Source organism: Harpegnathos saltator, unplaced genomic scaffold (assembly GCF_003227715.2).
Source record: "Harpegnathos saltator strain DR-91 unplaced genomic scaffold, Hsal_v8.6 scaffold231, whole genome shotgun sequence".
Taxonomy (NCBI): Eukaryota; Metazoa; Arthropoda; class Insecta; order Hymenoptera; family Formicidae; genus Harpegnathos; species Harpegnathos saltator.
The window spans coordinates 67,501-587,757 of NW_020230019.1; the positions used below are offsets into that span (position 1 = coordinate 67,501).

Below are 520,257 nucleotides of genomic sequence, written 5' to 3' on the forward strand. Positions count from 1 at the left end.
TTTTTTTTATTTTCGGAGCGGCGCCAATTCTATTTGTTATTTGGCCAATCCCGGCGCACATATTGATCTTTGTTGTGACTCTGCACAATCAGCCGGCGATGTATATGTATATATTCGGGAATATAGTAATCTCTCGTCGTGTGTGCGATTTCATCGGATGAACCGATGGACGGGAGGGGGGGGGATGGGGCCAGGCGCGGCAGTGCATATAACACTATTACGGGAAATCGAAACGTGTTTATGGAATGCGGTTATCCGTAAATGCTAAATAATGTGCAACGTTCACGTAACCCTGCGGAAGACGCTTTTCAGAGATTAATAATAGCCTTCGTCTGCGTAAACCGCGACCCATGATTGCGACCGAAATACTCGCCTCACTGAACGCGCGCATGCGTATCCAATTATTTCTCCCCCTTCAAGTAAAATATATACGATACGCGCGCGAATATAGATGTAATCAACATATTCGCTGCCGTGTTGATTTCTGTCAATTGTACAACCCACGCGATCGAATTATTCAAAATGCGATAAAGAAAGTGTCGTTCGCGTCATTTTATTGGCTCCCAGGCCAGGTACGACCAGTTTCTTTTTGCCGTGAATTATACTTTGTAACTAACTTAACGAGTCGCTGTAGCATCACGGCGTCGGTTACCGGCGACCACCAACGTACTCAACGTGTTAACAACGTCCTCGCTTCTCCGAGGAAAAGATTCTCTTTGATCTCGACTGATGAAATGACGCGTTGTTCATCCGCGAGATGTTGCAGCGAAATGCGATAAAACTGTCGCTGAGGGAACCTCAGAGTCGAATTCATCATCGTCGAAATATGCGAGTATGTCGTTTTGTACACAATCGCACAATGGATAATGATTCACGTGTGTGAATCTTGCGACCTCCTGCAGGAACACGCTGCAAGCCTCGAGGATATTTCCCACTCGCGCTTATTCAAACGATAACTATTGATCCTTACGCTCTCCCCTTCCGCGCCTACCCCTCCGCGGATCGATTTCAAGAAATCGCCGACGGGTAGACGCAATCCGTGCTGGAAAGACTCGCGGGAGGTACCAGTCACTAGCTCAAATAACACGTCCCGCTACGGCACCGTGCTTAGCCCCATCTAATGGAGGGATAAACCCGCGCGTTCTCCCCCTCGAATTAAGCCGGCCAGGCAGAAGAGAGCACTCTCCACCTTGCGCTCTCCATCCCTCACCTCTCTCTCTCTCTCTCTCTCTCTCTCTCTCTCTGCTTCTGGCTCTTTCTCTTTCCTCCTCATCGTTGTGAACTCCACCGATATTCCGATACAGAAACGCGTGGCGTTACCGTTACAATGAGACTCAGTTATGGCGGCGGCGGAAGTGCGAGCGAGCGAGCGAGCGAGAGAGAGGAAGAGAGAGGGAGAGGGGGAGAGAGAGAGAGAGAGAGAGAGGGAGGCCGGGATCCCCGCGACACGCAACCGCTGCGGAAACAAAGCGGTGCGCGCCGATCTTGCTTATTTCGTAGCTAAATGCCGGCCGCATAGAGGGAGACGTCTCAATGCCGGACGGCATTATGGTCGCCTCTCTGCCTCTGCGTGCGCGCCGCTATCGTCGGGCCAGAAACCAGCAATAATTCATTGTCCATTGCGCCCCGCGCGCGCCCGCGGCGGCGAGTCGGGTACTGATGATTTCCTTCCGGCGCGGTGGGCCTTGCTTCTGCCCGGCACCGCGCTGTCGACTCCCGTCGACGTAGGAGCGGACGGTTCTGATGGATATTGTAGGGTGCCTGCCATTGCGATGATGCATCATCGCGGATGATTTAGCGGAGGTTACGCGCCGGCCCGCTATTTGGCGCCCTCCCGCACGCGCTAATCATCCCGCCGTCCCTCACGGTCCCTGGCCCAGCGAGCTTCAAGGAATCCGTAATTTCGCGCGTTTCGTCCCTCCAACAGCGAGAGAGCGAGAGAGAGAGAGAGAGAGAGGGGAGGGGAAGGGAGGAGGATCGAGCGCGGTATCGAGGCGGAGGAAGAGGCTTCCGGCAGCTCCGTCCGGCGGAACGCGACAGGATAATTGAGAGGTATAAAAAGAAGCGGAATCGCGCTTATCGATTGCGTCGAATCCCGATACGGAAACGTACGTCGCGCGGAAATCTCGCCCGGAGTAAGAGGGACTCTTAATGCTATTCTTTAACTCTATGGAGAAGTCACGAGAGAGGGCTTCCTCGTCCCCCCTCCTCCGCTCTGTTCATCGTACTTCCCGAGCGAGTGCTCTTGTTTCGCTCTCTCCTTCGTTTGAGACCTCATCTTTTCTTTCTTGTTGCTTCCGTGGCTCGTCGAGATTGTTAACCTGCACACGTGTCGCGTGCAACTTTGCACGCTCTGATGTCGCTCGCGCTTCCAAAGTAACCCGATGAAAATGAACGAGCGATACATGCCGCCTGGCTCCCCAGAGAGTTAAGAGGAGATTACGCGTAGATCGAGCGCTCTGATGTCACGTCAAAGAACGAGACGTCCGTTTAGGCACAGTATAAGAAAGAACAGTAGGTTCACTCGGTGGCGGTGCTTTTGATCTCATCGTGCTACAAGACCGCCATGTTATTTTGATTGTGCGCGGGTTATAATTTGAATGACAATGAATAGTAGCTAAAACAGATTTATTGCTGTTTTTCAATATTTATTATCAAATCTATAATATACATTATAAGATAATATAAAAATATGAACTATTATTATTATATAATATGTTAATATTATAATTAATAATATATAGCATATTACTAATTATAATATGGAAAGATGTGTATATATATACACAACGTAACAGGTAAAAAATCTCGAAAACTAAATGATATTGAGGTCCGCCTTTCTTTTATATTGTATTGTTTCAAAGGGGACACATTTCGATTAAAAAATTTAACAAAATTTAACACTTTGCCAAATTTAAATTTGCACTTTTGAAGTTTATTATACAACATGTATACCCACCTCTTTCATTCGTTTTACTGATTTTAATAAAACAACAATATTATATTAAAAATTCGGTCATACGGTTAATCGTTGCTTACACTTACACATTTTGACAGCCATTGACCGCCATATTGTTGGTTGTTCGCAGTTCGGTCATGCGCGACAAACGACCGTTCGTATTATTTTGTGCTGAGTGAACCTACTGTTTTTTCTTATACTGTGTGGTTTAGGTATCTGCTCGTTCGCACGTGGACGTCAACGACGATACAATCCGGTGCTCGCTGATTTGCAATGGAAACCTCTCTCGACACGTCGTACACCGATATTTGGAAAAGAAAGGAAAAAGGAAGGGAAAAAATACGAGTTAGAATAGTCACATAAAGGAAGAGGGAAGAAGAAATGGTGAAAGATCGATAAGCCGTACACGGCGCTCGGCCTTTTGAAAGGGTTAAGAAGATTAGTAGGTCGGACGCGCGCACACTCCGACGCGTCATGTCAACGTCTAGCCCGCTTGTCTAGGTGGCTGCGGACGTCAATGGCGAACGCAGTCGCGATAAATTCTCGCTGATCGACTGGCTTCCTCGCCGACGGATAATCCATCAAAACTCGCCGGACGATTCGCGTCGAGCCATTCAGTCGATCGTTCCCGGTCGCGAGAACTTCTCCCCGCGCTTTTCGTCACTGTCGTCGTCGTCATCGTCGTCGTCGTCGTCGTCGTCGTCGTCGTCGTCGTCGTCGTCGTCGTCGCCGTCGCCGTCGTCGTCGTCGTCGTCGTCGTCGTCGTCGTCGTCGTCGTCGTCGTCGTCGTCGTCGTCGTCGTCGTCGTCGTCGTCGTCGTTGTCGTCGACGTCGTCGTCGTCGTCGTCGACGTCGTCGTCGGCGTCGGTATCTCCGTCTTCTTCGACGGCAATGCCATCGCCCTCTTCAGGGACTCGTGAAGTGTCTGGTGATGGAACGCCGTTTTAAAACCTCGAATCACTCCAACGAGCAAGCTAAAAGGATTTCGATAGAGGCATCGGACGACAAAAACGTAAAAGAAGGGAGGAGCAGAAGGAGGGGGGGGAGAGGAGGATAGCGGGACAGGGAAAGGGGTGAAGGGAAAAAGGGACGGCCGAGCGGATCGGCAGCGCGATTTCTCTCGCATTCATCCGCGACTCTGAAAATGCAGATGATTACGAGGAGCTCGCGTGAAATCCTTTCCGAAGGTTCCGGCGGTCTGATGAAAATACGGACGAAGAGCCGCCGGCCGGACTGGGTATAAATTGAACGACACGAATTGGAACGAGTTTCTCGCGGGATTGTTACGTAAGTGAAAAATAAAAGGGATTTTGGTGGCAAATTTATAGCCGCTGTTCGCGGGAATAATAGAACAAGGAGGATAATAGAAAATGAAAGGAAAACGATCAGCGTGGAGAGCAAACCTTTTCCCATTTCGATGTAAATGCACGCTATTCCGCTGGGTTTATCAATTTTGGTCCGGTATCGACCGTTCCCCCCTCCCCTCGCCGGCTTTGGCCCCGCTGAGACACGCGGTGATACGCGGTTTGTGTGTATCGACATGATTAATAAATACGACTCAATGCAGCGGACAAAAAAGCTCAAGATCAAACGCGTTACAGAAGCACCAAAAAAAAAAATTATAGGGAAAGCACAGATGCTAAAAAAATAGAGCGCGATAAATCGACGCGATCTCTACACACCGGGAGATAGACGCAAATGTGTGTTTATAATTATTCCGATATATGTGACTGAGCTCTTGCTTTCTGCCTTTTCTTCATCGCCTGACGCATAATTAGACACAAGCTCGAATTCGAATTGCCGAGTCAGATCACGACGCGATGTAAGAGGTCGGCACGAACACGAGTAAGGCGGAATTCGCGCTATCCGTCTAGACCCTGTCTAGACGTCGTCAAGTCTCCGTCAAAGTTTTCTTCTTTGCATAAGAATGGTCAAGACGTGACGAGATGGCAGCCGCCGTGAAATACTCCAGTGGAGAAGCATCGGCAGAGAAAGCCGCTTCGCAACCGTCGTGAAAAATTCGCGGATCTGATTGGCGTGTGCTTTCCAATGCACCCACGATCAAGAGCGCGCACTGATCAGACTGAGGAACGTTGCCGTTGAAGAATATTTCAACGGATGGTCGACGACTCGTCCCGTCGTGCCGTCGTCTAGAAAGATAGCGCGAATCCAGCCTAAGGCGGCCGGAGAATGAAAGAAAAGAACGTCGCGTCTGCGAGAAATCGTCGCCGCTCGCTGGAGCGGACGGGACGAAATTTGTTTGCCCTGCCGTGTGTACACGCGCGTACACGCGAGAGACAGAGAGAGAGAGAGAATGGGCGCAGATGTTACATCGTTAACCTTCCCGCCTACCCGGCCAACTTTCGACGCCGCCGGCGCGCTCGACAGGGATGCGCAATAATCTCTGCCAGCGTAGAGCATAACGGTGGCGCCTGTTGAGCATTCATCATACCTGTCGATTTCTACGGCGCGTCTATCTGGACACCTTCGCTTCCCGCTCTAAATTATCGCGTCTGCTACCGCGCCCCAGAGGGGAGGGTCGCAGGGTGCGGCGGCAGCGATGTAGTCGGCTTGCATCCGCGAGTGCAACCACCCGGCGAAAATATAGTGTAGCCTCTCTCTCTCTCTCTCTCTCTCGCGCGCGCGCGCGCCGAGGGTTGTATCGGCCCGGAGAGAAACACGAGCGACGCGTCACGCTGCTTTTGTTTCTGTTTGCCCGAAGTATTTCATCGGCACTCGTCACGCGCTCGCCTCCCTCCAGCAGGCCGAGGACGTGCGCGTTATACGCTTTTGGGATCGGATTCACCCCCTTAGACTGGAGAACCTCATAGGAAGAGAGTGGCAAACTCTGATCACGTGACCAGGTCTCTGCTGATTCGATAGAGGCACAGAGTCTTCTTGACCAATCGGAATATCGATATAGCAAGACGACAGGTTGGTTTTACAGTGAGTTTTGAAAGCATTCTAGGCATTTTATACGCTAGGAAAAAAAATTTACTATCTCTAACGAAACTGTTTAGTTGAGGCATTCTTTAATAGCAACCAAATATCTTGTTTTATATAACAAAATATTTAGTTGTCTCAACTGAATATATTTTTCTGCTTTGTTCTCTGGAGCAAATGATTTTGTTCTTGGACTTCGTGTATAAAAATTGAGCATTTTAGTTATTTTATCCGTCAAAATTACATAATAACGAAATATTATTTTACATAAACTAAAATAATGCCCAATGGGTACTATTTTGTCTTTCTGTGCACTAAAATTTAGATTTTACATATTAAGAAAAAATTGTAGCATTCTTAACAAAATTCATATAGTTAAAGCTTTCTGGTTGATATAACAAAAGTATTACGTTATACGAACAAAACCGTAATCAAACAAGATATTTGTTTGCGGGGACTGAACAGTTTTGTTGAGCATATTTTAACCAAATTGTTTTGTTGTTACAACAAAATTTTGGTTCACGCAACAATACATTTTTCCTGGTGTGCTATGCACAAGACACAAAATTATGTAAATAATATATATTACGATTCTTATTACGATTCTATGTAAATCGAAGCGACAAATATTCTTTCACAATTAATACTTATTACTTACGGATATCTGATTCTTATCTGACATTGCTGTTATTAATTCGTAGGCGAATATCTTGTGCGACTCGTCCTAACCTCCTCTAATGATTGACAGATGTACGTCAGACTGCTTTAAAAACTCATTGTGAAACCAACCTGTCGTATTGTTATATCGATATTCTAATTGGTCAAGAAAGCTTCGTGCCACCATCGAATCAACAGAGACCTGGTCACGTGATCAGTTTGCCACTCTCTTCCTATGGGACTCTCTACCTTAAGGCTCGTCTACATTAGCTGCAAGAGTAAGGCTGTAAGGTTGCAAGACACGAAATGAAATATTTTCATTCGCTGACAGCTTACGTTACAGCCTTACAGTCTTAAGGCTCGTCTACATTAGCTGTAAGAGTAAGGCTGTAAGGTTGCAAGACACGAAATGAAATATTTTCATTCGCTGACAGCTTACGTTACAGCCTTACAGCGTTACTCTTACAGCTATTGTAGACGAGCCTTCACTCTTTTGTTACAGCTATCGTAGACGAGCCTTTAAGCGTGGTCTACAATGGCCGCAAGCAGTAAGAAGAAAGCGTGAACAGTAAGAAATGGACCAACCGCAGTTGATTATTTTTGTCATAATCGACAACGTGATTGGTTTATTTCTTACCGCTTACGCGTACTTCTTACTGCTTACTGCCATTGTAGACCACGCTTTAGACCACGCGCCGCGCCGCGTCCGAGATGGCAAAGGAGGACGCACGCGCGTCGGGTATCGCGAGAGGGAAACGACGCGGCGACGGGAGGAAAAAAGTTTCAATGATACGGAGATGCCGTGAGGAGGGGGGAGCTAAAAAGCGACGCTTCGTGTCCGCGAAAAGTGATTTTCAGATTTTTACTTCGCCGATGTCGAAGGCGTTTTGTTTGCCGACTCGTTAGAAACGTTTTACTTTCGTCGGGAATTTCCAGCGACTGTAGAGTACAGAAGCGAATTGAATTTTCTTCTCGAAGAGAGTTTCTCGTTTCTCGCGAAAACTTCCGACTTCCGCACGTACGAGGGTACGTCACTCGCTGGTCATCGATATGTTGATTCTCATCATTTGATTTCGAGCGCAAGGGCGCGATTCTAAAGGATCTGCTACGGCTTCTGTGCGGGTGGAACTCGGCAACTGAAGATTTTGCAACCGCTCCCAGGAGCGGTTTCGCGACTCGCCGAGGACGTACGCGAAGATGTACCTCTTGTTGTTCGCGCGATAACGCGGTACCTTCGTCATTTATTCGCCCGGCGAAACGAGGCAGAAATGTCGGGTTTGTTTGTTTAGCTTTCCTCTAACGTTGGAACAATTGATTTCGACTGATTCCTGAATTCGAGCACTAAATTTTGTGCGACTGCTGAAACGTTGTTTCGCTCTGAAGCCCGGGAAGTTGCGCGGGCAACGCTTCCGTGACTATCGCCCATTTATTCCTCCTCGACGTATTTCCGGATTAAATCATAACCCGTGACAGGCCCGTAATCTCGGCCTCCCCGAGACGATGTAATGCTAATTCTTTAACAGCTATTTATCAGGATAACACTTGCTCGAGAATTCCACCGAGGCCTTAATATCGCGGACGTTATCGTGAAATACGCTACGCGGGATAATCGAAAATAACAAGGACCGCGCGAGAGGACCGCATTGATATCAGAGGGATAAAGGTTCGTCACGCATAGAATGTGGGGAAGCTTGCACGAATAAAAGATCTTCGCGCGTTAAGCTGATCGATTGAAACGAAACGCTCGCGAAAACGACCGAGGGTGCTCGCGCGATATATTCTGACGAATATCGATTAGCTCCTCCGCGAAGATGCGCCTCGCGTATCTGTACGATTCGAAACGTACACACTTTCAGACGGCGTCGTCGCGTTAAATTTAAAGGATGATCGTGGAAAAGGCGAACGGCGAAGGCGGTACGTTTTATCGCGCTGCTCATTTGCCCACTTTTATTCTAGTGGCATAAAAGAATAATTGAATTTAAATTCCCTACCCCTTCTTCGCGCAGGAAGGCTCTCGTCTTTATGTAGCACAATTCTTATAATCTACCCGCTGAGCCTGAGCCGGCACGAGTCTCTCAAGAGACTTTCTGAAACCGTAATTTCGGTCACTCGCGATAAGCGAGTCGGCTGGGTCCGCTGAAATTTCTTTACCACCGCGAGAGAGATACGAATTACTCGCGAGCGTTTGGTAGCCTCAGCATTTTTACGCAGCCGCTTGACTTTGCCAACTTTCAATGTAATAGCTTAGCGATATTCCAGCGTAATAGTTTCGCGATATTTCAACGGAATAAATCCGCGATGTTTCAACGTAATAGTTTTACGACGACGTCTCGAACTAATACCTTCGCGATATTTCTACGTAATATAGTTTTGCAATATTTCAACCTAATAGTTTCGCGATGTTTCAACGTAACAGTTTCAGGTAAGTTCGCCGTGAGTAAGCTCGACGCATATATACAAGTGAAGTCATTTTTCAAAATAAATCATGATGATAAAAAGTATTCGCACGCTTCAGCAAAAATAAATGCATGTTGAGAGATATTCCGATATTGCAAATAAGCATCAGCTAATAGATAAAAAATATTCATCGACAACAGAATAGACGTTCGGTTTTTCCCTTTTGTGAAAACTCATTTTCTCATTGACCGGTTTTTTTTATCGTTTTATCGAGAGACACGAAATTGCTCGCGATCGTTGAGTAGCCCCAGCATTTTTACGCAGCCGCTTGACTTTGCCAATTTGCAACGTAATAGCTTAGCGATATAGTGATAGTTTCGCGACATTTCAACGGAATAAATTCGTGATGTTTCAACCTAGTTTCCTCGTAAAAACTAATTTTCTCGAAAAAACCAATGCGATTTACATGTACATGCACTACATATGTAACGCTCTATCAGCGTGCAAATGGCATACTCACCGTTTTCGTTGACGTTCAGCGATGTCCAAGCGCGTCTATCAGCGAAATCCGTCGTTCCTTGTCTCTCCAGTAGCGTCCGACATCCTCGGCTGCATCCCTCTGCATCCCGGAAGTAGCGTCCAGCTCCTTCGTGCACGTCGTCGCACGTTGATCACACTTCACTTCACTTCACTTCACTTCACTTCACTTACACACTCGCGATAATCTTAACGACGTTTAAAGAGCCTCCTTTTATTTACGAGGAAAAGAACCAAAAGAACCGAAATTAACGGATTTGCTTATTGAGTCCATCTTACGGTATTATTATGGTACGATACGACTTAACGACGTTGCACACCGCGAATTGAAACTCGCGAACACTGTAACAATCGCGACGCAAATGTTTTTGGTGCAAAATCGTGAATTAAAGACCGAGCGCGAAGTCTTTCAACGCGATACGCGAACGAGACGGTCGTGAATGGCATGAAGTCCATTTACGCACGATGCGATATTAGTTTCGCCAATATTTTGACGAAGGACATCTCCGTAACTTTTCTGCGAGGATAGTGCTGCGGCAATTTCGCGCAGGAAGCTCCGCAGCCTTTTTGCGAGGAGCGAGAGCGTTACAGCCATTTCGCAAAGACAGCGTTTCTGCGGAAGTTAGTTTGTGATGCCTCTGCAAATTTCGAAATATTTTCGCATGTAACTACATCATCGCAAATCTCGTTTAATACGAGCTTCGTAAATGAAGAACTCACTCGTGACGCGAATGTGAAAATTCGCAAACTACAGATCGCAGTGACTGTCAAATTTTTCAACACGTGCACGCGTAAAGTTCGAGCACTATGCGAGACTATCGCGAAATTTATGTCTTCAACGAACATAATCGTGACGCGAGTGTACAGGTGCGATAAAATCAACGATTAAACACCGTAGCAACCGTGAAATCTATTAACACGTAAACGTGCAAAATCATCGCGACTACCGTGAAATTTCTACCTTTTGACGAAGAAAGACCGACATGACGTAAATGCGACATGAAATATGAAAAAATAAAATCCGCAGCGATCGTCAAATTTGTCGTTGTGTATGCGAATGAAATATAATCGCGCACATGACTACGCGTTACATCAATGTCCGGAGTAACACGCGAAATATTCTCTGTGTGCGTACCGATTCGTTCGTGCCTAAGACTGTTATGACCGAGATAGTGTCGTGTGTTGTTACAAAGGACGCGTGACCTTCGCGGCGCGTATCGAAGTTTTTGCCCACCGAGTCACGGTTAGAAGAGTACCGTATAATGTATTTTATATTATACTTCCAACTGTTACGTTAAATTATTAATGTCACATTCGCGCCATATAATTTAATTACTTCATATGTATTCCTCCATATTTCTGAGTATTATAAAGTTATCACGTGCGGAAATTTAACTATGTGATATAATTTTAACGAAATAATTGTAGGTAAGTGAAATGGAATTATCGCGAAACTTTGTAGGCATTATCAAGTGTCAAATCTTATTTGAAAGAAGTGTGGAGAATATACTTATATTATAACATTCTCTATCAAATGCGTGAGTATATTACATTTAAAGTTCCATGCGGAGAAAATTAAGTATATAGCAGAGAGTTTCTTATTCACTTGAATTATTCAATTTATTTTTAATATTTTGTTATGTGTCGTCCGGTGCTCCGAAATAAGAAAAGAAACGCGACAATCATCGAGATATCAAACGAATAATTAACATCGTGTCTGCTTCTTCGATCTAATAAAACTAAAAAGTTACGGGAGAGCTACATTTTTCACATTTTATCACGAGAGGTCACAAAAATAAAATTTGTGTATTTACCTTCAATGCGATTCCGATGGATTTAAACTTGACCGTCCATCGCAACATCGATGTGTGTTTCGTTAAAGTTCTACGACAAAAAGTGTGAGTTTCCTGATTAATTACGATAGTGAAAAGTTTTCTATACTTAGATGAATTAAGAATATACAAAGATTCTTCGTCGATATTTATCTTTTAAATATAAATTAAATATGCTAATCACCTTTCAAATTATACGACGCTTCGATTCTCAACTATAGGAAATCGCGACGCGAACATCGTGGATTCCCGCTTTTATTCCATAAATGATAATTAATCTAACAAGTTTATCGTAAAGAAATCGATAGTAAAACGCGAGTTGCCATTTGACGTGCCGCTCCAACGATTGTTATCATTGTGAGCTCAACTCGACGCATCGAAGGATATTTAACCTTCGGCACAACAACATACACAAGTTTCTGCCTGCGCAAGTTGACGCGGTAACAGAGAAAATGTTGTAGAAATCCAGTTCGCCGTAATATCGCGATGAAACCCGACGTAACTATTTTACCCGACAATCTAATACGAATATACTTAACGATTGTCCTCCTCGTCGTGAACGTGTCGATTATTTAGTTTCCAATTCTGTTTATATACGACAAAAATATTATAGCAAAAATTATGTTAAAATCATGTTCCTTTTTGCAACAAACTTTTCTGTAATTTCAGTCATATTTCAGTATGCTCCAAGATTACAAAAAAGTTCGGTTATAATTTTAACTGCAACATTTCCTCCGTGTAGAGCACTCGGCGCGCGTACGTGCAATTTTTATTCGTATGAATTTAATTACGCTTATGTGTAAAAGCACAAGTCAAAAATAGAGAAATATTTGGAAGACTTTGAGGGTTTTCAAGCGAAATACAGTTTATAACACGTGGAGATTGCGTTAGCCGACGGAGAGCCAGCGGCAGCCGTTTTCCGGTCCGTTCGCGATTATACGAGGCGAATGATCAAACGAACGCTCGTTAAGCAACGACAGGCCGATGACGCGCGCTAAATTCGGCTAATGAACACACACGTACGGGGGAGGGGGCGGGGGGGGGGGTCAGGCTGGAAAATAAAAGCTCATGCAGGTGGCTGTGATCTCGCGCAAGTTCGTTAGATATCGCCGCGCCGCGCCGCGCCGCGGCGTCGCGAGCTGACGCGTACAATATAATATAAATGTTTTATTACTCAATTAAACCCTTTACGGCGGTATCTCGGCGCTTGCGTGGCGCCGAGTGACGAGCGGCACGCATGAGTCGCGTGTCGCAGGGCTCACCCCGCGATAAAGCGGCGAACATGGAAATTGCAGGCCGGGCTATTTGTCAGTGTTTCTTTTAACCGCGAATACGATCGAGCCGCTGCCTCCGCTCCGTCTCGCCGACGATCGCATTTTTCACATCGCGCGCCGTTCATGAGTCGCCCACCTAACGGCGTGGCCGCCGTCTCGCGCACGTCATCGTTACGATTGTTATTCGCACACGGCTAATTGGCGCGTCGCCGATGTATTTCACCTCGTAATAACACCTTGCGAATACCGAACGAGCCCGTGTCCGATTACCTCCTGGCGCCTCCTCTTTTCTCCCGCGACTCCCCTCGCACGGCACCTCGCGCGGGGCTTTAACGCTGCGCTTTCTCGCGCGCTACGGTGGTCTTAATCTCCCGATCGAAAACTATTACAGCCTCTCGGCTCAATACAGCTCGAAAAGAACGCGTCCACGCTCGCATGGCTGAGCAACGTGAACTAATTAGTGCTGCTCGGTTAGCGCGCGCGTCGCGTCTCCCCGATGAAGATATCTCGACGCGCGGCGATATCGCGATACAAATAGCGCCGGCTTACCTGTCCGTTACTCGCTGCGGTGCTTGGGGTGGACGCACGTGCTCTCACAGGTTCGCGATGAAAATTCCTTCCGCCGCGGTGAAAACCCATCGCGAAATTCGACAGGGAGTATCGAGAGATGAGAGGGATGTCCGATCGAGCGTCTTCGAAATGCGTGACCGTGTTGATCACTCGACCGTGCGTTTTGAGTCGATTCTTCAAGAGGGAGAAAATTATCTCGAAAGGGTTCTCGAAGGGAAACGGGATGGAATGAACAATAAAAGCGTCTTCCCGAATTGTCCGGCAATCGCCGGATGAATCGCCGCGGCCTTTTTCAGCAAGCATTTCCGGAGACTATAAATCCAGACGCCTCTCCTGTAAATATGAACCCGACAAATAAGGAGGCACAAGAAGTTTGCTAATTTATGTTCCTCGCGCAGCAGCCCCTAAGTAGTCCGTATTGATTGCTTTAGCAGGGATGACGCAAGTTGTATTTATCGGTATCGCATAAATCGTCGCGCTCGGCGACGAAGTCGCCGCGCCGCGCCGCGCCGGCGCGGCTGGCACGCCGCACCGTTGCGAAAACGGCGCACTGTAAGACGCGCCGAAAGTTCGCGTCATGCCGCGGGAGGCCGTGTGTATATTTCCACCGAGTTGGATTGCCTCCGAGTTGATCTGAGACGTTACTTCCGGGACGGCGAGACGGCAATCGGATAAGCCAATCGTCGCCGGCGAGCGCCGATCAGTCGGGCCGAACGCGCGCGCGTTCGCGTGCAAACGCGTCAGAATTTTAGTTAACTTGTTGCTCCGTCTCATTGCCGTCATTGCGATTGTCATTGTCATTATCGGTCGTCGCCCCTCTTCCTGAAATTCGCGCGTCACAGCTCGTTTCCAGCCCCACGAGCTTCTTCGTATCGTCCGCGCATTTCTCGCGCGCGCGCGCGCGCGCTCATTTCCAGCTTCGCGACTTTTCGCGCCGCGCCGCGCCGTTCCGCTGCACGCGCAATGCGCCTCGGTTTTGCATATTCCATTTAGGAAATTGCATATCATATCAGAGATATCATATGGTGGAGCCTTCAACGATTTAACGAGCGACGCTGCTCGCGACAGGCAATCGCAATCAGTCATGGCTGGCTAATTAAGCAATCACCGACCCGGACAGGTATTTGGGAGAATAAAAGCTTAACTCATCGCCGATCGAAAATGATTAAAACTTGGCTTTATCGCGAAACGCCCCGGCGCACCGCCCCCCACGTCGCGGTTACACAAGCGCGACGCAGAGAGAGAGAGAGAGAGAGAGAGAGAGAGAGAGAGAGAGAGAGAGAGAGAGAGAGAGAGAGAGCGCTGAAAAATGTCCGCGTTTCCTGATAAAAGGAAACTTTAATAACCTTATATCGCCAACTGCATCGCTTCCTTGACGCACGGTTATCGCTTGCCGAGCGCTCGATCGTTAACCTGTCCAGCCGTCTTTCTACCTTGTACAGCGGATTTCAAAAGCGATTAGTAGACCAGACGCCAGCCCGACCGTGTATCCGCGCTGTTCAACTAGCGCGAATTAACGTTAAGCAAGGCTTAACAAATGCCGACCAAGCAGTACATCGTCACACGATAGCAACCGGCATTAAAGCCGGTGAGTCCCGTAGCAGCAATTCATGTTTCCCACCCAACGTCGACCGAAACGTGTTCGATAAAGTAAGGATTATTTTCTCAGAGTAAGGACTCATTTTTCGCTATACGCTACATTCGCACACGCGATGATCCTGCCCGACGCAGTTAGCGGTGAAAATATGCAAACGCTCTGGCGGCTGGAATTAGAATGTCGCGGCGCGTCCGCGCGGTAATGCGGAGCCCGCGCTGGCCTTTTCGTCCAATCATTCGGCGATTTACAGTAACAACGTCGGTCGGACGAACGTCGCTCTCGTCGGCCAATACGAATTTAACAGCCTAATTTACAGCGGCTTAGCGAAACGAGTCGATCGGCAGTAGCGTGCGCGCGCGAGCGCGCGATAGATTGTTATTAGCGTAGATTAGCAATGATATACGACTTCATTGACATTCCGCGTCGAAGCCGCGCGCGAGTGCGTGCGTGCGTGCGTGCGTGCGTGCGTGCGTGCGTGCGCGCTCGCGCACGCATTCCTCCGCAATGAAATAAATCAGCGAACGATTGATATGTTTTGATATCGGGCTCGCGGCGCGACCGCGGAATTCATTTTTCGCCGCGGTATTGCAGCCGCGGGGAGCACACACTTGCAGCGTCGTCCATTAATATTGAAATATATCTGAAAGCATTTACGAATTATATACGTTGCGCCGCGCACGGCTGGTAATCACCGGGCGTGCGATATCATTAATATCCAAATTCTGGACATTCACGAGAATATGATGCGCCGCCGCGGCGTCGCAAATGGACGAGTCAGCGCCGGCCAGAGTCCATCGATAAAGCCACTGAAATCTGAAAATCCGTTACATGCTAAAATCGCAATTAACTCCGACGTGGGCAAACTGTCGAGCTGATTAACAACGAGGCACGTGATTTTCGTCGCCCGTCCCTCCCCCCCCTCCCCCGGTGTTTTTTTCACCGATTATTTCCGAGCGTCGAAGCTGTCCGTCACGACACGAGAACGATCGTTACGAGCAGGTGTTTACGCGAACGTTTCACCGACTACTTCCGGCTCGTCTCGAATCAGACGAACCCCGACACGCGGGGGTGTCGTTCCCCTCCCGAGCGGTAGCCCGAACGCGCGGCGATATCGAAAATCCGCCGCGGGAACACCAAGTTCCATCAGCGCGGCCGCGCGCGGCACGTCTATCACGAGGAAAAGAGACTCGAAAAAGGCCACGACGGCGAGGCCGTGCGGGCAAGGGGGGCGCAAGCGAGGTCGGAGGTGGAGGGAAGGACGGGGGAGACGGAGGGGAAGGAAGGAAACGCGAGACCGCACCCGGCAATAACGCGGTACACGTCGTATTAAATCCGGTTGCAGCGCTTTCTTATTGCGCCAGTTGATATGCGGCTTTATGCATCGGGGCTGCCTGACACCGAAGTGTATTACTTGGAACAGGGATGGAGGAGAGCGCGCGGAATAATCTCGACCCATACACGTCCACGGGGACTCTCGCAGAGCTCGCTCTCACGCAGCCAACAGCACCACCACCACCACCACCACCACCACCACCACCCGCAAGCACCCTGGCACCAACGTCGCGCCATCAGCCACCGAGCGAGTGCGGCCGCCGAGCCCCGGCGTCTTCGCGCAGCAATTTTCTTGCGCGGCGGCGGTTCCGCCAGCTTAGCTACAGTGAAACGCGTAACGAGAGAGCGGAAAGTCTGAAAGGGTTGCCCGACGCATGCACGGTGATCGATGGCGTCGATAAAACAACGTCGCTCCGCGCGCAGGCTTGATCCGTCCGTTCAAAGCGCGCCCGCGTGCTCGAGATTTCCTTCCCGTGAGGAGGGGTGGGAGGGGGGGAGGGTAGGATTCACGATGGCCCCCTTCAACAACCCTAAACAGCGCGCGATCTCACGTCGCCGTAGCTGCGCTGTCGGTCCGCGATAATATCTCGGTACACTTCTTCGTTGCCTTAGCACGCTCACGGCATAACGTTGCGCGCGAGGCAAAGCTTGAAGCAGGAGGGGGGGAGGGGGCAGAGAGAGCACACCGGACGCACTTCGGGGAGCGAGGAACCGCGTCAGATGTTCCCAGGGCGAGATTTCGACCGCGCGTGGGTGGCCGAAAGTGAGAGCGAGCGGTGAGAGCGAAGTTTGCGAACTTGCGAGTTACACTGAGGCGCGTTATCAATCTTTGATGTGCCGAATTATTCGGCGAGATGCTCTTTTTCCCGCTTCCCGGCCGCGGGTGGGCATTTGGAATTCCCTTGCGACGCTGCCGAAAGTTTGCCGTTAAATTCGTACGCGATCTCTCTTATATCGAAGGTGCGTTATTTCGCGCCGGTAAACTTCTCCTGGCAACGAAACACGCTGGCTCTTATCCGACCGGCTTTTTTCGTCAATCACGCAACGGAGTATCGAGCGGGAGAGGGAGGGGGGGGGGAGAGACAGAGGAAGAGCGACGTAAGAACGATCAAGAACTCGATATGGTCGCGGCGATCGCTCAAGTAGGCCAATATTGAAGGATTTGGCGCAGCACAGACGCGTAAATTCTCGCCGCACATCCGGCAGGTGTATAAATACGACCAAAGTCGATTAATCCGGCAGATTATAGTGTTTGACATCGAATAACGGGAAGATAGATCGGCCGGCTGCTCGTTACCCCTAAAGTCCCGGGCGATTCATTAGTCCTGGCGTAACGTGTACCTATATCAACGCTAGGACGCGTACTCGTAGCCAATAGTGATCCTTCTATGATAATAACTACTATGTATGCAACCATCGCGGCACGGTTACATTATCCCTCGATTGCATAATAATTCGAACTCAGGCTCTAACCGATTAAAGACGAGCTCGCCGTACGAAGAATCGATCGGGCAAATCCCATGCCTATGGTGCTTACACGCCTCGCGGATCGTCCGTTTATTTTTAAGTTTGCCGCCCTCACACACACTCGATCGTCCTCCTCCTCCTCCTCCTCCTCCCCCCCCGCTCCCTCCTTCGCCGTGTTACACCTTCGAGAGCAACGGTGCGCTAACGGTGGCGGCTGTTTGCGTTCGCGGAAGCGGAATCCGTGCATTTCGAATAATTCATCGCATGGATCAATGCTTTAATTATTCCGTGTAATTTCCCATACGGGCGCTTCAATTATTCCGTGTAATTTCCTAGTATTTTTGTTAAACACGTAGGACGACCCGCCGCCGCCGCCGCCGCCGCCGCCGCCGCTGCGCATCAACGATTAATGACAGGTTCTTCGGATAATCTGCGATGGATTTTACCGCGTAATGTATTTTATTGCTGCCTGGGACGTGGTAGTGGCGCGCGCGCAGGGAACGTATACTTTAATCATTATACTCTCTGTACACACCACGCGTGTGGCGTGTAAATAGGCGAACGATATCGACCGCGCGCGCATGCGCGAGATCCCCGTATTAAAAAGGAATATTCCTATTTTCCATTCGAGTGTTTCAGCATAAGCTATACGAAATACACCGAGACGGAGGAAAAATAATGATCTCCCTTCCCTCTTCAGCCCTCTCTCTCTCTCTCTCTCTCTCTCTCTCTCTCTCTCTCTCTCTCTCTCTCTCTCTCTCTCTCTCTCTCTCTCTCTCGCTGTCTATTGTGCCTCGTATCGTGTGCGGGGAAGGGGGCGTTCACTCACGTGCCAACAAATGATGAGGGCGTCGTACGATAGCGACCGCTGTGTGTGTCGTATCGCGGGTTATTATCCCTGGTCGCATAATAATACGAAGGCCGTGATACCGCTTCGCGCGGAGTAGAATGTCGTTACACTTTAACGGCAGATTGTTATCGACACAAGGACGCCGCGCGCGGTGCCACGAGCGACACGGTCTGCAAGGGAAAATTCGTTGATACGCGCGACGACTCAATCGCTATTTGTATCTCGCGCCGGCGAAATCGGCAAAAATGTGCCGGGCGTGAGAGGGCACATTTTCGATGTATTGTTCGACGATCTCGTCGCGGAGGACGCGGAAACTTTGCCGGGCGCAAAAATGTTGCTGCGGTCAATACGGCACGTTCCTGCGCGAACGGCGCGCGAAGTGATGACGCGAAAATTATCGGGAAGCGAACGCACGTTACAGTACACGCTGTTCGAAATCAAAATTAATGCTCCCTCTCTCGATCGAGACAATCGTTAATCACCGTGGTTTGCTGTACGCTCGCAGCAAGAGCTCGGCCCCCGTCCTGCGAGATCGCGAGGGAATGACGTTTCCGAGTTTTATAAATGAAACTAATTTTTACGAACGATTCTCTCTCTCTCTCTCTCTCTCTCTCTCTCTCTCTGTCTCGCTTCCTCGTAAAAGCCAGTACGAACGAATAGAGGTATAATCCAGTCGGGTCGGTCGGTCGGTCGCGAACGGTGAAATAATTTTATCTCTGTACACGCGTCGTACACATTTTTGCATAATAAAAGTATCGAAAAAATATATATGTCGCCTCGTATCCACGTAGCCTCGATTATTTTAATTTCGGTCACGCGCTCGCGTTTGGAGATATTTTTCAACAGTCTCCACCGATTCAATAAATTTCGGGGGGAATATTATAAAATATACGGCAATATTATTCTGCCGTATCCCCCGCAGTTAGGGAAGAATTTTATTGTGTTTTACGAAATTTAATTCTATTTATTGCGTCGCACTCTCAAGCTACTCACACAGTTTGATACTTGTGTGATTACCACGACTGAGTGAACGATTGAGTGTCTAAAATTTCGGCCAGATTCTCGCACAAACATGGATTCGTCAAATTACACAATATCAAATGACATATCCAATGATATATTCAACATTATACAATGTTCATCGAGCTCCATGCAAGACAACATATCTGTGTAAATTCTACTCGGTGGTATTTTGGTTACTCACGTCTCTTGACGGACTGCAAATCGGCGATCGCTCTTGGCTGCCTGAAACAAGAAGAGAAATAAACGTTAGAGACTACGGACACTTTGCAAAATCTCTCTTCTCTTTACTTTTGAGTCGTATACGGATTAAGCGACTTCGTCGTCGTCGTCGTCGTTGTCTTCATCGTTGACGTGTTAATCAAGTTTAAACAGGAGTACGTATTATTTCAGAAAATATCATTTTAACGCGAGACGCGAACAACCCTGGACTCTTGATGAATCCAGAGAGACAGCCAGAGAGATAGACAGACAGACAGACAGAGAGACAGAGAGACAGACAGAGAGAGAGAGAGAGAGAGAGACAGAGAGACAGACAGAGAGAGAGAGAGAGAGAGAGAGAGAGGAGGAAGGGGTGGGACAGAGAGACTGCGGTTTATTGCTCTCAAGTATATAAATGCAACGGGAGGTATTACAAGATTCTCCAATTAGGAACTTTCGCGTTCTGTGTCTCGCGTGCTTATTCGCGCTTAAGCTATCTTTCGGCACTTTCGCACACGCGTTGCTCCGTGCTCGTGCACGAATCTTCCTCCGGGCACGCATAAACAGTCGTTTCATCGCGCTAATTGCATATCTACATACGTCGCGCGGGCCGAATTATGTCTTCGCGTCGTATTGGTCGATTGTGCATTGATCGATTCATAGACTTGTATACACAGACTGCGCCTCTTGTGGAGAAGTTCGAAGTCAATGTATAAAGAACAGCTATATCCACCTTCCATCATAAACTTATATACACAGACTGAGCGCTCCATGAGAGGCTGCGAAGACTACATCTCAAGAGGATGGCTTGTGCCACGGGCATTCGATCTTCGTCGAGCTTCGTTCTTATTAGAGAAAGTTAGACGAATATGGCATGTCAACAGCAATAGTGGCGGGTGAACATAGCTGCCCTTCGTATCTTGTCTCGGAATCTCTCTCGTAAGAAGGCGCAGTTAATGCGCAGTTCATGTACATAAGTCTACGAGGCAGTCGTAACGAGGGCAGTCTGAAAAGTTCTCGTCCTGACACATAGATGGCATTAGAAACTGTCAAACTATAATTGTATTGGAAAGTGGCATCCATGATATAAACCCATGTAAAATTTTATTTCGATCTGTCAAGTCATTCGAGTAGTAGCTTTTAATATTGCAGTTTAATATTGACTGAGTTTAATATTGTCATTGTCTTTTTTAAAATGGAAAAAATTGAATATCGTGCAGTGATTAAATTCTTTGCTCTGGACGGTTTAACACCAACAGAAATTCATCCGAAATTGTTAAAAGTGTATAAGGACCTTCACCTTCACTTTCCACTGTTAAAAAACGGGCTGCTCTTTTTAGATCTGGTCGTACAAGCCTCGAAGATGATCCACGCGAAGGTTGTCGAAAAACTGCTACAACACCACAAAACATTCAACAAGTCCATGATATGGTGTTAGATGATCGGCGAGTGAAAATGCTGAGGCGAGTGCGAGTGAAATAACTGAGGCCATAGGCATCTCAAAAGAACGAATTGGAAATATTTTGCATGAAGAATTACATATGAAAAAGCTTTGTGCAAGATGGGTGCCGCATTTGTTAACAATTGACCAAAAACGCATTCGAATGCGCATTTCTCAAGCGTGTTTGGCACATTTTAATCGTTTTAAGTAAAACGGAAAATGGATTTCAAGCGTCGTTTCATAACTGTTGCTGAAACTTGGATCCACCATTATACACCAGAGCGAAAAGAACAGTCGAAACAATGGATTGAAGCCGGTGGACGTGCACCAAAGAAGGCAAAGACGGTTCCATCAGCAGGAAAGGTTATGGCAACAGTTTTTTGGAATTACAAAGGTGTTTTGTTGATCGATTATCTTCAGAAAGATAAAACGACTAACTCTGAATATTATTGTAACCTTTTGGATCTATCGGATGCGAAAATTCGTGAGAAAAGACCTGCTTTAAAGAAGAAAAGAATCATTTTCCATCAAGACAATGCACACGTGTGTTCACACAAGTGTTTTGACAATGGCAAAATTCAACGAATTAAAGTACGAATTGCTTGAACATCCAGCGTATTCACCAGATTTAGCTCCCTCTGACTATTATCTGTCTCCAATCCTGAAAAAATTCCTGGCTGGAAAGCGTTTTACATCAAATGACGAAGCTATTGCAGCCGTGGATGGATATTTTGCAGACCTTCCGGAATCACACTTTAATAATGGTATTGAATTATGGGAAAAACGTAGGAATAAATGTATTGAAGTTTCAGGAGATTATATTCAAAAATAAAACATATTTCACGGTAAAAAAAATTTTCTTTCATCGTTAAGCCGAGAACTTTTCAGACTGCCTACGTATCTCTCAATAAGAGTGAAGCTAGATAAGGTAGATCGAATATTCATGGCACAGGTTATCCTTTCAGATGTAGAAGGGTATTCGTAATCGAGTGTCAGATTTAAGATTGGGTTTATCCTCGGATGCTATACCGTTTCATTGACTACGAAGTAACCGGAAGTGAACTCAAGATGATCCGAAATTGAGATTCGACTATAAATAGCGGCCATAGTTTTGTATCGTTTTGTCAAGCGAAAGATTGACAGCCGACAACTGCAACATTGTAATAAATGCACGTCGACAACACCGTCCACCAGTATTTCTCTCCGCTTATGCTTGTCTCCTCGATATGCGATTGTCTATAAGGCCAACTCTGCGTGGAACAACTTGCCGGCGTGTAACGGGATAATTATAATTTATACGCGCGTGAAAGAGAGAAGGGGCGGTAATAAACTTGGATTCTTTTCGACGGGCATGCGTGAGGAGGCCGGCGCTGAGCGAAAAGGGATTTTTATCGCTCGCTGAACCACCACCGCCGCGTTATTACGATCTCGTTTTTCCAGTTTCTTGAAGCACACTCCGCCCGACCTATCTTTTCGCCGCGCGTCGCTCGAGTGGCCTGCCTCCTCGTCCTCGTGCTCCTTCTCGTCATCGTCTTCGTCCTCGTCGTCGTCGTAAAGCGGCTCGCTCTAACGCGAGATCAAAAGCAAATAGCTTCTCGTCTCTCGTGTATATCGACGGGGGCTATCGCTTCCCGCTGAGTTCATCGTATTCGAATTTCCATGCCGACAATCGGCCGCGGGTTCGACGCTCTCGGACCGCTTGATAAAGTCGAGTTTCTCGGCGCGACGTTGCGAAGTAGCCCCATGCATCAAACTCCCGGTTCCTCCTCCAATACGTCCGTGAAAAGGTGAGGTGAGGGATGGTGGGTGCGAAAGAAGTCGAGAGGGTAAACGGGGGTCGGAAGGCCGCCGGTGGGAAAAGAGGTCGCCGTGAACAGAACTATTTTGATACGAAGACGTATCGTCGCGGCTACCGAAAGTTGCTTGCGCGCGATCGATGGCGCGCGATCTATCGTACGGTAATAAGATTTGGCCCGGTGCGAGAGAAGGTGGAAGAGAAAGAGTTAGAGAGGGGGGGGGAGAGAGAGAGAGAGAGAGAGAGAGGGAGAGAGAGAGGGAGAGAGAGGGAGAGAGAGAGGAAGAGAGAGAGAGAGGGGGAGAGGGAGGAGAGAGGGGAGGGGGAGGGGGAGAGGGGGGAGAGATAAAAAAGCGAGAGAAAGGGAAAACGAGCGCGGTTTCAGAGTTGAGAAGTCATTTTCCATTAATTATGCATGCGGCGAAAAAATACGTAAATAAGTGGCTCGAGCCGCGGTCGGAAAGCGCGATCGATCGACGGAGGGAGAGACGGGGGGGAGTATTAGTGGCCACGGACGTCGAGTTACGTTTCCGCGCAACTGTGGACTTAATGCGTACCAAACTCCATTTATGCAGTCCTATTCCCCGGGCACAGTGATATCGAAAATTTTCCATCTGACATATTGGTTTGAATATTCCTGCAACGTGACTCAACTCAACTCAATTGGTAACGATGCTCCGAAACAGCTGACTAGTCACCATCTGTCGGTTTGACAACTTTACATTTTGTACAGCACGGAAGATGCATGTGGCACGAATACGATCTCTTCAAACGTCCATTAAACACCTTCAACGAGAGGAAGAAATAACGATTATCAACAACAATCTGGCGGCTAGATTGCCTATAATCATGACTTCTTCTTCTTCTTGTAAGAAGTGGCTGGCAGTCAATCGAGAGTATCCGTATCAAAACCCGTTGCATCTCTCGCGGTCTATAAATTAAACGTCAAGCTCTCAAACCGTCAAATGTCGACAGGTCTATCGCTGTCGAAGCACCGTTGTCATTGACGGTCATACGTAGGCAGTCTGAAAAGTTCCCGACCTGGCACATACATGGCATTAGAAACTGTCAAACTATAATTGCATTGGAAAGTGGCTGATCCCTGATATAAACCCATGTAAAATTTTATTCGATCTGTCAAGTCACTCGAGTAGTAGCACCAGTTGTAAAAGCTTCGTGCAAGATGGGTGCCGCATTTGCTAACAATTGACCGAAAACGCATTCGAATGCGCATTTCTCAAGTGTGTTTGGATCGTTTTAAGCTTAAAATAACATGGATTTCAAGCGTCGTTTCGTAACTGTTGATGAAACTTGGATCCACCACTATACACCAGAGCGAAAAGAACCTTCCGGAATCACACTTTAATGATGGTATTGAATTATTGGAGAAACGTTGGAATAAATGTATTGAAGTTTCAGGAGATTATATTGAAAAATAAAACATATTTCACGGCAACAAAATTTTTCTTTCATTGCTAAAAGGCCGAGAATTTTTCAGACTGCCCTCGTAATAAACATCAAGAGCATACAGACCTGTCGCGTCTGATTGGAAATTTTCGATGTCACTGGGCTTCGAGAACGAGACTGCACAAATTGGGCGCCAGTGTGCAATCGCGAACTGAAAAGTCGTCCGCAATTGTTTTATGTGATGTTTGCAGAACGCCGCCAGATTCGTCCTCCCATCGGACGATAAATTCTGCCATTGGATCAAACGGATACATTTCAAGACTCGTACAGAAAAATAATGAGCAACCTAAATTCTCGTTCTTCTCTTTGTACATCTTCCTCCGGGAAGTGACGTGGGAGATCAGACCTCGAGAGCGCCCAGGAATGTAATAGTCCACATCGTGAGGCATGTAGCGCACGCACGTCATTCCTCGCAAGACTACGCAGCCTTCTATATATATTATCCGTGTTATGCACACGGAACTTCGGGTCGACACGGCTGGCGCAATGAAGTTACAAGCGCAAAGTTTGCCTTGCGACGTCGTCTTGCGCATATCCGACAGGAACAGGGAAACGAGGGTCTTGTGTAGTGCGAGTGTGTGTGAGAGCGTGTACGAGTGTATATGCATGCGTGCGTGTACACATGCGATATGCGAAGAGCAAGAAATCAAGAAACATACCACGTAATAGTGTAACGTCTCATTAAGACTTTCATAATGGGTAGACGCGCAGACGACGCACGCACATATACGCACTCGCATGATAGGATTCGATCTTTTTTTTTGCGCTTCGACGAGTGATTAATTTATAATGAACTGATGAGCGATCACATTCGGGCCATTTAGGTGCCGGTTGTTCCAACTTGTTGGTAAGTTAACTGGTAGTTAAGTCATATGTCCGTCTTTGTCTCAGTTGAAGGAAAAACTAAGACAGACATGTGTGATTCAACTATCAGTTAACTTACCAAGAAGTTGAAACAACCGGCCCTTGGTCATGATTCAAGGGAGTCGGATAATAATGAACTACTTTCTTCTTTTCGTGACGGTTAGCGCGCAATTTCATTCTGCCGAGCAGCCCAGCTGATTTCCCAGCTTATGTTGTTTGCGTCGGATTGATACCTTCCTCAAAATGATCGATATCTCGCGTCGAGCTGTTGTTCCGGACAGCAATGACTTACCGAAGATTGATATACGTGCTTCAAGTGCGAGGACACCAGTGCCGTCACCGGAGAGCATCGACACGGCTTAACACATTCGTATGATTGCTCCCGTTTTTCTAAGTGTTTCATATCATCGACAGGCGTTTGTTTAACGCGGTGATCGATAACGCGAGATATTCTGAGATACAGACAGTGACACGGGGGAGTTGATTACTTACTTTTCGAGCGAAATACGTAGGCAGTCTGAAAAGTTCTCGGCCTAACAATGAAAGAAAATTTTTTTTACCGTGAAATATGTTTTATTTTTGAATATAATCTCCTGAAATTTCAATACATTTATTCCTACGTTTTTCCAATAATTCAATACCATTATTAAAGTGTGATTCCGGAAGGTCTGCAAAATATCCATCCACGGCTGCAATAGCTTCGTCATTTGATGTAAAACGCTTTCCAGCCAGGAATTTTTTCAGGGTTGGAAATAGATAATAGAGGGAGCTAAATCTGGTGAATACGCTGGATGTTCAAGCAATTCGTACTTTAATTCGTTGAATTTTGCCATTGTCAAAACACTTGTGTGAACACACGTGTGCATTGTCTTGATGGAAAATGATTCTTTTCTTCTTTAAAGCAGGTCTTTTCTCACGAATTTTCGCATCCAATAGATCCAAAAGATTACAATAATATTCAGAGTTAATCGTTTTATCTTTCTGAAGATAATCGATCAACAAAACACCTTTGTAATCCCAAAAAACTGTTGCCATAACCTTTCCTGCTGATGGAACCGTCTTTGCCTTCTTTGGTGCACGTCCACCGGCTTCAATCCATTGTTTCGACTGTTCTTTTCGCTCTGGTGTATAGTGGTGGATCCAAGTTTCATCAACAGTTATGAAACGACGCTTGAAATCCATTTTCCGTTTTACTTAAAACGATTAAAATGTGCCAAACACGCTTGAGAAATGCGCATTCGAATGCGTTTTTGGTCAATTGTTAGCAAATGCGGCACCCATCTTGCACAAAGCTTTTTCATATGTAATTCTTCATGCAAAATATTTCCAATTCGTTCTTTTGAGATGCCTATGGCCTCAGCTATTTCACTCGCACTCGCCTCAGCATTTTCACTCGCCGATCATCTAACACCATATCATGGACTTGTTGAATGTTTTGTGGTGTTGTAGCAGTTTTTCGACAACCTTCGCGTGGATCATCTTCGAGGCTTGTACGACCAGATCTAAAAAGAGCAGCCCGTTTTTTCACAGTGGAAAGTGAAGGTGATGCATCTTTATACACTTTTAACAATTTCGGATGAATTTCTGTTGGTGTTAAACCATCCAAAGCAAAGAATTTAATCACTGCACGATATTCAATTCTTTCCATTTTAAAAAAGACAATGACACGTCAATATTAAACTGGTGCTACTACTCGAGTGACCTGTCAGATCGAAATAAAATTTTACCTGGGTTTATATCAGGGATGCCACTTTCCAATACAATTATAGTTTGACAGTTTCTAATGCCATCTATGTGTCAGGCCGAGAACTTTTCAGACTGCCCTCGTATTTCCGCGAGAAATCGCGAGTATTCGTTTCTCCTTGTGACATCGACATCCGCTCTTAGTTACGAAATTCGTATTCTTGTTCCTTTTCAATAATCATACAATAATAATCGAGATAAATTCAATTTCCTTCGCTTGTGTCGATAATCGATAATACGCCAAATATAGCGCGCGCACAAATCTGATATCGTATAATCCTTGATTACAGAATAAATTATACGCTGTTTTTCTCTGTTCTCACATTTGCAGGATTCTTCGATTAATGTTCGAGTGAGTTCTCCGCGAGATCTACTTCCGCTCTACTTTAGTCCTCAGCGTTTCGTACATTTCAAGATTAATCGCGCGGATCCGCAGCGCGGAATTGAGAGTCGCTGCGTGTCGTAACGCGACTCGGAAGGAACAAAGTCAGTGCTGGCACGGTTCTGCTCCAGTCGGCGCACTCGGTTGCCTGACAGTTGTAATTAATACAAGCTTTGACCATCAACCCTACGCTGCGGCTCACCACCCCTAAGACCTGCCGTTTCTCCGGAACTTCTCGCCGCGCTATAAATTCACATTCGCCCGGCATGCCTAGGTTACGAATTAGAGCGCCAAGGTCGTTCTCCCGCATAACAAACCCCGACGAATTTCGCTTACGGTTCAATTAGCTAATTGCGTGTCGAGTTTTAACGGAACTCGGCGACGGAGTCGCGAACGCTCGTTCTCGGCGCATAGTGATACTCCTTGTGATACCGGTTATTGCGGCTTTAAAAAAGTCTCGCGATAAAGGGCGAATGTTCTTCGGCTGATTCTATCAGAAACGCTGCGAGGAAGCCGTTACAAACTCGCCGAGAATCGCGATAGAAAAACATGAAAGACAAAAAATAAAAATATCCTGCATTTCTTAATTTCCTCACGCGTCTCTCTGGATCTTTCTTGGTTGTTTGGAAGGTTCTAGCGAACGTCGAGAGCAAAATTTGCCTATACTTCTGCGAGTATGATTTTACGTAAATTTCTATTTAAGCACCTTGCCGAAAAAAACGAACGGCCAACGACGGTTGAGAGGACTTCCTGACCGAGAGAATACCGACGAGTCCATCAGCATGCAGAGAAATACAATATTCTCATACGCGACAACTGACACTGATTCGGATTCGCTCCCTCGTCCGACACACAGCGCGATCCCTGTTGTTTTTAAACTGTGCATCACATGAACACATTATTCCGCGATGCACAGTGCTGTGGCAACGTGCATTAATTCGCGGCAACTCGCCGCGTCCGGGCGGGTTTTATTTCAACTCGGAGAACAAATCTCCCGACCATTTAGCATATCCTCTCCGTCGCGCGTAAAAATATTCCACGAGCACGAGACTTCTCATCGATGGGGTCGGGGTCTGATTGCATTCGTAAAAATCAAAGGAACGCGAATCTCGTTGCGCGCGCGCGCGCGCGTCCAATAGGCGGAAGCCTTTTTGCAAGTACGACATTCGCGCGCGGCTTCCGGGGGTCGTAGATCAGGCGGATCCATTCAGTGGCTATCTGCTCTAGATAGCCGGTCTATTCGTCTTGTTTTTGTGCGCGCAATGGCGACGGTCAGCCGAGCGTCACTATTACAATCGCTGGCGGACCGCGGGCCAGCATTGTTATCGAAGTAGCCCGTGTCACCTGCAGATCATTGAAATTAATTGAGCCATAAGCACGGCATTCACGGGCCGTTCTAGCCGGATGTTGCGAATTTGAAATCGCCGTCCCCGGACGAGAAAGGCATTGTCGGCCTACGAACGCGCGTTGTTTCTAATTTCGACCGGAGGCGCGAGATTTATCGTTTAAACACGCCCGCGGCAGTATGTCTTTTAAATGATTCGCAAATGTCCGCGCGTTTCTGCTCCGTCGCGAGATCGTAAATTGCGGATGAAGATACATGCGTGTAATTTATAACAACTATATGACTACGAGACTTGCGATCGCGCGCTCTGCGCGCGCGCAGCGTTCTGTCGCTAGCGTCTGTTCTGTAAACGACAGATCCTTCGTCGGATATGGAATTCATTCTTTATCCCTTTCTCCGAAGGAGACATTTCGCCCGAGGAGAAATACGACGGAGCGCAAATTGTGGAGTTCAAGTGTATACAATACAAAGAGGAATGTAGTTTTAATCGACAAATGTTAACTTTTTCAGAAATACTGCACACATGCACACAATATGCGTTTAATTTTTCCTTTTTAACTCGGACATTGTCGACAAGATGTAACAAATATCATAACGAGTAAACATCCAATAAAACAACCATTCAACAAGTCCGACAAATATCACATGATTGACCGATGTCACATTAATGTTTCTAACAAGATAAACAATTTTCTTCCATTGAAGTAAGCGGATCCTTCGGAAGAAGTCAATGAACCAACGGCTCTCTCTCTCTCTCTCTCTCTCTCTCTCTCTCTCTCTCTCTCTCTCTTCGGCTGGATTAAAAGACTGTCACTGGAGATATCCATTCTCAAGGTTGCTCCAATCGTCGAAATTCAGGAATGATGATCCCCTCGTGAAATTTTTGTCGGGAAAAATGCATTCGAATGAATAAACGATAAAAGCGACGTTCGATATATCACGCGCGGCGCGCGGCACATTGTTAATTTCTCGTTTGCCTTATCCCGACGTTTCTCGTCAAAGTCAAAGAGAGAAGAAAGTCAGAGACGTACAAGCACATTGCATTAATAAAATTCGTATTTTCCGGCCGGCAGCCGCGCGGCGGTCGTAGGAAGGAGGACCGCTGGAAACACGATTGTCCGGACTTTCTTCATATTTCGCGCATTACCGTGGCCATAAATCAAGCCGCGCGCAATTCGTAGATTAGTTTCAACCGCGGTCGTGGAAGAGACCATTCGTCTTTCGGCAAGATATTTACACGGGTTTTTCCGCGCGTTACGCACTCAGGCTCTCGCGGCCCGAGGAGCCGATGACAAATCTGCGAACGGGAAAATATAAAGCGTTTGCCCAACCAGCCCTGCCCTCTCATCGCCCCTCAGGCTCGCCGCGACGTATTTTCATTCCAAGACTATCGCGTCTTCATTCCCAGCGAAGAAAGGAGCGTGCGGGGGATGACGTTTACGACGATCTCTCGCCTGTTCCATTCCCCGGGGCCTCCTCGCCGGGGCCGCCGCTGCCGGCGGTATAAAAGAGAGAAAAAGGGCGGAGAGGAGGATCGACGGTTTACGAGCGACAGTGTGTCCTAAATCCCTCGGACTTTATATAACGCATCGCAAATTCGGCATAACTATGCCGGCCGTAAAGCGAACGGTACCGTCCTCGAGTCAATGGCGTCGTCCGGCGCGATTCGAGTCGAGCGGCACCGGCTGAGTCGCGCGGAAAAGTTTCCCGATGAAATCATCTTGGATACGGTCGCCCGCGCCAGGAAAGTCCCCATCGTATGGGACACACACGCGACGCATGTAAAGTCCCGATGACAATATCCCGTTGATACCTATCTACTTATCCGTCAGACTCCATGCTGCTCGTGAGTTGGCTCTCTCACCCCACCCGCGCCTTGTCCTCGAGAAAATACACATCTACGGGCGACGCCTGCTCGTGCAGAACACTCCGAGATCGCGCAGGAAAGTCCCTCGCGAGTCAAGACCGGGGGCGAGATCCAAAGTAACGCGTCGACGAATTTCACGTGAATTGAATGCGAATCGAGTTGACGAAGTGCGATACGTTAATTACGCTTCGCTCGCGTTTCGTTTCAGGTTCAGGTTCAGGTTCACGGCGAGTAGACGGCGGCGACGGATCTTGTTGTCTCGTCGAAACAGGCTCCTCGGCTGTCCAAACGATGAATATTCGACATGCTTCATGAAAACGGGAAAAAATTACAATGGCGAGAAAAAGAGGATGGAAATATATTAGCTGCTAATTACCGCTTCAGTTTCAATAAGCGGAGTCGGAGCGCTCTCTCTCTCTCTCTCTCTCTCTCTCTCTCTCTCTCTCTCTCTCTCTCTCTCTCTCTCTCTCTCTCTCGCCCGGTAGGAAAATAATTTCGTCGGTAGAGGGTTAATAAATTTACTTCGCCAACTCATCGGCAAATCCGCCGGTGTAATTGGCGATAACGATGCAGCTTGTTTGCGACCGAGTTGGCAACGCTTTTCCTACGCGGCCGCTCGCCAGCCGTGAGCGCGAGGCGAATACTCACTCTCTCTCTCTCTCTCTCTCTCTCTCTCTCTCTCTCTCTCTCTCTCTCTCTCTCTCTCTCTCTCTCTCTCTTCTCCTCCTTTTCCGCCTTCTCTAGCGCATTCCTGGGGCCCCGACCTCTTTCTTTAACGAGTTTTTATGAAATTGAGGCTGGCTGAATCTAACGAACTTCCGCCCGACGAAAAGCGGCAGCGGCCAGGGCAAGTTTTATTAAAAAATAACGGACGCCCAGCTTTGTTTTTCCCGTTTCGCTCGATTTCCTTTTTCTACCTCTTTAGCCCTTCGCTCGGCGCGCCCCCGTTATATCGAGAGTAATAAAAAGTTCCGTTGCTCGATGATAAACGAGACGTATCGGTAGCGCCGAACGAGATTCTGTCGCCGCTCTTTTGAAGGAGCAGACTACGTTCCAACGTAAACATCTGCGCGCTGCGAACTACCGTGCAAGTTGGCTCCTAAGAGACGCGGCTACGCGTCTCTTAGGATATATCCTCCGAAACTGGATATTACATCGAATTAAATAATTCACTCGCGTGAACGCCGGACGTCGCGGAGAACAACGAGAGAACAAAGTCGCCGCAAAGCTGTAGCGAAGAACGACGCGCTGCCATCGAGAGCGATCGCCACGTCGGATCCACGAGCGCAAGGAATTTGTCGTACGAATCGCGACACGATTGATTTTCAATTATCTCGAGACAGAGCCTCGAGGGGATAACTCGGACGAAGCAGACGAGATCAGCTCGGTGTTCGCGTATCTCCGCGAACGCTCGACTTTATTATACAACGGGATTGCGCTTCCTACTTCTCTTTAATAAGAAGCTAGAGGAAACGGCGCAATCTAAAAGCGACGCTATCTTATCCGGGGAATACCCCCTTGTTTTCGTCCGTCCCATTCGGCGGAAATTGATCGCGACGGACGGTAGCCGGGCGGTAAATACGCGTAAATTAACGCGAGCCGACTCGATAGTCCCGAAAGGAGCAGCTAGTTAAAGCGAAGTTACAGTTAAACCGACGTCGGCGAAACCTCCCTCCTCCCCTCTCGCCCCGTTACCGGCCCCGTAACCGGTGCTACCGTTCACAATGACCGCAAAACTGTCGCAGTTCGTGGATCGCCGCTCGAGAATGCGGCGCCTTATCAATCGTCGCATCTGCAGCGGTATTACCGGGGGAGGGGACGGGCAGCCTTTAATTCATCGGCGAGAATTCGACGGCGAGAGCCGTCTTGAAGTTGGCCGAGCGACCGGCAGATCCATGTTTATCCCGGGTACATGGTTAATCACGGGTTAACCATGCGACCGCAACCCCTACGTCTAATGGCACCCGGGCGGCGAGCCGTGCGTTGTTACTACGTTGCACATCGGAGTGTTTGATTAATCATTGGCTCAGCCCGTGTAATCTAGCTGTTAAGGCTGGGCCTGTGGCCGCTCGGCCGAATCCGCACAATCTGCGCGAGCGCGACCGAAAGGGCATAGAATAGGAACATAATGAAGTGGACGAATAAAACACAAGGTGCGTGAGAAATGAGAGATGAAGGGCGTGGGAATCGCTGGTAACACGGGCTGAAAAACGGAGCGGAAAGTCTCGAGGGCCACACGAGGGGGGGGGGGAGGGGGGTATCATTCGAGCACCGTTGACCTCTCTCGACGTAATTTTTATCCTCAAACGATGCTGCATAAATTCTGGATGTGTGTGTGTGTGTGTGTGTGTGTGTGTATGTGTGTCGAAAATAAACGGGTCGAGTAGTATTTAAATTCTCCGTTTGATCCACTCGTTTGGCGAGTGGAAGAGAGAGAGAGAGAGAGAGAGGGAGAGAGAGAGAGGGGGGGGGCGAGGGGTCAAGGGAGGAGAGAACTTTCAATGCAACAATTTATCTCTGTATCATTCTTCATGTCTCATTCTTATATTTTTCATTGTATCCCGACTCTATCGAGGAAAGGTATTGCGAAACAGCCGGAAGACGGTGCGAAGCGTTCCGGAATTTAATAAGATTCGCGACGTCGCTTCCACGCGCAGCCACTTCGTGGCGGCCCATAGCCGAGTCGAGAGTTTACGAAAATTCCGACAGCAGCCACCTTTCCAGCCGTCCTCCCGGCTTCCTTTACTTCCTCGCCATCCCCCCCCCCCCTCGCCGCGCGCCGTAAATCTGTCCGAACGATTTGTCACGCGCTGCGTCTGCGAGAAAAATCTCGCGACTACCGTGTCTTGATTGTTACTCCACTATCGTGCGACCGCATAATTTGTCATAATTCGGACGTGATTTCAAGCCAGGGTGCAGCGAGGAAGAAGCTACGTCCGAGTAGTATCTCGGTATTCGGTCTCGGCGAGAATGTCGCTCCGTCGCCGTTTCATTCGTTTCGATCATTCATTCATCCCTCCGCCGACAGTAAGAGCCGCGCCGAGGCATCTTCGCGCGATTTTTCCGCCCTTGCGGATTAATCCAGACTCGCGTGATCGCAGCAATGACGATTCTTCAGCGTCGAGTTACGCGCACCGCGCGTCCAGCACGCTCGATATGGAACGTGAACGCGCGCTCTCATTTATCCGAACCCGCAAAACAGAACGGACGATAATGGGAGGAGAAGTCGCAGCAGCCAGTTTTTCATGCTTTTCAGCGCCTCGAATTCGCTCGAAATATACATAATTCTCCCCCTCCTCCTCCCTCCCCCTCGCCGCTCCTTCTTTGCAAGCGGACGGCGCAGTATAATTTTCCGTATGATAACGACGAGGCGGACGCGCGCGCGCGCGCGGCTGATACGAGTCTTTTCGTTCGCGTCGAGAGAAGCAGGACGCTTTCCGCTGTCACGACTGTCATTATTATCCCCGAGTTTCGAGCTGCCCTTATCCCGAGAGGCGAAACTTTCGGTATCTGCCCCTTTAACTGGTCGCATCGTTAGTAAGTGCCGGCGAGCTGACAGTGTAACAATCTCCCCCCGTCGTCGAGCTGCTATCGCGGCTATTTTTGAACGTCTGCTTCTAGAGTGACGCCGCGCTACATCACGGGATCGCGAGGGTGAAGTTGCGAGCGATCGAGCTTCACGGAAAGCTCAACCGAGCGACGCGCCAACGACGCGAATCCGCGAACGATTTGCGAAATACGCACCGTCTCTCCCTCTCTCTCTCTCTCTCTCTCTCTTTCTTTCTCTCTCTCTCTCTTCTCTCTCTCTCTCTCTCTCTCTCTCGGGGACGCGCTCGCGGCATCGTCGCGTGAAGTGCGCGGATGCAAAAGGACGCAGAACGAGGATACTTTGGCGCGACTCTCATTATCAGCGAGGGAAAAATTGCCAATTAAAATCGCCGCTTCCGCTTTACGGCGAAATATTCTATGCGCAACTTCATCGAATCAAATTGTCCAATTAGAGCGCTCGCGTTTGTAACGTGCGGCGGCGTCGAGTCGCGCGCGCAAATCGCCCATATCCTGCGCCGTAATCCACGCCGTATAACGGCTGCAAAACGCTCATCGAAATATGTAGAACGAGGGACAGAGAGGAGAGAGAAGGGAGGGCCAACGTCGCTGAAACAATGCGACCACCGTCACGAGACGTCGCGCGATTTCTCACCGTCGCGAAAACGTCGACGAATACGTCGTCGTTCCGCGGAACGTCCGCGGCGTCGGGAATTTCGCGAGCTGATAATAAGTTCCTTATTGTCGGGGAGCGCCGTTCTCGCGGCAGTTCTTTGCGGAGCACCGGCTAAGTTTCCAAATTGCGGCGGGGGAGAGTTCGTCACTAGATATAAACATTTGCAGTTTACAACTGATAGCATCTAGTACGCGTAGTCCTTGACGTTTAATTTACCGTACACGACCAGACAGTTCGAGCGGCAACGTAAAGGACCTTTTTTCCTATCTCAGCCAACGTGGAGCAACGGAGCGTGGCGCCGGCGAGTCTTCCGTTGTGAAACTTTCAAGGAGGGACGTTCTCGCATCTCGGATCGATCCTTTCGGCGATACGCGAGCAGCTCTCGCATGCTAAAGTCGCGTATTATCTTTAGGACAAGCGAAGCCGTCGAAAAAGGCTTAATTTTTCATACGCGGCTTTCGTTCGATTCGATTCGCAAATGCGACTAAAATATTGCAGCGCTTGACGAATTCGTCTTCAGATTTGTTTTTTTATCTTTCTGCATTTTTCATTCTATCGTCGGGCGATTTCAGCCTTCGTCGTCGTATTTAACGGAGATACGCAAGCGCTCGTAAAAATCGTCAACGTGTGCGGCTTTGTTAAAATTCGCCGAAGACACGGGACAGCTGCGCGCGGCGCGCGCTACAATTCCATTTATTCCGTTAAACGGTCACGGCAACAATAGAAAACAGTTTACGGCGCCATTCCTAGGAGAAAGCTCCGCTTGTTTCGTACTTTCGATATGACACACTGAAGTATTCCGTCATAAAACTTTTAAGGGACACTCTCGCGAAATCGGACGCTGCCAGCGCGTCGCGAATGAGAAACCGGCGTGCGAAATCGACCCGTACAACATAAACGGCGTATCATCCGTCGTTTTGACAGCGCTCGTTCTTCTTCCGACTTGATCTGCCACGAGTGGCATGACACTAACGGTCAGTCACAGCCCGACAAAACTGGAACGCACTCGTGCCCGCCGTTGAAGATTAAACATCGCGATTAAATCACTCATCAAGTGACGGTTATATTTGAAACGACGTATAATTTTAGAAGAGTCCGAATATATCGCACATCGCAAAATTGCCTGTAACTGACAACATTCATTCGGTTACTGCAACGGGTATATTGTTCTTTTCCCTTCCGCTCTCCCTCCCTCTCTCTCTCTCTCTCTCTCTCTCTCTCTCTCTCTCTCTCTCTCTCACTCTCTCTCTTTCCCCGTGTGTGCAGGATATAACTGTTTAATTTTGAATATAATGAGATTACCTCACACCACGGATATTATATCAGACAGATATTTTGCGGAACGCGCCGTATGTACACATTTCGCGGTTCATGCCGCGAAATACGAAGATACGGCGAGCAAACAACTTCGTAATTAAATATTCGTTTATTTAGACCTGGTTCCGGCGTTTACTCCATAAACGTTCGCGGCTTGGCGAAAATAGCTGACGGTTAATTTTCGCGGACTTCCTCCGGCGCGGTCTTAAAGAAAATGAAAATTTCTTACAAAAGCCCATTGTGTCGCCGCGCGAGGTTATTGTTTCATCGAGATAAGACCGCGGCGACTCAAAGAAACGTAATGAGTTATGCTATATATATGTGTGTGTATGTGTGTGTGTGTGTGTGTGTGTGTGTGTGCGCGCGCGCGCATATATATATATATATATATAACTCGCGAAAATTGCTACCACCGTATGTTCTCGTCCCACTGGCGGGGGAGAATCGAGGCAGGCGATCGTTTCGCCGAATGGTCGAAATAAAGGCGGATAATTGCGCGGAACGAAATTTCATCGAAACGCAACCGCGAGAAAGCGCGAGGCACGCCGGACGGGCGGGCGTGGGGCGGTTAAACGCTTTTTTATTGCCTACGTAATCTCCGTGGCTGAAACGTAAACGCACGGCTGCCGCGGCGCCGTAGACAACACGAGACACATACTTAGTAATGCCCGTGTAACCCGCTGCATCAGTTTTTGCTCGTCGTGAGCGGAATTAATTAAAGCGTTTTTGCAGGAGCGTCGGTCGCGCTCCGGCGAGTGAGAGTGCGATCAACATCGCGCCGTTGTCCTAATTGATGTTGTTTTGCATCGCCATCGCATCCCGCGAAGACGATCCTGCGTCACACGAGTAACCGGAGATCAAACGAATGCGCTGCCGCGTCGTCTCTCCGGACGGGATTTTTACTACCGGGAAAATTTCTAGCGAAAAATCACAGTCGCTTGAATCTCAGCCATCGTTTGATTAATTCTGACAATGTCTGCCGGACGTACCGATTGTACCTTCCAAAACGACAAAGACCACGTTAAGAGCAAATAGAGAAAAAGAGAAAAATGACTTGGCATCTTATGAGAAGTATTGGAATAAACTTCAGGTCGATTTCTCGACGGTATACTTTCATCGGCGTTTTTGTGTGCGATGTTATTCGAGCGCAAAATGAGCGCGTTACCGTTCGTCAGAGTTGAAGATTGCCGATTCGGCTAATCTTCGTGACTTGGAGCGTTTTACTAATCAATACGATCATTCGTCAATCGGGCGAAAACAACTCTACTACACGCTAACACACAGGTGGATATTTTTAAGCCCACGAGTTTCTCTCATTTCTGGCGCACAGCGAATTAACCGAGCGACCGTCTGCGCGCTCATTCGCGGCGACAAGACGCCACTCGGCAATGTCGATTTTACAATCGTAAACCGAACGATTATGCGTCTCAACAATGCGTCTCACGACGTCTCGCGCCATTGTAGTCTCCCCGAACCGGCTTATCTGGTTGTTACAGCTCGCGAGGGAGATCGCAAAATAGCTGACGCCTAATAGCGCCTCACGCTCGCGAAGGCGCTCGACGGAGTAATTAATGCGCGCAAAGTACGAGACGTTCGGACGAGAGTCTTTATATTCGCTAAAACGACGTTTTATCATTTTCGCCCGTGCTCGTCCCGCTGCGAAAGTCCCGCGCGAGCAAGCGCGGAAACCGGAGAGAACCTCCCCTCGCGCGCGCGCGCGCGACGCGGAAGCCGAGAGCGTTTAGTGGGAGATAAAATGTATACACATCGGGGAAACGACTTGCCTGCGCTTTCGCGGTGCATGCGGCGCGACGTTGGTTACAAGCCTGGCAAGTACCATATTTCTGGATTTATGCTGACGTCCTGGGAAATGAATCGCGTATAATAAAGGAGGACGCGGCGTATCCTTTGGCGGAGCGGAAAACAAGAGCGCGGGGATGGTACTTGCCGATAGCATTGTTGCGCGCGCGCCGCTACTTCCGATTCCTTTCGACATTTTATACGCGACTCGCTCGCGGGGGTTATCGCACGGCAAGAACGTTAACTCTTCTCTTAACGTGTTACATGTGCTCGAGACGAGAGAATATTTAATGTCGTCTCCCTCCCTCCCTCTCTCTCTCTCTCTCTCTCTCTCTCTCTCTCTCTCTCTCTCTCTCTCTCTCTCTTTCTCTGTCGCTCTCGTTCGAGTCCGATTTCCCCACGTGAATTTACGCCACGTGTTGCATTGATTTGCGACACAGCCGTCTCTTCTCTCGTTGACTCTCGCATTCTCGAGATAACTAACGGAGCTTGCGAATATTGAATCGCGACATGTTCGTGTTACCGCGCGGTTAGCATCTAACAGTTCCCTTGATTCCGAGTATCTGCTCCGAGCTCTCTCTCTCTCTCTCTCTCTCTCTCTCTCTCTCTCTCTCTCTCTCTTTCTGTTTCTTGCCGACTACATATTTTTCCTTTATTATATCTCCGCCTGGTATCACGGCTGTCTCTTTTTTCAGGCGTGAAAGCTTAATAGCTTCGTCGGTGCGAGAACCTTTGTCCGCGCCTCCCGCCGCGCCGGTGCGCGACGGCTCAATGTGCAACGAACGTCTCAGGAATTCCCTTTCGATTCCGCCTCCTCTCGCTTATCATTGCGCCGGGCCGTGCGATTCGTCCGTGTGCTCGGACACGTTCTCTCTTTCTCCTTCTCTTTCCGCGGCGAATCGGCGACACGCGGCGGGCGGCGTTTCTACCTGCGTTTCTTCCGTATTTCCGTATTCCGCGGTTCCTACATTATAGAACCGGGAACACGGGAATTCTCTTTCCAACGACGGATATCCGGGTGGCCGAGGGGGAAGTTTCGCATTTAAATCGCACGTCTCTATTTTCGCGGCTATTTACTTGCAACAAGATCGACTCTCCGAAGCGTCATGCGGAGGGACTGCAGCGGCGAATCAATTATTACCATCGGGAATGAATTGTTAACTAGCCGGGCGCGATCCACGCGTGCTTTATACGCGTGTTTAGCGGCGAGCTAGATAAATTAGATATAACTCTCGTTCTCGCTCGCGCTGCGGCTTGGCCGCTGCGTCACGGAGAAAAAAGAGAATCCAAAATGGATTACCTTTTAGACAAGGTATGATGATAAGACTCGTGAACATTTCAACCGATCGAAAAGGATCCCTCTGCGAGGGAGTCGCTTGACTCTCGTCAAAGGAAGGCTTTTACGTGCGACGCGATCCTGTGAGAGATATTTAGATCGCACCGTGGAAATATATATTCTCTCGACTCGATCCAATATCGAATCGAACTTTCAATATTTGAGACGTTCGCGAATAGAATAGCGGCGCAATTCGGCGACAATGAAAGCCCATCGCGAGATCACATTCTCCCTTGCCTACTGATTTTCGACGCGGCGTAAAAGTTTCAAGTGTCCTGTTTTTCTTATTCCTTTAGAGCCGCGGAGAAGTTGTTACAACAAAGCAGTTGGTTTTTATATCGGGTGCTTTCGCGAGCTTTTCATTTGTTCCCAAACAAACGAGATGAACGCTTTGCACCCCCGGTAATATCCCGCCCCCGACGACGCGCGTCCGCGCCGGCCTCACGGAGAGAGATACGAGATTTCTAGATCGGTGCCGGGCGAACAAACAAACGTATAAATAGACGGAAACTCGTTTTTTATAGATTCGAAATTAAATCGGAAGTGGGTCAAACATCGGACCGAGCGCGCGCTAAGAATATTCCTATCAAACTTGCAGTGAGGAACTTAAAAACAGATTTGTAACTTTGTGCAAGAATTACGGCAAGCAGTTCGAGCGGAGATACAAAGTCCTGCCTGGCGGGATTAAGGAAACAGAGCCGGAATCAATAAACTACGCTAGTGCTGCTCGTCTCCGCGGGAGGCAAATAGGTGAGCGTGTGTGCGTGTGTGCATGTGCACGCGCAAATCCGCGCGCGCCCGTGAAACGCAGGAAAAGTTTGAGGAAGTCCGCAGGGAGCAACGACTCGTGACTACTTTCTGCATACCGAATGTCCGAGTGGAAGAAACACGACGTCTAGGACGAGGTCGCGTCTTTGTGAAGGTCGTGTACGTGAAGAAAACGCCGCGCGTGCGTATCAAAATTCGCGCGTCGTACACGAAGAAACCTATGAATTATTCAAAATTAATATCTTCTCTTTGTAAAAATTCGGCGAGACCGTTTTTCCATGCTGTTTAATCTTCAACGTTAACGATCCGAGAGGTGAATTTGCTATAGTGACGCGGTGGGATTGTCGCGTTTTTCACCGATCCACCCTTTGACGGTCCCTTCCCCGCGAGAAAGTTTTATTTAAGTTAATTCGAAGATCGTAAAAGAAAAGGAAAACAAATAACAACGGCCAGACTGTAAGTGTTGATTGCTCCGATGCGATTCGGTCCCGAAACTAGGGATGCCGATTTTTTCTCAAACAGATCGATTTGAAGATCGATTCGAATCACGAAGGGAAAAAATCGGTTTGTAAAGAGTCGATTTCAGAAAATCGATTTGAATCGGTATGCATGCAAAGTGAACCACTCGTTAAAGTATACTATCTGTCAAATTTCTACACTCTAAAGTAGACCTCGTGTAATTCATATAAAGTTTAATATGAATTAAAGAAATTAAACAGATGGTGCTCCTTTGGTTGTGTCGTGTGTGGCCACAACAAGATAGAAAAAGATCTTTAAATCTTTATGCTAAGGATCTAATTAGTTTGATTAAACATCAATCAAGGGTTTTTAAACATTATTAAATTAGAAATCACGTTTACTATTGTATGCGTATAATATATACTATTATTATATGGAGTGGCTGTGATTGGTTCGCGCGTTCCGTTCCGCTGAAAATTTTCGCTCATGAGGACATCGTAATGTGCATCGTGCAGCCATTAAGTGAGTTCAAATATTACAACTAAAAAGAATTTAGAAAAAAAGAAACTATATTACTAGTAGAAATTGAAAAAATCGTGTTGGTGATTTTCAGAATTTACAGATCGATCCTTGAGTCGATTCAGTTCCAGAAGATCGATTTGAAATCGATCTTCTGGAACTGAATAGGCTCCGATTAATCGATCTTCGATTAAATTGATTTAAAATCGGCATCCCTACCCGAGACTTTAAATTGCAAGTCGACTGTCGTCGACATTGACGATGCAGGCCCGCAGGCGCGAAACTCGCCGGGCAAATGCGAAAATAATATTGATTACACGGTGATACGCGCGGCAAGAAATTTTAACGGCGAAGAAGTCGCCGCCAGATAATGCGAGCGCGTAGGGTGGCGGAAGTTCTTAATCCGGCATTGCGAGCTTCTCTTCCGCGAGGCGCTGTCTCCCTCGCTCTGAATGTTACTTAGCTCCTCCTTCCGCCGGTATTCTCCTCAGGAGATCCCTGAAAGGACGACGGCCGGAGCTTGTCGGATTATTAATGATACCCCACGACGTACCGTTAATTGACTCGGATTTTATTACACGCGCGCTTCGACTTCGGCTCGCGAGGGAGAGAAAGAGAGCGGCGAGAGAGGGAAGAGTCGCCGCGCGAACGGGGGCAGGGAGGAAGGGGGGCAGCTCGGGATAGATTGTCCTCGTCCTGCGAGAGTTCCCTCCGCGGTTTCGAGGAGCATTTTTGGGAGCCAGTCATCCGCGTCGGTAGCCATTAAGCGCGGATAATGGAGAGAAAAAAGAAATCATAACGCGGGATCGTTTATACGACGACGGAAACTGTGAATAGGACATTTGCTGCGCTTAGCCGCGGGCATAATTAATCGTTGGCCGGAAAGTGGGCCGTCATCGCCGAAAGTTTGATCTACAGTTTGATCTAGGTGGCCTAGAAACTGCGGGAGAAATTCCTCTCGGTAGGGCGAATGCATTGTCGCATTACGGCGGACGGTCAACTGTCCCGTATAGATTTGTCAAGTTGACTCTTTAATCGATTATTTGATTTGGTTTCAACCGTTCCCCGATACGGGGCATTATCGATGAAAACAGCCGCGTTCCGCTGATCAGCGCTCGATACACACACACACACAAAAAAAAAAGGAAATATTACTCCGCACTCGGCAACTTTTGCGCTGTTATACCGACAATACTCTGCTTTAAGTCTGCACAAAGGAATAATGCGCGATAACGTGTTTATTATAGATTGAATCTAATGCGCTCTTCTTTGATGTATTAACTTAACAAAGATTTACCTGTTGCGTGCAGCTTGTTAATCGGATGTCAAGGCATTATTTGACACAGTGCAAATTGTACGTCACCCTCGATAAGCTAACGTTGCTTAATTTCCGATTAATTAACGATTAAATAATCGTCGGCGCATATCATTTGCCGGCTGATATCTCTATCACTCGATATTTGCGGATTAAAGGCGACATTCAGAAAAGTCGCTCATTGTGTTCCAACCTCTCGCGCCGGTACGAATGCTCGTAGATGCCGCGCTCGATTTCAATCCACGGTAATAAAGTGTAGAGAAAGCGCGGATAAAACAAATAGGCAGAAACAATTCAGTCGGAAGCCACGGGCAGAGATCGTTCATTTTCGTAAATATACGCGAAATTGATTGCAATCGATGAGCTACGCGCAGCTAAAGTTTCATTAGCGCGATATCAGACCGCGCGGCAGACTGAGAAATGCTAATTACTCTTTTCCTAGCTGCCTTCTCGGGTTGTTAATATTTATCTTCGAGCACCCGATATGAACAAAACGTGCGCCGCGTATCCGCGTAGGTTCCCTTGAGGAAAAATGCCGCGTACGAGTCACTAGATAATCTCGAGCAGACAATTTTTGCCGAGCAATAAAATTTCAGCGCGCGTTGTTTTATATATTTAATACACAGTAACCGCGGTTTCTCTCTTTCTCTTTCTTTCTCTCTCCCTCCCCCATCCCCTCTTTCTCTCTCTCTCTCTCTTTCTCCCTCTCTCTGACTCTCTTTTTCCGCAGTATTTTTACCTGCACATTAAACTATATAACTCGCTCGAAGCGACAAAAAGCGACCGAACAACATAACGCATTATTACGGCCGTTATGCGGCACGTTACGCGTTACTTCTGTCTCGATGTGTTTACGATGGCCGCCTGCGAGCGCGCGCGTTTGTGTAACTGCGTTTTTTAACTGCGTTACCACCACCAATTGCGCGTAAATCTCTGTAATTCGTCCGAGTTAACTCGTTAAGCGCGCAGAATCCCGCCGCTTTCGGAAATTATCCGCATCACGGACGCGTGAGACTGATCGTTGAGCACGTCCGAAATGTCACGAGGACCGAAAGTGCTATTCGCCTTGCCTCGGACAGTCCCCGTCCCGTAATTGCTAGCAATCGATAATACTCCATTAAGTGATTATGCCTCGGTATTGTCGACAACGTTTTAAGGGTCCTCCGCTCCGCAGTCATCGACGTAGATTATGATAATAGTCTTATCGAGCCTGCGACTACCGCTCGATGTAGTCGAGATGACGGCGGATCTTTACGACGCTAAAAGCGAAATTTAAGAACGAGAGTACATCCGATACGCGCGCATCGACATCACGCAATTCAGGTTACTGGAAGGATCGATTATCTTCCCGTACGGCGAAAATGACGCATCAACTACGCGCGACTAATCGGAATGTCTTCATGAATCAATTATTACTTAAATATACACGAACCAACATTTGAGTTCTTAAGACAATATAGGATGACGTATAGCAATTTCAATAATATCGCCATCGAATCACGAAGATTTTCGTCCCGATTTTGTTAACTCTAGAGACATGACATGATTTTACTTTTGTTTACGTTTCGTCCCAGAGAAAGATAATCATAAAATGATAATCTCCCTTCGCTTCGCGATTATACATCGCGCTGAAGGGACTCGTCGGCTGATTATGTACGACGTATTCCGCCCGGCCAGATTTATGGCAGCAACCGCCGCGTTAATTAGGAAACGCGAGTGGTAGCGGAGGCGCGCGGCCAGCTACATGATCTATTTCGTACGTAGAATATCCCGCGTCCCTTCAAAGCGCACTTAATCCTTAGATTCCAAGCTCCGCCATGGGCGAGTCGTGCGCGAGAAAAGGCAGGAGGGAGAGATGCGAAAAAGAATTACCATCAAGATGCTTGCTCTCACCACGAGATTAAAAAAGCTCGACTAATATTCGTCAGTGGAATTACAACGGCGGTTCGAGTGAATGTCGGAGAGGGAGCACGGATACTTTTCAGCGGGTTTTCAGACGAGCAAGGTGGAACAACGATGGGAGTAGAAAGAACAACAACTGTTGGCACTACTACTACCACCACCACTACCACCACCACCACCACCGCCACCACCGCCACCACCGCCACCACCACCACCACCACCACCACCACTGCGGCCGCCTACCAACGGCTGCAACGACAACAGCGCGCGGTATCGTATTGAAAACTTTTCGCAAAGGCACGTCTCATTTTCAAATTACTCCGAGCGACCCGACGCGGCGCACGCTCGCGCGCGCGAGCGCTCGCGATAGCGATAGCACCAGGAGGAAGAGGGCGGACGGAGAGGACACATTTTAATCAAGCGCTTATTGAGTTGAAAACTCGAATATTATTGCGAGACCGGCGGAGCGAAGTTTCGTGGCATCACTGCGGGCGGCCGCGGCACCGCCATCTTACAAATGCTTCGCGCCTAGATTTCGCTCAGGCGAAATCGATATCCGTCGGCGACACGAGGATCGCGTCAAATCGATGCGCAATCTCTTTTGAATGTGTCGCGCACATTCAAATGTACCGAGCACAATCCTTGCCTCTTATCGCACCCTTGATCCGCTCCTGCTGATCTCTACTGACCCGTATTGTAAACAGCACGCAGGGTTCGAGTTTCAAATGCCCGACATGTTGATTCTCTCAGTCGAGGTCGCTTACACACGTGCGTATTACATTACCAATCCGTCCGTCTCTCGGCCGCCCGTCGCATGACGGGAATAATCAGGTAGTCGATGAGATCGACACACTACGAGTTCTAAGATCCCAGTGACCGAAAGCCGAAGAGACGAACGAGAGGTGAGAGAGTGAAAAATTCCGAGGAGAGCGAAGCGAAGTAACACGCGGCTTCATTCGAGGGTTAATCAGTCGGAGCTTGTCGCGCGCTCGCGCACGTCAAGATTCACGAGGTGTCCGAGATCAGACGAATACGGCTGTCGTTCGAATTGTATTAAGTAGGAAGGGCTGGCTGCAGCCGGTGGAACAATTTTCATTTGTCTCGTCCACCGTGGCCGCCGCCGCCGGTGCTCCACATTCTATTTTTTTTTCTCTCTCTTTTTCACAAAACTCGAGAATGGGGGAAATGGGCAAATCCTGCTCCGTCGTGCACGGAGATATCTCGTTCGTCCATTCGTCGAGGTCCAGCGCGGCGCGCGATGTTGATCTTCCTCTTTTTTTCACTCTCGACTTTTATCTGTTTGAAAAATCGTCGTCCCTTTTGTACAGGTGCTTCCCGGACCTGACGTACTACACCTACTGATCCAGCCCTGTCTCTCGCTTCTCTCTCCTCTCTCTCTCTCTCTCTCTCTCCCCCCCTCTCTCCCTCTCTCTCTCTCGCTCGCTCGCTCGCCCTCGCACTGTTCACCGCCGCCGCCGCCTCCAGTACCACCACTACCACTACCGCCAACGCCAGCGCAGCCCTGGCCGCCTCCGTTCACCCTCTCGTTTTCTTGCACGCCGACGAATGCAAACCGCCGCGATCGATGCAAGTTTCATAAATTAGCCGACCGCCACGTCGATGTACACGTACATGCACGTCGGCCCATACACAGCGGCGCCGTTCTACGAGCGCAATTACGCTCGTTGCACGCGCAGCACCGCCTGTCGTTTTTCACGGCCGCTCACGACAAAATCTAACGGAACGCTATGATAGCCCGGGAAATACGAGCGCGACGGGAATCACTTTCAGGGACTCTTCGCCAGGCATTCCCGATCGCGCTGGACGACGATAACGACGACGACGACGACGACGACGACGACGATGACGATATAGGTCCGTCGCGCGTTTACTCACGCGTTAAGCGCTTTCGGAGGTGAAAAAGCGCGTGCCGCGGCACGCGAGACTTTGCGCGCGCGAATCAATCAGTCGTGATGAAGCTATCGGGAGAATTCCAAACGTATAAGCGCTCGTTTCTCCCCCTTCAAGCCAAAAGCGCGAATGACGCGAGATGCAGAGAGAAAGAGAGAGAGAGAGAGAGAGAGAGAGAGAGTAATCTGGTCTACTTTATCGCGGAAGCCGCACAAAGCGAGCGCGGCTCCTGTTCGCCTCTCTTTCTCTCTCTCATCGCCCTCCCCTCCTCTCTCTGTCGCACGAGAGCGTGATCTTTTTATCTGCTCTCGAGGACGATATTCACTGGGAATTTTCCGCAGCGCGTTCTCACACCGCATTGTGCCCCCTCCCCCCTCCCTTACGGCGCGTATATCGCGATCATAAAGAACTATGATGGCTTTATCTGTGAGGAAACAAGGCATATTGAACGATAAATGCCTTCCTCCCGCGGGCACCGATGCAAAGTATAGCGCGCGCACGCCCGCGCGATAAATCTGATACTTCATTCGGTATTTTAGACGCGCTGTTATGTCGCTATTTATGAAAACGTCTCGCCGATAATTTATTGAAAAGAGAGGGAGAGGAGGGGAGGAGAGAGAGAGAGAGAGAGAGAGAGAGAGAGAGAGAGAGAGAGAGGGAAGATTTTCGCAATGTCACTCTACTCGTCTCGTCCCGGTGATCAACGTCATCTCCGAGGATATCAATTCGACGGGACGCTTCCGGAATCTCTCAAGACTCGCCCGCGCGCGATACTTGAGATTCCTCCAAGCTTCGGCTTTTTCCTCTACGGTTTTCTTTCTCCCTTTCTCTCTTTTCGCATACACGGAACTCCTACCACACCCCTTGGCAGTATTTCATAACCCTCTCCTCCCATAACGGTCTGCCAACTCTCATTGATTGAGCAGACACGAGTCAGAGCCGGCCGGAGAGCACGGTGGCGGCGGCGGCGGCGAAATAAGCTCCGCGGCGTCAAGCCGGTGTGAGTGAAAACGCCCGCACGAGTGTGCGTGTCCACTCGCGGTCGCCACGCGCGCAGCTGCGAGACTACGTACGACTTGTAACATTCGGTGTATCCGAATGGCGCGACGTCGTCAGCGGAATTTTAAATTCTCTTAAAACTCGACGGCGCGGCGTATCGACGATACTGAAATTTCGTCAAGTCTCGGATAGACTCGGGATAGATGTATGTACGTGTAATACGTGTGGCGTGTACAGCCAAGCATGGGTGTGCGAGCGAGTGTACACGCGGTAACACGCACGCACGCACGCACGCACACACACACACACACACACACACACGCAATGACCGGGACGGGCACGGATGTACGAGCGGCTCGACGACATGTTTCTCTCAGAGACAGAAACGATCGGCAATCGATTCTACGGAATTTCGTGCACGTCTCGCGACATACACCGCGAGACCGGGGCTGGATAAACGTGGATAACATCGATATCCGAATTCCAGTTAAGCCTGTTCCGCCCAGCTTCGCTGCAGCGCACGACGAACGATAGAATGAGAATGAGATTTGTCAGTAAGTACAAACGTGGACGCGTCGCAGGGATTTCTCTCTCTTTCAATATTTCTTCCCCGCTCTCCTCCGTCTCTCTTTCTCTCTTCTTTTCTCGGAGCTCACCGAGACTCTTCTCGTTCCTTTTTGCTTATCCCGAAGAAGCACGACTGGAAATAATCCGCCGTGACAAAAGCTCTTATGCTAACAAGTATCATCAAGTCTGCCGTTACGCAAAAAAGTCCCCCGAGACTTCATGTATCCCTTGGTTTTAATTTTTTCCTTACGTGAGGAGAGACAAAAAGAAGGGGAAGGGGGATCGCGAGAAGAACGAAACATGAACTCCACCTTCGTGTTTATATATATGTATATATATATATATATATATATATGTACGTGTATTTTCCAGGAACTTTTGCTGAAATTTATACTTGACGATGAATTGTTTCGAAAGATCTCACACTTGACGGAGCTTAATTTAATTTCTCTCCGTTTCTTTTCTTTCCCTCCTTCCTTTTTCTTTCTTCTTCCTTCCTTCTTTTTTTTAACCCAAGGAATTGTGCCAGTGCAACGTCTCGCACTTCTCCGCAGCGACGCCCATGAATATAAATTACTGAGCCACGCAGTTGGCCTTTCCATAAGGTAGGAATGAGATTGTTACAGCTGGATTAACATCGCGATCTAGCGGAAGATCGCAGATTATAAAATAATCGACACGCGACGATTTTCGTTAATCTCGTACATGCGTTAACTGCGCCGAGACGAATCCGCGCGTGCCTGGAGCGCGCTAATTAACAGTCATATAAGAATCCTTCTTGTCGCAATTGCAAAACTGCAATTATTCGCTCGCCGAGGGATCGATTTACAGAGAATCACGCGATGCGAAATCAGTCGATCCCAGTTGCCTTACGTTCCATTTGCCAACATGCGTATTTGTGTATTATACATTATAGCTTCGCTACACGCAAACAGCGCGGTGATGTGACGCGCGCTGATGTTTATTAATAATTATTGCAATTACCTCGTGTTATCGTGGTCATTACCGTTAATACACGATACGTGTGACACTCGGCAGGTTTCTGTCGGCAGATGCGCCCGTCGCGCGCAGGATGCGGCAATCAAAGATCGTGTGTGCATTTATGTCCGGCCTCCAGCGCCGATCGGCCGCATAATCCCGTCGATTATTATCACCGTTACGATTCCACGCGAACTATCGAGCGTCACACGCGACGGTCACAGCGAGACGCAGGCGAGACCGGCAGGCGTAATGAACGGCCGACGACGCGAATATTTGGAAGTAATCGTTATTATTGATAGGACGGGAAAGAAGGTCGCCTACCTTCGTTTCTCATCTCCGGTTCGAGGGGGGGGGGGGGCTCGGCACAAATCACGGCGTAATTGCTAAATGTAGCGTGACGCGGCGCCGCGAAGTGCGGACGGAAAAAAGGGGCGGCGTGTATGTAGAATTGATAAAAGTCCCTGGCACGTACCTTCGCGTAATAAAGCAATTCGCGACGCTGCGCGACTTTGCGCCATGGTTACGATGGAATCGCGCGGTAAGTAGCGTCGCGCGCTTCATTCCTCGTCTCGTTTCGCTCTCTTTCGCCGTTCTCTCTTTTGTTTTTCCCCTTTTCTCCGCGGTGCTGTATCTTTCTCGAGAAGACGCTTTCTCTCCCTCTCTCTCTCTCTCTCTCTCTCTCTTTCAGCGCGTTTACGACTTAGATGGTGTTTACGCAGCGCCGCGTAGTTAAAGGAACTCATTGATGCGGAGGGTCCTTATTAGGAGATCTCTGGTGCCGCCGCGCGACACCGTCGCGCGAATTAATTCATCGGAATCTCGCGACGTTGTCGCGAGCGCGCGGGTGCTCGAAGGCCCTACAGGCGTCGCGACGCGCTCGGCTACGATGCCTTGCACGTAGAGAGACGTGTAAGTACACGGACGCGGATACACCCGGTATTTGTACTCTTATCTTACCCGGAGTAAATTCAATGTTTGTACGCCGTGTCAACGCCCGTACACGGAGGTGGTATCACGGCGGATTTGAAGATGCAAATGCAGCGCCGCTGGGTACTTCCGCGCGTGCCCGCGCGACACCCTTGCCGCCGACGACGACGACGACGACGACGACGACGACGACGACTGCGTCTACGATGGCGGCGACAGCGATGACGACGACGGCGACGACGGCGACGGCAACGGCGACGAATTTGCGTGCCGCGACGTTTCTACAGGTGACAGCGACGACCGCATGTTACCCGATTTTAGTTTTCCGCGTCTAATCGTGTCTCGCGCGAGTTGAGGCAAGCGCGACGGTGAGCTGCGTGTTTGCGAAATGATAGGTCAAGATTTGGGACGCGCAAATTCGTGAAAATATATCGCTTTAAATAAATAAAACGCACTTAAATAAATAAAACGTACAAAGTACAGTGTGTGTGTGTGTGTGTGTGTGTGTGTGTGTGCGCGTGTGTTCTCTGTGAAAATACGCAGGTATTCGAAATAATTGTTTGATATTCACGAGTACACTTTACCCCAATATTGACCCGGGCTACCGAGTGAATGATTTATTTAGCGATTCTTTGAATAATTTAGCCAGTTTTTCCACAGATAAAATATCAAGGAGTTAATAACATATGCATTGAATTCGGACCGTTTTATTCATTTCAACTGGCGCATGTATGAACTATTCTCAAGATATTCTGCATAATTGAAAATTATAACGGTCCTCTTTTCGGAATGAACGTAGACGATCGCTTATTTATTTGAATTGATCTCGGGAATACAGACAGTGTGTTAGTTAGTGAGAATACTTGTTTAATTTCAACAGTCTCATAAATCGTACTCATAAATCATCGATGCGTCATTAATAATCTGACATATCTATTGTTCTTTAAACACTACGTTATTGAAATTTCTTTATCCCAATTCTTTATTCCGATTTCTATTCGCAGACCTAAGAAATGAAGTTTACTCGATAGTGCTGCTTTCATATTATCCGCGTGATTTTTCCGCGCGCGAGCTACTGCCGACGCGACCTCTGCGTAAAAAGTAAAAATTTCATCAATTGGAAAATATCGGCTGCAGCAATTTCTATTCTCACTCATTCACGCGACGAGTCCGGTCGCTCGCTAATCGCGCTCCGCGAAGGCCGGTCGTTACCGGTGGAATCTCCAAGCGGTATTTCCCCTTTAAAAGCAATGCGCGATGTTCAAAAGCTTGACGCGACGCTAAAGCATACGCGAAGTGGAGGACGGGGAATATGCTCGACGCAAAAAGGAGTAGCGAGTTGAATATGTCATTCTCACGTTTGTATATGTAGAGGCTATTTTTTTCATTAGGCGCTTTATACATCGCCTAGACACTAATTACGTCGCTTATACGGTGCGCCAAGTACTTCAAAGAACATAAAGCGTCGAAAGTTTGTCGGACATTTCGCGACGCACGGTAATCTATGTGGCATGCCGTTACACGCCAAGCAAGTTTTGAACCGGCGCATAATAAAAGTATTTGCCGTGCTCTTTGCCGGGCAATCGCGATTTCTACTTTTACGCGGAGTACTGCCGGCGATGCGTTATGAATTGCGTTTTCAGCGCAGCGAGTTCATTAGCAGTTTGATCTCGCGTTTTTGTTCCGGCAAAAGTGCAACAACACGATGGACGAGGCACCGCGCCGAAATGTGCCTTCATTACCTCGAACTTTAATCTTTCTCCCTCCTCCCTCCCTCCCGCCCCTCTTTCTCTCTCGTTTGGTACACACGGTAAAAAGTCATCGCGTCACGACCGCCGACATCCCGCCGGTCGTTTTCAACAAAAAAGCTTGCAGCGAAGCAGTCTCTTTCTCTCGAAACATGCGATTATATTTTCGACCGGACGCAGTCCCGGTACTTAGGCAACGTTAAACAGCGTTTTTGATAAAGGAATGTGCGTGGGAGGAAGGACATAATATAAAAGTTCGTTCCGGGATGGCTACGAGCGTGGAAACGGTTGTGTGAAAAGTAAGAAGATAACAGAGTAAAACACTCAGCCCCGGCATTCAGCGGTGTACACTGGGTAGCGCGAAAGTCAAAAAGCGTAAGCCGCCCAGGGAGAAACGGGTAGAATGGAGGATTTATTGTTGCGCCGGTTTTTCCTGAGTTTTAAACCGAACGCCAGGCTGCCGTATTACTTCAAAGTTTTCTATAAGCTTCGGGAACTTTCGTATTAAGGTATTGTTATCGCGTCAGAAATTTCTCAGACGTTTGTCGCGCGAACGCTGGATGCTAATACTCCGCGTCGACTCTTACCTCCCCCCCCTCCCTCCTGCCCTCCCCCTTCCACCGGGCGACGCCCGACGATACGCCGAGCTTTATTTGAACGGAAGGATTTTTCGGGATCATCAATCTTCTCGCACTAATCAAAGAAATTTTTGTTTAGAATATGATCACCGTCCTGAATGGTCGACCTGTGGCGCGTTTGCCTTAATTTTCGCGAGTCTCTGAAAGACCTGATTCTAAGTGAGCGGATAGGGCCAGGGTAAAAAGGGCGGAAGATGAGGTTTATTTCGACATAGTGCTGCAGTGACGATGCATCGAAGAAAACGACGATGAATGTAGCAGCTCGACCGTACGACGCTGACACACCCATCCACACACACACACACACACACACACACACACGCGCGTACACGGAGGCAGCTAAGTGTCATGAAATAATGTTATACCGCTGGGGCGAGTGGACTGTTATTTCTAATCCGTGAGTAAAGATCGTACGTTTTCATTTGATCCCGCGTCTACGTCCATTACCGGTGTGTTATTTTTCCTGCTATTAAACCGTAAACCGTACGTTTTACGTTAATCTGACGTTTCTTTGCGCCGTCGCGCATCGCGCGCCTGCCGCCCAGTGACACGGTCGCGAGATTATTTCCGCAAGCACGACACCACGACGCGTGTGCGATGTCGTGAAGAGTAACGAGAGAACGAATAACGCGCTTAATAACGCAAGGATGCGCGATTGGCCCGAGATAAATTGCGGGTAATAACCGCGCGGCTATCAACGTCGCGAAAATGTACGCGGAAAACGAAGTGGGTTTATTAGGATGAGATCTAAAATCCATTGCCTCTGAGCTTTCGGAAAAATTGACATCGTGAATTCGTCGCATCTGTAATCCGTATGCCGTGCGTGCGAGCTCTCTCTCTCTCTCTCTCTCTCTCTCTCTCTCTCTCTCTCTCTCTCTCTCTCTCTCTCTCTCTCTCTCTCTCTCTCTCTCTCTCTCTCTCTCCCTCTCTCTCTCTCTCTCTCTCTCTCTCTCTGTCGGGCAACGACGCGAGGTAAGTGCGCTCCGGTATTGGCTGCGACGTAAAATGCAAAAATATGTCATCCGTTTTCATATTATCAGCACTTCCCATGTCGACTTTCAGATCGAGTGCGCGTCCACGGAAATATGTTTGCCCCGCGGAAAATATCGGCCGACCCGCGGCTGCGTTTCGGAGCGGGTAACATATTTTGGCCGATCGAATTATTTGTAACCGTAGCAGCCAGACGCGCGCATACATCTTCCGCGCGAATCCGTAACACTTCCTCATTCGTTGCTCTTCCGACACGAGTCTCGGATTATCGCGTATGGTTGGCCGAAAATTCCGACCGGCGGAATTTCCCGATAACAGGAGAAAAAGGATGGGGGAGAGAAAGGTTTATTGAATTTCCGGCGAAAAGTTTCGCGATTATACATATTACCGGCTGGCTGAATGTGTCGGAATACGTCGGGCGAAATATCAAAAGGTCCGTTATTATTTGAATCAGCTATTTCGGAATATAATTGTCAGCCGTCAAAAGCCATACTCTGGTATTGACGTGCTTTTCATCATAAATAAAACAACGATATCCGAACGGATTTCGCGACACTTACTCGATACCGATATGTAATTCTCTCGGTAATAAGTTTGGGTCCGTGAAGTATTTATCGTACGTGTGACGGCGATATGAAGTATGCGTCTGATTTGACGAGATCATATCGATTGGACGAAATTCCGTTTCGGGAGATAAGTCAAACTTCGAATATTATCCGAGACACGTTGAGTCAGGTTCTGGCGCGAAAACACGCGCGCTGTATGTCACAGACTTTTCCTGAGAAAAACGCCAAGTCGCAAGGGATATCATGGAAGTAACCGCGACATTGGTATGCCGGAAATTCGAAACTTTTGGCCGCGCTCGTGGCGCATAATAACATTACATCGGGATCGCGTCCAGCATCGAATATTCAAGGCAAGTATTCGCGTGATGGACATCAGACGAATTGAGACGAGTGCACTTCGATCTACGAAAAATTTACGTTCGCACTTCCGAGGAAAAGGATCGCGCGCGCGCGCGCGCGTGTACGAGGAAAGTTTGTAAATCCGCCAGCGGGATTCAGCGACGTCGACGATTTTCGTCACTCACGAAATTCTCGTGCTTTGAAAATCCACAGAATTCCCCTTGCGTGTTTACTTCCGCAAATCCCGCCACACTCCCGTGCCGTGCTCTGTCTTTTTAATTAAAAATTTAATTCTCACGCACGCAAAAGAAGAATCACGCATAAAACGCGACGGCGATAACAAGCCGAAAAGAAGCAACGGACGGTAACGAGAAGTCAAACGATGTCTCGAATTTTGCCTCTACACTTTGAACCATCTCCCTTTCTGTTTTCCAATTTAAAGTTTGATGAACATGCGTGTATGAGAGAGAGAGAGAGAGAGAGAGAGAGAGAGAGAGAGAGGAGGAGAGAGAGAGAGAGAGAGATGAAGACAACGATTGAATATCAATATGAATAAAGACGAAGCGTTCGATAGGCGTTGGGCTTTGCCGCGCGCGACTCTCCACGTGTTATCACCCCAACAAGTCCTCTGTATAGATTCGAGGTTTACCGTATTACGTAAGCCAACATTTCTCTGTGTACGTAACAATTTCCATGATTTCCTTGCAGATTAGGCGCGCGATCAAACCCCCGACCGCATCAAATATACATTCCCAGCGGCGTTCGATTGAAACTTACCAATGAGACCGGCAACAAACGTGCTCTGATAATTATCACATAATTACGTGCGCCGCGGCGTTGGGTAACAGTCGAAATTACGCGCGATAACGCGACGCTCGCGATACTCGCCTGTGTCAGCTTCCATCGGGCATTGAGCACGTCGGTCGATTTTCGAAAATTTTAATTAAGCCGTGTACCGCGCGCGCGCGCGCGAGTTATGTACGGACAGCTTCATATTTAGGTTAATGGAGATCGGTTCGACGGTATGTAATAAACCTCGCCGCCGCCGTCGTGCTGGGAATATTTGGGACACGAGCTGTAAGAGAGACCAGTAGGCTGGCCGGACCGGAAAAGAGGGGAGCGAGTCAAGCGTTCATTTTGCGGAATATAAAAGTTTTACGAGGCGCACGGGAACTGATGAGTCCGGTACGTAATGCTGCTTGATCCATCAATACCTGTCGGCCGCGCCGCGGACACCGCGCTAGAAAATTTATCATTGCCTATAAATCAGTCTTGCGACGTGGGAATTTTCAGGACAGCGAGGAGAGCGCGTTACGGAACGTGTCCCAATTAAGAAAGACAGGCCGGAATCTAGAGGCGACAATTCGAAAAGCTGCGGTCGATGTGAGCTCTCGTTCTTGATGAATTTTCGCGTGCTTTATGTCGGCGGAATATCGGACGGAAAAAAAGCCCAGGATTTGTGCGGCCGAGTAGGGATCGAGCGAAAATTCGGCGACGAGAAATGATATCTCTGTTACCGTGACCGATAAAAAATGTTGTCCGAACACTCGTCTGTATCAAAACTTGGTCGTGATGGCCGGGGAAACGATCGACTGACTTTTTGCGTGGAAACCTTCCACGAAGATCTTCCTGTCCCTACAAACGTGTTTTCTCCGTCCAGTTTCTATTCTCCTCAGAAAAATTCAGTTAAACTACCGAAATTATTTTCTCCGCGTGTTTTTCAATTCCTATATAATATAATATTATATTATATAGGAATATCCTATATATATAATATATAATGTAATATAATATTTTGATATTCTTTCTTTTAAGTGAGGACTGTTTAATGATATCGCGCCCGACTCGATACGCATTTATCTATTAATTTATTATTTTTCTCGGACGCAAATTCGGACGCGATTCAATTCACGGATTTGATCAATGAACGCATTCGTCCATAGCTTATTCAAGATTTCATTGAAAAAGTTCCATCAGTTTTTACCGGTAATATCACTTCTTACGGCTTTCGTCAATTAGCGCGATTTACTATACCTCACAATGCGCGCTCCCCGTCGTCAACAGGTACGTTCGTGGAAAATTTTGTTGATCCCTCTCGAGAAATTTTTTTCCCATCCATTTCAGAGGGTCTTCTAGTTCGCGTCCTACTGACAACGGGGACGGGGATGGCGACGGCGACGGCGACGGCGTCGGCGGCGGCGGCGGCGTCGGCGTCGGCGACGACGACGGTGACGGCGTCGACGTCGACGACCTCGGACACCTTTTCTACCGCAGGAACTCGTTAAAAATACGTTTGCAAATGGGATTCCGCCGGGCGACGAGCCCTTTTTTTTTGTTGCATACTCCACCTCCCTTGCCACCCTCTTTAAAGTTTCATGCCTCGTGGGAATGGATCGCAGCTGCGCAGCTACAGTTAAGCACCGCAGATCGCACTAAAGCAAAGCTAGAAGCCGCAATCTTCGTTCGAAAAGGACCTTTCGTCTGCTACGAATCTTCTGGCTATAAAAGCTTAGACGAATATCGTTCTTACATTTTATTAATATCACTCCGTTTTATAGGCGTCCAAATGCGACATGACAATTATAAGAGTACTTCGTCACCCAAGATACCGCAAAGTGTTTTATTTTATTCCATATAAAATTGTGAGAATACTCAAGATGAAAAAAATTTTGATTCTACAAACGTCACAAATTCAGTCAAACTTGAAAAGCCAGTAAAAAATGTCGAGACGTAACGCTGGTTATTGTTCTACTTGTGATGCTACACAAATGTTTACTATTGTCGTTCTTTCTATGAGGCTTAAAGAAGAACCTACCAAGAGTCTCTTAAATTCAAACTTACTACAAGTACTTTAAACAAATAAATATTTGCAATTATTTAATATGATTTGAGTATTAGATAATCTCAATATTTAACGTATCTCAATATTCTGATTATGCTTATATTTTAATTATATTTAACCTTTATTTCAAAGTTCAATAAACGATGTATTGATTATGTAATTTATTTTATGTCAAATAATTGTATCTGTTCATATATTGCTCGTCGGTTCAAGACATAATTCAATTACACAGAAAAAGGTATTGCATATATCGACCAAGTATTGAGGGAACAACTTATGTGTAATGTAGTAAATTTTTATAAATTTAAAAACTCGAGTAAAATAACTAGTCTTTCATTTAGTCGAGAGAAAGCAGTAAACGCGATATTAAATTGTCATAAATCGTTCCATTTCGAAAACACATTTAAATATATTTAAATGCAGTTGTAATTAAAAATACTTGTATAACGATTCTAACGTTACATAGATTATGTTCGATGAACGGATAAACGAAAAATAAACTGATTTTTGCTGTTTTTAGATTTTCATTATTTATGCATATGCGCACCGAGCTTTTCAAAAATCTCCATTCATAAGCGCAGCAAAGTCAGCAATCCTCTCGTAGCAAAAGAAAAATAAATTACACAAATGAATTTATATGAACAAATAACGTTTTTTCTATATTCTTTCCATTCTTTTTTAACCAAGCGTTGAACCAAACGCGTAACGAGTAAACTAATCGAAAGTTCCGTTTCCGGAATCGCGTTTTAGCGTTTGACGAGCGATCGCGAGATTGGCCATCGATCGTGAAGCACCGATTTCGATATACGGGCAATCGGTTGTGCTTGAAATTGTTTTAAAAGTCACGCACGTCACGCTCGTGAATTCAAGCACATCTATTATTTCGATGTCTGCCTTTCACCATGCGTAAACACAGTAAGTGTTCATTGTCGTTGCTCTGCTTTTCCTGCCTCGCGTATGTTTGTCGTCAAAACGGCGGAAACTACTTCACCATTATTTATTGGAATCCATTATTTCCACGAGCGGTAATTAAAAAGTTCGTGTTTGGACTTCGAGCGGCCGATCGCGCTGCCGCCCGCTGCTGCCGCCGCCGCCGCCGCCCCACCAGAGTTGTCAAGTTGTTGCAAAATTCGAGCGGAAAAGGCATCTATTAAAAAATTACGTCCACGTCGCAAGTCGGCGCGCGGTACTCTGCATAACCCTTCGCGAAGTAAGTCTTTATTCTCATGATTAATGCTTCCGCCGCGGTAATGAAAAGTAAACTTTTATTACCGTTTGTTTCGGGGGAAACATATTTATGACGGGTAAACCGCGAAATACGACTTATATTATATTTTCCGTCGCGGTGAGAAGCGTGCGTAGCGTCTAACGACGAAATCCGCGTCGCGTCAGCAACGCGACCACCATCCGTTTCTCGTTTCGCTTTACGGACGCACGGTGCGAGGATGACATTAATATTTTGCCCGGTGATTTGTAATCCTATATCCTACGTGGTGGTATTTTATACTGAGATTGTTCAGGATATCACTCGGATCGGACGAGTGAAAAATGGATCGATCGATCATATCGTTTGGACGGACACGTTTCAATTGCTCGTGACAAATGTTTATAAAACGATCAGGTTACGTAAAGATAGGAAACGTGATATATCTGCAAATAAATATTTACTCATCGGCTGATTCAAACGAGAGCCGTGTAGTTAGCCCCGTTGCACAACACGTATCGTTAAACTGTCCCGTTATTTGCCGTAATTAAAGACGCGAGTGATGCGAGTAAATGGTAGCGCCCGACGTGGCGCGTTCCGAAACATTATTAAAGAGCGAGTATTCTTTCGATTTGCTGCATCGCTGGCTGTCATAAAATTAATTTTCTCCTGTTCTCTGCGCGTATAAAAATATCGTTTCTAAAACGGAGGGGGGGGGAGTGGGTCCTTTTAAGAACAAACTACGTATAAACGAGCTAATATAATTTATGCAACTTCGACGGTACTACCGACCGAAACTACAGGCAACTACTAAATTACCCGTACAATTGAGAAAGTACGACTCAGTCGTTACTCTGAACTTACTCACCGAGTACCATCGCCCACTTTTCTCGCGGAGAGTTGTGGAAAATCAATCACAGAAAAGAAGTAAGCGTATCTTTCGGGTAACGGACGCACTTGTGGGACGCGAGAAGAAAGAAGCTTATCCGCCACTTTATGTGCCGCAAGGCGCTTTATTTTAGTTTGCGGCTATGCATTACTATTCCCACAATTAATTATGTTATCTGCTCAGACGAGCTACATAAATTCCTGGTTAACGTCCATTTCAACGTTGGTACGCGTCAGAACTTGACGTGCACACGGCATAGCCCACGTGGCGCGCGAATATTTCAATTTGCAGTTGCATTCTGCGCCCAGTGTTTGAAATCCCGCTCCTGCGCGGCAGAATCGCGCGAATACATTTACATTACTTACCCCGGGAATCGTGATATTTAGCTACCCGCCTATTTGGTACATATTCTCGGAGTCTCCCTCGTGCTGTACGGTACCGTTTACACGGAGTGCGGAATGTACGTTTCGCTTAAATGGTGAAAAGCACGTTATCCGGCGCGATGTCTAACCATATAGATAAAACGCACAATAAGTAAGAACATATTCGCGAGTTTCGCGCGTGCGCGCGCGACATTTAGCTGAATAAATGATAAAAGAATCGGAGACCTTTCGTGGGCAATCTCGTGGTAGCCGTGCTTTCTCCACATCTTGCACCGATAAATGCAACCGCCGTTAAATTTTTTTATTTTCAGAAACATAAAAATTCCCTAGGTTTTCTTGCAAAAGTAAAACATTCTTATCGCTGGTGATAAGTGTACCTCTTGTTCACGAGTGTTCCTCCCCCACGATTTAATACGAGAAGAATATAAATGAGGAAATACCTTTTTCTTTTTACAAAAAAAATTCTCTCATGAGAGCAAGAGGAGGGGGGGGGGAGAGAGAGAGAGAGAAAGTGAAACAGGGAGAAAGGTGCTCATGTAAAAAGTCTGTTATCACGTGACGGACTTTCCAAGCATTTCTCAATAAAATACGATAGTTCGCTAATTACATTGAGATCGTGCCTGAGGTGACACCGCGGGCAGTCAGCTTAAAATGTGGAAAAGATACGGACTTGGTGCGGGCGGTTAAAGCCACGTCTGGAAGAAAGTAATAATCGTTATGCAAAGCTGCGCGAGATAACTGGCAAGGGCTACTTAGAGAGGAACTCTCTCTAACCCGTAGCAGAGAGTGCCACGCTACGATTCTCTCCGGTGTACCTTACATTTCATAATTTGAAAAAAAAAGAAGAAGTAAACGGAAGGAGGACGGCCACGCGCGGCCTGTAACGCAGCGGGGCACACGATAAGCCTGCGCATAGAATTAAGAAACAGGAGCGCGCGGAAGAAGGCGCTATCAAGAGAGATAGTTACTTCATTTCTCCCAAGCACCAATGAAGCAGGGCGTTATCAGATGCATGATTTATAATACCTTCGGCGCGCTCGCGCTATACCATCGGAGCCATTTACGTGATGCCGTATCATATAGCGGTTGGAAAACAAGGATGAAGCTTGAAAGAAGAAGAAGAAGAAGAGAGAGAGAGGGAGAGGGAGAGGAAGAGAGAGAGAGAGAGAGAGAAAGAGAGGGAATGAGAGAGGGAGGACCTCGTTTCGATAATATAGTACGGCTCTTGTTTTATCCGATACGAGCTATTTAATTCCGAGCGATGCTACGAGCAATGTTACCGTCAAAATTGCATTAAATTCGAGTCCATTCGTTCGTCCTGTATTCCTGTAATTAAATACTTTTAATCAGCACACAATTACCACTCGTACGGATTTGTATATTTTCCGGAGCAAATAAAAATGTTAAATTCCCGCGGTGAAATGTGGAATTATTGAACTTGGCTGTAATATTTTTAATGGATGCGGCGTGCATAACGTGTGTATGTGTGTGTGTGTGCGCGTGTATGTTTGGAGCGAGTTACTCGCGAAATCCGTTTTAAACATATTTCAAAGCGAATTCGAGAAGAGCTTCAATCCACCGCGCCTATTCTGCCACTTCATATTGTACTGACCGATATTTTATCCCGTGCGCGACGTTTTGCTTTTTTTTTTGCTGTACCAACCAATATATGTACCAACTGTCATTAGATAATCGGTGTCCCTAGTAGACGTTCATCAATCATTACCGCCGCATCAGTCGGTTCTCATCAGCCGTCGGTTTTCATCAGAGACAAATGAACGATCGAGCTAAGAAGCATGTCAGATCGAAAACTATGCTCGCGAGTCGCGCTGTCCTCCGGATCGCAAACTTGGGATAAATTTCCGCGAAGAGATATTGTCTCCGGCAATCAACGCAAGATGAACTCACCGGTAAACTCTCGGGCGTATAATGAAGTCTCCTCCGTTATTATTCCCGCTGTTCGCAAGGGCGGACGCACGGTAAGAATCGAAACGGCGCGAAGGTCTCGTCGCTTCGCGCGACTTTACCAAGTATTTCGACGGGGGCAGCCGTGAAGGTGGCTGGTGACCGTGACGTACAATTAAGGGTATAGCCAGAGCTGGGCCACAGGGGTAACGCGAATCGGACCAAGGCAACGCGGCAATGCGGCGCGCAAGATAGAAAGGACGCGGACACCGGGGCGGGTGGAGTGCGCAGCAGAGGATGGAACCGGGTTAGGGGGGAGGGGGAGAGGGATGGCGGTGTAGCGAAAGGGGGTGGGTACTTAAAAGCCTACCTGGCGCTCCGCTAATGTTCTCGTTACGTTTCAGTCTCGTGCTTCCGCTTCAGATTTAATGCATCCACCGGCGCCATCGTCACGAACCGGAATCGGGCCGGACGTTGGCGCGGCTTCAACTAACCGGCCATCGTAACTAGTGCGTGCGGTTCAACCCGCGTGGAAATGCACGAAATATCATCAATTCGAAACCGATGCGATTTCTCGCACGGCCTATCCGTTAGCCGCTCGGCGAGAGAGAAAGAGAGTAGAAGGTGGAAAAGGAAAGAGGTGAAAACGGCTGATATGAATGACGATCGATTGAATTCCCTTCAAGTCCTTCAAGATTCCTCGATCAATCCTGCTTAAAATCTTTTCGAAATCTCGAGGGAGGGGGCTATCCCCCTAGTATAATAGATATATTTTTAACGAAGCTACGTCTGATATGCTACGTCTAAGGGCTGTAAGAACGGTGAAGTGACTCCGTAGAATTCTCTATCCAGCCGGCTTGCTGCGCACGCAACTTGGCTTGATCGCGACGCTGTCCCGTAACGCGGTCACTCGCGTGTTAAGACCGGGAATAAGCTTTTGGCAGGTCTCGCTTTTCGATACAGGAGGAAGTCAATTCTCAGCTAGCCCCGTGTCGGATATATCGGCTTCAGGTAGACACTGCACACGCGAGAGCCGACGGTGCGCGGAGTCGATGGCGCGGAGGCGGTCAGCAGGATTTATGTATGAGACGCCAGCGGGGTTTGGAGAGATAAATTAGTCGTCCCGGCAATAAAAAGCCGACTTGCGGATAGCCCGGATTACACGGATGTACTGTGTGCGCCGAATCGATGGTACTTCTTGCAGCTTCCTCCCTGATCATCCACCTTCAGCGATATTATCCATTTCCCCGACGTTATCCTGCGCAGCGCCGAATCAGGTCGTATGAAATATTTGCTTCGTCGATTAACCTGAGGAGCGAAATGCGTAAGACACGTCGCTGGCGCGATCCCTATTTAATGGATTTTACCGTGAAACACGGAGTCTCTCTCTCTCTCTCTCTCTCTCTCTCTCTCAAGCGTGACGGAGTCGGAGAAATCACCGAAAAATGCTGTCGTTTTTTATGAGATTAATGCCGCCCTCAGTTTCCAGCGGGTGAGATGCGTTCGCGCATGTACAGCGTGTTTTCTTTTGAAGCGGGCAAAACGCGAATGCTCTAAATGAGCGGAGAGCGGAGGTATTTTTAATTAACTTGGGCAGCGTCGATGCGGAATCGCGAGGAAATGTTTTAAGTAGGTTGGATACACAACATTTTCTCGAGTACCCGCGGCAACGCGTCTATACGTATGTTACGTACACATAAGTTCGGCGTAAAAGCGCATTGAATTTTAAACCTGCACAGTCTCATAATCCCCTCCCCCCCTCCCCCCGCCTACGCTACACGCTCGGACATTTTCGCGTGTTTTAATATAAACAGGGCACCGGCACGGGCTTAAGTTCCATCTCGCATGCGCCACATCGCCTCAACTTTTCAGCATGTAAAATGTAAATGAATGGAGGCGGGGGGATGTTTCGAACGCTAACCGCATGAGAAATCGCCCCGCCGCCGCCGTCGCCGCCGCGCCGTTGGTCTCGGCGACGTGTGAAACGCGGGAACAATGAGCAAGCCCCGACGAATGTCCAGGGACGCGTGAAAAAAACGGCCCGGTATGTCAAAAGTTTCATTTCGTCGAGTGAAAATAATATTAAATCAGGCCGCGCACGGACGGTCACCGTCTGCCGACCGCTGGCGCGTTTTCGCTGCCGAATTACCGTCCTCCCGCCGCGCCGGCCGGCTGTCCCGGCCGTTACTTCACACCTTCGCTTTATTCCCCGCCCGGCGTCGTGATTTTTCGGTGCGTCTCAGTGAAATACTCGGCCCGGAATCTCAGAAGGAGCTCTCGGGCTGCCCGATTGCCGCGTCCGCGCCAAATTTCATGAAAATCCGAAAATCAGAACTCCAGGAGGGAAATTGGTCGCGCGAGCGCGATTCGTCGCCCATTAAGATTAATTCGCGATCCCGGAGGGAAGCGCGTTCCTCCTCTCTTCCTTCCTTTTCTCTTCTCCTCTCTTTCTTCCTCTTTTCTTCTTCTTCTTATCTTGCGGGACGTGCCGTACGCGCGATCGATATTAATCTCACGGGTAACACGCCGAGAGATCTGTGCGCAGTGCGCGACGAGACGGCGGATTTGTAAAGGCGAGCGGGAGGGGAGCTCCCGCGAGCTTGATTTAAATTAACAACGAAAATCTCCGTGCGGTCTCGGAGCTTCTTGCCGCGAAACGAATGTCTCCAAGGTGCACAGTGGACAGAACAACGCCTCGAGACATCTTGCGTTTTACGTTCGTAAGCCGCTGCCGTTAATAACGCCACGCTCGTCTGCATCTTTTTCCGGACTTTCCCGACGCCGAGCTTCTCTATATTGCCGTTCCATTCACTACTTTCTCCTCTTGCTGCTCTACGCAATTTATTCAAACCGCAGCCATTTAATTAACTCCGGTGTGTGGTCCTAGCACGTGGTTGCCTAGCACGTACGCAACGGCGATCGTTTACCTTACGATTCGACAAACCGGTAGTTGGCGCTACTTCGGAAAAGAGTCTACCGCGGTCTAAACTCGGACACGTTCGCAATTAATTTAATTCGCTTCGTGATTTAATATTCACAATTAAAGAGTTTCGCGTAAGGAAGCAAGTAAGGGAGGAAGGAAGGAAGGAAGGAAGCTTCGAGGCTGCGAATGAATTTTAATAACCGTCAATGGTGAACGTTCACGTACACGCGTCGAGAAGGAATTTACTCGGTTTAATTAGTCGGGATTTTATACGTAAACAGATGGAAAGATCGAGATACAGAGTGGAGACCTAGAGTGGTATTTCGCTGAAAAAGAAATCTTTGTCTGTTCGCCTTTGATCGCCGAACTAGTCGAGCGATCCACCATCGATTGATATGGAGCAAACGCGCGCGAAAGTATCTTCGATACTTGCGGCAGGTGTCAAAAAGCGCGGCGTTTGTCATTTCGCGTTTGAAAAGTCGCAAGCAATTGAATCCGAGCAAATTAAAACGTTTAATTCGTCGTTCGAAGGTTAACTCGTTACCGGCGTTGATTGTTCCGCGAACGAAAATCGAAAATCGCCGCCCGGTGTGCCCGCACATCCGCTCTGTCTCTCTCTCTCTCTCTCTCTCTCTCTCTCTCTCTCTCTCTCTCTCTCTCTCTCTCTCTCTCTCTCTCTCTCTCTCTCTCTCTCTCTCTCTCTCTCTCTCTCTCTCTCTCTCTCTCTCTCTCTCTCTCTCTCTCTCTCTCTCTCTCTCTCTCTCTCTCTCTCTCTCTCTCTCTCTCTCTCTCTCTCTCTCTCTCTCTCTCTCTCTCTCTCTCTCTCTCTCTCTCTCTCTCTCTCTCTCTCTCTCTCTCTCTCTCTCTCTCTCTCTCTCTCTCTCTCTCTCTCTCTCTCTCTCTTCTCTCTCTCTCTCTCTCTCTCTCTCTCTCTCTCTCTCTCTCTCTCTCTCTCTCTCTCTCTCTCTCTCTCTCTCTCTCTCTCTCTCTCTCTCTCTCTCTCTCTCTCTCTCTCTCTCTCTCTCTTCTCTCTCTCTCTCTCTCTCTCTCTCTCTCTCTCTCCTCTCTCTCTCTCTCTCCTCTCTCTGTCTCTCTCCTCTCTCTCTCTCGCTCTCTCTCTCTCTCTCTCTCTCTCTCTCGGAGCGTGGTTCGATATATAACACTTGATTTTTTAATTTGTTATAGACACGGCGAATCGATAAATCTGTCGCAATCAGCGCGATGCGCTCCAAGCCGGAGTAAGCGACGTATGAACAAATTTCAATCAGCGGCCCGGCGAATTATCGATCCTCGAATGCCCGGGATATTATCCACTAGCTGTCGATTTGCTGATCTCTAGACGGTCCGCCGCGCGGATCGGACAATAAACTAGGCCGGGGAGATTTATTCAATGGTACTTCGGAAAGTAATAATGCACCTGCGGTTGTGCCATCGATAGGACGTCGCGTCGGCTCGAATCAAAGCCGTTTATTACTCCTTTCCGCGCAGATGAAACCGAAGGAGGCGTCCCGCCGAGCGACGGCGGAGTCGTGATTAATAATTCGCGTCGGTATATACCGATCAATCACCTGTCGCAAAAACATTCCCATTCGCTCGAGGAGACTTATTCGCGGAATTACATACGTCAGCTCTCGGGCTCACGAGAGAGGCAACGTATTTGCCGATTTCTGACGAATAAAGTAAATTTTTGTTATTTGCGCGGTTCCGCACGAGTAGCGATACGCGCGGCTTAATTAAATCCGCATTAAAACACAAATGAAATATGTATAATACGTAATGATTTGGTTGCGATATGTAATTACGAGCAAATTCGCCAGTTGCGCTCGCGTTTGTTGATTTCGCCGTGCTTCCACATCGCGTTCTGCACGTACGTGTAACATGAATAACCGTTATTTCGTCTATGAGGAAAGAATCGAGTCTATATATACACGCAGGGAATTTACGCGAAATCCCGTCCCCATTGGCGGCTCCTTGAGTTACGATTTCGTATAATTAGGCTGCAAGAAAAAAGCTTCACCGCCGCACCTTCTGGGCCGATCCCTCTTGGCCGAGAACCTACTCTCCTTCCTCACTCTCTCATTTCCTCTCTCTCTCTCTCTCTCTCTCTCTCTCTCTCTCTATCTCTTTCTCTCCATTTCTTCGCGGCGGCCCGAGACTCGCCGGTGAATTGTTGCGTTTATTAACACGTTATCCCGAAGAGAGTTCAGGCGGTACCAGGTCTGGATATAATTTCGCGGTCGCGTATGCGTGTTACGTTGTCAATACGTGGTTTCGAATAGTCCTTTTTAGCTCTTTTTCTTTTTTAATTTTTGAAGGGGTGGCACTTTATCGACACGACGCAATTATATTTTAACGAATGCACGCGGGATAACGAGGTGCGGCGGGTAGTTAGTATACGCGTGTATCCACTTGCCAATTACGACTGACTATTATAGCAACTTTCTCCCAGCCGCAGATTAAAACGGCTTTTGCCCGGTATTGTTGTATACGCTATTAAATGTATAATAATCCGGGCGGCATTGTCGATACGATAAAATCGCCGCCATGCGAGCTCGTAAGCCCGCCTGTGTATTAGTGTTAGGCAAACGTAACGGTAGAATCGTCATATGCGGACAACTCGAGCAAACTTTCGCATCAACTCGCACCGTTTCTCCCGTATCCTCGGAAGTATATAAGAACACCTTTATCGCGACTCACAATCGACAGCAGTCGACGCGAGGCACTCGAGCGCGGCTGAATGGTATTTGTGTGCGAGACAAAATAAAATTCAGACTGCGATGGTAATTCTGTTTACCGTATCGTATCCTCTCTGTATCGCATAGCGAGGGGCAAGTGCTTGTCAAAACCAACTATTGAAAATCGAAGCCAGACGTATTGTGGACGGGACTCAATCGCATCTTCGTATATCCAATTATCGGCTTCCTTGTAAGATCTCGTATTGTATGAATTATACATTGTGTCTCGAGCCGATTCAAGCTTCGTTTTTATGCGCTTAGAGAGGAGCGCATCTAGACTAGATTCTCTTTCAATTATCTCGAACTGTCCGGGTGAAACTGCTATTCACCGAGCGCTTAATACGCGGCAGCGAAGTGAAGATTAAGAGCCGGGCTAGTTTTGCCGAGAAGAATATGGTGTTCGAGATTATTACGAGACGGTGATATTATTTCGTGTGATACGCCTCATTTTCTGATGACTAATTACTACGAAACAACTACGGACACGAGACGGACACGTAGCGGATATCAAGAAATATGCGCTGTTGCAAAAGAGCAACGAACGAAATTAAAGATCGCAAGACAGCTTGTCGATATTGACACAGTTTACGAGTTATTTCGCTGGCTCGTTTCATCGGAACGAAAGAAACGTCGATCGCTCTTGAGAAAATCGTCGGTGTATTCGTCGGCCGAACGAGCGAAGCTAAAGTGTAAAAAAAGGGGACAAGAAAAGGAGGAAAACAAGAAGAAAACACCTGTCACAGACTGTTCCAAGTGATACTCGTGTGTGACACGCCAAGTTTTCAGGAACAATTATTTGCCGAGGTGGAGCTCGAAAAATAAATCGCGGCGACCGTTGAAGCCCGTTGAAACCGAGGGGTAGAAACATCGGAAAAGTACAGTTTAAAGTGGATAATCTGATTATTAGCTCTTCGCTAATCTTTTCCGCGAAATTAGACCAACTCGCCCTTGCTACGAAACGAAGTTGCCTGAGCTGTGTACGGCAAAGTAGATTCCCTGCCTCCCAGTGAAATTGAATCCTCGCGGAACTTTGACTTCCGACGAGGAATAGCCGCCTTGTAACCTTTCGGCACTCGCCGTATTGTAATTCCGTGCGCTACGAGATTCAGATACCGTGGCGTTTCGCTACGCGCGTTTCTGCTTGAAAGGCGCATTTCGAAATTCCGTCGCGCACAAACGGATTAGCGATAAAATATGAACACGAAATAAAAATCAATATTGCAATTCGTTTGCCGATATTTTTTCGACCATCATACGCATCGTCTTTCGCATCCTTTCTCTCTCTCTCTCTCTCTCTTTCTGCCCCTTTTTCTCTCGCTCTTCAGTTGCCGTTGGCTTTTATATCGACCATTTATTTGCGGGCGTGGAGAGCTTTATATCATACGTGGGACGTGATCGATAATATCCGGAGTGAAATTTAACCGCTAACCGTGAAAACTGGAGCATTAACTCGACCGTACTCGAATTCTTCATTCTCAAGGTACGATTCCGCGGAACGTACGCGGCGATTCCTTCGCTTTTCCTACGCACGTCTGTCGGGCCTGCTTGAAACACCGGCGAAAAAACTATTTTCCTCTTGGGATATTTTCTTCAACTCGCAAAAGAGGAAGGATCCACAGGGGGCCGGATTCATTAGAAATTTATCAGATTTGCTTCTCTGTGAATTCCGTCTCTATTTTGCGAACGGTGGGCGCTCTCGAGATTTTCAGAAGATAAAACTGAATAAACGGCAGATTCGAGGAAATGAAGCTTCGATAAATTGAACACGACAAAAATCGGTCAGGATATTTTATTTGTAGCACAAAATATATGCAGAAAAAGTGCTAAAATTGTTACATATTGAAAAGTTATATTTTAAACAAGATGAACTTGTAAGCTCCAATTTTTATAAAATAATAAATGCCGCTCGGATATTATTCATAATGTCGAGCGTATATTCAAAGCGAAATTAATTCGTTAAAAGCTGACTATTGATAGTTATTTTCATTAAAGTCAAGACTAAATAATAAATGTTCGGTAAAAAAAAAAGAGAGACAGAGAGAGAGACAGAGAGAGAGAGAGAGAGAGAGAGAGAGAGAGAGAGAGAGAGAGAGAGAGAGAGAGAGAGAGAGAGAGAGAGAGAGAGAGAACAAAAACAGTGTAGAATTCGCGGAAGAATGTTATCGACGTGGACATAACGATAAAACACATTTTTAACGATAAATTTTACAACGAATTGTCTGCGCGCATTTTTGGAACAACAGTCCGAAAAAACAATCGCCAGAATGAAACGCGTCTTTGTTCTGGAAATAAATAGACAGTAACGGAATGGGAATGGGAATGGGTGGGCGGGTGGAGAAGGAAGAGAGGTCCAGGTGCGTTTGCGGATTTGCAAGAGCAAATTCAAAAACCTTGATAGCTCGTAGCATATTTCAGGAATGAGCTCGCGGGACCGACTGTAATAGCCTCATTCATCGGACATTCGAAAGAGGATTTTACGGGCTCCCTGCACCAAAGTACAGCATGCAAATGCGATTATGCCACAACGATATACGGGCGAATCGATCGCCGCGCGCTTCTATATTCGGCTACCCTTTCAAATCGAGAGCAGTTAATTTTCCGCAGATCTAACTCCGCGTTCCCGCGCTTCTCTTTCGATAATTTCGCGATTACTCCTGCGAGCCGCGCGCTATCGACCGCGTGACTTCCTTATACTTGAACTCCGGACGAGTTCCGGTCTCGTTCGGCACGTACAGAGATTACGTTCGACAATGTGGACGAATATATTCTATCTGAGTATCTGAGTGGGGCAACCTGCATTATTCGCACACATGTTCTCTTGCAAATATCCCGCGCGCTTTCCCTCTCTCTCTCTCTCTCTCTCTCTCTCTCTCTCTCTCTCTCTCTCTCTCTCTCTCTCTCTCTCTCTCTCTCTCCGCCTCATAAATCCTACAATAAACTTGGATGAAAAGAATATAATAGAATCTGATAATTAGTCCAACGCGATATATACATATAAGTCCGGCGCGATAGGTGTAAAATCTTTTATCTCCTCTAAAGATTTGTGCGTGACTTTTTCGCCACAGAAATATCTCATTCAGTGAAGGACTGAACGGCGAACTGGAAGATCATGGACGCTCGAGCGTCGGCGGTAAATATTTGAAGTTGCGGAGTTGCGTTATCGGCCGTTCATTCTCCTCGATTACATCTCCGTGCGGGTATTCGTACGAATTTTCGCGCGAGATGTTACGCTGACACTCGCAATTTTCATCGGCGGCGAACGCCTCTCGCGCTTTAACGCGCAAACGTGCACGCCGGTTCAATGAATCGGTAATATTTTCGCGTGGCCATTATGCGCAATTATTCCACAATTGCGCCCAATTTCTACCACTGCGCGTAGGCCGGAATAGATATTATGTAACGGTAGAGTAACAGTAGAGCGCGCATCGGCCATTAATATTTCGCGCTTGTCATCGAAATTCAATTTCCGCACGGAGGCCGACGCCCGCCAGGAACTCTAATTCAGTGTCTGTGGTCGCGTCAATCAACTATGGCATCGGCCAACTAGCTGGAAATAATTAACGCCTCGCGCGCTGCAGCTCGTAAACATCCACGATTCCCGGTACCATTCGCCTCGTTTCGCTCGCAACTCCTTTCCCGCCCTCGCGCGATCTCGCCTTCACAATCGTAGCTTTCCGGTGAACTCAAATCTGCAAACTTCAACTGCTCTACTCTTCGCTGAAGAGCGCGCTATGTGTGTTCGTCGCGACGACGCTTTCCCGGTCGATTTCGAACGGTCGTTGCATCGTACGTTTGCATCGCGACACGTGCGCGCGCGCGCGCGCAAATCGTCGCGAATTTCATATTTAATAATCCGAATTGTTCGCGCTAGGTAAAACGATTGTAACGAGAGTAAATAATGGAGGGCGCGCGGTATAAAGAGATCGTGAGTGCCGTTTCCTGAAAAGCATTTCGCCACATTTAAAAGAGGCTACACGCGATCGATTTTATTTCGCGGGCTGATGGAAACGTGGAAACGCGCGAACTGCTAATCGATCTCTCTCTCTCTCTCTCTCTCTCTCCCTCTCCCTCCCTCTCCCTCTCTCTCTCTACCTCCACTTCCCCTATCTCTCTCGAGTCCGAAGAGGAGAAATGTTTCTCATATATCATACGAACAAATCGGCAATCTCGGGCTCCCGGTGTCCAGATTCTCGAAACAAACGGCACGTTTAAAACAAGCAATTAACACGTGGTTATATCGTGTGTGATGAATGGATTCTTAATTATTCAATATACTGCGGAGCCGGGGAAATCGATAGTCGCGTGTTTTTAACACCGGGCATTTACGTAATAGCGCAATTAACTTCTTTCATTCCCGACACGCGTGACAATAAAAGCAGGATGTAGGACGATGTTGAAGATCGTTACGAACGTTCTAACTTTTCGAGAGACGGTGTGTGTGTGTGTGTGTGTGTGTGCTTGTGTGTGTGTGTGTGTGTGTGTGTGTGTGTGTGTGTGTGTGTGTGCGCGCGCGCGCGCGCGCGCACGAGCGGGCAGGCGGGCGGGTGAGCTCGTTCGCGAGCTCGCAACGTATATCTTGTCATAAGAAATACTTTAACGTAAGAACTTCTTTGCAATACGCGACACGAGACTCCGAATATAAAATCCGGCGCGAGAAGCTATCCCTTTGTTCCGCAGCATCGCGCGTCGTATCGTACATTTACGAACAAAAACGAGTTATATTCTCGGTATATCCGTATTCGCCGAGATGTATTAAAACGCGGTGCTGCCTTGGCTGGGTGCGCGTTCGTTCGAGTTACTCGTCGAAATACTCGTTAAAATGTTTGCAGCGAGAAGAAAATAAATATTATGGCGCGCGGACCGCGTTATATCTGTAAATTATATGTTGTTTTCTTTCTCACCGTAGGTATCCAATTTCCCGGCGAATGTCGGGACGTTCAATCCATAGGACCGAGTTCGACGTAATATACGTACTACCGGGATGGGTATGCGGAATATTTTAATACCCACATCCGCTCTTACGAACTCAGAGAGCAAAGCGCAGAGATCTACTACGATTTATGCCTACACCGGGAAAATATTTGTAGTTATATTAAATGCCGCTATGTATACGCGACTGCACTCGCCGTCTGCAGTCGCAAAATGCACTCGTCTCTATCCGTCCCGAAAGAACACGACCTTCTAGCGGCAGTCCACAAGAACGCTATCGAAAGTTTATCCGGATTAAACCTGTGCATATAGAAACAATTTTAAACGAGAACCAAGAGGCAACAAGGCTTTCAGTTAATATATTGTCGTCGCAATTCGTTCAACGCCGAATCCGAAAGATCAATTTGCAATTTCGCGAAAATAATTCGAATGATAAATTATTAATGTCACAAAAGAAGATAAATTTACAATTTTGCGAGCGGAATTATTAGAGTGAACGCGTCTCCCGTGTGAAAGCAAACGATTCACTCGGCTTTATCCAAATTTGTCTCCTTGCTAATTTATATTTCGCTGCAGCGATAAAAGACTCGAGTATTAACATAGAGTACGATTTAATGCGCGATCGAATGATGATTTGACTTATTGCTCAAACGATGCCTCGAAATCCATGAAAAAAGCTCTGGCGAGATCTTTCCTCGGTCCATGAACCTTGTTAGAGAAGATCATTTCAAATGTTTGCCCATGATACATATATATTCACATCAGGAACAACATAAAACCATTTGGAGGATATTACGTAAATGTCAATTGAACGTTGTCTTGCTTTTACGTCAATATATCGAAGTGCTTCAAAGTACCTTTGCCCGCGCTACGTAGCGATATATGCGCCATCAGCGCTATCTCCGATATTAACTCAAAGAGATGCAATACACGATTCGTGTCTGCATTCGAGAAGTATCCGTAAAGATATTAAATGCCTACATATATGTCCAGCGGCTCTCAATGCCATCACGCTCGTCCGTTCATCTCTCTTGAGACCCTACTTCGGATATTTTCCAGCCACGATCGCACGATTCACAACAAACGACCATTATTTTGTTTTATTGGTTATGGTTATGATTATGGGAAATTGAAGAGAATTAAGAGAAAACAATCACGATTGACAGGGGTACATGTCGGTAAACACGTTTACAAATTCCTCCGACAGAATTTTTCGTTAATTACTTGCTATATTTCAAGCGTATTCTCCGTCTTCAAGGATAATGTCTTTGGCGGATAGAAGAAACGTGCAGCGTGGGAGTTGACGCGAAATTACAATATCTACGTGGACATTCTTAACAAGCGTCAGCTTCGATAAAAATTGCATAACTCCAATATTTGATTTTACTTAAATTAGATCGCGACAGGAGGGGACTGACACCGCGCAAATTTACGTTTTCGCAGGACAGCCCGATCCTTATCGATTTGCGCTTACCATTGTTTAAACATTACCGCGCGAGAGCATCGAGATGAGAGCAACGTCGTTAAAGTTCGCGCATTTCCTGCGATAATATGTCCTTCCTTTACCTCTATTTAATATCCGCCTCGGTCGCGGTACACTTCGGTGTAGCGACGTTACATTATCGCGGAATTTAAGTCCTCTCGCGAAGCGAGAGAATTATCGCGCAATTTTATCTCGAGAACTCGTTTGCATACTTTCGCCGATGGCGGGGTACATCTAGCCGACCCTTCGTAGAAAATAAGTGCGCTTCGCTCGAAGGAGAGAGAGAGAGAGAGAGAGAGAGAGAGAGAGAGAGAGAGAGAGAGAGAGAGAGGAAGAGAGAGAGAGAGAGAGAGAGAGAGAGAGGAAGAGAGAGAGAGGAAGAGAGAGAGAGAGAGAGAGAGAGAGAAAAAGAGAGAAAATTAGAGTAAAATAGTGAGACGGGGGAGAAAGAGAGAAAGAGAGAGAGAGAGAGAGAGAGAGAGAGAGAGAGAGAGAGAGAGAGAGAGAATAAGCAAGTATAAACAGGCAATCAGGTCCAACCCCAAATTCGAGAAATAGCAAGATAAATAAGTTGATAGGATGATGCTAATTGCGATACCGAGAGCACCTACCGCGCTAAAGGGATAACAAGGAGCCCATTAAGGTAACAAGCACGAGTAGCCAAATCCATTTTTGCACAAAGTTCCGATTCTTATGATAATGAATGCTAATATAATTACGCGACGCACATGTTCCTGTCAATTACGGGACTCTAAATACGCTTCGAGGTCTTTGAACGTAGTCATGCCGATATAACAAGATCCGCACATTCAGTAATCCCGCAAAAATTCACGACCGATCGATGAATAACTATGAGATTGAAATACCACCGAAACCGAAAAGTTCAATATTAAGCCAATTAAGAAGACGTATAATTGAAACGTTGATGAATAACTTGCGCCGATGGTAAATCATATTACACATCGTCGCGCAGAAAGAGTATAATAAATGATTGCCGAGAATTGTTTAGTTTATTTTTAACACCTTAATTTTCAATTTGATTACTTTACGTGGTTCCTGTGAAAATATTTGCTCTTCTAGTCCGTGCGTGCAAAATCGCTTCTTCTACACGGCAGAATAACTTCAATGTAACGCAATCGCTTCTACTTGAAGTTTTAGCGCAGAGTCATCGGGCGAGTATAACGATACAAATACGACGACAAAATAAAAATATATTCAACCTTAACTCAAAATAAAGCTCTTCACATCCGCACTGCGTTCGCTGCGAGAATCGATAGCATGGTTGCGCCATGGAAAAGCTTCGATCAAAGTAATGGGTAAGTATTACTGTCACATGAATCTACATTGATTGGACGAACGCGGATTCGTTTGATTACGATAATAACTCGTGTAAGAATCCGCGTACGACACCGTAGATACGTTTGAATCGCGTAAATTGAAACCGTCGAAGCTTTCGTAAACAAGTCGTAATTTGTAGGTCCTTGCTACGTTTCGTCAATACAACGTCATGTCTGTTATCTCATTCCACGCATATTTCACATATTAGCGGATGTGTTTCCAAGATGTATGTAAAACTAATCTCGCTCCATAGGAATTTACAAATTATAAAGAATTCTAGATTGTCTGTTAATACGAGGGTAGTCCCAGAAGTACCTGACCTGACGTATAGATAGCGGTTGTTGTTTGAAAAGAATGACTATGGTAGAAAGTATCAACCTTATAAAGCTTAAGTTTGAAGTTTGACGACGCTACGTTGTTTAGTATTTGTTTGGCAGTCATCAGTAGTGAATGCTCTCAGTGAATTTGTAAACATGGAAAAAATTGGTCATCGTTATGTGATACAATACTTTGATTTGAAAGGCCTCAGTCCAACCAATATCAAAGCGGAGCTAGATTCTGGGGAAGTCTGCTCCTTCGTTTACAACAGTAAAATATTAGATGGCAAAGTTTAAACGAGACCGTACGAGCTGCCAAGAAACGCAATGGTCGACCAAATGAGGTGACCACGCCAGAAATGGTGAAGAAAATCCACAAAATGGTATTGGATGACCGTCGACTGAAAGTGCGCGAGTTAGCAGACGTGATAGGCATTTCAAAAAGTACTGTATATCGCATATTGACTGAAAATTTGGACATGAGAAAGCTGTACGCGAGATGGATGCCGCGATTGGAACGAAAACAGCGTCGTGAGGAAGTTTCAATCGAGTGTTTGGCGAAGTTTCGCAGCAATGAAGCCGATTCATAATGGATGAAACATGGGTCCATCACTTCACACCTACGACGAAGGAACAGTTAAAACAATGGACCAAGGTGGCTTGATGGCTATTTTGAGGAGCTCGACGATTCCCACTATAAACACGGTATCGAAGCTATTGAACGTCGCTGGGAAAAATGTATTGAACTAAAAGGAGACTATGTAGAGAAATAAAGATATTTTTTCCAAGATTTTTTGTGTCTTCTTTGTTAGGTCAGGTACTTCTACGACTACCCTCGTATATCGATTATCCGCTATAGAGATCACTATATAGGAAAACGGAAAAGTCAGGCCACTAATCATAAATAACTAAAATATGAGTAACAAGGTTTTAATCTAAATCCAGGATAACTAAGCTCCTCACGCAAACCATGTCACATTACGCGTTAGAGAGGAATGAAAGCCGAAACGTCAAGATTGATCGACGCCAAAATGATGGGCCACCGAGTATAAATGAACAAAATATGAGCTAGGTTTTAATATAGAGCCGAAATAATAAAAGTCCTTCAAACCACGTCAACTTAGCGTTACATACTACAGAGATATAACATTTCGAAACGTTGGAATCGATCGATAAAGAAATGTCGAATCGCTAAACATAAGCTGCCGAAATATCTATTAAGTTTTAGTATAGGCAATATAATTTTTATGTAGTCTTGCATCAACCTAGTTTAATATGTAGCAGAGTTAAAAATTACGATATTCGAGAAGCTATTGTCAACAACGAGCGGCATGGGTGTTGTACCTTCTAGCTTAGACCATCGCGTAGCGTAAGCGAGAAGGCCCTGACCTAGCCATCAAGTTAGCGATAAAGAGGATTCCAAGTGCAGTTTGATACACTATGGTCGCATCTTTATTTCTAAGAATCGTAGAAACTTTAGTGATGACCCAATGGAAAGCTGATATTTTAGCGTACTCGAGTATTATCATTTTTCTTATCGTTGAGAATTGATCAATAAAATATAATGTAATATAAATAAAATGTCAAAGTGATGTTACTGATAAATTGCAAATGGAAATATGATTAAAAATATTTTGAAATATATAGCTTATTATAGTGAAAGGAAAGTAGAGAAAGATTTTCATAATTATATAAATCATGAACTAAAATGATTGTTACGTTCTAAATGATATGTAGCTCGCTGTCGTCGAGCAGAGTGACGAGCAGTTTAGTGCTGACAAATTAATTGTAAGATAAATTGACACGAAACTGACATTTCAGTTTGTTTGAATCTGTTTTTCTGCTTTCGTGAGCAGAGCTATTTAACTTTAATCAATCAATGATTACTAAAAAGATTAACTTCAATCAAGGATTATTAAGAAGAGTGCCAGAACTGCCAATAGTTTATTCCATTCCAACGTTCGATTCCAACGTTTCGAAATATTAGTTTTCACAGACATATTTCGAAAATATTTAAACTCAAATATCAAGATTTTTTTATCAAAGTATATGTATTTGACGCGAAAAGATCAGCTCTCAAGTGCAGTGAAAATAATAAAATGTTTTTTCCTCGAGCAATCGATCAAACGCGCGCTCAAAATCTATCAGTCGTGTAGAAAACATCCCGAGGATGCTATATTTTTGTAAGTACGAAATCGCGTTATACGATTACTCGTACCTAACTAACCGATAAAGTAGCGAAGTAACTTTCAGACGTATTGTCGAGAGTGCGCCATAAACTGGCAATGAAGCGTGTTAATACAAACGCGTAACTCGGCTTGCCGCCAGTTCAGGGATCAACATTTGCCGGCGTCAGCTACCGTCGTCGTCGCTGCAGCTCGTTACGTTAAATTGTGTTTTCGGTATTTGGAGTGTTGCTCTCGTATTTTCCAAGGAAAAAGTTCTACAATTTTCTCTTTAGTGGCACATTATTTGGCTGAATTTAATATTAAAGAAACTAAATACACGTAAGACCAAAAATAATCGCTCAAGTTTCTATCGGAGGAAAAATACAATATTACTTTGCCATGCATAAGCGTGTAAGTTTATTTGATGCAAAAATCGCCCGTTTCTCGACAAAATAACGTGAAAATAATCGGCAATATCCCTCAACTTTAATATTAATTTGAATTCGTTGCTCTCTACGTAATACGTATTTTTTACAGTATTTTGTACAGTACATCACTTTGCGCATGAATATCATCACGTGCAAAATTATTAGATAACTCTTGCGGCAAGATGCGAAATGTGCAAAGAGTTAATAATCACCGATAAGTCCACGAAAATGAAGCGCGACGGAAGATAACGAAAATGACAAAACTTTCCGATGAGTCACGAGTGCGTTATAGTTCGGCAATGTTACGATAAAGCACATTCGTTCAAGCGTGTAACTCGAACGGTCGTTACTTACTTAAGGGATCACCATCCACCGGCGCGTCAGCCGAAACTTATTATTGGCATTGTTAGCAAATAGTTTAGTCAATAGCGAATGGCGAAGGTTCGTCGTAAGAAATAAAGATTAAAAGGAGCCCCTCGTGCAAGTGCTTCAGCAAGTCTCCGCAACAACATTTCCCCACTCGGTTTGTTCTAACCACATCAATGTTTCGTCTGAAAATAGCGCGTCGCGTTGTCGATTCCTACAATATGATCTACGCTCACACATATATTACGTTTCATTTCAACCAAGCGCATTCGAACAGTACACGGAGCTTCGTCGGGAAAAACCGATTACAACAAAGCTGCAGAACCAACCCATCGCGTCTGACGCGAGTCTCCCTGCATCTGTTGTATCTTGTCGCGCACGACTGGGGGGGAGTGGGGCGGGGAGGGGCGAGGGGAAAGCGGTGGAGAAAAACATCACCGGACACCTACCGGCCATCCTACGTGGCTCAGATGTCACACGGCGCGTCTCGCGAATCAAACCGACCCGTTTTACGGATATTCCGCGTGAATACGTGCCGGATACGGATAAATGCTCGACGCGAATGAGTGACACGGAGGAATGACCCGTGTAACTTAGCGCACTTACAGCGGCCGTTGACCACCAACGGCGAATTCGGCTGTCTCGACCGCTAACACGATTACACGTACGCGTGCGCGTCTATAACTATCGCCAACTCGATTAGTCGAATCTATAGAGGCGTACCTCTATCGCGGAGGAACGACGGTGCGCCACCGAGACCGTTTGACCACGTACCGAAACTTCACCCCTGGAAGATCCCAGACCGCGAGTAACTGCTTTAACGATGCCGGCTCGCGATTCTGAACGACGGAAGTGATTTTACCAGTCGGAAGCCACGAGCGGCGGCCGCACGCTCGCAATTCAGCTCGCAATATAGGCCGCATATTCTGGTTTCATTCCTTTTTTTATCGGCATAATTAGCAGTTGGTGATCACTTGTTGAAAAATCGTTCCTCCCGACTGGAACTCTCCCGGCATGACATTTGCGCGATTCATGCGCGATTAAAAATTTTCATATATTTCAATTAGCGCGTCTATCAACCTACGTTGGACGGAATCCCGGATTTTCGTATCGAATATCGCTATTACCGCGCCTATTACTCAATTCCGTCGTAATCCAATTATTCCATTTCCTCGTAAAGCATTTGCAAAAAAGAAATATTTTTAAAGGCTATTTATTTTATTTTTCCTGTCACTGTTATATTTATATATTTTCAACAGTAAAAAAAATAAAAGATCGCGTATATCCTAGTATTTTCTCTACTGTTATCACAGAGGCAAAAAAAAAAATACGGCAGGCGCGTTGCGCTTCAGGGGAACGCTTCGCAATTTCGTTTCGACGTCGTTCATTAAAATATCTCGTCAAAGCGCCTATAGCGATATTGACCAGACATCGGACCGCGAAAAGAGTGTTTGCTTCGGAAACTGTACACACCGTTTCATCGTGTTTATGCTCGTATCTATACATCCCGTTTTCCGCGATTTCTTCGCTTTAACAAACCTATCCCAGAAAATATTCGCATTTAAGTGTATCACAGTCGCATGTCCAAAATATCACTAAAGATTTAAATCTGAACAATGTTTGAACAATTCCGTAAAAATTCAACACAAGTGAGAATAAAGCATTGACTGGTTTAAAATGGGACTTGCGTGTATAACCGAACGAGCATCATTAGAGGTAGCACAAATTAGCACTGAGATTCCTGTCCGCTACAGTTCCACTCTGTCACTACTTGTATCAAATAAAGAATAATTCTTGTATTATTAATTTCCCAAAATGTATATTATATATTGGACCGCGAAAATAAAAATAAAATACACAAAAAATGTGTAATTTATGTTATCTAATAAAATTAATTAAATTTTCATTAATGTAATTAAAATTAATGTGTTTCTCAGTAAATCATAATATATAAATGATTCAATTAAATGTCTCCCTCGGCCCGCCGTGACTGGTAAACCGATACCTCCCAGTCGCCGTAAACCGAAATATGGACAGCCTAGCCGCATTTCCCCGTCGCAATCTCACGGGATGCGCGCAAACGACGCACGTGCGTCCGCCCCGTGAGCGCATTTTCATGCAAATGACAATACGACGACGACGACGGTGCTTCGCGACAGCAGCTCGAGAGATCGTGATCGACATTCCTCTTACCTGTTACGCGCGAAGTTGAGCCCTCCTCCGCCTTCTCCTCCTCTTCCTCCTTCTGTTGCTCCTTCCTGATGCTTCCATTGCAGCCGCAGAACGCCGTTCGACGTATCGGTCACGTGCGTCGTACCCAGCGAATCGCTTCCGCGGGGTGGCCCTGCAACAATATCGCCGGGGTAAACATCGATATCTGGCCCATTGTCGTACCGCGCACACAATCGCGAGGCGCGCACGTGCCCGCGAAGCAAGCACGCGCGCGCGCGCGCGCGCGCGTCTGCTCTCGCTGCGCGTTACCTGCTGCACACACGCGGTCTCTCTCGCGTATCTCGAGACGTATCTTTGACCTCTTTCGGCCGGCCGCTTTATGCGACGCGATAACTGCTCGGACGCGAGACTCACAGTGCCGGCCAATCCGAGTCTCATGTTCGCGTAACTCCCGAATCGGCGACCGGCAGTCGCCGCAATGCCGAGCGGCGATCTTATTTCGATTAGCCTTATCTCGTTACATGCGGCTCGAACTTCGCGTTTCTCTTTCCGGGTTTGATCCCCGAATAAAAATGTAGCTGGGTGTCCTTACGTGGGCGCTTCTCGAGTCGCTAGAACGACGCTAGAACGACGCGATTGCGTATAATATTCGTTTATGTATAGACACGAATATACACTGCTCGCGCGCGTTACGAGTTAACTTCGTAGGAGGCACTTTAAAGTAACGCAGCTACTTTGCCGTTTTTTCTGCGCTCAGGGTTTCGCGAAATTTCAGGAAGTTAAAAATAAATTCAGCAGTTAAGATCTCGCGAGAGGCAGCAGCTTCTTTCATATAAAATATTTATACCGGTAATATTTCTGCTCTATTGAGATAACGTCCGTCAAATTTTAACTCGAGGATCCTAATTCGTATCTAGTTCATTGAATTCGTTCTTGTCCCTTTCCCGTTTTATTCCTTGGCAAATATAAGAAAGCGCTGCAGACGATTTTATAGTTTTGCACAGCAAATGCGCGAGCAAAGGCAGTAAATTCAATTCTCTTGCGGACAAGTTATCAAAGGGGAACAAGAGTACCGATCCTTTATCTATACGATGCACGAAATAAACCGCAGGAGAAAGTGTGTAAAATCAGATAGAACGAGTTAAAGCAGACAGTCAGGAATTTTCATGAGAGCAAGAGTACGATAAAATTAAGTAATGCGTGAGTGCGTTTCCACACAAAACGCTATGCACTTTTAATGCAGTGCTAATTTTCAGTAATATACTGGTTAAATTATCCGTGCTTTGTCGGGTGACTTAATTCGTAATTTTGTAAAACCGCAGACGTTAAAAAGCATCGCAAAAGTAGCTACGTTATTTTAAAGCGCTTTTTATGGAATTAAACTATAACGCGTTGCGTTGCTCGGGAGCAATGTTTACCAATGGGAATATTTCGAACAGAATCTATCCACGCCACGCGCCCTTCTCCGGCTTGTGTATTAGCTAAAAATATAATTAAAAGTTAAAGAAAATATAAAAATTAATAGTTACTTTGAAAATATTATTAATTATATAGATATGGAAGTTATAAGCTGCGTATCTATTGTTTCAACTTCAAATGGATTTGTTCGGATTTTGTTTTCAACGAATATTGAGGGAACAGGCAAACAAATATATACGTATTATAAAAGAACTATGTAAACGAAAATATGTACACATAGACTCAATTTTATTATATAAATCTGGCTGCAAAATATAAGCAACCACTTGTTTGGCCCGATTTCACTATACACTGTTCTATTTATCATATAAAATCTAATTTACTTCTACCATATTTCTAAAATAAAATTCTACTCGAATAAACTGGACAAATCGAGATATATGGCCAAAGGAAAAAATTACAAAAAATCTATTTTTTGTTTACGCCGAATGTTTGGAAAATTATATTGACGTGAATATTTCTCAGTTTTAAATATAAAAAAAAACGAGGAAAGATTATTATCTTTTTCTGAAATACCCAGGATTCGAATCATCAGACTAATATGATTTTGTAAAATATTTGATAGACGGAAAAGCGGCTTTATATAGGCATTCTCCTCTTTTAAACTTCATTTCATTTTTAACGAAATGAATTTATTGATATTTGCACGTCAAATTTTACCGAGACTCAATAATTAATTATTAATCGCTCGGTTCGTGCGCTCGTGCTGTCGTATTTTACAACGATGTTCAGGAACATAATAATTGGGTCAGACTATTTCATACATCATCGCGATTATCTTTGAGCCTTACGACGTTAACCGAGCGATATATCGTACACCCCGGACGTCATAGCCGGACGGATACGTGAAAGACACATAACCACATAACAGCTAAATTCTAGAGTCCAAGAGGCTGCAGATAAGCGAGCAGATAATGTCGTGGATTATCGTTGTTTACCGAAAGATTTAATTGGATCCGAAAGTAAGGACCGTCCAACGATCTACTCGGACTACGTTGTTGATAATTGCAAGTTTAATTTTGAAGCGACAGGTGTAACGCATGATGCGTGATGCGTATTGGAACAAACAGGCATCGCGAACGAGATATTTTTCTCCGATCAACAGAATATATATTATACGTAGAATGAATAGAATGAGTGTCATCGAAAAAACGAAGACATAGGTATATAATATATCGTAGTAATTCCTTATGAAGACTTACCGATCTTTCTCCTCCGACTCCGCAGCAGGTGTGAAGTACAGTCACGGAGCACACTTGGAATACTTGAAATACACTTCACTCGACACTCTCGGCGGGTTATTCCGCGAGATATACATTTTCGACGGCGGTTTGACGAGAATTCTTCTCGACGAATGCACGGCACTCGCTCCCGATTTTCGGCGACGATGCGACGATAATTCATGCGAGGACTCGACACCGGCGGACGCGAAATCACGAAAAACACGGAACGGCTCCCGGGTCCGTCACGGTTCGCTACCGGCGTGATTTTGTATACGCAACGGTTGCGACGGTCTCACACGGGCCGGCAACACGCCCGACCTTCAGTCGATATTCCCGACTACTCGCGCGCTTCCCGCGCGGTGTTTACTTGTGCGATTTTTTGATGATGTTTAGACGAGACTTATCTCCGACACATCCAGCGGCAATAATTCGGAACGATTCTCCGGTGAGAATTCAACGTGTAAATAATCTAAGCCGTCAGATGGGAAGATCACGCGACACCTTAGCCGACACATTTCCGACGACCTGTTTCACACGATATTCGCTTTTGACGATTCTTTCGTCATCGCGAACACACACGCGACACTTTCGACATTTCCGCCGGCGATTACTCACGATACGAGACTTGCTTTTGACGAAATCGCGAGGAAATACGCGGAGCGTCTACGGAGTTCGACACGAAACGACATCTAACGGGCTGTACCTTGATCAATAATGGCATCTCGATGCATATTCCGATTCTCGAAGCAGCAATATACGTTACACTTCACTCGGTACACTGCCGATCGCCCGGATACGTTTGTTTCGTGAGATATTCCGCGATTTTCTGACGATATTTTGCTACGACGAACGCGCGAGTCGTTTTCGACACAAGTTTTTTCGGAGAGTCCGAAACGACGCAAAAGTCAAGGACATAATCTAACCATCACGATACGACGATCGCGCGGTACTTTGTTCGATATTCCCGATGGCTCGTTTCACACGATATTCGCTTTCCACGACTGTTTCTCGTCATCTCAAGCGCACGACACTTACTTTTGGCACTCGTAGCGACGATAATTTGCGCCCCAGACTCGCCTGTGATGAGGCAAAATCCCGAGAAATGCGGAGCGTCGGTGCATATTTAGATTCTCCAAGTGTCAATATCTGCACGACACTTCACGCGATACTGCCGACCGGTCGAATATGTGTTCCGAAATGGTAAACGTTGGGTAAACATTGGGTGACGAACCGGGCGCACGAATCTTGCCTTCGACTCGCTTAACGGTTAATCGTAGAATGGACTCGTCCGCTGCGTCTAAAACGCCACCGTGCTGACGACGATCGTGCGATACTGTTCGACAACTCTCCGCTGACTTTCCGCTTGCGCGATATTCGCTCTCGATGGCTCTTTCCTTCATCTCAAACGCGCGACACTTACTTTCGGCGTTCCTGGCGACATAATTCGTGTCCGAGACTCGCTTATAATGGCAGAAAATCTCGAGAAATACGGAGCATCTTCGCGAGCCGAAACAACGCCGGGTGGCCGATACCTAGACTGACGATGCCAATGGCGTCGTCGGTGCATACTTCGATTCTCGAAGTATCGGACTTGCGTGACACTTCACGCGGTACTGCCGACTCACCCGTCGTATGAGAGGTATTTTCACGATATATAAATACGATAATTGTCAGAAACTTACTTTCGGCATTCCCGGCGACGATACTTCGCTTGCGATCCTTTCTCCCTCCCCCCTCTCTCTTTCTCTGCTCTCTCTCTCTCTCTCTCTCTCTCTCTCTCTCTCTCTCTCTTTCTCTCTCTCTCTCTCTCTCGATCAGATCGAAAACGTAATGGTTAACACCTTGCAATTACTGTGTGACGCAGCGAACGCACTATACTTTTCTTGTCATTCTCGATAACCGGTCCTGAGAAGAGGTATATTAATTTTCGGCGGCTGTTTAACGGTATTTTGCCGTAACAAGCGCATTTACTTTCGGTATTACCGAGGTAATTCTCTCGCGAGACTTACTTTCGATAGGCCGAGATCATACGAAAGTGTAAAACGACTCTGTGAATCGAAACTGATTCACCGTAATATTCTTCACTATTGTCCGTACTTTTGAAATGTTGGTTAAAATTTTCGAAATATTGATACTTTCGAGACGGCCTAATTATACTAGGCAAGTGTTCTTTCTATTAAATTACTGTTTTTTCCTATTGTAACTCCGTATATTTGAGCTGTATTTCTGTCCTTCCTCTCTCTCTCTCTCTCTCTCTCTCTCTCTCTCTCTCTCTCTCTCTCTCTCTCTCTCTCTCAGTCATGTTGCAAGCATGAACCTGTTTTACTCCACGTACAAAAAGTACAACATAGTACAGCTGAGAGAGCAGACGCTGCGACTCGAATGTTCGTTACAAATGTCGCGATCATTGAAGAATGAAAATAGAAATATGTACGCACAGACGATATCAGCACAAGATAGTTAACCTTTGTCTCGATTATTACACGTCGTAATTATTAAACGATCATCGGAGACTCCGGGCGAAAACTGGAGAGGTGGCAACCGTGGTTGCCTCACGTCGGCCGTCGGCCGGGCTTGAGCAGCTCGAATCGTGATCGCTCCGGATCTTTTTACGCGACAAAAGTGCGCATCTCGCGCGCGAACGAGTGTCGGAAGTGTCGAATCAAGCCCGATATCCACGCACGTACGACAAACATCATAATTTAGTCCTAGAAAGGTACATACAAAGCATTACCACGCACATCTCTCGTGTACCCGCGTGTATATAGGTTAAGACGGACGGGACGATTCCGCCATTTCATACCGCGATCGTATCTTGTCGTATTTTCGTTCGTCTCGAGACTCGATCGAAGAAAGATTAACACGAACACGTATTCCCCGCGATCGCAGGCGTGCACGAGGCATTTGCGAGACGTCTGGTTAGTGCCTCGTCTTGATGGGCTTCGTAACGATTAACCGGCGAATCGGCAAATCATAAAGTTAATATTGCATCGTAATGGGCTAATGGTACAAACATCGGCAGTCACGCGACTCTCTCGCGAGGCCGTCGGTCTTTAATATCTCGTTGTGTATCGCGTAGGCGCGTGTGTCTGCTGTGTCCGCTTACGTATAAGTGTATGGGTGTAGCGTATGCGTAGTGCGTACGTAAGGTTATGAACGAAAGTAGGTGTACGCACGTAGGTAGGCACGGTGTTGTATCTCTCGCTAGGTCGTTCGGCGGGACGACGTCGGCGGCGAAGCTGGAGGGGGACGCTACGGTGTGTTCGGGCGATCTCGGCAGGCAGCCGAAGTCTCGCGAAGCGCTCCGAAAGTAAAGCCCGCGTCAGACGGTCTTCGCGCGCCGAGCTCTCCGGTTGCTCTTGACGAACTTTACGGTGTGCGAATCTCGACGATCCTCGGCGACGGCGATTTCATCATCCGAGCCGACGAACAACGTTTCGACGTACGTGGCGTACGATTTCGCGGGCACGCGCGCGCGCGACTCCGCGAGCAACGTTACCCGATCTCTCAGCGAGTTCGAATTCTGGTGTCGCGCTCCGCTCGTTCGCGAAAGAGCGCCTGGAGCTCTCGCGATCGGCGCCGATCAGTTCCGCGAGTGTTTTTTTGTGTGATGTGCACGGAAGGAGCTGCGAGCCGCCGCAAGATGATGCCGACGACCACCAGCGCCTGGGCCTGTTTCCTCACCGTGCTGTGTGCAACGACGACTGTTAAAGGTGCGTGTGACAGTTATATAATCACGTCACGGTGAAATCCCCCGCCCCCCCCCCCTCCATTATGACGGGTCGATGTAATTCGAACGAGAGACGACATAATTTGAATGTCGCGGACGCGAATCCGTCCGGCCATTGCGATGCGTATTGCATCGTTTGTTCGATATACGACGAGACAACGCGCTACGACGGGCCGTGGCGATACGCCGAGATCCCGAGATTGCAACGTGATTTCACCGCAGTTTTATGTCCGACGCATAACGCGCCTTTCCCCACGCGCGTTTGAATTCGCTCCCAACGGCGCGCCAATAAAATGGTCGCCGTTTTATTTCGCGCTCTCTCTCTCTCTCCCTCTCTCTCTCTCTCTCTCTCTCTCTCTCTCTCTCTCTCTCTCTCTCTCTCTCTCTTTCTCTCTCTCTCTTTCTCTCTCTCTCTCTCTCTCTCTCTCTCTCTCTTTCTCGATCGCCGCGCAAATAATATAGCGTCGCGGTGGTCCAACGCGTTCTCGGCCGAGGATCGAGGGAACAGACATAACTTTCCGATCTCTTCTTGACTTTATTTCGCGGAAACTGAATGCGTTTAAGCGGGCGTCGAACTGCGCCGCGCGTCGCCGCGTATTTCACATCGCGGAACACCGACGAAGACTTGCGGCAAGAAGGAAAATCGTGGGAAAAGCACCTGGAGTGTGCTCGCTGGAAATTCGACGGTTCCCTTGCGCTCGGCGTATGTACGTATATTCTGCGACGGGACACGTAACGATACGACGACCTGCGAAATGAATATAAACGCTGGCGAGAAATGCAACCGCACTCGACGTCGTCAGCGAGATCATTCGTCCGGACGCGGACGCGGACGCGGTGCGGTCTCGATACGGAAACTGCATCGGGAATGAGATTTGAATTTTTGCCGGATACGTACGTACCTGACGGGACGACTTTTAGGCGCGACGGGTAAATCGTAACAACGGCAGAAATATTTCGCGGACGATTAATAGAACGCGGACGCGTGGATATAATATCTGCTGTAAATCCGGCGATTAACGGCGCGATATTGATATTCTGCAAGTGCAAAACACGCAGGGCGCGTTATGCGTGCAACACGCGCGAAATACAAGGGCGATATCAAATATAATGTGCACAATTGAGCGTGCTAATGCTGTCCGATGCGTTCGCGCTCAACCGTCCAATGTTTCCCTGATATATTCAAGGAACGTATCTCGGCTATTTTCTGCGCGATTATTAATTCGACTCGACAGTTTTATCCGACGATTGCGCGCGATTAAAAGAATCGCTGTGAATTGAGCGTGCGAAATGAGATTTCTCTCGCGGTGAACGCGAGCGCATCGGGCAGCATCGGCATTTCTGACTCTGCGAGAGATTCGGCTAATTTATCGTGCGATATAAATGTGATATGCGCGAATTTCTCAGAAAGAACGTTTTTATAACGTTCATACAAGTCTGGAAAATTATGACGAGCGCGATGTAAATATCGCTGCTGTGTGTATGCACAATGCGTGCAGAACTTCGTGGTACTTGGTGCGTACTTTGTGCGCCGTTTCGAAACAAACTGCTTCTTTGTGGCAATATGGTAGATTAGAACTAATCGATCATCGAGCCAGATAACAGAAACGTAGTAAGGATCGCGATGCGCTCGTGCCTGTTGGCACGATTTTCGCAGCGTGTTGCATTTAGCGACATGCAACGCAATATAATACACAATAATAGCAAAATCTAGGATTATGACGATTAGGAAATTATGGGAGGTACATGAATAATTAAAATTCTTGTTATACAGATATTCGCGGAGTACTTACGCTTTATGTTTTACACATATTCTCAACATGTGGATGTTTGCTATTGCTGTATCAAAGATACATTTTGCTTCCATTTTTGTCACAATGACGAATGAAAATTCATCTATCGGTCGGCTGTAAAATTTAGCGGAATCACACAGTGTAGTTACGCATTACACAGTCTCTGTGTTCCGCCCGTAAATATAATTTTTCTCTAGTGTCACATACAATTAATTTCCTATAGGTACCTTGTTGTGTTCCGGGAGGATCGAATTTTCTATCAGCATGTTAAGAGTCATTAATAACAGATAGGTTATCGTGAGATTATAGTCTAAACAGGAGGATATCGTATTTCGAGCGATGACGAATATAGGAAGATTATGAAATTTGGACGTTGGAGAGGCGATATCGTCGTGTAACCCTTTTGTTCCCTGAAATTTGAGATAGTACGTTAATTATGCGCGTTAATTATCTTGATGTCGGGTTAGTACAATTTAGGTTTGTAGATTGAAAAGTCAACTTCGCTACTATAACGTGGCTATATTGGCAAACACAAACATTGAACGTCTCATTAATTTTGACATAAGACGTTCGAGGTCAACTCGAAGTAAATACAAATCGCACAATTGAAGAATTATCGTAAACAATATCGTACGGAAATCTACGTTTATCAGCCTCTATTGATTTCGTTTTCTATAAAACTTTTGACTAACATAATTTTTAAATATACTTGCGGCAATGCAAGAGCTTTTGAAAGTAATCAGAGATTTTGATGACATACAATATACTGCAGCGTTAATTTACAAAGATCCTATAATGACCAATAAATTTGCGAACAAAATTTTGGAAAAAAATTTTATTGTAATAGAGACGGGGGTCTCTATTACAATAAAATTGATTCGCTCGTTGTATCCGTAAAATATCTGATATTGGCACGGAGTTATAAATTTTACTTTTTAATTAGTCGGGAAGTCCGGTAAAATTCATGTATTTAATTTTATAACACTGTATTGCAGGGGATAGGGCAATATATAAAATAGATATAATGTAACAAAGCGCACATGTTGCACGCATGATGCATTGATGTGTGACGTACAAGACCTAAAGACACCATGTCACGACACATGTCATGTTATTTTGAGCGTTGTGTTTCTCGAGGACGCTACTCGCTACGTAGCGGTCAATTAAAGGGAGTGAGATTCTTGTTTTCAGTTTGAAGAGAGGATTAGCGCATATGTAAGATATAGTCTATTAATTAATTTTATAAATCTCTCGCTGACTTATTTGCGCTGATCAATGCACCGAGTTTATAACAATTTTACACACATACACAACTCTCCAGCAAGTGTGTCTTGCGCGAGTTTCTTTTTTTTTTTTTTTCAATTAAATCATCTCCTATTTTTAAATCGCGTTTGAAAATCTATCAACACACAAGCACAATCCTACATGTACATGATATATATATATATATATATATATATATATATATATATACTATCAAGAAGTTATAAGTTGGACCATCATTATTGTTTACATATATATATGTGTGTGTTTGTGTGTATATATAAATGGAATAGATACAAGATTGAATTACATTTGAATAGCGGATATATCATAATTTGCTAAACTCAGATTGCGTGCTTTGTTTATAAACGGTAAATTATGTTTTCTGCATAATGTGATTTGTCCCGAAAATTATTGCGTTATGATTTGATATTAATGGTGAGACTTTCAGTTGGTTCGTAGCCAATTTTCATTTGTAAAGGAAATTAGCGAAAAATCGTGCAATAACTTTCAAACATTTATATCGGAAAGAAACCAATTGCAAATTTGTGACAAAGAATTCATCGTTCAAATATTTATTATTTTTTGGACTGCATATCGTGGCGACGTACACGGTTTTAAGTGCTCGTTTTTAACGTTGTTTAAATATTTTAATGCTAAAACTACTTCCCATTAATCGACTGTAAAATATTAGCGAATGAGGGTGACGGCCGATCGTCCGCAGGGGTTCCTATCGAATGAAAAATTAATACCACGATATAATTGAAGAAAATTTCTCGTTACGCGCAAATAACTTGTCGCAACTGATTGAGGCTTTGAACCGGGACGTTGATTATTTTGTAATTATCGTGGCGGTCTTATTTAAAGGCGAACGCGTCAAGATTCGTGTAGTATTCTTTGCCGAAATAATTCTCTTGACAATTATTTTGATTATTTTTAATAAAAACGCGACGAAAATGGCATATGTTGTTTAATTATTATGAATATGAATACGAATATTTAAATATAAAATTACTTCGCTTTCTACCTATTTTATTTGAGATTGCGGAAATTTGCAAACGATCGATGTAATAAAACGTGTTATAATAATATAATTATTGTGAATAAAAGCCATTCAGATTTAGCCGTTGTGTTCGAGAAACGTACTTTACCGTGTAACTTATATTCGTAACGATTCGGTATGTCACTTTTCATTTCATCGAACTCGTGCAACCCGTTCGGACATAGAAATTATTTAATTTTCAATCAATAGAAAATCAGATTGACCGGTGCGCCAGAGGTGAGATCAAGCCGTAAATTAGAAGCAAACAGGATATTTCCGCAATGAAAGCGAGACTATTTCCGTGTCGCATTAATATAAATATTGTCGTGAACCGCAACATATATATTTCGTTTTATAGTTGATAAATTTGGTACGCTCTCGATAATGTCCTTTCCCGGTCGTCGTTGTGTCATCTGGATTCGATTACCATATAAAACGGTATATCCTCGTAGTTTCTCCTCACCCCTTCTTCTCCCTCCTCAGTTAGTTGTATTATTTTTCGTCCGCCGTATAAAACGAAACAGATCCCATTGTCATGGAACAAGTATGAAACGAATCGAATAACGGCTACTTATCGATCTGGGTTATGCAAATAACGGCCGATACTAGCGTTATTAGCCTATTTGCTACCGTTTGACGTGATTCGCAAAGAACCGCGTTTATATACGGATATAAATTTTATGTAGACCTCTCGGTATACCATATTGTTTGCCCGATATTGCAAGGTATCCGGCAATTTGATTCAAATCAGCTATCATCTTGACTCATATGAGTGTATAAATACCGAGGAATTTATAAAATACTGAACATACATCACCGTCCTTGGCAAAATCTTGGAAACATTGCATATTGTGTGTTCGTGTGTATCGCATTGATGTCGAGCGAACTGTAATCTCTGACGGGTTAATCTGCTTCGCAGTGTTTGTCTTTCGTTTGTCTATCGATCCGCCGATTAACACGATATCAAATGCAAGCACCCTTCGGAATATACAGAAAATCTCTTAATAACGAAACGCGCGTTTTTGCGGCACCGTTCTGCGGTCCGTCTGTCTTGAAATGTCGTCGCAACGCCACAAGTTCGTCACAAGTGTGTCGCGACGCGATCGATGCTACTCGCGGTGTATATAATATATCGAAGGAAATGATGTGTGTGTGTGTGTGTGTGTGGGATGTAAGAGAGCTTGTATGTGTGCGTGTGCCCCGTGTACACCAACGTTGCGTGTTCGTCGTCGTAAAATGATCAGTAATACGGGGAAAGTTTAAGGTCGCATTTGCACAAAACGAACGCGCCCTTCCCTTAATCGGCCGCACGCCGATTGAACCGACCTCGCGGCTTACCTTGAGTCACGAGAAAAGGTCGATGTAAATATGGCGCAATCGTACATGCCGGGCGTGGGACGTCACCGCACTTGCAGCAGGACGCAAGGTGCATTCCAAGTGAATTCTTCGTCGGGATTTGCATATCCGAGATATCGCGTTGCAAGACGGGAAAGGACGAGACGAGCGCAGGGCGGGGTGAGTTTAAGTGAGATGAGACGAGACGAGACGGGAGCAGACGGGAGGATTTATCGACGCATATTCGGAATGCATTCGTCGCGCGCGCGGAAGCGGACGAGTAATTTTATATGAGCTCACTTGTTGCGAATGACGTCACGCTCTCTCGAACTCGACGGCGAATTATTATGATTAGCACTTATGGTGATTACGTGTGTCGTAACCCAATTCCGAACGCGAGGTGAGTCAGTCGATCGATCGATCGCACTCGTCGTTGGTATACTCTGACTTTGCCCGCGAATACGACATGCACGCGCCAAGGACGTGGACGATGACGGTACGTAGAATGTGACCGGGTGAGAAATTGAGAACGAACTCAATTAGCACGAACGCGTATCCTCGTCCGTTGAGAATGAGCCTGACGATCCCGGCGATCTTTTGTTCCATTCGTGTCGCGTTCCGGCGCGGCGGCATTCATCGGTCGGCAGGAAGAGAAAGAGAGCTTTGTCCGCGCTCTCGCGCGGTAAAACGATACAAGGCGCTAATGGCTTGGGAAAGCTCGCGGGGAAAAATTTGTTTTCCGCTGTAACCTTTCGCAAATCATTATGTCGGGAGACAGACGCGTGTTTCGTGTTTTACGCGGGAGACTATAGGGAACCGCAGAGGCAAACGAAAATACGGCACTACGCGCGCGCGTGGGGAGATTTTCGAAAGCCGGTGAAAAATACTCTCTCGGTCGAGGGAGAATGTTTATCTGCAAACAACGTAACAGCGACAAGGGAACGCGAAGGAAAACGAACGGGGTAGGAGACGCGACAGCTAGGAAGAGAGAGAGAGAGAGAGAGAGAGAGAGAGAGAGAGAGAGAGAGAGAGAGAGAGAGAGAGAACGAGAGGGTGGGAGGGAGAAGTCACACAGACGGGGATGACGTTATTTGGAACGAGAAGAAAGTCGATGACCGAGGGCTTAAATTCGACACCTGATACGCGCGCGCGTATGGTTGCCGGCGAAACCGCAGTTCCGTGTGGATAAATACGCGGGTCCGCGGCTTTCGTTCGGCTTTACCGCGGGTGTATCTGAAAATTTTGTCTCGACTAGGCGCGCGCGATTGCGGGCGGCTGCAGTGAGCGCCGCGAGTTTGCTTTGTAAACCGCGAACCGTCCATGATGTGTCGCAAGGCGATGGTCGCTTTCAGATTGTGCGGTCAGAAAACGCGTCGTGCCGCGTTGGAAAAGTCTTACGTTGGATAAGGTACGCGAGACGGATCTCTCGGTGATTGCGCGACGCGATACGCGTTAAGTAATCTTATCAGACGCGCTAAGGAGGCCACGAAATGTTATCGCGCTACATCGCGTTGGGAGCGTACACTTGTCAAAATAGAATCGGCCACATAGATGAATATTTAGCTTCTATAAGAGGATTCCGAGTCATCTCGGGTAAGATAGAGCAGCTGAAAAAATACGGCAAGATCCGCGGCCGCACGGAGATTCGTTTCACTCTTCGGTTCGCGCTTCGAGATTACAAATTAGCTCGCGACATTTAAAGAATAAATTTACACCACCGCGCGCAGATATGCAGTGCTGTCGCTTCTACGTCGTGTTGATTATGGTATTTCTTACTTTACCGTGCACAATGGCCACGACAATCTGTTGTCTATTAACAGCGTGATATTCGACGATAAATAAGATTTACGGCGGAATTTAATTTCGCCAAGAAGAAGCAGAATAACGAAAAGACGTGAACTAGATGAAGCAGACAATTTGCGGTTGCAAGCGAATATAAATCTTTAACGGTTAATTTCACGTAACTTTTAAATAATGGAGAGGATTGGGAATAACGAAGTGAACGGTGAACGACGACCGTGGAATAATCCAGTTATTGAAATGTCGCGAGTGATATCGAGACCGGTAGAAAGTGCACTGCGAGGAAAGCGTTAAATCGAAGCCGCTGATGTCACCGACTGGTTAAGTAACCACAGTGTCATTGTACGCTTGTCAGTTATCTTGTAATGCATGCTTAAGTGTAGAAGAATGTAGTGGAAAACGGGTTACAGAACAGGGCGACGCCCTAATTACTCGAAATTTCCTAATGTAACCCGACCAGCCGTTACACGACTTACGTATGTAAATGCTCCTTGTCCGCGCGACGTGATGTATACACACTTTAAATATAATGTGCGTTCCGCTATGTTTCCGCTATTCGAATATTATGCGAAATCGAGCTTCCCTGAGGAAGCTTGCTTACGGTGAATATTTTCTAGCGCGAACGATGAATAGAATTCCTCCTTGCGATTATTAAAGTTGCAGATGCAAAGTGTGTCGTGCGTAAAATCGAGATTAGTCACAGCACTGCTGCTATTCCTGCAGATTCCTGACACAGAACGATTCCAAGAACGGCGCAATTGCGGGCAATGAATAATACTTTTGGCGTAGAGAGTTTCGTAATGCGTGACGTTAATGACGCATCCGGAAGTCGCTGGTAATGAAAGCCGCAGATTGCAATCTGCAATTCGCTTGGTATTACTATATTACTGGAACGCTATATTACATTTTAGAGAACGGCTGATGTTATCCTTCGTGCCTTTATTCGCGCAAGGGGCACGGGATAGTAGGACAAACGAAAGCCGCAATAGTTTATTTCTCTTTTCAACTACCAATATCGAGAAAACACTTCACGTTAGGTTCTCGTTTAAAAGAGGTCCACCCCGTCACTCTGCAATCCTTTACTTCTCAATAATTTCGATCATTACGCTTAAAGTTGAAGAAACGCTTCCTCATTTATTGATGTCCCTGGAAAGTTCAATTACTGAAATCTCTCGATCTTCAACCGCTCGTTGCGGAAATACGTCGGCGCATCGAAGCGAGATTCTCATACCTGTTGTTCGTCGGGCAGTATTTACTGTGAAAATAATACACGCCAGTGACTATCAACCGGGCTATATTTCAATCTCTCGTTGAGCGCTAAACAATCGTTTGATTGAAGATTATTTATTTCACGCACGTAGCGCAGTTTCATTCTTAGAATCACAAGTGAAAATCCGACTTAAGAGAGCATCGTTCAACATGCCATAGCGACGCGGATCATTGTGCGGGTCTCATTCGTGCAGTAGGTCGAATAACGAACGACCGTGCTCGATGAGGCATAAATCTAAGCAGGTCAGACACGCGCGCACCTATGTGAAGTTAGCCCCCGACTTTAAAAAAAAAATTATTTTTTGCATAAAATTGCGCCAAATCGTTTGTAGAAATATGTAGTGAAAGACTTTTTGTTTGTAGTTAAAAAATAAAAAAGTTATGAGGGGTTGAAAAAATGGCCAGCCTCCCAAAATGGGGGGCTGACTTAAAACCTGATCTAATCGAAGCCAAATCATTTATAGAAATATGTAGTGACAGAATTTTCATTTGTAGTTGACCAGGAAAAAAGTTACAAGCCCTTAAGTTCTAAGGGTAGCTATTTACGCCCCGTCGTGGGGGCTGACTTGAAACCGGTTCTAATCGATGCTAATGGATTTGTAGAAATATATAGTGAAAGAATTTTCGTTTGTAGTTATCCCGTATAGAAATGACAGCAATTTTTATAATAGGGGTGATTGTATTTTCAACCCTATCGGGGGGGCTGCGTTCTAAACCGACCAAATCGAAGCCAAATAGTGCGTAGACGTTTGTAGTGAACGAATTTTCGTTTATAGTTGTCTAGAATAGAAATAGCAGCAATTGTAGTATGAAGGGTGCTTGTTTCTTCAACCCCGTCGGGAGGGCTGCGTTCTAAACCAACTATATCGAAGCCATATAACGCGTAGACGTTTGTAGTGAACGAACTTTCGTTTGTAGTTGTCTAGAATAGAAATGGCAGCAATTATAGTATGAAGGGTGGTTGTTTCTTCAACCCCATCGGGGGGGCTGCGTTCTAAACCTACTATATCGAAGCCAAATAATGTGTAGAGGTTTGTCGTGAAGGAATTTTCGTTTGTAGTTGTCTAGTATAGAAATGGCAGTAATTTTTGTAATAAGGGTGAATATATTTTCAACCCTATCAGGGGGGCTGCATTCTGAACCGGCTATATCGAAGCCAAATAATGTGTAGAGGTTTGTAGTGAACGAATTTTCGTTTTGGTTGTCTAGTATAGAAATGGCAGCAATTTTTGTAATAAGGGTGGGTGTATCTTCAACCCTGTCGGAGGTCTGCGTTCTAAACCGACTAAATCGAAGCTAAACAATGCGTAAATGTTTGTAATGAAGGAATTTTCGTTTGTAGTTGTCCAGAAAGAAACGGTAGCAGTTTTTATACTACCCCTATTTTTGTAATACCCTATTTTTGTAATACCTATTTCTATTCTGGAAAGCTACTAACGAAAATTCATTCACTACAAACCTCTACGCATTGTTTGGCTTCGATTTAGTCGGTTTAGAACGCAGCCCCCCCAAGAAAGGGTTGAAGATACACCCATCCTTTATACAAAAATTATTGCCATTTCTATACTAGACAACTACAAACGAAAATTCTTTCACTACATATTTCTACAAATCCATTAGCATCGATTTGAACCGGTTTCAAGTCAGCCCCCACGACGGGGCGTAAATAGCTACCCTTAGAACTTAAAGGGTTGTAACTTTTTTCCTGGTCAACTACAAACGAAAATTCTGTCACATATTTCATATTTCTACAAACATATTTCTACAAACGATTTGGCTTCGATTAGGTCAGGTTTTAAGTCAGCCCCCCATTTTGGGGGCTGGCCATTTTTTCAACCCCTCATAACTTTTTTATTTTTTAACTACAAACGAAAAATCTTTCACTACATATTTCTACAAACGATTTGGCGCAATTTCATGCAAAAAAAAATTTTTTTTAAAAGTCGGGGACTAACTTCACATAGGTTGCGCGCGCGCGTGCGCGCGCGAGATGGCGAAGCGCTTTGTCACGAGAAAAGTTACGCTGCAGGTGCGCCTTTGCGAATACACGTGGTCTCACGTATACACACATGTTATGGAACCAACAGGTTACTCAGAAACAGGTTCGGCGACTATTTTCGGCAGGCAGACCATCTCTCCGCCTGTACTTCTCAAATTACTCCCGACCGAGGCGCTCTCTTCCCTCGTTCGTAACTTCCTTTGTTTGCACCTGGGCCGGCATTCTAATCTGCCGGTCGTCGCCGATATTTTCAGCGTGGAACGGTTGAGTCGAAATGGCATAACTCGAATAGATCCGTCGTCGACAAACGGCCGCCCGTTAGGATTTCCCCCCCGGGGGCTTGCCGAAACTTGCGTCCTCCTTTTTGCTCATTACGCAGTGAAGCGCAACTGCAATTGCAACTATAACGAAATCTCTTATTCTAACACGTATCTCATGACCTTGCGCCATTACGCTCTCAAACAGCTCTCGCTCGGGGCTCGAAGCGCCTCGAACTTTGCTTATAGAAACTTGTCGAATTTAATTTTCCGCACTTACGCCGCATTATATGAGATAAACGTTCCGCATTAATCGAGTAGAGTCGTAATTTTCCAAACGCCATCGCCGGTGATATACGACGATTCGCGCGAAATATCGTGATGTTTAACGACGAGAAAGTTTGCTCCATTCCATTCACTCCATGCTCTCGGTGCAATATTCCCCCCCCTCCCCCGTTCTTTCGTGAAAATTTGGTTGCTGGCGCGAGTGCATTTTCTCGTATCTCTCTTTCTCTCAATCGCCGCCTATCCGCACGGTAGCGAAAATATCAAATTCACCATCGATTTCGATGGTCGGTACTTGGGAATTTGGTAGGAAACGGGACAACAGCGATTTGCAGTCGTATTAATGTTTAATGGCGGCGTAAAGAGGTATCGGCGAACGAATCGGCTCGCGTCGAGACCTTAAAAGCGTTTATAGCCTCTGCGAACGTACTGCTTAACGTGCACGTGCGTACACCTCGAGAATAATCGTATATATTCATACTGCATATAGTCGCGCACACCCGCACACACGCACATTCGTGTGCTCGTAACCGATGTTTATGTGTATGTGTGCATCTGCATTCGCAGCGGATTACGTGTGCATCGATATCGGGGTATTTATACCGCGACATCCGCGCGGCAGCACATTTTCTAATGCATCGCGAGTCTCCCCCCTCCCCCCCCCTCTCCCCAGTTTCGAGAGTCGCTGCGAAAATACCCGCTATCGCTCATCGCGCTTTGTTCGATCGTACATAATTAATGGGAATCTAGATTCCCGCGGCGATGTGAACAACGCGTATTTTTATCTTATCGGGCGAGAGCGGCTCCGAGAGCTCTTCACTCGCGCCAGTGTCGCGTGCTGGAAAACGCGCGATCGCGCCCGTGAAATGTGACCCGTAATCATCTTAAGTATTTTACTTATCCGCTTTATCCCACCATGCGGGTCTCAAAAAGCGATATAAATTCCGTGGATTAGAAAGTAAGCGGCTTTTACGCGAAAGGAACAGCAGCTTTATGTCAAAATGAAGATAGGCTTTCTCGAAGGTCTCTTGTGTGCTTGTAAAGCACAAGAAAGTTATGGTATTTATTGTGTAGTAGAAAACACTGTATCTATATCCATATGTTGTTCTCTACTTAAACAAATCCGGTAACATGTCCGGATAATTGAAAAGCGACAGCTTAACTCTTGATAGATTATTAATATTTTAATGTACGGGATGTCCCTCAGACCTATCACAGTTTGCGATATAATAGCAATAACAGCAGTAATGAAAATAAATCAGACGAATGACATTATGATTATCCATTGACTAAACTGACATCGGTTGACTAAAGTATATACCTACAATACAGCCTATCCAAGAATTAAATACATACATAGTATTTCCTCAAAAATAATGTCTTCAAGAACAACCATGTTCAAAGGATATCGCGAATTTGACTATCCGGTGAAATGAAAACAGGGTCTCTCTTTTACACGCACAAGAATTACAATTACGGTATTTTTTGTTTATCTTTTTTAACTAGATATCTTAGAATAGCGGAATTATATGAATAAGACGGCACGTTGTCGTACGTTGACTTCTCGATCGTAGCGCACAGCTCGCGACGCAGGAGGAATCGACGCGGACAAAGAAAACGAGACTCGCGCTGGGCGATTCATCGGAGAAACTCGAGCAGCCGCTAGAAATAAGTCCAACTCGGTTATGCGGCGCACGAGTCTTCGCTAATCAACGGCCACTTGCGTAGGACTTAATTGTATGTGGTCGGGCAGATGAGAGAGGAGGATATTGACCCGGCCTAAAGAGCACATGGTCACGGAAAGGGACCTCATAAAGAGCACGCGAGCCGAACGCTCGGCCCCGCGACTTTCCCTCGCTATGATTACGCAACGACATTCGTTACACGCAGCCAACGCGTGCTGCTGGCATTTCTTTTCCGCCGCGACGACTTCGCTCGCGCGCGCGCGCACGCGCACGCGCGTTCTTCTCTCCGGCTTTTCCCCCCTTTTCCCCCCTCGCCTTTTTTACACCCGATTATGACCACACGAGAATTATAACCGCGTGAAACACGAGATTTTTGTACGCGCGAACATGATCCATTAACGTTAACCTTTAACGGTACATCCGATATTCGTTAGTCATTACGTTATACGATATTCGATAATTAGTATTCTACGATTTAATACATGCAATGCTGAGGGCGATATTGCCCAGATGTTTTACCTCGAGCTTTTTAGCGCCGGGATTCAATTGCCCGGATGAATGTTACGCGATTCGTTAATTTCATTATGAGATCCGACGCGTAGTCGGATCGTCCTTTCTCGACTTGAGAAGGAGAGTCAGGTGCATGAGTTATTAATTTCACGCGTCTCGCCCTATCTTGCTTAACGCTCTCGCCCGATAGAGCTAATGTTATTTCTCAGGTGCGAGCTAATTAAGCAGCATCTGGCATGATTGGTCGTCGTTCCGTAGTAATCGGCTCGTGTGCGATGTACGCGGATAATAATCGCGCGTCTCGTTAGAGCGTACACACACACACACACACACACACGCGTCGTCATCGGGATTTGAGTCAATTATAGTCGTGTCGCCGGTTTTTGCAATTAGTCGTCGACACGGCGTTTTCGACCGGCGCGGCCGTCATTCGGAGACACCACGCGCGCGGGCAAGCCGCCAAGACTCGCCTTTGATCGGAAATTTGTACGATTTACCGTTTTCATTTCACAGATGTTAACGCCACGTTCGTGTTCTCCACTCGTTTTTCCAGTACTTCATTGACTCGCGAGCGCGTGATGTCATATCCTCGGGCGTTTTCCGTTATACCTTTTTTTGTCCGTTTCGGCTCCTTCGGCGATATGTGAACGTAAAATGAACGGAAGATCTTCCACATGTTGTTTCGCGTGTACCGATCTCAGCAATCGATAATACCAGTATCCAAATGAAAACGAGCAGTCTTTGAGTATGTTTTCTTCTTTTTTTCTTTTCTCGCGATACGCCGTGCGGACGTCAAAATGAATTAGAGTTGGACGTTAGTTGAATAACGTTTCGTTATTTAAACGCGTTATTAATTATCGCGCTGTTCGTTTATAAATCGGTGTGTTAAGTTTCAGCCACGTCACGCATGTAATTACGTTAAAACGAGTCGCACGCGTTGTTGTTACGGGCTCAGCATTAATAATTTGCTTCTAGGTAGAAACGTCGCGTGTGACGTTTGCCATTTTCGCTAGCTTCCGTTTTAACCTTCTCGTGTCGACGTGTGTGTGTGTGTGTGTGTGTGTGTGTGCGCGCGTGTGTGATGTTTGCCCTCTTCTCGCCCTTCCCCATTTTTAAGCGCAAGACGCAGTGACTCCTGGGTATATACTATTATAGTAATTGTTGTTGTGTATTCCTGGTAGAGAGCAACGAGACATTGCTTCGGTGCTTCCAGTAAATTTTCTTTTACGATCGCGTCGCTCATTAACGTCGCGTCGTCGCCGTGTGTCGTCGTAGTAGTGACCGTGTACCATGCGGATCTCAAAAAATACGAGCCGCGAACGTGCGTGACACGGGATCTGAATTCCCTGAATTCGGGCTTACCCCTTGCACCTCGTTCGCTCGATATCGAAAATATATCGCGAGATAAACATCGCCGTTATATTATCTGAATTGCAAATGTAATTTAGGAGAGGCGCCTTCTTTTTACCATGCGCGTAGGTGCGCTCCGATCGAACGCGCGAACGTTTCCGAGCACCTCGCCAACTTACCGCGCTTACGTCGCTTCGTATTTCAATATCGAACGTTTGCTGAAATTTTTCAAAATAACGCCCGCGTTCCGAATGAATGATGCTTTCGCGACGCGATTTTCACCTCGTAAAGGTGAAAGTCTGTAAATCTGTAAATTCCGCTCGGCAATTTCTCGTGCTATCTAAAACTCGTTATCTAACTCGTGAAATTATATACTTTGCGTGCATGTGTGCGATGTGTGCTAAATAGCATAACAAATATGTTTAATACAATGATAAATATGTTTCATTTGCACGATAGAATTATTAATTGATTAATATGTAGTTCATACTTTGGGTATAGATTACCGTACTTCCATTTCGCACGGTTTCAAGTTCCGATTATCGCACTTGCGATAATATTTACTTTTTCGCGAGCAATATATACCGCGTGTACATGAATATACGTTCAATATATTTATGAAATTAGATTTTGATATTTAATTGCTAAAAATATCATTCCCGACCGTGAGTCTGCCGCGAATCTCTGCGATAAATCGACGCGTTTGATATCCGATCAAATACTCACTGTTCGAACTTTGTGCTTTTCTTCGCGAGTTTTACAATTTGTAGCCTGTCGTACGCATTGTCGTACGCACGAGTGCTTATCAAATGTGTTTCTCGAAACGATCTTGTACGGTCTTGCATCGATCGCGGCCTTATTAGCTACTAAACAAACGCGTCGTTATCTTTACGTCGCGTTCATACAACTTGACGGCGACTTTTACGCATCGGGCGAGCCCCGCGTTCTCATAAACGGCGACACGCGTGTAGTATTGCTTGTCATCGTAAACTATGTAACTGTTATGAGTAGTAATGGGTTCAGCTCGCTCGTGTGTATATATATATATATATACACACGACGTGTGTGCGTGCGCGCAACGTGAGAGTCGACGCTGACCGGAGGGGAAACGAGGCTCGCCCATCTCTTCTCCTAATACTCGAAAATACGATTCTGGGCCGTACGGCCACTGTAAATCTCTATGATGAATCTATGCGCTTTTAGCATTTATCGTCGGGGAATTTACCTCGCCGGGAATGCAGCCAGAGCTCCGGCGCTCCGGCATCGTTCCGGCGGCGGCGGCGGCGGCGGCGGCGAGCGGCGGTGAGCTTCGTTAAACGGTGGATGTTGGTTAACGGGTCGCGCGCTGCACTTGGACTAATAATAAGTTAATTGAAATTTCAATTCCGACGGAGCGGAGAGCGGCAGTAAAGTAGCGAAAAGTTCGATACTTCACGCCCCGGTGGCGGCGGTCTAATCCGACATTTGAGCGTTTGCTTGAGAAAAGGGGGGGCTGAGAGAGGAGAGAGTGCGACGCGACGGTAATTCATCCCCCGTTCCGCATCTCACATTCGGCCGCTAGCAGACGCGTTATTCAAACAATTCCGGAGTGATGTAACAGATTAAAGTAACGCGCTGAATTAACGATTGAAATATACGCTCGCCCGATATCGCGTACACGAGGCGACACGCGGGCGATACACCGCCGCGAACGAGCGCGTATTAAAGAGATATAATGGCTTTAACGGATATCCCCGTGAAAATTAACATTTTCCCTTTATCACTCGGCATTTAGTAGATTACTCGTCGAATGACTCTGTCACGGATTATGTTGCCGGCGAAATTACCTCGTCGTCCGCCGATTGTTCGTTCGTATCGCACCGGATAGGTAGATGGACTTGGGTGGTATCGACTTACCGTTTGAGCGCGAACGCGAAGTAAATTTCCAGCGTGCGGATCTTCGTATGGCGATCCTTGTGAGCCCGCGGAGGGGGGGGGTGAGGGTATTAAAGAAGGATACCAGTGGAAACCCATCCCGCCACCGAACTGCCCCGGCCGCGCGTAATTGCGCAAAGTCACGACTCGGTAATTAGCGAGAATGCCTAACGACCGTTAATCGCATTGAATTCAGAATCGCTTTGCATTCAGCGAGTCGCGTGATTCGCCCGCGTGCTCTCCTCTTCGACATTCTATGACGAGGCGACCGTCCGCGTCTGTCCGTTGGACGAACATGAGTCGAGAGCCCCTCGTAACACAGTTACATACGTCGTCTCGCGCGTCGTGATGCGCGAGTGTACAGGGTGACTGTCGGAAACTGTCGAAATGCTCTTTCTTTCGCTCGCTCGTGCACGCAGAAATACCGTGCGAGCGCAATCGAAAACGGTAAGCGAGCGACGCTCTCGTTTCAAGCCTTCGTAGCAAGTTCCGCGTAGAAAATTCGCCTCGCAATTAATTCAATTTTTCAGCGGAATATCCTCGCACCAATCTCGCGGGATCTTATCCGACGCGAAATTCTCGAGGGCTGGAAATGGAGGACACGCGAGAAATAGTCGGGAGACGACGGGAGGCGTCATGTGTGAACGCACGTTTGAAATTCGATCTGTCGCGGCTCTTGGCGTGACGCTCGGCTTTTCAATTTCGCCCGCCGCTTCCCCCGCCCCGCCCCGCCGCGCCCGTGGTAGCGCGGTCATTTTTCATTATTTGAGCCTTATCTACGGACAGGAGGAAGTGCGATAATTCTGGGACACCCTGCGTATGTACACGTGCGCGTTATGGGTACGGGGAAGGTACAACGACGTGCTGCGGACGTATGGATCATCGTTGGCGTTGTACGCTTCGCCGCGGATCCCCTCGGGGGGATTGGAATCGACTAGTGGGCTCTCTTGCTCTCCCTCTCTCTCTCTCTCTCTCTCTCTCTCTCTCTCTCTCTCTCTCTCTCTCTCTCTCTCTCTCTCTCTCTCTCTCTCTCTCTCTCTCTCTCTCTCTCTCTCTCTCTCTCTCTCTCTCTCTCTCTCTCTCTCTCTCTCGTATATCAATATCATTTTTCGGACAGAAAATCGATCGGACCGGCGGCGCGCGGCAGCCCTCCGCCACCAGTAAATCGCGGAATACGCTTCGCATAATACGAAGCCGCACGTAGCCGGCAAATTGCTTTTACATACCGATGCTAACCGTGAGCTCCCGCGCGGTATCCATTTCCTCTTTTCCTCTCCGTGCCCTCTTGCCATTCATATCTCTCTCTCTCTCTCTCTCTCTCTCTCTCTCTCTCTCTCTCTCTCTCTCTCTCTCTCTCCTCTCCTCTCCTCCCTCTCCTCTCTCTCTCTCCTCTCCTCCTCCTCTCTCTCTCTCTCTCTCTCTCTCTCTCTCTATCTCTCTTTATCTCTCTCTCTCTCTCTCCCGCCCCCCTCTCCATTTGTTTCTCCACGCACTCTTGTTTTTATCTCGAAAAAGAGTCAATACGCTACGATTTCAGATAATACACATCGCGCACGACGCGTTTTATTTCAACGTTGCGGCACTCGCGCGTAAATCGTCGGCGACCGCAATTCGTCCCGGTTACTGGCGGCCGATATTAAGTTAGTGCAGAAATGTTATTCTCTTTTTTCCCTTTTTTATTTCAATAAAAGTCGCATGCGAACCTGTAAATATTTGTTGTTTGGAGATACACGCGGCGACGGCAGCGACAAACTTTAATCAACTTCTATTTAAATTGGTAGTTTCGGTCCGTTCGCGCGACAAATCAACAAAATAGAGAATGAGCGAGGACGCAGGCACAGGTTATCCGGTGCATTAAAAGTAGTAGATTGATATTTTTCCCTGAGGAGAGACGGGACTGGTATTTTCCGTATCGAAAGTCGAGTATGTTCGCCGTATTTTCTCGTACAGTTCAACTCTCATCGTTCAAAAGTGTTTAGCATCTCGATCGACACGAAAATAGTTTCATTTACGGCGAGGGACTTGCGAGAATGTAGCTCCCGCAATTTTATGAATGAACCTCCCGCGCTGTACTGTATTTGCGTTACTTTTTCATTCTCCCTCCTTCGAATGAAAAAGAAATTAATTATACACACACACATTTGCCGTTCGACGCTTCGAAACGCCGCCAAGTTGCTATAATCAAACGGAACTAGCCGGAGTACATGCGATATGTGTGTGTGTGTAAACGCGAGGTGGATACGGTGCAATTAAAGTTCGCGGAGTAGCCGGTTCGTTCGTTGTCGAATCGAATCGAAAGCTTTTTCGTTTGGCGATTCGAGCATCGATTCGCTCGCGCCAGTTCCATCCGATAAATTAGCGTTAAACTACGCTCGCTACTTCGGCTAAGTTTTGCTCGAGAGGAAAAATGCAAGGCTGGTGAGAGCGCGTCGGCGCGAAAGAGATGAAAGAGCGAGAGAAGGGAGAAGGAGAGAGGGGGCAGAACAACGCGATGCATTGTCGCTGCGGCGCGTTGTCTGTTGCAACATCTCCCGCAAGGTGCATCCCGTCGTGCCGCCGTCGAAGAAAGTCGTGACTCGGCCGTTTCTTCCACGCCGATACTTCCTCGTTTGTCGTCGGCGCGATGAGAACGAATGAAACCGGGTTAAAACCCGCCGTCTACCTTTTCATTGGCTATAATTGCCTTTTATCCTTCGACTGATCGATCGAACGCTCAATTCGACGGCCAGCTCGAAGAGACTCGAAATAAAGCCGCTGCTGCTAGGCCGATCGCATCCGAACGTTGCGCCGACGACGGCACCGGACATCGATCGCGCACTACCATCGTCGTTACTCCAATGATGTTTAATCCGTCGGAATCCGACGGTTCAAGGCCGCCGCTTGTAGATTCAGCTGAATCAGTCTAATGAGTGCATCGTGTTCGTTTGCTCATCTCGCGCGGAGCGCTTTGAGCGAAGTACCCTCATAGACTTTAGCAATGAAATCGAGCAAAATTGCAACGCAGAGAGAGAGAGAGAGAGAGAGAGAGAGAGAGAGAGAGAGAAGGATTTAATATTGGATTTAAAGAATGAGAGAGAAAAAGATTTCGATAACAAGATCCGCTTAAATCGCGCTAGTTCGCGAGGTCAAAGTGTCCGCGAGGCACGGAATAACAGTTACGTATGACGTAAACGTCATAACGAGAGAGGAACTTCTAAAGATAGATCCTCTCTGCAAGTACGCGTCGCGTGGTATAATTCTCTTCGACGAGACGCGAGTTGACGACGTCGTTACCGGATGCACGTTGCGGCAGCGACAAACTTCGAACATGACGCGCATTCCGTCACGAAGCAGCTTTCCATTACCACTCATTTGAGTGCGGCGGCTGATGATGAAGTGGAATTACCAATCAAGGGAAAGGGAACGCGGATTGGAAATACGATGATGCTATTAATCGCGGTGATATGAAAGATCGCGGTTGGGTCACATCTCTTTCGGTGTGTTTCCCCAGTCGCCGGACGGTTAATCGCGTTAATTTACACCCGCGCGATTACCGAACGACCGTGGAAAGTTACCGTCGGTCGGATTAGCGCTATCAAAGAGAGAGAAAGAGCGCGATCTCTCCCGTGTAGAGTGGCATTAAAAGCTCCGGGCCCGGTCGTTCGCGAGAATTCAAGATATTCTTCAAATACCCGCTGCGCGTGCACGCAATTTCCACATCTTGCATAAAAAGGAGCCAACGGCTGCAGCTCCTCCGTCTCTTATCTTGGGACATGAGCCAACAGAGCCACCTCGGAACTCGGAGTCGGAGGCGAATCCGTTATACGAAAAGGGACGGGTAGAAGAGTACACGGCATAGGCGTCGATTCACTTCACTGTGTGTGTCCTTCGTCCTCCAGTCGGGGGGGGCGGGGGGGTCTTTTCTTCCTCGGACGTTAATAAAGTCTTCTGTCTCCAGCTCGTGCCGGAGAATTTCCATCCTCCGAGCTATTCTTCTTCGATTCGCCGGGGCTTTCTCTCTCCCTCTCTCTCTCTCTCTCTCTCTCTCTCTCTCGCTTTCATCCTCTCGCTGTCTCTCGCGTCGCGCCGTCCTCTCTCGCTCCCTTCGCCATCCACTGCGATCATAGATCTACATCGGCGGCGGAGATGGTGTGCTCTGATCGTAATTACCCCGTCGCTAGTGCACTCCCGGGGCCACTTCCCCGCCGTACCGATCCGACACTTTCACACCGACGCGACGCGACGCGAGCGTCGTGCATCGCGACACTGCGAATGGAGCACGAGCTGCGACTCGTGTGCCTTGATATCGCAGCCGATGATTATATATTTTAAGCTTCCGTTTGCGACGAATATCTGAGTATCGACGATCCTTCGATAAACACTATGTCGGCGCGTAGATTGCTCGTCTCTCCCGGCAGCGCAGATCTTGTGAATCAAACCGAGAGAGAGAGAGAGAGAGAGAGAGAGAGAGAGAGAGAGAGAGGGGGAGGGAGAAATAACGAGATTATCTTGCCTGCTGCGACGGTGAAATGGTGAAGGTATATTTTTAATCTTCTAGGATAGGAATGTGCTTTTACTCGCGCGGTAAAATTTCAGATATATATCGCGATCATTTATTTTGCCGCGCCGAGCTGCAGCTGCACTGGCTGATGTAAACCAGACAAGTCCTGGTGCAATCCCCGACGTAATCTAGGTCAGCTCGCTTTGCTCTAGCTTATTCGCTCTTGAAGCTTGAGATTCGGTAAATAATAGTTTGAAACGGAATCCAAGTCTCTTGCTTGCTCGCTGCGTTCATTTAACGGCACTCGGTGTGGTCAGCGCGTAGGTAGGTATCTCGCCCAAGTATTTCAAAGTATTGATATTGAATCGTGAAATAGAGCATATCGAGAAACGAGTCCCGATGTGATATTAAAATCGTCATGGTCGCGCTCTTGGCAGATTAGGGGCCTAAGAACGAAACCGTGCAGGTGCCGTGACTTCGAGCGTTGATTGTGTTTACAGCCTTTCGCATTTATAATCAGATAGAAAGAAAGGAGGGGAGGGGGGGGGGAATGATAGAGAGAGAAAGATAGGCAACTTTTCCCCTGTTCTTTAGAACGAACTCCAGAACGGCGTCTCTAAGATTCACGTCGCTGTTTGCCCTGGGCTGACCCTAACGAGGAACGGACCCTCGCCAGAACCCAAGGAAAAGGAAAGAAAGAACAAAGCGCGAGAGTGAGGTGCAGGGGGAGGGAGGAGGGGCGGGCTCTTTTGCTCGCGGTCGTTATACTTCCTGAAACGTTCGCCAAGGTACCAAGCAAGGAAAGCCGGTCAAAGGGTTCAAGGCTGCCCGTAGGGTTCAACGATCCAACGCGTTGAGGGAGGTGTTCCGTTTGGGTGCGAGGGCCGCGAACAGAGTATTAACTATTTACGAGGATCTGTTACGGGGTCGCTTATGAAGTAACGTATTATTATCGCGAATTTTTGCCACGTCACCCTGAGTCGCACAGCTACACGTGAGGCTACGTCATTGATGTAAAAAAAGTCGACGTATTCGCGGCTCGTGTTTCGAGGTGTCAATGACTCCTGGACGTAAAATCTCCCGTGCCAACAAAAAGTCTATTTAATATTCTCCAAACGGTTCTCTCTCTCTCTCTCTCTCTCTCTCTCTCTCTCTCTCTCTCTCTCTCTCTCTCTCTCTCTCTCTCTCTCTCTCTCTCTCTCTCTCTCTCTCTCTCTCTCTCTCTCCTCTGAATGAAATTAATAATTTAATGACCACGATTCAATGTTTTTATTTTTTGCTGGATGCACGTGAATAGCAGCCAAAAATATTTCATATTCTCGCAAGTTCTCAAAACAGTCACTAACCAGAGGTTATTCGTAAATCGAAATTGCTTACTGGCTTTCTATATCCAGACATCCCATATTCAACGGAGTACAGAAGATTTGCGCATTTGCGTTTAAGTCAAATTATTTACCTATCGAAATACCTACACTCGGGTATGTGAAGTTAACAACCCAGCTTTAGTTCTCGATAGTTCTGATTAGAGTTCTAGCTTCCTTTTGAAGAGTATAAGAGTTCTTTTATATTAATAAAAAGAGTTCCGGCGATTAACAGTACTAAAATAGCAATTAAAAAATGGAATACTAACTTCATACCCGACTTCAAGATCAAATAGTTCTGAGTAGCTCATTCGATGTCTTTGACAAATACTAGAGTTCCTGATAGATAAAAAGATATTCTGATTTTTTTCCAAAAAATTAAAATTTCGAAAAATTGAACATCAAGCTCGAATAGTTCTGAATGGTCTATCTGATTTCTTTCGATGAGTTCTAGAGTTCCTGATATAAGAAAAAAATTAAATTCACAGAATTATTTAAAAAATAATTACTAACAGTATTACCGTAACAGACGTTTGACGTCAAATAACTTTTTAATTACTGGGCGGATCGCTTCCGACCATTATAATTTCTTTTAGAACTCTTAGAATGCTATCCAAAACTGCCCTCAGAACTCCTGAGAACTCTGAAAAAAAATTTCGCTCAGGACTTGGCCAAATTCGCTTGCCGGATCTTTAAGGTGGAATAACTTTTAAACGGTTTGTCGGATCGCTTTCGACCGTTATGATTTCTTTTAGAACTCTTAGAATACTATCCAAAACTGCCCTCAGAACTCCTGAGATCTCTGAAAAAAATTTCGCTCAGGACTTGGCCAAATTTCGCTTGCCGGATCTTTAAGGTGGAATAAGTTTTAAACGATTCGTCGGATCGCTTTCGACCGTTATCATTTGTTTTAGAACTCTTCGAATGCTATCCAAAACTGCCCTCAGAACTCCTGAGAACTCTGAAAAAAATTTCGCTTAGGACTTGGCCAAATTTCGCTTGCCGGATCTTTAAGGTGGAATAAGTTTTAAACGGTTCGTCGGATCGCTTCCGACCGTTATAATTTCTTTTAGAACTCTTAGAATGCTATCTAAAACTGCCCTCAGAAATCGTGAGAACTCTAAAAAAAAAATTCGCTCAGGACTTAGCCAAATATCGCTCGCCGGATCTTCCGGATCTCGCCGGATAGCATTCTAAGAGTTCTAAAAGAAATTATGACGGTCGGGAGCGATCCGACAAACCGTTTAAAACTTATTCCACCTTAAAGATCCGGCAAGCGAAATTTGGCCAAGTCCTGAGCGAAATTTTTTTTCAGAATTCTCAGGAGTTCTGAGGGCAGTTTTGGATAGCATTCTAAGAGTTCTAAAAGAAATTATAATGGTCGAAAGCGATCCGCCCAGTAATTAAAAAGTTATTTGACGTCAAACGTCTGTTACGGTAATACTGTTAATAATTATTTTTTAAATAATTCTGTGAATTTAATTTTTTTCCTATATCAGGAACTCTAGAACTCATCGAAAGAAATCAAATAGGCCATTCAGAACTATTCGAGCTTGATGTTCAATTTCTCGAAATTTTTAATTTTTTGGAAAAAAATCAGAATGTCTTTTTATCTATCAGGAACTCTAGTATTTGTCAAAAGACATCGAATGAGCTACTCAGAACTATTTGATCTTGAAGTCGGGTGTGAAGTTAGCACCCCATTTTTTATTTGCTATTTTAGTACTGTTAATCGCCGGAACTCTTTTTATTAATATAAAAGAACTCTTATACTCTTCAAAAGGAAGCTAGAACTCTAATCAGAACTATCGAGAACTAAAGTTGGGTTGCTAACTTCACATACCCCCTACACTCAGATATGTTGCCGTTATATTACGCGAATCAAATTGTGACCCCGCTGAAAGTCCAGCAGGCTCGCGATCGCGTGCGCGACCGATAGAGAAGGATTTTACTTCGCAGATGAGCGCGCGGTTTGTTCGGGATTTATCGCAACCGTGCCGATCCCTCGTTGCGTGCGATTTCGCTTCCCGGCGGACACGTATAGAACGACCGTAAAAATTCTGCTCGCCGCGATCGGGCTACGCGCGAGGGCAGGCTCCGCGAGAGTGCCGATTCGCGCGATACGGCAGAATTCCAGAGGACGTACTCTCTCGTCGTCGTACGAAGTATCACGGTGTTCCTTGGCGGGCCTTCGACTCGTTTACGTGCCGCCGTTATTATAGTGTGCGTTTACGTGAATCAGACTCAGGTTGGAGCAGGACGCCGCGAGAGAAAGAACGAGGAGCGACGTGAGCGAGAGAGAGAGAGAGAGAGAGAGAGAGAGAGAGAGAGAGAGAGAGAGCGCGCGAGAGAAGAGAAAGAAAGAGAGGGGTAAAAGCGGTCGGCCAAGCAAGACCGGTCGAACAGGTTTCTCAGGTCGAGTAGGCGAAAGCCTCTACTCCGTTAGCCTCTTTATTCGCGCGGATTTGCACTGCCTGTACTCTCGAGAGTGCCCCGGACACCTCCGCCGTTTGTAGCCGTGAACGCGCTCTGGGAATTCACCGGAGCACGACGCGGAACGACGCTGTCTCGCTGAACGACGCATGCACAGCGACGCACAATGGATTTTTTATCTGTAAACTTTGCTCGTAAGGCGATTAGCGAATGCCTTCGACAGGATTCCTGAGCGTGGTCCAAAGACCGAAACCCTTTGAAGGTGATAATCGCGATGTTCTTTTCGATCGAACTCGATATTCATAGCTCGACAGAGTCGCGACTCGTCCAATATCGCTACCGATCAAGTGCGAACGGTGCTGATGTTTCGAGGTTATTGACACTCTTAGTCAGCAAAAGTTTCCTCAAACGCTAGCTTGCTTATTGGTTTTGAGAGTTTTTATTTGGTATCCCTTTTTTAAACAGGCTCCCGTGTATGAATCGATGTGTGTGTCAGCTTCAGACGGAACACATCATAGGAAATATTTAAATTGCTAATGCGGCACGTAGTTTGCTCGAGAGACTGAAGCAAAAATATAGTGGACCTTTTCTAATTCGATATTTTCTCATCTAACAACCATCTTGCCGCGAAGAATTGAAAATTATGCTTACGCAATTAACAACGTTAACTTTGATCACTGCTGTGTTGGTACAAATTACTCTGATTAAGTTACGTTGAGTTTACCGCGATTTTACCGATGCACATATATATACGTAACTCATGCGCCAGATTTATGCGCGAGGCACTTTTCCGCGAGGAAATTTTGAACTATAAAACATAGCTGATTATCTAATCGACAAGACGCTTCGATATATACCGCGACAGAAAAATGCAAACATTTAATCCTCCCAATCTTCCTTTTTAAATTAATTTCGAATATTATCGAAACGTCGGGGAAATAAACAGCCATCGGGCTGAATAAATTCTCATCGTGCAAGAACTTCTCCCAACTCAAAGTCGAAGGATCTTGCGAAACTGTCATTTTGGACAGTCACGTTTTTCCGCGAGCATACTTTCCCGTCTTTGAAAAACGAGCGCGACGGGGGTGGCAGAATTTCGAGTACAATGCGCGCCTTCTGGTCCTTCCGGGAAACGTGGTTCCATCTTTTTCGGGAGATGTGCCAAAGTCACTGTGTATAACTGTCTTCTCTGAGACGATGTTGCCGAGAGACGAGGAACGAGAGCCCGAGAGAGAGAGAGAGAGAGAGAGAGAGAGAGAGGGGGAGGAAGGGAGGGAGGGGGAAGAAAGAGAAAGAGAGATCCTTTTTGACGGACGTTGGCGAACCGTCGAGGGAAGAAGTCCGAGCACATCTCTTCGTGCACTCGTCCGCGGCACATACACTCGTGGCCACCAATCAGACACACACCGTTGAACGTTGCTCGCCGGGAAGCCAGAAGCGAGCCTCCTGGTGAACCTAACCCGGTGCTCCTTACACGGTGCTTTAAGCACGAGACTTGTGCGAGCCAAGAGACTTTTTTTTTCGTCTCTTTAACACAAAGCTCGCGCATATTTACGGCTTTACCGGTCTGTGAAAGAGAAAGATAGGGAGAAAGGGAGAAGGGGAAAAAGACTCGGGCCAAACGCGATAGAGACATTGATTTTTGCTGGACCGCCGCGCCGTGAGGCGAGAGCTGTCGCAGGAGATGGTCGTTGCACGAACCACGGCCAAGAAATAACAACAATTATACGTACGAACATGACGCGGAGCGCGTCACTCTGCCATGCCGGCAGTCTGGACCGAGTGTTTCGACTCCGTCGGAATCGCGCGGAGCGGCACGGAAAGAGCCTCGCGTCGGGTTATAATTTTATCGTCGCATTCCTGCGAGGTCACGCGCGAATATGCGCGCTCGTCCGTGCGAGATGCGCGCGCATTAATTACGATTTATAATCACGACGGCGAGGAGCCTACTTTTTGACGGCGCGCCAGGGGCGAAATGAACGTCGCGACTTTCGTCGACGGGAGGAAAATGCAGCGCCGCGACGACTACTCGCGCAGTTGCTTCGTATCGAACGCGAGACATTGGCGTTTACCGTACTCTCGAGGCGCGCCTCGAGTCGCGAGAGAGTTTCCCGATAAAAAGGAATGGAGCGCGCGCTTGGTCAGCGGGGAGCGTGATAGCAGTTTGATCAGCTCGTACAGCTTTTGTTTAAGAAGCGATAAAAATGAAAACGGGGCGTCGAAGGGCCTGAGATAGCTCGGTGCCTTTGTAAAAGCGCTCCCGCCCGCGTTTCTATACCGTTAATCCGCGACGCAAGCTGCGATACGATATTCGACGGCGAATGACGGCGGTCGCTATCGAGAAACGTTAAATTTACTCGCGCGCAGCCTGACGTGCGAACTCTTTCTCCGTTCAAGCGTTAAGCTTTGCCGTGCTGTTGGTCGCCGTGCTGACGATGACCCCGAGACGAGCTCTCTCTCCTTCTCTTCCCCTCTCTCTCTCTCTCTCTCTTTCTTTCTCTCTTCCTCTCTCTCTCTCTCTCTCTCTCTCTCTCTCTCTCTCTCTCTCTATCCATCTCACCTCATCTCATGAGGCAGGATCGCCGGTTCGTCCTTCGATCTCCCTCCGTGTTCTTTCTTTCTTGAACAACCTTTCGCCAAGAGAGAGAGAGAGAGAGAGAGAGAGAGAGAGAGAGAGAGAGAGAGAGAGAGAGAGAGAGAGAGAGAAGCCCGCTAAGAAGCAAACCAAGGTTTTATTCGCGCGAATAATTGCGCGCGATAAAGCTCAGTCGTCGGGGAAATTCGGTGTCGACTCTCCCTCTCTTTCTCTCCCTCTCTCTTTTTCTCTCGCAGTTACTTGCGGTACATGTGTGCATGTTCGTCGTCGGAGAATTATATTGAGGCGAAACGATACGTAATAACAGTAATTTATCATGGCGTTATTTCAACGCTGCGCGCGCGCGCGCGCGCGTAGAATGCTGTATTAAAATTCTCTCCGAGTAAGTACTTTCGTTTATGCGCCGGTATAATTCGTCATCGCGTGCGGTTCTCATAACGTAGAAATCCGCTTAGACAAATATCCGAGCGGTTCCTCGGCTCGCGTCTGCGTATCGGGCCCGCTAGTCATTCAGTTTGCGAGCCAAATGTACCGTGCTGAGAACGACGACGACGACGACGACGACGACGACGACCAAAGCGCACATCCCGAAATGTGCATGTCGTTAAAACGTCGACTAAAGCAGAAGAGGACGCACCGCAAAATATCGACTTCGTCGCGATTTACTCTCGAGGTTTTTCCGAATTTCTCGCTTGTATGTAAGCGTATTTGCCGGGCTTTTCTGTCGGCAGAACGACGCGGAAATTCTGCAACGTACGCGCAGCTTTCTTATTCCACTTCGAATAATTGTATCCCCGTCTGTGCCAACAAACACACACACACACACACACACACACACACACATACGGTGTATACACGTGTGCGCGCGAGAAGCTTCGCGCTGTCGTGGAACAAATAGAAGATAAGTTATCGAAAAACAGCCTTTCGCGCGCGCGCGCGCGCGCCCGCCCGTCGTCGTATCTTTCTACAAACCTACGTAATGTTGAAGGCTGAGGCGAGCCGGGCCGGCGCTATAGAGTACTCAGTCGAAATCTGGTAAAACGAGAGTTCTATTTAACCGAGGCTCGGCATGCCGCCGCCTTATGAACGAGTGAAGTTGTGCCGTGGGAGTGCTTCATAATAATTATCATCGCTCCAATAATCCTCATTTCTGCCGTACTACGAAGTTTCGAGTGCATACTGTTGTTATCGTACGTACGCATTAGCGTAGCCGAGTTATGGCCGTTTCGTCTACGCGAAATTGCAACGAGCGCGCAGTAGCATTCTTAGTAATTACTTCGATGTTGCGGACGTATTCTCGTGGTTATCGCGTGGATGTTAATGCGAACGGAGTAATAACCGTCGGTCGTCGGCGAGAGATAGTACGAGTATCGGGCAGCATCGTGAGAAAGATTCCGCCCCGCGGCCGGCCGCCGCGATCGCCCGCGAAAAGCGCGAAGAGCGCGAGTTTCGCGATATTTGTATATTGCTCTCGCGTTTGCAAAAGATTACCTCGAGAGAGCACAATGTCTCTTCGTATTATCTGCCCGCACGGCGCAGATCGCGTCTTGAGCGATACTGAAATCACGACGATGCGAGGGCATCCACTCGCGAACTTTAAATTACTTTTACGCGTCCATTTTTCCGTTGGCGAACGGGAAACGTCTGACTGCGGCACGGCGCGACAGTCCGGTGTAGCTGGGAAATATGGAAATATTCCTCGCGCAGGAAGATAGTGCCGAGGCGATAAACGCGATAACATGTCAACCGAAATTCACTCGAGAAGAGTGCCGCCGCATGCGATGTGAGACTAAACGCTGCACGTTGTCTACCCGAGGCAAAAACTTATGTCATACAAATGCTCAGAAGATAGGCGTAGCATTTATAGCATTCCTTCATTTCATAATATGATATATTAGAAAAGCCAGTGCTCCAAAAGCTGCTTTTTGAACAAATACAACTTTAGAGCACTTATGAGTGCTCAAAATTCTACTTTCTTGTCCAAAATTTCGTGCTCCACGTGCTCTGTGTGCTCCATATGCTGCTAATGATAAAAGTTACAAATGCTCCTTGTGCTCAAAATTTTGGTATCGCACATTTCGTTTCCGAGGAGGAGAAGAGCCAGAAAAATACAGCCAAGTTTATATTTTTACTTATATGCTGTTCTATTGAAGCTAGAGATACCACATTTATAAAAAAGAAATAGTAATAATTAATTAAAATTTTTTTAATATTTGATAAATGTGGTAGTTCTTACTCAATAGAATAAATATATAAGTAAAAATATTAAACTCGACTGTATTTTCTAACTTTCCCTCCTCGAGAACGAAAGATTCATTATATACCTATCGATGATCAGATTTTCTTAGCGGAACAAGTAAATTCAAATGAAGTAGAATAGAAATATATATTGTATATATATATATATATATATATATATGGTATATGTATGTATGTATGTATGTATGTATGTATGTATGTATGTATGTATGTATGTATGAATGTATGTATATATGTATATATGTATGTATGTATGTATGTATGTATGTACGTATCTATGTAGAATCTACAAAAGCAATATAAATTAAAATTTAATTTGTAAAACTGAAACCAAATAAAATGTAAAATACAAAATCTTAAATAAAATATTAATTCTTTATTAATCTTTTTAACGAGGAGCATTTTGAGCATTTATAACTAAGGTAGCATTTAGAGCATTCATCTCTCTTTCCGCGAAAGAGCTCTTGTATGACATAATGCTACAAAATATGACAAGGAGCACTTGGATGACACGTCTGACAGCAACTTATGAGCTGATTATGACTTGGAGCATTGAAAATATGACGCGGAGCAAACAGAAAAGAACAGTGGAATTGAGCATGTATCGCATTTAATGATGATTCGTGTGACTTAGATTTTTGCCTCGGGTATACACACTTGTCTACACGGTAATTCCTAGCGTGACGAATGCGAGAAATATCGCGACATGGCGCCGCGTCATGTCGATCTGCCAGGCCGTTTTCGTTCTTGCCCGCGCTCTTTACCGCTACAGAGATATTCCATTAACGCCTTCCACTTCCGGCTCGGGCGCATCGTGTCCGCGTGTTTTCGTGTCATGACATGATTGCTTCCGAGAGAAATCAGCAAGTCGGTTGCGCGTCAAATGCAACACGGTGGATGCGTGGATGCGAAATATATTGCTGTTGCATTTAATGCGACAGTTAGCAATTATTCTCAAGCCAACGGTTGTGATAGAAAAATATGTACACGCACTATGTGTGGTGAAATTCCTCAGCCGGAAGTGGGGTTTATTGAATAATGCAGAGGCGAGAGAACTGAAAACAGAAAGAAGAGGGGAACAGACGAGAGAATTGAGCTTGAAATGTTTACTTTATCTCACACGATGTTCGGGGACGATCGCGCGACGTTGTTAACGACGACGATTAATTTGGTAATTAATTATGTAGAAATGTCTCTCGCGCGAACACGCGAAATACGAGAAGGGGCTGCGCGAAAACGTCGCAGAGGCAGCCTAGCGTTCGACGGCACACACTCGTCGTTCGTATTCCTCGCACGTTCTCACGATTCCTGGCTGACAAATTCTGCAGCCGAGCTCGAGATCGCCCGTTTCCGAATTGACGTTAGCAGTCGGTAGGCAGACGGTGGAAACCCGCTCACGAGCGACCGATCACTTCGACGTCCACCGTCGTGACGCTTACGTCTGATCTTTCACGCGGCCTTCTCGCATGCAGATGAATCATGCATTACGTCGTCGTGTCTCGTCTCGTCAAGGTCGGACGGTGTGGGAATCGCGGGAAAACTCGCCGAGCGCACTCCGAAGCTGAGCCCGCGAGCTCGGATTCGTGAGAGGAATAATATCGCCGGCGAGAATGCATCAATGCGTAATATGCGCCGATTTTCGACGGCACGACGCGACGTCGGCCGTGTCGGTCGGTGAGATTGTCGTGGCGATTAATCGCCTATCGTCCGCGCGAAACCAAACAAGAATTTATTTCGGCAAGAATGAAAAATGTTTGCGCGCGATCAGCTACTGTGTTTTCGCGTATGCGAGTTATACATTTTCTGACAAATTGCGCTTTATTCAGGGCAAATAAAAATATCAACGTTTTGCCGCGTAACGATCTGAGAATTTAAATTTATCGATTCATTTGACCTTTCCGCGGATGACAGTCAATTTTTACCGTGTTTCCTGTAATATGGAGAAATATGAGCGAATGATACATTCAGCATGCAAATGAAAGTGGAATGAAATATCGGTAGCGAATCAGAGTTTGGGATGAGTTCCATCGCGTTGCTGGAATTTCCCGAGCGGTCTCGAATATTCGCAGATTAATGGCGATTTGTGTTTCTACGAAAAAAAAAAAAAAAAAAATTATTGGATACTATGAGCCCGACTCCCGATATTAATTGTTATATACGTTGATCGATAATTGTTCACTGTTCGTCAACTGGCGGAAATAATTATCGCAAAGGATCTTCCACGCACACGCATATTTAATATACATCTAACGCGTGTATCAAAGACAGTGACAAATCAAATTTAAGGTACAAACGCGAGGGATTTTCCGCTACGTGTGTCAGACGAGAAACTGCACTCTCGAGTACTTCGGAATCGATACCCTCGTACGGTGTTTTGCGGGAAATCAGTTTACAATACCGCGAGGAAATCGTGGATGTTTCTCGCATGGGACGACTTGTACGCAGTTTGCGGTTTCTATTAGCGAAGATAAATAGTTTCTGTCAGTTCGGGATAGACGACGATAAACCGACGATCGATACGTCGACGTTCTCCTTGAAATCCAATATGTACCCAGTCGGTTGTTCGCATGTGGGTTAACTCGGCGCACCTAAAACACGCGGGCGCGCGCGTGTTCTATGATATACCGTGGAAGAAGTTTCATTCGATCGCATTTTACTACGAATAGCGGAAGCCGAATGGAGGTGGGAAGATCCGTTATGGTTTTCTCCACTTGCCTGCCAACCAACTCAGCCAGCCAGCCAGCCATCCGACCATCCAGCCATCCAGCCAGCTAGCTAGCGGCTGAAAGAGTAGACGGGCGTCACGCTCCACCGTTCTTACGAAGAAGTTCTCACGACCGACAGACCGTGTTCTGTCCATTATCGATTACTTTTCACCGGCATCGGGGTTACACGGAGTGAGACAAAGCCTAATCACCGGATCGGCCGAGTTAAAGAAATTTCCCGCGATATCGCTTCGCGCCGCGGTTTATTAATTTACGATAAACAATGAAGCCGACCAAAGGAACCGGACTCGATTGTGAGATGTACGCGATATCGCGAGAGTGTGTTTGTAGAAGTGCAATTACTTGGATCGCTATTTCAATTTCTTCTTGAGCACGCTCCTCTCTCTCTCTCTCTCTCTCTCTCTCTCTCGTCGACATTCGCTTCAGATCGAATTGTATAAACGAGAAACTGTCTTTTGTAATCGGGCTGAAGTTGAGTTTTCGGCGGAGCTTGAGGGCCGTCGTGTTTTCCATCTGTTTCTCTGTACGATACTCGTCCCTGAGCTATTCAGTTTCTTCACTTTGACTGTACTACCTGCACCGTTGGCGATACTGTACACATCGTGGTCGTTATAGCGGGAATCGCGAGAAAGTGCTTCCTTTCGTTAAGTCGTTGCTTTCCACGCTTCGAGAATAATCCGGTGTTCCATATGCAACGTCTTGTAACGGGTGAAATGATAGAAAGTGGAGAAGAGTTCAGATTCGTAACGTTGTTACGATCGAGCCAATGTTATCGTCGTGTCGTTGACTCTTTTTTGTCTCTTATCATTGGGACGCTTCACTTATTCACTTCGTTTTTTTCTTGCTTATCACATGTGTGTTTGATAACGCCTTCATATCGTATAGTGGTTGCGCGTTGATTAATGATTGATATTCACTGAAAGAAGTACTAATAGATAAAACCTTGAAAAAATTTATTACTATTTACGATAATATTCAGATAATTAACATTTCCGGATAATGGTATCTTTATGGGTATTTTAACGACGTAAATATCATTAGTAATAAATATTTGAAGATCACCGAGAATGCATACATAAATAATCCTTGGAACGCGGATTGATGTCGAAACGCAGATTCTTACGTAACTCTCTTTCTCTCTCTCTCTCTCTCCTCTCTCTCTCTCTCTCTCTTTACGATGCAACTGTGCACGCCGTTGCATGCGATGAGGAAATATCACTGAGAGTTTTTTCTTTCCTTTATTTTTTCGTAAATAAAACGATGCAGCGTGCGTGCATTTGCAAGCGCTCGCGCGCCTGATTGATTTACGTTGCATCGCGACGGCGATCGCGAGGGCGAATTTTCGAGGAACCGCGGAAACCGTCGGCGTCGGTCCCTGCTCGTCGACGCGAACGAGGAAGAATCGATCTCGCCCTTGAGGAAAAGCAGACCGGTTCACCTTCGTCAAGATACTCGCTCGTGAGTCATTGTACATAATTCTCGCGACATGCGGTTGTGCACTTCACGGTTGATAATCGTCGCGCGATTATCAGTCGAGAAAATCCACTCGTCCCACCGCCTATCGCTGGCCGTTGGCGCGCAGCGAGCGAAAACTACACGATATTTTTGACGTCTGCATCGCTGTGTGACATACCGTATCGATTCTCGATAAATAAAAGATACCGTTCTCTATCAGGGTCGGATATGTCGTATCGTCCGCCATGCAGACATGTATAATAACAGTGACGCCGGTCAGTGATTCGCGATAATGCCGGTGAATTATTAGCCGGATCATAGAAAACGAGGAGGACTTTACTCTCCTTAGATCCGCCGTGCGCAAAGCCGCCGTGCAGCCGTTAACGACGGACGGTAGGAGCCTCTTTCGTTATTAGAAACCGCGAACAAACGGATCGACCTCCGTCTCGTTTCAGCATCGATTCTCCACGTTAGATTGCAAATTGACCGCCGCGATTGCGGCGGTAAATACCGACAAAGGGTCACGATTATTATACACCGCTATGTGGAGCACGAAAGTAGACCCGCTGAAGTGGAGTTCGCTCCGCAACGCGGCAAGTATAAATCGCTCCATTCGCCGCTTTCGCCGATATTTTCCGCCGTTTCTGGACCGCGCGCGCTACTTCCCGGCCGTTCCCCGACATTTTTTCGCGCTCCTGTCGGCGAACGAGAGCGCGGCAAGGGTTAACACTGATCAGCCATACATTGTAATCGGAGATTCACGTCGTATAATCTTCCAGCCATTTCCTGTCTCTCGGCTCGGGATTAACGACACCGGGTAATTCGACGCTGAATAAAAGCGACTTCCCCCTTTTCCCACCTTCGCCCCTACCCGCTATATAACGCCGAGGGAAATGAATTTTTAAAACACTTTTGACGTTCATCCGCAGGCTACGCGGACATATGTCTCCAAACCTTCAACGAGTTGCGCGCGATGAAATTTTTTTTTCAGCTATGCACACGCGGACGTCGTTTCGTTCACGCGCCTCGATTCACAGACCAGTGACTGTGTAATAAAAAAGTAATAAAAACAGTTTTAGGTAAAGCTGCATCGAGCGAGTCTCTCTCTCTCTCTCTCTCTCTCTCCCTCTCTCTCTCTCTCTCTCTCTCTCTCTCTCTCTCTCTCTCTCTCTCTCTCTCTCTCTCTGCCGCCCGCATTCCATATATCGTTATTTTTGGATCACCGCCATTGTCCAGGAGATTATTTTTTGTTCGAGCGAGGTGTTCGGCGAAAGAATTACTGCATTACGAAAAATATGCGCTATTTATCACGGATATTATTCGAAATCCGCAATGGAATTCTCGTAAAGTCGCACTATTTACACATTTTCAATGCGCCGGTATACATATAATTTTTCAATAAAACATTCGACCGACGGGTATGTACATTTTTTTTGCACACGTGTCGTAAAATAGTTGCGTATTAACGTCGGATTTTCACTGAACTTTCGGTCAGCTGCCACACACTGACAGTTTCTAATTCTACGCGCGCGTCGACGATGCATTTCGTGTTATTTCTGCGTAAAACGCGCGGCGTGTGCATTTCAATAGAGATTAAATTACTATCGCATCAACATTGGCATGTGCGAACAAACAGATCTGGGTATGAATCTCCCGATAAAAATTTGACATTAACACCTCGTTGCTCGCTCAATTATCAATCTAAATACTTCATACATTCCGTTTCCATATCCATTTCTCGCCGATAATTCCGTATTTTTTTCCCATCCACGTCGTGGCTTAAACGCAAGAAGCCTTGAACGTTTCGCCGTCCGACGGCTTATCCTTCTTCGTATCATAGCGGGTCGACGTAGACACGCGACGACATCATATAGTGTCATCGGCCGGCTTAAGGTGTCGCGGATCGGGTCATTCAAGAGTATTCGAGGGATTGGAAAACCCGATCGGGCTCATCGAGAACATGAGAATGGCAGTTCGCGGTCCACCCCGCGCTCGCTCCCGTCCGCGCACGGTGTCGATCTACTGAAATTACAGGATTTCCAGCGGGAACAATACAGGTTTCTTGTTTCGCGGGAGTCGCTCAGGAGTGCCAGAAAGAATAAGTGCCGTTTCAGAAAACCGGCGGTGCACCGGGTCCCGGACAAAAGAGCATGCAACAGGTCAGCGAGCCGTTGCACACACCCGCCGACCGTATGCGCGAGAAAAGGAAAGTAGAGAGAGGGAGGGGAGAGAGAGAGAGAGAGAGAAAGAAAAAGGAGAAAGAATGCGTGTACGCGAGAGGAAAAGAGACGCGGAAAAGGAGAAACGTGTGCGAGACACGTGTAGTCTGTCGGCGATTTAAGAAACAAACGTCGTATCGTTCTCGTCTTACGTCGACGCCTGTTTTTATCACGCATCGACGACTCATAGCCATCGCGACTCGCCTTGTAGATGACACACTCTCTCATTATTCGTTTCCCGCGTCCTCGGGAAAGAGAACGTCGCCTCGTGTCGGTCGGTCTTCAAATTCGCAGCGTGTGGGAAAGAAACGTTGCTAAACGAACACGGCGATTTTTATCTTATACTCAATTCACCATCTTTATTCGATTGTGATGCTACTTTTCGCGGAATCAACACGGTAAAAACACGCCAGCAATGCGGAATGATATCACGTTATATCATTCCACCGTAACCGCGGCCTCAATTTTCGTCTGACAATGACGCAATCGTTTTATCAACCATCAATTGTTTGTATGGTTAGGTTAACGTATGTAAACGTTGGGGGAAACGTTGGGGGAACATTGCTTGTCATAAGAGGGAGAGAGAGAGAGAGAGAGAGAGAGAGAGAGAGAGAGAGAGAGAGAGAAGAGCGCGCTATAGTGAAACACCTGTTAATAACACCTGCGTCCTCTCACACGCACGCACACTCGCGCATTAATTGCTCAGCATTTTCGCGGAAAACTACAGGAAATAGTATCCGCCTGTAGAAATAAGAATCCCGCAAAGTGATTACGTCACCGTAAGCCGTCGTGCCGTGCCGTTTCTTCGCAACTGCATCGAGAGGCGATTGCATAGAGAAAGAGAGGAAGTTATTCCCTCGAAAGAAATATAAGAGACACCGAGGCTGGGAACAATTTACAGAGAGAAAAATACTTTTTCTGCTTCGTGAGAGGCCCGCGATATTTTACGAGTTAAAGCAAACATTTTCATTCCGCGGACACCGCGTAGCGTTAGTCGGGGACGGAAGGTAAGACGGAATCGGCGCCATTACGCCGTTTCTTTTTCCATCGCGCGCGTTTTCCGCGCTTATTCCGTGTAATTGCGACAATTCCGATGACTAACGGGGGGGACTTTCGCTGAATGTCGATTTTTCGACGGGGAATAAAACAGCGCGAGCGGCACATCGCCGCGCTACATTCGTTCTCTCTCTCTCTCTCTCTCTCTCTCTCTCTCTCTCTCCACCTTTATCGCCGCGAGCGCGCAACGTTTGCGGCAATTGTTTGAGAACGATCCGACCGACGACGTTTCCTTCGGCGTGGCAAAATTTCCGCGCGACGGAGGTCGTTCTACTCCATACTACGGAGGAGTTACACGAGGCGTAATTAAGTTTTCTTCTATGATATTCATTTATGCATTGCCCGGAGAAATTAAGCGCGACTAACCAAGTTAGACTCGTGTACAACGGACGGGCTGTTAATCAACGCCGAAGACACGGATACGGCAATCGGAAGGTGGAATTGCGCGAGTCCGTTAATCAAAGGGAGCGCCGGGCGGTGATTTCAGTATTTACTGACCTTTGCGGCGGATCATCTTTTCAGCGGGGTTGTTACACCTGCCAACTGGGACGCGAGAACCGTGACGGCACCAAGGTTACGCCGCACGGTTCAACGCACTTCCCGCCGACGGATCTTTCGACTCCGTCGACCGAAGTACGCGTCTCTACCACGAAGAGAGAGAGACTACGCCCTCTAATTCTCGTCGATTCGTAATCGTCGGTCGAGATACCCGACTAGAAATTTATCCCATGATCCTGATCAGGTTAACCTCATTTGGACATCAGGTCCCAATCAGGTAATACTATCGGGTCCTAGTAAGTCACGTAACGCAGCAAGTGGATATCAGAACCTTAGTAAGAATTCATAGTCAGGTCCTTATTGAGTTACTTTATGGAATCCTTATTACGTTTTTTTTTTTTTTTCAAATTATGGCTCCTGATTACTCGCCACGGCTATATTGGATGATGACATTAGAAATAAGAAATGACACGCTGAGAATTCTTTCATGTCATTTCCAAATAAAAAGATATTTGCATGAAATAATATTTTAGTTCGCTTGAGCATGCTTGTAAAATGTTTCGGAAAAGAAGCATAAAATGAATATCATAAGATCATAAAGTCATCACAAGTATCACAAGGTGACAAGACATAAAGTAGTATTAAAGAGAAAAGTTGGATGTCACGTTAATGTTACAACTATTTATTGACTGCTAAAAAAAGGATAGTTTCTATTGCATTTTACAATTATGTTCAAGTGATCTGAAGTGTTTTTTCAATGCAAACATCTTTATATTTGAAAGTGACACCCAACAATTGTTTTGTTTAAACTTGATAATGCAAATCATATTAGATACAATGCATAAAAGATCCCGATAAGGATCTAATTAACTGAATCATATTATATCATATACTAGGTTGGTACATTAAGGTCCTAATGTGGATCCATTAATGTGGAATCATTATAAAGGTGTCTTCCTTACTCATTTGTCGTTAAGACATTATAAGACATTATAAGGACTGACTTAGGATTACCTTTCCTTCATTCTATTAGGTCTTTATCAATGTTAGGTGAACCTGATGAAAATTTCTAGTCGGGATCAAGCTTGCGCCGTCCCGATACTGACGCGTCGCGCTTCTTCGGGACCGCCTCGCGAAAAATACCTCGACTCGATCGTCGCGGTCACGAGTCGACCGAATCGAGAGATTTTGGCTCCGCGTTCGATCTCGATTGTCCAACATCTATATGGATCTCGGAGGATCCAAATGGGAGAGAATTAATATAGAAACTGAAATCGTACTGAGACGCCGATGCGGCGACAGGACCTCCCCACAAAATTATTAAGGTTAAATACGAAAAGACAGATATATCGCTTCGAGCTACTAAATTTGCGCCAAATGGAATATCGGAAAATTTCTTGGAAAACGTCCGGGACGTCTAAGGCTGGCGGGAATCGCGCGGAATTTATATCGCGGCTATGATATTAATATTTGATGACGCATAGCCGATGATGGTTTCGCAGCGATTAGCAATGAAGGCAACATTTGCATACGCGCACTCACTCAAACGGATATTCGTGCGAGTACGGGAAATGTCGTGAATTAGAGAGGATGTTACACGGTGGGGTTATCTGCGATCGGTCACGCGTCAGTCGGAAAATCAGCGAACAGTGTGTGTTACCCGCGTACAAGTACCACAATTAACGTGGCTCTGAGCCGCGCACGTGAAGAAATACGCGCGCGCGGGCTCTTTGAGCTCGTCCGGCTCTTAAACAACGGCCGGTTTGCTGAACATATCGTTATTCCCGATATCGTAAACAAAAGCGACAACGGATCGTCTCGCGTGATGTTAAAAGCGCATTAATGCCCCTCCCCGTTTACGACAGAGCGCGCTTCGCGCGCTCCATTTTCCAACGGTACCTGCACGGGTTTTAACAGTAATCGATGGTAACGGGACCTATGCTGCTCATCACAGTAACGATATTTCTGAAAGGTTGCGCAAACCTCGCTCTCCGCGAGATGCTACCGGTTTCGCAAGAGAGACGTTTCCACATCCTTCCACGACTAACCAGTCGCGCTCCCCGCTACTATAGAGATCCCGAAGAGGCACTCGAGGGAACGTTTCCTCGATACGCGGGACAGCCTTACGCAATGCCAGTTCCGCTTAACGTCGTCACGAATGTTCCTCACTTAACAGACCGCGGTCTGTCCGCGCGAGTTTATGCCGTTCAAAGGAACGGCGTTGTTAGAGACGTCGGCGTTTGGAGACGGACAGCTCCAGAAATCGCGTGCGAATAGATAGAACCGTTAGCCGCCGTTCGTGCGTGAACGCGACAAGTTCGCTCGGCGGCCGCGATTCATCGTTAGCTTACATCACGATTTACGTCGGCCAAGGCGTAAGTTGTGTTGCTCGAGAAGGGTTATCGGGCAGAAGGCAACATAAAAGCCCGAGCCCGTCCCGATGACCGTCCTAAATTCTCTTTACACGCGACAGGAGTAACGGTGAGGCGTCAGGTAGTTTGGCGCAATGTCGTCAAGCTGCCGTCGACGAAGAGGTCGCAAGAGCGTCGCAAGAGATAGCGGACCGTCACTTCACGCTGAGATGATTTCGTCGGGCCGATTGCTATCTCTCTCGCATGAACGCCAAGCGCCGTTGGCAGGCGGAGATTCTCCGGTTTTTGTTGTCCGACGGGAAATATGCAGTGAGACGAGATTTCAGGGAGAGAACGTTCATTTTAGGCGCGATGATTCTTCTCTCCAAGAGGGATCCTCTTGGAGAGTTCCGCAAGATTGCGCAGCTAAAGTGTCGGCTGTTCCGTGTATTCGTGTTATAGCCTTTCGCGACTCTGAGAGCAACGGGAATATCTGACCGAAATGGAAGTGGCCGGTGAAATCGCGCTTTCGAAATCCGTGCTTTTCTTCGGCGAGCTGGCCGCCGCGGACATTTGACAACAGATTGGAAATCGGCCGTTTCAGCCGGCAATACCGTTTCGCGCAGTTATCAGCTGGCCCACTGGCCACATCGACGACGGAGGAAAAATACACCGGATAACTGCGGAGATCGCGTTGCGCTCGTAACGTCGATTTTAACTACACTTCCATGATTTTTATTGCCGCCGCGCCGCGCCGCGGCGACGCGGCGTATAAATCGCTCCGCGGCTTCGGGAACAAGAAAAAAGAGGAAAAGACTAAGCGCGTAACTCTCGCGATCTGTACGACTGCGCGACGCTCGAGATTTTATCTCGAGGGACGTAAAATTTTTCAAAGTGGGACGCGTTCGAGGAATCCACGAAGATCGGCTCGGTCGCGTGTATGGGAGACCGAGCCGGTATTTAAACAACCGCACTTAACGCTGAACTACCGAGCGGTCAGCTAGTAATCGCTTCGTAATTTCTCGTAGAAATTACTCGGATTTATCTAACGGTGAGTTCTGTTTAATATTTCCAATGGACATTGGAGGTCAAAGTTAAAGAGATAAATACACATTTTCGCCTTTCCTTGCGGAAGGTATTTTCTTAAAAATCTCCGTTATATCTCGAAATAGATCGTCGGTGCACTGTAAACCGAAGTGTATTATAATAACATGCTTGAAGCGTGTTAAAGTTGTGTCTCCACTTTAGACTTATAAAATCAGCAAATTAAATTAAACACATATATGTATGTTAAAAGAACATATTTATGTATGTGTTAAATGTAATCGTTTGTATATGTGTTAATGGTCAGGTGTATTAAAATAACACACTGAAAGTGTGTTATTTTAATACACCTGACCATTATGAAAGTATATTAAAATAATACCTATTAAAATAATATCTATGTCTAAATAACACACTCTGTGTGTGTCACGTGTTGAGGAAAAGTAACACGTAGTTCTGTAGTGTGTTATTAGAACACACTTTTGTCATAGAAAACGAATTATTTTGACCCACTTAGTGCCTTAACGCCAGCTAATGTGTCAAAATAACACACACTAACATTCAATTTTAACCGCCATGTTCCGATGCCTAGTTTTACAGTGTGATCGTAGCTTTCAAAAGCGCAAGTTCTTTGGCAAACTCGTTTCTTCCGGAGCGTATCTCTCGTGTTACAATAGCTACACAGGAAATATTAGCGGAATCGTCTTTACTCAAGGAGGATCCCGCTTCCGAGTGATCCGTCGAGTGATCGGTACACGGGCGCCTCGAGAGCGAAATCGACTCGGCGAGGGGAGACCGTGCCTCGAAAGGCATTCTTACGATTTGACTTATTGTGTCTAATAATCGCATAATCGTGAGCTGCACACCGCAACTGCAACTCGCGTCGAAACGATGTCAAGGAGACCACGTCCCGTTATACTTGCGTATACACGAAGGCGTGCCGCGCCGCGCCGCGCCGCGCGCGGAGTGCGCCTGCACTCGCGTGCACTTTGAGCGGCGTTGACGTTAGGAGAATTCGCGCGCATATCGCAGTTTCGAAATAACCGGCCATTAAAACGCCCCGGCGCGGCGTGCGGTGTAGCTACCGGGGGAGTGGGAATCTCACCGACGGTGCGACACACACCGCGGAATTTACATACGGCCAAGATAAAATAAACGCTGGCGAAAAATCGCTGGACGTCGATTCCGCCGTTGCACTCGCGGCGACGGAGGAGAGAGCAGGACGACGCGCAACAATAACGTTCGAACGGGGGCGTGCACGCGGTATTTCCTCACTCTTCTACTCTCTCTCTCTCTCTCTCTCTCTCTCTCTCTCTCTCTCTCGCTCTCTCTCGCTCGCTCTCTCTCGCTCTTCCCTCTACCACTCCCTCTCTTTTTCTACTTGGTATGTATATGTGTATATGTGTGCGCCGGTCATAAATATTTATAAAACCGGGTAACTCTTTGGCATTCCGTGTGTCAACGTCGAAACCTGCCGTGCGTGACCCTCGCGAACAGACTGTGTCTCTCGTTTCGTCTGTCAGGCTTTTTGCATTTTTAATGATCCATCATGCGCGCTTTCGGCGCGGTGAATCTTTTGCCTATCGCTCAAGGGGCAGGGGGCATTTTCCGCGACTCCCTCCAGCTCCGTGCTGCGAATCTTCGAGTCTTCGCCTGCCTCTTGGCGCCAACGCGCTGCTCGACGGCACGGGCGGGCGAAGGCTGCGACAGCCTTACGACGATATACATAGGTATACGGGAATAATTTAGTGACGAAAGCAATATTTCGCAATGCGCCAATGCGGTCGATAGCGAGAGAACGGCTGGTCGGTCGCTCAGCCGATCTCCGCAGCATCCGGAGAATCCCGACGCGATGCCGACTCGGTCAATTCGAACGGCGCGATTTTGTCTCGCGAGTTAACTGTTTTCACCGGAGGCTAACTGTTGCAGATAAATGACGACTCGTTGCTGGAAAGTGGTTACGTGGGCTCGCTCGTGCGAGGCACGTACGAGGCACCTGCAATTAAGGCAACTGTACGCGCGCTAACGCGCCGCGTCTCGCCCGTGTTTGCCTTGCCACGAATCTCCGATGTACTCGGTAACGGTTTAGACACAAGTTCACGCGCCTAGTCGAGCGAACATACTAGCGGATAGTGGGCGCATTCGCTGGAAACGATGAGCGTGAATTCATTCAGCTTGCGAAGGAGAGGGAGAGGCGTGACGGGCGAGAAGGAGCCCGTCACGCGTGCGTGTACGTGTACACCGAAGAGGCGCGTCGACGCGTCAACGTGTTCGAGCGTTCCCCGAGTCGGAATTTTTATCCTACTTCTGACCTCGATATTCCGCTCGATGCTAATTTAATACTCCGAAGCATATATTAATTTATTTCGACTCTCTATTTAAGGGGACTGGAGGGTCAGATTTTGCTGAAAAATCGTGCGTGTTTTTGATAATTTCTTGTGACGAACTGAATAAATGTGCAAGAATGAAAATCTTACATATATTTATATAACATATGAAGAGTAGAACAATTTCGTTTATTAACAAATACTCGTATAAATATACGATATATATAGCTGAAATATACTCTCCTTTTTTTTTTTCAAGTTATCGTTTTTGCAGTAATATCTCGGTTCTCGGTGGTCCGATCAGAGCGAATTTTAGTTAGAAATCTTGAAGAGGCTTATCATCATCCGGTGAACCACTGGAAAAAAAAATCGAACAAAATTAACAAAATGGTAGCTATTATTAGGAAAAAATTCAAATTTTTCACTTCTTTTACAATAAAAAAATTAATATCTCGAAATGAAATATTTTGACGGAGTTGTCCATGGTGTTCACCTGAGAGCCACATGAACAAATATTACTGCTTTAACACGTTCATTGCCAAACTGAAAATTTGAATTTCGTGTGGTGGCCAAAGTTATTTTTTCTTTTATTCATTTTTAGTCGTTTTTTTGCACGATAGAACTGGCATTGAACTGAGTCTTTTCGAGGCTCCTGGTTAGTCACTCATAATAAAAAACAATCGCGTGAACGGCCGTTTGGTGAGGGACTGCAACACGCGATATCGCGTGAACGGCAATGAACGTGTTAAAATTTCAAATCAATACGAAGCTCAATTTCGGAGAAATCACTGCAAAAAGTTGAACAATGAATTTTCGAGAAAAACGCGTTTAAAATTTAAGTGGACGTATATTTATATGAGCATTTGTTTAAAAACAAAATTTTTCTATTATACTTTTCATATGTTATATAAATATATGTAAAATTTTCATTCTTACACATTTATTTAGTTCGTCACAATATCATTATCAAAAACAAGCACGATTTTTCAGTAATCTGACCCTCCAGTCCCCTTAACGCACAGCTTTTAGGAACTACCTACGAGTGACAAATCGTGCGTTTTCCGTCCTTTGGGGACGCTGATTCTAAATAAATGAAATTTTCACTGATTCTTTAGAATCTATGAATGATAGTTGAAGTCGAAATTTTAATTTTTTCCCGCTTTCGACCTCAATTCTTGATAATATTCAATCTATGGATCCGCCGAGAGATACTCTTGAAAATCTACAAGTGGCAGAGATTGTACGTCTTCTGTCGTTTAAAAGCGCTTGAATAGAATTTCAGTTTCATATAAATTAAATTAATTCATTGATCCTCTGGAAATCTGTAAATGTCAGACAGCTGAAATTAGAAATGCAATGAAAATTTCGTCTCGGGTTGTATGTCGAATTTAACGCTGCAAACGGAAGATTGAGAAAAGTCCAATTCGTGACATGGAATGCATTTCATTCGGTCGCACGTGGGCTGCGAATTATTGATTGAAAAAGGAGAAGGAGAGAGAGAGAGAGAGAGAGAGAGAGCAGCTTTCATTTTGTCAACCGCGGTGTTACCGTGTACGTAATATTTGCGGTAGCGTGTATTGGAACGACGGCGACGTGAGCAGAATTTTTACCGCCTATTAGCGACTACCTCGGAGAATATAATAAAAATACGAATGTACTTTTCGCAAAAATAGAAAGCTCATGTTTATATGCGACACACGTGCGAAAACGTTGCTCGCGTTGGTCGGGACTACTTACCGGAAGCACTGACTCACTCACGCGGGGCGAGTGAAAACGCGATTGTCTGACTTCGGCGATGTTACACGTTTTTATTATTTCCCTTTTTTTGTTTTTTGTTTCTTCATTTTCACACCAGGCTGCTTTTAGAGCGCGGTGTGCGTAACGACCTTTGAGAAAGCGTTTTAATGGAATGGAAAGTACTATAATGGTCAATCTTGCGCGCGCGCGCGCGAACGTTAAAAAAGAACGGGTGAAAAGGAAAACGAAGAGCTGGCGACCCAAACGCGTTCCCAAACGCGATTTCTTTTTGCTCCTTCGAAGCATATTGCATAATCCAGAGCGTCTCATGAAAAATGATAGGGCGCTGGTTGAAACAGCCAGCAACCAGTTCCCGGTTGCACCAAAGTTTCGCACGAGCGAATGTTAATGTACTCGCGCGTGGCGCAGCAATGTTCTAAATTTCGGCGACGCGTCATCGGCGATACGCCACGCTTTTACGATATATTTATCGCTGATGACGTTTGCAATTTGTTGGCGCTATAATCATTTCAAACGCAGCCCGGATATCCGGAAAATTCTATTCATTACGTTTGTGCCGTGTTACGAGCACGGCGAGTGCAGGATGGAAGCAGAGGGGCGGGTGTGGATATGACTTTGTACGCAAAATGAAACTATTTGATGGAAAATGATTGTCGTTGCATGTTTGATTATTCCGAGCGAAATGATTATCGTGAGTTCGTTGAGTTAAATTCTATTACGGCAAACATTATTTTATAATCCTATATAAAACCCGATTCAATTTATCACAGGTGTATAAAATTAATGTTCTAATTGATTTTGCGTTTCATGCCGCACGAAAACGGTGCGCGGCAGGTGACGCGCGCTTCGAATTCGCAAAATAACGCGGAGGACGACCGTCGGCGGCGCCGCGTCGAGCCGCGTGCAGAAATTCGAGCAACCCGCGCTGTGCGCGGGAATGACGGCGCGGTATCGCACCCGTGAATTTCGCGTCTCGCGCTGTTCCACTCGGCGCCGGCTGAAAATTAGTATCTGGCTTATGCGCGATTTATCAATAATTGCTTCACAGTATTATACGTCTATCTCTCGCATCCGGATAGCTCTCCTATGTAACATCTGCAATGCCACTTCGCAATAGCCGTTGTGGCGTTTGAACGCCATAGTTCCTAAGCGCGAATGAAAACCGTTCGATACCTTCGCAACAACGCATAATGCCGCCAACTAATCCCAGAGTAGAATGCATCGCAACGTCGTTGGTTAATACGCTGTGAATCCGAGTGTATTATTTTTACAGACATGAGCGTCGAAAAATGCGATTGACTGAAGTCTCACCTTTCTCACACGATTCTCGCCGCTCCAAGTCACGTCACTTGACACACTTGATTAAACACACGAAGGTACAAGTTGATACACTTGAACATGTGAGCGAGTGACGTAGCCGAAAAACGGTTGGAAGCGTATAACAAAAAAATTTTAGCAAAAAAATAACAGACACTTGAGTTTAGAACGTAGCGCTTGGCTCAACTGGCGTTTATTGGCAGGGGATTTTTGTTCTCTTCCATTGGACGTCCGTTTTTGTTTGAAGGGTACACTCTACACTTTAGGGTTTTAATAAATTAGCGGATACTCCAGCGGTGTAATCGCGAGAGAATGACCGTTGTTGCGAACTTTAGACACTGATGACTGGATCCCGAAGACTGCTAATGGTCTCGAGGATTTTTCGCGCGGCTACATGCCGAAAGCTCATTTTACAATGGCCGGAACGGATGCTGTCCAGCGTGCTGTGTTGTGATGTACCGTGTCTGAAAAGAAGAAATCTCGTCTGTGTATTCGTCTTTGTATTTACCGTCTTGCCCGTTACAGCGCGCGCGCGCGCGCGCAGCGCGGTTCTTCACCTCTCGGCTCTCGCTACGTTTTACGAGCGGACTTTAACGGGGTTAAGTCGCTTTTGTTGAATTCGCGTCGTTACCGCGAAGCCGCGTTAAATAGCGATCTCTGATACAATGCAGGCGCGCGTCTCTCCCTCGCCCGCTTCCCGGTAAGAATAATCGTTTAATTCTCCGTCATCAACTTGAATCGCCTCCATTAGCCGGCGACGTGGCGGCGATTAGACTCGCGGAGAGAAACGGAAAAAGGAGAGGAGACGGGCTCTCTTTTTCCTCTTATTACCGCCTTTTCGCCGCTTTTTCGACCTCAGGCCGTCGCCGATCTTCCGAGAGATCGAGAGCTTGAGCGCGCGCGCGCACGTTCGAGATGTTCCCGTTCTCTCGACGACGGCCTCTCAGAGCGAGTGTCTTGGAGCCGCGCGTCGCTTTTTTCGAGTACGTTTGCCGATGTTATCCGACACGCGGAAGGCCGCCACCAAGAGCAGCGCATGTTCCGCGCTTCAGCAGATACGCATACACGAAGGCGGCGGCGGCGACGACGACGACGACGACTCTCGGGTGGAAACACAGTGAATATTAATACTCGCCCGCAGTCTCTTGGTCGGTAGATCTTATCGGCTCGTCTCGCCTTTCCAGCTTCCGCTTCTTCCGCCGCCGCCGTCGCCGTCGCCTATTAGAGCCGACTGCTCGTTTGCGCGTCCCGAGGGTCTTCTTCTTCCACTTTGCCGTCGTTGGCCCCGTTCGGCCCGACCGCGAAGGAAGTGCACCCACTTGGCTCGATTTGCTTACCCTGCTTACCACCCGCAGTCCCTCACCGCATCTTCCTCCCCGATCCTCCTCGGCGGATCTCTCGGCCTCGGCTCTGCGGTCTTCGACGGCTCATTGTGCGACGCCGCATGACGGAATGAACGGCTATAGATCCGGTTTCGCCCTCGTCATCGGGGGATGAAATGATCGCGCTCGTTGACGGGGCGGGATACAGGTCGTTCGCGCGTAAATACGTCGGCTAGTCAAGGCGGCTCAATGACACCGCGATGATATCTCGGGACGGGCACGATTGCGACGGGAAGGTCAAGACGAGATACCGATATCTCCGTGAATGCACTGCGTTTTCTACAACACCCAGTCGCGCTCCGGACGCGTCGAGCAATTCCGACGGGGTTTCGACGACGTTGCAACCATCGAATATTGTCTCTAACGTCATATTGCAGCAATTTCTCGTTGCGCCTTATGGACCAAAAAGTGCACATCGTACGCTAATACCGACCGAGTTTTTCGTTGCCTGGCAGAAGCAGGGACCGACTGGAGGACTCGATGGCCATAGAAAGACTCTTGCGGAGCGTGTCTGATCAGTCAACTGTTCCCGGTTATCTCAAGCGCGTTTCGAGAGATGCGGTGTATATTCACTGTAAAGTACACTGTAAAGACGGCATTTTCATGGCGTAGACTTGTGTGTACACAGCCTGCGCCTTCTTATGAGAGAGAGCTTTGAAGACGAGAGACACAAAGGACAGCTCCGATGTTCACGAGTATGCCTATTTCTTCTTCGTCTAGCTTTTTCTAACAAGAATGAAGCTAAATAAAGATCGCGTGTAGATCCGTGACATACGCCATTTTCTCTTCGCAGCCTCCTGCGGATCGCCCGGTTCTTCAAGTCATTTCTCGCATTTTTGTCCGCTCCCTATTTAGTCGTACAAACTGGAAGCTTTTTTTGCCGCGTGTGTATCGCCGTACGAGACACCGGTTGGAAAGCTGTGCGTCCGGGCGCGGTAGTATCGGAAAAGTCTTGAACATCGCGCGGCGCGACACGTGATTCACATGCTACGCAAGGATTAATGAAGTAGCCCTCAGAGAGCGCTCTCGAAGGAAGCACTCTGAAAAAGGCGCGCGCTGATGGGGTTGAAGTCTTCATCGAAAGGTCGACGGGTCGACGGGCTGGCGTCGTCCGTCGACACACAGGCGGCGCGGGCGGGTCTCCTTTCACCGGAACGTGAACGTAGGCATTCTCGTCGTCGAATCGGAGCGCAATTAATCATCCTCGCGGAAACGCGGGCGGTGTTGGTCCAAGTTTTTCGATATCCTGAAAGCTTCTTCCTCCGAGTTGAATTTCCGGGGGAAAAGTTTTTGCGCGCGGCGATGCCCTTCTTTCCCTCCCCCTCCCGGCCCTGCGCTCCGCCCGTTGCTCACCGCGAGCGGCCTTTCACGTCGACTGTGCGGCGCGGCGCGGCGCGGCGCGGCGCGGAGTCGCTCGCGGATTTCTTTTGGCCGAGTTACCAGCTGAAAAGTCACTCTTAATAGAGACGGTAATTATGAGGGTGGTACCCTGACCAAATATTTATGCCGATATAACGCGATATGAACGCGATAACGGGAGCGGGATGAAAACTTTGCGCCAAGTACTTACGAAGCGGGTAGTCTCTAATGAGACGACGTCAGTGGCCTGTGACACGAGGACGATCAAGCTGCAAAGATTATTCCTCCCGGGAAAGTGCTTTCTTGAAGCAAATCGCTGAAGATCTTTCTGCTTTCGAGTCGGTAAAGGAATTGCTATTTCATCGGCGAGTATTTGCTGTCGTTCGATGGAAGCGCCCTTATTTTACCGCTCTCCGCCTCTTGTATCTTATCGATCCTGACCAATAGAAGTAGGATTTCACAGGAATTGTGTAGTACACAAATTCTCTCGCCACACCGAATATAATGAAATATATTTTTCTCATTTATACTAAATATATACTCGGTAGACTTTATTTGTGTCCCAAATATAATAAAATTGCTGCACACCTTGAGGTCGATATCAGCAGCAATACGGTTGCCAGTCTATCAACTGCAATTTTCAGCGATTGCAATGTTTGCGACTGAAGCACCGGTTGCAAGTACAGCAGTTCCATTTCCAAAGATACATTAGCTGTATTTTAGAGAGCGGATATCCGTCGTATATCGTCGTTACACAGACGAAATGCACATGAGCGCACGATAAAAGCGCGGTTTCGACCAGGACTAGGAATTAGTACCTTCTCGCGACGGGAAATGACACTAATGCGAAGCATTTCGTATGTGACGAAAAATTAATTTGTCACGATGATGGGATGAATAACAGCGAAACGAGTGCACTTGCAATTTTTACGGTATAACGGTATAACCTCTGCGTCGCGACTTACATCTTAACGAACGTTCCGTGCCGGGGACGTATTAATACTCCGGTATTGTATGTAGCGCACGTGCGCGAGGAAACGCGCCCCGCGCCGCCGCGGCTGGATCGGCCGGACTGGCTGAAATCGTTCCTGAAAAGAACGAGGCCGAGTGTTATTAAAGCGGTAGCCACCACCTACGTGGTACAACTCGTTGAACAAACGACCCTCTAACGCCGAATAAATTAGATTCGTCCCGTTCGCGTTCTCGCGGGCCGTTAAAACGCGCCGCAACGTGGAGGCCCGCGCCCTCCGCGTAAATCAAGTAATAAAAGCGTCACGACAATGGGATTACCGACAAATTATAAATATCGCGTCGACTTCCAGCGGCACCCCGCCGCGGTCCTCCGAGTTACACGTTCGGTAATAACTCGGTATCTCGCGCTCACGCGACGTGCTCGACGGTTTCACTGGGCGAATACAGTCCCGTGGAACATCTCTTTTCGCCCCCTCTCTTTCCCTTCCCCTGTCATGTAACATAGTAATAACAATTCGACTCGGCGGTTGCGGTCTGTCTCTCTAACGAGCACTTTCTCTTTTCTGCTTTCAGGTAAGCTCGGCGCATTGACGAATTGTCGTGGTTGAAAACGCGAGTGGATGAACCGAACGCCGATGGAAATGGACGAATGGATGGACGGATGGATGGCTGGACGAGCGGACAACGCCCAGCGCTGCAGCTGCAACAGAAACGGCGGCGGCGCGGCGGCAGCGCGCGCGCGAGGGAGATCTCGACAAGACGGCGCAGCGCGATCCTCCGTCCGTGATATACGCGGTAAAAGCCCGTATATATTCGCACGGAGGCGCACAGGCCGTGCAGCCCGAACTCTTAAAATGGTTTCCGGCCGTTTAAAGTTTAAACACTTCGTAAGTCCTTCCTCTCGCTCCTCTGTCCCCGCTTCATAATTCATGGGACTCCTCAAAACTCGCCGTACGGCGCGAACTGGCTCCGCCGCCACCGCCGCCGCCGCCGCCGCCGCTGCCTCCGCCTCCGCCTCCGCCTCCGCCTCCACCCGGGTAGTTTTTTGTCACGGAATGTTCTGTTTCTTTCACTTTTCCCCGCTACGTGACGCAGCGGAAGCCCGGCTCGCGAGAAGAGCGGCTCTCGCGCCCGTGAAACGCGCGTTCTAAATCTCCCTGGACGTTTACCGAAATTTCTCAAGCAGCTCCCTATGTCTTACCGCGACGTTCCTCGCGTGTCGTCGGACTCTCGTGTAACGTCTTTTTGCTTCGTCCAAGTGGACGGAAGATATTTTACGTTACCGGGAAGAAACGAGATTGCTGAAATTAATGCGACCACGAGCGAACCAAACGAGCGCCCGATTCGCCCTTTGTCACGTTAATCGGATCGATCTCTTCCTCCATGTTGAATTTGAGATTCGACACACGTAACGTGTTAAAGGATCGAGCGTGCCATTAACAGTCTCGAGGGAATAGGTCGAGTTCATGTTAGAGATCGACGATCGTCGGGATATTTTCAGCATTTTTCGTAAAATTCACCGCGCGATAGATACGAGTCGATGAACGGTGGTTCCCTTGCCCTCCCCTCTCCCCGCGCTGCAAGAAGCGTTTCTCGTTCATCGACGTTCGTCTAAGAGAACATGACGGCTTTTCTTGCCAGAGTCCGCGAGAGAGCGAGAGAGAGAGAGAGAGAGAGAGGGAGAGAGGGAAAGGGAGCAAGAGAGCAGGAGAGCAGCCACTAACTAAAACGAAATACTTGAAGTCATCCCGCGATGCCAGGCCGTGCCTGGTCTCTCTCTCTCTCTCTCTCGCCGATCGCGTATAAATTACCGATTCCTTTTTGCGGCGAATTCGCGCACATCCAAGTACTCCATACACCCCGCCGCTCCACTCGCGCCCCTCACGCCGCAGACTCATTGAGGCTGCGACGCTGGGTGGCGATAAATTAGCAATTTTTTGCATTCGCCGCGGCGACGCAGCTCTCGAAACAATGCGTCGCGTTGTCGCACGACGAAGCGCGGCGAGGACGCGCCTGGTATTCGTCGTGTACGACGACGAAAACAAATTTTCGCGTTTCGATAAAAAGCCATTTCCATTTGCCTCGCTTGCGCGTTGTATATTCTACGGCTCGCGCGGAGCCGCGCACTGCGAAATTACACGTGTTCATCTCTCTCGCCGAGAGATAGACCGCACCGTTGAATAATATCAAGGGACTTTCTCTGCCGAATCGACTCGTGTCGCGCAAGGAGTCGGACAAATCGCGCATCGCGTTCGGCAAAGAGAGGCAAACATTTAATTGTCGCGCACGTCGTGTGCGGAAAAACGTGTGGGTTACATTCTGTTCTGTGATTCCGGCGCGCACGAGTTTCCTTTGTTACGGAGAGAACGCGGTCTTTGTTGCGCGGGCGCACAGTAACGAAATAATTATAAATGAAGTTTAGTTTCCTTGGATAATAGTTTTATCGTGAAAGCGAAAGAGTGGTGAGGCAGGATAACGCGGCGGCCATTGTCGGTATTATTTCGGCGTAGAATGCGCGTTCTCCGCTTGTATCGCGCGTGAAAAAGGGTAGGGCGGCGGCGGGAGGGCGGCTGCGCGCACGTACGCGTAGATGTTGACTAATGTTGTTTACGGATAAAAGTGGGCTTCATTAGCCCTTCCAGCGAGTGAAATCAATTTGCATCGGGATTACGGTGTCTAGTTTCGGTTAAATAAAACCATCGCTACTGAAACTGTACACGCACTTAATTGATACGATCGTAATTCCATTTCATCATCGGTGAAATCAATTTCCAGCGAATACGGTCGTCGATTTATTGACGAACTGAGCGGTCGAAATGAGCGAATAATTTCTCATTACGGTGTTACGATGGAGTATTTCTCAATTAAGGAGTTTTATGAGGCACGAACGTAATCGTGACTAATTACTCGTTTTTCCCCATTAAACGCCAAAATTGGCCCAAGAGGTGCGTGAATTTGACTCGAAATTAAAGTCGAACGCGCAAATTCGCGTTACTTCGTCGAGGCGCGGCGAGCAAGTTAATCCGCTCGCTTCTCCTGAAGTCTCAACGCCGCAGAAAAGAATCGGTTGAATTAACGATCGGACCAAACGGGTTTTGCCTCAAGAAGAGACGGGATCTCCGTTTCTCACGAGCCCAAGTTCGGCCTCAAGAATTGCAGCAATTCTGCTCCCTTCAAGCAGAAGGTTCGCCCATTGTCGTGTTCGCTCGACCAGTCTCTCTTTTCTCACTCTTCTCAGTGTGCTTGCGCACGATCATGGCGCGCTAACGTTACCGATGTCTCCCGAAATTCGCCGCGAACTTGTTCGAGATGCTGCTGCGACGCATCAAAATTCAATCCGTATCGGTCGCGAGGCTTCGAGACGTGGGACGGAGAGAGGGGACCAAAGACTACTTTGACGACGGGAATCATTAATCACCGGTTGTCGTTCGAAAGTTCACGCAACTGCGCTAGCAGGTGCACGGGTCGCCGCAGGTGCACGCTCTCTCTCTCTCTCTCTCTCTCTCTCTCTCTCTCTCTCTCTCTCTCTCTCTCTCTCTCTCTCTCTCTCTCTCTCTCTCTCTCTCCCTCTCGTGTCGCGGGTCCCGATACGCGACGCACGGGATTTCTTCCCGTCCGGGACAGCGGGAGGTACATTAATCGCGCACCGCCCGTCACTCCGCTCTCATAATCTACCGGGAACCGACATGTCGCCGGTGTAATAGGAGCTTCAGCCGACCCGAGGAAACAACTTTAAAGCTCGATATTAATAGGGGATTACGGGCAGGTACTCAATTTCCGGAAGCCGCCTCGCTCCCGAAAAGTTTCGAGAACGCCCGCCGAATATTAATGAGTGCGCGCGGATACCGCCGAGCCGGGCTGCGCGCCGGCGCTTCTTAACCGACCGATTCTCCCCCTCTCTCTCGCTTCTCTTTCTACCTTTCTCTCTTTCTCTCCCCGCGCGGCCCTTCCCCGGCGCGACGTAATTCAATTATCCCTCGCGCATTTTCAGGTAGAAGCGCGCGTTATCGTTATCACGTCACGCGAGCGCGCTCTTCCGCGCGTTTTATCGCGCCGTACTATAAATAACAGCGTTAATTGAATCGCCGTCGATTTGTTGCGTCCGAATAGATCGCTTTATTGCAACATCTTTTGTTTTACCCGTCGACGCGCGCGCGCGCGCGCGCGCGCTGCTCGATTTACCATATTTTTTCGGACGGACGTTACGTCAATCAATAACTATATACATATGTAGCAGCGCACGAAGCGTGACACTGAGATCTTCGAAATGCGTGGATTTTAGGCGGGGAGAGGAGAAGCACGCTGACACGATATCAACGTGTAATAACGTGCCGAACGTTGCGTTTTTTGTCGAAATGCATTATTTAGTGCAGCGCGTCCGTTCATGTGCCCGCTGAAGCGGATGTGTGTCCATCGTTCTTCCTTTTGAACATTCTTACAAATCCATGATAAAAATCATGATAAAAAATATATCACCGCGCCGCGCATGTCCCGGCGCGCCTCGTTTCCCGCGTATTTCGCGGGAGCGTCTGTCGCGGTATTGATCGACAATCCGACAAATAAAAGCCGCATTTTGTTCCGCGAACAACGCGAGAAACAGCGGCGGCGGCGGCGAGACGGAACAGAGGCGCGCATAAAAATGCAAGGGGGAAATGGTCCATTATCTTCGGCGCGTATTTCGGGATCGTTGCGTCGCGCGAGCGCGCGCGTGCAACGTCACCTGGTTGACCGCGCGATCGTTCAATTGGATTGTTTCACACCGCTACGTACACGCGCTCAAACGAGCCCGATCGACAGCGGACAGAAATCGTTTGACGAACGAGCGATTACACGCAAATCAGCGCGACGCGTTCCCGGATGCGCGCGCTCGCGCTCGCATAGCCGCGCGTGTTTGACTCAAGTGATCCGATCCGATCCGATCCGCCGGATCGCGAGAGGCGCTCGAGAGACGGATCGTATGTCTTCCTTAACATACTATACCGCTGTTGTTTGATTAGTCCTATTCGGATGCACGCGCGAGAGTTACAGGCCGGTTGCGCACGTTCGCGCTTCGGTAAACCCCAGCGCGACCTTTGTGCGTGCCGGACGTATCGCTCTTACGGCTGCGAGAAAGCCGTATTTGCGGCCGGCCGAAACGCCGCGCCGCCGCCGCCGCCGCCGCCGCCGCGTGATTATCGACGCGAGTCGATACGCGAGTCGCCGGTCAATCCTCCGTACACGGCCGTCGTTAATTGTGTCCGGCGCCATCGTACGGCGTGGCGCGCGCGCACGGTGATGGCCGAAAGTTTCTCGTTGAAAGTTTGATTGATGGAGGAAAATAGCAAGAGAGCAAGAGAGGAGGGGGAGGAAGAGGGAAGAGAGCTTCCTCCCCGCGCCTCCCCGGGGAACAGGAGAACGTTCGGAATCGTTATTTCGCGTCGTTACGCGCGATCTCCTTCGGACGGTCTCCGCGATTGACGGCGACGTTGAGGGATCCCGTGCGAAATGACGAGACGTGGAAGCCGGTGAGTAATTTCGACTCGTTCCGCTGCGCGGAAAGGAGAGAAGATAAAAAGGACGAGATCTCGCGGACGCAGTCGTTATAAAACGCGCTCACGTTCGTGTATCGCCGCGTTAGGGCGCATTCACACCTGGGCAGGAAAGCAGAAAGGCAGCAGCCAATTGCAAATGGCGCTGATGATCTCTCTCTCTCTCTCTCTCGCGGGAGACTTTTTCTCTCTGTCACTCTCTTGGCTGCTGCCTTCCTGCTTTCTGTTTTTCTGCCAGGTGTGAATGCGCCCTTACGTGTATCGGCTGTCGATCGTGATGTCGCGCGCTCCGCTCGTTCTCGCTCGCTTGCCTGCCTACGATTCGTCTGCGCCGCTTCGCCGCGCCTGCGACGACAACTCGAACGTTAGCTGCCTGTAGCGTTTAGCATTTAACGTTACGACGCCCCGTTATATGGGACGCGATGACAGTGACTCGGCGGCGCGGGAATGCGCGGTGACTCGACGCGATCGCGCGCTAATGAAGTGCCATATTACCGCCGGTAGACTGAACTTGGGCGGCTCGTCGGGCCGTAACCTCGCTTCTAATATGCGGCGAGTATTTATCGAATTAGCGTCACACGCGGGGGAACTCCGATAACTACCTCGATACAAAGCGCGCGCGATATTGCCGCGACAGCGTGTGCTCCCCTGCGAACTCTCCCGTCAGAGAGCCATCATACCCGCGTGGGCGAGAGGCGCTCGCATAGCGCGGATAACCGCGTCGTGGCCGTCTTATGAATAACATTGGCATTACTTAGGCGCAATTAGGTGACGTTACCCGAAGATTCTCGCGTGTACTCGTGCAATAGGCAGGCGGTAACAAAGGGGTCAATTAGAGCCGAGTCGAAGGCAATGCGTTGGCGCGCACGTAGAAAATAAAGCCGTTCTCCGCGAGCTTACATCATCCCTTACTTTTGCTTCGTGTTAAAAATACAATATAACATATATTGTATTAATATGTAGTATCTCTCTCTCTCTCTCATACACACACACACACACACACACACGATATCATATACAGGGTGTCTTAAAAATACCGGAATCTCCCGGATAACTTTGCAGGATCAAGTTTTCATGAAAAACATTAAATACAAAGTCGTATTGTAGAAAATCGAGCAAGGGGCTTGATGGTGACCTTGAATTTAACCTTGGCATGACCTTCAAGGTCACTTGGAGGTCAACTTGAAAAATTTAAATGGGAACCCCCTATTTTTTATTACACTGTTTTTTTCTGTCAATTAATTTGAACAACTGTTGTTTAAAACATTTGTTTATTTGTCTAATATTTTCTGAGATATTTGAGGAAAACTTGGTAACTTTTTCAATATTTAACTTACGATGTCTCTCGCCAACTATTTGTCGGAAGAAAAGTGGTACTAGGCTTTCTTGCTTTATTTAGTCTCAAGAATGTATTGGTACAATAGCGCCCTGACTTTTGTTAACTTACTGACTTTTGGAAATTTCAAAATCAGGGCACTATTGTAACAATATATTCTTGAGACTAAGTGAAGCAAGAAGTGTAGCATCACTTTTTCTTCCGACAAATAGCGAGATATCGTAAGTCTCAAGTTTTCCTCAAATATCTCAAAAAATATTAGGCAAATAAAGAAATGTTTTAGACAATAGTTGTTCAAAGTAATTGGTAGAAAAAAACCGTGCAATAAAAAATAGAGATTCCCATTAAAATTTTTCAAGTTGACCTCCAAATGACCTTGAAGGTCATGCCAAGGTCAAATTCAAGGTCACCGTCAAGTCCGTTACTCGATTTTCTGCAACTTTTGTACTTGAAGTTTTTCATGAAAACCTGATCCTGCAATGTTATCCAGGGCTTCCGGCTATTTTTAAGATATCCTGTATATATAAATATATTAATATTATATCATCGATTTACGTCAACTTCTGTAATGGAGGTTGCAAAAGTTTCTCGTTACTGATGATGACGATAACGTTACGTCATAACGTTACATTCGATAGCTCAGTTGAAGCGCGGAAACAATTGATAGGCTGATCCCACGTCCGTGAATTGACTCATTTCTTCAGCCAATGAAATCCAATGCAAAAACTCTCGCGAGTGTCTGGATATGTTGCTCAAAATGTTCAGGGGAGCGCGTCTTCAAGTATCTACGCTCGACTGCTGCATATTTGCAGCAGCGAATACATTTGTCACATTTTTATTTGCACTCGCGAAACTCGTGGCTCATCAATCTCGCTCGTTGTGTCGTCTGACTTGGCCGAATCGCCGTTGATTTCTGTTCGCGCAGTTCGCGTCCCACCTGCAGTTTCTGCGCGATGGAACGCGAGCTTAATACAGACGCGGTTGATGGCAATCCGCTACAACGTAACGATGGGATCCGCTGCCAAATTGCCAGCACGCCACTATCATTTTGATTGCCGGGATAGCATCGGCGCGCGCGCGCGCGGGCAACCTTGATTCCGGCCTCGCATTGTTCGCAGTCGAGTCACGTAATGATATAACGGATCGCCCCGCCGTTAAAAAAATGTAGCGCGCATTTGGCGGCGCCTTTTACGGAAGAATTTGCGGGTATAGCGAGTGCATCAGCGTATCAAATATAGAAGGTACTTCTGAATACTACGGCGTAGCGGCGTAACGAGAGACGGCGGGGCGGTATCCTTTATAAAATTCTGAAAGGAGCATTTGTAACCGCGCGCGATTCCGGCATCTCGAGATTTCTTCGTCGGGACGCTCGGGCTCTTCAGATGTCGGGAGGAAAATTGCTTATACAGACTTTTACTTTGGTATACATTATTAAGAGACAGTAAACCGCAACAGTGGAATTGCACGACGCCCCGGGAATAGATGAATTATGTTTGTTTCAAGATAACTCGACTCGTCGAGAATTGGCGAACATTTCCAGACCGAGGGAGAGAAATTTAGATTGCGGCAGGGCCGGGGCGGCGGGGAGGGGGAGGGGGAGGTTGGCAAAAGCCAATCCCGAAGAACGTCGATGAGATTGACGCCGGCCGCGTCCGTCGAAAATGGTGGCTTGTAACACGAAAATATTGTCGAAAGGATTTCGCAGTCGCCTCATTACACTTTAATCCCGTCGGACTGTAAAGAGTTACGAATGGCGAGTTTAAATTACGCGGAAGGGCAGTTAGTAGGTACTACGGTTACTGCGTACGTAGCAGGGTCATCGATCACCGTGTCCAAGGCTCCGTGTTCTTTATTCGCGGAATAAATGAGATTCATTATGGCTCCGCGTGTGCGTCACTCCATAAAAAGGGACACCGGCGTTTTATTTATTAATACCGCGGTCGCGGACGGGGAATACGCGATTTTTATCCCGCTCTCATTTTCGATGCTCCCGAGTCCACCCGTTTGTCTTCCGTGATGAGCCTCCCTATCGTACCTCGGGATCTGCAGCGCGCCGCGTAATTTTCAAATCGCATCGTGCTTTAACGTCGCGTCGTTCTCCCCTCATAGAACGCAGAACATTTTAACGAGACCGAGCGAAGCAACGTCGTCGATCGTACTCGCAAATAATTTAAACTCCCCGAGTCGTTCTTTTCTTTTTTTTTTTTTCAACGCGTTTTTCAACGCGGAGGAGTTTCTGCGATTTGAATGAACTCCACGCGTTGTCAGCATCCGTTCAATTTCAGCGGAACGTCGCGACTGTGATCTCGTTTCTTTTCGCACGGCAAAATACGGCTAAATCGAGATGGGAAATGTGTGGTGGAAATTGACTTTCTTCTTTCTCCATTTTTCAAGTATTACACGGTGGATGACGATGGCACGGCGGCGGCGGCGGCGGCGGCGGCGGAGGCGGCAGCGGCGCGCGACGTCTTGCACATTCTTACTTTACATTATCGGCACGTCGGTCGTTAAATATGCTCCGGGATAAAATTTAATCAATTACGAAAGTAAAGCGAGAAGAAACATTAAAACACGGATGGTAATTCCGCCCTACAGAGCGCCCCTTTAATTTAACGAACATTCCTCGAGACAATTAGGAACTTTCCGTCGTAGAACTTAGTTTTGACGCATGATGAATTAATCGGATTTTACTCATTACCACGTTCTTACGAGTAATCACCGTGTCTACCGTTTCTCAAAGTTTTTAATTATCCTTCCGAAGGTGGAGGGGACAGGTTGGGGATGGGGTCGGTCGCTGATGCGGGTGGTGAAGGCGAGAGTGAAGAACGGCGTCGTGGTGCCTCGGTCGCCTACGGGATACGGAGGACGCGACTCATTTCGCGCGACTGGCAACGCGGGATGCAAAGTGCATTAACAATTCTTCTTCTTATCGGCGCAAGCTCACCCGCGCGCGCGCGCGGAGGGGCGGAAACGAATGAGGGATTAACGCGTGACGACGCGGACGTGCCGTGCCGGATCCGCCGCTTCTTACTCGCGTCGCGCCGTTTTGTCGCGTCGTTCTGTCCGCGATTTGCATCGATATCGCTCAGGGACACGCGCGCGCACACACACTTCTCTCCGTAGCTGTGCGACGAGATAGACAAGAGGAAGGTGAAGGGGGAGGGGGAGGGGGAGCTGACGCGCACGAGCGGCTAGTTTGCGTCTTCGTTGCTGAGAAAAAGAGGGGAAAAATCGGATCGAGGCTAGCGGACGATAATTTTCCGGTACGTGAAGGGAATGCGTGCACGCACGCACGCACGCACGCGTGAGTTGCAACGATAGCGAGTGGGAGCCGACACGTCGCTTTGCTACATTCTCCGTAATGCGTCACTTAAACGCTCGTCATTACGACGCGCACCGGCACATTTTCCTTTCGTCCGGCTCGGTCATATTGTCTCAAAAATGTCTCATGTTCTGCCGCCGTAACGAATCTCTCCGAGCGGGCACGGACGGTCGCCCGAGATTGTACGTCTTTCCCATTGCGGTCGCGCGTTTATTCTTTCGCCGGGGAGTACTCGCGAATATCGAAGAGGCAGCGAGACGCGGCTCGCGGACAGAGAACCGCCGAGTGGAACGGGGGGGGGGCGAGCGGTGTTTCGGTCGAAGGTACTCGAAGGAATTTCCTTGCCACGGCACACGGCAATCGTCCTCGCGATGCGTCGGTAATGGAAGCCTCGGTTTTCGGCTGCTCTCTCCCCCGCTCAACGGAGTCGAGATTGTCATTGAAAATCAAGCGTCGGATCCTTTCCGCGTGGCGGAGCGACAATGTTCGCTCGAGAGAGAGAGAGAGAGAGAGAGAGAGAGAGAGAGAGAGAGAGAGGGGGAAGTCGTCGGGGCGGAGAGAAAGAGAGAAAGCGAGGGAGAGAAAATCGTGCCGTCGAAAGGAGAATGTGAATTTTTGCGCAGCGGTGAAACGAAATTGAAATGCGGCGCGGACGCGAACGACTCGACGGCCACGCTCGGGCGGAAAAGCCACGGCGGAGAGAATCTCGAAGCGCGGGCTGAAATATCGACACATCCGCGATGCAGGTCGCGGATATATTTACCCGGTGTCCGGGTTACCGGCGCTCCCCTCCCCCCTTGCTCTGCCTCGCTCTCTCTCTCTCTCTCTCTCTTTTTCCTTCTTTTTTTTTTTTTACGATCGCTCGGTCCCCTGAATTTTTTATGGTTCCGGCATTTACATATCGGAATATCCCCCGGAGCACTAGGCCGGATTGGGCCGAAATAACTCTCGCCGGTGCGTCTAAATCTCGAGCGCCGCAAGCTGTTACGATACGCGGGTATACGCGGGTTTCGCGGATCCGTAATTGCTTCTTTCCGAGAGCGGCCGCGTCCTCGCCAAGTTCTGCTCTTCTGTCCCCTCGAGTCCTCCACGTACGATACATCGAAATTGATCATTTCGTTACTTGTCAAGGGTAGATAGGCGCGCGTGGGAAAATGGCGCGCTCGGCGCAAGGCGACTGGAATGCGACGTATACATGCTGGCTGCGATGCGGCCATTTTTCACCGATTTGTCTGAAACGATCGATTGCCCCGCTCCCCTTCCCTCTCCCTCCTCCACATGCAACTGGCAGTCCATTGTCGAGCGATTCTTTTTGAATTTGGAGTCTGTCTTTCATACCGTCAAATGACCGGATGGAATATTATGCGATTCAGTCGCGATTGTCGCGACAATTGCCGAGCTGTTTCGTTGTGTGTTTCCAGTCCGTCCGGCTGTATTATTGCGCGGAGTTTTGGCGCAAACTTTTTGCCGTAACCTCCGCGGAAGGGTGGCGGGGAACTTAGGAGACGCCTTAAAGACGCGCGATTACCACCTGCCGTTTCTTTGCGGACTTTACGGATAGTAACGGATTTCCATGTTTAGCGAGGACAAAAAAAGGAAAGGATCGCCGAGGGCGCGCGTTTTCTCTTTGTACTTCGGCCTTCGAGAAACTTTTCCCAAAGGCGAGAGAGCGCGCGGCTATTTTCCGTGAAAATTGTACCCCCTAACCTTGTACATGCATATTTCATTCGGCACAGCGTAAGCCGCAGGCCAAGGGAGACATTTCTTCGCTTTCCTCCGCGCTTCTCTCCGGCTAAGTTCTTGCCTCGAACTTGCATAAACTTCCTTCGACTTAACCCTTCGCGCGAAAGAGGCGCCGGCTCTTTCGCACGTTTCCGTTACCCTTTGCAGTTGGACCATGATAGTTTAGCTTGCGAACTTGCCCGCGCGGAGTGTTCCGTGACTGTCGCATTATTTATGAGCGATAGATTTTCCCCCTCGACGAATGTCGACGGATTATCCTTTGATCCTCGACATCGGCACTCGCCTTCGCTCTCACGGCCACGAGCGAACTTCCCTCTCCCCACGAGAGCATTCTCTCTCTCTCTCTCTCTCTCTCTCTCTCTCTCTCTCTCTCTCTCTCTCTCTCTCTCTCTCTCTCTCTCTCTCTCTGTTCGTATTAATAAAATTCCGAAATTCCGCGGACATTTCTTTCCCGATAGCCCTGGCGATTGCAATTTGCGACCGAGCCATTTCGATCGCGGTAACCCTAGAGGAGTTAAACGTACCCTCGAATCTTTTCCTCTTGCGCGACGTAACGCTCGTTCCTTCAAGATACCACCCGTCTCTCTGGAAGCTCCAGTTATCTATTAGAGCTCGCTCCTTTATGTCCCACTTCCGCTCTTTATTTCCGAATTTCCGAGGAACACCGGCGCTTACTGGTTCAGCGACCGCTGCTCCGTGACGCCCGCGCAAGTTCTGGCCCTTTTCATGCGTTTTTTAAGGATCCATTTATTTATTAGCTCACTTACGGGGCTTTAACTTTTGCTCTCATGCATATATTCCGCGCGAGCTCGCGCGGTGATGTACCGTTGGATGTCGCGTGCATGATTCATACCAGCGCACGAAGTTCACCCGCTCGTAAGTATGGCCGCTTTTACGAGGCTCCATGGGGGATCCACCCACCCACCTCGGACGGCGGAATTTGCGAGGAGGAATTGTCAGAATTCATTACCCCCGTGATTGCGCCTCCCTCGCGACGTATCGCCGATTTCTTGCAGAGCAGCGTGTGTCGTCGCGTCGGAAGTGTCAGGACGGCCGATCAAAATTCGTACGTGCCGGCGAGAATCGCGATTAATGCTGCCTCTCTTCCTCTCTCTTTCTTTGTCTCTTTGTCCCTTGTACGTTTTTCCCCATCGAAATGAAGTTTCCAGTCACGAGTCGCTTTTTTTTATGACGGCACGTTTGGAAAGCTGCGTTATTGCACGTGGTGGATTTGAAAAAAAAAAATGTTGAGCCCGTGCGCGCGTGCTTGCAGTCCATCAAAGAGTATATAGAGCACGCTCGGCGAGTAGTTTCTTTTTCGTTCTTTTTTTTCTCTTTTCTTTTCGCCGGCAAGTACTCTGCTCTCTCTCTCTCTCTCTCTCTCTCTCTCTCTCTCTCTCTCTCTCTCTTTTATGCTTTTCGTCGTATCGCAATAATTAAAGTCGAACGTTGGTAGTCGCGGATTAAAAGACGGCTTTCCCGGTTGTCGCAGCTCGCGTTAAGTGCCTGAGAAAGAAAATATCGCGAGCAATTGCGTGTCGCGCAGTCACCAGTAAAATCGCAGCTGAAAAATGGCGAGCATTACGGAACTCGCTGAAAGATTTGCTCAACCTCTTTACACAATACGCCTGCCTTCCCGGCGGATACACAACGCTTAATTATCCGGCATGCTAAAATATTAATTCAACTTTCATATTTATCATCGAGCAAAGCGTTATTAAGGGGAGATTGAACGTTTTTCGCACAGCGTCCTCTGTTTTTCCCGACAAAAGGAGAACACTCGAATCGTGAGGTGAGGCGTGAAATAAAATGCGCGCAGACACGTCGTTAAAATTCATTGAAAGTGATATAATGGCCGCCTGTGCCATCTCAAATCTCGAGATGTGCGTGCGCTCAAGCTCGCCGATTTCTAAAAGACAGAGAGAGAGAGAGAGAGAGAGAGGGGGGAGAGAGCGACCTTACGAATGTCAGAATCGCGACATTATCTGATAGCTTTGTTCTCCGAAATTATCCCGTAATGCAGAGTCGCGTTTAATTGCCTCGTCCAGTGATGTCTCCGGGCCGACCTAAGGAGCAACGTTCGCCGAATGAGCGATTAGCAGAGTGGCTCGTCGTGGTTCATGAACACGAGCGTCCCGTTATAGTTCGCTCTCGTACTCCGGCTACTCAGCACTCGGTTTCAGCGGTTATTCGCCGGCTACACATGACCAGCATATCGTTTGTAACGTTCGCCCGATGAATACGTAAGCGGGAATTTTTGCTGCATCGTCGATAAACGCGGACGAGTAGCGCAAGCCTTTCTCGGCACTGCCGGAAAATATTTTCATCCGCGAATGTTTCTCTCTCTTTCTCTCTCTCTCTCTCTCTCTCTCTCTCTCTCTCTCTCTCCCTCTCTCCCTCTTTCGGTTTGCGGAGTCGATTGTTTCTAAAGCGGTGCGAGCTGTGTATTATCGTTTATTGAAGTTCTTCTTCCGGTCCCCGTTCTGAAATATCTTCTTACCTAATTAGTTTTATTTAATTACTCGGTACATTCGTCTCTGCTCGTAATTAATTGTCGAGAAATGGGCGAAATTTCTCTTCACGATACATCGCTCTTTAAATGCCGCTGCGAGTTTTTAAAAATACTGGAGAAATTAAGCTTCTCTTGCTAAGGTGACACCAAACTGACGTGTAATGTCCGACGAGGAAGCTTCTACTTGCGATCAGTTTCGCCGCGTTGCGCAACTTGCGCGCGCGCGCGCACGAGTACTTTTCTCGCTTGTCTTTTCTTCTACTTGCGCGAGGGACTTCATTTGCAAGCGGGGAAAATTCGCGCGAACGCGACGCCGAGTCTCGTCGCGAGTCTTTTGAAACACATCCACGTATCATCATTGTTCGTTCCCACATTTAGCCGTCCTTCTCGACCGTGCATTGTCGCGCGTTTACGTAAGGAATATGAATTAACGCGCGTTACACAGACCCGACGAAATTCTCGGAATCCGAAGTGCTCGTCGCGAGACGTCCATCGCGTCCGGAGATCTTTCACGATCGCGCGCGAGAGCGCGATGAAAATTGATAAAAAACAAACGGTCTTCTTTGCCGGCGGTGGAAAGAAAAATGTGTACTTTAAGAGCCCTTCCCTGTGTGGCCTTTGTGATACAAATGGCGCAAAGGGTAACCGCATCGATCGAGAGGAAGTGCGGGCGCAGTTACAGAAATTTCAGCACGCAAAGGTTGATCGACCCGCGGTTCCGCCTTACATGACGCGTCTCGCCCGCGAGCGTAACCTCGAAAAGAAGAGAAAGAGGGGAAGAAGGAGAGAAGCGGCAAGAGGAGGGGAAGTAGGAGGTGAGAGGGCGGGGGAGGAGGGGAGGGAATGGGGAGAAAAAGAAATAGGAGAAGAGGAAAAGGAAAATACGCGTAACGTTTTCTTTCGTGCGGAGAGACAAAAGCTCCGTTTCCTCTCCCGGTCTCGGACGAACCGCCCGGAGGCTTCCGACGAACCGCGCGACAAGGGAAGCTACCGCTCTTTCTCGACGCGACGTGGAAGCGACCGTCGTGAAAGTTACCTCGAGCGACCCGGGGAGAATAAAATTGCTAACGATACGCTAACGATTGAAGGATTCGTCGGCGTTGGGGAACGCGCTTCAGACGGCGGGTCGTGTATAATTTGGTGTAAACGCTCTGTGTTAAAAATGAGATTCTCTTTTGTCCGTCCGGGACACGAAAGGGGAAAGCGTCGAGAGCGTTATGCACTTTGACCGAGAGTGGCTGCCCGGCCGTTTTATCTCGCGGGAACTCCTCAATCGTGCACGATCGTTTCCGTGCGACTTTCACACATTTTTCACAGACGAGTCGCTTTCCTCGTCGTATCCGCTCGCTTGAAGTAAGACGGAAACATTGACGGGGGCGCGCGAGAATGACACGCGAGTGACCGTTTTCGCAACGCATCGCGCAGCGGGTCACAGCGGGAGGGCGCGATAATTCGTAGAAAATCGCGGAAAGAAACCGCGTGCCAGCGAAATCGAGATAATTCCGTCGAACGCAATTATGCCGGCATAATTGCGCCGCGTAACGACGCTGCGTGTATGCATAATTGAATCCTGATTTCCGTTCGCCGAAACATTTTGTAACGAATGCGCGCGCGCGCGTCTCTCCCATCGGTCGGTAATCCATTTCGAAAATTCCCCCGCAATTAGAGGCCCGCTGGCAAGTGGCGGAAAGTAAATCACGTCGCGGCACGTCCGGGAGCGTGCCGCTCCCGCGGTTGGAGTGCGTACACGGACGCGTACGCGACGAAACGCGCGGCTCGCGGCTCGCCGATGGCGAGAGTGCGACTCGTTGTTTTTGCCGGCTCTCGAGTACATCGTTGCGGCGTTGGCCGGAGGCGGACGGAAAAACGCTTTAATTTACCTGCGGCCGGTGGCGAGGTGGCGACGAAAAAACGCCGGTGCGGTTTAATCAACGTAAATACCATCGCCACTGAGGCATGGGGCCTCCTGGCTGGGAGCGAGAGAGGGAAGGGAAAGGTGGTTTGCGCCCCGCGGAAAAAGACAGCTAACACAGGCACAACCGCCTCTCTTCCGTGGTTGCGAAAAATCGAAGAAGTGTCACCCTCCTCCTCCTCCTCCTCCTCCTCCTCCCCGCACGCGCGCGCGCGCGAGAGCGTTCCTGCACGTGTGTCGTTTTGACGTCGGGCGCATTAGCTCTCGTCGTCGTGTCTCTCGATTTCGCGGCTATCATGCTGTGGTCCTTTCAATCGCCGCGCCGGCGCGCGTGATAATCGCGTCGTGATAGCGCGCGCGCGCGCGCGTGATTCTCTTTTTCTCGCAGCGCGACGCAGTCGCGTCGCGTCGTCGCCGCGCGCTTTTTTTCTCTCGAGATTTAATCGCGCGTGTGCGCCAGCGCAGGCGAGTAAACGATGAATTATCGAGAAACGGCCTCTTAAATTCTGCCTTTCTTCCTCTCCCTCGGTTCCCTTCTTTTCATTGCTTTTTCAATTTCATTTCTTCGCCCGATGGAAATTTTATAAAGAGCCGTCGTCTCTCCCCCTTTCTCTCTCTCTCTCTCTCTCTCTCTCTGTCTCTTGCCGTTACTTTGCGTCCGGCCGCTTGTAAGTGTAACCCTTTTCTCGCGTTCGCTCGACGCGCATCGCGCTAAGTTACGAATATAGCCGTTTATGACAGCGGTACACACGCGCACCGTATCATTAATATGGCGAGGGCTCTCACGTGGGCGGACATGATGGCGCGATTACCTTCTACCACGCGGGACACCGAGTCGGGGATTAAATATTCAAAGTAAGATTCGTATTTTTCAGCTGGGCGTGCCGCAGGCAGTAACGAGTCGCTTCGCGGGTGTAATAATATGCCGGATAGATCTCCGCACAAACCGGCCGGCTCTTGCCGGCTCGACGAGCGGCGGCGTCGAGCGGGAAAAGTTGTCAAAGCACCGCGCCGCGCGATATATCGAGTGAGGTTTTCGGCGGGTGCGCACCTCTTCTTCGTCCTCGGTCACACATTTCGTCCCGTTGCTGGCGTATCGCGAGTGACTAGATCTTTTTACACGAGACACGCGCTCATTTCGTCGACTTTGTCGCAGTTGCGTTGCGGACGCGAAATGCCGCAACGCAACCTTTTTCGACGGTGCCGAGCGTCGGCGCGAGAGTCAACACGATGATTACACGGCGGCGCGGCGTCCGGAAGCGGAGGAGGGCAAGCAATGACCTTAGCAATCGACGCAGTAGAGCTCGCTTCCTCGATGGCTATCGCTCGTACCGATAAGCTTCGCTGCCATGCCGCGGATGCTGTCATATCTCTCTCTCTCTCTCTCTCTCTCTCTCCTCTCTCTCTCTCTCTCTCTCTCTTATTCTCTTCTCCTCGCCTCCTACCCTCCCTCTCTCTTTCTACATCTGCCTCTCGGTTTCGCATAGAGATAAGGAATTCTTATCGATTCGTCAATATCGGAGCGGAATCGACCATCGAGGAATTAATAAGGCTACATCTGGCATCAATTGCGCGCTTAAGCCCAGATATAGGAACGCTCGAGCTCGAGCAGGAGTATATTAAAGAGGAGAAGGTCGTTGGCCGCTTGCGCGCGCCGACGCGACGTGTATCGAGGTATAAGTAACGCGGGCGTGTAACGCGCGCGTTACACAGTACACGCAGTTAAATTATAGTTACGCGAGATCGCGTGGAACGCAGAAACTGAAGAATATCCGCCGGCTTATCCCACTAATTACGGCGAATGCAGCCGGGATGATGCAATAAGAAAGTTGGGAATGGAGTATGCAGCTGGTCTTGATGAGAGAAAGCAGCTACCGACTGCTGCCGGGCCACCCCGCCGGTATAAGTCGCGCAAACACGTCGGAACATCTTAATGAGTAAATAAATTATTTCGAGGAAAGGGCGGCGCGAGCGTCGGTCGAGCGCGAGGCGCCGCCGCGCCGCGCCGCGCCGATCGGCGACGTTTCCGATGCGAAGATCGCGTTCGCGTTACGATGGCAGCAGCGTTTGTCTCCGCACTCCGTCAAGATTACGCTTTCGCGTCGGAGTAATCGCGCGCCATTCGTCGTCACTGTCTCATGCGTCTTAACCGTTTTTTTAGGAAAGAAAAAATCCGACTCGAGGCGACCTTATCCTTGAGTGGGTGTCTCGCAATCAGTGTCGAAATTGCTACTTGAATCTCAGGCGAATGAAGGAAATAAAAGGTCGCTCGTCCGATTCGAACAACTACTGTCGCGCGTGGAAATACATCGCCCGCGAGCGGCCATCGAGCACGAAAATCGTGCGTCCTCTTCCAGGGAAGAAAAAACACACGGCTCGTGTGTGGCGCCCGGGAAGGTACAAACGTGCGACCGGGCGAATTCGCGCAGATTCGTGTATTTATCATGCTGTCCCAACGGTGGGACTGCGTTGTCTAAATATTTCCCTTTTTGTAGTCCCAATTATAGTCGTGTCTCACAAACGGCCGCAATTCCATCGCCCGGTGAGTCGAATTTCTGCGCTCGCGCACGGCGCTTTATTTGCATTTCAGCGTCCAAAAATCGCGCTCGACACTCGCGGCGATCGGCCCCGATGCTTCCGCGCTCGGTTCAATTTCTATCGTTTTATCGAGGCGAGGCGCGCGTACGTTTCTTCCGAAATGACACTTCTCCTGCGTGCGCGAACCTCGAAGAATAAATAAAAGAAACGGCGACGGGCTAATGGGAAGTCCTGAGCGCTGCGCTGGCTTTCGCGGCGTCGTGCAGCGGCACAATGCCCTGGCTGCGCGATTAGCCGGTCTTATCTCGCGCTCCGTGAGTGCTTCAAACTACCGACGCGAAAATGCGGTCGGCCTGCCACGACGGCGTTCTCCGGGGACGTATTTTCCGCCCGCGAAGGCCTCGAGAAGAGCGCGGAAAATGCGAACGGCGGAGGAGACGAGAGTAGAGTAGAGAGAAGAGAGGGAGAGAGAGAGAGAGAGAGAGAGAGATAAGAAAAGAGAAAGATGGAGGTGGTGGATGCGCGCAAGCGACGAAGACGCGGCAGAAACTGTATACCGGGTGGGACGAGACGAGACGAGACGCGGGATGGGACGGGACGGGATGGGACGCTCACGGGAAGTAAGACGGATTGAGTCGCGTTTCACGGCGGAAAGGATCGGGGCGAGGGGTGAGAACGAAAGGAGAGAGAGAGAGAGAGGGGGGGTGGGAGAGGGAGAGGGAGAAGGAGAAAGAGAGAAGGGGAGTCAGCGGGCAAGAGAGAGAGAGAGAGAGAGAGAGAGAGAGAGAGAGAGAGAGAGAGAGAGAGAGAGAAAGACGATGTCGGTGGGACCGGCGAATCGGAGGGACGGGAGGCAGAAGGCGGGAGAAAACGACGTGCATTAACGATATGATGGACGGCGGACGCGGACTCTGTCTACGATACCTCCATCCGACGTGGTAATGCGCGAAAGAGAACGAGTGCATGCACGGGCGAAGGAGGGAACGCGCGCGCGCGCGCGCGTATCCATTCGACACCCACACAGCTCAGCGACGTGCTGCTTTCAGGGAACGGTGTCTCGGGCCGAAATAAGAGGGACGTAAAGCGGCATGAAGTATGGCGCGAAAGCGCGGATAACTCATCGTCGTACGACGACGGCCGGCGCGTGCGTGGTCGTGCGCGCGGCGAGACGAATTAATCCGCGAGTTGGGGCTCACCGCGCGCGGGCCGCAGAATCGTTAGCGCGTGGGTTTCGCGTTCGGAAAGGGAGGAGGTTCCTATTCGGCAAATTGCACGTCGCTCGCGATGTCCCGGAGAGCCGCCATCGGCCGGCCGCCAGCGTAGCTCGAGCTCATCGCGATCGCGATCGCGGACGGTTAAAGGTCGGCTATTCGTGCGGCCCGCGCCGCGCCGCGTCGCCGCGAGCGCGTGTGCTCTGCACACGCAGTTGGGCGGAAGAGGAGGAGGGGCCCCGATAAGGGGCCACAAACGAGCGGCTTTATTACGCAACCGTAACAGGTTGCCGGTTATTGTAAGGCAAAGCGGGAGGCACGCCGCGGGGGGTGGGGCAGGGCGTATGGCGCGCACGGAGCGGTATCGTGCCACTCAGCGTTATTGCGGAATTACCGTGTACGTACGTCGGAACGCAAATAGGGCCTGCACTCGATGCAGAGTGCGCGACCGGGAATGACTTGGCCGCCTCGATGCCGCGGTCGATGCAGCCTCGATATCACGGCGATCGGCGGGGATCGGCGATAACGGCCACCGATACCGCGCCGATCCCCCCGCCCTCCCGCGCGGATCTCGCCGTCTCATATCGCCGCGGTCGGAAGTTTCATTTCGTGCCACCGTCGCGTCGGTGAATCGTCTTCGCGACACGCGACTCGCGCAGCCGATTTTCTGACGCGGATTACGTACAAATCCGTGACGTCGCTGTGAATTCGCCAATGGTATCGAAACTTCCTGCCGCTCTCCCTCTCTCTCTCTCTCTCTCTCTCTCTCCCCCTCTCTCTCTCTCTCTCTCTCTCTCGCCATGCCGTGGCGAACTGTTAAGTAACTTAGCGAGTACTTTGCGAAATATTCGACTGGATTAATATTATTCGGTAATGTTGCTGGGCATCCGAAGCAGTAGACGCGCGCCACGCCGCTCTTCCCTTCACTCGTTTCGGCCGCGCTTATGATTTATTAGGACCGCTGGGACTAAATCATTTTCTTATCAGGAGCGTGAGTCTCTCTCTCCCTTCCTCCCTCTCTCTCTCTCTCTCTCTCTCTCTCTCTCTCTCTCTCTCTCTCTCTCTCTCTCGTCGGCGATGCCGTTACGTTCGTTCTCTTGAACGATAAGCGCGATGACGACGACGACGACGACGACGACGACGACGACGTCGTCGCAGTCGTACGTTCTCGTCGGACGTGTTCGCCGTCGAGAGCGCTGTTTGAAAACGGCGTGCGTGTTTTGCATTCGGCACATACATTATTCGCAATATTGCCGACCGCGCGACAGTTGAAGATCGTTCGACGTACGCGGCACACACAAGCTGCCGCGTGACTCGTTAAAATATATACGAGTGATTGCGGGACATGGGAGCCGCGGTGGTTTAATACGGCGTGACGCGCGCGGCATCTCGAGCAATGCTCCCGTCTCGTATTCGCTGATTATTTTCGCAGACCGCGACTCAATTCCGTATGGAGAACACGACGGCGACGCGATAAGGAGGGTAGGGAGCAACGGTAACAACGCTGCGTTTTATTATCCGCGACAATAATACACCGCGCGGCGGTAACTTTCGCAATTACGGGCCATAACGGGCAGACACATGGTCTCACTCAAGGATGTGGCGCAGCCGTTTTAGAAACTCCTCTTAACGGACTACCGGCGGTATCCTCGCGACGGTAACGTTACACTCATCGTGCCGCGGGAGCGTCTCTCTCTCTCTCTCTCTCTTTCTGAAACGTGAAACGCGCGGCGCGTCATCGGAAGTTGTAAAACTTTGCAAACGACGAACGCAGCGTCATCCGACGATTGATTGCAATGAGAATGCGACGCGATCTCCGCGAGAGTACTGAATCAAGTTTCGCTTTTGTCTCACTTCCTCTCTCTCTCTCTCTCTCTCTCTCTTCCTCTCTCTCTCTCTCTCTCTCTCTCTCTCTCTCGCGGAGACGCATACGAGAACGACGCGAAAACGCGACGGAAAATCCGACACTCTCCGAGAGTGGAAATTTTCCGATTGGCGACGCGCGTTCGTTCCCGACGATATTTCCCCGTGTCGATCGAAATGAAATTCGCTAATTCGACGTCCAAATTCCTCTACGAGCTGCGAAGCGGGCTATCGTTAAATAGCAACGAGATTCGCACGCTGATAGCACCTGAAAGCGAAGCGCATTCCTTCCGTCCGATTCCCGCGCGAACGCGACGCGTACACTTACACAGACACACACACACACACACACACACACACACACACACACACGCACACGCGCGCGCGCGCGCTCCTATTCGCCTCTGGCGTTTTATTTAAACGCGTGGGCCGCTTAACGCCGAATTTCATTCATAAAGCGCTCCCGATAAAATCGCCGGGCCGTGTTCCCCGAGCGGCTACGGCAACCGGCAACCCCCGACGTCTGTTATCGATTATGCGGGCAAACTTATTAGACAGCGATTAGCCGTTATTCGCACGCAACACGCTGACCCTGTTTCCCCCCGCCGCTGGCGAATCCGCATGTGCACACATGATCGGCCGCAAACCGGCGGCATCCCTTGTCGCAGGCGCGTCGCTGCCCCATTCCCCGCACCCGCGACCCCATCCCTTGGCCCCGGTGTACATAGGTTGAATACATACGCACGCGTGCGTGACCGCCGTTGCGTGTACTTTGGACTGTCCGGTGGGATTGCGTACGCGAAATGCGTACGAAGCGACCTGTGACATACATACGTCGCTAGCTCGTAAGCGCGGCCGCTTGCGCCGCAGCGGCGAGAGCCACGTTATGAGCGCGCGCTCGAAACTATTTGCGAAATGCCACCCCGACTCCGACGGCCGCCGGCGTTGGGCATTTTTTTTTTTTTTTCTTTTTCAAGCGGGCGTCGTGTACGCGCGCGCGTTTGACGCTCCGCCCATGGGATATATTTTACATTTACATTCGGTTACATTTGGATATTTTCATTTCGGACCTGGAAATTTGCGCGGAGAGAGAGAGAGAGAGAGAGAGAGAGAGAGAGGAGAGAGAGAGAGAGAGAGAGAGAGAGAGAGCATGAAAATAACGTTGCAAGCGATACACTCCCCTCGGCCGCTCGGTCCTAATTAAAAACTCGGTTTGAAAATAATTGGCGCGTGAATCCTTTGGCTATGTTTTATACGTGCGAGCTGCACACATTATCGCGTCCGCGCGCGTTCAGCGCGAGTTCCGCCGCCGCGCCGCGCCACGCCGCGGGCGGTGATATTAAAAAAATCGCGCACGCTGGTACCAGGCATTAAGAATCACAATTGCGCGCACGCGCACACACATATAAAACATATTCAGGCCGTTCATGCGCACGGCTTACTTATTACATCGCGCCCGCCGGCGTGCCTATCGGGGCAGTCGTTCTCAAATATTAAATTCAATTATTTCAACGTGTATCACGGCGCGCGACGCGCCGGTCACGGAGACGTCTCGCCGCTTTCAGACGCGGCCGCCGGTGAAATACGACCCGCGCTCTGCTCCGCTCCGCTCTGCTCCGGAGCGAGACGTTCTCCTGCGCATCCCCGAGCGTCGTCTCTGTCCCGAACGCGCGACACGTAGTGCGGCAGACGCGACGTATGCACCGTGACCCGCAAGGCGAAACGTGCGTAACGCATGGCTCGCTGCGCGCGGACCGTAAACCCGCCCCTCCCCCCTCCTGCCCTCCCTCCCCGTCCCGTGTGACGCACGTTGTCCGACTACCTTAACGGCCATCTGTCCGCCCGATGGCGGATGTCCCTCTCGTCGGCGGACGCACGTCGCGCGCGAGCTGATCTGCCGCGGATTTAAATCCTCTCCCGTCCTCTCTCGCCCGCCAGAAACGCGAATCGCGCCCGAATGACCGGCCGGCCGGCTCCTCGTGACTCTCGCGTCGCAGCGCGTCGCGGCGCGTCACGGCGCGGCGCGTCACCGCTGGACATATTAACGTCAGATTCGCGGATGATTTATGCACAGCCACGAGAAAGTTCGGGCGCGAGTTCGTCGCGCTAATTAATGGCCCCGTTAATGGCCGGCTAATCGATCGAGGTTACGTCAAGGTAGACCAATCACCGGCGCAATGCGACAGATTGGTTGCGTAAGCATGACGATCTCGGGCCGTATCTGACAGTATTACATCGCTCGAGCGCATCTACGCGATCGGGTTTGCTCGACGTCGCCGAGAGCACGATGTGTCACTTCGCCGACGGAGATTCATCGCGCCCAGCCAGTCGCTGCGGAACGCGACGCTCGATGACGAGTTTGTTTCGACCGCGCGACACACGATGCTTCGAAACACGAAGTTGGCAGTCTGCGTTTATCCGTCGACGTATGCGCTTAATTGTTTTCCCGTTATCGGGGCATCGTGGAATTTGCGTCTCCGACGTTTCGTCGGCATCTCTCGCGTTTCTTCTCCGAGGAGAGGAGCGGTCTGAAAGTTTCGGGAGTTTCGACCCGAGGAGAAAAATGCTATGTCATACAAATGCTCAAAAGATAGATAGAAACTGTCAAGCCATAGTTGTATCGGAAAGTGGCTGATCCCTGATATAAACCCATGTAAAATTTTATTCGATCTGTCAAGTCATTCGAGTAGTAGCGCCAGTTGAAAAAGCTTTGTGCAAGATGGGTGCCGCATTTGCTAACAATTGACCAAAAACGCATTCGAATGCGTATTTCTCAAGCGTGTTTGGCACATTTTAATCGTTTTCAAGCAAAATAAAATGGATCTCAAGCGTCGTTTCATAACTGTTGATGAAACTTGAATCCATCACTACCAGAGCCACAATACCACTATAGCGTAAAGAACCTTCCGGAATCGCACTTTAATGATGATATTGAATTATTGGAAAGACGTTGGAATAAATGTATTGAAGTTTCGGGAGATTATATTGAAAAATAAAACATATTTCACGGCAAAAAAATTTTCTTTCATTGTTAGGCTGAGAACTTTTCAGACTGTCCTCGTACGTATGTATTAGAAAAGCCAGTGCTCCAAAAAAAGATGTACTTTCATCGTTAAATATAATTAATAATTAATTTTACATGAAAATACAAATAAAAAACACTAAATTAAAATGAAGTAATATAGAAATATACATATATATATATATATATATATATACTTATCGACCTTTGGAAATTTCAAAATTATTAAATTAACAAACGTTAGGGCACTATTATAGTAATGTATTCTTGATAGTAAATAAAGTAAAAAAGTCTAATACTATTTTTTCTTTCGACGAATAGTTAACGAGATATCATAAGTTAAATGTTGAAAAAGTTACCAAGTTTTCCTTAAATATTTCAAAAAAGGCAAATAAAAAAATGTTTCAGACAAAAGTTGTTAAAATTAATTGGTAGAAAAAGAAGATATAATAAAAAATTGGGCTTTCTATTTTAAAAAATTAAGTTGACCTTCAACTGACCTTGAAAATGCCCTCCAAATAAAAACTGATAATGCCATTCTCTTTCCCTTTCGGAAATCATGGAAAACGTGTTTTAGCTTTTTTTAATATCTTTCATAGTTTTCGAGATTTTTTAATGCGAAAGTTAAAATGGGACACCCTGTATATGTATATATGTATGTATGTATATATATATGTATGTATGTATGTACGTATCTATGCAGAATCTACAAAAGAAATATAAATTAAAATTTAATTTGTAAAACTGAAACCAAATAAAATGTAAAATACAAGATTTTAATAAAATATTAATTCTTTATTAATTTTTTTAACGAGGAGCATTTTGAGCATTTATAACCAAGGTAGCATTTAGAGCATTCATCTCTCTTTCCGCGAAAGAGCTCTCGTATGACATAATGCTACAAATTATGACAAGGAGCGCTCGGATGAGCTGATTATGACTTGGAGCATTGAAAATATGACGCAGAGCACTCGCAAACAGAAAAGAACAATGGAATCGAGCATGTATTTAATGATGACTCGTGTGACTTAGGTTTTTGCCTCGGGGACACTTGCTCCTCTACTCGAAAACAAGTGAGCCGAAATGTTCACGACACATCGCGGGAATAGAATCATGCGATGGGCGCGGGTGGGAGGCAATTAAGCAGCTTGGCCTATCCATCGGCGGCGCATCCGCGGACGCGAGGAAGCCACGCTTTCGCAGCTTCGCTCTCTTTGTTTTACCACGAGGACGTAAATCGCGCACACATGTCGCGCGCGGTGGTGAGCCGCCTTAAGGAACGGCGGATCAGCCTCTCTATATCTCGTTCAGTAGTCCCTGCCAGAAACGCGCGCAGCCGACGCGTCCCGAGATAAGTACCTGAAGAGGGATGGTCCGCGAGAGAGAGAGAGAGTTCCGGTCGTCGTCGGGGTTCCTGACCGAGCGAGGGACGCGATGGGGCGAGGTGGGGGCGCTTGGCGGCGGTTGATTTGCTCGGTTTGATCCAGACAATGCCGAGACGACGGCTTTGTCTCGAAGTAACGCCGTTCAAGCACTGCCTCCTCCGTCGTCGACGCCCCGCAGCTCGCAAGCGCGCGTACAAATACACGCGTGACCTCACGTGCTCGCGCCGCACCGCACTCTCCTCTCTCACTCTCTCTCTCTCTCTCTCTCTCTCTCTCTCTCTCTGCAAATCGTGCCGCGTAAGACGTGTATTTGCCATTTTCCTTCGCCTACAAGCTCGACCGAGTTTGTTCCTCGCGTGTGCATTCCCATCGGCTCGGTTACACGATGGGCTTTCCCATCGACGACGAGCCGTCGCCGCCGTCATTCGTCGAGGTGCCGTTTTCTGCACGAGAGGCTCTTCACGAGAAACGCTGTTTTTCCACGGCCGATTGATTTTCTCTCCCTCCTTGTCGCGCACGGATAAACAAGTCGGCTCGAATTAACGCGACGACGAAACGAACCGCGCGCGTTTCGCTCGACGGAAATGAAGAACGCTCTCTTCTGGTCTTTATGAAGTCTAAATTCGATTCTAAGCGGCAGACACGCGCTTCTCGACCGAGATGCTTTTGGCACGTTCATTGACACGTTAAGCAACCTTTCCGCGACGTGTCTATTTATCCGGACGTTTCCTCGTCTACTTCCCCGGAGGAATCGGAGGTTTAGTTCGATCGAAGCTTTCCGATGTATATAGAATAATTAGAGCTCGGGGCAAACGCTGAGGAAGGCAATATATCTCGATTGATTTCGTCGGTAGCCGCGAGCGTGGTGAGAAACAAGCCGGAGGACCACGGGATCGCGTCGTCGCGATGAGCAAGTAGCGCGCGAGTAGCGGCAGACAAAGGTGCGCGGCGAAGCCGAGGACATAGAGAGAGAGGTGCATTATCATCCGGAAGTATATCTACCTCGCTGTAAAACAAAGAGAAGCAGATGACACTATCGCGGATGTGACGGGGATAAAACGTGCGCGCCGCGAGGTAAGAAGATTTGCAAGGCATCTACAGAACCGGTCGTCCCGGCGGCGGCGGCGGTGGTGTATCGCGTCGCAAACGCGCGACGTGTGTGCAGTCTGCAGCCGTGCTGCACACTGCAGCTTCTCTCTTCGACCACCACAGTCGTCCGCCGTCGCATTGTCTGTTGCTGCGTTCGCGTGTACCGTGCACGAGCGAACGGCGCGCGGAAGCGGAACGTACACTCTCCGGCTGGAACACGATCTCAGCTCTTTCTCCGCCGTGTCGTGCCGTGCCACTTCCGAGCGAACGCGGCTATCGCGAAACGAGTGCAGCAGCGTAATGTGCGCGTCGTATACGCCGTGGCCCCCCCTCCCCCCCCCCTCTCTCTCTCCTCCTCTCGCTCCCCCTCTCTCTCCTCCTCTCTCTCTCTCTCTCTCTCTCTCTGGTTTAGAGCAGTCGCCCGGCAAGCGAAAGACCCGGGTTCGATTCCCGGTCTAGCGACTACCGCGCTCTCGATATTTTTCTCTCTTCGGAACGAAAATAAGATGCAGGTCCCGAACGCACGGCGTCCCGTCGCCACCTAGTACGCCCTCCTTCTTTCATGGTCATCATTACTTATACCACTACTTCTTTATACAATATTTTCTTTTCTTTTGTATTATAATACTTTATGTTATTTCATTTCTTGTGTGTATGCTTGTGTATGCATATTCTTTCAACTGATGTAAACTCAAAATTTCTTTGTATTATTTTTTATTTCCTTGCGCTTGAGGGGACTTTGTCCCGGAGCGCTTAATAAATAACGCTTTCTCTCTCTGTCTCTCTCTCCGAGCGCTCGTCTAACGATTCTCCGAAGGCGTTAGATAATTGAGGTCGGGAGGACACCCGAAGGGAGCTCGGGAGAGCTCGAAGCCTAACGACTCCCTCGTCTTATATTTTGCCGGAAACTGCCATTGTACCACCCTCTCCCCCTTCCCCCCCCCCTCCTCGCGTCTCCTCGTTGCACATTTCGCACATAGACTCAGGTGTGTACACAGAAACTGCGCCTCTTCTTGCGAGAGAAATTTGGAGACACAATCTGTAAAAAGGATTTCCTGTCCATATGCTGTCGCGCGCGATGAACCTTTTGCAATGAAAACGAAGCTGAACGAAGATGGTCTAACGAGGTTGTCTCTCTCCTGAGCGGAGAGCATTTAGTCTAGGATTTTGCCCAAGTGTAACCAAGCCGGGGGAAAGTAAAGAAAATGAAGAGTCGCGGGAGAAGTCGAGTTTCGCATATTTTTACGCTTATCTCTAATCTCCCGAAATAAAAGAGTAAGAGCGAGCTGCAATTTTCCTCTCCCCCTAGAAACTAGTAAACCGTCATGATTACTCGGTTATGCACGAATTGCTCGGTGAAACGTAATATTTACCCAGCTCCGTGGAGGTTGGACCCTCCTCGCGGTACGTCACGTTTTGCTTATTAAGCCCGGCTTGCAATCATGGTAATTATAACGAGAGTTACAAGCGCGACGAGACGCGACGGCGGGAACCGCGTGGTTGCTACGAGACGGGCTTTTTCTTTCGACGTGATTTTGCTGCTCGAAAATCACACGACGGGATGAAGCCCCGAGGCTCGCGCTCGGCCATCGGCATGGTCACCCTTCGCACACTTTATCGACGAAAATGTCCTCCGCTACCGGCCGAACAATCGTAGCGGCCGTGTAAACGCGTATATATACAACGTCAACGACAAAAGTCATAAATTTTCCGGACAGCCTACAGCTTCGACCACATCGACGCTGGGAGGGAGGTAGCGAGTAACGTACGACGAGCAGTTGCGGAAAATTAGGGAACCTACCGACGGCCGGCCGGAAGTCTTAATTAATGGGTTAATGCAGCGATGTCGCGAACTGCTCAAGTTTCCCCGACTTCGCTCGAGGGGCTGTTGGATCATCGTTGAAGGGCGCGTCGGGGTCAAAGATTGTCTCTATCCCCTCCGTCCAGCCTGGCGACAGACGTTTTCGTCTCCCTCGCCCGCTAACTCTCAATCCCCTCCCCCCTCCCCGTGCGCTATATTACCTCGTTTCACGCTCGATCATGCTCATTGAATTCGCGCGGCCGAATTTCGCGTCTCCGTTATTTTGCCCCTTTGTCGACGCGTGAGCGCGACGACGCATCGGTGACATATGTCGCACCGCCCCGTTCTCTCGCAATTCTCTTCCACCCCCCCCCCACCCGCCCTCTCCCCCTTCACCCCGTCCCTCGTGTCGCCCTACGCGCACCGTCTTGGAGGCGACGACTCGTGCAATTTGTACAAGTATACGGTGCGTGATTCGCGCATCTGCTGCGACCCGCGCGCGAGGGGGTGTCAAGTCGAGCGGAATCGTCGATGAGGCATTAAAATGTAACGAGATTGCGAGCGTCGCGACGCAATGGACTTTGCTCTCGCCTCTCTCTCTCTCTCTCTCTCCTTCCCACGCCCCTCTGCTGCGGTCGAATGTTTGGAGAAACGATCATTACCTCGGTGCTCTCCGGCTATCGGCCACGGGAGAGACGAAGAGAAATGTTTAAGCAGATACGCCGGGGCCATTGCGCGAGGAAATATTGGCTCGTTCGATGAAGAGTGTCGTCGGGGGCTTTATTTTCACGTGTTTTTCTTCGTTTCTTTTATCGCGAAGTCGGCGAGCTACCGCGTTACCGCGGTAAAAGGAAAGAAAAAAGCTGTCCGTTAATATCCATCGCAGCTTCGCTCGCGCTTCATAAAGAGCGCGGTTAACTGCAATTAGAATAGCGACGCGTTATTATACGGCCGAGCCGCCGCCGCCGCCGCCGCCGCTGCCGCGCGAGAGGCGGACGCGGTCGTTTCTCTTTTCGGCTAATCTTTTAGCTGCGACTGCGACCGTTTTGCATCGCGCGACTTCGTGAAAAATTGATCAAACACGCGCTGGGCAGGAGTAGCGCGGCGGACGGCGACGAGAAAAAGAGAAGAGAAGCGACATTGCGCGCCTGATGCGCGCGATCTACTTAATGCAACGGGCAAATAAATGCGCATTGCACAAGCATGCACACGCACGCGCGCGCGCGCGCGCGCGCACACAGACACACTCATACGGGTGGTAGACAGCGGTTCTTCCGGAGGAATATACGCGTCGAAAGCAGAGATAAAGCACAGCCGAAAATTACACGTGAGCTTTTCGTAGCCGCGCCTGAGGTGCTGAGGAACAATATAAAGATGGAAACGAGTCCGTCGATCTGTCGTCATAGCCTCTTTTCTTGCTTTCTCTCTTCCTTTTGTCGGCGACGGATAAGAGGTGAATGTCCCAGATATAAACTTCATCGTGGAAATAAATTAATATAATATAAGCGTTTTAAGCTAAGCACGCACAAAGTTGACCTTGTTGGAAAGTTTGAGCATCTGTGATTCTAATCGCGTTAGATTTTTCTAATTTATCGAAAGATTTCGATATACTTACTTGTAATATCCTCTCCAAGATGACCGAGAAGAGAAATGACAGAGTGACGCCGTTCCTCGACGTGGCAGTTTGGTTCAGCAGAGTTAACAACAGTTGACCCGTATTTATTGACTTATTGATACAACTGGAGCAAAAATGGCTGCAATTTTCGCGCACTGGGACGCCGCGCCAGTGGCCGACTGGAATATTCGGCTCGCCGTGAACGTTCCAATAAAAAATGGCCGAGGAATGTTTTGACGGGGGGTTGACGACGGCCTGCTGTCTGGCCAGGCGGATAGTCAGATATAGATCAGCCTTAATTCGTCGCGACACGGCGCCGTCGAGGGCGTCGTTTTGCGAAACTCCCTTCGCGCGGCCGGGACGCGTGCGACTCTCTCTCTCTCTCTCTCTCTCTCTCTCTCTCTCTCTCTCGCCGAACGACGATCATTCGTCATCCGCGAACCTTAATAATTCTCTCGCGGCTATCGCGCGGCATGCGAGTCGCGCGCCCGCGACACATTCGGGCCCGACAGCTTGGCCAACTTTGGCGACTGCGTCGCGGGCTGCTGGGCACCCGCTAAATCACCGACGGCCAACTGCGCGTAGCCGGCGCACGTCCTCTCGGCATGGTCATTGCGAAAGATTCCGACGAGCGAGAGAGCGAGCGAGTGGGCGAACGAGCGGACCCCTTAACCCCCGTCATCTATATCGAGCTTAAAACTGTTTAACGGCAGTGCCGTTCCGTAAATTGCAATCCCGCCGAGCCGGCCGGCGCACTGCGTCGCCCGGTTCTCTCTCTCTCTCTCTCTCTCTCTCTCTCTCTCTCTCTCTCTCTCTCTCTCTCTCTCTTTCTCCGAGGACGGCGGCGGCGAGACGCCTCGGTTGCGAGATGAGATTTTTTCTCGGTGCTTGCTCCCGGAGTATATGACGCGATCTCCCAACGATGGGAGATCTAGAGGCTGGCTCGCTACGGCTCGGGACAGGAGGCGGAGAAAGAGCCGGGGGAAACGGTAGGTTATTTTTTACGGAATTGCGACGTGTAACGCGAACGCGGTACTGTTTCATTGCGGTAATACTCCGCGAAGTTGCGTACGCGCATTTAGCGTGTTAGTGCGGCATAAATTCGACGAGCTGAATGTAACAGCGGGGATAATTCTCTCTTTTAAGAGATCCGCAGGCAGGGAGGAGGGAGCGAGGTGGTCTTGAATGCAGGATGGTAATTACGAGATTTAGATCAATTTTCGCGAGTTGCCGAAACTGGGAGAGAGAGAGGGGGGAGGGGGAGGGGGAGGAAGGGAGGAAGAGAGAAAGTTTCGCGTTATCGTTGGGTCGAAAGAGAAGAGTGCGAGAATTCCTCTTGGTATTCCGCATCAAAGCGTTATCGAGAGAGTGTGAAAGAGAGAGCGAGAGAGAGAGAGAGAGAGAGAGAGAGAGAGAGAGAGAGGAAAGAGAATTTTCGACGGGAAATTTGACGGGATATTCGGCGCTTATATAGATTTCTATCACAAAGAAATCGCGGCACAATGGGAGAGCCAAGCCGCGAATTCGGACGTTCAATCTTTTAAATGGACTGATTCTAGCGAGTCACTTTAATCTCTTAACGGCTCGTCTCCCCCTCCCCCCTTCCCGACCTGCCCACTTGTATTTGCGCCGTGAAATCGTTGCGAACAAGTTGGTGGATTCGGGGAGAAGCTCGCGAGCATGACTGAAATCGAAGTGGAAGCGGTTTACGATCGGCTACTGGCCATTATATTGAATCTCTATATTTGAGTTTCGCCAACTTCGCCGCTGTAATATTGATCTGTCTTCACGCTCGCACGTCACTTTCTACTCGCCGGTAAAACTTCATTGCCGATACCGATAACTAGCTGTTTACGCGACCGTTAGTCGATTCTCTTTTCAATTTCGCATCCGAGCGGCGAAGAGATTGCCGGTGGAAGCATTTTTCTTCTTTTTTCTCCCTTGAAAGTTCGCACAAATGTGAAAGGATAGCCTCTCTACGTACGTACGAGATAAATTGTATGAGCATAGGCAAATTCAGCTAGTTCGGAAAGTCGATGTGAAAGAACGTAGATTTCCTTTGCCTTCGCCTAGACCCTAGACGATATTTTATTTCTCGAAATATAAAATACAGCGCGCGTCGATAGACAGAGAGTTACAGAGCGATCCCGGCCCGAACGTTCCGCGTCGTTCTGAAATAATTGCATTCCGCATTTTTCAGCGGGACTTGTTACTTTGTAACTTGCAGAGTTTATTTCTCCGGTCAGGAGGGACGATAGAAATTTGTCCAAACCTGATTATTCCCGACGTTCTCCCTCTGTTTGCTAAGTGCACAGTCGTTGACTCGTCAACAAAAAAGTTTCTAATTAACTTGTCGTTTGTGCCGCTCCCTTAAAAATCTCGGTTTCTCGCTCGGAAATTCGTCAGACGCGAGTCGACAAACTGTCGGAACTTTCGACCGGAGACATTGTACGAAGCCGCCGATTATAGTTGGAGCGTACAATTTATCCCAGTTCTCGTTCTCTCGGAGATCGAGAAGGAGCGAGCGGAAGGGTAGGAGGGAGGGGAGCAGAGCTGATGAGAGTTTCGCAAGACGCTTCAACGAGCGAGACATTCGACGACGCACTTTTTCCTCGCCGTGTCGATATTACGCGGTTAATCGCAGCTTCGCTCCCTGCTCGCGTTCTATATTCACGTACCTTTCATCACGCCCGGTTCGCGCTTTCAATTTTGATCCGTAAGCGACCTTATCGAGCAACAGGTCTACCACAATCTTTCTCTCTCTCTCTCTCTCTCTCTCTCTCTCTCTCTCTCTCTCTGACACTCTTCCCAGTCATTAGCTAAAATTAGCTTTTCCCTCATTATTCATGCGATCGCGGAAGATCAACAGATCGTGGCGTTCGTCTTCCTCTCGCTCGGTGCTCTCGAGAGTTGAAAATAACGCGGGGCTTTTCCCGTCCGTGTCAGGGCGGTGTTAACAACGCGTACACGCGTCTCGCCCGGCGGTAATGTCTCGCGGGTTACTCAGAACGTCGATTATCGCCGCGACGGCCATGGCGCCGTAACTCGCGTCTGTTTGCGCTCGCCGAGTGGCACGAAGATACGGCCGGTCGGCCGTTCCGCAAGAATATTGCCTGGCGAAATTGCCCGGGCGCTTTAAACGAGATGCTGACGCGCCTCCCCGCACGCTATGTGCGTACCGGAAAATCGTAAAAAGGGAAATTCGTCGGAATAAAGCCCCGCGAATGTGCGGTAAGGACGTTAAAGCTTAATTACCGTTAGTGCGCCGGAGAAATCCCGCTCCGTAGATTAACATTTAATTCTTTCGCGAATGCGCGTCGCTCTAACCCGCTCCTCTCTCCGTCCCATCTCCCCCCCCCTCCCCCTCGCGCGCGCTACTCCAGACCCATCCGCTACCTGATAGCGAGAACTGGCGGCGGCGAGGGCGCGCCGCTAGCCCGTCGTAAATTCGGATAACAGCGACCGAGCGGTGGCAGTTTGTATATTTAGCGGACGGTTCTTTTTTATCGCACGATACCGTCGACGTCGCACCGTCGTCCTGACGCTCCGTCGGGATCATCGCGGCGGCTGAAGGGCGGCATTAACGGTACCGGGGCTCGACAGTTTGCATCCGCTAAATGCGTCATACGAGCGTTATTCCCGGCGTAAAGCGGCGCATTTTCCGCTATAAATTAAACGTATTATTTATTGCTCGCAAATGCAACCTTTTACGATCTATATATTGATGGAGAATATAGCGGTGATGCACGAACGCGACGCGAGTTAAACGTCCAACCGACTTTATCGAAGTGTCACGTCCACAGGAGACAGTTTGGTAATTGGAAAGCTCGCGTGCTGAAATAGCGGAAGTAACGGGAATGCTTTGCGCTTACGTCACTGAACTCAGTAAGCCTGTTCTGTAACTCTCGGAGAGAGAGAGAGAGAGAGAGAGAGAGAGAGAGAGAGAGAGAGAGAGAGAGAGAGAGAGAGGGAGAGAGAGAGTCGTCATCGTTACGTCTGGCGCGTTTACACAACTTTGCACGCATCGCAGCCGCGCGGCACGCAACGCAACGACCGGATAATTCGCGAAATCCTCGCCGACGATTCGCGCTAATCAGGCGACTTTCGGTGGCTCGTCCGTGAGCGAAAAGCGTGGCGGAGGAGGAACGCCAAGGCTGCATTCCGCGGTCGCGGTCATTAAACCCCCAGCTAACGCGCCTAATTGTGGCGCGTGACCTCCGACCCGCAGCGCCGTCCTCGCAGCTCCCACTGGCGCTCATTATGTATTCTTCGTTCCGCTTGGCGCGCGAAAAGCGTCAAAAGGCGGCCGCAGCGGCGAGGCGCGCTCGAGTGAGGATCAAGGGCGTCCTACCCTCACAGGCCAGACGCCGATATAAATTTCAACGAAGCCGACCGCACGCGCGGAGGATTCGCGAGGCGGCGCGTCCTGCGACGATGCGACGCGTGGCCGTCCGAGAAATCGTGTCGCTTATTAATTCACCAGGCCGTGTGCGGCTTGTCCGAGTCTTTCGTCTCTCCCCTTCCCCCCCCCCTCCCCCCGTCTACGATGGGAACCGCGAATGTGCCACCCTCGACGTAAATGACGCCGAGCGCGACGCAAATTCACCCCCGAGAGACTCGTCGCGCGGCGACACTTTGAGCGGCGATCGTCGACAGCGAGACGGAAATCGTGACGCACAATCGTGCGGCGAGGTTCTCGTCCTGTGCTGTTTTTTGCGGACCTCAGTTTCGAGGATCGAGCTGCGACGAACACGACCGACTCGCCCCCGCGCGCTTTCGGAGTTTTTCTTTTTTTTTCGAAAATTCTCGGTATTACCAGATGGACGGCGGCTGCATCGTAGGTTGGAAATAACAACGACAAAAAAGATAACTAGGGCTAACAATTTTGGTGTTTTTTTTTTTTTTTTTTTTTTTTCGGCAGAAGCGCTCGAAAGACTGATTGAATTCGGCACATGAAAATGATCGAAAATACGAAATTCCCGCGCGCGCGCGCCTGTACGCTCGGCCGAATTTGCGCCGAGCGTTGTTGGAAACCGATCTCAAATCGAGCGGGTCTTGATCCGCGCGCTCGTTTTTCATACAAATAATAAAAACAGAAAGGGACATGCGAGAGACTAACCGATCGGGTGTCCGCTCGAAGCCGTGAAAATAACACTCGGCATCCTTTTTTTTCGCGATGTCCTTCCCGCCGCCGGTGCTTCGTAAATTCCCGTCGTCGCGATCCCGGCGCGTCTTTCGCATGAAGAGAGCGTGGATTTCGTTTAACTCGTGCGCGACCAACGACGACGACGACGTCGACGACGACGACGACGACGACGACGACGACGTGATTTTACATCGCCCGTCCGCCGTCGGGTTAACCTCCCGCGCATACGGTGTTTTCACATCGACAAGGACGCGCGCGCGGCATGGAGCCTGCGAATATCGCCGTCGTCGCTCCTTGCCTCGTCGCCGGGCCCGTAATAAGCAAAAATAATCTCCGTGAGCGGCATTTCATCGGAGTCCTCGTTATATACGGACGGATATAAAAGCACACGGAGGCACGAGCGCGCTCGCTCGCTCGCGGAGCTTTTTCAATCTGTCGGTAGGAAAGCAGCTCGTCCCGCGCGCGATAAGAATCGCAATTCTGTTCCTCGTCGATACAACGTCGAGAGAGCTGATTAAATTGCCGCGCGCCGCGCGTAGGGATGTAACCAAGCAATACGCCGGCCGTGCGGATAAGAATGTTTTTTGCATATCGCGTATATTCGGACTGATTAAAGCCGCCGGCGCGACGCGGCGCGGCGGTCGGCCGCGGGCGGCTCTCGTAAATAAGCCTATCAAAATTCACGCGGACGCGCGCGACGGGGAATAATGAACGCGCCGAATTAATTAAGTCGATCGATTCGCGCGTGTTTCAAGTATTACCGCGGATATGCGGGGATGCGTGGAAGAATACTCCGGTGAACGCGGCGATATAACATCGCGCGCGTGGACGGCTTTTCGGCACCTTTGTTCGTACCGCTGTTAACAATGCGCCGCGAGCTTTTCTGACTTTTTAATTAAATACGAAAGTGTGTGTATGTGTGTGTGTGTGTGTGTGTGTTTTGCGGGGAAGTCGCGCAAAAACGTACACGTTTGAATAACGCATGCTCTTTGCACAGCTCATTCTTCTCTCTTGTCCCGCTATTAACTCTTGTGATCCGCCGCAGTGGCAGTGGCCTTTGACACGCGCGGAAAGGTTCTGCTTCGAGCGGTACAAAAGCCACCGAAGAAACCTGTAACGAGGAAGACACGTGTAACTACTCGCGTGTGTGAACATGCTAAATGTTCCTCGTATCACGTGTACGTGCTGCGCGTGCTTACGCGACAAGCGCGCTTACGTTATGCACTTAACTTGCCGCGATCCCGGCGACATTAATCGCAATAGCTACTGCAAAACTAGGCATCGGAACATGTGTGTTGAGACTGAGTGTTAGTGTGTGTTATTTTGACACATTAGCTGGCGTTAAGGCACTAAGTGCGTCAAAATAATTCGTTGTCTGTCTGACAAAAGTGTGTTTTAACACACTGCAGAAGCGTGTTACTTTTCCTTAACAATCCCGTGAGACGCGTAAAGTGTGTTATTTAGACACAGAATGATAATCGAAATACACTGAGAACACACTTGGATGATATATTGGATAACACACCAAGTCACGTAACACACTAATTTTGTTAACACACGTTTGAATGAACACACATATATATGTATTGAAAAAAATACATGTGAGAAAAACACAAATCGACAAAATCGGCGATTACTCGCCTTCAGAAAAGTATTGTATCTATTGAACAAATTAATGTAATAATAACTTGCTTTCGTATTATTACAGACTAAATCATTAATTATATGTTATTCATTATTATATGTTTAAACGTAATATGTTAAATAACGCGTGACTTAAAATGGAAGAAATGTGTAAAAAAGATTCATTCATTTACACGCTTGTGCATTTCAAAGTAATACACTCGGATTTGCAGTGTTGCTCAATTCACCTTCATAACACACCTGAGGTGTGTTATCTCGATATACCTTCATAACACATTTGAGATATGTTATTTTAATATACTTTCATAACACACTGAAAGTGTGTTATTTTAATACACCTGACCATTAACACACATACAAACGATTATATTCAACACATAAATTATATTTAATATTATATTTAATACATTAAATTATATATAAATTATATATAAATTATATATAAATTATATATTAATAAATAATTAAATTATATATAAATTATATTTAATACATAAATATGTTCTTTTAGCATACATATATGTGTTAATTTAATTTGCTGATTTTGTATGTCTAAAGTGGAGACATACTTTAACACGCTTCAAGCATGTTATTGTAACACACTTCAGTTTACAGTGTACTTGTAAGCGCGATGTTACCGCGGTGCCTCGTCTCGCTGGAGACTTTAGGCGCGCGCTCGCGCGTTTCTTAGTCCAGCTGTTGTATTTTGCACGACGTAACATGCGAATCGCACGACTGAGTTACAATGTGCAAACATGCCGGCGGCTCTCCGGCCCGCGCGCGCGCGCGCGCGCTGCTCCATCGCGCGCTGCCGGTGATCAAAAAATAACGGACAGCTCCTTTTCGGTTTTGTCACAGAGGCGTATGGTCCTCCCCGGCGCGTCGGCTGACAGAAATTTGATTCCTATCGAAAATTGAAAACGCGCTCCGCATCGGCCACGCCGCGTCGCGCCGTGCCGCGTCACGTCGTGCCACGCTGGGCGCGCAATCTTTATGGAGATGAAAACTACGGGCCGAACAACAGACACACACACATAGCGACAAAAAAATCCGATTCTATCCGCGCGCGCGCGCGCCTCTCGGGCGAGTAACGCTTTTCAAATAGTCGCATGCCATTCATATTCTAACGTACACATGCGCGCACGTGCGAGCTTAGCACGCTTTACCCTTGCTCTCTCTCTCTCTCTCTCTCTCACACTCTCCCCCTGCCTCTCTCTTTCTCCCGCGGCGGGCGCTCGGAGCCTAGCCCGGAGCCGGTGCGATTTATTTTAAAAGTTCGATCTTCGACTCGCCTATCACGCTCGATCTATTTACGGCGCGAGCGGCGTTTTTCTATCGGCGATGATCGCTCGGAATTCGATATAACGCATCATTCATTTCTGCGAAATTCGAGATGCGACGTGCATCTGCGAGATGCATGCGGTTTTCTAACAACGATCCGGCGGTTAGCGCGTGTGAAGGTCAAAAAGAAACAGAGAGAGAGAGAGTGAGAGAGAGAGGGGGGGGGACTCTCGCCGCATATGAAAACAATATTTATATAAAAATAATTTCCCCGAATTGATCGCGACGGATGGAAGCGCGATGGACGCCGGATCGTTATTGCGCGGCAGCGGCTGATTGCGAGATATTCTTTCGAGAGATTATATCTCTGTGCGATCTTGCCGGCACGCACAAAGCGCGCGACGTAATCCAACACGTTCGATATTCGCGCTGATGAACTCGCCGTACTGAGGCGAAACTCACGAATCGCGGAAAATCGCTCGTACGTAAATTATCGCCTTTTATCGCGCGAGGTAACGCGCGTCGACGGGCGCTCCCGAAAATTCAATCAATCGCGCACCCGCGGACAGGGATATCGCGGGGGCCAGGTGCCGAAAATTAAATCGTCAATAAAGCCGTCGCGCGGCGACGGGACGCGTCGACAACATTTGAAATTAACTATTATGCTCGACGAGCGTCGGAGCGTGAAGCCGCGGGACAGAAGGGTGGGGATCTCTATCGTGTGTAACGTGTCACATGGCTGTTCGCATTCATACGTATACACATACATAACATATTCATACATACAAACTGCGATTTTATCCCCCGCGCGATGCCGACGCGCGCGCACGGTTCCGGATAAAGCGTCCCCGCGGCCGGATAACTTCCATTCCGTTAAATCCATTTATGCCGGCAGGTCCGAGCATTTCCGAAAAACCTTAACCTCCCCCTGGGTGCAGGGGAGCGGGGTCGCGGCTGAGCGCCTGCTCGCAGCGCGTCGTACGTATATAAACGAAATCCTCCCCCCCCCTCCTCCCCCCGCCGTATTATCAGCGGCATGCGAGCTCGTGCCGCTATATCGAGCCTTCGCGCGGTCGACGCGTAATCCGCAGGTGCGATCGCGCGGTCGCGAGGTGCCGCGCGCGCCGAGAGGAGGAGGGACGGGGGGGGGGCTCTCGCGGCTGCACCGTGCTCGGAACCGCAGTCATACCGTCGCTCACCGAAGATCGCGAGCCGCTATTGCACGTCGGCGCACGCGGCGGCGATGGTCGCTATTCCGCGGAATAGCGGCGCCGCCTTTGGTAGCGATAGAGCGCGCTCGGCCGGAGATTTGCACGAGATCGGCCATTGCGTCGAGTTTCGCTTTTCGCAACGGGCATTCCCGGATACGACGCGATACCAAGCGTGAAAATTTCAAACTCTCTCCCTCTCCCTCTCTCTCTCTCTCTCTCTCTCTCTCTCTCTCTCTCTCTTTCTCTCGGCTATACGCCGTACACCGAATACCGTTTATGAATCCTAATTTACATGTATCCGCTGCTCATGGGCGGAGATTCCGCGCGGCGCTCGTGTGACGTCATCATCCCTCCATCTACGCTCGTGCTACACGGGCCCGATCGTTTGCGCTGAGCCGCGCGGATACGAGGGCGCATTATCCTTTCTCGCTTTGCAGATATTTCTCAGTTCGATTCTCCTCCCGGGATAAAACGGCATCGGCGATACCGCGGGCGGCGCGGGCGCGGTTCTCCGGCTCGACGTATTAAGACTGGATTCACACTGTCCGTTTAGAGACGGATTCTGCGGTGCTTTTGCATTTCAGAGGGTACATGGGGGGATCCGTCATTTCGGTGATATTCCAGTCGATAGAAGAAAGAAGAGAGAATCTCAGAGACTAGTGCAAATCAGGCGTGAGGCAGGAGACGCAGCGCGCGGTTGATAGCCTCGCGACAGAAGCGCGCGAGGGAGAATCGCAAAAGCGAGAAACGCGAGCGATTCGAGCCTTCGTCTTCGTGTTGGAAGAGCAAGTACTAGCGCATTGTCCGTTAATGAGAGTTCCCGGCGGCGGCGCGACGCGGCGCCTTAAATTCCGCTCGCGTGCGCGGCCACGGGGCGACCGTGGCTGGCGGTACATCCGTGCGGAAACGGGCGGAACGAACAGGAACGGCTCGAAAGTAAGACGGTAATGCATTCATGAATGGCCCGAATTCTGCAAGAAACGGCATTACTCCGCCGCGCGGCGCGGCGCGGCGCGGCGCGGCGCGCGCAAAGGGTGTCGCGTTGGTATTCGCGCGATAGCCGGCGAATTCGCCGCTGGCGGGCGCGCCTCGTGCTGGTGGCTTTCCACGGCCGTTACTCCGCACACAATTCCCGGAAATATTTCCAGCTCCGTGTGTAAAATCAGCGAATTCCACGGTCGCGCTTTTCCGATACGTAACTCACGTACCCTCCTCCTTCTCCACGTCCGCCGCCAGCGGCGTTCTCATCGCCGCCTGTTTCGCGGCGGTATAGCCGGCCCATGTCGCGTTCTCTACCCCTTGATCGGCCCTTAGCGCTCACACGGACTACGGGGTGTAACCGAACGTAAGAACGTCGGTTTGCGCCGAACGGGAAATTCAATACCTGGGGAAGAAAATGTTTCGGTAAACAAAACGTCGGGAAGTGACCCTTTAGGAGCTCGCGGGCTATGAGTCGTTGAAGCGCTGTGCGTCGCGTCGTGGTAATTGAATAGCGGCAAGGAAATAGGATTAATTTCACGATCCGCGGAATCTGCTTTGTCTCGCGAAGCGAGTCCCGTGGAAACGGACAATTATTCTGCCGTTTGAACCTTTTCATTGTTTCTTTCCGTCGCCGTGAAGAATTGTCTGTCCTCCTCCTTCTTTTCCCGCGGTTGTACCGCGATTTTCGGGACACTCTATATACACACACATATATCTCGCATTCTTTCGGGAGGAATTCGCGCTTTGTTCCTCCTCCTCCTCCTCCTCCTCCGATGTCCTCTGTGCATCGCAGCGCCTCCGAGAACGGGGATATCCGACGACGACGACGGTGTCGTCGGGTAGCAAGCGCGAGAAATATTAGACAGATGCCACGAGGGAGTGAAGAGAGTCGCTCGTCCACTTTTGCGCGCGAGAGACGTTTTTCGCTCGTTCTTTCATTTCGAGGCAAGCCAGTCGCGAGCAGTCGACTTTGATCGCCGGCGCGGGGAATGAGAAATCGGTCGCAAAGAGAATTCCAGAAATCAAGCAGAATTCAAACGACGCGAGCGGGCCGTCGCGCCGAGTGACAGATTGCTTTTCAAAATTAAGCGAATAACAAAATCGCAAAAACGCATCGGATTAAAAAGCAATTTGCATTTTTTGTTAAAATACTGGAGCGGCGGAACGGCGGCGAAGCAGCGGAAATGTAGCACGAAGCAATTTTTGGCTAATCGATTCTTCCGTCGTCCTTCTCCCTCGTCCTTTTTCTCCCGCGCGCGCGAGCCTTATCTTATTAGATTACGTTATCGCGTCCCCCCGTCATGCATCGCCGATCTCGCTCGCCACGTGAGATCGCGCGTCGAACGTGCGAAGTCACGGGATATTATTGCGAGGCTTCTCGCATCCGCGAGGCCTGCGTCGCATCGCGATCGAGCGGGCTTCCGGACAACAGAAGGGAAATTTATTTATAATTATCCGCAGTGCGGCTTATCGACGTCGCGGCGCGGCGCAGCGAGTGCTCGGTCCGCCTCCGGCGCTTAGCCCTCGTATTAGATTCGTATTAATTAATTACAACGTCCGCTGAATCACTCCCGGCTCATTTCCAACCGACGTTCAATGTGGATTAACTGATATCCCCCAGTCCTCTCCGCCCCTCGCGAGAGACGCGGCGAGAGTCGACCGCGCCTTCTCATTCGGGCTCGAGCAATGTTTATCTCAGAATGTCTCTCTCAGCCAGCTAATGCATCGTCGCGTCGTTATCGCGAGCCCGATAGTCACGACGCGCGCGCGCTTCGAAGCAGAAATATCGCGACTTCGATTTTAATAAAGGCCCGCGCGCTCCCGCGCGTGCATTGATCCGCGCTAAATTGATGCGATTTATCACGGCCCCGACCCACTCCCGTGGCATTTCTCTCTGGCGCGCCGCGTATATATAAGTACAATCTGTCGATATCTGTGTCACCGGCTGCGTTCGCGCTGCTTTCAACACGCCCGGCTACCTCTATATACCCGATGCCCGATGCGTGTTTTTACGCGCGGCCATTAACAATCGTCGTGATTATCACGCGCCGCGCTGTCCTTGTCACACTTGATTTCATTATTTCTTGCAATTCTGCCTGCCGCGCCGCGGATCCCTCTGTTTCTCTTCGGCCTCTGTCTTTCTGATCCGACGAATATATATATATATATCAGAGTCACTCCAAGACGAAGGGTGAAACCTATGCTCTATATTTCTATATTTTTATTCGCGACCGCCGAGAGAGCGGAGAGAAGAACTACCGGCGAAAGTACTACCGATTCGTCGAATCATCGCGAGTATAATCGCGGTTCGAGCAATTTATCGCCGGCGCCGCGACAACAGCACAGCTGTAAATATCACGAAGCGTCGCGCATCCGCTCGAATTACGGTCGTCTATCTTCGTGACGACTGGGAGACATTATTGTCGTCGAAAGAGCCGCCGATGACCGTCCGGACGCGATTAGACATGTCATCTCGGACGAGCGCGCTTTCGTCGTTCGGACTTCTTGAAATTTTCTCGTTTGAAATTATTCAACTTTTCTCCTCTCTCTCTCTCTCTCTCTCCCTCCCTCCCTCCCTCTCTGTCTCTCTCCATCGCCGGGTCAGTTCCGAGCGGATATTTTCAGCCAGCCGCCCGTCTCTCTCTTCTCTCTCGGGCGGATCTTTGATTCGCCCGTCGCGGCGAATGCGCGATTTGCTCGCGCACGTGTACTCGGTCAATTTTCATCCGTTCGTTCCTTGCCGATCCATCCGAGCGAACAATCGGCCTCGAGGGCAATCAGAAAGACGAGCCACCCTCATTTGCCAACACTGGCTGGCTGGCTGTGTTCCGCGCCTCGATCGCTCGTGCACCCGAAGGGTGCCGGCTCCTCGCGCCCGTCCGCTTCCGCGCCGTCTCTTCTCGGCATACCGCTTTCCCTGATCAACCACTCGAGGCGGAAAAACACACACAGGGGCCGGAGAGAGAGAGAGAGAGAGAGAGAGAGAGAGAGAGAGAGAGAGAGAGAGAGGGAGGGGGTGAGAGAAGGAGCGAAAAACAAACAAGGAGCTTCCCGGGCTCGGCATCAGGGTTTGGCAACACGTCGCGGCATGTTGCGGTACATTCATCCCCCCGGCTTTCTGTCCCCCATCTCGTGCGCAATATCGCGGTCTTACAGCCCCTGGCCCGGTCGATGGTAATGATCGTCTCAGATGCGCGCTTCTGGAGGAACTTCGTGTGTGAAGGTGGAATTAGATTTAACTGAATGAAAATGGACGTGTCGTGTATTATTCAGTGAGACGATCTAAATCCGCAGTGGGGCGCGCGCGCGCGCACACACACACGCACACACACACACACATACACACAAGGGGTGTATAAGTCCTCCTTTCTAATATTAATGTTCTCAGGCAATAAAAGGGCTCTCCCGGGCGCTCGATCAAACATGAAAGAGACTAATATCGCGTTGTGTAATATTAATTTTGCAATCTCGTTATGCGCGTGTAGCCTCAGACTCGATACTTCTCGTTGCGTTTGCGCATCCATAAAAGCAGTGATTTCATCAAGCCCTTGAGAACGGCTCATAAGGTGAAAGTACCGATAGCCCGGGATGCGAATGCTGGACATTCCTGTTGTTCTGCTGGTCCTTGAATGATATTTAAACTTTCAACGTAGAACAAAAGCATACATATATATCCTCTGTTGAAAAATTCGAACAGTCGAACGGATTTGAGGGCCAGAGTGATGAGAACGTCCAGATTTCTCGGGATCGCTACTTTCAGCTCGAGCCGGAAGAATTTCGGACGAGAGACGGAATTTCTGCAGTTTCTGCAATTCCTTCAATTGAACATTTTCGCGAGCGCGCAGTTAGGACGCGGCGATGCGAGCTTTATGCCTGTCAACACGCTGCCATGTCGCTTCTGATCCTCCCGTACGTACGTTCCCTCTCTTTGTAATTTACTTAGGAATTCTTTCTTCCGCCATCGTCAGACGTTTCCGCATTGTTTTCCGCGTGGCCAGGTTCTCCCTTCTTCGTTAAGCGGTGGCGGTAGGACATATACACAATGCAAAGGGGAGAAAGGAGCGTGGATTCGCCGTCGTGTTCCGGGATCACGTCGTGTCGTAAGCGCCACGACAAACCCTCCGTGAATCCGCGGTGTTTCCTCGCCCTGTGTCGTTGTAGTTACGAGGAATTACTGTCGTTGGCCGTGCGATGAATTTTACAATTTTACAACGTGCCTTCACAGAGAGAGAGAGAGAGAGAGAGAGAGAGAGAGAGAGCTTGCGTCGGATTTCGGATCTGCTGAAGGATCGATCTTCCTTTCGATTCTGTTCGAATTTCTGAAACTTCGCCCCTATTTTCGATCTGAACTGCCTGACGTATTTAGATTCTGGATAATCAATCGTCATTTTGATTTACGTAGAAATTGGAATCTTACTCAGCGCTTTTAAATAATAGAACAGCTTGCTACTCGTAAGATAGATCGATATCGTTTAGAGTGCTAAATTAACGTCAAGTGGAAATGGCTTGTTAATTATTAGGCAGCGATTCTTACGACATTCGTGCGGTAAAGCAAGTTAATGTAATTAATACTTAAATATCATACACTGTCGTATGTATGACTGATTTCTTCAAGAATATAGAATATTTTTGTGAAAGCAATATACGGAGAGAAGAAACGATTCCTTAATTTTTGACGAAAACCTCTCTTTCGAGATGAGATTATCCACTCTTGGTAAAATCCCGATAAAAGCCCAGCAGCCACTGACCGCTGCCTCGTGAGGGTTAGAAATCTCGTCGTTTGTCGGTATTTGCCGTGAAACATCGACGAATAATAATTCCTTCCCGCCTCCGTCTAAGATCTAAGGACCCGTTAGCGCCCGTCACGTCGATTTATTTCCACTTCGCTTCGGCCCTGATAACCTGCATTTGATTGTGTAGGCACCGGAATGAGGTGCGTGAGAAATAGGAGGGAGAGGACGGTAAGAAAGAAAAGCGAGTCGTCGTAAGAACGGAGGTGAGAAAGAAAGAGACAAAGGAAACGACGTGGCAGGGCGAGCATGCCGCACGTTCGCCCCGTTGATTCTCGTGCGATATGTTCGCCCGAGCCGGGGCGGGGCTGGGGAGAAGGGGTGGAGTGGCGGGCTTTCAATTTTGCGCAGAAGTTGAAATGATATCGCGTCCCGTCCCGGGGAGAAAGGAGTTTACGACGCGTGGAGATTGAAAGAAGAAACTTGGAGGCGACGCCGGGCCGTCCGGCGCGCGTCAGAATTTAAATCCTTTTAAGCAACTTCCTCATTTCACCGGCGTTTATAATTCATGGGAGATGGCGGCGGCGACGGTGACGGTGGCTCGCCCGCGGGGGCGAGCTGAAAAAGTGTGCCGCGCCGGAAAACATCTCGGGCCCCGGTATAAACCGACGGAGCGCTCGCACGAATTTCCATGGAAAAAAGGATAGCCCGTAACGATTCACGAGGTGCGCGCCTTTGTACCTCGGGATTCGCGGCAGATGCGTTCATGAATTATGCCTTCCGCCATTCCGCGCCAGTCCCGCGCGACAAGCCGCGCGCGTGCATTCGTCCCGAAGCGTATGAGATTGCGCGAGGTGCGAGCCGCGCGCCGTGCGCGACAATACGTCACGAATATAATTGTCCGTTAATTAACGAGCGCGAAGACACGAGATAACGACGAACGCGCGAGGCTGCGCGTCGCTACTGCGGGTCGTGTGGAAGTTAAATGCTAAACACGGCGCATTACAATGTTGTCCTATTGGCGGCGACCGCGGGAAAGGCGGCTCTGCTGCTGCTGCTGCTGCCGCCGCGCGTAATGCGCCGCGCGCAATTTTCATTAAGCGGATTAACGCGTTTCTTCCTTTTGTTCTTCTCTCTTTCTCTTTCTTCTCTCTTTCTCTTTCTTCTTGTCTCCCCTCTTTTTTAATCATATAGGTTAATTACCTTTTCATTTCTCGCCGCGGTTGACCGTTACGGTATAATGACAACACGCTGTGGGATAACGCGCGCGCGCGCGCGCGCCATATAACGCTCGGTGAGGCCTGAACGAAATTCCCATCTCTTCCGACGCGTTTCCCTAAATTAACTCTTCACCCCCTCTGATAATACTCCAGATCCTCCATTATTCCACGCGGTCCTTTCTTGATGCATTAGCCGGCACGTCGTTGAATGCAAATTGAATAACACCGGGCGTGCTCCGCGGTGTTAACCGAGTTTCCCCGGGCAAATATGGTAAAACCCCGTGTATTCACGCCGATGCCGGGCGTAAGGGACTCGAGGCGCTGGGGCTCGAGAGAGGTACGAGCGTGTATGTACACGGAGCCGAGAATTAACCGTGCGTAAAATATTAGATGACTGGATCTTTGTCTTCGCGGCGGCGACGGCGGCGCCGACCGCGGCGTATAAATCCTTGATTATCACTTAGTCGATCTTCAATAATTCGCCGTCATTCGTGATGCATCTCGCGGACTGGGTATTACGACAACGTAATCTATCGATTACGTGTTTAACGATTAACCTGTTTTCCCGAGCAACATTCAGCAAGAGGCGAGGAACGAGTCTCCGTCTCGCCGTTGTTTCGCCGCGCGCGAGAGACGCGCCGGGCGGATTTATACTTTGCAATTGGATTGCGCGCCCATAAGGTCGTTATTGTTTGATATTTTCCTCCTCTTGTGAGACTCCGGCTCCTCAACATTCGCGACTTGCGCATCGGCGCTCGCGAGAGCGTTTTTAATAACTCTCGCTGGTGCTCTCGGCGGAAGGCAAGTTGCTCCGCGACGCTAAAACTGCAACGCTCGAAACTTCGCGTAGTCGTGCGTTATCGACTCTCATCGCTGCTTCAGGCCGCGATAAACAAGGCAAACAACTTTAACCAAGCAGCACGGTTAATCAATAAGCGCTGTTTACCTAGACGGGCAGTCGCGCGCGCGCGCGCGCGCGCGACTGCCCGGCAAAACGCGGCTCCCGATCGCGAGCGCAATTCAAGAATCGAGTCTCGCCTCAATCTCACGCGATTCATCGCGGCCGCTGGCGGAAGCAGCGGCCGTTACAATAGCGACGACGAATACGTGAACCGATGTGTGATAACAGCGATAACGCACGCCTTGCAAGGGCGCACAGGGGCGGCTGGTGCGTGTATACGCGCGCGCGCGTATGTGTGTGTGCGTACGGGAGATAAGGGAAAAGCCACGTGCGTGCGCCGCTTGCATTAATCAGGGGTGGTTTTTCACGACGTTGACGTTGTGTCGCCGACCCGAGTCTCCGGGGATCCGCCGTCTAAACTACGGTGGGAAGCGCGCGCTCGTCAGGCGACTGTAAAAACGCCCAGCCGCGAACGCGCTCGGTACTCGCAAATGCGCCGGAATTCCAATGACCGCGCACGACGGAGCTGTCAAATCGACGATCGAGCCGAGATGAACACTCAATTCACCGCCATTCACCAATTTAGTTGTCTCAACTAAATATATTTTTCTGCTTTGTTCTCAGGACCAAATGATTTTATTAGACTTAGACTTCGTATATAAAAATTAAGCATTTTAGTTATCTTGTCCATAAAAATTACATAATAACGAAATATTATTTTACGTAAACTAAAATAATGCCCAATGGATACTATTTTGTCTTTTTGTGCACTAAAATCTAGATTTTATATATTGAGAAAAAATTATAGTATTTTTAACAAAATTCATACAGTTAAAGCGTTTTGGCCGCTGTAACAAAAGTATTACGTTATACGAACAAACCGTAACCAAACGAGACATTTGTTTACAGGAACTAAACAGTTGAGCACATTTTAACCAAATTATTTTGTTGTTACAACAATATTTTGGTTCACGCAACAATACATTTTTCCTAGTGTGTACTGATACTTCCCACGTACACGTACACGCGGCCTGGCAACATCGATGCCGCGAAGACGGAAGAAAATTCAAGCAAGATCCGCGGTGCGTCTCACGGCTCGCGAAAGGAAGAATCCCCGCGGAAGAATTTTCCGCAAACATTTCATCGACGCCGCGTCGGCGTTCAGTTTACAGTCGCGCGCCTGGCGACGATATTTTCATTTTCGAGAGCGACGTGTGTAGGTGCTGCACTCTGGATAGAATGGAAAATTGCCGTGATAGGGTCTCTCCGATTGCAGGAGAAGGAGGAGCCTCTTGTATGCGTCGCGACGAAGTCTACGCGGTAATTAAGTGCTCCCCAGCTAATCGAGAGAAACGATTAACCGAGTAACGGGATAATGGGAGCTCGACTGTAATGCTTTCCCGCGCGTATAATTATATTAAGTAGGCTTTTTTCCACACGTGTGCTTTTTTCCACATGGGTCGAGCGCTCTGCCGATCGCGTGGATCTGCTATCACTGTGTGGATCGAGAAATCAAAGGATACGCGCTCACGTTGCACGCTGCGTTGCGTTACATTGTGCTCGCGCGCCGCAAGTTTGAAGCACCGTTTATAACTACCGTGCGTTTATCAGCGTAATTTTCTCAGTCTGCGTTATGCGGGTACTCTCTCTGTATTCCGATTGTACGCGAGGCTGTACGCGTTTTTGTCAGAGCGGAAAACACCGTTTCCTTTCGACCCCTTTCAAAAATATGCTCCCACACTGCGTTCCGCAGACGGTTTCGAGGAACGCACGCGCGTTCAGAAGGGAATGTGAAATTGAATTTTTTATAAATAATACTCCGCGTATGTAAGATCATACAATGGGGATCACACGAAAATTTCGCACACGAGCCCGTCTGTTTCCGTTGCGCTCTCTCCAGACCGAAATATCCTGAACCTGAGCGCAATTCATAGCTCTCAAAAGCTCGGAGAAGAATTAATTCTCTCTCGCACGACCGAGGTGCTAAACGAAATCGAGAAACGCTGGTATCGGGAAAGCCGCGTAAAAAAGCAAGAAGACAAGAAGCTCTCTTCCCTCTGCCTCTCTCGCGCTCGTTAAGAAATCGCCACCTTCTCCGGGCCGCCGGCCGATAACGGCCCGCGGCCTCGGGCATCGATCTATCGTACGTTAATATGGACGCCGGTGGAGAGAGCGTGTACGGGAAATCAAGCGTTTCCAGCAGGTTTGCCCGCAGCGATCTCACATGGCGTTTGCGCCGCGCCGCGCTGCCGCCGGTCATAACCGCGGAACTTCGACAATATTCGTTAAGGAGGTACAAGCGCGGGTGGGAACATATTTACATAACACGTGGAGACGGCGGCATCGTCGCCGTGGCCTCCGGCTGCTCGTTCGACCCGTCATCGGTTCCCCATGGCTCTCGCCGATCGCCCTTCTGAACCCTTCGATATGCCCTTTCCCCTCCTCCCGACCCGGTCCCGCTCGGTTCTTCAGGAGTTTGCGGACGGAACCCCTCGCGGCTACTCGGCGTGCGCGAGCGAGAACCTCGCTCCGGTATTAGAAGACACGCTCGGGCCGCGAACGAATTGCACATCCGCTTCGCTGACTCCACATCAAAGCGGCTAATTTCATCCCCCGATGACCGCTCTCGTGCGGATGCAATAAAAGAGAGCCGGTGTGTTTCTTCGTTAGCGCGAGCGGACGAAAGATGATTTCCGCGTTTGATTGATTCCGGCGCCAATACGTGGTGGATTAGGCAGATCGAAGGGGGCGAGTGGATTTTATACGAGACAGAGAGAGAGAGAGAGAGAGAGAGAGAGAGAGAGAGAGAGAGAATGCAGGAGCGGGCTGGCTCTCGATCGAGATGTCGACGCGATAAATAATTCGCGTAAACACGTTTATACCGGAGATTCGATCAGTTGGAAAATTCCAGCCGATCGGAGGAATTATCGTCCTTACATTCGTAATGCTCGATAAGAGCTGATATCTTCTCGTTTCTGACGTAGCATCGTGAATTATTGTCAGCCCCGTGCCAGAGAGGGTCTCTGGCGCGGCTGATTACACATGCATCCCCCGCAAGTAAAAATCGGGGAAGGTAAACACATAAAAAGTTCGTGTGTCTCTTCGTCTACTTTTACATCTACTTTCACATCTCGGTTCAGATTGAAGTATATTTTTTTTCAGAGGGAGCTCGCGTCCTCTCTCGCTCGTCCTTTCTCCAGACTACGCGCGTGCGTTTTCGGAGGTTTACTCGCAGAGTAAACCCGACTTGACTTTGGAGCGGAAACTTGCGGCGCGCGCGCGCCCGATTCGACACGCAATTCGTGCGTTATGGAATTACTTTACAGAGTCATCCGCGATCATTCAGCCCGCCAGCGTCGCGGGCGCGCGGAATATATATATATATATATATCGTAAGGGTCGGAAAATATAGTATATTCGCGATAAAGTCGCGCGCGCGTGAAACTTGTGCGCTCGCGGGGCGGAAGTAATTTGATTTCTTCGTGGTCGCTCGAGCGAGCGCAATAAAGGAGAGGAGTCATAGTCGCGCGCGCGCGAGAGGACTCGACCGGGGTTGCCTCGCCGAAAACTGCCGCGGCCGAGCCCTTTTCGGGGCTTTCTCTGCTCGTTGATGCGCATCACCGGAACAACATAAAACATCGGTAGTCCCGCGTAGCTGCGTGGATCGGTCGAGATGACGAATCGGCAGGGTGCTTCCTCGACACTCGCGCGGGCTCAATTCCCTACGCCTTTTGCGCGTCTGTCTCGCAACTGTCAGGGCGAATTGATCTGTCGTTGCGGACGGCAATAGATCCCCTCGACCCGAGATGTGCCCCGATAAGCTTTTACGACTCGTCCGACGTCTAGCTGTCCCCGAGACCGAGCTTCCGTAAGCACCACAGGGACTCGCAGAGCCCGACGGCGAGCGAATATCCAGCTGCATCCGCCAGCGTGGCCTCGAAAGGAAGGATGGGCTTGAGAGTCTCGTAAATACGCAAATTAGATTTGTCCGCCATATTACAAAGCGATTCTCGGCTCGCGGGCTAAGAAGCCGGTTGTTCAGGACGCAAAAGAGCCGGCGGGAGAGCAAGGGGGGCTGGAGGAGGTCGCATCGGAAAACGCGAAAGGGATGCAAGGTACCCGGCGGCGGCGGCGGCAGACAGTGTGAAAAGCGGGAAAGAACGGGGGAGGAGAAGGAGACGGAAAGGGAAAGAGAGAGAGAGAGAGAGAGAAGGAGAGAGAGAAGGAGAAGAGGGAGGCACGAAAGGGACCAGATCCGCCGCTGGTTCCAGCCACTTAGTCGCTATCCTCCCCCCGCGACGAGGTGGGGCCGAGAAGCACGCGGTTATTGTCTCCGCGAGAAGTTATGAAAATTACGTGCTCCGATGCTCGCCGCCGCCGCCACCGCTTGTTCGTTGCACAAAGACCGAGCGGCCCGTTTTCCCTGGGATACGAGCATTCCGCGAATGAATAGCCGATTAAAATCAACGATCCGCCCGTGCCCGCCGGCTGCTATCTCTAATTGCTCGCGCTGGCCGATTAGCGATAAATCGATCGGGAATTCGTTGCCCCTTCGCTCCGAGAGGAGGAAGGGTGTCGGAGCGGCGTCTCGCGCGATGACGTTCACGGTGTTACGTTAGTGTAACACTGACGTTATCATCTTTATTGTTATTGTTATTATTGTCATTATCATGGGGGCGAACCGCGGACACAGCCGCGAAGTTGTTGCAAGCCACCGCTCGCGAAGGCGTTTGCGTTCCCGTCGATGTCTCGCAGCGTCCGCTTTCAGCGGGAATCAATCCTCGATCCTCCGGCCGATGTTCGCCGCGCGGCGTCGCGACGTCCGTCGTTGCGTGTAATTCGTCGCTCTTGATCCTTGCAACTCTCACGTTAACTCGAGTACGAGGACGCGGTTCGTCGGACCGTGACGCCGACTCCTTCCCCGTCGTTCGCCGTGTCGCACTGCAACTTGCAATCGCGTCGCATGCCATGCATCGACGCGCGATCGACTCCTCAACGGCGCGATCGCCGTTCTCAGTCGCGTTTTATCGCGGCCCGCGGAATTATTAATCTAGGAGCGAGGTCACGCCAGTTCGCCGTCGCCGTCGCCGTCGCCATCACCGCCGCCGGCGCCGGTGCGGATTTTCCACGGTATCTCCCGCCGTGAAATTAACATCCCCGGTCTGGGCGAACGAGTTTAATGCCGCTGTGTTCTCCACGAGAAAGGAATTCCGCGGGAAGAGTCCGCTCGCTTCGATGCACGCCGGCAGATGCACTCGGCCGGCTAGCTGAAAGAGCGCGCTCGCCGAAATACTCCGGGGCGTCACTTAAAATTGCCGGAATCTTCCCCGCGGGCGATAAATCCGTTATTTCCGATTCCTCTCCCCGCCCACAGCCGCCGCCGCCGCCGCCGCGACCTCTGCGCGTTTCGGCAATAACGCGAAATTAATCACGACCGGGTTAGAGATCCCAGCCGCAGAATTACACGTCCGGCCGATATTGCATACCTTTTTATGCGTGCCCGCCGGTAAATATTTCACGCGTTAGATCTCCGTAGAATTTTATTCATAAACTCTCTCTCTCTCTCTCTCTCCCTCTCTCTCTCTTTCCTTCTCCCTTTCCCCTCGCTCACACTCTCTGCTGGTTCCGACGGGGAGTTTAATTAAATTTTCAGCATAAAGGAAACCATTAGCCGGACAAATGCATCGGGCGAACACGCGGATAAATATCTGCGGCTCGCGCGGAAGCTTACCAGCGGCGCGAATTAGCCGGTGCGGCGCGACGCGTTTTGCGGAGGATTTTATTCGCAAGTCGTACGGAGAACAGCGGCTTACCGCGCGCGGCGGTGCCTATCGCGTTTCCTCGCGCGCGGCGACGGCGGCGGCGGCGACTGAAACAACAGCACGCCGCGCGGCTCTCTGTTGCGCGCAAGTGAAATGAATTTATTAAATTACATTTTTGCGCGCTTCTAATTTCGTCTCGGAGACGGAGCGCGCGAGAACTCGAGAGCGAGTCGGAGAGCGAGAGCCGACAATGCGCACGCGACGCGCTATACGTTATTATTTTGCACGATCAAGCATTCTAATTAGTCATAGGCGGGTTGATTAAAAAGCGATTATTGCGTCAGCTTAGATAACGGCTTCTCCTTTTTTTTCTCTTTCACTTTTTCTATATCCGCGTCGTTGGTAATTCAACATTACGCGCAAATACTGATAATATTAAAATGGTCGATATTACTCGTCTCGTTTCTCTCTCTCTCTCTCTCTCTCTCCCTCCCTCCCTCTTTACACACTCACATCCTCGCACACATCACGCACGTGTGTGTCGCGCATACGCGCTTAATATTATATCCGCGGCCCATCGAACGCGCGTCCATTCAATCGGGTCCGGAACACGCTGCGAAAACACGGCGGAGTCGCGTAATCAGCCCGCATATATCGCGCGTCCATTTTATCCGTGAAATCTATCGCGAACGCGCACGTAACCACGTCGATCCGCGTACGTTTCGTTATTACTTTGATAGCAGCACGGCCGAGTGACGAGAACTTTCGCGATTCGATCGACAGCCGGTCGACATCAGTGCGACGATGCGCTGCACATCACGCTCGCCAGCGCAAAAGCGGGCCCGATCCCCACGCGAGGTTTGTCGCGCAAGAGAATAGCAAATGAGGCGGGACAGGGGGCGAGAGAGAGAGAGAGAGAGAGAGAGAGAAGGCGCGTGGCAGGGAAAAAAGTGACCCGTCCCGAACGCGTTGATAATCAGCACGAGTGCAACGAGAGGCCGAAGAAGGCTCGGCGCGACCGCTAATGGAAAATGTAATCGGGCTCTCTGTCTCCCCCGCCTTTCCGCTACTCCTCCTCTTCGTCGCCCTTCTCTCCTTGCTCCTGCTTCTGTTGCTGCTGTCGCTGCTCCTCTTCCTCCTCCTCCTCCTCCTCGCTTTCGCGACGCAAATTTTCCAGTGTGACGCGGAAATGCGTGAAATGGCTCGTACGCACACACAGAGCTGCGCGATCTATACCCTGTGTGTATGTGTGTATATGTATACGTCTGCGGTGTACCGTTCTCTCCCCCTCCCTCTCTCTCTCTCTCTCTCTCTCTCTCTCTCTCTCTCTCTCTCTCTCTCTCGCACTGTGTACAATCGGGGATAGAACGCGCGTAACTAAGCAAAAGCGTTACGCGTTCGGAATTGGATCAGGTGATAGCGTGAGCGCCGCAGCGCGGCTGCCGGCCGGAACGCCATCGGACGACCGGTATCACTGAGAACGCGCTAATGGAAACCAGCTGAAAGGAAACGGGAGTAGGAGAGAGAGAGAGAGAGAGAGAGAGAGAGAGGAGGAGAGAGAGGGAGGGGGAGAGGGATGGCAGAAAAGGGATGGGGAGGGGGATGAAGTGAGAGAGCGAGAGAGGCCGAGCGTAAATGTCGCGTGTACTTTGTTTTCTGCTGCATTTAGCAGCGAAGCATGGAATCCTTTGATTTCCATTCGGTGACGTCCCAGGTGCGCGATCGTCTCGCGCCACCTAGCCGTAATTATGTTCTCGTATCAGGCAGAGAAAGAGAGAGAGAGCGAGAGAGAGAGAGAGAGAGAGAGAGAGAGAGAGAGAGAGAGAGGAACGCGAGATGAAATCGGTACTGAACGTGGTCCATCGAACGTGAAGTAGTCCACCGGGGGAAATTATGTCGCTAAGCGGATCTAAAGCTGAGCGACGCGTAAAGGATCCGACGATAACGCGGGTATACGATAGCGATAGTCGCTCCCAGGGCGATTTTCCGCTTAAGCGGACCGCCGGATCCACCGATGGCTGTGGAAGCGCATAGGAAACGCGCCGGGCGTCGATTAGAGCCGGGATAAACTAATAGTCTCTTACGAATTAATGCATTCACGATGCACCGCTGCGCTCAGAAGACAGCGTCGAGCTGGCGACCCGTATCGGCCGCACCTGCACCGCGCTCCTCCTCAACGATAGATACCGGGATTTCGCTCCTCCCCCACCCCCGCGCTCCCCCGCCCTCCCCGTCGCTCGCGGACGCCTGGATTATTGGGATTGCCTGTATCGAGATCGGCGGATAAGCGGAAGAAAGCGATATCTCTCTGGTGCCCCCGCGATCGGTTTTCGTTATTAAACCGGCAATTGGAATCACCGCTTAATTCGCCCGACCTGGCCCGCTTTACGGCGAATGAAGTCGACTACATACGCGCTCGCCACCGCGTGATATCTCCAATTGGTAATATCTCGATATATGCGATTGCGTTCTAGCACATGCTACGTTGCGCGTGTCCATAACAATCGTGACGCTAACGATTATAACTGTACGTGCCCGCTTCGATTTAAATAGTTTTATGTAGACAAAGACACCGCGCGTCTCTCTCTCTCTCTCTCTCTCTCTTCTCTCATGAGAGAGAGAGAGAGAGAGATTTGAAGGCGAGATACAAGGGACAGCTTCTCACTATCTGTAGCCGTGCAATCTTGGTGTAATATTCTCCAATAGGAACGAAGCTGGCACAAAGATCGGATGCCTGTGCGGAGACTATTTTTCTAAAACATTAACCCATATTCCGAACCCTCTTTTATCACTAAAAGTGACTCTAAAAGCGGCTTACAACCAATCAGGAGACTTATGAGCCACTCTTAACGATAAAAGAGAGCTCGGAATATGAGCCATGGTCTTCGCAACGTTTCGTGAAACGCTCAGTTTGTGTGTACGAAACCATGACTGCACCACACACTGTGAACGAAGAAACAGATCACGCGTGTGCAGACAGGCCCGAGTCTCTTTGACAGAAGTTGCCTTATCGCATCGCGTGTTTTGCGTGATTCTTTTTTCAAATTATTGGAATTAACAGCCAAGAACGTTGGGAAAAGGTTCATTGACATTTCTCGGTGAGACCGGATCTCTCTCGTTAGTTTCCTGCGGACGGATGCGGTAGCAAGTCTGATCTAATGACGAGACTCTAATTCGCCCCGAGAACTTTCCGGAGAATCGTGCGTCTTAAAAATGTTCAAGCTCGCGCCGTCGCCGTCGCCGTCGCCGTCGCCGTCGGCCCAAACGCGCGATTTTGTCCGCATGCAAATTCGAGCTTGGCGAGCTTGGCGAACGGCGGCACTCTAAACTGAAGTGTGTTACAATAACATGCTTGAAGCGTGTTAAAGTATGTCTCCACTGTGGACATACAAAATCAGCAAATTAAATTAACACATATATGTATGTTAAAAGTAAAACATATTTATGTATGTGTTAAATATAATCGTTTGTATGTGTGTTAATGGTCAGGTGTATTAAAATAACACACTTTCAGTGTGTTATGAAAGTATATTAAAATAACATATCTCAAATGTGTTATGAAGGTATATCGAGACAACACACCTCAGGTGTGTTATGAAGGTGAATCGAGCAACATTGCGTTAATCCAAGTGCGTTATTTTGAAATGCACAAGCGTGTAAGTGAATGAATCTTCTTTTTTCACATTTCTTCCATTTTAAGTCACGCGTTATTTAACATATTACGTTTAAACATGTAACACTGAATAACATATAATTAACGATGTAGTCTGTAATACTTAATACGAGAGCAAGTTATTATTACATTAATTTGTGCAATAGATACGATACTTCTTTTGAAGGCGAGCAATCGCCGATTTTGTCGATTTGTGTTTTTCTCACGTGTATCTTTTCTCAATACACATACACGTGTGTTCATTTAAACGTGTGTTAACAAAATTAGTGTGTGCTATCCGATGTATCATCCAAGTGTGTTCTCAGTGTATTTCGATTATCATTCTGTGTCTAAATAACACACTCCACGGGATTGTTGAGAAAAAGTAACGCGTAGTTCTGCAGTGTGTTTGCATGGTGTCTTACAGACAAGTGTGTTACTAAAACTTTTGTCACAGAAAACGAGTTATTTTGACGCACTTAGTGCCTTAACGCCTGTGCTGATGTGTCAAAATAACACGCACTAACACTCAATTTTAACCGACATGTTCCGACATGCCTAGTTTTACAGTGTGCGCTCGTCACTTTTCGTCACCCTTTCGCTCGAAGCAGCCGAGCCATCGGTACCGTGCGCGACGTAACTGAAATTCCTTTTCCAGCGCGGCCGAAGACGTCGAAGGGCCATATAATCTCGAAGAGAGCCGCCGTCAGGGGGACGATAAAGCCGCGGAAACATCGGGCCGACGCGTCGCGCGTCGCGAGCGCATAAATCGGAGGACGCGCGATGAGCACGTTTTAGCGCGCTCTACCTAGCGGCACTTCCCGGCCGGAAGGGTGCTTCGGCCGGCGCTCGTGTTTAGCTCAGTCGGACGTTAACGGAGGGCCGAGTCTCCCTCGTCCCGACCGCACCACGTCGCGGCTGCCTCGCGTACGCGACGTAGTGCGCCGTGAATGCGTCCTATCTCTCGACGCGCGGATAAAGGGAAAGCCGTTAATAGGGATTTATGATCATCGCAGGAAACGTTAAGACGTAGCCCGCCGGAGGTGCTCGGTTAACCGTTCCCTTACGAGCCCGTCTCTCGCAGTCGAGGAGGGCTCGCGGCCGAGCGGTGTCGGCGGGATTGCGTCGAAATACACGGAGGAGAGCCTCGAGAAGCGCTCTTGGCCGCGGAACGGAGCCCAGGTTCGTTGTCGGGGCTTTATTGCCCGACGGTGTGACAGGGCGAACTGTTTATGCCGGGGAGCGTCTAAAATCCGTGACACGGGCCGCGATACAACACGCGGCGCGCGCGCGCGCACCCCCCCCCCCCGCACCTCGGCCCCGCGCCGTGTAATTCGATTCGGCCCGCGTTTTCGCGCGATTGTGTCGCCAGGAGACAATCCCGCAGCCGACGGCTCTCGTAAAATTAACTTTGCCACGACGATCCCTCGTCCTTCGAGCCCGCCGAGTGCGGTGAGACGTGCGACGGAGGAGGAGACCGACGTTGCGACTTGTCCGAATTTCAACATCACTCGCCGCGGTAGCTTCCATAGCTTATCGTAGCTTTACACGTGTCTCGGACGCACGGTGAATCGCACGCTGCGAGTGCGAAGGACATCTCGGCATCCCGACTCTGCCGAGGCAACGAGTTACCTACTCAGTTGCTTACTTTGTTATTCGATTGTTATTCGATTATAATCGGATTGTCGCGCGAGATAATCAGCGAGAATTGCTGCGCCGGGCGTCAGCCGGTGCGTTCTGACGCACGCGTCGACACGCGACGTCGCCTCGCTCTAGCGTGTTCCTTCCACGGCGACGTGACGACGTCCATAAATCGTGGCTGATTAACGAAAAAGGGCCGTCTCGTTTAATTCGTCCCTTGCTCTCGCTCCTCCTCTGACGGCCGCCGTCCGTCACCACTACCGTCGCACAAGCGCGCTCTCCCCCCGCTCGCGTTCCGTTCTCGCGCGACACCGTGTGTTGTACGTCCTGCTAATACAATGTAGTGACTGGGCGAGAGAGAGAGAGAGAGAGAGAGAGAGAGAGAGAGAGAGAGAGAGGGCTGAACTCGTCACGCTCCGCCGGCGCCCGCCATCATCTCGCGATAGAATGCGCCGGCTACGGTGGCCTAATAAAATCCCATGAGTCAGGCTATTTGTCGGCGGGAGGGTATTTAAGTGATACATAATGTCGTAAAGAGCCGGGACCTCCCCCCAAAGACGTCCCAGCCTGCCCTTCGTGAACCGACCGCAATCGCTCGTGCGCGAGGGTCCGCGCCGCGCCGGTATAGAGACGTTATAGCTACGCGATCTATATACGAGGTGACGATATATTACGGAGCTCGGATTAATCGGTCGGCTACTGGAAGGGAGACGTGCAGCACCGAGCTCTCTCGCGAACGGCCCTCGCGGGGGGGATAATTACGTTGAAATATAAGGGCATACCTCGTCCTCTGCGCGACCGTTCTCTGTGTGTTACTCGGGAGAATCGCCCGCAAAATTATCTCCGCCGCGTAAGACACACTTAGCCGGGGCTATTTTTGATGACGCTTTCGCGAAAGTCCCTGTTGAGAGCGCGCGCGCGTGCGAGAGAGAGAGAGAGGGAGTTTCGATCGTCTGCGAGGTAAGTGAAGTTTCTTCACTCGGGTGCAAATATTTGAAAAGCCGGCGAACGGAACTATCGCGAGGGAAGAAGATACCCGGCGCGGCCGGCAAACTGCGCCATGAAAAATAGTCAATTAAAGGACTAACAGACCGGGAATGAAATTGCAACGACTCTTCCCAATTATAAAGCACGATGATCGTCCGATAGCGCGAGCATGACTATCAACTTTCCTGGCAGGCAGCGCGCCAACGGCGGAGGGGGGGGCGGGGGGCTCTTTCGCTCCGAAGTCTCTTTAGATATTGATGCAATTTGGCCTGTAACGGAACAGCGCGTGTAGCGGGCTTCCGTGACCGCGCGGATATCTCTCGGCCGCGAATTGAATACCGCCGCCGCCGCGCGCGCGCGCGCGCGCGCGCACGCGAGGAGGGACCGGCGGGGGCGGATTATTTCGCCGAAATGTAACGTGCGGCTCTTTTATTTACACGAAGATGTGCGAGATGCGCGCGTTTTGATAACGCTGCAGCGCCGAGCTCTCTTCTCCCTCTCGCTCCTTCTTCTCTCCCTCCTCCTCCCCCTCCTCCTTCTTCGTCTTCTCGGCAGCCGCGCGACGCGAAGCGATCGCGGCTGCCGAGCCGTGGCTATACCCGGGCGCAGCACACCCTATACGGTATACGGTAGCGCGACCCGGTAGCTCTTTTCCATTAGCGTACCGGGGGACGCCCCGACGTCGTATTTCAACGCGGCGCGGCGGGGTTTCTATTTGACTTTCGCCCGTACCGGCTCCCTAAATCGCTCCTGACGTCCGTATGCCACTGGGCGTGGACGCGCGTTTTTCGCCATTGACGATACCTCTCTCGTCCCGGCGACGGGACCCGACGCGGCTCGTCATTAAGCGGCGAGTGATCGCGCCGTTACGCGGTCGGCCCGGAAGATTAATTTCCCGATCGCTCTGCCCCCGCCACGTCAGGAGACTCGTTCGTTTAATGACACACGAATGAAGCTCGAGTCGCGTCGTTCGTATCTGTGAAACGTTCACCGGCCGTTTGGCCGGATTTGACCGATCTGATTTTTTTGACTTCTCAGTCCTGCGGGAGCCATCGTTGCCGAAGCGCGTTGCCGACAGCCGACGACGGCAATTGCTGCTTGGTCGTTGAATAATTTATTTGCATTGACCTGACCGTGGTGATCGAGTCAGATTTGATTTGAACTCTCTGGCCGTCCCAATGTTTGCATGGGAACGCTGTCGAGCTTTGATACGTTTAATCTTACATCTCACTGCGACCAACAATGACTCTCAAGCGCTCCGAAGTCGCGCGGGAATATAGAAGCGTTTCGCTCGATAGAAGCGTCGTCGTCGATATAAAATCGCGCGCGTGCGCACAAGGCCGCATTAAATATTAATATATTTCATCACGAGTCATCCGCTATATATATATATATATATATATACATACATAGCGATGACTACTGAACGAGTCTTCTTTTAAAATGTTACTCGTGTACGCGCGCACTGCCGGCGCGCGTAATCGAATAGTCATTGCGCGCAATCATTTACAGGATCGGAATGCGATAATCGATAGCGCGATGTGCCAACGTGCCAGCGGCGGAAATCACGCGATCTCCGCCGCGTCTATCTCCCCTTGGTCGCTCGCTCGACGATCGTTTTACGAAAGGTTGCGCGTATAATTATTTACCTACCGGAACTCTCGATGGGGCGGGCTGCGGGAGGGGGATATATGGTATCGTGTAGCCGAGCGCGTTGTACATCCTGGTTTACATTCGTTCCGCATGGCTCGTAGCGGCATTTTTCGCTCGGCGAGGTTGGTTTTTCCGGATTTAGATGCAAACGCGTCGGACAGTGCTCTGTTTGCACACCTGACGCGAATACGGTGCGGGATGCGACGGATATATCTCGTGGACAGCGCCATTAACACATTTTGCGCTAATACTAATTCGCGAAACATCTGTCGATATTATGAGGCAGCTCATTGCGAGAGGAGGAGGAGGGAGAGAGGGAGCTCTTTAAACGATCGCGAGGACTTGGCTCAAAGTCGCCCGTGATTGCTCCAAGATTTCGACCACTGCGCCGCTAGGTCTTTCTCAAGACTGTTGATTAATCCAGAGATAACGATGAGGAAATTAATGATAGATGGAATTTTCTCGAGGAATGCGAAGCTTACGTCGACAAGCGACTGACGAGGAAACGATTGAAGCGTCCTTCAATTTATCGGATTCTCAATGCGTACCGACAGCTGAAAATATACTTTATATATAGTCATCCGCTCGTAATCCATTTTATCAACTTACTTGGTTTCTACTTTTAAATGTACGCTAGGAAAAAGAATTTAGTATCTCTAACAAGACTGTTTAGTTGAGGCATTTTTTAATAGCCAACCAAATATCTTGTTTTATATAACAAAATACTTAGTTGTCTCAACTAAATATACCTTTCTGCCTTGTTCTCTGGACCAAAAATGATTTTGTTCTTAGATTTCATATATGAAAACCAAGCATTTTAGTTATTTTATCCATAAAAATTGCGATATAATAACGAAATATTATTTTAACATAAACTAAAATAAAATGCCCGATGGATACTGATTTCGTCTTTCTGTGCACTAAAATTCAGATTTTGTATATTAAGAAAAAATTATAATATTTTTAACAAAATTCATATAGTTAAAGCTTTTCGGTTGCTATAACAAAGGTGTTACGTTACACGAACAAACCGTAATCAAACAAGATATTTGTTTACAGGAACTAAACAGTTTTGTCGGGCATATTTTAACCAAATTATTTTGTTGTTACAACAAAATTTTGGTTCACGCAACAATACATGTTTCCTAGTGTACGAGAAAGCACATGTAAAAAAAGAAGCACTTACAATTTGCGCTTAACTATTTTACGTCCAACTTGAACCCCGATGAAAATCGAAGAGGGACATCCTGGAATGTTCCTCCTCGTTGGGGAGAAAAAACTCTCATGATTCTTGACAACGGTCTTCTTCCATTTCGAACAAATAGCGATATATGATGATACTTATTTCGTATAGCAATAAAACTGATCGAGGATCGGTAGGGGGGAAAACGGTAGGGGAAATCGCGCGGAGGCAAAGCTAGAAGTTTTGTGGCGCGGAGAACCGCTCGACAATAGTCGAGTTGGCTTTTCGTTAAGAAAACCCTCCGACTCGTCGCGAGAGGAGAGGAGGCTCGAGTCCCTCCTTTTATCGAGCATCTCTTATCGCCATTATGTTCTCCGTCGAAGCCGCCATCCAACGTGACCGAAGTCATTCAACCGACAAAGAGAAACGATCCGGATGCGGTTGTCGAAAGTTCAAAATAACAAATCGCTCAAGGGCCAGCGGACGTCACTGAGGGTTGCCGGCGCAGCTCGGTTCTTTTGCTCGTGGTATTATTGTTGAAGTCGGAGCTTCGGCTACAGTCGATCTATTAGGGCGACCGGGGATGTCTAAGTATCGCGATTATTATGCCCTTTCCCCCTAATTACCATCCCAAATATGAATGCAAATTGCCCTCCGGCATCCCCAGCTGGATATACACGCGACGTAGCTGCATACATATACATACATACATACATATATACATACATACATACATATATACATACATACATACATACATACATACATATACATATATATATATATATATATACACATATATACATATACATATACATACACACATGTTATAGTTGTCGTCGCACAACGTCTCTTTGGGGTTGCTTATTAGCCGGGTTAGGGGATGAGCATGACGGGGGGTGGCCTCGAACGAGTGCGCGGGGGTTTACGCAGACGATCCTCGCGGGGTGTCGGCTCGCCCCTTGGAAAAGTCGCAAATAAGGCTGGCCGTCAGGCAGCTTGCCGGAGCGCAGTCGGGATTTGATCGCAGATATTCCGCGCCTCTTTGTGTCGCGCCGGATCGCGCCCTTTCCCCATCGCGGTGTCGCACGTTGCGCGACAACGGAGCGGGGAGAGCCCTGGCGGGGAATCCCATTCGCCGGGCGGCGGTGGAGACCTTCGCGGCCCTGCGGCGAGAAAGTTTCTCGATTCTAATTCCACTCGGATTGGGGCTCGGATCGGATGGAGTCGTCGTCGTTAATGCCAAATTATAGTTGTCGCGAGGCGTTTTTTATTCACCGGCTATTGTGCGACGGGCAGGCAGATGGATGTCGCGTACGCGCGGGTAGGACGCGAGGGGAGATGGGGAGGTAGTTGTTTGCGCGAAAGATGGAATATTAATCCGATGAATAAATCTGAACAGCCCCTTTCGGCGTGTAACGAAAGCTTTGGCAAATGCGCAACAAACGCGGAAAATATTTCCCGGTATATCACATCTGACACTTACGCCGAGAGATATTATTATCATTACAGTTGCAGAAGAGAGATCGCGGTTGCAGTTTGCAAAAATATTGTGCGGGAGCTTCGCCCGGCTCTGTCAACCATCGCGCGAAAATAATATTAACAAAAGCGAGGGGGAAAAGAATTCCGCGCGCGTTATAACACACAGCTTCAGTTGCGAAGTTGAATGTATCTTCCGACAGAGCTCTAAATTTCCCGCTCTCTCTCTCTCTCTCTCTCTCTCTCTCTCTCTCTCTCTCTCCCCCTTTCGCAACCGACAGACGATCCGTATATCGGACGTCGCCAAAGAGGAACAACCGACCGACGGGGAAGGGTGTCGTTGTCGGACTATCTATGACTATCTATGAGGCAGAACGCGCGCGGAGATATTACACAGACGTAGTGCGTCATGCTCGGCCGCGATAATTCAGGGTTTGTCGAACGACCCTCTTCTCGTCAGCCCGGGAGGAATAGCGAAGTCCGGATATCAGAAGCTCCCGTTGTCCCCTGGGTATACTCTACCGCGGCCTGCTTCTCGACCCTCCGACATTCGTTCTCGTCTCCGTGAAACGAACGCGCGCGCGCGCGCGTGCGCACTTGGTCGACGTGCAATAATGCCGCTGCAGGACACGATATCGTCGGCGCTATCTCGCCGGGCCGGCGTTAGCATAAAAATCCGCGCATGCCATCCGGCGTGATATCCGGAAAACGCTCTCCGGGAGAACTTCCCACCGGCCGGCGCGGCGGCGCGCGGCGCCGTGATTTATCGTTTCGCCGCGCCGCGGCGAAAAGGGCATCACGGGCCAGGCCGGGAAATCCGCGACGGAGGGAGGCGAGGTCGACGGGCCGCCCTACCGACCGTAAATAGCCCCTTCGAAATCGTAGATCCTCGATAAGTAGCGGCGCCCGGAGGCGCATCCTTCGTTATTTGGGGGAAACGTTCCCCGCTGTATATATGACCCCCGATTTTCCTTTTTTATTACCGCCGCGGCGACGCTCCGGATGTACGACGCGCGGGACTCGCTGTAAGGATAACGATCGACCGGCGGCCTCGCGATCGTTCTCCCTCGTCGATGGGGGCAATTAGCCGTGGACATTTTCCAAGAGTTCACGGACTTGATGATTTTTCACCGCCGTTCCGGCGCATCGCGCGCGCGCGCCGGCTATTGTGTCGCTCGCGTTAATGAAACTACTTTGTCGGACTTGCGCGCTGTGTGTATCGTTTCACGTTTCACGCATTTGCACGAATTAAAATCTCTCTCTTTCTCCCTCTTTCTCTCTCTCTCTCTCTCTCTCTCTCTCTCTCTCTCCTCCTGCTGCCCGCGGAGAGGATGATAACCCGCGCGTCGAAGCGAAGGGCGCGCATAGAAATCATTCGCCGGATAATTTTTCACGAGTCGCAATTATAACCGCCGGCAATATCCGCCGCCGGCGGATAGTTTTCGCGTCGTGACAATTCGACCGTATCGCGCGCGCGCGCGTGCGCGTTTATCACGTTGTTATTCCTCGCCTTGAATCCGTTCCAGCGAATTATTCGCGTCGCGGATAACGAACCGGAGGCTGCATTCGCACGAGCGCATTTGTAAACAAATTTCAGGGATTTCAGGGAGGAGGCAAGAGGGGGCGCAAACTGTGCAAGTGGGCGCGCGAAACACGCGAGACGCGAATGCGTCGAATAACGCCGAACGCCGAAACCTTTTAACTGAATGAAACGAACGCCGCAGCACGCGGTTGGCGCGGGAGGACGGGAAGGAGGAGGGAGCGGGGAGGGAGTTACACGATTCGGCGATTCGGTGTATCGCGACACCGGCCGCAATTACGCCCGTAGACTAAACCGTCGCCCAGGCTAGGTGAAAATCACAAAGTAACGAAAACGCTGGCACATTTTGTCGCGGGTATATTCCGTCGACACAATAATTTCCGGTCTTCTCCCATTTCAGCGCGCGCGTCTGTGATGTCAGCTTGGTATAACCGCGCCTGGACGATCGAAGCGTTTCAGCGACAAAAACATCCGCGTCGAAATGAACGAGAATTCCCTTACACGGCAGGAAATTAACTAATGGATCATTTATATCGTCCGGATGTCCAATTTCGATCAGGAGAGAAAAAGTGGACGATTGAACAATCACAGCGACTGAGAAACTGTTCAGATTCGGGCGAGAGAGGAAGGGAAGAGAGGGGTAATCTTGTCGGCGCTCGTTCACGTTCGCGATGTCGTTAGCGCGATGAAATAAAGCACGATTTCAATTTTACAGTGTGATTAAAATATCGCGCGCGCGATCGAAATAACGGACGATTAAAATAGTGCTCATGGCAACACAAGCTCGACTATTATAACGCGATGTTGATCTCGCGATTCCGCCACGTCGAAAACACCCGGGGAATACACGGGAATAATTGCTAATAACCGCGAGGTGGGGAAGGGGGAGGGGGAGTTATGGCGAGATAAGTATTGGCGCAAGGCGGACCGATTTGAATCCCGTATTCCGCGCGGCGCGGCGCGGCGCGGCGCGACGTAACCTCATGATTAGTTGAATGAGGTTAACCGGACTGTAATTAAATCAATGACGGCCATAAATCCACGGAGGAGGGGCGCGGGGGCGAGCGAGGGAGGGAGCGAGTGGGCAAGCAAGCGCAACGCGCTGCGGTATATTCGAACGCAGTTTGGCGAATTTCAAAATTGTTAATCACGTATTACTAGATTTGCGGCGCGACACGCGCGAGCGCCGCGCCGGCTTACAAAGTAATCATAATGAATATTTATGCCGCGCCGCGAACGATTCCTGCGTTTCGCTTAATGAACGTGATTTCATGAATTTTATGACGCGCGCGTTAATTAAACCGGTCGCGCACGCGCGTGCGCGCGTTTGTCCGTTTGGCGAAAATTTAATGTCTTTAATCGTGCACACGAGAGTGTGCCGCGCGCGCAAATACGCGGTCGAGCGCGCGTGCGCACCTGCGTATGTCGGGTCTCGAATTTAAGTATCGCTGCTGCTAATTGAGCCCTAATTATACGCGAGTACTCCGAATACGCCTTCCTCGTTTCACTTTTCGCCCGATGATGATTACTTTCTACGCTACGGAACGCGATGTTATCTCGAAATTCCAGAAGACGGGAAAGGAGATTTTGGTTGTATAATCGGACGGAGAGAGGAAGGCAGATAAAAACGTGCAAGCAGGAAATGATATCTCCGTTATCACGCGACCACGAGGTGATGATTCCTTTGGACGTTGACTCGGTTCATCGCGATTGGCCGATTAGTACAATCTTTGACAGGAAACTTTCTGTATTCCTGCGAGTCGCAAGCTTCGACCGAGTTTTCGTCTGCGTTGCCGGGCGGCAAAACAATTCACTTATACTAACGGAATTGCTTCCTTTCTCTCGCGCGCACTGCAATAGGGCAAGATGAAAGAGAGAAAGATTAAGATTTGGTGTGAATAAAATAAATTAAGAAAATAATTATAGAAGGAAAGAACAAAATGAAGCGATAAAAAAGGACGGATGGAATATGAAATATATATATATATATATTACGTGAATCGTGAATTTTGTTGAAGGGTCGAACACTCCAATCGAGGTTCTCCGGTCTCCGGTCGGAAAGCGAGCCGGCGTCCCCCCCCCCGACGCATCGTGCGTTTAGCAACTTTTAAATTCGTCACGGTGCGATATTCCTCACAGTGAGTCCTCCCTCCCCCCTCGTCTCGTTACGGCAGCCGGTCCCGTCACGGCTGCTTAAGCGACTCGATGATTCTCTCGAGTCTTTCCCCTCGGCGGGCCGAGAGAATCGGCCTTATCTTCGAGCACGATGACGCGGGCCACAATAGCAACAGAATTTAGCGCGCGCGTCCCCGACGGGTCGCGAGCGCCGTGGCGAATCGCGTACTCCCCTCGGAGGACGGGGTGCGATTTTTAGCGACGCACGCGACGCGTGTCCGATCCGCCGCGATGAATAAATGAAGTTGTCTCGTTACGAGCGAGGAGACAGAGGGAAAGAGCGAAGGTAGGGCGCGGCGCAGAAAAAGCCCGCGGGAGAATTTAATGGCGTTACCGCTGCGAGGTACGTGGAGGACGAAGAACACGAGGATGCGGCCGAAAGGGGGGGGGACGACTCGCGCGGAGGACTCAATGGGGAGCGAGAAGGATGCGTGAACGTGGAGCCGGACGCGTAACCGGATTTCACTCGCGGGAGATCAAAGAACTCGCGCGAGCCACAGCTACCAAATGGCGGGAAGGAGCGGGGCGGGGGGGGAGGGGAGGAAATACTGCCACCGCACAAAACCGTTAGAGCCAATCGCGGCGGCACGAAGAGATAAGCGCGAGCACGCGCAGGCGTAGCCGCGTACGCACGTACGTCCATCCATCGCGTACACGTCGGCAGATACGTCGGATAAGCTTAATGCATATTGCGATCTGGAGTGGGGCGGAGAGATGCCGCTGGGCGCGTTGGCGACAACGCGCGTCCAACACCTGGACTCGGACGTCGCACCGCGCGACCGAGCGTCGCCGCGCCGCCGGCTGTTCTCCTTCTCCCGCGGCCTCTCATTCTCTCTTCCTTCCTTTTCATTTATTCAATTTTGCCGGCCGCCCCCCCTCTCCCCCCCGCGCGCGCGCGATAGATCAGGGGAGACGAGCGCTCGCTTTACAGAGCCTGCGTGACTGCGTGATCCCGCCGCCTCAAACGCCGGACGTTGGCGCCCGCCGCTATGGCCACCTTTACACGTGTTTTCTCCCCCCTCCCCCCTCCTTCCCCCGTCAATTCCTCGTACTTTTATCGTGATGATACTTGCGGCGAGCCGACGACGCGAGCCGCCTTTTATTATTCGTTAATATTACTCTCGCTGCGCGCGGGCGATGTGTTTAACAACTTAATTAACGTTAGTTTTATCGACTTCTTCTGTCCTCTGTCTCTGCTCTGCCCTCTCCCCCTACCTTTAGCGCGTGCTGCGGGAAAACCCGTTACATAGAATGCGCTTCGTTTGACGCCGAGATATTAGAATCCGCAGCGCCTCGTACGCGCGCGACGGACGAGGCGTCACACACTCTGCGCGCTGTATACGGCCACTCGATGCGCCTTTTCGATGGCGACCTCGGAGAGCAGGGGGAGTGTAGCGACTGCTTTTGGGGGTAGCTCTCAAAAGCGGCGGCCAAGAGGTCGACGATCGCGATAAGGGGCGCGGAGGCACAAAGGGTGAGCCGCGTACGAGGTACAAAGATCCCCAGGATAAGCGTCCCATGGCGCCGTTATTGCATCTCCGGCGAACCTCTCTCTCTCTCTCTCTCTCTCTCTCTCCCTCTCTCTCTCTCTCTCTCTCTCTCCTCCCCCCTCTCTCTCTCTCTCTAGCTCTATCTCTCTCGCTCGGTCGCTCGATGGCTCACTTCTTCCTCGTTTCTCTTCACCCTCATCCTTCTTCCCGCCCGTTGCCCTTCGCCCCTCGCCCTTCGTCGACGGGATCTCCGCGCGGACATATGCAAGGGGACGTTGTCTATTGAATTTTCATGACGTACACGCGGCATCTAAGTGACTCAATCTCAGCGAGCATGCAGGAAGTCGTTGTCGCTGCGTCCTCGCTATATTACTTCGCGCGCGCGCGCGCGCGCGAGGGAGAGAGAGAGAGAGAGAGAGAGCGAACGTCAGGGCAGCGCGGTTCGCATAGCGTTACGATACGGTAACAAAGTGATGCAGCCACCGAGATTGCGCGTTTACGTTGCGTGCTCCTCGAGCAATATCCCGCGATAAAAGCGCGAATTTGCAAGCGGATGTGCCCGCGCGAATTTATTTTTCAAAGTGGCTCCTTCTTGCCGTACGCGCGAGCGCGCGCGGCACGCCGGAGGAACGTTAAAGGGCGCGCGCGCGCGTGCGCCGCCGTGATCCGAAAGTCGCGGCGCCCTTTAAATCACAATAGGGGGAGTTGTCTGGATTGCTCGAATTCAAATGGAAAAAACGACCCGCGGCGACGACGACGGCAACGACGTGTCGGCGCTCGCGCCTCCTTCCCCCCGCTTAACGTCGCCTCTATCGCGCGCTGTTCCCCCGACCGGAACAATGACGCTACTTTTTCTTTCCTTTCTCTCTTGCGCGCGAGCGGACAAACGTTCGTCTGACAACTATCAGATGCAACGTTGATAACGCGTTACGTCGGCGGCGAACGGCTTTCTCTCTCTCTCTCTCTTTCTCTCTCTCTCTCTCTCTCTCTCTCTCTCTCTCTCTCTCTCTCTCTCTCTCTGCAATGTCTGCGCAACTCATCGCTCGTCGAACCGTTACGTCAGCGACGACTCTCTCAGCAGGATGCGCGTGACGGAGAATACGGATCTCCGTCGGAGACGAAGAAATATTCTCGCGCGGTGAGACGATTTAAATTCTCGCAGAATTTCATTCATAAGAAGCGTAAGTAAATTCTCCGTGTCTCCCTCGACAGAGGCGTCTTTGGTTCTCGTTCATTGTCATGTTATTTCAAGCGATCCTTTTAATGAAGCGTGGTATATCTCCGTGCAGCTACATTCGACGCACTTCCCTTTTGACGGTCTACATCCGCCCTACAAAGGTCTGTCTGAGCCCTTACGTATGCATTTAACCTCATAAGAGCCGAGCTTTGTGCGGGGGAAAAAACTCGGCTCGTGTAACTGATTTGCTGTTATCTGGGGACCACCAGACGAAAAACTCCGGCTTGCCGGGACGGAAAACTCCCTGTGGGAGATTTCCATTCAGTCGATCGTTCCCAATTATCTCCGGCCACGCTTTCGCGCAGCCGAATATTTGGACGGGTGTTTTCGGTGGTCGCGATAGCGGAGACAGATATCGTTCCTCTCGTCACAACGAGAGTTTCCACCCGATTCCCATGCTGTGTTACACGAACTGCCGTTTCTTTCCCGCGTAGCTCTCGCGAGCAACACGTAATGCCGGTGCAGTGCTCCGAATAAAGCGCTCATCCCGCGAGTATCCCGCGGTTTAACCCGCCTCAATCCCGAAATCATTTTACATTACGTCGCGTATCTCGCACGTAACGAGATCCCGCGCGAGGATGATAACATAATACACACGGGAATAGCGGGGAGTCCGCCGACTCTCCGCCGTTGCGCAACGCGTTTACGAAGGGATATTTCGCGTTTTCAGGATTTTTCTTGAAAAATAGCGGCACTCTCTTTCTCTCTCTCTCTCTCTCTCTCTCTCTCTCTCTCTCTTTCACCAAGTAAACTTTCGCTTTACGGATTGTTTATTATCGCGCGCGCGCGAATACGTAACGGTTACTTCGAGGGAGAGAAAAATATGTAGAGAGGAGGGAGAGAAAGAGAGCGAGAGAGAGAGAGAGAGAGAGAGAGGGAAAGATTGAAAGCACCTCTAACGAAGTGAAAATAACGCGATTACTTCCGTCGTTGTGAGTCGTTAAACTCGGGACGTCTTGGCCGCCATCGATCCGTGCGTAGCTTACATCGTCGCGACTTCGACATGGCCGTCGACATCAAAGGCAGGTTTCAATGGCAGTTTCGATCGAGGCAGAAGAAAGAAAGCGCGCGGTACGTCGAACCGACGACAAATTATTAATTTCTTACCGCCGCGGTCGTTAACCGATCTTGCGACTGCTCGCTCGCCCCCTCCTCCCCCCGCCGACGAAGACTGTCGCGCGGCGAAGAACCTGAGGAACGCGAGTTTCCCCCCCGATCCCGCCATTTCGCCGAGCGTGTCCTTTTAAATTTCACACGCGTGTCCCGAGTCGAGTCTCCTTCATTAAATCAATTCAACCGCTCGTCCGCTGTCGTTGTCGCGTTATCGGACGGAGTCGAATGCGCATGTCGCGGCGCAATATCGTGCGGAAAAAGAAGGGAACGAGGGAAAAAAGATAAAGAGAGCAACGAATTGCAATCTCTCCGGCGACGCGAATGCGAGCCGATGCGGCGGGCGGCGCGGCAACGATGTGGCGGAAAAAAGAGGAGGTTCCGCGAAAGATACCTCACACACAAAGGACCCACTCTCGTCCCCGCGGCCGCCTCGCGTCGGCCGTACACTTACGAGATGAAAGATAAGGGATTGGTTTCGGCTTAACTGCGTTTTCCGCCTTAATCCATTAGCGCTCACGAAACGGCGCTCTCGCTCTTTGCGGCGCGCGATCACGCGAGCCGCGCGACGCGGCGCGGCGGCCGGCATGAAATCGCCAAGTCGTGGGAGGACCGTCGAAAGTTTCTCGACGAGCTCCCGGCGCGCGGATCCTCTCGCCCCGCGATCTCGCGGAGAAAAGAATTCGCGATGCCGCCGGACTGCTCGGAGTTCTCGCGCTGCTCCGAGTACAGCCGTGTAGCTTAGCGCTTACGGGAGGAGTCGCGGAAGAATCGCGTAACTTTCCGCGAATTCCCGGGATACCTGAGATACCTCGCGATTATTCATCTCGCTGCTGTGTTGCTAACATGAGCCTCGGCGCGCGCGAGTTTCTTATTTTGTCGCTCGCCGGGTTCTCGCAGAATTTACAACGTCGCGAGACTTCAAATGGATGTTACTCTGCCCGGTTGACCCTCGGCGTGCTGCGCGATGACGAAGCACGCTATCAGCCGCGCGGATCCGCGTAACACGAGATTTTCGATGTATATCCTGTTAGTCGGCGCTGCGTCGGCGAGCGCGAATCACGCCCGCTTCTCAATGCCCGCTGAAAGGCGTTCGATTACGCTGAAAATTCCCCGTAAAAGCTGAAATTACGAACGACGACGAGGAGGGGGGGGGCTCCTCCTCTCCCTCTCGCCGAATCGCGAGCGAATGCGCGGAACGCGCGTGATCGTATCGGATGATCGCGGGCTGAGTAAAGGGCGCAAACAGGTTTCCATCAACGGCTGGGCACGATTATCCACACTTTCGTGTTGCGAGGTGATAACTCGCCGCCGCGCCGGCCCGTCGGAATAAATCTTTCGCTTACAATGAAAACGGGCGCTATCGGCCGCAATTAGCTAACGCTGCTCGGCAATGTTCGCCCCGTGCCGATAAAAATGTTAAAACACGAATCTCGCCCCGTGTTTGCCCGATTGCGGCTTCAGCGAAGTCCGGCGGAGAAATGTCACGCGCGTAACGCTTGATAATTGTAATCGTTCGCCGTTCACCTCCTTAACCCGTTAACGCCTACTGGTAACTATAGTTACTAGAAACGCATTTAAGAATCCATAACTTAGTCAGAAAAGGAGATATTTTCCTTTTCTTTGCATCGTAGGTAGGTCTGTAGGTGGTGAATTCTTCTTCTAAAAAATGGTATATAGATTGCATGTAGATTCGGTTTAGTCTGTTTTCAGCTCAGTTTTAACGATAACATGTTTTGTCAAATTCCAAGTAGGCATAGTTAACATTGTTACTGACATCTAGAAGTGCGCTATAAATGAATAGATTGGTATCTGTTATAATCTTTTACATTTGGAAGCTTTCTCAGATGCAAAATGTGAAATTAAAGGAATACAGGAATTCAAAATGGCGAATCCAATATGGTGGACACGAAAACCAAGGGATCAAGCTATTTTCGTATAAACCTGGTGACCTACAGCGCTTTTTGTGCGACGAAAAATGAAGGGACGATTGACTATCTAAATGGTGATCTATAAGATATTATTAAAACTAAAAGAAAAAAATTTTACCGATCAGGCGTATTTTTCGCTTCTGGGAGTAGTTTCTGCTTGGAAAGGTAGTTTTTCGTAGATATAAAATTCTGATATTCTTTTGGTTATCACTACTTATAGTCTCGGTTCAAAAAAACTCAAATTTCATTCTCAAAATATTTATAAAAAGGTCGGGCGTTAAAGGGTTAAGCAATTTGCGCACGCATCCGTTTATTCCGCTCGTTAGCGCGGGAAAGCGGGCAATCGCGACTTTTCATCGACGGGCTGGATCGAGTCGCAAAAATCGCGTGTTTGTCATCGCGCTTCATCACGCCCGATGGCGATCCGGATGGAGCAAGATTCAACGGCGCCACGACTGTATTTTTCGTATCTCTCTCGCGCGGAGAAAATTTCTCCCGAGAATATTAACCGGCGAAATACCGCAGCAACTTCTCCCAGCTGTATGATAAACTCGTTACACGAAGCATGTGAGAAGTAGCAAGAGAAATTATCTCACGCACGACATGAATTTTCACGTCGTTTTCACGTCGCGAGGTTAAACGCAAATATTCCCGAACAGACTGTTAATTAATCGTTGTGAAATAAATTAATCATAAATTTCGTCTTCGGTATGAGATGCATGTCGCGGTTATCGGGCAAAAATGTTCTCCTCCGGTGGTGCGATCACGCAAATGAGTTAAAATCCGCCCTCTCGCCATCCGCCTCCGGTTTCAACCCTTCTCTCTATCGTTCGCGATCTTCAAAGGTCACGAGACCGATTGATCGCGTCGCGGCGGCGAGCATTACGACCGCGCCGCGCGACTGCGATGAAGACTCAAAGGTGACAGAGGCGGGAGAGCGAAAAAAAGACGAGAGAGATGACGGGGTGCCGCGCGGGGCGTGCAAGGGTGGCACTTTAATTAGTCGCATGCGTAGCCCGATAATCATCGATAACGATATGTCGCCGATGCATCGCGTTTATGAATGCTGCCCTAATGAAGCGCCGGCAGAGCGGGAAGGTGGGACGGCGGCGGCGGCGGCGGGGAGAGAAACGGTGGGCGAGAGGGTGGAGACGACGGAAGGGCCCGTCAACGTGGCGGTACGCGCGGGGGGTGGTGGAGGATGAATGTGACACAGGCCCTCAACGCCGAATAACTTCCTGGGTGATTAACTGCTGAATCGCCAGGAACGTGAGCGAGGTTTCGAGTTAATTGCAACCCTCGTAGTTTCCCTCTCCCTCCCCCCCTTTGCCTCATTCCTTCTCTCTCTCTCTCTCTCTCTCTCTTTCTCTCTCTCTCTCTCTCTCTCTCGCTCTCTCTCGCTCTCTCTTTCTGTCTGTCTCCCTGTCGTTCGCTATCTCTCTTCCTCCGGCTGGCCGGTTGGTTCACTTATTACTCTTCCTTTCTGCGATGGTGTTTAATTATTTCGACGATTGTGAGCTTGGTAGAGAGATAGAGAGAGAGAGAGAGAGAGAGAGAGAGAGAGAGAGAGAGAGAGAGAGAGAGAGAGAGAGAGAGAGAGAGACGAGTTCGTCGGCCGAGTCCGTCCGATTGAATGAGGGAATCAATGACCATATTTCTCCGCATTAACCTCTAACACCGAAAACGGAGCTGCTCGTCGGTCGGCCGTCGTAATTTAATCTCGCCAACTTGCCGATGCTGAATCCGACGCGAGCGCGGTTTTATCTTCGCGTTTATGCGCGTCACGATGACTCGGGCGCCTTGTTTCCCCGATTCCGCCATCCGCTCGCGAAGAAAACTCTCTCTCTCTCTCTCTCTCTCTCTCTCTCTCTCTCTCTCTCTCTCTCTCTCTCTCTCTCTCTCTCTCTCTCTCCTCGCTTTCGCGTTCGCGTTCGCGCCGAGGCGTTTCCATCCGCTTCTTATCCTCCGTTTCGTTTCATTCCCCCTCCGTATTCGTTATTCCCTCCCCGTTGCCTTTGTTATTCTCTTTTCTTGACACGTGTAATCATGTATTATGTAGAACGTTCTCAGAGCGCAGAGAGACAGGATCGGGAGGGAGGGAGGGAGGAAGGGAGGGAGGGAGGGGTGGGGCAAAACCAGCGACGGAATGCGCGGTGTAAATTCTGCTGGGCGTTCTAACTGTACCTTACTCCATTTCTCTCGCACATCCGACTTCCTCGTATTGCGCGTGTAATTACGTAGATATTTTCGTTGCGTGCCATCACCGCGAAGATCGGCGGGAGGAGAAAAAAATGTGCTCGCTCGTCCTCTCTTTCTCCTTTCCTCTTTTTCTCTCTCTCTCTTTCTCTCTCTCTCTCTCTCTCTCACTCTCTCACTCTCTCTAAACGGCGACCGTAGCAACGGTACGAAACGGTAGCTGCCGCAGAGAGAAATATGGGCGACGGTTGGGTACGGGCGTTCGCTGATGGTTCTTAGTATAATTAAAGGGATTCTGGGAGGCATTACGCAAGCGGGTACTTTTGAGCCAGCAAATTAGCCTCTCTCGTGTCCGGCACGGCGTGGCGCGGCGCGGCGCGGCGGAGCGGCGTATCGTTAGGGAATTCGCGCGTGTTTGTTACAATTGCGGCGGTGCGAGAGCAGGACTGATTACGTGTCGTTAATGTGCGTCGTTTATTAGCGCGGCGGGTCTCGTCGAATATTTCGCGTGAGTTCTATTTCTCCGATGTCCGCCGTATTATTATTTATTCCGACGTTAATGTCTCGCGGGGTCTCTCGCGAAAAAGCTCGCATAATCCGCGCTCAACAGGAAGTACCATGGAATAATATTGTATGTGCGCTCGCGTTACACGCTAGAGAGAGTGAGAGAGAGAGAGAGAGAGAGAGGAAGGGGAAGGGGGGAGGCACAGAAAATTTTATTTCGTATTACAAACGTATTTGAACGTAATTTTCACGTTCACGACTAATGCACGAATAATATATGCCGGTAATCGCGCGCATGCGAGTCTATTTATGCGTATCCTGCAAAGTTGGACGATTGAATAATACCGCGTTCTCCCGGGAAAAGAGCGTTAACGCCTGCTTTTTACGATTTAATCGCGCTCTACGGAAATCACATAATATTTGTCGGATTTCTCGAACTATTCACACCGCGCGTCCTACGATCGACTTTTAAACCGACGACGTTCCTATTATTCGTCTCGAGAAATGAATCTCCGGTCTCCTCGCGCGGTCTTACCGCCGCATTCAAATTTGCTCAAATCGAAGCTGAGACTTCGAGTAAAAAATGAGATTATCGTATATTTTCACCGTCAGCTTCTGCCATCCTTTGTTCGTTTCAAATGCATGTGAGTTCAAATAGAAATAAAAAAATAGACAATATATAAATGAAAGAATTGAATAATATGCGTTTTCAAATGTCATACGTTTTACATTCATACATATTTCTCTTTCTTTTCCTCTGCCTCTTCAACATTTGCAATTCAGTCGCTGCGTTGACATTTTGAATCGACGAAACATGTTGCGTATCCCCCCTGCGTTCTCCCTCACATCCACGACTCATAACATTTTTACCTCTTTCGTTGCAGGTAAGGCAGAATGACGATGACGGGGCAAGGAGAAGAGAGGAGAGGAGAGGAGAGCGCAAAAACAAATTTCATCTCGCGAGCAAGGGGACTCTCTCGCGCGGGCTTCGGATCGTCGTCCCGTAACGGGGCCACGTAAGTGAATTCCAAAGATTCGTACGCGAGACGCGGAAAGCTCGGCCGCCCCGGTCCGAGAGCAATCGTAAATCGTATCACAATAAAATGGCCGCGCTGTGCCCCAGGGTGGCCCTTTTGAGCACACTTCTGGCCAACGGCATCGCCGAACTATTGTGTTGCGCCAGCGAAATGAGCTCCCGCCGAGATTTACGGTCGCATCCTTTATGCCCCGCGAAACTGCGCCGAAGATAGCGCGGGCTCGCGCCGGTTGCTTCCTCTCGCGCCGCTTTCGTGACGAATGGCAATATCGCGCGGCCGAATCCTCCGTGATCCGCGATTAAAGTTTCCGCGCCGGTGTCTGCCGTGTTCGCGACAAATTTCATTTACCGCTGCGAGCTTTCTTATCTCTTTAAGTCGCAATATTTCAGAAAACTCTATACTTGCCCCCTCCTTCGCCTCTCTCCTTCCTCTTTCTCTCTTTCTCACCCTTTCTCGTCCCTCCCCCCCCCTCCTCTCTCTCTCTCTCTCTCTCTCTCTCTCTGCCGTTTGTCCTCCTTTCTCGCACTATCCCGTCCTTCGGCTGCACGGCGATACATTACGCGTGATATTGGATTCATTTTATAATCACTTCGGTAATCAAAATTAATCGTATCGCTAAATATACATTAATCATAACGTTAAATCTGTTTGGCTTTAGTTTTAGGAAGGCAGAGAGTGTAATGATTACAAATTAGTATCAATATGATATTATACGTGTTATAGGATAGTCGCGAAACGTAATCAATACATCTAGTTATTGATTTGTAATTAGTGAATAGGGCATTTATTTGCAATAGTGCCCTAGTTGGAAATATGCGTTAACGCGCGCGAATACGAGCTACTCGCCTTAATATATCGCAATTGAGACGCACAATAACGTGGATAATAATTGCAAACTGTGCGTCAAAGCGACGACTCGCGCCTCAAATGAATCGATTGCACGGTTACAATTTACGATATCATATTAAATTCGGAGAGGAAGCGAGTGTCGCGGGGGGAGTCAATTTTCGGTGGATTATTCCAATATTCGGCTCCGGGTCTTTTACGCGTTTGTGCGACGGATTAAGGACGAGCTCGACGAGTTCCTCCTCTGTTCAAATCTACGATGCGTATGTGCGAGTCCACAAGCGCGATGCTATTAACGTTACGCCCGCCGATGCCAATTTGTTAATCCTATGATACATTATGAAATGCGTGACGCTTTGGAAATTGCTATAATTACCATAAGCGATCAGCGAGCATTAATTGCAGCGGTGACATTATAATATAATATGAAAACTGCCATCAAGCATCGACTTTCTAAAATTCCCGACCAGCCCGGTGTAAATTAAACAGAAATATTCATCGGCGGCGCGCGGCGCGCGATGCGCAAACTATAAATTTCCAAGTGACTCGAATCAATTATTTACAATTTTTCCATGTCCCTCATCGCGATAATTACTCTTCGGCTTTTGACAATAATTACTTTTGCCTCAATTATACAGCGCGAAATAATGGCGCATCGTGAAATAACCATAACGCATAAATTGCAATTGTGGACACCGAACGGTCGATAAATCGCAGTCGTACAATCGAGAAACGAGATAACGAGATAACCTCTCTCCAGCGCCCGTTTTCTTCGGGAAAATTTACCGGGCTCTCTCTCTCTCTCTCTCTCTCTCTCTCTCTCTTCCCTCCCTCCCCCTCCCCTCCCCTCCCCTCCACCGTCTCTTTCTCTCTTTCATAATTTATTTGCGCGTGATAAGGCATCTTCGGGGGACTTTCGAGAAGCGGGAAATCGCAATCTCGATCTTCGTCACCCCGCGCCGCGCGATTTCGACTTTCATCTGCGCGAGACGCGTGGAATTTTGACTTACCTCGTTCGTTTACCGCGCGATTCAATTAAAGCGCGCGACTTACGAACTCTCTCGGCGACACCGCGCGGGCAGACGTAGACAAATCCCCACGGGAATCCCAGCGCGCGTCTGAGGAACTAATCGGACGATTCGATCGACCGTCGATGCTCTCGTTAGCCGGCGGTTTTTTGCGGACACCCTGCCATTTGCGCGCATTAAGCGATCCCCGCGATGCTCGGACGGGGGGATCCATCGGCGGAAACGAAGCGCGCTAATTTCTCACCGCGCCGCGCGCCGCGCGATTCGCTCCGCTCGACTTGTGCCTCGCCGCGGCTTTTTCTTCGCTTTTCCTCTCTGTTCGTCGCTATTCCCGCCGTCGCCGTCGCCGTCGCCGTCGCCGTCGCCGTCGCCGCCGCCGCCGCCGGCGCTTTCGTTCTCATTCACCGCGTCGAAGCCCCGTCGAAGCCGCTCGCGCGCGCACGCCGTTAATACGCAGATATGCGCGAATACGCGATGCGTCCGGCAGGAAATAATTGATGACGCGCGACCGGCGCGCGTGTCTTGCATCACGGCGTCGCACGTCGCGGAACGGAAAAGCACCGGGCGGCGATTTATTATCGCCGTTGTCGATAATCGACAATCGCGGCCGATCGGCCGCGGCCGGCCGTGTCGTGTATCGTATCGTATCGGCGCGGCAGCGGTGGAAACGGTGATTCGTGACGCTCTGGAATCCCGGACTTTTTACGGCGTATTAGCCCGTCGAATTCATTCCGCCTCTAGCGTTCCGCTCGCCCCGCTCCCGCGACGCTATCTCGCGTTATTAAATAATAATTCACGCTTGCACGTACACACACACACACACACACACATACATGCGCGCGGGCGCACACTTGCACCTTCCGCCAGCGCCAATCGACGACATCGCGTCTCGTCGAGAATTTCGTACCGGAAATCACGTTCTCAGGGCTCTACGGATTCTGGAAGGCCATTCCCGCGCCCATATTCGTTCACCCTCACCGACACTGTCACCGCATGTCGCGGCAGACGGCAACTTTTTTTACAGCCGTCATCTCGCGGCGGAAACCCTCGGTACTCTCTCTTTCTCTCTCTCTCGCTCCGGATTTCGTCCTACAAACGGTACCGCGACTCGAATTATATTTAGCAACGATATAAATGCGCTGCTCCTCTCGGTGTCTCTCTCGTACCAATTATTTCGAGTTTATTTCGAGTATGCTAATCAAATATTATCTATCTGGATATCAAGAGAATCGTGATTATAAGACGCGAGTATTTCGATACCAGCATACTTGTCCAACTCTCACGCTGTCGCTCGCTAGTTTGACAGTCGCTCCGAGAGAGACAATTTGCGACGGGGCGGCGTGTTATTTTTAAAGCGACTCTTCCAACGACGCACGCGTACCTCTCTTGTCTCATTTAATTCACTCCGTCTGCTTTCGTTCGTTTTCAGATTGCGGCGATTATCGCGGGTTTACACGAGACCAGCGATTTTCAACGGTCTCGATAAAATTTCAGTCGAGAGCTATCGAATATAACGACGGTCGTTCGCTCGTGCCGCCGGGATGTAGTCTCCGGCGGCGAAAGTTGAAGTCCGAATCAGCGATGGATAGAGAGGAGCGAGCAAGCGTCCGATCCCACTCGAAGATGTCGTTTAATAGGAGCCCTCTCCAAGCGTCGTAAAATCTTTATCACGAACTTTGTCCCCCTTCTTCCTCACGCGGCCGTCGCGTTCTCGGCCCTTCCTCTCTCCCTTCGCGATCGCGTCGTTGTCGGGCTAGGATTGCGAGGACAGCCCGTCGCCACGAAGATTCCGAGAAAATGAATTCAGCCGCGAGTAGTCTATCCAGGGGTCCCGGCTCCATATTTAATCACACATCACTTGGGCTCGCGCGCGACCGCAACTTTCGCCAAACTTTTAATATTCCGGATATTGGAATCCAGATAAGTTTAATTAAAGATTAGGTCGCGCGCGCGCGCGCGCGCGCGCGAGAGAGAGAAAGAGAGAGAGAGAGAGAGAAAGAGCACCATGCCCCCGCCTGTGCCGCCGACTAGTTAATTCTCATCGTTTCTTCTCCAACCGCGCGCGTTTTTGCACCGCACGAAAGGACTCTTCTGACTTACGGAAATTTTTAATCTCGGTTTAATTATTCTCCCGCGTCTTGCGGAGAATTAATCCAGTGGAGGATGTATGCGATTTTAAATAATTTCGCTCTGGTACGTCTCTCTCTCTCTCTCTCTCTCTCTCTCTCTCTCTCTCTCTCTCTCTCTCTTTCTTTCTATTAAGGAAATTGTTCTTTTTTTCTTTGTAAACTTTGCAGAGACTTACTCAACTTCCAGATTTTTCAATCCACCTTTAATTATTACCGCAGTTTGATATCGCGGTAGCCGTCCGATGAATTTTATCGAGCACTCGAGACCTTGCGGGAAGTGCGCGCGGCCTTTTAATTTCCTCTTATGCGTGAAATGTGTTTCCGCTCAAATTCTTACCGCGTGTTTGGTCGCGCGTGCGTGATCATTTTTTCGCGACTTCTCGCGTCTAATTATGTCTGCCGTCACTCTCATTATGTGTGCGTCACCGGTTACCGAAACTTGTCGCGTTGATTTAAGGTACGTAAAAGTATCAACGCTGGGATACATAGTTAAATTGTCTAGACATTTTATCGCTTTAATCTTCAAATATTTAAATTTTCAACGTAGCGGATATTCAAATATTCAAATTTAAAGGTCAAATCAATAGGTGACGAGTAAGAGAAAGGCTAGAAGTCCTGTTTGACCTTTTGATCGGTTTGATCTTTAAATTCGAGTGTTTAAACTTTCAACGTAAAATATATATTCTACGTTAATATATATTCTACGACGCTGAAAGCGTCAAATGTCCAGACTTAATGTCTAATAAGAATGTCCAAACTTAGACACATGTATCGCTACCTTACGCGCAAGAAGTAAAATCGCAAGAATTTTCATCGACGGAAAGAGAGAAAGAGAGAGAGGAGAGAGGAGAGGGGAGAGGGGAGAGAGAGAGAGAGAGAGAGAGAGAGAGAGAGAGAGAGAGAGAGAGAGAGAGAGAGAGAGAGAGAGAGAGAGAGAGAGAGAGAGAGAGAGAGAGAAGGTGGCCACGCCGGGGAAGAGAGAATTAAATCTAGTTCGACTGAATCTATTACGGGGCCGGTACCTGAGCGAATGCAATTTTTGCGCGGCCGCTGCGGATCGTCCGTCAGACGGCGGAACACCGTGACTCTCGCCAATGGATTACCGCGGAATTCCTTTGTGCAATCGCGGCCTTCGCCGTCTTACGGCGCCCCTCTCGTTCCGTTTTATCGCCGCCCCTTTTTCCGACAGTCACTCGTTACGTCCTTTCTTCGGCCGAGCTTCTGCCTCGTGCCTGCCTGACGGACCTTATTTCTTCGACGCCAGGCGTCGCGAATAATTTTCCACGCGTCGCCGAAGGGTCGATACCTCCGCCGAGGAACCCTCCTCCTCTTCCTCCCCCTCCTCCCCCTCCCCCCGCCGGCCTCTTTTTAAACCGGAGATCGGGATAAAACCGCATGAATGACGTGGTTATCGACTGGCGCGGGCTTGCGTAAACAGACGAGCGGCGAAAATGAGTATCGACGAGCTCTCTCTCCCTCTCCCTCAATCCTCTTTCTCCCTTCTCCTCGTGAACGCGCGCTTTGTTGCAAAAGAAGCAATTATTAATCTCACCCCCCGGATTATCGAATCCGCGGCAATTTGTTAGTTAATTTTACAACGGCGTAATCGTTTCATAATGGCAATGCCCGGCGATACTCAGGCGTGCGAATCCGATTAAGCGTACAATAACAGTCGCGTAATCATCCCGCGTAATTATCGCGCGTGTTGAAATCGCACGGCGAACGTGCATCATTCTGGAGCGCGCGCGCGCGTGTTTGTTTTCGTTTTACAGCGCGTTCCGCGAAGATACTAAACACAATTCTCATTAAGTGCGGCGCATTTTCCGTTTCGCGCGCCGCGGCCGACCGGTCAATTTCGCCAACCGGCGGCGACGAAGGGCTTCCAGTTAGGATTATGTCCGACGGGATTCCGCCGTCCTGATTGAAACAGAGACGGACGCGCGCCATCTACGAGAACGGCGGACGCCATTCCGCCTGCTCGCTCCTCCGCGCGAGAATCAATGGAAAATCCACGCTGGAACGGCCGACAATCATCGGGGGGGGGGGGGGGGAGGGGGAGGACTGCGCTCCCGGTCGGATCAGGCCGGCATGGGACGCTTCATCGTCAGCGGAGGATTTTTATTTGTCCGAACGGTCAGCCGTCGCGACGCTTCTCTTCATGAGGCGAGGCTCGAGAGAGGAAACGGAGAGAGCTCGCGCGCGCCTTTCAGTCGGTTTATGAAATCCGGGATCCAATTTGGCAGGGAATTCGCTCCCGAAACGGCCGATCGGCCGTTGGCTTGACACCCGGAGCTCGGCATCCACGCGCTCTGCTGGAATGTGAAATGAGCCGGCGCGCGACGGGAAATTAATTTGGTTCCACGTACGCGTGAAGTTCCGGCTTTCACGCGTCCCGCGACGCACCCTTTGCGAGCCATGTGTGTGCGCGCGCGCGCGCGCGCGCGTGTGTGTGTGTACGTGTGCGAGTCGAAAACCTTGCGTGGCAAAAAGGAGGTAACGACGAATCGAGCGTATCGCTGATATTCGCCGCGGGTTACTCGCGGGTTTCGCTCGCTCATTCGCTCGATTACTCGATTCAGCGGCGAGCGGTCGTCCGGCGGCCAGATGAGACGCGAATGCGCGGCCGGACATGCAATTATACAGAATTATGTGTTAATACCGAGTCGAATGTTAAACATTAATGCGGGAATATGTGCATGTGTTGTTTCGTGTTTGATCGAACGTATAATAAGCGCAATGTATCTCCCGTGTGCTCGTGTGCGATACGTGTGTATATGTGAAATAGCGTGGAGCGCGTACAGTAAAATATTACAGATTGCATGTAACAACCCCCCCCCCACACACACACACACACACATACACGGCACGGTTGTGCGATTTCCCGTTGGAATAAAAAGGAAATACGTAATATTTTCGTTTCAAAGAGGCTGAGGGCGGGGGGGGGCCGCTTTGAACAAAGCCGTTTCGTTTCTTGAGCGAGGAGGACGGGCGAAGCAGAGCGGCGGGTACGCGTCGAATGGAGAACGGGAAAGACGGGTCGCCGGAAGCGCGATACTTTTTCATCTGTCACGAAACGTCGCGTCGCATCGTTTAATTACGAGGCAGCTCCGCATAATTAAACAAACTGCTCGGAACCGCACTACCTTGTAATACCCCGCACACACACACACACACACAGACACACGCGCGCGAGCGCGCGCGCACACACACGCGGGGCAAATGCGAGTGCCGGCGCGGCCCGTGGAAATTTCACGATGAGAGCCAGCCGCCGCGCTCTGCCGACGAATGCGATCTTCGCATGCCTACAAATGAGCGCGCGATGATAACGTATGAACGACCCGTGCCCGCGACTGTTATCGATCGCGATATTTTACAAACGACGGCCGATCGCTTTCGCCCGAGCGGAGAAAAAGAGAAACGCGCGAAATCGCGGCATAACGCGCCAAGCGCGAGCGAGCGCGCGTTTCGTGACAATGATTTATCGTCGCGCGAGAATTCGCACGAATCACGTCACCTGCAAACGGTAAGCCCGGCCCTTTCGATCAATTCTGTGCTTCGTAACTAAATAATATACCGAAAATACTCGTGTACGTACACGCCGCCTGCCGCGGCGAGGGGAGAATAGCGCAGTCCGCTTCTGTTATTTTTCCCTCCTTTTTTCACTTTTTAACGATCCGAAACGATCGGCCCGCCCAATATCTGGTCCACTCGTCCGAAACACCGGCCGTTTCAACTTTTTAAATGCACGACGTCATGAACGACCTGGGCGACAGGGTGCGAGAGAGTGTATCGAATCTCCGGAATTGCGTGTACACGGAGCGGAGCGCCGGCTGTAATCGCGGAATTGCATGCGCAAGGAATATCCAGGGGCATTCAGCGGTCAGCCCCGGATATCACAGATGCGAGCGATTCGACGAGTTTCGCGCTGCCGCCGCCGCCGCCGCAGCGTTGTACAGTCCTCAGGTCATGAAAGCTCTCGCGTAACCACCGTGTAACTTCTTCATACGCAGCGTGTCTCGGAGATCCGCGCGAAAAGCGTCCGACACGACGACGCTGCGAGAACGCTGGCGAGGGGCTGAAGGACGCATTAAGGAACCCGAAGGGTCAGATTATTGAAAAATCGTGTTTGTTTTTGATAATGATTTTCTGACGAACTGGATATAAGCAAGAATGAAAATTTTATATATATTTATATAACATATGAAGAGTAGAAAAGTTTTGTTTTTAAATACTCATTTTTAAATACTCATATAAATATACGTCCGCTTGAATTTTAAACACGTTTTTCTCGAAAATTTATTGCTCAGCTTTTCGCAGTGATTTCTCCGAAACTCAGCTTCGTATTTCGATTTGAAATTTCAAAACAATGGACAACTCCGTCAAAATATTTCATTTCGAGATGTTGATTTTTTTATTGTAAAAGAGCTGAAAAATTTGAATTTTTTCCTAATAACTACTATTTTGTTAATTTTGTTCGATTTTTTTTTGTGCTGGTTCACCGGGTAATGATAAGCCTCCTCAAGATTTCTAGCTCAAATTCGCTCCGATCGGGCCACCGAGAGCCGAGATATTACTGCAAAAACGATAACTTGAAAAAAAAGAAAGGAGAGTATATATCAGCTATACCATATATATATCGTATATTTATACGAGTATTTGTTAATAAACAAAATTTTTCTACTCTTCATATGTTGTATAACCATAGCTAAAATTTTCATTCTTGCACATTTATTCAGTTCGTCAGAAAATATTATCAAAAACAAGCACCCGATTTTTCAGCAATCCGACCCTCCCTCCAGTCTCTTTAACGACAATTAATTTGCCGGTTCACAGCGCGTTGAAGATGACCTCCACGAATTACCTCGGTGCTCAGTTCGCGCCTGAGTCACCCGGGAAGAGGCAAACGAGTGCAGACCGTGCGATGCGACCGAAGAAAGCGCATTTCGATTTAATTCACAAACCTGGTCTTTCGCAATCTTCCGTTCGTCCGCGTCGGATCCGAAAAGCAACCCGAACCGAAATTCCGACCTGAGCCGGCCGGTATCTTATGGGTCGTGGAGGGCCAATGGGGGGATTCAATCGACGTAGGAACCGTTCGGAACCCGAATCCTACTCGGCGCTGCTAAATGACAGAAAACGCGCGATTTGCCACTCGCGGTGCTCCTAAGAGCGCTTCGTTCGTCAGAGCTGTGTGTTATAGAGACCGTAGTCTTCAGCGTCGAACGGTGCATCGAGGTCGACAGTGAGACGAAAATTTCAGCCGGGGATCCCGCGGGAAGCAGCGAGCGCTGGGACTTACGAGATATGATCGAAAAGTAACGAGAATTTTTAATTTTCTCGGAAAGTATTTATTTAATCTTCAATGTTTGTTCCATCTCCTTCAAAGTAGTCCCCCTGTGGTATTGTACACTGATGCCAACGTAGTTTCCAGTTTGAGAAACACTGGTGGGACGCCTCTTTATGTATCGAGCTTGAGCTGGATCTGCGATTTCGCCTTCGTCTATTGTTGAAAAAAACGTTGTCCTTTGAGTGTCCTTTTGAGCTTGAGGGAAATAGGAAAAAGTCACTGGGAACCATGTCTGGAGAATAAGGTGGTTGCGGCATCACAACGGTGTTGTGTTTCGCCAAGAACTGTTGGACAAGCAAAGCGGTATCCGACTGATTTCGCCACACAAAAAGTCGCCAAACACCCTGAAGTATGTCTTGCTCATTCGCTCGCCGAACACAGACTAAGCGTCGCAGCTGCCTGAAAATTGACACGTACTGGTCACTGGTAGTGCTACCAACACGCAAAAGAAGAATCAACTGAATAGACAAGATACAGCGCGCGCAATTTCAAAATTCTCCTTACTTTTTGATCAAACCTCGCACCTGTTCGTCCTGTTCTCTCGTCTCGCACGCGCGCGCGCGCGCGCGCGTACACGGCCTGTCGTAATCCCGCGGAAAAACCCTCGACGGATAAATGACTGCGTAGCATCCATTCGGGGGCGTCGTAAAAATGTAAACCGGCGTTATTTATGCGGCACACGTGGCACGCGCTGTGCGCAGCCAGCGCCGGAGCGCCGGCGTTGACCTGGTTTTAACGGCAGGCTACTTCCGCTCGCCGGGGCGCATTGTCTCGCTGCGCTGCGCGTGTCCCTGCGTGTTTTCCTTTTTTCTCTTTTTCTTTTTTTTTTTTTTTTCCGTAAATTTCGCGGACGAAACCGCGAGACGAGACGACGCGAGACGGCAAGAGGGGAGGAGGGAGATCGACAATTCCTCCCGTTCTTCTCGCGGTCGTCCAATTCTCCCCCCTCCCCGCCTCATCTCGGGCGAGGCGCAGGAGGACTGTAACACGGCGAAATTACGATACACAATCCGGCGTGTGGAAGGAGGGTCTTAAAAAGCGCAGCGGGACAAAGGGAATTTCACGACGCGTCCTAAAAAGTCCCCGCGGATGCCGGAAATAATGCGCGTCGAGATAAATGGACTAGCTGGAAGACGAGGGAGCTCGTCTCTTCCTGTCGGCGCGCCGATGCGTAACAATCACGTCACTACAAAAGTCTCCGAGTCCGAAACGCGCATCAACGGCTTGCCCACGCTCGCTCGTTCAGCCGGCTCTCGGAAGCTCTCGGGTTATTTTGTGGAAGAGAGAGAGAGAGAGAGGAGGAAACGCAGAGTGAGAGATGATGAACCCCCGACGTTGTTGCCTCTCGGCTTCGCCGAGAAGCGAAGAACCCCGGGATATCCTCGGGATACCCCGAGCGGAGTATCGTCTCTCGCGATAATACGCGGATACTCGCGGGGTGCATACGACGCGCTTTCCGCATCCGCGCGGCGCGTCGATGCTTGCGTCGTAAAAAGCAGCATCCCCCTGACACGCGTATGTGTGTGGTGTGTGTAGGCGCGCGCGCGCGCGTGTCGCGGCTACGTAGAATTTCATCAGGCGTCGCAATTCGGCATCACGTGCCTGTCTCGGGAGGAGCCCGGGCGCTTTTATGGGCCCCCACTATCGGGGGAAGACGTTCGCTTTCAAGCGGACCGCCGCCGTTCCGCCTTTGTGGCGGAAAGGTCGTAAAGGTGAAACGACCGCGGGCTTACGATTTGTATCGAGCGCGACGGCCGACGACGGAGGTTTATCCGCGGCGCAGCCGAACCTCTCCGGCGCCGCGTAGCGCGCGCGCGCGCGCGCGACGGCTCCGGAAGGCTTTTGACGGAATTGGACGCCTCGGAGGGCCCGGGCGCTGGCTTGTTCGGCCAATTGCGCCGAGCGGGACGAGCGGAGCCGGCGCGGCGGCCGGAATGAACGGCGACGTTCGTTAAACATCGGCGCCGTCGTCGCGGCGCGGGACCGCTGCGCGGCTCTAATCCAACAAGCAAAATTGCTGAAAGCCACTGAATAAAGCCGCTGAATCCGCTGAATAAAGTTGTTCGAGTACCGTGGCCGGTTAAAAACGCGCTACCGCCCCCCCTTCCCAGGTCGTCGACTTGAAGCTCAGCGGCTGTGCCGGGCGGAAATTTGCGTTTGACCGCGCCGCGATATTTAATATCGAAGATCAACAAGTCGCTCGGCGATTTCCGCTGGACGGAGATTAACCGTGGACTCGCCGCGGCTGGATGTACAATACATCCCACGAATACAACTACACACGATGAACGATCTCATGTGCGTGGCCTTTGTTCACGCGTACCTGCGTGCGTGTGCGTGAGGTCCGCGTTTCAGCGTCTCTGGTAAAGACGCGCTCGATATCTTCGGCGCGGCGACCGGGCCGTCACTCGGCGGGACTAAATACGCGCTTTCGGAAAAGTTTCGTGCCAAGGGGCTGGCCGGTCGGATAAGTGGCCCCCAAAGCGGGTATACGAGGGAATCCCCCGCAAACACTCGCGGGGAGGCAAACATCGGCGGATCGCGCGGAGTCGTTCGCCCGCTCGTCCCGACTCCGCCGGTTTGGCTTCCCTGACTCCGACGCTGCCTTCCGATTCGGTCCATTCTGTTGACACTCGCCGGAACTCTAAACAGCTTCCGCCGGAACTTTTGCCGCAACCCTCCCCCGTGGGCGAGCGGTCCCGCAGCACCCTTCGCTGGATACTTAAACCGCCGAGCGCGCGCGGCTCTCCCTATCGCGCGGGATTTCGCTAATCTGGCCCGACCACGCGCATTCGGAAATACTCTCTCCTCCCCCGCCCCCGCCCCCGCCCCCGCCCCGTGCCGTTGGTCGGCTCGTGTGTGTACGGCCGCGATAAATCTATCGTCCTGAACAAATCTTCCGCTCGTTCGTGATCCCGCGGGGGCGCGAACGCGAGGTGTGGCGGGGCGCGAGGGGGGGAGGGCACTTGGGGCCCTGCGAGCTGGAAGAAGGGTGCTAATGCAGATTACGCGACGTGTCTTCGAAACGAGGTGCATTCGACGGGATATGTACGTGTGTGTATGTGTATATGTGCGCGCGTGTATATGTGTATATGTGTACGGATAAACTTTATGAAACTGTAAATTTTACGAGCGCGACGCGAGCCTCCCGTGGGAGGAACAACGCACTTGCTCGCGAAATTCGCCGTTGTTGTACGCGCTAATTACGCGCGTATTACGATAAAGATGGACGAGGATTAAACGGGGGGAGAACGAACGCGAACAGAGCGCGCGATAATGGAGAGGAGGTGATGATGTACGTTATAAATTGCGTGAATGAAATTTAGCGGCAATTAACGGCAGTAACGGAGCAAGGTATCGTAATTGTGCACGCGGAGCGACACGGAAAAATGGCGAGAGGTCAGTTGTGAGGAAATCGAAGGTCGCGTTTAATATCAATTGATTTAACGTGTCGGAATTTATGGGATGCTAATATTGGGATGATGGGCGCAATGGGGGGGATATGTGATATTTAATTAAATACGATACGTGCGCGCGTATGTCGATTTAGTTGAAATATAAATTTTTTAACGGCCAGACAGAAGGACAATAATAAAAATCAGTTTCCTCTGGGCTTGACGCGTCTATATAGCGCGCACATTTCGCGTGCCTATCTATGGGTCGTAAAAATGTTTCCAAATATTTTATAGCTGCACGCTGTAACTCTGGAAAAACGTCGAATAAATTGAACGGGGCCAGTAATTGATTTTATATAAAGCTAGATAAATATCTCAAAGTGCGCATGTCGCACTTTTCAGCGAACTGTCGGGACAAAAGATAAAAATGATTTTCATCGCGTGATACCCGATGAAATATATAGGTGGATTAAGGGTTAACGAGCGTCGCTATTACACGTATACGTGTGCGCGCGCGAGTGTGCGTGTGTGTGTGTGTGTGTGTGTGTAGTTTTGGAGTTATTGATCAATCATGTCACGTGTAAATTTTACCTTCTCGACAAGCAAAATGCTTTCCCATGTTTTGGCCGTGACAACTTTGTAACCTTTTCGTTTTACTCGTACATCGTACTCCCGTACTTCGATTTTTTCCGTTATTTTGTAATGTCACTTTGTTGCGGTAAAGATACACGATGACGTCGAAATTTTTCATTTATGACATACCTACCACCGCATTTTCGTTGGTGAGGTAACGCGACTAGAAATACACAACTTTGGATTACGCAGACTTCGAAACTTTGAAAAGTATATTTTAATCCGAATGGCTGGCATAAATTTTTAATTCATCATACGAATTAGTATAAGCTGTGAAATCTCTGCTGAGATTCTCACAAGTAGTACATGCAATCGAGATGATATGAAATCGTAGAATTCTCCTTTGCGTGTAAAAATTGCATTTTCCGAGTTGCATCACTTTTCTCGCGCGAGTATGATATTTATCGCACTTTCTAAACCACGCGTTTCTCTCTCTCTCTCTCTCTCTCTCTCTCTCTATCTCTTTCTCGCGGTGATATTCTTTCGTCCTTCGACGAACTTACCGAATACATCAAAAAGTCCCAGGCGCGTTTACTCAACGCCAACATCGCCCGCGATTCTTCCACCTGCGAGAGGAGCCCCGCGTCCTTTGAAGATATTTGATTCAAAGCAGAGCGGTGTAGGATCTATCAGTGATAGCTCGAGCTTTTATTAAGCAACTCGCTGGTGTATTCGGAGCGTTTGCCCGTCTCTCCTTATTGCGTCGACGCGCGTGATAAATCTGTCGGCCCGTGCTAAAGTTCAGGTCGTAACTTAGGAGGTAACTTTGCGGTTCACAAAGGTGGAATCGCGGAGTCGCGATGACGTGGACGAAAGTTCAAGGGGTCTCATGCAAATTTCATCTTCTTCGGCTAATAAAATACACCCCCGTCTCTCGACGTAGGGTTAAGGCGCTTCTCACTCTCCCTCCCATCCTCTCTCAGAGGCGCGCGCGCGGATCCTACAAAGCTATACTCTACGCGGTCTATATCGCGCCACTCGACAGTTTACTAAATTAATTTTCCGACGTCCGTCGAGCGTGCCGGCGCTATTCGTTGGATTGCATTTAACGGGATGTAAACGCGTTATCGCATCGGGCATATTATTTCCGCGGTTTTATGACTTGCCGGGGATCGCAGTCACCGTGAACGCAAGTTTTACTGCCCCTCGCTGCGAGGGAGCGGGCGTAATAAAGCAAAGATAAAGAACAGCGGGGAGTTCGATTAACTTCTCGCAATCGTAAATCCGCGCGATAAATTATTCCGACTTAACAATTCCGGGGGAAGCCCCGTAAATCCGGCCGAGCCAAATCGGGGCTCGCCGCGCCGCGCCGGAAAAGCCGAACTTTCTCATGCTAATATTCTTCCAGTTCTAGCTAATAAAATTCGCAAGTATACGACGCCACGTATTCGCCGTAAGTTTTGCAACGGGCGCGTTATATACGGCGCGTTACGACGAGACGCGACCCTTAAAACGCGATCACGGAGAAGAGCGCACACGTCGATGGTCAGGAATGATGTGCATCCGTTTGCTCGCCATGCGACAGAATCTCGTCATTTGTTCGCGCTTCTTCGGGTACTTTCAAGATCGCTTTCGAGTCACGCGCCGAGCGTGTTCTCGCTCATAGACGTTCGATCGCGCGACTGCGATCCTGATTGTAATTAATCAACGGAAACACCCGTGACGTACGCGCCGACGGGAGCGCTTCGTCGTTTCTGAATATTTCTCGCCGAATTTCGATCAATTTCATCACTATTCGCAGCGGCCTGCTTAAATTTACACGGTAACACGAAGAATATTGATACTATCGGCATATGTTATATTTTGCTTTTTATCTTTGAATATTTGAAATTTTTGCACGGAATATATACACTTACGTATATTCCACGTTGAAATTTTAAATATTTGTATATAAAAGCCAAGATAAGAACGTGTTCAAACATTGATGTCTCAGTTGAGTATCAAAGACAACGCGATACTTTGTATAGACTCAATCCTGAGAGCGTCGGGAGGGGCATCCGGCGAACAAGACAACACGCCGAGGAATATACACGCTTTCTAACATTCTATTCGTTTCTAATATTCCAAGATGGAGCGACAGATCGCGTGTCTGTGAAGTTAGCACGACGTTATCGAAAATTAAACGACGTTTTAAAAATTATTAAAACGCAATGTTAGTTCCAGTAGCATTTTTCATAGTTCTACAGTTCCCGATAAAAATTAAAAAAAGTTCTGTATTCTTAATAGCAAAAGATCGAAATTGAGAAGATGTCGTGCCACTTCACGTTCCAGCACGACAGAGTCTTCTCTAAAATACAAGAAACCGGTGAATAATATACTTTTTGACGAGAGTTCCCGTTAGTTCTAGATTAGTTCTATAACTATGGAGCATTTCAGAACAAAATTCCAACAATTAACAATTCTGTACAATTTTAAACATTCGCCGCCAGCACGACACTCGGTGCAAACATGTCGTGCCGTGGACCTACTGCACTTCTGACGGTAGTTCCAGCTCGTTCTACTCGAATTCCATACAATTCGACCATTCACAGTCATTGTTCCGCCGTATAACTATTTTTAAGTTAATTTTAACTGTTGACGCCAGCACGACACGCTCGGTAAAAATGTGTCGTGCCGTCGACTTACTGCACTTCTGACGTTCTAACACTTGTTCTACTCACTACTGACTGAAAATGGTTGAATTGTATGAAACTCAAGTAGAACAAGCTAGAATTACCGTCAAAAGTGCAGTAAGTCGATGGCACAACACATTTTCACCGAGTGTCATGGCAGGCGCCAAAAATTAAAATTAATTTAAAAATAATTATACGGTGGACTGCAAATGGTTGAATTGCATGAAACTTGAGTAGAACAAGCTAGACCTACCGTCGGAAGTGCAGCAAGTCGATGGCACGACATGTTTTCACCGAGTGTCGTGCTGGCGGCGAATATTTGAAATATTTAAATTTTGCTCTGAAATGCTCCATAGTTATAGAATTAGCCTAGAACTAACGGGAATTCTCATCCAAAAACGTATTATTCACCGGCTTTTTGTACTTTAGAGGAGACCGTGTCGTGCCGGAACGTGAGGGTAGCACGGTATTTTTTCAATTTCGATTTTTTGGTACTAAGAATACGGAACTTTTTTTCATTTTTATCAGGAACTGTAGAACTATGAAAAATGCTACTGGGACTAACATTGTTTTTTAATCATTTTTAAAACGTCGTGCTCACTTCGCACTGACACACCGATCGCGAGGAAGGCGGTGACTCTCCGCAACAGCGGCGGCGGCATCGGTGGTGACGCATCACGCTGTTACGTCGAACGGCGAATGCACTTCTCCTCGTGTACACATTGTATCCGAGACGCATCTATAAAACAGAGAGGCTGCAACAGAGAGAAAAAAGGAGAGGACAGGGAGAAAGAGGGTGAGCGACAGAGCGAGGAAGAGGCTCCGGGGCCTCTGGGAGAACGACGAATCTTCTCGGCTCTCTCTCCCCCCCCCCTCTCTCTCTCTCCGGCCGTGCTTCTCTTCTTCCGACTAATAAAATTCCAGGGACGTCGGTCGATCGTTCCGCCGGTGTCGCGGCGCCCACCAAGAGCCCTAGCGTCCTCGCGCCACCTCGGTCGCGCTCGGAGGGTGTGTTTTCCAGCTGTGTAAACAGATTTTATGCGGAGTGTAACCGCGAGAGAGGGAAATTGTGCTTCTCATTGTCTATTCCAAAAGCCACTTGCGTCCGATGATACTCCCCGCTTTCATCCGCTTCCGGGTCGGCGCTCGTATTTTCGTGAGCCGGTACGCCGACGAGCGGGCCACGAAATTTGTTTGACTGTGACGCGCGGCGCCGATCGTTCTTGGAGATGAAAGCGCCTCGGCGAGAGATGCGTGTGATTCTCCCCGTGCTCGATTCCGTCCGTGCCATCGCGTTGACCTGACTAAGAGAGAGAGAGAGAGAGAGAGAGAGAGAGAGAGAGAGAGAGAGAGAGAGAGAGAGAGAGAGAGAGAGAGAGGGAGAGAGAGAGAGAGAGAGGGAGGGAGGGAGAACCCGCGCGAGAATCGATGGCGAAGCATCGACGGCGCGATTAATCGTGTTTCGGCGGGCTCTGCATAAAGGGCGTGTCGGAAGTCAATTGAACGGCGCGAGATAAGCGTGATAAGGCTGCCGTCGGCCGGCCGGAATCGGGATTATGAGACTCCACGACGACACGACGGTCGGCGATGCTCATCGACGTTGTCTGATCCGACGATCTAATCGTGCGTGTAAATATTTCAACGACAGAATTTGCCGGACCATCCGTCATCCTTATCGCGCGTGTAAACGGCCGATTAATTTCCTCGATCGCACGAACAACAACGGACAAGTGTTCCGGCGCATATTAAATCCCGACGCGCGTTATTGCAGCGATCGGACGACGATCCGCCCTCTCCTCGCGGTAGAAATGATAATTCATTCCCGCGAGAGCACGGGGAGAGCACGAGAGCGAGAAGTCATTTGGACATCAGATCCCAATAAGATAATACTATCGGATTCTAGCAAGTCATGTAACGCAGCAAGTGGATATCAGGACCTTAGTAAGGATTCATAGTCAGGTCCTTATTGAGTCATGACCTTATGGAATCCTTATTATGTTTTTTTTTTTCAAATTATAGCTCCTGATTACTCGCCACGGCTATATTGGATGATGACATTAGAAATCAGAAATGACACGCTGAAAATTCTTTCGTGTCATTTCCAAATAAAAAGATATTTGCCTGAAATAATATTTTAGATCGCTTGAGCATACTTGTAAAATGTTTCGGAAAAGAAACATAAAATGAATATCATAAGATCATAAAGTATCACAAGGTGACAAGACAAGATAAAGTAGTGTTAAAGAGAAAAGTTGCATGTCACGTTAATTTTACGACTATTTATTGACTGCGAAAAAAGGATAGTTTCTACAGTATTTTACAAATATATTCAAGTGATCTGAAGTGTTTCTTCAATGCAAACATCTTTATATATGGAAATGACACCCAAAAATTGCTTTGTTAAAACTTGATAATACAAATCATATTAGGTACAATGAATAAGATCCCGACAAGGACCTAATTAACTGAACCATATTATATCATATACTACACTAGGAAAAATGTATTGTTGCGTGAACCAAAACTTTGTTGTAACAACAAAATAATTTGGTTAAAATATGCCCGACAAAACTGTTTAGTTCCTGTAAACAAATATCTTGTTTGATTACGGTTTGTTCGTATAACGTAATACCTTTGTTATAGCAACCAAAAAGCTTTAACTATATGAATTTTGTTAAAAATATTATAATTTTTTCTTAATATACAAAATCTAAATTTTAGTGCACAGAAAGACAAAATAGTATCCATCGGGCATTTTATTTTAGTTTATCTAAAATAATATTTCGTTATTATGTAATTTTTATGGATAAAATAACTAAAATGCTTAATTTTTATATATGAAGTCTAAGAACAAAATCATTTTTGGTCCAGAGAACAAAGCAGAAAGATATATTCAGTTGAGACAACTAAATATTTTGTTATATAAAACAAGATATTTGATTGCTATTAAAAAATGCCTCAATTAAACAGTTTTGTTAGAGATACTAAATTTTTTTCCCTAGTATAGGTTGATACATTAAGGTCCTAATGTGGACCCAATCATTATAACCTTATAAAGATCTTCCTTACTCATTTGTCGTTAGGACATTATAAGGACTGGCTTATTCAGAATTACCTTTCATTCACCCTATCAGGTCCTTATCAATGTTAGGTGAACATGATCAAAATTTCTAGTCGGGAATGGGAAGGACTGTCACACATCCGCCGCCGCGAATATCTCGCGGCCAAACAAAGACTCGCGACCAACGCGGCGCGGCGCGACGCGGCGCGCTTAAAAATTCGAACGTTTTCATCCACCCTCGCGCGATGCGCCGCGCCGCGCCGAGCGGAAATTAGATCGCGCCTCTGATACTGGCATAATGTACGACACGACGGTCCATGCAATGTTGACCTTTTTCGAATTACCCCGACTCGCGTAACGCGAAGATCTTCGATCATGCGAGTCCATGCGCCGCGCACTGTTACCGCGATACCAAACATCGCTCGCTTGCGCGCACGACCTCGAATACAACACGGCTATTAAAAGTCCCCCCTCCCTCCGTCCACCCACCCCGACATGGAGAGGAGCCATGAAGCGCGCGCGTCGCCCGCGCGGGATTTTTGCACGAGCAGCAGCTGCTGTGTGTCGGGGCGCAATTATGAATTCGCGAAAAAGGGACGCGCGCGCGCGAAACGTCGCGGTGCGCCCTCACGAATTTCCAGCGCAATTTTCACAATCAGCCGAGTACAGTGGAAGTACAGTGAGCGGGCCGCGTGAGTAATTATAGGCGCGGCGGGAGAAGGGGGCCGCGCAGGAGGGTGGGAAAGCCAGCGAGGCCGGTAGATGCGTCACGGCTGGTTCACAGGGAGTGCGTGCCACGCAACGTTTACCGCGGTAATCATACATGCGTAACGCGAGACCGCGGGGCTCGTATATCGTCCAGTTATTACCGGCCGTGCGTACGATTGCATTGTTGCACGTGCTGCGGATGCGACTGTGTCGCCGTCGCATCGCGCGCGCCAGGGGCGTAGTTGTCGCGGAGAGCGAACGACGCCGCGCGAAATATGGAGGGTCTCGCCGCGGCGCGGCACCCATCTTCCTTTTGTTCGCGCATGCAAACCGGCGCGCGCCGGAAAGGAAGCGTGTCGCGGCTCGAATCTCTCCCAATTCCGAGAGCGTGCTCTCGACTTACGCCCGGCATTGTCGCGCGCGAGACCGGAGTCGGCTTTCGTTTTTTTTTCCCATCGGGAAGGCTCGCTCGCTCTCGGCGTGTCTCGCGATGATGCTGTTGTCGGCCGCCGAGCGATCTCGCGTGTGTCGCGTGCGATGATTTATTCGCGATTCCTCCTCTTTTTGTCCGCTTCTTCGTCGCGCTCGAGTCGCGCTGAAAGCATTACGCTGTTTCGTTCACGTGTATCGCTCGCCGTCGCGGCCGCATATTGTGCTCATAATGCATTTCATTATACTTGCCGCGGCGCTTTGTAAAACAGGCAGCTCTCTCCCGATCGCACGCGCACGATTCCGCGCACGCGAGAATCCGCGGCACGGCATCGCGCGCGTTATCGGCGGCCTCGACGGCGGGAGGAGAGCGGAAAAGTAGCGCGCCGGAGCGGACCTGTCGCGATAAACAAACCGATGAGAAAGGAACGGGAAAGGGAAAAAAGGACGGCCGAGTCACTTCTGAACAGCTGCGCTTCGCCGCACGGCGGCGCGTGCGCCGCGATGCAAATAAAAATCGTTCAATCATGGCCGGGGTTTGTTTAACACCGTCATACCGTCGATTTTCATCGCCGACGCCTTTTACACGGTTTATTTTGCCTGCACCGCCTGTGTCGCAGCGCGACTGGCAGCGAAAGCGCGCGCTCTTGCCCCGCGAGCGATCTTCTGCCGTGGTTGTTTGGAAATTTCACATTTACAACAACAATATCAAGCGCTCGGCAATGCGTCGCTCGCTCGCTCGCGCACGCGCATTATCGTTCGCACGTACAGTCGGCGACGACGGCGGCGGCGCCACTTTTGTCCCCGGCCGGTTTAATCGCGCTCCACATTTTTTCGCAATTTGCACGCGCGCGCGCGAGAGAGAGAGAGAGGGAGGGAGGGTCCGAAATGGTGGCACGAAATCCCCGGTATGGACAAATAACGCGAAGAATTCGCGGGAGCAGGGGGGAGGTCGTATAAACGCCGGTTCGAGATTCGCCGGGAAAACAGCCTGGCGCGTCGTCGTGATTAAAAAGCAAAGTTTCACCCGACAAGCCGCCGCCGCGCCGCTATCGCGCTCGGTATAATTCTGTTCGGTCATCATTGATCGCCGAGCGGGCATACACGAATTTCCATTATAATGGAGACGAAAATGCGCGCGAAGGACCATTAATCAAGCGCTGAATTATTAGCGGCGGCGGGCACGCGCGAAATGCAAACAGATGCATCTCTTACGTCTATCGCGCGCGCGCGGTTCCCGCGGCGCGATTTTGCCGGCGAAAACGAGAAAAAAATGGACAGGCGGAGGGAGAGGGGGGGGGGCAGGACAGATGCGTACGAGCGCAGTTAACCGTCCGTCGTAAAACCGCAACTCTCATATTCTAATTTCGCTTTATCCCCCCGTTTACGAGCGCTCTTTTACGATTTTAAAACTTGAGATCCGGCGGTGACGGGCGCCTCCGCTAAACGGAAACGGCAGAATACATCATTCTCTCTCGCCGTCCTCTCGCTCCGCCGTCGCTCGTCGCCGACGCGAAGCTCGCGCGGAGAGCGCGACGATGAATGCGAGTCGGCGCTCCGCGAGATTTCTCGCGAGGATCTCCTTCGCGCTTAATCTCAAACGTCCACCGTCGACGGGGAGAATTCGAGATTAGCCGCGGCAACTCCTAAATTTTCATTTCGCTTATCCCCTCGAATTCGCGCCGAGGAGAGAAAAGTTTGATTCGACTGACACGTGACGGTGAGCGAGCCGAGTGCGTTTCGGTCGGAGGAAACGGGATTTCTCGCTCCACTTGCGAGCCAAAAATTCGCTCCCACGAGACGGCGGAATCTTTCGTCCTCCTCGAGTGAAACGCCTTCGGTTCATTTCGTTCACCGTCGCGTTATTAATTCCTCGCAAAATTCTCTCCTCCACGCTCATGCGCGCGAGAATACCTCGGACTTGGATTATTCCTCACGGAGACGAAACAGATTTCGCCGGAGAATCCTCGTGTTCCTCGGCGCGCAGCCGGCGTTACAAAGATACAGCCCTCGATAACGAGGTTTCGTAGCTCTTTATTCGGGACAACATTTGCACGGAGATTCGTTCTGCTGGCGTTCGCGCAGCCGGAGCAGGACGCTAAGCAGTGTGTGCTCGCGCGCGCACGAGAGAGAGAGAGAGAGAGAGAGAGATTCACCTCGATATTCCGCCGTCGCGAGAGTATTATTTGAAAACGGAGGAGCAGACGCGCGATGCACGTGAAAGCAGCAGCGCGGCAGCAGCAGTCGCGTGGTGCAGGAATGAATCTCCCGAGAAGCTTGTTCGCGGGAAGCAGCTACGTCTCTGTTATTTCAATAAAGACGCATAGATTCGGCTCGACCAGGCGATTTCGCCTACACCCGCGCACCGCCGAGACTCGAGACGGCGGCAGCGGCGGCGCGGGCGGCGCGCTGAATTACAAAACGGAGCCCTGTCGCCGAAAATAAACGTGGCCGCGCTTTCACTGAAAACAACGAGAACGCCTCGACCTCGAGTCGAAAATCGAACACGCGCGCGTCGATTTCCCGTCGATATCGATATCGATGAGCGGCGCGATAAGCGCCGACGCGGCGCCGCGCGAGATCCATATTCTCTTTCGCGCTGTCACATTGTCCGCCCCCCTCTCCTCCTCCGCCGGCTTCCCCGCACGTTTCGCGTTTCGCGCGCACTTCGATAAGCGCGTCGCGATAAGAGAACGGCGCCGGAGCTCGCCCGGTTACGCGTGCAGGGCCCGTTGGAAATTTCGCAAACATTTCCCTTCCGGATACTTGCGTAGCATGCGCAAGATAAATTTGGCCGGAAAACAAAAGGAAACACACATCTCAGCCCGCCGTCGAGGAACTTTTATTAATTTCCACAGGCGGAGGATGGTGAAACTTGGAAAAATGAAGCCGCGCCGCTCTCGGCGCAACTTTCATCGCGCGCTCGCCGCTTCTTCGGGGAGCTTCTTCGGGGAGCTTCTTCGGGGAGAAGGATGTTGCGACGTGTCGGCCCGTCGAGGAGGATTCTCGTTCTTCCGGCGCGATTCGCGCGAGACGCGCCGAGGAGAATGATCGCGCGCGGGATCGTTGGCGCGTCGCTTTAAGATCGGCTTTAAGATCGAGCGCATTCCAAATCCCGGCGTTCAACTCCTTCTTTCTTTTTTCCCTCTTTCTCTCCTTTTTTTCTTCTTTTTTTTTTTCGTTTTTTCATCATCGTCGGCTTAGCGCGCGAGTCGGGAAATTCGGCGGCGAAAATTCAAGTGGACTTCACATTCGACGATTTACGGTAGTAAGTCTCGGGCACATCTCTTCTCGCTCCGCCTAACTCCGCCCGAGCCGGCGCGGCGCGCCCGCGCTGGTCGCTATTCGACCTTCGCCCTCTCGCCTCCTTCTTCCGCCTTTATCGGATGAAAGGCATTAGAGAGCCGCTTAGGTGCAACCCATAAAAGATAATATATTTTGCACGATTCGAGCGTGCGCCCGGGTCAATTCTCTCGAGAGGGAATCTGGCCGGGAAAGAGTCAGCCTGATGCAGATCGCGTCGGAAATTTATATCGATTCGACAAATTATAGGGAGACTCTCCGTCTCCAGGCACCCAGCATCCGCGAACGCGCAGCGGAGCCGAATAATATTATTATCTAACGGAAGAATCTCTCTCTTGCCCGCCCTCTCTCTCTCTCTCTCTCTCTCTCATTTATTCACGGCGCGGTGAAGGTGATCCTCGCTCTCGGGGAGTTTCCTCGGAACGCGTTCCGAGCGTTCGAGAATTGCCGATCGCAAAGATCGCGAAAGAAGCGCGCGCTGTTCTCCGCGCGGGAACGGCGATGCAGTAACGACGGTGTGTACTTGTGCATGCGTGTGTGTGTGTGTGTGTGTGTGTGTGTGTGCGTGCGTGCGTGCGTGTGTTGCGCTTCCACACAATTTTTCCTCAACATCGCGATCCACCATCGCCACCTACCTCCGCATCTTCGGTTGCGAGGAAACTCGCCGGCGTATTTCCGATTCCTCCTCCCGATCGCGGGCATCGCGGCGGGGCACGGTGGCGGGAAAAAGTGAGGGAATCTTATTCGCGTTCCGAGTGTAGGCGATTACGTGCGCACAGGGCCGCTGATTAAACCGCGATAGATGGGGTCGCGGATAAGTGGATCCCTACTACCGCGTGGCGGGCCCGCGCGCCGTGCGCGCGATATCTCACAGAGGCGCGCAACCATCGCCAAACTTGCCGCGAAACTGCGCCATCGTGCCCGGGATCTATTTGTTCCCGATGAACCGACGATCCTCGAGATAGCGCGGCGGACGAAGGCGAACGAATCCTCTTACCTACGTGGCTCGTAGGGCGCGCGCGCGTGTGCGCGTGCGCTCACGCCCCCGCGAGAGAGATCCTGAGAGATGCGCACCCCGTTGAAATTCAAATCGCTGGCTTGTTGCGGCCCCGCCGATCCGTTTTCTCTACCCCTCGATTCATTTGAATGCCCGTACACAATCAAGCGCGAGAGACACTCGAGCGAAAATACGCGCCGCGTATTTTTCTACGTACAAAAGGCGTCGAGGGGCTTAACTTCGAAATCCCGTCGAATATCTAGAGCTCTCTCTCTCTCTCTCGCTCTCGCTCTCTCGCTCTCTCTCTCTCTCTCTCGCTCTTTCTCTCTCCGTCGGGGATATTGGCGTAACATCTCGGCGCATGCACTGAGAAAAATATAGTTGAATTAACTATAATCTCACTATATTTTATAGTTCATTTTGGCGTCAACTATATTTTTTATAGTTCGTGGAACCTGCAAAATATAGTAGAATAAACACAAATATATAGTCAATGATTGTCTGAAATAATTGTTTAGTTACTTTTACCACATATATGGTAATTTCTCATTCACAAATATAGTGAGATTTAATAGTTACATCTGTCATCATTTAGCAAATATTCTGGTAATATTGACTGTATAAAAGAGTTACTTTACCTACCATTTTATATTTGTATCCATACAATAATCTTAGTTTGACTTACTATAATTCTTAGTAAAAATATTATATGGTTGGTTATACTATGCTACTGTATCGTAATTATTACCGATATTATGATAATACTTACTATAAGTATGACATTTCGGACTATAATTTAGTCACTATATCATTATAGTTCCAAATATCATATACCTTACTCTCAGTGTGCGTTCGTCACAGGACGGAACACCTCGATATTACAGCTCTTCAGGCAGATATTCAATCTTAAATCGAAGACGCATTCTCTGCAATGATTTATGTCATGATAGAAAAATTGTGACAAGGTGTGTAATTGAAAGCAGCATCTCCGTAGGCGAGATGCGAAATTCCCGCGTGCGCCTTAAGTGGCGAAATTTAAGAGGCGACGCGCGCGTTACTCGCCAAGAAATCGAATCTCACGCGCGAGATACCTCCATCTTCCGACCGACGTCATTAGCGTGCGTTCCCGACGCGACGAGACACATACGCGCGTGGAAAGTTCTCCCCCCGCCTCCGCGCCCCGGGCTCGTCTTCAGATTCAAACTAGCGTTTAGTCCGGGTCTCGCATTATCGGCGAAGTCGGCTTTAAATCACCGGTAATGCTCGAGATAACGAGCGAATAAGATAAACTCACCCTACGTGATTTCCTGATAAACGCGTTCGACTAGCGGCCTCCGCCTAGGTAAGCGCTCGTCGAAAATCCTCCGCCGATCTGGTGGGAGGGGGGGAGGGGGGGAGAGGCGAGAGAAAGACGGCGCTCTCAAAGGAGAAACGCGAGAAGAACGAACGAACGAACGAACGAACGGTGGCGTTCGTTCGTTCGCGTTTACGAGGGGGGCGTCGGGGAGGGTAGCGGAGGGAACCGCGCGCAAACTTGGTAGATTCAAAGACGGCGCGCGAGAGAGATCCGAAAGAGGGTTAGATCTGGGGGTGAAGGGGCGGAGCCGAAACCGGCTGAATCCTAATTACGACGACCCAGAGGCGCGCGTTAGACGTGACCCAGGACTAAACTCCGCTCCAAGGACCGAGCTAAGAGCCCGAGCGATGGCTGCAGACGGCGGCGGGGGCGGTGGTGTTACGGGATGAGCGGGAAAGCGGTGGGCTAAATGTTGCTGCCAGCGGGAGTGCCGTCTGATCCGCCAGAGACAGAGAGAGAGAGAGAGAGAGAGAAAGAGAGGAGATTCGCAGTGCGCGTCCATTTCGCCCTCGGAGGCATCCCCCGGGTGACGTTCCGCCTCGTGGCGAAATTAACGCCTTAGCCTGACGGTCTGACGGCGCTCTCAGCCGACTTCTAATGCGATCCCAAAACTTTTCAGCCGTTTACTTCGTCGCGATGCGAACTGGGCGCGTCGCGATCGCGTCGAGTTTTTCCCACTCGCGAAACTGCGTATCCCTCGACATCCTGCTGTCCCTGTTCCGATGAATCCCTCTGGCTCGCCTCGTAAGTAACGAATAGCTGCACCCGGCGTGATAATAAATACGCGAAGAGCCGCGCCTCACATACACACACACACACACACACACACACTCTCTCTCTCTCTCTCTCTCTCTCTCGTTATATTTGTTATGTCACACATTACGTAAATATATTCGAGTTGGTACGCGCAAACTTGGGAGATGCGCGCCCGCGGGGGTGGATATGTGCCCTCCTCGAGAACCCACGCTGGAAGGTCTCCCGGAGGGGACCTTGAAACTTCGTGCGCGCGCGTGCGTGCGCGCGGATTCCGCCGGAAGGCTTCCGTCTGAAATTAGCACCCTCGCTTAATACCACGGGCGGAGAACCGGGCCCGGATCGCCAGAAGTTCGCTCACGACCTTTGCACTCGGCGCTGCGGCATCAACTGCATCGCCGTCTATCCGGCGAGAATGTCCGCCGAGAGAATCCTTTGCCGAGTGTGAGCCCGAATTAAGCACGATTTCCGCGGCGAGGTGAGCCCGCGAGGAGCACGCCCGCCGACGAATGAACACTGCGGTCGAAGTGGCACGTCGCGCGACCGGCTAACACGTCTCGAACGTATCGTTCGCAAAGTACTCGCCTCGAAGAGCCCGGCGGATAAGCCACGCGGATTTACCAAGTTGCGACGGCGCGTTACTTCACGGCGTGATGCATCCACTTGGCGAGGTAATCGCGAACTGTAATAATTTCGCCGTGGTGAGAAGAGCCGGGGATCTCGATGGGATCTCGCGGGGTGCGAAAGACGGGCGGGACACGAAGAGCTCTCGTTGCTGAGAGAATCAAACTCGCCTTCGGCGAGTTCTCCGCTTCCCTGAGAAAGGAAGATTCGCGAGATGTCCTTTCTTTCGTAGACGGAGGAGGGATGTTGTACGGTGCGGAAAATTGCGACAAGATTCGCGTAAGGAAAATTCCTGGACGAACAGGGGAAACAGGATCGGAATTACCGCGTATCTGCTTGGAGGAAAAATATTACACGCACACGTGCGTGACTCTTTTTGTCGCACGATATTGTAATGACTCGAATGTCTCGTTCTTTACTGCGGCGATTCGTGGCACGATATCGGTACGGTCCAGTTTTACGAAAGATCCTTGGAGAAGGGAATGTAGTTAAAGCGGTATAATTTTAACGTAATTTTCATCGCGACTCGGTGAGACTCCCGCCGTGTACATCCCGTGCTCCCGCGATTACGCCGCGCCGGAGCGAAGCAGGTAGCTGGAAAACGGCGAATCGCACGCGCGTGCCTTTTGATCGCTCTACGACATCGCGCGATTAACGGAGCCGAGTGCTCGAAAGTATCGCGCGCCATTTGTTCTCATTAGCGGGAGAGCTTTCCGCTGCGCCAGGCCGGCTCGCGCTCGCGTTACGGCCGCGCGGCGCGGCCGCGATAATTTAAAGCGCCGGCTCTCTCGTGCTCCTCCTCGTTCCCGTACGTGCCCTCAAAAACGATAATATCCGTCGCGAGCTGTTCTCTCGAAAACCCCGCCGCCGCCGCCGCTGCCGTCGGTACTCCGCCCGGTGAATTTCACTTGGCGGTAATAGGATCACGCGAAGATAAACTCCAGGATTAGGGGATTATCGAGTAACCTGCGTGCGTGCGGGCAGCCTTAATGGTATGCTAATTTGGTGCTAATTCTGAAGGGAAACAGCTAATAACTCAACGGCGCACTAACCACGAAGATTCCTCCTCCCCCACCTCCTCCTCCTCCTCCTCCTCCTCCTCCTCGTCGTCGTCTCGCTCTTCGCCGAGACCTCACGAGGTTCCGATATAATTTCGCTAACTCGCTTGTCTCTGTTTAGCGAATATAAACGGTAACACGTGTTACCCCGCCCACGACGTGTCTCCCAAGGCGAACACGTCGTTCGCGGCCGTTTGCCGAAAATGTTTCCAGTAGTTGCGCCGAGCAGGCAAAGTTTTAGAGCTGCTAATTGAATCACAATTCGTACGTATTACGTCCTAGTCGTCCTCGTCGTCACCTACATTGTCGTCCTTGTCGTCGTCGTTCGTCGCGCGAACTTGCGATTATAATCACATCGCGAAATTGTAGGCGCTGTACGCGGTGCGCGGAATTCTACGCTGCGTCGCAACTTCGCTTAATGTCATCTAGCTGCTGTAACGCTTAAACCAAACCGGATACACGTATGACAGGCGACATTATGACACAGCGCGCGGGGAATGTCTCGTAACAGGCTCGTCCGCACGCCTCATGTTTAGCGTGCAAACGCGGGGGTCTGATGAAACCGAATTTTATCTGTTTGCCAGCGACTTGCATACGCAGACTGCGCCCTCTGCACTTCGAAATGCTCCGGAGATGCGGAGGAACGTTACCTTGATTCAGTGAGAGCAGAGCTGGACAAAGTAGTGTGTTGACACACATGGCTATCGAAGTGCTGCGAGTACTCGAGTAGAAAAATTAATAGGGCTCAAGTATTATACAGGGTAGGCCATTTTAATCTACGCATTGAAATCTCTCCAAATCCACAAGCTTGAGACAAAAATGCTTTAAGACAAGAGTTGTTTGGCTGGAAGGGGGACATAAAACAGCGATAGCATTTTGTTTATAAATGGCGCCACTCTCGAGATATTCACTGATCATCAATTCTCTTAAATAGAAATCCCAATTTTTTTATTATATCATCTCTTTCTACCAATTAATTTGAACAACTTTTGTCTGAAACACTTTTTCTATTTGCTTAATATATTTTGAGATATTTTTAAGTAACTTACCGACCTTCGGAAATTTCAAAATTATTAAATTAACAAAAGTTAGGGCACTATTGTAGCAATATATTCTTGATAGTAAATAAAATAAAAATGTCTAATACTATTTTTTCTTTCGACTAGTTCTTTCGAATAGTTAGCGAGATATCGTGCTCTCTAAAAGTGAATCAGTGAAACTCACTGTCAATCAGCGATTATGCACTGATTGTCAGTGCTAAATATACCGCTTAATTTTTCAGTGACAGTGAGTTTCACTGATTCACTTTTAGAGAGTAGGTTAAATGTTAAAAAAGTTACCAAGTTTTCCTTATATCTCCTTCCTATAAATATCTCAAAATATATTAAGCAAATAAAAAAATGTTTCAGACAAAAGATGTTCAAATTAACTGGTAGAAAAAGATGATATAATAAAAAATTGGGATTTCTATTTAAGAAAATTGATGATCAGTGAATATCTCGAAAGTGGCGCTATTCATAAACAAAACGCTATCGCTGTTTTATGTCCCCCTTCAAGCCAAACAACTTTTGTCTTAAACATTTCTGTCTTAAACTTCTGGATTTTGAGAGATTTCAATGCGTAGATTAAAATGGCCTACCATGTATATCTAAAGCATCCTTAAGAGATCCTTCTAAGGTCCTTCTCAGCTTTCCCTATCAAAGCCTTATTTATTAGATCTAAGGCATCCCTACAAAATCTTTCTAAGGCCCTCATTAGTTTTTCTTATCAAAGCTTTATTTCGTAAAATCTAAGGTATCCCCAGAAGATCCATCTCGGGGCCTGATGTGGTAACAATGAGGCATTCCTTTTTAGGAATGCATCCTACTTACAACCTTATCGGGACCTTACGCTTTACGAAGATGGCCCTAAACATTTTTTACTCGGGTACGGCTGGGACCGTAAAATGTGCGACGGGGACAAAGTATCCCCCCGGCCGAGCGTCGCGGTATCATTCGCGGGAGTAAGAAGAAGAGAAGGCGGCGCGCGCGGTGGGTCGGGGACATCCGTTTAATCTGCAATCTGCGGATCGGCTTTGCCGGCAATAGTTTCACACTTTAGGGGTTTTGGTATGCAAATGCCGGCGAAGAAACACGCGCGTTATATATCGGAGGCTGGCCACTCGCCAGCTACCTATCCCTCCCAGCCGCGCAGCTATCGCGAGGAAAAGAGAGAGAGAGAGAGAGAGAGAGAGAGAGAGGGCGAGAGCTGCTCCGACGACGTGCATTGTAGTGGCACCGTGGCGCGTTGCATATTGCAACGCGGAGTTCCGAGCGAGAGGGCGGATGGACGAGGGTCACCGGGTCGCCGCGCGGGGCGAAACGAAAATGCGGCCGGCTCTCCGCTGGAAAAGCGACCGCGCCGTATCTTTCTCGCGAGCGCGAACTAAATCGCGTGTCGAATCGACGCGTGACTCTAAGCCCGCTGGAAATATATTACCCTCTCCGCGCCACGTAAGTCGTTTGTTCCGGGGGAACACGGCGGATATTAAAAGATTTCACCAAACGATCCATTTTCATTCCCGTTGGTCGCACGGTTGGCCGACCGGGCTGGGAGGGGGAGGATCGCACAAAGAGCAATCGTGATGGTGGTGCGCGTGCGTGTATTCTAATGAGATTCTTCGAGCTCGGATGAGACGCGCAACCGTCACGTCCGGAAGTAATTCGGACTCTCGCCGAGCCGATTGTTGAAATAACGACGTGACATATCCGCCGCTCGCTCATTACTTCGCATGGAAATTCGCGAGTTTCGAAAGAAGATGGCGGGGGACGGGGGAGGGAGTGCGAGGGAATTACCGCGGGTCTCTCTCCGCGTTATATACTCGTCAAAGTGCGGTGCGCGCGCGAGATCTTGTGTTTACCTTTGAGGTAGGACGAAAATTGAATGATGCATCAGAGGAACGGAGATTTCTCCCCCGTTGAGAATCAGAGCGAGCCGCACGCAGACATCGCATCGACCGCGCGCTCGTATCCGCCTGGAGGATGTTAAACACGTCGAAGCGCGGAATATCCAGCGGGATTCACGCGCTCTCCTCCCCTTTCTCTCCCTCTCTTATCCCTTCTCTCTCTCTCTCTCTCTCTCTCTCTCTCTCTCTCTCTCTCTCTCTCTGTCTCATATACACAGCTCAGTGTTGTGTAATTATTATAGTTTCGCGATGCGTTACAGGTTGACGATAAGAATCGTGAGGGAAGATTGCCAGCCACGGCGGCGGCATCACGCCGAGCGATAATACTCGCTCCGACGCGAGTTGAAATTCAAGAACCGCCGGCTGCGCGTGGCTCCCCGAGTGGGATACGCGCAGCTGCTCGCGAAAGGGGCTTGAGAATATTCACACCTCGGCCGACGCTGTGTTTAGCCTTGGGAAAATGACAATTTCTCGGCGCAAAGAAAAATTACATCGCGCGATAAAGCGACGGCGCGCGGGCGTACAATATACGCCGCTATGAGCGTTCTCGCGAAAGCGCGCGCGTTCTCTCCTCCCCTCCCCTCCCCTCCCCTCCCCCTCCCCGCCCCTCCTCCCTCTTTTGCACTCGCGCGGCGCTGCTCTCCCCTTGCCGAGCATAAATATCCGCCGACTGCGCGGAAAACCGGTGATTTTGCATGCAAGACACGCTTGTACACGCGCTTTTGATGTCCGCGTTTAACTTTGTGCGATATTTACTCTTTGTTGCAGGTGAGTCGCGAGAGAACATCGCTGCGGACAAAGGAGAAAAAAAGCCGCGGAGATGCGCGCGAGTAATTACTGCAATCTAGAAATGAAAGGGAGAGAAGAGCGCGCGGCACGGAGAGCGATGTCGACGGCGACGACGACGACGGAGGCCGGCGAAAATATCCGCCAATTGGTACGGCGTAAATTGTGTATTATCAATCGCGCGCGATTTCCACGCGGTCGTTTCCGCGCGTTGGCACGTACGTACGTTCCAGAGTGTCGCGCCGTTATTGCGAAAAGTTTCATAGAGAGGCCACCGGCCGGCTGTCAATGGTGGCCGCGATCGATCGAGGGGAAAGGTCGCGGAACCCGCGTAATTTCCTCGCGTCAGCGCGCTGCCGCGAATTATCCACTCGGACGTTTCGCATGCTCGATCTCTCCTAACGCGCTCTTCTAACATGAGCGATGACTCACGGTCGTCGCGAAGCGTGCTAAGCCACGGAGATCAAAAGAACCGTGAGAGACCCTGCGCCCCGCATAGAGATTTCCCAGGACTCTGCCGGATTCGATTTGCCCGGATTTGCCTGCAAATTAATTGTCTCCGATTACGCCACCACTTGAGGATACCCGTTCTTATCCCAAAAGCGTGGGATATCTCCGTCCGAGATCGACATAGAAGCATATCATGATAATTTGCACTTTCTGCAAACGAACGCTGGAAGTAATATCGGGAGGAAAGTTCGAGCGTCCGAAACATCGCATCCCCAACTTGAATGCGCGTAGATTCCGGGAGACTCAAGTGGATACCCCGTGGAAAAGATTTTCCGCACGGGGCGTAACGATCTGTAACATTGGATTAAGGCTACAAAGAAATGGGAGAGTGAAGTAATGGACGAATAAAGACGGCGGGGAGAGTAAAAGCGGCACTCTTCGGCCGAGCCTGGTTGGTCGTTTCTGTGTCAATTATCGGCGCGGTCTCACAATCAAAAGAGACCCATCCGGCCGCGAGCGCGTTTTATCCACACGACACCTCACCGTCGGATAATGGAGCTAAATAATTCGCTTTCGCGGTGATCATTCGCGGAGGAGATCATTGGCGATGACGCGAGCCGAGGCGAGAGACCGTCGAGATGCGGCCAAGACGAGGCGCCTCGATGACGCGCGAGGCAGCAGCGGAAGCGCGAATTTCTGAGGGAATGACGAGATAAAGGCGGCTGTGGGAAAACCGTCTCGACGACGATGGCGCGGGGTTCGCTTTCACGCGACACTCGCGCGGGCGTTTTAATCGTCGAGCATGCATCAGACTCATTTGAAGGTCGTCCGCGCGGATAAACCGGACTTACCGCGGGCTCGCGCATTCCATTAGCCGGATAATACCGAATGATTAGGCGAGCGGCCACACACGGCCGCGCTAATTTCCCGATAGCGCCGGGTTTAATCGAAATCCGCGGCAGGATGTTATCTCCCTCGTTCTCCCTCCTCCCCCTTCTCAGTCTTTCTCGCGCGAGAAAAGAGAAACGGAGAATCGATCACGTCTTGTCCTTTTGCTCCTTTAGCGTCGCTGGTGTCAGGACTAAGGGACGCGGCACGTATCGCGCGCACGCTCGGCTCAAATCCGCCGGCGACACTGCACTTTGTGGCGTTAAACGCGATTTGCTGGCGGCGAGTAAGGTCGTTAACGCGTTTGCAGGTAAACTGAATTCGCCGCGGCGTGTTTGATCAGCAAAAAATAACGCGGGCTAACGCGTGTAACCGATGCGACACGCGAATCAGCTCTGGATTATTTTTCTTCGAGTCGTTTCTCATTCGGGGGAGAAAAAAGGGAGAGACCTAGAGGGGGGAGGCAATCTCCCCTGCGATATACACAAGCGTTTCGATCCCCAGCACGCGGCCCGATCTTTTATTCCGGTACGCAAATTTGATTCGCGGCGGATAAAAATATCGCTATTAGCTCGGGCGCAATTTGTCGGATTTTTGCGCCGCGCGCGGAACGGCGGCGGCCGGCGCGGCCGCGAGACAATTTCGGGCGAAATTATTCCGGCTAAAAGGATTACGCGTCCGCGCGGTAGACACCTCTGTCGCGCAGTAAATCCTCGCGGGTAGCGTTCGAGGATATCACCGGCCGACCGGCCGGCCGCAATGCCTTTTCGTATTTCCCGGCGTTTTTGCCGGCCGGCGACCGCAATTCAATATGGACGAACGATAAAATCGTATAAAGACACGACAGTGCGATTTAGCGAAATTGTCGAACGTATCTTCGTCATCGTCGCGCGCGAGAACAAATCTCGGGGAATCGAGCCTCGGCGAAGTGGGAGACCGAGCCGACGTTAATTCCGCGCGGTGGCGCATTAATGTCAAACTTGGGAGACGTCTTGCGCAAACTTATAATAATAATTATCATTATTATGACGTCGTTCAACAGCGTCTCTGCGCGCGCGCGCGCGCGGAACCTCCACCGAGAATTCGACGTTCGCGAAACAGTCGAGCCGGTTAAAACCTGCGAACAAGGACAGACGGACGGACGGACAGGCGGACGGATGGTAGCTTCGTAATGAGTTGTCTCGGCGAAGTTTCCCGACGAGAGGGCAAATCGCTCGCGCAAGTCGTTCGGATGAATTTGTCGCGGGCGAGACCGCCCGAATGGGACATCCACTTCTTGTTGAAACTCGAGCGTGGCTATTTAAAAGTCAAATAAATGCGATCTCGAACGGCCAGTCCGAACTACTTGGCAATGCCGCAAAAAAATGCAAAAAATGCCATCCGACCGCGCGCGCATCTCTCGGCGGATGTAACACCGCGCTCCCCGTCATTCCGGCCGCGCCGCGGTGATGTCAAACGCGTGGAAAATTCATCCGGCGCCGCGATGAATTGTCAAACGCTTTTCTCATTACGCCGCTTCGGCACACGTTCGAACGAGGGCAAGCTGTCGGTCGGACGGCTGGATGCATTTTGTGTATTAATTAAAACGCCGATGTTTCTCGTCTCGCCCCGACTCGCGGGCTTTGTAGCTTTCTATGTAACTTGGGTCTTCATTTCTGGCCCTCTCTTCTGGAAGGGCAGTAGATGTTCCTGCAGACGCTTCATCGTCGAAAGATGAAATCTCGCGACCGAGGGAGGGGGGCTCGCGCTCGCAGCGATGCGAAATCTCGAAGCGCCAAGCAGGCACGAGAGCAATAATGCGCGTCTGCTCGGGAACTCTTATAATTTGGCGATGATTCGGCGGCGGTAGCGCCTCGAATGAACGACGGGAGTGCGCATAGTTTCGAGTGCCCGAGACACGTACGTCAAACGGGAGAGTCCGCGGGAATCCGGTAACCGCAATATTCCGAATGTTCATCAGCTCCGACCGACCAGAAACGACGCTCGGTAACGTGCCTTGTTAACGGCCCGCCGAAACTGCCGTATCTTAGGGCATCAGCCGCCCTTCCCTCTTCCCTCCCTCCCCTCCCCTCCCCCCCGGAGGGTGTGCCATCGCTCTTCTCTTTCTCCTCCTCCTTCGTCTCGTTCTACTCGTCGTCATGCTCATCCGCAGCACAAGCGGAGGCACGTAGACGGCGCGTATATACCGTTGCCGTCGAGTTCGTCGTTATAACGACGGCGGCCCTGCCACGAAACTACCTGTTTCGCGGTGTAAACGAGTTTCGCTAATTTCGGGAGAAACTGCGAAGTTCCTCGACTGAGGATACTCATAGAGCTGTGTGCTCGCGCGCGATCCGCTTTCCGAGCGCTTTCGCGCGCGCGCGCGCGCTACGTTTTGCGGCAACTTCGCCGCACCGAAATCGTCTCGAAGCGACCCGCGCAACGCCGTTGTAGACTCGACAGATGAAAGATACCGCGGACGCTTGATACGGAAATTATCCTCCCCGTCGGAAACGCGAAAGAACATCGCGGAGCGCCGCGGGGGAATCGCGTCTTCTCCGCTTCGCTCGCTGCGCCGCTGTCCTTCGTCTGTTTGACTCGCGTTAATTTTCATAATTGACACGCTCGCCAGCGACGTCGGACGTGTGCGCGACGCGAGCTCCCGGCTTCTGTCCAAATTTTTTTATTCTACTTAACACGCTCGCTACAGGCGATCATTATTTCTCTTTCCATGTCCACGCGCAAGCAAATTTGTTTTACAGTTACGTAAAAAATATAGAGTGTAGGGGGATATCGGCAATTATATTATCATGATGGCGAACGTGTCAAATATCGCATCGTGAGCCAGAGAGTGCGACTTTTTTTTTCCAATTCAAACGACAAAGATGCAACGAACATCTCTGCGAATAAACATTCACTACAAAATCCGATTAAGAAAAAGAAAAATTTCACACGATCGATAAATGTCGTACTTAAAATATCACTTCTGCTTTAAAATGCTTTAAAATCGGCTTCTTAAATAGGCTTTAATAAATTCGCTCCGAAAGAGTCAAACAGAAATAGGTTTCACAGAAACCAACGAAATTTTGCCCCCACATCGACTCTGTAAATTTCGTCGAACTAGGATGATCAATAGAGTACCTCCAGGTATAACTGTACAGACACTTTGATCCTACCTTAAAGTTGCAAATTTACTTGCGACACTTTTCTCCATATTGCTATTTACGCTTGTTTCAGAGTTATTTAATATTCAGTTATCGCAGTATTTTACATCTACATTCATTATTCCTAATTTCAACAAACAATGCATTAATTATAACTTAACTGCAGATAGAACATGTGAGATAAGCAAATATTAAATAATTAAGGGTAGGTTATTCCAATCCCTTGCTAAATTAATTGATAGCTGAAGAAATCATACGTCTGTCTTTGTCTAAATTGAAGGGAAAACAAACACAAACATATATATGATTTAGCAATCAGTTAACTTACCAATAAGTTGGAAGAACCAGCTCTAATACAAGTAAATAACAGGGAAAATGAGTACATGCATTTTATTTTCTCACAAACTCATTATTTCCTTACTGGCGTTAGAAATTTCGTCGGATCTTGAAAGAGCTAAAGTGGAAGAGACTTAAGGAGCACGAGCAATTATTTCTTCAATAATGCCGCACACTAAGAGATATCTAAATTTCGATTCGGTGCAACAACGATGATAAAAAGAAGGCGTTGATGGATGCGAATCCACTACAGCCGACTACAGCCGACGTCAGAGTTTGCCAAAGCGGGGAAAAATTCGCGGAACAATTAGAGTGGCCGATTGTGCTGCCGCTGGGGTAGCTCGGTTTCACCTCCGCTGAACGCGGAGATTACTCAGCCCGCCGCGCACCTCGACAAGGCGCCACCCCATGCGCGGGTAGGGGAAGGTATTGAAACAATCGGGACAAGAAGGGAAAATCGCACCCCGCCCGCCGACACCGATCACTGAGGCGCACGTAATCTCGGTGGCCGAGGGATCAAAACACGATCAGCGTTCTTCGACATTCCACCGCTATCATCCCGTCTTCGCCCCGGTGTCGTTTGTTTACCTCCATGAAGGATTACTCCTGCTGTGCCGAATCCGAAGATTGTTCAAACACGTAACTCCCATTTTTTAAATTCCAAATTTGAAATTTTATTGATTGCCGGTACTAACACAGATGATCAATTTTAAAGCAGAGCCTGCTGCTTTATTCAATAGCAATTAACCCTTTAACGCTCGACTTTTTTATTAGTGTTTCAAGAATAAAATTTGGGACTTTTTGAACTAAGACTATAAGCAGTGATAACCAAAAAAAATATCAGAATTTTATATTGGTTTTTCTTATCGTTCGTTTTTTGTTTGTTGGTAAATGTGATTTGGATCCTAAAAGCATGTACGAAATGAGCAACCTATACCGAGAAAAATGAAGGGTAATCTATACGACATAACTCTGATAGTCAGCTTGACATTTTTCGGCTGAAACTTTACTATATTTGTGAGTGAAGTTTATCATTCAGAGCGTCGAGCTTACTATTTCAGAAGAATATCTTATAGATCTTATAGATCAGCATTTAGATAGTCAACCGTACTTTTTCGCCGCATAAAAAATGCATAAAAGACGTAGGTCACCAGGTTTCACGAAAATAGGTTGATTTCTTGGTTTTCGTGTCCACCATATTGGATTCGCCATTTTGAATTTCTGTATTCTTTTAATCTCACATTTTGCATCTGAGAAAGCTTCCAAATGCATAAAATTATAACGGATTACCAATTTATAGTGCACTTCTAGATGTCAGTAACAACGCTAACTATGCCTACTTGGAATTTGACGAAACATGTTATCATTAAAACTGAGCTAAAAACAGACTAAACCGAATCTACATACAATCTATATACGATTTTTTAGAAAAAGAATTCACCTTTACCTTTTTAATGGTGCGAAGAAAACGAAAATATCTCCTTTTGTGACCAAGTTATGGATTTTTAAATGCGTTTCTAGTAACTATAGTTACCAGTAGGCGTTAAAGGGTTAAGCTGATTGTTTAATCTGTGCTCGTCACACACTCTTTGCAACAACGCGGAGCGGAGCAAGTTATATATGATACATTGTTTACTGAAACTGGCGAAAGATGAAATTAAATGTTTAATAAATTCGGTGCTATTTTAAGCTTTGACTCGGGGGGAAACAGCAATAATAAGTGAACGTCAATATGTGAATAATACAGGACAAGTGATTATTGCGGTACTAAATGCAGAACAATAGCATGTATAATGTTACATTTCGAGGCTCGCCGTTAGTTTCCCTGAGCGGTGAAATTTCGTTAACACAGTCCCGCGAAATTTCAATATTGCAGCGTATCATCAGAATTGAACGAAATTTATCCTGGCTTAACATGTACACCGAATCGCGATGATTCCATCTCGAATCCGCAATTTTGGTCTTCGGGGACTCGCGCCGCCGCCGCCGCCGCCGCCGCCGATATTTCCGCGCGCGAAAAACACAGAGCGCAGTCACACTTCGCGCTTCCTCCTTCTCTCCCTCTTTCCGCACTCTATCGTTAATCATACTAAAATCCCTCTTTACTGCCGCGCAAAATAAAACTCGCAGGCGCAATCCCGTTAAATTTCTTTCCGAAAATAACACGTTCAACCGCCGCGCGCCGCCTCGTGTCCCAGCGTCGCATCCGCCGCGGTACGGAGCCGTTATTCAAACGTTGTTATTGCCGGTGTGTTCGCGCGCACCGCGGTTAATATTTCTAATAGCCGCGATAGGCGCATTATAGCGAGCAATCAATCGCGTACGTACGCGCGCGCGAGCACGTTCGTCGACTGACGCTAATTATGCGCGCAAACGAAGATAACGAGACGCGCGAGAGCGTGTGCGCGGTGTGCCCGGCGGTTATTCGAACGCGATTTTAGCACTTCCCGTGCGGTAGCGGTCGGTGAAAATCGAACAGCCGCGCAGCGAAAGACCGCGGAGCGGTCGCGAGACAGAGAGCCGCGCTGCAATCGAGGCTGTATTTTATATCTCGGCCTCGTGAATTCTCCACCGCTTAATCGGCGCGTCCCGGCTATCTCTATCGCCGTGATTTGCTGTACAACGGCTCTCTCTCTCTCTCTCTCTCTCTCTCTCTCTCTCTCTCTCTCTCTCTCTCTCGATAACGCCGAAGTATCGACGGTGTTTCGTCATACGCGTGCGGCAGTCCTATAATTTCCGAGATTTCCCGGAGATTTGCATAATACGAGGTCTCAGCGACACGGTCGTTCCGCAGCCGCCTTGTTTATCGCGGAACAGCGCGCCGGTCTCATTCGCGAGCGATCGCATCGCATCGCATCGCCTGTCACATCGTCCGAGTTATTAACTCTCTGTGCATTACATAAATAACCCGAGTCTCCTCGTCCGTCGCATCTGTTCGTCGTCGTCGTGTTTCTCTCTCTCGGCCGAGTTATCGAGAATACATTGCGGTAACATTTCGAATAAACATTACCGGCACCGGCGACTTTAGCTTGCGCTTGAATCTCGCGCTTAGCGCGGAGGGACGAGGGGGACGTTGCCACGTGTGTAATTTATAAAATTTCTCTCGGGTAAAATCCGAAAATCGCTGTTTTCATTTCTTCCCGGAATCTAAACTTGTCCGCTTCGTGAAGTTCGTATAAAGATATACATTTAATATTCTCCGAGAGCGCACTCGAATTTAATATAAATTATCGCGCGACCGCATCCTTTCTCTCTCTTCCTCTCTCTCTCTCTCTCTCTCTCTCTCTCTCTCTCTCTCGTATGCGCGCGATTCTGCAACAAGCAGAACGCGGCGAGCAGAGGCGAGGACTTAATTTTATTCATATAGGCACAGAGATGCGGCATGAAATACGAGGGCGACGTTAACGCCTCGACACGATCGACGGCTGGCCGCGAGATGAATTATGCGATCGGGATTCATGGAATCCGTAGGGTTAGGCGACCTCGTGGCTGTAACGCCGCTATACATCCGTGTAATTTCGCGACCGTATCGCGGCCGATTTACGACCGCGCCCGGACCGCGAAGCGTGCTAGGCACGAGTCGATCACGTCGTAAAGCCCGGAAAAGCGGCCGCGTCTCCGCGCGCGCGCGCGATTTTACCGCCGCGCGGCGCGGCGCGACGCGATCATCGATCTCGCGTCCGGCGGATTGTTTTCCGACGATCTGACCGCACGCTCGTCATACGAAGCTCTCATGTAAATGCAGGTCGGATGCACAGTCCTTTAGCCATTTTACCCTGCCACCACCCCCTGCCTCCCGGCCATCAGGCGCGCTCGTAATTCCAGTGGCGTGGCTGAAACGAGAAGAGACGCCTCTCAATCACGAGTTCTCTCCTGTCCGCCGCGAAAATTACATTCACCTCCATTTATCTATAAGAGAGACAACGAGAGAAAGAGAGAGAGAGAGAGAGAGAGACGAGCATTGCGGATTAGTCTGTGCAAACGAGAGGCTCTTCGAGGATTCGAGAAGATCGTGCGTCCGCGCTTTCTACAGTCGCTTTTATTATCGTCGGCAGAGGCGCGAGAGGCGACACATCCTTTTCCGCGAAATTTTTTCGGTTCGTTTTATATTTTTCTACGCAATCGCGTAGCCGCGGGCGCGCGCGCGCGCGCGCGGGAAGAAAGCGGGCTATGAAACGCGATGGTTTTATGACGCCATTGTAACCGAGAGTGTCTCTCGCGGGAACACAGATTCGCGGACGAGCGCTTTATTCCCGATATCGGAGATCACCCATAAACGCCGCTTCGTGTTTATAGACGGCCGAAGAAATTAATCGTTCAGCTACATTTCACGCGCATTTGACAGGACACGTCGCGCAACGCCGAGTTCATTCTCAGTGTTGCGACATTTGTTCTTCCTTTTTGTGTTTCTCTTTTGTACGTTCGTTTGTTCGTTCGTTCGTTCGGTCGTTCGGTCGTTTCGTTCGTCAGTTTGTTTGTTTTCCTCCGTCTCTCATCGCGCGCAACGTTTCGGCGTGCATACGGTGGCGAACGATAACGGCGCCATTTGCCACCGTTTTCGCCGCGCGAACTCTCTTTTTTAACGACGCGTTTCGAAATCCAAGGAAAAGCAACGCACGCGCGCGCGTAGAGCTAGCTAATCCAGCGGAATTACGCGTTCCTTTCACTCGGTTCCCCTTGAACACTAGGTGGGCCGCGCGAACAGCAAAGGGAGAGGCCGATAAAAAAGTAATGGAATCGCAGAGGAAAATCGCGGACGTGCGCTCGCGCGCGCGCGCGCGCGCGCGCCGCGCAAATGGCCGCTCTCTTGGCGTAAGCGCGATCGATCGGATAGAAGAATTCGCGTTTCATATCGCCTCTTCATGCTCGAGCGAAGCTCTATGATGCATGTAACTAATTACAGCGCGGTGGTTTCCCCTCTTACGGCCGCGCAAACGCGGATTTTTACCCTTTCACGAGTGGTCACGTGAGTCAGCCGTTACTTGCGCGAGTGCACGAGCCAAGTTTTTCTCCTCTCCTTGCTTTTTAACGACGCGCCGAATCTTCATCCGCGCGCGCGCCGCGCCTTTACGACGCGGCGTTCCGCAATCCGGCGCGAAAGTGCATTTAACGGAACGCGCTAGATTATGTTTTGCCGCTTTTCATGCTTTTAAGAGCGCGCGAGGGCTTAGCGTTAGGCCGTTCCCGGCGGGATTTTTGCCGCAGGTTCGTTTCGCAACGGTGAAATCTCGCGACCGTCTCGAGGGGGGGAGCGACTGATTTCTCGAGGTTATTACTTATATCGCTTCGATTTCTCCTTGCGCTTCCCACTGAGGCGCGATAAATTCGCTTCCCCGGAGCGCGTTAATTACGCGAGAAGAGAGACGCCGTGCTCGGGGCGAGGTCAGCCCTTTGACGACGCTGATCTCAGGCGGTTGCTTTTCTTTATTTTCTTTTTTTTTTTCATTCTTCCCCTCCCCATCTGTCTCTCTGTCACGAGACTTTATGTAACGCGTATTCGATAATGCACGCGCACGTGCCACGCGTGCACGAAGAGCGTCGACTGTATAATTTTACAATGCCGTAACCAGCTCCGGTCTAAAGGCGCGCAGCTTCCCGCGCGAAGAACCAGCCGGTTAATGACCGTCGTAAAACTCTACGACCCTCCTACGGCTTTGAGGAAAATCTCTTCACAGTTTCATCCACTGCGAGCCGCGCGAGCGCGCGCGTCTCCAATCGTCGTAACGACAATTCGAACGCGTAATATTGCGGCCCGTTAAATCAAAAGGGGGAGGTTCGATCGAGCGTCGCACGGAATTGATCAACGTTGCGTTTCCCGTAGATGGAAACGTGTCTTTTATACATGCACCGCGAAGAATGTAAGAATAACTCGGATAGCGACATGACACACTGGGCGAGTCTCTCTCTCTCTCTCTCTCTCTCTCTCTCGAGAGAGAGAGAGAGAGAGAGAGAGAGACTGAGAGAGGATAGAGAGAGTCAAAAAACTTTTTGGAGAAAAATTTTGATCGGATTCTGACAGAACAAGAGAGAGGTCGAATTGATACAGAAATTCAAGCTGGCGCTTCGAAATAGCGGAAAATGCACGATTTGCAGCTTTTAGGTTCTTAAGAGAACTGGAGGGTCAAATTACTGAAAAATCGTGCTCGTTTTTGATAATGATTTGATGACGAACTGAATAAGTGTGCAAGAATGAAAATTTTACATATATTTATATAACATATGAAGAGTAGAAAAATTTTGTTTTTAAACAATATAAATCCCATATAAATATACGTCCACTTAAACTTTAAACGCGTTTTTCTCGAAAGTTTATTGTTCAACTTTTTGCAGTGATTTCTCCGAAACTGAGCTTCGTATCGATTTGAAATTTTAAAGCAATAATATTTGCTCATGTGGCTCTCAGGTGAATCATGAACAACTCCGTCAAAATATTTCATTTTGAGATATTAATTTTTTTATTGTAAAAGAAGTGAAAAATTTGAATTTTTTCCTAATAATAGCTGCCATTTTATTAATTTTGTTCGATTTTTTTTTACTATTGGTTCACCGGATAATGATAAGCCTCCTCAAGATTTCTAGCTAAAATTCGCTCTGATCGGATCACCGAGAGCCGAGATATTACTGCAAAAACGATAACTTGAAAAAAAAGAGTATATTTCAGCTATATATATATATATTGTATATTTATACGAGTATTTGTTAATAAACAAAATTTTTCTACTCTTCGTATGTTGTAGAACTATACCTAAAGTTTCCATTCTTGCACATTTATCCAGTTCGTCACAAAATATTATCAAAAACAAGCACGATTTTTCAGCAATCTGACCCTCCAGTCCCCTTAAGAGCGTCTTTGCCCTCGACGAGACTCAAATGCAATCGAAAGAGGTCGAGTATTACGCAGACTTCGGAGTATTAAATCAAATGGAATACTGAGGCCGATAGTAGGTTACAAATGTCGGCTCGGCTCGTCCTTCGCTAAACGACGCTGGCGTATGTTTTCTCGAGGGATAACTATTTCGGGCGCTACTGACGTCTCGTCGGGATCGGAGCCTCGTGGTCCCTCAGCGGGACTTTGATTTCGATTTCGTTTCGTCGAGAGTAAAAGAGAGACAGAGAGAGAGAGAGAGAGAGAGAGAGAGAGAGAGAGACGCAGACTGGGAGAGCGGCTCGATGAATAAAGCGGCGCGCGAATATAACGTTCCCGATCCCGTATAATCCGCTTCGTTAGACGTAGTAATTGGGAGCGGTGGAAAACACGAAAATAGAGCGGAACTAATCCATCGGAGTGCGAGTCGGGTTAAAATCGAATCTCTTTTTCTCTCCCTTTTTTTTCTCTCTTTCCTTCTCTCTCTCTGTCTCTCGCACTCGACCGCCTCGTCGAAAGACTCGGATGTCGTCGTCGGTGTTTAGTCGCGCGCGGCGGGAGTTATTGAAATCTCACGTGACGAGGGGCGAGGGGGAGAGAGCGATCGTATTTCTCGCGGCGCATCGGGCATCGCGGAATCCATTTTCTCAGCGAATAATTGCCCGGCGAAAGAAATCTCGGAGCTTGCCTCCCTCTCCTCCTCGCATCATGCGGATAATCCGAGCAAACGGGCGCGCGCGAATCCGTAAGAGGAGCTCGGCAAAAAGGCGGCGAGCGGCTTGCGTGCGGGAGAAGAAAGGGGAAAAGCGTCGAGAGGACGATCCACTTTTGTGGGAACTCTAGTTAGCCGGGCTGTAATTAATCGGCACGACGAACACGGAGAATGATAGACGTTAAAGAAGGAGGGAGAGAGAGAGAGAGGAGAGGAGGATTCAACCGGATTTTCGGCATGGCCACGACGCGAACGTGTATAAGGTGCTCGCGCGTTGAACCAATTAGCTGCGCCGTCGTCTCTCCTCTCGGTGCTGCTTGTTTCAATTCCCGCTTCCGATCGCCGAACGGCGGTATCGAACAACGCTCGAAACGAGAATCTCGCGCGCGCGCGCGCGCGCGTTATCGATTTCGGGCTGGCTCGGTTCTCGCTTGATTTTTCCCCGCGGAGGTTTGCGTATAAATGCGGACAGCAACGTCCGCGATAATTATTACCGAATTATGCAGCAGCGTTCGGTAATGTTGTTGTTATCATTATTATTATTGTTATTATTATTATTATTATTATCATCATCATCATCATTCGCTATCTATTAGAACGGGGAGAACAGTTGCAGCGGGAGAAAATCGAGGATGAGAAAGTCTGCGTATTTTATTTTGTTGTCGAATAATAATGAGGACGCGCGGGATTTTTTTTCTTTCTTCTCATCTCTCTCTCTCTCTCTCTCTCTCTCTCTCTCTCTCTCTCCCTCTCTCTGTTTTATCGCGCGATCGGAAATTGTTTCCTCTTATTTCGCGATTATCCAGTTATCGTGAATTTTCCGATGATACACGGTGTCAAATTTTTATCGCCAGCAGCCGCGACGGCGATAAATCGAGATTTATGGCACTCCGGGATGATATTATATTTACGTCGGAACAACGTGGTTTCGGCTCACACCCTCTCCCTCTTCTCCCCCCTCCTTCTCTCTCTCTCTCTCTCTCTCTCTCTCTCTCTCTCTCTCTCTCTCGCACTCGTCGAGCGACGAGTCGCGCGCGTTTTTACTCCACAGCACCGTAACTAATTGACAGACGCGCGCGGCCGGCGGTGCTTTTTTGAAGGAACCCCTGTATTAGGGATGTTCTCAAAAGCTCGGTCCCCTGTCATCGATAGAGGATTACTATCACGGCGTCGCACGTGGAGATCTATATTCATGATACCGAGCGTTGCTCCGTTAACGAGATCACGCGCGTGCACACACACACGTACACACGCGCGCGCGCGCACACGCACACACACACACACACACGCGCGCGCGCCCGCACGGCAGTTTCCTAAATATTATTTTGTCGCAGAATCTCGGGCGCGTTGTCTAATCCCTCGGCTGCGAGGGTGCATAGGCGCGCTCGCGTAATGGGTTTAGGTTCGCAGAAGAAGGGGATGTCGTCGTCCCGTTTGGATTTCGCAGCGAGCCTCTCGCGCGTAAGTGGATTAATGCGCGTCGATCTTAATCCCGTTATACGTTGTGCTCGGTCGGAAAACCTCGGCGTTCTAACCGAGCTCCAATCGGCGGATTTGTTATTGTTACACTCGGCGGGAGAGCGCGTGCGCGCGTCTCGAGACGCGGCCGACTGCAGACGTAGATTGGCCGCCATTTTCCAGCGGACCGGCGATAATGGGTTTTAATCATCGCCTCGTTGTTCCGCCGGCTGTTCGTACACGGTAAGAAACACTCTCGCCCCCTGCCCGCCCACCCGCCGGATTCTCATCCCTCACGCGCGTCCATTAGAGCACCGGAAACGGTATTTCGTTTTTTCCATTAAGTCGCGCTTCCGTGTGCCAGCGATATCCGTTTAATTCCCGTTTATTCGAGAGATGAAACTTGCCGTCGGCTTTTCTCCCCCTCCCCCTCCCCCCCTTCTCGCATTCACGCTTTTCGGAGCGCCGTTCGCACGCACGCGAACGCGCGGGACAAGGCACGTTCATAATGCCACGCACGCAAATGTCTCGATGAAAAATTCAGTCGCCAAATGACGGAAACTCGCGCTAACTCGCGTCGCCGGAGCGGCGCGATAGGAAATCCGCCGCGAGTCTCCGCGCCTGGAAATGGCATATTGCAATAAGACGCAGGCGTTTTCCACGCGAGATAATCGCGACGTAACGAGCTACGCGTCGGCGCAACATCGCCGAGCTTGTTTCAGAAAAACAGCTCTCGAGAGAGGAAGAATTCCGTCATCTCGTGCGTGTTGCATCGCGAAGCGCGAGTTGAAGGTGCCGGAGACATCGGCTCGAGAGAGGAATACCTCGCGATACCCGAAATTCCTCGTAACCGTGTATTCGTCATTCCCCAGCGTGTGTTCCGGTGTTGTCCTTTGGAAATCTGAAGTTTCTTCTCCGCGGCCGCGCGCGACTCGTCGCACCAACAACGTTTCCGAAAGCCGAGACAATCGCGCATGCGCGTCCAAATATTGCGGCGAATGCGTCGAGCCGCGCACATTGTCGCGTGCGCGGTCGAACCTCGTCACGGCGGCTTTTAAATCTCCCTCACGCGCGGAAGCACCGTGGAAGCAAGAGGAACGCTGGGAAATAGGAAAGCCACGGCGGGGCTCACGGCGCGCAACCCTCGGCTTGCGCCGGGTCCGGGGAAACTCATTTCCTCGGCGCGGAATCCGGCGGCTCGGTAGCCCGTACCAAAAAGCGATCAGCGATGGATTTTCCGAGCGCTTTACCGCCGGTAAAACTGATTCCAGTACTTCGGCCCCGTCGGAGCCGTCTTGCTTCTCGCCGCGATCGCGCGAATATAAAGCGGCCGCGCAACATCGCGTAATCCTGCGCCGTTTCGTCGAGCTGTTACGGGGATCTCCCCTGTTTCTCTTCTGTTTCCTTCCGTTTCCTTCATAATCCGCGGCCGTGTGAGCCTCGTGAGTGGCCGTCCCGGTAAAATCTTGAGTCGAACACGCAGGACTATACTTACACAGATGGGACGAGACTGAATTTTTATTCTTTGAATCCAAATATCTCGAAGACTGTTGAGTTTGTGTGAAACGTTAGATATCAAAAATATTTACTTAAATTCGCTCTATCTGAAAATGTAATAAAAAATATGGGTTTTCATTTTAGAAAGTTAAGTTGACCTTCGTCTGATCTTGAATACACGTTTCAAGGTCAAACCAAGGGCGCCCCCCCCTCCCCACTGTACGTCTCTCTTTAAACCATACAACTTTCGTTTGAAACAATTTTTTGTAAACTTGCACATTTTTTAAATATTTGCCTGTTAAGATTAAAATGACTCATCCTGTACGCTGTAAGAAATGATGTGTTAAATTTAACATATTTCATGTGTCTCAAATCATCCACTCTCATTTATGTGTTAATTTAACATACAGCAAATATGTTAAAAAATAACATACATAATATGTAAAAAATTAACACAAAAATTTAACACTTGAATGCCGTCAAGAATTGCAGTTTGTGTTAAATTGACATACAATGAATGTCACTTCAATATTTGGGAAAAATAATGATCTATGATTTGATGAAATGAAAATGTTAGATTGACATAATCTATGTGTTAAAAATCCAATCTTCACATATCTGAAATGTTAACATTTATATGACACATGGTAACTATTATATATGAGGAAAGTAACACATTTTAGGTGTTGACTTCAACATATAAAATATGTCATTCATGCATTTACATAAAATTGTGTTATTTTAATACTTGGAAATGTCATTTTAACACTTGAAAATAGATAATCTTAATTTAACACAAGAAAGTCTGGATAACACAACAACGATATGTTAAATTAACACACGACTGTGTAAAAAATTTAACACAAAACTTTGTACACACAAATAATTTTAACAAGAGTACGAAATGTTTTTAACTGTGTATATAAAGACATGTAAAAATGGTATGTTTGAGTTGTAAACACAACTGTCCGGGGTCGTCTCTTCAGATGATATTTACAATGTAACAAGATAACGGGTAGGTGTATTTTTAATTTGTAGTCGTCGCTTTAGCGCACCTACATATGTGAAGAACTCATCTCTATTTTCCTCTCTTTTCTCTCTCTCTCTCTCTCTCTCTCTCTCTCTCTCTCTCTCTCTCTCTCTCTCTCTCTCGCTCTTTCACGCGACATAAATTGAACGCTCGCGGTTTCTTTCCTCGCGCTCGAAACAAGCCGCCCTATCTTTGTGAAGCATAATGGCTTTGGAGTGTAGGAAGGATTTGCGGGGTTGAAGGAGCTGCGTTTTCCATTTAAGAATAACGTTAAGATGTCTGGCTGTGCTTTCGCGCGGTAATAGAATCTCGGATTAATCTACGTGGCGCGAGAAATTGAGTCGTGCGCGCGAGCGCACGTCGGCGGGTATCGGCGTCCGTTCGTTACACGTTACGGCGAGACGAGGGAATTCTTATACACGGCTCTCGGCCGTGCTGTTGTTTATTGACAGATACGCGTCCGTCAGCCAGCGCGGCGCTCTCGCGTCTCTCTTCGCCGCGTCTCCTCGGTCACCCACGAGAATATCGAGGAGTGCACGGAGCTACTAGCTAGGTGAGTTTCGATCCGCGCGCTCGCGCGAGCGCACCGCCCGGGAAAATTGCATTGTCGAGCGGGATTTACAGGTTTGCGGAAACTATGCGACGCGCCGAGAGACGACACGGAGAAACAATTAAACGCTTCTAGCGGCCATGCCGTACGGAAAACTTCGGATGCAATTTTCGTTTATCGGGCTTGGGTTAGATTACCGGACCGCGCTCTCTCTCTCTCTCTCTCTCTCTCTCTCTCTCGCTCTCTCTCTCTCTCTCTCCCTCCCTCCCTCCCTCCCTCCCTCTCTCTCCCACTCGCTCACCCGCGTCCTCCTCCTCTCGAAAACGGCGACCGACAATGACGGCAACGGCAACGCCCGGGCCGTCGTGAACCAGGAGGAAAAGCGCGTCTTTATTTTCCTCCTCCGGGTAACGGCCAAATTCCATTACGAGACGGGACCGTCGCGTTTCCTCCGTCGCTCTTCCTCCTCGTTATCCCTCACCGGCGTTTCCCGGCGCGGCGATGTTGCTTCTTGTTTAAAAATAACGTTGACGTATCCGTCGGTCTCCCTCTGGCGAATCGGGTGATCCCGTCGGGATTTAATTCACGTCGCGGAGGTAGATAGGGAATCGAAAGAATACTTGAAACTCGATTTTCGGTCGGCATCCAGAGAAAGAGGGAGGAGAGGGAGAGAGTAGAGACGGAATAAAGACCTCGTGCTGGGAGGGAGAGAGAGAGAAATGTGCTTCCCTCGCCTGCGATCCCTCCCGCAAGATACCAGAGCATGTAGTGAGTATCTGCCATTTGAAGAATTCGACGTTCGAGATTCCCTTGAATGAGAGAGACAGAGAGAAAGAGAGAGAGAGAGAGAGAGAGAGAGAGAGAGAGAGAGAGAGAGAGAGAGAAAGGGAGAGAGAGAGAGAAAGACGCAGCGAGTCTCACTTGCCCGCAGGTAAAATAATTTATTCGCAGGTAAAATAATTCACGCCAGATCGATCCCTTCCCAAAGGCCGTATTCACGTGTGCCCTTTTGTTTATAATTATGATGCACAGCAGTTCTGAGACCATCTCTGTGCATCTCGTTGCGTCATCAAAATGTATAATAACATTAACGCGTAATTAAGGAAATGTATTACAATTTTCTCGCGTGATACTCTGGGATTGTTTTAATTTTGATTAATGCGCCTGCTATAATTTTCCACGCTATCCGCCGTGCGACGTGTATAAATGATTATCGTGTTATTACATAATAAATACAAGACCATACACACACACACACACACGCGCGCGCGCGCGCGCACGGCGACTGTGTCATCTCGCCGACTCCTGCGCGGGATTCGGACGCACACAGAGAGAGACGTGCTACTTTCCTTGCCGATGCTCCCTCGCTCATCCACGGGCTTGAACGCGACTAATAATGTTGCGAGTACGTTTTACTTTGTAAAAGTCGAGCAGCGCAGGGGGGGGGGACAGAGCGCGCAGAGGAGCGAGCGGGATAATTTCACGCATTTCTGTTGCGTCAGATAAGTTAACCCATAATCTCCGAGCGAAAATTTCCGCGCCAACGCTGACGTGTTCCCGCTATCATCGTCGTTACTCGCGCAGGGGCTGCGTGTCGCACTCCAGGAAAATACGACGACTTTGCTCCCTGTGTGACAGCGCCCGCACTTGCTTTTATCCCTATCAGCCACTGGGCGAGGGAGAAATCCGCGTGTATAACTTCCTCGGTGTTATCGACTCTCGACGAAACCGAAGGATATACCGCGGAATAAAGATAGACACACTGTCGCGACGTTAATGCCGCCGACGCTAACTCGTCGAAATACGAATAGCGGCTGCGAAGGTATTTCACAGATGCTTGAAATAATTCTAATTTCCTCGCAGCTCAGTACAATAAATCTTTATTGTACTGAGATTATCAATCGTGTTTCTTTTTCACGCGCGCGTGTGTGTGCGTGCTTTATCAGTTTATTAGCATGTATATGAATATGCTAAGTCCTCGCGGATTTGCGTCGCCATGATTGTGAAATATTTCGAGCAGCGATACGAAATGTGCATTTGTATGGAGGAGAAAAAGCGCGAATTTATCGCGGGCGAGAGGGGGGGGGGGTTAATCAGTTTCAGCCATCACTTGGGTTTATCGCAACGTGGCGAAATCTCGCAATCAGCGAAACGGTAACGATTCTTAACTTTGAAGCTCCTCGCAATTCTGCCGTCGTTATTCAACATTCATCGGTCGTTCTCTTTTCCCCAGCGAGGGATTGTTTAGATCTCGCACGAGGGACAGTTATCAGCGTTTCGTACGCGTCGATAGAATCTCCGTCGTCTTCTATCGGGATACTCCATTCTCCTCGTTAATGTCGTAAAGGAAGACTGCAGCTACGGTAACGCAGATAGTGTCTCTCTTTTCATTCATTCCCTATTTCTCATTTCCCGTTGTCGCTGCTCTAGAAATGTAATCCTCGCGTTACTGTCCTCTGCCCTTCTCCCCCCCCCCTCCGCCTCCCCTCCCTCTCTCGCTCTCAACGGCCTCTTTGAACTTCAACAGCAAGTTCCGTGCTTCCCCTACGTAAGTCTTGTTCATTACGATTTCAGCAACGCTGCCGCCTTGTCCCGGCGCTCGCTGATTCCGATCGCAAAATCCGAACCGTCGTCGTCTCGCGTCTCGTTCTTCATTTATTTTACAAGACACGCGAGGAATATCGGTAAATGAGAGGTCGAGCGACGATCGTCTCCTGGAGGTTTGAGTTATCATTCTTTAACGACATTTATAATAGATCTTCTAGTATTTATCTTCTAGTATTTATCTTCTAGTATTTATAATAGATCTTCTAATATACACACAATGATAGATCGTTGAAGATAATTCAATTAAAGATAATTCAATAGGTAACATTCCAAAAAGCAGCGCATGAAAAAGAAATGCGTGTTCTGTGAATTCTTCAAGAACGTTTTCCTCACCGTAAGTGGACTCGGGGGAACGAGAGCTTTCTTCACACGTCACGTCATTAGAAATTCACGCGTCATTAATGTTTCGAGACGGACATTAATGTTTCGAAAAAGCGCCGGCCGACCGAGAATTCCCAACCGCGCGCGGTTCCTCGCAATTAGCGGGTCGGCGAAATTTCACATGGAGTCGCGCGCGCGCGCGCGCGCGAATCAGTCTCTCAATCGGCCGTCCTCTCCATCGATCATTGCAGCGTCGACGGCCATTGTGCCAATATAGGGCTGCTTTATTTACAGAATCCTGTCAGTGTGCGAACCTTCCCCGGAATCCTCCACGTCCGCGCCCTCCCTGTCCTCCCCCTGTCCTGTCCTCTCCGTACACGCTCGGCCTTCCTCTCTCGGGCACATCAGACATATTCCGTCGACGGCGGCGGGTAATGACGTGCATTGCCTGCCTGCTAGCTGCAGCCACGAGACGGAGACAGATAGGGGAGCGCCTCGTTATCGTGACAATGTAGGCGCGGCGTCCCGTCGTTACATCCCGCTACTATCTCTACTATCGATACGCCGCGGCTGCGGCGGCCGAGTGGAAACTTCAGAGAGTCGGAACATTCGAGCGTTATTTTCACCGACGCGGAAAACGTCGGCCGCATGCGCTCGCCGTTTTTAATCGCAATCGCCGGCAGGACAGCGAGTCGATGATCGAGTTTAGCCGGCGCTCCTCGGCTTTCTATTCGGCTTCGCGGCAGATTTTTATTCGATTATCGCGATACACGCTCCCGTGTCGCGACACGCGCGGCTAACGAGAGAGCGTCTCTGCGTTTTTTCTTTCTCCCACGCGCGCGCCGGCACGAGATATCCCGTCGTTACGTATTGCTTCTCTCATGAAACGCTCTCGGGACCGGAGTAATTACGCCTGCGTCAATGAACACGCGATCGCTTCGGTGATTAAGGGTGCCCTATGATCGGAATATTACATGGGCGAATCTGTTCGCGAGAGATTCTCTCGCCGAGAGAGAGAGAGAGAGACGCGCCCATAGTCGCAGGACTGCTGTTATTACCGCGTGACAGATGTTATCCCGGATCTCGTCGTTTTCAATTCCGGAGCACGATGTTTTAACGGCGATGCGCCATTGGCCACACCGGTCTAGCTTACGGGAGATTCATAAGTAAGGTACATACTGAACGTATTTGCACAGCAACTAGCCCGAAGTACAGCGTAGAATAATAACGCAAAGTACAACAATTACTCTAAAGTATAACATAATAATAAGTTGCGCTGCAGTTATGTACACACAATCGATCCCGCATAGTGTATCTCAAGCCCGCCGACTCGCGTCAGATCGTGCGAGAGAGAGAGAGAGAGAGAGAGAGAGAGAGAGAGAGAGAGAGAAAGACCCGTCTCTCTCTCTCTCTCTCTCTCTCTCGCTATTCCTCGTCTCTCCCTCGCGGCTACGCCGTCGACGAGCGCGGTGTTCCTGTCCTCGAGGAACCGCGGCGGTGACAGCGAATCGGTCGTCCCGTCAGACACCACCGTGAGACGCGCGAGACGGGAGAGGGAGGTGGATTTAAGTTCGGAATCTGCTTGATCCATGCGACGCGATACCGCCATGCGCGCGCGATATCGTGCATGTCTGAGTTTTACATCCATTTTAATGGGCCGCGAGTACGTTGTTTCCACGCCACGCGACACGCAACGACGTGACGCGCGTCGGAAGGTTTTCGCATTTGCAAACAGCGCGGCGTCGCGTCGCGTCGCGTCGATGATCACCGGGAGTTGCCGCCTTGCCGATGTTGTTCCATTTACTTTCACGTGGAGCTGTGTAAATATTTAAGGGTTGTTGCGGCAGCCGCGCGCGGTTGAAACGCAGCGGCTGCCGCGCGAGCGTAGCGTCGATTGAACGCCTCGGCCCATTAGATGGCGCATCATGTGGGATGAATTATCAATTTTTGATCGAATCTCGTTAGCGCGAGCACGGGCAGGATGTTACCAGCGACGTCGTCGATGTGGAATCCTTTTGCATCTCCTCCCCTTCCCCCCTAGATTTATCCAGGCGTGAATCTTTGGAGCAGAGTTCCAGCGGGGGGGATTTATGCTCGGAATTCGCAACACGACGAGTTGTTCTTGTTTTCCGCTCTGTCATCCAAGAGACTTTCGCCCTCGATCGTTTTTAACCCTCATCCCCGGGCAGGTTACATTTCTTAACGCAAAGCTGTAGAAGCGAAAGTATCGAAAAAATAATATCAAGAATAATTTTCGTTTCTTTCCGTGAGAATAACACGGAAACAACGCGCGATAAGATAAAGTCACGAAATTTCAGGCACAACACTGTAAACTAAAGTGTGTTACAATAACATGCTTGAAGCGTGTTAAAGTATGTCTCCACTTTAGACTCACAAAATCAGCAAATTAAATTAAACGCATATATGTATGTTAAAAGAACATATTTATGTATGTGTTAAATATAATCGTTTGTATGTGTGTTAATGGTCAGGTGTATTAAAATAACACATTTTCAGTCTGTTATGAGATATTGTTATGTTAAAATAACATGCCTCAAATGTGTTACGAAGGTATATCAAAATAACACACCTCAAGTGTGTTATGAAGATGAATTGAGCAACATTGCGAATCCAAGTGCGTTATTTTGAAATAACGCACAAGCGTGTAAATGAATGAATCTTTTTTTACGCATTTCTTCCGTTTTAAGTCACGCGTTATTTAACATATTACATTTAAATATATAATAATGAATAACATATAATTAATGATTTAGTCTGTAATAATATGAAAGCAAGTTATTATTGTATTAATTTGTTCAATAGATACAATACCTTTTTGAAGACGAGTAATCGCCGATTTTGTCGATTTATATTTTTCTCATATGTATCTTTTTTAATACACATATGTATGTTCATACACAAACGTGTGTTAACAAAATTAGTGTGTTATCATGAACATATTGCTAGTGTGCTACGTGACTTGGTGTGTTATCCAATATATCATCCAAGTGTGCTCTCAATGTATTTCGATTATCATTCTGTGTCTAAGTAACACACTCCACGTGTGTCACGGGATTGAGAAAAAGTAACACGCTTCTGTAGGTGTGACTATGGTAGAAAGTACCAACCTTATAAAGCTGAAGTTTGAAGGTTGACGACGCTACGTTGTTTGGTATTTGTTTGGCAGCCATCAATAGTGAACGCTCTCAGTGGATTTGTAAACATGGAAAAGATTGGTCATCGTTATGTGATACAATATTTTCATTTGAAAGACCTCAGTCCAAGCAATATCAAAGCGGAGCTAGATTCTACTCTGGGGGAGTCTGCTCCTTCGTTTACAACAGTAAAATATTGGGTGGCAGAGTTTAAACGAGGGCAAGACGAACATCGCAGTGGTCGACCAAATGAGGTGACCACGCCAGAAATGATGAAGAAAATCCACAAAATGGTATTGGATGACCGTCGACTGAAAGTGCGCGAGTTAGCAGACATGGTAGACATTTCAAAATGTGCTGTACATCGCATATTGACTGAAAATTTGGACATGAGAAAGCTGTGCGCAAGATGGGTGCCGCGATTGGAACGAAAACAGCGTCGTGAGGATGTTTCGATCGAGTGTTTGGCGAAGTTTCGCAGCAATAAAGCCGATTCATAACCATGGATGAAACATGGGTCCATCACTTCACACCTGAGACAAAGGAACAGTCAAGACAATGGACCAAGGTGGCTTGATGGCTATTTTGAGGAGCTCGACGATTCCCACTATAAACAGGGTATCGAAGCTACTGAACATCGCTGGGAAAAGTGTATTGAGCTAAAAGGAGACTATGTAGAAAAATAAAGATATTTTTTTCCAAATTTTTTGTGTTTTCTTTGTTAGGTCAGGGACTACCCTCGTAGTGCCTTAACGCCAGCTAATGTGTCAAAATAGCGCACTAAAATTCAATTTTAACACACATGTTCCGATGCCTAGTTTTACAGTGAACGCGAGGCAAAAGTACGATTTTCGCTTGATACATAAAACAAGTGACCCTTCGGGGCCTGGCGAACCTCCTAGACGTGGGTTTCGCGTCCCGGGCGTTTCGATCGGCAGAACGCGCGGGTCCCGATCCCGAAGAATACGCTTCCCAATCCGTTTGCTCAAACACGGCTCGGCAACATTCTCACGGGGATAACCAGCGTGCATACCGCAAGCAGTACGATTGATCCTCTAGGCGAGCGAGCAAATACCACCACCTCACCTTGTCTCGCTGCCAATCGGAGACGTCGGACATACTCTCATCTTCGTTGGCAGGTAATGACGAGCTTTGACGGCCGCACCAGGCGGTATATTGGCGCGACGAAGACGGACGTACGACGTGAGGACGGGTAAGGGATGGAGGGATAAGCGAGGCTCTCGTTACCGGAACAACGGACATAACCGCGATCCATCGTAGCGCAGAACTATGCTTCGTATCCCGGTCGATAAGTCAATGCACCGACAATGCCCCGTCGACAGAAAGCAGCCATCCAGCTGCAGAACGACCGCCCCTCCCGTCCCCCGTAGACCCGCATGATCCCGAAAGCCACCCCAGCGCGCTACCACGATCGCTCTCGCTCGCTCTCTGTCTCTCTCCTTCCCTCCCTCTCTATCTCTCTTTCTCCTGCGATCGTCCCCCGCAGGTCGCAGTCGACTGCACGTCGGCCGCGACGTCCATGCACCTGCAGCGGTGGCTCGTGTGCACCTTCGTATGCGCCGCTGGATGCCTTCGTGGCCGCTCGCGCTGTCTCCTCGCCTGTGAGGAGGAGAGAGCGAGAGGCGAACCGGATCCCCCGGGGTGAGCGAACCCTGACAATAGGCGCACGCGTTCAATGAGCGTGGACCGCGGCGAGGATCATACGGTGGCCGGCGTCGAACGTCGGAGACCCCAACGTCGACAGGTCCCGAGATGCTAGATCGTGCCGCTCTTGCCGGCGACTTAATTGCCTCGTCCCCTGAGTGGGCGCGCGTCTTGGGTCGAGCAGATGCGATGATACGAGGCGCGACGGACGAGAGAGAGAGAGAGAGAGAGAGAGAGAGTCGCGCGGGGATCAATACGCATCGGGCGAGAGAGACGGCGAAGCGGTGTTTACTCGAGCGCTTCTGGCTCTTCTCTCGCGATTCTTTCTTCCATGCGCGACGTTTCCTCGGCCTTCGCGCCGCGTTGAGCACCGCCCGGACAAATCGGCCGGAATAATTGTAAGAAATCACCGAGCGGGAGAGAAGTAACGATATCGACGCTTTCTCTTTCTCTCTGTCTCTCTCTCTCTCTCTTTCCCTCTCTCCCTCTCTGCCTCACGCTGGAGCGCGCTCCACCGCCGCCGTGAAAAAACGACGCGCGATAAGATATAGTTCGGAGCAGCAAGGGTGGAAGGGACGAGTCATATGTCTACGTGTGGCGAACATGACTAACGATCGCGAGCGGCAACTTGGCGCGAAGCGTTAAGCAACACGGTCGATGGACGCGAGCAAGACGTTACAGGGCGGCTGTAAAGCGCCGTTCGACGATTTATTATACGGGGTCTGACAAAAGTTCCGGAACGGCTAATTATTTAAAAAAATAATGATTGTTTAAAACAATGTTTGAAACAAAAATTGTAGGGCTTAAAAGAAACTATCAGATATTGATAATTGTTTGACCTTGGAATGACCTTCAGAAACATTATCAAGGTCGAGATAAAAATCTTAAATGGAAACTTCAATTTTTTATTACATCGTTTCTTTTCCACCAATTAATTTCAACAACTTTTGTCTGAAAATTTTTTTATTTGCCTGATATTTTTTGAAATATTTAAGGAAAACTTGGTAACTTTTTCAACATTTAACTTACGATATCTCGTTAACTATTCGTCGAAAGAAAAAATAGTATTAGACCTTCTTACTTTATTTATTATCAAGAATATATTACTATAATAGTGTCCTAACTTTTGTTATCGATCTTTCGAAATTTCAAAATCATCAAATTAACAAAAGTCAGGGCGCTATTGTAACAATATATTCTTGAGACCAAGTAGAATAGAAAAGTCTAGTACCATTTTTTTATCCCGACAAACAGTTAGCGAGATATCGTAAGTTAAATATTAAAAAAGTTACCAAGTTATCCTTAAATATCTCAAAAATATTAGGCAAATAAAAAGATGTTTCAGACAAAAGTTGTTCAAATCAATTGGTGGAAAAAGACGGTATAATAAAAAATTGAAGTTTCCATTTAAGATTTTTACGTCGACCTTGATAACGTTTCTCAAGGTCATTCCAAGATCAAACAATTACCAATATCTGATAGCTTTATTTAAGCCCTACAACTTTTGTTTCAAACATTGTTTTAAATCATCTAATTACTTTTTGAAATAATTAGCCATTCCGGAACTTTTGGCAGACCCTACATGTTACGGCGCTGTTAATTCCGCAGATCTCACGGCGCGGCGCAGCGCTGCATTGTGTCGCGGCTTTGCAGGTCGATGGAGAATCCGGAGTCGGAGTCGCGTCGACTTGAAATCGTGCGGAAATCGACACGAACAATCGGCCGCAATCTGCGCGATATCTTTCAGATATCAAATCGATGTCTGGATACCGACTACATCGACGAGGTCTGTCGTCAAAGTAGCGTCGGCACCGATAAGGAATCTGGTCGTTGCGTCGTGTCAAACGGTCCGGAAAATCATCGACTTGCGAATCTGCGACTCGAGTTCTCACTCGTTTGCCTCTCGCATTGTGTTCGCTCATCAACGAGGCGAGTGATACTTCCCTCGCGTTACCGAGGAGTTTGCGAAATTTCTCAGGCACGCTGTCGACCGAAGATTAACGAGTATTACTGAAATGGGAATTACCGCGCTCATTACGTAATAACCTTCTCAAGTAGTAGCCGCTAATTCCTACTTGACCCCGTGCGTCAAAATTCCCCAACGGTTTGCTCTTCGCGAAACATGTGCAAGCGAGAGAAATACGATGCGCTGAGGGCAGAGGTAGAGGCGGGAGGCGGGGGGGGGGAGGGAAGCAGGTGAAGCGCTCGTGGCGCTCCACTTTTCAAGATTTGCGGTAAAGTCGAAAAAGGGTCTCGCGAAAACGAGGGGCTCTTTTTTCCGCCGTCCTTCTCGCCGTATATTCGTTTGTGTCGCGAGGTCGAAATCGAAAACGCTGAATGTTAGTCGCGCGCCGTGTGTGCGACTTCCGCGCGTGTCCGCGGCTGAATTACAGAAATAAAATGTCGAGAATATGTTCGCGCTCTTGACGGATGTCACGGGCTATTGAACGCGCTGCGACGTGAACTGGTATACTTGTCAATTTGCCCGACGAAACACGTATTTCCGCGTTTCCATTTTCATTCCGCCGCGCCGCCGAGCCGATAAATTCCGCCCGCTAAAAAATCTTCGTCCGCGCGGCGTAATTCTCGCGCTCGATGCCGCGCGCTCGGGATCGACGCGGGTTCGTGCACCGTTTCGCAAAATCCGCGAGCCTTGTCGGGAAAATTACACGGCGGCCGAAGATTTTTAGCGCGCGGGACGGTCGACATTGTCCGTAATGCCGGCGAGAGCCGGGGAGGAACGAAAGAAGTAAACATCTTCCGCTCGCGAGCGCGGCGCATCGTTTTTCCAGCTTCTTCAGCAGAGTGCTGCTTCCATTCGCGACTTGCTCGTCCCCTACTTCGGGTCAGATAGAGAGTCGAACCGTAGTTTGTCTGGGTTTTAAAGTTCGCCCGTCGCTCTACGCCGGCCGCAGTCAAATTCTGTTTGCTTGGACAAGTGCGCGGATCGACATTCGCGTCGGTGCATCCGCGCGCGGGCGAATTCTTCGGACAGTGGTGGGGTGTGTTTATTTTAAATTCACGAACGGATTCAATGTGTACTCTCGGGCTGTTTCCGTGTGTGAGCGTCTTCATAATACTCGAGAGCGCCGCGATCCCGCGTGCGCGTTGTTTTATACGCAATAATAATGCACGGGTGAATTTTAATTGCGCGCGATAACGCGCGTAATAGCGCGTTGTTTTAAGCTCGCGGCAATTCCGCGAGATTAATGTCTCAATTTCTGACTATCCCAGCCGTTTTCCTCGTGCGTGCACTTTAGTTCAAGACGTATATTGTTAATTTATCAATTTGCTCTCGCGACGAGGCTACTCGTCTCTCTTGCTCGCTAAAAAAAAATGGCATACCCGAAAGAAAAAGTAATTTCAGAGCAAGCGGAATCATCTAAGTTTTAGAGGATTTTATTCCTATATATGACCCCTCAAGAGGATTCCTCTAAGATTAAAAGGAGAATATTATAAACACATTATTCTTAAAGTTAGAGGGACTAGATATTGTACATATAGTGCAATTCTTATTGACTTTAATATAAATTTCCTCTTATATACAGATTATTTAATCTTTTTTTTTAAGAGGATCATTATTTATTCTTGCAGTACTTACTGGTTATTCTTACTGGTTATACTAGTTAATTTGAAAAAAAAATTATTGTATAATGTATAGTGAAAAGTAATATACATACACATATAGATGTACTTCTGACTCCAGTTCTACAATAAGTAGGCACGAATAAAATAAAATTATCGTAACAAATAAATTTCCAATCAGTTCGTTATGGACTTCATGGCTACAAAGATGTTCATCATAACCAATTGTATATGTAACTATAGTTGAAAGAAAGCATATATTATTCAATTTCTTGCCATAGATGATAAACTATATTTGACCAAATATGGATAAACCGTCTTTGTTATATGTTATAGCAACACACATACCTTTTTTAAAAAGCGTTCCAAATATTCTGACCCATGAGCATATAGTTATTTTTTCGTTCATATCTGAAGGTAGAACATAACTGAACAAAAGAAGCCGACATTCAGATCAACATATTCCTCTTCATATAAGAGGAAAATTAATTGATACACTCGTAAGAGGAAATCCACTTGAAATAAGAGGTAAACAGTTAGAATAATATCTAGTAAATTTTAGATGAATAGCTCACTTTAATCGAAAGAGGAATCCTTTTCCTGTAAAAGGCCTCGCTTAGAATATGAGACTATGGAAACAATTATTTTACAAATAGAATACTTTTCTTTGGGTGCACATCTTAAAAATTTTGCGTGAAAACCAAGATTTCCGTTTCAGTTATCTCAATCGAATAACATTGAGAGAGTCTTTCCGGTCGCGCCAACCGAATCTTCCTTGGCCTCCATTAAGTCACACGAATGTTACATTACGTCAGTCACACGACAATGAGTTCTTTCTTCTTTTGTGAGAATGAGAATGAGAGTCTCTATCCGGAGACACGGTTGTACCGGCGATTTCCGATGTTTGGCGCATTGAGATTCTCAATCTCTCGCGGCGCTCGTTCCCAGGAACGACACGAATTTACAGCCAACACCTAGCTGCTTATGGGAAGTTACGTAACGACGACGGAAGGTTAACACAACACAACACAACGGCCGCCGTCGCTGTATTACGCGCGTAATTGCGGGACCAGAGGTCAGGGCCAGAGTCATTGTGTTGTATTGTGGGTTAATTGGTCAGAGATCCGAGAATCGTCGCGAGAAACGTGCAGCGCTCACTTTCTAGCCGTCGATACCGTAAAGTTGTTGACTCCACGATAGTGCAGTACGAGCGAAGCGAGGCGCGGCTCGTCGAGACGTCCTGCAAAAATTCGCCTCTGAATTTATAGCATATGGACGCGGAAAGGTCAACAACAATATATACACGCCGCTGCAATGCAGACTCCATGAAATAGATACATCGCCGGCACCGCGGCGTGCTGGCTGTATATACAGAGCAACCTCGCGGCATTATAAATATTTAGCGTCGTAATTTAAATAATTTATATAACTCGCTTTATTTGCGTTTACCTCGGCGAACGCGGCTGTTCTCCCTTTTTGTCCTCTCGCCGCGACAACTAGTTCCCCGAGACTAACGCGTCCTCCGCGAGCAGGAAGCTCTTCACCGAAGAGTGATTTCGATCGAGAAATTATCTCGTGTTGTATCCCGCCGATCGGCCGATCGGTATTTTCCCCGAGCACGACCGCTCGCTCTCGCGCCGCGCGTTCGTTCTTGAAATCCGCGGCGAGGATACACCTAGGACACCCGTTGGAAGAACGTAAAGTTTCTCTTGAAATTCTGGTGTGTGGGCGTAGCTCGGCTCCCCCGTGGGGGGGGATATACGAGCGAGCAGAACGCGGAGGTACTGCATTACGATATTCAATATCCGACGTCGTAATGGCGGTCAAAGTTCCGTTTCGCAGACCGTGCCACGGAAAATTTGCATGTATATCACGATTTAGGGGCTAAAAGACGTCGCGGTGAGTGAGGTTACCACATCGGAGTAAGGGGCAGGGAGGGGGAGAGAAGTAGCGAACAGCGCCAGCGGAGAGAAAGAAGCACGCTGCGCGCCGTTCAATGATACCTTCGATTGTGTCATGCCCTGTCCCTCCCCCCCTCCCCCCGAATCACCGAATATCCGAATTAGCGTATATGATATTGTTCATTACATCCGGCTTTTATCTCCGGCAAATATCCGCCGCTCCACCCTCAACGCCCAGAATCACCTTCTTCTCCTGCTCGGCGGCGCTTCCGGCGTCCGCTCGATGTAGCAGCGTATCTGTGGAAATCGTGCGTGCGCTTCTCGCGATCGCCTTTTATCGCGAGCTCGATTTCGTATCCTCGGCGATTCAGCTCGCTTCACCTTCCTTCCACCAGCCGCCTAGCCTGGTCTCATGACCTCGTGAGCCTCGCAAGAACTTCGGGAACTAGCCGAGCGTGTCGAAATAGCGATTCGTTGCCATGGTACCGACCCAAGATGCTCTTGCGGATTCCATTCTTTACATGTCATTCGGGCGCAAGGCGAAGGGATCAAGCGGCCGGAAATGAGACGGTTCCCCGAGCGAGCGCGAAAAAGACTCCCGACCCCGAGTTGGACGGAAGGGGGTACGTGAAGAGCGCCTTGATGTCGTCTGGATGGGTTTCTTCTTCTCAAGGCTAGCAGGCAGGCAGGGCAGGCAGGTAAGCAGGCGAGACGAGAGACGAGGTGAGGCGCGAGGCGAAGCGAGGCGAGGTGAGACGAAGCGAGGCGAGGTGATTCTGCTGCACAAAGAGAGCCCGTTCGCACCGCGGCTCTTATTGTAATCGATCCGAAAAGTTGCTCACAAGCGCACGGCAGATAATCCGTCACCGGCGCGGCGTGGCCCGTTCGATTTTAACGACGCCCATCTGCCGACAGACTCGCGAAGTGCGCTTGTCGGTCGGCAAGCGAACGTCGAGAGTCAAAACGCCGAAACGTCGAGTTCGCTCCTCTCGCCAGTCCTGGAAACTCTCTTCGCAGCGCGCGCGATCGCTGAGAATCGCGGTCTTTTCTTCCTCCTTCTTTCTTTCTTCCTTTGTTTTCTTTTTTCTTTTTTTTTTCCTTCTCGCCGGCGAACATTGTCGGAAGCGCCTTGAGGGCGACTTCGAAACGCAGCGGGCGGTTACACGAGCGCGGTCGCGCGAACCAAACGCGGATAAATTGCGAGGAACGAGAGTCTCTCTCTCTCTTTCTCTCTCTCTCTCTCTCTCTCTCTCTCTCTCTCTCGCAGCGGCGATCACGGCGATAGCGCGGCTCGATAATTCGCGCGAGCTCTTCCGGCGAGTGAGAGGCACCGCGCTCTTCTAGCGCCGTACGAATGGAGCAGTAATAGGACGGCAGTTCCGTCGGAACGAGTTGGAAGCTTCGCGTGAGGGCGCCGCATAAACGCGGGCCTAGGAAAGCATTCGTTGAAACTTTCGGCGAGTTTCGCTCTTTCTTTCTCTCTCTCTCTCTCTCTCTCTCGCTCTCTCTCTCTCTCTCTCTCTCTCTCTCTCTTGCCCCTTCCCCTCCCTCCCTCCTTCGCTCGCGCTGCCACGTGAAAATTGAACTTGAAGTGTATCGCGGAGCGTTGCGAAATCATCTTCGACAATCTTCACCGAACAACTCGTGTGCCGCGTGCTAAAATAACACGCGCACTCTATATTTTTTGTGTATTCGACGATCTCGAGCGGAAGAAAAGAGTGGAAGCTGTGTGTGAGAGAGAGAGAGAGAGAGAGTCTCCTGCCGTTCTGGAACGAGATTTCCTCAGTTCGCCGTCTACGCCGCGCGCAATTGCTCAATCGCCTGGCGCGCGATCCTCCTTCGGAAGGAGGGAGGGAGGGAGGGAGAGGATCCTCCTCTTCCGTGGACGGATCAGGCAAAGAGTAGAAAAGGAGAAATAGAAAACCCCGAAGGATCTATCCCGCTCGATTATGATCTAAGTGGGAAATGAAAATCTCCAACGACCAGGTAACCATGGATACTTCTCAACGCGCGACGACGTTTCTTATCGTTTTCCCTGTCGTGCGCGCGGCCCCAATTCGCGGCCCGGGTTTCTCCACTCGATTTTCGCAATGGCGTTTCTTGCCGAGCTGAGGAAATCGCTCGATACACCCTATACATCGCGCGGAATTATTCGCGTTATGACCGTCATCGGCTATAACGCGTGCGCTCCAGGGGGAGGCCGGCGGAGAGACAGAGAGAGAGAGAGAGAGGAGGAAAGAAAGAGACAGAGAGGTAGATGAAGAAAAGAGACGCGGACTCGCCTCTATCCGCGCTTCCCACGCGTCGAGAGCCCTCCGAATACGCTCGGACGGAAACAAAGCGTTTCTCTCGGCGTGTTCCGTCGTGCGCGAGAGACGCAATCGGTAGGATGAGTTTCAGACTCCATCGCATTTATCAACACTCGAGGCGCACAAACGTCTCTCTCTCTCTCTCTCTCTCTCGCGCGCGCGCGTTCCAGTTCGCGGCGAGGAGGCGGCGGCGGCGTGGTAGACATAAATTCATTTTTTGCGGCGCGCGGAGAGTGTACTTCCCCCCCCCAAGTGCGTGGGCGCTGTTAAACGATGCATTCGTCGATACGGAAGATACGAGACACACCGGGCGTAAGGCGAGCGGGACGAAATCTACCCTGAAATCGTTCCCTCGCGAGCGATGCCGCCTACGTACTTTTCTCCCTCTTGCTCTTTCCTCCGCTCGCTCGCAGCGGCGACCCGGCCGTTCCACGATTTCCTCTCCATTTCCCAAGCAATTTAAATAGAAAGTTGTCGCGACGCGAGGCACGTGCGAGCATTCTTTCCGCCGCTTCTAAAGTTTCCACGGCGGAAACCGTACAGCGCGAAAGGAGAGCGCCGCTTCTGCTCGAGCCGTGCGCTCCTTGATAACCGATGATTCGGTCGCGATCGATAATTGGAGAGAGGCAAGGAGAGAGAGGGGGAAAGAGAGAGAGAGAGAGAGAGTGCATGCCTTGCTACGACCGCGTATTAAAAAACACTCCTCCACTCAACGGCGCTGAAAAATGGAGAGGAATCGCCAAAGGGTAAACCGCATATTTCAGAAATGATCCTGGCGGTGCCGTAGCCGAGCGTGTCCTTTCGCCGTGGATGCACGAACGGAGTGGAGAAGTGGAGAGGCCCGAGAGAGGGGATTTTGTCTCACCCTATTTCCTGCTAATCTAATATCGAGCTGGCCGAATGCATTAGGGAGCTAAATCGAAATTGAACGGGCGATATTAATTCTAACGATCGGCCGATCGGCGTCTTCGTTATCGGACACTGGGCGCAGATACGTCGGCGTTAATAGTTAAGGCAAACTACTTCCCTCAATTATTGGCTTCTGCGCGCTGGGCCGGTCGGAGCGTGGAATCGAATCGAATCGGCCGCTCTCCGAGGATGCAGTAATGACTTGGGTACCGGCCATTCGGGTCCCACCGGAAGGGCATAATCGACGAAGATAACGACCGGCGACTTTATTCACAGCGCGCGTCACCGCGACGACAACGACGACGCCCCGTGAAAAGTCGAGGCCAAATTCGAGACCGGAAGCGGACGATACCGCGCGCTCCTCATCGGCGCCGCCGGTTCCCCGAGACGTTTCGTCGCCGCGACGAGTCGCGACAAGAAGATTCCTATATCCGCCACTCATGCGACATGTGTTCTTCCTCTCTCTCTCTCTCTCTCTCTCTCTCTCTCTCTCTTTGATCGATCGCGGTTCTCGCGGGAACAAATGCGACTCGCTTCTCTAAAATCTCGTCTCCAACGCATCACGCGGACAAGAGATTCCTCTCTTTGTCTTCCCTCCACTCTCTATCCCCATCTACATTCCTTCCCTGCATACCTTGTAGTCGCAGTCGATCGCGTTCGCGCGTAGTTTTCCATACAAGACGACAAATGCCGTTCCGCCATTCGCGACGTCGTCTCGGCGACGCATCACATCTCGGCCACTCTCTTCGTCTCCGGGGCGCTCCGAGGCGTCGAGTGTGCGCGGCACAGAGTACACGGGCACACGGCACGAGGTGTACGTACGCGAAAATCTGAGGATATTAAATATTTGAGATTTAATACTTCCAGCGGCGGAGGCCGCATACGTAAGCGAGGAAGAGACGACGGCGAGGCGGATGGGGCAGGTGTAGGTTGGAGCGAGAGAAAACTGCTCCTCCGCTTTACGGTTCCGTGCGAAAATACGCTCGTCTGTTCCTCGGCCGTGGACGCATATTCGGATTAGCTTCCGAATCGCGCTCGCGCTCGCGCTCGCCGGCGCTTTTCCCTCGGCGAGACGGCGCGGCAGTTAATGCTGCATTTATGAAAATATCCCCGTAGCGCGGGAGGATACACCCGCGGAACAGTGGCGAAAGGATTGTTTGGAAGATAAAAGTATCGCGATGTGTGTGTTTTGTATCTCGCTCCCGGACGGATTTCTCCGCTGGTATTTACCTGCGGCGTCGGGTATTTTTCGAAGAGGTAGCCGTTAAAAGAGAGAAGATCGTTCCGCGGGAAATATATCGCGACTGACATGAGCAACGACGTGCGCGCTTTAGTCCTCGCTCTCTCTCTCTCTCTTTCCCTCTCTCTCTCTCTCTCTCTCTCTCTCTCCCTCTCCCTCTCTACCTTCGCTCGCGTTCGCCGGAAGGTTATTCGAAGATTTGCAACGGAGAAATCATGATCGATGAAGTGCGTTTGCGAATTTGCAGCGATGCTCTAAACTCGGTTTCTCCGGATTCCCCGTCACGTCGCGTCTTCATCTTCCCGACGCGGGATCCTTCGCGGCGGGAGTTCCGCCGCGTGAGAGATTGACTCGAAGCAAATTTCCGAAAGAAAGAGAGGGAAAGGGGAGAGGATGCCTGCGAAATGTTTGCTCCGCTATCCGCAAAGTGCCGAGCCAGCAACAATCGAGACTGAAATTTCGCTGGACTAAAATGCTCGACATCGAGTGAACCGAGATTACGTGCAACAATTGCTTTGATCGATTATCGATACCACCAACCGTTGTGATGATCCTCTGCTACAAAAATAGCGAGATCCCTCGGTCTTCATTATCGATCTGCCGATTGTTTTACTCCGCCGAGATTGTAACTCATTAATGCCCGACGCTAATCCGAGCATTGACGCGGACTGGCAATTTCGTCGACTGTCTTGATTCTCTTGCGCGATGCGTTATCCGGAGATTATTGCACAGATTAAAGATTAAGAAGGAGAGTGAGAGACAGAGAGAGAGAGAGAGAGAGAGAGGGTGGCGGAGGGAAACAGAGAAGGAGAGCGAGAGAGAAGCTGCCAAAGACGATATAATCTCTCAGATAGGAGTACTTACACGAGGATATAGTACGGACCATTATGTTCGCTACATAAAGGGGCAATATTGCCGGCGTTTCCGGCGCACCTGCGTACCGCTCTACCGAGAACAACGGACGTGACGAGCCTCGCGAGAACTTGCGTCGTAAGATCCGAAGTTGCTAAAAGAAGCTCGCGGTTCTTTACGTACGGGGTGGACAGCGCGATGAGCGTCGAGAGAGCGAGAGAGCGAGAGAGCGAGAGAGAGAGAGAGAGAGAGAGAGAGAGAGAGAAAGAGAGAGAGGGTCCGCTTTTCGAGCCATCGCATTCCGTGACGGGAAAAGGGTCGAAAGAGGGAAAGATACGGCGCGAGATGAGTGCGCGCCTGTCTGTCTGCTTGCCTTCCACTTCTTTTCTTCCCTTTTCGTTCCTTACTTCCTTCCTTCCTCCCGCCTTTGCTCGGCCTTGGAAACGGGACATATGGAGTGGGATGATATGGCGGGTTCGCCCCGGTTCGAATTACGATGTCACGATTTCTCGTTTGCGAACGTCATCGCTGTATGCGCCAGGTGAATTATTCACCGGCATGTCATCTGACAAAAGCACCCCGGGGTGCCGCGCGCGCAGAATGCGATTTAAGGCTCGCGGAGCACGCGCCCGGAATAATATCCTTCTTCGTTCGCGCGGCCGACCTCGGGCTGGATCCTTCGTGGGACCTCGGGTCTCCGAAAGGGACACGTGGCGATCCTTCCCCCTTCCCATTTCCGGAAGAGTAATTATTCTGAGTGGCGCGAGACGCGACGCGATGGTCGATCCTGCGACGTTCTCTCCGCGCTGCTCTTTGGTCGTTACTGATCCTGAGTCAAACATCTATCTGCTGAGTCAAAGCTACTTGACGTTTGTAGATCCTGAGGAATCCTAGATATAAATTTTGAAGATTTTATTTACATGGAAATTATTAAGTCTTATTCACAAACAGCGTCTCTAACTGGCAGAAAATGTGCAATTTTTGTCATTTGCGGGTTCTTAAGAGGATTGGAGAGTCAGATTGCTGGAAAATCGTGCTTGTTCTTGATAATATTTTGTGACGAGCTGGATAAATGTGCAAGAATGAAACTTTAGGTATAGTTCTACAACATACGAAGAGTAGAAAAATTTTGTTTATTAACAAATACTCTTATAAATATACAATATATATATATATATATAGCTGAAATATACTCTCCTCTTTTTTTTCAAGTTATCGTTTTTGCAGTAATATCTCGGCTCTCGGTGATCCGATCGGAGCGAGTTTTAGCTAGAAATCTTGAGGAGGCTTATCATTATCCGGTGAACCAGAAAACTAGAAAAAAAATCGAGCAAAATTAACAAAATGGCAGCTATTATTAGAAAAAAATTCAAATTTTTCACTTCTTTTACAATAAAAAAATTAATATCTCGAAATGAAATATTTTGACGGAATTGTCCATGGTTCACCTGAGAGCCACATGAACAAATATTATTGCTTTAAAATTTCAAATCGATACGAAGTTCAGTCTCGGAGAAATCACTGCAAAAAGTTGAACAATAAATTTTCGAGAAAAACGCGTTTAAAATTTAAGTTGATGCATATTTATATGAGAATTTGTTTAAAAACAAAATTTTTCTACTCTTCATATGTTATATAAATATATGTAAAATTTTCGTTCTTGCACACTTATTCAGTTCGTCACGAAATCATTATCAGAAACAAGCTCGATTTTTCAGTCATCTGACCCTCCAGTCCCTTTAAGGAGACTCTTCGGCCACGCTGTAGGTTAAATATAATCGGAAGAGATCTTAGGATATTAAATTAGCGTTAACTAAAATCTCGAGGTCCACGGCAGGATCAAAATTCTCTGACTCGGCTGACGGGCAGTTGGAAAGAGGGCGTGCACGCTGCGTTCCGAGTAAAATATATAGTTGCGACGACGACGGCGAGACGACGAAGATGGTGAAGACGACGTCGGCTGCACGTCGGCCACCGTTCTCTCATAAAAGCGAAGGATCCGCCGACGCCGTGAATATCGCATAATGGCGGATATTATCCGCGACGCCCCGAATTACGGGCGGCCGGACTGCCGAGGGACTCGTAAATCCACCGTGCGAGGCCTAATCGAGCGAAATATACGAAACCGTGGCGCGTCCTGGCGCTCGTTAACCTTTGCTCCGGCAGGACGACGTCTATATACCCAAACAAAGTTCACGTTCGCTCCCACCCGCGGGTTGCAGCCGCACTCGCCCCGGAAAGCGCGTCAAACGCGGACAAGCTGGACTTTATTACGTGTCACCGGCATGCCCGTCGTAGTGAAGGATACTGCGGGGATCCCGTCCATTGTATGCACAGAATAAACAGTGCAATAACGCGCCGCCCCTTAAGGCGCGCCGCCGTCCTTTGTTATTCGGGAGGGAGGAAACCGACGTTTATGAAGTAACAGTTTTAATATCTCTCTCTCTCTCTCTCTCTCACGGAACGTCGCGGTGAGATCGGTTGTCCGACAAGAAAAACGCACACTCATATATCATGGACGCGGGCGCAGAGGGGGACACGTGTCATCGGGAGGACGAAAGGACGGAGGATACGGCACGCGCGCGCGCGGTCTCGCACTTGTCGACTTTTTACAGAGATTCCGGGGACTCCTGCGTGGCGATGTAATTAGACGAGGTGTGTTTGTCGTCGCTAAAAAATGTAAATGGATCGCGAAATGACGCGAGAGAGCCAAGTTAAGTCCCGCGTCTCGCCTTACTCTGCGAGAAGAAGAAATGAGACGAGGGGAAAGAAGGAACACGGTGGAGAGAGTCGCCTTACGGAGATGCGAGCCGATGTTTGTCCCGTCGTCGTCGTCGTCGGGGAAAAAGTGCGCGAACCGTCCGGCCGTCCCGGGCAGGACGAGATCCTTGAAGAAATCCGAGCCTCTCCCCTCGACTCCACGGCGAGAGACCGCGCGCCGAGCGCGGATTAACCGGGAGTTTCACGGCACGACGCCCCCGTAAACATTCGACATTGTTCCTTCGCGCGAAATAGCGGGACCGCGCGAAGTTATGCCGGAGACGCCGCGCCCGCCGCGAAGTAACTATATCGTCGGCGACGACGTTCCGGAAATTTCTCGGGCGCGCGTTCAACGAGTGATCTCGTCTCGTCACGTCGCGTCGTCTCGCCTCGCCTCGCCTCGCCTCGCCTCTCTTCTCCTCGCCTCTTTTCGCCTTGTCTCGCGTGTCGCCTCGCAGCCACCCGCGCGAGAGCTCATTCTCTCTCTCTCTCTCTCTCTCTCTCTCTCTCTCTCTCTCTCTCTCTCTCTCTCTCTCTCTCTCTCACTCTCTCTCTCTCTCTCTTTCTCTTTCTTTCCCTTTCTCACTGTCACGAGAGCGAAGCTCCCTCGAAGACAGTACCGAGAAGGAAATCCGCCGCCGCCGCCGCCGCCGCTGTCCTCGTCGTTGTCGTCGTCGTAGTCTTTCTTTCGGAACCGAGCCACCGTCGACGGATTTTATTGCTCCTTCGCGGTGATAGTCGACGTGCACTCCGGGGACTCTCTCGGAGCGTCATATTTCATCGCCTATCACCCTCCCGGTCGGACCCGATTTCTCGACGCGAAAAATCCCATCGCGTACGCGCGCTCTCTCCATCTCTCTCTCTCTCTCTCTCTCTCTCTCTCTCTCTCTCTCTCTCTCTCTCTCTCTCTCTCTCTCTCTCTCTCTCTCTTTCTCTCTGCCTCCCTCTCACCGACCGGAGAGCGGGAATAAAAGGCGAGAGTCGCGTCGCCACCCCTTCGCGCAACGAGACGCAAAGTCCGCGAAAATCCAGTTACTCCCGTTCGATTCGCGTTTGATCCATGGCTCGGTCGCGACGTGCCGTCTCGGCTTTATGCGCGAACGTTCCGCTGCTTTCTCTTTCTCTCTCTCTCTCTCTCTCTCTCTTTCTCTCGTCGAGCCCTCCTTGGGCCATTCTCCCTCTGCACGCCCAATATCGCGAAAATCGCGAATGCATTGACACGTAACAATCTCTATTTCCAGGCTATCGCGAGCTGTCTGCGGCCGCGCTCACGGCTATTTCTCCCGGGAGCGATGTGAATTTTTGAGACATTGTTACCTTTTAACAGGAAGAAACTGTCCGGGCGGGGGCACTACTTGAATAATTCAGAAATATCCAGAGATTTGAAGACGATAATATAACCGAGATTGATGCGATCTGTAGAAAAAAAATTCATTTACACACAGATATCACCCTCCATATTGGACTGTGAGAGGCACCTGAATACTTTGGGAAATGCACGGGAGTTATTTTAGAAGGGTGAAAGTATTTTAGCGGAGGTGTACATGCTCGTGGGAAATTCCTTGAATTATCCGAATATGGGAGTTATATATTTTGAGCGTATCGCTTACAGCGCTGTGCGAATATGCGCCGTGTTAAAATACGCCCGACGAAACGTTCAACCGAGTTCTCGAGAAAATCAGATTAGACTTTATCGTTTGTATTTACGAAGCCGTATATATAAAGAGTAAAGTAGCGTAGAGTGATAGAAAGATAATCTAAAATTTCAAACAACTCGGACGCTTCGCTATTTTCGGCCAGAATTCGCCCGGGCAGGAATAAGCGGCGCTCGAATAGTCCGCTTCTCCAAATTGGCCTAATTAATAAGCGCCTGTTAAGCGCCTTTGAGGCATAAGCGGTAAATATACTTACTGCCTATTTATTCTCATATTTTCATGAAATATTTCATATTTGAGGGATTCTTGTCGGATTTTTTGCGTTTTTTTAGCTTCTTATATGATATGGGAATATAGATGAAAGGTTGAAAAATGTTTTGCACAAGTTGTTCATTTATTAAAAATAAACAAAGTGTGAAAAATACACATTTTTATAGAAAAAATCATTTTCCACGAGCTATGAGTGAATTTTTTGTTCAAAATCAAGATTTGGGGGTTTTTTGGGTCTTTGGCTGATTACGAATTTGAGGTCCAAATTCCAAAATTAATTTTCCAAGATGTCGGATTCAAGATGGCGAATCATAGAATACACATAAAATTAGCTAAAATTGTACTCTGGTCCAGTTTTTGAGCCAGCTAATTACGAATCTGAGGTTCACATTCTAAAATTCATTTTCCAAGATGGCGGATTCCAGATGGCGGATCATAGAATGTATATAAAGTATGATAAAATTATACTCTGGTTAGTTTTTAAGCTCGCTGATTACGAATCAGAGGTCCAAATTCTGGAATTTATTTTCCTAGACGGCGGATCATACAATTTTTATATGATTAACTGAAATTATACTTTGGTTAGTTTTCAAAGTCGCTGATTACGAATCACCGATATCACTGAAATTATCACAATTTTTTCATATTTGTGGCCGCCATCTTGAATTTTGAAAATCTGATACGGATTCGTAATCAGCGACTCCAAAAACACCCATTGTCACCAATATTACCGCGATTTTTCATTCTTACGTTCGCCATCTTGGATGCGCGATCTTGAATTTCGAAAATCTGATAACGGATTCGTCATCAGCGAGCCCAGAAACCCCCGTATATAAATTTTCATGTGATTCGGATTTTCTGAAAAATACGTGCCTCAAAGGGTTAACGCGATGCATCAGCGATGCCGCGAGTCAGATTGGCGAACTTTTCCGCCGTCGCGAAGGCGAGAGCGGTAGTCACCTTCAAGTCACTTTCAAGATCGAGCTGCGTCTTATTCCGGACACTTAGTGCGACATATGGAGGGGCGCCGGGGAACTCGGAAGAAGATGGAGGAGCATTGCCGAGAGGCGACACTCGCGCAGCTAGCTCGCGGGTCGGCACGCGCGGTCGAGCGGTAGTCACGCGGAGGGTTACGCACGTGTCCGCGCGTGCCGCGGCTACGGAACACGCGTGCACCCCCCCCGTGCACGCCGCAATTACGCGACGCAGTAATGCGGTGAGTTATGCGAGGCTTGCGCGACTGATTCTAATCCCGTTTATTGCTCTCCTCTTTCGCCGTCGCATACTCCGCGTGTCTCCATTTTCTCACCTCTCGCCGATGCTCCTCTGGACAGAGATGCGAACGCGAACGAGACTGAGAGAGGGGGAGAGGGGAGGGAGAGGGAGAGAGAGAGAGAGAGAGAGAGAGAGAGAGAGAGAGAGAGAGAAGAGAGCGGCGAAATCGAAGGGCACACACAAGGGCGAGACAAGGCGGAGACGAGGGTACACAAGAGCTGAGAGAGATCACGGAAAGTCTCCGACTAGACTCGCAATATCGCGACGCCGTTTATCTTCAGCCGGAGACGCGGATAGAGACGGAATCTCTCGGAGTTGCCTCGAGGACGCGCCGTGTCTCGCCGATGCCGGCGCGCGCGGCACGGCGGGCCTTCTCTCCCTCGGCGCTGTTTCCTTCATAAGAATGCGAGGGCGACATGTTTTCGTATAACGACGTATCTAATTCCGCGTTTTCTATTCCGACCGACGTAACTTCGCTCTCGTATTTTCGATTCCGCGCCTAGCGCGAGCGCTTTATATTCCGCCAAGAGAGAACGGGAGAGGAAAAGACAAAGAGAGAGAGAGAGAGAGAGAGAGAGAGAGAGAGAGAGAGAGGCGGATACATGTATAGCGCATAATATTTCAGGTTGAAACTTTATTTTAACTTCGGAGAGTCACTTTTGTATCGAGGTTACAAGCCCGACATACATACGTATCTATTTCCGGTGTGAGAACATTCACCCTCCGGAGCACGGGCGACATATTAAATATAAACTCGTCCTACGTCATTCCTTCTCCCTCCCCCTTCTATAAAAAATGTGTAAGACACCGGCGTTGCGCGACAGAGCAACATTTTGCTCGCGATTTTGTTAATCGGACTTGCGGCACGCGACTTCGCGCCGCGTTTTCGATCTGTTTCGCCACCGGTAAGACCATCAAAGGCATATTACTAATCGCAGTACGAGGTACGAGCATTTAATTGAGAAAGTTGCTCGCCGGGGTGCACTCGCACGTACCACCCAACTCGTACATATCCCCCGGAACGTCGAGTTTGAGCGGTTGTCGCGTTCGACGATCGCGCTTTCGACCAGCGTGTGCACATCCGGTGCCAATTCTATTTTCAATGCCCTCCCCCCCCCTTCCGGTGCGCTCTTTCTCCGCCCTTAATCTTTAGAAGATCAGGATTTTTCCTTTAAAATTTGCAATTGTTTTCGCGGAAAATTTATATATATAACACATCGCTCAATAAGTTCGTAGGATGACATATAAATGGCGCTACTATTGACAAATCCATATGATTTTTAGGAAGTACTAACCTTCAAATGATACTTGTCAAGATTTCGTGACAATCGGACGTTTAGTTCACAAGTTACAGTGGTTTTATTTAGTGACGCACGACGTCGACTCGTTTTAGCAACGCGTCGACGATTCAGCGTGCTGTTTGGAGCTGTTTCAGCGCAATAAAAAGGATTTTTTGATGCGGTATGTGACAATGGATGAAACATGGATCCATCACTACACTCTAGAGTCAAATCGGCAGGGAAAGCTCCAGGGAAAGAGATTTGGCTCCAATGAAGAAGTGATTGCCGAAACTGGAGCCTTGCTAAAACGAGTCGACATCGTGCGTCACTAAAACCACTGTAACTTGTGAACTAAACGTCCGATTGTCATGAAATTTTGACACGTATCATTTGAAGGTTAGTACTTCCTAAAAATCATATGGATTTGTCAATAGTAGCGCCATTTATATGTCATCCTACGAACTTATTGAGTGATGTATTATATATGTAACCATCGCGTAGAATTTTCGAGTTTGTTAATGGTTCCTATAGGAGCCACCCCACTCCGGAACGGAACGGCCAAAATAAAAAATTTTCAAAATTTGGATCTTGGCATTTTTAAGGGTTTTTTTTATATCGCTGATCATCATTTTAATATTAGATTATCGAAATTTCACAAAGAAAGGCAATTATTTACCTAAAATACATCTATATTACTATAAGTAATCTCATACGGTAATAAAACTTTCCTTCAGCATAACCCAGAGCTAACGACGTGGACGTAGAAGAAAGTTATATAGCTCCTTTGTCTTTTTTATATTTCTTGTTATTTCAAAATTTTTAAAATTTTTTTACTTTTTTATAATTTTTTAAATTTTGGTTTTTAAAAATAATGAAAATTATTTTATTTCAAAAACTATTTTTCTGTATTTTTTATACTTATTTGTTACTTTTAGAGCGATTGTTATCACGCACTCGTGCGCAATCGAAACTCTAATAGTGTTGTGTGCTGATTTTATATAATTCTGAAAGAAAGTGGGTTTATTATAAATAAAAACGTACTGAGATGCAAATGATTAGATTGCAGTTATATTAGAGATGCAGTTAAAATGCATACTTGTTAATAAATCTTTATTTACAAGTAAGATAAAAATCACACGAACACATATGCAAATATATTTTTAGACCACATAAACATCGACATAAATGCATAAATAACTATAATATAACCTTTATAAAAACACTGAATGCCGATTTATATGTCGCTCCTGTAGGAGCTACCCCGGTCCTCTAAGGGTTAATAACGCATAATGAGCACCTGGTATTAGATTCTCTCTCTCTCTCTCTCTCTCTCTCTCTCTCTCGCACGCATAAAGGGAAAGCGCGAGGCGAGCGAACGGGTTAATCGGCGACTAACAATAAGCTCGACATTGCTGCAGCGTCGCGCGCGACGAGCGCTGCAGCGGCTTCGCGTCAAAAAGGGCTGCGCCACATCGGTGCGACGTTCTCCCGAGGTTTTCGAAATTTCAGCGGGATCGTATCGCTTCGTCCGTTCAGGGCTGCGTTCGTAGGAAATTCATCGAGACGATATTATTGCTTCCGCAAATCACTTTGTTATCGCGGTAATCGACGTGCTTCCAGCGCGAAACGTGGCGTGCGAGGGGATTTGCGCGACAAATAATCCCCGCGGCTTCGCCGGCGACATGAATATAGTAATGGCACTGGTGATATTGCATTAATAACAGTTAATGGACGGTAATTCGGTCGTTCTCGTTGCAGCTTTCATCTTGCGACCGCGGCTACGGTTACTCGCCCGTCTGCCATTAATACCTTCTGCTCACTTAATGCGCATGTACGCTTCGAACAGTATCAACCTCTCGCTGGTAAATAATAAAATGTACACGCGAGTGCATATAAACGCGCACATGTGTGCATCGGCCGCTGCCTATTAGTTACGCTTTCACATGTAATGGCGGATAATAGCGAAGAAAGCCGTTTGGCGGAGAGACAATGTCGAACCGTCCGTCGCAAAAACAGTCAGGTAGGATGCTGAGCGGCAGAAGGGGGGCAGGGGGGAATATATCGCGGAGTCGACGTTGCTCTGTTTGATGTCGGCAGACTCCGCCGGAGGAGGGAGAGCGGAGAATCGCGGGAAGTACTTAACTCGTCTTACCGAGTCTCGAAAGGATTCAATCCTCGCTCGCGCTGTACATCCGAGGATTCGGATCTGCGCGAGCGTTGCAATTGTTCGTCGTGAAAATCGATTTCACCCTGGCTCCTGACTCCCCCTCCCCTCTCTCTCTCTCTCTCTTTCGCTCGGTGAAGCCGAAGTTTAATTATTCCCCAGCGCTTGTGGCGGACGATATCGCGCCCTCACCGCCGCCGTCCATTTCCCAATATTTTTCCCGGCCTCCACCGCGAGCGACGCGCAGGATCGTGACGGATCCAGCGACGTCCCAGCGTAATTCGTCGTTAATCAGCCGATGTGATGTCCACAGCATGCTCGGCGAGTCCTAGCTTCAGCGTAACGGATTGATTGATTCAACGGCGGCGATCGTTAAGGGGGAATTAAGGGGGCGGAGCAGGCCGTTTTCAAGGCTATTTTTACGAATTCTTTAACAGAAACGGTAAGATCAATGAACTTGGAATGTTCACAATATATTCATTAATGTTCAAAGTATAAAATAAATTTTATCGAATCACAAGAACCGATCCGACTTGTAATTGTAGATAAAAATGCAGTCATCCGTTTGCGAGCTCTTTGTTTGCTGTCGACATAATTCCGGGTCTCTCACTACTCTGAAACCAAAAAATGAGAAAGATTTTTAAAATGTACGGTTGCCATTGTAGCCCGTACCAAAATGAAGGCAGTGAAGCCAAGTTTGGGGAAATAATGACTGCACAAAAAAAAAAAGTATCGAAAATGAAACTTCTTTTCAACTTGTAATCATATTTAAAAAATGAATAAAATAAAATATAACTGTAGTTCGAGGCAGTAGGGACGCTACATGTCCACTGTATATTGTGTAAAAAATATCAAGTTATTCGGTTCAGCAATTTTTGCGCAATCGTGTCGACAGTTTAAGAAAATGGTACTTCCGGATAAACGCAAAGTTCAAAGTTTTATGTGCACTTTCCATATAGGTAGTAACAAATTTATTTTATACTTTGAACATTAATGAATACACTGTGAAAATTTCGAGTCCATTGATCCTACCGTTCGTGTTAAAAAAGTTCATAAGAATAGCCTTGAAAACGGCCTGCTCCGCAGGCCGTAATTTCTCCCTTAAATATTCGATACTCGGCTAATCTTCGCCGACCACCGATGGTGAGGCGGACAGGCGTTATACTCGAGCTTCGCCGAATAATATTCAGTTTCGCCTCGGCGAGAAGTCGCAGGCGGCTTTCAAGCCGACTTGACGCGCTCCGCCGCGCGAGCGAATCCGATGGCCGCGCTCGGACTTCCGCCGAGTTTCCCCGCCGGTTTTTACGGCTGGCCGGCCGAGACAAAGAAACCAGCCGGGTATTGGACAGCGGGGCAAATCGCTCTGGTTAAATACAAGCCCTCGCCGGCGAGCAATAATTGGAGCCGATTCTCGTCCTCGGCTCGCGCGGACATTATGGCGAGAAAAGTCGGCACCAAGTGGCGACGCCGCCCGCTGCTGGTGCCGGTGATGGCGGTGCTTGATATCGCGTCGATGGCCTCGCCGGATAGCAGCGAAGCTCACTGAACCAACAAATTATCTCCTCGAAGCGGCGACAGCGAGAAGCGCTTTTTTGCGTCCCAACGAGTCCTTCTCGCGTCGCTGCGTCCCTTTATTCCTTTCCGCTTTCGTTACCATTTCCCGCTCGATTCTTCCCTGAGCGCTGTGGATCATTCGCGCTCAACCTCAGTTATTCGTTGTTGCGTAACAGCGCGACGGGGACGAGGACCACGTGAATCTCGCGAGCTGATCTGCATTGTGCCGCGAACGCGACGGCTCGTGAGCGATGCGTGTGCATCGCGATAATAGCCATTAATTCGGTAATAGTTATTAATGAGGTGAGCGAGCCGATACTTGCCGGCTGAAAACGTCGCTTTTCACGTCACTTTCGCTGCGCCGCGCGTCTCGTCAGCGCCCGCTGACGCTTATTATTTACTCGTCGAAGGAAGTTATCGTCTCGAGTAATGGATACCTTTCCGACAGGCATTGCGAATGTATTTTATTTTGTTCACCTGCTCGCGGGGAGAGCTCGCCCATTAGTCGAGAGCGCGGCTCGTTGTCAACAATGTGACGAATGCGCATCAAATCGCAGGATATTTCGCGTGCGTGAGAATAGATTGACGGGGCGAGGAGAAACGGGAGGGGTCATCCCCGCTTTTGATTCTCGACGTCGATGATGTACTCTCGCTTGGAGATAACATTCGATTTTAGAGCGCTCGAGATATTTTCATTAACGATGAGTTCGCCGAACGATGTGGCTCATATTGAGCGCGAGATGATCGGGAGCGTCCCGGGATCCTCGTGTCGACGAATAACGAACAAACAAACGACGAAATAAACAAACAAAATGTACGGCTCGCGCATTGCAGAGCGCTGCTCGTTCTCTCGTTTCGAAATATCGAAGTACAATAAAGAGCGGGGAACGGGTAATTTTAGTAGAACGTCTCGTCTCGCGAGAATTTCTCTGACATGCGATTTCTCTGTTCTTTGTTCCAGGTGAGTGTCGCCGGCGCGCGCGCGCGAGTCCAATCGCGCGTATGTGATTCGGATCAGCGGCTCGAGAAAAGAACACGTGCAACGCGACGTGTAATTTCGCCGGCGTGTCCTCTTGCGCGAGCGCCGCAGTCGACTCCACGTAGTTCCTGACAGGTGCGCCGTCGTCTAACAAGTTCCGATGACGGAGAACTTTCCGTCACGAGGAGTCGCGCTCGATCGGTCGCAATCGAACGCCTCCGAGACACGCCTATGTGAAAAGTATCGACTTCGCCGACGTGGAGCGATCGCGTGGCGAGAGAAGTCGAGCGCCGCGAGTCGACTAATGCGTTAATGACACACCGACATGCGGGTGTTGAATTATATTTGTCACATTTCGTTTCCCCGGACATGCGGAAGTGCGCCCTGAAGGACCTCGGTATCGCTAATCGGCCGGTTTTTCAATCGTCGTTTAAACTAGAGATCGTTTGATCCTCCCTTGATCCACTAGTTAATTAGTTAAAACTAATATAATTGAAAAATATTTGATACATGTCATTTAATTTATATGACATATATTAATACCTTCCAGTTGGTGATCGAACAGCGTCTTGAATTTTTTCTGTTGACACATGAACTGTAGCTTTGGATAAGCGAAATCTTTGAGGAGATTCTTTTTCATCCCAAATTTCAAAATGATTTGGTCTTCGCCTTGTAACGCAATTTTTTCTCATCTTGATATATTTTATAGTATATCCTAAAATATGTTCTCATCTTCGTTACTCCCTTCATAATATTCTTCATCAAATATCCAAACAAATATTTTATACTTTTACAAATATTTAACAATACAATAATACTTTAAATATGATAATAGAGACACTGTATCGCAACGACATTTATTAATCCATTAAACGACGTTTGAACGGTCACCATTCGCAGTTTAGTTGGACTATATTTTAAACTACGTTTTATTCTGATCTATCCATTGAAAAACAGCTTCAAATGCTTTTGAACCGAGTTTAAACTTCGATCTGAGTTTACATCATTATCGAGAAACAACTGCCAGCCTAGGTAAATAAAGCCGGCCCTTCGCGAGCTCTCGAATCTCACGATGGAAACGCGCAATTCGTAAATAATTTCTCTCGTATCTTTCGATGTCGGAATCGACATCGTGCGAGCTTGACGCGAGCTCACTCTGTCTGGCGAGCGGGAGCTCAGCGGGAGAGGTAGAATCGAGCACCAGGACAACGCGAATTCGCCGGCTCGCGGGCAGACGCGGTGAATACCGAGCCCGACGTATTAGCGCGCCGGTCTGAATCGTCCGTCCCGGTGAAGATCAAAGAATTCGCGCGGTAGCGAAGCGAGAGACAATGCAACGCGACTATGAAATTCCGTGGCAATCCTCACTTAACAAACGTATCCGATCCGGTGGGTTTGCTCCTGCGAAGCTCCTCCGGCTGCTGTGACGCACCACCTTAGCTGCTTGACATGCCGCGATGATGTTCCCGCGCGCGCAAAAGCATTCCGCGAGCTATCGATCGGAGCCCGGAGTCAGTTAGTTAAGATTAATTCGACAAAGCCCGCGCGAGGCTCCTTAGTTGCTACTTAACTTTGTGTTTGCAGTTCTGGAAGTTCTCTTAATGCATTACGCGTGACTCGCTGCCGTTGTGCGTAATTAAATTCAAGATGCTGCTATCTAAAGCTGACGAGCGGCTCGAGACGTACAGTTAATACGTATGAATCCGAGCGCAAGGGCGGAAGGACGATTACGCTCGCGAGTCCTGCTGGCATTCACGAGCAGTCGCGTGTAAATCAAACGTAAAACAAAAACATCGACGGTTCCGCGTCGTATCTTAAAGCGTCATCCAAAATATCCGTCGAGATTTTCGACAAATCCAATTTTTCGCTCGGCGTAATCATCCCAACATGGCCACCAAAAATCTATTACAGACCCGACTAGAAATTTATCCCACGGTCCTGATCAGGTTAACCTCATTTGGACATCAGGTTCCAATAAGGTAATACTATCGGGTTCTAGCAAGTCATGTAACGCAGCAAGTGGATATCGGGACCTTAGTAAGGATTCATAGTCAGGTCCTTGTTGAGTCATGACCTTATGGAATCCTTATTATGTTTTCTTTTTTTTCAAATTATGGCTCCTGATTACTCGCCACGGCTATATTGGATGATGACATTAGAAATCAGAAATGACACGCTGAAAATTCTTTCGTGTCATTTCCAAATAAAAAGATATTTGCCCGAAATAATATTTTAGATCGCTTGAGCATACTTGTAAAATGTTTCGGAAAAGAAGAACATAAAATGAATATCATAAGATCATAAAGTATCACAAGGTGACAAGACAAGATAAAGTAGTGTTAAAGAGAAAAGTTGCATGTCACGTTAATTTTACGACTATTTATTGACTGCGAAAAAAAGGATAGTTTCTATAGCATTTTACAAATATATTCAAATGATCCGAAGTATTTTTTCAATACAAACATCTTTATACTTGGAAATGACACCCAACAATTGCTTTGTTAAAACTTGATAATGTAAATCACATTAGGCACAATGAATAAGATCCCGACAAGGACCTGATTAACTGAACCATGTTATATCATACACTAGGTTAGTACATTAACGTGGACCCGATCATTATAACCTTATAAAGGTCTTGCTCATTTGTCGTTAGGACATTATAAGGGTATTCACCCTATTAGGTCCTCATCAATGTTAGGTGAACCTGATCAAAATTCCTAGTCGGGGATGACACCAAGTGTCTCGAGGCGAGAACGATGGTCGAAACACGCGAAGGTGGTCTCCGACACGAATCAGTCCGATTCTCGAGCGCGTCGCTGTCCAACGAATGAAATCCTAGTAATAACGCGGTTTCGGAACTCGATCGTCGCAGTTTCAAGATAACGCACGCGCGCTCGCTCGCGAGATGATCGGGGGAGAACGAACGGAGGGCAGCGGAGCGCTCGCGTTTTTACATGAATTATTACGCAGCGATGAAATAGATAAGCGTGGCTGCCAGCGAGCAGATATCGCGCCTCCGGCCACGCGTCCCGGCAATCTATCTTCATCGCTTGGCGATCGCGCCATAAGCTGCTCCATGAGCGACGCGATCGCAATGACTATCAGCCGCCGATGGCCTCGTCTGAGTGTACTACACCCTCACACGCGAATGTATCAAGTGTGTTTTGCGTCACGCGCGCCGGATACCCGCGAATATCTAACTATCTGCCGTCTATATGCGTTCCCGCGCGCGCGCGAACGAACAGCCGCGTCCTCATGGCGGAAAAAGCACATCGTCGGGGGTCGACTGGGTCCGCTTGACTCCGCTTGAGAAACGAGGGAAGCCGCGCCTCTCGAGTCAGCGGGGCAGAGTGAGCAAGAAATAAAAAATATTCGTCAAAATGGCCGCGGCTCATATCTCGTCTCGCTGACTTCGCGAAACGCGGAGCGCGAGTTCGCGATCTTGGGGAAATTTGTTTCGAGTACGAGTTAAAATTCCGAGGGGACGCGCGACGGTTAAATTTTCGATGCCCGCCGTCCGGAAACGTTCGCCCTACATGACGCGTTGATAAATTTTTTTAATGAGATGTCCTCGTTAGTTCCGATTAGTATCGGATCGCTCGTGTTTTCCTACCGTGTTTATCGTGTCGAAATATCGCGTCCCGATGACGCAGTCCGATTACCATCGCGAGATGCGTGCTGCAATCAGCGTGTACTGAAAAATCGATGCCTCCGCGCATTCATTAACGTTTCCGCCGGGCGAAAAGTAAATCCGATCGTATTCGCGAGCGAGAAAGCCGCGGCAACGGCAGCATTCGTTTTCTGATACAACGTCAGTCGATCGGAAATTCTCGAGCCGATTGGACGGAAAAGCATGCGAATAAAACAGCCCGCACGGTTGCGCTACCAATAATCCAGGAGAGCATTATTTGTATCGAATTTCGGCCGCTCGATTAAATAACAGGGTCGCAATTTCGAGTTATTTTTTTCCGTAGCGTCGCGCCGGCCGGCACGAGTGATCTCCGATAGTTTGATAACGATATCTCCCGTGTGTTTTTCCGCGTCGTTATCATTTCTCCCCTTCGGCCGCGGCCGGATTTATTTCACATCGTCGATCTCCTTCTCTTTGCAGAACGCGTTTCGCGTTGTCCGAGCGAGCCTCGCGCTTTGTTTTCCTCTGTTTCCCCCCCCCCCCCCTCTCTCTCTCTCTCTCTCTCGCTTTCTCTCCCTGCCGAAAATGGCAATGCTGGATCTCTTAATTAAACTCGCGGCAGGACTATATAATTCCGAGTTTCGCCGAATTGACGAGAGAGAGAGAGAGAGAGAGAGAGAGATTCTTTGATCTCTCTCGTCTCGCTGTAGCGCGGATTCGTCGAGTTACGTCGAGCTAGCAGAAAACGGCAAGAATACACGGAAACTCGCGGATTAAACAACCGAGAGCAAAGGCAGCGCGAACGGCGACAGAACCAATATTTCGTTCATCATCCGGTCGCAGCAGATTCCGGGTCACTGCACCGCGAATTAAATCCGAAAGCTTAAAGCAAACAGACCGTAGTAACATTTTAATCCCAGGAAACAGCGCGAAGCCGGCGAAGGGCGTCATGTCGTTGCAGGCTACGGCAAGTCTTAATTTCGTGAAAATACATCGAGCTTGCGTCCCGGTGCAACCGATGAGAATATTACGGTTCCAAATGTCTTCATTGATCCGTTGCTCACTGTCTTTCTTCCCCTCTCTCTCTCTCTCTCTCTCTTCTTTCCCTTTTTTCCCCGCGCTTCATACGTGCGAGTTTACGACTTCTCGGGAAAGAAAGAACCGCGCCGCCCGCGCGCCGTACTGCGCCATGCCGGTTCAATTATTCCGTGCGGGTGACATCAGCTTTATTAAATTCATTCGCGCGCCAAAGCGCCGGGAAATCAGCTATTTGGGGAAACACACCGAGAGCAGATGGACCGTGCGCTGCGTAATCCAATTTTCGCACTTAATTTCGCGGTGACGGAGGCGCGCAGGAATATCCGCCGCTTTACGTGTTTGCGAGCGCGCCCGCCGGCAAACGAGGATAGGGAGGAGGGGGGAGGGGACTTTGTTTTGTCCCGTTACGGATTCACCTTTTCGCTCATCTTCTTTCTCTACCTGCGGAGCAACGGTCGTTCACGTTGCGAGCGTTCAGCCTGCAAGCCGAGCAGAATTTTAATATCGCGCTTCGTTCGCGCCGAGTTAACCGCGCATCGGTGAGATACGATTTTCCGTTTCTTTCTTACGATTACACACACACACACACACACACACACACACACACACACACACACACACGGGCGATCGCGAAATAACGTAGCCGTACGACCGAAGATCGGAAATGAGAACGAAGAGGGAACAAGACTTATTGGGATAATCGAGCAGCGAATCAAACGATTGATTTCGCCAATCGTCACTTACCGAACGACGTGGCCGCGGGAATTGAAAGTGATCTCTTCTAATGATCGTTCATTGGAGCTTTCCCCAATCTCCTCGTACAGAGACGTTACTTTTTACGTCTCCGTGCAATTGTATTTCCGATAACGTGGCCGATATCGCGTTATTATTATAATTCCGAGCGGTCTAACTGATTCCCGGGGATCGTAAAGTGCGCGCACACTGAAACCGGATCTCGCGCGCGAGTTAACTTTAACGCAGCCGTTTTATAAGCCGGCCGGAAACAGCCGGGGAAAGTTGCGGGTAATTGACGTTAAGTTCGAATTAGCCATAAGATTAGCCGCGGACGTGCCATCGCGGCACGTCTCATTCGACCGCTCCTCCTCCTCCTCCTCCTCCTCCTCCTCCTCCTCCTCCTCCTCCTCCTCGGCTAATCCTGAGAAATCGTAACGGTTAAGCGTAATTAGAAACCGATAAATGGCTTTCCCCGCGCGAGCAATTCGCCGGTCGCGCGGCGCGCACGAGAAATTGGTTTAATTTCGCGATACGACGACGAGGGGGCGTCATTTCGCGAGAATTTACATATTGCGCCGGTCGGGAACGTAATCCGGAAACGTAATCCCTCTCTCAGTCGGCAGTGATAGCGCGAAAATGACGTATCGCGTAACACAGTATAATATTACATTATCTATGCCGCGCGTTATATTACGCGCGTTGTTTCATTATCGTAATTTCAACGAAGCCAATCAGCGGCGTAAAGGCCGCTGTTAAATAACGAGCGAAAAGTCTCGGCCGCGGTTCTTCGATCGCGGACCGTCGCTCGGCGGGTCCGTCGCCGAGAGACAATTAAGGAATACACGTCTCTCATCAGTCGTGTCTAATAATCTGGCAGGGACCGAGGCGCTGGGGGCGCTAAAGCGGGGACGCGTGTAAGATTGGAAACCCTCGGAGCAAATAAGCGGCGCCAGTGGAACTTTGCTACTTCCGGGTCAGCCGTGTTCCTAAAATTGCCCCCGTCAACCGATAAACTTTGTGCGAACGAGGAAAGTCGAGTCTCCGGCTAAGAAATAAAGGGACGTCGATAGTGGCAGCCGGGAAAATAGGAGAATGAGCAAACTTCGCCCTTCTTATCGTTTTCGATTTTCATATCTTGAAACTATCACGACGGGGGGGGGGGTGCGATAGTATCGCGCCGAGACGAGCGCTGAGAATCCCCCGCGCGTTTATTCGAGGAAAAAAACGGAGCACCGCGCCGGGATATCCGCCGCCGACGTTGTTGCTCCTTTATTTTTCCAGAAACGAATGGCATTATCTTCGGTAACGGACGTCACCGTGCGTTACTTTGCCTCCCGCCGCCTTTGGCAATTTTTTTTACGCCTGACAGCGAGACAGAGTGACAGCGTAAACTGCGACATTTCTCCGAAAAGCGATTCATCCGCTGAATCGCGTCGATAAAACTCAAGTCCCAAGTGGGAATAAATAAGATAAAAAGTACACGTGCGTGCAGAGAGGGGAGAGAGAGAGAGAGAGAGCGACGGTCTCGACGGCAAAGACTTGCCGATGTAATCAAATCCTCGCGAGCTTTTCCGCGAAGAGTGTCCATCGACGCGTTCGAGCGGTCGCGCGCGGAAATGCCCTCACGAGAGCCCAGAATTGCGCCGGCCGATTGAACGTATAATGGGAACGCTTATAATTATAAGCACCTAAGGTGCTTATAATTTGTAAAGGTTGAAAAGTAACGCCGGCCGAGGGGAGGTGGCGCGGAGACAGGAGGGCGGGAGGTAAGAGGATTTTATGGAGTGCGCGAAATGCAGAGCCCCCGGGGGAAGATTTATCGCGAGCTCGCGCGGGCGGACCGCGGATCGAGAGAGAGAGAGAGAGAGAGAGAGAGAGAGAGAGAGAGAGAGAGAGAGAGAGAGAGAGAGCGATCTTGCGCCGATCATAGAGACGTATGCCGGCAACTCCACCGCCATATACCGTGCCATCGGTTTAAATCTCCGTGCACCTATCTCGCAGCGACCCGTGTTCCGGCTAATCCGCACGATCGTTCGTCATTCGGGTGGACGCGCGATGCGAATCTACGTCGTCGCAAAGTGCCTTTCGACTCGTCGATGCGACTCGTGGCGCTGGCGAGAGCCGTTCGATGCGAAAGCCGAGTCGAAGATAATGATCCAATAAACGGAGAGAGACATTCGCGCGCTCGTTACGGCCGGTGCGCCGGGGTGAAATATATTCGCGGCGAGGAGGCCGTCGTCCGCGCGCGCGAGAGAGAGAGAGAGAGAGTGAGCAGCGGAGAGAAGAAGACAGAGGGTGAGGCCCGGCCGCGCTTTTCTCGGCGCGTTTAATTCGCGCGGACGAGTCAAAGACGGCGAGACCGATAAAATTACGACGCGAAGCGGGCGGCATTCGGCGGATCGTCACGTTCGCGGCTCCTCGCGGCGTTTTCGCTGGGCACCGATGCGTTTGTCGTGCGATTAGCCGAGCGGGTGGCTCGATCGATCGGATCGGAGCGATGAAGTCGCGTCAAAGCCCCTGCGAAAACACGTAAACTACGCGACACGCCCAGCCGTCGATTTAATTTTATTACGGTGTAAGATGGCCTCGCTTTCATGTAAATTAGTTGCCGGAGTTACAGCAGAGGGGAACGTCGCGCGGACCTCGGCGCCGTGCTCCCGAGCTCCTGCCGATGGATATCGGGAAACGCTCTGGCGGTAGGAAAGAGGTAGAAACAGCTAACACCGACGCTTCGATATTGCACGGCTTTTCTTATTACGAACCGTAATCCCGGCTTCCTCGTTCGCTTCCTCCTCCGCCGCCGCCGCCGCTTCCTTCTCCTCCTCCTCGGATTCGACGTTCGATCGTCGCGCGAACAGTGTAACAAGTATTTAATAACCGAATATATCCCGCTTCTCTCTCCTCCGACATTCTTTTCTCTATGCTCTCTCCTCCTCCTCCCCCGCTCCGCCTCAACTCCCGCTTCTTCCTTGGACTCGAGATCGGCCGGGAATAAACGCGGATAGTAATAACGCCGAAGTCTCTCAAATATCAACGGCGATTTTTTCCCCGACCGAGAGAATTGCGAGAGAAAGGATCATCCTTATTTTCTGTCGAAACGGACAGTCGAGAGCGCTGGGAACGAGAAGCTTTTCGAGACCGTTCTCCCTCTTTCTCTTTCTCGCGCGCACACGTATGCAATTGCGCGGAAATTTCACAAAATTTGGCACGCCATCAAGCTTCGATAATATATGCATCAGATACGAATATTTCCACTAACGCGACTTTTTCGTAATTCATATCACTTTCGGGTAATTGCGATAATTGCGATGAAACGTTTATGTCATATATTTTACATACTCGTAATGGCGAGGGGTGAGATGGTTATTAATACCGTTGTTATTAAATACATTCGGCGTGACGTTTTTATTAACGTTTGCATTGGCATTATCCCCGTATACCGCCGGTGCTGTTTTTATTATTTCGTGGCGCCACGCTAAAGCGTTTTTATCGACGATAATAATATCGCGGCTCGCCGCATTAATATTTGTTCCTACGACTATCGCGAAGCGTTCTGGCATCCAATAATCCAGCTGTTGGGAGCACTTGAGTGCACTCGATAGACGCTCGAATACAATAGAAACGAAAGCGGTCGACGACGACGACGACGACGACGACGACGACAATGACGACGACGATGGCGATGACGACGGAAGGAAACGTAGAAATGGAATAAGTTTGGTTATTAAATACTTGTTACCCCGCTTCGGGAACAATCCGTGGTGGATAACGGGCCATGACGCGGCGTTACCAATTGTAACAAAGAAAACCGCAATATCGGCTCGCCCTCCTTGTAGACTCGCCTCTTTTCCGCCCGCGCGCCACGTCCTTCGAACAATTACGAGAGGCATCGCGTTGAGATCGCGCCAGAAAGCAACCGAGGGCGAATTTTTTCGGCTCGCCCCCCGAGAGACTGTTGTCTCATTATCAAATTATCAGAGATGAGAGCTCGTCGCCCGAGAGCACCATTGGCGGGACGGACACGAGGAACGATCGCTTTGGAAATGGTGATCAAATAAAATGCGAGAAATTTGAGGTCACCTGATATTTTCATTCGATCGATGGTACGATTATCCGCGAACGAGACGTCGCGTCGGCGCCTCGTGATGTTTTTTATCGAGGGACTGTTCCTCCCGATCGAGGGAATTTATAAGGGTGGGAGAGAGAGAGAGAGAGAGAGAGAGAGACGGGCGGAGAGTGAAGAGACGTCTGTGTCTCAACCCAACATTCATATCAGACACGCGAAACGTGACCTAACGCTCTCACGACCTAAAACGCTCGCGTACGACTATTCGCGTGCATCACGCGGAATATTTCGCGCAGGCAAGTAAACGGAACTTGGAACGGACATAGGCGTAGTTGAGAGTAGTCCTAGTCGGCGGTATTGATTTCGTCTGTCGGACGTAACGTTTCGATCGATGAAATAAAAATAATAAAAATCAACACGAGTTTCGAGAAATAAGCGCATTCAGAAGAATTTCTTCTCGCGCGCACACACACGCACACGGCTAAAAGCGAACGAACGCGCAAGGCTCGCGCGGCGAAGATCATTCTGGCGGAAACTGGTCGTTTTCGCGAATCACTCTCTCGCCATTTCGCGGCGTTCATGCGAGACGCTCGTTAAGACGACCGAACCCGCGTAAATCGACCTTAACCCCCGCGCCCACGAGCTCCCCTCGACGTCCGAGACCGGTGAGATACTTTTTATTAGTTTCTCGAGGAGGCAATTAAATGAGCGTAATTCTCGACGCCGACCGCTTTCCCCGTTCTTCTCGCCCGCCGCGCGTCTCCGTTTCTCACCTCTTCGCCTCGCTCACCTCGCCTCACCTCGCCCCGCCCGCTTACCACCACGATTCTCCCGGCGATAATAGCGAGATCGTGGTCGGAGATAGGCGTTCGCGATGCGTCAAGCCGATCTGGGAAGGATCTTTGAGAGAGAAAGCGAGAGAGAGGGAGAAACAGAGAGAAATAGAAGCGCCGCCGCTTTCCTTTCTTCCTTCCTTCCGTTTGACATAGCTGGGCCGACTCCATTCGAGGCGCGGGAAGCCTCGCAGTCGTAGCCGACGCGTTTGATTCTCCCCGTGGGAATGTTCGGTAAGGGGATATGGGTCACGACGGCATCCCCGTGGACCGCACAATGGGAACAACAACGGCATTGTCTAGGCAAGCGGTGATAAACGGCGCCGTGATAAAACCGGGCAAGCACCGAGCTGATGGGTTTTGGGGCGGAGAGGGGGACGCATATGAGGGATGGCCGGCTCGTTGTTTCGACAAAGCCGCCTCCTGGCTGCATTTTTCCACTTTATCAAGCCGCGCCTGATCTGCGCTCTCTTGCGCGAGCAGCGCAAGCGCGCGCGCCCCCGTAAATAACTTTTATTCCCATTTTGATTTATGCGGCACCGCGAGCGATATCGCGAAGCGAGACGCGGCCCAACGCGCCGATGACTTTTGTTCGCCTTGACGGCCCCGGCTGAGGTATCTCGCGATCGAGCGAATATTGGCAGACGCCATTGGCCGCGCCGGCGCGGCGCGGCGCGGCTTGACAAAACGCTCGGCGATCGCGAGCGACGCGACGCAGCGGGCTCGTGACACCCCTCCCCCCTTCCGTCGCTGTTCCTGCCGTTTAATCTCAATCGGCCGGGAAGAGTAGGTCGAACCTGCGCGTCTCTTGCAAATTTATCTCCGCCGTGGAGTCCCCTCCGTCGTTTCGGCTCGAGATCCAGGCAAGAGCTGTTTCTTCCTCCCTGAGTTTTCAGTCTAACACTCGGCAATATATTCATACTTTAGAAGTCTTGGGAAAATGTCATTAATATTTACATAAATCCATCCCTTTCTCCCGCTCGGAACTCACAATACAATGCCGATTATTCTCTCGCGAATGAAATTGGAACAATTATTTCATCGATTTTTATTTTATACACCTACTGATTTTTGGAAATTTCAAAATCATCAAATTAACAAAAATCAGGGCGCTATTTGTAACAATATATTCTTGAGATTAAATAAAGCAAGAAAGTCTAGTATCACTTTTTCTTCCGACAAATAATTAGCGAGATATCGTAAGTTAAATATTAAAAAGGTTATCAAGTTTTCCTCAAATATCTCAAGAGATATTAGACAAATAAAAAAATATTTTAGACAAGAGTTGTTCAAATTAACTAGTAGGAAAAAACAGTGTAATAAGGAATAAGGGTTCCCATTTAAAAAACGCAAGTTGAACCTTCAAATGAAAATAGAGGTCATGGTCAAAGTCAGGGTTATCATAAGTTAGCTCACTTAAATCCCTACAACTTTTATTCAGATCATTTCCCTTGAAACTTCAATACTGAAGAGTTATTTGGGGTGGGACATTAAAATGGGACACCCTGTATACATATATATTCTGGACGTGCATGTCGTCCATCTCCCTGCTCGCTGCAACGCGCGACTTTATCGCCCCGCGAAGGCGCGAAGAATGAGCCGATCGCACTTCGCGTTTCCCGCCACTCGGAGATTGACAAAGAGTTAACGTCGACGAACAGGTATTATCCGTGGCGGCTCGAGCAGGCTGTCACGAGATCGAAGAAGGCCCGCAACACGGCGCAACTACGCCAACGTGAGGTGTGAGGGGAGGGGACACGAACGGACGGAGCGGTTACACGGGGAAATTAGACCGCAAAGTTCAACAAGGTTTATGACGTTGACGCGATCGTTCTGTTTGCACGAGCACGGGGAACGAGAGAGAGAGAGAGAGAGAGAGAGAGAGAGAGAGAGAGAGAGAGAGAGAGAGAGAGAGAGAGGACAACGGGGGCGGCCCAGCCCGGCGCGTATACGGCCGAAGTCGTTCGTCAAACGAATCCTCGATTAAGCCGCCGCAACGTTGTCGCGCGCCTCGATCGACCGTACTCGTCGAGGAGGATATTAATTAACCCCCGCTTCCGTTAGACCAGCCGCTAGGTAGTCGCTTTAAAGATGCATCGTCCCACGCGCCTTTGATCTTCACGCTTCATCGAATTAATTAACGCTGTTTCCGGGAACCGGTCGGCGCTGCTGATTACTTTCAATCTATCACTAATGATGCAACGCTCGCTCCCCCCCCCTCTCTCTCTCTCTCTCTCTCTCTCTCTGCACGTTTGCGTTGGAACAAATATTTTTTTCATCTTCAGAATTTCTTCAATCCGATAAACTCGGGTGATTTTATGATCTCGGTCGGGAACGGAAAAGGGGGACTCCTCGTTATCGACTCGGCTGAAACACAAAGTCATAAAGATGAGCGATATGAGGAGAGAGTCTCAACACACATTCTCGCTTGAATCTCTCGCGTTCAGCTGCGATCGTCCTTCTCACAGCTTCTCCCTTTTGAAAAATCGATAGCGATTGGACGTAAACGTAACCATCGATACGTCGGAGTGTCTCCGAAGGAGTCGTTAGAGCGTATCCAGTCCATCGCGCAGTCTTCGCTGTCGGAATTGGGTTACGAGCCGAGAGAAAGAGAGAGAGAGAGAGAGAGAGAGAGAGAGCTCTCGCTTATCGTTCTAAAAACGCGCCGCTAATTGCCTCCCCAGCCATCCCACCTACGGGAAGCGGTAAAGTCGCGCGTCACAACGGTGCCTCTTTGCGCGCAGTGATAAATTACTGACGCTTGCCATTTACGAGTCTAATTTACTCTAGAAACGAAGGCGTGGCGCCTCTCCTCCTCGCGCTGCGATATCACGCCGTTGCAGACGTGTGTCTACCATATGGGCGTTCACGTCCCGCAGGGTGGAACCGATGTTCACAGGAGCGAGCCGTACGTTCGCGGTCACGCTGTATAGGTGTGTCATACGTGTTCGAGAGCGAGGAAGTAAAAGCGCGCCGGACGTTGGCATACTTTTCCCCTCGACGGTGGGCGCGCGATTAATCGCGTAGACGACGAGGCGTAGGTAGACGAGGACGGGTGGCCTCGCGGCCTGCCGAGCTCGTCGCCGTCAGCTCGTCGAGTTCGACGGTTTCTCGATCGGGAACCGCGTTCCAAACGGAGCGTCGCGAGTTCGTCGAGATAATTGACGCTTTGAGAGACGCGCTGAGAATCTCGTATATTTCGAACATCACATCGGAAATGGTATTGTCTATTAGCGTGAAAGAGGAGGACTCGTGGGATCCAATTATAGTCTACTTTGGACGATTTATTATTAATCCGCGAAAGAATCCGTGACGGAATTCGCACTCGCAAATTCCACGCGCCGTGGAGTATGCAGGAAAGTGCTCAAAGATTTATTTTGAGTTGTAGATGCGCGTGCTTACGAATATGTATACGTTAGCGAATGTAATTCGGAGTGTTCGTCGAGGGCTCTCTTGCTAATCGAAACCTGCCCGGAATGTTCGTGTGAATCGCAAATTGTCCGATGCGAAAACATTAATCCGATCCCGTTCTGAACTGCGACGTAAGTAACGATATCATTCTCGTGTCATTTGCTCTCTCTCTCTCTCTCTCTCTCTCTCTCTCTCTCTCTCTCTCCCTCGCTCTCTTTCTCCCTGAAATATTCGTTTTTCCGCGATGGAATATTCCTTGTCACGAGAGGAGCCTGCTGCTAAATTTGTTACATCCAGCTCATGCGCAAAGCTGGTAAAGCTGGATTCGCACTATCCGTTTAGACGACGGTAGGCAGGACGCCTCCGTCAAGCCTCCGTCAAAAATTTTTTTCACCCACTGAGATAAGAAGATATCTAAAAATTCATTCTCGGTGGATACTAGTTACTACACATAAGCTTAAACTCAAATTTATTTAGATAGAGTAAACGATTAAATAGATCCTTCGTTTAAATAGAGTGCTTTCGTGAAAAGGCTGCAGTTTTAAGGAAGCTTTCTAACCGGAGAAACATTTTTCCTCGGCAATATGCGAGTATACAAAATAAATGTATATAAAATAAAAGCCTGTAAAAAAATACAGAAACACGTGTAAAAATCTAAACAGAAAATATGTACAGGAGACACATACTATATGTGTGAGTGCGTCATCGGTATTACGCAGCGAATAAATCCTTTTTATTTCTTAGACGTATTTTCTCCCTCAAGAATGAAGTCTAGAATGAAGTCAGAAAATTAAGTCTAGAGGAGAGGAATGAATATGTGACGGCAAGACGAACATATCACGAGTATATCCCGATGCGAAGGCCACTTCGACGGAGAATTCCACCTGCCACCTGCCGTCTGCCGCGAATCCAGGCTAACGCGATCGCGAAAAGGCGCGCGGATTCAGCGACTCACTCGTTTCTCGCGGCCGAAGGCCACGACGCGGCGCGCTGCACGCAGCTACAATTTAATTCCCGATGGAGCGCGTCGGCCACAGCCGGCAGGTGCGAATGTACTCGCACCCGGTCGACCTATCTTCGGTCACGCTGCGTTAGGCTCGTCCTGCTCGCAGGAAGCGCGAACGAGACTCGCACATGGCCCGCGGGCAATTCGCCAGTGCGCGTCGCGCCGTCTGCAAACCATAACGGATGCGGATACGTGCGTGCGTGCGTGCGTGCGTGCGTGCGTGCACGCATCGTTGCTGCGTTGGCCGTTGTACGGATGACGCGTAAACGCCTGTCAAAATGCCATCGCCGCGCGCTCGCGCGAACGGCAATACCTTTACGCGAGACGTTTATCAGGGATTCCAACTGCGAGCCTCGCGCGTTCCGGACGCATGGCTCGCGTGGGAAATCAGTTAATTAGTCTTTTAATCAACGCGCCCGGGCGCCCGCGCTTCGTAGCGCTTCGTTGTCGCGGACTTTTATTGTTGATTATTGCACGCCTCTCCAACTTTCGCTTAATTAATCCCGCGCCCCTCTCGCCGGAGGCGTACGCCCAAGTGTGGCCGACGTTGGCTTTCGGATCGATTGAAATTTCAATCATCCCCGACGGCTCCTCACGCTTCTGTCGCGACGCGACGCGACGCGACGCGGGCGTTCGTCGCCGCCGCGCCGCCCGGCTCTCGTACGGCTTCGAGTCGAGTCTCAATTGTGCGCGCGCAGCGCGTTTCTGCTCGTGTTAACAATAATACGTCGCGCTAAGAGTAATTTCGTACGGGGATTTAAAAACGAGGACGCGAGCGCGCGAGCGAGCGAGCGCGATTCATCGCGTTTCAAAACACCGCCGTCTGCGCTGGACAGTCCCCTTTGTCTCGTTCTCTGCTCTCATTCTCCGCTTCACATCCGGTGTGTCTGCTAATACTTCAAATTAACCCAGATCCGACCCTCCGCTGCAACGCGCTAGTCTTATACAGGGCGTTTCAGAGCGGCGGTTAGACTCGACTGGCTGATAGAACTCATCGGGACAGACGGGCTCGTAAGTCTCGATGAACGTAGCTCCGCGAATTAAGGGCTCTCGGGGTGTTCGGCTATTCACTTTGTAAATTGAGTTTCTATCGCGATTACACGTACCGCGGGATGACTGTCGGTCGTGTCAGCGACGTCGAAATGTCTCTCCGCATTTCTTACGCGAGATTCGCGTGTATCTGCGATATTCTCTTCTCAGATGCTGTCTTCTTTTTGCGCGATTCGCGATTCGAGGCAGGATTCATTTCCAGAGATATTGAAATCTCACGGAGCAAGAGAGAGCTCCCCATTATACTCCCCTCCTTCCTCAAATTACATTTTCTATTCATTGAAAACAGAAAACTGACGCTTCGCGATGTTACCGATGCAAGCCGGCGGGGCCCTTCGCTTCCCGTTCACAAATTCCATTGCTGCTTCAACCCCGAACGAGATATTCTCGTTCTTATCACGATATCCTTCTCATCGCGATAACTTAATCTTTTAATAAACCAACAAAAAGAACAACTTATAATGTCTGTGAAGTCTTGGCTTTCGGCCGATTTGATCTTATCGTTCTAGTATCTACCGGCAATCGCGTCGTGTCGCATTCTCGATCAGTCTACAGTTAGACATTGCGCGAGCGATTTCGCCAGTCCGCCGATTTCAACCTCACAACGCGGTTAAATCGCTCGGACTCACTCCCACTCCTGAGCTGTCAGCTGATCAGCTGTCAGCGCGGCTCAGTCCGGCACGCGGACTTACCCCCACTCTCGCGCCGCCAGCTGATCGCCGGCCATGCGGTCGCGCGCATGCGCGAACTGCTTCAAACGAGTTGCGACTCGCGTGCGATATACGACGCGTACGAGAGCGTTCGCTAATCTGAACGTATCGAAACTGCAACCGACCGTAACTCGCGAGCGAATCTATGTAGAGACATGAAACAAAGGTAATCTAACTGTGCTGCTTTACCGTCGTTTCGCGGTAGAAGAGCGAAATAGATTCCAGTCGGGAGTATATTCCCTGCATAATATATTTTTTATTCTTTTTTGGGAGATCCGCGGAAAAAGTCATCCTTTGCGTATGTACGAGAGATCTTTGTCACAACCTTTTTATGTTGTTCCCTGATGAGAGAGTCTTTGTGTTTCAGTCGATTAAATATTTACGTATAATCCTGTCGGTCGGTTAAATATTTATCTATAATACCGTTGGCAATATCCTGAAGCGCGATAATTTATTTACCGTAATGTATCATAATGGATAATAATTTATTGACGTCGTTATTCATGTGACAACGGAAGATATTATTTTCTGCAGCAACATTTTTAACGCGTATTCACATCGATATGCGCGCGCATCCCGATCGTCCTCGTCCGTCTATTAATCAGATTAACAACTGCGATAAATGGATTATTCTTCGAGACTTAATTACAAGGAAAAAAAGAGGGAAAACGCATCACGAGTCCATTATGCATCTGGAGACACGTCTACGCCCCAAGAGAGAGAGAGAGAGAGAGAGAGAGAGAGAGAGAGAGAGAGAGAGAGAGAGAGAGAGAGAGAAGTGTGTTAAATATTCAGCGGAGCTAATGGGGAAATTTAAATTACCCGGTGCTTTTGGAGGAAGTAGCGAATGGGGAATGAAAGATCCGTGATTTTCGCCTCGTGGTCGCATACGCGGAACGTAATGGCGTAATTATTTCGCGCGAGTACGTCGAGAGTACTTTTGTTCGCGAAAAATTTTTCAGTCGCCGTGCACGGCGACGAGGAGAGAGACAATAAATTTCGGTAACTCGATGAATCGTAACAATTTGTGCGGGGCAGTGTCGCGCCGCGCGCGCAATTTTCAGTTGGCCGATATAAAGCCGATAGCGCGGCGCTCAAGTTTCCAATACAATTACGAATTAAATTGAATTATACGATGTAACGGATTAAGTTAATGACCGGCAATTTATTGGAGAGATTTGTAATTCGCCGAGTATGTTCAATGCGGTTTAACGTTTCATTGTAAGCAAAGTCAATATAATAAATTACGCAAACAAAAGGAAATCAGTGGCCATCTGTGTAACGCCGGGCGGCAATGATAATACGGAAATAAGTACCGATTGCTTTTAGCGTCGCTATTAAAATCGAAATTAACGCACTGATGGATTCAACGGCAAAGAGTCGAGGTGAATCGAGATGGGGGGAGAGAGGGAGCGAAATAAAACTCAAATGGAGACGCCGCAAATCATCCCCGGGGAAGTCTATCTAACGCGTAACGCAGTTGGCGTGTTAGTGTGGCTGGTCGTAATTAAAGTCCATCAACGTCACCCGAGTAGCCATCCGAGGAGTTTTTACGAGTTCGAATTCGCGCACGAAAGAACGACTCCGGTCGTCGCTCGACATGTCGTCGCGACACCGACGAGGGTTTCGCTCCCGTCGGCACGTCGCGCCTCGTTAAAATTCCAAGACCGGATCTTTGCAGACAATCCGCGGCTTCGGACGTGAAGACGACGGACGCCGGCAGATACTCATCGTGATGTCTCATCGCGAGAGCTGCGATCCCGCGGAGTCGCTTCGTTCCCTCGAATTCGCCCCGCTCGGCCCCGCTCGGCTAATCCGCAATTCCGCGGGCGTCCCGTCGCCATCTCTCGATTTTTCGCCAGCCAGACCACCCCCCAGCGGTAACGGCGGCGGCGGCGGCGACGACGAGGTCGAGGACAAGGACGATCTCGTGATCCGCACCCGGGGATCTTAAACTTGCCAAACTGGTCTCTGACTCGATCCCGCGCTCGTCCCCAAACTCGGGGCCGTTCGAACGACTCCCGCGGGACAGATCGTCGCCACTTCATGCGCGCGCCAGCGGAGACACTGCCAGCCAGACACGTATTTACATACGAGGCCATCGTATCTGGATAGCTGGCGCTATTCTCATTGCGCGAAACGATCCTGCCGATTGAAGCAACCCCGTCACGTCGATGGCGTCGAGGCGCATTCGCCGCGTCGCCATCCTCCCACGATATCCGTTTGTTTCGCACCCTTCTTCCGTCTCATGATTCAATAAGACCGTGCTCCCAATCCTGCAATTCGACTCGCGACGAGTACAATTGATGTTTCCGATATTTTAGTGGATATTTCAAAGTCCCGTTTAACGCTGTTTCAACGCTCCGAAAATTAATCACCGTTGATCGCGTCTCACCTGCGGCTTTGCCGAGAGGTGCCCCACTCGAGAAGTGGCCCACAAGTGACAAATTGTTTGCGTTTCCTTCCACTTACAGGCAGTTCCTATGTAAATTAAAGTCCGTTGGTCCTCCGGAATCTATAGACGTTTGACTGTTCAGGTGATAATAGGGCCAAAATTTCGACTCGGTTGGTCTTTACGGCTATCTTCCCCGGTTTAGAAATGTGAAAACATTCTTGTCCATTAGACTCGGTCTCATCATCGACGCGTCTCTCCTGATGGGGAGAGAATTCTTGTCGCGAATGAAAAGGCGCTCGTCGACGAAACGCCACGGGAGTTCCACGCGAGGAGCGGATCACACGCGACTTTTCATCGAACCTTGCGAGGGGTTCGCGGCGCGTTACCTTTCTGTGTACAACACGTGTCTCGTGAATTAATAAGGGTATAACGCGCCGCTCGACACAGAATAACTAACCTCACATCAAAGGTGAGCGTTCGCTCCCCTCGGCGACTTAAGTCTTTCGTTCAAACGGCGCTGCGACATTTAATCGTCGCGATTATACCTTTGTCACCGAACCGAACGCGAGAACAGGTACTATCGTTTAATAATATGGAGGGAGGGGGGGGGGATTTTAAGTCCTCAGTATATTCCCCGCGTCTTTGATCTCTTGCGTCGTACGGCGCAGGATATTAACGCCGATCGTCGGCCATTATCGTCGCCCGATATTGTGTTGTTTACACTCGGCGGCGTAAAAAAACAAGCAATTGCCCGCTCAAATTGAAATTATCGTAAATTTCGCGGTAGTGATAACTTTGCAGTTCCTCTGTATCTAACATTGATTGAATCCAAGTGAAAATTTTTATTAGCGCGTATTACTATGGATATATTATATGGTATACATCCTGTTCTCGATTGGTTCTGAATTTCCAGATTCTATCGAAATTTGTGAAGTCAGCGGATATAATAATAAAGAGATCGTAAGGAAAAAGAAGATTATCTGCTATATCTGCCAATTAATTCTATTATTTATCTGTATTAATTATTTAATATTTGTTTATTGCATGGATGTACACACACGGCAACTTCCATTTGCTGTTGAATAAGTTACGTAATTAATGTGTTGATATTCAATACAGAAAATGAAGTCAAATGCAGGTGGAATAGAGAGATAATCGAATATTGTATAATTCCGAATTTTCGTTCTCTAAAGGTGCTTTAGAACATAGAATTTGCCGTCGCTTTAATAACTCTCTTAGCAGATCCTTCTTTAAGCTTCAACACAAGCGGTAAATAACTATCTGCAGCATCAAAGGACAAGAGCCTGCGCACGGTGCTGCACGAGATTCTCCGTTGTTCTTTCGTGTCCGATAATAATTTGCGCGTTTAATGTAAAATCAAAATTTCGACTCAGGCAGAAGTGATTCATTCGATGATTCATACTCGCGCGAATGTTACGCGCGGCGGTATAATAAATGTTCACAAAGTGCATGTAATTTAACGAAACACGTAACAGAGACGCGCCCATCAATCTCGCGAAATAAAGTCGCGAGAAGTTGCTCAACTTTTAACTGTTGTTTAAATTTAGCGGGGAGAGCGTCGGGAGAGCGGCGAAACCCGACGAGGCTTGAAATTACAAGTTGGCCTGCACAATTTTAACATCGAACGGACGAGCGAAAAATGTTTCGAGGCACTGAGAATTATGCGCGAGTGAGAAGATGGACAGAACTTTGAACTTTTGTATCGGGAAAGTTCCTTTCTTTTACCTTTTTGCCCCTCACTTTCTTCGCGCTCATCGCGTCATCTCGCTCGAGGACGTAACAATTTATATTCATGAGGATTATTTTTAAAAGGGACGGGCACACGATCTACCTTCCGCGATTTCTGCCTCCCTTTTATATGCTGATTTGATCGTGATTTGATCGCGGCTGGTTATGGAGCCTTAAGGGAAAAAAAAAGGAATAAAATTTAATGGGGCGTCAACGAGGATTCGGACGTCGTCCTGCATTCGTGAAAAATCTCCCAACCCGACTCATCAGTCCGTCATCCTCCGCTATTTCCCGGCGAAATCTCTCAATTAATTTAGGGTTTTGGGTTTTAATGCCATTAAGAATCCCATCGCTTTCCCCTAGCTCCGCAGATGAAATCTCTACGGTCGAAAAGTCGCACGTACAAGTCGCAGGAATATCGTCGACTGAATATTTAGAAGCGAGATAAAAATTTCACAGATGGGGGGGCGCAACATATATCGCGCCGATCGCAAATTGTCGCGCGTCGTTTCGCTACGATCGCACTGATACGATCAATGTCGGATTGCTGGAAAAACCAACACGAGACAGCGAATAAAATAAGTTTACCAAATCGCATCTTCCTTCCGTTCCTCCTGACGCGTCGCAGTTTCCGCGATTGCGTGTACAACGCAAAAGAGATCTCTGCGTTCGTTTTTACTCACCCTCGGCGATATACTCCCTTTGCTTATCGACGGCGCCATTTATCGGGAATCCACGGCGGAAGCAAATATGATTGTAGGTAGGAGGAAAGTTGCACGACGTCGGGATAGAGAGGAAGCCCGAGACTTCGCCGAGGCGGCGCGGCGCGGCGGGCCGAGCGGGGGGCGGTGTTGTGAAAAACGAGAGAAAGAAAATGGAAAAATGGGGAGAAATAAAAAGAAACTCCCGGGCGGGAGAAACGCGGATGAGAAACTTCGTTATCGGAGAATTCGGTTTCCGCAGTAAAGCGTTAACTTTGCCGTGACCGAATGCATCACCGGAATCGTACGTAGTCGATTAATCCGCCGGCGGATCGAGACACATTGTGTATCGAGCACGGGGTCCGGAGTCTTACGGTTTCCCCGTAAAAATTGCATGATATGTGTCGGGCGCGTTTCCAACGGGACAATCCACTTGCGAACTTGTCGATTGAAAGGGTGGGAAACTAACGGATAATTCTCGTCGCTTTAACGCGTTATAATTCCGCGCAGCATCGCCGTCGCGCCGCCCCGTCGGCGTCGCCGCGATTATTCCCCGAAAAATCGAGCTCGCTTGCGCGATTACCGGTTTCTATAATCCAGGGTGTTCACGCGGGCGGTTATTACTGATGGAGATGCGCTCGAAAATTAACCGATGAAGAGATAATCGCGTTACGACGTTTCACGGGAAAATCGCACACACACACGCGTATACGTAAACGCGCGCGCGCGCGAGGAATTTCCTCTTGGACGAGAGATATTATATGTTGTCCGCGTTTCACGCTGCTTCGCGCGTGATTTTTATTGTTGTTTTCCGCGATGATCGTTTTTGCCATTCGATCCGCGCGCGGAAATTTATGGTATTTTTGCGAAAATAAATGGACCATGTAATTTGATTATTTCGTGTACTCGGCATCGCGGTGCTCGTCGCGCCCGCGACAACAATGCCATCGGTGCGCTGTCGAAATACTTGCAACGCGGATCACTAAGTGCGGAATTTGTGCTCGGATATTAACGTCGCGGAGAAAACTCGTTTAATAGTGAAATACCGGAGGGAAGTAGTAAGAGAGCGCGGCGCTTTACTTCGAAGACATAATCCCTGTAAAAGACCGGAAATTAGGAAGGAAATGAGGTGGAGCTACTAAAACTAAGGGCGTTTGAACTCTTCCACTTCTTCTTCATCATACTTCCACGGAGGAGTATATCGGAACACGCGCCCCGGTATTATGTCGAGAAGTCGTTTAATTTCGTACTTATACGAAGGACGTATAATTATCGGATTTTATCCCGCTACGCGACCTTGCCGTTCTCTCGCTTCCGCGAGAGAACATTCTTACGATCCGAGTGCTGACCGTCAAGATGTTGATTTTGCAGCGCGTTTCCACTGTCTTCCGTAGTCTTACGCACTATACACTCGTCCTCTCTATTTTTTCGCAAATATATTAGGTCAATCGGAAAGTTCCGTCCGTTTGTTTTTTTTTGCAAAATATATATGGCTTTATTTAACAAAACAGAATGAAAAAGTACATCAGTCAAAATATTGTCCATCGTCAGCGATGACTTTTTCCCATCTTTCGGTCAGCAAGCGAATTCCGCGGCGAAAGAATGACTCATCTTTGGAGGCTATCCAGTCAGAGACCCATTTTTCGACGTCTTCATAAGAATTGAAGCATTCGTCAGCAAGTGCGTGTGCCATCGACCGTGAAACACCGTGGTAGGTCGGAAGGGGCACAGTCTGGTGAATAAGCCGCATGGGGTAACACTTCCCAGCGAAGTGCTTCTAACGTTTCCTTGACAGATTTTGTGACGCGAGGCCGAGCGTCGTCGTGAAGCAAAATCACTTTATGCTGTCTCGTTTCGTATTCTAGTGATTTTTCGTGCAATGCTCGGCTCAAACGGATCATTTGTTCTCTGTAGAGATCACCTGTGACTGTTTGACCACTTTTCAACAGTTCATGATACAGCACACCCTTCTGATCCCACCAAATACACAGAGCATTGCCTTCTTTCCGCGGATATTCCGTTTTGGCGTCGATGTTGAGGGTTGGCCGGGATCGCAAATAGTTTTTCTACGTTTGGAGTTGTCAAAGTAAACCCATTCTTCATCCCCAGTGGTGATACGATGTAAAAGACCCTTTCTTTGTTTTTTTCCCGGTCAGAATTTCGCAGGTGGTTTTTCGCCTTTCAATGTCTCTTTGCTTCAGTTCTTATGGGACCCATTTTCTTTCCTTGTAAACCTTCCCTTAAGCTTTCAAACGATCGGAAATGACAGATTGAGCACAATTTAATGCTTTTGCAAGTTGCTTTTGCGTTTGACACGGGTCTTCATCCACCAATGCCTGCAATTCTTCGTCTTCGAATACTCTTCTTCCTGGCCGTCCAGAACGCTCTTTGTCCTCGACATCAAAATCACTACTTTTAAAGCGTCGAAACCATTCTCTGCATGTTTCATCGGAAGGAGCATTATCAGCATAAACTTCTACAAGCACTCGATGTGCTTGCTTTAGCTGCAGTTTTCTTCCAGTTGAAGCAAAAGATTAACACTTCGCGCAAATGACGCCTATTTGGCTGAAATTTCGGCAAATTTTCGATGCAGTAAAAAGCAATGTTATTGATGCAAACGTATACCGCTTTGTGTACTGAATGTTATTCACAGATGTCAAAACAAACCATTAAGCTTCGTTTAGACATTAGAGCTTAACGACAGTTCTAGCTATAGCTACTTGCCGCTATGATGGACGGAACTTTCCGATTTACCTAATACCAATTTCGTCCTTCGATAATATCCTTTTGACGCGTGGCATGTATCAAGAGGAAAATCAGGAAACACGAAGAAGGACGCGGCTGTGCGGAAAATGAGAGCGATACGCGGCAGCAGCACGTGAAGTGAATAACGCTGGATTGAAAATTCGATGGCTCCGCAATATGTGAAGTTTCCGTCGAGCGAGCGGCGCGCTCGCTCGCGGCGAGTCCGAGTGAAAAACTTCTCGAGGATGCCGGGCAATTTTTCAGCTTTTCACGTCGAGCCGCCTAATGTGAATTTATGGGATTATTTCATCGCTACGTCGTGCAAGGGAGGAAGAGGGGCCGAGAGAGAGGGAGTGAGAAAGAGCGAGAGAGAGAGAGAGAGAGAGAGAGGGAGGGAGGGGGGAGGGGTGAGGGAGAAGAAGGAGAACGAGCTACATGATCGTGCGATGTATGGCGCCTAAATGCGGATATACCGGCTTACGCGAGTGTGCGGTCGACGCTTCAAGATTGCCCGATATCACGGAATTTTATGACTCAATCCGCTGCGTTATTGACGTAGTCGATACGTACGGCGACCCGAGTTACAACGATGCATTTATCGCGCGCCGTCGAACCGCCACGGAGCCGGCACGTCGCGTCGCCTCCTCCTTCCCCCCTCCCCCGCCCCCGCCCCCGCCCCGGACGAGGCGGAACGATGAATGAAACGGAGCTGTGTCGCGCGGACCCGCTGCTGCGCTTTACGAATATTCACGTTTCAGATTGAACGGCGGTAAGCGCACAGAGAGGCGCAAACCGCGATACTGTACGCATACAATGGGATTTTCGTGTTGTATAAATGAGCGACGAGCGAGCTCAGCAGCGGACTTTATAGATGAGACATCCGTATGAGAAACCGCCCGCGCGCGCGCGCCCTAGCTGTGTAATTGGGCGTTACTAAAGGAAAATTGCCCAAATCACCAGCGTTGCCGCTTTTTCGCGGCAAACGCGGGCGGAGTCGCGTTCTGATGGATGAGACCGTCATGCGATGCTGATGGAGATGACGGTCTCATCCATCAGAATGCAACTCCACTCGCATTTAGACAACTTTCCCCCGTCGCCCCAGCGTCCAATTTATGTAAGATCCATCTATCGTGTAATCGATTATTTATAATCGGTTCGATTCGGTATATTCTGTTCAACGCTTTAGTAGTAATTGGGATATTGAAGGGCTTATTCCGGAAATTTCTCTCCAATAATCTCTTATGAGGATAATGAGTTTTGCATTCTCTGAACGTTCCTGAAAGTATATAATCGGTGAATTATTAATAATTATATTACATATATATTTTTTTAGATTAGACTTCGGTGTAATATCGCATCGAATATTTCGCACGTGTGAGGACAAATCTGTTGCAAACGGAAAATGAAAATGATTTAAAGCGAATGTCCCAGACACGTGATGGTCCTTATTCTACATTTTATATATTATCGATTATTATCGAAAATTAAAAGCTGCGGTACCGAAATATTATAATTACAAGCATATTAATGCCAATGACAATCCGAGCAGCTTCTCACCGATAACCATCTTTTCTTCGGCTAAACTATCGACGAAATAGAACTGAACTGTCGCGTCACTGTTGTACAGCACCTGAAAATTATTCCCACGAAAACGTTTTATAAATTACACGCAAAATATCTTTTCATAAGTCAGGAAAACATAAAAATAGGAATCCCCTAAATGTCGAAGCTTTCCAACAAGATAAACCTAGTGTATTTTTAGCTCAACACACGTGCATTATTGATCCCGTGATTAATTGATCTTCACTCGATGGGTCACTTGGTCATCTGCGCGACACCTTTCGTCGGCGATTTTAACGACGATCTCTCGTGGATCGCAAATTTCCGTCTGGAAACGGAGCGTGCCAGGATATCGTTCTAGGTGACTTGACGAGTGCAGTGCCTACTTAACCGCAGGGTGGAAATTAGACGACATACTTGCCCGCGTCGAGGTCGCTAATGTAAACCGTCGAAACTCGCGAGTTCGTGCAAACTCCGGCGTAGCGATTCTCGCTTTCTCCGGTCGCTATATCGATCACGGACCCCGGACGAGCCCGCTGCCGCTTATCCACCCCGAGCGTGCCTTCCGGGGGACGGTGGGAGAGGGGGCGGATGGGTGGAATGAAAAGAAGGGCGCGCGCGGGGGCGCGAGCACGCAAATAACACAACCTGGCAGAATAATAAATGAGAGACGGAAGAAAGTGGAAAATGCTGGAAGACCCGTCCGGGGCGGATCGGAGACGAGCGGAAGACACGCCGGACGAATAAAAGAAAGCCGGGTTTTACGTGGAATACCGGAATGCGCGGTGGAGTGGGGCCGCCGGGTAGTGGCACAAGGAGAGACGCGCGGAATGTGCGAAACACTGCGCAAAAATGTCAAAAACGCATTCCGCGACGGATGCTGCAATTAATTTGCGCGACAAGCTTCGACGAGCGAGACGGCGACGAACGAACGAATGGACGGACGAACGGACGGACGGACGGACGGATGATAAACGAAATCGCCGAACGCTGCGCGAACGCGACGAGTCATTTTTGCCGCGGTGAAAGCGATTTTCGAATGTGCAGCTGCGTGCGCACGCGGTCGTTCCATTTCTGCTCGCGTCGCCAATTAAGACTAAGTTAATAACGCGACTTAATTCGGTGCGATTTAGCGTGCGCGAAATCACCTTGCCGACAATATGCCCGACAACAACGGGGCTGTTGTGACAACGACCTGACAAATCGTTCTCTGTTTCTCTGTTTCAGGTGAGATTGCGCCTCGCGCGAGCCGCATTTGCCAGCCGGGGACGGCGGGAGGGAGGGGGGCGGACCGAATGTCCCGCTTCATTCTCGGCGAGATAGCGTGTGTGATAGCGCGAGTTCGTCGTCAAGGTATTTTTGCTCTCTCTCTCTCTCTCTCTCTCTCTCTCTCTCTCTCCCAAGAGAGAGATCTGGCAGGGATGAGAGAGAGAGAGAGAGAGAGAGAGAGAAAGAGAGAGAGAGAGAGAAAGAGAGAGAGGGAGAGAAAGAGAAAGACAGAGCGTACGAGATCATCTTCTACCAATCTCTCATTGAACGTGCAATCTCTCGACCGAGATAGTTTTTCTCATCCGACGTACAGCTCGAAAATCGCGCGACGCAAACCGCAATCCCCCAGAAATTCATATGGATTCTTACACCTTCCGTTTACATCCGGAAAAGACACATCGTGAATAATCCACCCCCCCGATTAGAAATTTATTCCATGATTATCCTGATCAGATTAACCTCAGTTGAACATCAGGTTCCAATAAAGTGATCAATAAAGTATCAGGTCCTAGTAAGTCATGTAACGCAGCGTGGATATCCAGGACCTTAGTAAGGATTCATAGTCAGGTCCTTATTGAGTCATGACCTTATGGAATCCTTATTATGTTTTTTTTTTTTTCAAATTATGGCCCCTGATTACTCGCCACGGTTATATTGGATGATGAGATTAGAAATAAGAAATGACACGCTGAGAATTCTTTCGTGTCATTTCCAAATAAAGAGATATTTGCCTGAAATAATATTTTAGATCGCTTGTGCATACTTGTAAAATGTTTCGGAAAAGAGACATAAAATGAATATCATAAGATCATAAAGTATCACAAGGTGACAAGACAAGATAAAGTAGTGAGTTAAAGAAAAAAAGTTGCATGTCACGTTAGTTTTACAACTATTTATTAACTGCTAAAAAGAGGATAGTTTCTATAGCATTTTACAAATATATTCAAGTGATCTGAAGTGTTTTTTCAATGCAAACATCTTTATATTTGGAAATGACACCCAACAATTGTTTTGTTAAAACTTGATAATGCAAATCATATTAGGTACAACGAATAAGATCCCGACAAGGACCTGATTAACTGAACTATATTATATCATACATTAAGGTCCTAATGTGGACCCAATCATTATAAACTTATAAAGGTCTTCCTTACTCATTTGTCGTTAGGACATTATAAATACTGACTTACTTAGGATTTTATTCACCCTGTCAGGTCCTTATCAATGTTAGGTGAACCTGATCAAAATTTCTAGTCGGGCCTCCGTTTACCCTCGCGATTTCTCGAATTGCGTGGTCGACAACATGACCGCCAACGTGCGAATTAACACCCCGACCGATCGAAACGACCGCGACTCGACGGAGAAAACGCGCGAGCGCGATAAATTTTTATTAAGCAGCGACTTTCATACCGAGTCGGAATCATTTGCTCCCATCCCCCTCCATCGACTTACACGACACATCTCTGGCGACCGGGCGGCGATATTCGCAGAGCGACGACGAGATATTAGCAGTTTACGTTCGATTGAATCGTTCATCGAGCGAATCATCCTTCGCGCACGCTTTTCTTCTGGCCAGCTGGCGAGCCGTAAAGCTCATCGCCCCGAATCGAAAAGCGGCGCGAGGCGGCCGCGCCGCGCCGCTCGTTGTCGTAAAAGTCCACTCCACGACCGAAGCGTGGATTTTACAGCCCGGCATAATTGGCCATTAAAGGTGCTCGATGAGGTCGTTAATCTACAACCATTTGTAGGTCGCCGTCTACTTAATACCTACTTAAAGCTTTACGAGTATTTCCGGATATCGATGTGTCTTTCTCTCTCTCTCTCTCTCTCTCTCTCTCTCTCTCTCCTCCCCCCCCTCTTTTTCTTCCGCAAACGCGATGTGATGACGTCTCGCCGATCGTAAAGCGCCGCTCGGGAGATCGCGGAGAAGACTCGCGCGCGCTTTAACGTGTTCTACATTTTACTGCGATGTTCGACGATTTAGCCGAATCCCGTCATTCGCGATTAACGCAAACGATCGAGCGAGCGATTAGATCCGATCTAGCGCGCGCGCGCGATTGAGCGAAGACGTGGGAAATGAAGAACTGCTTGACTTTCAATCTAGGGATGGGCGATACAATAGAAAATATCGATATTTCATATCGATACGTATCATAAATAAAAATATCGATACATAAAAAATATCGAATAAAAATATCGATATTAGCAATACCACTGATATCCTGATTTTTGACTATGTACCTACTATATATTTATTCATTGATTTATACTTGTTTATACTAAAATCTATTATAGTTACCGTTTTTGGATCGCGTCAGAAATAGATGTATTTCATAGGAGAAAAGGAAGGAATTCAATTACGTTGACGAATTGCTCAACCGTTGTATAACCGTTGTATTTTCTGAACGCAGCCTTATATATTTAAGTCCGTCTTAAGTTCATGTTTAGATACTATGTAGCCAATGAAATGATCCATACAATATCTGATGGTGAACTTAAGACGGTCTTAAATATAAGATCCGACTATGAATACCGGCCTAAATGTGTGCAGATTAAAGACATTATTTGTTTAGTTTCAGCGACATTCTCGTTTAAGACGGAGTACTTTTAACAAATTACACGACATGTACGCAAATTCAGAAAGCTTCTTAAATTACCCGCACTCAGGTTAGCATAAAAGTACGCGCTCCGAGCAAGTGCACCTATTATAATAACAGAAAGTCACTAGGCACTGGGACGGAGCGAGTGCATGTCAATCGAATTCGCCATTAATTTGCGACGGTTTGCGACAATTCAAACGCAAACGGAATTGTGAATGGGTGTGGTCGGTAGCGCTAGTTCCAAAAGATTCGGCACGCTAAAATTTTCGCCAAATAGAATACTAATAATTCATATTGAACCGTATCGGAAATCCGATATTGCTCTTGAAATATCGATACACAGTAATATTGAAAAGAAAAATATCGGTACAAAATATCGATATTTAGATCCAAAAGCATCGATATTTCAAAATATCGATACTGTATCGCCCATCCCTATTTCAGTCCCGATGGAAACTCGCCACTTAAGCGGCTTAATTGCCGCGTCTCGCAGCGGTCGGGTTACATTCTTGTATATGAATAAAATCGCGGTACCGTTGTCTGAGGTGGTCAACGACAGACACGGCGCATGTCGAGCGTCAAAGGGAGGATGCGGCAGCCTGGAGTTCCGACCAAGAGAGGAGAACGCTTTTAATAGTAATCAACTATGTGGCGACTTGAGCTTTCCACGTCGCGCATGTCGAAGTTTCGACCTTTGACTTGCGTTTACGTCCGTGCGACACTGCTTACTTCGCTCTTGCACGCTCACAGACACACACGTACACATTCTCTCTCTCTCTCTCTCTCTCTCTCTCTCTCTCTCTCCCTCCCTCTCTTCTCGCTCGTCCCTGCAGATTTAATTTAATCCGCTAACCGTATCAACCGGCACGTCTCACGTCAGCTGAGAGTACGACGGACCGCGAGGAATACCGTAATTACGTTGTTTGACGGTAAAACTACAGCCTGGCTGTACATATCAACTTTGGCCGAGGTCTTCGTCGAAATTTCAGCGTCGTGTTCTCAGCTACACATATATCTACTAGATGTCCAGTCACGACGCGAGATTGTTCCTTGTGCGAGCCATGGAGGATCCTGATCGATGCGTTGCGCCCGAACGAAAATAACGAACGCGCTGTCGTGAGTGCGGCAGTTGCGCCGGTGCTCCGGATGCAATGAAAATAAATAACGCGGGACGAATATCGCGGTTTTAATTCAGCGGAATCCCCCCGTTCGAAGATTTGTCGCGAAAAACGCGCGATTGGCACAATTGGCAAGTCGCGGGCGTTACGTGAGCTGCTTCGCTGTGTCCTCGCTAATTGCGAAATGTTGATTTCGAAATAGTTGGGGAATTTGTATTCGAGGTAATTCGATTGCTCAACGAGAGAGAGAGAGAGAGAGAGAGAGAGAGAGAGAGAGAGAGAGAGAGAGAAGCCGAAACGAAGCGGACAGCGACGCGCGTATCAGCGGCACTTCTCCCGCGCGACGCATACCAAGCGTATTTTGTTGTAAATTTAAAACGTAACGATATCAGGGAGCTCATGATGCTGCGACGAAAGAGAAACGACGGGTTTCGCGCGCGCTCGTCACAGGATGTCCCGCGTTTTGCTGAAAACACGTTGGCCGGACGCCTTCCGCGAGGTCGCAGACCTCTCCTGATATCCGGACAAGAAATATATACGCGCAATTTAAATCACAACGACGCACCGGGGAAAAGCTGCGACCGCCAAAACAAGCGGTACGATGGTTGGACAGGGAAGCACTCCGCGAAACACAACCGGTTGCATGCATTAGCATTGTCGGAGCAAGCTGCCACTTTGGCGGCGAAAGGGTTCGCCTGGCATTTGCATGAATAAGCAAGGTCCGTGAAGTTATTTGTCTAATCCTAGCGACGTATAATTTGCGCGTCCGCCGCGCCTCGGCATCGCTCGAATCATAGACGTCGACTACAATTAAGCCGAGATTGATATTAATAATTAGGAAGTTGCGTCGTGCGCGCGCGCGCGCGCGAGGGAGAGAGAGAGAGAGGGGAATGTTTCCAGCTATCGGGAGTAATTAGATAGATTCTCATTACGAAATTCGGAAACGATGTGCGCGGCAGCGACGTGCTCTCTAAAATACACGGCACAAAATATATCGCGGTAAAAATCACGTGAAAATTTCTCGTAACTTTTAATCTCTTGGACATGCAGAAATACGGCCGAAATTTTTGTGTATTTGCTTAAAAATAATGTGCGCGTTTAACTTTTTACTGCATAATATTATAATGATCTGAATATATATATTTTTTTTACTTTGTTTTTCATCATTTACCGCTTCCGTGTAGCCCATTCACGCTGCAATATCGGTATCAATTTCGCAAAAAAATTTTGTAAAAAGGAAGGTGCTTTTAACGTAATTTATACTACGCTTTTTTTTTCACCGTACATTTCTCTCTACAGTCTTCCGTAAATTTCTCTGTACAGTCAGTCTGAAATATCCTCACTCTGAAGTATCGTATTTATTAAGTGATTCAGTTACAGCACGAACATATCTGCACCATTTTTCTCAGTGAAATCGATTACTTTATGGAATCGTTACTTTACGAACGCGTGTTCGAGTCAGAACGAACTTTAGCACTCGAGATCAGATATTGATCATCCGCCAAATTGATGATTGCGAAATATGTCGTGTGAAATATTTGTCACTGTTATCAAATTATCAAATAGAGACACAGAAAAGGAAAAGTTTGCTCTCAGGGCTGTCTCGAGCGGTAGCTGCATGTGGGAACGATATTAATTACGAGGAAAATTCAGGTCAATAATCGACGAATTACTTCGCCAAGAGGAGACGCAAACGCGATCTTAATATAATTAAACGGCGCTGCGAGCGCGTGGTCCTCTCCCTTTCTCTCGGCGATGGAATATAAATTAGCCTCGTCTCGCGGCCAGGAGAATCCACTCATTCGAACGACACAATATTTCGCCGCGATAGCGGAGGCAAGTAGCTTCGGAAAGATGCGTTTAATAATTACAACGGAACACATATAACACGCATTACGCGCATCGCGCGTGGAGAACGGAGAACGCGCTCGCGAATGCAATCGCGAAATTCGGAGTTTCTACACACACGATCGTTACTCCCCCGCGAAAGCCGGAGTGGCGGGAGGGACGGCAGGAGGCAGATAAAAGAACGCTCATTATTTAACGCTTTATAATATTTTACACCGCATAGCGGCGCTACACACGCTATCTCGTGTGTTTTTAATGGCGAAACAATGGCGGACGGCCATTCAGTATGTTATTTAGACCGGAGTGGAAAGTCCGCGGTCGGCACGCCGAATAGCCCTTTCAAGTGCGCCGCCTCTTTGTCAAAAATGCGCACCGCAAATGCATCCCGCCTGTAATATCGTTTCTGCCGCGGCGCGCTCCTACGGGGCCGCTCGCACAACGAAAACCGGATTTCGCAGACTTCCAGAGGATGGTGCTCTGGCCGCCGTCTCCATTCAAGCCGTCATTATAATTCCTCGCGTTTTCACCCACGTGAATGCGCGCGCGCGCACACACACATATCGCCGGCTCTCATTAAATCCTAACCACCGAATTTCGCGCGTAAAAAATATCCCCGGCCTGTCGGCCGGTGGTGACACCAGCCGCGCGGCGTCGCGTGCGAACTCTCTCTTACTCGCGCCGCGCTGGACACAAGGATTCAACAGGACTCAACGTCGCGCGAAGAGAAAGGACACTCGTCGTCGTCACAGCCGCCCCGAACGGAAAGATCGGGCGAAATTCGAATTCCTTGGATGGAATTCCCGCTTATCGCGGCCTTCCGCGCGCTAGCGATGGTAATTTCTCTCTCTCTCTCTCTCTCTCTCTCTTCCTCTCTCTCTCTCTCTCTCTCTCTTCCTCTCTGGACTGGACTGCCCGGAATCCTTCGACGCTAAGGGCACTAAGGGCGCTAAGGACGCTCCGGCTGGCATCGCGAGGCTTAGCGGTCAGATTGGCCCCCTGCGTCTTGGCCCTTCTAAAGGTTAATCGCTGGCCCGCTATATATAGGTCTACCGAGCACAAAAGGGCTGAAGGTTGCGACGCTATCTCCGCGAGATAGACGATATCGATCGAGGCGAGGCAGTCACTTGACGCGCGCGGCGCGGCGTTTCATAGGACGAAGCCGGAGCTGCACGTCCGCGTCGCGACAAGTGACTCGACGCTGCTGCATTTCCATACAATGACTCGCGGATTTCCTTCGCCCATCGGCGCCCACGATTGACACTCGTCCCACGTTCGCGGGAATACTCGCGGGGAAATTGATACGCGTTCGCGGACACGCGGCCGATGCGAAGTGTTCTTGCCTCTGTTCTTGCGCGATTATCGCCGCGTGAGTGAATTTTCGCCGAAGCGAGCCGCCGTTTTTCGTTTTTCCAACCTCGTCGAAACGCCCCGTTCGTACGAATCGGACAGGCGGGAGCGAGTCGCGGCTCTTCAAAGCCGCGGGAGAATTATCAAATTGCCAGCGCATGTCTGTGCGCTCGCTGTCAGATGGCGAGCATAACGAAATCGGCGGTGGAATAATATCCCGGCGAGAGGACGGCGAGCGCGTTTAACTGCGGAAGACGTCCGGCACTGCACGCTGACGACGCACTGATAGAAAAATATAGCTGAATTAACTCGTATATTCTCACTAAATTGTATAGTTCATTTTGACGTCAACCATAATTTTATAGTTCGTGGAAACCTGCAAAATATAGTAGAATAAACACAAATATATAGTCAATGATTGTCTTAAATCATTGTTTAGTTACTTTTACCACATATATATGGTAATTTCTCATTCACAAATATAGTGAGATTTAATATTCGTATAGTTACGTCTGTCATCATTTAGCAAATATTCTGATAATATTGACTATATAAAAGAGTTACTTTTACCTACCATTTTATATTTGTATCCGTACAATAATTTTAGTTTAACTTACTATTATAATTCTTAGTAAAAATATTATATGATTGGTTATACTATGCATGTATCGTAACTATTACCGACATTATGGTAATACTTACTATAAATCTGATATTTCGGACTATAATTTCGTTACTATATCATTATAGTTCCAAATATCATATACTTTTCTCTCAGTGCAGCCCGACGCGGGATTCGTCTAAAGCGGGATGACTCCATTTTCGCGAGTTCTAGAGGCGCGCCCGCGAGTCTTCGGATTCGAAAGAGCGAGTCGCCGCGCGCTTTCACACGGGAAACGCTGTGTAATTTGGAGAAAGACTACACGGCGACACAGCTCGGCGAAAGTGGCGGAAGCATTTAGCGTCGAAGACGTCGCGCTGGCCGTTCGACTCGCCGACAACCAAGTCTCGTCGCTTTCTTCCCAGCCTCATTCTCCCACGACCACGTCGTCGTCGTCATCGTCGCCGTCGCTGTCGTCGCCGTCGTCGTCGTCGTCGTTGTCGTCGTCCTCATTGTCGGCGTGTTCTGCGCGTCGACGTCGTTGGTATGCGACGGAGCGCGACAGGAAATAATGATCGTGGGCCGTTCCTTCCGGTCGTTGCGCGTTTGGCACCGGCGCGCGCTATACGGAGGCTCGAATAATGGATGTTTACGCACGACGTCACGCATGATCCTTGCTCCCTTCGTCGATTGTTTGGCCGTACGTGAGAGCCCGCCGTAGGGGCGGTTCGCGTCGAGGCTGCCCTCGCTCGCGCCGAAGACCTCGTTGCGGAGAACGCGCGCTCTGTGCGAGATCCTCGGCGTACGTAATTCCACCTCCCACCCTCTGCCCCCTCTCTTTCTCCGCTGTCGCATCGCTTCGCATCTCGCCTCGGTAATTATGCCGGCTCAATAACCGCTATTGTGTTCTCTACGTCGCGGTGAACGTTTTGACGTATGTCGGATTCCGCGCGCTCATCACCTGTCCTTGTCCTGTCTGCAACGCGATGCAATCGCGGAGATCGCGAGCGTCTTCGACTCTCCTCTATCGGGGCGGGGCGGAAGAGCGAATCTTGCTCGGTGTCTCTCCCCTCTCGTCGTATATCGTGACGCTACTGCTGCAGCAAAAAATTGTTAGGGTCGTCCTCGTGAAGCATAAGGCCCCGATAAGGCTGAGAGTAGAATGCTCTAAAAAGGTATGCCTCACTATCATCACCACATCAGGCCCCGAGACGGATCTTTTAAGGATACCTCAGATTTCGCGAAACAAGACTTTGATAAGGAAAACTCTAACGAAGGACTCGGGAGGATTTATTAGATTTTACGAAATAACGTTGTACCGTGGAAACTGATGTGAGCTATTTGAGGATCTTTTAAAGATGTTGGATATACAAAATCAAATTTTGTTATAGAAAAGTAATAAGACCTGAAGCGTATAATAAAATTGTCATAGGTTAATATTGTTTTAGTAGGTACGCTCGCTGTCTGGTTCTTTTAAAGATTTTTTAATTATACCGCAATCAAAAACAAATTTTATTAGTTTTATCAATTGCCACATTTATTAGTCTGTTCTAAGGATTTTTCTAGTATTGCCTTCGTTTTGAAATGCAGCAGACTTTAATAGAAACGGTAGCAGGATTTGTATGTGCAAGGAATGCTATATTTTATCATAAAGTATGCTATATTTTTAAAATAAAAAATTCTTGTTGTATACTAACAAGGTTATAAGAAATAAAGAAATAAAGAAATTACCGTCTAAATTCCTTGGAATGTAAAGAACAAATATTTTTACTCAAGCAATAATAAAAATACTTCCTTATAAGGCCCTATTAATATTTCCTTATAAGGACCCGTTAAACCATTTATTACACATCTTGTAGGGCCCTTGTCTTTCTATCCCCACTAAGACCCGATTAATGTTGGGAAAAACAATCAGGCCCTTACAAGAGCCTCTTCTACTCAGGATACTTGGAGAAGAAACGCGCAAAGCTGACGATAAGAGCTTTCTAGTCGTCTGCAGAGTATCTTCCCCGCTGTTTGCCATCAAACTTACTTGCCTACCTTCTATATTCGCCCTTTCCGTCCTTACTTTTCCTTTTCATTTCGCCATTCGCCATCTTACATCGCGTGTACCACTTCAGCCACTTAATTCGAGCGCTTTATTTTTATGTGTAACCCAAAGGGGCGTCACCCCTTCGCAGAATTGGATGAAATCCATCCCTCCCGTCGTCGTAGGCGCGCGCTTTTCCCGCAGAGTCGATCGCGTTTACGAGGATACTCGTTCAAAGAAAGGAAACATCGCGCGCTTTCGCGCAGCGGTGTCGCTAACACGAGAAATATCGACGCGGACGCGGACGCCGCGCCGCGCCGCGCCACGCCGAGGGCGGTCGCGTAACCAGCTGCGTCGCCGCGCCGGCGATCGACGGGGCTACTTGGTAGATCGAGTCGTTAGGATGCAGGGCCAGCCAGCCTCTAAGTGTTCTCTTTGTGCCTAGCGCCGGACAAATTAGATTTATCGGCGAAACACCTGCGGACTGCGCCGCGCGGTGCGAGCTTGCATAGTGCAACAAATGCGCCGCTACTTTCCGCGGAACGCGCGCCGGCGAATAGTGCGAGCCAACGAGACGTTTGTTTCCTCGTCGCGAGGGGATATTGCGGAGGAGCGTGCGAGGTAACTCCCTCTCTCTTTTCTCTTGGTGGAGTCCGTTACCTGGACGCGGAAGAGTGGAAGAATCGTCCGTTCGACAAACGAGCGAGCCGGGGAAGATGCTTAATATCGAGGCGGAAATGCCGCGAGAGAGAGAGAGAGAGAGAGAGAAAGAGAGAGAGAGAGAGAAGAAGCGGAGCAGTTGGAGGGTTGGTAATGCGAACACACTGCTGTGAGATCTGCTCTCGCGGGCGGAATCGCGGATTTGCGCAGTTTGCGCGATGATAATGAGACGCTATCACCGCTTTCTTATCCACTTAGACGCCTTAATGTCGGCGCCGGGGGGAGGGTGTTAAAAGTATGCTTTCGGGACTACATTTAAATGCAAATGAAATGAACTCTTCTCCTTCCTCCTCCTCCTCCTCCTCCTCTTCCTCCGAGCGGCCGGCCGGCCGCGTTATGCCCTTCCGCTGTATCTCTTCCGTTTCTCGCTCGAATGTGTGTTTCTTTTATCCCCGTTCGATTCCCCGCGGAGTACCTCCCCCATCCTTGCGCGAGGAATTTTAGCCGCGGGGAGAACAATCGCGCTGATATCGCGCCGCGCGAGAGTGATTGCCGCGTATTATACAAACTCGCGCGTCTCGCGATCGCGCGATCGCGCGATTTTCCGCGAGCCGACGACGGCTCGATGACGAAGGCGGCGGGACCGGACCGGGGACGAACCTTTGGCACACGACGCTGATACCGTTCCCCACGCTCGGGATCTTTTCAGGCATGCATAGAAAAGCGAAAATTCCGCCGAACGGTGCCGTGACGCGCGCGCAACCTGCCGACCCGAGACGTCTTGCCCGCGCCATTTCATTACCGCGCTCTCGAAGCGACGCAGTCGTGTAATATGAATATGCAATTTTATGACCACTCCGGGGAAACTCACGTACGTACGTACGTATACGGGGCGAGTTATGTGTTTCGTCCCGGGAGAGCCCGACCGGGCTTATTCGGCAGGAAAGTTGCGGAGCGCCAGCCCGAAGTACGTCTGTATGTAAGTGCGCCGCTGCAGAAACCTGCGGCAGTCCTGCGCGCCCTGCGCGGAAAATTTCCAAATTCATTTCTCCGAGTACCGTCTCTCTCTCTCTCTCTCTCTCTCTCTCTCTCTCTCTCTCTCTCTCTCTCTGTCCTCCCCTCTCTCTCTCTCTCTCTCTCTCTCTCTCTCTCTCTAGCTGGCGCTTGCTCGGCCGACCGTGTAAATTCGCCCGCTCGCTCACAGACGTTTGTACGCGCGCAGCACAGCGGCGAGCACAAAGCCGACGCCGCGCGCCGATTCCGGGGGTGGCGAACATCGGAGTTCGGCGGTCTCGGGGGTGCAATAGCCTAACCCCACCACGAGCGGGGACCGCGGTGAGTCCGGCATTCGCGCTAAATTATCCGCGAAATCCGCGCGAAATTGTAAACAGCGCTCGCTCGCTCGCTCGCTCGCTCGCTCGCTCGCCGCTTCCGACGAATTACCCTCGGATTCCGCGCGCTCGCGAATTTTCCGCGCGCAGCCATCGTTGCAGTCCTCTGTTCTCGCTTTTTCGGACCACCGGGCGGCGGTTGCGACGACGCGTCGTTTAGGCTGTCGTTACCCGCGTTACGACCCGCTCGATCCTCGACGGCCATATGCCGTGCGTTGCTCCCACCGCGAGAAGTCCAGCGTGACGCAGGACGAAGAGCGAAAGGGCTCGCGCCCTCTGCGCTGGGCGTGACAGGCTTCGATTTCTCACGAGCCGGTGCGTGACGAATTGCGACGACGACGCAGAGAGCGACGGAACGGTCGAGCTCTCGCAGCTTCCTGTCCGCATTGCGCAGCCGACTGTTGTTAGCTCGGCCGCGCGGGGACGTGGCGGCGTGGAAAATAACGGCACGTCCGTCGTCTACTACGGAGCGAAGAGTACAGTGGTGGAATTTATGCCTCTTATAACTCGATCGGCCGTCACGGTGCAAGTACGCCATGGGAACAAAGAAGGGAAGTGCGCGCCCGCCGCGCGCGCGCGCGCGCGCGCGTCACTTTCGATTGCACCGTACGCGTCCGTTAGGTAATTAGCTTATGGACTCTGGCAAAAGCGTAACAGATACCGCTCCTTTGCGTCTCGGCGGCCGACTCGATCGCCATTAAACTCAGAGCGATAATTGAGTTTGTGTGCGCGCCGCTCCGTAGGAACCGTGCAGCACGAGTCGACGGGCGGCAAGAAGTGCGTCGCGTCGCCTTGGCGTAAGTGGGATGCAATTAAAATGTTAATGACGACGTGAGTCGCGCGGAGAGTGAGCGAAGATGCATTATCGGTCGGTAAAAAGCGAAAAGCGAAGAGGAGGCCGATCGCGAGGACGAGGCCGGTGGAGACTTCGAGTTGGAGTCCGCGCGAAACCCGGAATCGATACTCGAGAACGGGTCGCCGTTCGCGCGAGTAACGAGTCCGGGAAAGAGAAGACGGACGCACCGAGGGCGAAGATAACGGGGCGAGAGCGGGCGACGAGAAGAAGAAGAAGAAGAAGAAGAAGAAGAAGTAGAAGAAGTAGAAGAAGCGGGAGAAAAAGAAGATACGAGAGAAAGGAAGGTCGCGCAAACGGCGCCAGAGCGCCCATGTTGGTCGCGCGCGGTCTTAACGCTACTTTCCCGCCGAAACGTAATTTAAAAGTTGGCAAGCCTCTCTCGCGCTGTGTAGCTGCGACGACAGCCTCTGCTGTTAATGAAACTTCCTCCGACTCACACTTTCAATTTTCCACCGCATGCCCGTGCACACCCCCGCGACCTTCTCGCGAGCCACCCTCCGACCGCCGCCGCCGCCGCCGCCGTCAGCAACACCACTTACTTTGTCGCCATTTCGCGTCTCCCTCCCGTCTCCCTCCGCCTCTCTCCCGCTCGCCCTCTGCTCAGAGGGCAGAAGGTGCTCTCCTTTTCATCTCATCGTTCCGCGCGACGCGGCAGGCTCCTCGACGGACTAGCGTCACGTTTCATATCTTTTTATCGTTGCGCTCGTTATCAATGCTCGCTCGACTCGCTCGCCGCGAGTCGCAGGTCGTTTCTTCCGCGTTTCTTCCTCCTCCGAGCGAAGCGCCGCGCCGGCTCGAGACTCGCGATGCGTCGATATCAAGCGGCTCGATAGAGATAGACCGCACGTTGCTCGGGATCTTGTCTTTCGACTTGCGTAAGTAACCAATCGGCGGTGACGCGGTGACCTGTGCGCGAAGGGGAACCCCCGAATGCTGAACTCGCTCGCCGTCGTGGATGACGGACGGCCGCGGCGTATGCGTGAGAATATTATTAAATGTGTCGCGGGTATAAATCTCCACGATTTATCGGTCCTTTTAATGGCGACAGTTGCACGCCTCTACGCGGTAAAAATTTCTGATGCGGGCTGAAGTAGCGGTCATCTTTCCGGGCATTTCTCTCTCTCTCTCTCTCTCTCTCTCTCTCTCTCTCTCTCTCTCTCTCTCTCTCGCCCGTGTTGTTCATCCGCGCGCGGATTTTATTACTTCAATTTATCACTCGAGTGATGAACGCGCGCACGTTTCATTACCCGAGGCTGATTTCCCCAAATATCTCACTTTGTTTCTCATCTCGTGATTCTATCGAGACAATATTTTTTCGGGGGAGGGGGGGGGGAAACGTAACATACGCGCGCTTGTTGTTTGCGAGACAGGTGATTCGTGTTTTTCTTTTCCCTTTTGTTTGATTTTGCGGACCTTTTTGCGGTTCGCACTGATTCGCTGCGATCGCGAGCCGTGCATACGCCCCCCTCCGCCCTCCGACGGGCTACGCTCGGCGGAGGAAACTCTGCCCTGCAAACTGTTGCAAAATTTGTGAATCTGGCTCGCTCGTGTGCTCTTGATCTGGGCTGAGTCCGCGACCAATCAGGCTCGCGAATTTCGCAACGCTTCGCAAAGCGGCTTTCTCTGCCGAACGCAGGCCATTTCCAAATGCCGCGCTCCCCGGCTGCGTCGACGAGTCTCCTCGGGGAGATACCTCGGCAATATCGCGACGAATCGCGCGGACGAATTCGCCGCGGGCGAGCGCAAAAATCGAGCTGCGTGGCAAGCGGAGTTCCTCGGCGGCGGCGGCGGCGGCGATCGCCGCTTTTTGCGCTTCCGGCGCGGCGGCTTCCACGGGCCGAGGGGGAGGAGAGAAGGCTCCGTGGCGCCGTCGCGATATTCCGAGGCGGCCCGACGGCGCATGTACGTATAACGCCGCGACGGGGTGCAAACAAGCGCAAAATGACCGGCGGCACCTGATGGTCATATTGGCGTAAAGTTGGAAAACGTCTGCCAATATGCGCTCTGCAAGCGCGCCCGCGACACCTATCCCCCCTATCGTCGCCCTCTCGCAATTCATGGGCGCCGTCGCCGTCGCTTTCCCTCGCCGCGAAACTTCCCGACACGGAGGAGGCGGCCGGGCTAGTCTCGACTACAGGATACGAGAGACGGAAAATACCTGGGAAACTTCTGCCCGAGGGGCGAGGGGGGGGGGGGAGAGAAGAAGCGAGCGTGATACGAGTGTGATACGGTTCTTTTTCCTCGCGGTTGGCACCTGGGGAATACGCGAGGTCGTCGCGTGAAAAACGACGTATCCGTTCGAGCGGCTCGACAGGCACGAGCGTGTCGAATTGGCGGATGGCGGGTAAAAAGTGCCGGCAAGTGGGGTAACATTCCAGGCAAAAATGTGCGTCGTGTCGCGCGCGAGATACGCGCACGTGCGACGCGTTTGCGCGTTGCGTAACTACGTCGCGATAAGCGTTAATGACCGGATGAGCGCCGCGCGCTGAATCGTCGTAATGAAACGCAACGGACGCGCGCGTTTGCGCTGATTGGCTGAAAAAAAAAAAAACAACAGTTGGGGAAATTTGTAATGAAGCTACAGGACAATACGTATCGAAATGAGGCGAGACGCGGAGGGGGGGAGGAGAATTTTTCTTTCAATTTGTCGCGCGCGCAAGTGCTTCGCGCGCATTAAAGCGCGAGCTCGAAGCTCTCCCGGGATGAAAACGCGTAACACGTCCGTCCGCTAATGACTTTTCACCTGAGCGGCATTACAACGCGGGCAACGATGCGAGAGACGGGGAAGGAAATGCGAATTAAAACGTGCAACAAGTGCAACCCGCGCCCGAGATATCAATATGTCAATCACGCAAAATGGAGGCGAAGAGTGATCGCGGTAACGAAATACGGGACGACTAGGCGAAAATGGAAAATTGCACAGCAGCAAATAGAAATAAAATAGAAAGAGAGAGAGAGAGAGAGAGAGAGAGAGAGAGGGAGAGAAAGAGAGGAACAGAAAAAATGGTACAAGCTTGCGTATATGTATCTCTCTCTCTCTCTCTCTCTCTCTCTCTCTCTCTCTCCCTCCCTCTCTCTCTCTCTCGTATAAATTGGCTGTGATGTGCACACGAGAGAGCGCGCGGAATATCTCCCGCCGGCTATTACATTTATTAATCCTATCTAAAACTTGCCTCTACGTTAAATAACGACACACGTATGTAAAAAGAACTTTCGCGCCTCGATGTTGATTATTTTGTAATATTTCGACGAGTAGCACAACCGAGCAAAATGTTGCGCGCTGCGAGATCTTTCCTTTCCTTTTCTCCTCAGAGAAATAGAGAATTCGTAGAGAGGAAATGTTCTAGATATCATCAATTTCATCGCTGCGCAAATTCAAAATTATGCCCGCTGATGCAATAAAATCTCTCTCCCTCTCTTTCTCCCTTTCCTTTCTCCTCCCTCCATCTTTCTTCTACTCCCTGCCGCCGACCCTCGCAGGAGAAACGCAATACGATAGCCCACGATTTTCGAATAAATCCAGTAGCTGACGAAGGAACTCTCGCAGAAATACCTATTCCGATGGACTGCACCGGAAGCAATTCGCCCGAATCTGCATTGAATTGCACCCCTCGTCTATAGTATTGTTCAAGACAGAGCGAAACCCGGCGCCAGTGGACAAACGAAAGAACTGATATTCTTTCATTGCGCGCCGGTCTTGAATAACACCGCCATTGAATTTCATTCATCTCGAAGCGCGCCTAGCGCGGGGGAGGGAGGGGGGGGGTTGGGAACGCGGCGATGGAAAGTAAATAATAATTGGATCGTGGAAGTTATAGTGCGCGCACAGTGAAGCAGCCATTACGCCCGCGAAATATTACCTTCGTTCTTTTATGACAGGCACCGACGGCGGCGGCGGCGGCGGCGGTGGCGGCGGATGCGAGGAAATCATTGCGTCTCTGGTGCGACAAAGGAAATCGTTATCGTCATTACGACGTCGAATAGCAAGTCAAATTTAGCAGCGCGGATAGAATCGGGCGAGATCGATCGAGACACCGGAAATGGACGACGTGTCCCTCACCCTCGCGAAATGCGCGATGCCTCTCGAGCGTAGCCGGTCAGCCTTCATTCCCGAGTTCTCGTCGACGAATTTTGAATCGATTCCTCCTGCGCGATGATTTTGACAAGACAGCGCGGGATCATCGCAGTGCAGGAGGAAACGATCGGTTGGAGTTTTGATGGGAAGAGAAGAAGCCGGATCTGTGCTTCTTGCGACGCAAATTCAACTCGAAGCAGCAGGAAACGTAGCGTTCACTTCGTTCATCGCTACGTTTATTCAAAACCGATATTTGTCTTCGCGGTACTAAACAAATAAATCACAAAAGGTCTCCCCCGCTTTTGCGCCGAGCTCCCTCGTGTTTTTCACTCGCTTTCGCGGCCGCGTACCTCATCGTGCCTTTTATAATTATTCGTCCGGCCGTTCGCTCGGTGTTTCCTTCGTGCGGCTAAAAATACAACGGTATTGTGTCACGAGTGGTACACCGCGTCGAGAGTTGCAACGATGATCACCGCGAGGAGCGAAACACACATCCGAAGCGAAATTCGATCGGTGCAGAGCGAAGCATCGAAGACGCCGCCGATCGATTTATCCGCGGTAAGAGCTTCCGGCTCTTACTCTTTCAAGTGTTATTACTCGTCAGCTGATTAAAACCGCGATATTTGTCGGCGTAGCCGAGAGGCGTTACAAACGCCTCGTTAAGAAACGCCTCGGCCGCCGCCGCCAAAAGTTTCGCCCGCGCGCATAAACGCTGGTCCTTTTGACAACGCGCGTTCAACCACGAAATAAGGCACTAAACAACAACGCGGCGGAACTATTGGCCGTGGGAGAGATCGGTCATCGGCCATGGGAGCGCGGCTAACGAGGCCAATAATTATCCGGCCCGGTGTCGCACGTAAGACGGCCGCCATTGTTGGGAGCGCGCTCCTCCACTGTTTTCAATACGATTGTCCTCCGGGCGCGCCTTATTGTTGAAAGTTTCCATTGTCATTATTATTTCGTCGCATTATGCGCCAAGATTTATGGGCTCGTGTAATTTCGTTCGGGCCGCCTTGATCCTCGGATTACTCGGGAACGCGAATTTCCCCCTTTCTCCCTCGATCTCACTATCGCTCTCCGTTAGACTCTTTGATGTACGATGCAATTTCGCAAGTCGGCCGGAAGTGGCGGTGGTACGATTCGATATATGCGAGAGCCGAAATATTATGGATGCTCGAGTAACAACAACGTCTACTCTCACAGCGCTTCCGCTTAAAACTACGAGAGAGAGAGAGAGAGAGAGAGAGAGAGAGAGAGAGAGAGGGAGAGAGAGAGAGACTCTTATAAATACGCAGCCATGAGTTGCGAGGTCGTTCGCGTTCCCGAGAGTTTCAGTGGAAAAAGCACACGTGTAGTCGGACATGGAAACGGAAGGAGGTCTCGAGAGAAGAAATGAGTCTCCCCAGGAGATTCGCGCCAAGCAAACGTCGACGTCGCGGGTCCATCACGGACCACACGGGTAATCTCATCGGCAACGAATACTCTGATAATCAACGCGAATCTAATCGAAGAAATTAATTTCGAATTATTAATCGCTCCTGTCGAGAATGGAATAGCAGCCGGTCGTGAAATATACGAGAGAGCGAGAAAACTCCCGGGTTAGACTCGACGCCGCGTATTTTACGAGCATCGCGCTAGTTGGAGCTAGTAGCTAGGTTAGCCAGAAACCGTCAAAATCATAAAGTCACGATCATCACAGTGTAGCCCGTCTCTTCCCCGCGCGCGCGCGCGCGCGCGCGACTCTTCTCTCTGGCCGCTCTCCCCGACTTTCCCGATTTCGTTCGTTCTTCCGCAACTGGCACCCTGCCTGGCGGCGAGGTAGAGACCGAGGTGGAAATGGTTCAAGTGGATCTCGGCGCTACATCGGCCCCCCGACCCACCCCGTTCCCCTGATCCACGGGCTCTCGCGAGCCGCAACTTCGATGAAGGCGCGCCGCCGCCACTCCACCTCGTCTCTGCCTTTCGAGAGTCGAAAACGCCTGGCGCCCGGCTCTCGAAACGACGGAAAGAGTGGAAAGCCGAGAGGGCTTTTCACCGCGCTGTGAAAAACTAAAGGCGTGCCGTGTTAATAACGAGGCGGAAAGTATCGGTACGAGTGGCGCAGCCCTTTTCTGTGTTTGCCCAGCGTAATACGGAAACGGTGCTCTCTCCCCTAACCGGCGAATTCTACAGGATGTTCTCCTCTATCGATCGCCAATGGCGAGCCCCTTGACGAATTTCGAGACGGCGGAAATGTCGAGGGAGTTCGCGTCGCGTTCTCCAAATTGCCCGCTCTTCAACGTCCGCGCGTGTATCCGTGCGTGCGACGTATTAAAACACGTCGATGGAAACCATTTTTTTCCGCAAGATCTCCGCACTTTCAGGTGCGACCGAAACAACAAGCGCTTCCTTCCGCGCGCCTTCTTGTCACGCTTCTCACGGCGGGACAAGCCGGTGAATCACCAGCACGATTTTATTCCGACACGTCGACCACGTCGAAAGTCGAAGCCCTTCGAAGTAACCGGCAGCAGCCATCGGCGATGGTCGCCGATGGTGCCGTGAGTTTTGCCCTTTCCACCGTGAGCGCGAATTTGCAATTCTAGGCGGTACGGCGCGGCGGAGAGATCGCCGGAGGAGGGTCGCCTCAATTTCGCGGAGTTGGCTGGCTTCCCGCGTAAGATTTGCATCGCGACACTCGAGCCGCCGCTCTCGCCGGGCCTCTCGTTCTAATTTCCAAGTGTCATCCGGACGTCCGGGCGTCGATTCCGATCGCCCCGCTCGCTACGTATCTCCGACGTCTTGCAAGCGCGAGCGGACTCGCGGCCGCGGCGATTGCCCGCCGAATTGGCGCGCCTGTAATTTTCCAATTTACCCCGGCGGGGCGATCGTTTAATTGCGACTTTAACCGGCGCGTTGTTGCGGGCTGTTAGAGAACTGCGCGCTCAACTGACGTACGCGCGCGCGCGCGCGCGCGGCTGCGATGAAGTTAGCGCGAATTATCCGGGCAAACTGCAGTCGGAAACGACAGGCGAACATCCGCGCGACGAATCGACACGCTCGGCATTTTCTCGGGGCGACTGAATTTTCCGCGCGAAATTCAGCGTTACGTCATTGCCGACGTCGGCCCGAGCCGGGCTGCTTCGTGCTGTCAGTCGTGGCATTTGCGCGTGAAATTCTATCGCTCGGTACAACCGATACAACCTCCCACCCTCACCCCTCCCCTCTCCCTGCGCCGATATATGCATAATTGAAGAGAGCAGGCATCAAAGCTGCGCATCACGAGTCATCGGCAAAATTGCCGCGATCGGCAACCGCGCGCGCGACGCGCCACTTCAATATTTCATCGGTGGCAAGCAGCGTCAACGTTAACCCCTGTATTGTATGTTCCTCAAGGATTGGAAGATTTATAAGGTCAAGTGGCACGACACGATGCCGCCACTAACCTTTACGAGCGTCATTAATATTTCGTCATCCTCTCTGTTCCAGGTAAGCTTCCGCTCCCCTTTCGCCGAGGAGAAAGATGGCCCTCGGGATTACGCAAGATCGACGCAGCTGACGGGAGCCCCGAGCCGCTCGTTCCCTCCCCCTCCGTCTTCAAATTGCGAAAGACTTTCGCGCGAGTTGGTGAGCCGGTAATTCATAGTCGCGTCACGTAATAGCCGTAATCGTGGATTAATCGCCGAACGACCTGCGTCGAAAAAATCGCGATTCACGATAACGTCAATCTCCTTGCGACATTTCATCGTGACGAAAAGGATCATAAAGGGTGTCCCGAAATTCACGCAAGAAGTAATTTTGATAGAAAACGCAGGTTTGTAATTAAAAACTGTAAATTTTTTATTGATTCATTGAGTATATCAGTATAGGGTTATGTATGGAATAGCATATCGGGTAAACGGCCACAACGAAGAGAGTTCGTTGAATGGATTATGGAACACAACAAGTGGATGCTGATTTTTTCAACAAAATCATCTTCAGCGATGAGGCTCATTTTCATCTTGATGGCTTGGTTAATCGACAAAATTGTCGCATTTGGGGTTCAGATGATCCACGAGTGATTGTTGAGAAACAAATGTATCCACAACGTGTCACTGTTTGGTGCGGATTTTGGGCTGGAGGCATCATCGGACCATTCTTCGGAAGAAAATGCGGCTGGTCAGGCAATAACAGTTAATGGTGCTCGCTATCGCGACATGATAAACCAGTTTTTTGTGCCTAAGTTGCAAGATATGGATGTGGACGACATGTGGTTTCAACAAGAAGTGGTGCCACGTGCCATACAGTGCCCGAGAAACAATTCGTTTACCGCATGAGTCATTTCCTGGTCGTGTAATTTCCCGTTTTGCTGAGCAGATCATGCGATTTAACGCCGTTGGACTTTTTTCTTTGGGATTTTTTGAAGTCTAAGGTTTATGCCAACAAGCCCACGACCACCTACGCCTTGAAGGAGGAAATTGAGCGTTATATCAACGAAATTCCAGCCACATTTATGCAAAACGGTCATGGAAAATTTCAACAAAAGAGTGCATATATACCAGCAAAGCCGTGGAGGCCATTTACTCGATATGCTATTCCATATATAACCTTATACTGTATACTTAATAAATCAATAAAAAATTTACAATTTTTAATTATAAAACTGTGTTTTCTATCAAGATTACTTCTTGCGTGAATTTTGGGACACCCTTTACAAACGAATCGTCTCGAGGCTGTACGAAGCCTGTTGCGCGATCGACAGTAGATTGCTAAAGCCGGCAAGAGACCACGTAAGATGCGCCGATTTGCGAAACCCAAAAGTAAGATGAAAAATGGGTCTCAAAGAATCCTCAAGAATCCTCCAAGAATCAACCAAGTGTCGCCATTTTGACCCTCCTCGGTGGGAAAATTCCGGAAAAATTGAAGAACAAGAGACACTGGACTATAAACTCACCTTCCACGCGGAACATCAAAAGCTGGAAGGACCATCGTGAAGAAAATATAAGAAGAAATATTCCTTGCTGAGGAAATAACCATTGCGGAAAAAAAGGGGGATAAAGCGAGCAATCTAGGATTGCTAGGATCTAGGAGTCTCTCTAGGATAATATTTTTCTTTTATGTACCGATGCGGTACATAAAGAAGAGATGCTCTTCTCTTATTCGCGAATTTCGCAAACGACATTTTGCACGAGTCCTCATTAGCTTCAGGAATCTTGACCGAACGATGGAGAAACAAAAGAGAGGCCGACGGCGGCTTTCGTTAAAGAATTTCTCGTCGGCTTGCCCAGTCCGCGACTCGTTTGCTCGCGACCCAGCTGGACCGCGTTCGTTAATCAGCCGGCGGTTCGTTTCGCGGGCGGAAAACACAACAGGAGCCAAAGCGGTCCAGAGAGCGACACAACATCGACGATGGTAAATAGCACGGGGAAAAATGCCGGGCGCGCGTGTCGAGACGAAGGGGGAGGGGGCGGAGAGAAAGAGAGAGAGAGAGAGAGAGGGGGGGGCGAGCTTCAGGATCGCGCGGAGCGTAAACACCGCGAGAACACGACGGAGCGAGAGACGTCGTCGGTAGGTAGCGAAGAGTCAGGGTTTGTGTGTAAGAGGACGGAAGAGTAATGGTAGGTGCGGCGACAAAAACGGCGATTAGGGGAGGTGCTGACAGTGCTCGGGGGCGAGTAATGCTGACCACACACCGCAGCGTACACCTGCAATCCAACCCTTCCTCCGCATTCTCTCGGTTTCGACTGCCACCTCCCTTTGCCCTTCTCCCCCCCCCGCCCCCGCCCCCACCCCCGTCGGCGCCTCAATCGCCGTCCCCTTGGTCGTCCGGGCTCATCCAGGCTCACAGTAGAGATATCCGTGCCGACGCCGATAAAATAATGACCTTCGACAGGCGCCAGTTAAATAAAGCGATCGTGGCTGTCCTTTTTGTCCCGACCGCGGCAGCGGCGGCGGCGGCGGCGGCGGCAGGAGAAGTCGAGGCCGCAATCCCGGCGACTAAATTACGGAACTTCAACGCTTGGCCATCGGGGGATAATCGGTTGACCCGTAATTATGCGAGGGTGGTTCAATTACCAATGCAGAATAGAACGGGGCCATCGGGGTTTCTTGGGGTCCGCGTACACGCATGTGAGTGATAACACTGTCGGTGGATGGTTCATTGGAATTTGCGGGAGAAAGCGCGTCGTCCGTCCCGCGCAATCTCGCGGTTACCGTCGTGTGAGGGGGAAGGGGAGAGAGGAAGAGAGAGCGAAGCGGATTTTCAGCCGCTGTATTTAAGACGATCCTCTCTCTCTCTCTCTCTCTCTCTCTCTCTCTCTCTCTCTCTCTCTCTCGCATTCTCCCTTGGAGAAGAGACAATAATTATGCCTATGTGCAACTACGCTGAGCGCGCTGTAACGTTAAACAATGCAGCGACGAGAATGGTTTGATTGTGCAATTATCACGGTATGATGCACGAGTACTCGCTCGGCGGGTAAGTAGACGCAAACGTTTATCTCATTATCGAAAGCAGTCGGCGGCGACGTGTTAGTTGCGTACGTGCACACAGACACACACACACACGCACACACACGCACACACAGACACGCACATACGCGCTCCGAATCACACGTCACTCGTTAATTGTCTTCCGTTTCACGGCAAAAGCGCGCCGCGTCATTACGCGGCTCCGGAGTCTTGCTAATTCAAGTCGCTAATTCGATTGCTTGTTTCAGCGTAATATGAGAGGGGGAGAAAGAGCGAGGGGAGGGGATAGGGGAAGGAGAAAGACGGGAATTGTAAAATATCATTTACGAAAGTATCATTTACGAGCGGCGGCGAGATATTAATTGCATCAGCGCGAAAGTTCGAATGCCGGCGCTCTTCGGTTATTAAGTTTCCCCGCTCGGATGCCGCCGCCGCCGCCGCCGCCGCCGCCGAGTGCTTAATGAAATAAGAAGCGAGAATAAAATAACTCACGCCGAGATGGGCCGAGCATTGTGGAAGACAGTTGGAGATGGCGGGTGTGGGATGAGGCCGGAGAAAGAGAAACTTCCAAACGAGCGGAATAACTCTAAGAACGATTCTCGCGTTAATTAGCGCGGGCTTTTTCCCCAATCTCGCCGCCACATATCGCGATAAATCGACGACGCACGCTCGCCGAGTATTTCCTCCCCTGTGTGTGTACCCGTCCCCCCCCCCTTGGCGGGGGTTAATGAAACGAGAAGCAGGAATAATATGATTTTTGGTCTCTCGCCAAGCAAACCCGGGCGAGCGTTGCACGCAAAACAGAGACGATCGTTACGCTGTGGGATTTCGGGGGTCGCAAGACCGTTTTATTAACTACCCCCGCAGCCGCAGGGCGCCATCGTCGAGATGGCTCCGTTTATCCTTGAGATTTACATGTTGATCTAACTAATTAGACCGTCCGCGTGCACAGGGCGCATGCACAGGACACACACGTGCACTTTACCACGTGCAGGTAGCGGTGAACAAACGAGACGGGGACGGGGAGAAGCGATCGTGAAACCGGCCGCGATAAGTGGAAATCTGCGCCGTGTATCTTTCCCCTTGGCCTTTCGCCAATTAACCCTTTAACGCCCGACTTTTTTATAAGTGTTTTAAGAATAAAATTTGGGACTTTTTGAACTAAGACTGTAAGTAGTGATAACCAAAAAAGATATCAGAATTTTATATCCACGAGAAACTACCTTCTGAATAAATGAGTACATGAAGCTCCCGCTTTTCGTTTGTTGGTTTCGTTAGTCTGGCGTTTTTTATCCGTCGTTTTTTGTTTATTGGTAAATATGACTTGGATCCTGAAAGCATGTACGAAATGAGCAACCTATACGGAGAAAAATGAAGGGTAATCTGTACGACATAACTCTGATAGTCAGCTTGACATTTTTCAGCTGAAACTTTACTATATTTGTGAGTTATATTTGTGAAGTTTATCGTTCAGAGCGTCAGGCTTACTATTTCAGAAGAATATCTGACAGATCAGCATTTAGATTGTCAATCGTCCCTTCATTTTTCGCCGCATGAAAAGCGCTGTAGGTCACCAGGTTTCAGGAAAATAGGTTGATTTCTTGATTTTCGTGTCCACCATATTGGATCCGCCATTTTGAATTTCTGTATTCTCTTAATCTCACATTTTGCATCTGAGAAAGCTTCCAAATGCACAAAATTATAACAGATTACCAATTTATCGTGCACTTCTAGATGTCAGTAACAACGCTAACTATGCCTACTTGGAATTTGACGAAACATGTCATCGTTAAAACCGAGCTGAAAACAGACTAAACCGAATCTACATGCAATCTATATACCATTTTTTAGAAGAAGAATTCACCCTTACCTTTTTAATGGTGCGAAGGAAACGAAAATATCCCCTTTTTTCACCGAGTTATGGATTCTTAAAATTTCGTTTCTGGTAACTATAGTTATCAGTAGGCGTTAAAGGGTTAAACGATGTTCATCACGCGCAGCGTCAGGCAGTGGTCGAGCAGTGTGTCTGGCACTGCTCGATTTTCCGTGCGTCTTTGTCTCCCCCCACGTTGCGTCGTCGTTGTTATCTCGAGCGGGAGGTAAACGATGCACCGGCCTCGATGCTTTTCCCGCGACGACGATCGGCTCGCGTTCTGCTCGCTCGACGTTTTTACACCGAAACTATACATGGCCGGATGGTTGTGTCAACCATTGTGGCTGAATGTCGCGAAGACAAATGGAAAGGCGGTCTTAATTGCTGGACAAACGCGCAAGAGAGAGTGCCGACGCACACGTCGGCTGAGTCGGTCGACCGGTGGTCGCTCGCTCGATGAGCGGACGGGCCGCGGAAGACGACGGATATTGTTTCAGAAAACGATCAGGCGGCGGACGACGTATGCGGGAGCGAGCTTCCGCAGCGCGGAGGAACGTCGCAAGGACGACGGCAAATATTGCACGTGCGGCAAGGCACGTTAATTTACGTACGTTTGCCGTTCTTATTACGGCGCGATTATACACCCCCGAGCGTCCTTTATTTTACATCTTGATATCGAAGCCCGTTTCAGTTATCTCGCCTACGACCGCGAGGGAGTACCGCGATAATCGCGTCTGACGTTCCCGCGCCCCGGCGAAAGGCAAATAGAATGAAGCTAATTTCCCGGCGAGGAATAAGCGATTCTTCCGCGTGTATCCTTCGCGTATCTCCCCCGATTATTAAATCGCTATTGTTCCGGAGAATTTCCCCTCGAATTCTCCTCCGTCCCCGACGGTGAAATGTGAAAAATCGCGAGCCACACAATCGCACCGCCGTTCTCCTCGATCGATCAGCCGGATTCGCCGGCGATTGCCCTTCGGTTATTTTTAAAGCGGATTGTCGGTGAGACAAACGAGGTTAAATTGTTATGTCACCCAGTCTTCCAGCGCTAACAATAATAATCTGCCTCTTGTATGTTTCTCGGCGCCCGCCGCATTTTTTCGCCGCGATCGCGGCAATACGAAGCGAATTGGATATACTGGCGACTGAAATACAGACTTCGCTCGCGGATAAGCCGTGGCAGCGCGCGCGCGCGCGCGCTCGCTGTATCCTTTGTGTGCGAGCGCTTGATACAATCTCGATTAAAATCTATAATTACTTTTCGATTTGACTGATCCGCCACGGGCACGCGCTCGTCGCCGAGTTGCCCGTCCCACGTCGAGCACCGAGCGGGTCGCCACCGGCCGGCCGGCTACCGGCGCGGTTGGGTCTTCTTCGCCGATTTACGAAGCCGATAACTCGAGGCTATCCCGATCTAGATGAACTTCCTCGGTATTAAACGAGGCGGCCCTCCTCCTTACTTTCGAGAGGACGATTTAATTCCTCTCCATTATGGGAACACTCTCTTTCCTCCTCGAGCCCAACAGCACGAGAAAGGTGGGCGGGAGGAAGGGGGAGTGAGAACGTTGCGAGGGAGAGGGAGGGCGAGAAGAAGAACCCTCCCCGTTCTTGCCCCGCTGACCTTTGATATAATAAATTACCCTCATTAGGCGGACTATCGCTCAAAGGTGCTGCTCCAGCTGGCGGAAAGAGAAATCGTGGGGAGGGATGGGCGATGAGGTCGAAATAGAGACGGACAGCGAAGAGCGGCGGAGGTGGGGGGGGGAGGAGAGGGCGGTGAGAAACAATGAGACGAAATAGCAGAAGGGAAAAAAAGACGAGGAATAAAAGATCCGGAGATCCGCGATCGTCAGCGTAAAGGGGACGAAGAAAAAGCACGCTTGACTCTGAACGAATCGAGAGAAGCGGGGCGGCCCACAAGCCGAAACAAGCTTCGCAAACTGCGCGTGTTTTTTTCTCGTTAAGCCAGCGTACGTACACCCGGTAGGAAATTGCTTAATTAAGTGACCTAATTATGGAGCAGGACTCGCTACGAGGGAAAACAAACGACGTCGTCGGCGTGGACACTCTCGCTGCGGGCTCCACTCTTTCTCTCTCTCTCTCTCTCTCTCTCTCTCTCCCTCTTCCTCTCGCTTGCTGCTACCGGTGGCCGTTCGTTCGGGTTTCATCGTCATCGCCTTCGACAAATTACTCCGAGCGAGTAGTCGAGATCGTCGTCGTCGTCGTCGCCGTCGGGCGATCCCGACAAGCTGTCGGCACCGTGCCGGGCGACCGATCGCGTCGTCGATCCGATTTTTACGCGTCTCCCTTCGCAGCCGTCGGCGAGCGCCGTCGAGCTCGACGGCTCGGCTCGCGAATGGGCGGGCGCAATTAAAACACGCGAAGTAATTGAATCGTACGGCCGAAACTTTCCTTAATAGTCGCTATCAGCACGTAACGGTTGTTTTAACGAGTATCGCCAGCGGAATATGGTTTCCTCCTGCGCCCCTCCCCTCCCCCCCTCCTCCCCGACCGGTGGCCCGCTCGCGCCCGCCTGCCCTCCCCCTCCCTCCGCCCGTCACGAGCGCACTCTAATTATCTTCGCTTTTGCCTACGGCGAGCTTTTTGCCCTGTTGACTCATCCTCCGCCCCCGGCAGCCCCGTCTTCGGCTTCACCCATCGCTCTGCGCTCTTTCTCCCTCCCCGTCTGCTCTTCGTGCGCGTGCACCACGCCAACGCACGTTTTGCCAACTGGAAATTGTCGTCGTCGTCCCCGCACGCGGGTTCCTTCAAATAATTACGCACGAAGGGACAGAAAGAAGAAAGTGGAAAAGCCGGCCGGTAATTGGCGTGAACCTAATTACCCCCGTTTGCGGCACGGGAATGTTTACTCTCGCGTGGCGTGGCCGGAAATATCGCCGACTATTTTCGAAACACGACGACGTTCTCGTCGTCGTCGTAGTTGTCGTCGTCGTCGTCGTCGTCGTCGAAGACGGTTCCATGTGCGCCGCGCGGGCTAACGAGGCTGACGGAAATACGCCGTGGATCGCGTCTTCATTACGGGACGATTAATTGCATTATCAGGCTACCGGCAATTCCCACCCCCCTCTCTCTCTCTCTCTCTCTCTCTCTCTGTCGACGTTGCACGCGGCGCGAGCGCGTGAAACGGCGTGTCGAGCGATCGGAGACAACCGACCTTAAATCCCGGCGCGGCGAGGCTCGGTAATTACTCCATCGGTCTACGGGACGGCGGGCCCGCTGTGACGTCTAATTATCGCGCGAGATATGTAATTATCGCGTAATCGCGCCGCGGTGCGCCGGATGTAATGCGAATCGATCCGCGTGCGCGCGCGCGGCCGGGCGTGCGCGTCGCGTGGCCGATAGCGGGATTATTTTCAAACGCGTCGCACGTCCTTCGCGCACGAGCCGAGCGTTTAATCCGTCGCTCAACTTCCACAGAGCGCGGCTGTAATTACGCGCGTTAAGCGCGCACACGCGTATCCCGATCCGCTGTCGCCGCGCTGATTAATACCTCCTGGCGTTCGTTTCGTCTCTGCTCCGTCGCCGCCGCCGCCGCCGCCGCCGCGCGAGAATGTTTCCGCGTCGCGGCGTCGTGTTGCCGAGCCGTCGCGAGCGGCCGTCGTCGTCATCGACGACGGCACGGAGGCGCGACGGTATTAAGTACGGACATAATGCACTGTCAGGTTTCGCGACGCGCTCCCGTCCGCCGTCGTTCACGTCGCCGGCAAAGCGTTCGCCGGCAAAGCGGATCAAATGAGAGACACATCTCGGGCCACCGGCGAGCGGAAACTTGGAGTTTCCGGTGTGTATGTACACAGTCGGTATAAAACTGAAATGCCTCGGTCAACTTTGCCGACGACGAGGACGAAGACGAGGACGAGGACAAGGACGGCGCACCGGCGCGGCGCAGCGCGACGCGGCGTCTCGCGGCCCGGAAACTCGCCCGCCCGAAACTTTCCGCCATATCCGCCGATTCGGAAGTCCGCGGCCGCACGACAGTCTGTCGGCTGATGTCTTTACGTCAAAGTGACTATGCAATCTACGAGAGCGACCGGCGCGCGGAGATCAGTTCGACGTACGAGCGACGTACACGACGCGGAAGACTTCTCGTGCTTTCCTCTTTTCTTTTTCCTACTTGTTTCTCTTCTACTTCTCTTCTTCCACTTTTTTTTCTTCTGGAGATCGCATTCTCTCCCGCTAACTCGGCAGCGAAGCTCGCCTCGGCGAAATCCCGACCCCGCGGTATTTCGCCAATCGCACTCACGTTCACGGCGAAACCGCGCCGAAGCGCGTGACTTTGCTCCTCAGCGACGAGCATCGTCCTTGAATTCGATAGATGACGAGAAAGAGAGAGAGAAAGATAGATTAGATAAATAGATAGATAGATAAATAGATAGTTTATTGACACCCTGGGGAAACAACTCTTTAGGTTACATTAGAAAGACAGGTACACGCCGACGGCCATGCAAGTCCCAAGATCATACAGAACGTTAAAGAATGCATTAACATAATATAGAATGAAGTGACGCAGAGCAGCCATAGAGAGCACCCGACCTCACCAAGGCAGTAATAATAATAAATATACAGAATAGATATTTAGATATATAGATATAGATGCATATAAGATGCATAACTTTCGCATTAAAAAATCTCGAAAACTATGAAAGATATTAAAAAACGCTAAAACACGTTTTCCATAATTTCGAAGGGGAAAGAAAATGGCATTATCAGTTTTTTATTTGGAGAGCATTTTCAAGGTCAGTTGAAGGTCAACTTAATTTTTAAAAATAGAAAGCCCAATTTTTTATTACATCTTCTTTTTCTACCAATTAATTTTAACAACTTTTGTCTGAAACATTTTTTTATTTGCTTAATATTTTTTGAAATACTTTAGGAAAACTTGGTAACTTCTTGAACATTTAACTTACAATATCTCGTTAACTATTCGCCGAAAGAAAAGATAGTATTAGACGTTTTTACTTTATTTACTATCAAGAATATATTACTATAATAGTGCCCTAACTTTTGTTAATTTAATAATTTTGAAATTTCCAAAGGTCGATAAGTTAACAAAAGTTAGGACACTAAAAAAAGGTCCAATACTATTTTTTCTTTCGACGAATAGTTAACGAGATATCGTAAGTTAAATGTTGAAAAAGTTACCAAGTTTTCCTTAAATATTTCAAAAAATATTAGGCAAATAGAAAAATATTTCACAAACAAAAGTTGTTAAAATTAATTGGTAGAAAAAGATGATATAATAAAAAATTGGACTTTCTATTTAAAAAAATTAAATTGACCTTCAAAATGCCCTCCAAATAAAAAATTGATAATACCATTCTCTTGCCCCTTCGAAATCATGGAAAACGTGTTTCAGCTTTTTTCAATATTTTTCATAGTTTTCGAGATTTTTTAATGCGAAAGTTAAAATGGGACACCCTGTATATAGATAGATAGAGCGAGAGAGAGCGAGAGAGAGCGAGAGCGAGACAGAGAGAGAGAGCGAGAGAGAGAGAGAGAGAGAGAGAGAGAGAGAGAGAGAGAGAGAGAGAGAGAGAGAGAGAGAGAGAGAGAGCACAGTTATGAATACGTGGTCGCATTAGAGCCGCCGGACGTGTCGTCGCGCGAATTAATCTCGTCTCGGGGAGAGGATCCCATCGGAGGGGCGGTCTTTTCGAATCTATAACGAGCCTCGCTACCCCAGCCTGGACTCTCCGCACATAGCCGCGTTTCCGAGGCTCGACGTGCTATATCCCTCGACGTCACCGTACGGGCGAGCGGCACCTCCTTCTCCGTCCCTTCGATCACAACGGACGACGGTACACGACGACTTGCGGCCAAGTTATACACCGGGTCCGGCTATCTGACGTTGCAGCTGCACAAACCTCGATATTCATTATTACCAGCCGCGCAAGACGGCGCGCGGCGGTCTTCCCTCTCTGTCTCGAAGACTCGCGCGGCCGGGGACGTCGACACGGCCGGTCCCCGGGACGAGCGTCACCGTCAGACCTCTGCGGGGCGGTCTGATCGGAGGTTTACGGCTTGCCCGGGATACGCGCCTGGTGATAATGGACGCCCCGCTATAATCCGGGATAATCTGTGGCGTGCTTAATGACCACTTGACTATCGTCGGCGAGTCGTAGGGCAGCGTAGGGCTAGGGCTTGCGTCTCGTAATTTATTCGCGTTCCTTCCGCCAGCGAGCCGGAACTTTGCACTCTCCGCTCGGATCGCACGCGTCTCCGATCGCCCCCGACTTGTCGCTGCGCTCCCGGATAGTTTACATTGCGCCCTATTACACTCCCTTCCCTCCTCCCCCCTCGGCTTTCAGGCATCGCGGCTTCTATCGTAACCGGGCGGTCCTTCGAGTTTGCCCGAGTAAAGCTCGAATCTCCTCACGATTTTCTCAATGTTCGGAGATTAAATACCGCGAGTCACTGGGGCGGGGGGGGGGGATTTCGCGCGCTCGTCGAAAACGCTGACACTCCCGCCATCCGGACCAAGTTGGTCGGCGGAGAGCGCCTCCATTTGAATCGACGAGGACGAAGTAAGCGAGATAAAGAGATTAAAATGTTCATCGAGGCAGCGGCACGAGAGTAAAGGAGAGGAGGGGAGGGAAGCGGTGAGAGAAAGAGCATGAGATATGGAGCCAGGAAGGGCCCGTCCACCCGCATAATCAAGTTATCTTGGCGACGCATCGCACATTAATCACAACTATCAATGACAGCCTCATCCTCTCTCTCTCTCTCTCTCCCTCTCCCCCGCCCCTTTCTCTCGCTCCCTCCGGCCAGCCTCTTTGCTCTCCTTCGCCGTCGCCGCGTCGCGTCGCGAGAACGCGTCCCTCCGACCTGCCGCTTCTTCTTCCGCCAGCGAGCAGCCGACAGTTCGGTCAGAACGCTTCGCCCTACGTTTCGCCGATCCACCATCATCGGAATTAATGATTCTGCGAGAGCAGTCCCGTTGGCGTCTCCGCCGAGCGACGCGCAAAAAGTACATTTGCCCGGAGAAGGGATTCCGAGACAAGACGGAGACCGCGCGACGACGACGACGACGAGGACGCCTCGATATCGCCGTGAAGTGACGGGCTAACAAACCGGGAAGCGATGCTCGCGCTTCTTAGTCTCGCGCGAGTGAATACGTAAGAGCGAGGTGTCTTATCAATTAATCACGTCATTATCGAAGTCATTACCGAGTTAGCCGAGCGACGATAATCTGCGGCGATCAGCTGAGGTACGAAGCGAGTCCGATGAGAGAATCGGCGATGTACACACACGCAAATTCGGGAGCGAGTGCCACGCTTTTTCACGCGGTTTTCACGTGGCTTTGAAATTACGACGAGGGGCTGCTTTTAGCTCTAGCGTCGTGTCGCGTGTATATTTTTCATTTAGTGACGCGTTAGTGCCAAATGAAGTTATTTCGCCCGGCTCATCTTCTCACTGCCTCCTTTTATTTCTCTTTGTTCCTTGTTCCCCCAACTCTCGTTCTTCAACTCTCTCTCTCTCTCTCTCTCTCTCTGTGTGTTTTATTAAAAATGTTGTCCGAGCAAAACGTCAAACGGCCGACCGAGGTTGAGAAATGCGAAAGATTAAACGCGCAGCGTCGTCCAGAGGGCGACCTTAAAGACCACACAGGCCGAGCTGGGCGCACTGTTAATTCGCGTTGCGACCACTTTGCGCGACCGTGTCGATCGTTTCAAGTCACGTTAATTAGTTAGGTCCGTTGATACGGACTTAGCTAATCAACTGGCGCATAAGCGGAGCGTTCAGGAAGCAGCTAAACGAGAGCGTTGATTGCGCTGTTGACTGAGCTCGCCGCAGCACGTGCGCTGTCGAGATGAATGAATGCGCGGCGGCCGTGTTGAGGCAGCAACTTTGCACGGTGATTCAATTTTTTTCACCTCGATTTGCCACGAGCGGACACGAGCGGCTTTTTGACGTTTTGTACAAACAACATGTTTAGCGAGAGAGGAAAAAGCGCGATGTCGGTCGAGCGAACAATTAGCACTCTTGTGTTTTCCTATCGTCGCCGCCTCTCACTCTCTCTCTCTCTCTCTCTCTCTCTCTCTCTTGCGCGCGCGCCCGCTTTACTTTATTCTCTTTCTGTTTGCCGTTCACTTCGCACTTGCACGTCGAGCAAGTGCGAAGGTGTGCGAGCGCGATGAATTACTCAGCGAAGGCTCGCGAGCCGCGCACCTGCTGATTCCCTGACGAGATGCACCATCAATCATATCAGCGCTTTATCCTTTTGTTTAGCGACTCGGCTCGAGTCTCTCGCGATGGAACAAATTCCGGCGAGTTAGAGCGTTTTGTAACGCGAATATACCGTCGGAACTCGCGCGATGCTTTACGCTCGAGTAATGCTTCATACTTCCAATTCCGCCGAGGTAATACGTCGCAAGTTGCTCGCAATGGCGAGATGCGATTTTTGTTTCCCGGCGGAATATACAGTTCGAATATCGAGCGCGAAACGGATTTATATTATATCCCTCGTCTCGCTTTTATTGTATTATTTTGTCCGCATTGTTCCGCCTCGCTTCGCGCCTATTATTCATCGCGAGTTATACACACACGGAGAAAAACTCCTGGTGGAATTGACACATCAATGAACGAAGCAAAGGCATTTTTGAAGGAAACGGAATATCTGCTTCTTATAAATAAACCTCGGGTAAACGCCAAACGCCGATTTGTTTGCAATTTTTTATAGTTATTTTCTGTGTCAAAATATAAAGAAATCTGTTATCGTTTTTAGCTTAAATTAATTTTTTCAATTTTTCCGAAATTTCTCAAGTTTTTTGTTCATTCTCTTTTTGTTCATTTCTTGTTCATTTTTCACCAGATTTTTACGTTAAAATGAGCTTGTTTGCTGGATAGTGAGCCGAAAGATTGGCCAATGTCGTCGAATGTAGCGTAAAACTGAACACTTTTTCAACAATGACGTCAGCCATATTAGATCCGCCATTTTGAATTTTACAAAATGGTTCTGATTCATAATCGGCGACATGTGTGCGCAAGTTTCAACAAATCAGATATATATATATACTTTTAAGAAATATTGTTTTAAATATGTATAAAAAACAGTGTACTTGTGCAAAAACTTTAGAAATTTCGAAAAAATTGAAAAAATCAATTCAAGCTAAAAATGATAACAGATTTCTTCATATTTTGACATGAAAAGTAACTAAAAAAAAAAAATCGAAAAACAAATCGGTGTCTGACGTTTCCCCCCGAGGTTTATTTGTTAGAAGCGAAGTGGTTCATAAAACGCATTCCCCGGCAAGGAAACAGAATTTCTCGCTCTTACGGGCCAAATTCGTGAAATGCGGAAAGTCTGTTCCCCTCAAGCAAAGCGCGTTCGGCTCGTTCGCCACGACACGCTCATTCCGCCAATCTTTTCTCCTCGTGTAACTCGCGAATCGCAGCGTAATTTACGAAACAAGACACCGTACTCCCGACAAACTCTACTTCTCCATCAATGTGAATCGGTAACCGATAATCGACGGCGGCGCTGCAGTGCCGCGTCGTAGTGCGGCGAAAGCGTCACGAGTCGAGTTTCTATCGCGTCGATCTCGCGAGTCTCGCGAAAAGCCTAAACACCGCGGAAACGTTCCCGGGGACGTGGCGGGCTTCGAATTTCACGTCTCGCCGGGATAAGACCCGCCGGCAGCCGGCAGCCGGCAGCCGGTCCAATCCGCCGGAGATAATCCTTTAGAATGGCGCACGATGTCCTGGAACCGCGATCCTTCGACTTCCGGATCGATATCGGCGTTCTCAACAGCGCGCTTACCGCCGAGCCAGCTCCGCCGAGCTTCTTTCCTCGTGGATTGTTTTATGGCGATGTCCTTAAACTATCTCTCCCTGGATTTTATACCCGTAGCGAAAGCGGATATTGAATGCGCGCTATCAAAAAAGGGCGGTCGCGTGACGTCATATTTATTGGGCAGGAGGCAGTTGCGTGCGCTGATCGCTATCATCAATCTCTCGGTCTATCACGTTGCAAATCATCCAAGCTCAATAGACCGAATATGCGGAGTATCGACTCGACGTCGAAAATGCGATCGACTCGGAGGCGGCTTCTAAGCGCTCTCATATGTGATCTCCGGGCCGCGTTTGGCGAGAGCGAGAGAACGTCAAGGGAGGAAGACAGGTGTATTTTCTAAGGTAACGTCAAGCGCGCCCGCTCGCCGAGAGTATTTATATCGCGTTCGGCGATTTTTTAGCAACACGAACGGAACTTATCGAAGGCTCTCCGCCCGCCCCCCTCCCCCTCCCCATCCCGACCGCCGACGAGGCGCTGCCGGCGGCCTCGACGGCTAACCGCAGGAGCGGGAATCGATTTTTACGCCGGCGCGATGAAGAAGGTGTGCTCGCGCGGGTCTCCTCGCGCGCCCCGAGCAATTTCCTCGGAAGAATTCATTGGCCGTTCTTGCGGAAGTCCACCTGGGGCCGGGCGTTTATGCAGGCCTGACTCCCCTAAATGCGGCCATAAACTAGGCTCGCTCGGCGCGGGAAGCTGAAAGAATCTGTCCGTGCGTATGTCCGCCGTGTACATTATTATCGTTCTTGCCAAGAAAACGAGGATAAGAGGAGGAAGATCGAGCGGGCACTCTCTTCCCGCTCGTTGCACGCCACCGCTGTCGCCTTCCTCCCCCCCCCCTCCTCCCGCCCGCCCCGCCACCGCCGCAGCGACATTTCCGACAAATCATTTTCTCGTTACCGCGCTCTCGAGAGCGACGGAACTCGCGCGAATATATCTTTCCGTTCTTCCTTTTTCCGCTCCTTTTCTGCTCGCGGCGGCGTTCTAACGCGGCTACGCGTCGTGCTCGACGCTCTACATTAAAAGCGCCATTATGCCTTGATACACTTGTTCAATTTGCGTGTGTCTCTTTCATCGGAGATAAGCGCGCGCATATTTTTCCGGTCGATTCGCGAGCGTTTGCAAGTCACTCGGAATTAATCATTTCTCAATGGACGCTTCTCTCTCGCGGTGTGCGAGAAAGTGTGGAGAAATAATACACGATTTTTTTTTTTTTCTTTTTTTTCAATAGCGTCGGCTGCTATTCGACGATCATTTTTATTCAGCGCACGGGGAAGCAATAAATAAAAAGGATATAAAGAGAGAGAGAGAGAGAGAGAGAGAGATTCGGTTGAATATTAATTTTTATAGCTACCGATGTAATTTCGCATCATACGAAATTCGCAATGGCCCGCCGTGATACGACGCGATTGAGAGATACAGTTCGCGGTATTCCGCCCTGCAAATTGGCGCCCCGCGAGTCCCGGTCGAGTCGCGTATTGTGTTTCGATAATGCCGACTGCGCGTCATATTTGATTTCGTTTCGCGGTCGGCCCGACACTCGGCAGGCGCTGGACCGTAAGTGAACGGGAAGGTGAACAAATTTATATTGTGTGCACCGGTACATATACCGCGTGCGCACGCGCGCACATTTTTCATTCCGCGCCATTTGCGCTCGCCTGAAATTCGCGGCGATTGCAAATTTTCGCGCGGCACCCCCCCGAGGAAAATACACAGCTCGCACGAGCGCGCTCGGTCTTGGCTGACATCGTCGCGACCTCGATTGTCTGTATGCGCGGTTGTGTGTCTATTCACTCGTGCGTCGCGAGAATTCCATCCGGCAGAATCGCCGACAATTCCTCATCCGGCGGGTCCGAATTTCGTCGGAGGTGTCAATGCGACGCCGCCAGCCAGTCGGCGGAGACGTCGAAAATTGCGAACGTGCGAGTCATACTGCGGATAACGCGATCACTTCGTCTTTCTTCGCCTCGCGTCATCACTGTGAACTAAAGTTTACAGTGACTACAATAACATGCTTGAAGCGTGTTAAAAGTATGTCTCCACTTTAGACATGCAAAATCAGCAAATTAAATTAAACACATACATGTATGTTAAAAGAACATATTTATGTATGCGTTAAGTATAATCGTTTGTATCGTGTGTTAATGGTTAGGTGTATTAAAATAATATACTTTCAGTGTGTTATGAAACATTGTTATATCAAAATAACACACCTCAAGTGCGTTATGAAGGTGAATCGAGCAACATTGCGAATCCAAAGTGTGTTATTTTGAAATGCACAAGCGTGTAAATGAATGAATCTTTTCTTACGCATTTCTTCCGTTTTAAGTCACGCGTTGTTTAACATATTACGTTTAAACATATAATAATGAATAACATATAATTAATGATTTAGTTGATAATATGAAAGCAAGTTATTATTGCATTAATTTGTCCAATAGATACAATACTTTTCTGAAGGCATGCGAGTAATCGCCGATTTTGTCGATTTGTGTTTTTCTCACATGTATTTTTTTTTAATACACATAGAGTGTGTCCATTTAAACGTGTGTTAACACAATTAGTGTGTTATCATGAACACATTACCTGGTGTGTTATCCAATATATCATCCAAGTGTGTTCTAAGTGTATTTCGATTATCATTCTGTGTCTAAATAACACACTCTATGTGTATCACGGGAGTTGTTGAGGAAAAGTAACACGTAGTTCTGTAGTGTGTTACATGATGTGTTACACACAAGTGTGTTATTAAAACACACTTTTGTCACAGAAAACGAATTATCTTGACGCACTTAGCGCCTTAACGCCAGCTAATGTGTCAAAATAACACACACACTAACACTCAATTTTAACACACATGTTCCGATGCCAGGGTTTTACAGTGATCCTGAACCGACGAGACGCATCCTGCTTTCAAAAGGTTGTCGCTCGAGATAAGAGAGAAATTACGCTCGAGCGATTGAGCGATTCCCTCAAGTATTCGTACCGTATCATCATCACCTACTTGAAGTGAGCTTCGGGCATTTCTCTCTCTCTCTTTCTCTCTCTCGCTCTCGGAGGATCCGTCTCGATCTCGAAAGAACGCACATTTTCAGGCGATCGCAGCTCGATTGGATCTGTCAGATATTCGAGGTCCGTTCTCCGAGTTTCGGATTAATAATGACTATATAGCGCTGCGCCGGTCCACGTGGCCGAGCGAGGGAACTTTTGCCGCACATTCGGCACACGTATGCGGGCAAAAAGTTCCGGCCGGTCCTTTGACCGAACTGATTTCTTTGCTGCGGTCGAAGGCAGAATTCCGACACTGGCCGAACTTTCTGGCCGGTGAAAGGAGTGTCGTGCTAGAAAATAAGTGGTCGTTCCACGAGAGAATTCTGATGAACCCAGAACGCCCTTTGATGTGCGCGCGGCATACCTATGAGCGAGTACCGGCACCGGTATCCTGACGCTGTTCGATGAATTTCGCCGGATCAAAGAACCGACCGACCGGGCCGGCCGGGATGCTTGCTTAGGTTAAAAGAGAAACGGGTCAGGAGTCGAACATGGATGGCTGGCTTTATCGAGCGTCAAGACCGGCCAAGTTCGGAAAGTCCATCCCGTGGAATGGCGAGGAGCGCGCGTACCTCTCTCGCGAATCTTCCACCTGCGAGTTTGAGCAACAGCTCGAGCTCAAGAGCGAACGACTCGATTGTCGATTGTGTTATGAATCGCACGCAAAGGTGTCCCGTCAGAAGTCTCTTTGCGCTGACACGCTGAGCGTAACAGCGTATCGCATGGAAACCCAGAATCCGGACGGTGGGGTAGGGGGGGGATTCATTTTGATGACGCCAATGAAATTAGTCGAGAATTCTTCGTGACGGACAGCGCGAAAATGAAAATTTACTTCGGGAGATTTGTTCGTCCTCTAAGGCGCGCTCTCATTGCCGATCATCCTCCTTTCTTTCGCAAAGCGCGCGCACGTCCGTCAGCTTAGCGGAGAGATTTATGCAAGATTCACAAGTTAGCCCGAAATCTCTCCGCGACGAACACGTCGTCGGGAACTCGCCGGTGCGCGCGGCCGTGTCTCGCGCGTGTCGCATTATATGTAGCTTTGTATTACACGAACGCGCCGTATAAATACACGCCAAGTTGGCGAGTTTGCGAGATGTGTGCGGCGCGCACGAGCACACACACACACACGTCGTACATACGGCCGCGACGCGCGATATATATATATATATCCATACATACATATGTACATACATACATATATATACATGTATATATATATATATACTATAGCTCATGCCTGGTGCAACTTGCCAGCAACGTCTGGGAAGCGGGAACCTCGGGAAATAATGGAGGAAAGTGATTTCCGGAAAGTTAAAAGCCACGGATCAAGGATACCTTTCGCTCCCGGCCCCTCCAGTTCGCGCTACTTTTCCGATCTTCCGTGTTGCGCCCTGAGTAAAGGAAAAATGGATAGAGGAGACGCGCGCGCGCGCGCGCGAGAGAGAGCGCGGGGAAATCGCATTTCATAGCGCGAGCCGCGAGCGAGAGCGCGCGCGCGATTCACCTCGAGACCCCTTTCACGATGAAACGAAGAATGGCGTCGATATACTTTATGCTAAGATCCGTTTTAGTCTCTTTGCCGCGTGTAGCGTTTCCTCTCTCGCCGAGGAAAATGACGCCGGGCTCAATAACACATCGCGTTTCTAGGATTTCGCGATCCCGCGACGTATCGCGCGTTATATACGCGCGTCGGGCGTATCATGTCGAGGGAAGTGGCCGTGATGCAAATGCCTCGATACGAAATCGCGACGAAATTGCACGTCGTTCTCTCTCTCTCTCTCTCCTCGTCCGCCATAGACGGCGAATTATAGCGAAAATAATAAGAGCGCGTCGCGCGCGCTCATTAATCTCGGCAGACGCGTCAGGTGTTTTCACGCGTGTGAAAAAGGAGAGGAAAAAGGAGATGCGAAGAGGGAGAGAAAGAAGGGGAGAAGGGAGAGAGAGAGAGAGAGAGAGAGAGAGAAATCTATATTCCGAACGAGCGAGGGAGAAACGCGTTTCCAAAGTTCGCCGTGTGTACGCGTTTAGCTGTGAAATATTAACCGCGGGCCGAATTGTTTTGCCGCAGCTTGTTAAAGTTATCTATTCTTTCTCACTGGTCACAAAAGGATAATCTCATAGACCGGATTCGCAACGGTTCGACGTATGCACGCGTGTGCGAATTATCGCGCACGCCGACCACCGGTCTCGGCGATCGGCGGCGCGTTCGTTATAATAAAAATGAAAAAAAAAAAAAAGAGGGATAGGAAATATGGAGCTGCGAATTCGTTGGCAAAAACGTTAATGAATGTTGCGAGAGCATCGACGACGGTCTGCGGTCGCTATCACGTTGCTGCGACCGTATGAAATTGCGGATATTTTTGCGCGCTCGCTTCTCGGCTCACGTTGGGAATATAAAGCCGAAGCATATATTGTAAAAGCGAAATAAGTTTATGTGAAAATGCAAACGACAGCGATGCATATGTAAAAGCTGCTCTGCACGCGGCGAAATTATCTAATCAAATATTTATCAAAGGGAAATTGCACGTGTACCGCAGTCCGCCTAATTAAACGGGGTAACCTTTAATATAATATCATCATAATATATTTTCTGGACATTGTGTCGCAAAATTGTGTCGTCCCTCGCGCGAAATATTTTAAATAGGACGAGAGAGAGCGAGAGAGAGAGAGAGAGAGGGAGAGAGAGAGAGGGAGGGAGGGAGGGAGAGAGAGGGAGAGAAAAATAACAAGTGTGATTAATTGCGATTATTTCTAATATACGCGCGAAACGACGTGATTTCAAGTGCGCGGCAAGTTATTATGTATTACAAATACTTCAAGCATCAGCATCGCATCAGTATTTAAAGGCCGACGCGATAGAGCTCGTCGCTCTGACGATGTTACGGTGATCCACGAAAATTGCTCGGTCTCTGGTTAGCGCTTTAAATCGCCGCGAGATTGCCGTGATATGCCTTCGAGGAAATAATGAACAGGCGAAGGAACGGCAGACCTTAAAACTAAAGCTTGCGGATTAAACACCGAGCGGCCGTTAATCTTTCTTTCCGCCCCTCCCCGCGCCGAAAGATTGATCTCGTTGGGGCAATCCCGTCGCGAATTACGACACTCGCCCGCCAACGGATATCCCCGGTATTCCTTGACGCGCGCGCGCGCTGATTAAAACGCAACATCAATGACAATGTAATAACGCAGCCGGAAGTTTCTCTCTCGCGCGCGCGCGCGACAGGGGCAAATTGTTTTCAACTAATTTCACACGCGAGTGCCGTACGGCACCCCCGGCAATTTTCCGCGGCGCGTTCGATCGGAACCCGAGAGGGATCGTCGAGCACCAAGAGGCCGTGTCATGGACGATGATGACGGAACAACCAGGGCGAATTGGACCCTCCCCCTTCCTCTCCTCCTTCGTCTTCCCTCTTTTCCATGCTGTTTCTTTTTTGTTCTAAATAATCTCCGCTTTTCGCTGCGACAGCGCGCCCTTTGCCGGCGGCGGACTTTATGAAATTTTAATGGAGTCGCCGCCGGAGCACAGACAGGTGAGAGACGTTCGGTCCCGTCCGCTCGAGTCTGAATTAGCCACTCAATTTTCATATTACCGTCTGGTGTCTACCGGCGCCCCATAGCATTGTGCGCCATTATGCGACCGTTAATACGCTTTATTGCAAATTTATGCGCCGATTTCTTTGATGTTACGAGCCGGCGCTCCCTGCCCTGCGCCCCCCCCCCCGCTCCACCCCCCTACACGCCGTCGCTCGCTCGTCTCCTCGACGGCCATCGACGGCGCGATAACGCGTAATTGTTTCACGGCGATGAATATTGAGTCTGAAAAATCTCTCACGCCCGCCTCATGAGCGGGCGGATTTACATTCTCAGCCGGCTGTGTATGAAATATTAATGGCAATAACGAGCGCACAGATAAGACGGCGACGATCGGCCCGACCGGCTCGGCCGGATATGACGAACGTAGGCGCGCGAGCCCGCGTCTCGTGTCAATCAGCAATGTAGATCGTTAATACGACGTTAATGCGCTCGCGAGCTCGCGACGGCCGTGCACGCGCGCGAATCATTAATGCGATCATCCGCTCATCGTGCTCCCCTTGTCTGTCCGCCTGCAGCTGCTTTTTCTGGTTCCGCCGGCGAAAATGCGTCTCGCGCGCGGCGAGCTGCATAATTCAGTCGGAATAGTCTCCCCACGCGCGCGGAGGGGGGAGCTCTCGTCTCTTTATCGCGCATCGATTTACGGCTATTTTTACGCGCCCGCGTGCACGTCGAATTCGTGCTTGCGCGCGCGCGCGCGGCTTTAGCGTGTTATTGCCCCAAGCCTTTCCTTCTTCGCGTTTCTCCCGTCTACGGCCGCTCCATTCGGCGAGCACACCTAGCAAATATGGATTGTGGAAAGTTTCGCGAATCTACGATATCGATCCCGCTATGGCGGGGGGAGGGGGGGGGAAAGGGAGGGGGGCGGCCGTGTGTGAGCGCAATATAAAGTGCGGCGTATACGGCGGCGTCTGTGGGCTGTGTACGCGCATCGGTCGGATGCATTTTGCAACGGTCCTAACTTCTACGTGGCAAGCTGTCGCGATTACACGCAGATCGATATCCGTGAGCCGACTGGCGCAGCTGCGGGTGTAAGCGGGGCCAAGATTGTCGCATGCGAGAGAGGCGTGAGCGAATTACGATGAACGATCCCGGCTGCGAGTCGCAAGACGCGTCAGAGCGCACTGCGGTCGCGGAGCAGCGTCGTGCAAAACTTTTTTTTGTTTTGTAACTCGTAATGTATAATAAATCGTAATGGAAGTCTCGTCGGAATTACGAGCGGCGTTCGGACATACAGAGGAACGGCACGGAGATGCACTTCCGAAAGTCGGAAGTCGTTGCCGAACAGTTGAGACATTGATCTTGATCGCGAGAAACGGCGTCGTAATCGCGTAACTTTCTTGAGCGCAGAAGCTTGAAGCGCGATGAGAGCGCGATGAGCAAACGTCAAATAAGGTCCGACAAAGATTGATCCGAAGCGTAGACCGTCGAAATGCCGGGCGAATGTCGGGCAATTTTTTCTTTCTTTTTCAGACATGTCCTCCTTCTTTTTTTATAAAACTCACCAGGACGGCAACGAGCGACAGTCCGATAGCTGTTCGACAGCTCGTCTATCGTTTCACCTCTCCTTCGAAGCGGTGAGTCGCGCGAACTTTTCGTTCCACGAGCCTTCCCCACTGCGCTCCGCTATCCGCGAGATCATTTATGCGCCCGTAAATAACCGGCATTTGTGTTGATACGACACGACGACACCGTTGCGCCCGATCGTCGGGAAAAATAGCGAACGCGACGTCATGCGCTTCGCCGGCATGGACAAATACACCCGCGACAGAACGAGAGCGTGCGACATCGTTAGAGATAGATAAAGAGAGAGAGAGAGAGAGAGAGAGAGAGAGAGAGAGAGAGAGAAAAGGAGGAAGAAAGAGAGAATAGTAGAAAACGGGATAAAAACGAAGAGAAAGACGGTAGAGGTAGGTAGGTAGGTAGAGATAGATGACGAGAGATCTATACGTGCAACAGAGGGGGGAGAGAGAAAGAGAGAACGAGGGGGCGGGCGGGAGGAGAAAGCCGGGGAAAGAAAAGCGAGGCGACAGGGAAGAACGGGCCGTTATATTTTCTTTTTTTACGAGGCACTAAAAAAGGCGGATAAATCGCCGGCTCACTCACGTGTCGTCTCGGTGTAAAAAGTGCGGCGCGTGTGCGCGTCGAAAAACAAGTAAAAGGGGGAAGAAAAAAAAAGAGAAGCGGGCCAACGGCGCGCTATTAATTATTCACGTCCTGCTTAAACGGCGCGCTGCGCGATACGCCACGTATGATTCCGCAATACCGTGGCTCGTTTGAGATCGTGACGGGATTACCGCGATTACCCGCTCAACGCGGTCGTATCAAATTCGATGACGACGTAAAAAAAAAGAAGGAGGAAAAAGAGAGAGAGAGAGAGAGAGAGAGCGACGGTGGTGGTGTCGTTCCATGCGACACGTAGATTCGATCCGCGACCGAGCGTTACAGCGCATTTTCGCTCGGCGATCGCGTAAGTCGATTAACCGCTCTTAATGCTAACGATTATCTATGCATGCCGATTCTCTCTCGCCGCTTAAAAGCGCGCGCGCTGGACGCCCCGCCCCGGAGAAACGAGCGGATCGTCTCGTCATCGTCGCCGCATTAAGACGCGCATTATCATCTCTCGTCATCATCCGTTCGCGACGGTGCGCTTTGTGCGGTGATAATAGTATGTTGGTCAATCGGTCGGCCGCGGCCGGTCTTAATCCGCGGTCTCAAGAAAGTCGAGAGGCGCGATTAAGCGGCTTCGTGTGTATCGCGCATTTGTATCGAGAGAACTAAGCCACTTAGGCGCCCAACTCTTGACATACTTTCGCGCGAGCGCGAAACCCGCTCCGTGCGAGAACCCGCGAGAGCGCGCACGCGGGTGACCCTCCTCTCGCGACGGAGAACCGCCGATTCTCGCCGGCTGCGGTGCGTTAACTGGATCAGCGAGAGAGAGAGAGAGAGAGGGAGGGAGAGAGGGAGAGACTTCGACAAAGGCTTCCCTTATCCAAAGCCATAACGCTCGCATTCACATATCACGCTCTCGCCGTACCGCGAAACACCGTTATCGCGCCGTTACGGTACTTTATTATGCCCGCGGTTCGTGACTCGGCGAATAGAATTTGCGCAAAGGGCTGCCGCACGACGGCGCAACCTGATTTCTTTTCTAATGTGCTCCTCGCGCGCGCGTGACGAGAGAGAGAGAGAGAGAGAGAGAGAGAGAGAGAGAAAGAGAGAATCTTCGCGGGAGTTTTCCGCCAAGTTACGCGCAAAAGCGTCGCGTGGCGACGCGAAGGCTCTCGCTGAGTCGCGACCGTCCGAAAACTCAGCCGTGTTTTCCATCACGGCGTCCGTTTCGATCGTTTTCGCGATTACTTAACCCATGCGTCGATTTTCGTCTGAGAAATTACGCGCACGTTCCGAGCTTTTGCGAAGGAGAGATACGCCGCGATCGGTTCGATTCCTCGCGGGGGAAGAGCGGACAGCTGTCGAGCCCTCCGGCAGGCCGAGGTATTTCAATTCGACCGCACGAGACTACTCGTATTCGCGAAAACGTCGAATTATCGTGGATTATGACCCACCGACGGTGGCGGCGGGGGCGACGGGGGCGGCGGCAGCGACGGCTCTCGCGTGATCCGAAACTTTTAATACTCGCGCACGCCGAAGCGTTAAACTCGAAAGCAAAGCAAACTTTGCTTTCGGCGGCCCGCTTCCGCCTAATTGTAGCACTCATCAGTTTGATGGCTGGCGAAATAGAATGACGAGAGCAGCACCACGGGGAGGGGGGAGGGGAGGGGAGGGGCTCGCTTTTTCACCGATCAAGGAGGCGGGAGTGGTGTCTTGCGAGCGGGCGATACTCGGGAGTTTTATCATCGAGCCGCGGCGCGGTGCGCTACGTCGAATTACGGGCAAATGCAGCGAAATCCCGTTAAAACCGAGGGATAATGGAATTGAGTTTTTCTCGCGGCCGAGAGGAATTCGGCCGAATCAACGGCCGGATCGACGTCGATCACCGCGCACGGCCGATCCGAACGTAACGCAATGAAATGAAACGTTAGCGCAACGGATTTCATCCGACTCGCCGTAACGAGATTTCAACGCGAACTTAATTTCGAGTTTGTTGTTGCGGCCTCTCCCTCTGCCCCTCCTTCTCTCATTCTCTCTTCCTTCCTCCGTCTTCATCCTCATCCCTCCCCGTCTCTCTGGGAACGTAACGCCGATTCGGTTCGGAAGAGTCGCGTTAGACAATTTCGCAGCCGTGGATGCCTGGTCGTGTGACTCAAGTGCCTGCAGACACATCGTCTTATACATAACACTTAATGAAGCTTATCGAGGCGGTAAACGATCAGCTTACCGCGCGCGACTGAGACGGCGGTTCGCGCCGGCTTCGGGGAGTTATCATCCCGAAAGTACCGAACGAATTTCGCGCGGGGTCAAGTGCGCTCGCCAAAGATATCAATTCCCATCGTGTCCTCGCCTTCTCGCGTCGATCCGCCGCGATTCGAGAGCGCGGAGTGTGTGGCGATAAGTGTGCGAGAAAAAGGGACGCATAATCGACGACGAGGAAGGCTGGGTGTGCGCGTCCATGGCGAACGATAAAGCGCGAGAAGGATCGCGCTGGAACAGAAGCGGCGCGAGTGTTCCAGCGCGATGCACTTTTAAAATGCAAATAGAGATATAAATATTTTATTGCGATCCGCGCGCGTGTGTACGAGCCTCACCTCGTGGAACCAGCCTCCCCCTTCTCTCACTCTCACTCTCTCTCTCTCTCTCTCTCTGTCTCTCTCACTCACATTCCCATTCTCTCTAGTCCCGCGTTTTTCCCGGGTGGTTCGGCGAGCCACGAGCACCGAAATGCGAATTGAATTGCATCGCCTTCTCTTTTTGTCTTTACGCCCAGTGCCGCCGACAAAAAGCCTTTTTACGTTCCTATAACCGCCACTTCGCGCTATTCGCGCGAGCGAGACGCGCGCGTGGCTCGCTGGAAGCACCTTCCCGCCGCGCCGCTCGGCGGCCGTTGTGTTCCGCCGGATCTCGCCGCGCGCTTGTCGGCCGAAATTTGTGCCGATATTTGTGCCTTCGTTAGCCGCGCGCGCGAACGACATCGCGGAATATATCCGTCCGCGTCGGACGAAATTCGATCCGTACGAGCTCGAATAATTCGGACTTACTGTCGCACGCCGAGCGAAACCGCCACGGGGAAAGAGTACGGGAGGCGGGGCGGAGGGGCGGGAGGTACAAAATATGAACACATCCTCAAAAACGTGCGGGCGAGTTAATGGCGCGCGCACGCCGCATTTACGATATAAATATTTGATAACGCGTTGCGCATTTACGCATGACGCAATTTACGCTGTAATGGCCGTTTTTGCGTCTCTCTCGGCGCGATAGAAAAATACCGATTACACGTTGAAGCGATCTGCGCGATTGCGCGCGTCTCCCCGAAAGCGCCGGGGATACCCCGACGTGCCGCGGCCGACAATGCGCGCTGTTTAAATGAACTCCAGTTTAACGCAATGAATAACTACTCGACTTCGGCAAACAATGGCGGTAACTGCGATTTAATCGGCGCCGGCCAAGTTTGCGCTGGCGAGAGCGCCGCGTTTTGGCGTCAGCGCCGCGCGATTAGCAATTACGCTCATTCTTTTTTCCCTTCTTCCCCGCGCGGGCGCGGACGAATGCGGACGCGTCGACGAATGCGCGTGCGTGCGTTACGCTCGCCTCGTTGTCCGCGTATGCGTGCGCATGGCATTATTAATTAACTGTTTGTTTCGATAGCCGATGGCCTTCACTACGCGCGCGCGCGCGCGCGCGTACTAATTAACTCCGTGTGTCCCGCGCAAAGTTTAATTAGTCACCGCGGCCTGGTGCCTAAAGCTATTGTTACTCATGAATCTTCATGCGAATTATGCGACACGTTCCTGCACTCTCTCGATCCAGATATATCCGCGCGACGCGCGAGCGTAACAGATGCGATTTTGCGAATTCGCCGACGTAATCCGCGCCGCCGCTGCGAGCCTTCCCGCCGGAAGTTGCTCCCCGTTCTCATCGGAGCGACGTTTCTCATTAAAACCTTGCACCCTGTGTGCCCGCGACGCGAATTTTCTCGTCCCGAAATCGCGATAACTGGCTCCTCGCGAGAACGTCGCGGAGCGGGTCGTGGCAATTTTCGCGCTACGAGCGAGCAGTGACGAGATACGAATGGCCGAAGGGCAAGCTTCGGCACAAACGGGTGTCTTTTATCCTTCGGCTGATTTTCAGTGGATGTTAATGAGGAGAAAGAAAGAGAGAGAGAGAGAGAGAGAGAGAGTTTTGGTGCTCGGAACACAATTACTGAAACTATAGCGTGAAGATTCGGAGAACGAGGCCGACTAACAAGTAAACCTCGGGGAACGTCAGACGCCGATTTGTTTCCAATTTTTTATAGTTATTTTTTGTGCCAAAATATGAGGAAATCTGTTATCATTTTTAGCTTGAATTAATTTTTTCAATTTTCTCGAAATTTCTAAAGTTTTTGCACAAGTACACTGTTTTTTATACATATTTAAAACAATATTTCTTAAAAGTATATATATATATCTGATTTGTTGAAACTTGCGCACACATGTCGCCGATTATGAATCAGAATCATTTTGTAAAATTCAAAATGGCGGGATCTAATATGGCTGACGTCGTTGTTGAAAAAGTGTTCAGTTTTACGTTACATTCGACGTTGGCTAATCTTTCGGCTCACTATCCAGCAAGCAAGCTCATTTTAACGTCAACATCCGGTAAGAAGTGAACAAGAAATGAACAAAAAGAGAATGAACAAAAAACCTGAGAAATTTCGGAAAAATTGAAAAAATTAATTTAAGCTAAAAACGACAACAGATTTCTTTATATTTTGACACAGAAAATAACTATAAAAAATTGCAAACAAATCGGCGTCTGACGTTTACCCGAGGTTTACTTGCAAGGACGAGGATATAACGAGGGAATAGGATGTCGTCGTAGCTTCTCTTCCTGGTACACGACGACGCGACGTCGTTCCGACGCGGCGTCGCGTCGTCGGGAGAGCGCTATCTCGAACAAGTGACGGACTTTCTTTGTGCTCCGCGGCAATTTTCTGAACGCACCGGCACTTCGTTTGCCTTTCATCAGGCACATCTCGACATGCCCGTTACGCTGCACGACCGCTACGTATTAGCCGCCTAGGGCCACGGCCAACACTTCCGGCGTTGGCCGTAAATTAGAGACGAAGTTCGCCGGCACGGCCAGGGCTACCTGGCCAAATTAAAGTGTCCCCCCCCCCCCCACCCCGCTTCCCGGTCCTGCTCGTCCGCGACGCAAATTAGACGAGACGACGGCGTGTCGAAACGCCCGTGGCGCGCGCGCGCGCGCGCGCGCCTGCCTCGCGCGTAAAAAGACGTCGCTTCGACGTCCGTTGTTTCGCGCCGGCTTATCGATCGCGAGACGCCCACCAGTTGATTAACGAGGAGAGAGACGCTGCCGAGAGACGCGCTCGAGCGGCCCGACGCCGCTGGATAACGCGACGCGCGTGAGCATATCGTGCGCAAGAAAAGAAGACCGAGGAGGTCAGAGAGAGACAGAGAGAGAGAGAGAAAGGGATGGCCGAGGAGGGAGGAGGGATGGGGGAAAAGCGAGCTTCCGCGTCATCGATGTATCTCGCTCTCTGCAAATACCTGTCCGCAAACACAATAGCGCGCGGCGGCGGTATGCGGCCGGACGATTCCGCATAATTCTCGGAGCTCGCGAGATGGAGAAACACATCGGCGCCGGGCGGCGGGAGGAGGAGGAGAAGGAGGAGGAGGAAGAGGAGGCCGCCAGGGCGAGGCAATGCCCCGTGTCGCGCTTCCGCGTCGGCGATCGTGTCGGCGACGATATTCCGCCGCCGTTCTCGCGCGATTGCACGGTGCATGTACATACCTTAACCGTATATTCGCGGCTGATTTTTTGCGCCTCGCGGTCGCGACCCAATCTCAACGGAGGCAGCAAGGCTCGGTACAAGCGAGTCTACCAAGTTTTTCCGCGCCTGGCTGGCGCGCCGCCAGGTTGGACGGCAAAACTGCGAGATGCGCTTCGGAATTGACTTTATCCCTCTTCGTCCGGTAGCATGTCCCCCCCCCTCACCCCTGCCCTCTCGTGTGTCTATTCCGTTGTCTCTCCGCCACGTTGCCCCGTCATGCTGTGCCTTTTGCTTCGCGAATCGTTGACCCCGCCAAACTCGCGTCGCGCTCGACGTCCCGCCCTCCGCCCCCCTCCCCCCGTCGCCGAAGCACGATGTCACGATGCGTTCGTCGAGAGGGCTTTGCGAAGGAAATGCGACCGGGACGATCCTCCTCTGCCGCTGCACCATCTGGCGCGTCGCCGCACTTTTCAGCTGCGGCCGCGGCACGATTTTCATAATCGTACTTTCCGAACAGGTGGTTGAAACTTCCAAGTGCGAAGCACCCCTTCGCTCGTCCTTTCGGGGTCTCAGGTCGGTGAGGGGGGCGGGGAAGGGCAGGAGTCGTCGCGGACGAGTCCTGCGATCCGCGGTCGAATCGCATCGGAAGCCGACCGTCGTGATATCCCGTTACGGTAATAATTGGCGCAGCCGGCTTGTAATAATTAATTAATAATACGCGTGAAATGTGAAATGAGTATCCTTGCTCGCGCGATAACTCCTGTAATCTCGCGCCTGTCTCGGTCATTCTGCACGGATACACAACTGCGGGTAAAAAGAAATTTCCCGTGGCGTTTCCGCTCCGCGAGCGAAGCGCGATCTTTCCACGACGTTTATCAGCCACGACAGCGGCAGTCGCGCTTGTTATCCGTCCGGCTTTCGGCAAGTCCGACGCGCGGAACTCATCTATTGAAAGCGAGCGGTCTCGCCACTCTCTCCACCTACGCGCGAGCTCCGCGGATTCCACGAGAGATCCGTTTCAGGTTCTGGCCCGGCCGGAGTCTGGTCGGAATCGCAACTATTGGCCGTTCTACGGTTCGAAAGTAGCGGGGCTTAGGCGGGCGTGAGGATTTCGAAGTTCTCGCGAGCCGGGAGGGACGCCGGGCGGCGGTTGCAGGTCACCGACCGTCGGGTCTAATAAATTCGTGTCTTTAGACGGGGCCATTGATAGAGTCGCTTCTCCCCACGGGGGAAAGAAGGGAGGAAGAGGGCGGCGGCATTTCTAGCGCTTCTCTTCGTCAACCACCCTCTCCCGTCCCGCCTCCCTCCCGCTCGCCGATGTCGCGGAAGGAGCCGATGCAGGGAAAGGAGCCGAAGCAGCACACAGGGAGTAGCCAAGTTAATCCGAAGTTCCATCATTGAAACTCGCCCCCGCGAAGCCCTCGACGCGCACTCGCCCGCTTTTTCGTCGTCTCACCTACCCGCACACGTCCGGTTTTCTATACTCGTTCGACTTCGCCCCGCGCTCTTTCTCTCTTTCTCTCTCTCTCTCTCGCGCGCGCGCGCGCGCGCGCGCGGCCGTTCCTTTCTCGCCGGCCTTTATCGTTGTGTGTATTTATACGGTTGGCGACAACGTCAAACGTTGAATGGACAGCGCAAGCTGGAGATTGGTTATTTATGGCGCTCTGGTAAGCGACAATGTGGCCACTGCGCCACGGATAAATAACGAGTCGACGACTTTTCACCGCGAAGCGTTATAGGACGTTTATTCGTTCCATTTCTCCGGACGTTATCGTCTGCGGGTTTCGGAAGCGCGTGAAAGTCTCTCCTTCGGAGGAAGGAAAATAAATTACGACGCAGCGACTCGAGCGTTTTAACGGACACTTGGCGATTTCACTCGTCGAGCCTCTTGCATTCAACGACAATGTTTAATCGTCACTTCGTTCGCCCCGCTTTCGACAGAAAAAAAATTCTTGTACTCGAGTATCTCGTTGGGGAGGGGGGAGGGGGGGTTGGAGCGGTGGTATTATTAAAAAGAAGGAAAGCGACGTAACAACGTAAACTTTAACGAATCGAGTCTCTCCTTATATCGAACGCTCAAGATTAATGCCTCGCGCCTTTCTGGCTTCGCGAGGGGAGAGGATAGTCGAGGATAAAAAGTAAGAGTGACAATCGAGAATAAAAAATAAGAGCCGTTACCGTTATCGTAGTGTCACGCAAAGAGTTACGTTAGACCCAGTTTTATCGCGAAATTTTTCTCCTACCCTTCTTTCTCTCTCTCTCTCTCTCTCTCCCCCTCCCTCTTCCAGCCTTTTCAATCGTTACTTACTGTCGCTTCTCGCTACGTTACGGATAAACCGAGTTTTTATCCGCCGCTATATAGATATACGGATGGCAGCACAGCGCCGGCACGACCGACGTACACTTGGGAAATTAGGATAGTTCACGATTATTGATTTTTTTTTTTTTCCCACGGCATCGTGCGGCCCTGCTGGGATGATCGCGCGACCAAAGGGAAGATCTCGAGTGGAAATTGGCAATTCCCCGAGACGAACGTGTTTGCTCCTCTCAAAACCGTTAACGAGCGCTCATCGACTTGAACGTAAATTGCGGTGCGCCGCGCGTTCGTTCTTCATCTGGCCGCTGGTACGCGCTGAAAAGCGCGATCGCCGTTTTATCCCCCCCCCTCTCTCTCTCTCTCTCTCTTTCTTTCTCTTTCTCTCTCTGCTCGATTGGCGGACTCATGACTCACGACTGACCCAATTTCAATCGTCGCGCGGTCGGAAAGTGCACTTTAAAGTATAACCCGCGCGCAGCGGGTAAAAAGTATCTTTCGCTCGATGATGCGATTAGAATCGCGCGGAAAGTCCGAGAGGGAGTTGAGAGGGGGAGAAAGTCAGAGCGATTAAAAATGCCGCGAGTTTTTCAGAGAATATCGACGATAGAAACGTGAGCGATTCGCCAAATTGGACGGAACGTAATCAGCCGTCGCGCGTGCGTGAAGCTTTCGAACCGCAGAATTCCACGACGTCCGCTCGGACTCGGACAGGACCGACGACATCCGGGGTACATCCCTGGAACGCGACGGTCTGCGCGATTTTACGAGCGCTTCTGCGTGACAGGAGGCCGAGATGTCGAAATATGTTATTCCTCGTCCTTCCCGTTCTTTCCCCATTTTTTACACCAACGAAAAAGTCTCATCGTCGCAAAACACGTCGCGCTGCGCCATAAACTCGAGAGTTCGAAGCACCATTGACTTTTGTAGACCTGCGCTCCTGCCAGCTTGAGAGTGCAAGAATCGAGAATAGAATTCTGCGCGACAGACGAGCAAAAAATCTCTCTCATCGACGACCTTCTGCCCGCTGCTGGCTAAAGTCCTTTTTGCGCCATTTTATCCGAGTCGCGAGCGAATTATTTATTCCGTCCTCGCGGCGCTTCTCCGACTTTCTTGTCCTCCTCCTCCTCTTCCCTTTCTCTCTCTCTCTCTCTCTCTCTCTCTCTCTCTCTCTCTCTCTCTCCCTCCCCCCTCTCTTTCTTTGCCTCTCACCGACGTTTCCAGACATTTTCGCATAGAGTCGATCACCGTTTCCATCATCCATCAGCATAATCGTAACACCGCATCATCAAATTAATATCAATTTGCTCGCAATTCTCCCTTCGAGGAATACACCGCAGCCGACAGGAGGAGACAGCGAGACGTACGCTTGAAAATTCCTCGCGTGAAATGTATCGGTCGATCTGCCATCGATATCTCACGTCGGAGCGAGGTCCATCAAGCGATTGTCGCTCGTAAAAGGGACGACGGTGTCTCTCTGTCTCTCTCCACGATAGTAGTAATGCTGCGCGTTGTAAATCGAAGGATTACGTGCGCCGGTCTAATCCATTTCTCGAGAGCCTGGAGAAGAAATTAACCCGACAGCGCGAACACGACAGACATTAATATTTCCCTCGAATTCCTTCTCAAGTGCGTTGAGAATTACACGACCACAGCACCGAGCCCGGTTCCGAGATCGGCTCGGAAACGAAGTTTCCTCCCTCGGCGCCGGCGACGAATTTTACGCGCAATTTCTCGGCGTTTGCCGATTTCTCTTGCTCCTTTTTTTCGAGGGGAGTGGGAAAGGAAGGGAGGGGATGAGAGATATTCGCGTCACAACGGGGAGGTTGTGCGCAAATTTCCTCGTGGCGCAGTAGCCGTCGCTCGCGGTAACAGCGATGTAACCGTTCTTGTTTGCTGGAAATAGAGACGCGGCGCCGCGCTGCACGCTCGCGCGAGCGAGCGAGCGAGTGCGAGCGTGTTACACGTGACAGTGCGGTTGCTTTCAATATGTGGGCGCTTAGTAGCTGGCAAAGTTGTAGGATTTTGCGAAGCGGCCATTATTCCGTGCAACGCAGCATCGTAATTCAATAGTCGCCCCGCACGCTACAACTTGATTATCGTCCATTATCACAAACGATATTATTCGCATAATTTACGGCGGAGCGCTTAGAATCGAATCTCGCATAACTGCATGAGCGATTTCTATGGTGACATCACGGCCTTTCCCGACGACGATGAACCCGACGCGAATCCGTCGGCGCCCGAGCCGATATCGGCGCGCGAGCGACAAAAGTCGCAAGACTTGCGGAAATCGACGCGACTTGCGGAATTTCGTCATTCGATACACACCAGTCGGATCTCAAATGCACGACGGCTGATCGATTTTAATCACTGATTTAATGACACAATACAAACGATTATCGATCCCCCTCAGTGTCGAGCCCGCCTATCGACGGCCTGTCGACTCCATTCGGATGATTATCGTCGGATTAGCGCAACAGCTGTTCTGGCGCAACAAAAATTTCTCACTTAATTACGATCGGCGGAACGGCGGAAAATCTGAGTCGCCTCGGCGCTCTTAAGAGCGGAATTACATGCGAAAAGCTGTTTTCAAGGCTATTTTTACGAATTTTTTTAATAAAAACGATAAGATCAGCGAACTTGAAATTTTCACAGTGTATTCATTAATGTTCAAAGTCAATAAAATTTAATTTATATTATTAATTATTAAATTTAATTAAATTTAATTTAATAAATAAAAGTCAATAAATTTTATTGAATCACAAGAACCGATCCGAATTTGTAATTATAGATAAAAATGCAGTCATCCGTTTGCGAGCTCTATGTTTGCTATCGACATAATTCCTTTCGCTACTCTGAGACCAAAAAATAAGATTTTTAAAATATACGGTTGCCATTATAGCCCGCACCAAAACGAAGCCAAAGTGAAGCCAAGTTTGGAAAAATAATGACCGTACAAGAAAAAAGTATCGGAAATGAAACTTTTTTCAACTTGTAACCATGTTTAAAAAAATGAATAAAATAAAATATAAAACCGTGTTCGAGGTAGGGGCGCGAAAGCTACGTGTCCACTATATATATATATTGTGTAAAAATTTCAAGTTGTTCGGTTCAGTAGTTTTTGCGTAATCGTGTCGACAGTTTAAGAAAATGTTGTGTTTCCAGATAAACGCGTTTGAAGTTTTGTGTATGTACTTTTTCCATATAGATAATAACAAACTTATTTTATACCTTGAACATTAATGAATACACCGTGAAAATTTCAAGTCCATTGATCCTACCGTTTCTGTTACAAGAACATTCAACAAAAAATAGCTTTGAAACCGGCCTGCTCCGCGTGTAATCCCGCCCTTAACAATTCACGCGGATTAGCGGTAGCTCAGTGAACGGATCACCAGCGTGCTATCGCTGCGCTGCCGCTGACCATGAAATAAAACGCCTCTGACTGATCCTTGATCCTACCGTAAACTGTCTTTAATAACACGGATCTCTGAGTGGCTTTTAAAGAGTTCTTTATTAAAGTCGTTCGCGGTCGCTCCCGGCATGAGTCTTCCTTGTGAGCGGTCCAGCGCGACGCGTGCACGCTGTCGACTGTGTCCCCCTGTATGAGTGCGAGTGAGTGAGTGAGTGAGTGTGAATGTGTCGATTTAACGATTCTAAGGTGTCCCGAATAGACAGGAATAGCCGACGGGCGAGGGTAAGCCAGAAACAAGCCAGAAACGGTATAGTTCGAGATTGGCTGGGATAGACTGGGATAAGCAAGCCTCGCTCGTATCCCAACACCTTACGAGGCACTGACTCTTGCCTCGCCTCCCCCCCTCCCCCCCGCTCCGTCAACCCCATCTGGAGATGTATTTCGTTTCAACGAAGAAAAGGAGTAAAGGCGGAAAGAGTATCTGTGTCTCTCTCTCTCTCCCTTCACCCTCCCCGTCGCCCGCTGGCACTTCCGACTCGAGGCTGGCTACCCTCCGCTCGCGCGATAAGATCGCTTTGGTGACGGTAATAAAGGGAAGTGGAGTTCAACGGAGGTAAATCGAGTTACCTTCGCCGGGGTGTCCTCGTCTTTTTTCCCTGGCAGCTCCTTACTCCGCCTCGTCGACGTGCTCGCTCGCATTCTTTCATGCCGCGGGAGGACGGCCGGCTCGGGGGGGGGGGGATAGGAGGGTACGGAGGACGCCAGGGCGAGGGGGTTGAGATGGGTCAACCAAGAGAGCGCGGAGGCCCTCCAGTCAAAGAGACCGTTCCGTGTCGCTCTCGCACGCTCTACCCTCGGCCTGGAACAACGGCGGAAACGATCGTCTCGAGCGGAGCGCGCGGAACGTGAGCGGAGGGCCGCGGTGATGAAGTTACGACGCCGTAGTCTTTTGATTCCTTTAAGCTGATAACGATCGATCCCGTGGACAAACATGCGACAAAGGGGCGTGAGCGGAAGATATCGGATCGCCGATACACTGTTTCTCTCTCTCTCTCTCTTTATTTTTAGTAAAAAGAAAATAAAGTCCAACTAACGACGTGTTCTTCAACATCGCGTTGCAACGGAAGTAATCAGCGGAGTGCCGCCGCGCATCTTACATCGGCGCGCTTTCACCGCTTCTATCCGCTTGATTTTATTGGAACACGAACTCGCCTTCGCGTCGGGCCGCGCGAGGCAGCCTGGCGTCGCATGATGCACAATTTTGCGCGCTCAGAGTCGTCGATTCGTCGGATCTGTGTGAACGCGAGGAATATCGCGCGGTAAGTCGTGGGAAATCTGACCGGCTCGCTTCGTAATCGGAACGATATGGCGCGATAAGTGGGAGCTTCGGTGTAACAACGGCGACGGGGAGAGAGAGACCCGGTAGTACTTTAACGGTCGGTTTAAGAGAACGCTCTCGGGAGCGGTCAATAGGTAGCGAAGAGCCGAGAGAGCGGGAATGTTACCGCTCGTAAAATTTTAGAGCGATTTGTTCCATCCTTGCCTGCGCCGCGCCGGTCGCCGTCAAGTTTTACGTCGCGGTTCGCGAATTCTATCGCGCGTTCGCATTTCCCGGCACTTTGCACGAATCCCGATAGCCCGATCATCTCTCCCTTTCCCTTTCTGTCACGATTGGCTGTTCCGTTATTCTCATCGCGACCGTCGCGAGGAGTAATCGCCGGGAACGTCGGACTCGGTCGTACGATTAAGCCGTGCGGGAAATCATAATGGTTACGTGGGAACATAAAGCTCTATAGCGGCGGGCGAGAGCACGGTGATTAGGAGCTGACGATATTAGGTCTCATTACACTCTGATGCACGCTGAACAATACGTATAGCATCCTCAAGTAAATTGTTACTTCTTTCTTAAGTGTTTGACAAGTTTGTTATTCGCCCCTTCGAAATCAGGAATATTAAATTGAAGCAAAATTCGGGTTTTTTTTACATAGAGTCCAAATTTTATTTTTTTTTATTTATTTATTAATAATATACGGGTCTGATCCCTTTGTTGAGTAGAGTAGCTGAGACAATAGTGTAACGAGCAAGAAGATATAATAAATAGGGAAAAAAGTAAAAAAAGAGAAAAAAAGAAAAAGAAGAAAGAAAGAAAGAAAGAAAAATAAGAGAAAAAAAATTGTATAATACTCCTGGAAAGAGAATAAGTTTTTCTTCTGTCTGATATCAGACTCTTCTTTGAAACGCGTATATTTTAAGTCCAAATTTTATTTTTTTTATTTATTTATTAATAATATACGGGTCTGATCCCTCTGTGGGTACAGTAGCTGAGACAATAGTGTAACGAGCAAGAAGATTCGCATCTAATAAATAGGGAAAAAAGTAAAAAAAGAGAAAAAAAGAAAAAGGAAGAAAGAAAGAAAGAAAAAGAAATAAGGGAAAAAAATTGTATAATACTCCTGGAAAGAGAATAAGTTTTTCTTCCGTCTAATATCAGACTCTTCTTCGAAACGCGTATATTTTAAGTCCAAATTTTATTTTTTTATTTATTTATTAATAATATACGGGCCTGATCCTTTTGTTGGGTACAGTAGCTAAGACAATAGTGTAACGAGTAAGAAGATTCTCATATAATAAATAGGGAAAAAAGTGAAAAAAGAGAAAAAAAGAAAAAGGAAGAAAGAAAGGAAGAAAGAAAAATAAGAGAAAAAAAATTGTATAATACTCCTGGAAAGAGAATAAGTTTTTCTTCCGTCTAATATCAGACTCTTCTTTGAAACGCGTATATTTTAAGTCCAAGTTTTATTTTTTTTATTTATTTATTAATAATATACGGGTCTGATCCCTTTGTTGGGTACAATAGCTGAGACAATAGTATGACGAGTAAGAAGATTCTCATATAATAAATAGGCAAAAAAGTAAAAAAAGAGAAAAAAAGAAAAAGGAAGGAAGAAAGCAAGAAAGGAAGAAAGAAAAGAAAATAAGAGAAAAAAATTGTATAATACTCCTGGAAAGAGAATAAGTTTTTCTTCTGTCTAATATCAGACTCTTCTTTGAAACGCGTTTTATTTTAAGACCGTTGTTGTTGAAAAAAAAACCATCGCTTAAGGGAAAGAAAGCACCGCGTTTTCTCGGCAGCAAAATGATACTTTTCTCTGTGCAACGATATGATATGCGCAACAAAAGAATCGCCGCGTCTCCATCATCTTTGATACATCGATTAGTTGACTACCTTATACAGCAGCTGTCAACTTGTCTCCTCCCGCCATTCTTTCTCGTCGTCCTCGAATAAAGCCATTTTCAGAGTTGACCGCTGATCTCCGAAGTAAACCGAAGAAAGAGGGAAATGGGGGACGCGCGTGCGGAGAGAAAGGAAAGGCGCTGCCTCGAAAATTCGTCTCGGCAAGTACGTGCGCCAAGTTTGTCAATGTTATCCGCCGTCAGACTGCGGGAGGTCCTGCGCATCGCGCGATCGACCGATATCGACGCCATCCGGCGAATCGGCTAGTTAAAATTCAGGCCGTCGGACGCGGCTGGCATCGCCGGAACGCCAGCCGTGCGGCGCACTTCGGAAACTAGTTTCCCTCGAGAGTCGGCTGGCCGGCTGGCTGGCCGTGCCGCGACCCCGAGACAGCCGTTCGAGACCCATTACCTATTTCCGCGCCTGTTTCTGCGATTTCGGCCAGGACCTACTTAGCTAGCAAAGCACGCACGCGCGCGCGCGCGCAGGAGTGCTGAAGCCGATAAACGCGCGCGACTCCCATCGTGCGAGTCCCCGATTGAACGAGGAGGGGGAGAGAGAGAGAGAGAGAGAGAGAGAGAGAGAGAGGGAGCGGCGGAGGGAGGCGGAGGCAGAAGCTCCGCGGGTCGTTTAATTAACGGAATCAGTATAAACGCACGATTCCGCGCGGGCCCGCGACGTTTAACGGACGGCATAAGCGCGGTTCTCGTTATTGCCGTTAATTAGTCGCCGTGACTGCGCGTGGCTGCGCATTGTCCCAAGGAGAGGGAAGCTCGCGAGGGGGGAGCACTTTTACTAACCGCGTTTCAAGATGTGAGAAATCAAAGGAAAGAGAGAGAGAGAGAGAGAGAGAGAGAGAGAGAGAGAGAGAGAGAGAGAGAGAAAGTGAGGGACAGGGGGAGGGTGGAGGAGAAGAGGAGATTCGGGGCAAGGTGGCTGGTTTCCAGGTCTGATGGTGCTTGCGACACAATCCGGCAAGTAGCTTGAGCTCGCATTGTTTGCGAATTTATATCGTTTCCCGATCTCCCCATGTCGCGGAAGCTGACTTCTCATGCGGATCCGACGGCGAGGAGGGATTTACCTTGCCCCGGCTCTCTCGTACGCTGACTCTCCTCCCGTCTCTCATCTTTCTTATTCTTCCGCGCAGAATATATATTTTTCTATATTGTGTCGAGTGATATTATAATAATATTATCGAGCGGCTACATCGTCTATATACACAGACGCTATATATACATACCTATGTATAAGCGCGCATATACGCGGTGCCTCGTAAAATATGCATCGAACTTGCAAAGATAGTCCTCTTGATGGACTCTCGAGTTTTACGCAAGCCGAGACTCTGCCTTTGCGATAATTTAAATCGAAGCATGATTAAGGAGTTCTTTACATCGTAAATTAAAGCTCTCGCCGAGAGGTGAACTTCTCACAGGGATGCAAATAGACAGATAGGAGAATCTCGCTGTCCCCGTTAATTTCGAGTATCTCCTCTCTCTCTCTCCCCCCGCCGCGGCTCGCTCTCTCTCTCTCTCTCTCTCTTCCTCGTTGCCTGAGAGAAGAATCTTAATCCGAGACTTTGTCATTAGAGAGAGCCTCCGCGCGTCGGAGACGGAAATCCAAAATAGTCCGCGAAGGCGCGTGCTCAATCTGTTTACGTTATCGCCGCAAGTGTCGACGTCAAGAAAGACCGCATTCGAGCGCACCCGCTGAAAAATTGCGCGCGCGATTGAGCGCGTCTCTCTCTCTCTCTCTGGCGCGCGCGCAACACGCGAGATTGATAACACGATCACATGTAGACGCGGCGCGCGCAAGTTTTAATAAGGCGAGCCGCTTAATGAGGACAGACCGACCGAATGACTGATGAGGGTCGCGAGCCCTTTGGCAGTCGGGATGGCCTTGTTAGGTCATTGATTAATTCTCCATCACGCGTTGATTAAATTCTGCTGATTGTATCCGTTTACGCGGCCGTTATTGCCGCTATTCGTGTCGGTCCGTGCCGGTGCATCTGCGATAGACGCTAATTACCGGCGCTCGTTAGGGAGATTTAATATAAGAACTTTCTCGCGGGGAGCATGTCGACGAGCATCTCGCTCGTATCTCGCGGAAGCGATCGCCGCGCGAACGACCTCGATAAAGCGTCGCGGCGGACGCCGCGACTGTAAAATTCGCGCGCGTTACCTTGTCTCTTAACGTAACACGCGTGTCACGTGTGTGCGCACGCACACACATGCAGAGACTCGTTTAAACGAGGACGTAAAACGCATTTTCGTCGATTCGCGCTATTATGATACATAATATAATCGCGGAAATGAATTCCGCCGGAAATTCGCGCGCGAGTTTCGCTGCGCGTCACGTCGACATGTGTCGTTCACGCGTGTCGCCGTCTGTCTGTCTGTCTGTCGGTCGGTCGGTCGGTCGGTCGGTCGACCTGGTCCGCCTGTCTGTGTTTGCGCGCCCGTGGCGCCCTGCACGTTTACGTAACGACACGTTGAACTCAAAGGGCAAACGTTACCCGGATGCAAACGGCGCTCATTAGTACGTACGAGGATACATTAGGAGACAGCTTAGCTGAGACGCGCCTCCGGCCGTCCATTAGCGGCCTCGTCTTGCGAATTACGCGAACGCTTATTAAGCCGCGAATTTCCGGATGACCGGCGGTGTAGCCCTAATGCGAGACGGAAAGTCCGACGTGTAACGCGATTTATTTCATTATCACTCGTTAGAGCCGGAGCAGCGTGCGGTGCGACAGCCTGCGACGTGTCATCCCGTCGCGTCGCGATGAATTCGCCGGATTTCCGCGAGGACGCAAACGTCATTTCGACGTCGCGAGTCGAACGACGCACTGACGTGGGATGTTCGGCCTGAAAAGCTGGCCGAAAGTCAATTTTCTTAAAATCATTCTTGCTCTGCATGAGTGACTATCTCAAACAGTCGAATATCTGTCAGAATAATGGGCCGCTGTGCTTTCGTTCGTCCGTGATAACATTCTTCGTTATGGATGGCTTCGAGAAAGGTACGAAGAAACGTTTTGGACTATATTCATTACAATTGAATTGTTATTCCATGTAGATATACGATTTTGAAGAAAGCATTCGATAATGTGTCACATTGCGTTCTCGATGTCAAACTCGAAGGGTTTAGTTACACTTCAGGGTCTGTCCCTGTTACGTTTCTTGGTTCTTGGACGAAATGAACGAGCAGTCTGTCCGGATAAAATATGAAAAAGAATCAGCCGCGGAAAACCGCGGATGTAGTTTCAGTAATTACTTTTGTTTCTCTAAACGTAAAAAAAAAACGGTTTTGTCCGAAGGTTATTTAGACATGATGTTTCCTTTCGTTCTTTCTTTTTGTGTTTTTTTTTTTTCTTTGTTTCCTTTTGAAGAAGAGGAGACATTTCGATAGATGAAGATGATGTTGATTCTGAGGATAGAATACACTCATTAGATGAAGAAATTTGGAGTTTGTCTAGTTGAATACTTATTGATGCGCAATATTATGCTCTCTTAATTATTAAAATATTTTGATACATATATTTGCACTTTATTTCATGATAAATTTACACGAAATCTTTATAATGATCATACATGCACTAGGAAAAATGTATTGTTGCGTGAACCAAAATTTTGCTACGACAACAAAATAATTTGGTTAAAATATATCCAACAAAACTGTTTAGTTCCTGTAAACAAATATCTTGTTTAATTACGGTTTGTTCGTATAACGTAATACTTTTGTTACAGCAACCGAAAAGCTGTAACTACAGTGCTGGACAAAATAAATCATACACCTTTCAACTATTTGAATTTGTTAGTGTAACTATTCTTACAACAAGCAAATATATTATGAGATACAGGAAAATCAAAGCATTTTAAAGTATTTAAATAAAGGAAATGTGAAATAATAAAAATTGTGCTCAATTTGTTTGCAAATAATTTATTACTCAATATTGGTGCGTTGTGCCCTGGACAAAATAAATCATACACCTAAATGATATATGGTAGGAAACTGTCAATATTTACATTTCATCGTTCTGCTATTGTTCGTCATTCTACTGTTTGTTTACATTGTATATATGACTAGAGTTTATGTGTTCGGTGAAGCAGTAATAATTGTGACAACCAAGAACAATGTCACAGAAGCAAATTTCTCTTGATATCCGAAATTTAGTCATTCGCGACCGACAGAATGGTAATTCTTTTAGAAAAATTGCTAATAAATACTTGATTTCTGTCGGAGCAGTGCAGCACATCTGGAAAAAATATGAAACACATGGGATTGTGGCAAACTATTCCGGAAAAGGTCGAAAACGGGCTACAACTTTTCGTGATGACACCAGAATCGTTCGAATGGTAAAACAAAATCCGAAGCTATCATCGCGAAACATTGTGGAATCGATGAACCTGACTGTTAGCAGTAGAACTGTGCGTCGTAGACTTAGGGAAACTGGACTAAAAAGTGTGTTCGCGTCAAAACGTCCTTTCATCAATAAAATAAATAAGAAAAAGCGATTCGAGTTTGCCAAGAAGTATGCGAATATGCCTCTAAGTTTTTGGGAAAACAGTATTGTGGTCTGATGAGAGCAAGTTTGAGTTATTCGGACAAAAACGACGGTCTAGAGTATGGCGAAAATCTGGTGAGGGTCTCAAAGAAATAAATGTTCAGAAGACTGTAAAACATGGAGGCGGTAATATCATGGTATGGGGATGCTTTGCATGGTCTGGTATCGGTAATTTGGCTCGAATTGAAGGTATTATGACGGCAGAAAGATATATTGATATATTGTGCGAGAATTTGGAAGAATCTCTTTTGAAATTAGATTTAGAAACTAACTTTATCTTCCAGCAAGATAATGACCCGAAGCATAAAGCGAAAAAAACTATTGCCTTTTTTAAATCTAATAAATAAAACTGCTCGAATGGCCGCCACAATCACCAGACTTAAACCCCATTGAAAATCTGTGGGCTTATTTAGATAGGAACGTGGATAAAACGAACGTAACTGACAAGACATCGTACTATGCAGCACTTCAGAAAGCTTGGGAGGATATTGATCCTGAATATATGAAAAAATTAGTCGAGAGTATGCCTCGCCGACTGGAAGCAGTATTAAAAACTAAAGGCGGCAACACCAAGTACTAAGCACCATTAGAATTAATGTTCTTTGTTCGTGACTACTTTTTTCTATAAGTGTATGATTTATTTTGTCCAGGGCACAACGCACCAATATTGAGTAATAAATTATTTGCAAACAAATTGAGCACAATTTTTATTATTTCACATTTCCTTTATTTAAATACTTTAAAATGCTTTGATTTTCCTGTATCTCATAATATATTTGCTTGTTGTAAGAATAGTTACACTAACAAATTCAAATAGTTGAAAGGTGTATGATTTATTTTGTCCAGCACTGTATATGAATTTTGTTAAAAATACTATAATTTTTTCTTAATATATAAAATCTAAATTTTAGTGCACAGAAAGATAAAATAGTATCCATTGGGCATTATTTTAGTTTATGTAAACTAATATTTCGTTATTATGTAATTTTTATGGATAAGATAACTAAGATGCTTAATTTTTATACATGAAGTCTTAGAACAAAATCATTTCCAGTCCAGAGAACAAAGCAGAAAGATATATTTGGTTGAAACAACTAAATATCTTGTTATATAAAACAAGATATTTGGTTGCTATTAAAAAATGCCTCAACCAAACAGTTTTGTTAGAGATACTAAATCTTTTTTCCTAATGTATAATTAGTGGCACGTTTTAAGCCGAAATTCGTCAAAGCATAATTTTGGCCAACTTTTTGGTATACAAACATCCCACTGTGCGACGTTTCGGCGGGATTCGGGCGGATTTGACTCGGTGCTGGAAATTAGAAAAGAATTCGCTCTTCCGCCGCGCCGACGCGACACCACGCACGACGAAACCCGTAAACCGAAACCTTAATAATTACCCGTCTGCGACGCGAACGCGCGATAATAATTAAAGGAGGTATTACGCGAAATTTAATTACGACGGATCGTTCAATAAAGAATCGTCGGGCGAGGAAACCGCACGCAATCGAGACGCGACGCTAGAGAGATTGTCGGCTGATTATTAATTATTCCCGCGCGTCCTCCCTCCCCCCTCCCTCGCCCTCTTTCTTTCTCGCAATAACGATCGCGATGTTGCGCCGACCGAGTACTCCGATATACTCCCGCCGTCTCTGATTCGAGACTTTCGAGCCGCAACGACAAGTGCGACTCTAAATTATCGCGTCGCCCGATTCGCGTCGGCGTTTCTTCGCGCGTGAAGCCCCACGCAAATCTGTCGCAAATCAAAATCTATATTTCGCTCACTCGTCGCTTGATCCGCGGCGATCGACACGGCCGAGGGAATTTCGCCCGAAAGATACATGTCGCAACGGCGGGAGAGAACATTGACGGAACGTGTCTTCCGCGCGAGCACAAGTCCACCTCCGTCCGTGAACTCAATATCCATCCGACTTTTATCTTCCGAAGCGCGCAATTGTCGGGTGAATTATTAACAGGTAAGGCTCCGACACTCATCGCTAATGGCCCTGATAACGGTCAATTATCTTACGGAAACTATAAGAAAATACGCATCGGCCGACGGACGGGGCGAAATCAATCTTGCTCTTGCCGATAAGACAGCCGTCGGAACATGCGATCATTTCTGAGCCGCACTCGCTAGGCGCACAATTCTGTCGGGAGGGAGCCTCCGACGTCTCGTCTGTAGCTGGAGATCCGATTTTACAACGCGGCGCGCTGTCCAAGTGCAATCTTTTTCACGCGGCGCGTCTTTATGCGCCGCGACAGCGGGCGGAAGTTTAATTACACGCGCTTCCGCGTAAACATCTGCGGCTTTCTGCTCGATCCTGTCGCGACGACGACGACGACGACGACGACGACGATCGTCGCACGCGGTAACTACCGTCGCTTCCCTTTGAGAGATATTTCGCGCGTAGGAAAGAGATCAGCGCGTCGCGACGGGAGGGTTAAGAGCGATCTCTTTTGATATCTCGCGTAGTGGGGACGCGTTTGATCGAGAAAATTCTTCTTCGAGCTTCGCTATCCTATTTAAAGTCGCGTCTCTTCTCTGCCTCTCGCGCACCCCGTCCTGCGGGGGGAGATAGGAGGGGAGGGGGAGGAGTGGGCTCGGGAGCGAGCCGGGCGAGCTGAAATCGCAACTCAAAAAGTTCACCGTGAGCCAACTTTACGGCCGGAAAACGAAAAGCGCGTTCCTAGCATTTAAGCATTTTCGCAGGCGATCCGCGCGGCCGTAAACCGGGGAATGCTGGGCAAATTGTTTCCGGGGCCGAGCGCGGCCCCGGGCATTTGGTAAACAAACTAATCTCCCGATTCCTTGCGCACTTGAGAGCGCGCATTGCCGCGTGCAGATCCGAAATTATTTCCGCGATACGTAAGCGACTTGAAAAACAAACAACGCGCGCATGCTTGGTGGCGAACGCGAGTGGCAAATTTCGGACGAGCATTATCTCGCGAAAATCGGCCTGCGAGAGAACGAGAGAGGGGAAGAGAGAGAGAGAGAGAGAGAGAGAGAGAGAGAGGGAGTCGGTTTCCTTTATCGTCCGTAAAAAAAGAATTATCATCAGGACTATCGAACAAATGCGAGATAACGTGCGCCGACAACGTGGACCCTAAACGTTAACAAGAAGAGGTGCCGCACATAAATCTCAAACTCTCGGCAAGAGAGAGGGAGGGTGGGAGGGAGATCTTCGGGGACTTAATTATCGCGATCTACGATCTCGCCTGCGAGCCGGCGGCCTGCTGATGTATCGCCGAGCGCGCAAAAAGAACGTTTCGCCGTTTGGTCGTGGCTCACAAACTGTCCCTGCTGGAAATATAGCGGGCACAATAATAGGCGACGACCCCCATTCGAATGCGCGGCGCGATAGCGTTCATTTCTCAGACTGGCGCATTTACATCCCATACAGCGGGATATCAGATAAGAACTGAAAGAAAGAGTAATGGCGAGCGGCCGGAGCGGCTCTCTCTTTCTCCCTCTCTCTCTCTCCCTCTCTCTCTCTCTCTCTCTCTCTCTCTCTCTCTCTCTCTCTCTCTCTCTCTCTCTCTCTCTCTCTCTCTATCTGTCTTTCTGCTCGGAGAGAGAAAGAGTCCTGTGTGTACGTGGCCGGTCTCTCCGAAATAAACGCCACCGGTAGACACATTTGCCCGCGTCTCGGGCTTTTAAACGTCCACGGCTAACGAAACTTTCGTCTGTTGCTCGACACCCGCGCGACGTTTCTCCGCTCGAAACGTGCGACCGACCGCAAGCCCGCTGATTCGTCGCGCGCAAAATTCCTCGCGCGAATTCTCGCGACGTACCGCGACCGATGCTCGCGGTGTTCGGAGAGAGAGAGAGAGGGAGGGAGAGAGAGAGAGAGAGAGAGAGAGAGGGAGAGAGAGAGAGAGGAGAGAGGAGAGGAGAGGGAGAGAGAGAGAGAGAAACACAGACTTACCCGGCGCCTTCGTCCGGGTCGTAATTAATTCGAGATGTTGAGCCGCGACGATGCATTCCCCCCCTCCCCCTTTTATTTCTCTTTTTTCGCACGATGACAGGTGTGATACAGACGTAACGCGGCTTTTCTCCAGTCGAGTTCCCTCGAAAACAACCCCCTACCGTCGGCGGCGACGGCGACGACGACGACGACGACGACGACGACGACGACGACGACCGTCGACGTCGACGCAAGTTCGCACAAGAGCCCGGATTCCCCTTCTTGTCCGCCCGACTCTCCCTGCCCTGCTTCTCCCTCCCCGGGCTCGCACACAAGAGATCGCAAATTGGTAGCGAGCGTGAACGCGCAAGCTCGCACGCAATCTCCGCGTGCAAAATCCGGCGGAATGTCGCGAAATAATTTCCAACATTGCGTTACTCTCTATTTAATGCCCACCTCCGCACTCGGCTCCTCCCCCCCCCTCCCCCCGCGCACGCGTTGTCGCGCACAATCTCTTTCTCATTACTGGCGTTAAATGTAACCCCATTAATACAGCGGCAGATTGCCGCTACCATCGTTTAATTAAATTTCAAAATTGCCGCGAATATAAAGACGGAATTAAAGCAAAATCATTGAAAGCCATGTGTCAAACGCGCTCGCACTCGCGCCGCGCGAGCGAGTGCGCGCGCACGCGCGAGCGCAAATGTTCATGATTCCAATTAACTTTGAACCAGAGTACCGCGCGGTGGTACTCGCGCATTTTAATTTATTATCGTTATTATTTCGGTGCGGGGATTATTGCCGATAATTATTATCGCAATTTTTACGGCCGCCACCGTGCGTCACAATGTACGATTCGGCGAACCCTCGCTGCTAAATATTTTAATCGCCTCGTTAGAATTATGCGCGCGCCAACTTGTTTGTGCGCGGTCGCGCGCGCAACGCTACGGATATAAACCTCATTAGATCCAGCATGAAACTTTACGGCCCCGGCGAACGCGCCCCGCGAGGTTGGATGATCCGCCGCGATTTCACGAATAACGCGTAACGTACGCTCGCCGGCGCGGCGTCTCAGTTTTAACGGGCGGCGATAATTGCGAACGCGGCCGGACGTCGTCGGTAATTCGACCGTCAGAAGAGGATACAATAACGTATCCGCGAGGACGCCCGGCGGGGATTCCATAATTCACAGCGCCGGACACGATCGGCGGCTGGCCGTCGACTTTCGCGATCGCGATGCTCTTAGTAGAGGGAATCGAGCGGACATTCGGAGAGTACGATTTCCGCGGGACAAACTCGAGCCGCGCAATATGCAAAAGCGGCCCACGCGCCATGCGCGCGGCTGTGTGTTGCCGGCAACATCGTCGGCGGAAACGACGTCAACCGCAAAACTGCCGCCCGACGAGCGCGATGTTTACGACGCGTTGCACACACCGGGGACTCTATGAAATTTAATTGAACGCGTATCCCGTTTTATAAGCGCGAGCCTATCCATTTTCGCGCGAGCGAGGATTCTTGCGCGCGTAAAAAAAAAAAAAAAAAACAGAAAAAAAAACAAATAAAGCGAATCGAACAAGAGAGGAGGAAGAGGAGGAACAAAAGAGAGAGAGAGAGAGAGAGATCATTGTCATTTAAATCGTCACGAGTTAATAAATCCCGCGTTGTGATGCTTTATACGGTCGCTTAAACTCGAAGCGCGACTGAAAAGGGCTCAGATATGTGCGCGTATATCTTTTTTTCTTTTTTTTTTTACCGTCGCTATTGTTCCACTCTTTGGCAGCGTTTATTCCTCGAGATACGAGCGACGTAATTCATTCATTTCGAAATACATGGGAGTCTCTCCGGCATTAAAAAAGAGAGGAGAGGAGGCGGGAGAGAAGATCGGAATGCAAAGTGAAAAACGAATTGTCTCGGGCATAGCGAGGCCTGTTTTTCACGCGTACATCTATGCGTATAAATGATCGCTCGTGGCGCGCTCACGCGTGCCAGCGATTATGGCGCTCGCGGCAAGAAAAGGATGATTAATGTAACGCCGCCACGACGGGCACGTCATTCTTCCTCGATAATTGTCTAGAACGAATTGGCGATATCGTCGGCTAGCAGGCGCCGGCTTCTATCGATCGCGCGCGATAAATACTAGCGCTAGGATATTACCCGTTCGCACGTTTCACCACGCTAACTTACGGCGCGGAGCTATTAGCTCATTACTGAATTCCACCGTGACACGCGGCGGACGGGAAAAACTGAGCCGGGAAGACTTTCGCGTGACTGAAAATTACTGCCGCGATCGAGCGGGATTTTTTGCGCCGCTCGACGAAGCGGGGTGATATTTGTCTTTTATGCGCCGCTCTTCAACTCTGTCTGTTCTCCGTTCTCGATTTCGCGCGAGAGGAGAATACAGCAGATTCATATCAAGTGAGTCCTCCTAATTTACCGACGAACGACGCGCACATATATTTAATGGCGTTTCTCCGTATCTTCGTAATTTGACGGGTTTTAGAAAAAAAAGCTTTCCGCGTGTGCAGAGAGCGCTCGGTAATCCACGACGAAACAACGACGATCTCGCGAGACGTAAAAATGTTTACGTCAGGCAAGCGCCGCGATTAAAATCCTGAGAAAGAGAGAAGCCTGTGGACGTCTCGCCGGCGTGGAAACCACGTCTCGCGTCGATTCCCATCTCATCTCTAATTTATCATCCTCCGAGGCACGATTCGCGTTAATTTGAGGATAAGCAGCTCGGTGGCACTTTGTCACTCCGTCGTGGAATTCGGCGCGCTCGGAGTTGGGATGGCCAAGAAAGACGGCAGCCAGGAATAGCAGGCATCATTAAAAGCACGAAGCATTAACGATACTTCGGCTTGTCCGCTCGTCTCGCTAATAAAGCGCACGGAAACGTTCCTGGCTGAAGAAAGAAAGGGGAAAGAAGAAACGAGAGAGGACGATAGAGAGGGAGAGAGAGAGAGAGAGAGAGAGAGAGAGAGAGAGGGAGAGAGGGAGGGAGAGAGAGAGGAGGAGGAGGAGGAGCGGGAGAAGAAGAGGAGAGAGCACGGAGAGAAGAGAAGCGGAAACGCGGCGGAACCACGCGGATGGAATTTACTGCTCGCGTCAGGAAGTATTCTAGGGGGGTTGCTTCCACGCTGTTGGGTAGCAGAAAGTGGAAGCCGGCGCGCCTAGGTGGTTTATTTCAATGTCTACTTCGGCCTCTTACAGCGCGCGGCACGACTCCTTACGGCGTGACCCTGCCGCCTGTCCTGAAAATTGCCTTCGCCGATAGCGTATGCGCATCCATCTTGACGCCTTGATCCCTCTTCGCTTTTCAAACCGCATAGACAAGCGCACGAGAGCTGTGCAGTACTCGCCTCGCAAAGTACGTATTTAGACGAGAGAGAGAGAGAGAGAGAGAGAGAGAGAGAGAGAGAGAGACGGACGGAAACGGAATCCCACGGCTGGCTGCCGCACTCGATGCGGTGCGTTTGCTCGGTAAAATTCGATAGCGTACACGAGAAGCAGCCGTTCCTCCAGATTCCGCACGTTATATCGCGAATATCTCGGTCAAAACTGACGACAAATCGCTACGTGATTTCGAGGGAGATAGATAGATAGATAGAGAGAGAGAGAGAGAGAGAGAGAGAGAGAGAGAGAGAGAGAGAGAATCCTCTGGATATTACGTCAGATTCCATTTACATTTTCCATGAGAACGCCGCGGCGGCGCGGCCTTCCCTCGCGGCGAAAGGCTTGTTCTGAATTTTGCCGAAACAGCTGAAATTCTGCGGAATGATTGCAGGGCATCTCTTATTTATGCATACCGAAGTATCAGCGCTTCGAGACTTCGCTGAGAGCAGCGAAGTCTAAATTAAATGCTAATTACCGCGCTGGTCGATACCGAAAGACGAGCGGACAAATTTATTCCGAAGTGTTATAAAAGTTTCAAAAGGACGACTCGTTGGGCGAGTACCTCCGGGCGACGTGAAGGCCGATATTTAAATATCGCTCGTAGTTTATTCCTGCGTTCATTCTTCGACGATCGAGCGCGCGTCCCCTTCTCGCTTCCTCCTCCTCCCCGTCGTAGTCCTCTTATGGTAATGAAAGAAACAAATTGGTAAGAAACTTCTAACGCCGGCGGACGTTCGCCAGACGATCGAACGCAATTAAGCGGCATCAAAGCGCGGCGAGAAAGAAGAAACGTTGAAAATAGTGACAAGTCGCAAAGAGAGGAGTGCCGGCTGGATGTGCCGGTTACGGAGGGCAAGCCTCAAAGGAAACTTTCGGCGAGGCGTGGAATTAGGATAGAGGTTTCCCGAGTATTCTGCGACTTTTATCGGGGGGCACTTTCATCAAGGCTGAAATGTCGAAGTCGCGGGCTCCGTAAGCCTCTCCAAAGTCCGCCTCTTACGTTTCATCTTCTTGCGCGAAGACTCTCTCGCGGGTCCGAGAGAGAGAGAGAGAGAGAGAGAGAGAGAGAGAGAGAGAGAGAGAGAGGCCGGACCTCTGCACGGCAGAGGTAATTGCGCATTGTCGTCCCACGACAATTTCTCAAATAATCAGGCTTGATTACGAAGACGGAATCAAGCGTGAGAACGAGTCTTTGCGAGTCGGCGCGACGACGTTCTCTCGTGGAAAATGTCGTGAGTAAAATCTATTTACGTACGGACGTAATTATTCCTGTTCGAGTTTGCGAGACCTTTTACGAGAAAGATTTCAAAAACAGCACTTCCGTGTGCGTTGGTCGTTAAATTATTTTAAATATTTGTCCCCGCCCGCGGCGAGAGGTTCTTTCCAGCGATTTTTTCGTAATCTCTACCCTCTAAATTTTGGCGGTAAATTTTGCAGATCGAAGGCAGAAGGAACGAAGGAAAAACAGCGGTTTTGTGCGCGCTATAGGTCGTTAGGTCGCAAATTCCGGCGCATTTTTGCCCTCTCGCTACGAAAGAGGGCACTTGCGATTATTCAACGATCTATTGTGACAAAACAATTGCAAATGCAGTGCAATAATCGTTAATATCAGGACAATGCGAAGCGCGGGCGGGAGACGGGTTAAAAGTAAGCTGCGTGAATAAAAGTGCTCGGCGAGGGCCATTACGAGTTTAACGAGACATTTTCGTGGGACAAAGGAAATTTTTATTCAGTCTCTCGGCCAGATCGGGACTATTGTCGAAGGGGACAATTGTGTCCTACCTTTCTTTCGGCGAATTTTTGCAGGGCGCGACATTAAGCATCGACAGGCCGGAACTCTCTCGTCGATTCCTTCGCGATGTTCTCCTCGACGACGATTGTCTCGTAATTTCGCCGACAACAAAAGCTAAAACGCCCTCGCGGAAAGATTGCATTCTCGCCCAGCCGGCTCAAACGGACCGGCTAATAAGGGGGATGAAAAGGAACGAGACAAATCCTAGTTAAAACGTTCCCGGGGCATTATCCTTGCGTAGGACACCGACGACCGCCAGACTGAACCGTTCCCTCGAGCTTCACCAATTTCGGAGTAAATATTTCTTTTTTCCAATTATCTCTCCTCTCGCGTCGCAGCATCGGCGTCTCCCGTCTCTGGTCTTTTCTCAGAGGAAGACGCGCCGTAAAATACCAGCAACGCCGTCGCACATAGCTCTCTTTCTCTCTCCCTCTCTCCCTCCCTCCCTCTCTCTCTCTCTCTCTCTCTCTCTCTCTCATCTTCTCTCTTTCTATCTAGCTCTCTCGCTTACTCTCGCAGCTTTGTATTCATTACGGAATCTCGTCAAGTCTTAACCTAAACAAATTGCCGAGCCGGGCTACTTCATGGTCGCCATTTGCGCGCCTACGTTTCGCCCGTGCATTCGCGCACAGCGAATGCACGTGGCGTAGTAAATACAGTCGGAGAAAAGACCGCTGCCTCGTTAAAGCCGGAAAATTGGCAACTGGAGTTCTGTCGCCGTCACGGGACTCGTTGTCGCTCGTCCATCTCCGCTTTTGCGGTACCTCGAGCGAAGAATTCGCGCACCGGTCGTTTGCAGACGACGCTCGCGCTCACCGCAGTACGATGCTCGCAAATCGCTGCCCGCTATTTACCGCGTGCGTCACCAATTCATCGGACATTGGATAAATTTTTCAGCGACCCGAAAATCCCCCTTGATCTCCGATCCTCTTCCGCTCGAATTCACATGATGTAGCGCGCCATGAAAGACGGAGAGGCGCGTGGAATTTTAGTTAATTAAAAAGTATATATAAATGAAAGAATAAGAATGAGAGAGGAGTAGGAGATGCTTCGAGCGCCCCTCTCTTAACACATTGCATGCGGGTATATTTCGCCGCGGACTTACGCGTGTAGCGGGCGTTCTTTCGTGAATTTCGCGGGAGTTTGGTCATTCAGTAAAATCGCAATAAATCGATAACTACTTCGTTTTTCTCAAACTTTTTTTATTTTACACTTAAATATGTGCTCTACGATTATTTAAGAAAAAGAAGACATTTTTTTTTGAATAAGTAAATATAGAATAGTGAACTAAAAATGAAAGGAAAATAGACAGTTTTTAATTTTACTATTTATTCAAAAATATTTTTTCATAACAAGTACAAATAGCAATGATAAGACTAATATCTCTTCACAGTATGGTATCTTGATCACTATTTTCGTCACAATGGCTCATTTTATCAATGTTGTAATCAATAAATAAAAAGAAACAAGCTTCAAATTTACAAAACACGACTTGTACGTTCTGAAACTATTGAACCAAGTAACTCGACAAACTAAACTTCTAGAAAGAAACAATGGAAATCGTTGCCTAGCAAAACAAACACCATACACACTTACAATGCCCATCGTATTTATACGATACCCGCCTCCAGCACAAATCTACTAAATACGTACTTTTACGCGCTCTAGTGACAGACTGTAAAAAACCTAAAAGTACGTTTCCCGCATGCAATGTGTTAAGGGGACTGGAAGGGGTCAGATTGCTGAAAAATCGTGCTTGTTTTTGATAATATTTTGTGACGAACTGAATAAATGTGCAAGAATGAAAATTTTAAGTATAGGTTGTACAACATATTTAGTTTATTAACGAATACTCATATAAATATACCATATATATATAGCTGGAATATACTTTCCTTTTTTTTTTCAAGTTATCGTTTTGCAGTAATATCTCGGCTCTCGGTAGTCCGATCAGAGCGAATTTTAGCTAGAAATCTTGAGGAGGCTTATCATTATCCGGTGAACCACAGAAAAAACAATCGAACAGAATTAACAAAATGATAGCTGTTATAAGAAAAAAATTCAAATTTTTCAGTTTTTTCACAATAAAAAAATTAATATCTCGAAATGAAATATTTTGACGGAGTTGTCCGTGGTTCACCTGAGAGCCACACGAACAAATATTACTGCCTTAAAATTTCAAATCGATACGAAGTTCAGTTTCGGAGAAATCACTGCAAAAAGTTGAACAATAAAATTTCGAGGAAAACGCGTTTAAAATTCAAGTGGACGTATATTTATATGAATATTTGTTTAAAAACAAAATCCTTTTACTCTTCATATGTTATATAAATGTATGTAAAATTTTCGTTCTTGCACATTTATTCAGTTCGTCACAAAATCATTATCAAAAACAAGCACAATTTTTCAGTAATCTGACCCTCCAGTTCCCTAAATTTCTCTCGCACGCAGAGTAAGACGGTAATTCAACAGAGACGCGATCCGAAATTTTATTCAGACGCGAGTTTCCGCCGGATCGACGTAGACAGAGTCCGTTCCGTCGTCCGATGCGTAGCTCTCAGCGGGAAAAGTTCAGCTAGTAATTCCCGCGAGCTAATCTCCCGCGAACGTTTGCCAGCGGTTCGTTCTTACAGTTTGTTTTGCAAATAGAGGCGGCGACCTGTGCCTGCGAGGAAGAGAGAGAGAGAGAGAGAGAGAGAGAGAAAGAGAGAGGGATTCGTTGCAACTTATAACATTCCCGAAATCAAGAGCACGTCCTGTGCTCTGCGACAACAACCGCGCGGCCGCACCTTCCTCATGCATATTCGCGAGGGCCGCTTTATGGAGAGAGAGAGAGAGAGAGACGCGCTTTATGACCGCGCGTATGCGTACTCGCGTAAACCCCGGCCGTGTCTCGGACGCCTGAGCCGCCGCACGCACTATTAATTTGACGGAAACGACGCTTAGCGCCGCGCTGGAAACACCGCGCGTCCTTATTGCCAGTGTTAAGCGGTTTATATCGACCATCGCGCGACGTAGTCCGTAAACGTGAAGTTACGAGGTTGCGCTAACCTAACCTAACTCAAGCCCAACCCCGGGCGGCCGCCCGGAAAAACGAACACCTCCGCGCGCGGCACGAGAGTTGAATCGCTCCTGCGTTATCAGACGATCGTCCGTGGCGACGAGCCACGTCGAATAAATTCGCCCCCGATGACGCGCACGCAGACACCGTCGCGACGACGCCGTTCGGGGTCGCTATTTCTAAGATATTTCCAGAGTGCACGTTCGACACACGTTCGAGCGAATTTCACCTCGCGACAAACACCCGTAACATCTTCTCATTTTACCTCCGCCACAACGGAGGAGGAAACGAAGCGGTTCTTGATTGACCCTTCAGCGCGACGGAGAAAGAGAGAGAGCAAGAGAGAGAGAGAGAGAGAGAGAGAGAGAGAGAGAGAGGAGCGAGCGGAGGAGCAATCGCGACGGTCCTCGTATTGGCTTTCCCGCGAGCTTCGCCCTCGCTCTCTCCGCAGGAAGGCGCGACAAATTACTGCGAGGAATCGCGAGCGTATGTGCCGGCCATTACTATCGGCGAATTTATGGCGAGCCCGAGAAAAATACGGGACGGCGCTGCATCTCGTCCGTCGCGCGAGCGGCGTGCGAGGGAGGCAGCTCCGCTCGGCGGGGTCGAATAAGGAGAAAGGCCGGAAAATCCACAATACGCCCGTAACAAACTACGACTCGCCTCGCGAGCCAACGAGCGAGCGAGCGAGTGAGTGGCCAAGTCCCGGGTTGCGCTGCGTGGCCGGCATGAAAACGCGATCCGAGGGAGCCTCGTGTTTCCTTCCTCCCTCTTCCTCACCCCCCCCACTCTCTCTCTCTCTCTCTCTTTCTCTCTCTCTCTCTCTCCCTCTCTCTCTCCCGAGTGTGTTCTCCCGAGCCTACTTCTCATGCGAGTCGCGCTGGGAGATACGGCCGAGAAGGAAGTAACGCATCCATATTTCCGCGCGGCGCCTTCCATCCAGGTGAGACGGCGGCGCGGCAGGAATGAAGAAATGCACGTGAAAACGGGAACCGCCGCGCGGGCTGCTCGCCCGCGGCTTTGCTCGCGGATTTACTGGGGCATCCGCGGGATTACCGCGGTAAACGTGTCGTCGGCTGCTAATGTATACATATGTAAATACGCGAGCGTATTTATGCGCTTCGCATTAGACCGCAGGTGTTGCCGGGGGAGGTTTGAATAATTTGGAAAGTCGCTTAATACAGAACGCCGCGAATTGATCGTTTTGGAGTAGGAGGAAACGTCGTGAATATATAATATATATATATATATATATATATATATAAATATATATTATATAATATATAATATATATTATAATATTCAAATGAGGCATATATATATATATATATATATATATATATATGCCTTATTTGAATATTCTAATTAATGCAGAGAGTGAGAGAGAGAGAGAGAGAGAGAGAGAGAGAGAGAGAGAGAGAGAGAATATTTTATTTCGACGTCGGAAAATACATCGCGAGGCTGATATAACGATCGGTAATCGACGCCTTAGGGCGAAATTATAACGGGATTTGGCGCGCAATATAAATAAAATAAAATCCGTCGAATCAACTTCTCTGTTTGCAGCAGGATCGCGACGCTGATCGTACGCATACATATTGAGAAAATGGGTCTCTGTGTGAATCGAGCGAAATTCGAAAGTTCGGCCTTGTGAACCATCATACATTTGATTGAATCAAACCTCGTGTTTTACGTCATGGATTATAAATAGGAGAGTAAAGCAAAGTGCAATATGCGTGGAGCGTTTATTCGGGCTGAATCGAAGCGGATTAATGTTACTACGCGCTACGGTAGCCGCTCTTTTGTCATCGGTAATCCGCTCGCTTGTGTCTTCCTCGTGAAATATTTTCTGCCCGCGCGTCGTACGGCGCGTCGCGCGTAAATGCTTTTCGCGCGACGAATCCCGGGGAAAGTCTCGTCCGGCGCGCGCTATTACAACGAAACCCGAACAGCGGCGATCGCGCTGCAACGTCGCCATCAATTTTTAATTCGCGCTCGCTGCAATGAGATTAATTCGTCGACGAGGCGAAATTAGAGTTCATAAGCCGTGGGCCGCGTAGTTAATGGCTAAAACCGTTTGCCGCGTAAAAAGGAGGGGAAAAAAAAGGAAGTTTTATCGCTCCCGGAGGATTTAACCCCGACGCTATTTCGACGTAACGGAAACTCCATTATCCGAACGAGTTTCACCCCTCCCCACCTCCGAATCGTTAATTTTCCCTGCCATCGGCCAAAATTTCGTTCGCACCGAATCCGCTGTGCTCTTAAAAAAATACGCGCTCGCGACACGACGGTGACGGCGCGCGGGAGCAATCGAAGAATCGACGGCGCGTCAGATTGTGAATCGGACGATCGATCGGACGAGTACATACGCGATACGCGTCTGAGAATATCAATCAACGGCTGTGTTTGTAAGTTTCCTCGCGCAAGCCTAATATTAGGTCAATCGAAAAGTTCCGTCCGTTTTTTTTTTTGCAAAATATATATGGCTTTATTTAACAAAACAAAATGAAAAAGTACATCAGTCAAAATATTGTCCATCGTCAGCGATGACTTTTTCCCATCTTCCGGTCAGCAAGCGAATTCCGCGGCGAAAGAATGACTCATCTTTGGAGGCTATCCAGTCAGAGACTCATTTTTCGACGTCTTCATAAGAATTGAAGCATTCGTCAGCAAGTACGTGTGCCATTGACCGTGAAACAAGTGGTAGGTCGGAAGGGGCACAGTCTGGTGAATAAGCCGCATGGGGTAACACGTCCCAGCGAAGTGCTTCTAACGTTTCCTTGACAGATTTTGTGACGCGAGGCCGAGCGTTGTCGTGAAGCAAAATCACTTTATGCTGTCTCGTTTCATATTCTCGTCGTTTTTCGAGCAATCCTCGGCTCAAACGGATCATTTGTTCTCTGTAGAGATCACCTGTGACCGTTTGACCACTTTTCAACAGCTCATGCTACAGCACACCCTTCTGATCCCACCAAATACACAGAGCATTGCTTTCTTTCCGTGGATATTCCGCTTTGGCGTCGATTTTGAGGGTTGGCCGGGATCGCAAATAGTTTTTCGACGTTTGGGATTGTCGAAATAAATCCATTTTTCATCCCCAGTGACGATACGATGTGAAAACCCCTTTCTTTGTCCTTTCTTTTTCCTGGTCAGAATTTCGCAGGTGGCTTTTCGCCTTTCAATGTCTCTTGGTTTCAGTTCATATGGTACCCATTTTCCTTCCTTATAAAGCTTTCCTAAGGTTTTCTAACGATCGGAAATGACAGATTGAGCACAATTTAGTGCTTCCGCAAGTTGCTTTTGCGTTTGACATGGGTCTTCGTCCACCAATGACTGCAATTCTTCGTCTTCGAATACTCTTCTCCTTGGCCGTCCAGAACGCTCTTTGTCCTCTACATCAAAATCACCAAACGTTTTAAAGCGTCGAAACTATTCTCTGCATGTTTTATCGGAAGGAGCATTATCACCATAAACTTTTACAAGCATTCGATGAGCTTCAGCTGCAGTTTTCTTCTAATTGAAGCAAAAGATTAACACTTCGCGCAAATGACGCTTATTTGGCTCAAATTTCGATATTTTCGATGCAGTGGAAAACAATGTTATTGATGCAAACGTGTACTTTTATGTATTGAATGTTATTGACAGATGTCAAAACAAACTATTAAGCTTCGTTTAGACATTACAGGTTAACGACAGTTCTAGCTATAGTTACTTGTCGCTAAACGGACGGAACTTTCCGATTTACCTAATATAACCAATAAGACGGCCGATAATGAAATAATAATCGCGAGAATAGCCGGTATCGTTATACGTTTCATTTTCATCATGCGCGCGTTTCATACTTCACTAATTTCTATTTTTTATCTTTATCTCCTTTTTCTTTTTAACCCTTTAATGCCCGACTTTTTCATAAGTATTTTAAGAATAAAATTGGAGTTTTTTTGGACTGAGACTGTAAGTAGTGATAACCAAAACGAATATCAGAATTTTATATTGGTTTTTTTATCGTTCGTTTTTTGTTTATTGGTAAATATGACTTGGATTCTTGGAAAGCACGTATGAAATGAGCAACCTATACAGAGAAAAATAAAGGGTAATCTATACGACATAACTCTGATAGTCAGCTTGACATTTTTGAGCTGAAACTTTACTATATTTGCGAGTGAAGTTTATCATTCAGAGCGTCGAGCTTACTATTTCAGAAGAATATCTTCTAGATCACCATTTAGATGGTCAATCGTCCCTTCATTTTTCGCCGCATAAAAAGCGCTGTAGGTCGCCAGGTTTCACGAAAATAATTTGATTTTTTTATTTTCGTGTCCACCATATTGGATTCGCCATTTTGAATTTCTGTATTCTTTTAATTTCACATTTTGCATCTGAGAAAGCTTCCAAATGTATAAAATTATAACAGATACCAATCTATTCATTTATAGCGCACTTCTAGATGTCAGTAACGATGCTAACTATGCCTACTTGGAATTTGACAAAACATGTTATCATTAAAACTGAGCTAAAAACAGACTAAACCGAATCTACATGCAATTTACACTAGGAAAAATGTATTGTTGCGTGAAACAAAATTTTGTTGCAACAACAAAATAATTTGGTTAAAAAATGTACCCAACAAAACTGTTTAGTCCCTGTAAACAAATATCTTGTTTGATTAGACAGTTTGCTCGTATAACGTAAAACTTTTGTTACAGCAACCAAAAAGCTTTACACTATATGAATTTCGTTGAAAATATTATAATTTTTTCTCAATATATAAAATCTAAATTTTAGTGCACAGAAAGGCAAAGTAGTATCCATTGGGCATTATTTTAATTTATGTAAAATAATATTTCGTTATTATGTAATTATTATGGATAAAATAACTAAAATGTTTAATTTTTATATATGAAGTCATCATTTTTGATGACAGAACAAAATCATTTTTGGTTCAGAGAACAAAGCGGAAAAGTATATTTAGTTGAGACAACTAAATATTTTGTTATATAAAGCAAGATATTTGGTTACTATTAAGAAATGCCTCAACCAAACAGTTTTGTTAGAGATACTAAATTTTTTTTCCTAGTGTATACACACCATTTTTCAAAAGAGGAATTCACCTTTACAGTGGTGCAAAGAAAACGAAGATATCTCCTTTTTTCGCTAAGTTACGGGGATTTTTAAATCTGGTGACTGTAGTTACCAGTAGGCGTTAAAGGGTCAAAAGGGCCAGCGAGATTTCTTCTTGGATGAAAAGGTCAATTCGAGGCCGAGACCGAACGGTGAAGAGTTATTCGCGGCGCGACGATGTGATGTTCCGGGTGCCGTTAATATCGTTTTGAGCACGCGCTAACTAACGTTTCGCGTCGCCGCCGCGCCGACGTTGTCGCGCTACGGGCGAGTCGAGCGCGAAGCGGAAGATCCATCCGCGTATCGGCGAAATGTACAGCCCATATCGGTTCTCGCGCGGTTTTCGCGCAATTTACGCAGCCGGAACTGACGGATTTACGTCGATGGAGCGCGGTGTGTCGCCCGCGACCGCCCGCAGTTCCCTCAATTTCGATCCGCGATGCATCACGACCCCCATGAGCTTTCAAGGATCGTTCTACGGTCGCAGACGCGGATAAATATTTATCTCGCGCCGTGCGCGATCACGCCTGTTCCTACAACACCCGCCGCCGTGTTGCCTCGGCGTTTTGCGATTAGATTTGCGCAGGGAGTGTTGGAATCGCTCCACGAAAGAGTTTTCCCATTTCGCGTTTTTTCTTTTTTCTTTCTTTTTTTACTAAATCTCGCTGCGCACGCGGAATATTCTCTTCGACAGAGACTCGGGAGAGTCTATTAAAACGGGCAAGACAGATACGCACATCGCGCAGATTGTCAAGTATAAAAAATGCGCGCTGGAGCAATCTTCGAGTTGACCTGATGTCTCGTTGAATTCCATTGTTCGAATCCACCGAAATCATGATCGACATCGCGTTTCCAATCGTAAATTCATCCTTAGCTTGACAAGAAAGTCGCACGTCCGCTGACGCGCTGCGAGATTAATCGACAATATGGAGAAGTGATCGCGGCGGCGTTAGAAGCGTTAGTATCTCGGTGAAAAATCAACGTGCGAAGGTGAAACGAACGCCATTCTTCTCAGCAAGTCGCCCGGTCGCGCTCGTCGCGTGTGCTCTTATCATGACGCGTGTTGACGTGTATGATTGCGACACGCGGTGGTGCGCGCCCACCGATGTACACCGCCGCTCCGGGGTTCCCCGGAATATATTTAGATGAGAACACACCGAGAGTGTCGAAAGTTTTCATCGCGTGGAGCGCACGGAATTTCGCGCACGTTCCGCTGGAAAACTCGAGATTTCCAGCGCAGATTTCGGCGTAATCCGTCCTTGTTCTTGGAGGAATACGTGTGATATTTTAAATATAAATCGGTATATATATATATATTATACACGCTATCAAATCAATTATCATTGAACAATCAACGTCCAGCACTCTACATGAGGGAAATTGATTTTACAAAATTCTTTTCTCTCTCTCTCTCTCTCTCTCTCTCTCTCTCTCTCTCTCTCGTCTATGCTGTAAATTTTATTAACTTTGCGCTGGAAAAGTCGCGACGGGAAATTGATAACCGGTGTTGGGTCCGTATTATAGCGGGCTGTTACTGAAAACCTGCTAGTCAGTAGTTGAAGCCCCGAGGCCGATCATAAACCGTCATGTGCCGCCTTCCCCCCCCCCTCGCTCTCTCTCTCTCTCTCTCCAGTTACACGCGCGTTGCAACGTCCGCGACTCCAGAATCATCAATTAAATGCATCGGCGATCAGGTTTCCCGTAATCTCGTGAAATGATTGCGGCCACCGTCGGTCCCGTCGCGTCGCCTGCAGCTGGCTGTAATTCAGATCGATCCGTTCTTTCTTGACACCTCGTACACCACGAGCGGGCCGTATCGATGGAGCCCGTTGGAGCGTTTCACGCACCGACGGCACCGATGGATCTATGCGGCGCGCAACGGCGCTGCTCCGGCACGAACGCCCAATCGACGGCTTTCCTCCAATTTCGGGCCGCGCCCGCGTCCACGCGACGACAAGCCCCCCGATAAACCGCGATGGTTTTTCAAGAGAGCCATCCGGGCCGCGCCTGCGGTCGTTCGTCCGCCGCTGGAAACCGCGCGCGAAAACGCAAGCGTGCACGCGCGCGAGGTCCTCGAGTTTCCGCGCGCAATAAATCTGCGGCGGCGCCGTTAACCCTTCGGGAACATACGTCATGGATTCAATTCCCGAAAGGTTTCTCTATCTCTCTCTCTCTATCTCTCTCTCTCCCTCTCCCTCTCTCTCTCTCTCTCTCTCTCCCTCTCTCTCTCTATCTATCCATCTATCTATTCGCTCGTCCCCTCGCCGCGCCGTATTCTTGACGATCGATCGAAAAGTTTCGAGCGTGTCGCTCATGTTTAAGCCTGATAATTCGCGGGATCCGCGCGATCGAGCGTGACTTCAAAAGCCGAGAAGAGATTTTGCAAATAGTTCCGCTCCTGCTGCGAATTCCTCGACCGGGCAGCTGGACGCGGGAGTAATTTCAAAGCTCGTTCGCTTATCACGTATACTCGAACGCGCAATGTGATACCGTATCGTTGCAATTTTATGCGCGTTGAGGATCCGCGAAAGTTTGCGAAAGCTTGTCGACGACAACCAGGTCGGAACGATCGGAAAGATTTGCAAAGGTTTTTCAAAGTGACTCGGTCGGGAGACACAGCTGGAACGATTGCCAAGGGATAAATAATTTCGCAGACGCGAAGTCGAGCGGAAAGGTGACGGGTGTTTCAATTGAACGCGTTGCATGTGCTCGTTTACGTTGCTGATGATAAAAAGTAACGCGACTAGAAATTCGACACGGTCCTGGCACAAGCGCGACATGCGATACTTCGTATCGTATGATAATTGATAATTTAAATGCAACCGGTGAGCAATTTAATCTCCCGTGTCGCGTTACAATTCAATTTATCAGCGCCGTCACGACGATCACCGCACGCTGATAACGTTCATTTTCCTCGCTTTTTATTGATCCGCTCGCTACACCAAAATAGCCGAATACGCACGCACGCAGGCACGCAGGCACGCACGCCGCCAGTCACGGCGGCGCTCGACAGTGTCGAACGTAAAACTGTCGGGCGAAGGGTGCATAATGCAAATCGCTCTATTTAGGTATAATAATATTGTTTGTTCCCGGCAAATGAATTTTCCATGAACGCGCTCGCGGCCGCGCGCCCGTATAAATCACTTGTCTGGCCGGCCGGCACGCCAAAATGCGCATCCGATATCGATAACCGCGCGGTTCACTGGCACTTACGCAGCGACAGCTGATGAATCAGGGCTGCAACGTGCCGCATTCGTCGTGGCCACCGGATATCGATCTTCCATTCAGCTAGTTAAACCACCCTTGTGAAATATCGGAAATTAAAGACTTGCCGCGTTTAGCGAGCAAACCGGCCCCCGGCCATCGCGCGCGCGCGCCTCAGAAATTCGATAATTAATAACGATACGATCGTCGGCTCGCGCCGCCCGCCGCGACCAACAACGATAACGCTGACGAGAATATTCGCGGGTTTGTGGGATAATTAAGAATAATAATCACGGCGGAAGCGCGCGATGTGCGATGCCTCTCGGATCGCATCTCGTCGTCGAGTGTTAGAACGACGCGCTGCTCTCTCTCTTGCTTCGTAAATTCTCCCCTCCTCCCGTGACTTAAAATGTGAAAACGCGGCCGAGAAGTTTCACGAAATTACGTCCAAGTCGCGTTTTCTGCACGCATCGCCGTTGGCGATGACGACGGCGGCGATTCGACAGAAGAAGCTCCTGTTTTCCGTCGCCGACGGACTCGTCCGCGCGGATCGATGCAATGGACGAATCCGCGATTCAGGCTCGCTCAATTCGCCGGGCGAATGAGGCGACGCATGCTTGAGAGGTGACGCGCTGCGCGCGTAAAGCATGGACTCTACTGCGATTTTCACAGCGTTCCTCTCGAATAATACGACAGGACCTCCGGTCAGCGCGCACAGACGGAGGAATCCAATTTGCGAATCATGCTCAGAGCGGTAATAGACATCAGCCGGCGGGCCGGCGCTCTCGTCAAGTGAACGGCTCTCTCGTATTGAATCACGTCGGACGAACGCCCATTTTTCGCGGGATGAGCTCTTCAACGCACTGACAGAATGCAATATTGCGCGACTGCAAAGAGACTGTTTGTTTGCTTTCGAGAGGATGCGAGTCGTTATCGCTGTCGCCAGGAAACGGCCACTTGCGGACCCTCGGGGACGGTGTTTCGCAAAAATTCCCCGGAACTTCCGGTCGCCGAGCGGGCTAAACCGCCCTCCCCCGCGCGCCAACCCCTTCGAAACACGCCGCCCCGACCCAGCCACACCCGTCCCTATTGTTCGCGATTATTTTGATTCGGCTGGCAGAGACGCCACACCGCAGAGCCATCGCGCGACGCGAAAATAGGTGTATTTTTCTGTTATTGCCCCCATCGTTTTTCCCGACCGCGGTTTTTCCAGTTCTCCCTCCTCTCTCTCTCTCTCTCGCTCTCGCTCAGTCCGACCTCTTGCACCGTCAACGGAACATGTTTTTTTTTCCCGTCGGCTGGAGATTTGTTTCCGGAAACAACGGTCGGGCCGTCGTCCGCTGGCCGCGCAGGGATATTTGAGAAAATAAAAGCGGCGCGATACGGGGAGCGATCAAAGATTCAAGCCCGTTGCCGGAAACTATCCGAGTTTCTTGGCGTGAAACGTATTGGCGCTTCCAGTAAACCCGATACGTCCGCGTCCTGGCACTCGCCGGCACTCGCGAATTTTTCGCGCGTCCCGTTTCGGACGCAGCGGAACTGCCGGAGGAATCTGCGACGGTGGGACAATCGCGTGATGCGATTAATAAAGAACTGAGGAATTGATCGACGCGCGGACGACACCTGAAATCGCATTATCTTCGTCGCGCGCACGCCATTTCCCAGCAATCCCCGGTGATTTGCGTCGCGCATGTTAGTCATCCTCGGCAACCTCGAGTTTCACACCGATCGCAGCCCTGCGTTTTCACGCACGGAGGGGAAATGTAAAAATAAGATAGTAAAAATTGCAACAGGAGTTTTCCAGTGTTGGCTCGTGCGAAGATACGATCGAACTTAGCTGTATAATTGTTTCGAAACTTTTTGTCGCGTGATATCGAAATTTTAGCGCAGTTTAACACCACGATATTTCCCTCGCGTATGTTATTCCAATTCGTCGTAATTGCCGCATAATTCATAGTCAGTATCGAAGATATTTTAGCATATCTCATCGTTTCGCCTCGCTTCGCACGACGTGATGAAAATATCCTTTGTCCTTCATCTATAATTACTCAATCCGTTAATTAATCCATACGATCAGACTTTGACTTAAACATCAAGCGAAGAGAAAATGTATAATTTCGTCGTTTTATCGTCTGATGAGGTCTGAGAGGTGAAATATCTTGATATCTTTCGCGTGGTATGGAATATTTATGCAGATTTTCAATTTCGGCCCGACATCTGCTTTATGGATTTCTTCTTGAACACTCCAACAGTTCGTCCTCGTTATCATGCGCGCGTCGTAAACGGGGGAGCCTATTCTCGTCGCTGAGATTTTTAGGGAGGCGCGATACATCACACCGAGTTGGAAAGGATCGCGAATGGATCGCGAGCGACGATAGACGAGCGCACACGGTTTATACAGGGTGTTTCGGACCACCCGGGTCGCCCGATTTTTTCGTAAACGCGACATTTTAGAGAAAAATGTTTCAGACAGAGGTTGTAGGGCTTCGAATCATCTATAAATCTATTTACTGATGCAGATCGTAGGCCGAAGTTTCAAAATCATCAAATTAACCAAAGTCAGGGCGCTATCGTAACAATATATTCTTGAGACCAAGTAGAATAGAAAAAAGTCTAGTACCATTTTTTTTTATCCCGCCAAACAGTCAGCGAGATATCGTAAGTTAAATATTGAAAGAGTTACCAAGAATATCCTTGAATATCCCAAAAAATATTAGGCAAATAAAAGAATGTTTCAGACAAAAGTTGTTCAAGTTAATTGGTGGAAAAAAGACGGTGTAATAAAAAAAATTGGAGTTTCCACTTAAGATTTTTATGTTGATCTTGACTGGGCTCTTCAAGGTCATCCCAAGGTCAAATTTATAGCATCAGTAAATAGATTCTTCGAAGCCCTACAACTTTTGTCTGAAGTATTTTTCTCTAAAATGTCGCGTTTACGAAAAAATCGGGTGACCCGGGTGGTCTGAAACGCCCTGTATAGAGGGTGGCGTGGACTCGGCCGGGTAGGTAGGTAGGTAGGTATACGTGAGCCTTAAGTTTATGAGAGGAAGCCCTCCCCGAGTTGGCGCTTTTACCCATTCAAGAGTAAAGGGTGGCCCGAAGAATAAACCTACCTACCAAGCACCTGAGGTATCCTCCTTAGAGTTGATAGGCTATCACGGCGGGACCCTCTTATTGATAGACGAGAGATGGATTATTCAATCCGCATAATAACGCGGATTGATCGACAACAGCGGGGAGGAGATCGACGCGCGATACCGAGGTGGCGATATGATGAGTACACTTTGGCGTGGTTCGTTTAGTCGTTGTTTGCCGGACGCATGAAAATACGAATCGAAATAAACGTCACACACTGTGAAATTAAATCTTCCCGTCCTCTCTCGCCCGTCAATTTTTTCAACGAACGCTTTTTTCCCTTTTCGGTGGATGAGTTCAAATATTTTGCGACGCTCCGCATTGTGTGTGTGTGTGTGTGCATACGTGTATGCTGGATCGAAATGGAAGCATCGTGCGCCGAATTCAAGAGCGATTTGTCGGTCGAGACGAAGACGCTTCGAGTTTCCTATCGGCGATGATCGTTTCGGAGCGAGGGAAGAAGCCGCGCGATAAGAGAACGCTCGTCTTTTCATCGATTCGCGATTCTTCAGGTCGTCTCGTATTTTTCGCATTTTCCTTCAAGCTTAACCGCAAAAAGCAGAGAAAGAGTGAGATAGAGACCCGGAGGAGAGACGGAGAGAGGAGCAAGCGAGGGAGAGCGAGCGAGAGTGAGAGCGCGCTTTTCAACAGAAATTCGTGCGCGACGCTTCGAAAGAACGGACGCTTTTCAGCAGTTCAAGAGCCGAGGGACGGCATTTTCGGCGAGCGGCGAGCGGCGGTACGGAATAAACGAGAGCGCGGGAAACGTCGTCGCGGGAAACGACAATAATGTCCAAGTTTGAGCGGTGCCGCGGTACGTAAAAATCAGATTACACACGTGGAATCTCGTTGGCGAACTTGCGACTCGGCCAAGCGTCCCCCGGCGAAATCACGAAACGCTCGTCCGTCGACGATGTGTTTTTCTCACACGGCTCGCTTTATTGCCCGGAGAAAGAGTGGAGGAGGGAGGGGGAGGCCCGCGATGCCAGATAACGGCGTACAACGTCCCGGATAATTGACGCCGAGAGGCGGAGGATCGGAGACCGATGGCGGGATCGCCGAAAAACATCCCTTAAGTACGCGGGAGAGGGCGGCGAGGAGCGGCGGGAAAGAAAGTCGTTCGTTCTCGACGGCGACGTCGCGGGCCCCGAGCGCTATTTACATAGCGAGCGATTTGCTTCGCAATTAATCGCATAGCAATGCCGAAGTGCCAAGCGACACATTCGCCGGTGAGTGCAGTGAGGAACTCGCGGAAACGATTGCACCTCGTGGCCGCTCCGTGCCGTACCGGGATAATTTCTCGACGACATTCGGGAAAATTCGAGAGCTTTAGCAGCGATAGCATTTCAATGCTCGCCTTTAGCAGCGTCGTATCTCCGTTACTGAATTTAACATAACGTGATCTATAAAATTACGCGAATTATAACATTACTTTACGAGTTATTACGGGCGCGGCACTCGCGCCGGTGTCGTTCGACGGCAACCTGACGTCGCGCAGAGAGCAATTTTTTTTTCTTTGCATTTTCTTTTTTATTCTCGCTCGATGTCAGTTCGACTGTCAGATTGTGTCTTGTAATTGAGGAGGCCCTCGCGATTTCGCGAACTTCAAGCAAGACGCGACTTTGTCTCTCTTCCGCGTGACGTGCGATCTCACGCGCTCCCCTTTAATCTCGCGCTGGCGACCCGTCATTCGCAACGAATCCTTTGTTTTATCTTTCATTCAAATAGAAGACCGGAGGGGATCGATCAAAGTTCGTTTTTCGCGCCGAGAATCGTATTACCTGTTTAAACAGCGACGACGTTTAGACGTACCGCTCGTCGTCGCGCGTATCGTTACAAATTGCAGCGGCAAACCAAACTGCGAGGTGTCGCCGCGAGAATCGTGTCGCGCGATTAAGCAACTGTTCAGAGTCCAGCTGTGCCGCTAAAGCCCGCCCCGGCGACGATGATTCTCGCCTGCTTCGTTTACGACGCGGCACGACGAAGGGAAGGGCGAAAAGCACCGGTGATAAGAATTCGCGCGCTCGCGAACAAGACGCTGCCGCGGCTGCCGCGTTATCGTACCGCACGTCAACGAAAGTTTGTCTTATCGGGCGACTCGCGCGCGCGCGGCCGTTCGTCGCGAGAGGAACCGACGTCAAGCGTTAAGCGAGGAGAATTTCCGCGGTGGTAATGACGCCGAAAGTTACGTCCTGCTTGCCTCGCGAAAAGATTAGAAAAGAAAGGAAAGCGGCGGAGGCGCGGCGAGAAATGATAGCGCTGACGCGCTGAGTGGCGCGCTAAAGCGCGAGGGGAAAAAAAAAAGAGAAAGAAAGCAGAGAAATGTGGAAAGGAGGATTATGCGCGACGCGATCGGGCGATATCCTGAATACGCTCGAATCGGGCATGTTGACGCTTACAGCACGAGCGTGCGTCGATGGTCTCAATTAGCTTATTAATAAATTAATCGGCGCGCAGCGCAATAATATAATTAATATGTTTATTAATTATGTAATTGGTCGGTCGATGTTGATGATCGCACAATTACCGGGATAACGAGCGAAGCTCCCGCGATCACCGCGCATCATGCGGCTTTATGCGGTTGTAACGAGAAACTCAAATTAAGGATTGTACATTAAAACTTGCGTAATAGCGTCAGCTTAATTCAATTCTCCTCTTTTTTCGACGATAATGGGGAGGGGGGTGGGGTAATATAAAGTTTCTTCCTCTAAAAGGGCGAAAGCTTCCCTAAGACTTTAATGAGATGAGTAATAAAAATATCACGTTGAGAGGGCGGGAGGAGAGGTTTACGATCTGCCAAGGGCTGAAAATCACCGCGGTGCGGTATTTTTGTATCGACTGCGCGAGTTATTTTTACCGCGTGATCTACGCGCCTGTATTATATAACATTGGCGTTGCTTTTACGCTGTACGGGGGAAAAAAAACACAGAAAGGGGCGAGGATGGAAAGCTGAAACAGAGATTTGCCGCAGCCCCCTCGCACACGCGCCGCGCTCGCTACAAAGTGCGCGAAAGAGCGGGGTTTGGGGGATCGACCCTCGAAAAGAGTCACCGGTAAGAGGTTGTTGCATCGGGGGGATGCTTGTTGACGTATCATTTTCTCGGTCCAACGTGGGACTGGCAACATGGAAAAACAAGCCGGGGCGGTAAATGAGGCAGGCGGGCGGCGCGGTACCGCGGAAGTATCACGGAAATATTAAGGTCGCGTAAACGGCGAACGCGGAGAGAGACGAGCAAATAGAAGGGGCGGAGAGCGAGGGGGGAGGGGGTGGAGAGCGGTGTTTGAAGGACGAGAAAGACGAGGGCTTGAAGGACGCGCCCGCGCGCCAAGAGGATGAAGCACAATGAAGACCGGAACAAAGACCCGAGAGCGAGAAAAGAAAATCGGATTAAGGCCCGCGCGCGCGTTTTGACGTCGCGTCGAGTCAGCGCGTACCGCGCCGACGTCGAATGTTAAGACGTTATACGTTATCAACGGCCGCCGCACCGACCGAAATTCCCTAATGGTGCGAAAGTCCAGAAATGAACGCGTACGATCTCCGAGAGAAGAAAGTCCGTATCGTCCAATTAGAGCGTAGGCGGAGTTTTTTTTTCCGGCGGAGCCGGAAGCGCTCGTGACGAGAAGAAAACGCGCGACGCGATAACATCTCGTAAATCACTGTAAACTGGAGTGTGTTACAATAGCATGCTTGAAGCGTGTTAAAGTACGTCTCCGCTTCAGACATACGAAATCAGCAAATTAAATTGACACATGTATGTATGTTGAAAGAACACATTTATGTATGCGTTACATACAATCGTTTGTATGTGTGTTAATGGTTAGGTGTATTAAAATAACATCAATCTCAAATGTGTTATGAAGGTATATCAAAATCAGCAAATTAAATTGACACATATATGTATGTTGAAAGAACACATTTATGTATGCGTTACATACAATCGTTTGTACGTGTGTTAATGGTTAGGTGTATTAAAATAACATCAATCTCAAATGTGTTATGATGGTATAACAAAATAACACACCTCAAGTGTGTTATGAAGATGAATCGAGCAACATTGCCAAATCCAAGTGTGTTATTTTGAAATAACGCACAAGCGTGTAAATGAATGAATCTTTTTTACATGTTTCTTCCATTCATTCTAAGTCACGCGTTGTTCAACATATTACGTTTAAACATATAATAATGAATAACATATAATTAATGATTTAGTCTGTAATAATATGAAAGCAAATTATTATTGCATTAATTTGTCCAATAGATACAATACTTTTCTAAAGGCATGCGAGTAATCGCCGATTTTGTCGATTTGTGTTTTTCTCACATGTATTTTTTTTTAATACACATATGTGTGTTCATACACAAACGTGTGTTAACTAAATTAGTGTGTGTTATCCAATATATCATCCAAGTGTCTTCTCAGTGTATTCCAATTATCATTCTGTGTCCAAGTAACACACTCTGTGTGCATCACGGGATTGTTGAGAAGAAGTAACACGTTTCTGTAACGTGTTACATGGTGTGTTACAGACTAGTGTATTATTAAAACACACTTTTGTCACAGAAAACGAATTATTTTGACGCACTTGGTGCCTTAAAGCCCAGCTAATGTGTCAAGATAACACTCGATTTTAACACACACGTTTCGATGCCTAGTTTTACAGTGACGTCACGTCAGACCGAGCCTCGACTTTGTATCAACGTCGTCAACTGCTCGCTTGTCTCGAGTGAGATGTTCAAACTTGAATTTACACGCGAATCTTTCGGTCGATCAATGTAATTGTTGTGTAATTAAAAAAAATCTCACAATTAACGCCCGCGTTAATAGTCGTTAGGTTGAACCGCGTCTCTCGTGAGATACGCAAGTTTGAACTTAGAATTAGACCTGAGCTTTTTCCTCTCTCGCTCCGGACTTGTGATGCACGTGACATCCTACGGGAGGACTCGTATCCGAATCTAATCTCCTGAGTGTCTCACGTGAGACAAGTTTCAATTGATCAATTATGGGCTTCAGTGAATGTCAAGTTAATACTCGACGCCGAGGGTACACTTTCCGGCAATAAGCCACCGCTTCGGTCTAAAACGGGGATCTCCGGATCTCGTAACTTTCGTAATAACGATCGAGCGTCCACGCTCGATATCATCGCGCGGGATCGGAATGTCCCCTTTAAAACTCGCTTTGTTTAACGCGCGACTCGACGAGGAATAGATAGAGATAAACACAGAGAGAGAGAGAGAGAGAGAGAAAGGGGGGAGGAGGGGAGGGAGAGATACGTGACAAAGAGAGGCTGAAACGAGAGTCTGCGGGAAAACTGAGCGACCAAGTCGGGAGTTGCCAAGTCGGATAATGGCGAAGTTATGGCAGCAGTGACTCCGGGACTCCTGTACCTCGTGAACGACGATGCTAACGATCTCTTAAGCCGCAGACGATCGCTATCCGGAGTCACCGCGCACGAATTTCCTCGCCGAGAACGGCAACGATGGGAAAAAGATCGCCGGCGCGATCAAGTAGATTTTTCCGGAATTTTCCGGCCGGGCAGACGCGACTCGAAGCGAAGCGACGCAACGCGACGCGATGCGACACGACTTTCCGATAGGCGAGCGAAGCTCGTTCGCCGTCGCAATCAGGCGGAAGTTATAAACACCGTTGCCCGACAGGGCTGATAAAGATAGAAATTCCGCGAGTGAAGCTAGATCGACGACGGCTTTCTCGGAAATTCGGTTAGGGCTAGGGGGGGGGAGAGGGAGAGATTAGCTGATGCGCAAGTTTGAGACCTTCGGTTGAGGAAATAACGCGTCCGACGAGATTCCCGTCGCGGAAGTGAATTCTGACTCCTCTAAAGTAAACAGACAAATAAGAAGAGATATATTTGTCTCATTATTGTGTCTTGTTCTTCGCCTTTCACCCCCACACTTTATCTTACATTATTCTCTTGAAAATGGATCTCTGGGTGACTCAAGATGTTCGATGGTTCGCGTTGCAGCTTAAAGTATCGCGCTCACTTCTGAGAAGCCGTTGGTCACTGTCGTAAAACTGCCCGACCGTAATTTTCACTTCCGTCCTGTGGAGAACAAAGTTCGAGTTCGTTTTCTCCACGAGATACGAACAAGCGCGGGAGAACGTTTCTCGTGCACGTTTCTCGTGCACGTAAATCGATCTCCCGTCGCAATCCGCAAACATTCTCGCGAGATTATCGCAAAGCTTGAAATAACGAAGAACAAAGATCCAGTTTGCCGCAAACGCCCGTGGATGATCTCTCTCGCTCTCCTGAGGTTTCTTTCTCCGTTGAACATCGGGGCGCGGCGCGGCGCGGCGCCGTTTCCACTTTCGTTTCCCGCATTTTCTGTCCCAGTTAACGCCACGGCGCGGCAGGGCGAGAGCCCGAATTCTGCGGCGTAAGTGCTCCCGGCACTAATGCGACCGCGCGATTAAAACCGTATTATAAAAAGCGATTCCTCCGCGGGCGGATTATTTGTTCCTCTCCTCCGGCGATTTATCGGTTTTAGCGACCGAATGTGCGACCGCGACTTGGCCGTAGAGAAGCAGCCACTGTCGTCTCTCCCCCGCTCTAATTTATTATGACTGAATAGGTAGGTCAACGGGTTTCAGCGTGCTGGCGTGCCGGAAGCGCGAAGGGACGGAGACAACGGCCTGGAAGTGGTTTATCGGATTATCCGATCGTCGCGAGTCGAATCGCTCATGTAAAGTCGACGGCAATTCGCGATCGGGCGCTACGCTCGTTCGACGATACGATACGAGGCTCATATTGCGATCTTTGCAGAATTGATCGACGTAACTAAGCCTAAGGGAAAATATACAGTAAATAAAAGGTGAATATATAGAGAAGGGTACACCTCACCGATTCTTTTTTCATTTTGAAATATAAAGTTATAAAGGATAAGATTCTGAGTGACTTTTCCTGATACAATTATGTGGGGGTCGCTTATAGTTTCTGAGATATTTGACTTTAAAGTTTTATAATTGTACGTTGAAGTATATTTGAAGTGGAGGTAAATATATAGAAAGGGGTACACGCCTCACCGGTTTTTTCATTTTGAAATATGTTACAAAGGATGAAACTCTGAGTGACTTCCTGATACAACTATATGGGGGTCGCTTATAGTTTCCAAGATATTTGATTTTAAAGTTTTGGAATTTTTATTATCCTGGAATTAAATTCCAGATATCATAAGCTGACGTTATTTACAGTACTATACAAATAGTTAATCCAAACATGGTGTATACATAGAAATATAGGAAACAGTGCATATAAGCGAGAGAGGGGCTCCGCCCGCGCTTCTCCCTAAAAAAAATCCTAACCTAACTTAACTTACTGCATCTTTATATATTGTTGGGCGATGTTGAAAAGATCTTCTTAAAAGCCACAACACCTAATTATATGCAGATATTATAATAAGTTAAGTTGAGCCAGGTGATAGATCTTAAGAGAACTTTTCTCAACAATGTCCAAAAATATATAAAGATGCAATAAGTTAGGTTAGGTTAGGATTTGTTTGCTTATATGTGCTGTTTCCTACATTTAAAGTGAATGAAAACTGCTTCAAGTATACTTCAAATATACTTCAACGTACAATTATAAAACTTTAAAGTCAAATCTCAGAACCTATAAGCGACCCCCGTATAATTTTATCAGGAAAAGTCACTCAGAATTTCATCCTTTATAACATATTTCAAAATGAAAAAAAATCGGTGAGATGTACCCTTTTCTATATGTTTATCAAATAAAAATATAGAGAGCGAGAGAGAGAGGGAGAGAGAGATGTAGATTTTTTCTTCTATTATAAAATTTTAGTATTGCCGACGACGTCAACTATTTCTGTTCTGAGACGGTCAAAATTAATTTTTTTTTTTTTAAATACGTTACGCGAGAACAAAACTGTTTACTGCCTTGACTTTTTAATATATTGAGTTGCATAAAGTTCTGTGTAAAAAGTTTGAATATATTTCAGAAGAAATTACAATTAACGCGGCCACTTTTGACCGCTTGGTGGTTGTAACGTTAAAGCTAAACATCTCGATTTTCAGAAGATTATCGCGTTCTCTCGCCAACCCTTTTCACGCGCTTTTCAATTGTCGCGGAATTTTCCCGGAGACTCGGGATCGGATGACTTTGCGCGAATTTTCCGAGCATATCTGCGTGCGGATGGTTTTCGCGAAAGGAGAAAAAAAACAAGAGAGGGGGGGAAAATACCGTAAGCGAGATAATTCGGCGAAGATAGTATAACGTCCGATGCGAGCGATGAAAACCGCTGACGAACGCAACGTACGATATCAAAGCCGATATCAACTGCCCAAACGAGGCATTCCCCGATGACCGAGCAGCAGCCATAGAGTATATGGTTTACACTGACCGCCATGAAAATTTCCCACGGGAAGCAGTGTAAAGTACGCATCGTCGTTGCTGCGCGTCGATATACGGCGCGGGGGCTGCTCGCACCGCTTCCAATTTATGCCGCGGAATATAACATGCGTTTCTGCGTGCAATCTGCCGGGATTTTGGAATTCGACGGAGCGATCTAAGCGGGCTGTACGCGCTCGCGATAATCATCGCTGTGCCGGCCTACTTACGCAAGACGACGTGGCCGCTCGATTGAAGAGGAAAAAAATAAAGGACGATTCGTTGGTTTTCCGAATAGACAAAAGGCTGGGGGTGTCCCGGGATAACGGGCGTCGTGAAACACGAACCGCCGCCTCCTGTTTCCCAAGCGCGCGATATTCCACCGGTATCAGCGAACGCGCGCTAATTTTCGGGCTCGGCGCGGCTTCGCGGAGAAACAACCGCCAAGTTGATCGCTCGTCTGTTTGGCGTAATTCATTTGACGTACAAATGAAGATCGACACGCCGGCGTGTCGGCAATAATCAAACGCGCACACAATGGCACATCCGCTCGCGTGCTCGCTTATTCTCTTTTTTGTTTTCCTTACCATCGGAGTCGTCCGAATCAATCGGAAGGCGCGTCGATGGCGCGCTTAATTCTTTTTCATCCCGAATGCCCGCGGCTAGCTAACCCCCGGGGCGGGGGGGGGCGCGAAAGCTCCCGTGAAAAAGCTCGATGATGCCGGGGCATGGCCGGCATATATCAGACGAGATATCCCATTATATAGTACGAATTAAATGCAACGCGCCACGCGCGAGAGCGCTGCACGCAGCGCTGCGTCATCGCCGATGGCGAATATACGACGCTGGTGAGAGGAGGCGACAGGGAGGGAGGCAGGGGAGCAAACGATCCACATTTTACGGTTAAAGCGGCGAGCAGACTCTGCGGGGTTATCAACGTGTTAAACTACGTAATTCCGCGCGAGGCATAAACTTAATGCTTCGGCCCCTTTTCCCCGGACGGGAGAGTGCTCTCGCGCGCGGCGCCGGCGAGTATGACAAACTATATACACAATTTGCATGTAAATGCCGCGCCGGCTACGAATTTTTTCCGCAACCGTCGCACCGCGGTTGAAAATACGAACCGCGCGAGAAATCCGGCAGCGACGTGGAATCTTCAGGGTCATGCTAATTTTTGCGACGTTAATATTAATCTCACCGCCGCGCCGCGCCGCCCGGGGCGGGCGGATTATAAAGCGGCTGCGACTTGAATTAACCTTAGAACGCGCCGCCGCTCTCGTCTACTCGTCGGACGTTAGTGCCGTTTTCAGTGTCACGAATGAGCGACCCTTTCCGCTTTTCTCTCTTGATCGCATTGGACCTGCGTGGGAATTTTCCGCTTCTCTCTCTCTCTCTCGCTTTCTATTCGAATCCCGCACAACTGACGAGAGAATCTCGGTGCGAGGGTAGCTTATGCGAGATGGTGGACACTTAATTTCGACGTCGACGATGTCGAGCAGATGGGGGTGAGAGCGAGAGAGAGAGAGAGAGAGAGAGGCCGGTTCCATTAGGCCCTCGTTGTCGATCGACAAGTGAACGTTGCGGCGGGATTAACCGCTACACGCTTCCTCGATCATGATAATCATCATTGTCGCCGCGGACAAGAGCGTCGGAGGACGCTGGACTGCGAGCAGCTGTTGACGGAACCGCGGTCGCCCCTATATGTATCCCTGCCCCCCCTCCCCAAAACGGAAACGATGTTCCTGCTCGCTCGCCCTCTCCTTCGTTTTCCGCGAACAACTTTCTGAATTCAACCGCGAGATCCTCCTCGCAAAAACTCGACGGCAGCGTGTCGCGGTGTCGGTGTCGGCGTTTCCTCGCAAGCCGCGCATAGCTGATCGCTTCAAAGTTCCCGCGGTGTGTTTCACGAGGATGGCCGCGCGGTTATCAACGCACCGCTAAATTACGTATAATCCGGCGCGAGCTTAATGCCCCGCGACGTCAGCCCGTGCTCGCGCACGACTTCGGCCGCGCTTCGCCCCTCTGGGTACCTATAACCTAGTTTATAGGTGTATGACGGGACATGCTCGTACATTTATGTCTCCGTATGCTTACCACAATCGGAGGGAACAGCTCGGATAATCGCGCGTGCTTTCGCGGAACTTCTCGTGGGAAATTCCCGAAACTCAAGCAGAGGTTATCGCGCGAGGAAGGAAAGCGTATATCGCTGCCAGAGTTCAGCTTTTCGTGCGCGCGCGCGCGCGCGTGTGTGTGTGTGTGTGTGTGTGTGTGTGTGTGTGTGTGTGTGTCACGTCAGTGTCACGTCAGTTGGCTACCGCTGGATGTTCCCGTCCGCCGGCGCGACGATACGAATCTTACGACTTTTACACGGTAGTCCGCGATGACGGGAGGATTACGGGAGGTTTACTCGCGAATCGAGTCGCCTTGGCGTCGGCAGATCTCACCAGCGCGAGCGCGCGGACGGACAAACAAACTTTATCACTTTCTCCGGTGTTCGGAGGGCCGACGTGTGCCGGACGCGAAACTCGTTTCGAGTAATTGGCACGGGTTGCGCCGCTTGCACGAGATATGGTAAAAGTTCCAGCTAATCAACGGCATGTCGCGGATTTGGGACTGATTTCAAATGCAAATCGCATCTCTCCGTCCGCATTTTGCCGCGGCTCGCGGACATCAACGCGGCGCGCGTGTTTGCCGATACCAAATGCGCCGCGAGCGCGACGCTCAACTGCGCGTAAAATCCCTTGAAAAACGTTCACCGAACGCGCGCGTCGAAAATCACCTAATTTTCCTCGTTTCCACGACTGACGAGCCGTGCGAACGCGCGTCCAAGACAAACGAGCGAAGCTGAAGGAACGAGCAAATGGCGGGCGCAGCTCGCTGCCTGGCGAAGTACCAGCAAGAACTCGAGACACGCCGAGAGAGAGAGAGAGAGAGAGAGAGAGAGAGAGAGCCGAAACCTTGTTAAATCATATAACGTCGAGTAGCGCTCACAGCGGCGCATCGCGCGAAACGGCGCCGCGCGATTGATCGGAGCCTGATGTTATTTTTCCGCCGAGCTTCCCGAGAGCGCTGCGTCGAGTTCGGATCGCTCTACGTTTACGCGCGCGCGAGAGTGTATTCCCGCGGGCAATTTCTTCGCCTGGAAAACACCGCGCGCACGCGCGCGCAGCAGTGAGAGACAAAGAGAGAGAGAGAGAGAGAGAGAGCGGGGGTGGGGGAGAGCGGATGCGCCAGGCCATCTCGCGGAAAAACGATTCGCGCGCGCGTCGCGGAAATGGCGTGTACGACGACGGCGGAATCGAGTTGTAACGCCGGATTGGCGCGTTGTAACGCGGAATATTTAATCGACATCGGAGGACGGAACTTCGTCACGCGTGTTATCCCGCCGCCCGCCTGGGACGTCGCGCCGCGCAATACACCCCCCGGTGCCCTTTGCGCCGTTTTGCGGTAACGTCGTTGCGTCCCATCGCTAGACACGGCGATACACGCGGGATATTATGCCGCGCCGTCGCGTAAAAGCGAGACCCGTGTATCCCCGGGTTACACGCGTATTTCCCTTTGTTCGCGCAATTAGTGAAAAATTGGCGGGATCCAATCTGCGCCCGGTATGAAAGTTTAAACGGCGAACGGACGAATCGGGTGATCGAGAGCTATTTCTCTTCTCTTGCTTACACTCTCTCTCTCTCTCTCTCTCTCTCTTCCTCTGTCTCTTTCTCTGGCCGACGGGGTGACGCGTATCAATCGATGGTGATTATCGAAAGCAAAAGCGCCCGAGCGCGGATAGGAAAAAAAGGAGGAACGCAGAAAAATTCGCTCTACCGTGCCGAGCGAAACGATCCCCCTCCGGCGAGCGGCCATTAAGAGGAAAGTCGAATTTCATTGGCGAGGATAATCGAGGTGTATCGCTCGCACATTTGCTCTCTCGCGTCACTTTGACGCGCGAGGTCAGGAGATTCTCCGAGTGCGCCGCCCAGTTGTCCACTTGCCAATTTCGTTGCGGCGCTGGAATTGATATCCCGCCGCGCGCGCGACGGTATTCGCTTTCGCCGACGTAATTGCGTCCGCGCAAAAAACACGGTGCGCGCGCGCGCGCTCCGGGGGAAAATCTATACTCTCGGCGGTGCCTAACGCGCCGGTGCCACCGGCGATCGCTTATTCGAAAGTGAAACACTACCTCGGCTCGACTTTCCGACGAATCGAACACCCGACAGCGAGACGATGAGTTTCACCCTTAGCTCTCCGCTAGCCGAGGAGAACCCCATTTACCGTTCTCCATCTCGATCTCCTCCTCCTCCTCCTCCTCCTCCTCCTCCATCTCCCTTCTTGCCCGCGACGCGAGTAATTGTATTCAACAGAGATCAGTTTTAAGCGCGGCGCGTCCGCGCTTCGCCTCACAGCGACCGCGCGAGACGAGAAATTGTGTGAAGGATCTCTCTAGTTCAATATTCCTCCCTTCGGCTTGTTTCGATACTTTCGCCTTCGTCGAACTCGTGGTGAGCCCGCGCGAGGGCCACGACGAGGGAGGAAAGACGACTGCGACGGAACAACCGCAGCGATTTCCTCCCTCTTATTTTTACGCGCGATAAATCGCACCGAAAATCCGCGCGATATATAATGCAAAGGATCGCCGGCAGATTTACGGCACGCGACACGCGCGTGCGCGCTCGATTCGCGCAAAATGCGCGGGAAATAAAACGCGGATCGTTATCGGTGTAATGATACTGTGGGATGAATTTTCCCGCCCGCGCATTAATTAAGCGCGACGTCCGCGCGCTCTATTTGCCTGTTTGCGAACCGGCAATTAACTTCGTAACAGAGCAAATAATGAGGAGCGGTGGAGGAGACGCGATAGGGCCCCGCCACCAGAGAGAGAGAGAGAGAGCCGTGTGATTTATAACTCGAATTATTAACTTCGGCGCGTAAGCTCCTTGAGTTGGCGCATAATCCATCCGGGAGGACATAGTCGGTTTACAAGGCGCAATATCTCCGATTTTAGTACTCCGGCCTGAACCGCTCGAGTCGGGGAATAACAATCCGAGAATAGATAGACGGCGGATATATGGATTATACGAGAGAATTATACGACTTCTCCGTAACGTCGCCGGCTTAATGCAGAAACGACGGAGCGAAGTTACGCGGTGGGAAATCCCGAGAATCGCGGACCGATATTTACTCTTTCTCCCGCTTCACTCCCCCCCTCCCCCTCCCCTCCCTCCTTCTCTCTCTCTCTCTCTCTCTCTCTCTCTCTCTCTCTCTCTCTCTCTCTCTCTCTCTCTTACGCAAGTAAATCTCCTTTCATCCGTTGACTCGGGACGCATATCGCGCAGTGAAGCACCTCGCACGAAATGCGATACAGATTAGCGTATAATTTATCGGGCGAACTTCTTAATGACGTATAAAGATGTTACGGAGAGAAGAGAGCTGAACGAGGACGAGAGAAATCTCTCGCTCGATCAGTCGGCGCGGAGCGCGTCTCGAGTCGCGCGGCGAAAGGACGCGTCCACGTGTGAGATGTGCGGCGTGTGAAAAATGCACACACAATGTGGAAAATCCGTATGAAACTCTGTCAGAGAGAGAGAGAGAGAGGGAGAGAGAGGGGGAGAGGAGAGAGAGCAGAGAGGAGAGGAGAGAAAGTTTCAGCGCGCTGAAAGATCTCGGGCTGACGACGGTAGGGATGCAACGGTTTCTCAAAATATCGATAACGATATTATCGTCATTCGGAACCATCGATAACGATAATATCGATAATTTTGAAAAATATCGATATTTATATAAAAAAAAATGCATACATATAGGGGCATGCGTATAAAGGGTGTATACGGAGAATTTAAAGATCTTTTAACAATTTTTATCTTCGTATAATTTATCGTCATATTCTTGTTAGAAAATATATAATAAACCGCAGTCGTTTGCCGGAGATTACCGCATACATGGAGCAGGAGATCTATTAACGGTCCAACGGTCGAGGTGAAAATGATGAAAATGAGCGAATTTACTAGACATCGACCAATTACATAACATATATTCCAGTGAATTTGCTCACCTTTGTAATTTTCATCTCGGTCGTAGAACCGTAACAGGCCTCCAGAGCTGTAACTGACAAATACGAAGTATCAGTAAAATTCATACCGATACATTCGATTTTATCGGAGGCAAGAGAATGTCGATAAATTATTCGGTATCTGTATCTCTCGACGTATCGATGTTTCGATATTATCGATTTATCGTTGCATTCTTAAGACGACGGACGCATCCGCGGACGGTGGTTCTAATTTGATTCTCGTCAGACGCGCAGAGCCAGTGAAGAGCGCGCGGCGGATCGAAAATTTTATGTGATTTCTGCAATCGTGTGAATGCAATAACGCCACCGTCGCCGCCGCCGTCACACCGCCGTGGCATCGCGCAATGTGTCACGGTGTGCGACGCTCAAAGTGTAATTCAGCCGGTGCGGTATACAACTTGTATGCGCGTTTCCCCGTGTTAGTCGTAAACAAGTCCCGGCACGGGCGAATATTCCACATTCGGAAATTGCCTTACGATACTCCGCGGGCTAATTACTCGGGGCTCGCTTCAAACCGAATCCCAAATTTGCCGGGGTATTAGCGCTGGAATCAGCGCGTGAGTCCGCGCGAGAACGCTCGACAAACACTCGCGGACCGATCGCGCCGATCGATCGCCGACGCGCCGCGCCAAGACGCGGCTGGGACGAGCCGCGAAAGTATGAGCTAAGAGCGAGGAGCGAAGGGACGGGCGGGAAGGCAGAGTCTCTCGGCCTAAGTCATCAGTCCCTGATTAATTCCCGACCCGATTGTCTCGCTGGGCGAGCGAGCGACGCGCTTTAGTCCGCTCCATACGTCAAGCCCGCGCGGAGTGCTGATCGATTCCGGCATTACCAAAGGTCAATCGCCAAATCCACCTTGATCAATCCTAACGTATCTGATCGCCGAAACTAAAGTTGTTATCCGCCCCTTAACGCACGCGAGAACGCCTTAACGCGGCCGCGCGGGCAAAGTACACGCCGATCCATCAGCTTTACGTCAAAGCGTGCGCACCAGCGTGCCTTTGATGAATTACGGACTATGGATCGAGTAACGTCCAAAGACCGCCGCCCGGTCATCAAACACCTGAGGCAATAGTCCATAATAGTCTAACATCACGATGCGCAAACACAATAAGGACTCGCCCTCGATGAGGGTGGTGTGCCGGATTAGCCGCGCGAGTTTGACGCACATCTCACACCGAGCGCAATAATTCTGCCAGTCGGCAGTCGGCGACGCGTTCCTCATTTCTTCTCATTCCCTTTTTGTCGCGCCGCAAGGAGGACGGAATTCACTCGCGAGCGAGCGAGCGAGCGAACGCGGGACCCACATTCTGCCGCGTCCTTCCGCGGTCTCTCTCTCTCCCCCCCCCCCGTCTTCTTCTTCCCGCGAGCGAACCTCCCGGAAAAGGACTACGCGAATCGCGCCAGCGGATCGATAATCCGTTCAATCAATCGATTACTTTGAAGGAAGAGACATATGGCGGCCCTTCGTCGGGAGAAGACGCGAGTCGCAGATTGGAGTCGCGTCCCGTAAAGCGTCCGAAGCGAGGCGAGGCCGCTTGAAAGAGAGTAAGAAGCTCGTAAGAACGGCGGGGGATCATCGGCGAGGAGGAGCGGAATTAGGAATATTGGACGCGCGTGTCGTGCGTCGAAAAACGTATCACTCCCGTTCGGCAATAATTTACGTCGGGACCGATATCGATTGCGTCCTCCCCCGCCCTTTCCGCGCCGAAGGCCGAAAAGGCTCGGGTCTGCGCGCACGCGGAAAAGGACCGGGGAGTCGTTCTTGCTCCTTTTTAACGATCAATCGCGGAGTCTCGCGAGCCGGTAGGAACGATTGGTCCGGCGCTTTGTTGGCAAGTGACCCTATTACCGCGCGAGTCCCTGATAAATTACGGGACGCGGCGATCCCGCGACGTCCAAAGATCCAATTCTGAACACGTGGCGCGTGTAATGGCATCGTTCGGAGACCGTGACGGCTCGCGCGGAAGCCGATATATCCGCCGCACATCGATACATACAGCGCTGCGGGACAATCCGGAGGTCGCGTTCCGTCCGCGTTGACTGTCGTCTACCAGCCGATAGTCGATAGTTTCTGCCCGCCGATTAGCTATGCAGCGATATGCGCCAAACGTCGGCCGTGGCGTTGGCGTCGTCTCGTATGACGATATAAATATTATATATATATATATATATATACGTGTGTGTGTGTGTGTGTTACATATGCGTGCATATAACACACGCCTTACGCTCATCATGCTCGCCGTTGTTCAAATTTTAGTTATGGTGTAAGATAAATGTCCCAGAGTAACCGGACGTTTAAGCATAGGTCGTCACAAAAAATACAATATATAATATTAACTCGTTAATGCCGGCTGGGACAGAAATTTTGCGTTGATCTCAATGTTAGGAATTTTTGTGAAAATGCTCGAAAATTTTAATCCAAAGTACATTACTAGGAGTTTTCGAGGTCGCTCTTTCCGAATTCACATATATCTTAAGTACAAGTTTCGAGGACACGATTGAAGTACTTTTCAGTAATATTCAACACTTTTATCAAGATGAAATCCATGATTTAAAAAAAAATTGACGAGAAGAAATCGCTTTTTCGATTTTTTGGAAAAAATCAATCACAAATCAATACAAACACTCACTTTTTTATGATTCTCGCAGCGGATTCGAAAAGAGCGACCTCGAGAACCCCTAGTAATGTACTTTGGATTAAAATTTTCGAGCATTTTCAAAAAAAATTCCTAACATTGAAATCAACGCGAAATTTCTGTCCCAGCCGGCACTAATGGGTTGAGAATAGTTTTAATGTGAATATTTGCATTTATTCGAAAAATCTCTTAATTCCCTTAAGTAAAGAAAAATTATTTAAACCAATGTATTTATCTATTATTAATGAAATATTTACACACAGGTAACGAAACGCATTAATGTACTAGGCCCATTAATGACTGGACAGTCGAAATAGGTTATGGCCCAATGTTCCGATATAACTTGTCCCAGTGTCTGACCATATTGGAAAATTAGTATGTGCTAACGGGAAATAATATAAATATAGATGCTATCTCTTGTGGAATTTATTGACGATTGACCATTATTTTGCCGAATCATAGATGCAGAGTTATTTAATTGATTTTTATTTTAATACAAAAGTATCAAATTGGGTATATTTTTTTCCAACTAATCGTCAAATATTGGAGTTTCTTTGCAATAATTATTACTTTCATTCATTATTGTTAAAATAAATATTTTTTCAAAGTTGTCGGATATTTGGGACGTTTATCTTAGGTCGGTCCATGCGGGACCGCTTGCGCGCTTTCCTTTCCCTCAGTCCCCACGCTGTCGTCGGATGTACTCGTATGTATTTACACGGCCGCGAGATACATACTTTTAGAACATTTTCCGATGAGTCGCGCGATAATCTGCCCTGTATTCCTTGCGCGTAAAATGAGCGAGCGGAATTCCTACTCGCGGAGGAACGTAGACGGAGGAAAAGTGCGGCGGAAAAGTAGAACACAAAGAACGTATACTTGCCTTTGATTATAGACTTGCTTTTGCCTTCGCGTTTAATTATGTGCATTTCCTTTGTTACAGGTGAGCCGAGAACATCGCTCCAGAACGGCAGAGAGAGAGAGAAGGGAGAGGAAGCGCAAATAATCACAAAGTATGGAGACGGAGAGGACACCGAGTGAAAGTTTGTGGAATTACTTGCGAGCCGCGACGCCGGCGAATATGCGTGATAACCTTTGTCGAGCAGAACTTTTCCGAGCGAGTGTCAACCGATCCGGATGGCTGCGATCTCACACAAAAATGTCGGGATTGATAATCCGAGAAAAAGTACAGCGAGCATGAGCGAGCGCACTTATTAATGGCTGGACGAGCCAAGACGACAAACGATATCCCGATACAGACTCCCGGCGATATTTAATGCCAGGTGCGGGCGCCGTCGTTTTCGCGTTTCCTGTCAGTCGCGCCGATCGGTATGCGAGTCCGCGCCAGCGCCGGGGAAACGCGTCGTCGCGCATATGAACTGTCTTTTTAGCGGGGCCCCCGGCATTATCCTTCTTCGTGTCGAGCACCCTCCCACGCACGCGACGCGACGCGACGCGACGCGACGCGCATCCTTCGCGGAGGCGGCGACGCTCACTCCGCGTCTTCGCGTCGCGGGACGTGCTACCACGTCCGACGAAATTACGTCTCGCGATAACACGATCGTCAAGACGTCTCAAGGCGAACTTACTTCGCCTCTCCCTTCCCGCGCGACGATTACCTCCGCTGGATAAGTCTCTCGAGTGTGGCCACGCGGTCCGAACAAGGGGAATGAATTGCCCACGGATCCACACGCGATTGCACGCAATAAAAAGAAAGATCGAGCGACATGAAAAATCAGCATTTATCGAATCGTCGAGTCGAGCAAAGACCGAGTTGAGTCGAGACTCAGAAGAATTCACACGCGGTCGAAGTACGGACGGATGTAAAATACTTTCCCAAGGGATACGGTGAGAAGCGCGGGAATGCTACGTCAACGTCGCGGAGGAAGGCAGAGAATTAAACGATACGCGGGATCGACATCTTCCCCTAGGAGGGGGCTCGTGAATTTTCGCCGGAATTTTCTCGTCGCGCTGTCACAATCGCGCGTCACGTTAATTCTATTTTTGCGCATGCGTGACGTCGCGGCGGAGGCGCGAAATTTAGATTCTCGCCACGGACGCGAACGAGTTTAGTATCAGCGCAGCTGCATACGACATTAGCCTCGCAGTGAGGCCGTGTCTCTCGTTCGGTTCGTTATCGCGGGGTTGAAGCGCGCATGCGCGCGTACGCGTTTGTTCCTCCGTCTACTCACGCGCGACGTACGTTCGCACAGCCGCCGACGCTGCGAGCGAGGCCAAGGGGGTCGTTCCCAAATAGCATTACATCCATCTTCATGGCAACTTCGAGCTCGGAACGTTGTCTTGTGAATTAGTAGACACTCGCTCGGTGTGCGCGACAACGAGGCGGCGTGTGTGGAGAGATAACGCGTCGGCCCGGCCCGACCCGACGCGACCCGAGCCGAGCCCGACTTGACGCGCGAACTCGGAGCGACGCGGAACCCTCCGGGATATTCGCCGGCGTTTCGCTGCTCATCGCCTCGATTTTTTCCAGCCCTATTGTTTTCCTTCTATTACGGCTGGAATCAATTCCATCGCGCTTTTATTTCCATTCGCAGAAAATACAGCTTACGACTTGCTCGTCCCCGCGCGCTGAGCAGTCGATACGTTTATTTGTTATTTGCAACACGCGGCGCGGTCGCGCCTCGCGAAGGGTTCCTTCGGGGCCCCCGCAGCAGCCGCCGCCGCCCCGAAAAATCAGATTTCTCCGCCGCCTCTCGCCCGCCGCTTTTTCTCGTCTCCGCCGGTCTCGCGCGCGCGCGCGACCGCAACAGGTTCCGGTTTGTCTCACAGCTGAGCGAGCTTTCGAGCTGTCGCGATTGTTTCGGCGCAGAGGCGTGAAGAACGGCTTTGAGAGGCGACGTCAATGCCGTCATCGCGCCCAGCGTCGCTGAAGCCGCACAGCGACGGCACGGCGTCAGCAAAAACCGTCGGCAGCTACCAACCAACCCCGTCGACAGAGGGTGGTTAACACCCCCTCCCTCCGTCCGCCCGACCGGCACGGCCGAATCCGCGGCGGCGGCGGCGATTCCATCGGTTTCACACCGCTGAAAGGCCAGTCTTTGCCGATTATCGACGTGCCTTCTGCGAGGTTGACCCTTTTCTGACCAGAGCGTATCTCGAAGCCCTCGCGCGCGCGCGTGTGTGTGGCAATGGCGGCGGCGGCGGCGGCGGCTTTACCTTTTCCGCCAGCGAGCCGGATCCGAAAACATTGACACCATTCGAGCGTGGACCTTTTCAGAGCTGAAAGGCCCCCGGCTTTTGTCCGCGGTGGAGCGTGCACGCGCGGTTCCAGTCGCGTGTCCGCGATCGCCCGGCTATGTCGGGCATATATAATCACGGTGAAACTACCCCCGTCTCTCTCCCTCCTCCGCCCCCTTCGTTCACGGAATTCTTTGGCTAGCGAGATCGGCACGAGACCGCGCCGCGCCTCTCGTCGCGTTAACCGCGAGAAGATTGAAAACAGCGTTTCTCGCGTTATCGCGCGACGGGCCTGTCGGTTTATCGCGGCTACAAAACTCGTATTTTTTAAGGGCGCTTGACCGCGCGCGATTCGATAATTATGCGGCGCATTTCCAGCTGGGAGACAAATCTGACGAGAGCTCGATTCAACGCGGTTTGAGTCTTTAATTGGATTCGGAGAGGCGCGCGTCGACGCGTCGACGCGACACGATATATCACAGCGTCTAGACAATTATAATGATGACGTGAAATGTATTTAATAATAAATTTCCAAGTGGCTCGCGCCACTCGGAAAGATCACATCGCGGCTCCTTCCGCGAGATTCATTTCCTCGGTAATTGGTCCTTTCCTAGTCGCGCGCGAGAGTCCCGCGCGATTGGCAGGAGTTAAGAACCTATCGTCGGATTATATCCGTCGCGGAAACGGGAAGGATAGAATCTAACGCACTTGACACTCTCGCGAGCGAATTTTAATTAAATTCGTCCCATCCTCGTTCCTCGACGACGCGTCACACACGGAGCGCCTCTTCCGTGACTCGTCAATTGCGACTATTGCGACGGCAATTATGCGACAGAATTACACGCTAATTGTGCGTCAATTACCTGAATCCCCGCTTAGGACTTTTATGAGCGAATCGCTCGACTAGTATCCGGAATCGGAAATCGCTTTATTGCCCCCCAGGCCACGCCCACCGCGTCGTGGATCGAACTCGCGCGTTCGATAACAAAGTACACAGCATAATCTAGTCGCCGCGATCGCGCCCTCTCGAGGGACCGTGGCAGGCGAGCGACGAGGGGCAGGGGAGGAGGGCGCAAGCGACACGATGAAAAATTGTGGGACGCCCGAATGAGAAATTGACAGGTGATTTTCTACCTTCGACGCGATAATTCATTTGACTCGCCGGAGATTCTGATGGGAGCGCGCGATCCCGCCCCCCCTCCCGCCCGCGCCCGCCCTCGCGATATTGTCTGCGAGAGGGCGCAGCGCGGCTCCCGCGGGCGACGCGCTTTATTATGGTAATTTCATTCGGCTCCCCCGACGTTGATATCCGCGATCGCGCTCGATTCGCAAGCGGAACAAGCTTCGACCCGAGTCGGACGAGGAAGCGAAGGTGCAGGGACACACACGTCGACATCGCGGACCTCCCGAGGTCCGCGCGCGCGCGATTCGACGTCGCTCGCGCCTCGGCGCGAGCGAGAGACTGCGAAATTCCAGCCAAGTTTCGTGGCTCGAGTTCGGTGTCGTTAATGATTTATGCGCGAGAGCGCATAAATCAGTCACCGAGAGCGGCGGACCGAGCGGATCCCACCTCGCGTTCTTCTCCGTCTAAAGATATCCCCGCTCGAAACAACAATCGTGTGTTGTTTCGCGCGCGCGCGCGCGCGCACCGCTGATAACCAATTCCAAATGCGGCCCAATCAAGTGCAGCTAATTGTGCAAGGGCTGCGACCACCTCCCTATTGACACTGCAAGCGCCTCGAGCTCACATGTCGCGCCACAGCCGAAGGTATTGGGTGATTAGACACCCTGGGACGAAATTTGGATTCTACTTTCGACCTCGACATTCCATTTGGCGCTAATTTAATAGTCTGCGTCGGTAAAGTGATTACACTTAACCTGCAGTTTCTCTTAAGAACCTTGCAAGACTTGCAAATTGTGTTTTCTGCCGCTACGTGGGACTTTAGTTTCCATTTACGCAAATTACATATATTCATTGAGAATCGACGGGATTCGGAAATGGTTCAAGTCGGAAATGGGACCAACATTTCGGCGTCTCGACGCGCTGTTTATTCGCCGAAGTCGACATGAAATTCAATATTCTATTGAAGTCTAATTTGATATTTTGTAGGCCATATCGGTAGGTCTCTTTCGATGGTACTTAATCTACAATTTCGCCAAGAGACGCGCCTCAAGAACCTACAAGTGGCAAATTGCCACTCGACAGTACTTAGCGCGCGTGTCCCCCCCTCTCCCCGTCAGTTTTTATATAAATTAAATATCCATTGATCCTCTAAGCTATAAGGACCTATTAGAAAGTTCAGGTCGAAGGTAGGGCCGAAATTTCGGCTCGGTGCGGCAAGTTGATGCGCAAATTTATGACCCGATGACGCGCGAGTTACTTACGGCAAACACCTAAATTTACAAGCCGAGCGTCTAAGTGACACACGCAGCCGAGGAGCGCGCCCGGGCCAAAAACGATTTATTATATTAACCATATATCTTTTGCGCTCCGCATTCGAAGCATGTCTCCCGCCGCAAACACATTTATCAGCGGCACGTCGACACTCATATCGCGCATTTACCCCGCGCCCGCGGGGGGAGGGGGCATGCGCGCGAAATGAACGCGTTCCAACGGTCGCACGGACCCGTACAAAAATGCAATTAAATTTAGCTCGCGCGTTCCGTAACGCATTCATCGCGAACGTCCTGCGCGCTTTTAAGACAGTATGTGTGAAAACGCGCATACCGGCCTCGCGGCGCGGCGGTGACGATGATCGATTGTCATCGGTCGCCGTTGTTTCCGCGACTCTCTCTCTCTCTCCTCTCCTTCTTCTCTTTTCTCTCCTCCTCTCTCCTCTCTCTCTCTCTCTCTCTCCGCCGGACTGATATTGCTGAACGCTCGCGTTATATTAACTCGCGAAGAATCAAAACACGCGGGCTCCGGCTGATATTTCCGCGCGGCACGCGGCGTCTGCGTCGCGCTATCTGCGCCTATCGCGCGTAAATCGACCGATGTACCAAAAAGTTGACCAGAATTATCTTTTGACGAATTTCGGTTTAAATCGTGCTACTAATTATATATATATATATATATATATATATATATATGTGTGTGTGTGATCATTAAACAGATTTCGTATAAGTTTTCATGAAACAATGTGCAAATATATATGTAAAAATATTTTAATAATTAAGAAAGCATAATATTGCACATCAATAAGTATTCAAGTAGACAAACTTCAAATTTCTTCATCCAATGAGTGTATCCCATCCTCAGAATCAACGTCATTTTCATCGATCGAAATATCTCCTCTTCTTGGCGTGGGATCAGTGAGAAGAAGCCATATCCCGTGTTTCCTTTAACCTTTTGAGCGCTATGAATCCATATATGGGTTCTCACACAACCATTCGTTTTTGGCTATGAACCCACATATGCGTTTTCACATAACCATTCGTTTTTGACTATGAACCCACATATGCGTTTTCACATAACCATTCGTTTTTGGCTATGAACCCACATATGCGTTCTCACGCAACCATTCGGTTTAGGTTATGAACACATATGTGGGTCCTCACGAAACCATTCAATCTGGGAAAAGGGAATCTATAAACAGATATATGTGACTGGTGCCTGTGAGCCTTTATAGATATAACAAAAGGCTTTTGTGCAATCGTTTATCAATATTGTTAATTAAATTTGTGTGTGCATTCATTGCGCATTAGCTAACATATCGCTACCAAAGGCTCTAAAATGATTTAGACTTCTTTCTTGGTACCAGGTCCTCATATTTGTTAGTAACGGGTCAGAACTTAGCAGGAGTCTGTTGATTATGTTCATATTGCAAAAGGAAACAAAAAAAAAGAATAAAAAGAAACAAAAAAAGACTTCATGTCTAAATTCGTCCTTTGGACGAAACCTAATGTATGTTTAGGGAAACAAAAGTAATTACTAAAACTATTACATTCGCGATTTTACGCGGCTAATTCTTTCTGATATTTTATATCAGAAGATGAGATTACTCTTTCCTTTCGTCCATGAAACGTAACAGGGATACACCCTGAAGTATGATTAAATCTTTCGAGTTTGACATCGAGAAGGCAAAAAGATACATTATTGAATGCTATTTTCAAAATCGCATATCTACGTGAATAACAATTCAATTGTAATAAATATTTATGTAATAAATTGTAATAAATATAGTCTGAAACGTTTCTTCATACCTTTCTCGAACCAAATCCATAAGGAAAAATTTCGCGCTGCCACTTCTGAGAATCTTAAAATTCTGATCGAAGATCGTATGTTATAAAGCGCTGAGAATTGATGCGTGCGATACGAATAATTTTCAAATTCCGACTAACCAAACCGCTTCTTGTTATCGCGACCGAACAAAAGCGCTGGCGGCCCGTTATTCCACAGATATTCAACTGTCTAAGACAATTATTCACGTAGAGCAGGAATGATTTTAAGAAAATTAACTTTTGGCCAGCTTTTCAGGCCAAACAGCTCACTGTGCGGCGCGGGAAACGCGAACCCGGACTATTTCGGGGACTATTTCTTCATTCCCCCGTTGCTTCGTTATTTCTTCCTGCAGCGCGCGACGGTATTTCTCGCGTTTCCTTCATCGGTACGTTAAATCGGATTTAATCGAACAACGGATATCGAACGCGTACGCGGGTTCAGCGGCCGAGCGTTGACCGCACGTAAGATATCAAAAAGCATCCTTCCCTTTTTCGGCCGGCCGATGCTAATGACGTTTCGCGGAACGAACAAGAAGCGAGCGGATAGCGCTAACGGGTCGTTAGCAAAAGTGTGTACGATAACGTCGGTCGCAGCGGCGCGAGATACACGTCCGTGGAAAATTCCGCCACGCGGAACCGAATATTTTCTGGCCTTATTTGCGCCGTTTAATGGCGAGTGAAGGCGAGATAATGCCGAAAACGAGTTAACTCACGCCCGCATTGTCGCCCGGACGAGTTCTCGCGATCCGAAAGCATTTTCACCGGTGGTTTATCGCGCGCGCGTCGCGTATTTACACCCCTTGTATCGCCATTAGACGAAGAAAATCTTTCGTCTCTCTCTCTCTCTCTCTCTCTCTCTCCCATGCCATGCCGTCCGCGCGATTTTATCCACCGCCGCTGTCGCTCGTCAAGTTCGCGGGAAACGACGGGCGGGCTCGAATCCCCGGGTGTACAATTTGGCGCGAGCGGGCGCTCCTCGGGAATTCCGGCCGCAAATAATCAGTCGACTGCGAATCGCCGTATTTACGCGCGCTCGCGCGGTACTCGCTCTTACTTTAACGTGTCTTAACCGCTGAGGAATTGAAACAAACGGCGACTCCGCCGTGTTTTATTGAGATTGCGCCGCGGTAGCCGGCGCGCGCGCCGTTGCTTTCGGCGAGGCGTCGTCTCGTGGGATATGATTTGTTGCTTAATGCACTATAGAGGAGAGATAGTCGGGGGGTTTCCTTGTCTCGGGTTACAAGCACAATTAACCTAATAACGCTGGGAAACGTTTCTGCCCGCGCAAAACTCAAACGATGATGGATAAATATTTGTCTGTTTATTCGCGTTTTTGGACGGTAATTCGCGGTAATTCGCGACGCGACGCGAATGGCCGCGCCGACGAGTCGTATACGCGGGAGCGCACGTTAATCGAAACACACGAGCGGTGAATGTCGAATGAAAAATTCCAAATGGAAAGCGCCGTGAGCAAGATCGAAAATCGAAACCAAATGCCGTAGACAAGGGTCGCCCTGCGAGCAAAAGTATACCGGGTGTGTGCCGTGAAGTCGTTCAAGAAGCCCCGTTCGCAGTGACTTTTAATCACGTCAGATGAAAATGACGAACGAGCGATATTCATTTTTTTTTTACAGCCGGTTACGAATAACATTTCCGGGACTCGTTGCGAGCTGGAAAAGTTCCCGCTCGCCGGCGACGCGCGATTCGCCGCGCGTATTTCCTTGAGGGATTTAAAAGCGGGTGAAATCACGCCGCGGCGTCGCACGTGAAATTTCCATTAGCTCCAGCCGCGACGCGAACGCACAGTACGATTCGTCGAAGTCAATTAAAAATTATAACAGAGACGCGCGGCGCGGGCTTATAGCCGGCCGGCCGCTCGATGCGGTTTATCGCGATTCAAACGCCGAAATTGCCGCTTCGCACGCAATTAATCGAGTTTCTCCCCGGCCCCCACCCACGCGATGAACGCGTTAATTACTCGAAACATACGGCGATTCGATAAAACTGTTACCAAGTCGGATTCCGTTTCAATTGCGGCGTTACGTGCCACCGGGATCGAAATGCATCCGCTTTAAACGAATATCGTGCGCTACGCTGACCGCGCGCCGCTTTTCACCGCGCTGCCTCGACTCCGCCGGCTAATACATAGCGGCGATAATTCAATAGACGAGCCTTTCTCGTCTCGCGAATTGCACCCCGCCGCTCATTCTTCGCCGCGACATTTATAGACAATTTCATCCCTCTCTCTCTCTCTCGCTCTCTCTCTCTCTCTCTCTCTCTCTCTCTCTCTCTCTCTCTCTCTCTCTCTCTCTCTCTCTCTCTCTCTCTCTCTCGCTCGCTTCCTCTCACTCGGAACTTGGAACGCGCATTCTATATCTCTGACCTCCGAGACGCCTCCGAAGCGCCGTGAGTTTTAATTATGCCGAGGTAGTCGCCGCTCAGTCGATCCTACCGTTTCAGACTGCATCTGGCGGCGCGATGATAACATTCATCCCCTTGGTGCTCTCCGTACCATCTTTTTCTTCAAAGAGCGCGGTCGAGACAGGGGAATATAGCGAGAAGGGGGACGGTGAGAAGCGGAGGGCGGGAAAGGAAAATAGAGACAGAAGGGGGCAGCAGAGGGATAGAGAGAACGAGCGAGAGTGGGAGGATAAAAAAAAAGTGACAGGCCCGAGAAAGGAGGTGGGTGGCGAACGGGTGGCGAGTTCGAGGGTAGGACGAGGTGGCGAAGGGTGAAAGCGCAGCGCGCGAGAGCGAGGGAAAGAAAAAGCCACCTTCATTAGGAGAGACCAGACTACGCTCTCGTAGAGCCTCGTGCCGTGTTCAAACGAGATCCGCAGTCGGCAGTAATGGCGTACGTCGAGATTTTTGAGGTCTCGTCCTTTCCGCGACGGCGACGACGACGACGACGACGGTAGGCGTCGGCCTTCGTTTTTGTTCGCCTTCGCTTTTCGCCACCCCTTTCTCTCCGCTTTCTTCCGACGACTCTCGACGACGCCCGTCCGATATCGGCAATTCTCTCGTGAACTCGCGGATAAACGGAGGGAAGTCGACGGAGGGAGAGAGCGGAAGGAAGAGCCGGCAGGATTGGATCGACCGCCAAGTAATTCTTATCGCTCCTCTCCGATGCAACGCCGAGCGACGGCGGTCAGGAGCGGGGCAGATGGGCGGAAGGGCGTTTTTATTGCTGTTCTTCGGTCTCTCGCGCACTTCACTCGCCTCGTTTTCGCCAACTTTCGCCGAACCGACTGCCGAAAGCCGCGCGCTCTCGGCGGGGAATTTGCGTGGCGTGTTCACCGGGACGAAAACCGGGGAGAAATGAACTGATGACCGAACGGAACGCTCGCGAGAAAAAGGAACAACTGGAATTCGATCAACCGTGCGCCGACATGCCCTTTGATCCCTTTGCGACACCGTCCGCGGTCGAAATGAGTCTTCCCTTTTCATTGAAATCATGAAGAAAGCTCGGAATTTGGTAAACGCTCTTTAATGGGTTCTTTAATGTAGTCGAATATACACGTCCGTCAAATATACACAGTCTGTCCCAGATACGATGAGCCTGGTTCCATCAAAGTTCTTAGCGCAGCGATATCTATGAGTGAATGATGGTAGGTGAATGTTCTACCCTTCATCTACTTAACCTCAAAATTTGAGCGAATTCGGATTGATATTTCACTGTGGTTTGACATTTTATGTAAAGTCACTTTGTGTACGTCGGTCGAAAAACCAACATGGAACTTGTTTTAAATTGGGTAAAAGTGGTGCAGAAACGTACGAAACGCTAAAACATGTGTACGGGGATGAATGCATATCCCGTGCACAGGTTTTCCGTTGGTTTGGCCGATTCCGTGACGGGCGTGAGGAAACCATTCGCAATGAAGAAAACATCGAGAAAGTCAAAGAAATTCTTCGAAGCGACCGCTGTGTGTCTGCCCAGATATTATCTGAGAGTTCTACAACGATTGTGGGCCAGAATTCGACGAGTTCGACCGGAATATCGAGAGCCAGGCAGTTGGTTTTTGTTGCACGATAATGCACCATCGCACAAAGCCATCGTGGTGCGTGAATTCTTGACCAAAAAAGGCATCATTGTTATCGATCATCCACCGTATTCACCTGATTTGGCTCCGTGCGACTTCTGGCTATTTCCCAAACTGAAATTGCCGATGAAAGGAAATCGTTTCGATACCATCCCGGTCATCCAAAAGACTTCGACCGCCATTCATACTAAAGGCCATTCCAGCCGATGAGTATAAAAAATGTTTCGAAAAATTTGTTGAACGTTTCCAGCGCTGTATTGACTCAGAAGGAGACTATTTTGAATAAACAAGAATAAAAAATCAAAATAATAAACGCTTTGTATCTTTTTTAGACCAGTCTCATTGGATCTGGGACAGACTGTGTGTATCGCGGGAATCGTGCAGAATTGGGACGATTAAATTCCCGAGGTTGGTGACAAAACATTTGCGTCTCGAGCGGTTTTGATCCGCCGGTTAGCGTTATTCTATAAACTGACGATAAAAATATGAAAAATGTCATCTTTAGCTCGCCTGCGGTAATAGTCTGTGCTGTCACGTAGATCGTTAACGCGCCGTTAAAACGTATCCGTAGAACTGCAAGAATTATTCGTCGGTCTCGCGCGGTCGATATTTTTCTCTATAATGACGCTCTGCGAAAGGAAGCGGCGCGTTGAAAAGCCCCGCGGTGCGTACTTTTATCGCCGTTCCCCATAGTGTGACGAAATTCCAGCGATATGTCGAAAATAGAAAAGGAAAATAAACGAACAGGAAGGGTGTGGTCTCCGTTAATTTAATGAACGTTGCTCGGCATACGCGCGCGCGCTCGCTGCGCTGCGGATTTTCGTGGATATTTTCGAGGGTGCTCGGCGATTCGTTTTACGCGTCCGCGTTCCACGGAGCGGAGTCACTAATTAATGTAACATTCCCATGCGGAAGGTCAGCCCGCTAGCAATTCGCGTCCCCCGGCGTCGCGGAACTACGTAACGCGCGCGTACGTATGCGTGCGTCATTATACATACGTTATGCGCGGCTTTTTCGCCGCGCTTTCGTTCGCCTATTCGAGCCTACGCGACCTCGCGCCGGCGGGGAAAAAGGACCGAAATAAAGGAAATTTGCAGGAATTTATTCCGCGAGATTAACCTTCGCCGCCCGCAAGAACGCGAAGCTCTGCTTTAACACTTGAGAACATTATATTTCTTGATTATTTTCATTTATGTACGTTCCCTCCGGTTATTTTTCCGCCGTTAAATTTTTAATAACCGTGCGTATGAGTAAGCGGTGTTACGTCATGAATGTAATATCGAGTTGTGAATAATTGTCGCGCTATATCGCCGTTGTATCGCGCGACGCGGCGCAATCGTGGGACGAGATTTAGAAAGGTGGAACAACACACGCGCGCTCTAATACACTTCAATCGTCGCGTTCGTTTACCACCTTAATCGTTCGTCCGATAAATCTTTAATTCTTCTAATTAGCACGTGAAATTAACACGAATTCTTCCTCCTCGTGACACGGACGATGAGGGGAATTAAAGAATGTTAAAACTAATTTCGTACGCAGAAATTCTCTCGGGATTTAATTTTACGGGGAATACATTCCTACCAATTTCTTTTAATTCGCCTATTTTCGATTCATCCCAGGTACCCGAGCAGCTTGAAATTCAAATCGTGTCGAAGTATATTCTCATCGCCGATGTAAAACTCTTTCGCTAATCCGATCGTCAATTCTACCCGTTTGCATCGCAAAGAATACCGATCTACTCTCGTTAATCCGCAAAATATATTCAAACGTCTTGCTTCCTTGCTCCTAAAATAGCGTCGGTGACATTTTGACTTTTATACCTTTAATGAAGGTATAAAACTCGGAATATATAATTTCTCGGCGGGGGAGAATGGGAGGGGGAGGGGAGAAATAAAGATTTGACGTGGAAAGGACGAGAGAAGGTACGAGAAAAGAGTAATCAATTATATAAAAGCAAACGCATTCACGTCACGGTTCGCAGCGCGATGAACGACAAAGGGGAGGAAAGAAACGCGCCGTTTCAACCGCGCCGTTAATTCCATCGCATATTCTCACGCATAAAAGACGGAAAGATATTACTTTGACATCGCGGGGGGGGCGGGGGGGATCAGGACGCAGGAGAAAGTCGGACAGGGAGAAAAAGCACAAATAAGATACATATAATTTCCACGAGAGAGGCGCGCGAGACAACGAGGGGAAATAATAACGAAGCTTAACTTCCGTCCGTCCCGCCTCCTCCTCCTCCTCCTTCTCCGCGGAAGTAAATACGTTTCTCTTGTGCCTGATACTTACTGTAGCGGGACAATGCCGAGGAACGTCACTTCGGAATCGCGTCTTCGGGAGATCGCGGCGGCGAGAGAACGGAGGAGGAACTGCTCTCGTCGCTAACGAGAAGAGGAAGGTGGCAAACAAAACAGGCAGGGAGAGACATCGGTAATCCGCGGTAACACCGCGGATTAGCCACCTGAATGTGAAGCGGCATTGTTTCTTGCCTGGCTAATAAGTCGGATCCCAACGGCCCCGCCGCGCCGCGCCGCTGCGGCCGCCGCCTTGCAGAGTCTGACTCTCGAAACTTCAGCCGCGAAATGTATTTCTTCGCGAGCTCGTTGCGAACGTGGCCAACTCGATTTACGCGAACAAAGATTTCCGCAATTCCGTCGCGGGTCCGCATAGCTCTCTCCGCCGCTCCGCGCCGCGCCGCGCCGCGCCGGGTATCGATCGTCATTCTACCGCTACGCGGCGGCGGCGGCGGCGGCGGCGGCGGCGGCTCAATGGAATTTTCGGGACGCGATTTAATTTTACGGCGCGACTCAATTTGTCCGGTCCTTGCGCCGATATTTTGGTGTATTCCAATTTATCGGCGCGGAGCTTGATATTTTTATTATGGCGCAATTTTTCATCGTATCCCGCTTTGTCCGTGAAATCCGATTTATTTATCCCGCCTAAAGTTTCGAATGTGCGGCACGATTTATTGGACCAAAGTCGATTTATTTATTTTAGTTAATACCGCCGGCGTACGCGCGCGCGCGGTGTAACTTTTTCATACGGTTCAATTATTTAGTTTACCTCGGGCTTTAGTGTATACCTGCTTGTCGCGATACGATATTTCTCCCTAATAACTCGATTTATTCGTTTTCCCATTCCTTGTTTCGTGTATTAATGCGTTTTTCAACCTATTCGTAATTCGTGCGTCTCTACGCGCGTTTCATTCCGCGCGGTTCAATCTGATTTCAATCCGGTGAAATTACTTTTCGCGTGTTAGCGTTATTTGCCGTTTCGCCGCGATGGCGATTGCAATTATTGCTTCCCGCGACTCGACGGTTCGGGACAGCGTTCGGGAGAACGTTCCAACGAGGGAAATAAATGAAGAATTTTCCTTTCCGGCAGGTATTTTCCTTTACGCGCGATTGAAGGCGAAGTAACGCGAACGGAGCGCCGCGGCGCGCCGCGCCGGCGCGGCGCGTGCGTCGTGGCGCATAACCGTGGATAATTCGATGCGAAATGCCGAGTCATAATCATCGTTTTCAAGCGCGTCCACTTTCGCCCGCCACATTGCGTGGGCTTAACGATAACCTGCGGTTTCGTGTTTACACCTTCGCTCTGGTGGTATTAAGCGCTCCGACGTTACAACGTAATTTCGCTCGCTCATGACGAGATCGTAGCCGCCGAGATAAATATCTCTGCGCGTATCGCCTTAATTTCTCCCTCGTGTTCCTTCTCCGCGTTATATCGATCTATCTTATATCGAGGACCCGTGAGTTCAGCTGCCAGTTTAGCCAGCCTACTTTCTGCTTCTCCTTTTAATCGTCGCTCGAGTCGCGCGCACAACGCGCGACAAACGGCGAGCGTTCAACGCGAAACCGTGCCGTCCAAGTTGTGGAATAATCGAGAGAAAGCCCGCCGCGCGCCTACAGCTGTTTGTAAATCATTGTTATTGTCATCGTGGCATCATTGCGACGACGCGATAGCATGGGGAGTGTGGTGATAAGGTTTCTTAAGGAGAGAACACGAGCGCGCGCGCTTTGAGTCTCGCTGACAATGGAGATCATATCGTGCCGTCGCGCCCGACGATATTTGAGGGTTGTGAAAGGCACAATATCGCCGACATGTGTCGAATGTCTATTATTCGGTCTCGATTCAGCCGACGGAAAAATCAGACGGGAGAAACCTCACCGAGGAAATCATCTAATGTCGCCTTTAAAGTTTCACCGCAGCGAAAGTCCGCTCTTAATCTAACTCGATATGAAGAACTCTAATTCGTATAAAAAAAAAGTATCGTTTTATCAAGACTCAGTTCGAACGCGGATAATGTCGCGATTCTCCTAAGAGAGTATCGCAACAGCTTGTGTTTTTCAAACTTTATCTCAAAACCGACAAATATTATGAAATTTCGAGCGTGTACTCCTCTCCGAGATATCTTGTTGTTCGCCGAGCGCGTTCGGTGAGCAACCGCGTTAACTAGAAATTCCCGAAGCAGCCTGAAGTCTCGCAACGAACATCGAGCGACAGTTATTTAATACAAAATCCGGTTTGCGTAACTGGATTCCAACGTCATCATCGACCGAGTAAAACCGATTTACGCGTCGCCGGTAGAAGGAAGAGGCGGCGGAGAGGAGGAAGAGGAGGAGGAGGAGGAGAAGGAGGAGGAGGAGGAGGAGGAGAGAGGGCCAGGGATGCCTGGTCGGAGAGTATCGGTGTGGCGAACGTATCCTTCCGGCGACTCCTCTCGCCCGTGGAGACTTCCTCGTCCGACTCGGGCGAGGAGCAGGAGCGAGAGGGGAAAAGAGAAGCGCTGGAAAGAAGCGGCGACGCGATGAGTTGATTTACCGCCGTGTAAACCGCTCTTAATCTCGGCGAGGATTTACGGTCTCCGGGTCGAAATTGGCGTCCGACTGGGACTCGCGAGAGGAGCGAAGTTTCCTCCGCGAGCGCGCGACGCGTCGGAGGAAACCGTGCCGTGGAAACGCACGCCCGACCTCTCCCCTCGACCGCAACCGAGACTTTTTTCGCCTCTCGGAGAGGGACTTTCGCTCGGAAGAGCGCGCGATTTTCCTGCGACGGAACGCACGCAGGAGAGACTGAAGCGATCAGTTTCCGGCGCCTCCGCGCGAATTTTATTAACGCATATGCAGACACGTACGTAGAGATTTGTTAATTATTTCACGTCAACCACTTATTAATTATTATTCATTATTCATTCATCCTCGACGAAAACGTAACTCGGCGAACGTAACAGGATCGGCCCCACCGTGAAATGTTCTAAGTTAATTCCTCCTGCGAGGAGAGTGGCGGCCATTACCCGCGAATTACGAAACTCTCTCTCGGCCTCTCTCGGCCTGTGTCTACGGTATAAATTGACGCCACAGTTGTACAGCCGAAATATCCGCGGGGGGCCTCCAACTTATTTCTCGTTCATTTCTCGTTCGCGAAGAGGGACGTGGAGTGAAATTACGCGCGGTCACACCGCGGCTTTTCAGCGCGGCCGGCCGAGATTTTTCATTCCCTTACTGCGCTTCGGAATCTTATCCGGCTTTTCGATCGTCACGCATACAGACGATAAATCAAATTGAAAGTGCACGACGTGTCGCGAACGAGCGCGTTCGTTCACGCGAACTTCTTCCCCGCGCGCACAACGGAGATCGTTTCATCTTGAAATTACGACTTTTATTTGCTCGACAAACCGCCTAAACCATATAATTGCGAATGTTCATCGACCGAAATTGTGTAATTGCCCACCTCTCGTCCTCCCTCCTTCGGCGACGGAGGGCCCCTCCCTCTCTCCCCCCCCTCAGACAGTAGTTGCATCGTTATATTGATTTCCGCGAATAATCGTGACGCACGTAGCTGCTCATTAATGACTAATTAGCGAGTGTATAGTGCGGTGTACCCCAGAACTCGTAGAAGCGTAATTGGCTTCGCTTTCGAGTGCAACAAGATACATACATATATATATATATATTGTGTGTGTGTGTGTGTGTGTGTGTATACATATTTATGCGTGTACGTGCAAAATCGGTCAATCTGAATTTATCACAGCGAGAGCGAGCTGCAACGGATTACCGCGAGGAAAAACATCGGCTATCGCTTTCGCATGCGGTCGCGCTTTCGTCATTACATCTGCCTCGTTAACCGGTTAATGATCCGGCATTGTCGCCGCGCCGAATACCTCGCATTGCGGTCTCGACGCGGATTTTAACCTCACGACGACGACCCCCACACTTCGATCTGATTACTCCGAAAATCGGGTTTCGGTAGTCCCCCCCTCTTTCTCTCTCTCTCTCTCTCTCTCTCTCTCTCTCTCTCTCTCTCTCTCTCTCTCTCTCTCTCTTTCTCCATGTCCATGTGAACGTAACGTAAACGAGCATAAACGGCCGAGCATATCTCGCAGCGCCGTGCGAAATTAGCAATGTTAGAGAATAGCGTCTAATACGGGAAGTGCCGGCCGGGATTATTTCCTCTCGCTGCGTCGCGAAACCGTCGCGTACAAACTGACCGCAACTGCTCGTCTACCGTTCTCGCGCCCTAAAGGCGCGCGTACACCGGAACCGATTAGCGAGGAGGCGGCATGAAAAGCCACTTCTTGGGTCTTGGAAAAACACGCGTCTCACCGTCGGTTCCCCTTTGTGCTCCTCCGTTCTCCCGCGCGGAATTATCATGAGTCGCAAATTTCAGCCACGGATGGAACATGCAACGCGGTCGTGTTCGCAAGATTTGCAGCAAATATCGACTCTTGCGAGCAACGAGGTATGAACGTTCGGCGGCTCGAGCGCGAAAATGAAAGGAGCGAAGAGAAAATTTGTTGGCTCGGTGTACACGCACCTTAATACATGCGTCCTTGTTTCGTTTGATCCGAGTTATCTACCGGCCTCTCTCTCTCTCTCTCTCTCTCTCTCTCTCTCACTCTCACACACATCCCCTCGCCCGTCTCCTCGATGCACGTCCTATTCCAACCCGCTTCCCCCTCGTCCTCCCTTTCCGCGAGCGGAAAAAGACGCGAGGATGGGGAGGCGCAAGCCAGCCGAGAAAATTGGAAATCGCTGCGAAATTGCACCGGCACGTTGCATGCCGGGTAACCAAGATTATCTCCGTCGCGTTATCACCGGCATTGCGAGGGGGAAGAGCGTATCGGAAGAGACGAGAAGAGGGAGTCAATAACGGGAGCGAGAGCGGCTATAAAATACCGAGGTGCGGAATGCGCGCAGTCGGATGCGTGCATCTTTCTCCGTCGTTGCGGCGTGCCATTTCGCGACATGCGATGTCGCGATAAGAGATGCATGCGCTTGGCGACGAAGAAAAAAGAAGAAGAAAAAAAAAATAAAAACGCGAAACAGGAGCCAGCAGGTGGGAAGCAAGAGTGCCCGCAACGAGCGTCCCTCGGACGGAAATAGAGCGAGCGTCTCAATGCGTGGCAGTCATAAATGCGAATTCTATCGCGAATGCCTCGCTCGCGCGACTCGCGAGGATTTTTCGCGCGAGGGGGATCCCGATCAAATTCACGATCTCGCAACGATGCGCGGCGGCAACCACAAATCATCGCATCTGTTGCTGCGGCTTTGGGGACGCGTGTTCCTCGGTGCAGGCGGACGGTGGCGATTGGTCAGCTTCTACGGTATACTGACGAGCAAATTAGATCATGACGGCGGCTGTGCCCAACAAACTGATGACCGGAGAGTCAAATGGGATTTACGATGTTGCGATCGCCTTGTTATGGCGGAGCCGACGCGGTCGCTGATGCGGTGACCGCGTCAAACGCTGTTTCAGGGTTACCCACAGGACACTTCCCGCGTTCCTTCGAAACATATTTTTCGAATGAAAACTTTCACGCGGGAAAGACGGTGATAAGTACAATAAATCAGTTGTAGGATCGCAGAACAATCGCAGCCTGTGCCGAGTTACACTCGTAATTGCAATCCCCCCGAGCGACAAGGATCTGCTGCAAATGTCAGAGGCGGGATTTTCGCGGGATTAAACGTGAAACGCAAACGTTCGAGCAGAGATAGCGATCGTTTAAATATCGTAACGATGACATGATTACTCGAACTACATAAAAATGGGCAAGAAAATCGAAAAGGCAAATCCGCTGTGCGTGCAACTAACGCGGAATATATACATACGCGGCGGGATGTAAGCTGTATTGTATCGCTCGTGCATTCTCCTCACGGGTATATAACGGAACAGAAACGGCAGAATACAGCCGCGTATCGGGCGGGATAGCGAAAAAACGGTAGCAACACCGAAAGAAAATATCAGAGAGCACCGCTTTTTTCGGAAGTGCTTTCAGCGTATTTAAAAGTCCATATCTCCTGCCGTAAAACCGCGCGACAATTCTAACGAATCCCATTGAATCTCACGCCCGCGGACTGCGCTGGGACACGCACCAAAGCGCCTACGCAGAAAACGCATCTGAACGCATAGCTAAACGGAAAAATACACCGCTGCGCGGTCGCGCCGTCCAGCGGCAGATAATAAACACGCGGGAAACATCGCGGAGCGCCGAAGCTCGATATGATTCCGCGCCGGGCGAGCGCGACCCACGCTCGCTGTAAGACCAAAGCTTTTGTCCCAACGACTGTTTTCCAGAGGAGACTCCAGAGGAGAGGGAGAGACAGGGAGAGGGGATGCGACGCCCCGCGTCCCGGGGAGTCGCGAGTGACAGACAGTCACCCAGATTCCGTCGCTATTTGCCCACGTGCGATATTCATTATGGACTTAAACTCCGGCGGCACTCGCGTTACTTGCGCCGCCGATCGATCCGGATAATCTCGTTTCGCGGCTTTCGCCTCCGCAGGCGCTTCCGCGAGCGGACAGGAGTCTCCTCTCCGTCGTGCGATCACAACGACGCGAATATGTCGAAACCGATAACGCCGGGCTCAAGCGGGCATCTGCTTCTCAAATGGACGGCTAAGCCCGGCGGCGGCCGGGCAGTCAACCGGTCGCCCGGATGAAATATGGTAGTCGTTGCTCGCGCCACGCCCAGTTTATCATATTTCTTGCAGTGCATTATCATAATAGCATCGTGCATGAGATCGGGCCGCGTCGTTCCGCCGATGACACGGCGCGTCGCGCGGGGAGATCGATGCGATGCGATGCGGCGCGGAGCATCGGCGACCGGCGCCTCGCCGACGGGATTCAAGAGCAAACGAGCCCCGTCTATACTTAACCCTTAGCTGCAACGGTGGCGGCTCTTTAAGGCCGGAATAGCGCGGACTCTTTTTGCCGGCTTGAACTTCGGTTCTTGCGCGCGCGCACCATCGCGTTGCTGCGACGTGTATAAGCGAGCGCTGAAATATGCGTCGCGTATCGCATATCGGAATGATGATTGCTATGTATTGGGTTGGCAACTAAGTGATTGCGGATTTTAAATAAGAATGAAATTTCAAAATTTTAAATTTGCTTTTTTAAATTTTTTTCAATGCATGTATGCGATACATTGAGCTTCTCTGCAATATCACGTGTTGTGCTATGACGATCTGAATCGATAATGGCCTTGATATGCAAGTCTCATCGACTTCAACTGGACGGCCAGATCGTTGAGCATTTTTCAATGAAAAATCACCAGAACGAAATCTGGCAAACCAATTTTGACACTGCCTTTCTTTCAAGGCTTCATTCCCATATACGGCACATAACTTCTCGTGTGCTTGCGATGCGTTCTTGTCTTTTCGGAAATAATGCAATAAAATATGTCTGAAGTGCACGTCTTGCTCTTCCATTTTTAAATTGGGATAAAAACAAAACTAAACAACTAATCGATATAATTTTTGTACTAAATGAAAGGTAGAAGTCCAAACAATAAGAAAAAAATATAGGTTAGGTACTTTGAACACGTTAACGAAACAAAAGAAAGTGTAAAATCCATCTGTCGACAAAATCCGCAATTACTTAGTTGCCAACCCAATATTATTTCAAGTCTCTCCGAGGACAAACGTTTCTACAAACTGATCCATTTTCTCTTCTCGCTTCGATCGACTTGGTAAGGTAAATGTCCCGGTAACCTGACCGGTTTGTGAGGTCGTCACAAAAAATACAATATATAATATTAAAAATAGTTTTGACATAAATAAATTGCATTATTCGAGAACTTAAGATTCCCTCAAGTAGAGAAAAATAATTTAAGCCAATGTATATATCTATTATTAACCCCTTGACATATAATGACGTCTGGGAGACGTCATTCGCGCTTCATGTGCCATTGTAAACTTTGACGTCTCCGAGACGTCAAGAACTGTCTCCGGCGGACGCCGAGAATCGTGCGTCGATTCTGTTTCGTTTCGAATGCTCATTATAATGTTACTTAATTATTGTCCATTAACATTATATGTCAACCTGATTAAATGTTATACAGCAATGCAAATTTCAAAATAAAATGTTCTGTTTCTAAGCTTACACATAACTGTTGAGTTGAGCCAAATTAAATAGTATTTTTCAAACGCATCAAATTCCGTTTTATTTGTATGTCAAGGGGTTAATGAAATATTTAGACAAGTAACAAAGCGCATTAATGTACCAGTGACCGGACGGTTGAAAGGTTACGGCCCAATATTCGGATACAATTCGTCTCAGGGTCTGACCGCGATTAGAAAATTAGTATGTGCTAACGAGAAATAATATAAATGTAGATGCTGTCTCTTAATGAATTTATTAACGATTGACCATTATTTTGCCAAACCATAGGCGCTTATACTTGTTTAATTAATTTTTTCTTTTTTAATACAAAATTATCAAATTGGGCATATTTTTTTCCAACTAATCGCCAGATATTAGTTTTTTACAATAATTATTACTTTCATTCATTATTGTTAAAATAAATAGTAAGTAATTTTTTTCAAAGTGGTCGGATACTGGCACATGTCCGGCCATTGGGACGTTTACCTCAGGCTCGAATGAACTATTCGTAAAAATCGGCATCTTTGATGAGTGACTGATAAGAATAATTGATTGATATTTCTTGTAACCCGGGAAACCCGTTATAGTGACGTGGAAAGAGTCTCGTATTTTTTTTTTTTTTTTTTTTTTACCAATCCCTGCCCTTCAACGCGTACGAAAAAGTTCTGATTCAAAAATCGTAAAAATCAGCCGGACTGAAAGGCTGAACTGAAACTGACGAAATATCGTCCAGTTTCACGTTACCGATCCTTCAACTGGATAAACGGGAATCGAAGTGGCGCAAATGATCGTGAATTTAAATGCAGCCTTTTTTGCGCGGCCACGTCGAGTGCAGCTCCTGCAGCGGGAGGAACGCGATTTGTCGGGAACAATTATTTTGAATATTATGCAAAACAGACACGTTATGAATATTAAAATCGTGCTAGAACACCGACTACTAAATATTACATCGCGTTATGAAGCCGTAACAACATGTACATGCTCTCCGATGGCATCAATATTTAAGGGTTCGCCGCATAATAAGGATATGCTAAATGTGAGGTTTCTTCACCGCTTCCGTTACATCGAAGCTGCTCCCGCCAAGTCCTTGTAAACATCTAAACTCCGCTAAAGACTACTTATGAAAACTTTCGCGACTACCGTGACACATCCGCGTCACGACGACGGGCTGCTACGTTTAAAGTAGAGCGTTACATATTTAAAGCCGACCGACGATAACGATCCACCCGCGTGAACTAGAAACTCTGGAAAGACCGCGTAGAGAAAAGGAAGAGAGGGAATCGCATCGTCTGTTATCGTTGGTTATTACGCGCCGTATCGCGTTCGCTTCCCTCATCATTTCGCGCGCACCGTTCTCCAGCGCGACGATGGCCTTTGGTGGGATTCGATCGGAAATTCAAGGAAACGCGCGATCCTCCTTGTATCGCCCGGCGATATATCAATTAGCGGAACGAGAAACGCAGCGGTGGAGCGGTGGTATCGAGGCCAAAGGATATATTGCGCATAAGGATTAGATCTACCAACGTGTCGGGTGGGTTTACGGTGACGAAAGAGCGGACAAGGAGAAGAAAAAGGCCAGCCACCTCTGCGATGCAGAGCGCGCCGGTATAAGAAAGATACACGAGGGCGACAGAGGTAGTGCAGGTGGGGATTTAATCAACTTTCCTTTTTGTCTCGTAAATCTTCGTAAACGCGAGATCCTCTCCCGTGCGAGAATCGCCCTCTCGATTTTTTTATCGCAGACTCGCAGACTCGATGCGTGTTCTTTAAAACCCACCGCTCCGATACTTCTCTCTCTCTCTCTCTCTCTCTCTCTCTCTCTCTCTCTCTCTCTCTTCTTCTTTTGCTTTATTATCACATCTTGATGCTCCTAAATGCCCGATCGCGGTCATTGCACTCCATGCTCAGAGAGAGAAACTCGTTTTTAGCACAATACATATATTCCGCGGCAGGTATACATTATAAATATTAAGTAGAGGAATGTGCATGTGCTGCATAATGAAGTCGGACGTTAATCTCGGGTTTAATTAAGTCGTATGGTAATTCAAGAAAGTCCGAGTCCACCATATTTCAGTCGTCGGGATCCTTTTACGCGGATCGGTTGATTCGCCGTGTGTGTGTGTGTGTGTGTGTGTGTGTGTGTGTGTGTGTGTGTGTGTGTGTGTGTGTGTGTGTGTGTGTGTGTGTGTGTGTGTGTGTGTGTGTGTGTGTGTGTGGTGTGTGTGTGTGTGTGTGTGTGTGTGTGTGTGTGTGTGTGTGTGTGTGTGTGTGTGTGTGTGTGTGTGTGTGTGTGTGTGTGTGTGTGTGTGTGTCCGCGCGTAAGCGTGCCTAAAACTCGCGCCGTATTTTATATTCTAATTTCAGAATGATGGAGCCGATATCACCAGAGAGAGAGAGAGAGAGAGAGAGAGAGAGAGAGAGAGAGAGAGATAACAATCTGATTTACTGCCTAACGCCCGATATCTGATAAGAGAATCGATATTTTCGCTTGAAAGCGGATTTTCATGTCAAGTCGACGTGTCTCTTTCTCCTCCGTGTTAACGTGCGACACGAATAATCGTACAGATGGGCATGATTATTAATCGTTTAACTGAATGTTTTCGTCTGTTTTCAGCGCTGAGGTCGAATCTGGCGATAAGTATCGAGCCGTACAACGAAACGGCTGTGCGGGCCGGCGACAGTTTGCAGATCATGTGCCGGGCTCCGCGAGAGATTCGCGTTTGCCGCGTGGAGATCCCCGGCGAGGGAAACGCCATCCTCCTGTCTCCAGGACAACCGGCGGAAGATGGTATCGAGTATTACGGTGATGGTTTCGACAAAGGTCAATGCGGCGTCAAAATCGCCAAAGTCAAGGAAACCCACGACGGTCTGTTCAAGTGTTCCGTGGCAACGACCGACTCCCGGCAGGAGATCACCGCGTCTTTGAACATCATCGTGGCGAGTGAGTTCATCGCGTTGATCGATGTTGCAGCGCGAATTTTACGGACGGAATCGTTATATTAAAGTACGAATTCGCGACGCGAAGGGCGTAATAATCGGGTCGGTTCATATTTTATCACAAGTGATATTCGAAAGCGACCGTAATGAGAATGCGCCATTCGCGCATAAGGCGTGAGATGAGATAGATAAAACGCGGTGTGTACTCCGTTTTAATTGCTTCTTTTTCCAAGATGATGAAGAGACACGCGTCAATTAGAGCGAGAGGCGAAAAAGATCAACGCTTCCACTGGTTCGGCTATAGCTGTGTATTCGAGAAGTAATTAATCTTCCTTCCTAAGGGTATTGCTTACGGAGACTTTGAAATAAGCGTCCGAAGCGGAGTTACCGTTCAAGATGAACCCGATAAAGATAAACGGCGGGCATCGTGAATATCTCGGGAGAATTTACTGCTATCTTTGCGCGGAAGCATGCCGAAGAAAAAGTAATGAATTTTAGCTCACCGACGCGAGTGATAAAACGCGCGATAAGACGCGCGGTAGAAATGTCATGGTCATTGCGTCGGTCGCTTCACCCCGAAGAAATATCTATTTTGATTTTTCAGGAGCGCCCACGGATATCAATCTTGTAGTGAAAGACTTTCATACCGGCGGAACCTCGTTCGTAAAAGGGCAAAAGATTATTGTGAGCTGCAAAGCACCGTTTGGACGACCTGCGGCGAATATATCTATATATCTGGGTATATTGTTTGTTATGTTTTAATTAATTTTAGTTTTAATTAACTTTAACGTTTTATCATCTCGAAATATCAAATGATATTTAAAAGATATCAAGTATCAAAGAATAATCTCTCTCGCGTGTAAAAAGGGGGGACACGACGCTCGTCCAGAAATTCTAGTCGTAGATTACGTCGGTCTCGCACGGGGTCGCGCAAGTTAAAACGAGAGAACGAGAGTCGCCAAGAACAATTTGAGCATCGTAAAGAAGTAAGATCGGTCGCTCATCAAACAATGTAATACGCGAGCGATATTGTAAAAACAAGCCAACATCGCGGAGTTTCAAAGCTTTGTATCTCCTCAAATTAATAACACGTTTATTAATTTTGTTATAAAGGGTAGAATTAATATACAGTGTCGTGAGAACAGATAAAGGTGAGCCGCTGCGCTCTCTCGAATATCTCGATAAACTTGATCGAATAATTAATCGGACGTTAAACGGAATGCGCGAATAAAGAGTGTAGGATATGGTTGTGAGCGTGAGAGCGATGGAAAAACAAGATGTTCTTATTACCTCTCTTGAAATTTAGACAACGACTTGCTGGAGGAGGACAAGTCCATGCTGTACAACGAATACCGCAACCACATGCAACAAACGGACGTAAAGAACGTGACGCGTACTTTAGACTGGTCAGATAACGGGAAGATGATACGATGCGTGGCTAATCACATCGCTCTCGAGAAACCTTTGGAAACTTCAATGCTACTCAATGTAGAATGTAAGTGACCGCTTTCTCGTTTCTTAACGTGTTACTTCACCGCGAGTGTATACCGCGGAAATTTCATTTTATTTCTCTTTCCCCTGACTGCCATTTTCTCCGCCATATCCACCTTTTATTTTATTTTCTCTTTTTTATTACAAAACTGATAAAACTCTCTGTACAACGTCGATTCCCATTTCAGCTAGTAAAATCTGTATTTATCTGATAATGGAAAAACAACATCCGCTGAGAAACCGAATTAATTTTTAACTCTTTAATAACTCTGTGTTTTTGCGTGTAAAATACGGTGTGATTGTGAACGGTAACTTTTTTTCTTCCTTTTTTTTTCTCATAAATGCGTTCAGAGATCAGAGACATTATATTTTCCGTGCAGTTCCGCCGCAGCCACAGTCAACTTTCGAGCGATTTGGATACGTGATTGGCAGACGGGGCACCGTCAACATCACCGTTTATGCGAATCCTAAACCAAATTTCACATGGCGAATAGGCAACATGGAGATCCTCGAGGGTCACGCCGACGAGACCAATCGATTGCAGACTTCAACCGCGTTCGACATCGTAAGTTCTTTTCTCGTTGCGGCTTTAATCTACTTTTTACCCTACTTAATGTGACTCACGTTTATTCGCGGACCTATTTAACCATTGGCCGTGTCCACGTCCGGGGGGACGTGATACGGTATTATCGGGGCGTGGAAATTCGCGAGCTTTTACACATCCAGCCGTCTCCACAGCAGTCGGACGGCAGAAATTCATTAGGGGAACACATCGCTATTATTGACTACCGCATTTTACCGTTCGATCCGTTAAAACGATTGTCGGCGGACTAACGTATCGCGACGAGGAAAGCGATGCATTTAGCGACCCGATTCGACGGGATGCCGAGCGCACGATGCACGTCCGGGGGGCTTTTAGGCTCGAGAGTCGCTAACAAATAAAACGTAGGATTGGAGAAAGAACGAGCGCGGCGCGAGCCGAAGAAATAATTGGCGATGAAAGGGGAGAGCAACCGGATTGGTGGAAGCAAATGAAACAGAAATCCAATATTGCACTGCAACGGCGGGCCTCGATTTACCGTTCGTCCGATGCATTCTCCATGCACCTGTGTGACAGGCAGCGCCGCGCCGGAGCGCAGCGTTGTAATGAAATTCCATTGAATTCAGACACTGCGGATTCGATCGACGCGCGATCGCTCCAAGGCCTTCCAACGGAGGCGTTGTTTCTGACCTATTGTTTCGTTAACAAGAAGCGGTTCGTTCGTTCCGTAGTTAACGTTTAAATGGATTTGCCGATCTTGCAACTTGCGTTTTTTAATTAGTCCGACGAGGCCGCGCCGCGCCGCGTCACATTACGTCGCGTCGCGACAAATAGAGCTAGGTGAGCGCGATGTTCGCGTCCCGAATACCGGCCGCGTGTTTCCGCGGTTATTCCGAATCCATTTATTAAACCTCGGCGCGAGGGAACAAAGGGACGAAGGTTCAACGAATCCCCGCGATTCTCAAATTCGACCCTTCCTCCTCCTCCTCCTCCTCCTCCTCCTCCCCTCCTCCTCCCCTCCTCCTCCTCCCCTCCTCCCTCCTCCTCCCCTCCTCCTCCTCCTCCTCCTCCTCCTCCTCCACCTCGTCCTCCTCCTCGCTTCCGCGGTTTACCGTATACACACGCAATAATCGTCCGCACGATTGCACGAAATCACGTGATTTTACTCCCACGGGAAAGATTAAACAAGGAGACACTCTGTGACTCGAGCTGAACCCGGCCCGGTCATTCACAAAATTCAAAGTAGCGAATTAGACGCCTGAATGTTAATTGTGTAACGTCCGCATGTGATATCGCCGGGAGGAAAATCGGGGATCTTATCGTCGCTCACGGTGTCCGTCTCGTCGCGGCAAGAGGGTTAAATCGCGCAGAGTCAGCGAACTTCCGGGTGAAAAGTCGCGAGCTTATGACTCTCGGCCTCGAGGCTTAGAGCCACGGCGAGAGCGAGAGGAGAGGAGAGTCAAAGCGTTAATCGAGCGGCACGCGCGCCAAACTAGGCGAGTGCATTCAATGACGCGGGCTATTCTCTGATCGAAAGAGGGAGAGAGAGAAGGAGGGAGGAAGAGAGAGAGAGAGAGAGAGAGAGAGAGAGAGAGAGAGAGAGAGAGAGAGAGAGAGAGAGAGAGAGAGAGAGAGAGAGAGAGAGATCCCAATGGCGTCCGATGATTTCGTCGCCGGAGCTCGAGGGATCGCTGGTACGGCGGCGGGCGCAAACTTTCCGAGCGTAACACTCTGGAACAACGCCAGCGTGTGCCAGAACCAATAAAAGCCGCCATTCGGCACTGGCTTCGGCTCGCGTATGAATGGCTTTCAAATAGGCTGCAGCTCGCAAGTCACAACTTGCAGTGGATCGAGCGCTCGCTCGCACCGCGACGCGCCGCGCCGCGCCGCGCCGCGCCGCCGTCGAATACGAATCAGCTTCCGCTGAAAACGCAATTACCACCCCGGGAGAGGCGAAAGCTCGGAAAGGCTCGGCTTACCGCTTTTCGTTCCTATAATAGCGGCTCGCGAACAACGCGCTCGACGCGATATCGAGAACCACCAAATGGATTTTTCCTCGATTAGAGAGTGACCGCGCGCGCGCGCGCGCGCGTGCGCACAAGACGGGAATATTTCATAAAAGCCGGCCGAGTTTAACGCGAGAAATGCAGTTTTCTCGTTTAGCCGAGAAAAAGGACAACGCGCATGTGACAAGATCAACGGATATAATAGAAATTAAGTAAATTTGATTGTGCGAGGAAAAATGGGACTCGGAGTGTTTGCATGGTCAAGGGAGAATCAGGAGGGCCAGAAAGAGAGAAGAGAGAGAGAGAGAGAGAGAGAGAGAGAGAGAGAGAGAGAGAGAGAGAGAGAGAGAGATTGCACAATGTTTCGCTAAAGTTATATAAGTCTGATAAAAAAGTTTATCTTTGCTGCTTGGCTTTCTTTTTTTTGTAACTACCGTTGTAATCAACAGTTTATCTCTTTAATGTATGAATTACGGGAGCCGTATTTGCGTGTGTGTGTGTGTCTGTGTGTCTGTGTGTGTCTGTGTATGCAAAAACTCGTAATTAATAGTAACGACCTTCGAGTAATTTATAGTGAACGTTCCTACAGCGGCACACATACACACACACACACACACACTTTCAAGGGCTCAGCTAAAGGTTTAATTAATGAGTAACATGACGTAGTAAATGAAGGGGGAACGGGGTCGAATCGATATGTACTTGTAACAAAGTCACCTTTACAGGGAAATGGAGGATGGAGTCTAATTTTGTCCATCAACGACGTTCAGAAATCCGACACGGAGAAGGAGTACACATTGGAGGCGCGCAACAACCTGGGATCGAATGTATATCATGTCGTTTTGTCGACGTCCTCAGAACCAGCGGGTGAGTTATTCGGGAAATCCGATTTACGCAAGTTCTTCTCGATTGAAAATGTCACACTATATGCACTTAGAAATTACGTGTACATATCATGAATATCACATATTCGCAATTCACACATCGGCAGCAGAGAAGAATGCGGCACATTCCGACACATTACATTAGGCCGATTTCCAAGGCTACACGCTCTGTGTCGTTTGTGACTGATTAAATATCTGTTAAAGCAGCACTTGCGTGAATACAAGCGCGACCGCGCGTCGTTCGTTTGCACCGTCGAGGAAAATTTCAAGCTCACCAGCTTTTTCAATTCGCGATACAATTTTCCCACCCCCGAGCTGATTCAACTCAAGCTTCACGCAATTAACGAGTGTTCCATATGTGTGTGTGTGTGTGTGTGTGTGTGATCTCTTGGCCGATCGCATTGTGCCGTTCGATTCATCGATCTTCAATGGCAAACGTGGCAAACGTTGGATGATAAATAACGAGTGCGAGCAGTCGATATATCTCCACGCGCTTTCTCCGCACACATTTTACTCCACTAACTCAACTAACGGCGTTCACACTTGGCTGTCCACCGTCCACGATCGTAATCGTAGCCGCGATCTCGCACCACGTAAACTCGCCCGCTATCGATCGTCGTAATCATCACGTCGATCGCCACCGCCGATCACACACACAACACAACGCGTCCTAGAAATATCCGACCGACGGTTTATGTTTTGTGTGCGTGTCTAACCATATCGATCCTTCACCGCATGCTCACGCAGGACCGCTCAGTAACCTCTATGGTAAGCTCTCCGAACACATGCACGCACTAGGTAATGTCACTTTTTCAAATTACTATACGTAAGTAGTCTGCGTAGTCACGTAAGCGTGCGGCGTCCCGTGCGGCGATTCCGCGTAGAGCCTCGCCGAGGATGATGATCGCGCCGGAGAATTAATAACCGTTATTTGACTAAGGGCGCGTAATACACGTCGATCACGAGAACACGCTGGACGTTGATCGAGCGACGTGCAATTTACCAATTTCCACGGCGCGCTATTGCGCGCATCGCGCGGAACAATGTAAATTTCATCGATTCGGATCGCGGCCGCACGTAACGCCGCCGCGTGATCATCAAGTATATACGTGCACGTTGCACTTTAATTGTTTTCTGCTTTTTCAACACGCGCATTATGTGGGGGGAACGGTTTCACGGGGCGCGGCTCGCGACGCCCGTGCGACGGGTCGGATCTTGTCCCGACGAGTTCGAAAAGATCGGACAATCTTTTTTCCTCGCGGAAATATCGAGGGAACGGTCAGCGTTCTTTTTTCTCTGGAATTTCCACTTTTCAGCGATACGCGCTTTAGCAATTAAAATCTCGAGATCTCGATACTTGGGATAAATCGATCGCAAATTCATCGGAGAACGACATCGAGATTAAAGTCGCGAGTCGCGTCTCGCCTCGTCTAATGATCGACTGTTTAATGAGAGCGTTCGTTGCGTATCTCGCGCGATGAATGTCGTCGATGCGTTTACGCTAAGATCGGTATCTTGAAATTTTGATACCTAAGTCACGAAGTGACGCGTGAGTGGGAGAGCGAGAAAATCACGAGCCGTGATTCCACACGCCGTGCTTTTTCTCCCTTCTACTTTCGCGCTAAGAAATATCATCCTACTCATTAGTGTCGATCCGAGACGCTGATACAACGACACGAGATATTCGAGAAATCACGATAACAAGAGACTTTCTTTTTTTGCGCGGTTTGCAGGCTTTGATTTGGACGCTGGATCCATCATCGGTATCGTCGTGGGTGTCATGGTGCTTGTACTCATTATTTTCCTCGTAATCTTTGCACGTGCAACCGGCCGCTGGTGTTTTGCAGGTGAGTCTATTTGAAAGTGCGCACTCGATTTAAAAGCCCCTTTCTTAGATTACACGCCACGTATTACATATATATGCCAGCCTCCCCCTATCTTTTCTTTTCTCTTTTTTTTTTTCTTCTTTTGTTCTCTCTGACAATTTGGTTGCGCGGAAACGGTCGGAAACATTGTAAAACTTGAGTGGAAGACGTTGCTTGCGCAGAACGACTAACTTCTCGGAGAGAGTCGAAAGCAAGCTCATTAAAGTTATCGGAACGGTATATAGCTGATTATGGAAGATAAAGTCGGTGTCGGTTGGCCGGTTGGGATTGTTGGACAAGATAAATTTTGCACTGTCAGGTGAGACATCAGCTACGATATCAGCCACGATAAATACAGAGTAGAGAAAAGAAGGAGATAAATGATATGATTTATTTGAACGTCTTCAATTAACGTCAGTCAAGTAAGTAAATGTCTCGTGCTGATAATAAAAAATTCATTTTGCGCCAATTCCTTCTGATCCGATTTAGTTTTTAGTTGTCTCCGATTAATTTTAAAAATTTGCAGAATAAAATTTTGTATATATATATAAACAAAAAAATATATATATTCGTATTAAATAATTCGACTGCCAAAAAGTTGAATCCCTGATTGATATGAAGTGAATGAGTAGAAAGGAGGAAAATCTTTTCATTGTTTTCTGCTTATTCTGCGACTCTATTCGCACAGATATATCTGCATCTATCAGCTCGTTATAGGTTTAATTTCATTAAAACTTGGGCAGAATATGAATTAAGCTTATTATATTCGACAAACATAAACATTGACGACTCGATAAAAGAGAAGCAGTCCGTCATCCATTCGTCTCGCGAATGTATGTAATATACGGAAAAAAAATGTATATTTCCAAGATTTCATCTACACGATTGCGAGCGGTTATTGTGAGTGACATGCAGGAGGTTTCAATGTTTCAAGATATTTTGCGGAAAATATGGGGACGATGTAGCGCTGATCGGCGTAGGGAGAGAGAAAATTGAAAGTGCGATAAGATTGTGTATCAACACGCATCACCATTTTCGTTGCGATTGTCGTTGTCGCTGTTGCTGTCGTAACTATTGTTTTCCGTTAATGTTGCGTTACGATCGCGGTGCAGTGTCTGGCAGTATACGATTAGCCTAAACGCGAGATCATTATCGCGCGGTAGAACAGTGTATGTGCGCGCAGTAGATGCGTATATATATATATATATATATATACCTACGGGTTTAATTAGTGCGCCCCGAGAAAAGCAGCTCTCTGTAATGCTCTGTTACCGTACTTTATACATATAAGTACACACACATATATATATATATATATATATATATGTATATATATATATATATATGTATATACATATATATATCCCTATTTATATATGAATATACTTTTATCTCTCTGAACGTATACAAATGTCTTATGTGTTGTGCCGCTACCGATAGGACAGCATGCGAGTCGGGCCAAGTAAAGAATACGGAGATACAACAACGATTACCTTGATTCCGTACTCTAGGCATGACACTGTCCAGGGGTAAGTCACCTCAGGCAGCAAAACACCCCTTCTGAAATATAATGCTCGTTCTCGTTCATCACGCCCGTCCGTCCGTCCGCCCGTCACCTTTTTCCGCGATCATTTTTATCAGCCAATATATCCTCCCTCGCCTCTACGCGTTATCATCTTCAGCGACCGGCTTATCACCGACCACGAGCGTTTTCCCGGACTTCGAGAGCGTCTCACACAGAAACGCCGTCGTGTCCCTCGCTTCAAATTTAATACACTTTTCGTCCCGCTCCGCTTTTCCTACGCGCGCGCGCGTCTCACGAGCCCGATGTATTCTCGAATTTTTACGCCGCACCATCATTTTTATTTGGCACGTGTCGATACGTAACCGTTTGTCGATTTATGGCCTTGCGTTTTATATCGGCGCGATAAACATCCCGCCTCCTCTCTCTTCCCGATTAATCGACCCGCTCTCTCCGCTGCGTTCTCGCTTTCGTTCGCCGCGTTGCCGAGGCTTCGCACGTGCGATTTTTGTCCGTGCTTCTTCCTCCGTGCGCCGTCTCACGGCTGTCTTTCGCATGGTATCGCGCACTACCGCGGCTGCCTATACTTAAAGAGAGGAGTCTTGAAAAGATACACGTACCGAATGTGATAATCTGATAGATAAAGCGATGGCGAAAATATCGTTGAAGAGACGCGAAGAGAAAAATTTTGCGAAAAACGGAAAAGTCGAAACGGATAAAACCACTTTGGCACTTGACGCTCGAAAATTCGACTTCTTTCAGTGTGAGAGAGATATTTGGAATTTTATCTCCTATTTTTCATTCTACACAGTACCACATAGATCCCTTTTTTCTTCCCTCTCTTTCTCACACACACACACACACACACACACATACACACACACACACACACGCACATATGCACACACGCACGCGCGCGCGCGCGCGTGTTCGAGTGACCAACTCACGGCCTGCGAGTGAAGTAATAATAGCGTATTGTACGAACTTGTAATATTGGGCATTCCAGTAAAAACCGCGGAGAGTGCAAAGTTTGACGGTGAAACTTTCTACGGCCAACACTATCTCGAGCAATTAAAAGTGTCCGCTCGATAAAATTATTCTCCCGATAATTCACACGACGTAATTACGCTCCGCGAAAACGTGCACGTTTATATAGAAACATCTCAATGAGCCTTATACTAAAAAGCAAATTCGGCATTCGGACACGTTCGTGCATTTTTATGATCATCGCTTCGTTTCGCGCGACATGTTGATGAACGAATTAACGTGTGTGAGCACACAAAGAATAGGGATCGAGATGAAATGCATACGCGCGATTCAAGCTGGAGATAATGGTCATCTTGATTGCATAATTTATGTGTGAAACGCAAATGACATTTCCCGTCGAAATTAGTAATGAAAATTAGCAACGGTATATTTTACTTGCTGATTCTCCCAAGAGAGAATCGAAATCGATAAATTTGATTCGACAAGCGTCTCGAGTGCAGCGCGGGCGTGAAAATAAAAGTACGCAAATTAACATTCGCAAACGCGATTATCTCGAGACTTATCTCAAACTTGGAACGCAGCTCTTCGACGCAGCTCTCAACAGATTTCGACTGCGACACACGTGGGACTCGACAATCAAAATCGATTATTACTTCCTATTTGAATAATGCCTGACGCACAGTCACGTCATTCAACTTCATTGCATGTCGATAGAACCTGCTCCGTAGCCAATTAATCATAATTTAAGCATTTGCGTTCGCAATCATTTCTTACGCCTCTCGTGCGAGTCTTACAACCTGTTTACACTACGTCGATCACGATATCGTCGTCAATCTGAAATCATTTCTTACGTTAACGCGTAACGGATAATGATAATCGATATATATCATACTGTTTGATTTATAACGCAATATTATATTTATAAAAACAGTAGAGCGTTTCTCGGATTTCCATACGAGTCGACCTCGTGTGACGCCGTGTGCGAGTAGTGTGAATACGCTGTGAGACTCGGAGAATATACGAATACAGAAAAGCGTTTCCTTTGCGTTTCTTTTTCTTCTCGCAACAAGCAACGATGAGCAATCGGCAAAGGCAAATGTGGTAAAATTGTTCTGAGCAGAAGCGACCGGTCCGCTCGATACGATTGCCCTGTCCGTGTGCTTTCGGCGCTGCTCGTCGCAAGCCGTTTAATGTCTTTGGTTCGTTAACGTAACGATAAGTGCGACCGAACTGCGATTTTCTTTGCTCAACCCGCTCCCGATTGTACAAGCATGTTTGTCACCTGAGTCCACTCCCTCCCCCCTGCCCCGGCTCTGTTACTTTCGAACCCCGAGCGCAGATTGAGTGTGTATTCTTTAGTTAGTTAGGTAATTAGCGTTTTAAGAGCAACAACAGCAACAGCAGCATCGTGCTTCCATCCGCTCTGTCTACTCGGACTTACCTTGCCTGAGATGAGATTTACGTTTAGTGCAATGACCTGCCTGTGAATGTTACCGACGATCGATTTTCCTCTAATATCTGTTAATTCGTTCTTTTCGTACTTTTTACACTTTTCACGCACGAGCGATGCATAAATCTGAATGCCTCATGTATATATACATATATTCTCATCCGACGGGAATAGTCGGTAGTAGTATGAATGACTAGGTGCGCCTGTCGACGTACCTTATATTATTCGGTCACACGACACTTACACTCTTACACTCGACAATATCCGTTTATTGGCAATGCCGTACGCGTCGCGCTTTAGCGAGGATAAAGGCGCGTCGTCTCTCCGCGTACTTGTGTTGCAAATTATTACATTGATCGCGTAACAGATACGAGAACGTTCGCGCGCGCGTAACAAGTGCACTTGACGAAAGAGCACGGCTGACGTAATGATCCTCGAGTGAGTTCTCGATTCTCTCTCGTTATAATTAGAGAAACGGACATTGAATTGAGTCACTCGAGATATAATTGTCCGGACCTCGAGGAGCACTAACGTAAGAGCGAATTTAATCATCCTTCCGATATCAATTCGCGGAGAGAGAAATCTTCTGTCGTAGGACTTGACTCACGCGACTTGTACGGGCGGAGATTCCCGCTCGCTCGCGAGATCCGCGAGAAATATCGTGCGCAAACAGAAAGACAGCCGATAGTATCGATTCGTCGACAAAGTAAACGGTAGTCGGGGACAAGTGTATCGAACGGCGAATTCGCGCACAGGGAGACCGTGTACAGAACAGACGAAGGAAAAGACGAAGAAGACTGAGACGGAGAAAGAAAAAGAGAGAGAGAGAGAGAGAGAGAGAGAGAGAGAGAGAGAGAGAGAAAGAGAGAGAGAAAGAGAGAGAGAGAGAGAGAGAGAGAGAGAGAGAGAGAGAAAGAGAGAAAGAGGTAGAAAAAAAATCCACATACGCACATTTGCCTTGACCGATCGTGGCGTTGCTTGTTGCAGCGAGGCGTCGCGGCGATGAGGAGACTGCGGATGGCGTCGGCGCCGGAAGTGAGGCGCACATTACGCCCAGCGACGAGGACGAGGAGGATCACGAGGACCCGCGTATCATCGACGAGAAAGTGCCGCAAGGAGGCCAAGAGAATCCGATACACGCGAGCACCGAATACGTGAACGGCCGTACGGACATTAAAGACGCCAAGAAGGACGAGAAGACGGACACGCCTGTTTAAAAAAAAAAAAAAAGGAATTTTCCAAGCGGGCACTTTCACGCACTTTCCTACGTCGTCTCTTTAACCTCCTTCTTCCGCTACGCGCGGGGTAAAACCGAGCTGTCGCGATTTCCACACGTTAAATCGGCTACCAGTACAACAACCACCCAAAAGTTTCCTTCCGGTTTCAGTTTTAGCGCGCGCGCGCGCGCGCATCAGCGAGAGAAAGAGAAAGGGAGAAAAAGAGAAAAATCGCGCGCGGACACGCTTTACACGCGTTTATTTATCTCGCGTTTCGTTCACGGGAAGACGAATTGTTTCGGTATAAGACGAATTACGTAAACGTAGGTGCGCATTTAATACTTTTCTTTTTCAAACGTTCGAAATACAAAACAAGCAGGTAGCAGTTTCGCTCTTAACACATCGCGCTTAACGAATGTCCAAGAGCAAAAAGGAAATATAACACGAAAGAAAGAAACGATCGTAGAAGTGTGCAGCGTGAAATTGCGCCTGACGGCAGACGTTGTCGAAATTTCAAGCTAGGGACGAGTTGCGTTCCGATAGCGCGTCGCGTTCGCATTTTTCTTCGACGACAGCTGATTAAGTCTTCGGAAACGACCATAGGTGTTCGCGTCGGTTAAGCTCGATTCTCGGCCCATCGATGTTCGGCTCCGACGCACCGGAATCTCCCCTTCGTGTCGGCCAGTGAAGATACTGTTTGGCTTTTTTATACCTTTTTTTTTTATTTTCCCTTCTTTACGGACGCGAGCCGAGTAAAGCGAATCCAACTTCAATGCAGATTCGCTGGATTAAATTACTAATTTTTACAATCTCTTCAACGGCGTTAATCGGATAATTTAAGAATACTCAATATTTTAAAGGTAGAGTTTTTATCTTAAGAGAAGCAGGGATCTGATGTATGTAAAAAACGCGAATCTCAATTTTGTTATGGATCTACGAGTGTGTCCGGTCACGATGGCGATCGGGAGATTTTCGCCGCGATACTCTCGCCACTGGAGAGCAGAGGCATGTGGCCTCCAAAAGGGCGGGGATTTAGCGATGATTATAAAGTAGTTATTACAAATTTCCGGGGACACGCCTTGTCCCCATCGACGGCCACGATAGGCATCCTCGCGACGTACCGAACAAATCAAATTGTGCAGCCGATCTTTTTATAAACATGACACACGAGACGACACACGTTCGTTTACGCGCGACGAGACAGACGCGTGCATGTGAGGATTTGCGCCGGTTTGTTGGGAGTCGGTGAAAGAAGCTACACGAGAGGGGGGACACGTTTCTCCTTGCTTTTACCGAATCAATCCGCACGCTCGACGTAAGTTTCGCGATATTCGGGTAAGATAAAAGCACCGACATGCGCTGGGATACGTATCTAACAATGGAGGACATTCTTGTCATTTAGACCTTTGTATACGAATATTTAAGCGCGTTCAACATACAATATATACGTATATGTCTATTAAATATACATATGTTACGTGTCGAGGAACTAAACATTAAATATTCGTATCTGAAGAGCTAAATAATAAAATGTTTCGAAGTGGATAAGTATCTCGGCATCGCGATACTTTTATCTCAATTGCATTCGTGCAAGGAACGACGTGGGCGCGTATCATTAACGCTAAGGCGAAGAAGCACATTCCGTAATATGAGGTATTTCTTTCTCAGCTATAAGTAGACGTGTTTTCGTGAACGTAAAAATCTCTTTGTGGAATCTATCTCTATTATTACTGTGATCGTGATGTGTTTCGACTTCGTGCGTGTCTGTAACCATGTCTTTTCTCCGCGTTGACCTCCCGAGACTACCGAGTGACGACTACTCTCGGTGAGAAATTTCACGAGTTTCAGCAATTCATCGCGAGACGCACTCTCGTTTAAACGACGCTACAGATTCGCCGGGTTTTAACGTTTGCTCTTACGACGGTCACACTTGTGTACGGCATCAAGAGAGAACGCGCAACGAGCGAACAACGAGAACGATTGCCAAGCATATGGGCGGAAGAAAGATTTTTTTTACGAAATTTCAACGTCCGAACGACGTCCCCATCGAAAGTGCGATCGCGTCTTTGTATTATTCACCACGACTGCAAATTATCCCACGCCTTTTGTACTGTAACATTTTTACGAACGCTGTAACATTCCCGAAGTGCGTTTTACTTACGTGCATTTTATCGGAGAGTGAGATCTTTTTATAAGTTACATGTATACACATATATGTATAGTACAATAAGATCACTGCGCGGACGTACGGAATGTTGCGTAAGTTCCTAAACAGGGTTACAACATTACGCATTATTCACCTAATTCCAAAGAGTTCGATGCTAAGGATACGTACACGCGGAAAAGTCTGTCAGCCGGTTCAAACGATGTATCCGAAATGATGATTCCGAAATACGAGTCAGTCGTAGATATTCGAAAAAAAGATATTTTCTGTCATGATTTCGCCCACCCCACTTCCTTGTTTTCCCGACTTACGCAACTTACGAAACATACTGTATATAATTGTAGCGACTAAAGGTCCGCAAGGACGTTTCGATAATCTATATTAAATACAACTTTATAAGATATGAATTGCATTCAGAGAATCTCATTTACGAAACAATATATAGATACGTGACGATTATTCCGTTTGATAAGAAAACATAGCGATTTTATAATGGCGTTTTAGTATGAGAAGTACGCTCGATCAGACCGCAAGCGATCGTAAGCGGACGTAAAAAATCGAGCGGATAAGATTTATATGATATTCTTATGATATCAAGGATGTCTTCAAACTGTCGTACGATACTTTAACTCATTCTGTGATCTAATTAGAGTCGAAAATCCCACACGAAACGCACAGTTGCAAGCCTAAGCGTATAAAATTATGCGGCGTCATTGATTAGCTCTTACGATGACATTTTTCTCGCAAGAATTAACTGACTCTAATTAATCGTCTGAGTGCGTTATTGAGATATTGTACTTTTAATATGAAATATTAAATTCGTATGTGTTCACAGTTTTAAACGTAGCAGCACTATGGTAACGTATAACTGTTTTCTTAGATCGGTATTCATATATTTGCAAATTATATATAATATTTTATTGAGAGAATAATTATAAATTTGTATTCATGAATCAGAGTGTTTTATCGTTTATTTATTGTGATAATAATTTTCTATACGAAATGGTATATATTAACGAATATATGTTCGGAGATTCGTGAATTTATAATTATACGTCGAAAGTAACGACAAACTACGAATACCGATCTTAATTTTCTTCTTAAAAGGCAATACTTATATTTACGCATGCATAAAATATCACTCTACGAGTGTTTGAATTCGGCACTCACCATTTTTTGTTGAAATCCCTCAATGCCCAGCAAAGTCCCTTCGAGCACCTGCCGAAATTTTTATTTTATATAGTTGCTAATATTAGCCCGAGAGTTGATAAATTTTTATCTTATATCAACCCTAAGAATTCCGTGAAATTTGAAGGTCTCTAGTGAATGATTTCAAGATACAATATTGTGTGAGCGTGTAACTTAATGAGGTGATGGTGATATCATAGTGTCAATCATTTATACATCACGGCAGTCAACATTAAAACACACAAAACTTACAGTGCTGCTGAGTTGCGACTCGAGCGGCGACGAACTGCATCCCCCACCTGCTTATCCAGCACTTTTTATTTTTTATTTTTTTTATTATTGACGAACGAAATTTACGAAGTCGATTAATGCACAAGTGCGAAATCAAAGTTTAAATATTTTTTAACGAATATCTATCCCGATCACGATCAAGTTTCTGGCATACAGAGAACACTCGAGTTACGACCCGTTTCGGGAAATCTGTATTCGCAATCCGCGAATTTTCGCACATAAAATCGCGAGCCGACGATCGGTTGCACCAACCACGAAACTGATCGACATCGGACACGAAACAATTGAGAGCGACGCGAACGCACGATTGCACGGCATCTCAATGGAAACTTTCCCGCGAAGCTATTCCGTATATACCAATGTGTATCTCACTTTCGTAATGTTCCTTTGAACTCAATTTCGAGAAATGTATCCTCTCTTTGTGCGAGGACGCGACCGAAAGAAATCGTAAACATACGAGATGGCAGCAGTAACATGAAAACAATCATGGCCGCCGAATTGTAGCGCGTTTCACGTTTGATGGCGCGATGTGAAAAATGCGCATGATATAATAACCCAAAATAATTGGAAAATCACGCTGAGAGTGAAGAATACCGTTAAATAATTCTATAGATTAAATCAAATATAAGAATAAATAATTGAATTGTTCCGTTCGCGCGTACAAAAAGATGTTTATTGAAAATTATGCTATTCGATCGGCACGTTGATTGTACGTATTTATAAACATTTAAAATCATCCGCTAATTATTTATTATATTTGCCATGCAATATTATATGGCAGAATGAATGTGGCAGTTCTAATCGACTGATTAAACGGCTGATCGATTGACTAATAAAGCGGAAAATAACAGACATCGTTTCATTCACGCGCGTCGCGACTGCTGTTTCAGACGTAGCAACTAAAGTGCGCGGCGCGCTGAAGGTCGCGCCGCGCTCGCGATACACACACACTGTGACTAGTTCGCACGAGGGCATATGCAAAACACAATACACACGACCGATGGAATGTTCCAGAGTCTCAATGAAACCGGAAATTCTAGAATCAAGCTAATTTGTTTTCGTAGGAAAGCAAACTGCGTTCTTTGACTGAATATTATATAGAGATTGGATAATTCCTCTTGAGTCACAGGCCATCATGCGTACGATTGTTAACTATTTAAAAAATTGTACCGAAGGACCAAAAGGCTAAACAATTTAATAAACGATTAAAATCTCTATTAAATCTCTATCGGCAATTATATGCTCGAATATTGACTGATCGTCATATAGAATGAAAGCGAGAGACGAAATTAGTCGGGCTAAAACTGTATGAAAATTCTGAATCGCGATAATTTTACAAAAAATGACGCCGTACTAGTATAATTATAAGTCGCTGAGCACGACGCTGTGAATTCGACGTGCTAATTATTAGCCGATTTTGACCGCTCGTAACGTGGAAATTATAGATCACACACACACACTTTCATATTGGAATCTTCGATTCTAATTAAGCCCTAGCGCTATATTTAATGGCTAATGCGCTATTAAAATATCGTATGATAGTTATGGGACATCCTATATAAAAGAATTATACAACATTGATTGTCTCCGTTTGTCGTAATTTTTCTTACGTGTTTCTACGTGTTCTTTTTATAATACACAGTACGGCTGTTTGTAAATGGTACTTGTGATTACACGATTATGCAATTTTTGTACAAGGAACATGTTTCGGTTTTGAGTAAATTGGACTCACTTTTTCCAACGACACACGCGGTCCCGTCTCGCTTTATTGAACGGCGAATATAATGAATACGCTGCGCATGCGACAAGAGTTGAATCATATCCAGGGCGACGATGCGAGTTACTAAGTACAATCGCGATAATCAAATCTTTGAGAAATGTCATATAACAATGTTAACAAGTTTTAAGAGAGATACGTATAACACGGCGAATTGTTTCCGCTGTATCAAGAGTGGCTTGTCGTGTGCGCATGGTGTGTTAAATATATACTTCTCGATCAATCTCGCATGTACCGCAAGATCGTCGTAAGATTTGCATCAAGTTACAAAATCATATTTCTTCGTGCACTTACATGTAGAATCGAAAACACAGCTTTCTGATACTTCTCTCATTTTTTTGAAAGTTCCACGGGGGTTTTGCGAAAATTTCACACACGATTACGTTTAAAAACGTCGGGGATAGTTTCTGAAAAATTCCGACATGTACGAAAATTCGGTTTGCTTGAGACCCGCGGCGACATTTATTATTTAACTCATTCCTCGAGAAAATTCCACTCTAATCCAAGGAAACCTTATTTTCAGATGTAGTTAACGAGATATTTACCGTTAGGAAATCTTCAAACGAATTCTCCGCTGAAGAGAGAGGGATCTCCTTTTATAACAGCGTACACGCTCACTTAGCTTGATGCAAAGCATCTTGTATTTATCCGCATGCCGAATATCCTTTTTTTCTGCGGCGTGTTAACGGGGCTGCGAGTGCAACTCGCGTTCGGAGTGAGTTTTCGCGAAGTCTTTCTATTATTGCCTTTCGACAATGAGTGTCGTTTGTACTTTCGTACAGGTAATCTTTCCTTAGCTGCCATCAAACGCAACTCTATTCATTCCTGACACTCGCAGCACGTGCACGTACACGTTGCATACGACGCGCGAACGTAGGTCTCGTCGGCATCGCGTAAAAATGATTGAGAAACCAAAGGATACGAATTCTCGCATGTACCATTGGTCGATGATACATTTCCGAATTCCGCACGTACATACATACCCACAAACACACACACACACACACATACACACACTCTCACCGTTTTCCCGGATGCAATCGTGTTTTCACTTATGAGAGGACCCGTGTCGGCCGACGGGATTATCGAGGTTCTCCTCAGAGGAGGAATAATTAAGCGAACGCGTCTTAATTATGACTATGAAGACATTTTCGAGGCAACCGACAAATTTCGACGAGAGAGAACACCGATTACGATTACGCGTCGGCCGACGGTCGAATCTACTGCGTGTTGTACATACTAAATATATATATATATATATAAATATATATATATAAATAAAGATATATAAATATATATAAATATAAAAATATAAATATAAAAATATAAATATAAATATAAATATATATATATATATTATATAAATATATAACGCGGTACACGGAATCGAGGAACTGTGTGTGTACCGGATATATAAATATATATATATATTCTGTGTCGAAGGCACTTGGCTTGCAACTCGTGAATGCCGATCGAGTATAAGTAACTCACTTATCCATTTGCACTCCAATTGCCGTGCGACCTGTCGTTATCCGCGAATTTTTCAGGGTGAAAGATATTATCGGGCAAGAATGATATGAGATTTACTTAGAGCAAGTTGATGAAATTTTTTGAGAGGGAACGAAAGAGCGGCACGTGCGAGGAAGGCGGTAACGGGGGACGGGGTGCGCGAAATTAATGGACAAATATCGCTACCTCGGAAACTGGAACGACCGAATGCCGCTCGCAGACTAGACTAGACGGACGCGCGTCCTATATCCGAGCACGTGAGTCTCCATTACGGCCGCGCGGTAAAAGGAAGAAGACGTTACGTGCTCGGTTATGGGGCATTTATCCTTTTTACTTTCGCATCTGCCCCCTTTTCAGTATTGGAAGCTGCCGTCTTTTTACTTCCTATCTTATCTCTATTTCTCGGCTCCGTACACGAAAAATTTCTTCTTCTTCTTTCTCTTCCTCTTCCTCTTTCTCTTCCTCTTCCTCTTCCTCTTCCTCTTCCTCCTTTTCCTCCTCCCCTCATCTTCTTCTTCTTTTTCTTCTTCTTCTTTCGCCTCATCGTCGTCCTTCTGTTTCCTTCGACGCGCACTTCGGAATAGAAGCAGAAGGAAGAAAACGTCGCGCGCGCGATATGCGAAAGGGTGAACGACATCGGCCGCTCGAGTTAACTTCCGAGTTATCGATACGCGCGCATATTGTCGCATGGTGAAACTCCGTTCGACACGAGGTCGGCACGTTGTTCGCGCCGTCACACAGAGGCTGTCTCGCGTCACTTTTCAACCCGAATATATCGATTTGTTAGTATATATAATATATAGTATAAAAAATATATATATATGTGTAATTTTTTTTATGCATTATATATGTATAATCATGGTAATATGTATTATGTATACTAATGTACGTATGTTAGTATATGTAATAGAGCCTAAACGGGGAAAGGGGAAATCGCGCGTTTAACTAAAAGATAAAAAGAGAAAAAAAAGAAGACGAGAAAATATAGATTAACCGTTCTCCTTCGCGACGCGGACCGACTTGCGTATCGCGACGATGATCTTGTTGTGGCGAGAGCGAATATTGGTGCAACGCCCTCACAGGCGGCCCAAGTTTTTTATATATACGACACATGAGTACGCGCATTTTCAATTTTTAAATGTTTTACAATACTCCGTAAGAGACGAGAAAGCAAGCGAGAGATCACACACCGTTTCCGAACGAAACAACGCGACGAGAGAACAGACTAAAAAATAAAAGCTAACGGTAGACTAAAAACTACGACGGATAATTCGTTCAAACTCTGTCCTAGGCTAAGTGTACACTTGAGGTCCTCATTATCGAGACTCACCCTCGAAACATGAAACTCTCGAGTCTATACGGTAACAGCGGATGAATACTATTGAGAGGTTAATTGGATTTCAGATTAATTTTGCGAGCGCTATGCATCGGCGAAACCCAACAACTTTCGTCACCCGTCGTTCATGTTCAGCTCCCTTTCTCCGCTTTGTTAAATTTATTCTAGAGATTCTCTTAGAAATTCGCCCCTCCCCCCCCCTCTTCCCTCAAGATATGCGGAGAGAATACGAAAGTAAAAAAAGTCTTAATAATAATGTTCGACGGTCTTTTTTATCTGGAACTCGTCTGCGGGAATTTTTAGCAAACAGTGGCTCGACCGAATTTTCGACCATCGATTTTATTCAGCCGCTCTTATTGTACTTAGAGAGCCATCATGGTAAATGTTTCAATATGAAACTCACGCGACTAAGTTGGCTCGAACAGGTCCAGAGACACGTAGCAAAAACGACGTCGAAGATCACTGCCAAAACACGAACCGATACATAGGATTTTCTGTCATATTAAATGTCATAAGAACGAGAGATAGGGAGAGGGTACACCCTTCGTCTTATCTGTAAGTTACGAGGTTAACGTTTCTACTCGCTAAGAACGACTACTCGAACCGTAAGATCAGCGCTTTTCTAACTTATCGATGTTTGCGAAGTGCGTGACAAGTATCGTCGTAGACCGCGGCTCTTCTTTCGATTCGCCACAACGTGCTACTCAGTTGTTTCAATTTGTGTGTTCCGACCGTACGATTACCGTAAAAACGTGGTTTCTCTCGCGGCTAAGTAACGTAAGATTTACGAAAGCGACGGAAACGAAACGGAGAGAACGGCACGCGAACATGTTTGCATACAAAATTTCCTGTGTAATGCTGCATTTTATATTGATACATCTCTCGAATTGCGTTATTAATTTTTATTATAGGATTATTTAATTGTAACTGTGTAATTATACCTGTAACGTTTACAACTTAAATCTCGATGATCATGCTACATGAGAATATATACATATATATATATATATATATATATATATGTGTGTGTGTGTGCGGGCGTGTAGAGGTACGGATGTGTATGCGCACATACACGTTCGTAATCGCATTTTTCGTTGCACTATCTAGGAAGTTAATTAAATAAACCTGTAAAACACATAACGGAAAAATGACATTACACGTTATTAAGGAGCATGATCGTTGGCCATAACAAAAATGGGGTATATATATTATATATATATATTATATAAATATATTTATGTTAACGTGTAAGTCTCTCTAGATAAGACGATAAAAGTGCGATGGCGGAGCCGATTCGCCGGATCGCTGGATATATGAATAAATTACCTGCAATTGGTGTTCTTTGAAGCATTTTTGGGAGTCACTGATCGCGCGCGCGCTCGCGCAGTGACCGAGAAATTGAGTTTCCCGCGGAATATCGTTGTCTCGTTATTATTACCAATTAAGGGCCCAATCGAAACGGCGCCGTTGGCGATCGGTTTCGGAGATCGCTACTTTCTAATTAAGCGAGCTAAAGGCATAAACGCGGTTACACGCGGTCGCGATTAGCAGGAAAAAGAGAGAAAGAGGAAGAGAGCAAAGAGGGAGAGAGAGAGAGAGAGAGAGAGAGAGAGAGAGGGGGAGAGAGTAGAAAAAGAAGGAAGACAAAGGCGAAACAACCGTCACAGCCGCGCGAGTGAGCGAGACATTTTGTATCTGTACTTGTAGATACAATGCGATAGGCAAGAATAAACCTAAACTAAGGATTCAAATGAAATTAATATATAGAAGAGCTGTATGTAATTAATTATAAGTTCATTCGTCGCTATGATATTATACTTAGGTATCGTATGATTTTTGAAATAAAACATTTGTTTTAAATACACACACAGGCGAACGCGTTGAGCGGCGTGTACCTCGACCCATCATCAAGCTCAGACTCGCAGTCTTTCTTGAACAGTTGTCGTATTTAATACTCGCTGTAACAGTAAAATTGATTCCGTGACGAGAGGGCATTATTAGCGGCGCGTCGCGCATTTTTCACCTACGCGACACGACGCGCCTCTTTTATCTTAGATAAGAAACAAGCGCGACGAGTATTAAATGCCGAGTATTAAATGCAAAATTTGTCATTGTTACTTTCAGGTCGCTCGTCCACCAGGAACCTCGGGGAGTCGTGAGTATTTACCGATATTTACGACACATTTAACGTTCGAATCGGGCCCACATTACCGCACACTCGCTTGCAGTATCTACACCCTGGCACCCAGCGTCATAACTAATAAAACTAATAACAATAAGTATATCGCATTATCAGTAGCGCGCTTCGTTGCAGTTTGATTTATTCGGACGGGACAGATAAAGGCAGAGCAGCACTCGCGTCGCTTTTCCCTCACTCTCGATGTTTTCCGTAGACTTGATCGGTAGACTTGTCAAGCATGCACACTTTCAGAGACTTTGCGGACCCAGCGACGAGCGTTAATCTCCTTCACATCAACAAATCGAAAACTGCGGCTGATGTCGTTAGAAAAAGGCAAGCAGCAGCTTCTTATTTTATTCGTTCGCAATATCATACGTCCGTTGACACGCTCGCTTTTCTTACTCGTCGGACGATCGGATCAAATTGCGCGGGAAAGAAGCAACCAACAAAGTATTGCTCGTCAGCTCGCTTTCCGCGCAATTTCATCGAACTGAGAATTTTCCTCCGTCTCGCGGTATCCTGTCCTTCGGACAGGACTCTGGAATAGATCTCGTGGTTGATTAAAATTTACGATGTCACTCGAATGAAATTCGGTTATTTTGTTAATTGAGAAATTAAGACGAGCATCGTCCCGCCGCAAGCTTACTTCGTCAAATGGAGACGATAAACGTATAAACATATACACATACGCACGCTTTTAGTATGCGCTTTTAATACATGTGAATGGAAAATTAGGTCAACCGTGTTTCGCGCTGAATGCGGATTATCTCGATCTCATTATTTGTTTATACGTGTAATCTTGAAACGAGAGATTAGCAGAGTTTGCAGTCTGCGGTCTGACATTGTTTATGTAATCATTATCACAATTATCATTAGCGTAGCGATTGTGTATTATTACTAACTACATCGTCATTCGGTGAACAAAATTTAAAATTGACAGGTCATTTTTATATTTTATTTCAAAACGACTTCTTATCTTTCTACTTTGCGTGGTGTTTTGATCTTTATGCTGTCTCTTTATTACGAATAATTCTTCAAAAAAGAAAGACACATGTTAAGCTAAAAGAATACGACGAAAATATAAATTCAGCAATTTCGAATGTTTCTTCGTGGTTTTGCGACGTTTTAATTTGAACATCAAATTTTCTAATCGTAATAAATGCTGTGAGCGGCCTGCGCTGCTTTTTCTTCCAACACATATTTCCAATGCATCCGTTTCCAAGTAAGAAAAACGCGCCGTTCAATGTACATAATGCGAGATGTAATCATCTCTTATGATGTGCGAATAGTTTGATATTTTTCTACCTAGTCGTATTTTCTTCAAACGATTAACGCTGCTTGTGATGTCCTTTTTTCTCCGTTATACAATGTAGTATAATTAGCGTGTAATTATAATGAAAAATTTATATTTCGTACAATTAGCTCAATTTAGTACTACGTGTATATCTGTGTATCTATGTATATATGTGTTATCGTAAGTGACATAATTATATTAACGCAATATTTGTTTCGAAACACTTGGTAGCTAGACTTACATAAACGCACCGATAAGTTTCTCATTCTACCCTTCTCCTTTTACTAACGCTTTGCTGACACAATTAATATTATTATCACGGCTCTCACTATGCAGAGTGTCCCACTTTTAATGAACCAGGCAAAACTCTTCAGAAAAAATATGGAAGATACTAAGAAACGTTTCAGACAAAAGTTATATGATTTCAAAGGAGACGTAAAACAACTATATTACTTTTTTTAATTTGATGATTTTGAGATTTCCAAAGGTTTATAATTTAACAAAAGTTAGGGCGTTATTATAACGCAATATATTCTTGAGACTAAATAGGACAACTAAAAAGCCTATTTTTTTCTTTCGACAAATAGTTAGTGGGGATATCGCAAGTTGAAATGTTGAAAATATTACCAAATTTTCCTCAAATATCTCAAAGAAATATTAGGCAAATAAAAAAATGTTTCAGACCGAAGTTATTCAAATTAATTAATAGAAAAAGATGATGTAATAAAAAATTGGGATTTCCGTTCAAGAAAAGTAATGATCAGTGAATATCTCGAAAGTGGCGTTATGTGTAAACAAAATGATATATTTATTTTATATCCCCTTTGAAACCACGCAACTTTTGTTCGAAACGTTTCTTAGTATCTTCCATATTTTTCTAGATTTTTACCTGGCTCATTTAAAATGGGACACCTTATATAATCGATTGCAACATTTAGAGCACAAGGATACATGTTCTAAACTGTTCTTACGCTGCTTACATTTGTGTCGTGTATCAGTGGGGATCTGTAACTATATTATAACAATTATCTTCTCTCTAATAAGTGGCGTAGTGATCAAGGTAATATAAAGCAAAACAAATTTCAATAAGAGTAAGTAAGATTTTCTGAGATCTATTTGAATCAATTCGAATAGTCCTTACAGTTAAGTATGCGAGAGAGAAGTATATTTTTCTCAGTACAAAGTGCGCGAGTACGTTTCTCTACATATTCATAATATGTGAGTCTAATTTATACAAATCATTTGTTACATCCACAATGGATATTATTATGTAGATTACATAATAATATATCGAATATCTAAGTACTATAAATAGAAAATCTAAGTCCTAGTATTATATGAGCACATTTCGCGAGCAACATGTCTACGAACCTTGATCATTGGCCCAACTAAACAAAAAAGAAAAAGAAGGCGGGGAAAATCACACATATGCAAATGTGTATGTGCGGAAATTTATCGATAACGTCAGACATGATTGAATGACTAACAATCAGCTAACTTATTAAAATATCATTTGATGTCGCTATTGCGTAAAGAGCTACATTATAAGCGCTACGCTATACTTTCAAATGCAACACCGTGTAACTTTCGTGGAAACATTATGCATATCTTCGTCACTGATGGCGTGCACATGTCAGGCAGGAAGATGCAATTTAAATCATTTAATTAGAAGCGACACTGAGAGCGCCGGCAGGTATTCCCGATCTGAGGTGGACGGCTCGTCATCTCGGGGACGACGAAAACCGAGAATCAATTTGTCACGGCTCTTTGGACGGAACAAGGACAAGATATCGGGCGCTGATACGGATACGATGAGGACTGTTGTCACTCTCGATGACGAGAAGGTAATTTATGACGACTTATAAGGGGAGAAAATGAGTAACGATTATCATTCTGTTTTCATTTTCTTCTTTTACGAGTTACTTTTTACGTTAATCGATTCGAGTGTCTTCGACAATAACATACTTGAGAAACTGCAGACAGACGATTCCGAAGATGATATGTTATAAGTATCAGCGATCAATAAAATATTGCCTGTTTCGAATGTTTCGTCTGAAACGAATGGCTCAATAAACGCGATGATTCCTCGGACGATGATTTCATCGACCGGGTTCTTTAGCGCATCATCGGGTACACAGAAAGCAAAACGTTTGTATAAAAACAAAACAAACTGCAATCGAGTCGTCGCGTGATTTCCCCGTTCGGATGGGAAGAAAGCGTAACTGGCCTTATGAATGCCTTCTTATTTAAAGAATTTTTTTTACGGTATGATCGTCGCCGAAACATAAACTCTTGTATCTCTAATCGGATAAAAAAGACGCAGTTAAACGCGGCGTGGTATTATAGCTTCAGACAGCCGAGCCGGCCACGCAAGAAGGCAGGACGAATCCTCCGACGAGTGAAGGTGGGATAGTGTATGCAGAATTGGACCTCACGCTGCAACAACAGAGTGCCGCACCTCGCCGACTCAACGAAGATAAAACGGAGTATGCCGAAATTTTGTACACGAAACCGGAAGCTGAGGAAGCGGCTGATAAGTAATCGCGAGTTATTTTTGCGAGAACCATAATAGATTGACCGTAGATGATCGTGCGTCGTTCATTTCGAGTCACATAAGAACGATACTTTCTTTCCTGCTTGACATTGGTTTTCTATGAGCGAAATGTAAATCAGATGAAAATGCAATTTGCACGTGAGTTTCTGCCGGAAACGATAGATATATTTTTTTTCGAATCACTATCGTCTTGCTCCGTGTGAAATAAGTTATTGATTGATGCAACTCACGTACAGTTTCTTGCGAAAATGAGCATAAACGCGCGTCTTGATAATCATATAGTCCCGACGATAGCGTCCGTGTGTGATAATCTGTTCGCGGTAATTTTATGATAACAGGACGATGCTTTAATCTGTCGTTCGATGTACGTGCCGTGCCTACGCGATCGTAGTCCTTGAAATCGATGGCGAGAAAATGCCTTCGCCTTCACCGACTAACCCGAGCAGCCGAAATGTTGCACGAAAATTGCACGCAATTACCTGTTTTAAATCTATATAATACGCTCCCAAGAAGCGTGTGTGAGCGACGTTACTCATTTCGTCAGTAATTTACTTCTCGTTGGTGAAAATATCTTGAAAGACGGGACATTCTGTCCGCGATCCAGTTATTTCGTCAGCCAATCTTTTGTCACAACCACAGATTTTATATCCTGTGTGTGTGTGTGTGTGTGTATGTATGTGTGTGTACATTTGAAGTAATGTTAATATTATTATTTGAAAGAATACATAATTATAATAATTATTATCGTGATAATAATAATTATTACTATAATTATTATTAGTATAATAATTATGTTAATTATATCATATTAATAATATCTAGTTATATTAATATCGGAAATTATTAACATTTTCTTACTGTTTCGTTTGTAAAATTGCTAAATTCCAATCCTTTTGGAGAGATACTCTTCGCGACCGTTTTTTCTTATTTTCTCAAATCTTCTGCCTATCGCGTGTATTACTGTTGCGACGTTGTGTGAAAGCATCGTATTGATTGTACTTAAATACTACATTGTTAATGTTGTTACTGTCCATTTATATAATTCATAAGTGTGATAATAATATTTGCATGATGTAAGCCATACGCTCAACAGCCGTTTGAGTGCTTCAATAGCCGAAGAAATTAGAAGAGCAATTGTGATAAAATTTTCAGAGAATATTAATCCGATCAATCAGATAAATGGATAATGAAATTACCAGAATTAACGTGAAATAATATTCTACGACGAGCGATATTGATGATTAAATCTACATTGTATAATGTTGTTACTGTTTACAGATAATTTGATAAAATTAAAAAAAAAAAAAAAAAAAAAAAAAAAAAAAAAAAAAAAAAAATTATATATACAATTGTTTTTTTTTTTTTTTTTTTTTTTTTTTTTTTTTTTTTTTTTAATTTTATCGCCTAAACTCGAGACACAAATATTTACTAACAATTATACAACATAAGGTTTATATTATATATGACAATCGTGATTTGCATTTTTTTTATCGGTGTGGTATCTTTTAGCAGATTATAAGCTTAACGTGTTATTACATGAATTTAATCGCTGAATTTAATAGCGATATAAGCTAAATGTAAGTGAATTATTAATTCCGTTTGATCGGTTCGATTGTTATCTTAAGGTGCGAAACCTACGATCGTATCGATTCACAAGCGTTTTTTGCCGTCCAATATTAATAAATTTAGTTACATTTTTGTACGCTTTTATTTTAATAAATAAATAAAGATAAAGATATATTGATACTGCGATAATTATTTACTACTACTGATACTAATATTGATAATTGTAATATTTATAAAAAATTTAATTTTACCTTCAATCCCTTGAATCCTTAACTCATACAATTCCGAAACCTAACGTGCAATTATCGCAATAGTAAAAATATTTACTTTTCAAATGTCGGCATAAGCAGGAAATCATGTGAGGAAATGTGTCGTCTTCAATCATGTATTTAATTGGAATAAATAATACGTTCAATAATCTCGCTTATCAAAGTGTAAAGTGTTAAAGTGTAAAGAAATCATTATTAACTTTTTTCTCATGCGTACATGTATACATTATACTATATATGTAATACATGCATTATAAATATATACTATAATGTGCGAGTATACTAATAAGAAGGTAAAAAATTGGAAATTCAAAAAGAAGATAATTAATGAAAATATGTTTTAGATTTTTTCTTCAAGTTCGGATCGTTAATGATCGTTTTTTTTTGACGTATGTTATTTTTTAACCGTATTGCACAATGTTGCTCTGTGACTGTATCGATAAGATCGTAATTACACGCCTGGATCTTTCGCCACTTCGCAGATCTTATTCATTATGCGAAAAATATGTTTCGATTGGCAGATAAAAATGTTCAATATGCACGATCGCAGTTTGCTTCTGTGAACTTTGTTTCTTTCGTTTATCGCACGTCTGTATTCTCGTCTTCAGTCTCGGTTGTAAGTTTTCCTTCCTCGTCAGTATCATCCGTAACGTCGGTGGTCGCCTCGTCCAATTTCACCTGTCTGCGTGCTTCGGAATTGTCCTTAGCTCTATTTTCTTTCTGCTTTGGCAAACGATGGCGATAATTTTTGTAGAAATCCAACGACATTTCTGCGACGCGCTCGTTGAACTCCGTGCGGCTTTCTTCTCTGATGAAGCTACGTTTCACATTGCCGGTGCATTCGAGCGACGTTATTCCGGGTGAAGAAGGAGCATCGCTAGCAAAGTCTATCGCTCTTGGATAATTGTCGCAAACGGCCATCAAATCCGCGACGGAGATTCGCGATTGTTGCACTCCGAACGGATCAGTAGCGGGGGGGAAACGTCCGACAGGGTCTCTTCTTGAAGGGCGTGCTTGACCGAGGTTCAGATGCCACCTCGTGCTGACAATTGCGTTGTTCGCGTTTTCAGTCCGTAAGGTAGGCAACATGTGACGCTGTTGAAAGTCTACGGTGACACCTTTCGTGAGACATCGCTCATAGCGCAGGTAAGAACTTTCACCAGGTACCACGACTGCCCCGGGGATGGGCGTGTTGTGCTCTTCGATCTTCCCCGGAACTTTCCGCGCGGTTTTCGGCAGGATCTTCTTTGCGACTTTGCAAAACTCGGGATCTTCATCGAAATTCTCGCGATCAAAGGTCAAGGTGAACGGCGTGACGCGAACGTCGAGCCTCAAATTGGTGTTGAACATTTTCGTGATCACGTATAGCAACGCGTTCGAGTTTTTGCAGCGTAAAACGTAAATGGCGCCGCGGTCGCCAGGGAACAACGGCGGGCCGACCCAGCAAGGATCGGCCACGTAATAAGCATCCTTGGCGGCCACCGCAGCCAAGGTGACCTCGTTGCACTCGATAATTACGTTGCGAGCCTCCTCGAAAGCCAACTTCAGCGTCGCAGATAATGTCAAGCTGTCCCGATCGCCATATAGAACTCCACACACGTTCGTGCCGAAGTTCACGGCCCACGAGTGCGGGAACATTCTCAGGGTGGCGCGCAGCCGGAATCTGTTCGACGGGCTTGAGCACTTCCGCGCTGCGAGCCTCAGGCTCTCCGTGTAGTAGGTGTCCCCGCAGATCACGGCCGAGTCCAGGATGGCAGGGCTCCACTGCGACGGATGGCAGAGGTGCTGCATAGCCAGCATAGCGACGCATATGCCGGCGCGATTCCTGCCGGCTCGTTGGCCGAATCTGCGATCGTACGCGCCGATCGTGCCCCAAACGGAGTAGATCAGATCGGTCACTTCGACGGCGTATCTGTTCCAGAAGCGTCGTTCGCTCGGCAGGTCGGCCTTGACGCTGTCCTTCGTTGTCTCGGTCGGCTTGGGTCGAGCCGAATGCGCCAAGTTCCAGTGATAGTCCAAGTAGACCCACATCGGATCCTCTTGGAACTTCTCGCACGGTGGACTGTCGATGGAGTCCACGTGAAGTCTATGGATGAAGAACCCGGTTGTGCCTTCGTATTGGTTCAGACACATGTGCCTCGCCATTTGGCATAAGAAAGAGAAGATGCACAGGCAGGCGTTGCCGTTGGCTAATGAGGTCCTTTTGCCGTTTACGTCGCAACGATAAGGATCCAAGTAATAATACGATCTGGTCGACTTCGAGAACCAGAAGCCGTAGCAGCAATTAGTGAAGTGGAGTATGCCGCTTGTGTGCGTCTTGAAGTAGCGCTTCAGGTGTTTCTTCACCTGAAAGTGAAACATACGTGAGCTTCAGCTCGATCGAGTTTTCTCTCATTTAAGCACTGCATTAAATAGATTACGTAGAGAACGTGGACTTGAAGTTGACAAGAGAATAAAAAGAGGTGGCGAAACAGGTAGTCTCCACCTGCCTCTTAGTTTCTCACTTGTATGTAAAAGTCGTTCTTGCCGTTCCTAAGACCGGTCGTCAGCGTGACTAAGGACGAGGCGCAATCTCGAAGATCGAAAACCCTGTTCATCAGCGGGATATTTCGCAAGATGTGCTCCGTGTGAAATTTCGGCTCGGGGAATCCTCTGTACAGACCCTCCGCCACTTCGAGAACCCTGTCGATCATGCTGGGGATAGGGGACTGAACGATGTCCCTCTTTATCATGACGGCTAATAGCGCTACAAAGTAACAACGCTTCGCACGCGGCTCCACTAGGCTGTCTCGATCGCTCAACGACACCGTTCCGTGCACGAAGAACGGCTTGGTCATCAAGTCGATCGGTCTGAAGAGCGCTTCGACATCGCGAGAAACCGGCTTTTTTCGGTAAATTTCCGCCAAAGATGCCATCGGGACTACCGGCTCGTGGAGGCCTTTGACGTCACTGCAGTCGGGGTCCATTTTACGAGCATAGGATACGGTGATCGCTCGTACGGCGAACTTGATCTCTCGGGGTTCATCGATCTCTTTAATGATCAGTTTGAGGAATTCGCATCTGTTGCTGGACGTAATTATCCTCAGGTGCTTCGTACCGACGACGGCCCACCAGGCGAAATAGTTCTTGCCTCTCCTGGTGACGCCCACGTGAGCACGGCGACAGACGATTATCGCGCCGGTGTAGATCCTAGTCTCGAAGACCTTCTCCAGTGTCATCGCTAGGTTCCACCCCTCCACGGCGTACAAGGTCCCATAATGCAACGGCGCGAACACCGCTCGAAACGCGTAATTCCCAATCTCGAATTCCGGCAATAAAGCATCGGTCATATCGCTAACGGAAGTGTCCTCGCTCGCTAACACGCTGTCGAAGGCATAATCGGCGCTGGCCTCGAGCAGAGCGTCAACGGTCCGCTTCGACCAGGACGCAGGATCGTGGATCAAGGACCAGGCCATAAAGCAGAGATCGACAGGGATCGCGAGGGATGAGTGGTTTCGAAATATCCTTTCGTATGTCCTTCTCCTTGGCGTCGGGACTTCCTGATTAGCGCGATCATTTCCGGTCAACTTCCTAAACGGTGCCAACGTGGGCGTCGTGATGTCATCCTCCAAGACGACCGCCTCGAGCATCGAAGCCTCGCGGTGTCGCACCGGCATGAAGCCGACGACGGTAACGTTATCGCGATGATCCGACTCGGTGTCCGAGGCGACCCACTCAGCTAACTCGATCAAAGACGAGTCCGAATCGGCGGATGATGCCGGAGCGTCCTGTTTTTTTCCCGTGTGAACCGGCTCCGCCGCTTTCTTCGTGCGGAGCCTTTTGCTTCCTCTCCTTCGTTTCTGTTTAGGCTTCCTCGCCTCGGCATGACTGATACACACGGTGTAAAGGCTAAACGGCTTCCTCGCGGCCTCGCCGGCGCTCTCCTTCATTCTGCCGAGCATGGAGCTCAAATTGCGAAATCGTAGCAAGCAGCAGTAACCTTCCTCGCTCGCAGCTCCCGCCTCGTCGCAGGCGTAAGGATCGAACAGGTAATACCTGTCGTCCGCCGTCCAAAAGGCGTGGGCGCAATTTTCTAGCACGAGTATACCGGTACTATCCTGCTCCAGGAATTTCTCCACGGCGGTATCGAGGTCGTCGGACGACGGAGAGCTCGCGGGATCAGCGTGGACATTCTCCTTCAGAATAACGTTGAAATTTACGTTGAGTATGCTCACGTCGCGGAACCACCTATAATCCCTGTGCCGCAGCCTGCCGACGCGCCGATTTATCTTGTCGGTCAAGAGGATCACCCGATCCAACGTGCTGCCGCGAAAGCATTCCACGTCCGTTGCAACCTTCGCCAGGACGCACAATATAGCGGAGAAGTAGCAAGGTTTCAAATGCGAAGACTCCGGACGAGCGCGATCCGTCAGGCACGATTGGCCTCGTAATATTTCCACACCTTCGTTCGAGACCTTCATCATTATATATAATACGATATATATAATACGATATAATATATATAATACGATATGATTATCAGCGATTGTTGGCAGAAAACACTTTATGCTAAGTGACTCGCTTGTCTGGTTTGAAATAGCACAAACGCCCAACAAAGAAACGGCATTTATACAAAAGATGTGTGCATCGGTGTCAATAAATCATGTTTGCATGATGATACGCTAAAAGCTAATCTTTCATCGTCTGCATTTCATGACGTGGGAACAAGAACGACTACAAACACGTAGGAGAGTCTCTAATATCGCGACATAATTACTTCGAAGCCAATAGCCTCAGTTTGCGAACGCTTGTCCTCCTCACTTCTCATCTTTATGATCTTTCTCTTCCGCTTCCTGTCGTCCGTCTGCTTGACACCTTTCTCTCCCGGTAACTGGATAGGAAAATACAAAATGATCAAAACTTTCGTTGAAACTTCTGCGTGTATTTTCAGAAAAATACTTCAAACAAAAATCTCTGGTGTACATTTCCGGATAAAATTTATGATCTAGAAATGATACACACTAACTTGTACAGCGGGATCAAAGTTCGGAAGTATCATCTTAAACAGGAGTTTCTCCGCGTCGCACAAGCTCTTGTCGACGACAATTGATTCTCTTTTGGCATTCTTTCGCTTCCGCTCGTCGAGACACGTCAAATGCTTCATCATCGATGGAGCAGGTGTCCTGATTATAGGTCCGAGCGGTATCAACGCAGACACCGGTTTCTCAGCGTGAGTCACTACTTCTGGTAATTCCGCCAATACCGTACATTCTGTTCTTTCTGAAGCCTTCCGTGAAACCTGTTGTTCTTCGTCAAACCGTTTACCGACATCTTCGCTCTGGATGTAACTCTCATCGATGGCTCGAAGAGGCATCATACGAATTGGCGGCAATCTCGAATAGAGATACTTGGTGGAGGACAATTTGATCATTTTCGAGGGTTTCGCGTCTTGTGCCAGCGACACGATCGCGGCTGACGCCAAGAAGTCCGGGGAGAAGTCGTCTCTCTTCTTCACTTCTAGCCTGGAATCGATCGAGAATCTCGACACCAAAGATGGTACCGATTTGTTCGCCCGTTTCGCTTCCAGCAACACGCATAGCGTTTTTCTCGGCGGCATTACATATGGCGGTGGGTGATCGTACTTCATTTTCTCCATCATTAGCTCTTCGTGCAGACCGTTCGATTCTTCCTCGATCGGTTCCTGAATCCTCACCGTCGAGGTCAAGAGAGCCAGGTTTAGACGACTCGGTGCGTCGGGTTGCGCACGTTCTTCGACCTCTAATAAAGGATCCACGGGAGGTTTCTCCGGCTCTTTTATCGCTTCTTCCTCTTCTTCCTCTTCCTCTTCCTCTTCTTCTTCCTCTTCTTCCTCCTCTTCTTCCTCCTCTTCCTCCTCCACTTCAATGTCTTCCTTGGCCGCCGTGGGTTCCGCTGTTGGTTCCACTGCTTCAGCCTCTGCCTCTTCAAGTTTGACCAAGTCGTCGTCGGTGATCGGCAAGAACTTCGTTCGGAATCTCTCAATCACCTGTTTGTCCGGAATTACGATTTCCACGGGCGACGTATATTTTCCCGGCTGTATCGCTTCCAGAGCCGCAAAATGAAGCGAGAAACTTGGATCGTTATATTCTAAGACACCATGAAGAACGTCGGTCAGCTCGTTTAGACTGTCCGCTACGACGAGAGAAGCCGGGTAATCCCGCAGGCGCCACCCTTCCGAATCGCTCCCGTAAGGATTAAACAGGAAGAATTTGCCGTCCTCCTGCCAAACAGCGTACATCAGCCTCTTGTTCTCCAGAACGACTTCAGGGTATCGTTCGAAGTAACGCTCGAGAGCTTCCGCTAGATTAGCCAAGGGATCCGCGTCACCATCGACGATGTTCGTCTTCGTTTTAAATAAGGCGTCGTACTCGGCCAACTTCAATCTAGGCGGCAACAGAGAGATGTTTAAGTGACTCGGAGCAGCCGCTACCTTTCGAACTTCAGCTTCTTCCTCCTCTTCCTCCTCCTCTTCCTCTTTCTCTTCTTCCTCCTCCTCCTCCTCCTCCTCCTCTTCTTCCTCTTCTCCTAATTTCTCTTCCGGTGCTTTCGCTTCTTTTATTTCCGGCCGACCTTGCTCGATCCACGTTACAACCCACTCGTAAGCGGCGTTACTGACCTTAACGATCTGATCTACATCTATATTCCGCCAGTGAGTCGGCTCCTTCAATCTTCTGTACGTTAACGCGGTCAAGGCGACTATCAAACCTTGTCTGCCGCGTGATTTCAGACTGAATTCCTCGCTTAAGCAATTCTTTGTACCATGAAGAATCAAACGGTGAGCATTTATCATTCTGTATCCTGTGATGAAGCTTACCGGAGATTCCTCCTGTGCTTCTTCACCTGCCTCTGTTATTTCCTCGTCATCCTTGTGTGTTTCCTCCGTCTCTTCCTCAGCTATACCCTCTTTCTCTTCCTCTTCCTCCTCCTCCTCCTCCTCCTCCTCCTCTTCCTCTTCTTCTTCCTCTTCTTCTACTTTTTCTTTCTTCTTGCTTTCTTCTAGCGCGAGCACAAAAGTCGTCGGCTCATCGTCCGTCATCATGTACTGATCCACGTTAAGCATTATCTCTGGAAACTGGGTAGATACTTGCGTGAATTTTCTCGTAGGTCGAGCACGCGGAGTCATGTCTATAAATTTTTCCGTATCCAGCGGCGCCGGTCGTAACGGTGACCGTGGTCTACGGTTCGTGCCCTTCTCTCGGTAAATAACCTTCTCGAGCGACTCGCCTGGTGCCGTGCCGGTCTTAACGTACAGAACCTTAACTCCGTGTATCACAAAAGGATCCTTATCCTTGCTTCCGGTATTCTCCAATATTGTCTCCAACATCTGCTGCACGGCGCTGTTCATGGTCACGCATGCGGCGACTGCGATCTTCGCGTCAACGTGGTCGACCCTGAAGCCCTCATCGTCGCACGCGAAAGGATCGAGGAGGTAGTACGCGCTGCCACTTTTCCAGATCGCGTAGAAGACCTTCTTCATCTCGAGTATCCCGATCTCGTGCTTCCGGAAGAACTGCTGCAAGCCGCTGTCGAGAGTGAGCTTCCCCTTTTGCGCGGGATCCGGCAGCACGCTCGCGTCTATCTTCACCTTGGCGGTGTACACTCCGAGGACGATGTCGCTCATTAAATCTTCCAGTCGAAGCTCGAACGCGTCGTCGTCGAGCTTCCTGCCGAGGACCCTCGCTAGATCGATCAAGTAGATATTGGACTGATTGAGGATCAGGTCGAGCAAAGCCGTGGTCCACTTGTTAGCGTTAATCAGCCGGGAGTATATCAAGGCGGCCAAGGCTATAATCAGGTGTCCTTTCTGACGTAAGGCTTTCGGTATGGCGGGATGCGCTAGATGATAGGATCCTCGCACGACGGCTCGGTACTTTTGGCGAATCGCGTAACCGCTCGGTCTCCTTCGCGGCTTCCCGAGCGTTTCCTCGGCTTCGGGCTCCTTCGAAACCGGTCCAACCGCGCAAATACTAATGGCGTGAATAACGAATGGTTCATTTCGCACGTTGCTTTTCTCCAAGATAACGAACAGCACGCTCATCAAGTCCCTCAGGAGAAATAATTTGGCCGATCCACTAACACCGTCGGCTGCAGGCTCGCCGTTATCTCGTCGAGCCTGGGAGTCGAATATATTGTAATATTTGGAGTCCCTCCAAATGGCTGTGTTAAGTACCGGCGACGTTAAGATACCGGCGTCGTGTCGATCGAAAAACAACTCCAGCGCCTTCGCCAGGTGAAGCTCCGTCGGGTCGTGCGAGCGAAACTTACCGGCGTACGCCGGCTCTTCGATCCTGACCTTCACGTTGAAGTTCTTCCGAACGGTGAGATCCCTCTTCAAGTCGAGGACAGTCATCGTCCGACGATCGCCGGTGCTCACGCTCTTGTAAGACTCGCAGTAAAAAGTGTCGCCGTCGTCGACGATCTGATCGATCACCGCCTCGTTCCAATGGCGAGATTTTCGAATCGCGGTCGTGGCGAAAGCTGCAATCGCTATAGCGCCACCCTGCGATTAGAGCTGACGAGTGAGAAACTGCGCAAAGGCGATGTGTTTCAAGGTCCTCGCGTGGTTGACTCGCGCGCGATTACCTGATAACCCCTGGATAGTGGCGAGAATCTCGACATGTTCTGGTGAGTCACGCCGGAACGCACGCCGTATTTCACGCAGGCAGGTAACTCCGGTCGGATTTTAGTGAGGGAATAGGTGTCGTGCGGTAGATCAAGAATATCGTTCAGATTCCGGAACTCTTCCTCAAGGTCTTCGTCAAACTCGTCGGTGCTCGGCACGTTGTCCTCGGCCATCTCGATATCTCTCGTGACGTTCCCGATAGCGTCAACGGTCTCGCTTGAAACTATCTCGTCGCATTCGGCGAGTCGCCTCAGCTTATCCTTAAGTAATGAGGTTCTCCCTCCGTTCAGTTCGGGAGCAGTTTTACCCTCCATTTTCTCTCTGTCGCTCCCTTGCGTGTGCGTGTTCGTGAATGATAAGATCCAGCGAAATGTTAAAATTCGGGTGCACGAGTGCACAACGATGATATTTTCGCGTGATATAACTTCCAATCGAGAAGTGACTTAAGCCGTGAAAGCAGCGTAAACAATGCACTAAATTAATTTAATTGGCACCTTATTGTGCCACCGCGGGAATTTTTGATCTTTATGTCACGGCAATATTTCATGTTTGTGTGTGATCCAGACTTGGATTCGCGAATTGTTATGGAATGCACAATTGGGCTTCAACTGGAGGTCATCATTAGTCAGATTAACATGAGCGAAATTATCGACAATACACGAATCGATACAAGAAATGACTAGTGCGATCAGAAAATCAATGCCGCGAGGAAGAAGAGAGACACATCGCACATGCGCAATAAATAGATAACACGAACCTATAGCTCGCATACGCAATATCCGTAATAAGACGGTCAATAATTCGTGAGCGATAAATTGTGAAATGATAAAAGACATTAATTGAGATTAATTTCGGATTAATTTGTTGTTATGCACGGCGACATTGACCAAATAATGCACGAAGATAACCTCTTGCAATATGGTGACACGGTAAAACATAATTAAAGAGCTGGTACGTGTAAAGAAACACTAATTTATCTTTTTGTTTATTAAAGCGAAATGTGCGCAGTTCGTTTACAAGGAAGTGACTCGTAGAAAGTTGAACGAAACTTCGTCGCGACGCAATTTCATACGTATATAACATGCGAATTTGATTATCGTTGAATTATTCATCATCCCGACATATCGTAGAAATTCCTCGCGGTCGTCGCAGTTTTTTCTCAAACGATATTTCCAGCTCTCTTCTATTGGCTATTCAAAAGCTGGACGCTTTTATGGACGCAGCTTACCTGGAACTAGAACGTAACGAATGACGTGGTAATAAAGTGAGCAATCCCCCGACTGCATCTGCGAAGGAGCATCTGCGAAGGAGGTCTAACAGGTTGCACCGAACTGGGTAAAGTGGTACCTGGATGGAACGTAGCGGTAAGTTCATTTTTAGCCCTCGCGGTAAATCCCACGGATCTCGAACATGCAGCCTCCCTCCTAGGGGAGAAATTTCTCCCACGGATCAGTAGTGAACGAATGGGTCATCTATTGTTGATAATAGTAAATAATAGGTCAGTCACAAGCCGACTTGGCTTCTTATCTAGTCAAAGCGGTGCTCGATTATCGGTTATCGCTCCGAAGATTTCGAAGCTCGACTTCAAAAAAGGCTCGACAGTGGCTGCCGCGCTCAGTGTACAAGCGAACGTCGTCGAAGACGTAAACGCGTTTGAAATCGCGACGGTTAGTTCATTCATTCATCGTTCGGAGTGTCTCGCCGCATTTGCAAGCCGCAAGTGCTGCCGATAACGTCTATCGGGAGACTTTGACTGAGAAGATGTTGCATTACATCAGAATAGCAATCCGTAAGTAACAATTTGTCAAATCGGCGGGAGCGATGCATTTTCGCTGTCTCGAGACACTCGTCGAATTGATGAATTGATGACTTTTAACAAGAAGCGTACAAATCACTTTGACGAATATATTTTGTCGATTAAATTCCGCTCGTAACTGTAAGACACTTGGCGTGAAAGTTGATCCGTAGAGGACAATAAGTATGCAAATTTCTGACAGCAAATTTCAACCCCTACCTTCGGCTACCTACCTACCGTCACCTTCGATTGCAGTTAGACTTTTCCGTTCCTTTCTTTTACGTATTTTACATTGCAAATCGTATATGCTTTTCTTTGGAAGTAGTCATATACCGTGTTGTCATATACTTAAATAAAAAATATTCAATTGCAAAAGCAACCGGTTACTTTATCACCGTTAGACCATAGCTAATCAGAAGCAGGTCATCGAGATCAAATTTTTTCACGTCTGCTCGAAAGGAGTCTCCGTTACTTCTTACTGCTCGGTACTGGTCGTTTTCCAATGACGTTAAATAAATCTCCTTGCGCGGATTTTCATCGAGGGCAGCATCGGTGATCAAGTAGCGTGTAGCTAGCGATTTATCTCGCAAGGATCTCACATACCTGTGTGCGTTACCCAATAGAAGTGCTTCGAATTAAACGGATGCCTCGAAAAATAACGGAAACATGATTCCATCGGAACATCACACTGACAAATGGCTACTTACGTAGTAATTTTATTGTATATCAGGAAAGTGTGACTTAAATAAACAGGACGCATATTTGATACGATTTCCTGCGCGATATCGATGGCCTATTATTTAAGTACGTTATTTACTCTTCGTAAAATCCGTTATTATCCTCTTATGAAACCGGTTGCAATATTTATCCCACGGTCATTAGACGCGCGAGTTATTGTAAAGTATCGGAAACATACGGACTTATTTTGTGAAAATCAAATGACAAAGAATTATTTAACAGTAAGCGATTAAAAATTCTCGGAGCATTCTCTGCATTTTTCGACTGACTGCTTCATGAATCTTTTCTGCCCGATAGAGAAATTCTCGCGAGATAATTAAATTCTTTCGAGGAACTTTGAGTAAGGGGTTTAAAATGTGTGTTGTTTTAGGTATTATCGCAATAGAGATGAGAGAAACTCTAGAGATAGTCAAGCAAAGATGTCTGGGACAAGTGCGTAATCCGACGAACGAACGCCAACGAGTCACCGTGACGAATTCGGCGAGTCTACAACCGGCTCTATACTCAATAAAATCAAAATGTAATTTTAATGGCATCGATACTCGTACCACGGCTCACCGCGGTAGCCTTAATTCGTAGATTTAATTTAACGAGTCCAAGTATTACTGATGCATCGTGTTTGTTCCACGAGCTTGGGTACGTAGTTCATCATCGTTTTCACCTTCTCTACAAACCGAAACTTCGGCAACAAGAGGATTATCTTTTTACACAAAACACCAACATCTTTTGAATCGTTCTTGCTTCAAAGTTTCCTTTTTCTTCATCAAATCGATTACTCAACGCATAAATAATATTCATCGATTCGACATAATTTAATGAGATGTGTTCAGTTGAGGATGTGCAAGCCGAGAGAGGACAAAAAATTTACTTAATATGTTTGTTATACATTTCCGACATCTCATTGTCTCATTATTCAGGTCACGCTGCAAGCTAACAAACAATTACAAAAATTATGTGTACATAATTAATATTGTCAGTTAATTAACGCATTATAATATACATATATCATCTCTCAGTTGTTGGCGCGATTGAAACAAAATAAATCATTTTCCTGGAATCCGCAATTAAATAATGCGCATATCTCTCATAATCGGAGTGTATGCGCAAAAAAATGCTTACGTTAGCAAGAAAGAAGAATAATAGATGATATATGATTACATAATCGTGAATTACGTAATTGTGAAATGTTCTTGCGATGTTGTTCGCATCGAAACAAGAGGATACTTATCACGAGCAGTATGAAACAAATTAAATAGACCCAATCAAGAATATCGATTTCTAATCAGCGCTTAATAAATATTTAACAATAATATCAGCCGATTTTAACAATTTTGTTACATTTTATAAAAATTATTATTCGTCTCCACTTGAGTTTTCAATTAAATTCATAGTTCAGAATTCGCTCAATGAGCAACAGTGTGTTTCTCAAGCGGACGTGAATTTTGCAACCTACGAGAAAAAATATTCTCGAGAGAGTAAAAGCTCATTCTTGATATTTATCTGAGACGATAAAAGACGCAAGCAAATAAAAATGACACAAGAAGAAGATAGCATAAATCAGCGTATAGAGAGAACAATGATCTTTCATTCATGAATAAGTACATGCGTGAAATCAGCTACGTAACCTCGGAACAGAATAAGTAGACTATAAATAGAATTAATAGAACTGTTTACCGTTAAATTTTACGGTGCACAATTGTTACGGTGAACTATTTCTTTTTCTGTTACGTGAGTTGAAAGTACTTGATTATTATATGGAATATCGCGCAAAAGAGTTGTAAACCCGATCTGTGTGAGAGAACGACGCGTTTGTAAAATCTTAAAAACATCTTCTCGTGGTATTCGCGCTGAAATTTAATGTCTCATTAAACTGCTCAACTGACGACACAGTTGATAATCTAAAGTCATACATATAAAGTACTTCGTCTTTCCTGCAGAATCAAACTATCGCATGTTAAATTCTCAAGAATTGCCGCTCTCCTTCTTCTTGTACAAGTTACAAATTTGGGTTTTATTCACTTCGTCAAACCGTAGAGCGAGTTGGAGTTTTGAATTCATATATATTCATTGTTGCTAAGAGTTGTTCTTTGATGTTTTAATGAAGGCATTGCAGAACGGCATTAACGAGACCGCGTTAAAGAGGTTAAGAAATTGCAAATAAAAGCATTCATAAATCATTCACAGATGGTTAAGAAAGCGTAAAGAAAAAAAATTCTGTGCACCCATTGTTTTTCCGTTATATCTTCCTTCCGTTCTTTTCCTACATGTTCCATAAGTGCACATTTCATCTCATATATGCTCAACCGCAAACCAGCCGGCAAGAAAAAATGTACACGGTTCTATATATAAAATACGGCACTATGCTAATCTCGAGCTACAAATGAGCAAACGGGGGAATTCCCGACACTACCGATGAAAGCGATATCCGCAACGTGAAACTGGTTACAGGGCGACAACCTTAATCTCAAGCTTAGGATCCACCAATTCTTTTTCTTCTCAAGTATTGACGTCACGTTCGCCCTTTTGTTCGTGGTTCCACTTTCTTTTGTGCATAAAAATCAAATGCATTCCGCGACCCGGAAAAATACACGTGGAAAAGTTCTCTTTTACAAACCTGATGCAGTTAATTATAGAATGAAAGAAAAAGGAGAGTTAAATTAATAGTAATAGTCGACACGCATGTGGCCGATACAGATTGGGTCATTTTTTTTCATTGGCAATAAAAAAGTAATTAAAGTTCTTATTCTGAATTGTTAAAGTTCTTATTCCGGATAGTTATTCGATGAATTTAAAGTATATATAATATATGTATAGATATTCCAAGTCGCAGTTAACGCAAAAATTATTAATTCTACTAGTAATCATATCGTTTTCGCCAAACGAAGGATCAGATAACACTAACGATCTGATAATCGTGATTCCAATTAAAAGGAACGTCACTTCGATTCAGCGATAGCTCGGTTACACTTCCGCAAACTTTGCCTCCAGTCACATCACGCTTAAACGTTAGAATTATTCGTATGCCAATACATGTGTCTATTGTGCATATTTTATTTCTCAATATTCACCCAAGTGTCCAGCTATGCTATGCTAATCGAAAAAGATCGAGAGAAGATTCTAGAGATTTTCATGCGACACGACGCATCCAAGATGCTAAAGTTTATGAAGTAGGTTTGTGTGTCGTATCGTATCGTATGCTAATTTGAGAAACAGCGGGATTGCGAATCCCTCGGAGATAGATTGTTAAAGAAGCGTGCGTGGATGCTACGAATAAAACTACTACGTATCTCCGCCCCATTGTGATAAACGATATCTTTTACGAAATGTCTAGATGGTTTATAGAAATCTTTTTATGATTATTCACTCCGCCAATGTGCATATACATACGTGCACGTGTCGCATGAAAAAGTACATTATACAATACATATTTGATCGTCTATATATTCGCCGGCGACCATGATATTACATGAATAAGTAAATAGAAAGAATACCGATATAGATTTCGCGGTTTGTACGTGTACATATGTGTTGCGGATAAACAAAAAATTTGTAATACGTAATTTATTCGAGTAGTTTTTTTTAATCCTTGATCAGCCTCTCATATCGATAAATGGAAAAAATATCATGAACTGATTCTACCGCTTACCATGTCACGTAAACTAGCCGTAATACTTCTATGAACTTTGTATGCATCTTACGTAATATCATGTTTTGCTTTTCACGAGCGTTTCTTCAAATTATATGTATTTGCGTCAGAGGAAAATCGTTATAATGCCCGATAAGACGTCAATTGTGACAATTACGTAAAGCTGGAGAATTATTGATATATATATATATATATATTAATTTAAACTTAACTAACTTTAAATAATATTATAATAATATGTATAATTTGATTCAATTGCAATTTAATGAAATTCAAAATATTTAACAAAACTCGATAAAATTCGCTTCAACAATGCGATAAATGAACTTTCAACAAATGTTTACAAACTTTACAAAACTATAATAGGTTATCAATCCGTTTGAATGTTGAAAATAATATATATAAAATTTCAATGAGAAGTTCAACAGTTTCAGGGTCGTCGACGACGGAAGAGCTCGCGGGATCAGCGTGGACATTCTCCTTCAGAATAACGTTGAATTTACGTTTGAGTATGCTCACCGTCGCGAACCCACCCTATAATCCCTGAAATGCCGCAGCCTTTTGCCGAACGCGCCGATTTATCTTGTCGGCAAAGGATCACCCGATCCAACGTGCTGCCGCGAAAAGGCATTCCACAAGTTCCGTTGGCAACCTTCGCCAGGACGCACAATATAGGGAGAAAATAGCAAGGTTTCAATGCGAAGACTCCGGACGAGCGCGATCCGTCAGGCACGATTGGCCTCGGTAATATTTCCACACCTTCGTTCGGGACCTTCATCATATATATAATACGGGATATATATAAACGATATAATATATATAATACAGATATGATTATTCAGCGATTGTTTGGCAGAAAAACCACTTTATGCAAGTGACTCGCTTGTCTGGTTTGAAAAATAGCACAAACGCCCAACAAAGAAGAAACGGCATTTATACAAAAGATGTGTGCATCGGTGTCAATTTAAATCATGTTTCTGCATTATGATACGCTAAAAGCTAATCTTTTTCATCGTCTGCATTTCATGACGTGGGACAAGAATCGACTACAAACCACTGAGGAGAGTCTCTTAATTATTCGCGACATAATTTACTTCGAAGCCAATAGCCTCAGTTTGCGGGGAACGCTTGTCCCTCCTTTTCACTTCTCATCTTTAGATCTTTCTCTTCCGGTTCCTTGTCGTCCGTCTTGCTTGACACCTTTCTCTCTCCCGGTAACTGGATATGGAAAATACAAAAATGATTCAAAACTTCGTTGAAACTTCTTGCGTGTATTTTCAGAAAAATACTTTCAAACCAAAAATCTCTGGTGTACATTTCCGATTTAAAATTTTGTATCTAGAAAATGATTACACACTAACTTGTTACAGCGGGATCAAAGTTCGCGAAGTATTCATCTAAACAGAGTTTCTCCGGCGTCGCACAAGCTCTTGTCGACGACAATTGATTCTCTTTTGGCATTCTTTCCGCTTCCGCTCTTCGAAGGGACACGTCAATGCTTCATCATCGATGAGCAGGTGTCCTGATTATAAGGTCCGAGCGTATCCAACGGGCAGACACCGTTTTCTTCAGCGTGAGTCACTACTTCTGGTAATTATCGCAACTACCGTACATTCTGCTTCTTTCTGAAGCCTTTCCGTGAAAACCTGTTGTTCTTCGGTCAAACCGTTTACCGACATCTCGCTTCTGGATGAACTTCTCATCGAATTGGCCTCGAAGAGGCATCATACGAATGGCGGCAATCTCGAATAGAGTAACTTGTGAGGACAATTTGATCATTTTTCGAGGGTTCGCGTCTTGTGCCAGCGACACGATTCGCGGCTGGACGCCAAGAAAGTCCGGAGAGAAAGTCGTCTCTCTTCTTCACGTTCTAGCCCTGGAACGATCGAGAATCTCGACACCAAAGATGGTACCGATTTGTTCGCCCGTTTCGCTTTCCCAACACGCATAGCGTTTTCTCGGGCGGCATTAACATTTATGGCGGTGGGTGATTTCGTACTTCATTTTCTTCCATCAATTAGCTCTTTCGTGCAGACCGTTCGATTTCTTCCTCGATCGGTTTCCTGGAATCCTCACCGTCGAGGGTTCAAAGAGCCAGGTTAGACGACGCGGTGCGTCGGTTGCGCCCACGTTCTTCGACCTCTTAAATAAAGGGATCCACGGGAGGTTTCTCGGCTTCTTTTCCGCTTCTTTCCTCTTCTTCCTCTTCCTCTTCCTCTTCTTCTTCCTCTTCTTCCTCCTCTTCTTTCCTCCCTCTTCCCCTCCACTTCAATGTCTTCCTTGGCCGCCTTGGGGTTCCGCTGTTGTTCCACTGCTTCAGCCTCTGCCTCTTCAGGTTGACCAAGTCGTCGTCCGGTGATCGGCAAGAACTTCGTTCGGAATCTCTCAATCACCTGTTGTCCGGAATTACGATTTCCACGGGCCGACGTATATTTTCCCGGCTGTATCGCTTCCAGAGCCGCAAAAATGAACGCGAAAACTTGGATCGTTATATTCTAAGACACCATGAAGAACGTCGGTTCAGCTCGTTTAGACTGTTCCGCTACGACGAGAAGAAGCCGGTATCCCGGCAGGCGCCACCCTTCGAATCGCCTCCCGTAAGATTAAACAGGAAGAATGTTGCCGTCCTCCTTGCCAAACAGCGTAACATCAGCCTCTTGTTCTCCAGAACGACTTCGGGTATCGTTCGAAGGTAACGCTCGAGAGCTTCCGCTAGATTAGCCAAGGGATCCGCTCCACCATCGACGATGTTCGTCTTCGTTTAAATTAAGGCGTCGTACTCGGCCAACTTCAAATCTAGGCGGCAACAGAGAGATGTTTAAGTGACTCGGAGCAGCCGCTACCTTTCGAACTTCAGCTTTCTTCCTCCCTCTTCCTCCTCCTCTTCCTCTTTCCTCTTCTTCCTCTCCTCCCTTCCTTCCTCCTCCTCTTCTTCCTCTGTTCCTTAATTTTCTCTTCCGGTGCTTTCGCTTCTTTATTTCCGGCCGACCTTCTCCGACCACGTTACCAACCCACTCGTAAGCGGCGTTACTGTACCTTAAACGATTCTGATCTACATCTATATTCCCGCCAGTGAGTCCGGCTCCTTCAATCTTCTGTACGTTAACGCGGTCAAAGGGCACTATCAAACCTTGTCTGCGCGTGATTTCAGACCTTGAATTCCCTCCGCTGAAGCAATTCTTTTGCTACCCATGAAGAATCAAAACGGTGAGCATTTATCATTCTGTATTCCTGTGATTTTGAGCTTTTACCGGAGATTCCTCCTGTGCTTCTTCAACTGCCTCTGTTATTTCCTCGTTCATCCTTGTGTGTTTCCTCCGTCTCTCCTCAGCTATACCTCTTTCTCTTCCCTCTTTTCCTCCTCCTCCTCCTCCTCCTCTTTCCTCTTCTTCTTCCTCTCTTCTACTTTGTTCTTTCTTTCTTGCTTTCTTCTAGCGCGACACAAAAGTCGTCGGCCTCATCAGTCTCCGTATCATGTACTGATCCACGTTAAGCATTATCTCTGGAAACTGGGTAGATACTTGCGTTGAATTTTCTCGTAGGTCCGAAGCACGCGGAGTCATGTCTATAAAATTTTCCGTATCCAGCGCGCCGGTTCGTTAACGGTTTGACCTGTGGTCTACGTTCGTGCCCTTCCTTCTCGGTAAATAACCTTCTCGACGATCGCCCTGGTGCCGTGCCGGTCTTAAACGTACAGAACCTTAACTCCGTGTATCACAAAAGGATCCTTATCCTGCTCCGGTATTCTCCAATATTGTCTCCAACATCTGCTGCACGGCGCTGTTCATGTCACCGCATGCGGCGGACTTGCGAATCTTTCGGGTCAAAACGTGGTCGACCCTGAAGCCCTTCATCGTCGCAACGCGAAAAGGATCGAGGAGGTAGTACGCGCTGCCACTTTTCCAGATCGCGTAGAAGACCTTTCAATCTCGAGTATCCCGATCTCGTGCTTCCGGAAAGAACTGCTCAAGCCGCTTGTCGAGGGTGAGCTTCCCCTTTTGCGCGAATCCGGCCAGCACGGCTCGCGTCTAGTCTTCACCTTGGCGGTGTACACTCCGGGGGACGATGTCGCTCATTAAATCTTCCAGTCGAAGCTCGAACGCGTTTCGTCGTCGAGCTTCCTGGCGAGACCCTCGCTAGATCGATCAAGTAGATATTGGACGATTGAGGATCAGTCGAGCAAAGCCTGGTCCACTTGTTAGCGTTAAATCAGCCGGGCGTATATCAAGGCCGGCCAAGGCTATAATCAGGTGGTCCTTTTTTGACGTTAAGGACTTTCGGTATGGCCGGGATAATGCGCTAGATGATAAGGATCCTCGCACGCGACGGGCTCGGTGGACTTTGGCGAATCGCGTAACCGCTCGCGTCTCCTGGGTCGCGCTTCCCGAGCGTTTCCTCGGCTTCGGGCTCCTTCGAAACCGGTCAACCGCGCAAATACTAATGGCGTGAAAACGAATGTCATTTTCGCACGTTGCTTTTCTCCAAGATAACGAACAGCAAAGCATTCAAGTCCCTTCAGGAGAATAATTGGCCGACTCCACTAACACCGTCGGCTGCAGGCGTCGCCGTTATTCTCGTCGAGCCTGGGAGTGCGAATATATTGTAATATTTGGAGTCCTCCAGCATGGCTGTTGTTAAAGTACCGGCGGACGTTAAGGATACCGGCGTCGTGTCGATCGAAAAAACAACTCCAGCGCTTCGCCAGGTGAAGGCTCCGTCGGGATTCGTAGCGAGGCGAAACTTACCGGCGTACCGCGGCCTCTTCGATCCTGACCTTCACGTTGAAGTTCTTCCGAAACGTGAGATCCCTCTTCAAGTCAAGGACAGTTCATCGTCTCGAACGATCGCCGGTGCTCACGCTCTTGTAAGACTCCGCATAGTTTAAAAGTGTCGCCGTCGTCGACGAATCTGATCGTCACCGCCTCGTTCCAATGGCGAGATTTTCGAATCGCGGTCGTGGCGAAAGCTGGCAATCGCTTAGAGCCCACCCGCGATTAGAGCTGACGAGTGAGAAAACTGCGCAAAGGGATGTGTTTCAAGGTCCGCGGCTGGTTGACTCGCGCGCGATTACCTGATTAAACCCCTGGATAGTGGCGAGAACTCTGCGACATTTTTTGATATAATAGAGTGAGTCACGCTGCGAGACACAAGAACACGCCGTTGATTTCACGCAGGAGAACTCGGTCTTCGGGATTTTAGTGACAGGGAATAGGTGTCGTGCCGGTTAGATCAAGGAAATCGTTCAGATTCCGGAAACTCTTCCTCAAGGTCTTCGTCAAAACTCGGTCGGTGCTCGGCACGTTGTCCGGCCATCTCGATATCTCTCCTGCACGTTCCCCCATACCTAGCGTCAAACCCGGTCTATTGAAACTATCTCGTGCATCGGCGAGTCGCCTCAGCTTATCCTTAGTTAATGAGGTTTCTCCCTCCGTTCAGTTCGGGGAAGCAGTTTACCCTCCATTTCTCTCTCGTGTCCGCTCCCTTGCGTGTGCGTGTTCGTTGAATGATAAGAATCCAGCGAAATGTTAAAATTCGGGTGCACGAGTGCACTACGATTGATATTTTCGCTGTGATATTAACTCCAATCGAGAAGTGACTTAAGCCTTGAAAGCCAGCGTAAACAATGCACTAAATTTAATTTAATTGGCCACCTTTTGTGCCACCGCGCGGAATTTTTGGAATCTTTATGTCACGGCAATATTTTCATGTTTGTGTGTGATCAGGACTTGGCTTCGCGAATTGTTATGGAATGCAACAATTGGGCTTCAACTGGAGGTCATCATAGTCAGATTAACATTGAAAGCGAATGATCGACAATAACGAATCGATACAAGGAAATGACTAGTGCCCGATCAGAAAATCAATGCCGCGAGGAAGAGAGGAGAGAACACATTCGCACATGCGAATAAAATAGATAACACGAACCTACAGCTCGCATAACGCAATATCCGTAATAAGACGGTCAATAATTCTGGTGAGCGATAAATTGTGAAAATGATAAAAGACATTATTTGAGATTAATTTTCGGATTAATGTTGTATGCACGGCCGACATTGACCAAATAATGCACGAAGAATAACCTCTTGCATACGGTTGACACGTTGGTAAAACATAATTAAATAAGCTGGTACGTGTAAAGAAACACTAATTTATCTTTTTGTTTATTAAAGCGAAATGTGCGCAGTTCGTTTACAAGGAAGTGACTTCGTAGAAAGGTTTGAACGAAACTTTCGTGCGACGCAATTTCATACGTATAAACATGCGAATTTGATTTATCGTTGGAAATTTATTCAATCATCCCGGACATATCGTAGAAATTCCTCGCGGGTGTCGTCGCAGTTTTTCTCAAACGATAAAATTTCCAGCTCTCTCTATTGGCTTCAAAAGCTGGACGCTTTTTATTGGACGCAGCTTAACCTTGGAACTAGAACGTAACAATGACGTGGTAATAAAGTGAAGCAATGCCCCCCGACTGCATCTGCGAAGGAGCATCTGCGAAAGGAGGTCTAACACGTTTGCCCACCGAACTGAGGAAAGTGGTACCTGATGGAAACGTGCGTTAAGGGTTCATTTTTAGCCCTCGCGTTAAATTCCCACGGATCTCGAACCATGCAGCCTCCCTCCTAGGGGAGAAATATTCTCCCACGGATCCAGTAGTTGAACGAATGGCGTCAGTCTATTGTTGATAATTAGTAAAATAATAGCGTCAGTCACAAGCCGACTTGGCTTCTTTATCTATCAAAGCGGTGCCATCGATTTATCGGTTATCCTCCGGCAAGATTCGAAAGCTCGACTTCAAAAAAGGCTCGACAGTGGGCTGCCCGCTAGTGTACAAAGCGAACGTCGTCGAAGACGTAAACGCGTTTTGAAATCGCGACGGTTAGTTCATTCATTCATCGTTCGGAGTGTCTCGCCGCATTTGCAAGCCGCAAGTTGCTGCGTAACGTCTATCGGAGACTTTGACTGAGAAGATTTGTTGCATTACATCAGAATTTGCAAGCCGTAAGGACAATTTGTCAATCGGCGGGAGCGATGCATTTTCGCTTGTCTGAGACCACTCGTCGAATTGATGAATTGATGACTTTTAACAAGAAGCGTACAAACACTTTGACAATATTATTTGTCGATTAAATTCCGCTCGTAACTGTAAGAACACTTGGCGTTGAAAGTTGATCCGTTAGAGGACAATAAGTATGCAAATTTTCTGACAGCAAATTTCAACCCCTAACCCGCTACCTAACCTACCGTTCACCTTCGATTTGCAGTCTTAGACTTTTCCGTTTCCTTTCTTTTTTACGTATTTTACATGTGCAAATCGTATATGCTTTTCTTGGAAGTAGTCATTATACCGTGTTGTCATATACTTAAATAAAAACATATTCAATTGCAAAGCAAACCGGTTACTTTATCACCGTTAGACATAGCTAATCAGAAGCAGGTCATCGAGATCAAATTTTTTCACGTCTCTCGAAGGAGTCTTCCGTTACTTCTTACTCTCGTGGGTACTGGTCGTTTTCCAATACGTTAAATAAATCTCCTTGCGCGATTTTCATCGAGGGCAGCATCGGTGATTCAATAGCGTGTAGCTAGCGATTATCTCGCAAGGATCTCACATACCTGTTGTGCGTTACCCCAATAGAAGTGCTTCGAATTTAAAACGGATGCCTCGAAAAATAACTCGGGAAACATGTTCCATCGCGAACATCACACTGACAAATGGGCTACTTACTTAGTAATTTTATTGTATATCAGAAAGTGTTGTACTTAAATTAAACAGGACGCATATTTTGATACGGATTTTCCTGCCATATCGATGGCCCCTATTATTTAAGTACGTTATTTACTCTTCGTAAAATCGTTATTATCCTCTTATGAAACGGTTGCAATATTTATCCCACGGGTCATAGACGCCGCGAGTTATTGTAAAGTATCGGAAACATACGGACTTATTTGTGAAAATCAAATGACAAAGAAATTATTTTAACCAGTAAGCGATTAAAAATTTCTCGGAGATTCTCTGGCATTTTTCGACTGACTGCCTTCATGAATCTTTTCTGCCGATTAGAGAAATTCTCGCGAATAATTTAAATTTCTTTGAAGGAACTTTTGAGGTAAGGGGTTTTAAAATGTGTTGTTTGTTTTAGGTATTATCGCAATAGAGATGAGAGGAAAACTCTAGAGATAGTCAAGCAAAGATGTCTGGGACAATGTGCGTAATCCCCGACGAACCAACGCCAACGAGTCACCGTTGACGAATTCGGCGAGTCTACAACCGGGCTCTATACTTTCAATAAAATCAAAATGTTATTTTAATGGCATCGATACTCGTACCACGTCTCACCGCGGGTAGCCTTAATTCGTAGATTTATTTAACGGATGCCAAGTATTACTGAATGGGCATCGTGTTTGTTCCACGAGCTTTGGGTACGTAGTTCATTTCATCGTTTTTCACCTTCTTACAAACCGAAACTTCGGTCAACAAGAGGATTATCTTTTTACACAAAACACCCAACATCTTTTTGAATCGTTCTTGCGTCAAAGTTTCTTTTTCTTCATTCAAATCGATTACTTCAACGCATAAATAATATTCATCGATTCGACATAATTTAATTTGAAGATGTGTTCAGTAGTGAGGATGTGCAAAGCCCGAAGGAGAGGACAAAAAAATTTACTTAATATGTTTGTTATACATTTCCGACATCTCATTGTCTCATTATTCAGGTCACGCTTGCAAGCTAACCAAACAATTACAAAAAATTAGTGTACATAATTAATTATGTCAGTTAATTAACGCATTATAATATACATATATTCATCTCTCAGTGTTGGCGCGATGAAACAAAATAAATCATTTTCCTGGGAATCCGCCAATAAAATAAATGCCGCATATCTCTCATAATCGGAGTGTATGCGCCAAAAAATGCTCTACTTAGCAAGAAATAAGAAAATAGATGATATATGATTTACATAATCGTGAATACGTAATTGTGAAATTGTTCTTGCGATGTTGTCGCATCGAAACAAGAGGATACTTTATTCACGAAGCCCAGTATGAAACAAAATTAATAGACCCAATCAAGAATATCGATTTCTAATCAGGCGCTTAATAAAATTTAAACAATAATATCAGCCGATTTTAAACATTTTGTTACATTTTATAACAAATTATTATTCGTCTCCACTTGAGTTTTCAATTTAAAATGGTTATAGTTTCAGAAATTCCGCTCAATGAGCAACAGTGTGTTTCTCAAGCGGACGTTGAATTTTGCAACCTTACGAGAAAAAATATTCTCGAGGAGAGTAAAAGCTCATTCTTGATATTTATCTGAGACGATAAAAAGACGCAAGCAAAATAAATGACACAAGAGAAGATAGCATAAATCAGGCGTATAAGAGAACAATGATCGAACATTCTCAGGGTGGCGCGCAGCCGGAATCTGTTCGACGGGCTTGAGCACTTCCGCGCTGCGAGCCTCAGGCTCTCCGTGTAGTAGGTGTCCCCGCAGATCACGGCCGAGTCCAGGATGGCAGGGCTCCACTGCGACGGATGGCAGAGGTGCTGCATAGCCAGCATAGCGACGCATATGCCGGCGCGATTCCTGCCGGCTCGTTGGCCGAATCTGCGATCGTACGCGCCGATCGTGCCCCAAACGGAGTAGATCAGATCGGTCACTTCGACGGCGTATCTGTTCCAGAAGCGTCGTTCGCTCGGCAGGTCGGCCTTGACGCTGTCCTTCGTTGTCTCGGTCGGCTTGGGTCGAGCCGAATGCGCCAAGTTCCAGTGATAGTCCAAGTAGACCCACATCGGATCCTCTTGGAACTTCTCGCACGGTGGACTGTCGATGGAGTCCACGTGAAGTCTATGGATGAAGAACCCGGTTGTGCCTTCGTATTGGTTCAGACACATGTGCCTCGCCATTTGGCATAAGAAAGAGAAGATGCACAGGCAGGCGTTGCCGTTGGCTAATGAGGTCCTTTTGCCGTTTACGTCGCAACGATAAGGATCCAAGTAATAATACGATCTGGTCGACTTCGAGAACCAGAAGCCGTAGCAGCAATTAGTGAAGTGGAGTATGCCGCTTGTGTGCGTCTTGAAGTAGCGCTTCAGGTGTTTCTTCACCTGAAAGTGAAACATACGTGAGCTTCAGCTCGATCGAGTTTTCTCTCATTTAAGCACTGCATTAAATAGATTACGTAGAGAACGTGGACTTGAAGTTGACAAGAGAATAAAAAGAGGTGGCGAAACAGGTAGTCTCCACCTGCCTCTTAGTTTCTCACTTGTATGTAAAAGTCGTTCTTGCCGTTCCTAAGACCGGTCGTCAGCGTGACTAAGGACGAGGCGCAATCTCGAAGATCGAAAACCCTGTTCATCAGCGGGACATTTCGCAAGATGTGCTCCGTGTGAAATTTCGGCTCGGGGAATCCTCTGACAGACCCTCCGCCACTTCGAGAACCCTGTCGATCATGCTGGGGAAGGGGACTGAACGATGTCCCTCTTTATCATGACGGCTAATAGCGCTACAAAGTAACAACGCTTCGCACGCGGCTCCACTAGGCTGTCTCGATCGCTCAAACGACACCGTTCCGTGCACGAAGAACGGCTTGGTCATCAAGTCGATCGGTCTGAAGAGCGCTTCGACATCGCGAGAAACCGGCTTTTTTCGGTAAATTTCCGCCAAAGATGCCATCGGGACTACCGGCTCGTGGAGGCCTTTGACGTCACTGCAGTCGGGGTCCATTTTACGAGCATAGGATACGGTGATCGCTCGTACGGCGAACTTGATCTCTCGGGTTCATCGATCTCTTAATGATCAGTTTGAGGAATTCGCATCTGTTGCTGGACGTAATTATCCTCAGGTGCTTCGTACCGACGACGGCCCACCAGGCGAAATAGTTCTTGCCTCTCCTGGTGACGCCCACGTGAGCACGGCGACAGACGATTATCGCGCCGGTGTAGATCCTAGTCTCGAAGACCTTCTCCAGTGTCATCGCTAGGTTCCACCCCTCCACGGCGTACAAGGTCCCATAATGCAACGGCGCGAACACCGCTCGAAACGCGTAATTCCCAATCTCGAATTCCGGCAATAAAGCATCGGTCATATCGCTAACGGAAGTGTCCTCGCTCGCTAACACGCTGTCGAAGGCATAATCGGCGCTGGCCTCGAGCAGAGCGGTCAACGGTCCGCTTCGACCAGGACGCAGGATCGTGGATCAAGGACCAGGCCATAAAGCAGAGATCGACAGGGATCGCGAGGGATGAGTGGTTTCGAAATATCCTTTCGTATGTCCTTCTCCTTGGCGTCGGGACTTCCTGATTAGCGCGATCATTTCCGGTCAACTTCCTAAACGGTGCCAACGTGGGCGTCGTGATGTCATCCTCCAAGACGACCGCCTCGAGCATCGAAGCCTCGCGGTGTCGCACCGGCATGAAGCCGACGACGGTAACGTTATCGCGATGATCCGACTCGGTGTCCGAGGCGACCCACTCAGCTAACTCGATCAAAGACGAGTCCGAGTCGGCGGATGATGCCGGAGCGTCCTGTTTTTTTCCCGTGTGAACCGGCTCCGCCGCTTTCTTCGTGCGGAGCCTTTTGCTTCCTCTCCTTCGTTTCTGTTTAGGCTTCCTCGCCTCGGCATGACTGATACACACGGTGTAAAGGCTAAACGGCTTCCTCGCGGCCTCGCCGGCGCTCTCCTTCATTCTGCCGAGCATGGAGCTCAAATTGCGAAATCGTAGCAAGCAGCAGTAACCTTCCTCGCTCGCAGCTCCCGCCTCGTCGCAGGCGTAAGGATCGAACAGGTAATACCTGTCGTCCGCCGTCCAAAAGGCGTGGGCGCAATTTTCTAGCACGAGTATACCGGTACTATCCTGCTCCAGGAATTTCTCCACGGCGGTATCGAGGTCGTCGGACGACGGAGAGCTCGCGGGATCAGCGTGGACATTCTCCTTCAGAATAACGTTGAAATTTACGTTGAGTATGCTCACGTCGCGGAACCACCTATAATCCCTGTGCCGCAGCCTGCCGACGCGCCGATTTATCTTGTCGGTCAAGAGGATCACCCGATCCAACGTGCTGCCGCGAAAGCATTCCACGTCCGTTGCAACCTTCGCCAGGACGCACAATATAGCGGAGAAGTAGCAAGGTTTCAAATGCGAAGACTCCGGACGAGCGCGATCCGTCAGGCACGATTGGCCTCGTAATATTTCCACACCTTCGTTCGAGACCTTCATCATTATATATAATACGATATAATATATATAATACGATATGATTATCAGCGATTGTTGGCAGAAAACACTTTATGCTAAGTGACTCGCTTGTCTGGTTTGAAATAGCACAAACGCCCAACAAAGAAACGGCATTTATACAAAAGATGTGTGCATCGGTGTCAATAAATCATGTTTGCATGATGATACGCTAAAAGCTAATCTTCATCGTCTGCATTTCATGACGTGGGAACAAGAACGACTACAAACACGTAGGAGAGTCTCTAATATCGCGACATAATTACTTCGAAGCCAATAGCCTCAGTTTGCGAACGCTTGTCCTCCTCACTTCTCATCTTTATGATCTTTCTCTTCCGCTTCCTGTCGTCCGTCTGCTTGACACCTTTCTCTCCCGGTAACTGGATAGGAAAATACAAAATGATCAAAACTTTCGTTGAAACTTCTGCGTGTATTTTCAGAAAAATACTTCAAACAAAAATCTCTGGTGTACATTTCCGGATAAAATTTATGATCTAGAAATGATACACACTAACTTGTACAGCGGGATCAAAGTTCGGAAGTATCATCTTAAACAGGAGTTCTCCGCGTCGCACAAGCTCTTGTCGACGACATTGATTCTCTTTTGGCATTCTTTCGCTTCCGCTCGTCGAGACACGTCAAATGCTTCATCATCGATGGAGCAGGTGTCCTGATTATAGGTCCGAGCGGTATCAACGCAGACACCGGTTTCTCAGCGTGAGTCACTACTTCTGGTAATTCCGCCAATACCGTACATTCTGTTCTTTCTGAAGCCTTCCGTGAAACCTGTTGTTCTTCGTCAACCGTTTACCGACATCTTCGCTCTGGATGTAACTCTCATCGATGGCTCGAAGAGGCATCATACGAATTGGCGGCAATCTCGATAGAGATACTTGGTGGAGGACAATTTGATCATTTTCGAGGGTTTCGCGTCTTGTGCCAGCGACACGATCGCGGCTGACGCCAAGAAGTCCGGAGAGAAGTCGTCTCTCTTCTTCACTTCTAGCCTGGAATCGATCGAGAATCTCGACACCAAAGATGGTACCGATTTGTCGCCCGTTTCGCTTCCAGCAACACGCATAGCGTTTTTCTCGGCGGCATTACATATGGCGGTGGGTGATCGTACTTCATTTTCTCCATCATTAGCTCTTCGTGCAGACGTTCGATTCTTCCTCGATCGGTTCCTGATCCTCACCGTCGAGGTCAAGAGAGCCAGGTTAGACGACTCGGTGCGTCGGGTTGCGCACGTTCTTCGACCTCTAATAAAGGATCCACGGGAGGTTTCTCCGGCCTTTTATCGCTTCTTCCTCTTCTTCCTCTTCCTCTTCCTCTTCTTCTCCTCTTCTTCCTCCTCTTCTTCCTCCTCTTCCTCCTCCACTTCAATGTCTTCCTTGGCCGCGTGGTTCCGCTGTGTTCCACTGCTTCAGCCTCTGCCTCTTCAAGTTTGACCAAGTCGTCGTCGGTGATCGGCAAGAACTTCGTTCGGAATCTCTCAATCACCTGTTTGTCCGGAATTACGATTTCCACGGGCGACGTATATTTTCCCGGCTGTATCGCTTCCAGAGCCGCAAAATGAAGCGAGAAACTTGGATCGTTATATTCTAAACACCATGAAGAACGTCGGTCAGCTCGTTTAGACTGTCCGCTACGACGAGAGAAGCCGGGTAATCCCGCAGGCGCCACCCTTCCGAATCGCTCCCGTAAGGATTAAACAGGAAGAATTTGCCGTCCTCCTGCCAAACAGCGTACATCAGCCTCTTGTTCTCCAGAACGACTTCAGGGTATCGTTCGAAGTAACGCTCGAGAGCTTCCGCTAGATTAGCCAAGGGATCCGCGTCACCATCGACGATGTTCGTCTTCGTTTAATAAGGCGTCGTACTCGGCCAACTTCAATCTAGGCGGCAACAGAGAGATGTTTAAGTGACTCGGAGCAGCCGCTACCTTTCGAACTTCAGCTTCTTCCTCCTCTTCCTCCTCCTCTTCCTCTTTCTCTTCTTCCTCCTCCTCCTCCTTCTCCTCCTCTTCTTCCTCTTCTCCTAATTTCTCTTCCGGTGCTTTCGCTTCTTTTATTTCCGGCCGACCTTGCTCGATCCACGTTACAACCCACTCGTAAGCGCGCTTACTGACCTTAACGATCTGATCTACATCTATATTCCGCCAGTGAGTCGGCTCCTTCAATCTTCTGTACGTTAACGCGGTCAAGGCGACTATCAAACCTGTCTGCCGCGTGATTTCAGACTGAATTCCTCGCTTACGCATTCTTGTACCATGAAGAATCAACGGTGAGCATTTATCATTCTGTATCCTGTGATGAAGCTTACCGGAGATTCCTCCTGTGCTTCTTCACCTGCCTCTGTTATTTCCTCGTCATCCTTGTGTGTTTCCTCCGTTCTTCCTCAGCTATACCCTCTTTCTCTTCCTCTTCCTCCTCCTCCTCCTCCTCCTCCTCCTCCTCCTCTTCCTCTTCTTCTTCCTCTTCTTTCTACTTTTTCTTTCTTCTTGCTTTCTTCTAGCGCGAGCACAAAAGTCGTCGGCTCATCGTCCGTCATCATGTACTGATCCACGTTAAGCATTATCTCTGGAAACTGGGTAGATACTTGCGTGAATTTTCTCGTAGGTCGAGCACGCGGAGTCATGTCTATAAATTTTTCCGTATCCAGCGGCGCCGGTCGTAACGGTGACCGTGGTCTACGGTTCGTGCCCTTCTCTCGGTAAATAACTTCTCGAGCGACTCGCCTGGTGCCGTGCCGGTCTTAACGTACAGAACCTTAACTCCGTGTATCACAAAAGGATCCTTATCCTTGCTTCCGGTATTCTCCAATATTGTCTCCAACATCTGCTGCACGGCGCTGTTCATGGTCACGCATGCGGCGACTGCGATCTTCGCGTCAACGTGGTCGACCCTGAAGCCCTCATCGTCGCACGCGAAAGGATCGAGGAGGTAGTACGCGCTGCCACTTTTCCAGATCGCGTAGAAGACCTTCTTCATCTCGAGTATCCCGATCTCGTGCTTCAGGAAGAACTGCTGCAAGCCGCTGTCGAGAGTGAGCTTCCCCTTTTGCGCGGGATCCGGCAGCACGCTCGCGTCTATCTTCACCTTGGCGGTGTACACTCCGAGGACGACGTCGCTCATTAAATCTTCCAGTCGAAGCTCGAACGCGTCGTCGTCGAGCTTCCTGCCGAGGACCCTCGCTAGATCGATCAAGTAGATATTGGACTGATGAGGATCAGGTCGAGCAAAGCCGTGGTCCACTTGTTAGCGTTAATCAGCCGGGAGTATATCAAGGCGGCCAAGGCTATAATCAGGTGTCCTTTCTGACGTAAGGCTTTCGGTATGGCGGGATGCGCTAGATGATAGGATCCTCGCACGACGGCTCGGTACTTTTGGCGAATCGCGTAACCGCTCGGTCTCCTTCGCGGCTTCCCGAGCGTTTCCTCGGCTTCGGGCTCCTTCGAAACCGGTCCAACCGCGCAAATACTGATGGCGTGAATAACGAATGGTTCATTTCGCACGTTGCTTTTCTCCAAGATAACGAACAGCACGCTCATCAAGTCCCTCAGGAGAAATAATTTGGCCGATCCACTAACACCGTCGGCTGCAGGCTCGCCGTTATCTCGTCGAGCCTGGGAGTCGAATATATTGTAATATTTGGAGTCCCTCCAAATGGCTGTGTTAAGTACCGGCGACGTTAAGATACCGGCGTCGTGTCGATCGAAAAACAACTCCAGCGCCTTTGCCAGGTGAAGCTCCGTCGGGTCGTGCGAGCGAAACTTACCGGCGTACGCCGGCTCTTCGATCCTGACCTTCACGTTGAAGTTCTTCCGAACGGTGAGATCCCTCTTCAAGTCGAGGACAGTCATCGTCCGACGATCGCCGGTGCTCACGCTCTTGTAAGACTCGCAGTAAAAAGTGTCCCCGTCGTCGACGATCTGATCGATCACCGCCTCGTTCCAATGGCGAGATTTTCGAATCGCGGTCGTGGCGAAAGCTGCAATCGCTATAGCGCCACCCTGCGATTAGAGCTGACGAGTGAGAAACTGCGCAAAGGCGATGTGTTTCAAGGTCCTCGCGTGGTTGACTCGCGCGCGATTACCTGATAACCCCTGGATAGTGGCGAGAATCTCGACATGTTCTGGTGAGTCACGCCGGAACGCACGCCGTATTTCACGCAGGCAGGTAACTCCGGTCGGATTTTAGTGAGGGAATAGGTGTCGTGCGGTAGATCAAGAATATCGTTCAGATTCCGGAACTCTTCCTCAAGGTCTTCGTCAAACTCGTCGGTGCTCGGCACGTTGTCCTCGGCCATCTCGATATCTCTCGTGACGTTCCCGATAGCGTCAACGGTCTCGCTTGAAACTATCTCGTCGCATTCGGCGAGTCGCCTCAGCTTATCCTTAAGTAATGAGGTTCTCCCTCCGTTCAGTTCGGGAGCAGTTTTACCCTCCATTTTCTCTCTGTCGCTCCCTTGCGTGTGCGTGTTCGTGAATGATAAGATCCAGCGAAATGTTAAAATTCGGGTGCGCGAGTGCACAACGATGATATTTTCGCGTGATATAACTTCCAATCGAGAAGTGACTTAAGCCGTGAAAGCAGCGTAAACAATGCACTAAATTAATTTAATTGGCACCTTATTGTGCCACCGCGGGAATTTTTGATCTTTATGTCACGGCAATATTTCATGTTTGTGTGTGATCCAGACTTGGATTCGCGAATTGTTATGGAATGCACAATTGGGCTTCAACTGGAGGTCATCATTAGTCAGATTAACATGAGCGAAATTATCGACAATACACGAATCGATACAAGAAATGACTAGTGCGATCAGAAAATCAATGCCGCGAGGAAGAAGAGAGACACATCGCACATGCGCAATAAATAGATAACACGAACCTACAGCTCGCATACGCAATATCCGTAATAAGACGGTCAATAATTCGTGAGCGATAAATTGTGAAATGATAAAAGACATTAATTGAGATTAATTTCGGATTAATTTGTTGTTATGCACGGCGACATTGACCAAATAATGCACGAAGATAACCTCTTGCAATACGGTGACACGGTAAAACATAATTAAAGAGCTGGTACGTGTAAAGAAACACTAATTTATCTTTTGTTTATTAAAGCGAAATGTGCGCAGTTCGTTTACAAGGAAGTGACTCGTAGAAAGTTGAACGAAACTTCGTCGCGACGCAATTTCATACGTATATAACATGCGAATTTGATTATCGTTGATTATTCATCATCCCGACATATCGTAGAAATTCCTCGCGGTCGTCGCAGTTTTTTCTCAAACGATATTTCCAGCTCTCTTCTATTGGCTATTCAAAGCTGGACGCTTTTATGGACGCAGCTTACCTGGAACTAGAACGTAACGAATGACGTGGTAATAAAGTGAGCAATCCCCCGACTGCATCTGCGAAGGAGCATCTGCGAAGGAGGTCTAACAGGTTGCACCGAACTGGGTAAAGTGGTACCTGGATGGAACGTAGCGGTAAGTTCATTTTTAGCCCTCGCGGTAAATCCCACGGATCTCGAACATGCAGCCTCCCTCCTCGGGGAGAAATTTCTCCCACGGATCAGTAGTGAACGAATGGGTCATCTATTGTTGATAATAGTAAATAATAGGTCAGTCACAAGCCGACTTGGCTTCTTATCTAGTCAAAGCGGTGCTCGATTATCGGTTATCGCTCCGAAGATTTCGAAGCTCGACTTCAAAAAAGGCTCGACAGTGGCTGCCGCGCTCAGTGTACAAGCGAACGTCGTCGAAGACGTAAACGCGTTTGAAATCGCGACGGTTAGTTCATTCATTCATCGTTCGGAGTGTCTCGCCGCATTTGCAAGCCGCAAGTGCTGCCGATAACGTCTATCGGGAGACTTTGACTGAGAAGATGTTGCATTACATCAGAATAGCAATCCGTAAGTAACAATTTGTCAAATCGGCGGGAGCGATGCATTTTCGCTGTCTCGAGACACTCGTCGAATTGATGAATTGATGACTTTTAACAAGAAGCGTACAAATCACTTTGACGAATATATTTTGTCGATTAAATTCCGCTCGTAACTGTAAGACACTTGGCGTGAAAGTTGATCCGTAGAGGACAATAAGTATGCAAATTTCTGACAGCAAATTTCAACCCCTACCTTCGGCTACCTACCTACCGTCACCTTCGATTGCAGTTAGACTTTTCCGTTCCTTTCTTTTACGTATTTTACATTGCAAATCGTACATGCTTTTCTTTGGAAGTAGTCATTATACCGTGTTGTCATATACTTAAATAAAAAATATTCAATTGCAAAAGCAACCGGTTACTTTATCACCGTTAGACCATAGCTAATCAGAAGCAGGTCATCGAGATCAAATTTTTTCACGTCTGCTCGAAAGGAGTCTCCGTTACTTCTTACTGCTCGGTACTGGTCGTTTTCCAATGACGTTAAATAAATCTCCTTGCGCGGATTTTCATCGAGGGCAGCATCGGTGATCAAGTAGCGTGTAGCTAGCGATTTATCTCGCAAGGATCTCACATACCTGTGTGCGTTACCCAATAGAAGTGCTTCGAATTAAACGGATGCCTCGAAAAATAACGGAAACATGATTCCATCGGAACATCACACTGACAAATGGCTACTTACGTAGTAATTTTATTGTATATCAGGAAAGTGTGACTTAAATAAACAGGACGCATATTTGATACGATTTCCTGCGCGATATCGATGGCCTATTATTTAAGTACGTTATTTACTCTTCGTAAATCCGTTATTTCCTCTTATGAAACCGGTTGCAATATATACGTTTATTACTTGTAAAGTCATCGGAAACATACGGACTTATTTTGTTGGAAACATCAAAATGAACAAAGAAATTATTTAACAGTAAGCGATTAAAAATTCTCGGAGCATTCTCTGCATTTTTCGACTGACTGCTTCATGAATCTTTTCTGCCCGATAGAGAAATTCTCGCGAGATAATTAAATTCTTTCGAGGAACTTTGAGTAAGGGGTTTAAAATGTGTGTTGTTTTAGGTATTATCGCAATAGAGATGAGAGAAACTCTAGAGATAGTCAAGCAAAGATGTCTGGGACAAGTGCGTAATCCGACGAACGAACGCCAACGAGTCACCGTGACGAATTCGGCGAGTCTACAACCGGCTCTATACTCAATAAAATCAAAATGTAATTTTAATGGCATCGATACTCGTACCACGGCTCACCGCGGTAGCCTTAATTCGTAGATTTAATTTAACGAGTCCAAGTATTACTGATGCATCGTGTTTGTTCCACGAGCTTGGGTACGTAGTTCATCATCGTTTTCACCTTCTCTACAAACCGAAACTTCGGCAACAAGAGGATTATCTTTTTACACAAAACACCAACATCTTTTGAATCGTTCTTGCTTCAAAGTTTCCTTTTTCTTCATCAAATCGATTACTCAACGCATAAATAATATTCATCGATTCGACATAATTTAATGAGATGTGTTCAGTTGAGGATGTGCAAGCCGAGAGAAGACAAAAAATTTACTTAATATGTTTGTTATACATTTCCGACATCTCATTGTCTCATTATTCAGGTCACGCTGCAAGCTAACAAACAATTACAAAAATTATGTGTACATAATTAATATTGTCAGTTAATTAACGCATTATAATATACATATATCATCTCTCAGTTGTTGGCGCGATTGAAACAAAATAAATCATTTTCCTGGAATCCGCAATTAAATAATGCGCATATCTCTCATAATCGGAGTGTATGCGCAAAAAAATGCTTACGTTAGCAAGAAAGAAGAATAATAGATGATATATGATTACATAATCGTGAATTACGTAATTGTGAAATGTTCTTGCGATGTTGTTCGCATCGAAACAAGAGGATACTTATCACGAGCAGTATGAAACAAATTAAATAGACCCAATCAAGAATATCGATTTCTAATCAGCGCTTAATAAATATTTAACAATAATATCAGCCGATTTTAACAATTTTGTTACATTTTATAAAAATTATTATTCGTCTCCACTTGAGTTTTTCAATTAAATTCATAGTTCAGAATTCGCTCAATGAGCAACAGTGTGTTTCTCAAGCGGACGTGAATTTTGCAACCTACGAGAAAAAATATTCTCGAGAGAGTAAAAGCTCATTCTTGATATTTATCTGAGACGATAAAAGACGCAAGCAAATAAAAATGACACAAGAAGAAGATAGCATAAATCAGCGTATAGAGAGAACAATGATCTTTCATTCATGAATAAGTACATGCGTGAAATCAGCTACGTAACCTCGGAACAGAATAAGTAGACTATAAATAGAATTAATAGAACTGTTTACCGTTAAATTTTACGGTGCACAATTGTTACGGTGAACTATTTCTTTTTCTGTTACGTGAGTTGAAAGTACTTGATTATTATATGGAATATCGCGCAAAAGAGTTGTAAACCCGATCTGTGTGAGAGAACGACGCGTTTGTAAAATCTTAAAAACATCTTCTCGTGGTATTCGCGCTGAAATTTAATGTCTCATTAAACTGCTCAACTGACGACACAGTTGATAATCTAAAGTCATACATATAAAGTACTTCGTCTTTCCTGCAGAATCAAACTATCGCATGTTAAATTCTCAAGAATTGCCGCTCTCCTTCTTCTTGTACAAGTTACAAATTTGGGTTTTATTCACTTCGTCAAACCGTAGAGCGAGTTGGAGTTTTGAATTCATATATATTCATTGTTGCTAAGAGTTGTTCTTTGATGTTTTAATGAAGGCATTGCAGAACGGCATTAACGAGACCGCGTTAAAGAGGTTAAGAAATTGCAAATAAAAGCATTCATAAATCATTCACAGATGGTTAAGAAAGCGTAAAGAAAAAAAATTCTGTGCACCCATTGTTTTTCCGTTATATCTTCCTTCCGTTCTTTTCCTACATGTTCCATAAGTGCACATTTCATCTCATATATGCTCAACCGCAAACCAGCCGGCAAGAAAAAATGTACACGGTTCTATATATAAAATACGGCACTATGCTAATCTCGAGCTACAAATGAGCAAACGGGGGAATTCCCGACACTACCGATGAAAGCGATATCCGCAACGTGAAACTGGTTACAGGGCGACAACCTTAATCTCAAGCTTAGGATCCACCAATTCTTTTTCTTCTCAAGTATTGACGTCACGTTCGCCCTTTTGTTCGTGGTTCCACTTTCTTTTGTGCATAAAAATCAAATGCATTCCGCGACCCGGAAAAATACACGTGGAAAAGTTCTCTTTTACAAACCTGATGCAGTTAATTATAGAATGAAAGAAAAAGGAGAGTTAAATTAATAGTAATAGTCGACACGCATGTGGCCGATACAGATTGGGTCATTTTTTTTCATTGGCAATAAAAAAGTAATTAAAGTTCTTATTCTGAATTGTTAAAGTTCTTATTCCGGATAGTTATTCGATGAATTTAAAGTATATATAATATATGTATAGATATTCCAAGTCGCAGTTAACGCAAAAATTATTAATTCTACTAGTAATCATATCGTTTTCGCCAAACGAAGGATCAGATAACACTAACGATCTGATAATCGTGATTCCAATTAAAAGGAACGTCACTTCGATTCAGCGATAGCTCGGTTACATTTCCGCAAACTTTGCCTCCAGTCACATCACGCTTAAACGTTAGAATTATTCGTATGCCAATACATGTGTCTATTGTGCATATTTTATTTCTCAATATTCACCCAAGTGTCCAGCTATGCTATGCTAATCGAAAAAGATCGAGAGAAGATTCTAGAGATTTTCATGCGACACGACGCATCCAAGATGCTAAAGTTTATGAAGTAGGTTTGTGTGTCGTATCGTATCGTATGCTAATTTGAGAAACAGCGGGATTGCGAATCCCTCGGAGATAGATTGTTAAAGAAGCGTGCGTGGATGCTACGAATAAAACTACTACGTATCTCCGCCCCATTGTGATAAACGATATCTTTTACGAAATGTCTAGATGGTTTATAGAAATCTTTTTATGATTACTCACTCCGCCAATGTGCATATACATACGTGCACGTGTCGCATGAAAAAGTACATTATACAATACATATTTGATCGTCTATATATTCGCCGGCGACCATGATATTACATGAATAAGTAAATAGAAAGAATACCGATATAGATTTCGCGGTTTGTACGTGTACATATGTGTTGCGGATAAACAAAAAATTTGTAATACGTAGTTTATTCGAGTAGTTTTTTTTAATCCTTGATCAGCCTCTCATATCGATAAATGGAAAAATATCATGAACTGATTCTACCGCTTACCATGTCACGTAAACTAGCCGTAATACTTCTATGAACTTTGTATGCATCTTACGTAATATCATGTTTTGCTTTTCACGAGCGTTTCTTCAAATTATATGTATTTGCGTCAGAGGAAAATCGTTATAACGCCCGATAAGACGTCGATTGTGACAATTACGTAAAGCTGGAGAATTATTGATATATATATATATATATATATAATTTAAACTTAACTAACTTTAAATAATATTATAATAATATGTATAATTTGATTCAATTGCAATTTAATGAAATTCAAAAATATTTAACAAAACTCGATAAAATTCGCTTCAACAATGCGATAAATGGAACTTTCAACAAATGTTTTACAAAACTTTTACAAAACTATAAATAGGTTATCAATCCGTTTGAATGTTGAAAATAAATTATATATAAAACTTTCAATGAGAAGTTCAACAGTTTCAGCGCGTTATGTAAAACTTGAATAAATGTGTCTATGTTATGCTTTCAATTGCAAGTGTTATCACGTTGATGACGCATGTCAATTGTTTGTGAACTCTTGATTGTCTGAGTAAAAATAATCGTAACATACTTTTCTATGTCATTCGACCAAGTTATCAGTGATATGAAATTTAAATATTTCATTCTAATTGCGTTAACAAGATTGATGAGCTTATATGAATGAGCTGCACGCAGAAAATTATTTAGTTGATATAGTAACTGAATTCCAGTTACAACAACCGAAACTTTCGGTTCCTCAGGAGTCAATTGAAAATTCAGTAGTAACAGCAGAAAAATTCCGTTGGAAGGTTTCTGTTGTCCTAATAATGTATTCGGTCAGTCAAACATTAAGTTGTCAAGAATACAAGTTTCATTCGTTACAACCTATAGATCAATTCATATTATCGTCTTCATATGGATAAAACAAAGTATTTCTATGTGCATAAGTGGAAAAGAAAAACGCACACGTGGGTTCAAGATCATGGCAGCGTTACTTAACTTTTTCAAACAAATTTTTTCAGTCGCGGTAACTGAGAGATTTTGTTTTTCTTTATATATGCGATATAGTTTCACGCCTTCTACATATAAGAATAGCTGTGTACTGCTCTGGTCTGCTATAGTCACTATATTTTCGCGACCGAAAATTTTTGTCCTTTTAATCGAAAGCAATTGTTGATGTGAATGGTTCTTTTGGTTGGCGTAATAGAATTTTCTATTACTGCAAGATGAGTCTCATGTAACAGAAAGTTTTTAGTTGCCGCAACAAAAGACTTTTCTGCGTGTGCGAGTGAAGATTTATTGCAAATTGCTCGTTATATAAATCAAAATAATGACAAACAGCCACATAGAGAGTATCTTATAAAAGAATATATTATTCAATATTATAAATGTCATTATAGAGATCAGATGGTTTTAAATATCGCGAACATCTTTTATGGAAATGCAGCAGTTAATGGAGTTTTTTATCTTTTTTAATTATCTTTTATTATTTATTTCTTGTCAATTAAAAAATCGATGTATTAATTAATACTTATACATATATTTAAATTATTTTCGTAATAATTACATCGTTTTACATCTTATGATCGAAAGTCAAAGTGAGATTTATTTGATTCCGTTTTGTGTTTATCAGAACATTTCGAGCCGGCTATTAATATCCGAAAAGACAAATTACAAGTAAAATAAAAAAAATCTGACATTAATTATTCTAATTTTTTAACAATACATTATCACATTCTTCGTTAGTACGACTTCCGATATGGGTGTGATGGATAAGATTAATTTCAGTCTAATAACTGTCATAGAAATCTGCATATTTTAATTGGAAATTTGCATATTGCTTTCAAAAGTAAAAAATTCATGTGTACGAAGCGAAATAATAATGACTTTCCTCTTTCTCCAAACTGACGAACTAAAGAATAAATTAATAATAGCAAAAATAATGTCTCCCATATAATTTCGAGAAATTATAGTTGCCCAACAATCAGTCCAATAGCCGTTATTATTACGTCGAGATTAATCTTAGATAATTATAAATATTATAATAATAAATATAAAAACCTGTTTGATAATCTAACGTATTATTACGTATTATCTAACGTATTATCTAACGTATTATTACGTATTATTATTAACGTAATATTAAGTGAGAATTCGAGGCTTTATTGTAAAAAACTGGTTATACATTGATGATCCAAAGTATTGTCCATCGCTGGCCACTACTTTCTCCCATCTTTCGGGCAGCGTACGAATCCCGCGTTGAAAAAACTGGTCATCTTTTGAAGCGATCCACGAATCGATCCAATTTCTTACTTCTTCATAAGACCGGAAGTGCTGGTCAACCAGGCCGTGTGCCATTGATCGAAACAAGTGATAGTCAAAGGGAGCAACGTCTGGAGAATACGGCGAGAGGGGGGGGGGTAGGACTTCCCATTTCAACGTTTCCAAGTATGTCTTGACCACTTTCGCAACATGGGGTCGAGCATTGTCATGCTGCAAAATCACTTTATCGTGTCTCTCGTTGTATTGCGGCCGTTTGTCTTTCAATGCTCGGGTCAAACGCATTAATTGCGTTCGATAACGATCGCCCGTGATTGTTTCAGTCGGTTTTAACAGCTCATAATACACTACGCCGAGCTGGTCCCACCAAATGCAGAGCATGACCTTGGAGCCGTGAATATTCGGTTTGGCCGTCGACATGGATATGCCCATGATTTTCTGCGCTTGGGGTTATCGTAATGAACCCATTTTTCGTCCCCAGTCACAATGCGATGCAGAAATCCCTTCCGTCTTTGCCTCTCAAGCAACTGTTCACAAGCAAACAAACGCCGTTCAACATCTCTCGGTCTCAACTCGTACGGCACTCAATTTCCTTGCTTCTGAATCATTCCCATGTCTTTGAGGCGTTTTGAAATTGCTTGTTGAGTCATCCCCAATGATCGTGCCAATTCTTCTTGACTTTAAACACGAGTCTTTATTAAGTAATGCCTCCAATTCTGCATCTTCGAGAACCTTCTCTCTTCCACCGCTATGCCGGTCTTCGACGTGAAAATCACCGTTCTTGAAGCGTTGACGACACGTTCTTTCACTAATCGCGGCCTCACCACAAGTATTTGAGAGCATTCGATAAGCCTCAGCCTCAGATTTCTTCATACTGAAGCAGAAAGTTAAAACTTCCCGCAAATGACGAGAATTTGGCTCGTAAACTGACATTTTCAATCGAGAATAACTTTATGATGCAGACACAAATCGACTAATGCTTCTATGGGGTTACGTTGACAGATGCCCAAATTTATTGCCTGACGTCTATGATCTATTTATTTCGACCACTACTTATCGCTAAAGCCATCTATAGGAAAACGGCGGAAGCAAAGTTGTACATCTAATAATTTCATGCTCTGCCACGTTGCTTCCACGGTTCACTTTCAATTTCTTATCACACGTGATTTCGATTTTCGATTTCAATTATTTAATAATTCAATTACTTTGGGACTGTTAAATCAGCTGTTAATTATCTCAAGTGCTAGAAAACTACTTTGCTCATAGGTATATTTAAACGTATTTATTTCCGGACTGCGCAACGAGAGTGCAACGGGAACGACGACCAAAAAGAAGAATGCCTCCGGGGCAGATTAGTGACACAGATTATGTCGCTAATCGATATCGCCGATGCACGGAAATGCAACGAGCGGATAATCGGTAAACCTGCTATCATAGTAATGCCGGGTCTACGCGATGACCGCATTCAAGCTTCGTTGCCTACGAATGTTTCGATACGGGGTTAACGGGATGTTGAAAGTCAAAATTGCATATACTCGCAATTGACGATGCTCATGGCCGATGACAACACGTTGAATTATTATTTGGAAGGAAAGAAAGATACATATACATATAAATATCGACCAACGTGACAAATGCGATTTCCGACGAATCTTATTCGTTCAGAAACGACGGATGTCGCTTCGCTTCGGATCCTCCAATTTTTTTAATCGCACGTAGATTGGTTCCATAGGTGGCCACGATCCCGAGTCGTGTGTCGATGTGTACATATCAGTTACGCTGACTGAGATTTATACTATGTCGACCTGAAGAATGAATGCATTGGCTTTTTCGCCGACTTTCATGCAACGATTTATTTGTGTTTTGATAGAAATTTATATTTCTTATCGGGCGATAAATTTAATATTAAATTACGTAGGCGATGACTTATATACGTTAATAAGATATGCATCCAATCAAAATACCGCAACAGCCAAGACACAGTTTTATCAATTGATTTATTCAAATTTCGCAACTTTATGGGCATAGCTCACAAAACATGATACCGAAACCTGGTAGAATACGCGATATACATACACACATTTATATATATACTAGGTGCGCAACTAAGTTTCCGGGTTTCACACATGGATGGTGCTAACGACACATGTAGTCGACATACATGTCTGAAGTTGTGTTTTTTTTATAGCTTGGCCATCTGTTAACAATAACCAGTCGTAATACCAACACATATCGCAACGCAAAAATATTTTTTCTAACAACGAAGATGTCGAGTTTTGGCAAATAAACAGCATTTGCGGGGAAGCTTTGCTTTTCTGCTTTTCTACTTGAAAAAAAGTGCAGCTGAAGCACGTCGTTTGCTTGAGGAGGCCTACGGCGAACATGCACCATCGAAAACTACCTGTGAAGATTGGTTTAAACGCTTCAGAAGTGGCGATTTCGATACTGAGGACAAGGAGCGTTCCGGAAGACCAAAAACAAGCCGGAGGAAGCCGATCTGCAAGCGTTATTGGATGAAGATGATACGCAAACACAAGATCAACTTGCGGAGGCATTAAACATGACTCGCCAAGGTATTTCCAAACGTTTACATACCATGGGAAAAATTCAAAAGGAAGGAAAATGGGTGCCGCATGAGTTGACTGAGAGACAGATGGAAAATCGAAGAGCCACTTCCGAAATTTTGCTTTTGCGGCATGAAAGAAAGAGTATCCTGCATCGAATTGTTACCGGCGATGAGAAGTGGATATATTTCGAGAATTCCAAACGCAAAAAATCGTGGCTTTTACCTGGCGAAGCATCAACATCGACGGCACGGCCAAATCGCTTCGTAAAGAAGACAATGTTCTGCGTTTGGTGGGACCAGAAAGGAATCGTGTACTATGAGCTGCTGAAAAGAAGCCGGGCGAAACTGTCAATGGGCATCGCTACCGACAACAACTGATCAATTGGAACCATGCATTGCTCGAAAAAACGGCCTTGGCATCAAAACGCTGAAATGGGATCTGCTACCGCACCCGCCGTATTCGCCAGACCTGGCTCCTTCCGATTATCACTTGTTCCGGTCGATGGCGCATGGCTTGGCTGGGCAACACTTGGCCAATTTCGAAGAAGTGCAAAATTGGTTGGATGAATAGTTTCGGTCCAAAGACGCGTCGTTTTATCGTCGCGGTATTCATGTATTGCCAGAGAGATGGCAAAAAATGTGTAGCTAGCGAGGGACGATACTTTGAATAAACCATTTTTTGTATTTCTCTTGAAATTTTCCATTTTTCATTGATCAAAAAAACCCGGAAACTTAGTTGCGCACCTAGTATATTAAATTAGACCGAAATTTTTAAGAAACCCGTTTTCTTTTTTTCTTTCTATGCTTATCCAGATACCGAAAAATATTTTAAGTGTCGCAATTTTGCTCTTTTGATTACAATGCTAACTAAAAAGAAGAGTATCTTAGAATGTTTCGGCAAAAAAACGCATATTCGTGTGAGACGTTACAACAAATTGCAAATAAATCGAAGGTTATCGATATGTGTTGGTATTACGACTGGTTATTGTTAACAGATGGCCAAGCTATAAAAAAAACACAACTTCAGACATGTATGTCGACTACATGTGTCGTTAGCACCATCCATGTGTGAAACCCGGAAACTTAGTTGCGCACCTAGATATATATAAATGTGTGTATGTATACGCGTATTCTACCAGGTTTCGTATCATGTTGTGAGCTATACCCATAAAGTTGCGAAATTTGAATAAATCGAAGGTTATCGAAGGTTAGTAAAGCACTAAGAGACGAAGCGGGAGTTGATCGTCATCGTGGCTTTCACCGGGATTCCTGTAGAGCGCCAAGGTGTTGATGAATCGACGCACAGCTATACGCGATGACTGATATTGGATCGCGGGAAGGAAGGAATTATGGTATTCGTCATATGCGTCTCAACGATGTACAAACTTACAAGAGCAAGAAATATGCCCAAGGACATGCCGGCGCGGCAAAAACATATAATACTCGCATTAATAGCTTTTTTCCGATCAATTCAGGTGCAATTAATTTA

General features: G+C 48.4%; 2 protein-coding genes across 7 annotated transcripts; one reads left to right on the plus strand and one right to left on the minus strand.

Moving 5' to 3' along the window:
• Window positions 1-85,931: 85,931 nt before the first annotated feature.
• Window positions 85,932-475,416, plus strand: Fas3 (fasciclin 3). Of its 6 annotated transcripts, XM_025298667.1 has the most exons (12): window positions 85,932-86,341; window positions 448,165-448,491; window positions 449,092-449,226; window positions 449,794-449,982; window positions 450,359-450,543; window positions 453,251-453,392; window positions 454,157-454,207; window positions 455,143-455,256; window positions 470,840-470,870; window positions 471,147-471,227; window positions 473,858-474,032; window positions 474,535-475,416. In XM_025298667.1, exons 1-12 carry the CDS (start codon window positions 86,239-86,241, stop codon window positions 474,727-474,729), a joined length of 1,728 nt encoding a protein of 575 aa, XP_025154452.1. In that variant the 5' UTR covers window positions 85,932-86,238; the 3' UTR covers window positions 474,730-475,416. The 6 variants fall into 6 exon arrangements, with proteins under 6 accessions (XP_025154452.1, XP_025154449.1, XP_011146926.1 ...); XM_025298664.1 differs by lacking the exon at window positions 471,147-471,227 and having other exon boundaries at window positions 85,933-86,341; XM_011148624.3 differs by lacking the exons at window positions 454,157-454,207; window positions 471,147-471,227 and having other exon boundaries at window positions 85,933-86,341.
• Window positions 475,417-477,156: 1,740 nt separating this feature from the next.
• Window positions 477,157-485,532, minus strand: LOC105187688 (uncharacterized). Its single transcript, XM_019843410.2, has 5 exons — window positions 485,179-485,532; window positions 481,583-485,095; window positions 481,334-481,447; window positions 479,082-481,031; window positions 477,157-478,923 (listed from the first exon to the last, which is right to left on the minus strand). Exons 1-5 carry the CDS (start codon window positions 485,530-485,532, stop codon window positions 477,157-477,159), a joined length of 7,698 nt encoding a protein of 2,565 aa, XP_019698969.2.
• Window positions 485,533-520,257: the final 34,725 nt, after the last annotated feature.

What these genes read in the sequence shown, in the direction of transcription:
- Fas3 (XM_025298667.1), top strand. Translation starts at nt 86,239, where the DNA reads ATGTGCACGGAAGGAGCTGCGAGCCGCCGCAAGATGATGCCGACGACC. An exon ending in TTTGAACATCATCGTGGCGA is followed by an intron (nt 448,492 to 449,091) that starts GTGAGTTCATCG and finishes TTGATTTTTCAG; the next exon opens with GAGCGCCCACGGATATCAAT. An exon ending in CGAACACATGCACGCACTAG is followed by an intron (nt 454,208 to 455,142) that starts GTAATGTCACTT and finishes CGCGGTTTGCAG; the next exon opens with GCTTTGATTTGGACGCTGGA.
- LOC105187688 (XM_019843410.2), bottom strand. Translation starts at nt 485,532, where the DNA reads ATGGAGGGTAAAACTGCTCCCGAACTGAACGGAGGGAGAACCTCATTA. An exon ending in ACTTTGATCCCGCTGTACAA is followed by an intron (nt 481,448 to 481,582) that starts GTTAGTGTGTAT and finishes TTTCCTATCCAG; the next exon opens with TTACCGGGAGAGAAAGGTGT. An exon ending in AGAACGACTTTTACATACAA is followed by an intron (nt 478,924 to 479,081) that starts GTGAGAAACTAA and finishes TTTCACTTTCAG; the next exon opens with GTGAAGAAACACCTGAAGCG.